General features: G+C 39.0%; 9 protein-coding genes, 2 non-coding genes and 2 pseudogenes across 29 annotated transcripts; 7 read left to right on the forward strand and 6 right to left on the reverse strand.

Moving 5' to 3' along the window:
* Positions 1-109,867: 109,867 nt before the first annotated feature.
* C21H14orf28 (chromosome 21 C14orf28 homolog) lies at positions 109,868-120,636 on the forward strand. 2 transcript variants are annotated; one of them, XM_005892584.3, is made up of 5 exons: positions 109,868-110,188; positions 113,795-114,319; positions 116,236-116,325; positions 117,574-117,708; positions 118,496-120,636. In XM_005892584.3, exons 2-5 carry the CDS (start codon positions 113,796-113,798, stop codon positions 118,677-118,679), a joined length of 933 nt encoding a protein of 310 aa, XP_005892646.1. In that variant the 5' UTR covers positions 109,868-110,188; position 113,795; the 3' UTR covers positions 118,680-120,636. The 2 variants fall into 2 exon arrangements, with proteins under 2 accessions (XP_005892646.1, XP_005892647.1); XM_005892585.3 differs by lacking the exon at positions 116,236-116,325.
* A 9,910-nt stretch (positions 120,637-130,546) lies between these two features.
* On the forward strand, positions 130,547-130,620 carry TRNAC-ACA (transfer RNA cysteine (anticodon ACA)). The gene has a single exon. It is a non-coding gene; the product is annotated as a tRNA-Cys (tRNA).
* A 4,664-nt stretch (positions 130,621-135,284) lies between these two features.
* On the reverse strand, positions 135,285-165,499 carry KLHL28 (kelch like family member 28). Of its 3 annotated transcripts, XM_070358793.1 has the most exons (6): positions 165,316-165,499; positions 154,244-154,468; positions 142,262-143,160; positions 139,316-139,759; positions 137,053-137,261; positions 135,285-135,936 (listed from the first exon to the last, which is right to left on the reverse strand). In XM_070358793.1, exons 3-6 carry the CDS (start codon positions 143,158-143,160, stop codon positions 135,773-135,775), a joined length of 1,716 nt encoding a protein of 571 aa, XP_070214894.1. In that variant the 5' UTR covers positions 154,244-154,468; positions 165,316-165,499; the 3' UTR covers positions 135,285-135,772. The 3 variants fall into 3 exon arrangements, with proteins under 3 accessions (XP_070214894.1, XP_005892648.1, XP_070214895.1); XM_005892586.3 differs by lacking the exon at positions 154,244-154,468 and having other exon boundaries at positions 165,316-165,497; XM_070358794.1 differs by lacking the exons at positions 154,244-154,468; positions 165,316-165,499 and adding an exon at positions 165,106-165,256.
* LOC102286271 (small ribosomal subunit protein eS4, X isoform-like) lies at positions 156,340-157,477 on the forward strand (annotated as a pseudogene).
* A 167-nt stretch (positions 165,500-165,666) lies between the features above and the next one.
* Positions 165,667-246,355, forward strand: TOGARAM1 (TOG array regulator of axonemal microtubules 1). 6 transcript variants are annotated; one of them, XM_070358789.1, is made up of 21 exons: positions 165,667-167,934; positions 179,917-180,073; positions 183,688-183,756; positions 191,262-191,552; positions 193,041-193,303; positions 196,873-197,105; positions 201,372-201,472; positions 207,798-207,950; positions 217,068-217,166; positions 218,514-218,686; positions 219,172-219,325; positions 222,033-222,204; positions 228,234-228,339; positions 228,634-228,869; positions 229,271-229,429; positions 232,223-232,349; positions 234,681-234,799; positions 236,838-237,027; positions 239,214-239,433; positions 242,295-242,381; positions 242,989-246,355. In XM_070358789.1, the coding sequence occupies exons 1-21, from the start codon at positions 165,889-165,891 to the stop codon at positions 243,240-243,242; spliced, it is 5,409 nt and encodes a 1,802-aa protein (XP_070214890.1). In that variant the 5' UTR covers positions 165,667-165,888; the 3' UTR covers positions 243,243-246,355. The 6 variants fall into 6 exon arrangements, with proteins under 6 accessions (XP_070214890.1, XP_070214893.1, XP_070214888.1 ...); XM_070358787.1 differs by having other exon boundaries at positions 165,668-167,934; positions 183,688-183,822; positions 242,989-246,354; XM_070358788.1 differs by having other exon boundaries at positions 165,668-167,934; positions 183,688-183,822; positions 222,051-222,204; positions 242,989-246,353.
* Positions 246,356-247,769: 1,414 nt separating this feature from the next.
* On the forward strand, positions 247,770-282,796 carry PRPF39 (pre-mRNA processing factor 39). Of its 5 annotated transcripts, none has more exons than XM_005892588.3 (14): positions 247,770-247,927; positions 261,473-261,819; positions 262,695-262,820; positions 263,472-263,590; positions 266,593-266,760; positions 271,731-271,896; positions 272,345-272,452; positions 274,105-274,269; positions 274,582-274,708; positions 275,076-275,344; positions 276,240-276,424; positions 281,267-281,341; positions 281,574-281,694; positions 281,968-282,796. In XM_005892588.3, the coding sequence occupies exons 2-14, from the start codon at positions 261,502-261,504 to the stop codon at positions 282,022-282,024; spliced, it is 2,004 nt and encodes a 667-aa protein (XP_005892650.1). In that variant the 5' UTR covers positions 247,770-247,927; positions 261,473-261,501; the 3' UTR covers positions 282,025-282,796. The 5 variants fall into 5 exon arrangements, with proteins under 5 accessions (XP_005892650.1, XP_070214898.1, XP_070214899.1 ...); XM_070358797.1 differs by lacking the exon at positions 247,770-247,927 and adding an exon at positions 263,181-263,343 and having other exon boundaries at positions 261,796-261,819; positions 262,695-263,077; XM_070358798.1 differs by lacking the exons at positions 247,770-247,927; positions 261,473-261,819 and adding exons at positions 263,009-263,077; positions 263,181-263,343 and having other exon boundaries at positions 262,693-262,820.
* LOC138984521 (small nucleolar RNA SNORD127) lies at positions 275,420-275,505 on the forward strand. The gene has a single exon (XR_011461810.1). It is a non-coding gene; the product is annotated as a small nucleolar RNA SNORD127 (small nucleolar RNA).
* A 242-nt stretch (positions 282,797-283,038) lies between the features above and the next one.
* Positions 283,039-293,298, reverse strand: FKBP3 (FKBP prolyl isomerase 3). The gene is made up of 7 exons (XM_005892590.2): positions 293,141-293,298; positions 290,713-290,814; positions 290,029-290,136; positions 287,052-287,187; positions 286,500-286,567; positions 284,683-284,780; positions 283,039-283,372 (listed from the first exon to the last, which is right to left on the reverse strand). Exons 1-7 carry the CDS (start codon positions 293,246-293,248, stop codon positions 283,318-283,320), a joined length of 675 nt encoding a protein of 224 aa, XP_005892652.1. The 5' UTR covers positions 293,249-293,298; the 3' UTR covers positions 283,039-283,317.
* Positions 293,299-294,572: 1,274 nt separating this feature from the next.
* Positions 294,573-403,551, forward strand: FANCM (FA complementation group M). 5 transcript variants are annotated; one of them, XM_070358800.1, is made up of 25 exons: positions 294,575-295,427; positions 296,009-296,181; positions 301,918-301,995; positions 304,896-305,054; positions 309,020-309,151; positions 311,590-311,722; positions 312,153-312,278; positions 312,793-312,879; positions 316,116-316,300; positions 321,662-321,868; positions 323,329-323,542; positions 329,081-329,238; positions 330,527-330,682; positions 334,584-336,480; positions 341,541-341,632; positions 341,732-341,800; positions 343,469-343,597; positions 344,296-344,452; positions 346,634-346,737; positions 348,622-349,146; positions 350,425-350,800; positions 352,374-352,665; positions 353,240-353,355; positions 385,220-385,332; positions 398,258-403,550. In XM_070358800.1, exons 1-24 carry the CDS (start codon positions 294,902-294,904, stop codon positions 385,246-385,248), a joined length of 6,120 nt encoding a protein of 2,039 aa, XP_070214901.1. In that variant the 5' UTR covers positions 294,575-294,901; the 3' UTR covers positions 385,249-385,332; positions 398,258-403,550. The 5 variants fall into 5 exon arrangements, with proteins under 5 accessions (XP_070214902.1, XP_070214901.1, XP_005892653.2 ...); XM_070358802.1 differs by having other exon boundaries at positions 295,106-295,243; positions 398,258-403,551; XM_005892591.3 differs by lacking the exons at positions 385,220-385,332; positions 398,258-403,550 and having other exon boundaries at positions 353,240-357,204.
* On the reverse strand, positions 357,347-403,722 carry MIS18BP1 (MIS18 binding protein 1). 3 transcript variants are annotated; one of them, XM_070358804.1, is made up of 15 exons: positions 403,567-403,721; positions 397,847-398,469; positions 394,897-395,016; positions 394,260-394,726; positions 393,236-393,309; positions 391,216-391,346; positions 385,951-386,038; positions 384,515-384,672; positions 380,165-381,026; positions 369,281-369,453; positions 368,352-368,512; positions 366,759-366,907; positions 360,897-360,984; positions 357,664-357,718; positions 357,347-357,482 (listed from the first exon to the last, which is right to left on the reverse strand). In XM_070358804.1, the coding sequence occupies exons 2-15, from the start codon at positions 398,376-398,378 to the stop codon at positions 357,379-357,381; spliced, it is 3,162 nt and encodes a 1,053-aa protein (XP_070214905.1). In that variant the 5' UTR covers positions 398,379-398,469; positions 403,567-403,721; the 3' UTR covers positions 357,347-357,378. The 3 variants fall into 3 exon arrangements, with proteins under 3 accessions (XP_070214905.1, XP_070214907.1, XP_070214906.1); XM_070358806.1 differs by having other exon boundaries at positions 397,847-398,100; positions 403,567-403,717; XM_070358805.1 differs by lacking the exon at positions 360,897-360,984 and having other exon boundaries at positions 403,567-403,722.
* A 4,876-nt stretch (positions 403,723-408,598) lies between these two features.
* On the reverse strand, positions 408,599-409,492 carry LOC102278702 (PRELI domain-containing protein 1, mitochondrial pseudogene; annotated as a pseudogene).
* A 28,126-nt stretch (positions 409,493-437,618) lies between these two features.
* On the reverse strand, positions 437,619-470,839 carry TGM5 (transglutaminase 5). Its single transcript, XM_070358209.1, has 13 exons — positions 470,830-470,839; positions 466,027-466,290; positions 465,663-465,908; positions 464,724-464,842; positions 461,168-461,296; positions 460,408-460,585; positions 446,628-446,766; positions 445,935-446,038; positions 445,589-445,828; positions 443,766-444,125; positions 442,837-442,997; positions 437,930-438,063; positions 437,619-437,766 (listed from the first exon to the last, which is right to left on the reverse strand). The coding sequence occupies exons 1-13, from the start codon at positions 470,837-470,839 to the stop codon at positions 437,619-437,621; spliced, it is 2,232 nt and encodes a 743-aa protein (XP_070214310.1).
* Positions 470,840-475,181: 4,342 nt separating this feature from the next.
* TGM7 (transglutaminase 7) lies at positions 475,182-489,262 on the reverse strand. Its single transcript, XM_070358211.1, has 13 exons — positions 489,157-489,262; positions 487,768-487,950; positions 486,657-486,902; positions 485,953-486,071; positions 483,954-484,082; positions 483,695-483,872; positions 481,287-481,425; positions 479,792-479,895; positions 479,115-479,357; positions 478,312-478,638; positions 477,785-477,945; positions 475,600-475,733; positions 475,182-475,341 (listed from the first exon to the last, which is right to left on the reverse strand). Exons 1-13 carry the CDS (start codon positions 489,260-489,262, stop codon positions 475,182-475,184), a joined length of 2,229 nt encoding a protein of 742 aa, XP_070214312.1.
* Positions 489,263-506,876: the final 17,614 nt, after the last annotated feature.

Genomic DNA, 506,876 nt, shown 5'->3' on the forward strand with positions numbered 1-506,876 from the left:
TTGAAGACCCACTCATCCTCATTCCTTCCAAAGCCAATCAGAAGATCGCTTTTTATCATCAACACAGCTCTTTAGAATCTACCATTCAACTTACTATTCAATTTTGAAAATGAATAGCATATGTATACCTTCTCCTAAATCATGATCACACCAAAATAATAGGAGGTAAAAAAAAAAAAAAAAAGATACAACAAATGCAAAAACAATGAGAGGTGGGAGTGAGGCAGAAGGTTGAAAACAGGGAAAGTGATTGAAATTCTGTATACAGAGAAGTTTGATTTTCCCCAGGTATACTCCCTTACTGCAAACTGCCATGTTTCTAACCCCATTCACCCATCTCTCACACATATTCCACTCACAGGTGGAGACCAGGAATAAATTCTCTGTAGAATAAACCTGAGAGGGCTCAGATTCTAGGATACCAGAGGCAGAGAAGGGAAGTGAGGCGAAGTGCTAGAACAGAAAATTTGCATCCTGAATGCTAGGACCACCTTAATCTTTTGCATCATGCTGTTCCCAGAATACTGGCAGCCAGGCTTATGGCCACTGATTAGAAACTGAATCTTTCTCTAATAAAAACTGACCACTGGAGAAAAAGGACTTAGAAATGCTGACATCTAAGAGCTAACCTCATCCCCAATCCCAGCTAAAATGCTAGCTTTCTTCCTAATTGCCCTAAAATGATACCCACTAGTAAGTAAGCCCTGGCTTGACATACAGAAAGCTCCCAGCCAGGCTTTCAATTCCCTGCTATAAATAAAAACAGACATGTGCAGATCTCCAGAAAGTTGAATCTTTAACATGAAAGGCATAGAAGAGAACAAACAGGTAGAAAACAGTAGCCCAGAAGAAACATACAATGACAAGTATAAAACAAATGAAACTCTACAAGTACTATCTTGAAAGAGATAAGAAAAGGTAGCATTTTTTTAATAATAAATGCTGGGGAGGGTGTAGAGAAAAAGGAACCCTCCTCCTCTGTTGGTGGGAATATAAATTGGTACAGCCACTATGGAGGACAGTATATATGGAGATTCCTTAGAACACTAAAACTAGAGCTACCAGATGATCCAGCAATCCCACTCCTGAGCCTAAATCCAAAGAAAAATATAATTTGAAAAGATACATGCACCCCAATGTTCATTGCAGCACTATTTACAATAGTCAAGACATAGAAGCAAACTAAATTCCACTGAGAGATAAATGGATAAAGATGAGATATGTATATGGATATATGTATATGGGATATCACTCTGTCATAAAAAATAATGAAATAATGTCATATGCAGCAACATGGATGGACCTAGAGATTATTGTACTAAATGAAGTTAAGTCAGAGAAAGACAAATATGAAACATCACCTATTTCTTGTTTTAACTCTTCAACCTTTATTTTTTTTTTAATTGGAGGATAATTACTTTATAATATTGCATCGGTTTCTGCAATACATCAACATGAATCAGCCATATCACTAACATGTGGACTCTTAAAAAATGATACAAATGAATTGGTTTATAAAACAGAAACAGATTCACAGACATAGGAAACAAACTTACGGTGAACGAAGGGTAAATGATGAGGGAAGAATAGGAGTTTGGGATTAACTTACACACACTACTTCATGTAAAATAGATAACCAATGAGGGCCTACTGCATAGCACAGGGAACTATACTCAATATTTTGTAATGACCTATAAAGGAAAATAACCTGGGAAAGAATATGTATACACATATATGTGGATATGTGTGTGTGTATAACAAAATTATTTTACTGTACATTTGAACTGACATGACATTATAAATCAACTATACTTCAATAAAAAGTTGTTTAATAAAATAAAAAGAAAATAGAGCACTTTTAAGAGTGCTCAAAAACAATATGGCAATTTTTTTTACAAAAGGTAAAATTAGAGAAAAGAAAGAGCCTTTAGAAATGAAAAAATGACAGTAGAAATTGAAAGTTTTTTAATGATTTAAAATATAAAGCTGAAGAACTCTCCTAGAAAGTTGAATAAAAAGATAAAGAGTTGACAAATCAGAAAAAAAGATAAAAGACTTAAAGGATTCTTTCAAGATATTCATTATCTGACTGATAATAGCTCCAGAAAGAAAGAGAGAACAGAGGAAAGGAACTAATAAAATAAATAATTCAAGAAAATTCCCCAAACTAAAGATATATTCCAGATTTTAAAAGGTGAACTAAGTACCCAATGTCATGAACAACACACATGCACTCTCTCTCTAAGACTGGTTGATAGTTGTGAAATTTGGAATACTGAAAAGAAAGATCATTTTAAAATGGTACAAATGAGCTTATTTACAGAACAAAATTAGAGTCACAGATGTAGAAAACAAATTTATGGTTACCGGGGGGAAGGATAGAAGGAATAAATTGGGAGATTGGGATTGACAAATACACACTACTATGTATAAAGTAGATAATTGATTAATAAGGACCTACTACAGCATCGAAAACTCTATTCAGTACTGTGTAAAGACCCATATAGAAAAAGAATCTCTAAAGGCGGATGTAGGTAATGGCGGATTCACTTTGCTGTATAGTAGTGACCAACACAACACTGTGAATCAACTGTACTCCAATAAGTAATTTTTTAAAGGATAGAAAATATTGGTATAAAAAGGTAAAAAAAAAAAAAAAAAGAATCCAGAGTGAAATATATATATTGAAAATAATAATAACAAACAGATATCAAAATAAAACAAGACATGAGAAATAGAATGGCAAGCCTCAAGAGCAATGCTGAAATGTAGAATATAAGAAAACGTCTTCAATATTCTGAGGGAAATACAATTTTAATCCACAATGCTATAAATAAAACTTAAAAGTAGGAAGATGAGATAAAGATCTTTTCATACATGCAAAAGAGCATAAAAATGTATTTCTCAAACATCCTTTCTCAAGCAGCTATTGAAGAATTTCTTTGTATAAAACAGAAATAGGGCCTGTCTTGGTGGTCCAGTGGCTAAGAGTTTGTGCTCCTACTGCAGGGGGCCTGGCTTAAATCTCTGGTCAGGGAACTGGATCCCACGTGCCACAACTAAGACCTGGTGCAGCCAAATAAAATAAGTTTAAAATTTTAAAAAGCGGAAATTAAAAAAAAAAAACAAATGAAGAGATGGGATCCTAAAACATAGTCCATCATCAGGATGGCAGCAAAAGAAAGTAATTTCCAATCCACAATTCAGAAATTCTAATTAGAAAAGAAAAAAATACAAAGTATAAAATGACTCATTTCAAAAAAATTAAAAACAGGGTTTTGACACTCTGGGGAAATGAAATCAATTTACCTGCTTCTAACATTAAATTTCCTCCACTACAATCACCTATTTCTTGTTTCAATTATTCAACCTTTCTTTATTATTTATTTTTAATTGGAGGATATATTGTGTTTGTTTCTGCCATACATCAACATGAATCAGCCATAAGCATACGTAGGTGTACATATGTCCCCTCCTTCTTGAAACTCTCTCCCACTTCCCATCCCACCCCACCCCTCTAGGTGGTCAAAGAGCACTGTCAACCTTTCTTAAAAGCAACACTGTGGTGAATTATAGAGGATGCAAAATGTCTCTTCAAATATGAAAAAAAACTTTGGTATTTCTGAATCAGGAAATATTGAAAGCTTATTGTTTTTATGAATTGTTTGAATTTTTAAAATTTATCTTCCATATATTTTTCTGGTCTCCAAAACTGGTATGTGAAACCAGGAATTAAAATTCACCTTTTATTGTAACGCCAAAAGTCGCCAACCTAAGGTAAGTATTCAGTGAACGACTACGTAATCTACAAGATACTGAGCTTATAGTAATTAAAGCATAATTAATTCATGTGAATTGCTACTTGAGCTGTTAAACTCTTAATGGTGTTACAGAAGAAGCTATCGAAGAACTGCATAACAAAGACCCAACAGGAGTGATCAAGTGGGACTCCAGTACTTTGCAGAACATATTAGAAGAAATCAGCCTTTCCCTAAATATCAAGAGACAGAGGCTCATTACCTAGACTATACTTTGAGCAAATACTAAGCAAAGACTAGGAAATTTCTGTGATTCTAATTAGGGTTCTAAAAAAAGAAGTTGACAGTCCAGGACAGATGGCATGGGAAATGTAGGATAATATCCCCGGGGTGAAAGAGAGAAGAAAGAAAGGTAAGAAAGCCTGGAGGAAGAGAGGATATTTGGGAAAGAAAAAAGGAAAGAGAATTGAAGAGAGAAAGGATGGAAAGGAAAGAAAATGGAAGGGAAATCTGAAATGAACAGAACATTCAGAACTATTCGCTTACTGGCACTAACTAAATGTTCTTATTAGTATCCTCACAGAAACTATTGTCAGAATCCACTGTTTCTAATGGTGCTGATGAATCTGTTTGCAAAGCAGGAATACAGACACAGACATAGAGAAGGAACTGGTGGACCCAAGTGGGGAGGGAAAGGGCGGGATGAATTGAGAGAGTAGCACTAAAACATATACACGACCATATGTAAAACAGATAGCTGAGGGGAAGTTGCTGGACAACACCGAGAGCTCAACCCAGTACTCTTGATAACCTAGAGGGGTGATGGGGTGGGAGGTGCTGGGGGAAGGTTCAAGAGGGAGAGGACATATGTATACTTATGGCTGATACACATTGTTGCATGGCAGAAACCATAAGAGATCACCATGCTTTACAAAACATTGTAAAGCAATTATCCTTCAATTAAAAAAGTTTTTTAAAGAATTCACTATTTCTTTCCTTTATTTAACAGAAACACATTGTGACTCTGGCCTCAGGTACTGTGCTAGGAATTAAGGATTCAACAATGAACCCTATACCATGATAACTTTCCTTGTGAAGCTTAAGGTTTGGGTATAGATGTATGTATACCTCATAAAAATGTGTATCTTCCTCGTGTTATTGTTTTTATAATTCTTAACAACATCCACTGGATCATCAAAAAAGCAAGACAGTTCCAGAAAAACATCTATTTCTGCTTTATTGACTATGCCAAAGCCTTTGACTGTGTGGATCACAATAAACTGTGGAAAATTCTGAAAGAGATGGGAATACCAGACCACCTGACCTGCCTCTTGAGAAACCTATATGCAGGTCAGGAAGCAACAGTTAGAACTGGACATGGAACAGACTGGTTCCAAATAGGAAAAGGAGTACATCAAGGCTGTATATTGTCACCCTGCTTATTTAACTTCTATGTAGAGTACATCATGAGAAACGCTGGGCTGGAGGAAGCACAAGCTGGAATCAAGATCGCTGGGAGAAATATCAACAACCTCCGATATGCAGATGACACCACCCTTATAGCAGAAAGTTAAGAGGAACTAAAAAGCCTCTTGATGAAAGTGAAAGTGGAGAGTGAAAAAGTTGGCTTACAGCTCAACATTTAGAAAACGAAAATCATGGCATCTGGTCCCATCACTTCATGGGAAATAGATGGGGAAACAGTGGCTGACTTTATTTTTGGGGCTCCAAAATCACTGCAGATGGTGACTGCAGCCATGAAATTAAAAGATGCTTACTCCTTGGAAGGAAAGTTATGACCAACCTAGATAGCATATTCAAAAGCAGAGACGTTACTTTGCCAACAAAGGTCCGTCTAGTCAAGGCTATGGTTTTTCCTGTGGTCATGTATGGATGTGAGAGTTGGACTGTGAAGAAAGCTGAGCGCCGAAGAATTGATGCTTTTGAACTGTGGTGTTGGAGAAGACTCTTGAGAGTCCCTTGGACTGCAAGGAGATCCAACCAGTCCATTCTAAAGGAGATCAGTCCTGGGTGTTCATTGGAAGGACTGACGCTAAAGCTGAAACTCCAGTACTTTGGCCACCTCATGCGAAGAGTTGACTCATTGGAAAAGACTCTCATGCTGGGAGGGATTGGGGGCAGGAGGAGAAGGGGACAACAGAGGATGAGATGGCTGGATGGCATCACCAACTCGATGGACATGAGTTTGAGTGAACTCCGGGAGTTGGTGATGGACAGGGAGGCCTGGCATGCTGCGATTCATGGGGTCGCAAAGAGTCAGACATGACTGAGAGACTGAATTGAACTGAACTGAACTGAACATATCCTTTTGTGTTTTCATCAAAATCTAGAATAAAGAAACCATTCCAGGCCCTAACTGGGTTGGTCTTACTGACCATACTCAGACTTTGTGGGAAAGAGGATGCCAAGGGTATAAAGCCAACTAAGCACCACTCCACAGAATCATGCTTTACTGAGTTTTTTATTTCCTGTGTACACTGCTTATTACAGCTACTGGTTTGTTTTTATTGCTGCTGTTGATGTTAAAAGGGACATCTGGAAACCAGGGATTAAAAGTTTTCAGCTCCATATGAGCTCAGGGTTATAGCCCTAGACCTTAGGCAAGTACCTCTAATCAATTTTGCCAAGGTTCTCACTAATAGAATCTGTAAGATCAAGACTGGTGTGTCAAGGGTCTCTTGTACCAAGAAATATTTTAAAAGCTGCAGTCTTTTGGAATTCTTCTTTCCTCTGTAGCCCACTAAGCCTCAGGGATATACTGAAGCAGGATTTCAATAAAGACTAAGTTTACATTTTATGTGTAGAATTGGAACCAGCAGAGAAGACCTGAGATGCAGTCATAGACAAGTGTTCAGGCAAGTTATTTTATGCATCTCTCCTACACACAGACTAGAAACTATAGCTCTAAAACTGATCCCACTGGGACCTGAGACAAAACATTTTCCAAACGCTCTGCTAATTGCTCTCCTCTATCCATTTGTTCCCATCCTTTCCTAGTTTTCTGCTTTTCTCTTTACCTTTGCCCCATGCTGATGTCTCATCAGAATAAATCTGTTCCCTTTTTTCCATTACAGAATCGAAAGAAATACTCATGAGAAAGGTCTGAAATAAGAATGAAGAGGACAAAAGACACATTCAAGAAAAGAGTCCCTTAAAAATTACACATCTGGATATGTTTTATGCACCAAGTTGTGTAATTGAATCCTTAAGAGACCAGGAAAAGAAAACACCCCAGTTCTTTTACAGAAGACCAATAAGGTCATTCATTCCTTTGCCTCTTCCTCTCCATTGCTTAAGCCACTCTAATAATGAAATGAATTCCCTTCTCTTCTTTTTATTTTCATTGTGTGTGTCAGAGCCTTGGATGGACATTTTGTTATTCTGCAGTCCTTGTGGACAAAGATATCTGAGATGTGAGAGGCATGTTAAGAAACCATTTATAGCTTATACAACAGAGCTTTAAAAAGCCCAGGGTCAGCACAGCAGTGTCTATTTCATCTAAAGCAAAGATTTTAAGCCAAAGGGAAAAAAGAAACGGTGTTTTGAGTTTTATTTACCACTACTGATAATTCAAAGAAAAACAAAAATAGCAGAGACTAAATGCACTATAATTAACCTAGACTCAGAAAAAGGGATTTTTGAATGTGCAAAATAAAAAAAATTTAAAAATTACAATGCTTCAAAATTGTTATTTGACAATGTTTCTATATCCTGGCTTCAATTTAGAAAAATCTCTGGAGCCAGAATTCTACTATTCTAAAACAGTATAAACATCTTTATCCTGAAAAACTTGGTTTCTAAACATCTTAATGATGATGATTACAAGAATTTATTTTCAAAGCCTTTTTTTGTTACCAAAAGACATCAGAATGAGAAAATAAATTTGGTTGCCAATGATTTGAATTCTAATAGTGTAATTTGCCTACACAAGTTTGCTATTTGCAGCTTTTAAGAGACTGAAACAGCAGACATTCTCTTACTTTCCATTAATCCTTACCTCAAAAGACTCTGGTTACTAGCTACATTTGGGCAAACTACCAACCCAAGAGGTATCCAACTGTGAAAGTTTCCATGAAGTCTCTCAGAGTCACATTCAGAAATAGGTGGCTAAATAAGGAGTGTGCAGTGTATGGGATTTGGGTTAGAAATAATGCCTAATGGGTTAACCTCTCCGAAAAGGGAATAGAAGTTGCATTTAGAAGTGATAGAATGGTCTGTCAGTCAGTCATCTCCTACCAATCTATCTAGCCCACTCTGATCTTTCCTCTTTTCCTACTTACCAATCACCTCTCCTACCCTGCTCAGAATCTTTCTTCTTCCATCTGCTGACTTCTCTTCAAAGGTCAGGACAAGGTAGAATACATACTACATGTGAAAGATTACCACCTCTTAAACTGACTTTTTAACTTCTCCTCTCCCTCCATTTTAAAGGAAATTCCCACTTACTGCTCCCTAAGAGCAATATAGTAATTCTGTTGAATTAACACAAAAAGGACTTCTTGGGAGGGCTTGTGATCACAGTGGGCATTAAGCTTGGTGATGGACCCTTGGTCAAGTCTAGTGAGCACTATGACTCCAGGCTCCGCCCTCCAACCGAGGGATCCAACAATAGCCACTAGCCCTGGGGAGCATCAGGGTGACCTGCAGACTCAAGTCAGCCTGCTGGGCTTGTACCCCAGCTCTAGACACGAGCAAGTACCCATCTTGAAAATGGGATTGCTAATGATAAATATAGTACCAATACAGTTGTATGATGTTTAAGTAAATAAAAACTAATACCGTGCCAAAGCGCTTAGAATATAGTACCTGGATCATCGGCTACCTTAAATAGCTTGTCAAAATAAATTTTAGGCTTGTTAAAATTAACGAATTTTAAAACATAGATTGTAGTCTATGTACCAATCTCATTTGTGATTAAAATATAATGTCACCTTTGTTAGCTTACTTTAAAATTTTTTTCATGTTTGGCATTAAAACTTCTCAGCCCCCAGTCTTTTACTTTATACAACATAAAGTAAAACTCTAAACTGTATTTTTTTTTAGTTAAGCATCTTGTTTCTTTATTTTTTTTTCCTCCTCTAAACACTACAGTACCCGGCAAAAGAGCTTAAATTTGAGTGGATTATTGCAAAAATCGACTCTTTCTTAATAACATACTCTCTCATTCTAAATGACATAGGAAAACCTATATAATCTAAGTTATTTCCCTATGGTTTTTTCATTTGCAGGCTGTGCTTTCAAGCATGCACACAACTAAGTAGAAAAAAAGAAAAGAAAAAGTGGCTTCAGTTACTAAACCCTCTAAGCCAGTACAAAAAGACGCAGCTAAAGGTGCTCTTTTCCATCAAAACAACTATCTTAAATGCATTTCATTGTGGTACTTCCAAGTTTGGATGGTATTTTAATGGAAGTAAATGGAAGCTAAAGCCAGTTTGAGCAGTACTGTATTACAGGCTGCAGCCATGACTCAGAGTAATTTGATCTAACCAGGTTCAATACATTACATCATGAACTTCAGCTTTTTCTCTGCAGTAAAACCATTTGGAATCCTGATTTCCAGCCAACACTGACTTTGCCTGTTACAATTCCTAAATTAGAGTAGTATGGACCAAAACATGCCAATGTCCAAAATCTCATACATATTCAGAAAAAAGTTGGCCAGGTGACCTTGCTCAGTAAGGAGGCAAAGAGTAAGAACCCAAGGAGAAAAAATGTATGATATTTCTAGAGATATATAAATATATAGAGAGAGAGATTCCTGAAAACAAGAAATTTAATGTTTTCAATTCAATATGCACTTAGAGTCAGAGTTCCAAATCTCAGGATCGTAACTAATCAATTTAACCACAATTTTCACCAATTTTCTCAACCTTTGTAAGGTTAAGGTCTGCCACAACAATATTACCATCTAGTAAGTCATGGTTCTGTCCATCCACTGCTCAGACTCAAGCTGTGATTCATGAAGGGTGTCCATCTAAAGAGCTGACATTTGGTATGAATGAAATTTGGTATGGATAAAATTCAGCGTGATAAAGACACTGATATATAATTCCATATATTCCACTTTAAAAGAATAATTTGATGGTAAAAGTCTTCATTATAGAAGACTTCATTTAAAAAAAATTTTAAAGCATATGACTATGTTTGTGAAGAAATTGCTAAGTAAAATCCCCAGAAGAAAATCTGACACCATGTTGGAATTGTTTAATTGAGCATTCACTGTCTAGTTAGAATTATGTGATTTCAATAATGTTCAACATTCATAAGATAAACCAGAATCCTTGTACTGTGCAACCTCACATTTTAAAAAAAAGAAAGAAACAACAAATCCAAAGGATCAATCAAGATGGTAAAGAAGCAGAATTAAAAGCAGTAACATATTCTAGAATATGCCATACACCACTTTGTGTTCATATTAACAAGAAAACAGACTAAATAGGAACTAAATGGGACAAATTATTTTTGGCCACAAAGAACAGTGCCTATTTTACATGTTAACCTACACAAAGCTTGATGGCCCTTTTTAGAAATACTAAATTGGAACTTTTCCAAGAAACACTTAATCAAAACCTCAAGTGATAATCTTCAAGTTGCGTAAGACAGTACCAAAGATTTTTCTTTAATCATCTGACCTTTCCTTTGGACATGGATAAAATGGAGTAACCCTTCTGAGCTATCTCATGCCTCTTGCCAACACACATACCATGAATTATTAACAACACTGAACATATTAGAAAACATATGGCAACAATCATCTTTTCTAAATAACAAACCTAAGTTTGAACACAGCTTTTGTAATTGTGTGAAGTTTTTAAAAATATAAATAGCTTGTGGGACTTTTTTTTTTAATTCATAAGTAACGCACAGTACTTACATGTAAGGAAAAATAAAACAAAGAAAACAAAAGCCACCTATTATCACCTAAAAAAAGTAACTACTAACATTTTGGTGTATACTTCAATCTTCTTTCCAAGTCTGTATATATAAAATGTTTTTGGGTGCATGCTTTTAGTCTCTCAGTCGCATTCAACTCTTTGTGACCCTCATAGACTATAACCTGCCAGGCTCCTCTGACCATGTCCTTTCCCAGGCAAGAAAACAAGAATACTAGAGTGGGTTGCCATTTCCTTTTCCAGGGGATCTTACCACCCTAGGAATCGAACCCAAGTCTCCTGCACCTTAGGTGGATTCTTCACCACTGAGCCACCAGGAAGCCCCTTATATAATGTTTTTAGTTTGTATAAAGTTGGGATTCTCCTAGAATATTGTTTCACAAACTTAATAATACACTACAAACATTTTTTTCACATCATGAAATATTCTTCTACTAATTATTTTAGTGAAAATGGTATTTAACCAAGCTCTAGCCAAGATTACAAATTGTTTAATTCTTCATTGCTATAAATAATGCTTTGATAAATATTCTAGTAGATTAATCAAAAACTGTTCTCTTGGGAAACATTCCTAGAAGGGAAATGTTATGTTAAATTATACATATGTTTTAATGTTTTGGAATATATTGCCCAATATCTAAAAAGCTCTTTTTTCAAGTGTTCCACGTTTTACTTAGTTGACTGTGCTCCTATCTAGATTAGTAAAAATGATAGTCACCTAGAATCTTTCCATGATTCATTCAAAAGGCTTCCACAGTGCTGGCCTCCAGTATTTCAAATAGGTACCAATTAGAGTTCGTATGGTGGCGCAGTGGTAAAGAATCTGCCTGCCAATGCAGGAGACTCAGGTTTGATCCCTGAGTCTGGAAGATCCCGGAGAGAAGGAAATGGCAACCCAATCCAGTATTCTTGCCTGGAGAATCCCATGGACAGAAGAGCCTGGTGGACTGCAGTCCATGGGTCACAAAGAAACGGATATGGCGGAAACAAATTAGCACTAGAGTTATATGTCATTGCTCCCCCATCAATGCCTACAGTCCAAAGACAACACCAAGAACAAACATCAGGTTACACTTACCTCAAGGGATCATTTAATAAACATCATCCCTTTGCAACTGGGTGAGCATTCTAAAAATATTCAGAAATCAGGCTTTCGTATTCCACAGGATTCTATGCTCTTCTATACTATAAGACACAATTCAAAGGATTGTACTCTATAAGTCATAATTTATACTTAATTTTTAAATGAGTTTCTTTCAAAACAACTATTTTGCACGTTGTTTTCAACAAAGATTTTCCCTGATTGTGATTAGTTTAAATGTGAGTCCACATGGCTTGGGGTTTCTCAAGTGACACAGTGGTAAAGAATCCACCAGCCAATGCAAGAGATGCACCAGTTGCAGGTTCGATCCTTGGGTCGGGAAGATTCCCTGGAGCAGGAAACAGCAACCTAGTATTCTTTCAGTATTCCAGTATTCTTGCCTGGAAAATCCCATGGACAGATGAACCTGGCAGGCTATAGTACACGGGGTCACTGTCGAGACTCGGACTCGACTGAGCAACTGAGCACACACAAATACCACACGGTTTAGCAGTTAAAGGTAAAGTCAAGTTCAGCAGTTGGTCGCCCTGTGTTTGAATTCTTTCCAACTTACTTCCTGGTTCTTCTGGCACTGAGCAAATTAACCACTTTATGCCTCGATTTCTTCACATGAAATTTGAGTACAAGAGTGAAATTTCTCCTGAAGTTGTTATATTAAGAGCATTAAATAAAATCTCTGTAAGATGCTTAACACTATGCCTAGCACATAATAAACATTCAACATCTGTTGGTAGAAAGAAAAAAGAAAGAAAGTGAAGTCGCTCAGTCGTGTCCAACTCTTTGCGACCCAGTGGACTATAGCCCACCAGGCTCCTCCGTCCATGGGATTCTCCAGGCAAGAATACTAGAGTGGGTTGCCACTTCCTTCTCCAGGGGATCTTCCCGACCCAGGGATCGAACCTAGGTCTCCCAAATTGCAGGCAGATGCTTTAACCTCTGAGCCACCAGGTAGTTAATATTAAGCAAAAATTGCCTCTGGCACTTTGAAATTTGTTGCCCTTCATCTGCCTAATAAAGTATATTCTGTGCAGCTTGTGCGAATATAAGGTATTTTTCGTCTCTGTAATACTAAACGAACGTTGGTGACCCTCAGAAGCCAGCAAAGGTGCAGAGTTTTGATTAAGTAGATAAAATCCTCTCTGGCGCCTCTGGCAACATAGCCAGTGCTTAAACTGAAACAACACTGACATCTAGTGGTCATAGAGGTGAATTACATGTGTTACGCAAAGTGGCAAATTTTAAAACCCAAATTTTCCTACAATCTCAGGGGAAATAAGTGACATAAATCCTTACATAGATTTGTGCCTATGCTCTTTGGTTATATCTCATCCTTTGGTTACATAAAAAGTGTTTTGAATAACAAGTCCACATTATCTATCATATCAATCTTTACTCATTTTAATCAATTTAATCTTAAAATTCCAAAATAGAGATATATTTAGAGAAATATTACTATATGTTCACTTTACACTCAAAACATATATAAAAGTCTAACAAAGTAGTGCAAATTACTACACTACTATTACTACTACTATGTAATCCAACATAATACAATAGGCATAAAATACATTAATAGGCCTTGACTATTATATATTAATTTATAAATCTATTTTATACAAGTTTATAAGGGACATTAAAGAATTGAAACCATTGTGTTAAATAAAATATAGCCAATCAAGGTTTGTTTTTTTTTTCCATTACATTTTTCTATAACAAGAAAGAGTTGGAAAATTAGTGTTTCAGGTAAGGGTTTACACATCAATCATGAAGCAAGCTTTAAGAGAATTTCTTACAAGTTAGAAGATTAGCCACAGGAAATCCATCACTATAGGACTATACTTACTGAAGCTGTGCTGGAACTATTTTGCCCTGTGTTTTAGTCTCTTGGTTACTTTCCTGCAAGGAAACCTTAAGATTTATTCAGCAGCAAGACCTCAGCAGTGCTAATTAGAAATGCTAATAGGAAGGACTGATGCTTGAAACTCCAGTACTTTGACCACCTGATGCTAAGAGCTGACTCACTGGTAAAGATTCTGATGCTGGGAAAGATTGAGGGCAGGAGGAGAAGGGGTCAACAGAGGGTGAGATGGTTGGATGGCATCATTAACTCAGTGGACAAGAGTTTGAGCAAACTCCAGCAGATGATGAAGGACAGGAAGCCCGGCATGCTGCAGTCCATGGGGTCGCAAAGAGTCAGACACGCTTTAGTGACTGAACAGCAACAAATAGCTGCAACCAGATCATGAGAACAAAACTAAGAATGATCCCCTGAGTTAGCTGAACTCACCACCACTGTTAACAGCATCTGCTGCTTGTAGAGCATTTATTACATCTCACACTCCGATAGGCTCTTCTATTTCATAGCGGCTCATTTGTTCGACAAATAGACCACCTATAGTGCTGCCAGACCATGTAATGACAATGGTGGATCACAACAGATATAATCCCTATCCTAACTGAGCTTAGAAGTCACTGGAGAAAATAACAATAACCACCAATCTGAAACAAACTTATAACTGAATTATGAGCTGAATTGCACCCCCTAAAATTCATATGGTGAAGCCCTACCCCCAGTACCTCATCGTGTGACTATACTTGTAGACAGGGCCTTTGAAGGGGTAATTAAGTTACAATGAGGCTTTTAGGATGGGCCCTAATCCAATCCGACTGGTGTTCCTACAGAAAGAGAAAATGTGGACACAGAGACACAGGGGTGCGTGCGAGCACAAACACACACACAGGAAAGATGATGTGAGGATTCAGCGAGAGAGCAGCCATCTGCAAGCCAAGGAGAAAGGCTTCAGCAGAAACCAAACTGCTGGCACCTTGATCTTGAACTTCCGGTCTCCAGAATTGTGAGAAATAAGTTTCTGCTTTTAAGCCCACCAGTCTGTGTTATTTTGTTATGGCAGCCTTAGCAAACTAACACACTGTGAACGAAATGCCGTGTGAGGAAGGTTCACAGAACTATGAGCACATACAATAGAGCATTCGATTTAGTCAGAGTCAGAGAAAAATGAACTCTGAAGAATGAGTGGAGGTTAATAAGTCTGAAAGGGAGAGGCAGCATGCTCCACACTGAAGGGAGAGTTTGCACAGGACCCTGGGGTGAGAAGACACAGGGCATATTTCCAGAACTAAGGGGAAATCGACATGACCAGAATGCAGGCAGTGAAGGGACGCATGCTATGAAGTGAAGCTGGAGAGGGAAGCAGAGACCAGATTATGCAGACACGTGCAGGCCAGCAGTTAAAGATGTTGGTCTTTATCCTGTGAAAATTGAAAATCATTAATGTGCTTTAAGCAGAGAATAACATAATTTTGAATTTTAAGATTACTCCAGCTAGAGAAGTGAGAAGAGATTTGAGGACAGCAAGAAAGGAATGAGGAGACCAATTAGGTAGTTTTTTCAGTGTCTAGCATAGAGAAGCGATAAACTGAAGGAGGGTGATGGCAGTGAGCATGGAAAGATATACACAATTAACGAGATATTTAAGAGGTACTGCCACAGAGACATGGCAATAACTTAAGTTTTAGAGGGTGATGGAGAAAGGTCCTGACAGATTTCTGGCTTGTAAAATGAGTAAATAAAAAGGGTACCATCCTTTAAGAAAAGGGCTTCCCTGGTGGCTCAGTCAGTAAAGAATCCGCTTGCAATGCAGGAGACCCAGGTTCAATCCCTGGGTCGGAAAGATCCCCTGGAGGATGAAATGGCAACCCACTCCAGTGTTCTTGCTTGGAGAATTCCATGGACCGAGGACCCTAACGGGCTACAGTCCACAGGGTCACCAAAGTCCGACATGACTTAGCAACTAAACCACAACTACCACCATCCTTTAAGAAAAGGAGATGGATGAGAGCAAGATTTGGAAAGAAAAAGATTTAACTCTATTTTTAGCTCTACCTAGTTGAGTCTGAGGTTGAGTCTGAATCCCTCTTCTTTGACACATTCACATAGAAATGTCAAGAAGCTGGCTTGGTCAAGTATGGAGCTCAGAGAAGAGATCTGGGTTACAGATATGAATTTGGGAGTCATCCACCTGTAAGTAGTAAGTAAGGCCACAGGTGTAGGTGGGAATACCTAGGAAAATACCTAAGAAAAAAGAGAAGAATCTAGGACTGAGTTTGAAGAACTCCAAAGACAAATGAGTGAACAGACGTGGAGGAAGAAACCTAGGGAAGTGCAATGTCATGTACTCTAAGAAGGAAATGATCAATGTAGGATGCTACTGAGATGTTAGGATTGATTTAGGAATGCGTGAGGGTTGATTTGGGGCTTAGCTGAGGGGTGAAGGCAAGATGAAATGTGGAAGCAGTGAAAATGCAGAAGCATTTTGAGATATATTCCTTATAAAGGAAGGAAATAGCTGTGAGGTTGACAAAAATGTTTGGGGTATAGTTTCTTGGGCTTTATTAATATGAGTATTATGGACTGAATGTGTCCCCTCAAAATTCATATATTGAGACTCTTATCTCCAGTGTGTTGGTATAAGGAGATGGGGCCCTTGAGACATGTTATAAACCGAAAGTTGTCTTCCCAAAATCAGCCACTGAGATCCTAATCTCCAGTGTGATGGTATTAGGAGATGGGGCCTTTGAGAGGTGATTGGGTTATAAAGGCAAAGCCCTCGTGAATGGGATCAGGACTCATAAAAAGGACCACTCGAGCCCCCCTGTGCTTCTACCATGTGAGGACGCAGAGAGCAGTCGGCAGTCTGCAGCCCCAAAGAGGGCCTCACCAGAACTCGACCGTGCCGGCACCCCAATTTCAGACTTCTAACCTCTGGAACTGTGAGAAAGTTTTGTGGTTTATACGCCACCCAGTCTATGGTACTTTGTTACAGCAATAGAACTGACTGAGGTAGGAGCTAATTAGGTATAGAAGAGGTCATGATGGTGGGTCCTGCATCGGAAGATTAATACCCTTACACAGTGAGAAGGCAGTCACGTGCAAGTCAGGAAGAGACAAATCTGCCTGCACTTTGATCTTGGACTTCCCAGCCTCCAGAACTGAGAGCAAGAAATGTCTGTTGTTGAAACTACCCAGTCTATAGTATTTTATTATACCATCCCAGAACTAGAACAGTGTGGGGCTCTGGGGGTAGGGAGGGAGTACTTTGTTTGAATTGGCTAAGATTAAGGGAGGTTCAGGAATATGCTTTAAAATTGATGAGAATCACAGAATCTCTGTATTCTTTTTTTTTGGGGGGGGGGCAAGCTATGAGGCATGTGGGATCTTATTTCCTGGGCCAGGGACTGAACCCACACCCTCTGCATTGGAATCACAGAGTCTTAACCACTGGACTACCAGGGAAGTCCTGAATCATAGCATCTCTGAAAGGAAGACATTTTGGTTCACATACTATAGATCAGGAACCCAAGGATCATAAAGATTAAGTAATTAATCTTAAGTAATACAACTAACAAGTGATTGAACCAGGTCCTAAAACCAGGACTATCTGACTCCACTTTGACACACTGCCTCCCCACAAACATTAATCTCTATTGTGCATCAACTACATGCAAGATCAGATAATATAATTCAAATCTAATTAGGACTGAGGACACATTCAGTACACAACCTGATGATGACACTCCAAACTAACAGAATCTGATCTCAAGTTCAGTACATACCGGAAAGATCCTCTCTTGCCCTTGGCACTGCCAACTCTATAGTGGCAACATGAAAATTTAGAGCTTCCAAGAAATTCTGAGCTGCCTCAAGGAACCAGGAATTGGGGGAAGGTTCAAGAAATGGCAGATTAAAGAGTAGGAAAGACGGGAAAAGGCATTCTTAGAGATCCATGGAGAAAAAATGGAATCACTAATTTGTGTAATATCCTTAATACTGCTATAGTTCTGATGGTATTATCTCATCTTACTGCTTATACACATCTTTCTCCTTTATGAAGATTTTTAATAAGCATTGTCAAAAGATATTTTCAATGGGAGATACCATCTTTGCAGAGGTTGCAATCCCTAACTACTGCTTGAATTCTAGTCAAAAAGAGCACTCAAGAATTCCAAGCACAGACCTTCCTTAAGACTTAACACCATTGGGTATTTGCTCTGTGTTTTTTGTACTTCTTCAAGGAGTATTTTGAAAAAGAAAAGAACTTAAAGGTTCTATTTCAGTGAGTTTCAGCCTTGCCTACACACTGGAATCATCTTAAAAAAACTTTAAAATTACTGCTTTTAAAAATACTGATGCCTGTGATCCTAACCCCAGAGAATCTGATTCAGTGGGTCTCAGGTATGGCCTGTGTATTGAAATTTAAAATTTTCACCTCACTGTTCAAATGTGTAGCCACAGGCCCATGAAAACCATACAAGGAAATGTATCATTGAATGATCTGGGAAAGATGGTTCTTGTAACAGTCAGTACTCACTCCAAGGTAGATATGGTGCTGGATGCTGGGACACAAATAATAAGACAAGATCATTACCCTCAAGGAGCTTACTTACATCATCATGGAAGAGTCAGTCATAAAACAGACACTCATGATATTTTTACTAAGTCTTGTGATAGAGATATAACCCAGGTGCCCACTATACCACCACTCCTTTCAGTTTAAAGGATGCCATTAGTTAATGGTCATGGTATTCAGAACTAAAAAGCCTCTTGATGAAAGTGAAAGAGGAGAGTGAAAAAGTTGGCTTAAAGGTCAACATTCAGAAAACGAAGATCATGGCATCCAGTCCCATCACTTCATGGGAAATAGATGGGGAAACAGTGCAAATAGTGTCAGACTTTGTTTTTGGGGGCTCCAAAATCACTGCAGATGATGACTGCAGCCATGAAATTAAAAGACACTTACTCCTTGGAAGAAAAGTTATGATTAACCTAGATAGCATATTGAAGAGCAGAGACATTACTTTGCCAACAAAGGTCCATCTAGTCAAGGCTATGGTTTTTCCTGTGGTCATGTATGGATGTGAGAGTTGGACTGTGAAGAAAGCTGAACACCGAAGAATTGATGCTTTTGAATTGTGGTGTTGGAGAAGACTCTTGCGAGTCCCTTGGACTGCAAGGAGATCCAGCCAGCCCATTCTGAAGGAGATCAGCCCTGGGATTTCTTTGGAAGGAATGATGCTAAAGCTGAAACTCCAGTACTTTGGCTACTTCATGCGAAGAGTTGACTCATTGGAAAAGACTCTGATGCTGGGAGGGATTGGGGGCAGGAGGAGAAGGGGATGACAGAGGATGAGATGGCTGGATGGCATCACTGACTCGATGGATGTGAGTCTGAGTGAACTCCAGGAGTTGGTGTTGGACAGGGAGGCCTGGCGTGCTGCGATTCATGGGGTCGCAAAGAGTCAGACACAACTGAGTGACTGAACTGAACTGAACTGAATTCAGAATAGTTAATCCTATTTTCTCCACAGCAGGGCTTCCCAGATAGCTCAGTTGGTAAAGAATCTGCCTGCAGTGCAGGAGACCCTGGTTCAATTCCTGGGAAGATCCACTGGAGAAGGGATAGGCTACCCACTCCAGTATTCTTGGGCTTCCCTTGTGGCTCAGCTGGTAAAGAATCCACCCACAATGCGGGATACCTGGGTTTGATCCCTGGGTTGGGAAGATACCCTGGAGAAGGAAAAGGCTAACCACTCCAGTATTCTTGCCTGGAGAATTCCAAAGGGTTTGCAAATAGTTGGACACGACTGAGCAACTTTCACTTCACTTCATTACTCCACAGCAGGTGAATTTTTCTCCAGGACCTCAGAATTGTGGTTTTATAGACTCTGCTGCCACTAAGAGTCAAGAGGGTCTCTCCATCACAGTCCACTATGTCAGTAGATGTTTGCTTCTTTCTTGAGATCCAGGAGGGAGTGAGAAACAGCAAAACATCCTCTGGTAGACACTGTTCCTTGGCTACTACAGATATCCTCCTCACCCACTGCTACCATTTCTTCCGTCTGTGTAACTCGAACACCAATTTTGTATGTAGGTAAATAACAGAGAAGTCAGGCTTCCCTCTGCAGGTCCAGGAGTTGAATCATGGTCAATCTGAGGCAGCCATGGTAACGTCTTTCCTTGCCAGATAAAGTCTTTGCCAGCCACCTTTGTAACTAGAGGTAACCATGTGACACAGTTCTGGCCAATAGGATAGAAGGGGAAGTCTGAGAGTGGATGTCTAGAAAGATATCTCCATGATAGGAGAAAGCTTTTGATCTCTTCCTCCTTTTTCCTGTCTTAAAAGCAAATGTAATGTCTGGAGCTAAAGCAGACATCTTGTGCCTTGAGGCACAAAAACATGCTGAGAACTGTAGGCAGGAAGAGTGAAACCACCCGAGCCCTGAAATCTTACTGAGCCTCTGCTCAAGCCCTGGATAGACGTCATCCAGACCACTTCCCTATGCAAAAAATAAAACCCTGTTTGTTTAAGCTACTCTTCACTGGGTTTTCTGCAACTATCAAAATCAGGATTAACTAATACCCAGTCCTTCTTTCCTTGTCACTTTTGGTCTCCAGAAGACTAACATATTAGAGAGAAATGCAATTATAAAGGTCTTTACTGAAGGGACATTTTGAAGAGAAATACCATGCAGGATGGGCAAAATTAACCTGCCAGTTAATCTGGACTTTCACATGTACCACATAAGTGAAGCATCTCAATATGCTGGCCTTCACCCCTCACAAGGAAGGTGACCACCCAATAGTTCCCTGTGCTTCTGATCAGGCCCACCGCCCTCAGGTTCACAGACCTGCTGTGGGAGGAGGTTGCAACTGTTCAACCAAGGAACCACATTTCCCTGATCCCCTCCCCTGTATGGTTCTGAGGCAGGTTGCACAAAAGAAGAACTTGCAGGAGATTTGAAAGCAAGAAGTAAAGCAGCAACCACTACTCCCTGAAGGTATTCTTGATAGCCACAGAAATGGACAGATGTAGAAGGAACCAGCTCTATCTGTACCCAACTCTTCTCCCCAAATGCTGACTTTGGGAAGGGCCTAGCACCCAGCTCCCGTCAGAGGCAGTAGCCACAAAGAGGCAAGAGCCCTCCATAGATCTGCCTTTTCACAGTCTCACTCTGCTTGCTAGACACATTTAGCTTCTCACATGGACCACTGAGTCATCTCTTTCCTGATCCAGCAACTCCCCTTCCAGGTCATCACTCACCCACCTCCTCAACTCTACAGGTCTTATTCCTATAATAATTCCCTTATCCCATACCCGCTGCTCCCCTGACTGGCATGCCTGTCCACCCACTCCCTACTTCACACGTTAAAAAAAACTCTGTTCTCAATTTCTTCCTCACATCAGGTGGTGATATCACCCCCATTCTATTGCAGTTCTTTAACAAAAGTGAACATGTGTCCCCCAATTCTAGTTCCAGTTTTCCTCCTGTGATAGTGATAAACCTGCTGATTCTCTTACTAGGGGACCAATTAAATAAGTACTTTTCTCAGTGACAAACATTAGCTTTCCCTGGAGACAAATAAGTCTCCATGTAGAAAAAAGAACATTTCTCCAGTAGTAGGGCTCTGGTTTGCCATGAAGAAACAACAGGCAGTCCATTTTCATTCGGATCGCTGGGGTTCTGTTCAGCTGGTCTGAGACCAGGCAGAGAGAATCACCCAGATATATCCTATCTCCCAGGTAATGGACCCTGCTCATTGCATCCTTTTGAGCTAGGGTCTCTCTCTGATTAAAAGGTTGGGGTGGAGGTTACTTGGCAATCCTTCCACCATAGAGTGGGAAGCCAGAACTGATAAAATTCCAAAGATTGAGTAATAAATGTATCTGGAGAGATCTGGAAAATGTTTCACATACATGGAAGGTTACACTTTAGCTGGGGTCTAGGGCAAGGAGAACTTTTTCGAAGTAGAGTATCCCTCACTGTCTGATTCTAACCTTTCCTGAGTCCAAATAATAAGTAAGAGTGAAAATAAGGGGATATAAGCCTCTTGATGAAAGTGAAAGAGGAGAGTGAAAAAGTTGGCTTAAATCTCAACATTCAGAAAACGAAGATCATGGCATCCAGTCCCATCACTTCATGGGAAATAGATGGGGAAACAGTGCAAACAGTGTCAGACTTTATTTTTGGGGGCTCCAAAATCACTGCACATGGTGACTGCAGCCATGAAATTAAAAGACACTTACTCCTTGGAAGGAAAGTTATGACCAACCTGGATAGCATATTCAAAAGCAGAGACATTACTTTGCCAACAAAGGTTTGTCTAGTCAAGGCTATGGTTTTTCCTGTGGTCATGTATGGATGTGAGAGTTGGACTGTGAAGAAGGCTGAGCACCGAAGAATTGATGCTTTGGAACTGTGGTGTTGGAGAAGACTCTTGAGAGTCCCTTGGACTGCAAGGAGATCCAACCAGTCCATTCTGAAGGAGATCAGCCCTGGGATTTCTTTGGAAGGAATGATGCTAAAGCTGAAACTCCAGTACTTTGGCCACCTCATGTGAAGAGTTGACTCATTGGAAAAGACTCTGATGCTGGGAGGGATTGGGGGCAGGAGGAGAAGGGGATGACAGAGGATGAGATAGCTGGATGGCATCACTGACTCGATGGATGTGAGTCTGAGTGAACTCCGGGAGTTGGTGATGGACAGGGAGGCCTGGCGTGCTGCGATTCATGGGGTCGCAAAGAGTCGGACATGACTGAGCGACTGAACTGAACTGAACTGAAGCATTATCTGAGCCTACTCCAAGTTCTCTTTCAAACTGAAATAACTTTGCATCTCCTTGCAAGGAAAGAAGAAGGGAGAAAATTTTCACAGCAATAGTAAAATATCAACTTTGTTTTCTTACATAAAATTTCTAGCTACAAACTTTTAAATGCTAGAACCCAATTACTCATAACACACAATCATTTTGTAAAATAATGTTAGCACGGAAACCTCTTCACAACCATTTTTTCAGAGAAGGAGACAAGAAGTGTCATTTAGATCTTTCTTTCTCAAATTTCAAAGTTGCCCCAAAATGGGTATACCTTGACCTCAAGAATGGAAAAAGTAACATCAAAAGCCAACTATTTCTCCATTATCTTTTCAAAGGAAACAGTAATTGTTTAAAAATTAAGATTCAAATTTAGTTTTCCTTAAAGACGTAGCAATTTAACATGTAAAATAGATCATAAAGTCCCACCATAAAATTAAGTTTTATCCCAGTGAACTTTTCTTAAGCAGCTGAAATAGTGCCATAAAACGTCAAATCCTCCATAAACTCTGGAGAGCAAGATTGTTCAAATAATGTTAAGATTGAAATCAGCAAATAATATACTTTCCATTTGAGTAGGATGAGACTGGAGCAGACAGAATGGAATAAAATGGGGCTGGGAAAGTCAGTTAAATATAGTCAATATGGATCTCAGTCAACAGACTCATATGTAAAAGAAAAATCACTTCTATTTACTATCGGTCAATACAATTTCTGGCCAGCAGAAAACTCGAGGCAGTCTCACACACACACTCCCAGGGCTGAGCCAAGGCGCCATGCTCTTACCTAACACCAAAGTAGAAGGAAGGGCACTCTCCCACTGGGCATCTGCCCAAACAATTATGCCTGTGAGCTAATCTTCATGGTTTCCTTCGAGAGTCTACTAAGGCTGAAAACCCAGCATTTGATGCTACCTCTCCTGTTGATACTCTCTGGTCTGGCTATATTTTGAAACAGAGCCAAGAGTGGTATGTCCTACAAATTATATCCCACAGATCTCCTTCTTCCTTTGGTCTCAGATGGTGCCCCCATGCTCCATCCAACCTACCTCTTCCCTCAAACCCTATCATCCTTCCTTCTCAAAAAAACACTTCAGTGGCTGCTATAGTCTGACTGTATCTCCCCACCTCCTCTTCTCCCCACCTCCTATCCTCCCAAAACTCATATGTTGAAACTTAATACCCTATGTGACGATATTAGGAAGGGGGAGCCTTTGAGACATGATTAAGTCATGGGAGTGTTGCCCTCATGAATGGAATTGAGCTCTTAAGAAAGAATATCCACGGGGCTCCCTGGCCACTTCTACTGTGTGGCATATTGGCAAAAAGACAACCATCTATGAAGCAGATTCTAACCAGACAACAAATCTGTCAGTGCCAAGACCTTCAACACCCCAGCCTCCAAAACTTTGAAAAATAATGTTTATTGTCTATGAACCACTCCTCCAGAGTGTAGCAACCTGAATAGACTAAAACAGTGACTGATTAAACCCAAAGCCTAGTTCAGTTCAGTTCAATTGCTCAGTCATGTCCAACTCCTTGCGACCTCATGGATTCCAGCACGCCAGGCTTCCCTGTCCATCACTAAATCCAAAGCTTGCTCAAACTCATGTCCATTGAGTCAGTGATGCCATCCAACCATCTCATCCTGTCATCCCCTTCTCCTCCCACCTTCAATCTTTCCCAGTATCAGGGTCTTTTAAAATGAGTCAGTTCTTCACATCAGGTGACCAAAGTATTTGAGTTTCAGCTTCAGCATCAGTCCTCCCAATGAATATTCAGGACTGATTTCCCTTAGGATGGACTTCTTGGATCTCCTTGCAGTCCAAGGGACTCTCAAGAGTCTTCTCCAACACCACAGTTCAAAATTATCAATTCTTCAGTGCTCAGCTTTCTTTATAGTCCAACTCTCACATCCATACATGACTACAGGAGAAACCATACTTTGACTAGATGGATCTTTGTTGGCAAAGTAATGTCTCTGCTTTTTAGTAAGCTGTCTAGGTTGGTCATAACTTTTCTTCCAAGGAGAAAGCGTCTTTTAATTTCATGGCTGCAGTTATCATCTGCAGTGATTTTGGAGCCCCCAAAAATAAAGTCTGTCATTGTTTCTTCTGTTTCCCCATCTATTTCCCATGAAATGATGGGACCAGATGCCATGATCTTAATTTTCTGAATGTTGAGTTTTAAGCCAACTTTTTCACTCTCCTCTTTCACTTTCATCAAGAGGCTCTTTAGTTCTGTACTTTCTGCCATAAAGGTGGTGTCAACTGCATATATGAGGTTATTGATATTTCTCCTGGCAATCTTGATTCCAGCTTGTGCTTCATCCAGACCAGCATTTCTCCTGATGGGCTCTGCATATAAGTTATATAAGCAGGGTGACACTATACAGCCTTGACATACTCCTTTCCGTATTTGGAACCAGTCTGTTGTTCCATGTCCAGTTCTAACTGTTGTTTCTTGACCTGCATACAGATTTCTCAGGAAGCAGGTAAGGCGGTCTGGTATTCCCATCTCTTGAAGAATTTTCCACAGTTTGTTGTGATCCACACAGTCAAAGGCTTTGGCATAGTCAATAAAGCAGAAATAGATGCTTTTCTGGAACTCTCTTTCTTTTTCCATGATCCAGCGGATGTTGGCAATTTGACCTCTGGTTCCTCTGCCTTTTCTAAATCCAGTTTGAATATCTTCAACAGTTCATGTGCTGCTGAAGCCTGGCTTGAAGAATTTTGAGCATTACTTTGCTAGCATGTGCAATTGTGTGGTAGTTTGAACATTCTTTGCCATTGCCTTTCTATGGGCGTGGGATGAAAACTGACTTATTCCAGTCCTGTGGCCACTGCTGAGCTTTCCAAATTTGCTGGCATACTGAGTCCAGCACTTTCACAGCATTGTCTTTTAGGATTTGAAATAGCTCAACTGAAATTCCATCACCTCCGCTAGCTTTGTTCATAGTGGTGCTTCCGAAGGTCCACTTGACTTTGCATTCCAGGATGTCTGACTCTAGGTGAGTGATCACACCGTCATGATTATCTCGGTCATGAAGATCTTTTTTGTATAGTTCTGTATTTTTGCCACCTCTTCTTAATATCTTCTGCTTTTGTTACATTCATACCATTTCTGTCCTTTATTGTGCCCATCTTTGCAGGAAACGTTCCCTTGGTATCTCTAATTTTCTTGAAGAGATCTCCAGTCTTTCCCATTCTATTATTTTCCTCCATTTCTTTGCACTGATCACTGAGGAAGGCTTTTTTATCTCTCCTTGCTATTCTTTGGAGCTCTGCATTCAAATGAGTATATCTTTCCTTTCTCCTTTGCCTTTAGCTTCTCTTCTTTTCATAGCTGTTTGTAAGGACTACTCAGGCAACCATTTTGCCTTTTTGCATTTCTTTTTCTTGGGGATGGTCTCGACCACTGCCTCCCATGCAATGTCACAAACCTCCGTCCATGGTTCTTCAGGCACTCTGCCTATCAGATCTAATCCCTTGAATCTATTTCTCACTTCCACTGTATAATCACAATGGATTTGATTTAGGTCATACCTGAATGGTCTAGTGGTTTTCCCTACTTTCTTCAATTTAAGTCTGAATTTGGCAATAAGGAGTTCATGGCCTGAGCCACAGTCAGCTCCTGGTCTTGTTTTTGCTGACTGTATAGAGCTTCTCCATCTTTGGCTGCAAAGAGTATAATCAGTCTGATTTCGGTATTCACCATCTGGTGATGTCCATGTGTAGAGCCTTCTCTTGTGTTGTTGGAAGAGGGTGTTTGCTATGACCAGTGTGTTCTCTTGGCAAAACTCTGTTAGTCTTTGCCCTGCTTCATTCTGTACTCCAAGGCCAAATTTGCCCATTGCTGCAGGTATTTCTTGACTTCCTACTTTTGCGTTCCAGTCCCCTACAATGAAAAGGACATCTTTTTTGGGTGTTAGTTCTAGAAGGTCTTGTAGGTCTTCATAGAACTGTTCAACTTCAGCTTCTTCAGCATTACTAGTCGGGGCATGGACTTGGATTACTATGATACTGAATGGCTTGCCTTGGAAACAGAGATCATTCTGTCATTTTTGAGATTGCATCCAAGTACTGCATTTCTTGGAGCCCAGAAAAATAAAGTCTGACACTGTTTCCGCTGTTTCCCCATCTATTTCCCAAGAATGATGGGACTGGATGCCATGATCTTCATTTTCTGAATGTTGAGCTTTAAGCCAACTTTTTCACTCTCCACTTTCACTTTCATCAAGACGCTTTTTAGTTCCTCTTCACTTTCTGCCATAAGGGTGGTGTCATCTGCATATTTGAGGTTATTGATATTTCTCCTGGCAATCTTGATTCCAGCTTGTGTTTTTTCCAGTTCAGCGTTTCTCATGATGTACTCTGCATATAATTTAAATAAACAGGGTGACAATATACAGCCTTGACGTACTCCTTTTCCTATTTGGAACCAGTCTGTTGTTCCATGTCCAACTAACTGTTGCTTCCTGACCTGCATACAGATTTCTCAAGAGGCAGGTCAGGTGGTCTGGTATTCCCATCTCTCAGAATTTCCCACAGTTGATTGTGATCCACACAGTCAAAGGCTTTGGCACAGTCAATAAAGCAGAAATAGATGCTTTTCTGGAACTCTCTTGCTTTTTCCATGATCCAGCAGATGTTGGCAATTTGATCTCTGGTTCCTCTGCCTTTTCTAAAACCAGCTTGAACATCAGGAAGTTCATGGTTCACATATTGCTGAAGCCTGGCTTGGAGAATTTTGAGCATTACTTTACTAGTGTGTGAGATGAGTGCAATTGTGTGGTAGTTTGAGCATTTTTCGGCATTGCCTTTCTTTGGGATTGGAATGAAAACTGACCTTTTCCAGTCCTGTGGCCACTGCTGAGTTTTCCAAATTTGCTGGCATATTGAGTGCAGCACTTTCACAGCATCATCTTTCAGGATTTGGAATAGCTCAACTGGTATTCCATCACCTCCACTAGCTTTGTTTGTAGTGATGCTTTCTAAGGCCCACTTGACTTCACATTCCAGGATGTCTGGCTCTAGGTCAGTGATCACACCATCGTGATTATCTGGGTCATGAAGATCTTTTTTGTACAGTTCTTCTGTGTATTCTTGCCATCTCTTCTTAATATCTTCTGCTTCTGTTAGGTCCATACCATTTCTGTCCTTTATTGAGCCCATCTTTGCATGAAATGTTCCTTTGGTATCTCTGATTTTCTTGAAGAGACCCCTAGTCTTTCCCATTCTATTGTTTTCCTCTATTTCTTTGCATTGATCACTGAAGAAGGCTTTCTTATCTCTTCTTGCTATTCTTTGGAACTCTGCATTCAGATGTTTATATCTTTCCTTTTCTCCTTTGCTTTTCGCTTCTCTTCTTTTCACAGCTATTTGAAAATAATATTTCACTTTATTTTTCTGGACTCCAAAATCACTGCAGATGGTGACTGCAGCCATGAAATTAAAAGATGCTTACTTAATGAGGTGGATGAAACTGGAGCCTATTATACAGAGTGAAGTAAGCCAGAAGGAAAAACACCAATACAGTATACTAACGCATATATATGGAATTTAGAAAGATGGTAACAATAACCCTGTGTACGAGACAGCAAAAGAGACACTGATGTATAGAACAGTCTTATGGACTCTATGGGAGAGGGAGAGGGTGGGAAGATTTTGGAGAATGGCATTGAAACATGTAAAATATCATGTATGAAACGAGATGCCAGTCCAGGTTCAATGCACGATACTGGATGCTTGGGGCTAGTGCACTGGGACGACCCAGAGGGATGGTATGGGGAGGGAGGAGGGGGGAGGGTTCAGGATGGGGAACACATGTATACCTGTGGTGGATTCATTTTGATATTTGGCAAAACTAATACAATTATGTAAAGTTTAAAAATAAAATAAAATAAAATAAAAAAAAGACGCTTACTTCTCGGAAGGAAAGTTATGACCAACCTAGGTAGCATATTCAAAAGCAGAGACATTACTTTGCCAACAAAGGTCCGTGTAGTCAAGGCTATGGTTTTTCCTCTGGTCATGTATGGATGTGAGAGTTGGACTGTGAAGAAGGCTGAGCGCCGAAGAATTGATGCTTTGGAGCTGTGGTGTTGGAGAAGACTCTTGCGAGTCCCTTGGACTGCAAGGAGATCCAACCAGTCCATTCTGAAGGAGATCAGCCCTGGGATTTCTTTGGAAGGAATGATGCTTCGGCTATAAAGCTGAAACTCCAATACTTTGGCCACCTCATGCAAAGAGTTGACTCATTGGAAAAGACTCTGATGCTGGGAGGGATTGGGGGCAGGAGGAGAAGGGGACGACAGAGGATGAGATGGCTGGATGGCATCACTGACTCGATGGACGTGAGTCTGGGTGAACTCTGGGAGTTGGTGATGGACAGGGAGGCCTGGCATGCTGGGATTCATGGGGTCGCAAAGAGTCAGACACGACTGAGTGACTGATCTGATCTGATCTGACTGCATTTCTTTTGTTGACTATGATGGCTACTCCATTTCTTCTAAGGGATTCCTGCCCACAGTAGTAGATATAATGATCATCTGAGTTAAATTCACCCATTCCAGTCCATTTTAGTTCGCTGATTCCTAAAATGTTGATGTTCACTCTTGCCATCTCCTGTTTGACCACTTCCAATTTGCTTTGATTCATGGACCTAACATTCCAAGTTCCTGTGCAATATTGCTCTTTACTTCCATCACCAGTCACATCCACAACTGTGTGTTGTTTTTGCTTTGGCTCCGTCTCTTCATCCTTTCTGGAGTTATTTCTCCACTGATCTCTAGTAGCATATTGAGCACCTACTGACCTGGCAAGTTCATCTTTCAGTGTCCTATCTTTTTGCCTCTTCATATTGTTCATGTGATTCTAAGGCAAGAATACTGAAGTGGTTTGCCATTCCGTTCTCCAGTGGACCACGCTTTGTCAGAACTCTCCACCATGATCCATGCGTCTTGTGTGGCCCTACATGGCATGGCACATAGTTTCATTGAGTTAGACAAGGCTGTGGTCCATGTGAGCAGATTGGTTAGTTTTCCGTGCTTGTGGTTTTCAGTCTGTCTGCCCTCTGATGGAGAAGGATAAGAGGCTTATGGAAGCTTCCTGATGGGGGAGACTGAGGAGGAAACTAGGTCTTGTTCTGATGGATAAATCTTTAATCCCATTTTCTGTTGAAAGGCAGGGCTGTGTTCCCTGAGGCCAAACTATGGTGGAGGTAAGGAAGATAATGACAACCTCCTTCAAAAAGTCCCATGCATGCACTGCTACACTCAGTGCCCCCAACCCTGCAGCAGGCCACCGCCAATCCATGCCTCCGCTGGAGACTCCTGGACACTCACGGGCAAGTCTGGGTCAGTCTCTTGTGGGGTCACTGCTCCTTTCTCCTCGGTCCTGGTGTGCAAAAGGTTCTGTTTGTGCCCTCCCAGAGTCTGTTTCCCCAGTCCTGTGTAAGTCCTGGCAGTTCTGTGGTGGGTTAATAGCAACCTACTCCAAGAGGGCTTATGTCGTACCCAGGTCTAGCACAGCCAGAGCCCTAAGACTGAACAGCCTAAGACAGTGACTGATTAAACCCAAAGCCTAAATCATAACTAAAATCATTTCCTCCCCAAAAGAACCCCAAGCCCTCAACTTTCACTCTTTTACTTGTGTTGTTTTCTTCATAGCACTTTTTAAAAAATCAGATATTTATATTTCTAATTGTATAGCTCTTCGTATACAATTTCTTTCTATAGATCTTTCTGTTCATTTACATAAAGTGTAAATTAACATCTAGAATAATGCCTGAAGGTAATAGACACTGGATAAATAGCCATTGAATTGGTGTTGAACACACAATTTAGCTACCAAACAACTAGCTGTCTTCATGAGCAGGGAGGGTGTACTCTCCAAACCCTCCCTGGTAGCAAGGGAAAATATTTGTTTCACATCCATCTAGCACACTGAGTTGAAAAGAGGGGGAAAGAAAATTACATTTCCATGTTTAAAATAGTCTGAAAGTTCTTATCTTGTTTTCTTATTTTCTTATCTCTGTTTTCAAATTAAATGATTATTATGCAGTCTGGGGTCTCCAGGAAGCCCCCATATTATTCTGAAGCTAATCTGTTTTAGACCTGAGGACCTAGTTTTCTCCCCACACAGTGCAGCTGGAGAAACGTGTGAAACCTGGGAGGAAGGGAAAAGGAAGAGAGCAGAGGTGACTCCTGATTTTGCTGTCTGTGCTCTACTTATGTTATATTTCAATCTTTAAAATATATCATGGGGTTCTGAGAAATTACATGAAAACCTTTTTCTTCAGAACAGTTAAAGCTAATCAGTTAAAGGAAGAAAATGCATAGAAATTAAATAGAAAGTTATAATTGGCAGATGGGAAAGAAATCATTGAGAGGAAAATGTCTGTTAAAAAATATATTCTTGTTAGTTGACTTTTGGGCTTCCCTGGTGGCTCAGAGGGTAAAGCATCTGCCTGCAATGTGGGAGACCTGGGTTCAATCCCTAGGGCGGGAAGACCCCCTGGAGAAGGAAATGGCAACCCACTCCAGTATCCTTGCCTGGAAAATCCCATGGACAGAGAGCCTGGTAGGCTACAGACCACGGGGTCACAAAGCGTCAGGCACGACTGAGTGACTTCACTTTCTTTCACTTTAGTTGACTTTTTATCTGGTCTATAGAAAAGTAGGACTCTATTTCACAAAAAAGTCAGATGTCGTGTCTCTTTATCACTGTGTGATTGCACTTATAATGCATTCATCAGGCTTGTTGACTCAAGTTATTACATTCTAATATAGATTAGCTAAATTGTTGGAACACAGATGCACACTCTAAGAGAGCATGAATTTTAAAATCCAGTTTTATATTATATTTCTTGAGGAGTTTTTACTGTGGCTTGAAATCCACCCTGGAAGAGCATCATAGAATATTCTGCCCATTTGTTTTTTATGTGACAAAACCAACAGGTTCACCATTTGTTCCTAACTAAAATTGAATTGTCTGAAAATTGCAATAACTGTCAGCCTCTAAAGAGCTTATCTCATGTCTCACAGTTTGATTGGATTGTTTTCTGAAAAGTCTTTCCTTTTCAATTTCATAAAGACCATAAATGCTTATATTATTGTTCTTTTGTTCTCTTTCCCAGAACTTTGTTCATTTTAATTTTTAGTCATAAAGGCCTAAAATGACCCTGCTTTTCCTTCTAACCCATAATTCAAGTAAAGTGCAATTGTCGGGCATTTAACATCTTTCTATCTATGACTGCATAGAAAAGATAAGGACCTTAATATGGAAAGTAATTAGTGGATCAAGTGATCAGAATCATAAAGTAGCAAAGCAAATTTCATTCTATAAATAAATGATTCTTAAGCTATGAACCTGAAGTTGAACCAGTTATCAAAAAAATCAAAGCACAAAATGACAGAAGGCATTAAGTCATGCCAGACTCCCAACTGTAAGTGCTCTGACCTGAGATAGCCCTGGGGTAGCAAATGAGCTACTCAACAAAGTTTACTGTAAAGCAAGTTTGTATAGTGATGAATATACTTCTTGAGCATTAAAAGCCAAACTAAAATTACACTGGAAAAAATGTCATCCATAAACACATCATAATTTATTAAAGCCCTAATCATGCTAGCATGATTAATATTAGGCATTATAGTAAAAAATGGAGGAGGAAATGGCAACCCATTCCAGTATTCTTGCCTGGAGAATCCCACGGACAGAGGAACCTGGCAGGCTACAGTGCGTAGGGTCGCAAAGAATTGGACAGAGCCCGAAGCTTCTTAGCATGCACGCATGCATGGTAAAAAAAAAAAAAAAATTAACCTTGGTTATAGTTATAGCACAAATGTAAAAAAATATAAAAAAAGAAAAAAGGTTTTAAAATATTTTTTTAAATATTTACTTCTTTTTGGCTGTGTGGGGTCTTAATTGCAGCAGGCAGGCTCTTCTAGTGCAGGGCATGGGCTCAATTGCCCCCACGGCATGCGGGATCCTAGTTCCCCAACCAGGGATTGAACCTGAGTCCCCTGCATTGGAAGGCAGATTCTTAACTACACTGGACTACCAGGGAAGTCCTTTAAATATTCTTTTTTATCAAAAAGTATGTCATAGTGAGGGGAATCTAAGCAGCACATCTAGATACACATACAGCTACAAATATGATTTCAATTATACACATACACACACAGATATTAATCAACAACAAGCACCTCAGCATAGTGGAATGCATAATTTTTACTTTATTCTTTTACCTTTTACAGAGTCACAAAATTCCTAAAATAACTACGTGTTACCTTGGCAATCACATACATAAAAGCCTATTTAAGTCATCTGACTCTCTAAATGATATCTACCTAATCTAACATTCTGTAACCTCAACTACCGGCGCGCTAAGCGCAGGTGGCTGCGACGACTGGCGCGAAGCACGGCCGAGAGGACCCACCCCATGTCTGAGGTCAGGGGCAGAAGCCGGGAGGACCCCATGCCTGAAGGGCGGCAGCCAAGAGGAGTTACCCCACGTCCGAGGTCAGGGGCAGTGGCCGAGAGTACCAGACTGCGACGGCGCAGGAACGGCTGAGAGGAGATACCCCGCTTCCGAGGTCAGGGGCGGTGGCCGGGAGGAGCTACCCCACGCCCCTACACCCGAGGCCAGGGGCGGCGGACGGGAGAAGCAACCCACGCCGGAGGCCAGGGGCGGTGGCCTGGAGGACCAATCCCACGTCCAAGGAGCCGTGGCTGCGCGGGCCCAGGAGGGCCTAGAGGAGCTATCCCACATTGAAGGTCAGGAAGGGCAGCAGTGAGGAGATACCCCTCGTCCAGGGTAAGGAGCAATGGCTGCGCTTTGCTGGAGCAGCCATGAAGAGGTACCCCACGCCCAAGGTAAGAGAAACCCAAGTAAGACGGTAGATGTTGCAAGAGGGCATCAGAGGGCAAACACACTAAAACCATACTCACAGAAAACTAGTCAATCTAATCACACTAGGACCACAGCCTTGTCTAACTCAGTGAAACTAAGCCATGCCCATGGGGCAACCCAAGATGGGCAGGTCATGGTGGAGAGATCTGACAGAATGTGGTCCACTGGAGAAGGGAATGGCAAACCGCTTCAGTATTCTTGCCTTGAGAACCCCATGAACAGTATGAAAAGGCAAAATGATAGGATACTGAAAGAGAAACTCCCCAGGTCAGTAGGTGCCCAATATGCTACTGGAGATCAGTGGAGAAATCACTCCAAAAAGAATGAAGGGATGGAGCCAAATCAAAAAGAATACCCAGCTGTAGATGTGACTGGTGATAGAAGCAAGGTCCGACGCTGTAAAGAGCAATATTGCATAGGAACCTGGAATGTCAGGTCCATGAATCAAGGCAAATTGGAAGTGGTCAAACAAGAGATGGCAAGAGTGAATGTCGACATTCTAGGAATCAGCGAACTGAAATGGACTGGAATGGGTGAATTTAACTCAGATGACTATTATATCTACTACTGTGGGCAGGAATCCCTTAGAAGAAATGGAGTAGCCCTCATGGTCAACAAGAGAGTCCGAAATGCAGTACTTGGATGCAATCTCAAAAATGACAGAATGATCTCTGTTCGTTTCCAAGGCAAACCATTCAATATCACAGTAATCCAAGTCTATGCCCTAACCAGTAACGCTGAAGAAGCTGAAGTTGAACGGTTCTATGAAGACTTACAAGACGTTTTAGAACTAACACCCAAAACAGATGTCCTTTTCATTATAGGGGACTAGAATGCAAAAGTAGGAAGTCAAGAAACACCTGGAGTAACAGGCAAATTTGGCCTTGGAATACAGAATGAAGCAGGGCAAAGACTAATAGAGTTTTGCCAAGAAAATGCACTGGTCATAACAAACACCCTCTTCCAACAACACAAGAGAAGACTCTATACATGGACATCACCAGATGGTCAACACTGAAATCACATTGATTATATTCTTTGCAGCCAAAGATGGAGAAGCTCTATACAGTCAGCAAAAACAAGACCAGGAGCTGACTGTGGCTCAGACCATGAACTCCTTATTGCCAAATTCAGACTTAAATTGAAGAAAGTAAGGAAAACCACTAGACCATTCAGGTATGACCTAAATCAAATCCCTTATGATTATACAGTGGAAGTGAGAAATAGATTTAAGGGCCTAGATCTGATAGATAGAGTGCCTGATGAACTATGGAATGAGGTTCGTGACATTGTACAGGAACAGGGATCAAGACCATCCCCATGGAAAAGAAATGCAAAAAAGCAAAATGGCTGTCTGGGGAGGCCTTACAAATAGCTGTGAAAAGAAGAGAAGCGAAAAGCAAAGGAGAAAAGGAAAGATATAAGGATCTGAATGCAGAGTTCCAAAGAATAGCAAGAAGAGATAAGAAAGCCTTCTTCAGAGATCAATGCAAAGAAATAGAGGAAAACAACAGAATGGGAAAGACTAGAGATCTCTTCAAGAAAATCAGAGATACCAAAGGAACATTTCATGCAAAGATGGGCTCGATAAAGGACAGAAATGGTATGGACCTAACAGAAGCAGAAGATATTAAGAAGAGATGGCAAGAATACACAGAAGAACTGTACAAAAAAGATCTTCATGACCCAGATAATCACGATGGTGTGATCACTGACCTAGAGCCAGACATCCTGGAATGTGAAGTCAAGTGGGCCTTAGAAAGCATCACTACGAACAAAGCTAGTGGAGGTGATGGAATTCCAGTTGAGCTATTCCAAATCCTAAAAGATGATGCTGTGAAAGTGCTGTACTCAATATGCCAGCAAATATGGAAAACTCAGCAGTGGTCACAGGACTGGAAAAGGTCAGTTTTCATTCCAATACCAAAGAAAGGCAATGCCAAAGAATGCTCAAAGTACTGCACAATTGCACTCCTCTCACACGCTAGTAATGCTCAAAATTCTCCAAGCCAGGCTTCAGCAATATGTGAACCGTGAGCTTCCTGATGTTCAAGCTGGTTTTAGAAAAGGCAGAGGAACCAGAGATCAAATTGCCAACATCTGCTGGATCATGGGAAAAGCAAGAGAGTTCCAGAAAAGCATCTATTTCTGCTTTATGGACTATGCCAAAGCCTTTGACTGTGTGGATCACAATAAACTGTGGGAAATTCTGAGAGATGGAAATACCAGACCACCTGATCTGCCTCTTGAGAAATTTGTATGCAGGTCAGGAAGCAACAGTTAGAATTGGACATGGAACAACAGACTGGTTCCAAATAAAAAGAGTACGTCAAGGAAAAGGAGTACGTCAAGGCTGTATATTGTCACCCTGTTTATTTAACCTATATGCAGAGGACATCATGAGAAACGCTGGACTGGAAGAAACACAAGCTGGAATCAAGATTGCTGGGAGAAATATCAATAACCTCAGATATGCAGATGACACCACCGTTACGGCAGAAAGTGAGGAGGAACTAAAAAGCGTCTTGATGAAAGTGAAAGTGGAGAGTGAAAAAGTTGGCTCAAAGCTCAACATTCAGAAAACGAAGATCATGGCATCCAGTCCCATCACTTCATGGGAAATAGATGGGGAAACAGTGCAAACAGTGTCAGACTTTATTTTTGGGGGCTCCAAAATCACTGCACATGGTGACTGCAGCCATGAAATTAAAAGACGCTTACTCCTTGGAAGGAAAGTTATGACCAACCTAGATAGCATATTCAAAAGCAGAGACATTACTTTGCCAACAAAGGTCCATCTAGTCAAGGCTATGGTTTTTCCAGTGGTCATGTATGGATGTGAGAGTTGGACTGTGAAGAAGGCTGAGCGCCGAAGAATTGATGCTTTTGAAGTGTGGTGTTGGAGAAGACTCTTGAGAGTCCCTTGGACTGCAAGGAGATCCAACCAGTCCATTCTGAAGGAGATCAGCCCTGGGATTTCTTTGGAAGGAATGATGCTAAAGCTGAAACTCCAGTACTTTGGCCACCTCATGCGACGAGTTGACTCATTGGAAAAGACTCTGATGCTGGGAGGGATTGGGGGCAGGAGGAGAAGGGGATGACAGAGGATTAGATGGCTGGATGGCATCACTGACTCGATGGACGTGAGTCTGGGTGAACTCCAGGAGTTGGTGTTGGACAGGGAGGCCTGGCGTGCTGCAATTCATGTGGTCGCAAAGAGTCGGACACGACTGAGTGACTGATCTGATCTGATCTCTGATCTGATCAAAAAAATGCTTCATATACTCTATATTAAATAAATACTAAGTCTAGAGTATTAGGAATGTAACATTATCACAGTCCCCTCCCAATTTATTAATTTCATGAGAATCTGAAACTCCCCATCCCTCCCCCACCAAGACACAGACTAGAAAGCAGCAAACGAGTTCTCCACTTCTTTACACTTGGAAGACAAAATCTAAATTGGAAAATCTTCATGTTAGATATTTTTTGGTAAGATACCTTTGAGATACCTCCAAATTTCACATAGAGGACTACCATCTGCCAGTCAAGGGTCACATTAGGCTCTTCAGAGACCTGAATAAACATTGAAGAGATTAGATACTTCATATGTAATTTTTCAAAGTGATACAAAAATCACATATACACTGAAATTAAAATTGCCTCTGTTTAAATGTTCCACTTACAAAGTTTAGAATTCTCTTTTCAATAATGAAGGCAGATGGTTCTTGTGCTGATGCCCTAAACAAGCCTGTTCTCTGTCCTTTGCCTAACCTATCCATATACCTAACAGTGCTCAGCTCTGCTCCCGTACCCAATTATGCAGAAAGACTGCAGATTAGGGAAATTACCAGCACGGTTTCTCTTTGTATAAATATCCCACCTCAAATGTCAAGGTTTTAAGATTAACAATAAAAACATGGTCTGTAAATTATTTTTCTTCCTGTCTGAAGCACACAAAGCCCTTCCTACAAGGTCAGATGCCAAATCATATACTGGTCCTCTTGTTTCTTATGGAAGCATTCATTTACTCATAAACTAAATATAGGACTGAATTGAATAGGACAATTTGGAATAATTTATCCCAATCTGGCTATAGAAACACAAAAGTCATGATAATTAAAATACATGAGTATGTATGTTTGTTTTTAGAAATTTTAGACATTTTAAGACTTGACTTTGAATTAAGAAAGCTGCTACAAACAAAGAGCTCATGCGTTTCAGGAAGCAGAACCTTCAGAATTAAAACCAAGTACTGAATCCAGTTGTCTGAAACAATCAATTGTCAGCAGCTTGAAACAGGTTTGTGTTGTGCTGTGTTTAAGTGTTAGCAATTATAAATTTGCAAGTGTAGCTAACACCTAAAGAGAAGGAGAGAGCTTTCAATGCTACTTACTGTTCAAGCTTACTTGACAAGAAAGAAAAAGGGAAATTCGGTTTTATTTGTAATCTGAGAGAGCACACACACAAAAGAGAATATGTTTCTACCATTATGCCCTCATAGTAGCAGTAACTAAAGAATTCAGAACCAGAGGGTTCAGGAATTCAAGAATTCATTAGACAGAGGGAAGTGGTAGATTCACGGACACTGGCCTCCCTTTCGTCTGAGTTGTGTGTTTGTTCTGTGCCCTGTTTAATATGGAATGAAGAAGGCATTCTGCGGGCCCCAGGTCATCTAAAGAGTCTGCAGTCCTCACCTTCATTGCCACACTAGCTATGAGGCAGAACTTCCAGACAATTTCTTCTGTACGGCTCTAAGGTATCTTCAAGTCATACCTTCAAAAGAAAGTGACAGGCAATTGCCTCTAACACAATTCTCTTTCATCACCAAATGTATTTTGAAATATAATTCAGGCTTTTCATTTTAATCCAACAAAACTTCTTTTAGAAATGCATTAGCACACATAAATGCTGTTTTATTAATATATACTTATAGTAGTTCAGCCTTCTTGTATGTGTTTGTATTGTTATTATCAGACTGAGTCTGTGACAAGGACTGACTTTTGTTTAGGTAAACTCCAAGATTGCCACCTGATATAATGTGAGGTATATGCTAAATGGCTCCATTTTTCAAAATTATTCCTCTTGCCATGAAGCCTGGAAAAGTTCCACCATTTAAAATTTGCTGAATTCAGGAACCTCCTTAGACTACCCTTGGACCACACCCTTGGAGACAATTATAATTCCCAAGAATTAGTCATTAAATAATATAAAGCCAGATATTTATGAAAATAATTCTCATGTACCAAAAAAGTATCTAAAATTTTCTAATTGATTAGATAATAATATCATAACAGACTATAACTTATTAGGTTACCTTATCAAAGAAAAGTTTAAAAATCAAAAAAGCAAAAAACTAACCAATCATCTATATTAAGGTATCAGCATCAGAGCTGCCAAATTCAATGGGCTTTTCTCTCAGTTCAGTTCAGTTCAGTTCAGTCAGTCATGTCTGACTCTTTGTGACCCAGTGGACTGCAGCACACCAGGCTTCCCTGTCCATCACCAACTCCCAAAGCTTGCTAAAACTCATGTCCACTGAATCAGTGATGCCATCCAACCATCTCATCCTCTGTCATCCCCTTCTCCTCCTGCCTTCAATCTTTCCCATATCAGGGTCTTTTCAAATGAGTCAACTCTTTACATCAAATGGCCAAAGTATTGGAGCTTCAGCTTCAGCATCAGTCCTTCCAATGAATATTCAGGATGGATTTCCTTTAGGATGGACTGGTAGGATCTCCTTGCAGTCCAAGGGACTCTCAAGAGTCTTCTCCAGCACAATTCAAAAATATCAATTCTTCAGCAATCAGCCTTCTTTATGGCCCAACTTTTACATTCGTACATGACTACTAGAAAAACCATAGCTTTGACTATATTGACCTTTATTGGCAATGTGATGTCTCTGCTGTTTAATATGCTGTCTAGGTTTGTCACCACTTCCCTTCCAAGGAGCAAGCATCTTTTAATTTCATGACTCCAGTCACCATTTGCAGTGATTTTGGAGCCCAAGAAAATAAAATCTGTCACTGCTTCCACTTTTTCCCCTTCTATTTGCCATGAAGTGATGGGACTAGATGCCATGATCTTAGTTTTTTAATGTTGAGCTTTAAGCCAGCTTTGTCATCCTTCTCTTTTACCCTCATCAAGAGGCTCTTTAGTCCCAAGGGTTATTCCTGGGCACCCTCCTCTGTTTTCATTCTCTAAGTGACCCCATCAATTTTGATAGGTTCATAGACTGTGTGTTTTGTGACTCTCAAATTTATATCTTTAGCTCAAATCTTTTTCTCCCTAGACTCAGACAAAAGCAGGCCATTTGAAACCTTTACCCGAAGGTCTTACAGACATTCCAAACTCAACATATTCAATATGGGAGTTTTCACCATCTTAATTATCAGTTGAGCAAGATGGCACCAGCATCCCATCCAGTTACTAAAGCCAGAAACCAAAGAATTGAATTCCCCACTTTCTCTCATGCTTTTCAACCGAAAATACATCTTGACTCTATCCACACATCTTTTGTTCCTCTGTGCCAGTAGCATACTAGGTGACCATTATCTCTTAGCTAGATTACTGCAAACTGCCTCCTCCTTACTCTCCCTTCTACCATTCCCCCACCTCAACCCACGAGACACACAGAAGCAAAACCAATCCCAGCATATACTTTGAAGCAGCCATTTCCTTTCTTAATCCCCTTCCATGGTTTTTTGTTTCACATGGAATAAACCTTCCCACAATGTCTTTTAAAATCCAATCCCACCTATGTCTTCATTACTCTCCATCTTTCTCTAAGACCTTCAGCTACTCCCACTGTATTTCCTCAAACTCTTCTCCATGTCAGGATGTTTGCATATACTAGACGTGTGAATAGATTCCATATATATTTTTGAAGATGAGTTTAAGGACATGAGAAAAAGGGGAGGTTCAAGGGTAACCCCTTATTGGCCCTCCTTAAACTCTTCATATGACTCTCCATGTGGCTAACTCCTTCTCATCCTTTGTATCTCAGCCAGCCCTGAACCCCATTGAGCTCAATCGTATAGTCACTCTGAATATCTCCCATCACTCTGTATCCCTTCCATCAGGATTGGTAGAACTTCCAACATAGAAGCAAATACAGACTGAGTAAAGGCTCTACCAAGTGATGTAGGACAGTGAACCTCAGGTCACTGTTGTAGCAGGTATGAAGGGAAGAGACATAAACAAGGCAGTAACTCCCAAAATGAGACTATACTTGTTATACAACTGCATACAGTTCTGAATTTTGGTTCTAAATTCCCAATCTGCCCAAAATAGATCATTTAATCTATTTTGTTTTGATAAACACAGTCAAATATAAGAATTTTTTAAAATCACTTTTAGTTTAAAACTTTATTCTTCTCTTTCAATAAAATTCAAGTACTACCTCAGTACTCGAAGATCATAGCATCCAGTCCCATCACTACATGGCTAATAGATGGGGAAATAATGGAAACAGTGAAAGACTTTATTTTGGGGGGCTCCAAAATCACTGCAGATGGTGACTTCAGTCATGAAATTAAAAGATGCTGCTCCTTGAAAGAAAAGCTATGACCAACCTAGACAGCATATTGAAAGCAGAGACATTGCTTTGCCGACAAAGGTCCAGATAGTCAAAGCTATGGTTTTTTCAATAGTTATGCACAGATGTGAGAGTTGGACCATAAAGAAAGCTGAGCACCTAAGAATTGATGCTTTTAAACTATGCTGTTGGAGAAGACTCTTGAGAGTCGCCTGGATTGAAACCACTATTTAAAATCTGAAACCAACAGAGCAATGATAAATGTGATGCTTATTTAAAAAGTAATGAAAGGCAATGTTGGTCAAGGAGAGCAAACTTCTGATCATGTAGAACACTTGTGAAAAATCTTTAATGATTACAGAAGTAAGAGTAAGTTGAAAGTCTTAGAAGTATGTTTTGTATTGATTACAGAGGAAGGAATTTTATGTCAGTCTTAGACGTTCACTATTACCCATTAGCAATCATTGTCACTAATCAATCAGACAGACTTAAAAGTACTTTTAACCCTAACCTTAACCCTGGCAATAGAACTGTCAGTCTTTTTCAAGGAGTAAGGAGATATTTTTTTACTCTCGATCCCTTTTTGATCCTCTCTCAGACAAAGCTGCAGGAAAGATCATCAAGATTGTCCAAATCTTTTTCATTGTTCTTGATTCCCTTGAAAGTTGATGTTTAATTTGAGAAGGCCTGATTTTCAGTTTGAGTGTTTCTCAGCATGATTTTACCTCTAGTAGGCTTTGTATCCAGAGAAGGCAATGGCAACCCACTCTTGCTGGAGAATCCCAGGGACAGGGGAGCCTGGTGGGCTGCCGTCTACGGGGTCACACAGAGTCGGACACGACTGAAGCAACTTAGCAGCAGCAGCAGGCTTTGTATCATCTGTTAGGAGATTGATACATGGAAGAATTTAAGACTCTGAATAATAAACATGACATAACTGTGAAAAAAAAAAAACAAGAATAAAATACTATAAGAAGGTATCTACAACCATGACCTAAGATTTCCCAGATTGTCCCAAGAAAACAAGGCTCAACAGTTCCTTAAAGTCCACCTTAGATGATCAGGTTGCTTTTTTCTTGTTTTATTTGACTGCATCGGGTCTTAGTTGCAGTATGTCGGATCTTTGTTATGACAATCAAGATCTTTCATTGGCTTGCGGGCTTCTCTCTAGTTGCAGCACGAGGACTTAGTTGCCTCACAGCACGTGGGATCTTAGTTTCCCGACCAGGGATCAAACCCATGTGCACTGGAAGATGAATTCTTAACCACTAGACCACCAGGGAAGTCCCCCCCTCAGATTGCCTTGAAGTTTTGCTTAGATACGGATTGTTTCACCACTCCCATGCCTGGTTAATCTATGTAAAAAATGAACTATTAGTAATTCCCGACAAACAAACAAACAAACAGGCAAGGCTATTATTTCATCTGTAATAATTTGGGCTAAGCAACTTAAGTGTTTATTCTGCAATATTACAAGATTGGGGACAAATTTTCAGACTATTTAGATTATTCAACTCCTATGAATGGAATTGTTATCCCCCAAAAGATTCTTCGGTGAGTTATTATCCCTAATAAAGTTTTATCTCTCTAGACATTTCTAAGAAGATATAGTCCATTGAAGCATAGACTAGTCATTCAGTAGGAATGATCTAATTACTCCATAGAACAATCAGCCAAGTACTCAATCAATATTAAAATGCCTGATTGTGACACAGGTGAAAAAATCCAATAGCTGATATGAGATGCCTGCAACTTTATTATAATTGAAGTCTTAATGCCATTGAGTTTATCATTACAGTCACTTTTATATATCCCAAGGATATCTGCAGCCTCCTTTTCCAGTACAAGGACAGTTTCCTTTATTTATATATTGTCTAAAAAGGATGATCATCATGGGTAGGGAAAATGTAACACATATTTATACTATTCTTTAAATTGACTGTAGTAGCAATATCTTGGGAGAGCTGAACTATAGAATTACAGTAATAACCATTCCTAGACTCATGTATGTTACTACTGTAGTGAGAGAACTATGATAAACTAAGTCATAAGTGTATAACCTTAAACTAGTAAAGAATAAAAATATGACATAATTTGTTATTAGAGGAATATAGCAATAGAGATACAAATGTTCCAGTGTACCAGCCCCAACCTCTGGCAGTTTGGGCCACACCCAGTAAGGAAGGAGTAACAATTTGGAATGTTAAAATTGATGAGTCCCCAAGGGTAAGGCAGTATGACTGATGTCCTGAGACTAGTCCCCCCAACCCTGAGCTGTATTCTCAGGAGCCTTGAAGTGAATAACCCCAAAATGGTCACTCTTGTCTCAGAGGTGAGTGGAGAAAAGCACACTGAAAATATTCAGCCTTGTTGGTTGAGAGGCTAATAGCTTTCTTCAAAGGTATTTTGGTTTGGCCCCAGAAATAGCAAAAATTATCAGTAATGAATGGAATGGGCCATTAAATATTTCAAATACTTCCTAAAGAATGGATCGTGAGGGCATTTGGTCCTGCCACTTTGGCCACCTCATGCAAAGAGTTGACTCATTGGAAAAGACTCTGATGCTGGGAAGGATTGGGGGCAGGAGAAGGGGACGACAGAGGATGAGATGGCTGGATGGCATTGCTGACTCAATGGACATGAGTTTGGGTGAACTCCGGGAGTTGGTGATGGACAGGGAGGCCTGGCGTGCTGCAATTCATGGGGTCGCAAAGAGTCGGACACGACTGAGCAACTAAACTGAACTGAACAGAAACATCACTCATTTATACACTCATATCCATGATTCCTGCCCCTCCCCTACTCTTCTCTACTCATGACAATATTTAACAAGGAATTAAAAAAAAACTGTGCTTGAAACCTTTCCTCCTAAAACCATGAACTTTTTTAGCCTAGAAGTAGAGTGTTTACAGCCTGTGTTTCCAGGTGACCTATGTCTATCTGAATGCACCAGAGGGGAAATATCTTTAGATTATAAGTAAGAGAATTTGATAAGATGACACCTAGGTGCCTAGAGTCATACTTTGAAATACTTTCCTATCACTTACAAGTTGTCACTAAGAATGAAGTCACCAGCTTCACTTTCTATTTCCTGATACCATACTCAATGACCTCTGCTGTAGGGAAAGTGACAAAGGGCCAGAAGAGTGTAGTCTCATCCGTGCAGCTTATGTGACAGCTATTGGGATCAAGACCAAGTGAAATTGCTCAGTAGTGTCCAACTGTTTGCAACCCCATGGACTGTAGCCCACCACACTCCTCCGTCCATGGGATTTTTCCAGGCACGAGTACTGGAGTGGGTTGCCAAATCCTTCTCCAGAGGACCTTCCCGACCCAGGGATCAAACCCGGGTCTCCTGCATTGTAGGCAGATGCTTTACTGTCTGAGCCACAAGGGAACCCCCCACCCACCACCCACCCACCCACACACCACCCACCCATGCAGCACCCACACACACCACAGACACCCCACACATGCCGCCCACACCCCACCCACCCACACACCACACACAACCACACCCACACCACACACAACCACACCCACACCACATTGGGATAATTCAACATAAATGTGAGGACAAAATGGCCCTTAGGAGAAGGACCTGGCTCCACAGATGAGAGCTTGAGTCTTGCCACAGGGTTAGAGAAAATGGTGAGGTTACTTGAATGAGGACTTGACATTTGGAGATTCATCAGTTGGAATCCCTTTTTCACTTCCCAAAGCACAACCAAAGATGTGGGGAGGGCTAACAGGTTGATGCTTTCCAATACTCTTCCAACCTTTGTGAAACTTATGTAGAGGGCTCTGTTCTGTAAGACTGAGTTCTTAGTTTACTTAGCAAAGGGTACGGAAACTAGGCTGAAGCAAACAAAGCAGAAACACAACTACAGCTTCCCAGGCCTGACCAGGGTTCCAAAGCTCTCCACAATACCCAATATGATACTAATCAGTCAAATTCTTAAGAATGGTTGAAATAAACACAAAGTCACATAAAGGGACAAAAAAAAGAAGGAAAGACATTCAAAGAACAAGAGACCCTTTGAAATGGGAGACCATGCCAATGAGGCAATTTCACAGTCTTTATATGTGAAGAGCTAGTGGGTACCCTCCAGCAGACTTTAATCCAATATAGCAGCAGCATTTGAACACTGGACCCAGCTAAGAGTCCAGGGCAAAGCTAGATCACTGAGCCTGAAATGGCACTGCCCAGAATGAGGACTACCTTTAAAAAATGGGGAAAAGGAGGAGTTCCTTGGCAGTCCAGTGGTTAAGACATTATGTTTCCACTGCATAGGACATGGGTTCAATCTCTGGTCAGGGAACTAAAATCCTGCAAGATGCATGATGCAATCAAAAAATAGGGGGGAATTAAAAAAAATTGCTAAAGGATCCAGGAGGAGACCTTTCTGCCAGATGTCAGGGTTGGCCCCAGACCCTTGAAAAAGTTGCATTAAATAGAGAAGTTACACAGCTACACAATACCCTCTGCCACACTCTGACCTGTGTGTGATATGTAATATATTGCTTTAGCATGCACCGCAGGGCTTCACGTGTGACACCAGATGTGTATGACCAGCTAACAGCAAATCTGCCTTTTGCGCAGCACACTCCTCCTCCCTTCCTTCACATAGTGGTGGTGCATGGCCTTTACAGACAAGAAGCTTATACCCACAGCAAACAAGAGCAAGGGCATGTTTTTATCCCTTGACGTAGACTTGAGTCTTAAGAAGGCTTCTTTCTTCTTGGGCACACTATAGGGCACATATTTTTTCCATAAATTCCATAAACAATAACCAAAGAGAAATAAAGCAAGCAGTCAGTTACTTTGCTTATAGAACTCAATTACTTTTTGTGAAAGCAAACAGTGAGCACCTACTTTTTGCCAAGCATTTTAGGAAGCCTTCTTTTAAACAGTATCAATCTGAAAATCAGATGGTACTTCCAACTAAAATCCCCCAGGATTTTGTTGTTTTAGAACTGAAAGTACTAGAAGATGTTTAGAACAGATGGTCTAAAAAGGATATCTGAATTGGGTATTCCCAAGAAGGAGAATGTGATTGCTCTTATTGCTGCTTGCCTAAAACATCACAGTAAATTCCTAATTGGTGTCCCTACCTCCTATCCACTGTCTCCTCTCAGAGCCATGTTCCCAAGCTGTCAGAGCCATCTTCCTAAAAAATCAATATTAGCATTTCACTTTCTCCTTTTTTCTTCCCTCAATAATCTTTCATAAAGTCCAAACTTGTTATAGTGAATCTCACAAGCCTTTTATCACCTAGTTCTGACACCTTTTTCCAGTCTAATCCCCTCTCCTGCAAAGACTAGAATATCTTCCTAACCTACAAATGAGAAGAAGTTTAGAGAATGCTATTAATCTTTTTATATTTTAATATCGTCTGTGGCACTGGGACAATAATATAGTAGCTCTTTCCCAGAAACAGTCTTATAAAAACCCCAAAGGAACCCAATGGTTAGACTCTGATTCAAAGTACAACTGTTAACAGAAGCATTCTCGTTGCTGTGAGCTGTAGGATTTTTTTTAAGCAAAGCTACATAGAATATTATTTGTGCCACAGTGAAGGAGATTCAGGCCAGAATTTTAAAGAGCATCATAAAATCTGCTGAGAATAAGCAGTGACCACAAACTTTAACCCAATACCTCTTTGGGTTGTGGTATTTAATGGTTCAAAAATGGACCCTGGTGTCTTACGCTGCTATTATTCTCTCTGAATGGTCCCTTTATTTGCTGGAAGAGCTATGAATAGATTTTCAAAGTAAAAATCAAATCTGGCTTGGGCTTAGAGAAAGGAGATGAGCGGATGCTACTGTCCTTTCTGGCATGCTCTCCACCTGGTCTGGACCCTCTTGCTGCTCAGCGCCAGACCGGCCACTGTGTGCACCATGCATCTCGGTTCACCTTGTCTCGCTGCCTCACATTCTCTCAGTGACTCACATTCTCTCAGTACCTACTCCCAACTAAAGGCTGATTGAGTTGTTGGTCCCAAGTATTCCGCTGTTGTAGGATTAAACATCCGCACCATGTGACATGTCACTTTGTATGACCTCCCACTCTGGGTAAAATATACTTTCCTGCCCCTTTGATACTGGCTTTGCTCTGGTCACGGGATGTTAGTGGACATGACATGAGCAGAGACCTTAATTGTACTTGCATAGTTTGGCTTGTATTTTTGTGCTCCATGAGGAAAATAATGTCCCCAGGTAGCAGCTGGTCCAAGGAGAATGAGAAAACTGGGGTGTATGTAAATGCAACTGATCCCGGCCAAATCCAGCAAAGCCCCAGGCAACCCACAGCCCATGAGCAAAAGTATATAAATGTCTGTCTTTGTAAAACCCTGAGTTTTTGAGATGGTTGTTACTCAGAATTATTGTGATAAGAACTGAATAATACCCTATCTAATAAATCCAATATTGCCTTGTATAGTCAGACTTTTATCTATGAAATGGAAATAAGAAAAAGAACCTAACTCAAATAGTTATAGCAAGAAATAAATGAGATTAAAAATTGTAAAACCCCTAGGTAGCGGCTGGCCCACAGAAAAATACATTATAGTAATTTTGAGGTTATTTGATCAATCTGTTACTTTTGCAAGTGTATTTGCATTTTCAAATATTTTCCCCAAACAGAATGATCAAATTTATAAGTTCAGCTAGGTACTCTGCCCGCTAATAAGCCACAGTGCCTGTTTGGGAAGGTCCAAAGTGGAAAAATTCAGAAAGAGCTGAGAGAAGAGACAGAAAACACATAAGAATTTACCTGGAATATTAGGGAGGCAGAAAACACTTTGGAGGGCATTCAGGTCAGTCTCCAATGAGATAAGTAGTAGCTTGACCAAAATCCTAGAACTTAGGCTCCTTTTAGCCCTCTCCTGGCTTACACAACCAAGATAAGCCTTAATAAGTTCTTCTTAGTACTAAGCATTTGCCTCCAACAAAGCTTCTAATCTGACTCACGATTCTTCAAAGTTCACCTTTGAGGGAAAGATTACTATATCCTAGGGAAACAGAGGGCTTCCCAGGTGGCTCAGCAGTAAAGAACCTGCCTGCAATGCAGGAGATGCAGGTTCAATCTCTGGGTGAGGAAGATCCCCTGGAGAACGAAATGGCAACCCACTTCAGTATTCTTGCCTGGAAAATTTTATGGACAGAGGAGCCTGATGGGCTGCAGTCCATGGGGTTGCAAGAGTCCCACATGACTAAGTGACAACCACCACCATAGGAACATAGAGGGACTTGGTTAGAATTAACACTGATTCCTCCAGCTCCCTTTCTAAAGAAATCTATTTCTTTCACTAAGTTCTGTCAAAGCCAAAATGCTTCCCACAAAAATCTCATCCTTTTCTCTAAGTACTTAAATGATTTGAACAAAACCACTTTATGCTCACTCAATAGTTTTACCTACAGCATTTTAAAATAGGACAGCACTTTAACCCAGAGAAATGGATATCTGATGGTGAACTTGGAAGCATGGCAGCAAGTGAATAGTGGAGAGAGATTTGAGGGGGAGAAGATTTATAAGGTCCTGAAGATCATAGCAAATATTCATTCATTTATTTCATCTAGTGACCAAGCCAACCATGGTGGCTGAATCAGGACAAATGTACGGAAGGATTTCAAGAACCTGAAAACATATGCTGTGCTTCTTTCTCTTGTTGGTGGGAATGCAAACTAGTACAGCCACTATGGAGAACAGTGTGGAGATTCCTTAAAAAACTGGAAATAGAACTGCCTTATGATCCAGCAATCCCACTGCTGGGCATACGCACTGAGGAAACCAGAAGGGAAAGAGACACATGTACCCCAATGTTCATCGCAGCACTGTTTATAATAGCCAGGACATGGAAGCAACCTAGATGCCCATCAGCAGATGAATGGATAAGAAAGCTGTGGTATATATACACAATGGAGTATTACTCAGCCATTAAAAAGAATACATTTTAATCAGTTCTAATGAGGTGGATGAAACTGGAACCTATTATACAGAGTGAAGTAAGCCAGAAAGAAAAACACCAATACAGTATACTAACACATATATATGGAATTTAGAAAGATGGTAACAATAACCCTGTATACGAGACAGCAAAAGAGACACTGATGTATAGATCAGTCTTATGGACTCTGTGGGAGAGGGAGAGGGTGGGGAGATCTGGGAGAATGGCATTGAAACATGTATAATATCATGTATGAAATGAGTCGCCAGTCCAGGTTCGATGCACGATACTGGATGCTTGGGGCTGGTGCACTGGGATGACCCAGAGGGAGGGTATGGGGAGGGAGGAGGGAGGAGGGTTCAGGATGGGGAGCACGGGCATACCTGTGGCGGATTCATTTTGATGTTTGGCAAAATTAATACAATATTGTAAAGTTTAAAAATAAAATAAAAAAAAAAAAGTAATAGGTCAAATGTGAGTCGTTTTCATCACCCCTTGGGCATCAAGATTCTGAGTCGTGCTAACATGTATGTCTATTCTGAAGGAAACTAATGTTTTTTTCCTATAAGAAAACAGAAGGACATTTATTGGGCATCTCCTGTGTACTCTTCTAGGAGTCTTACAATGTTACAAAGCAGGTAAAGGACCAGCTTCATGGGCATATGACAAGTGAGATCAGATACAGCCTTTCTTTTAATAGCTCTGTTGTTGCCATGTTGAAATTCTTAATGATTTTAATTTTGAGCATGTGTTTTGTAAGTGAAGTTCAGTGGGACAACAGGGGATGCACATGAGCAGAAGAAATACATGCATGTGTCAACTATAACTTGCCACTCCATTCACATAGCCTTCATGGCTTCCGTCATGCATATTTCCCTTCGAGTCTCACTAAAACTCAGTGCACAGTGGGTCCACCAGAATTCTATGCTCATGTTCCATACGACACATCTATGTTATATGGGACACATCTATGTCATATGTGTCAGGGGTGACTAATACATTGGAGTCCATGCCTTACCCTTTTGAATGGGGCCTTGCTTGGATCACAAGAAGAAGATAATGGTGTTCTAAGAAACATGAACAACCAAGGGATCCAATCATATCCTTTTTTAATCATGTTACTTCCCAGCAGCACTAACACTAAATATCATGACATAGTAAAAAAAGGAAAGGTAAGGCAACCCACAGGTGAGTTCATTCCAGACCTTTCCTCCTCATCATTAAGTTACACCTGAAATGTATTGGTATAATATGTACATATAAAGAACTGAAATTGTATAAGGTTGTTTGGGCTCCTGTTTTACAACAACCTTATGCAATTAGATTCCAATAAAATACTACAATTTAAAAAAAAGAACTGAAATTAAATGCTAGCTTTGTGCAGCTTTTTTCCCCACTGTTCTGATAAGAATGAACTATATATGCATGTACAAGCTATGGAATACTAATGATTCCACATACAAATTAAGTGCCCTTATATTTATGGGCTTCCCAGGTGGCTCTGACGCTAAAGAACCTGCCTGCCAATGTAGGAGACATAAGAGATGCGAGTTTGATCCCTGGGTCAGGAAGATTCCCTGGCAGAGGGCATGGCAACTCACTCCTGTATTCTTGCCTGGATAATTCCATGGACAGAGGATCCTAATGGGCTACAGTCCACAGCAAAAAGCTGGACATGACTGAAGCAATTTAACATGCACACAGACATACTTGCATTTACAATTATATATTGCAAATATGTATTTGCATTATATAGAATAAAGATGAATGGTAAGATCCAAGTTATAAATTTAAAATACTTTTCTGAACTTACAATGATTATACCATTATGTTTTATAAGTTATAAAATTTTATAAAGGAAAAAACACTTTATATATCAGTACTTTAATAGCACTTTTTTCCTGCTTTTTTAACAAGGAGCCCAGCATTTTCCTTTTGCTATAGCTGGCCCTGAGTTGGTACCATTATCCCTCATATATATAAGAAAACTGAGACTCAGTGAGATTAAGTAGCTTTCCCAAGATCACAAAACTAGCAACTGGCAGACACCAAGACTCAAACATAAGCCTGACTCCAAAGATATTGCTCCTCTACCAGTTCATACTTCATCCAAACAGCAGGTGGGAAAAGAGCCAAGAGAAATTACAGATTCAGGCTTGGGGCTGACTCTATTGCTTTAACTCCTGTCCAGGTAAACTTGTTTGGAGTAAAGATTTTGGTTAAGACCTACCTCACATACTACAAAGCAGCTGTAAAGTTAAGAAGGCCATTTTAGGAAACTTCTGGCATTCCTTTCATTAATCTGTGATCTTATTTCTCAACTACAGGTTTGAGATCATCAATTCAAATAGAAGTTTATCAAGCTCAGTTGTCAAATAAAAACCTTCAGTTATCTTTCAAACTCTTTTTTTCTCAATCTCACATATTTCTAAATTTCATATACTACATCACATGAAAATACTTTAACATACTATGTCATAATTACTAATGGAACAGTCCAAGGAATCATGTTAGTGTGACTGCAATACAAATTTTTCTAATGACTTTTGCCCACTCAATATTTGCCTGATATTTCATAAGCATCCTGTTGTCCACAAGATCTTAGGCCACTAACAATTTACCTTCTGGCTTGAGCAGGCATTTTCTTGGATTCACAGCAACAGTTTCTAAGGCCCCTCTCTCAACTTTCCTCTTAGTATTTACAAAGTCAGAGTCAGCAAGCATCAGTTCAGTTCAGTCGCTCAGTCGTGTCTGACTCTTTGTGACCCCATGAACTGTAGCACACCAGGCCTCCCTGTCCATCACCAACTCCCGGAGTTCACTCAGACTCACGTCCATCAAGCATATATACTAACAATAGTTAAGGGATCATAATTCTTCATAAACTATAAATGGTCAGTGAGAGAGTTATCTTTCTACCACATCTGAAGGGGGAAATGTGTTTCTAAAGCTAAAAAAATACAGAAATTTCCTTTTATCTTCTTTAAATAGAAGTCACCATCCATGCTTGATGGTGACACATATATATGCATATATATATATATACACACACATATATATGTGCACATATATACACACACATTCACTTTTTACCTCTATATCGTGAAGTTGCTGCCAGAGCTAGAAATGTGAAATACTTGTGTCAAAAATTTTATTACAGCAACTCTTCCTTTGAGACTTTCAGAGAATTGAATATAATTTACAGATATTTCCAGACATAGAACACAAATACTGCTGTCAAGAAAATTTCCTCTAAGAATGATGCAGCAAAGATGTTACTGTCAGAAAAACAATGAATTCTTCAATGATAATTCTATAATACATTCCTGAAAGTGTAGGAATAACACTACATAAATATTCTTATTTGAACAACTTGAGAAGACATGCATAAACATAAACTGTATTTATAGGTTTAAAAATTACACTACATCAAGTCCTAAAAAATATTCCTTTTGATTTTTTAAATCCATGGAATCCCACTGCTAGCTGAAGAATAAAATAAAAACTGGAGGATGCAAAGACACACAACCAGGGACTTTTCAAAACAAAACTAAATGTAGTCTTCCATCATAAAATGGCTTTCAATAAGAGAGAAATTATGATTTTCCTCATGCCAAAAACTGCTCATCTGGTCCCCACAGCTCAAGAGCCAGAAAAATTCCAAGGGGGAGAAAAATAGTGAGTCTACTATATAAGAAGAAACTAAAAGCAGATGATATTCTTATTTAGAAAATAGAGCCTGAGAAATTATGATTCTAATGTAAAGATACATACACTATATAAATATAGTGATGAGTCCCTAGGTTCATGCCCACTAGATTCAAACACATATCAGTGTTATTCCTAACCCAAAATATTAGTTTAATAATTTATAATGAGAAGTGGACCAGACATTGCTGAGAATGTTAGGTATATTCAAGAGGACAAATTAAAGTCTGATGGTTGTTTATAAGGCTAGAATTAGAAAAGGGATCGGTGCTTACTTACAGAATAGATCCAAAACTCTGGGAGCGAATTTTAAAATCCTTTCTCCTTTCCAGAATATTTCTTTCAAAAGAACCTGTCACTAGAAAAGGAGTACCCTGCAAAACATAATAGGTTCCAGGGATCTTTAAAGTAATCAACAATAGAACTATAAGAGCTATTTAAGGAACTCTAAAAACACTAGAGTAAATCCCTAAGTTTTCAGGGAGAATAGTTATAGTCTCCCATAAAACATCTCCTCATTTTACTATAGAAACACCCTGCTGATTGACTCCAGCCACACCACAATGCTTCTGGGCTGAAGGTACTGCTGGAGTCCATCTTCAGAGCCTCCAAGAGTCCCATCCATCTGAATGTTTCTCCCTCCTTCAAAAGTAAAACCTGACTCAGGTAGACCTAACCAGGAAAGTTTCTTTGCCATTGCTTTTCGTTTACTTCCTTCTCCCCCTTCCTCAAATTCTTATCTCAGCTCCTTTTTTCTCCAGAAAGCTAAATCATTTAATGTCTGATAATGTATTTAATGTATTATTCTTCCCAGTGGGTTTGCGTTTTTACCAGATAAAATGCCTGTCTAGACATATTTCAGGCTTCAGGGCCTCTGATAAGGTCATGATTTTTTAAACTTCAAGTTTCTATAAGAATCATTAACAGCTTATTTAAAATGCCAGTCTCAACTCCTACAGATTTTTGAATTCAAGGTAGGACCCAGAAACCTGAACTTATAACAAATAACCTGCCCCCATGCTCTGTGGTGCTTAGGTGAGCAATCTGAAGGACCACTCTTTGAGGAAGTGTTGTAAAACGAAGTAGTTTTTGATTAAGGAAGTCTAGATTATCAGAAACCATTGGCAAGTATAGCTCCCTCCCTCTCTCTTCAACCAGTATCAGCACCTCCTTATAATTATAGCTATTTATTTCCTAACCAGTTATATTTATTTTGCTGCCCACCCTGCAAATCCAGGCCTATAAGTGTCCACTCTGTATGCCAATAGGCATACAAATTGCACCTTGATTCAGATGGACTTCATGTTAAAGTCAGGCTCTTGTTCTCAAGTTCTGAGATTTGTTCTAGGGACATAGCTGATCCAAATGCCATGATTTCTGGCTTGAAGTTGTTTCCTACTATGTCCTCTCAGCACTTGCCTGCCCTCTGGGCTTTCCAAGCTCCACAAACTGTCAGTCTCTGATGACCACAGACCGCATTTTGCTGATCAAGAACTTTGATGCTGACCCTCCTAAGCCCCTGTTTTTCCAGGGTTGGTTAATGGACCACTCACATCTTTTAAAATCTGGGTACCTAAGGGTGGGGTCCAGAAACACACATTTAATAAGTTCCTCAGGTGTACTCAGTATAAATATCATTGGTATTAAGCCATTTCTCAAAACTGCCTAATGATAAAAAGCATCAGGACACTGAAAAATAGTTTGCTAGACCTCAGCATCTGGTGATGCTGATGGGGACGGGGTAAGCTTTATTTTTAACAAGTGTTCCTGGCTAATTCTAATAACAGTAATTTGAGAAACCCTAAAGTAATGTTATAAGAACCTATATAACCCTAAAGAAACCTAAAGTAATAATATAAGATTTTAACATCAGGATATCTTTACAAGTTCAGATATATTATTCTGAATATTAAAACTAGGAGCATGAAGGTAGCTGGTATTAGAAAATCAGAAGATAACAAGTAGCTTAACAGGAAGGCTTGCACTTATATTTCATCTCTCACATGCAAATATGTTAAGTGGTAATGAACAGATTTTTAAGTAATACTTGAATACTTAAAAACTCATGTTGCAAGACTGAGATCTTTCAGTTCCCTTTTAAAAGATAAATTACTTTGTAAGAGTTTTCCCCATGAACACATCAAAAAGACATCTACATGTGGAGCAATTCTCACTAAAAACAGACTGGAGACTCGCACAAAAACTCATATAATCAAGGCTGTAAGAAAAATCACACAGAGTCGGATAGGACGGGAAGAAAAGTGGTAAGTTTGGGACCTGGGCCCCTGGCAGGGAACAGAGAAGAGGGGAGGGTTACACAGTCCTAGAGATCTTCCCTGGGGAGTGAGCGGTATGAACCACATACTTGTGCAGCCCAGCCCTGGGGTCCAACACTAGTAGGCCAAATGCCCTTAGCTGGTTTGAAAACCAGTGAGGCTGATAGCTGCAGGAAACCTAGTCTCCACTCGTGAAAAGCATTCGCACACTAGATTACTCCCAAAACAAGGCAGAAGAAGCAGACTGAAACCACCCCGGACTCCGCCTCAGTTTCCTGTGACCGTCAGAGCACATGCCCCAGACTGAGCCGAGCACACGCTGTGGCCCATATTGCTCCATGACACAGCTCCACACCAGGGCAAAGGCTGCTGCAGCCAAGGGAAGTGTGCAGTTTTGAGGGACAGAGCTGGCTCCCACCTTAAATGGCATCTGAGCAGTATGAGGTTAGCTATCATTAACACTTGCAGAGACAGCAAATCAGGAGTGGTCCAGAACGGTGACTGGTGCCAGAACCACCCCAGCACATACCCCAGTCCCCACCAAGCACCTACTCCAAAACTTCGTGCTCAGTACTGCTCTCCTCTGGGCCAAAGATGCCGGTGCTAGGAAAGCAGAGAAGAGAACCAGCTCAGACCCAAACCTCAGGCCTTCTGCTCCAGCAGTTAGGGACCCAACCCTGCCCCGATGGAGTGATGCTGGCCACTAAGCAGAGAAGAAGCCCCAGCTCACATCTGGCCCTGGATCTAACCCCTCTGCCTCAGGCCCCACCTCCTACTAACGAGATAGGTGCAAGCACACCCTGTAGGAGGATGCAGCTTATGCTTAGTTGAGATCCAGCTCTCCCACCAAAGTCATTGGGCACATGCAGACTGCACAGGAATGCTGCTATAATACAAAAGAACACTCCTTAAAGACCAAGATAGGTAACAGTTTCACATAATTTCACAGAGACAGAGAAAGTTAAGCAAAAGGGAAGGCAGAAATTTGTTTCAAATGAAAAACAAGAAAAAAACCTGAAAACCAATAAGACAGAGATAATTTACTAGGTAAAGAATACAAAGCATTAGTAATAAGAAAGCTAACTGATCTTGGGAAAAGAACAGATGAGCACAAGAAGGATTTTAACAAGGAACTGGAAAATTTAAAAAGAACCAGACAGAACTGAAGAATACACCAAATAAAATGAAGAACACACTAGGAGGAATTAACAGCAGACCAGGTGATACTGAAGAAAGCATAAGTGATCTGAAAGCTAGAATAATGAAATCATCAATCAGAACAGCAAAAAGAAAAACAAATTTAAAAAATAATGTCAGTTTAATGGGCCTCTGGGACAACATCAAGTATATCAATATTTATATCATAGGGGTCCGAAGAGGAGAAAACAAAGAGAATGGAGTTGAAAATACATTTGATGAAATTATGACTGAAACTTCCTGAAACAGAAGAAGGAAACAGTTATTCAGGTACAGGAAGCACAGACAGTTCCAAACAAGATGAACCCAAACAGACCCACATCAAGACATATCAAGCAAAGGAAATAAACGCAAAAAAAGAGGGGAGGGGGGAACCTGATTAAATTTAAAAGCTTTGCATGGCAAAAGAAACCATCAACAAAATGAAAAGACAACATACTGAAAGTAAAAAAATATTTGCACCTGATATTGCTAATAGGGGATTATATTAAAAACATAAAACAGTTCATAAAACTCAACATCCAAAAAAACAAACAACCAATTTTAAGATGGGCAGAAGACCTAAATAGACATTTTTCCAAAGAGGACATTCAGATGCCAACAAGCACATGAGAAAAACGCTCAGCATTGTTAACCATCAAAGAAATTAGAAACACAATGAGATTTCCCTTCACACCTGTCGGAATGGCTATCATCAAAAAGAACACAAATAGCAAATGTTGGCAAGGATGTAGAGAAAAGGAAACCACTGTATACCACTGGTGGGAATGTTAATTGGTACAGTCACTGAAAAACAGTATGGAGGTTTCTCAAAAAACTTAAAGTAGAAATACCATACAATCCAGTAATTCCACTGCTGGGTATATATCCAAAGAAAATTAAAACACTAATTCAAAAAGATACACACATTCCCACTCTTCATAGCAGCATTATACATTTGCCAATATATGGAAGCAACCCAAGTGTCCATCAACAGACAAATGGATAAAGAAAATGTGATATATGGATATATATATAGAGAGAGAGATATCTCCCACACATGCATACGGTAAACTATTAGCCATAAAAAAGTCAAATTTGGCCATTTGTGACAACATATACCTGGAAAGCATTATGCTTAAAGTCAAGGACAAATGCTGTATGATATCACTTATATGTGGAATCTAAAAAGTAAAATGAATGAGTATAACAAAACAGAAACAGACTCACAGGTGTAAAAAATAAGCTAAATGGCTACCAGCAGTAACAGGGAAGAAGGAAGAGTCAAGATAGGGGTAGGGGATTAAGGAGTTACAAACTGCTATGTATAAAACAAATAAGATACAAGGATATATTGCATGGTACAAAGAATATAGTCAATATTTCATAATAACTATAAATGGGGTATAATCTATTAAAATACTGAATCAGAGAAATTGTACACCTGAAACTAATATAATATTGCAAACTATACTTCAATAAAAATATATTTTAAAATAAGATAAAAGGTGAATTACTTCAATTCTTTAAATCATATTCTGAATTTAGCTTGTAAATAAAATAATTCAATGGGTAAAACCTTTGGTAGTTATAATATTATATATAATATATGTGATATTTATATGTATATAAATAATATTTTGTTATGTTTACATATTTTACTAATATATTTAAATAATATATGATTATTTAAACTATCTTTGGAACACTATTCTAGATACATAACTACTACTGGAGCTTATTTTTAAACATTCTCAGTTAAATATTGGAGGCCCATATCTCTATCATCATTCCAATACATCTCTCCTAAATTTCAGAATATCTTTGGAACTGTTTAAAATAATAAAAATACAAAAGTTCTAATTTCAGGACTTCCCTGGTGATGCAGTGCCTAAGACTTCAAACTCCCAATGCAGGGGGCCCAGGTTCGATACCTGGTCAGGGAACTAGACCCCACAAGCTGCAACTAAAGATCCCATGTGCCACAATGGAGATCAAAGATCCTGAGTGCGGCAGCTAAAGCCTGGCTCAGCCATATAGATAACTATTTTTTTTTAAGTTCTAATTTCATAGGTTATAATCATTCTAACACAAGAGGTCTAAAATATTAGAAATACATAGCTAGAAGTTGGAGGCAGAAAATGCTATGAATTCTGTATAGCTATGTGCACAAAATGGAGAACTGCTAATTAACACTGTTAGTCAACTATACTACAATATAAAATAAAACATTTTAAATAAATTGATATATAAAATGATAAAATGAAAGAAAAGTAACACTAATTCAAAAAGATACATGTACCTCGATGTTCATAGCAGCATTACTTACAATTGCCAAGATATGGAAGCAATCTAAGTGTCTATCAACAGATGAATGGAGAAAGATTTTATGTGTGTATATATATATATATAGTACATATAAAATATGTATATGCTTATACATACATATTATATACAGTACATATAATATACATATATATCGGAGAAGGCAATGGCAACCCACTCCAATACTCTTGCCTGGAAAATCCCATGGACAGAGGAGCCTGGTAGGCTGCAGTCCATGGGGTCGCTGAGAGTCGGACACGACTGAGCGACTTCACTTTCACTTTTCACTTTCATACATTGGAGAAGGAAATGGCAACCCACTCCAGTGTTCTTGCCTGGAGAATCCTAAACGGGGAGCCTGGTGGGCTGCTGTCTATGGGGTCGCACAGAGTCGGACCCAACTGAAGCAACTTAGCAGCAGCAGCAAATGTATATATAGGGGCTTTCCTGGTAGCTCAGCTAGTAAAGAATCTGCCTGCACAGGAGACCCCCAGTTCGATCCCTGGGTTGGGAAGATCCCCTGGAGAAGGGCATGGCAACCCACTCCAGTATTCTTGCCTGGAGAATCCCCATGAACAGAGGAGCCTGGTGGGCTACAGTCCAAGGGGTCGCAAAGAGTCAGACATGACTGAGCACAGCACAGCACAAATGTATATATATCAGTTCAGTTCAGTCGCTCAGTCCTGTCCGACTCTTTGTGACCCCCTGAATTGCAGCACGCCAGGCCTCCCTGTCCATCACCAACTCCCAGAGTTCACTCAAACTCATGTCCATCGAGTCAGTGATGCCATCCAGCCATCTCATCCTCTGTCGTCCCCTTCTCCTCCTGCTCCCAATCCCTCCCAGTATCAGAGTCTTTTCTAGTGAGTCAACTCTTCGCATCAGGTGGCCAAAGTACTGGAGTTTCAGCTTTAACATCAGTCCTTCCAAAGAACACCCAGGGGTGATCTCCTTTAGAATGGACTGGTTGGATCTCCTTGCATTCCAAGGGACTCTCAAGAATCTTCTCCAACACCACAGTTCAAAAGCATCAGTTCTTCGGCACTCAGCTTTCTTCACAGTCCAACTCTCACATCCATACATGACCACAGGAAAAACCATAGCCTTGACTAGACAGATCTTTGTTGGCAAAGTAATGTCTCTGCTTTTGAATATGCTATCTAGGTTGGTCATAACTTTCCTTCCAAGGAGTAAGTGTCTTTTAATTCCATGGCTGCAATCACCATCTGCAGTGATAGAATACTATTCAGCCATAAAAAAGAACAAAATTTGCCATTTGCAACAACATGGATGGACTTCGAGGATATTAAGTGAAATAAGTCAGATAGAGAAAGACAAATATTCTATGACATCACTTACAAGTAGAATCTAAAAAATACCACAAACTAGTGAATATAGCAAAAAAGAAATAGACTCAGAGAGAACATACTAGTGATTACTAAAGTGGGAGGGGCAATATAGGGGTAGGGAATTAAGAGGCACAAACTATTATGTATAAAATAAGCTATAAAAGTATACTGTATAACACAAAGGCTATAGCCAATTATTATATTTTATAATATATTAGTGTAATAGTATATTACAATAATATACTGTTATTATATTTTATAATAACTATAAATGGAGTATAACCTTTAAAATTATGAATTACTATACTGTATACCTGTAACATATAATGTTGTATATTAACTATACTTCCACTTATACATTTTTTAAAAGATTGAAACAACCAAAAATAAATAAACTTCTTTTAAAACAAGAGGTAGCACATTCCCTATGTGGAAGACAATGTGGAGGTCTCCTTGCCACAATATTACAGGCACCCAATTGAGAGCTGCCCCTGCCTCCTCTTCTGGATGCCATTTGATAAATAGATTTAAATCCTAGTGTAACCCAACCGTGGGAAATGCTAGGCTTGGTAAGAGAGTAGACAGATTGTATATACCCTGAAGGAGCTGCAATAATTGGCTAACACGACCAGGAAGAATTAAGAGAGTATCTATGGGATTGCATACAGAGAGTGCCTGATCAAGGGTTTCAGAACATATGACTGAGTATGCAAGAGTTCACTGACTTGGGGCATGCTCTAGGCACACAGGATTTAACACTCTGGCAAGGATTCCAGTGGGTAGGGCAAATTTTCTGCTAGAGTGGCTCTTAGAAGACTCAAGAAAGCAATGCGTGCTAAAGGAAACTGAAATGCCTGAGTTGCTATATCTGACAGTGGAGAAAAAAAATAAATGGCTTAGAAAAGTGGTCTTGCTTAGAAAGATATTTTATGTAAAGACAGAACACACAAAAGAGAGGGTCTATTGTCCACATCATTCAACAAGGCCAGGAATATGTTGGTAAAAGAGGTATCAGAATCACTTAGGAATTTAGGAGTGGTTCTCCGCTGGAAGTCAAGGTTGCTAGCAGGATAGGTACTCACATAACATGATGTACTAATTGCAGTGGAGATGATGGGGAACTGAAACAATAGCAGCCAAAGAGGCTTGACTTCTCAGAGATTTGTGGAGCTATTTAACAGAACACAGCATTTCCAGATGAACAGCCAATTCAGGTGCTAGTATATCCATTTAAAAAAAGGATAGATTTCTGTGCATCAAAGGACACAAAGTGAAAAGGCAACCCATGGAATGGGAGAAAACATTTACAAATCATAACAAGGGATTAACACTCAGAATATATTTTTAAAAATTCCTACAACAATGACAAAAAACAAATAGATTAAAAAATGGGCAGAGCACTTAGACATTCCCCTCCCCTCAAAAAAATATACAAATAGCCGATAAGCACAAGAAAAGATTTATTCAACAGCACTAACTATTAGGGAAATGCAAATCAAAAGCACAATGAGATATTACCTAATACTTAAAGATGACTATTATTTTAAAAAATAGAAAGCAACAAATATTGGTGAGGATGCAGAAAAATTGGAGCCCCTGTGCAATGTTAGTGAAAGTAAAATGATGCAGCTGCTATGGAGTACAACATGGTGGTTATTCAAAAATTTTTAAATAGAACTATATGATCCGGCCTTCCCAGGCAGCTCAAATGGTAAAGAATCTGCCTGCAATGCAGGAGAACTGGGTTCAATCCCTGGGTTGGGAAGATCCCCTGGAGAAGGACATGACAATCCACACCAGTATTCTTGCTGGAGAATTCCATGGACAGAGGAGCCTGGCAGGTACAATCCATGGAATCACAAAGAATCGGACACGACTGAGCAAGTAACACATATGATCCAGCAACTACACTTTGGGTACTGTGCTTAGTCACTCAGTCGTGCCTAACCAGTTCTTGACCCCATGATCTCAGTTTGCGACCCCATGGACTGTAGCCTACCAGGCTCCTCTGTCCATGGGGATTCTCTAGGCAAGAATACTGGAGTGGGTTGTCATGCCCTTCTCCAGGGGATCTTTCTGATCCAGGGATCGAACCCAGGTCTCTCTCATTGCAGGCAGATTCTTTACAATCTGAGCCACCAGGAAGATATATACCCAAGATAAATGAAAGCAGAGACTCGAAAAGATAGCTGTATATCCATGTCCATAGTAGCATTATTTACAACAGCCAAAAGGTTTAATCCAAGTGTCAATCAACAGATGAAATGAGAGAGAAAGTGCTGCAAAGAGAAAAAGCTGCCAAGCGAGCCAGCAACTCCTCCTCGTAAAGAGGGAAAACTATCCGTCTGTCTGCTAAGAATGAAGGATTTGAACTAAGAATATGAATTCCCACTTCTCATCCGCCTCAAGGCCAGGATAATGCACTTTCAAAGAGGCAGTCTAGTGTTACAGGTCCAGGCTGAAGTCATGGAGAGGAGCATAGTTAACTGGCTTATAAGGGAATCAAATTCATCAATAGAGACAAAAGACCACAGGTACGTCAGGAGGTTTCAATGGCAGGACAGAGGAAATGGGCGCCAAATTGACTAGCATCTTCTTGAACATGCCTCCATGGTAAAATTTCACATAACAGAGAAACATTGGAAAGTCCAGGGTAAGTAATGATCTGTTCTAACTGTGAAATAACTATAAATACTACTGATGGATTGTGAATATTTAGACTTCTGATGGTAATTTGAAGTGATTTGCAGCACTGAATTCCTATACTCAGTATCTCAATAATGTGTCAATCCATGAGCAAGAATTCTTAATATTCTAGGCCATCTTTATTGTTATTATCATTAAATGCCAAGTTTAGTGGATCCTAAGACTGTGTTGTGTGGCATCCTAAAACCTGATCAAGCATTTTTGCAGCTACCTTGGTGTTTTACAATTTTCATCTTGATACTACATATAATTAGAGATCAAATATTTCAAGATTGGGTGAAAAGGGGAACAATGAAAGGAGAAGCAGCTATCCTTGGCAAATGTGGGTCACCATTCTGGAAGCAGGAACAGGAGTTGTGTTGTCCAGTGGAAAACTGTGAGCTTCTTTAATGGCACTGTACTGCCATCTAGAGGCGCACCAACAGGACTATGACATGCAGCATGGTTAAAATTGTTAAAACTGAAAATCTGAAACGAATGCAAGTACGGTAAGGTATAAGAGAAAATATGTCAAATTCTAGAGTAGTCATCTTTTCAAAGAACTCCTGCCTCGACAGGAAATAGGCTTTGGAATCAAAAATAAAAGTAAGGGTGTTTCAAATAAAAGATAGGCATTTTCCCAGAAATCTGAAATGTAAGTAAATTAACTATGGAACTTTCAGCAGTACAAAGATAAAGATATAAATGGGTAAAAATAAATTAGGGGGAGGGTACAACAAGATGAAAAGTTTTCTGGGAAGGCAAGTTCTATGAATGATGTGAATAACGAAAGATGGTCCAGAATTTTGCACAGGCCATGAAGGTTGCTCAGTTTTAATAACAAGTAGCTATCTTAGTCAAATTATGAATCATTTTCATCTTAAAACACTATTTGTAAAAATTATATTCAACAGAATTTCATTTAACATAAAACAATATAAAATATAACCAGGACTCCTGATCAGCCCAAAATAAAAACCAGTATTTAAATACTGATATTTCTTGTATTTAAATACTGGTATTTTCACTGGAAAAGACCCTGATGCTGGAAGAGACTGAAGGCAGGAGGATAAGGGGACGATGGAGAATGAGATGGTTGGATGGCATCAGCGACTCAATGGACATGAGTTTGAACAAGCTCCAAGAGATGGTGAAGGACAGGGAAGCCTGGCGTGCATCCATGGGGTCGCAAAGAGTCGGACACGACTGAGCAACTAAACAACAACAATTTCTTGCCCAAAGTTGCAAGGCCCTGATCCTCCTTATGATCAGAGTTCTGATTTGGGGTTCCACTCAGCTGCAGTATCTCTTGTATCAGAATTAGGAGTTTAGGAACCCAGAAGGTAAGTGTCACCTGGATGTCATCTGAGGTCTCTCTGATCTCTGAAATGTATGAGAACTGTTTCACACTCCTAATCCAGGTCTAAAGGGAATGTTACTGCCTCCTCAGGATTTCTGAGAATTCCTGGGGGCTCATAATCTCAGGTGGCACAATTGTAAAGAATCTGCCTGTCAATGCAGGAGACTCAAGAGGCAAGGGTTCAATCCCTGGGTCAGAAAGATCCCCTGGAGTAGGAAATGGCAACCCACTCCAGTATTCTTGCCTGGAAAAATCCATGGACAGCAGAGTCTGGTGGGTTACAGTCCGTGGGACCACAAAGAGTTGGGCATGATCAAGTGACTGAGCATACACACACATATAATCTCAAATTGCCTTGCACTCAATTTTCCTTTTAAATTCTCTAACTCATTCAAATCTTACCTCCTTAGTCATTCCCTGATTTGGAATAATCTCTTTCCTTAATCTCATCAAATCTCTACTACCACCAGGAGGAGTCATACTCAATCAAATGTTTGGAGGACAAGGCCACAAAGCTAATGAACTGACAATTGACAGTTCTGTTCTTTAAGAGTCTAATACGGGGAAATTTTATGACATTCCCTTAAAGGCAAAAGCAGGTGCTATCAGTTAGTTGTAATTACAAATAACTTTTTTCTTCTGATTCAGTTCAGTTCAGTTCAGTTCAGTCGCTCAGTCGTGTCTGACTCTTTGCGACCCCATGAATCCCAGCACGCCAGGCCTCCCTGTCCATCACCAACTCCCAGAGTTCACTCAGACTCATGTCCATAGAGTCAGAGATGCCATCCAGCCATCTCATCCTCTGTCGTCCCCTTCTCCTCCTGCCCCCAATCCCTCCCAGCATCAGAGTCTTTTCCAATGAGTCAACTCGTCGCATGAGATGGCCAAAGTACTGGAGTTTCAGCTTTAGCATCATTCCTTCCAAAGAAATCCCAGGGCTGATCTCCTTCAGAATGGACTGGTTGGATCTCCTTGCAGTCCAAGAGACTCTCAAGAGTCTTCTCCAACACCACAGTGCAAAAGCATCAATTCTTTGGCGCTCAGCTTTCTTCACAGTCCAACTCTCACATCCATACATGACCACTGGAAAAACCATAGCCTTGACTAGACGGACCTTTGTTGGCAAAGTAATGTCTCTGCTTTTCAATATGCTATCTAGGGTGGTCATAACTTTCCTTCCAAGAAGTAAGCGTCTTTTAATTTCATGACTGCAGTCACCACCTGCAGTGATTTTGGAGCCCAAAAAAATAGTCTGACACTGTTTCCACTGTTTCCCCATCTATTTCCCATGAAGTGATGGGACCGGATGCCATGATCTTCGTTTTCTGAATGTTGAGCTTTAAGCCAACTTTTTCACTCTCCACTTTCACTTTCATCAAGAGGCTTTTTAGTTCCTCTTCACTTTCTGCCATAAGGGTGGTGTCATCTGCATATCTGAGGTTATTGATATTTCTCCCAGCAATCTTGATTCCAGCTTGTGCTTCTTCCAGTCCAGCGTTTCTCATGATGTACTCTGCATAGACATTAAATAAGCAGGGTGACAATATACAGCCTTGACGTACTCCTTTTCCGATTTGGAACCAGTCTGTTGTTCCATGTCCAGTTCTAACTGTTGCTTCCTGACCTGCATACAGATTTCTCAAGAGGCAGATCAGGTGGTCTGGTATTCCCATCTCTTTCAGAATCTCCCACAGTTTATTGTGATCCACAGAGTCAATTAACTTCCCTTCATGGCTCAAGAGCATATTAGCAACCATCTTCTCCTATGTCTTCCAATGTCTTAATATAGTACTTTGAAGAAAATAGTTGTTGAAATGTATTATGTAGTTAATTTTTTCTGGACATTTTATACATTCATATACTCAACTCAACCTTGATGCTGCTGTCTTTCTGAGCACAAGAAATTATTTTTTAAATACCACCATACAGAGGTAGTAAGCATGAATTAGTTATTCTAAGATTGAGAGAGTAAAAGTTGATTCTTTTAATATTACTGATATATTAGTGAATTTTTAAAACTTGTAAGTCCCTTAAGATATTACATACATGTTCACATTTTCCATTCAGGGCCTGGGACAAACCCCAAGCATACAAAGATTATATATATATATATATATATATATATATATATATATATAGTGGCTCAGACAGTAAAGCATCTTGCCTACAATGTGGGAGACCTGGGTTCAATCCCTCAGTCAGGAAGATTCCCTGGAGAAGGAAATGGCAACCCACTCCAGTACTCTTGCTTGGAAAATCCCATGGACCAAGGAGCCTGGTAGGCTACAGTCCACAGGGTCTCAAAGAGTCAGACATGACTGAGCAACTTCACTTTCACTTTCATATATATATATAAAATTTTAATTATTTATTTATTTTTGGCTGTGCTGGGTAATAGTTGCTGCACAGGCTTTTTCTCCAGCTGCAACGAGCTGGGGGCTACTCTCTAGTTTTGGTACATGGGCTTCTCACTGCCATGGCTTCTCTTGTTGCAGAACATGGGCTCTAGAAACTATAGGGTTTCAGTAGCTGTGACTCCTGGGCTCTAGAGCACAGGCTCAAGTAGTTGTGGCACATGGATTTAGTTGCTACATGGCATAAATGGGATCTTCCCAGGGATCATGCCATGGGATCAAACTCATGTCCCTGCACTGGAAGTTGTATTCTTTACCACTGAGCCACCAGGGAAGCTCCCAGAGTGTGTTTTGTGAGCTGGAAGCGGGTGGGGAGGTTAGCAGAATTCTGCTGTTTCTCATACTTTCAACTTCAAAATGAGTCACTCTTCTCTTGTTCTTCCTTCTTTTTCCTCCTCCTTTGGATCGGGGGGAAGTAACGACAACTTATATAGCATTTGTATTACCTAGTTTTAGTTTAAGGTATAATAAATGGACTATTTTTTGTCCTCCAAAAATTCATGTGTTGAAGCCCTAACCCTCAAAATGATAGCATTAGGAGGTGGTGCATTTGGGGTGATTAGTTCATTAGAATGGAGGCCTCATGAAAGGGCTTAGTGCCCTTATAAAAGAGATCCCAGAAAACTCTCATCCCTCCTACATGTGAGGGCACAAGAAAAACACAACTATCTATGAGCCAGGAAGGGGGTCCTCACAAGAACTCAACCACACTACACCCTGACTTGCAGCCTCTTGAACAGTTAGAAATAAACTACTGTTGTTAATAGGCCACCCAGTCTATTGTACATTGTTATAGCAGCCTGAACTCACAAAGACAGATTTTATTTCATGATGTCTGTTCTTAACAAACAAAAATAATCTTTAGATGGGAGGCAGGACAAGGTGCAAACAACTTAGCATTTACCTTTAGATCACCAAAGAATGACTCCAGAGATATTCATTTGACACACCAAAAAAGTGGTAACTATATGAGGTAATACATATGTTAATTATCTTGATTATGATCATTTCACAATGTATACATATATCAAAATATCATATTGTATGCCTTAAATATATACAATTTTTGTCAATCATTACTCAATAAAACTAGGGAAAAAAATATCATCTGTGAAGTGAGATCAACACCCTTCCCCTGGCAAAAATTAAATCAGCCTTCAAAACTTTTCTGGTCATTTTAAATACTAACAGTCTTCCCCTATAGCAGATGTTCTTCAAAGCCTGAGTGTCACTTCTGGCCTTCCCACCATGTTGGGCTCTCAGACTAGAGGTCTTTGGTTCTTAGAAGGTTTTATTTCCACCAGGCAGCATGGCAAGGACTGCACTGAACTTTACAATTAACAACATGATCATTTTGGAATTGTCAGTGGCCCAGCAGACAATGAAAGAAATCACTATACTCCAGGGGCCATGGAGTTTGATTATCATAAGAACCAGGATTGCTGCTGCAGTATGGCAGTATGAAGAGATATACTGGTACCTGGGATATCCCGTTGCATCTTCCGGTGCTCTCATATCCAGAGATAACAGCAAATAGGAAACGCGGGAACAAACACCTGATGAGAGCAAGACAACCAAAGACTCAGACCCCCTCAGAGACACAATCTGTGTGAATTACCCTGCCAAGTAAGCATGTGACACCCACCAAAGCAGGTGGTAGAGGAGAAGAAAAAATATCAGTTATGGCCTTTTGACCCACAGCAAAGACAAAAGCTTATTCTTCTAAACCTATGATTGACTCATGTTGATGTTTGGTAGAAACCAACACAGTACTTACTGTAAAGCAATTATTCTTTGATTAAAAATAAATAATTTTTTTAAGTTTATTTTCTAGCTGGGGAAGACTAGAGATCTCTTCAAGAAAATTAGAGATACCAAGGGAACATTTCATGCAATGATGGGCTCAATAAAGGTCAGAAATGGTATGGACCTAACAGAAGCAGAAGATATTAAGAAGAGGTGGCAAGAATACACAGAAGAACTGTACAAAAAAGATCTTCATGACCCAGATAATCACGATGGTGTGATCACTCTTCTAGAGCCAGACATCTTGGAATGTGAAGTCAAGTGGGCATTAGAAAGCATCACTACAAACAAAGCTAGTGGAGGTGATGGAATTCCAGTTGAGCTATTTCAAATCCTGAAAGATGATGCTGTGAAAGTGTTGCACTCAATATGCCAGCAAATTTGGAAACTCAGTAGTGGCCACAGGACTGGAAGAGGTCAGTTTTCATTCCAATCCCAAAGAAAGGCAATACCAAGAATGCTCAAACTACTGCACAATTGCACTCATCTCACACGCTAGTAAAGTAATGCTCAAAATTCTCCAAGCCAGGCTTCAGCAATATGTGAACCGTGAACTTCCAGATGTTCAAGCTGGTTTTAGGAAAGGCAGAGGAACCAGAGATCAAATTGCCAACATCTGCTGGATCATGGAAAAAGCAAGAGAGTTCCAGAAAAACATCTATTTCTGCTTTATTGACTATGCCAAAGCCTTTGACTGTATGTATCACAATAAACTGTGGAAAATTCTGAAAGAGATGGAAATACCAGACCACCTGACCTGCCTCTTGAGAAATCTGTATGCAGGTCAGGAAGCAACAGTTAGAACTGGACATGGAACAACAGACTGGTTCCAAATCGGAAAAGGAGTATGTCAAGGCTATATATTGTCACCCTGCTTATTTAACTTATATGCAGAGTACATCATGAGAAATGCTGGGCTGGAAGAAGCACAAGTAGGAATCAAGATTGCCGGGAGAAATAGCAATAACCTCAGATATACAGATGACACCACCCTTATGGCAGAAAGTGAAGAGGAACTAAAAAGCCTCTTGATGAGAGTGAAAAGGTTGGCTTAAAGCTCAACATTCAGGAAACGAAGATCATGGCATCTGGGCCCATCACTTCATGGGAAATAGATGGGGAAACAGTGGAAACAGTGCCAGGCTTTATATTTTTGGGCTCCAAAATCACTGCAGATGGTGGTTGCAGCCATGAATTAAAAAGACACTTACTCCTTGGAAGAAAAGTTATGACCAACCTCGATAGCATATTGAAAAGCAGAGACATTACTTTGCCAACAAAGGTCCGTCTAGGCAAGGCTATGGTTTTTCCAGTGGTCATGTACGGATGTGAGAGTTGGACTGTGAAGAAAGCTGAGTGCCAAAGAATTGATGCTTTTGAACTGTGGTGTTGGAGAAGACTCTTGAGAGTCCCTTGGACTGCAAAGACATCCAACCAGTCCATTCTAAAGGAGATCAGCCCTGGGTGTTCTTTGGAAGGAATGATGCTAAAGCTGAAACTCCAGTACTTTGGCCACCTCATGCAAAGAGTTGACTCGTTGGAAAAGACTCTGATGCTGGGAGGGATTGGGGGCAGGAGGAGAAGGGGATGACAGAGGATGAGATGGCTGGATGGCATCACTGACTCGATGGATGTGAGTTTGAGTGAACTCCGGGAGTTGGTGATGGACAGGAAGGCCTGGCGTGCTGTGATTCATGGGGTCGCAAAGAGTCAGACACGACTGAGTGACTGAACTGAACTGACTGATTCTCTAGCCCACTGTATGGTCATAGATAATATGACAATAGATATGGAAAATATGACATAGATATGGAGATCAGCCATCTCCTTGAAGACTAAGTGAAATGGTGGACTTCCCATGGGATACATGTGAATACAAGCTGCGTGAGGACACAGTCCTGTGTGGACAACAGTAAATGCCTCCAGGGTCCACGTCTCCTCCTCAAGGCCCACCTCTGAGTTCATTATAACATTGATGGACAGCTCCTTGTGACCTCAGACTCAACTTCAGCCCCACTGCTTGTCATTTCAAGCAAACACCACACTTCTTTCTCCTGCTTCCGAGAATCACCTCCCGAAATCACCTGCATCCAAGTCTATTCTCTGGCTCTGCCTCCTGGGGAAAGCTGACTGGAACAAGCATTTCTCTTCCACCTCCACACTTCTGTGCACCATTATTGCTGCTGCTGCTGTTTTCACTTCCTCCACCCTGATCCTGCTGCCAAGAGTGTCCTCCACCACTGCTTCCACTTCCTATCTTCCCTTCTCCAAAAGCAAGCTACAGAAGACCAGCAGTTCTACTGTCCTTGAAAGGCTTGTGTTCAGGCTACCAGACCACCACAAATTAATCACTTATTAGAGGTTTTTTTTTAATTAAGATTTTATAGAAAGGATCTGCCTATATTTTCAAGTAGAGAACATTTAACACAGTGACTGTCAGGATCTCAAAAACTGTTAGTTCGTTTTTTCCATAAATCCCAAAGGATTCATTAATCAACGACTAATCAGGAATATTACAATCAAAATTAGCCTTCCAGGCTACATGTTCTCCTATCATCAGTGAATAGGTAAGGAGGTTTAAAGCCCCAGGATTTCCCTCATTCTTATTTCAATACCCTCTCCTTCCCAGGTGATTCTTTCTATTCCTAGGGTAAAGATGGAGAAAGGTAGGGAAAACAAAACTGTATAGTCTGAACAAAGCATATAAAGAAAAAGAGGAGCTTATAGTGCTTTCTTAGTTATCCAACCCACCCTAAATAGAATTTTGAATCTTAAATAAATTCCAAGTAATATGGAATTGGAACTTCCCTGGTGGTCCATTGGTTAAGAATCTGCCTGACAATGAAGGGGATGCAGGTTCCATCCCTTGTCCAGGAACAAGGATCCCACATGCCGCAATTAAGACCTAGTGGGCCTATGAGCCACAGCTATTGAAGCCCACATGCTCTTGCACCACAACCACTGAAGCTCCCAAGCCCTGGAGCCTGGTCTCCACAAGAGAAGCCACCACAATGAGAAGCCACAGCTAGAGAGTAGCCCCTGCTCACCACAACTATAGAAAGTCCTCGCACAGCAAAGAGGAGCCTGTGTGCTGCAACAGAGACCCAGCACAGCCATAAATAATGTGGGGGGTTTTTTTAATCTGGAATTAAGCTTAGAACCTTAGGAAATGTGGCTTAGAAAAACTAACAAAATTTATAACTAATTATTGCTGGACTTGGAAAACAATGGATGTACAAGAACACTGTACTATTTTTGCAACTTTTCTGGAAGTCTGAAATTATTTCAAAATAAAAGATTTTAGAAAAAAATTCATAGTGCTGAAGTTGCCAAAAATTTTTTAGGAAGGAAGAGTATCTAGTGTTTAATTAGAATTTTTGCATTGCTAACATATAAGCTCACTTCCTTACTCTTCCCAAGTCTTGAGTGAGGTCAACTACACACAAAAATGCCTTTGAGAGTGCAGAGTTGAGTCACATTTGGGTCAAGGCTAGAGCAAGAACACATACATGAGCTAGCTAGATAATCCATAAACCGAACTAAGCAAAAAGTTTTGAGGAATATCACGAACAAGAATTTGTACACCCATGGGAGACCTTTGGGCTTCCACAGGACATATAATAGAGATGTAAGAGAATATTATCTAGATATCCAAGAATCAAGACTACCATCCCAGTTAGCATTTGGATCACATATTAGAAGCTCTTAGTGTAGTGTGATACATATTAACTGTTGGCTATTAACATTATAGTTCAAAACTGGAGCACAAGCAGGAAGGAACATTTGCAGCAACATGAGGAGAAAGAGCCAAGACCTGGTGAGTGATCTGTCTGGTAGGTTCTGGAGGGAGTAACCAGGCTAAATGCAAAAATTTTGTAAAATTCAAGAGATTATCCAAGACACACAGCAGGCTCCAGCATAATTCTAGACTCAGTTATTACCAAAATGAGCTTGAGGTGATACTGCAGGATCTCAAAAATAGACAAAATTCAGCAACTTAAAATTCATGGTTGAAAGTTCATATAGTCTGTCTCCAGGATACCTGCCCTAGTTTTTCAAAGGCCTGGGTTGGTGGGGGGTTGCAAGGTGTGAGGTTGCCATCCTGTTTCAAAGGGATTCGGTCATGCCTGAATCCTACCACTCACCTCTCTTCCATTTACCTTTCTCAACTGAGGAACCAATACACACAGGACGCACAGCCAAAGGAGATATAATATCCCAAATTACCCGACTTCCCTAGTGGTGCAGCGGATAAGAATCCATCTGCCAATGCAGGGGACACAGGTTTGATCCCTGCTGCAGGAAGATTCTACATGCTATGGAGCTACTAAGCCAGTGAGCCATAACTACCGAGCCTGTGTGCCACAACTACTGAAGCCTGCATGCCCGAGAGTCTGCGTGCCGCCACTACCGAGCTGGTGTGCTGCAACTATTGAAACCCGTGTGCCTAGAGCCTGTGCTCCACAGTAAGAGAAGTCACTGTAATGAGAAGCCCACACACCGCAACAAAGAGTAGCCCCTGCTTGCCACAGCTAGAGAAAGCCCTCGCAGAGTAGTGAAGACAGAGTGCAGCCAAAAAATTTAAAATTACCAAGTTATTAATGGATAGGTAAGAAAAGGATACGTCTCATTGTTGGACTTTTCAGTTAAACTGAAAAACATAGTCTTTTCAGTAAAGGCATGCATGCAAGCTGTTGCTTCAGCCGTGTCCAACTCTGCAACCCCATCAACTGTAGTGCACCAGGCTCCTCTGTCCATGGGATTCTCTGGGCAAGAATACTGGAGTGGGTTGCCATGCCCTTCTCCCCTTCAGTAAATGGCATTGAGAAAAATAGATACACACACTCAAAAAAATGAAGTTGGACCCCTACCTTACACCATATATAAAAATTAACTCAAGTGGATCAAAGACCTAAATATTAGAGCTAAAAAGTAACAAAGTTTGACTTCCTTTTTGTTTCACTGTTGACAGCTTTTACGCCTCTCCTCTCTCTCTCTCCCCTTCTGTCCCACATCTGAGCAAGCTGATGAGACAGACCATGTGCTCCTCCTTGGTGCCAACAGGAGATTCAAACGTAAGTCCCTGCACAAATGCAGGAAGTCTGACCCCATCTCCTGACCTCAATAGAAATCACTAACAAGTTTCCTTTCCTTGTTCTCCCAACACATTTTCAAATAAGCTTGAGAAGCCTGTGTTGTTCTTAGAGAAAAAGAAAAATTCTTTATGTATTAACAAGTAACAATACTGTTATTTTCCTACTCTGTTAGTGTGTGTGTGGCATCATGTCTTGAAACCCAAATCAAATTTTGAGTGGACATCCAGCTCTATACATGGAATGGTCACAAAAACTGGCAGTGTGATCAGGATGACTGAGGCATTCACCAGCACCACTGGAGTCTATCTTCTCTCACTCTTGGCCTATTAACAGCTGCTGCTGCTGCTAAATCGCTTCAGTCGTGTCCGACTCTGTGTGACCCCATAGACGGCAGCCCATCAGGCTCCACTGTCCCTGGGATGCTCCAGGCAAAAACACTGGAGTGAGTTGCCATTTCCTTCTCCAATGCATGAAAGTGAAAAGTGAAAGTGAAGTCACTCAGTCGTGTCCGACTCTAGCGACCCCATGGACTGCAGCCCACCAGGCCCCTCCATCCATGGGATTTTCCAGGCAGGAGTACTGGAGTGGGGTGCCATCGCCTTCTCCAGGCCTATTAACTAGGTACAAACAATGCACTGAGTGTGCAAAATGTCTTCATTGCTTGCTGGCAAGCTTACACTTAGGATTATTCTTCATTGTGCTACATGAGTACAGTCTTACCAAGTCTCTGTTATTGATTTAGCCTATCTAAGTCAGAAGTTTGGATATTTGGCCTTTAGGGAAAGGAGTATAGCGCTGGCTGCTAAGTCACTTCAGTCGTGTCCGACTCTGTGCGACCCTGTGGACGGCAGCCCACCAGGCTCCCCTGTCCCTGGGTTTCTCCAGGCAAGAACACTGGAGTGGGTTGCCATTTCCTTCGGGGCCCTCCATAAAGTGGCCCAGGTTCAGCTGTCTCAGCCCAGATCTATCTGTGTGTCTTAGAATGAAGTTGTGACTTGTCCTAAGCTCTGGGAAAGACTCTCACCCTGTTACCAATTGGTGGTGTCTCAACCAATTTAGAAAGTGCTCAGGGGATACAGTGCTCCACGCAAGGTACAGTGGTCACATAGGAAAGAACAGTCATTACACAGTCAGATAGGGAGGAAAGCAGAGTGGGAAGGAGGGAAAGAGAAAGAGAGAACAGAAAAAATACAGTCACTATGTGATATGCTGAGTGAGGTCCTCACTCCTGAGAGCAAATTGCTCACCAGGACCTTTAAATACTTCTGTTGCTGTGCTACATGTGCCTGTGTCGTAAATAACATGCTAATACTCAGGGCTACATGAAAAAAAAAATTCCAGGGTACAGTTGAGGTACAGCCAAGGTACAGTCAAACCTGACTTAAGACTGGAGTCCTTAAACCCTATAAATACAACCATTGCCACAGGGGAAGCCCCTAACTTTGGTGATACTGATTTGAGGCTCTCTGGAGAAATTCATAAATACGAGCAGGTTAGAGGACTCTCCCCTGCCCTTGAAGAATACACCAACAAACACCCCAATATAAATAAATTAAAAAGAAAGAAGCATGGATACAGGGGAAGGAAACAACAACAACAAAAACCTGAAACAAAGATCTACAATTTGACCAAAATGAAAATCCAAAATTTACAACAAAAGATAAGAGGACACTGATTGGCTTTTGTGCTTATATAACATAGGTTCTGAATTAACTCAGTACCTGATAAAGTGCAATAATTGCAAACTTTCATAGACTTGATTATTACTAGGGATTTCACTGCATTTTTGACAAAGTACCCCCTGTACTTCTAGGGGAGTTACCAAGTATAATAAGCAGACAAATAAGTATGCCTCACTTCAATCACTGGAACTATTGCCTTGCCTAAATCCCCCACAACTTTAGCACTGCCCTGAAATATAACATAATGGGTATGAATGCGCTCAGTGAGTACTTTGTTAAATTCCCTTGTTGGCACTTGAAAAAATAGGATGCCATGGATCTTCTCCTCTGTTAAAATATTAAACAGAGTTTAAAATAAAAAAAATATTAAACTGTTAAAATACAGTAGGCCAGTTAACATAAAATACAGTAGGCCTACTGTAAATTAAAATATTCAGTGACCAAAATCCATTATACAAGACCTATTTAGCGAAGCAGGTCATTATCCTCACTGCTTCTCCATTTAACAGCCCGATTTTGCCTCTATTTGAACTTGCAAAGAATGAACAGTGCCTCATGGTGAATTACCACAACCTTAAATGCTGTGGTCCTACTCATCAGGCTTCTATACACAATATTAGGGAAGTTACTGGCTCTTTCCAATTAACAACTGGTGAATACTTTGCTGTTACAAATGTAGGTAATATGTTCTGTTCGGTGTCTATTTCAACAGCCTCAGATGCTTCAACTCCAAAGGGAAAAAATATGCCTTTACTCAGCTGCTCACGGGACACCTCAACAACCTTGATATTACACACCATCTTTGCAGGCAAGATCTTAACTGCATCCAGTTTTCTCCAGGATCACAGGTATGAAATTACATTGATGACATCACATGGATGACATCGTCCTCCAAGGAGATTCTTTGGCAGCGCTCAATTACAATACGCAAATACTCACAAAGGGGCTCAGAAAAAGGGATGAGTCATTATCCCCACACATCATGTAAAACCCCTCTGCTTCAGTCAAATTCCTGAAAAGTATTTGGTGAATCAAGGGCCATTATCATCCCTGACTTTGCCAAGAAACAACTATTGACCATCTCAGTATCCACAGTAATTTTTAGATCTTTTTGGGTTCTGGAATCAACATATTCCTCATTTATAAATGTTAATTAAGTCAGTTTAAGATCCCCTAGAGAAGGAAATGGCAACCACTCCAGTATTTTTGCCTGAAAAATCCCATGGTCTGAGGAGCTTGGTGGCCTACAGTCCCGTAGGTCGCAAAGAGTTGGACCCGACTGAGCGACTAAGCACGCATACTATTACTTGAAAATCAGCCTACTTTCAATGGTCACCATCCAACAAAAGACTCTAGAATCCATCCAAATTGCAATACAAGAGGCATTCACATTAGTGTCCCAGATAATTCTTCACTACAGAAATTTTAGCAACCTCCTCTCAAGTCTCCAGGAGTCTCTGGATCCACCTACCATGGCCATAAGTTGTCCATCAGTTTCTTATGCAAGTAACTGCTCTTCTCATCCCTGTGCTATACACCATTAGAGCAACCATTTCTGTCCACATACTGACTCTCTTTGAAACATAACTCTCACAGGCCCTGAGTCCATATCCAGCTGTCCGTTATGCATGCCTTGGGTCATAAAAGCAGCATCCACAGAGGTTCAAGAGAGCTACAGAGACGGCCTTTCTACAGAATGCAGCCAAACCTGGACCCACTGGCATATTCTGCCTTCAGGAGGAAGTCGGTAGCCTCTCTGACCTCAGTTCTTGCCAGATCCTATGATGCTGGAGGATGTCAAACCTCTCCCAGACAACTTGGCTACCTGAAGAACCCTTTGGAATAAACTGAGTGAACATGAGGAAGTGTGGTCTCAAATGAAAGGAGAGATTTTGAAGGAATAAAAAGTAATGAGCAGGTAAATATGTGGGTGAATTTAAATGAATATTTAATCAATAAAAATAATTTATATGGGGTTTCAAAAGTATATAGAATTAAAATAGCAATAAAAATATCATATACATCAAAGGGGAGTTAAAGTGTTATGAGGTTCTAACATCATTTAGGAGAAAAGTAAAAGTATAAATTAGCATTAGACCTTGATGGGTCAAAAATGCATGTTGTAATTTCTAGGATAATTGCTAAAGGAACAGTAAAAGAATATTTAACTTTCAAACAATCAAAGGAAAAACTAGAAAGTATAAATTAGCATTAGACCTTGATGGGTCAAAAATGCATGTTGTAATTTCTAGGATAATTGCTAAAGGAACAGTAAAAGAATATTTAACTTTCAAACAATCAAAAGAAAAACTAGCACCACCAAAGTTAAATTAACCCTACATCAATCATCAGGTATCTCATTACTCATCTTCAGCAAATCAGTAAAAAACACATGAGTATCAATGCCACCCACCCACTCTTAAAATTTAGAACCAAATGTGATAACCGTCTCAGTGGCATTTCCCAGGCAAAGAAAATTGCCTACATTGCTGTTATCTTCCACAAACCACAGTAAAAATTTGGTGTTATCTGAGAAAAGCAGGATAGAGACAAGCAACAATCCTCCGTCTTGGCAGGATATTGGTCAGTCCATGCTAAACATTTGGAGACTACAGCTTATAATTTTAAATGTAAGTGAATTCAATTAAATACAGGCTTACAGAAACGCAAGGCATTGGTCATCTGTAAGGCAGCTGTTGTCTTCTTTTATTCTTAGGCGTCCAAGGAAAAGCAACAGTCTCTGCCAAATGCTCCTCTGCAAAGCTGGTTTTCCTCAGTTTTTCAATCTCCAAGTCTTTGGTTAATCTTCACTACTCCAAAGGCAGCATCAAAAAGATTAAAATCCAAATAAAGAATAATCCCTTGCTACCATCTCATCTCTTTTGAATCTAATCTTTCCCAGAGAACAAAACTCGCCCTTGCTGAAAAACTGGACGCACGAGGTACGGAAGAGAGCGGGATAATGCTGCTTAATTGCAAAATACTTTCTTAAAAAGCCTAAGCACCAAAGCTCTGCCATTTTGAAATTAGGTTTCTCTGGGCTCAGCAAGAGTTTGCTCTTTCTGTATGTGCTCTGCTCATACATCTGAAACCATCTCTGCAAATTAACAAGCACCTAAAGAGTTTCTCCTCATCCCAACCAAATACTATCTCCCTGGGAAAGCCCAGATCCCTGTTGGCTCAGGCTTTTGTCTCGGTCAAACCCATCCTGACTCTAAAATGAATACTTTTTCTTGCCAAACCCAACCATGGCTCCATGCCAGCAATACCATCTGCTACACCTGGGCTGCCACAGTATAAACCAGCTGCCGCCACACCACACACGAGACCAAGCCTTCCCACAGGGCACTTTGACCCTAAATTCCAGACTGTTGTTTCCCACTCAGCCCCACAGTGAACAGCAGTATTTAGAAATTCAAGCTGAAGTTTAGATGACATTAGACTGGTATTAAGTTCAGATCCTGCCTTAGCACTCACCTCTTCTACTCCTTGGAAGAAAAGCTATGACCAACCTAGACAGCATATTAAAAAGCTGAGGACCTTTGCATTACCAGCAAAGGTCCGTCTAGTCAAAGCTAAGATTTTTTCCAGTAGTCATGTATGGATGTGAGAGCTGGACTATAAAGAAAGCTGAGCGCTGAAGAATTGAGGCTTTTGAACTGTGGTGTTGGAGAAGACTCTTGAGAGTCCCTTGGACTGCAAAGAGATCCAACCAGTCCATCCAAAAGGAAATCAGTCCTGAATATTCACTGGAAGGACTGATGCTGAAGCTGAAACTCCAAATGCTTTGACCACCTGATGTGAAAAACCAACTCATTGGAAAAGACCCTGATGCTGGAAAAGATTGAAGGTGGGAGGAGAAGGGGATGACAGAGGATGAGATGGTTGGATGGCATGACCGATGTGATGGACATGAGTTTGAGTAGGCTCCGGGAGTTGGTGATAGACAGGGAGGCCTGGCGTGCTGCAGTCCATGGGGTCGCAAACAGTTGGACACGACTGAGCAACTGAATTGAACTTAACTTCTGCCTATACATTTTCCAGCCAAGAAAGCTACAGTTAAGGAATAGTAACCAGTGAGGAAAATCATCACTTTATTAACAGTCAAGCCAGCACTTGATAAGTCCTAATGCTAAGGTCTGACAGAACCTAGACTGAAGAATGTGATTTAGTGACTTCTGACAGCTTTGGCCACCTGATGCGAAGAGCAGACTCATTCGAAAAGACCCTGATGCTGGGAAAGATTGAGGGCAGGAGGAGAAGGGGACAACAGAAGATAAGATGGTGGGATGGCATCACCAACTCAATGGACATGGGTTTGGGTGGACTCCGGGAGTTGGTGATAGACAGGGAGGCCTAGCATGCTGCGGTTCACAGGGTCGCAAAGAGTCAGACATGACTGAGAAACTGAACTGAACTGAACTGACAGCCTAAATGAGACTTCCCATCTCTTCCCCTGTATTTAAAATGGCAAGGTCTAAAGAGAAAACAGACTCTATCATTATGCAACCACCCAGTAGCAGCCATGGAAGTGGGGAAAAAGAGAGTGAGTCTTGTCTGGACAGCTCAACACAATTCAAGATGCAAAAGAAGAAGAATGTACCAGTTTTAAAAAGACAGCCACCATGGAAAACAGTATGGTGGTTTCTCAAAAAATAAAAATAGCACTACATTGTGACCCCACAATTCCACTCCTGGTTATATATCTGGAAAAAAAATTAAAACACTAATTTAAAAGATACATGTACCGCCAAGTTCATAGCAGCACTATTTACAATAGCAACATAAAGAAACAATCCAAGTGTCTATCAACACACAAATGGATAAAAACAAAGATGTGGTATATTTATACAATGAAATGTTACTCAGCCATAGAAAAGAATGAAATTCTGACATTTGCAGCAACATGAATGGACCTCAGAGTATTATGCTTAGTGAAAAGTCAGAGAAAGACAAGTAGTGCTTGATATCACTTATACGTGTAATGTAAAAACAAAACAAAGGATGAATGTAGCAAATCAGAAATAGACTCACAGATACAGAAAACAAACTAGTAATTACCAGTAGGGAGAAGGAAGGGGGGATGCAAGATAGGGGTATGGGATTGAGAGATGCAAACTACTATGTATAAAATATATGAGCAACAAGGATACATTGTACAGCACAGGGAATTATTTTGTTTTGTAATAACTTTTAATGCAGTATAATCTATAAAAATACAGAATCAGTTTTTTTAAAAAAAGGAAAGAAAGAAAAAGAAAGTCCCTGTGATAAATCACCACCCAAAGTCTTACAGTGTATTCAGATAGGGGGGCCTCAGTAGAGGATAATTGTGTTTTTAGTCACGCCAACATACTTTCTTCCACTGAAAAACTTTGCCTTCTTCCTATGTGGTTCTGATGAAACTAGTCATTACAGGACCCTGTCTGATCCCCAGCTAATCACATGAATATCCTCCCTTTCACCGTGACTGGTCAGTTACATGAGCCAAGCAGGGCCAGAGTGGACCATGCAATTTTATGTAAAGATAATGGGAGAGGGAAAGTGTCTTCCTTTTGAGTCATGAACAATAAAATGAAAGATTAAAGCTGTCAGAAGCCACCTTTCCCATCACATGAAAGGGCCTGTTGGTAAGAAAGAAGAAAGGAAAGAGAAATTGAATATCATTTGGGCCCCTGTAGGGGCTTCCCTGGTTGCCCAGTGGTAAAGAATGTGCCTGCCAATGCAGGACACATGGGTTCAATCCCTGGGTCAGTGTGGTCCCCTAGAGATGGAAAAGGCTACCCACTGCAGTGTTCTTGCCTAGAAAATCCCGTGGACAAAGGATCCTGGCAAGTTATAGTCCATGGAGTCACAAGAGTCAGACACAACTTAGCAACTAAACCACCACCACTGGACGGTCTTGGAGCACCCCTGCCAGCTCCACCCTGAAATTTCCAGTTATAAGAGCCAAAGAATCCCACTTTGCTCAAGCTTTTTTGGGTTTCTGACATTTGCTTATAACCAAAGGGTCATTACAGATACAGTCTTGCTTCAAGCTAACTCTTCTTACTAATTAATATGTATACTCCAACTCTGTGTAGTTCTCAAACCAGGAAATAAAGCTATTTCATAAAAAGTTTTCTTTTTAAATACAGATTTCTAAGATCCAACCAAAACCACTATTTCAGCATCTATTAGGGGTGAAATCCTCACATCTGTATTTTTCTTAATTCCAAAAATAATCATGAACACTAACCAGTATGGATAGCCATTAATCTATTCTATTACAAAAAATAAACTCCAAATTCTAAATTGGCTGATCACATGAGCTATTTGAATTACATGGAAACTTTCAGTCTAGAATCCTACAAAGGAAACAGGTAGGTTTCCCTACACCACCCACAAGTACACTCTAGAAAACTCAATAAAATGTATTTTAAACAGTTTTATAGCATTTAATGACTTTTCTTAATTCTACTGATAGAAATTTTACTGGGAAGAGTATTATAATCACAAATACATGTTTAATGCTCCCTCAGTTCTTTATTATGAAACAGCATAAGAACCAGAGTGTGTAGTAATGGACATCTAAGGCAAATTTCTGTGTTAAATGGCACACAAAGCCAAGTCATGTTCCTACATCTCTTTATATCTCTGTCCTTTTACATCTGTACTTGTACAAATTGATAAACTAATCTATTTTAGCAAGTACAAAGTACAAGAATCTTTTTTTTTTTTGAAGATTTTTTTATGTGGATCATTTTTAAAGTCGTTATTGAATTTGTTCCAATACTATTTCTGTTTTATTTTTGGCTTTTTGGCTTCAAGGCATGTGGGATCTTAGCTCCCTGACCAGGGACCAAACCCACACCTGGTACACTGGAAGGCAAAGTTTTAACCACTGGACTACCAGGGAAGTCCCAACATCTTTTAAAAACCCTGACATCAAAGCCTCAGTTTCAAGTTAGTGATATAGGAAACCTCTGGCCAGAAGACCTTGGACAATCCTCTGAGGCAGTGTGGTGGGAGAGTCAAGGCACTTTTCAACCATTTGCAATGTTGTAATGATTCTTTGGGGGCTTCCCTGGTGGTGCAATGGTTAAGACTTTGCCTTAACCTTTTCCTGCCAAGCTGGAAATGTGGGTTTGATCCCTGGATCAGGAAGATCCCTTGGAGAAGGAAATGGGAACTCATACCAGTATTCTTGCCTGGAAAATCCCATGGACAGAGGAGCCTGGCAGTCTACAATCCATGGGGTTACAAAAGAGTCAGACATGACTGAGCAACTAAACACCCACACACACAATGATTCTTTTACATCTGAATATACTCATTTGAAACTTGCACTATGACAGCATGGTACGACAAAGTTTAAGCCAATCATCTCCACAGGATAATTTATATGTTATGTCAAGGAAGAGTTGTGCTACAGTCTTTATATCCTGAACAGTTGTGGGAATTTTTGCTGTTTCATATTATCATTTCCTAAAAGAAGACCTCTCTAAGGATTTCAAATAAAAGGAGAAACTAGTGATCATATATCATCACTGGGATCACCTTGGATATAAAATCAAAAGACAGATCACCACAGAGGCATCAAGCAGTAATCAGGTAATTTCTAGAGCTTGACCATAATCTTCTAGGATTAAAGACTGATGGGGAAGTATTTTCAGTCCTGCTTCCACTCTTGAAATATTAAGGAAAGGGAAATCAATTTTGTAACTATATATAGTGATGGATGTTAACTAGACTATTGTGATCATTTTGCAATATATGTAAATACCAAATCATTATGTTTTATGTGTGTGCATGCATGCAAAATTGCTTCAGTCATGTCCGACTCTTTGCACCTCTGTGGACTGTAGCCCGTCAGACTGCTCTGTCCATGGGGATTCTCCAGGCAAGAACACTGGAGTGGGTTGCCCTGCCTTCCTACAGGGGGTCTTCCTGACCCAGGGATCAAACTCAGGTCTCCTTCATTGCAGGCAGATTCTTTACCATCTGAGCCACTAGGGAAAGCCGATTATGTTATATATTTTAAAATAATATAGTTTTATGTCAATTGTGTGTATGTATATATGCTTAGTCTCTAATTCGTGTCTGACTCTTTTGGACACCATGGACTATAGTCCGCCAGGTTCCTCTGTCCATGGGATTTCCCAGGCAAGAATACAGGAGTGGGTTGCCATTTCCTTCTCCAGGGGATCTTCCTGGCCCAAGGATTGAACCCATGCCTCCTGTATTGGCAGGTGGATTCTTTACCACTAAGCCACCTAGGAAGCCCTTTATGTTAATTATATGTCGATTAAAAAAAATTAAGTAGAGGGATCTCATCAGCAGAGTAAGGAGGAAGGTATAAGAAATCAATGGATATAATATCTGACTATTAATGCTATCTTTTTTCCAGCTTAACTAGGTATAATTTACAAAGTTGCCAGAAGTTGTGAGACAAAATACCAGAAAGAGAAGCGACCGGCCCAGAGAGAAAGATCTAGACATCTGCCAAGTATTAATATTAAGGTGTGATGCTTTTGAACTGTGGTGTTGGAGAAGACTCTTGAGAGTCCCTTGGACTGCAAGGAGATCCAACCACTCCATTCTGAAGGACATCAGCCCTGGGATTTCTTTGGAAGGACTGATGCTAAAGCTGAAACTCCAGTACTTTGGCCACCTCATGTGAAGAGTTGACTCATTGGAAAAGACCCTGATGCTGGGAGGGGTTGGGGGCAGGAGGAGAAGGGGACGACAGAGGATGAGATGGCTGGATGGCATCACTGACTCGATGGACGTGAGTCTGGGTGAACTCCAGAAGTTGGTGATAGACAAGGAGGCCTAGTGTGCTGCGATTCATGGGGTCGCAAAGAGTCAGACACAACTGAGCGATTGAACTGAATGACTGAGCGACTGAACTGATGCACACACACACACACAGAATCTACGAAGCTTCACAAAGAACTACTACTGGAAAAAGGAAAACAACTAGGCTGCTGAACTGAACTACTACTAGTGTTCACCCAAGTCTGGGAGCTGTTTGAATTCTGATCTCCAGAGTGGAGAGACCTTACTAAAAACCCTGAGGCATTCAATAGAGACCTCATAAAAATACTGGAGTAGGGCTGTATTAGGAGTAGGGCTAATCTTGTCCTAAAAGATAGTCTTATAGCACCTTGAAAATACTTTTTAAAAATGTAAAAATAATTTTAAAACAAGCTTCATACTAACCATAAACATGTAGAAACTGAAATTTTAATTATTACCATTTACAATTGCTTCAAAGGAAACCAGTTACTTAAGTATAAATCTAACAAAATGTTTATGAATCAGTATCTTGAAAATTACAAAAGGCTGATAAAAGAAATTAAAGATCTAAATAAATAGGAGCCATACTGTGTTCATAGACTGTAAGATTAAATACAGTAAAGATGTCAATTCTTCCCAAATTGATCAATAGATTTAATTAAATTTCTATCAAAATGCATTTAGTTTTTTAGTAGACACAGATAAGCATATTCTAAAATTAGTGCAGAAAGGCACAGGACCTAAAATAGCCTTGAAAACTTATTTTTATAAAAGAATAAAGTGGGAGGAATCAGTCTATCCAGTGTTTAAGGCTTACTGTGTTGAGTCCCCAAGACCATCTCCAGGTTCAATGATTTGCCAGGAGGACTCACAGGATTCAGCATAATCATATTGATGGTAATGACTTCTTATAGCACAAAGATTTTAAGCAAAATTAGCAAAGGAAAATGATGTATGGGGCAAAGTTTGGAGGAAATCAGAACAAGTTTCCAAGAGACTTCCCCCATTAGAGTCAAAGGACTTGCTTAATTTTTCTGGTAACAAGTTATGGTAACACGTGAGAAATATTATCTACCAAAGAATCTCACTAGAGACTCAGTGCCAAAGGTTTTTATTGGGAACTAGTCACATAGCACACTCTGCCTAGCACAATCCAAAATTCCAGATTCCAGAAGGAAAGCAAGTATTCAGCATTAACCATCACTGTTTACACAGTTTAAGCACAATGAGTCACTTTTATCAGTTAGGGTGGTCCTCATCAGTTAGGGAAGACCTCCTGAAATCTTAATTTCAAGATGTTAGCCAAAGGCCAACCTGGATAGCAGATCTTTCTAAGGTTAGCAATGATAGGTAAGGAGCAAGAATTTTAGCAAATTATATAGATCTACATTGTGTTTTATGACCTACACCCAGAATTCACAAAGCATTAATTCTGCCCTATCCTATCAGTTGAAGCAATCACAAGCTCATGCATTTTAATGACAAAGAACATAAACCTCTAGATGGGAGAAATGCCAAAGAATTTGTGGAAACAATTTTAAATTGCCACTGTTTTCTCTTTGGCCAAAAATTATTTATATTCTTCCCTCCTACAATATGTATTCACCTCTTCCCAAGATTCTCCAAAAGCCTCACCCAAATAGGAAAAGGAGTATGTCAAGGCTGTATATTGTCACCCTGCTTATTTAACTTATATGCAGAGTACATCATGAGAAACACTGGGCTGGAAGAAGCACAAGCTGGAATCAAGATTGCTGGGAGAAATATCAATCACCTCAGATATGCAGATGACACCACCCTTATGGAAGAAAGCGAAGAGGAACTAAAAAGCCTCTTGATGAAAGTGAAAGAGGAGAGTGAAAAAGTTAGCTTAAAGCTCAACATTCAGAAAACTAAAATCATGGCATCTGGTCCCATCACTTCATGGGAAATAGATGGGGAAACAGTGGAAACAGTGTCAGACTTTATTTTTTGGGGCTCCAAAATCACTGCAGATGGTGATTGCAGCCATGAAATTAAAAGACACTTACTCCTTGGAAGGAAAGTTATGAACAACTTAGATAGCATATTGAAAAGCAGAGACATTACTTTGCCAACAAAGGTCTGTCTAGTCAAGGCTATGGTTTTTCCAGTGGTCATGTATGGATGTAAGAGTTGGACTGTGAAGAAAGCTGAGCACCGAAGAATTGATGCTTTTGAACTGTGGTGTTGGAGAAGACTCTTGAGAGTCCCTTGGACTGCAAGGAGATCCCACCAGTCCATCCTAAAGGAGATCAGTTCTGGGTGTTCACTGGAAGGACTGATGTTCAAGCCGAAACTCCAATACTTTGGCCACCTGATGCGAAGAGTTGACTCATTGGAAAAGACCCTAATGCTGGAAAGGATTGGGGGCAGGAGGAGAAGGGGACGATGACAGAGGATGAGATGGCTGGATGGCATCACTGACTTGATGGACATGGGTTTGGGTAGACTCCGGGAGTTGGTGATGGACAGGGAGGCCTGGCGTGCTGTGGTTCATGGGGTTGCAAAGACTCAGACACAGCTGAGCAACTGAACTATGGCATCAAGCTAGGTTCAAAGTCTTGGCTCTGATCCTTAATCAAGCCCAAGCATCGATGAGGCTCCATACTGTTTCCTGTGTTCAGATCTTGATCTGAAAACCTGCAAAGTAAACGACAAGTTATCTGCCCTACATGTATCCAAAATACAGTGGCGGAAATAGCACCAAGATCACAACTAGCTGTTGAACAACCATCGAACAGGAGGATGCTGGAACCTACCATCAAAACATAACTCCATGTCCAAAGACAAAGAAGCCAAAGCAAGACTACAGTGGGCAATCACGTATTGGAGGGGCACAATCATGATAAAATCAAATCCCATACCCACTGGCTAAGTGACCTACAAACTGGAGAACAATAATACCAAAGAAGTTCTCCCACTGTTGTGAAGATATTGAACCCCCATGTCAGGCTTCCCAGCCTGGGGATCTGACAAAAGGACTGGGAATCCCCAGGGAATCTGACCTTGAAGGCCAGGAGTATTTGATTGCAGGACTTCCATAGGACTGGGGGAAACAGAGACTCCAGTCTTGGGGGCACAAACAAAATCTCACCTGTATCAGGACCAAGAAGAGGAGAGCAGTGACTCCACAGGAGACTGAACCAAAACTACTGCTAGTGTTGGAGGGTTTCCTGTGGAGGCTTGGTCAGCAGGGGCTCACCACAGGGACGGAGGCACAGGCAGCAGCAGTCCTGGACAGTCCCCCTTGGCATAAGCCCTCTTGGATACTGCCATTAACAATCTATGGAGATTGCCATAGAGCCCAGAGACCCCAGGGCTGGATCAGTTCAGTTCACTTCAGTCACTCAGTCCTGTCCAACTCTTTGTGGTCCCATGAATCGCAGCACGCCAGGCCTCCCTGTCCATCACCAACTCCCGGAGTTCACTCAGACTCACGTCCATCAAGTCAGTGATGCCATCCAGCCACCTCATCTCCTCTGTCATCCCCTTCTCCTCCTGCCCCCAATCCCTCCCAGCATCAGAGTCTTTTCCAATGAGTCAACTCTTCGCATCAAGTGGCCAAAGTATTGGCGTTTCAGCTCCAGCATCAGTCCTTCCAATGAACACCCAGAACTTATCTCCTTCAGAATGGACTGGTTGGATCTCCTTGCAGTCCAAGGGACTCTCAAGAGTCTTCTCCAACATCACAGTTCAAAAGCATCAATTCTTCGGTGCTCAGCTTTCTTTCACAGTCCAACTCTCACATCCATACATGACCACTGGAAAACCATAGCCTTGACTAGACGGACCTTTGTTGGCAAAGTAATGTCTCTGCTTTTGAATATGCTATCTAGATTGGTCATAACTTTCTTTTCAAGGAGTAAGCGTCTTTTAATTTCATAGCTGCAGTCACCATCTGCAGTGATTTTGGAGCCCAAAAAAATAAAGTCTGACACTGTTTCCACTGTTTCCCCATCTATTTCCCATGAAGTGATGGAACCTGATGCCATGATCTTCGTTTTCTGAATATTGAGTTGTAAGCCAACTTTTTCACTCTCCTCTGTCACCTTCATCCAGAGGCTTTTTAGTTCCTCTTCACTTTCTGCCATAAGGGTGGTGTCATCTGCATATCTGAGGTTATTGATATTTCTCCAGGCAATCTTGATTCCAGCTTGTGCTTCTTCCAGCCCAGCATTTCTCATGATGTACTCTGCATATAAGTTAAATAAGCAGGATGACAGTATACAGCCTTGATGTACTCCTGTTCCTATTTGGAAACAGTCTGTTGTTCCATGTCCAATTCTAACTGTTGCTTCCTGACCTGCATACAGGTTTCTCAAGAGGCATGTCAGGTGGTCTGGTATTCCCATCTCTTGAAGAATTTTCCAGTTTATTGTGATCCACACAGTCAAAGGCTTTGGCATAGTCAATAAAGCAGAAATAGATGTTTTTCTGGAACTCTCTTGCTTTTTCCATGATCCAGTGGATGTTGGCAATTTGATCTCTGGTTCCTCTGCCTTTTCTAAAACCAGCTTGAACATCTGGAAGTTCAAGGTTCATGTATTGCTGAAGCCTGGCTTTTGAGAATTTTGAGGCTGGATCACCTCAGGCCAAACAACTATCAGGGAGGGAGTGCAACCCCACCCATCAGCAGATAATTGGATTAAAGTTTTACTGAGTAAGGCTCTGCCCACCAGAGCAAACCCAGTTTTTCCCAGTCCCTCCCAATAGGAAGATTACACAAGTCTCTAGCCTCCTCCATCACAGGGCAGACCCAAGAAGCAAGACAGTCCCACAGCAGCTAGAACAAAAACCACGTTGCAGAAAGATAATCAGGATTAAAAGCAGAAAGTTATGTCCCAGATGAAGGGACAAGAAAAAAACACAGAAAAATAACTAAATGAAATGAAGATAGCAACCTTCCAGAAAAGAATTTAGAATAATGGTAGTGAAGATGATCCAGGATTTTGGGAAAACGATGGAGAAGATGCAAGAAATATTTACCAAATATCTAGAAGAACTAAAGAACAGAGATGAATAATACACTATCAGGAATTAATAGAAAAACTGAGGCAGAAGAACAGATAAATGATTTGGAGGATGGAATGGTGGAATTCACTGCCACAGAATAGAACATAGAGAAAAGAATGAAAAAAAAAAAAATGACAGCCTGAGACCTCTGTGACTTTAAACACACCAACATTTGCATTATAGGGGTCTCAGAAGGAGAAGAGAGAGAGAGAAAGGACCTGAGACAATATTTGGAGAGTTAATAGCTTAGAACTTCCCTAATATGGGAGAGGGAAATAGTCAACCAAGTCCAGGAAGCACAGAGAATCCCAGGCAGGATAAACCCAAGGAGGAAACCATTGAGACACATAGTAATCAAACTGACCAAAATTAAAAACAAGATAAAATATTAAAAACAATAAGGGAAAAATGACAGATAAAATACAAGGAAACTCCCATCAGGTTATCAGCTGATTTCTCAATAGAAACTCTACAAGGTGGAAGGAAATGAAATAATATATTTAAAGTGATGAAAGGGAAGAACCTACAACCAAGAATACTCTACCCAGCAAGACTGTCCTTCAGATTTGATGGAGAAATCAAAAGCTTTCCAGACAAGCAAAAGTTAAGAAAATTCAGCACCACCAAACTATTCACTACCACACAATGAATGCTAAAGGAACTTGTCTAGGCAGGAAATACAAGAGAAGGAAAAGACCTATAGAAAATAAACCCAAAACAATTAAGAAAATGATAACAGGATCATACACATTTATAATCACAAATTAAATAGATTTAATTTGCATTTGCATAGATTAAATGCACCAACTAAAAGACAAGACATTGGTGGCTCAGATGGTAAAGTGTCTGCCTACAATGCAGGAAACCTGGGTTCAATCTGGATGGGAAGATCCCTGAGAAGGAAATGGCAACCCACTCCAGCATTCTTGCCTTGAAAATCCCGAGGACGGAGGGGTCTAGTAGGCTACAGTCCCTGGGGTCGCAAAGAGTCCAATACAACTGAGCAACTTCACTTCAAAAGACATAGGCTGGCTGGGCAGATAAAAACATGTGCATGTATACATTTCCACTTACCACATCACTCTGCTTCATCCCCCAAATTGTGTGTAATTATTTTATATTGTTAGGTTAATCATTTTCCCATTATGACTTGCAATCATAATTATCTTTTCGTGTCCAGCTATTGATTGTGAAAACTGATAAATTTCTTTTACTATTGTGATTCAGTTCAGTTCAGTTCAGTCGCTCAGTCGTGTCCGACTCTTTGCGACCCCATGAATCGCAGCATGCCAGGCCTCCCTGTCCATCACCAACTCCTGGAGTTCACCCAGACTCACGTCCATCGAGTCAGTGATGCCATCCAGCCATCTCATCCCCTGTCATCCCCTTCTTCTCCTGCCCCCAATCTCTCCCAGCATCAGAGTCTTTTCCAATGAGTCAACTCTTCACACAAGGTGGCCAATCTGAGGTTATTGATATTTCTCCAGGCAATCTTGATTCCAGCTTGTGCTTCTTCCAGCCCAGCATTTCTCATGATGTACTCTGCATATAAGTTAAATAAGCAGGATGACAGTATACAGCCTTGATGTACTCCTGTTCCTATTTGAAACAGTCTGTTGTTCCATGTCCAATTCTAACTGTTGCTTCCTGACCTGCATACAGGTTTCTCAAGAGGCATGTCAGGTGGTCTGGTATTCCCATCTCTTGAAGAATTTTCCAGTTTATTGTGATCCACACAGTCAAAGGCTTTGGCATAGTCAATAAAGCAGAAATAGATGTTTTCTGGAACTCTCTTGCTTTTTCCATGATCCAGTGGATGTTGGCAATTTGATCTCTGGTTCCTCTGCCTTTTCTAAAACCAGCTTGAACATCTGGAAGTTCAAGGTTCATGTATTGCTGAAGCCTGGCTTTTGAGAATTTTGAGGCTGGATCACCTCAGGCCAAACAACTATCAGGGAGGGAGTGCAACCCCACCCATCAGCAGATAATTGGATTAAAGTTTTACTGAGTAAGGCTCTGCCCACCAGAGCAAACCCAGTTTTTCCCAGTCCCTCCCAATAGGAAGATTACACAAGTCTCTAGCCTCCTCCATCACAGGGCAGACCCAAGAAGCAAGACAGTCCCACAGCAGCTAGAACAAAAACCACGTTGCAGAAAGATAATCAGGATTAAAAAGCAGAAAGTTATGTCCCAGATGAAGGGACAAGAAAAAAAAACACAGAAAAATAACTAAATGAAATGAAGATAGCAACCTTCCAGAAAAAGAATTTAGAATAATGGTAGTGAAGATGATCCAGGATTTTGGGAAAACGATGGAGAAGATGCAAGAAATATTTACCAAATATCTAGAAGAACTAAAGAACAGAGATGAATAATACACTATCAGGAATTAATAGAAAAACTGAGGCAGAAGAACAGATAAATGATTTGGAGGATGGAATGGTGGAATTCACTGCCACAGAATAGAACATAGAGAAAAGAATGAAAAAAAAAAAAATGACAGCCTGAGACCTCTGTGACTTTAAACACACCAACATTTGCATTATAGGGGTCTCAGAAGGAGAAGAGAGAGAGAGAAAGGACCTGAGACAATATTTGGAGAGTTAATAGCTTAGAACTTCCCTAATATGGGAGAGGAAATAGTCAACCAAGTCCAGGAAGCACAGAGAATCCCAGGCAGGATAAACCCAAGGAGGAAACCATTGAGACACATAGTAATCAAACTGACCAAAATTAAAAACAAGATAAAATATTAAAAACAATAAGGGAAAAATGACAGATAAAATACAAGGAAACTCCCATCAGGTTATCAGCTGATTTCTCAATAGAAACTCTACAAGGTGGAAGGAAATGAAATAATATATTTAAAGTGATGAAAGGGAAGAACCTACAACCAAGAATACTCTACCCAGCAAGACTGTCCTTCAGATTTGATGGAGAAATCAAAAGCTTTCCAGACAAGCAAAAGTTAAGAAAATTCAGCACCACCAAACTATTCACTACCACACAATGAATGCTAAAGGAACTTGTCTAGGCAGGAAATACAAGAGAAGGAAAAGACCTATAGAAAATAAACCCAAAACAATTAAGAAAATGATAACAGGATCATACACATTTATAATCACAAATTAAATAGATTTAATTTGCATTTGCATAGATTAAATGCACCAACTAAAAGACAAGACATTGGTGGCTCAGATGGTAAAGTGTCTGCCTACAATGCAGGAAACCTGGGTTCAATCTGGATGGGAAGATCCCCTGGAGAAGGAAATGGCAACCCACTCCAGCATTCTTGCCTTGAAAATCCCGAGGACGGAGGGGTCTAGTAGGCTACAGTCCCTGGGGTCGCAAAGAGTCCAATACAACTGAGCAACTTCACTTCAAAAGACATAGGCTGGCTGGGCAGATAAAAACATGTGCATGTATACATTTCCACTTACCACATCACTCTGCTTCATCCCCCAAATTGTGTGTAATTATTTTATATTGTTAGGTTAATCATTTTCCCATTATGACTTGCAATCATAATTATCTTTTCGTGTCCAGCTATTGATTGTGAAAACTGATAAATTTCTTTTACTATTGTGATTCAGTTCAGTTCAGTTCAGTCGCTCAGTCGTGTCCGACTCTTTGCGACCCCATGAATCGCAGCATGCCAGGCCTCCCTGTCCATCACCAACTCCTGGAGTTCACCCAGACTCACGTCCATCGAGTCAGTGATGCCATCCAGCCATCTCATCCCCTGTCATCCCCTTCTTCTCCTGCCCCCAATCTCTCCCAGCATCAGAGTCTTTTCCAATGAGTCAACTCTTCACACAAGGTGGCCAAAGTACTGGAGTTTCAGCTTTAGCATCAGTCCTTCCAAAGAAATCCCAGGGCCAGAATGGACTGGTTGGATCTCCTTGCAGTCCAAGGAACTCACAAGAGTCTTCTCCAACACCACACTTCAGAAGCATCAATTCTTTGGTGCTCAGCTTTCTTCACAGTCCAACTCTCACATCCATACATGACCACTGGAAAAACCATAGCCTTGACTAGACAGACCTTTGTTGGCAAAGTAATGTCTCTGCTTTTCAACATGCTATCTAGGTTGGTCATAACTTTCCTTCCAAGGAGTAAGCGTCTTTTAATTTCATGGCTGCAGTCACCATCTGCAGTGATTTTGGAGCCCAAAAAAATAAAGTCTGACACTGTTTCCACTGTGTCTCCATCTATTTCCCATGAAGTGATGGGACCAGATGCCATGATCTTTGTTTTCTGAATGTTGAGCTTTAGGTCAACTTTTTCACTCTCCTCTTTCACTTTCATCAAGAGGCTTTTTAGTTCCTCTTAACTTTCTACCATAAGGGTGGTGTCATCTGCATATCCGAGGTTATTGATATTTCTCCCAGCAATCTTGATTCCAGCTTGTGCTTCTTCCAGTCCAGCATTTCTCATGATGTACTCTGCATAGACGTTAAATAAGCAGGGTGACAATATACAGCCTTGATGTACTCCTTTTCCTATTTGGAACCAGTCTGCTGTTCCATGTCCAATTCTAACTGTTGCTTCCTGACCTGCATAAAGATTTCTCAAGAGGCAGGTCAGATGGTCTGGTATTCCCATCTCTTTCAGAATTTAATACCATTGTATCACGATTTGTCAACAAAAATAACAGAATTGTATATCACCAAAACTACCATTTAATAGAGAATCTTGTAATCACTTTTTAAAATCCAGATGCATATCAGAATTATCTTGGAATTTTTTGAAAAATACAAATGCCCAGGTATTGCTCTTTTTTCACCAAACCTTTAAATATATTTCTAATGAGTAGCCATGTTTAAAAACAACTGGACTATATGGTAATCTTTTACTTTTATCTAGTTTGTTTCATTTTTTCTATTTCATATTCAGGGGTCCTATTTCATCTAGTTTATGTTTTCCAATTTCTCCATTTCCTCTTTTTTTTTTTTTGATGATCTTTCTCAGACCTTTATCAACCATAGTAGAAAAGCTTTTACATACACATATATAAATAACATGCATAATATATATATTTTAGAAAGCTTATGAAGTTTTGCCTAACTAAAAATATTATGACATTTTGATTTTACTTGTTTGAAACTTAGGATGAATAGAATGCTAGATTTCTAATTTTAAAAAATACATATGCAATAAGCAACAAAGGTTTACTGTATAGCACGGGGAACTATAGTCAATATCTTGTAATAACTTATAATTGAGAATAACTTCAAAAATAATATATGTGTATATGTATACCTGAATCACCTTGCTGTGCACTGGAAACATTGTAAGTCAACTATACTTCAATAAAATACATATATTAAGAAAAAATACATAGTGGTGCAATAGGCATAGGATAATTATAATAAATATCCATTTAAGCCACCAATCCACTGGAAGTCACTCAATCCATTGAAATTCTAAAATCCAGCTGGCTATGTGTTACCAGTTGGTGACCAGGGTCCAATCCTGCTCTCTGGAAATGGCTTTCCATGATTTTTAGCTCTTCCTCTGATTTATTGCTTTTGCCCTCTAAGTCATTCTTCCTTCTCCATAGAGCTGTCCCATTTTTGCAGCTTAGCAGCCTATTCAGCCTGCTTCCCGTCCATAGAAGTTTGAGGATCCAAAATATACTTATCATTTTGTACAGTCTATTTTTTTTTTCAGAGAAATAATTACTATGAAAACTTTATGGGCTTTTGTGTGTGTCAATTTGTAATTTATACCATTAGATAAAGACACAAACACCTCAAGATAAGTTCTTTTCTACCTGGAGCTCCCTGTGAGGCTACAGTGGGACAAGGTCCTTAATAGTCTTAGGGGCCTTGTTGTTTAAGATTCTTAGAAGCTTATTGTCTAATATTTGTTTGTTTAAACAATTGTTTATTGTTTATAATTGCTTAAGAACTTTTCAAGACCTTTTATCTGTTTCTAAATTCTTAAAAGATTTAACAATCACATCCTCAGCTTCTTCCCTATCTTGAATTCATGCTTTTCTAACAGGCCTTGGACTTGATCTTACTGGAGAAGCTAAGGATAAGAAACCATTTAATTTTCAGATCTTGTTCTACACCAGTCCTCTAAATTCTATTTGAAAATTGAATAACTCCTTCTTTAGTACAGCTTTGTCTACTCATAGCTTATGATACATAGTCTAAATGTATATAAACAAAAAACAGTTGACATCTTCAACATTCTGCATGGAAATCTCCTAAGCCAGATCCATCGGTTCATTAAATACATTTTCTAATTCTCCACATTATCAATTTGCTAAAACATCTGCCATGACACAGATGGTGTCATGTCTCCTTTCCTCAAGTTTCCAATAACGTTTTTCTTTCTTTCTTTTCAGCCCTTATTGACACCTTCTCTGATGCCTATCAGGATTCTGCTAACAGTCTTCTTGAAGTCCTTTCAATGTCTGCCTGACACACTGTCCCAAAGTCAATGTCACATGTTTTAGGCTTTTTCATAACAGCATCCCAAATTTTCTTCCACTTATCTAATGCCATATAACTACTTCAAAAATACAGGGAAAAGCAATAATTTTATTGTATCTCACAATTAAGAAAGTCAAGAATTGGGATAAGTTTTAGCTAGGTACTCATTCTATTCTGTGTGACACCAAAGTGTTATCAAATGCAAGTCTGTGTGCCTGACATGCAGTGAGGCCAAACAATATCAAAACGTCAGAGTTTAGAACAGAGAAAGGTTTATTGCAGGACCGTGCAAGGTGGCACATGCCTTAAAAAAGCCTAAATTCCTAGAAAGCTTTCAGCAAAGCCCTTTTATAGGATGTGGGGGGTGGTGGGGGGGAACATAGTTAGTTGTTGCAAACTTCTTGACTTTTATTCTTGAAGTCAGGTCATGGTCAGGTAATGATGCTCATATAAACCTCTCAAAAACGTTATTCTCTGTTCTGACAAGAAAGGGTAAGGTCCCAAGGTTCAACTTGAGCCCTCCAAGGTCCAGGTCCTGGATCAGAGAAGGGGGTCCCTGTGTGGGCTGGTGACCCTGCCCAGGAGCATTTGTCCAGCACCCAGTCTGGGTTCTCCCACCATTGCCCAGGCCCAGCTGAAGAGGCAGATCTCAGCTGGTGGCACCCTCTGGGCCAGGACCTCGGACCCTACCCAGCCATCATTACTGAGGGAACAAAGTGCCCATGACCCAGCCGGCCCTCAGGCTTTTTATTTAAACTGGAACACATCATTTGTATAGGATCAGTCGGAATACATGTTGTACCAAAAACCAATCAGGTTAATTTCCAGCTCAAAGCTGCCCCTCTTTGAGTTCACAGAGGTGGACTCGAAATATGACGTGCAACATCCTTGTACCTTAACCCTGACCTCTGGCCCCCTCTTAGGAGTGACAACTAATCAAAGCTTGACCAATATTTGAAACTTGCATGGAGAGAGGAAAGTTGGTTGAAGTTATTACCTTAAAGGCAGTGCCCATACCCTCCAGTTGCTGAGGCGTCTGCAGACTGTGACCCAATGAGACTGCCGCCACCATTATGTCATGGAAGTGGGGACAGGAGAGAGGTTCGCTGCTGCTTCGAGGTCTGGGCCCCGCCAGTGGACAGCTATGGCAAGGACCCCGGCGCTCTGCCTGACTCCGCTTTCAGCCTGTCCCAGGCAGCACCCCAGATCACCTGCTGTCACCAACGTCAAAGGACCTGAACGGCCCCAGGGAGAAGGCTGCGATCCACCTCTCTGCTGGAAGGACCACTGAAAGCTGACTGATTACAGAGTAGGACCTCTGACCACGTGGCTCAGGGTCTCCTGCTAACAGTCCAGTGTTAATTCAGAGTTCTAACGGTCAACCGCTAACCCTGGAGCGCTAACCGTTAGGCGCTAACGGTCGAGCGATAACCAACCCCGAGCGCTAACTCTGAGCACTAACAGTCAATCGCCAACGGTCAATTGCTAACAGCTGTGCACACGCCCCGCCCCTACTTCAGAAGGAAGTTACTCAGCGGTATTCACCAGGCAAATGGGAGGCTTGGAGGGGCCAAGACAGCTTTATTTACATACCTGGCACCATGGCAGGAATAACTAGACTTCCAGGCTTAGATGGCTCTGTTAACCAAAACGTGGTCTCTCCAGTATGGTGGTCTTTTCATACAGTGGCTCAACTCTCTGAGTAAGTATCTAAGTTAGTAAGACAGCAACCTCATGGTCTTTTATGACCTAGCCTCCAGTGTCAAGAGTTTCATTTCTGCTGTACTGTATAGATCAAAGATATCACTAGTCAACTCAGATTTGAGAGGAGGGAACAGTGGAAAAACGTCCAAGAATGTGCAGCCAGTTTTGAAAGTCAATATAACAAATCTATACTATGGAAAACATTAAAGGAAGCTCTTCAGGCTGAAGTGAAATGACACCAGATGAAATTTAGATCTACACAAAAGAATGAAGGGTGCCAGAAATGGTAGACATGTAGGTAAACTAAAACATTTTTTTTAAAAATTCGTTTCCATGCAGCCACATGTGACAACCACAACACAAAAGACAGGAGTGAGTAAAACAGATCTGACCTTACGTGATTGCAAACAGAAGCACTCTTTCTCTTTGTGGCTATACTGGATCTTCACTGTACACAGGCTTTCTCTAGTCGTGGTGAGTGGGGGCTACTGTAGTTGCAGTGCATGGACTTCTTATTGTGGTGGCTTCTCTCGTGGAGCTCGGGCTCTAGGGTGAGCCGGCTTCAGTAGTTGTGGCTCATGGCCTTAGTTGCTCTTCACCTTGTGGGATCTTTTTGAACCAGGGATGGAACCTGTGTCTCCTGCATTGGCAGGCGGATTCTTAACTACTGGACCACCAGGGAAGTCCCAGAATCACTCACTTTATTAATCAGAATTGTCAACACTGTCAACCAGTGAAGCAAGGGGGATAGAAAAGGAGCTACTTTCAAATAGTACAATAGTAGCGTATTGACCACTTGTCACAATATCAGAGGGTGGAGGAGAAGGATATCAGGGTATTGATTCCCTCAGGTCTCTTCTTAAGAAGTCACCATGGGCTGGCTCTTCAAACAGGCTCTCTGCCTTCAATTTCAGATATCAATATTCTCCTCATGCCTTTTCAGCACTCTTACTTTCCTAGGGTACACACTTCATTAACTCTTGTGATAGACCCTGAACCTCTTTTAACATCTACTAACCAACTTTACAGATCAAAGCAAAAATTCAATTTTTAGAAATGTGCTATTCAAAATAGTTTACTACTACTAATTTGAATCCTAAAGAATATTTATTAAAACTAGTCAATCAACAACTGTGTATTTTCAAGGAAAAACATTACTATTAAGTAGAGTACTTAGTATGAAAACTATGAATGGATTGTAAACCTGTTCTCATTATTATAAAGAATTTCAACCTTCTCAATGAAAGAGTATTAGATTTAGAGTACAATTTTAAAAAATCAAATTATCTACATTCTGATTAATGACAATAAAATATGTTCTTGTCAATTGAAGCAAAAGCAATGCATTCTCTTCTGGCATTTGCCATCATCTGCTTAGATGTACAAATACTGGACTAGACTTCTGAGGTTAGGCCATAAAAGGCAATGCAGGGTCTGCCTTGTTCACTGACACACTTGCTCTTTTTTTTCTTTTTTGACACACTTGCTTTTTAGAGCGCTGAGCCACAACAGAACAAGACACCATGCTGGAGAAGCCACATTTGGTCAACAGAGCCAGCTCAGCTCAGTCTTCTTCCATAAATGGTAACGATCAAGAATCTAAGGAGATGATTATTAATAGGGCTCAAACAGGACTATATTTTTGTATAGCCATTTCAAGCATAAAACCTAGTATGAAGAAATCGTGTTCCCGAGTACTCACTTCAGGTGGCAGAGTATGGAAAATTGTTCAGTTCAGTCGCTCAGTCATGTCCACCTCTTTGCAACCCCATGGACTGCAGCACGCCAGGCTTCCCTGTCCATCATCAACTCCCCAAGCTTACTCAGATTCACGTCCATTTAGTCAGTGATGCCATCCAACCATCTCATCCTCTGTAATCCCCTTCTCCTCCTGCCTTCAATCTTTCCCAGTGTCAGGGGCTTTTCCAGTGAGTCAGTTGTTCGCATCAGGTGGCCAAAGTATTGGAGTTTCAGCTTCAGCATCAGTCCTTCCAATGAATATCCAGGACTGATTTCCTTTAGGATGGACTGGTTTGATCTCCTTGCAGTCCAAGGGACTCTCAAGAGTCTTTTCCAACACCACAATTCAAAAGCATCAATTTTTTGGTGCTCAGCTTTCTTTATAGTCCAACTCTCACATCCACACATGACTACTGGAAAAACCATACTTTGACTAGATGGACCTTTGTCAGCAAAGTAATGTCTCTGCTTTTTAATATGCTGTCTAGGTTGGTCATAACTTTTCTTCCAAGGAGCAAGCATCTTTTAATTTCATGGCTACAGTCACCATCTGCAGTCATTTTGGAGCCCAAAGTCTCTCACCGTTTCCATTGCTTACCCATCTATTTGCCATGAAGTGATGGGACTGGATGCCATGATCTTAGTTTTCTGAATGTTAAAAATCCAGAAAATTGGGAAAATTGTTAGTTCAACTAAAGTAGAACATATACATATCCTAAACCCAGTAATCCACTGCTTATATATATTCTCAACAGAAATACATGCATATGTATGTATATATTATCTACCTAAGTAACAAAAGACCTGTACTAGACTTTCAAAACAGAACTTCTCACATTAGTCAAAAACTACAAACTACCCAAATACCTATCAACAATAAATTGGGAAAAAAATAAATTACATGCTACTTACAAAATAGAATACTTAACAGTAATAATAATCTACATGGGGGGAAAAAAACATGAATGAACCTCACAATATTGAGAGAAAAAGGCTACACATAAAAAGTAACAAAAACAAACTACAGGCCAATATCACTGATGAACATAGATGCAAAAATCCTTAACAAAATTCTAGCAATTAGAATCCAACAACACATTAAAAAGATCATACACCATGATCAAGTGGGCTTTATCCCAGGGATGCAAGGATTCTTCAATATCCGCAAATCAATCAATGTAATACACCACATTAACAAATTGAAAAATAAAAACCATATGATTATCTCAATAGATGCAGAGAAAGCCTTTGACAAAATTCAACATCCATTTATGATAAAAAACTCTCCAGAAAGCAGGAATAGAAGGAACATACCTCAACATAATAAAAGCTATATATGACAAACCCACAGCAAACATTATCCTCAATGGTGAAAAATTGAAAGCATTTCCTCTAAAGTCAGCAACAAGACAAGGGTGCCCACTTTCACCATTACTATTCAACATAGTTTTGGAAGTTTTGGCCACAGCAATCAGAGCAGAAAAAGAAATAAAAGGAATCCAAATTGGAAAAGAAGAAGTAAAACTCTCACTATTTGCAGATGACATGATCCTCTACATAGAAAACCCTAAAGATTCCACCAGAAAATTACTAGAAATAATCAATGACTATAGTAAAGTTGCAGGATATAAAATCAACACACAGAAATCCCTTGCATTCCTATACACTAATAATGAGAAAACAGAGAGAGAAATTAAGGAAACAATTCCATTCACCATTGCAATGGAAAGAATAAAATACTTAGGAATATATCTACCTAAAGAAACTAAAGACCTATATATAGAAAACTATAAAACACTGGTGAAAGAAATCAAAGAGGACACTAATAGATGGAGAAATATACCATGTTCATGGATTGGAAGAATCAATATAGTGAAAATGAGTATACTACCCAAAGCAATTTATAGATTCAACGCAATCCCTATCAAGCTACCAACAGTATTCTTCACAGAGCTAGAACAAATAATTTCACAATTTGTATGGAAAAACAAAAAAACCTCGAATAGCCAAAGCGATCTTGAGAAAGAAGAATGGAACTGGAGGAATCAACCTACCTGACTTCAGGCTCTACTACAAAGCCACAGTTATCAAGACAGTATGGTACTGGCACAAAGACAGAAATATAGATCAATGGAATAAAATAGAAAGCCCAGAGATAAATCCACACACATATGGACACCTTATCTTTGACAAAGGAGGCAAGAATATACAATGGATTAAAGACAATCTCTTTAACAAGTGGTGCTGGGAAATCTGGTCAACCACGTGTAAAAGAATGAAACTAGACCACTTTCTAACACCATACACAAAAATAAACTCAAAATGGATTAAAGATCTAAACGTAAGACCAGAAACTATAAAACTCCTAGAGGAGAACATAGGCAAAACACTCTGACATACATCACAGCAGGATCCTCTATGACCCACCTCCCAGAATATTGGAAATAAAAGCAAAATAAACAAATGGGACCTAATTAACCTTAAAAGCTTCTGCACATCAAAGGAAACTATTAGCAAGGTGAAAAGACAGCCTTCAGAATGGGAGAAAATAATAGCAAATGAAGCAACTGACAAACAACTAATCTCAAAAATATACAAGCAACTCCTACAGCTCAACTCCAGAAAAATAAATGACTCGATCAAAAAATGGGCCAAAGAACTAAATAGACATTTCTCCAAAGAAGACATACAGATGGCTAACAAACACATGAAAAGATGCTCAACATCACTCATTATCAGAGAAATGCAAATCAAAACCACTATGAGGTACCATTTCACACCAGTCAGAATGGCTGCGATCCAAAAGTCTACAAATAATAAGTGCTGGAGAGGGTGTGGAGAAAAGGGAACCCTGTTACACTGTTGGTGGGAATGCAAACTAGTACAGCCACTATGGAGAACAGTGTGGAGATTCCTTAAAAAACTGGAAATAGAACTGCCTTATGATCCAGCAATCCCACTGCTGGGCATACACACTGAGGAAACCAGAAGGGAAAGAGACACGTGTACCCCAATGTTCATCGCAGCACTGTTTATAATAGCCAGGACATGGAAGCAACCTAGATGTCCATCAGCAGATGAATGGATAAGAAAGCTGTGGTACATATACACAATGGAGTATTACTCAGCCATTAAAAAGAATACATTTGAATCAGTTCTAATGAGGTGGATGAAACTGGAGCCTATTATACAGAGTGAAGTAAGCCAGAAGGAAAAACATAAATACAGTATACTAATGCATATATATGGAATTTAGAAAGATGGTAACAATAACCTGGTGTACGAGACAGCAAAAGAGACACTGATGTATAGAACAGTCTTATGGACTCTGTGGGAGAGGGAGAGGGTGGGAAGATTTGGGAGAGTGACATTGAAACATGTAGAATATCATGTAAGAAACGAGTTGCCAGTCCAGGTTCGATGCGTGATACTGGATGCTTGGGGCTGGTGCACTGGGACGACCCAGAGGGATGGTGTGGGGAGGGAGGAGGGAGGAGGGTTCAGGATGGGGAACACATGTATGCCTGTGGCGGATTCATTTTGATATTTGGCAAAACTAATACAATTATGTAAAGTTTAAAAATAAAATAAAATTAAAAAAAAAACTAAAAAAATTTAAAAAAAGTAACAAAAACAGGCAACAACCAATGCAAGCTCTTAAGAATCAAAACAGCAGTTACCCTTGGGGCAGCAGGAAATGACAGGAACGCTAGTTTGGATCACTGGTAACGTTCTGTTTCTTGATCAGGGAGCTGGTTAGATGCGTGTGGTGGTTTAAAAACATCTCCACAGATCCTTTTACACGCCTCCCATCAGAAAAGGAAGACCAGTCCCCTCTCCATGAATATGGCTGGTCTTAGAGACTCACCTGTAGCAAACTATGCTCTAGAACTAACAGTGTATGACTTTCAAGGTTAGGTTAGAAAAAGTACTACAGCTTCTAATTGACTCTCTTTCTTAGAACATTCACCCTTGGTATCCAGTCACCATGCTTTGTGAAAGTCAAGGAGTCACAGGCAAAGGCCATGGGGAGGTATTCTAATCACAGACCTAGCTATAGCTAAGGTTCCAGTCAATAGGTAGCACCAACAGTGAAACATGTAAGTGAAGCAGACTTCAGATGATTTCAACCCCCAGCAGAAAAGTTATCCCAGCTAAGCCCAGACTAAATTTCAAATTCATAAGCAAAATAAATGTTATTTTGCATGCTCAGTCATTAAGTCATGTACAACTCTTTGCAACCCCATGGACTGTAGCCAGCCAGGCTCCTCTGCCTGTGGGATTCTCCGGGCAAGAATACTGGAGTGGGCTGCCATTTCCTCCTCCAAGGGATTGTCCCAACCCAGAGATCAAACCTACATCTCCTGCATTGGCAGGTGGATTCTTTACTACTGAGTCATCTGGGAAGCCTATTAAATTTGTGGGTGATTTGTGAGTATATGTAACTAGAACACACAGCCGGTGTGCTTGTTTTGTGAAAATTCTTAAGTAACAAAATCATGATATATAGTTGGATTCCACATTTGTAAATTCAATCAACCATAGATGAAAAATATTTTTTTAAGTTCCAGAAAGTTTCAAGAAGCAAAATATGAATTTGTTGCACATTGGCAACTATTTACAGTACATTTAAATTGTATTAGATATTATAAGTAACCTAAATATAATTTAAAGTATGTAGGAGGATGTGCATATGTTATATGAAAAACTACACCATTTTATTTAAGAAACTTGATCATGCAAGGCATGATTTGGCATTCCCAGGGGTGAAGAGGGGCCTGGAACCAATCCCTTATGGATACCAACAGACAACTGTATACACCTTTCCATATGTATACTATACTTAGGTTTGAAATAAAGATCATATCATGCAAACAAGCTCAAATTTCTCATCAAATTTTTATATTTTATTGAGGTGTTTTTATAAACTCAATATTTCATATCTCCCTAACACTGTGTCTTTTTCTTATAGTTACACAGTATTAAAGAAAAAGTAATGGATTTTTTCACTACATCCCATATAGACAAGTCCTAATCACCATCAGTTTACCCTTGCACACTGCCTAATTCTGATCATTTATCATGTATGGATGTTAAAAAAAAAAAAAGTTAAGCACTGCTACAGGAGATATCTGTCCTGTACCATTCTCTCTTCTTCTACAATGTAGAGTATCATTTTCCTTTGAAGAACTATCTCCCTTTGGATGAATCAAGGTTACTGAGACCTGATTATTACCCAGCTTTTTAAAAATTTTATTACACCTCACATTCTTCTAGAAATTTTCTTATTTTATTTAAGTTGGCAATATTTAGTCTCTATTCTTCACAAAGAATACCTACTGATATATAACTCCAGTGCTAGCACATTGGGGCATATATATAGCTGATGATGAACAAATATAAAATGTTTATAAAATTATATTGGACAACTGATTTTTGTCAAAAACACAAAAACAACACAGTGGAAAAAGAATAGCCTTTTCAACAAAATGCCTGAAACCATAAATAAAAGTTAACTCAAAATACATCATAGACCTAAACATACAGCCTAACCTGTAAAACTTCTAGAAGAAAACATTGGATATAGTCTTATTGAGTTTAGGGGTAGGCAAAGATGTCTTTGAAATTAAACTAAAAGCACAATTCATAAAAGAATAAATTGGACTTTACTAAAATTCAAAACTTCTGTTCTTAAAAATACACTGTTAATAAAAAAAAAAAAAAAAAATACACTGTTAAGAGAATGAAAAGACAAGCCACATACTGGGAGAATATCTTAGTGAAGCATATACCTGACAAAGAACTTGTATTCAGAATACATAGAGAACTCTCAAAATTCAGGAAAACAAGCCAATTTTAAAAAGATGTAACAAAGATCTGAGTAGACATTTCACCGAAAAAGATATGCAGATGACAAATAAGCACATAAAAAGATGCTCAATATCATTAGTCACTAGGAAAATATAAATTAAAACCACAACAAGATATCACTATACACCTATTAGAATGGTTAAAATTAAAAACGACTGACCACTGCAAGTGTTCTGGAGGATGTGAAGGAAATGAAATCCAAACTCACTCCTGATGGGAATGTAAAATGGTTCAACCACTCTGGAAAATAACTTCAGTTCAGTTCAGTTCAGTCGCTCAGTCGTGTGCAACTCTTTGCGACCTCATGAATCGCAACATGCCAGGCCTCCCTGTCCATCACCAACTCCTGGAGTTCACCCAGACTCACGTCCATCGAGTCAGTGATGCCATCCAGCCATCTCATCCTCTGTCGTCCCCTTCTCCTCCTGCCCCCAATCCCTCCCAGCATCAGAGTCTTTTCCAATGTGTCATCTCTTCGCATGAGGTGGCCAAAGTACTGGAGTTTCAGCTTTAGCATCATTCCTTCCAAAGAAATCCCAGGACTGATCTCCTTCAGAATGGACTGGTTGGATCTCCTTGCAGTCCAAGGGACTCTCAAGAGTCTTCTCCAACACCACACTTCAAAAACATCAATTCTTCAGCGCTCAGCTTTCTTCACAGTCCAACTCTCACATCCATACATGACCACTGGAAAAACCATAGCCTTGACTAGACGGACCTTTGTTGGCAAAGTAATGTCTCTGCTTTTGAATATGCTATCTAGGGTGGTCATAACTTTCCTTCCAAGGAGTAAGCGTCTTTTAATTTCATAGCTGCAGTCACCATCTGCAGTGATTTTGGAGCCCAAAAAAATAAAGTCTGACACTGTTTCCACTGTTTTCCCATCTATTTCCCATGAAGTGATGGGACCAGATGCCATGATCTTCGTTTTCTGAATGTTGAGCTTTAAGCCAAATTTTTCACTCTCCTCTGTCACCTTCATCAAGAGGCTTTTGAGTTCCTCTTCACTTTCTGCCATAAGGGTGGTGTCATCTGCATATCCGAGGTTATTTATATTTCTCCTGGCAATCTTGATTCCAGCTTGTGCTTCTTCCAGCCCAGCGTTTCTCATGATGTACTCTGCATAGAAGTTAAATAAGCAGGGTGACAATATACAGCCTTGATGTACTCCTTTTCCTATTTGGAACCAGTCTGTTGTTCCATGTCCAGTTCTAACTGTTGCTTCCTGACTTGCATACAAATTTTTCAAGAGGCAGGTCAGGTGGTCTGGTATTCCCATCTCTTTCAGAATTTTCCACAGTTTATTGTGATCCACACATTCAAAGGCTTTGGCATAGTCAATAAAGCAGAAATAGATGTTTTTCCAGAACTCTCTTGCTTTTTCCTTGATCCAGCGGATGTTGGCAATTTGGTCTCTGGTTCCTCTGACTTTTCTAAAACCAGATTGAACATCTGGAAGTTCACGGTTCACATATTGCTGAAGCCTGGCTTGGAGAATTTTGAGAATGACTTTACTAGCGTATGAGATGAGTGCAATTGTGCGGTAGTTTGAGCATTCTTTGGCATTGCCTTTCTTTGGGATTGGAAAGAAAGGCAATTTCTCCTGGTCTTGTTTTTGTTGACTGTATAGAGCTTCTCCATCTTTGGCTGCAAAGAATATAATCAATCTGATTTCGGTGTTGACCATCTGGTGATGTCCATGTGTAGAGTCTTCTCTTGTTTTGTTGGAAGAGGGTGTTTGCTATGACCAGTGCATTTTCTTGGCAAAACTCTATTAGTCTTTGCCCTGCTTCATTCCGTATTCCAAGGCCAAATTTGCCTGTTACTCCAGGTGTTTCTAGACTTCCTACTTTTGCATTCCAGTCCCCTATAATGAAAAAGATCTTCACGACCCAGATAATCACGATGGTGTGATCACTCACCCAGAGCCAGATATCCTGGAATGTGAAGTCAAGTGGGCCTTAGAAAGCATCACTACGAACAAAGCTAGTGGAGGTGATGGAATTCCAGTTGAGCTATTTAAAATCCTGAAAGATGATGCTGTGAAAGTGCTGCACTCAATATGCCAGCAAATTTGGAAAACTCAGCAGTGGCCACAGGGCTGGAAAAGGTCAGTTTTCATTCCAATCCCAAAGAAAGGCAATGCCAAAGAATGCTCAAGAAAATAACTTAGCAGTTCCTTAAAAAGTTAAACATACATCTGCCTATCATCCAACCATTCCACTTCTAGATTTTTATCCAACAACAAAACAAAGGAAATATATGTCCATACAAAGACTTGTACACAAATGTTCATAGCAACTTCATTGGTAATAGCCCCAAACTAGACACAACTCAAATGTCCATCAACAGATGATAAACTGCAGTGCATCCATATAATGGAATACACTTCTCAATACAAAAGAATAAACTACTGTACACAAAACGACATGGATGAATATCAAGATAATGACACTGAGGAAATGAAGCCAGACCACCCCCAAAAAAAAATATTATACATACATACATTTACATATTCATTTATGTAAAAGTTTAGAAAAGGCAAATGAATCTATAATGACAGAAAGTAAAACAATGGTTGCTCAGGTGTGGACGGCAGGGAGGAATAAGAGAATCACAAAGGGGTGTGAGGAAACTGGAGGATGATGGATTTATTCACTTGATTATAGTGATTTTAAAGGGGGTATACATATATTAAAAACTTACCAATTTATACTCTCTAAATATGTTCCATTATATGTCAATTATATCTCAGTAAAGCTGTCTAAAAAGAATGCAGCTCCGCTGTCCGATTTTGAAAGGAACAGAAAGGAAATCTTGGATAAAGGACTCAGGAAGGGTTGTAAATTATCCAAGTATGCCAGGAATCCATACTTCCTCTGTCTTGCCAAGCTTCAGCAGAGTTTAATGAGCCATCTCCCGGCTATTCTCCAGAAATGGTAACAACTGCACTATTGGATCTGTTTTTGGTAAGAGAATGACCCAATCAGTGTAAAATGAATGCTATGTCTTGTGAGAGATTGTCAATTAAACACATAATCCACACTTATAAACATTTTTAAAGGGCTTTCTCCTTGCAAGATAGCTTTAATATTGAGAGTGAACATTTTGTATGTGAATTCCAATACAGACACACTTGCTACCTCATGCATCAGCGCCTCAGTTTCTTTATCTGTAAATTGTCACAGGAAATATTAAAACCAGGTGACTAAAAAGAGCAGGTTTTTTCAGAATTATTAATTCTTTCTTTTTGGGCAGAACCTCTTTCTTCCCCTATGCTCTGAGAGGTATCCATTTCTTCCCAGCTCCACCAGCAGTAATTAATTACCTTGAGTGAGTCAAGCTTCTCTCCCAGAAGTTTCATCCTACCATTACTAGACTCCTTGAGAGAAGTCCAAAAGGAAGGTCTCTGCCATAATCAAGCTGACCATGAAATCAGTTAAGAAGGTGTCCAAGTCTCTGCCAGACTCAGCTGTGACTGGGTACCACACTGATGTGCTGGGTGGCTTTGAGCTCTGTGCATTGTGTATTCTGGAGGTTGAGCTTCACTTTCCAGATAATCATGTTTGGTTGCACGGCAAGATGGGGAGTATCTCAACAGCATCCCCATCTCTAATTGCAGGTGGAGGTAGTTTTCCAGGATGGCCTGTGTTCTCCGGAAGCAGAGTCACATGGGCTTTGACTCTTTACCAGAGGATACAAGAACCAGGACCTACAGAACATGAATAGTGGTTGTGTTTGCAGACTCTAGAATTAAGAGGCTCTAGTTTCAATTTCCAGCTGTCAAAATGTGTTTGGCTTTTTCATGTCCAAAACTCAATTTTTTCATCTCTATAATGGGGCCAAAGCTATCTAATTTTTTTGTTTTTAAGTACATCTTTATTGAAATGAAACATATATAAAAAGTGAAAAAATTATAAGTAGTTTGGCTCAGAGGATAAAGCATCTGCCTGCAATGCAGGAGACCCGGGGTTCGATCCCTGGGTTGGAAAGATACCCTGGAGAAGGAAATGGCAACCCACTCAAGTATTCTTGCCTGGAGACTCTCATGGACAGAGGAGCCTGGCAGGCTACAGTCCACAGGGTCACAGGGTCGGACACGACTGAGTGACTTCACTTTCTTTCTTTCTTTCTTACAAAATAAAAAGAGCTATAATCAGAACAGCTATACCTAGCAACCAGATCAAAAAACAGAATATTATCGACGCTCCAGAAGACCACTCTCTTGCCTCATTACAGACATACCCTCCAAAGGTCAACTACCCTGACTGCTAATAGCACCAATTAATTTTACCTGTTTTTAAACTTTCTATAATGGGATTCATACAGCAACAGTGTGTTCTTTTGTGTATGACTTCATTCTGATTGTGAAGTTTATTTCTGCACTTAAATATAGCAGTATCTTTTTGTTTTAGTGAAGTACTCCATTTGGGGGTTATATAATATATGTCATTAATAAATATTCCCTATATCAATATTCATATCTGTATCTATAGTCAAATTAGTTCATTCTTTTGCTAAGCCCTCCTATGCTGTTTCTGATAATTTGTCTAGTGGTTCTGTAACTGAGAAAGTGAAAGTGTTAGTCCCTCAGTCCTGCAGCCACCCCATGGACTGTAACCCTCCAGGCTCCTCTATACAAGGAATTTCCCAAGCAAAAATTGTGGTCTCGGTTGCTATTGCCTTTTCCAAGGGATCTTCCCAACCCAGGAATCGAACCTAGGTCTCCTACATTGCAGGCAGATTCTTTACCGGGTGGGCCACCAGGGAAGACCACTGAAAAAGCTGTGATAAAGTCTCAGTGACAACCTCTATTAGAGTCTACTATGATTATAGTTCAAGTATTTCTCCCTTAGGTCTATCTATTTTTGCTTTATATATGTATGTTCACGTTTGCGTCCGTGCTGAGTCGTGTCCGACTCTTTGTGACCCCATAGACTATAGCCCACCAGGCTCCTCTGTCCATGGAATTTTCCAGACAAGAATACAGGAGTGGGTTGCCATTTCCTTCTCCAGGGATTTTCTAGACCCAGGGATTGAACCCTCATCTCTTGATGTCTCCTGCATTTGCAGGCATATTCTTTACCATGCTACCTGGGAAGCCCTAATTTCTTTAAATGTTATTAACGTCCATTGTAAATTACAGCAGATTGGCCAATTAATACCCTGAACACTAAAATTAGTATTTAACACACTAACTCAATTTTCCTTAAATACATACTTAAATCAAAAGTTTGAATAACTTTAGCTTACAAAGAAAACAAAGCTTTCATTTTTTGACTTAAGAACTTGAAACACCCAGAAGCAGAAGCAAACCAAAATCAAGTAAAGTCCTAAAATGGTACAAACCCCTAAAAGCCAAGCAGGTTTGCCAACAAAGCTCCGCCTCCGTGCAAACCCTGCCCACTTCCGGCTGCCCCACCCACTTTCTAACCCTGGAACACCTCCCCTTTCTGCGAGGTCCCGCCCCCTGCACCTGATCCTGGTACCCATTGGGTGAATCCGGATGCTGTGTACACACCCTCCACACGCACGTTTGGCAGGGCCCTCTTCGCGCCTGCGCAGCAGCGGCGTCAGGCAGCTGGAGACTAGGTCCCGGGGTTGGGGGGAGGGGGGAGGAGGTCAGGCCGAATCTTCCTCCGTAATAAGAAGCTACGCGTCCCGCGGTCCTGGCTCCGTGGGTCCGGTCGGATCGGGCCTGGGCGCTGGAGCTGCTCTGGCTCCCGCCGCGGCGGGTGCGATGGAGGCCGTACCGGAGCCCAGCGCTCACGCCGGGGGAGGCCGAAACAGCCGGCAGTGCTAGTAGATGAGGCGGCGGCGGCACGGACTCTCCATGAGCAAGCGGCGGCGGCGACGGGTGCGGCGGCACCGGCGGTCTTCGGTCCCCGGGGAGGTACGAAAAGTCGGCTTCCTGGTGGACGGAGACTGGCCGGACGCCTTCCGCGGCCAGGCCCTCTTGCCCATTACCCGCAGTCCCAGGCGCTCAGCGGGGCCACTGCTCGGATGCGGGCAGGGGATGCCCAGCCCCTTCACCGGCTCCGGGTTCGGGGATCCACCCGCAGTCCAGGGCCAGTCTTCAGTGCCGGGCCTTCCCGGGAGCTGCGGGCCGGGGGCGGGGTGGGCGGGGTGGAGGTGGGGGCCCACCGCGTACCCAGCCCCGCGCTGCTTCGAGCGGGACTGCGGGCCTCTTTCTCGACTATTTGGGGGAGCTAACTCGGGAGGGGACCTTCAGGACCCCCGAACTCTTAGGGTGTCTGGTATTCAATGCTTTGGGTAAATGGTCTGGTCTTCACGACCAGCGTGGAGTACAGATTGTCACCCTTGGAAACGACCGCAAAAGGTGTCGTTTTTTGCCAAGGAAATAGAAGTCTAGGGAGTCTTCCTGGTTTGTTCAAACTAGGGGGCCTATTGAGGCAGGAAAATAAAGCCAGTAATTCTCCAGGACTTACAAATCACTGTCTAACGAAACGATGTTTTTGACAGTGTGGCCAAAACTTAAAAGACAATTTTAAGTAAAGTTCTTTGCACATTTTCTGGTCTTTTTTAGTCGCTTTTATCGTAATTTACTTTAGAACAAATCACCACGGTACTGCAGAAGCTAGACTAAGTGTCCTTTAGTTCTTCCGATCCTCTTTTTCTCCTTTTGTTTTCCCCAGAAGAAGGCTAGAGAAATCATTTTATGTGTGTGTATATATTTTTAAATATATATGTAGTTATAAAATATGTTTAATTCTCTTAGAGTGCAACTTGCTTTACAGAGCAGTACTTATTTAGTCATGTCTAAAAGATAATTTAGATAAAAATACTACAGAAATTTAGAGTTCCAGTATTTAAGAATCTGAACTCAGGCTCTTAATCATAATGACCTTGCTACAGAGTTCTTTAAAATGCCACAGAAATCAGTCAAACCATGAGGAATGTTATTTTCATGTTTTAAATATTTAAATACCTTGTGATTTTTAAAAAAATATGTTCTGGAACATTTCTTCTTCATTAAGCAGAAACTGAGTTTGTGTTTCCTTGGCTGTAAATTTGCCACTCCCTCTTATTCCTAAGTGGTTGACTAGAGCCAGCATGTTAGCAACTATATATAAACATCTACACTTCAGACTAAATATAGTGTTGAATATTTTAGAGTCCACAGTATCTTGCCTAAGTCAGAAATACTGTGTGTGTGTGGTAAAACTGAATTTTTAGTTTGCTGGTGTTAGAAAATAGGTTTGAACTTAATTTTCTGCACAAAACACATAGGTCTGCAGCACTGAGAGTTGGATTCATATTGTGCTTGGGAGGATGTGGCACTTGAAACTATGATCAAAATAAGACACTGACCTCAGTCACTAATTACTGTCTTCCTCCTCCTCAGATGCTTCCCGTTTTCATGAAAATGCAAAACATGAAACATACTGGAAAACCCTGTGATGTTTTTAGTTTAGACATTTGTTTGTTCCAAATAAAGTAAAGCAATTTTTTTCAATTCAGTTTCATTAGGACCTCATTCTTTAATTTTTTTCAATTTTGCTTTATATACATACATATGACACCAACATGTTTATTAGAATACTGTCAATGACTTTAAAACCAAGCTCTTAGTTATCCTCAAGGTTGGGGGGAAGATAGTTCACTTCAGTTCAGTCGCTCAGTCGTGTCCGACTCCCTGTGACCCCATGAATCGCAGCACGCCAGACCTCCCTGTCCATCACCAACTCCTGGAGTTCACCCAAACTCATGTCCATCGAGTCGGTGATGCCATCCAGCCATCTCATCCTCTGTCGTCCCCTTCTCCTCCTGCCCCCAATCCCTCCCAGCATCAGTCTTTTCCAATGAGTCAACTCTTTGCATGAGGTGGCCAAAGTACTGGAGTTTCAGCTTTAGCATCAGCCCTTCCAAAGAACACCCAGGACTGATCTCCTTTAGAATGGACGGGTTGGATCTCCTTGCAGTCCAAGGGACTCTCAAGAGTCTTCTCCAACACCACAGTTCAAAAACATCAATTCTTCGGCACTCAGCTTTCTTCACAGTCCAACTCTCACATCCATACATGACCACTGGAAAAACCATAGCCTTGACTAGATGAACCTTTGTTGGCAAAGTAATGTCTCTGCTTTTGAATATGCTATCTAGGTTGGTCATAACTTTCCTTCCAAGAAGTAAGCGTCTTTTAATTTCATGACTGCAATCATCATCTGCAGTGATTTTGGAGCCCAGAAAAATAAAGTCTGACACTGTTTCCCCATCTGTTTCCCATGAAGTGATGGGACCTGATGCCATGATCTTAGTTTTCTGAATGTTGAGCTTTAAGCCAACTTTTTCACTCTCCTCTTTCACTTACATCAAGAGGCTTTTCAGTTCCTCTTCACTTTCTGCCATAAGGGTGGGGGAAGATAAGTGCCCGTTTAAATAAGGAGGACACCTCAGTTCATTCCCAAAACATGCAGAGAGAAGAATCAGGATAATGAACCAAACTCTGAACAAGATTGTCCCAACCTGGCCTCTGTATTTAAAATTATAGGATATCTGGCATGGTCCTTCTCAGGTGGCGCTAGTGATAAAGAACCCGCCTGCCAATGCAGGAGATGTAAGAGACCCAGATTCGATCCCTGGGTTGGGAAGATCCCCTGGAGAAGAGCATCGCAATCCACTCCAGTATTCTTGCCTGGAGAATCCCATGGACAGAGGAGCCTGGCCGACCACAGTCCATAGGGTCGCACAGAGTCAGACACGACTGAAGCAACTTAGCATGCAGCATGGTCCTAAATTGCAAGTGAAAATCCCCAAGTGCATAGAAATGATTTTTGTTTTAGCTGTGCTAATATGATTAAGTTCTCACGATTACAGTACTCTTCATATGTTATCTTTCGAAACCAGTCGGCCTTTCTCTGTACCCCAACTAAGAATTCCATCATATCGGTTTCATAAGTAGAACCACACATATTAACAAGAAAATGAAACACAGCTCGTATTTTGGAGGAAGAGGTTTACATTAGGAATGCACTCAACCAAATTTAGACTGTATCTTTGAATAGTTTTATTTAGGATTTTTTCATTACAAGATTTTCCTCTGTCAGTGATAAAATCTGCAATATAACCAATAATAATTGGTTGGATGGCATCACCGACTAGATGGACATGAGTTTGAGCAAGGTCTGGGAGTTGGTGAAGGACAGGGAAGCCTGGCATGCAGCAGTCCATGGTGTTGCGAAGAGTCGGACACAACTGAGTGACTGAACTGATAATTAATAAAAAGGTCCATCAAATGACTATTCTGTATTTCAAAAAAAGGTTACAACTTCTTAAATGGTCTTTCCAGAGACCATGCATGTTGCTGAAAAAATGGCTCATGGCTTGAATTGTTTTAAAATTTTTTTGTTCCTTTAGGAGTCTATTTAACCAAACTTAATTTAATCTTTAGATAGCTCTATTTTCATTTCAACATATATCATGCATTTAAAAGATAGTCACAGATTTACAAGTACTATCTTAAACTTTTAAAATGCAGGATGAAGACACTGTTTGAAGAGATCAAAGCATCAATTAAAAATAACTATAACCAAGATCGCTCATTTTGGAGGCCTGTTCTTCCTTGGGGAGGTGTTTTTACTATCAAAGCTGGCCGCAAAGCAGTCTCCTGTACACCACTCTATGTTGAAATAAGACTGAAAAATACCTGCACCATAGATGGATTCTTGATGTTGCTGTATGTCATTCTCAACGAAAATGAAAATTTCCCCCGGGAACTCTCTCTTCATTTAGGTAGAGAGTTTGTAGACTGTTTTCTTTATTTAATGGACACCTACAGTTTTACAACCGTGAAGCTACTTTGGATTTGGGACAAAATGGAAAAACAGCAATACAAGTCTGAAGTTCATAAAGCTTCATTAATCATTGATTTGTTTGGGAATGAACATGATAATTTTACAAAAAATCTCGAAAATCTCATGTCAACCATACAAGAGAGTTACTGTTCCAACTGGCGATGCCCCACTCGAGTGCAGGAAGATCAGCAACGCACAATTAATATAAAGTAAGTTGTTCTAAAGTCTCTTTTGTCACTTTTAGCAAAAGTAGTATGCTTATAATGCATGATATGGATAGATAGGAAAATAGATAGATAGATATAGTCAAAGTACTTCTTAATGTACAGACCCTGTGTACAACAACTTATAAATAAAGCAGCCAGGCAAATGCAAGACTCTTTAGTGGGTTCCATGATAAAAAAAAAATATTACTCTTCTATTATATCTAAACATGTCAGGATTTACAAAACCAATTGATAACTATTTCACTTGCAAAATAATGACCTATTCAGTATGCACAATGTTTTCCTCTCACTCAGAAATTACTAATATGGCTAGGAAGATAATGCCTTGTGTCACAGATTTAACCTCTCCAACGACACTTAATACTATATTGAAATGTTTCCCTCTCTGAATAGATCCCTGTCAGGTAGGCTAGTTCTACATGAACAGGAAGATTGAAAGTACTCCATGTCATGGCCAGGGCATAATTAGAGATAGAAATCCCAAACTTGGGAATATTAATACCTGAAAAGGATACAGATGTAAGGAAATTTTTTATTGGCTAGAAAGGTACTGATAGCCTGCTGAGGGGAGAAAAGGAAGGCCTTCAAGCTGGTAAAATGACAGGGAGGAAGGCCAAACTGGCAAACCCTAGTGGAGTATTGGGAAACATTAAAGCCCCAAGGGCACATGAGCTGGAAAAGGGATAATTGCCAGTGTGGGGGTTGCGGGTGGCAGTGGGAAACAGGACAGAAAAACAGATCCAAACACATTTTTGTCAGAAAGCATACTTGGCCCTGTGGTCCAGGAAGAAAACTGCCGAACAGATTGTTCCCTTGTGGGATTGTACGTCACATACCCAAACATATTCACGTTTTCTGTATAGCATATTTAGTTTACTATTACAGCATTATACTTAAGACAATGGGAAAGCAGAAGATCTGTTATTCTTTTTAGAGACTACCAATTATTGTTTCTCTTGTTCTGAAATACACTTGGGCCATTTTGCTGTATTGCTGATAGGATGATGTTGATTGTGAAATTTCCATCAGGGAAAAAGTTACTGTTAAAACCATAATGGACTTTTTAAAAGTGCTTCAGAAATTTGTTTTTTTAGAAAAAACTAGTATCTTTTAACTTACATATGTTTTGAAACTATAATGTATTTACAGCCCTATATTAATACTAGCATTTTGTGCCTCTCAATAAATAGTTTTCATTATACTCTATATAACTTTTTAGTCTTTTGCCTATTTTCTAATCCTGTATGTAAAACAACCTCTGAAGTATGTAGGAAGTTTTTTTTTTTAACAAATCAGGAAACTGAGGCCAACACTGGCTGTCACTAACATTGAGTCAGGTAACTAATCAGCTGCTCTCCTAATTCTGGATCCTGCTTTCTTACATCAGGACCAGGATCCACTCTATTTAATCCTCTCAGAAATTTTTAAAGCAACAACTGTGTGTTTCAGGATCAGTTTACATATATATTTAATGTTTCTTAGAAAGTTTCATGCATTAATGTTTATTAAGTTCAACTGGTTTCTATACTGTCTGTAAGAAATACAGAGATGAATAACAGAGGTTACACTTTTATATGTGTTTTACTAATAATGGATGACTTGTAAAATTTGTTATCCACATAATATATTTGGGCTTCCCTGGTGACTCAGCGGTAAAAAATCCACCCACTAAGCAGGAGACATGGGTTCAATCCCTGGGACAGGAAGATCCCCTGGAGAAGAAAGTATCTACCCACTCCAGTATTCTTGCCTGGAAAACCCCATGGACAGAGGAGCCTGGCAGGCTGCAGTCCATGGGGTTACAAAGAGTCGGACACGACTTTGCAACTGAGCAACATTAATATATTTACATGTAAAATGCTGAAGCATTTCTTACATGCATTTTGCAATTGTTATAGTCCTCCCCAAGAAATTCCACATGGAAACTTGATACGACTGGCTGTGGATGAGTTATTCTGTTCCAGGATTGAACTGTGTGAAGAGCATGGGTGAGTATATGATAGACATTTAAGATGAAAGTATTTCTGTGTTTCTTATAAAGAAACCTGGATGTGGGTATGCTTGTTATGAAACAGCAATTCACAAGTGTTTAGGAAACCTTATATTTTTGGAATCTTGATACCTTCTAGTTTACTATACCATTTTATGCTGTGCTGCAGTTGCTTGATGAATACAAAGCAAATGCCTTTTTTTCCCCCACTGCTGAGTAGGTACAATAAAACCTTGCTTAACTGGAACCCAGCTAATCTGGACCCTCAATTAACTGGATTCTGTACTCTTCATTTATGTTCAGTTCAGTTCAGTTGCTCAGTCGTGTCCGACTCTTTGCAACCCCATGGACTGCAGCATGCCAGGCCTTCCTGTCCATCACCAACTCCTGGAGTTTACTCAAACTCATGTACATTGAGTCAGTGAGAAAGCAGTAAATGACAACCAAAAAGTTTAACCTAGTTAAAGAAAAGAAAAAGGAAATCCAAAGAGGCAGAACATATTCACCCCAGTCTCTTAATTTTTATATCTACAGTATTGAACAAGGAGAATTAATATTTAGAAGGATGATCTTACACCTAATTAATCACAAAAGAAGGAAAGAATAAAATACCTTCAGTTAATTGTACTTAAGTCCAGAAAGTGAACTAGGTGTATTTTTGCAACAAATACTGAAACAAAATGGTTTCCAGATAACTTAGTTTAGTCAGTGTTTGTCCACTAAATACTGTCCCCTGAGCATTCCGGTTAATTGAGATTTTACCGTTTAATTGTATTTATTTTAATTCATATGCTTAATACCTGGTGCTTCTAAGAAAACAGAATCTGCTGCATCGTAATGGCAACAGGAGCCAATCAGGGAATTTTATTTAGTCTAAAGAAGACTGTAAGAATCATCTTATTGCCTCTCTGCCATTATTCTCATTTGAAACCAGCCTAGAGAAAGAAAACCTTTTTCTGAATAAAAACGTTTCTGTCAGTTCAAAAGACTACATGCTTTTATAAGCTGAGATAAACATAGTTAGCTTTTCTTGGAGTTTTAAAAATGTCATTTTCTCATAAATAGACTCTCTCAGCTTATAAACTCTGAGACTTAGGCATATAAAGTATTAATACAGTCATACAATTTTCCCATACCTAAATAGATAATATGCTTATTATGAAATTAAGTGATAAGGACAACTCAGAGTGATAAAAGGCAGCTTTGTCTCAAGTGTAATAAAGTTCATGCCTATTTTCAATTTTAGGTGTGGTGGCTTAAGAGAATTTTCTCAACGAGTGTTCTGCCACGGGGCACCCCCTTTTGTTGTCTTAAATATGCAGCATTGGAAATCTGAAGATCTTGCATATGTCCCCTATTATTTGGATTTATCTGATCACAAGTAGGTGCTTTTTGTTTGTTTTACATGACTAATAAAAGAATTTTATTTATATTTTTCTACTATTCTATCATGATTTTGACTAGCTCTTAAGGAAATACATATTGTTAAAAAAAAAAATAAAAGCTATCTCTAAATTTATGTATCCTAAATAAGATCAGAATATACTACAGGGAGTCAGTTGCTGACAGTGTACATAGCGGTTAGGTACTTAGACTATAGAATCGACTGAACTGGGTTCAAATCCCAGCCCTACCTTTCAAGCGATGTGACGTTGATCCAGTAGCAACCAGTTTACACATCAGTTTTCTTATCTATAAAACAGAGATGACAGTGTCTAAAGTGTTTAAGATAGTATCTAAGACTTAGGAAACAGTAAATTCTGGCTGGCCATTACTTGTATTTCAGGCCAAAGTAGTGTATAGTATGAGGTCATTTAAACATAAAATATTACTGTCATTGTTCAATTAAAATCCAAATTAAGATACAAGGGGTTCTTTTAATTTTTTGCCTTTAAACATTTTCTTGTGTTTTCTCTTATATAATAGAACCATGCAGTTCATGAGTTAATCTATTAAAATAATGCCCTTAAAAATGTATCATTTTTTAAAATTCTTAAACATCTTACTCCAAATTACCAATTATAGTACATTTTTTTTTTACAGATGAATGTCTTTTTTAGATAACAGAATGCAAATAATCTTATTCCTTAGTTAAGAATGTAAGGACTGTTTTTTTGTAAGAACAAAGTACTGTGATTTTCGGCCACACTTTGTCATTTAATTTGCAGGTATTTGTTGGAAGGTGCCACATTGTTTAACAAAGAGGAACATCATTATTCTGCAGCCTTTCAGATTGATGGACATTGGATGCACTATGATGGCCTCAGAAATGTGAATTTAATTTTGTTAAATAAACCCCCAGAGTTTCTCCTCTTGTCATCATTGGTTTATATTCGAGCAACAGAGAAATAAATATAGACTGATGCTAAATTATATTGTTTTCCCTCCTGCCCATGCTCCCCCAGATGAAGGGCTTTTGTTTTGTATATACTTGGTATCCAAGGAAATAGTTCAACTATATTAGTTTCAGAGGTGTATTTTCTAGTGTTTAGCCCCAGGTAAATGTTTTATATAGAGAATCTATGCAAAAATGTTTGTATTTCTTTTTTCTTAATCCCAGGTTATTTTTATACAAGCATATTTTATGTTGAAATAAAATATATCTTGTAGCATTTGTATTTTTTATTTATATGTATCTCAAAGATTTTTTACAATTCTGTTTTTGAATCTGAGAAAATACTTCATCATTTGAATTCTCAATTTTTCCTTTTGGATATCCAAATAAAACCTGGGTACAAATAAGTTTTCAGTTTATATAAATTTAACAGTTCAAAATACCTGACTGTATTTATTTGCCCTACCTCATTATAATCCAAAGTGCACTATTGGATCTAGTTTGGATTTGAATGTACAACTTAGAGATGGTTTAGTCTATTTTACCTGACTTGCCTAATGTCCCTGCAGCAAGTTTTTAAAAATACTTTGGTAAGAATGTTTCTCTGGACTTGAATCATTTCTTTATCATGGCAAATAACTTTACTTGCTAAAGTATTAAAACCTAGCAGTGGATTTTAAGTGTTAACTAAGCTCCAAGCTTAATTAAGCTTATTTTTACTCAAATAAATTATATAACTAATGTTTAAATGTAATAGAGGTTCTCTAATAAAAATTTATTTTGCAGATAAGACAGCTATAAAAAGTGTCAGGCAAACTGTATGTTTACTAATGTTGAATGAACATTGGAAATGTACTTTAAACATGTATGTAAAAGAAAATGGGTGCCTGAGAATACAGTTGACTCTTGAACAACTTGGGGGCTAGGGCCCTGATCCCCCAAACAGCCAAAATTTCCCCATGTAACTTTACAGTTGTCCCTCCATACCTGTGTTTCCACATCCTTGGATTCAGACAACTTCAAATCATGTAGTACTACAGTACATGTTTACTGAAAAAAAGACCTGTATAAGTGGACCCACACAGTTCAAACCCATGTTGTTCAAAGGTCAGTTGTCTTTCTCTTCCTAGTAAGTCACATTGGCACAGAGGGAAAAATACTTAGGTTTTGGGGGTAACATCTGTGTGCTGCCTTAATAATAGTAAATCGATACCATGAAACTTTCTTTGATTTGCAGTATAAATCACCGAAAGTGTGTAGTTATCAGAATATTATATTTCTTCTTCAAAGACCTAGGATCTCTCTTCCTTTTGCAATTTAAAGGAAAAGTAATAAGTAATGTTCTCAAGGGAAAATACTTTTTGAAATCTATCATCATTTATTTTAGTGTTTTCAGTGTGGTTGTCCCTAGGTCTGGGGTTGAGATTGAGTGCAATATATTTGGAGATTTCTACACAGCATCACAGTTCACTGCCATTTACCAAATTGCTAAGGTTTAATTCAATAAATTAAGTCTTGCATTGGTGCCATGTTAAGATAACTTACTGAAGAATGGATAAATATAAGTGCAACATTGATGAGTATGCCTTTTTATCATGTAAAAAAGAAATATTCGTAGTATTTGCTCAAAGTAGTGATCTATTTTTTTTTTTTTAATTCACCCCAGAGTTTGTTTAAATAGTTTCCGCACGTATTTAAATAGGGTTTGATTTATAGTATACTTTTCTGGGGGCACCTTACTGCATGAATCAAAGTATACAGAAACACAAATATTAGTATATACATAAATGGTACCATTAACAAAATTATTCCTGATGCAGATTTATTCTTTTATGAATTGCACTTTATTTGGAATAATTCTAGCTTATCATGAAACAGTGACATACCTACCTCACAGGGTTGTTGTGAGGATTGAAATGTTTGTTAACATCTTGACTACCTTGAACATGCTAATAAAAAAAAACATTTTTTCTACCTCTTTCATGTACAGGCACGTTTCCTAGATTCTGTCTTACTAATGAACTTTTCAGATCTTTTTAAAAATTATTTGAGCAGTAGTTCATATCAGTAATGGAATTAATGTAGTGAAATTTAAGTATGCCTTCTGGACCCCAGATGATTAGGATTTAAGGATAATAGGTATTTTATTGTTATGGTGGTAATTGAAGACATTATTCCCTCCAAATAGTGACTAGGAAAGGGGTGAGAAAGTATGAAGTAAACAAGATTATCAAAAAATGTGAAGGTGAGAATATGGAAAAAAATTTATAGCCTTAAACACTATTAGAGAAATTGGAATGCTGAGGGGGACAAAAGGTATGAGGGAATAATCAAAATATGTTTTTAATCAGAATGTCACAAACCACAACTACACCTAGGGTAGAGCAGAAATTATTTTAAAACCCTACCTCCATCAAAGGGGGATAAAGAACAAAGCAAATTTAGGGGGAAATCAACATATGGGCTTCCTTGGTGGCTCAGATGGTAAAGAGTCTACGTGCAACGCAGGAGACCCGGGTTTGATCCCTGGGTTGGGAGGATCCCCTGGAGAAGGGAATGGCTACCCATTCCAGTATTCTTGCCTGGAGAATTCCATGGACAGAGGAGCCTGGTGGGTTACAGTCCATGGGGTCGCATAGAGTTGGACACGACTGAGTGACTTTCACTTTCACTTTCTCCAACATACAAGTAGAATTCTCCAACTTCTCTTCAAAGAAACTTTACCGTCCACCCAGAACTTAACAAATGATCTTAGATTTATCCTTCAAAGTAGCTCTCCATTACTAATTATTAGGGTTGATTTAACCTAGATTGTCACTGGATCCGATCCCATCAAAGAGGAGGAGAAAGATCATCACCACAAGCGTGAATCCTAGGTTCTATTTTATTCTTAGAGTATGAACAAACAGCTGAGCTATATAAACAGATGACTACTGTGACACATAAAATGCCGTATTTGTTGAGCATATCAACAGTTTTATGATTAAACGATTTAATAGTAGTTATTTGACAATAATTGTAATGCACTATAAGTAAGCAGGAAAGGTAAACAGTTCAATGTAAAAACGACAGCAATTACTACTACTAAACAACAGCCTAAGCAAACATCTATATTCTTACCATCTTCCTTTGTTAAAAGCTAAAATCACATAGGTTTCAAAAGTTCACCTCGACAACTTGATGCCTTACTAACAGTTCCTACCCACCCAACTGGCCCAGGGTTCACCATCTGCTCAACTGGACAGCTCTTAACTTCAAATTTAATTCGATCTGAGGGAAAGCAGCCTTTTGCTTTATCTCTGGGAAGTTGAGAAAGTTGGTGGGGAGCTAGGTGATTTCTTCGGATGTTGATATCTACTTAAGGATATACCTTAGATTATTTACCCTCAAAGAGCCATCAGTTCCATAGTCCACCCATTGTTTTCGCAGTGAGGTACATAAGGTATCAAAAGGAGTACCACTGAAAATGAAAAAGTGAGCTGGTCTGGTAAGGCCCTCAAAAATGATAACGTTTGGAAAACCAACAGCATGGTAAAATTAGAAACCTGCTGTTGTTATGCTTAGCTATATTTTTATTACTTGCCTGTTTTCCTTTTGAATTTTGTAAAGTCTGATTTTTAAGATGATTATAAAAATAATACATAGTAAGAAATCAGTAACCGTCAAAAAAGGCTAAAGAAGAAAATGATCATCCATGAAACCACCCAATGGTTTACACCGGTAAAAATGTTTTGAAAAATCCAGCATGGCGCCATAGTACTGAAGAGAACCAAGGAGTTTGGGCTTTGAAGAAAGAAATGTGTATTCCCGGGAGCCAGCATGAGGGTGATAGAAATAATTGGCACAACAAAACGCCTACAGGAAAGTGAGTCTCTGAAGAAAACTGCAGTCACCACCTATTCGGATATCTCTTTCTACCTGAAAACGCCTTCAGATGCTTTTTTTCTCAAATCTTCAAGAACTCATTATTCTATTTTAAGAAGGATATCATTCCTTTACGTTTCTCTATCAACATCTCAAGACTAGTATCCAGGTTCCACAGCTGGAAAGCAACACTCTGATGGTATAAACTGTTCCCAGATACAGCCCGATTTTTCTATGTATGCCTGTTTACCTAACAGAGGAGTGTAACAACAGCTGTGAGGTCTTTGAAACAGTCCTTTCCCCACTCGCTGCTTAGCATCCCTGGAGGAGGTTTGGAGGAAGGAGACTCCAGGTTGGCCGACTTGTAATTTCAAAGGCAGTTGTAAGGTCCTCTTGAAACCACACAACTCAGATTGGGACTTGAACCCACTGCCTTTTAATTGAGATCATACATCTGGTCTCAGGACCTAATGAAGCTCAAGTTCTTTATGCGTCATCACAGATAGAACTCAGTGAGACAAAAAGTGATAGGTAAGAAGTGGATTTATTTAGAGAGCTATACATGCCATAAAATGTCATCCATCTCAAAGACAAGAACAGCCTTGGGAGAAACACCCTCCACAGACAGAGTATGGGCCATCTCAGAAGGCAAGAGGCCCTGAAATATGAGGGAGGTAGTTTTTATGGGCTGGGTAATTTCATAGGCTGGGCTTCCCCACTGGCTCAGCAGTAAAGTATCCTCCTGCAATGCAGGAGGCGAGGGTTCAATCCCTAGGTAGGGAAGATCCCTGAAGAAGGAAATGCCAACCCACTCCGGTAATCTTGCCTGAGAAATCCCATGGACAGCAGAGCCTGGTATGCTATGACCCATAGAGTCACAAAGAGTTGGACACAACTGAGCAACCAACACAATTGTACACAGTTTCATAGGCTAATGAACAGGAAGATTATTCTGACTATTTTGAAGAAGGGGCGGAGATTTCCAGGAATTGGGCAGTTACCAACTTTTTGACTTCTTATGATCAGCCTCAGAATTGTCATGGCTCCTATGGGTATGTAATTTAGTATGCTGATACATTACAGTGAGCATATAATAAGGCTCAAGGTCTGAAGCTGAATCTTCTGCCATCTTGGACCTAGTTGGTTCTAACCAGTTTTTGTTGTGTCCACAAAAGCTATGTCATTCTTTTAAAGGTTATGCCCTGTCCCCTTCCTGTTTCATTATCCCCTTTACATCTAACTTCAGAGCCTAACCATTTTTAATTTCCATTCAGTTCAGTCACTCAGTCATGTCCAACTCTTTGTGACCCCATGAATTGCAGCACACCAGGCCTTCCTCTCCATCACCAACTCCCAGAGTCTACTCAAACTCATGTCCATCAAGTCGGCGATGCCATCCAGCCATCTCATTCTCTGTCGTCCCCTTCTCCTCCTGCCCCCAATCCCTCCCAGCATCAGGGTCTTTTCCAATGAGTCAACTCTTCGCATGAGGTGGCCAAAGTACTGGAGTTTCAGCTTTAGCATCAGTCCTTCCAAAGAACACCCAGGACTGATCTCCTTTAGAATGGACTGGTTGGATCTCCTTGCAGTCCAAGGGACTCTCAAGAGTCTTCTCCAACACCACAGTTCAAAAGCATCAATTCTTCAGCACTCAGCTTTCTTCACAGTCCAACTCTCACATCCATACATGACCACTGGAAAAACCATAGCCTTGACTAAATGGACATTTGTTGACAAAGTAATATCTCTGCTTTTCAATATGCTGTCTTTTAAAACAGCATATTTAAAATTAAAAGTAAGTGTCTTTTAATTTCATGGCTTCAATCACCATCTGCAGTGATTTTGGAGCCCCCCAAAATAGTCTGGCACTCTTTCCACTGTGTCCCCATCTATTTCCCCTGAAGTGATGGGACCAGATGCCATCATCTTTGTTTTCTGAATGTTGAGCTTTAAGCCAACTTTTTCACTCTCCTCTTTCACTTTCATCAAGAGGTTTTTTAGTTCCTCTTCACTTTCTGCCATAAGTATGGTGTCATCTGCGTATCTGAGGTTATTGATATTTCTCCCTGCAATTTTGATTCCAGCTTGTGCTTCTTGCAGCAGTCCAAGGAGTAAACATCTTTTAACTTCATGGCTACAATCACCATTGGCAGTGATTTTGGAGTCCAGAAAAATAAAATCAGCCACTGTTTCCACTGGTTCCCCATCTTTTTGCCATGAAGTAATAGGACCAGATGCCATGATCTTAGTTTTCTGAATGTTGAGCTTTAAGCCAACTCTTTCACTTTCCTCTTTCACTTTCATCAAAGGCCCTTTACTTCTTCTCCACTTCCTGCCATAAAGGCAGTGTCATCTTCATATCTGAGGTTATAGATATTTCTCCTGGCAATCTTGATTCCAGCTTGTGCTTCTTCCAGCCCAGCGTTTCTCATGATGTACTCTGCATAGAAGTTAAATAAGCAGGGTGACAATATACAGCCTTGACGTGCTCCTTTTCCTATTTGGAACTAGTCTGTTGTTCCATGTCCATTAATTTCCTTTAGGAAGCTATAAATCCTAAAATTAAAGATACATATCAAACAGCTGTCAAATTTTAAAAGAAATTTGTTGTAGCTTAAGTTATCCACAAGAATTAGTAATATCAAATATTTTCTAATTCTCACTGGAGGGAAGATAACTTGAGAAAAAAGTGAGATGGCCATTGCGACCAGTTCTCGTTAACATTTCTGGACTTGCGGAAGGACAGGATTGGTGATTCCAAACTCTTGCCATTTTCTTCCGAACACTAGGTGGCAGAAGCTCCTCCCTACAGTATAAAGGACCGAGACACTCATCTCTGAACTTCTGGCCTACATCATTTGGGTGAGATAAATCTGATTTTCCTTCAGTACTATGACAATATACGTACTCATAGCTTGGGGATAACATAGACTGGTGATGTCTTTGATGAAGTTAACTGTGTTCTCTGCCAACAACCAGTTCAAATTATACCTGTAAATTGACTCCTGGGGTTTCTTCACTTCCACTGCCATCATGTTTTCTGGCCTCCTCTCTGCTTTCTATAGTTCTTCTTTGAAAAGTATTAGGAATTACTGTCCCTAGAGAGTTTGTGAAAATCCCAGAAGACCTGATTCAGGATTGATATTTATCAGCCAGGAAAAAAATAATAATAAAATTTTAGACTTTTGAGGTGAGTCATGTTATGTGATCACATTACCATTGGATTCTCTTTATCATCAGTTCTTAGCTACTGATTTTCTTGTCAATAAGAGGCAAGAGTATGGCAGTTAAAATGACTACATTCTGAAACCATATTGCCTGGGTCCAGATTTGGACTCAGGTTATGTCGCTTTGGTCTTATTACTTTAACTCTTCAATTCCCAGTTTCCTAACTGCAAAATGGAGATAATAATAGAATATATTTCATAAGGTTGTGGTGAAGATTTAATGAATTATTTTTATAGCATCTAATGCCCGGTACACAGTAAGCACCATGAAAGTGTTTGCTACAGTTATTGATTCACTTTCAATATTCTATTAAGAAATAAAATTTGTAGGTAAGCAGTGCTGCTGCAGAAGATGAACTAAATTCCGTGTGAATATTTCGTTTGTTGACTGAAAACCATTGCTGGTATTTCCTTGGCCAATAAGCTCATAGAACAAGCTATGGTATCAAACTAGTGGCGGGGGGGGCGGGGTGGGGGGCAGTTAAATTCATGAATTAGTTTGAAATGCAAAAACAAAGCAAAAGTAAAAATGTTGGAGGCAAATGAATAGCTTAAATTTTCCTAGATACTAAATAATAATGAAATATCACATCTTGTTTCTGCTCAAAATAGTTTATCCACAGATACTGTCCAAAATAGTTTATCTGCCATCTGACTCTAACACTTTTGAGACATAGTTCTCTATTTATTGGCGAACACCTACTCTATTAAATTGTGTCTTCAGGGCACACACAAGAATATCCTTTCTAATACTTCCTGATCAGGACAACAAAAGTGATTGGCTCATCCTTATTTCAATCTTGCCTTATTCAATAAGGGATTTAAGGTGTTCTTCATGTGCATTAAAAATAAGAAGTTTTCATGTCTTATAGTGTTAGACATAATTTGAATCAAAAGAAACCTGAGGCCATGTTACCTTTTAATAAGACCCTATCAGGTGAACTAATAAAAACAGCCTGTAAGATACTCTTGTCTGTTACTGATGGGAATGCAAAGTGGTACAACCTCTTAAAGTTTGTGTCTCTTCAACATTCAAATCCTGAAACCCTGCCCATCCCTGTATTGGTATTAGGTGTGGCCTTTGGGAGGTGATCATGACTAGATAAGATCATGAAGATGGAGCCCTCATGAATGGGATTAGTGTCCTTATAAAAGTCATGAGGGAGCTTACTACCCATCTCTGCTCTCTTTCATGTGAGGCTATGAGAAGTTGTCAAGCGGCAACCCTGAAGAGGTTCTCACCAGAACCCAACCATGCTGGCACCCTGGTCTTGGACTTCCATCCTCTAGAACTTTGAGAAACAAATTTCTGTTCAGTCCATGGCATTTTATCTATGGAAGCCTGAACTGAAACAGACAAGAGCTAGCAAAATTTCACATCATCTACACTTTAGCCCAGTAATTCCACATGTAAAAATCTGTGTTCAAAACACAAAATGACAAATGCACAAAGCTATTCAATGTGACATTATTTATAAAAGTCTGAAAACAACCCAAATGTCCATCAGCATGAGGCTAGTTAAAATTCTTTAAAAACAGTAAGGTGCTATGCAATTGTAAAAAAGATTAGGAATCATCTTCATATATTGATATGAACTAATCTCCAGAATATTTTAAGTTGAAAAATGATATTTTTACAGTATGTTTTTTTGCTAAGGAAATGGGGAAGGATTTTTTCAAAATGAAATAAAAGGAACCAGCACCTGATAAAAGTGATCACCTATGAGTGATCTTGTGGTCCAGTGCTTAAGACTCCAAGCTTCCACTGCAGGGGTCACAAGTTTGATCCCTGGTCAGGGAACTAAGTGGAGAAGGCAATGGCACCCCACTCCAGTACTCTTGCCTGGAAAATCCCATGGACTGAGGAGCCTGGTAGGCTGCAGTCCATGTGGTCGCTAAGAGTCGGACACGACTGAGTGACTTCACTTTCACGCATTGGAGAAGGAAATGGCAACCCACTCCAGCATTCTTGCCTGGAGAATCCCAGGGACAGGGGAGCCTGGTGGGCTGCCGTCTATGGGGTCACACAGAGTCGGACACAACTTAAGCGACTTAGCAGCAGCAGCAGGGAACTAAGATCCCACATGCCTCTCGGCATGGCCGAAAAATAAAAATGAACAGAGTGAAAGAAATGGAAATATACACAAAACTTATGTGAATGTATCTTTTCATATACTTTCAACTTTGCAGTCAAGTAAATATTCTATATAATTTAAAAATGAAATTTACAAGTATACTCCTAAAAATTAAACTTCCATTAAAGTAGCCTCACTGAACATCAATGATGTTTTAACCAAATATTTCTTCATTTCACTCTAAGACCAGTATTTTTATTGTTGATACTTGTGAAACACATTCTAAGGACAAAAAAAATCACAAAGGACTCAACGGTACTTATTGGTTTTATTGTTCATATCAGTATTGTTATTTGAAATCATTGTTAAGTATGTTGTAAAATAATATAATTAAATTATGTTAATGTTGATAGAAGCCAAGATTTTCAGGCTAAGAAAAAGTCATTAAAATCCAAAAATTTAAGTAAAATGAAAGTAAAATTTTAAAGGAAGCATTTCCTGATTCTGCTTATTGAATAGCCTACAAGCAATGACAACTCAGTAGCAGAAATTACCACTAGTAAAACATTGGGATCTCTACATATCATTTACCAGCAAAAGGTGATAGGGTCCTTTGGAGGAATGGCTGATTCTAGATCTGAGGACGAACATGTAAAGGAAAAGCCAAAACACAATTTTGACACCTGAACTGTGCTTACATAAGAGAATGAGTAGCCTTATTCTTGGGATATATGTGTTTAAGTATTAAGGTATAAAAAGATACACTGTATGCAACATTACAAATGACTTAAAAAAAAATGAAAGGACAATAAAACAAGTGGCAAAATGCCAAAAACTGGTGTACCTTGAAAAAGTTATATAGTAATTTCTGTATTATCCTTACAACTTCTTTGTAATCATTCTAAATTATGTGAAAATAACTCTATAAAAGCAAGGAGGTGTTCAATGGAACTTCATGAAGGTATCCACAGGCTTAAGATGTGTTGGTTGAAACACATACAAACATATAAAAATATATCATGAGTTTAATACTTGATCACCTTTGGAGTTGTGTAGTGCACCAATTCGTTATTTTGAGAAAGGAATGTATCACATATTTTCCCCAGCTTTTCCTGTACAGACCTTATCTCAAGGTACTCAACTAAATGATGAGGAAGAGCCTTCTTTTATAGAATTCCAGCTAATAAATGCAAAAGGAATGGCAGAGATAGAAAATTACCATTTTACCACCCAATATGATGATGGATCCAGTAGTACTCATTAACAGCTGCTAAAACCAATTGAGAGTTTGATGGGGAACTTGATAATGAAGGCAACAGGCTGACAGCTGAACCCAAACTGTGATTAATGTTAGCATCTCCTGATGTGCTGTAACCAAACATAACATGCCTCAGATACAATAGAAAGTATATGCAGCATCAACCATGCTTGCCCCAAAAAAAAAATCTAAATCTAGAGTCCATAGCCATTAGTTAATGTATAGAACATTTGCAGAATAGGACATAAGTTAAACAAAACACACAAAAAGCAATCAGTCAAATCTAGAACATGGGACAATCTACTAGACGAACAATCTCATTTATTAACAAGTAAATGACATGAAGAGGGGGAGGAGGGCAGTGACTGGTAGGCAGAGATTAAAAATAACTTAGGGGTGTTAACTGTCAAAAGCAATGTATAAACCTTATTTAGCTCCTGACTCAACCAAGTAACAGAAAAAAAAATTCTGAGACAGTAAGGGAAATTTTAATACAGACCATACTAAATATTGGGCTTTCCAGGTGGCTTAGTGGTAAAGAATCTGCCTGCTATTGGAGAGAAGCAGATTCAGTCCCTAGGTCTGGAAGATCTTCTGGAGAAGGAAATGGCAACCCACTCCAGTATTCTTGCCTGGGAAATCTCACGGACAGAGAAGCCTGGTGGGTTACAGTCCATGAGGTCACAAAAACAGTCAGACACGACTTAGCAACTAAACAACAAATACTAAATATTATAAAAATATTAAATGTTTAAAGTGTGATGTTATCAGTGGTGCTCATAGAATGAAATTTTTGAACATGTTTATCACTTCGAGATGCAGCCTCAATTATTTACCAGTTATATTGCATGTTTGGGATTCTCTTTAAAGTATTTCAGCCAAAAAAAAAAAAAGTAGGGTGAAAAATGAGGAAAAGTAGGATTAACAAAATGTGCTTAATTGTTGAAGCTGGGTGATGGGTACAGGAAGATTCCATTTCTATTAAAAAGAGGGAGGAAAGACGACATACCAAAAACCGTTTCAACTGTTCTAAGCCTATCTTAACACAGAACTCAATTTTACTCCTGGCCTTAATAGTTTGGACTCTTGAAACAGTTTTTTGTATCCCATGAGGAGTCTACTGCTGACTCCTACAATCCACTCATCCAAACTGAGCTGAAACTTTCACTCCCGTTCCCACACTGGCCCCAAACAAGAGAAGCATCTAGTAATTTTAGAAAGAACATTAGAGGCACTGCTAGGGCTCTGCCAGAGTGGCATTCCATTCTCCCTTACTGAAACAACAAAAGCCAAAAAAACAAAGGAGGTGTATTTTTCATTCCTTAAGCAGACTGTAGGATATGGCTTGTTACCCCTTTACACCTTCCGTTATGTCTTAAACATAACTAAACTCTAATAACTGCAGACAGATTTTCTGGGTAACATGAAAGCTATCTGTGAATGTCTTAAAATTTTGGGCTTCCCTGGTGGCTCAGACGGTAAAAGCGTCTGCCTACAATGCAGGAGACCCAGGTTCAATCCCTGGGTCAGGAAGATCCCCTGGAGAAGGAAATGGCAACCCACTCCAGTACTCTTGCCTGGAAAATTCCATGGATGGAGGAGTCCGATGGGCTACAGTCCTTTCACTTTCACTAGAATTAAAAAGCAGAATTTCAAAAGCATCCAGTCTAGAAATCTTAAATCCAACATTTTAATGTCTTCCCAAAATGAGTATTTATATATATCATCTATAATACCTTAACTACTTCAGTATGTATCTGTTTCTACTTCAACCCTAGGAGTTGCCCTCATTAAGAATGCAGTTGAGGGATGGTTAGCTGGCCTTCTAACCAGGAAACCCATGCTTAAGGCAAATACAAATATATCTCTTACCCACAATTTGATCTGTATCCAATGTTTTGCTTATTAGTATATTAAATGTCAGGGATATTTACTGGGGAAATTAAAGTTTTAAGATACGTGGAACGTCTAAAGATATTTCCAGCCCTTGTATGCAAGGGTTATCAGAATCCATCTGTTAATCCTGCTTTGTTAATCTAAAGAGTCTAAATATGTAGTAGAAGTTAGTTTAAGACATGTTTTCATTATAACCTGCTAACAAGGATGTAAAGGAGTAGCTATCCCACATTCAATTCCAATTTTTGTGGCCACTATCTTCTGAAAAGAACCTAAGAGTTGAGCATGACAAAGTGAGCTTGGGTCAATTCACAACAATGGATACACACACACAGTCTTGTTTTTCATATTTATTTTAAATATTTCACATTAAATGAAATTTAACCATAGTCAATACAGAGCATAACCACAATAGTACACACAAAGAACTTTAAAAATAAAAGACAAAGGAATACAACCTTCAACAAGTTAAATGCCACTTTACTCTGTAAACAAAAATAAAATAAAACCCTGATGCTAAAAAGATACATATTCAGAGGTAAAATACATATACAAAAACATTTAAACACTAACATAATCCACAACTAGATCACATTCTTTGCAAGAGTACAAATATTAGTACTCTACATCTACAAAATTTCATAATCCTGTTAAAATCAAAACCATCTCTGGTTTATGATACAGCACAATTCATAAGGCAAAAATATAGGCATTATCATCCAGTTCTTTAATTTCACTTGTTTTTAAGGCAAACTTGGAACTTTTTGCTTAGTATTTTAAAATAAACGGGACTTACACATGATAATTTGACAAAATTAACAATAAATTATCTCTAGTTAAATATGTATACGATAAAAGACATATGGATAACAATTTTTCTCTCTGCAGAGATGTAAACTGGATTTTTAACTCCATATTCACACCAGTAAGAAAACTTGTAAACCTACAGTATTCAAAACTTACTGTTTTCCTCACTCTTTTCAAATGTATATCAACACTGAATCAACATCCTGTAAGTGAAATCTAATATATATGCAGCCATGGAATAACTGTATCTAATTAAATCATGTCTAATTAAAGTGCTGTTTTACAAAGGAAAAAAAGGTTAAGAAGTAGAACTGGATGTTAACTTGACATGTGACATCTTTGTAAGTTCTTAACTTTCAAACTACAGAGGTTATAGAGGTTATCACAAGTTTATTGAACTTGAAGCAGTATATTTATTGTAGAATCTGATTTTCCTGAAAATGAGCACTTAGGTGACGATACCAGAAATCCAACACCAAAACTGAAAACACACAGCATTATATTTACATATTTTTTCCTTCAAAGTCAGCCAGAGCCTTGAAAGCATAATAAATATTTTTAAATTTTTCTATAGTTCTGTATTTCTACTAGAAAATATATCATCCAATTTTAGGAAAGCTGGAGTTATATAAATATTAGTTTTTTACATAATTCTATTTTATGTCATGTCAATAAAACCTAATTGGACACTAGAAGACACAAATGTTTATACATAAATTGGATCTCTGATCACTTCTCATGATGTTGGAAATAAGGAATTAGATTCACCCTTTACCATAACAGTTATTTGGGTATAAGTCTCCCTCACTATATTTTACTCTTTGAATGGAGGCTATATTTGCTTTATATTCCTAGCTCCCATAGCATCTAGCACAGTATCTTGTATGTATAGTAGACCCTCCATATTCATCAAGTTACCAAAATAACTTTTCAAAACCTAATGCCATCCTATTACTTGATAGTACACCCTATAAAGTAATATTCATTCATGTGTAAAACAGTATTAGCAATAACATGGAAATTACATAACTAAACTATCCTTTGGACTACATTAATCACTTGAGTTCTATGACTATAGTCAACAAATATTAAATGGCTAAAAAATTCCTAACAGATTAAGTCTTATCATAATTACAGAGGGCAATTGTCTTCTAGCTGATTGGATTAATTTCTATTTCCCACTGTACTTTTTTCCAAAATAGTTTAGGCAATCTTAAATAGCCTTTGCCTTTCCTTGAGTGTACAAAATTATTTCTAAAATCTTCAGTTCTGGAAATTTATATTAAAACATTTTGATCCTTTTTAACGTAAAGAAATGTGGCTTTAAATTCACAAGTTGTCAGTAAAGTATTCACGATGAAACTTCTTACAAATGTGAACAAGAAGGCTCTGTTCTAAGGTTATCAGCTGTCAGGTCACGATACCTCTGGTTGTTATGACAGTAAAGTAGGTTTAGCAAGCCTAACATAAATATTTCTAAATTTGAGGGGTTTTTCGCTTCCTTTTCCCAGGTTTTCATAATTGGTTCTCTAGGATATGGCTCGTACTATTGCCCAAGATGTTTCACATTTAGTCTTCACTGAGATGAAATTTAGGTTGTTCCAAAACAGTGATCAACTTATGCCTTTGGTCTAATTTACCAAATGATTATATATTTTATAATAACACGACAGTGGGAATGATATGTACAGAAAACATTGTGAAAATGAGAGGTATAGTATAGATTGGTTTACAATTAAAATAAATTTCTAGTCCTTCAAATTCCCTTATCTTCTGGGGAGAGGGAATTAAAAACCTGGAATAGGATGTATTTAACTATTGATTAACATTTTTAGTATTATCAAGAAAAAATTCTTTTGATTGAAACAGAAAGAAAGTGGAGTTGGGGATTTAAAATTACCCATGTGATGCAATCTGTTTTCAATTGCTTTAAACTGCTTTCTTTAAATGAAATCTAGGCCAGTCACAATAGTGCACCTTGTTTCTATTCAACAGATTTATTCAAATCAATGAAAAAGTTATTGCTATATATCATTAAGTTATTCAAACAAGCAACATAGAAAATATTCAGCCTGTCAATTTTATTAGTAGCTCTTGTTGAGTTCTTAATTAGAAAGAGACTAAAATTCACTTGCAAGGTTTTATAATCTGTGCAAATATTTATAAAGCATGAAACTACCTATATGATTAAAGATGAGTTCACATAGTTTTGTAGTATATATTTAAATCTACAACTGGCAGTTTATGGAAGAACAAGGAAAATGGAAAACTGCCCGGCTATAAGTAGTTTTCAAGAAATAACACATATCCTAAAAATGAACCTATGTATTATCATTATAAATGGCTTCTTAACAATAGTTCAGAACATTATGGCACTTAAGAATATAGTATGAATTTTTTTTAAGACAAATATATATTAGTTTTAAAGAGACTATGAAAGAGACAGTGGGCAGTCTTAAAAAAGAAAAACGAAAGAAAAAAATAAGGAAAACAAAATTACTATAGTACCAAAAATACAAGTACCAACACTCTAATGCAAAGTAACGTATTCAAGATGAACAGACATTTACTAAAACATGCAAAACAAAATGAATTAGTCAGTTCTTTTAAATAAGCTGTCACTTAGTTTATAGCAAACAATTTTACTTTAAAAGATCATTTCTTTAGTCAAAGGAGAACTGAATTAGAACCATTACTCAGGTAAACATCGAGTTCCAGTTTTCCTCAATAACTTTAAAATATTCAGTTACCTAAGAAATGTATAAGGTAATGCTTAACTGCCTAGTGCTTTATATTTAATGCATATATTTCTGTTTTTAAGACGGGCATATAACATCCAGCACAACAAAAAACAGACAAAGTATATCTTTAAATCACTATTCAGGAACCATGAAAAGCATAACATAGGCTGCTTGAATAATTTTTGGATGTAAATATTAGTATAATCACCAACATTTTTAATAAGCACAAATGAACCAAGCTAGTAAAAATGAAAAATACTATAAAAACATGTCATGCATATTTCATATTTAACATCCAAAAGAACATTGTCACAGCCTTATAATAGATCCTACAGTTAGCACCATTTTTATATCTGAACACTTTGAAAAAGCAAACAAAAGTCTTAAAAAACTAAAATTATTGTAAGGTTACATGAAAAAACTCAATGTGCACTAAGGGTGGCAACATTTGTCAAATATTTACATCAACACTGGGAAGCCTGCCGTACTTCTATAAAAAGAAATTGAAACGGATATGCTTAACTCTTTCTATCCGTGCTTAGCATAGCATAGATGGGTAACTAAATTCATCCAGCATTAACCTGCCCATATAAAAAAGGCATACACAGTAAATTGATTGCTTAAACAGGACTCCAAATCATGATAGTAAATGCATTTATCTTGCAAACTGATTATATCCCCAGCCCTAAAGCCATTTAGCAGGAAGAAAATCCAGGTGATTCACTAGGTGTGTAATTCACAACCCTTAAAAATAGGGTGGGGTGGGGTGGGGAGCAGCCCTTTGTTTGTTTAAAATGTGAAGCATCTGAGTTTATATCCAACAGACTATCAGCCTGTCTACTGAGTGACTCAGTATACTCCAGCATCTAAGCATCTCTCATCATGGTGCACAACAAGGAGAAGGAAGAAAGCTACATTTTTTAAAAAAGCAGCAAGGGTTTTTCCACATGTACACTTATGAACATAAAACTATTCTATCCCAGTTTCAGGAAAAAAAAAAGTGCACAATTCAGTTGGCAAGATCTTTGTTTTTTGTGGTTTTTTTTTTTGGATTACTGATTCACTATGTAATCAAGAGCAATCAAAGCTACTTGTCAGTTCAAAGTACCCAACAAAACTTTGAGTCTTCATGCCATTTTAAGTTAAAGAGAAAGCAGTGTAGCTTTGTGGCTTCAGAAACCTGGGCATCCTCTCATGCGTCACGAGGTCCGTCACTACACTATTTCCACAAGTCCACACTAGTTAAAGTGCAGTGAGTCCAAAATTGCAGCGACAGTATATCATGCCAGCTGAATCCAGCCACGTATCTGAGATAGGGTCATATTTCTGCACGGTATTCAGATATGAAGACCCTGAGTGACCACCAACTACATAAAGGTAGTTATCAATTACTGCAGCACCAACTCCTAGGAAAGGTAGGTTAAAAAAATAAGAGGAAAAATATGTTAACCATGAAGCTGACTTCACACTAAATTTGTATTTAAATGTTTTCTTAAAATACATTTCAACAATCTATTATTCATTTTACAAGCAACAGAGCAATACGTGCTTACCGGGAAAAAAAATCCCTTCATATAAAACAGCTCAAGCATTCCTTCATCTCTCCTCCCCAATCCTACTCTCCCTCTCCACCACAGTTAAGTATTAAGAATGTAGTATGTATCTTTCCACAAAACTTTCTTCTCAATTTAAATTTCTATTTTTTAAAAAATCATTTACTTGTTTTCAAATATATTGACATTTTAAATATATATTAAACTATATAATTTATGCTTATAAATTCTACTTTATATACAGTTCTAAAAAGAACAAGGCTACCCTATTATTTTATATTTTCATTGTTTTGGGGCTTTCTCACTCAATGGTACCACAGAAACTCATTATAGTAGATGACTAAAACAGTGCATCCCATTTTCTCTTTTCAATTTCCTTTGTATGTTTATTTTTCAGGAGTTTCTTTAATCATAAATGCAAGGGATACTCCTAAAGCATTTCCACCAGTAAAATATTCCTCTTAAAATCATGTGATTTGAGTTTGGGTTCAAGGATAATTTCTTTTCCTCAAAGAAGTATTTGTTTATCTTTATGCAACCTGAAGTCCAATCCTTTCCAGATCAACTGTATCTCTTGAGGAAGAGAGAACATTTGAAAGTGAACAGGCAGACCACTGATGTACAGTAATAAAAACCAAAAAACCAAATAGAACAATCCAAAGATACTGTGTGTGTGTAAGACATAAAACAACATTTGTTACATGGACAAAAAGAGCTTCTATCAGATACTTTCTGTTATCAGTATTTCTCAAAATGTACTCTATAAGTTTAAAAAAATAACAATATGTGCATTGGCATATTAAAATAAGAAATCTATATAGTTTTGTCTAATCAAGATTGTCAAGTTCATCATAAAGGTTTTTTCTGGACAAGTCATTTACTGTTATATCCCAAGAAACTACTATTTTAAGAATATCACTATAAAAACATATTGTCCTATATGTTTAGATATTGGGACATTATTATTACCTGTTCTGGGTTCTTTCATTGGTCTGCACACAGTCCACTGATTTTGATGAGGATCGTATCTTTCAATGCTTGACAAATGTGAAACACCATTATGTCCACCCACCACGAAAATAAAGCCTAGCATGACACCCACACCAAAGTGAATCCTTTTATCTGCCATAGATGCAACCATCTCCCAGGAGTCTTTACTTGGATCGTAACGCTCCACACTGCAAACATTCACAAAAGAAAGAATTAATTCACATGTTCTTTGGGTCACTCTTCCTCCTAAAGCAACTAAAACCCACCAGAGTTTTAAAAGTGCAAATGGATAGACATAAAACACGAGCAGTTTGTTCCAAATATTTATATTTTGCTGATAAAAATCGCAGGATAAAAGCTTACCTTGTAGACTGGTGCAGTAACAGCCATATCCTACTCCATTATATTGTACGAACAGTAAGGTGTGTGAAGGGCATAGAGCTTTTGAAGTCAGAAAATTTGGATTCAAGTATAATGCATACCCAAAGCTGTATAAACCCTGGCCCTACTACTTTGGATTTGTGTAACCCTAGAGAAGTCATTTCCTCTCATCTGCAAACATGGGGATAATACAACATCAAGGATTCATGTAAGAATAAAGTCCAGTGAATATGCATGTGAAAGGACTTTGAAAATCACATACTGAACATACATGTTTCCTAAAGATACTAAGGATCTTCCACTCAACTATGAGAAGGAAAGACGGTGAGGAGGAAAAGAGGATTTTTTCTTACAGGTGAATTCATGGTGACTTACTTCAGAATAAACACTACAGATTTCCAAACACAAACTGGCTAATCATAATAATCTGAGTCATTCAGGAGAATTCCTTCAGGATTCAGATCAAGTCATTCAGGATTTAGATCAAGTGTGCATTCCAAGAATTCTTGGCATTTCCAAACTGGATTAGGAAATTCAAATCAAATCAGAATTTCCAAAAAAGTTTCCCTGGAAAATCCCAGAAGGCCTCGAAGCCTATGCTTTGCCCTGAAGGGGTACAAAGGCAAGTGGGCTGAGCCTATTCTGGTTCCAGCCTAACTTCTCAAGAAAGCCTGAAGCATTTGAGAGTCAGTCTGGAGTTCAGAATAGGGACTAGGCTGTAGGCTAGACTAAAAGACTAAACTATAACTATTTCTGAAAGTACACCAGGATAAAGAGAGTAAGAGCAAAATCACCAAACAAGAAGAGTCTAGTGATTAACTTGTAACAAGAACTTAAAACTTCAACAGCATTATCTCAAAATTAAAGTATGTAATCTTTTATCTTACAAATTTCTGCTAGCGGCTTTTCAAAGAATACAAATGCATGTCTGGGCTCCAGATACTTTTCCTTCAACTAAAGGAGCAACAAAAAGGAGGAAAAATTTAGTCTGCACAGAAATAAAAATTTATAGACGAAATACTATTGTGTAACTACTTTCTCAGTCTGTTAACAAACCACCACACACTCTTTCATTAAAATGCTTATAATAAATAAAATATGTACCACTATTGCAGATAAATACTATTAGATTCCTGGTGAATTTTTAAGCAGAATTAAAAATTTCGTGGGAAAAAAAATACTATTAGAGATGGTATTTTTAGAACCTCAACTTTCAACAAAGGATCAGAATTATGATTAATTTTCCTTATAAGCAGTCACTTTATACTTTTTTCCTCATATCTATTTCTCCTTTATTAAAAGAATACTACAAAACACAGAAATTTCACATTTAAACTCTAGCACAGCTCAGATACATAATGATACACGTATGATTATAGAATAAGAATCCAGAAAGGCATATTTAAATAAGGTTTAAAGTTTATGATGCATTATAATACCTTAGAAGTGTATAGAAATGACACTTTTCACTTTTTTATTCTATTAAGCAGTGCAATAACAGATCATTCACATACACACACACACACACACTTACACATACACACACTATCCCAAATCTAAAGTGATCTAACTTCACCATATTTTCAGACTCATGAATTTTAAAATCCAGTCCATTTATACTGATGAATGAGTGTAAAATTTAATAAGTGGGAACTGATTTTTAGGTGTGTATTAAATCTCCATGTAGATAATTAAAGACATACTCGCACGTGGAGCAGACTAAGTCTCCCAAGTACCTATTAACATTATTTTTAAATTAGAGAAGTTCATTTATATGCACAAATCATTTAAAATCTAGAAATCACTGTTAATGATACTTTCAAAAATCCACAAGCGTATGCAACTTGATTAAGTTAAATACCTGTTCATGTGGGCAGGACCATACCCTCCAATGGCATATATCATTCCATCCAACACTGCTGCAGCAAAACAACTTCTTGTCGTAGTCATGGGTGCCACAGGTTGCCATTTTCTTACTTTGGGAATATACTTCTCTACAGATTGCAAGTAAGACTGTCCATCATAACCACCCAAAGCATAAAGTTCTCCTGCAAGTACCACTACTCCAAGGGTACTACGACTCTCATTCATCCTCTCGAGAGAAGTCCAAGTATTTGTATCAGGATTCCAGCATTCTACTGAATTTTCATGTTTTCTGATAGTGATGCCAGGACGCACGTTAGTTTCAATACCACCTATAACATACACTTTTTGGTCTAAAACGCATATTCCAAATTCATAGCGAGGAATGTTTAGGGGTGCCAAACCAATCCAAGAGTCATTCTGAGGAAAGTACATCTCCACACTAAAGAACAAGCAGACAAACATTAAAATTTAAAACATCAAAATGGCCCATAAACAATATCTGGCAAAATAGAAGATACACACATGCTCTGATACAGCTATTGCATTCTTGTGTATCTATTCTACGGAATGCCTAGACACATAGTTTGCAAAAGGACACAAATAGAGAAATATTTATAGCAGCACAACACAATCATCTATCAAAAGGAGAATGCATAAATGTGATGTGTCCACCCTATGACTAAGCAATTCCATTCCTAGATATGCATGCAAAAGAAATGCACATATATATATATATATGTATGTACAATGATGTTCACAGTAGCATTATTTTTAATAATCAAAAACTGAGAATAATCAGATTTCTCATCAATTATAAAATGGGTTAGTAAACTGTGCATATCTTGTAAGAAAATACTATACAGCAATGAAAACGAACAAACTACAACTACACACCAGCAGTGAACCTCACACATATAATGTTCAGGGAAACAGGCCAAATTGATTCTGCAATACAGTTTCACTTCCATCAAATTCAAAAGCATTTCTAATCTCTAGATTAGAAATGAGGATAGCAGTTACCTTCAGAGAGGACAGGGAGGGACCTTAAGGGTGGCTTCTGAGTGTTGGTTATACTCTTTTCGTGAAATGGTTTGTAATGCTTACTTGGTGATAACTCATTGAGCTGTATACTTGGGATTTGTGAACTTTTCTATATATGTGGAACATTTCAACTAATTTTTATAGTTAACATATTCATTACAGAAAGAAAATGTTATATTATGTCCATCTACTATAATGGAGAAGGCAAGGAGAAGGCAATGGCAACCCATTCCAGTACTCTTGCCTGGGAAATCCCATGGACGGAGGAGCCTGGTAGGCTACAGTCCATGGGGTCGCGAAGAGTTGGACTCAACTGAGTGACTTCACTTTCACTATACTATCATATACCAATAAAACTAAATGAACTACTTCCTCATGCAATCTCAATTTTATAAACTTTCTGTTCAATGAGAAAACACATCCTTAAAGAATATATATGGTATTACTGCATTTATATATAAAAATTGACAAAGCCTAACTATATATTGGGGCACATATGTGGCAAAATTACAACAAAATGCAAAGGAATAATCCATTAAAAATTCAGAATAGTGGTTACTTCTGGGGGAGAGAAGGAGATGGTATTCAGGAGGGGCATGAGGGAACTTTAAAGGTATTGTTAGCCCAACCTCAACAATACCAGTTTTAAACCACAATTAAAATGTACACCAAGACTTTTTAAAAGATAAAGAACCCACTAACTGACTTTGATTTAAAAAACAACAGTCTCCTCTTATTGGAGGAAACTCATTCTACTAAATGTCTGGAAATATTTTAGAATATTAAACAAATATATTAAACATAAACGTTTTCATAAAGCAATCTCAGTTAAGAGAAAAGCAAAGGTAACATCCAGCTATATTTTCAATGTACAAAAGTTATCTGGGTAACACAACACTGTTAATCAACTATATCTAATATAAAATAAAAAACAGACTAAAGTTACCAGGGGAATGCTCTAAATCATGATTGCTATGGGTCTAATTCAACCCACCAGCTACTTTTGTAAACACAGTTTTATTGGAACCCAGCCATTTCATGTTTACATATTGTCTATGGCCACTCTTGTACTACAATGACAGACTTAGGGAGTTACACAGACCATATGCCCACAAAGTCTGAAATATTTACTATTTGGCTGGCTCTTCACAGAAAAAGTCTGACAACTCCTATTTAAGTTATTAGAAAAGAAAGCACCGTTTTACTACTGTTGTTAAAAAATATTTACATGAAGAAAATAAATTGCATGGAAATTCCAAGACTTGTATTAGTATCCTATTTTTTATTTCCTTAGTGGTTATTCTGATTAATTGTACTCATTCAGACACATTCTTGTCCCAGTCTGCCTTCATCACAGATTCTGAGCTCTCTTCTTTAGTACTGTCTGATATAGCTAGCAATAATAAATCCTCTCTGACCTAGTCTGACTCAAAGATGTAAATGATTTCACAAAGGGAAAAAAAAGGGCATAAAATGGTAGAAAAGTTCACGAGTAAGTAGGACGGATAAAATTTTTGCACTGGGAGGGAGGAGGGGTTAATTGAGAGTGTTACAGAGAATGGACAACAATCTGATTAAAACAGACAGGTAAGTGTTTTAAGAAGAAGAGAAAAAATCAAAAAAGCAAAGAAAGTAAACAGGAAAATAAAACTATTTTAAAAATATTAAAAAATCAGCAAATTTTAAGAGTATACAATCTATTAATGTGTGTTGTGCTAAGTCGCTTTAGTCGTGTCCGACTCTTTGCAACGCCACAGACCACAGCCCGCCAGGCTCCTCCGTCCATGGGATTTTCTAGGCAAGAATACTGGAGTGGGTTGCCATTTCCTCCTCCAGGGGATCTTCCCAACCCAGGGATCAAGCCCACGTCACATCCATCCTTTAAAAGCCTTATATTTACCTATCTAAACAGGCAAACAGTCCAGATTTTCCTCCTACTGCACAAAGTACTTTGGGAGCACAGCGAGGTCGTGTCATCAAGACTGTCTGATGAGACAGTCTGTGTTCGGGCATAAAGTGGTACTTCAGAGCTTCATTCAAAAGATGTTTACAAGTGCGATCATCACGAATAAGATGATTTGCTTCATATAATCTAGTGAGAAACTTAACACTGAGCAACGGTAATCGCACACTGTTAAGTAGCTGAGCTAAGTACTTCTGGCGTTCTTGGACATCATACTTGATCCAAGACTCAAGTGCATAAAAAACAGTCTCTTCAGTAGCTACATTCAAACAGTCATTGGAAACGATTTCATCCAAATCAGCATGAGTGAGCTCAAAAAACTCTTCAGTCTGGCAAACAGCTTCAAAATTCTGGCATATGTATTTAGTGGCTGCCAAATAAAGGTCATGGCAACCATACGTCTCTGCAAAACGAGAAATTCCAATACAATTACCAGGATCAAGTTGGCTTTCAAGAAATGCGCAACATTCTTTCAGGACAAGTTTTATCTGCAGTAGGTTTGCCGCTGGAAGGAGAGATTCAACTGTATCTTGTGAAATAAAAACAGTCCCTGTATAGGCATATTCCACAATGGCCTGGAGAGCAGTCTCATCAATGCACTGAAACTCAACTTCACTGTTCTCTTTTTCAGAGAGGTTTCCAGTGAACATAGCTTTGAAATACGGGCTGATGCTGGCAAGTACCACTTTGTGAGCGTGAATTTTAACATCACCTACTCGAAGAATGATGTCACAGAGTTCGTGATGTTGACGAAGAAGATTCAAGCCTTGTAGAAGTTGTTCAGAATGTAAGTGGGTTAAGTTAGCAAGCATGTAGGTCGGGGATGTGTGGTCCATCTACAGAAAAACAAAAGGCAAGGACAGCTATTTCAAAATAACCTTACAAATGATTCCTTTTTCAAGTAGCACAAAATAAATGAGATTTGTTGTTTATCTGCATGTTTGCTGGTTTTTAAATACCTTATACTACATACTAGACAGAGGCTTTTAGAGTTATTAATAGAAAGGATGTTAACAATCATTCAACTCCGTTATTATAGATTTTAGGAAACAGAGGCTCCAAAATGATACAAGTCTCTTGACATGGACTTTTGAATCAGAACTCTGCCAACTCTTCTGTTTCCCTTCATTAGATTCAAGTCTGAGCTATCCCTGAAATAAAACACAATAGTGAAGAAAAAAAAAAAACTGCTTAAAGGAAAATTAATTTTGAAACAATGCTTGTAGTTATTTGGCTATTTTTCTCAATAATGATATCAATGTCTGTCAATCTAATCAACAGATACTTTAACTGAAATGCAATTTCATGTTAACTCACATACTTTACCCAAAGATTCAATAATTATTTTGAAAAAGCATGCTGAATTTATAAAGATACCACCACTGTCAACTGATTCGATGACAACAAAAAATTAATGTGAACACAGTCTGGTATTCGATAAGGGCAATAAGGCTCACTTACTGATCTAGACCATACCTACTCAACTCCTGATACGTCTGGATCATACCCACTCCATCTACTTAACACCCTGTGCTTCTGGAAGATGAAAAAGAATAAAAATAGAAAAGATGAGACAGGAAAGATGAAGAAAAAGTGAGAGGCAATAAGAATTGGGGTATGTTGAGTAACTGCTCTAGCAAAAGACATCCCCAACCTAATCCCTGGAAGCTTTGAATGGTACTTTACATGGCAAAAAAAAAAAAGACTGTATACTCATTTTCACTATATTGATTCTTCCAATCCATGAACATGGTATATTTCTCCATCTATTAGTGTCCTCTTTGATTTCTTTCACCAGTGTTTTATAGTTTTCTATATATAGGTCTTTAGTTTCTTTAGGTAGATATATTCCTAAGTATTTTATTCTTTCCGTTGCAATGGTGAATGGAATTGTTTCCTTAATTTCTCTTTCTGTTTTCTCATTATTAGTGTATAGGAATGCAAGGGATTTCTGTGTGTTGATTTTATATCCTGCAACTTTACTGTAGTCATTGATTATTTCTAGTAATTTTCTGGTGGATTCTTTAGGGTTTTCTATGTAGAGGATCATGTCATCTGCAAATAGTGAGAGTTTTACTTCTTTTCCAATTTGGATTCCTTTTATTTCTTTTTCTGCTCTGATTGCTGTGGCCAAAACTTCCAAAACTATGTTGGATAGTAATGGTGAAAGTGGGCACCCTTGTCTTGTTCCTGACTTTAGAGGAAATGCTTTCAATTTTTCACCATTGAGGATAATGTTTGCTGTGGGTTTGTCATATATAGCTTTTATTATGTTTTGAGGTATGTTCCTTCTATTCCTAATACAATTATGTAAAGTTTAAAAATAAAATAAAATTAGAAAAAATAAAAAAAAAAAAAAAAGACTGTATAGACATGATTGAGGATTTTGAGATGGTGAGATTATCCTGGATTATCCAAGTACAATCACATTTACTTTATAAGAAGGCAGAAGGAGATCTGACACAGATAGAAGAAAAGAAGGTAATCTGACCACAGAGGCAGAGACTGGAGGGATGCAGTCACAAACCAATTAACACTGGCAGCCACCAGAAGCTGGAAGAGGTGAGGCACGCATTCTCCCCTGGAACCTCCAGAGGGCACACAGCCCTGCCAACACCGTATTTCAGGCCAGTGTTACTAATTTCAGACTTTTGGCCTCTGTGACTGTAAGAGAATAAAGTTCTGTTATTTTAAGCAACTGAGTTTGTGGTAATTTGTTATAGCAGCCATAAGAAATCAATACACCAACACTTCAGAAGGGCTCATAGCAGCTGTTTAGAATAGATGAAAGGATCGTAAGGCATCTACACGATACGAACTGTTTCTTTCCTATCTCATTCACTCTTCAAACACAAGTTTCAGGGATAATAATAATAATCTTAAAAAAGCAGAAGATTAGCTCCTATTTTAAAAGTGTTATCAAATAAATTACAAAATTTTGAACATTAGTAAATAATATGAATGTTGGTAGGCTGGGGAGAATCTAACACTTCATTCCTGGGGCATTTTTAAGTGAAAATACTCAAATATTAAAACTTTGATCTTCACTAAGAATGTCATCATTTCACATTTGTTTCATCTGAATTTTATATATGTGAAAAATTTTTGTTAACATGACATTATAACTGATATCACCAACCTCTACTTCTGATCTCTCCAAATAATCCTATATACATCTAACAGAATAATTCTCAATCAGGGTACAGACAAGTCTCAAGAAACTTGTTGGTTTTCCAGTAGGTACTTTATTCCAGGACAGAATATTTTAAGAAAACAGCAACCAGAAGGCATGTTTAGATCTGGATCTGTTCTTTTTACTTACTATAGTACTGACCTCTTAAACTTATTTAACTTCTTTTTTAAGCCTTCATTTAATAGAAAAAAACTAGTTAATTATCTAGACTAAAAAGAAAAAAATGAACAACAGGAAAGGTGAGTAGACATACAAAATAAACAATAGAACTAGAAAGTGGTCCTGGCTACTTCACATCATTAACTTTATCTTACCTTGAATTTCCTTATCAAAGTGAGATCATAATATCAATAATGCATGAATGCATGCTAAGTCACTTCAATCGTGTCCGACTCTTTGAGACCCTATGGACTGTAGCCCACCAGGCTCCTCTGTCCATGGGATTCTCAAGAATACTGAGTGGGTTGCCATGTTCTTCTTCAGGAGATCTTCCTGGCCCAGAGATTGAACCCACATCTCTTAAGTCTCCTGGCAAAGGCACGCAGGTCTCTTTACCACTAGCAGAACCTGGGAAGCCCAATGTTAGTAACACCTGAACTATACGTACCTCACAGTTTTTGAGGATCAAATTAGATAATGTACATGAAAACACAACAGACTGTAAGAATGATGAGTACAGATACTATGGTAAGGCAACAGAAATGTAACAGTATTAGTGAAGAACAGGGCCCTTGGAAATACAAGATAATGAGTTTTAGTCCTAACTGGCTCATATACTGTTATATGGAATTGGTACATTACTTAATGCAAGTATTAATTCTGTCATCCATAAAACAAGAATACAACCATATTTCGAAGGTTACATGAAAACGGTTTTATAAAGTTTCAGTTCAGTTCAGTTCAGTTGCTCAGTCGTGTCCAACTCTTTGTGACCCCATGAATCGCAACACACCAGGCCTCCCTGTCCATCACCAACTCCCGGAGTTCACTCAAACTCACGTACATCAAGTCGGTGATGCCATCCAGACATCTCATCCTGTCATCCCCTTCTTCTCCTGCCCCTAATCCCTCCCAGCATCAAGGTCTTTTCCAAAGAGTTAAGTCTTCGCATGAGGTGGCCAAAGTACTGGAGTTTCAGCTTTAGCCATCAGTCCTTCCAATGAACACCCAGGAATGATCTCCTTTAGGAGGGACTGGTTGGATCTCCTTGCAGTCCAAGGGACTCTCAAGAGTCTTCTCCAACACCACACTTCAAAAGCATCAATTCTTCGGCACTCAACTTTCTTCACAGTCCAACTCTCACATCCATACATGACCACAGGAAAAACCATAGCCTTGACTAGACAGACCTTTGTTGACAAAATAATGTCTCTGCTTTTGAATATGCTATCTAGGTTGGTCATAACTTTCCTTCCAAGGAGTAAGCGTCTTTTAATTACATGGCTGCAGTCACCATCTGCAGTGATTTTGGAGCCCAGAAAAATAAAGTCTCTCACTGCTTCCACTGTTTCCCCATCTATTTCCCATGAAGTGATGGGACCAGATGCCATGATCTTCGTTTTCTGAATGTTGAGCTTTAAGCCAACTTTTTCACTCTCCTATTTCACTTTCATCAAGAGGCTTTTTAGTTCCTCTTCACTTTCTGCCATAAGGGTGGTGTCATCTGCATATCTGAGGTTATTGACATTTCTCCCAGCAATCTTGATTCCAGCTTGTGCTTCTTCCAGTCCAGCGTTTCTCATGATGTACTCTGCATAGAAGTTAAATAAGCAGGGTAACAGTACACAGCCTTGATGTACTCCTTTTCCTATTTGGAACCAGTCTGTTGTTCCATGTCCAATTCTAACTGTTACTTCCTGACCTGCATACAGGTTTCTCAAGAGGCATGTCAGGTGGTCTGGTATTCCCATCTCTTGAAGAATTTTCCACAGTTTATTTTGATCCACACAGTCAAAGGCTTTGGCATAGTCAATAAAGCAGAAATAGAAGTTTTTCTGGAACTCTCTTGCTTTTCCCATGATCCAGCGGATGTTGGCAATTTGATCTCTGGTTACTCTGCCTTTTCTAAAACCAGCTTGAACATCAGGAATTTCACAGTTCACATATTGCTGAAGTCTGGCTTGGAGAATTTTGAGCATTACTTTACTAGCATGTGAGATGAGTGCAACTGTGCGGTAGTTTGAGCATTCTTTGGCATTGCCTTTCTTTGGGATTGGAATGAAAACTGACCTTTTCCAGTCCTGTGGCCACTGCTGAGTTTTCCAAATTTGCTGGCATATTGAGTGCAGCACTTTCACAGCATCATCTTTCAGGATTTGAAAGAGATCAATTGGAATTCCATCACCTCCACTAGCTTTGTTCATAGTGATGCTTTCTAATGCCCAGTTGACTTCACATTCCAGGATGTCTGGCTCTAGGTGGGTGATCACACCATCGTGATTATCTTGGCTGTGAAGATCTTTTTTGTACAGTTCTTCAGTGTATTCTTGCTACCTCTTCTTAATATCGTCTGCTTCTGTTAGGTCCATACCATTTCTGTCCTTTATCGAGTCCATCTTTGCATGAAATGTTCCCTTGGTATCTCTGATTTTCTTGAAAAGATCTCTAGTCTTTCCCATTCTCTTGTTTTCCTCTATTTCTCTGCACTGGTCGCTGAGGAAGGCTTTCTTATCTCTCCTTTCTATTCTTTGAAACTCTGCATTCAGATGCTTATATCTTTCCTTTTCTCCTTTGCTTTTCACTTCTCTTCTTTTCACAGCTATTTGTAAGACCTCCCCAGACAGCCATTTTGCTTTTTTGCATTTCTTTTCCATGGGGATGGTCTTGATCCCTATTTTCCATACAATGTCACGAACCTCATTCCTTAGTTCATCAGGCACTCTATCAGATCTAGTCCCTTAAATCTATTTCTTACTTCCACTGTATAATCATAAGGGATCCGATTTAGGTCATACCTGAATGGTCTAGTGATTTTCCCTAATTTCTTCAATTAAGTCTGAATTTGGCAATAAGGAGTTCATGATCTAAGCCACAGTCAGATCCTGGTCTTGTTTTTGCTGACTGTATAGAGCTTCTCCATCTTTGGCTGCAAAGAATATAATCAATCTGATTTTGGTGTTGACTATCTAGTGATGTCCATGTATAGAGTCTTCTCTTGTGTTGTTGGAAAAGGGTGTTTGTTATGACCAGTGTGTTCTCTTGGCAAAACTCTATTAGCCTTTGCCCTGCTTCATTCCACATTCCTAGGCCAAATATGCCTGTTATCCCAGGTGTTTCTTGACCTCCTACTTTTGCATTCCAGTCCCCTATAATGAAAAGGACATCTTTTTTGGGTGTTAGTTCTAAAAGGTCTTGTAGGTCTTCAAAGAACTGTTCCAACTTCAGCTTCTTCAGCATTACTGGCTGGGGCATAGGCTTGGATTACCATGATATTGAATGGTTTGCCTTGGAAAACAAACAGAGATCATTCTGTTGTTTTTGAGATTGCATCGAAGTACTGCATTTCAGACTCTTTTGTTGACCATGAGGGCTACTCCATTTCTTCTAAGGGATTCCTGCCCACAGTAGTAGATATGATGGTCATCTGAGTTAAATTCACCCATTCCAGTCCATTTTAGCTCGCTGTTCCTAGAATGTCAGCATTCACTCTTTCCATCTCCTGCTTGACCACTTCCAATTTGCCTTGATTCATGGACCTGACATTCCAGATTCCTATGCAATATTGCTCTTTACAGCATCGGACCTTGCTTCTATCACCAGTCGCATCCACAACTGGGTACTGTTTTTGCTTTGGCTTCATCCTTTCATTCTTTCTGGGAGTTATTTGTCCACTGATCTCCAGTAGCATATTGGGCACCTACTGACCTAAGTTCCACAAAACGTGAAGTGCTATCAATACAGCACTTGTCTCATTCTCTTCTCATGATCCTCACTTTCACCAGTTTCATTCTTTCCATAATGACCTTTCACTCCAATAAAGCTCATGTAATTACAACAGCTCAATATAAGTATTTTCTTACCATTTGCCAGATTTTGTCTATAAACTTTCTCCTCTCCCATCTTCTATCCAATTCCAATTTTGAAAAGGCTAGGTCACAATTAATTTCATCTGAAAGTCTATAAACATTTAGGTACTCAATTCCTTTACATGCAATTAATTAAAAATGGTGTCTTGTGAAACATATCCCTCTCTACTCTCATTTGTCTGATTTAACAAGGAGATGTTATTCAGAATGAAAAGTGAGCAACAAACAGGAAACTGAATGATACAGAAAATAAGAGTATGAAAAAGGACACCTGTTTAATACAATGAGACAAGAAAGGGAAATAAAAGGTATATTGATTGGAAAGAAAGAAACAAAACTATCTTTGTTGGCAGATGACATGACTGTCTATGTAGAAAATCCAAAACAAAAAACCCCCCGAACACTGAAACTAGGAAGCAATTATAGCATGTTTACAAGATACAAGGTTAATATACAAAAGTCAATTACTTTTCTATAAAGCATCAATGAACAAGTAAAAGTTGAAATTTAAAACATATTATCATTTACGTAACACCTAAAAATTGAAATACTTATATATAAATCTAACAAAATATGTAGAAGATCTATGAGAAAAAGTATAAAATTCTAATAAAAGAAAGCAAAGAACTAAATAAATGGAGAGATATTCCATGTTCATGGATAAGACTCTCAACATTATCAAGATGTCGATTCTTCCTGACTTGCACTACGGATTCAACGTAATCCCAATCAAAATTCTAGCAAGTTATTTTGTGGATGGTGAAAACTGATTCTAAAGTTTTCACAGAGAGACAAAATACCCGGAATAGCCAACTCAATATTGAAAAAGAAGAATAAAGTCGAATGACTGATACTACCCAGTTTCAAGCGTTATTATAAAGCTATAGTAACGAAGACAGAACGGCACCAGTGAAAGCGCAGACAAATAGACCAGTGGAACAGATCAGAGAGTCTAGAAATAGACCCACATAAACACAGTTAGCTGATCTTTAACAAAGCAAGAAAGGCAATACAATGGAGGTCTTTTCAACAAATGGAGGTGGAATGGATATCCACAAATAAAAAAATCCAACGGCACACAGTCCTTACTTATATCCTTCAGAAAAATTAACTCAAAACGGATCACAGACCTAAATGTAAAATGCAAAACTATAAAACACTTAGAAGATAACACAAGAGTAAATTCTAGATGACCCTGGGTATGGCAATGATTATTTTTAGATATGACACCAAGGCACAATCTGTACAGGAAAGAATGGCAAGCTGGACATCCCTATTAAAAACAAAACAAACACACATACATTCACTCACGTACAAAAAACCCACAAAAACTTCTACTTTGGGAAAAACTTGTCAAGAGAATGAGAAGACAAGCCCCACACTGGGGGAAAATATCTTTGAAAACCACAACTGATAAAGAACTATTATTCAATTAAACAAAGAACTTTAAAAATTAAACAATAAGAAAATTAACAACCTGATTAAGAAATGGATTAAAGACCTTAACAGACACCTCACCAGAAAAGATACAGATAGTAAGTAAGCAGATGAAATGATGTCACAGGTCATCAGGAAATTGCATATTAAGACAACAATGAAATACTACCTCACACCTATTAGAATGGTTAAAACCCAGAACCCTGAGAACACCCAACGTGAGGGACAATATGGGGCAAAAGGAACTTTCATTCATGGCTAGTGGGAATCCAAAATTGTACAGCAACTCTGGAAGACACTTTGATAGCTTCTTATAAAACTAACCTGTATGGTTTTATAAGTGACTTCCCTGGTGGCTCAGACGGTAGAGCGTCTGCCTACAATGCAGGAGACCTGGGTTCAATCCCTGGGTCGGGAAGATCTTCTAGAGAAGGAAATGGCAACCCACTCCGGTATTCTTGCCTGGAAAACCCCACGGATGGAAGAGCCTGGTAGGCTACAGTCCATGGGGTCGCAAAGAGTCAGACATGACTGAGCGACTTTACTTTTCTTTCTTATAAAACTAAACATACTCTTATCATACAATCCTGCATTCGCCTTCCTCAGTATTTACCCAAATGAACTGAAAATTTATGTCCACACAAAAACTTGCACGTGGATGTTTACAGCAACTTTATTTTGAAGTGCCAATACTTGGAAGCAACCAAGGTGTCCTTCAGTAGGTGAATGGGTAACTATTAAACTATGCTACATCAAGACTGCAGAATATTATTCAGTGCTAAAAGAAATGGGCTGTCAAGCTCCTAAAAGACATAGAGAAAATGTCTTATCAGGTAAAAGAAGCCAACCTGACAATGCTATACACTGCAAGAGTCCAATTATATGATATTCTGGAAAAGATAAAACTATAAAGACAGTAAAAATATCAATGGTTGCTAGGGGTTTTGGGAAGGGAAGATGAATAGGCAAAGCACTCAGGACCTTTAGGGCAGTGAAATTACTCTATATAACACTATAATGGTACATAGGTATCATTATACACCTGTCCCAACCCACAGAATATACAACACTGAGAATGAACCCTAAGGTGAATTATGGACTTTGGGGGATAATGTGTCAATGTAAGTTCACCTATTAAAACAAACACACCACTACGGTGGGGGACATGGACGATGGGGGAAGGTATGCTCGTGCTGGTGAAGGGTGTAAATGGGAAACCTCTGTACGTTCCTTAATTTTGCTGTGAACCTAAAACTGTACTTAAATCTTTTAAAAAGTAAATCAAGCAGGAAAAATAGGAGATCTAGCTACTTTATAAGTTCATACCTCTCCCAGACTAAATCCTACGATATTTAAAAGATATTTAAAAGAACCTGTGAATGAGACCCCTGAATCATTGCCAGTGCCACAAGACTAAAAACTATTTTAAAAAATAAGACAGTAATTTCTACTAACATCTTGGAAAGGATAATGTTAATTTTAGATAACACTATAAAACAAATTATTAACGAGTTGATTTGTGAATATTGAGAAGATGATGTAGTGATTTCTAACACTAGGATGGACGAACTAATGTGTCACAGATGAATCTTGGGGTTTCTTTTTATGTATTTCAAAGACTTGCAGATCAGAAAAATACATGATATTTAAAGACATGATTTTAAGAACAAAACCAGAAGTATAATAAGCTAGTTCAGTTAGCTAAACTAGCATGTGGTTGGATAACCACACTACAGTATACTACTTAATGGAATGAGGTCTACCTGGAGGGAGGTTTCTGCTGGTATGGTGTAAGGCCAAGATGAAGATACTGGGGGCAGGCCCTTCAGCTCTGCAGATGATACAAAGCTGCAGAGGACAACAAATACATCAGCCAGTAAAACATGTATCCAAAAAGACCTGACATCTAACAAGAAGAAATTTAAGAGGGATAAATGTTAAGATTCTATAGTGGATTCCAGAACAACTATACAAGTATAGAATAAGAGAGAAAAGACTCACCAGTTGCATGCGAATCTTAGGGAGGTTTAATGTGCATTGATAGAACTATAATACATAGAACTAGAGAGGAGACATTCCACTTGGCTCTCCAAATGTCAGACCATATCTGGAATACAGATTTGGGGTACCATCCTTTAAAAGGAATCTAAGCAAAGTAAAACAGCTGATGAAGAGAAGAACTTCAAGACATGTATTATGAGTATGGAGTCCTTTAAAAAAAAAAAAGGAAATCTGAGAGCTGTGTGAAAAACCAAAGGGTGAAAGTTACTCAATAACAATAATACAGAATTGTTTTGAGGATTAAATGTGTTTATACATATGAAGGGCTTAGAATAGTGTCTATCATTTAGTAAGCTTGTGATAAATATTATTTTATTCATTATTAAGCCATTACTAGTGATTTTTTTTTTTACATTGTCCGCTTAAGAGGTACTCTGCTTTTTAAGTTGTACCATCTCTTACTATTGGGTAAATCTACTTGGTACCACTGACATCTCGGACTACATAAAGTATTAAAGAATTGTTGATTCTCAAAATAAGTTAATAAGTTATTGGTTAGAGCCATTTTTAGTGTAAGAAGAAATCATACAGTAATAGATCAAAAATTAAACTAATTTTTGTGTACCCAATTGAAGACTGGCAAATTACCATTAACATGATATGAAAGTTTAACACAATACTGATTTGTAAATAAACACATATATGTACACATGCAACACACAAAAACACACATTTGGGTAAATATGACACATATCCAAATATGCAGGACGGTACGATTTTAAGAAACTGGGCTCTGGAAATCAGGCCCCTTGGGTTACAATACTGTCTGTGCTATTTCATAGCGATGTGACCTTAGTAAAGTGATCTTAAAGTCTCAGTTTCCTCATCTGTAAAGCACACACAAAACGGTACCCATTAAGTACTTGACGACTGTTATGTACTACTTATTATCTTCCTGAGAATATTCAGTTTTTGCCAGCTAAAACCATGTGACTCCCTTCCATGCTCACCAAAAAACGAACGAAGCTGACTTACTGTCAAATGAACAAATACAAACAGGTCAAGGCCAAAGCCTGACTAATCTGACCAGAAAAGATACAGTAAGCCACTTCTGTATTTAGACAGTTTATTACTCATAGACAGTAAAAGACTAAGCTCCCTGGATCCCTGCCCTACACACCAAAAAGGAAAATGCATACAAAGGAGGCTGGATGGCAGCAGCAGTTCTGCATCCCACAGCTCTGCTACGTGAAAGTCCCATACCTCAGCACACTCGCGTGTGTTAGTTGCTTAGTTGTGTCTGACTCTGCAACCCCACGAACTGTACCCGCCAGGTTTCTCCGTCCATGGAATTCTCCAGGCAAGAATACTGGAGTGGGTTGCCATTTCCTTCTCCAGAGGATCTTCCCAGCCCAGGAACTGAACTCAGGTCTCCTGCACTGCAGGAAGATTCTCTACCGTCTGAGCTAGCAGGGAAGCCCCATCACTCTGGAAAGGTAAAGAGAAACAGCATCATGGCAGACTTCCAGGGGAGACAGAGAGGCACGCAGGAGATGGCCTTGTAGCAGTTCCTTAAGGACCTTCCTCTCTTGTTCCAAGACTCAGGTAAGCTTCAGTCCCACAGTCCAAGCTTTTGCCTATGTGTATACATGCAAGGTCAGAATACCATGACGAAGCAGTTTCCCTATACTTACACCCTTCATTGTATTTCTCCTTTTTTCTCTCCAAAATAATAAAAATGATCAAAGTTTTAAAAACCACTCAAGGAAGGATACTGGTAAAGATGACATACATTTTTAAAAGAACACCCATACATATTTCTATCATTGGACTGGATACAAATGACACGATGTCCACTCCCTTTAAGAACTACTGAGAATGAAGTTTAAGAGATTATATTCTTATAACCAAAATGATTTGAACTACGAACTTTAAAAACAGTAAATATAGGGAACTTAAAATGAATTACGTTGAAGATTTGTCATAACACATCAATTTTATTACTTTAAATTTGACTTCTCTCGCTCAAGAAATTTGACTTTAGAGAAATTTACAGAATTTTAAAAAGAGAAAGCTTTAAAACAATGGTTCTCAAAATATGATCCTTGCACTAGCAGCATCAGTATCACCTAGGATCTGCTAAAATGCAAATTCTTGAGCCCAAGCACACACCTAACCTAAGGATTCAGAAACTACAGAGAGGAAGGAGCAGCAATCTGTGTTTCAAGAATGTATTAGCATTCTTATGCACGTTAATGTTTTAAAATCAGTTAAAATATTTCCAGCACAAGTGTAACTATTTAAAAATTATTGCAAATTATAACTGTACCTCCTTCAAAACTATGAATTACAACTGTGACTATACTTGGTTCTTATTTACCCATAAATGGCTAAAAATAGCTCACGGAAGCAAGAATTCCGAATCTTCAAAACCTGACCTTTGCCAGCTTTACACAGTTTCATTTATCTTATCAATAACCTTGTGCACAATGAAAGGTAAGTACCATGGAAAACAGGAAAGAACAGTGAGTCAAAGTGTGCATTTCAGGGCCAGAGAGATGAATGGGTTCAAGTCAACATTTGACTACTTAGTAGCTGCAGACCTTAGGCAAATTACTTATTCTAAACTTGAACATTCTCATTTGTAAAATCTGTTGTGGATTAAATAGAATGTTTGGTTTGGAGAAACAAATCAGTGGAGAATAGAAAATACAGAAATAGATAATTTAACATGAAAATTTAGCTTATGATAAAGGCAGCATTTCAAAATCAGTGAGGAAAAGTGTGACTTTCAAGTAAACATGTTGAGATAACAGAATAGCCACAAGAAAAATAGATAAAATTAGATCCCTTCCACATATCTGGGACTTCCCTTGTGGCTCAGAGAGTAAAGCATCTGCCTACAATGTGGGAGACCTGGGTTCGATCCCTGGGTTGGGAAGATCCCCTAGAGAAGGAAATGGCAACCCACTCCAGTACTCTTGCCTGGAAAATCCCATGGATGGAGGAGCATGGTAGGCTAGTCCAGGGGGTCGCAAAGAATCAGACATGACTGAGCCACTTTACTTCCACATATCTACGCCAAGATAAATTCCTAACGGATCAGAGGTATAAATGGAAAAAAAGAAAATATACAAGTATTTGAATAAAATGTGTGAATCTATAACTTGAGATTGAAGAATAGTTTCCTAACTATGGTACAAGTGAAAAGACAGGTTAGATTAATTACATTAAAAAACTTTGAATAGTTAAAAAATTCATAAGCAAAGAAAAACATGTGAATAAGGTTGAGAAAAATATTTATAATATATATAAAGATGCAACATCAAAAAATAAAACATTCCTAAAATACTCCAGCACTATAAACAGTCTAAAGATGTGAACAGGAGGTTAAAAAATATATGGTTCTTAAGTATATGAAAAATTCTTCAACTTCATTTGTAATCAAATGCGTTAAAACTATATGGAGGCCTCTTTTTGTGCCCAGCACAGCGATGGCTAGAGGTCCCAAGAAGCACCTGGAGCCTGTAGCAGCTCCAAAAAACTGGATGCTGGATAAACTGACTGGTGTGTTTGCCCCTCATCCATCTACTGGTCCCCACAAGCTGAGGGAATGTCTCCCCCTAATCATTTCCCTAATGAACAGACTTAAGTATGCCTTAACAGGAGATGAAGATTTGCAGCAGCGTTTCATTTAGATCAATGGCAAATTCGCACCAATAACCTACGCTGTTGATTTTATGGATGTCATCAGCATTATTAGACTGGAGAGAATTTTCGTTTGATCTATGACACGAAGGGTCGCTTTGCTCTTCATCATATTACACCTGAGGAGGCCAAGTGTAAGTTGTGCAAAGTGAGAAAGATCTTTGTGGGGACAAAAGGAATCCTTCATCTGGTGACCCATATGCTCGCACCATCCTTGCCTGATCCCCTCATCAAAGTGAAGGACACCATTCAAATTGCCTTGGAGATGGACAAGATTACTGGTTTCATCAAATTTGACACTAGTAACCTGTGCATGGTGACTGGAGGTGCTAACCTGAAAAGAATTGGTGTGATTACCAACCAGAAGAGCCATCCAGGTTCTTTAGATGTAGTTCATGTGAAAAATGCCAATGGCAACAACTTTGTCACTTGGCTCTCAAACATTTTCATTATTGGCAAAGGCAACAAACCATGGATCTCTCCTCCCCATGGAAAGGGTATTTGCTTTACCACTGCTGTGGAGAGAGACAAAAGACTGGCAGCCAAACAGAGGATGGATAAAATGATCTCCATGTGACGTGACTGGAAAAGTCTTTGTACTTAATTAAAGGCTTTCCTTGTGGCTCAGCTAGTAAAGAATTGGCCTGCAATGCAGGAGACCTGGGTTTGATCCCTGGGTTTGGAAGATCCCCTGGAGAAGGGAAAGGCTATCCACGCCAGTATTCTGGCCTGGAGAATTCCATGGACTGTATAGTCCATGGGGTCACAAAATTAAAGAAAATATCACCAAAAAAAACACCAAAGACAACTATGCTGCTGCTGCTGCTACCGCTGCTAAGTCGCTTCAGTCGTGTCCGACTCTGTACAACCCCATAGACGGCAGCCCACCAGGCTCCCCTGTTCCTGGGATTCTCCAGGCAAGAACACTGGAGTGGGTTGCCATTTCCTTCTCCAATGCATGAAAGTGAAAAGTGAAAGTGAAGTCGCTCAGTCGTGTCCGACCCTCAGCGACCCCATGGACTGCAGCCTTCCAGGCTCCTCCATCCAGGGGATTTTCCAGGCAAGAGTACTGGAGTAGGGTGCCATTGCCTTCTCCAAAAACAACTATATGGAGTTATTAATAACAATGCTTTCCTGACAATATACTTTGGTGAGGCTATGAGAAACAAACACATTCATCCATCCCCGAGGGAACGCTGAATGATAGAGACCTCTGGAAATAGATCTGGAAAACTTAGCAAAATTACATTTGCATTTACTCATTAATCTAACAATTCTACTTCTAAGAAATTATCAAAAAATACACTGGCAAAAATATAAAAAGACAAATGCATAAGGCTAATAATTACAGGTCTATTTGTAAAAGCAAAATAATAATACCTTATGCTTTTTACTTTAGTATTTGAGAGACTAAAAGGCAACAAACCAAGAATTTTAAGCTCTAATGCCCACCAACGAAAGGGTGGGTGAAAGAAACCCCTGGCACATCCACACAATGGAATACTATGCAGCTGTGAATGGGAATGAGGAATCTCTGTATATACTACTCTGCAGGGTCTTCCTGTTCCAAGCATGGAAGAGACGTATGTGTACAGTATGCCACTATTTATTTAAGAAAGGGGGGGGGTTTACAAATATATATACCCACTTATTTTTTTTTTAAGGAAATATAACATGGTATATTTTTAAAAGGTTACCTAACAGAGGAAGGAGAGAACAGAGTGGAGGGGATAGAGATAAAGCTACACATCTTTGAACATATCTCAGTTTTACAGATTTGACTGTGGAATTAAGGTAGTATTTTAAGTAATTATAAAGCAAAATTAAACCTTAAAAACAACAATTTGAAAATAAAAGGAAAGAAAGGAACTCAATGTTCAGTTAGTAGCCTAACCATATTATACCAAATAACTTTAGTAATTTGATGGGCCATCCCTAGAGAGGTATGCCTTAAAAAATCTTATACCACTTCACATAGTTGGTGAAGATGTTATCTGTGTTCTGAAATGGTTACTGTGCACTGCCATGGTGCATAATTATCTGACATTTCTAACCCTATCACCCCTGGTCATCATTCGTGATCTGGGATTTTTAATCTTTAGTAAAGGAGAAAAGAGATAAAGTCATAAGCCTGAGATATTAGACATAAACCCTGCAGTCTGATTTTTTGTTTAATATTTTATTTATTTGGCTGCTCTGAGTCTTGGTTGTGGCATACCCGATCTTTATTGCATCATGTGGGATCTAGGTCCCTTACCAGGGATTGAACCCAAGCTGCCTGCATTGGGAGCATGGAGTCTTAGCCACTGGACCACCAGGGAAGTCCCTGTGGTCTGATTTTGAAGTAAAAATAACAGAATAAATACATATATATAAACAATTTAATCACACTAACTATATAAATTATGCATATAACAAAACACGTACAAGATACAAATGTATAAAATGTATAATTAAGAAAAAGATAAAATTATATTTTTGAGCTCTGTCAACTGAAAAGGGCTAGGAATTATGACCAACCCAGTAGCACAGAGCACTCCTAGCACCAGATGGGGTCCCTAAATATTGTTTCCCTCTAAGGAAATAGAATTCCTTGGACAAACAGCTGATTCTAGACCTAAGACAGAAAACGTCAAGATAAATTTGGAATCATTACATAGTAGACAGCAATAAAGCTATCAATGATGACTAAGGTCATAAAAAACTTTGGAGCCAAACTGAACAGGCCTTCACTAGTCACAGATGGGACAACCTGATCATCCACTGTCGTAACTGCAATTGATTAAAACATAGCAGACATGCTTAAATCCATGAGTTCATAATGATAATACAATTATGCTAATTTTACACAACTGATCACTACTAGAAGATACTAATGAATCAACTCATTATTTGAAACCAAGCAAATAAAGGGAAAGAATCAAGCATTTATCATACCTTTCCTACATCTCAAATCCTAAAAGATGATGCCGTGAAAGTGCTGCACTCAATATGCCAGCAAATGTGGGAAACTTAGCAGTGGCCACAGGACTGGAAAAGGTCAGTTTTCATTCCAATCCCAAAGAAAGGCAATGCCAAAGAATGTTCAAACTACCGCACAATTGCACTCACCTCACATGCTTGCAAAGTAATGCTCAAAATTCTCCAAGCCAGGCTTCAACAGTACATAAACCGAGAACTTCCAGGTGCTCAAGTTGGATTTAGAAAAGGCAGAAGAACCAGAGATCAAATTGCCAACATCTGGTGGATCAAAGAAAAAGCAAGGGAATTCCAAAAGAACATCTACCTCTGCTTCATTGACTACTCTAAAGCCTCTGACTGTGTGGATCACAACAAACTGGAAAATTCTTAAAGAGACAGGAATACCAGACCACCTTACCTGCCTCCTAAGAAATCTGTATGCAGGTCAAGAAGCAACACTTAGAACCAGACATGGAACAATGGACTAGTTCCAAATTGGGAAAGGATTACGACAAGGCTGTAGACCGTCACCCTACTTATTTAACTTCTATGCAGAGTACATCATGTGAAATGCCGGGGTGGATGAAGCACAAGCTGCAATCAAGATTGCCGGGAGAAATATTAATAACCTCAGATATGCAGATGACACCACCCTTATGGCAGAAAGCAAAGAGGAACTGAAGAGCCTCTTGATGAAAGTTAAAGAGTGAAAAAGCTGGCTTAAGACCCAACATTCAAAAAACTAAGATCATAGCATCCAGTCCCAGAACTTAATGGCAAACAGAAGGGGACAGAATGGAAACAGTGACAGACTTTATTTTTTTGGGCTCCAAAATCACTGCAGATGGTGACTGCAGCCATGAAATTAAAAGACACTTGCTCCTTGGAAGAAAAGTTATGACCAACCTAGACAGAGTATTAAAAAGCAGAGACATTACTTTACTAACAAAGGTCCATATAGTCAAAGCTATGGTTTTTCCAGTAGTCAAGTATGGATGCAAGAATTGGATCATAAAGAAAGCTGAGTGCTGAAGAATTGATGTTTTGGAACTGTGGCGTTGGAGAAGACTCTTGGAGTCTCTTGGATTGCAAGGAGATCATACCAGTCCATCCTAAAGGAAACCAGTCCTGAATATTCATTGGAAGGACTGATGCTGAAGCTGAAACGCCAATACTCTGGCCACCTGATGCAAGGAGCTGACTCATTTGAAAAGACCCTGATGCTGGCAAAGACTGAAGGCAGGAGAAGAGTACAGCGGATGAGATGGCATCCCCGACTTGATGCACATGAGTTTGAGCAAGCTCCAGGAGTTGGTGATGGATAGGGAAGCCTGGCATGCTGCAGTCCAGGGGGCTGTTAAGAGTCAGAAATGACTGAGCAACTGAACTTCCTATATTAACTGTACAAGTCGGTTACCAAGCAGATGAGGGTAAGTTTTTCTTTATACAAGCACCCCAGTTTTTAGCGAAGGAATGATAGAATATCATCATTTCTCAATCTTAACGAAGTAACGGAGGCAGGCATTGGTTATGAAGGGCTGCTAACATCACAAAAACAGAGACCACCAGACAACAGGGCCTTCTGACAGAAGATCATAATACCACCTATAACCCACCACACACACACCAAAATCAAACGAAGTCAATAGACTTGATCCAAGTATTACTTTATAAGAAATAGAGAGAAAAGACAAGCATTTTAAACCATAACAGAAAGATGCAATCAGCAAATGTTAGATAAAATTAGACTCAGACTTTCCATAGTCTACAGCAACTTCACAATTTTAGATTCTGAAACCAAGCTAATAAAGGTCAAGTTGTGAGTTATTATACTTAATTGACACCTAAGCTACAAAACAGTGGTGCTGAAATCAGTTCGGAGGCAATTATCTGCTATAATAAGAGCAAATAAATGGTGACGAGAAACAAGAATTGTTTAAATTTCTTTTCCACATTTCAGTTCTCACAGAATTCAAGTAATTATGGCATATAATTTTTTTAATTTATTTATTTTTTAATTGAAGGATAATTGCTTTACAGAATTTTGTTGCTTTCTGTCAAACCTCAAGAGGCATATAATTTTAACACTGAACCTATGGAACAAGGTGGCATATTTTCCTTTTATCTGAGATTGACTTTCATTATATCCGGAGAAACAAAAGTAAAATTAGAAGCCTGTTATACAAATCACTCACTGTACATAGATTCCAAAATAATACAGAAGAAAGCAAGTCCCCAAAGCCATTACCACATCCAGTAAAAGCTCGAAGTTATAGAATTAACCCATCTACTGAAAAACTGGTTAGAAAAAACGTGATATTCTGTTAATTTATAAAGATTAGTGCTTAAAATGCAACAGGTTTTTTTATTGTTTAAAAGTACAGTTTTTGACTTGAAATGAACAGTGGATTTGGGACTTAAATCTAAGTAAATGAAATATAACACTGATACACAGTAAGAAAACCTGTTTAATTCTATATGGATAAAAATAAGCTCATAATTTCTTAACCTTATTAAAGTTCTGACTCAAGCAAGAAACCAAAAAGCCTCAGAACAGAAACTCAAAGAGGAAAATTAAAATACATACAATCAAATAATACACAGTAATAGATATGAATGATTAATAATGGAAAAACCTAATTTTATCCTCGTTTCAACATTCTCCTCCCTCAAAACTTCTCCAAAGCTCTAAGCAAATAGCTAAAATGACTAATTTCAGTAATTACTTTCCAATGGAAACACCCACAAAATGTGCCGTAGTACAAATGTAGATGATGTAACCTCAGAAAACTGTTGTGAGGATTAAATGAGTTAATATTAAGTACTAAGCAGAGTGTATGGCACATAGCAAACACTCAATAGATAATAGTATAATTATAATTACTTGTTAATGTCAAGAGCACTTTTCATTTGCATAGCATTTCTTCACATTAACTTCTTAAACTATACAAAATTCTTAACAGTTTACAGAATGCACTTATTTCCAATATCCCTACATGTCTGTAAATTTGAGTAAGAATGAGGAAAAAACTATAGTGGTTAATCCAACCAATATATATTTTATTCTGACTGTGGAAATAAGGAATGTTTTTAAGGCAACTGTGTTTATCTTAACTTCAGTTCAAAAAATTAAGGTATGTATCACACATTCTTATAACCCATTAATTTAACTAAACTTTCTTGAAATTATCTTCAAATTACTATTTTAACTTTTTAAAATCTGAATTTGCTATTTGCAATGTATTCTTAATTACTCCTTTTCAACTTTCAGAGGTGTACTATTAATATACCCAATACTGTATTCCACTACTCTGAAATTTAAGAAAGTAGTAGTAGAAATTTATAATATCTCTATACATAGATAAATACAAAACACAAGTCAATACACAATGTCTAGAATTCCCTTGATCCCTAGAATTAAGAATAAAATTCTTTGAAAAATTTGTTTCATGATAGAAATAAAGAGAATACACATTAAATAGATGAGATTTATTTTCCACAAAATAACCCTCAAAGATGGGCTTCCGTGGTGCCTCAGCTGGTAAAGAAACCGCTTGCAATGGGGAAGACCTGGGACGGATACTTGGGTAGGCAAGATCCCCTGGAGAAAGGAAAGTATACCCACACTCCAGTATTCTAGCCTGGAGAATTCCATGGACTGCATAGTCAGTCCATGGGGTCTCAAAGAGTTGGACCCGACTTGGGGACTTTCACTTTCAAACCTAAAAGATAATTAGTAAGATATGGGATGCTGATAAGGTCCCATTTCCTAAATATCCATCATAGAGAATAATGCATCTTCCAAGTCTTCATCAAGGAAATTAAAGGTAATAGATATAAAATTGCAATATCTACTGCAATCTATAACATAGTGCTCTACAGGGCCCTAAGAAAAGGGGTTAAAATGAAAACTCATCTTGCTTTGTTTCAAGGAAAAGGATATAAGTAGTTGATTTAAGCATTCAAATCCCTTGAAAAGTATTTTTTATAGAGAGAATAGGTAATTCTTAAACTTCTACCATAATTTTAATGATGCTGTATAATTCAGGACTTTCTAAGTTCATTTTCTTTGTTCCATCATTACCACACAACTTCCCAAGTTCTTGGATACAGGAAAGAATGCACTGGATTTTCAACCTGAAAATTCTGATCACTGAAAAGGGTTATCTTCTATTTCAACATAAACTGGCATTCTAATGTTACATTCTGATGTGTATATCATTCTTTTAGTTTAGTCTGAATTGAGTTCCTGAAACCTCAGCATACATGAGTAGAAGTATGAATTTGAACTTCTTTCTCTGGAAATATGAGAAACTGACATTCTTTCTCATTGACAACTGTCAAAATCATGTCTCGGTTTTCACTTTTCTGCCCTTATCCTACCCACAAAATTAAAAAAAAAAAAAGTTTTTCGTCTACTGAAATATAGTCAAACCAAATTAAGGGAGATTCATTTAAACACTAAAATGATTGATTAAAATTAACTAACATCCTAGAATTTAAACCAAAGCAAAAGGATGCATGTTTACACAGGCTTCGTTTTCATTTATTCTACTTCCAAAAGAAAAGGGAAAAAGAAACCTATAATAATCAAATTGTACTTTAAGACAATATCCAGAAATGATTTTTGAGCTTGTCTTACTTATCCAGCAAATATTTTTATAAAATTGGTTTGTCATAGTAAGACTTAAAAAAGGATTCAGGAGACATTCTGTGCGGTACAGAACTGGGTAGGAACACTTGTATTTTAAGTGCATAAACTGGAGACTTGAAATGATAACAGAATTTTCTCACTGGGTCATTCAAAAACAATTGTATTATTCCTTCCCCAAAATATTCTCTTCCGCACTTGAAAGAACTCTGCCTCACACTAAGCACTCCAGCTCTTCAATTGTTTCCGCCTACGTTTAATTACAAGGAAGAAAGACTGCTCACCAAATTCACAGTTAGCCTAAAACAAAGAAATGTCTATCATCGGCTCTAAAACTATAGGGCGGAATTCTCTGAGGACAGTGAGGCAAAGAACTTCAACCGCAACTGAAATTGTCTTTGCAATCTCGGTTTCCAGGAGACTGAAAGGCTGCAGAGCTGCGCGAAGATCCTGCAGGCAGGCTGGGGTGGCAGAGGGAGCTAGCGGGGAAAAGGGGTGAGTCCCACAGAGGAACTGCATTAGACTTTGAGAACCTATAAGGGACAGAAGGTTAGCTACAAGGAAAAACAGATTTATCTGCAGATCAAGTACGTTTTCAAAGAGAACTTAAAGTGATGAGGATAAGGGAAAACGACAGAAAACCATCAACCCTTCACAACCCGAGGGTAAGAGAAGTAGGAAAAGGGGACTGAGGCGGGGGCGGGGGGTAGGTAGGAGAGGACGGGGAGAGTAAGGTCCCAAAACACCGGGATTTGAAAAAAACTACGCGAGCTCTGAGCTTGTCCTTAGTCCGGATCTCTCGTACCGGTATGCGGACGGCAGGAGGAAAGGATCGCCCTTACTCAGGGCTGTAGACAACAACGCGTTTACTGCGATAACGAGCCCTGCACAAGAAGATGTCGCCTCTGTCCCTGCTTGCTCCCGTTCATTTCTTTACATCTTACTCTAACACCAGCGGCACTCCAGCAGAACTCTGTCAAAGCCTGCGCTGCAGAAGGACAGCAAAGGAAAATACCTGAGTCCCAGGAATCACGCCCGCAGCGACAGGAGGAGGAGGAGCCGTGGACAACTCGAGACCGGGCAAGATCCTTACTTGTCTCTAGTCAAACCCTAATTCTTACGGGTGGGGCGGGGAACTTCCGCCCTGAGCAAGGAGAGCGTCACTTCCGCTTAATGCTTTATCTGTTCCTCGCCTTCTCCATTCCAGATACGTTCCTTACGTTCGCAACGTTCTCACTTCCTTTTCCCGAGCCCTTCCGCCTAGCCCGAATTTCTGACGTGGACTACATGACCCTGCATGCATCACGGCAGGTTGATTTCCGGGTCAAGAGGTCCGCGCTGGGTACATCACCATGGAAGCGATCGGTTTGGTCACGTGGTGCCCCTGGTTACGCCCGGTGGCAGCTGTGGGGTCTGGGGCTCAGTCGGGGGCCATTTTGCCGAAGGCAGCCTCCGGGAGTCAGGGGCTCAAATTGTTCCCTTTTTCTCCTCTGCAGGTTGAGGCTTGGAGAGGAACAGGAAGGCTGGGCTCCATCGAGCCCTTCGGAGACGATGGTTTGCTCTAGTGTCCGCCACTTGACTACCCTCCATGGCGGCTGCGCCCTCCGCCCTGCTCCCGCTGCCGCCCCTTCCATCCCTCTGTGCCTATCGCCTCCAGAGCCGCAGTCGTCCTTCCGCCCCAGAGACTGATGATAGTCGAGGTGGGGGCGCCATGAGAGGCGAGAAAAACTATTGCTGCCGTGGAGCTGCCGGAGATCACGGTTCCTGCCCCCCGACACCTTCGCCTCTGGCCTCGACCCTCTTGATGCCCGCGGAGGCAATCTCAAGTAGTTGGTCTGGGCCTGGAGGTGGTTTGTCGGGGGGAGATGAAGAGGAGACTAGGCTCCTGCAACAACTGCGGACCGCGCCCGATCCTTCCGAGGCCTTCCAGGCTTTACAGGCTGCTTTGCCGCGGCGGGGCGGTCGACTTGGCTTCCCCCGACGAAAGGAAGCGCTTTATCGGGCTCTGGGCCGAGTGCTTGTGGAAGGAGGTAGTGATGAGAAACGACTCTGCTTGCAGTTCCTCTCGGACGTTCTCCGGGGTCAGGGGGAGTTAGGCCAGCTGGAAGAGGCCTTTAGCTTAGCTCTTCTGCCTCAGCTAGTCGTCTCGCTACGAGAAGAGAATCCAGCCCTGCGGAAGGATGCGCTGCAGATCCTACACATCTGTTTGAAGCGTAGCTCTGGACAGGTGCTGAGGACGCTTATACAACAAGGACTGGAAAGTACCGATGCCCGGCTTAGAGCTTCCACAGCACTACTGTTCCCTATCTTGCTTACCCCTGAGGATTTGTTGCTCGACCTAGATCTTACCGAAGTGATAATATCCTTAGCCCGAAAGCTTGGCGGTCAGGAGATAGAAGAAGAATCTGAGACAGCTTTCTCTGCACTTCAACAAATAGGGGAGCGTCTTGGCCAAGAGCGATTTCAGTCCTATATCTCTCGCCTGCCTTCTGCCCTGAGGAGACACTACAATCGCCGCCTGGAGTCCCAGTTTGGAAGTCAGGTTCCTTATTATTTGGAACTTGAAGCATCTGGATTTCCTGAAGATCCCCTTCCCTGTGCAGTGAGTCTTTCCAACAGCAATCTTAAATTTGGGATTATTCCTCAGGAGCTGCATTCAAGGTTGTTAGATCAGGAAGACTATAAGAACCGGACTCAGGCTGTTGAGGAACTGAAACAGGTGATGGGTCGCTTTAACCCAAGTTCCACCTCTCATCCTAGCCTTGTGAGTTTCATTAGTTTGCTGTATAATTTGTTAGACGATTCTAACTTCAAAGTGGTCCACGGCACACTTCAAGTCCTGCATTTACTGGTTATTCGCCTTGGAGAGCAGGTACAACAGTTCTTGGGACCTGTTGTAGCAGCTTCTGTCAAAGTGCTGGCAGACAACAAGTTGGTGATCAAACAAGAGTACATGAAAATCTTCCTCAAGCTAATGAAGGAAGTAGGTCCTCAACAGGTGCTTTGCTTGCTCCTGGAACATCTCAAACATAAGCATTCCAGAGTGAGAGAGGAGGTGGTGAACATTTGCATCTGCTCCCTCCTGACTTATCCCAGTGAGGATTTTGACTTATCCAAACTGTCTTTTGATCTTGCCCCAGCTCTTGTAGATAGCAAACGCAGGGTACGCCAGGCAGCTCTTGAAGCCTTTGCTGTGTTGGCATCGTCAATGGGCTCAGGTAAAACCAGCATCCTTTTCAAAGCTGTGGATACTGTGGAGCTGCAGGATAATGGAGATGGAGTGATGAATGCTGTGCAGGCCAGATTGGCTAGGAAAACCCTCCCAAAGTTAACAGAACAGGGATTTGTGGAATATGCGGTACTCATTCCATCATCTGCCCAGGGTAGATCGAGCCATTTGGCACATGGAGCAGATGCAGACTGGCTTTTGGCTGGTAACAGAACTCAGAGTGCACACTGTCACTGTGGTGACCACACAAGGGATAGCATGCAAACTTATGGATCTTATAGTCCGACTATCTGTACTCGAAGGGTACTAAGTGCAGGAAAAGGAAAAAATAAATTACCATGGGAAAATGAGCAGCCTGGAGTCACGGGCGAAAACCAGACTTCCAGTTCCAAGGACATAGAACAGGTATGCATCTTCTCTAATTTCCGTGAGTTGAAACTATGAGATAATTTAAAATAGAAGTATGCCTGTAATGACTGAGGAGTGAGGCTCTTTGAGGGTTGTTATGCTTTGTTTTTAAATCAGTTTGCTGATGTATCAATTGTAATGGGACAGAACACACAGGAACCTTCAGTAGGTTTTCTGCTTGATGGATTTGATTAAATTTGAGGCACAATTTGGTATAGAAAATACCTGGATTTCGGTTTTGACCTGTCACTTTCGCATATCTGTTACTCATTCGAACAACAAACACTGAATACCTAGTAGGTACCAGGAAAAAAAAACAAAACACATTCTAGGAATGAAGATCAAATGGGTTTTGCAGAGTTTAGTTAAGGAAAAGTCAGAACTGTAAATGGGCAGCTACAAATTGGTTAAGTGCTAAAATAGAAATTTTGAGTCCTATGGAAATGCTGAAAGTAGAAAAAATAATTACACTGGCAGGGGAAAAACCTTCCAAGAAGACCAGACATCTGAACTAAGGGTTTTTTTTCCACCCCAAAGTCTTTATTTTGAAAATTCCAAATCTATAGTTTACTTAAAAGAATAGTACAGTGACTACTGGGGCTTCCCAGGTGGCTCAGTGGTAAAGACTCTGCCTGCCATTGCAGGAGACGTGGGTTCTATCCCTGGGTCGGGAGGATGCCCTGGAGGAGGAAACGGTAACCCACTCCAGTGTTCTTGCATGGAAAATCCATGGACAGAGGAGCCTAAAGGTCTCCATGGGGTTGCAAAGAGTTGGAGACGACTGAGCACACATGTGCTCACACATGCACACATAGTGAATATTCATATATTTCATCTGGATTCACCAGTTGTCATGTTGCCATATGTGCTTCGTATTTGCTGAACCATGTGAAAATAAGTGCAAGTATCTTGACATTTCATCCTAAACATTTCTGTATATGACTCCTAAGAATGACATTCCCATTTATAACCATCATACCATTATCACACCCCGGAATACCAGTAGTAATAGCCTCTATTTATATTTCTCCAATTGTCCCCAAAATGTGTTTTATACTATTTTGTCTTCCAGGATCCAGTCAATCAAGATTCACATGGTTAATTTGTCTTTTACATAGAATTACAAGCCCATCTGTGTGTTTGTTCATGACATTGACTTATTTTTGAAGAATCTTAATCTATCTTACTGTTTATGTTACATTCAAGATAAACAGTTTTAGCAAAAATACAACCTTGTGAACGTCATATTACATCACTTGGTTAAGGTGTGATAACCACTCCGTTGCAAAGATTTATTTTCCTCTTTATAATTAGCATATGATCTGTAAGATACTCTGTGACACTAGGAATACCTCAACAACCTTCCATCCCTGTTCTTAACATCCACTAAGGATCCATACCTGTATCATTTATTACATTGGGGACTACAAAAAAGGGTAACTTTTTTGAAAAGTCTAACATTCCTTCTGTATTTGTTACCTGGCATTCTGTTTTATTCTACGTGTAATAATTAAATGCATGAGTATTCCTTTTGACATTAAAGTTGTCTCAAATTTGATTTGACCGGTGGCTGGCTCCTGTGTCCTGTAACATGACTCTTAAGTCTTTGAACACTTCCTTAACTTAAACATGGTATGATGCCCAGAGTTACTTTGTATTTTTCTTGCTCCAGACCTGGAGCCAATGTTTTTTCCAAGAGCCCAGGAAATGCTTTTTAAATTAGAAAGTGGAATTTTAAAACCAAAGTCAGGGTATAGACATGCTCAGTGGTGTTGCTTATCATTGTGGATTGACTCTTTCAGTGGATAGAACCTAGGAATACCTTTTTTTTTTTTTTTTTTTTTAACAAATTCATATTGATACCTCCAATCAAATCCAGCACTACAAGACTTTCTCATATTCCTTTAGTCCATGTTTATATCTCCTTTCTCTCACAATTTAACCCTGGTTCCTAATATCAGTTCAGTTCAGTCCCTCAGTCGTGTCCAACTCTTTGCGACCCCATGCACTGCAGCATGGCAGGCCTCCCTGTCCCATCGAGTCTATGATGCCATCCAGCCATCTCCTCCTCTGTCGTCCCCTTCTCCTTCCACCTTCAATCTTTCCCAGCATCAGGTCTTTTCCAGTGAGTCAGTTCGTCACATCAGGTGGCCAAAGTATTGGAGTTACAGCTTCTGGTCTCATCAGTTACATTTACTGATATTCATACACAAAACATAATTACTACACCAGTATCACAACAGCTGACTACCTACTAAAGCTCAATATTTCTTTGCACTTGTTTGTTTCTATGCTTAGAATTATCCTACACTCATATGGTCAGACTTTTCTTAATTTGTTTGTAGGTGGTTCAAATGACATGATAAAAGATGAATAGTAATTTGCTTAGTGTGGATGTGTCCTGATGAATTTCAGACTGAAGAAATAATGTTCAGAGATACTAAATTATAAAAGGATTTACCAAATTAATAAGAAATGGTGTATTTCTGCACAGCTGAACCCGTTTGGTGGAAAGTAGCAGAAGATGAAACTAGAAATGTAGGCAAGGGCCAGGTATGGAGATCATTTTTGTAAATGAGTTCGTGCCTTTTGCAGTATGGATGGAAGTGAACAGTGTTCCCGCTTGTTCTTTTTAATTCTAAAGTTATTTTTAAAGTAATTTTCCTGTTTACATAATTTAATCATATGGTTTTTCTCATGTATTTTAAAACCACCTGGGAGTGAATGATTTTCTGTAAGCATTGATTTTTAACACTGCTTGTTATTTGTCAAGTCTAAAATGTTAGTGTAGGAAGTTCTGTGGCAGTCCAGTGGTTAGAACTCGGCACTTCCACTGCCCTGGCCCAGGTTCAGTCCCTGGTCAGGGAACTAAGATCCCACAAGCCATGCAGCCCAGCCTAAAAAAAAAGAAATGTTAGTGTATTAAGATTCTGGTGCTGGCCAAAGTGCCAAGAATCTGAAAATAGTACATTTCTGAAATTCTAGTGTAGACATATATTGCTTTTGAAAGAAGTGATAGTCAAATTAAAAATTATCCCAGAAATTAAGCGCTACAGTTGTCCCTCAGTATCTTAGGGAGGTTGGTGTCTGGACCCTGGAGCATACCAAATCTGTAGATGTTAAAGTCCCTTATATAAAATGGCATGTTTATTGGTGCCTAGAACCTCCTCCTGTATACCTTAAGTCATTTTAAGATTACTTATAATATTTCATACAATGTAAATGCTATGTAAATAGCTGCATAAGTACAGTGTAAATGCTATGTATTGCCAAAGAATGGAAAATTGAAGTTTTGCGTTTGGGAACTTTGTAGAATTTTTTTTTATATATTTTCAATCCACAGTTGAATCTGTGGTTGCAGAACCCATCGATTTGGAAGATTGACTGTACTTTCTTGCTCAGAAATGGTCTGTAGAAGAATTATTGATACATTGGAAATTATCATAATGAATGACAGGGATTAAATACCTAAATATTTTTATGTGTGCAGTTTTTAAAAGTACATGTATATTTTTAAAATAATAGGGCAGTACTATATTTTAGAGCAGGTTTAGGTTCACAACAAGACTGAAAGTACAGAGTTTCCTTAAAGCCCCTTTGCACACCCACACATGAAACCTCCTTCACTAACACCGTCTCTCCTAAAGCGGTGCATTTGTTACAACTGATGAACGTGCATTGACATTAGGATTTGCTTTTGGTATTGTACATTCTATGAGTTTGGACAAATATATCCATGACCCATATCCATCACTGTAGTATCGCACAAAATAATTTCACTGCCCTAAAATTCTCTGTGCTCCTATTCATCCCTCCCTTCCTAACTCCTCGCAAACACTGGTCTTTTACTGTCTGCATAGTTTTGCCTTTTCCAGAATGATGTGACCCTTCTTCTAATTTGTACTGACTCTTGCCCAGGCTTAATTTTAACATTTGCAGTCTATTGTTAAAATGTTATTTCTGTCTTGTCCACATAGAGCAAGTTAATGACATAAGATGCGTCTATAAAAACTCAGAAATGTTTCAGTTACATAGTCCTGTAGCTCATTTTGAAGATAGATTAGTTTGCTTAGAGGGATTATTTTGTATAACAGTGGTAGGAAAAAAGAAAGGTTAAAACAGCAGGCCCTTGCAGACTGGAGACCCTTGAATGCCAGAGTAAAGAGTTTAGTCTATTATTTTGACAGTGGTTTGAGACTACAGGGGTGGTTTGGTTTTGGTTTTTTCCTTCTCTTTTTTTAAGCAGTATTTTAGGAAAGCTAATCACAACAGCAGCAATGTCTAAGTTGTGTGGGCTTTTTTTTTTTTTTTTTGAGAAGGTGGAGACTGGAGACTGGGAAGATCAGTTAGTACATTTATTGGACTACTTTACGTGTGCATTGTTGAGTTTCATTAGAATTAGCAGGGTATCAGGTAAGAGGCATTTCAAAGGATTTAGTGGCCAAAGTGTTGGAGGAAAGGAAGATAAAGAGAAAGAGGGATAACTCAGATTTGATTGAAGTGACAAAAATGCATAATAAATCCATGAATAAGAAAGACCCAACAAGGGAAAATGAGTTTTAGATAGTGGGAGAACACTTGGTTGAATTTGTTGAAGACCACTATTCAAGAGACAAAGAAAGAACTAGGGTGTAGACTTGGAAGTCACATATTGAGAAGTAATTTGTTGAAACTGTGAGATTTGAGGAGCTCTCAGAACAAGAGCGTAGTGCTTAAGTCTCAGTCTCAGCATGCAGCCCCATTTAGGGAATAGCAGTAGGAGACAGAACCAAACAAGGAAAAGAGAAAGAGTGCCTAAGACTTGCAAGAGAACAAGAAAGAACAAAGGTTTTAGAAGTGAAGTAAAGAGAGTTTCAGGAAGCACATCATCGCTGTTAAAAGCAGGAGAGATTTTTGAGGAGAATGAAATCAGAAAAAGCATGATTTATTCTTATATATCAGCTAGCTACTTGTAAAATAATTTTTGAAGATACTTTTCTCATAATTTTATCTTTCTTAATTTCCTCCTAATAATTCATCTGATTATTAAAAGTCGTATGTGCTTGTTATAGAAAATTTGGAAAATTCAGAAAGGCACAAAGAAGAAATTTAAGATTTTCAGCAGTCTCACTACTGAGAAAAGCATTCGGTGAACATTTTGTTGCCTCGTCTTCAAGTGCCATTTCAGTTTGTGTATACTAATGACGTAATTTTTTCCATACACGAAAGTCTCTCTCTTTCACTTTATCATGAATTTTTTTTCTTTGACATCAAATAATGTATAGTAGGATCTTTAATGGCTGTTTCATGTTAGATTATATAATATCAGTTGGTTTAGTTGTTCTTAATTTTGAATATTTATATGTTTTAATTTTGTTTCTACCGTTTAGTTGACTATTTTTATGCCCCAGCGTATACTATGATAAGCAGATTCTTGTGGTATTCTAACTTTGCTTCTCTTTCTGTGCTTTTAGGACTATTTTAATGGGTTAGTGGGGTCCAATAATCAGCCATCACTACTTGGCCACCATGTTAGCTATATTTTTCTTAACAGATTTCTCTGCAATGAATTAAGTGTCATGGTAACCTAGACTGAAAAGTAAGGAGCATACTTGCTTCACTTGTATATGTAGTTATTAGGTTCTATAGCTTTTTTAAGGTAGAAAATTTGGTTACTGAAAAGTCAGTGAGACATGGGAAAAAGTGGTTTTAGAGACTAAATTTATAAGTTTATGAGATGAACTGTAAAGGAAATATTTATTAATACAAGCACTAAACATTTATTAAGCATCTTTTTGGTCATCCACTAAGTGTGAAGCCAAGTTCAAGCTTATAGATTACTCTTAAAAGCACTACTGCTGCTACTGCTAAGTCACTTCAGTTGTGTCCGACTCTGTGCGACCGCAGAGACGGCAGCCCACCAGACTTCCCCATCCCTGAGGTTCTCCAGGCTAGAACACTGGAGTGGGTTGCCATTTCCTTCTCCACTTAAAAGCACTGCCTAGTATTTTTTTCCTCTTTTGGTATTTAGCCCATGTGAACCATGACTTCTTTTTCTTCAGTAATGGTAAGCACTGTGTTGATAATGACTGTTGTTGTTTTTTTATATAACAGTACTAGCAGTGCTGTGTCTGCAATCAGTATCCACAGATATCTCAGTGAGAAAGTCGAATCTCAGGGTTTGAGGGTAAAAGAAAAGACCAAGCAAGATGTAGTAGGATGTAGCAGGATGAGTTATCACTAAGTTTTCTTTTTAAATAGGAACCACCTCATTTAAAGTAGCAAAGAGCCACTGTTGACTTCACCATGCTTACTCTGTACTGTGGTAGATCTTAGATTTGCAAGGAATATATGATTTGATCTCTCTAATCATAGTTGAGAATCAAATTGAGAGGGAAAGGCAAGGAATTAGTGTCGTTATATACTGAATGAATCAAGAACATAAATATATAGAGAGATTAGCTTTGGAACAGAGGCAGAAGTCTTTTTTCTTCTGGAACTGGAGGAAAAAATTAAAGGAAGATAACTTAGGATTCAGAAAGATTTTGAGACAGCAGATTTTTTTTTTTTTTTAACCAAAAGAATGAAGCTCTGGACATTGAAGACAATGAGCTCTGGAATAGTGCTTATCAAATTTTAATGTCCATAAAAATTCCCTCAGAGTCTTGTTAAAGTACGGATTCTGGTTCAGTTTGTCTGGAGAGGGCTTCTGAGACTCCATGTCTAGTAGGCTTCTAGTTGTTGCTGATGCTGCTGATTTGTGAGTCACATGTTAAGGGCAGGGCTCTAATATTAGACTTCCATAATCTGGTAAATGAAGAACCAAGCTGAGAATGGAAAATGGAGAATCAGACATTTGAAGAATGTGGGAAAGATTTAGAATAGTTAATGTGACAAATTTAAAGGTAATAGAAAATCCCAAATCACTAAGTTGCAGTAATGTATTTGGTGTGAACTTAATCCTAAAAATTGAAATTTCCTTGGATAGTATGTTATTTCCAGCAAGTAGTTTTTGTTTTTGTTTTTTTTTTTTAATTGAAGGATGATGGCTTTACAGAATTTTGTTGTTTTCTGTCAAACCTCAACATGAATCAGCCATAGGTACATATATATCCCCTCCTTCTTGAACCTCCCTTCCTGTTCTTTTAAAAATATGATTGGAGTATCTAAAAGAGAAAAACCCTTAGTTTTAAAACATGTCAAAATCATGAACAATCCTGAAAATATATCTAATATCAGTGCAGATGTTGGATTGTTTCCAATAAGCAGTCATTATTTTTCTTCTTAAAATTTTATCAAGATGTCTGAAGTATTTGAAAAACTTTTTTCTGTTTGTTTATTTATGTTGTTGTTGTTATTGACTGCACCACGTGGCTTGCAAGATCTTAGTTCCCTGACCAGGGATTGAACCTTGGGCCAGGGCAATGAAAGCCCTGAGTCCTAACCACTGGGCTACCAGGGAATTCCTGAAAAACTTATTTTTAGTACTTGTCAAAATTAAGAGCAATCCAAAAGCATATCTATTCCCAGGTCTATTTAAAAACTTTAAAGTAATTTTAAAATAAGTTTTGAAAACTAAACCTTAAGAATATTAAATAAGATAATGTATACATTATATTGATTTTATAGTCTAAAAAAACCATAGCACTTATCATGATAAATGGAGAAAACATATGCATTTCCTTGGGTACCTACTTTTATTTCCCTGTAACTTTTTAACCTCAGGCAGTGTCAGTTATATATATTAAATATAACCTCACCCAAAGATACCAACTTTTGTTTCCTCACAGAAAAAAACTGAAATTCATGTAACCAAGAGCTGTCTTTTTATTCTTTCCGTGACTACATATGTCCTTTTTATAATGGTTTAAGTGACAGAAATAAACATGTATTTTGTCATCATCTAGAGGCTTTTGTATATCCTTTAACCTGTTTGTTTGATGGTTATCCTATAATGTATAACAGACAAGGATAAATTAAAAGCAAATTTAACACAGGGAACTATATTTAATATCCTGTGATAAACCATAATGGGAAAGAATATGAAAAAGAATACACACATATAATCAAGTCACTTTGCTGTACAACAGAAATTAACACCATATTGTAAATCAGCTATCAATTCAGTTCAGTCGCTCAGTTGTGTCTGACTCTTTGCGACCCCCTAGACTGCAGCACGCCAGGCATCCCTGTCCATCACCAACTCCTGGAGCTTACTCAAACTCATGTCCATCCAGTCGGTGATGCCATCCAGCCATCTCATCCTCTGTCGTCCCCTTCTCCTCCTGCCTTCAATCTTTCCCAGCATCAGGGTCTTTTCCAATGAGTCAGTTCTTCACATCAGGTAACCAAAGTATTGGAGTTTCAGCTTCAGCATCAGTCCTTCCAATGAATATTCAGGACTGATTTCCTTTAGGATTAACTGGGTTGATCTCCTTGCAGTCCAAGGGACTCTCAAGAGTCTTCCCCAACACCACAGTTCAAAAGCATCAATTCTTCGGCACTCACATTGCTTTATGGTCCAACTCTCACATCCATACATGACCACTGGAAAAACCATAGCTTTGACTATATGAACCTATCAACTATATTTGATAGTTTAATTTTTTTCATTCCATTTTGTTAGTCTAAAATCTTAATTAAGAGTCTGGAAATTATAAATAATATATTAAGCATTATAACATTTATGGCATTATAAAAATTGATCTGTGTTAATAAAGATATTATCTATTATGAAATTTAATTGAACATGTGATTTTGCAATTTTATAATTTGAAAAGGAGTAATGTTAAGGTATACAACCAGTGAAACCAGTAGAGGAAATTTAGGAAATTTAAGTTAATGAGGTGTTTCCTGAGAGGATAAGTTCAAATTTGCACAAACAATTATACTATTATTTTTACACAGTGATAAAATGTGGGCAAAGACAAATAGCTGCCTTCTACTGAGTCTGATTTGTCCAAAGAGCCATCTTAAGTAAAATTTTTCTGTGAACTTTTTCTGTACAAGTACATGCCATGTATTAAAAACTTTTAAGTTTATGAACATTTTTTTTCTTGTTCTTTAACCTAGTAACCGAGGTTATTAATTAAACTCATAGTCTATGTTTTCCCTTGAATGTGCAAAAGTAGGAGATAAAACTTGTTATATTTGGTATCACAACTGTGCTTTCTTAAAGTTTGCATAGAAAATGATTTGAAAAAACATACAAAGATATTTCAGAAGGTGATTTTGGAGGTAATTGGAATAAACTTTTTTTAATGGCTGTCATTAAGAGGCAAGGTTGAAGTTCAGGTAAAACTAGAAAGAACCAGTAGAAAATGAAGGTCCAAAAACTGGAGGCTGGAGATTAAGATAAATTTAGTATGAGCCCAATAAGGGCAGGAGTGTAGGTGGTTTCTGAGAGAGTTAGCTATTAAAAGGTGTTATCCTGATAATTTGCTACTATCTATACCAAGGTAGAATTAAAACTATTTTTGTGATGTCCTTAACACTCCTTGCCAAAAGCTGAACTAAGATGTGTTAGGTCAAAGAAATGTTTTTATGAAAAATATATTAGGAGTCAAGTCCAAAGGTTAAGAGTTACTAAATAGCGAGATTAAAATAGTAGATTAGACTATGTGAATTTCAAATCATTGTTAATATTAAATGTGAAACTCACCTTTTATAACACTTTCATTTCCTACAAGGAATTAAATGAATTAAATTTTAAGACATTAACTTCAAACACTGAAAACTCAGTTCTATCTAAGAGTCATAAGATGCTCTAAACAGACTGCTTCATATTTTGTAAATTTAGCTCACAACTTTTGCAAACTATATGTGTACTTTTCCCTTTTATGCTAACTCATTCCTTTTCCCTTGTTTAGTGTTTAGTCCCATCAAAGCTTATCCTGATGAAAATAATTTACCTACTTTTGAGAAAGACCATAAAGGACCTCTCATGTTAATAATAATTGGTCATGTTAATAATAATTAGTATGTCCTACAGTCTGCTTTCAAATATTGGCAGATTTTTCTACAGCAGAACGTAATTCCTGACTGACTTCTCCTAAACCCTGGAAAATGCCACACTAGCAGATATATTCTCCACTGCTACTACTGCCCACTGTATCTCCACCCTCATTACCACTATCCCTAGTTGCTGTCTTCACTGTCATACATTCTAATGTTCTGTTCTCTAAGTAGAAATTAATTACCGATGGGAGAGGAGTTTAGTGGAGAATGGATATATTATTTGTATGGCTGCAGCCCGTTACTGTCCACCTGAAACTATCGCAACAGTCAATTGGCTATACTCCAATATAAAAACATTTTTTTAAAAAGAGATTAATTACAGAGTAAATCTAATGTAAATGCATTCCATACTGGAGAATTATCTCTGGATTACTCATGATATTAACTGGGTTAGTATATTTTCTCTTAATGTATCTAATCAAAAGTTGACTGTGATTGGTTTCATTTTTATTCCATTGTGTCCTTTTCATGGGCTTCCCTGGTGGCTCAGCTGGTAAAGAATCCGCCTGCAATGCAGGAGACCTGAGTTTGATCCCTGGGTTCGGAGGCTCCCTCCTTTGCATACTGACTGCTATAAAATCAGTCATCATTACTGTTTAGTCACTAAGTCATGATTGACTCTTTGCAACCCTGACGGACTATAACCTGCCAGGCTTCTCTGTCCATGGGATTTCCCAGGCTGGGATACTGGAGTGGGTTACCATTTCCTTCTCCAGGGGATCTTCCCAAACCAGAGATTGAACCCATGTCTCCTACACTGCAGGTGGATTCTTTACCACTGTGCTGCCAGGGAAGCCTATAATCAGTGTCAAAAATTATAATATTGGATTTTGAAAAAGTAAAATCAGGCCTTTTTCTGCTGAAGCATTCATTACGTCTCACTGGTATTTTGGGGGTTAATTTTTGAACAAGTTAATGGTTTTCCCACAAAATTTGATGAGGAATAACAAGTTACTTGATATCTATTTGATAATCTTAATCTTGTAATAGTCAAATAGCTAAGAAGTTTTCAAATAGGTGTATCTGTAATTTTATTGTATTTCATTGCTATTTGACACTTGACAAAGTTTGCTAAGCATACCTGAGAAGACTTACAGTTCACTGCATGTGTAGATTTGATTGTGTCTTTAAGCTCCAAATAAATATAAGGACAGTAAATATAATTTCTTGTCTGTTCACTCAGTTTTTAAAATGTTCTGTACCCATGATCAGTGTGAAATGATCCAGAACAATCGAGGCCATTATTGGTGAAGGATTCGTTAACACTTGAATCAAGCTTTTACGTAGTTCTTTAACTATGATTAGGTTGAGTTTCAAAATTCTGTTCTGGCACTCTTGTACCTTAAAGATCAAACTGGGTATGTGGAAAAGGAGTTGGAAATGATAAAGTGGTAGGCGTATATAAAGTATTATGTTTTTGGTTTTAACTAAAAGAGCTCTCATCAAAATCTCCTAAGGGAACCGTGATATAGATTACATTTACATTTGGGCTACAGATTATGGATAGTAAATTTGCCTCAGTAAGAAGAATAAAGTGGGGTGCTTGCTGGTTCAGTGATCTTCAACTGGCATTTATTGTCCACTGCTCAAAGATGGCATGCTGCTGAATCAGAAACGTTCTTTCCTTTATTCAAGTCATCATTTCACTCTTTTTGTCATTTGCATTCTTTCCTTCCTAGCTACCAGTTGTGAACTCTAGGAAGGTAAGGTACAGAAAACATTTGGGGTAAGGTTTGAGAAAGGAAAAAAAATTAGCATTTATATCACGGCATGAAAAAATACTGCTAGGGAAAAAAAAAAAGAAAAAATACTGCTAGGGTACTGTACTATATGTGGATGTTTATTTGTATCATTGTATATTTGATACATTTATTAATTTTTTTCTTTTAATCTGAATTTCATAATTAGGTCTAAATTATTCCATCATATTCATTACCAAGTAGACTTAACTACATTTGCTGATTTGTTATTCCGTTTTTATAGTTTTCAGCATATGATTTCATTCCATCTCCAAAATTAAAGCCATCTCAAGGAATGCCAGTCAACGATGATTTATGTTTTAGCAGAAAAAGAGCGTCAAGAACCGTATTTCAGAATAGTCGGGAATTTAACCCAGATTCTCTTCCTATATGTTCTGCTGGTAAGTGAAAGTTGCAGGTAATGAACATGTTGAACTAAGTTAAAGATTTCTCTAATCTTCATAGTTCATTCAGAACCTGTTAGAACTTATAATCTGGCAGACAGTTCAAATTCAATAATATTTGTTAAAGACCTGATAAGAATGGACAGTTTGACACAATTGTCTCATAAGATCCGGGAAGGGTTTCTCACTGAAATCCTTTGGGTATTAATGTAAGGCATTATTTGCTTCATCAACAACCCATGTTTACTGAGTATATCCTGTGTACAGATATGTTTCTAAGTATGTGCAGATACTTTTCTAAGTGCTGGGTATATTTATTGTTGTCCATGGACTGTAGCCCACCAGGCTCCTCTGTCCATAGGATTTCCTAGGCAAGAATACTGAAATAGTTTGCCATTTCCTTCTCCAGGGGATCTTGCCAACCCAGGGATTAAACCTGTGTCTCCCGCTTGGCAGGCAGATTCTTTATCACTGAACCACCATGGAAGCCTGGGGATATAGCAGTCAACAAAATAGGGAAAACTTTCTGCCTAATTAATCTTACATTCTAGTTGGGGCAAAGCAAACATTAAATAAATGCAAAACAGAGTAAATGGTGATAAATGCTATGGAAAAAAATAAGCAAAGAAGAGGAATATAGAGGAGGGCCTGTTTTAAATAGTGTGATGAAAGAAGGCCATATTGAGAAGGGAATATTTGGAGCAGACCACATAGATACCATGAGAGAACAGCAAATGATTCCAAGAAGAGGGAACAGTTAGTGCAGAGTACAGGACATATTTGAGAAAGATCGAAGAAGCTAGTAAATCTGGAATGAAAAGAGTAAGGGGAAGAGAAGTAGAAAATTAAATTGAGGAGAATAATATGGTTTCCTATTTAAGGCCTAATAAACTATTGAATGGGCTTCAAAATATTGAAGAATATTTTGAGAAAAGAAGTAACATCAATTGGCTTGCTTTCCAGACTTGGGGGATGTTACATTTGAAATGGATTAATGCAGGCAAGGGAGAAAACATGGAGTCTGTTGTGATCCAGGCTGGAGTCAATGGAGGTTTTGACCAGTGCAGCAGTGATTATAGTGAAAAGTGATTGGATCCTGATTATAAGTCAAAGGTACAGTTACTGTGATTTGCTGATGGGTTGTGTAGGAGTGTGAGAGGGAAGTTGAAAGAGCTCTAAGGTTTTTTTGGCCATAACAACTGGGAAGATGTTTAGTTGCCTAAAGTGTTACAGAAAGTAAATATTATATTATTCTGAGGACATTGTCCCATCATGGGCCTTATCAGTTAGAAAAATCATTAAAGAGGAGATAATACTTGAGCTTGGGATATATGTATGATTCCAGATGTTAAGGGGAGGTATGAGGAGAGCAAAGGCTCACATTAGGAATGGGCTTGAGATTTGTGACAGCAGTATAAAGGCAAGTTTCATTTTAGATAGTCAAAGAGTAATTGGAATGTGGGGAACCCTTGTGTTCTAGATTCAAAAATTTGAGCTAGTATTTGTAAGCTATAGGGAGCTAATGGAGACTTGTTTCGTTAAAGAACAAAGCACCTCGGGTGACAAGGTTGTTTACAGATTGACTAGAAATGAATAATCAGAAAAATATGATGATGACATAAAATAGAAAAAGGGGAAGAGAAAAAGATTTCTAGACTTAGCACCCAGGTAATTAGAAAAATGGTAATGTGTTGACAAAAGGAAATCATTTAGCAGTGGAAAGTGGAGTATGAGATAAAGATTTAAGTTTGTCTTTTACTTAAGATCCAAGTGATACCAGTTATTGAAATTTATTGGCTATGAGACAATATTTAGAAAACATTGTTACCCTAGGAGAATTTGTAGATCTTTATGCAATAAAATTCCATAATATTTTCATATAAAAATGAGGTCTTACAATGATTGTGTAGTTGAATGTTTATTTGATAGAGAAAAAGAAATGCAAGAATATATCCAGTTAAGTTTGAAGCATTGCTTGGGATTTTTATAAAGCCTGTGTTTTTTTGTATCATCTAGAATTTCTTACCTAACTGTACAGATTTTAAAGAGAGAATAAGACAGCATGTAACTTAATGTTAGGTTGAATGATATAAATTATAAGTACTATAACAATTCAAGAAAGGAAGAGATCATAGGTATTGAAGTAGTTTATAACTCCAAGAAAGAGGTTGAACTTGAGCTGAATTTTAGAGAAGAGAAGGGTTTGTCGTTGGTAGTGAGGCAAGATTTACAGAGAAAGTATAACCAGAGTATTTAATTCAGTTCAGTTGCTCAGTCATGTCCAACTCTTTGTGACTGCATGAACTGCAGCACACCAGGCTTCCCTGTCCATCACCAACTCCCAGAGCTTGCTCAAACTCATGTCCATCGAATCGGTGATGCCATCCAACCATCTCATCCTCTGCCATCCACTTCTCCTCCTGCCTTAAATCTTTCCCAGCATCAGGGTCTTTTCCAATGAGTCAGTTCTTCAGATCAGGTAGCCAAAGTTTCAGCTTCAGCATCAGTCCTTCCAATGAATATTCAGGACTGATTTCCTTTAGGATTGACTGGTTTGGTATTCTTGCAGTTCAAGGGACTCTCGAGAGTCTTCTCCAACACCACAGTTCAAAAGCATCAATTCTTCGGTGCTCAACTTTCTTTATAGTCCAACTCTCACTTAACCAGAGTATAGAGTTAAGAATTAACTTAGCAGACATCCAGTTCATGCTGGATAAAGGGGCTTGAAATCATAGAATTATAAAAATCAGAATTTTATAACTACATACAAGGAATTTTATAGAGAATGAACTAAACATCAGAGAGGTCAATATCACCTTTTTTCCTTCAGACTTATTCCCCTGCCCAGAAATAACCTTAACGAGTTGCAGGTGGGAGGGAAGGGATCTGGAAAATATACCTGGGTAAGCTTAGAAAGTACGTGAATGTGTGTTGTTGCTGCTGCTGCTGCTAAGTTGCTTTAGTTATGTCTGACTCTGTGCGACACCATGGACGGCAGCCCACCAGGCTCCCCTGTCCCTGGGATTCTCCAGGCAAGAACACTGGAGTGGGTTGCCGTTTCCTTCTCCAATGCATGAAAGTGAAAAGTGAAAGTGAAGTCGCTCAGTCATGTCTGACTCTTAGCGACCCCATGGACTGCAGCCTATCGGGCTCCTCCGTCCATGGGATTTTCCAGGCAGGAGTACTGGAGTGGGGTGCCATTGCCTTCTCCGAATGTGTGTTACATGTTAGGAAAGAAGGAAAACGAGTCCCGCAGTAGACCTTTTTGAGTAGAGTGTAAATTTACTACAAATTCTGGAAGAAGGAAATCGAGGTCCAGAGAAACCTTCCATGGTGAGAGACGGGAACATATAGGAAGAAACTGCCTTTGTATATATTTTTCAACATATTTTTCTTTTCTCTATGCCTGACCAGTCCGTCTTCTGTTCTTTAACCCCTGTCACTAATCAGATCTGCCAACAGCAAATCTGACTGCAGGCAAATCTTTCTTGCCGCCTGGCTTAAAGTACATATACTCTTGTATTTATTCCCACACAAAGGACACAACATTTGTGAAATTAGTTATGTTCATGAAGTAAACTTTTGATTTTGTCTTTCTTCTCCTTCCAAAGGCACTAGTGGGACTCATCAGACAAATCTCTCTGGGAAATGTGGACAACTTGGATTTTCACAGATATGTGGTAAAACTGGCAGTGTGGATTCTGACTTACAATACCTGGGGACAGCTAACAGTCATCAAGATAAAGGTTTAAATTCCAGCTTTATTTGAATACAAATGGTTTACAAATATTTTGTGGGGTTTCCAAATCTAATACGTTATTTTGTATAATTATACTTACTACAGAAAGGGATGTTTTATTTTTAATAATAATTTTAATCAAATTTTTCATAACTGTTAAACTGAAATGTTAGGTTTAGTACTCTTGATATAAATATGACTAATTAGAGACTTTAGAAACTCATCGTAGAGATGAACATTTTCATACCAAGTAATTGAAAATAAAATTATCCCATAAGGAGTACTATGGTAGCAGAAGACAGTTATTTTCCATAACGTTGTTTTTTTTTTAATTTATTTAATTGAAGGGTAATTACTTTACAGTATTGTAGTGGGTTTTGCCATACATTGACATGAATCAGCCATGGGTGTACATGTGTTCCCTTTCCTGAACCCCCCCCACCTCCCTCCCTATCCCATCCCATCCCTCAGGGTCCTCCCAGTGCACCAGCCCTGAGCACCCTGTTTCAGGCATCAAACCTGGACTGGCGATCTGTTTCACATATGATAATATACATGTTTCAATGCTGTTCTCTCAGATCATCCTACCCTCGCCTTCTCTCACAGAGTGCAAAAGACTTATACATCTGTGTCTCTTTTGCTGTCTCGCATACAGGGTTATCGTTACCATCTTTCTAAATTCCATATATATGCGTCCATAACAGTTTTCAATTTTAAAGCTATTTAGAATTTATTATGTCTCCTATTAGGACCCATGACTGCTTAACCAGCTATCATTTTAAGTATCTTACATATTCATAAGATAGAACAAGATGGAGAGTTTGCGGCTGGCTGTCAGACATATGAATTTTGGATTTGAAGGCATGTCTTCCATTTCTATGCTAGTTAATAGCTATGACAGTTATTACTTAGAAGTAGGATAAAATCAGAAATTTTGGAGATATTTTGTATATCCTTTACTAAAATTTTCTGAGTGATTGAAATGTACGTCTGTCTTTATTTATTGATGAAAAAACAATGCTTATTTGAAATTAGTAAAGAAGAGGAAGTTAATATAGCATTTCCACTTTAACCGCCCTTTGTTCCACCCACTCCAAAGGGCCACATGACTACATAAAGTGTAGTAGTGTTTTTCTTTATGGTGTTATTCACACTAAGATAGTTTATCTCTATTGTTTAGTTTATCTTTCTTAATGATAGAGATTTTTTTCCCCACATCTGGACAAGATACCTTTGAGACTAATGATTAGTAGAAATAGAGAGGCTTTTTCTGTGTTGCTTCATCTCTTCTGTTTCCAGATACCCCTCCATGCTTGCATTACCTCTGTAGACGGCCTCCACTGTCAGTGTTTAATCAGGTCTTCAGAGTGTCTTTGGTTTTGGTTCGGTTCAGTTCAGTCACTCAGTCGTGTCCGACTCTTTGCGACCCCATGAATCGCAGCATGTTAGGCCTCCCTGTCCATCACCAACTCCCGGAGTTCACTCAGACTCACGTCCATCGAGTCAGTGATGCCATCCAGCCATCTCATCCTCTGTCATCCCCTTCTCCTCCTGCCCTCAATCCCTCCCAGCATCAGAGTCTTTTCCAATGAGTCAACTCTTCACACGAAGTGGCCAAAGTACTGGAGTTTCAGCTTTAGCATCATTCCTTCCAAAGAAATCCCAGGGCTGATCTCCTTCAGAATGGACTGGTTGGATCTCCTTGCAGTCCAAGGGACTCTCACCTCTCAGAATACTTATTAGAGCAGCTACTAAAGGAATATTATGTTTTTCTAAAGTCAAGATTTAACTTACTAGTAGGTTGTATATGTAAATTTGTGACCATTTAAGTCTCCTATAAGGTTTAGGTAGAGGTAGAGGTCCTAAGCATGTTAGATATGAATTAAAAGGAAATGGTATATGGCATACATAGTCAAATGATATAAGCCGTATATACATGGCTTCTCTTGTGGCTCAGATGGTAAAGAATCTGCCTGCAATGCAGGAGACCCAAGTTCGATCCCAGGATGGAAAAGATCCCCTGGAGAAGGAAATGGCAACCCACTTCAGTATTCTTGCCTAGAGAATTCCATAGACAGAGGAGCCTGGGGACTACAGTTCATGGGGTCACAAAGATTGGACAAGACTGAGTGACTAACGCATACATAGTCATTTATGTCTTCAGAAAAATGTTTTATTTGTTATATAATAAGCTAGGTCTGTTGTCTTGGAAACTCTTCAAAAACATAGAAAATTTGAGGGAACCTCTAAAAAAATTACAGATTGCCTTTTTTAAAGTTGAAGTGTAGTTGATTTACAATATTATTTAAGTTACAAGTGTACAATGTAGTGATTCACAATTTTTAAAGTTATAGCCCATTTATAGTTATTATAAACTATTGGCCATATTCTTTGTGTTGTAAAATATATCCTTGTAGCTTGTTTATATGTAATAGTTTTATATCTTATCTCTTATTTTATATCCTATCTCTTATTCCCCTAACCCTATATTGCCCCTCCCCCCACCCCTCTCCCTGCTTGTAATCATTAGTTTGTTCTCTATATCTGTGAGTCTGATTTTTTTTTTTTTTTTTTTTACTATCTTCACTAGTTTGTTGTATTTTTTAGATTGATATATGTGATACATATTGTTGCTTTTCAGTCGCTGAGTGTCTGACTCTTTGCAGCCTCATGGACTGCAGCATGCCAGGCTCCCCTGTCCTTCACTTTCTCACGGAGTTTGCTCAGATTCATGTCCATTGAGTCAGTGATGCTTCCAACCATCTCATCCTCTGCTGCCCCTTCTCCTCCTGCCTTCAGTCTTTCCCAGCATCAGAGTCTCTTCCAGTGAGTTGGCTCTACACATCAGGTGGCCAAAGTATTGGAGCTTCAGCTTCAGCAACAGTCCTTCTAATGAATATTTAGAGTTGATTTCCTTTAGGATTAACTAGTTTGATCTCCTTGCAGTCAAAGGGACTCTCAAGAGTCTTCTCCAGTACCAAAATTTGAAAGCCTCAATTCTTTGGTGCTCAGCCTTCTTGATAGTCCAGCTGTTACATCTGTACATGACTGTACTTTTGACTGTATGGACCTTTGTCAGCAAAGTGATGTCTCTGTCATTTCTGCTTCAGCCCATCTGCTTCATTCTTCTGGAGCTATTAGTAATTGCCATTTGTTCTTTCTCAGTAGCGTATTGGATACCTTCCAACCTAGAGGGCTCATCTTCCAGTGTCGTATCTTTTTGCCTTTTCATACTGTTCACGGGGTTCTTGCAGCAAGAATACTGGAGTGGGTTGCCATTCTTTCCTCCAGTGGACCACGTTTTGTCAGAACTCTTCACTATGACCATTCTGTCTTGGGTGGTTTTGCACAGGACAGCTCATAGCTTCATTGAGTTACACAAGCCCCTTTGCCACAACAAGGCTGTGGTCCATGAAGGGGGTAATATCAAATAGTATTTATTTTTCTGTCTCACTTACTTCAGTTAGCATAATATAGCCTCCAAGTTCATCCATGTTGCGCCAAATGCCAAACTTTTATTTTGTTTTATGGCTGAGTAGTATTCCACTGTTAATATACACCACATCTTCTTTAACAATTCATCTGTTGAGGGACACTTAGGTTGCTTCCATATCTTGGCTATTGTGAATTACGCTGCAATGGACACTGGGGTGCATGTATCGTTTTGAATTAGTGTTGTTTTTTTTTTTTCCCAATATATACCCAGGAATGGAATTGCTGGGTCATATTATGGTGCTGTTTGTAGTTTTTTGAGAGACCTCTGTACTGTTTTCCTCAGTGGCTGCACCAATTTACGTTCCCACCAACATTGTCTGAGGGTACCTTTTTCTTCACATCCCTGCCAACGTTTGTTATTTGTGTACTTTTTGATGATAGCCATTCTGACAGGTGTGGGGTTACATGTCCTTGTGGTTTTGATGTGCATTTCCTTGATGTTAGCAGAGGCTTCCGAGGAGGCTCAGTGGTAGTGCACCTGCCAAGGCAGGAGGTGCAGGATGTGAGGGTTCAGTCCCTGGGTCAGGTAGATCCCCTGGAGGAGGAAACGTTCACCCACTCCAGTATGCTTGCCTGGAGAACCCTGTGGACAGAAGAGCCTGGAGGGCTACAGTTCATAGAGTCGCAAAGAGTTGGACATGACTGAAGTGACTTAGCATACAGCACAGTTTTTCATTCTGTTGGTGGTTTACTTTTCTGTACAAAAGCTTGGAGTCTCATTTGTTTATTTTTGCTTTTATTTCCTATGTTTTAGGAAATAGATTAAAAAAAATACAGCTTCGATTTGTGTCAAAGTGTATTTTGTCTATGTTTTCTATTAGGAATTTTATAGTACATGGTCTTACATTTAGGTCTTCCATCCATTTTGAGTTTATATTTTGTATATGGTGTTAGAGAAATGTTCTAATCTCATTCTTTTACATGTAACTGTCCAGTTTTCTTAGCACTACGATTCCCCCAGCTCTGTTCTTCTCTCTCAAGATTGATTTGGTTATTTGGGGTCTTCTGTGTTTCCATACAAATTAAAAATTTTTTGTTGTGGTTCTGTGAAAAATGCCATCGGTCTGTTGATAGGGATTGCCCTGAATCTGTAGATTACCTTGGGTAGTGTGGTCATTTTAACAATCTTAATTCTTCCGATCTAAGAACACAGTATATCTTTCCATCTATTTGTGTCATCTTTAATTTCTTTCATCATTGTCTGATCATGTAACAAGTATGGGTCTTTTGCCTCCTTAGGTAAGTTTATTTCTAGGTATTTTTTTCTCTTTGATGCGATAGTAAATGAGATTGTTGCCTTTTTTTTTCTCTTTCTGATAGTTTTGTTTTATTTTTGACCGTGCCACACGACTTGTGTAATCTTAGTTCCCCAACTGGGGATTGAACCCAGACCCTTGACATTGAAAGCACAGAGTCCTAACCACTAAACTGCCAGGGAATTCCCTGATAGTTTGTTGTTATTGTATAGAATTACAACAGATTTCTGTATATTTTGTATCCTGCAACTTTACTGAATTCATTGATGATTACTAGTAGTTTTCTGGTAGTGTCTCTAGGATTTTCTATATGTAGTATCATGTCATCTGCAAACAGCGACAGTTTTACTTCTCCCATTCCAGTTTGGATTCTTTTTATTTCTTTTCCTTCTCTGATTGCTGTGGCTAAGACTTCAAATACTATGTTGAATAAAAGTGGTGAGAGTATGTATCTATGTCTTGTTCCTAATCTTAGAGAAATGTTTTCGGCTTTTCACCACTGAGTATGGGGTTAGCTGTGTGTTTATTATATGTGGCCTTCATTAGGTTCAGGTATGTTTCCCCCGTGACCACTTTCTGGAGAGGTTTTATTATACGTGGATGTTGAGTTTTATTAAGAGCTTTTTCTGCATCTGTTGATATGATCGTATGATTTTTATTCTTCAATTTATTAATGTGGTATATATCACATTGATTTATAGATACTGAAAAATTCTTGCATCTCTGGCATAAATGCACTTGATCATGGAGTAGGAACCTTTTAATGTATTGTTGGACTTGGTTTGCTAGTGTTTTGTTGAGGATTTTTACATCTATGTTCATCAGTGATATTAGCCTGCAGTTTTCTTTTTTGTGTGATCCAGCACTCTGGATATGATATCAGAGTGCTGTGGTCCTCATACAATGAATATGGAAGTGTTCCTTCCTCTGTAATTTTTTTTGAATAGTTTGAGAAGGATAGGTAATCGGTAAAATTCACTTGTGAAAGTCATCTGGTCCTGGACTTTTGTTTGTTAGGAGTTTTAAAATTACTGATTCTATTTCATTACCAGTAATTGGTCTGTTCATATTTTCTGTTTTTCTCCTGGTTCAGTCTTGGAAGGTGTAGCTTTCTAAGCAGATAAAACATGGTGTAGTATAGTGGCTTAGAGCAAAGGATTGGAGCCAGGGAGCCTGAGTTCGATAATTTCCTTAGTATTTCCTTACTTAGTATTCCTAACTCTGTCCTTTTTTTTAAATCCATAAAATAGGAATGGTACCTACCCCACAGAATTGTTGTGAAGATTAAATTAGTTAATACATAGAAAATACTTGGAACACCCCCTGACACATGAATATTAGCTCAATAAAGATTAGTTCTCGTCATTGCCATCGTATTTTTCATCATTATTACCATTTTTGGATTATCTATATAAAAAATCCAGAAGGATATACAGAAAACTATTAAAATAATAAATGATTTAGCAAGGTTGCTAGATATAAAAGCCAAATGGAAAGGTGAGTAAAGTTCCCAGATACCAGGAATATTCAGAAAATGATTTTTAAGAAAGAAATTACAGTATCAACAAAATTTGTAAGTATATGGAGGCCTAAGAAAAGACATCCATTATGAAAACTAAAATACTTTTTTGAGAGACATAAAAGAAGGCCTGAATAAATTAAAAGAGATCGTGCATTTTTTTTGTGATCCTATATTTTTAAACAAGGAAACTCAATTTCATTTCTGTCAAAATCTCAACAGGATCTTTAATGGAGCATGGCAAGCTAACCCCAAAATTCATGTGAAAGAACACAGGACCAAGGATGACCTAGATAATTCTAAAGAGGATCAAAATGGAAGGAGACAGGATGATGACCGTAGTTAACACTGCTGTGTGGCATAGAGAAAAGTTGTTAGAAGAATAAATTCTAAGAGTTCTCATCACAAGGAGAAAGTTCTTTTCCCTTTTTTCTTTTCTTTTTATTTTATCTATGTCAGAAGATGTTAGCTGAACCTATCTTGTTAATCATTTCACTATCCATATGCATTTCACTCTCTATATATGCTGAAGCTGAAGCTTCGATACTTTGGCCACTTAATGGAAAGAGCTGATTCATTGGAAAACGTCCTGATGCTGGGAAAGATTGAGGGCAGGAGGAGAAGGGAGTGACAGAGGATGACATGGTTGGTTGGCATCATTGACTCAATGGATATGAGTTTGAGCAAACTCCCAAGAGACTGTGAAGGACAGAAAAGCCTGGCACACTGCAGCCCATGGGTTGAGATTCGGAGATGACTTAAAGACTAAACAACTACTATATGTATATCAAACCATCATGGTGTATGATGTGTGTCAGCCATCTCACAAAACTGGAAAAAAAAACAGAAGGAGACTTATCAGTGTGAGGATAAATAAAGCATTGTGGTACTACTGTAGAAACAGAAAAAAAGATTAATGGAACCCATAAGAAGCACCTAAGAATAGACTCAAATATACATATGGGAGATTTATAGATGAAAGGGAAAGAGTGGATGGCTCAAAAAGTGGCACTGGGAGAATTACACTATCTCTATAGAAGAAAGTTAAATTAGGTTTTTACCTGCAAAAGTATGGATGCCAGATAGGATTAAAAACCTGAATGTGAAAAGCAAAAAAACTTAAAACTCTTAGAAGATGTGTATAAATAAATAATATTCTCTTTTGTCTTATTACAGTTTGTGCCAGCCTATGTTTCGGTAGTAAGACACAGCAGACATTTGGTAGTCAAACAGAACGTTCGTCATACTCTGGTCCAAATTCAAGTTCAGGAGCTGTTCTTCTTCCATCCTATCCTCTCTCATCACCTCGAACTAGTCCAAAGCACACGTCTCTTACTGTGTCTCCAAAGAAGTCTCAAGATAATTCCGTTAATTTCTCAAGTTCCTGGCCTCTTAAAAGCTTTGAAGGGCTTCCAAAGCCAAGTCCACAGAAAAAGCTTGTCAGCCAAAAATCATCTGATCCTACAGGTATATATGATGGTAAAAATTAATACTTTGTTCAAATATTTGTATGTTTGAATAATTATTTGAAGTTAGGGTTGTCAGATCTTTAAAAGTAAATTGCATTTTATTTCTCTGAATTAGTAAATATTTAGCAAAATATTAATGGAATGTTCAGTAGATCAAATGTATAATATAAAATTCAGTTTAAATTGTTGTTTCTTTTTTTTTTTTCTTGTATTGCCACTTCAGAATCCTTTTGTAGAACTAAATAATAGTGCTTTATAATGGACATGAATGTGAACAGTCTGAGAGCCTACTAACAACTTTTAGCTTTACAAACATAAAATATTGTTCATATCTTTACCTCAGTGTCTAGTATCAACATTTATTGAATGTTACCATCAAAATTATTTTGATGGGTTTTCTGCTGCTTATTGGGCTTCCCAGGTGGCTCGGTGGTAAAGACTGCCTGTCAATGCAGGAGACACAAGAGCTGCGTGTTCCTACTCCTGGAGTAGGAAACGGCAACCCACTCCAGTATTCTTGCCTAGAAAATTCCATGGACAGAGGAGCCTGACAGGCTAGAGTCCATGGTGTTACAAAGTGTCAAACATGACTGAGCGACTGAGCACACACACACTACTGTTCGTTATCAACTAAAATATCCTTAACAATAGCCCACGCCAAAATCATAATATTAGCATGTATGTTTATTCAAGACAGATTCAGTTTCAGAAAGTCTGTGAAAGGTGAGTCCCATGTCCCAAATGCTTCCCTAACCCCAGCCCCTATGGTCAAATATTTCACCTTTAAACTACCCCACAGCACGAATCTTCCAGTTTATAACCATAACATCAGTTTATTGCATAGTCAGCTGATTTTATTACTTTCTTTTAGCATTGAGCCTTCATTTTCTTCTGTTAATTTTTTTCTGTATTTGTCTTTCCTCCAAAATCAAATACTGTATTGAAAGCTGAAATATTGTTTAACTTGTTCTCCTTAGTGCCCAGTATTACTGCTTTGCACATAGTAGTCATTCAAGTGTGCTTACATCAAGTGTTTCTTAAATCAAGCCAGATCATTAACGTTCCTAGGTTATTGTGGACTTTACTATACAAATATTAATCATGGTGATACGTATGAAGATAGACATCTCAGGAAGTTCCCTGGCAGTCCTGTGATTAGAACTGTGAGCTTTCACTGCTGAGAGCCTGTATTTAATCCCTGTTTGGGGACCTAAGATCCTACAAGCTGAGCAGCATGGCCAAAAAAAAAATTCACTTGGTATATAATATTTGTATTTCATATGAAAGGATTCTGGTTGGTCCATTTTTGTTATATTTGTTAGGGAACAATTTTTTTTTTTTAATCTCAAGTAGCAATCTGTATTTCTAATATAGTGTGCTTTTTAACTTAAAAGCAACTAATCCTAAACACTTGTGATTTAATGCTAACTTGTTTTCCAATTTGAAGTTGAAAAAAGAAAAGCAGTAATGTGTCTTTCCCATGCAGGAGAAAATTCTCAAGAGAAACCTCCTCAAGTTCAACTTACTCCTGCTTTGGTGAGATCACCGTCTTCCCGACGAGGCTTAAATGGGACCAGACCTGTACCTCCCATACCACGGGGACTCAGCCTTCTGCCTGATAAAGCTGGTCTAAACACAGTGGGACCCAAAAAGAAAGAGCCTGATGACATTTGGAAGAGTGAAAAAGATAATCTTATAGTTGATCTTTCAGAATTAAATATCAGGGATAAAGATTTGGATCAAGAAGAGGTGAGAACCAAATGCTTTCAATAATTTCTAAATGCTTGTAGTTGTTTATAATAGTTTTCATTTAAGGAAAAATCAAGTACTTTGAATCCCATAACATCTTGTCTTATAAAAATATTTTATGTGTTTGCAGTAGAAAACATGGAAACTATAGTGAAGTATTAGGAAGAAAATTTATCACACTAAATTACACTACCCTGAATAGTTTATCAACACACTAATGTCTTTCCTTCCAATATTTCTTCTGTATATATATTATTCCTTTTAAAATAAAAAATACAAATAATACGGCAATACAGCTATGCACTAAGCCCCCCCAAAATGAACAATTTGTCATATTTTTCCTAAATGAAAAATAATGAGACATAACGTAGTTCCCTCCCCAATCCAGTTTCTCTTTTCTCTTCACCAGAGACAACCACTATTACCATTAATTAGTGTTTTATGTATGTATGTACTTTTTATGTTAATATAGTAATATTTGATGCATTTATTTATAGTGTATTCCTATACATTACAATGTATATAATATATATTACAATATATATAATATATAGTATCTCTGTATATTGTAATGTATAGTATATATAATGTATGAGCTTGCCAGGTGCCACTAGTGGTAAAGAACCCACCTGTCAATGCAGGAGACATAAGAGACGCAGGTTCGATCCCTGGGTCAGAAAGATCCCCTGGAATAGGGCACAGCAACCCATTCCAGTATTTTTGCCTGGAGAATCCCATGGACAGAGGAGCCTGCTGGGCTACGGTCCATAGGGTCACAAAGAGTCATACACATCTGAAGTGACTTAAGCACGCATACACGTGAAACTATAATAGAGAAATTTAGCACACACACATTCATATAATTGATTTTGGCTTATTCCTCATCTTTTGCTGTTGTAAACAATGCTGCAGTAAACATTCTTGAGCATATCCCTTGTGCATACATACAGGTTATGGAATTGAGATCATATTTTATATTCATCTTTGAATCCTAGATAATTCCATTTGTACTATAAAAATGTATTGCCAGCATGATAACTATGCATATTAATTATGCCACAGAAGGAATGTGGCTGCTATATTACTTTGGATTCAGAGCACTGTTTCCACAGATGCTTCCTTATTATCATTTCAGTTTGTCTGTTATCAGGCTTCAAAGTGTTTTACATTAAATATGTAAACTAAAACAGCCAATGATGATATTTGATGGTCTTATTATGGTCTTAGTTTAGCCCATCTTTAAGATCTGAGGCATCAGTACTAATAGTTGACTCAAAAAAAAAATGCATATTTATTTAAAAAGCTAACATTAAGCCTGTATAAAACTGACTTCTAAAGAACCAAAACTGGTTCTTAATGAACTGCTCATTCCAGCTTCTAACTGCTTATTAAGTTTTTCCTTGTTTTTCTCTTTTTGTTTTTGTTTTTCCCGTTATATTCCAATGGTACTAGAAATGGAATTTATTTATAGAAAAGAACCTTATAGAAGAGGTACTTTTTTTTAATTAATTTATTTTAACTGGAGAATAATGACAATATTGTGATGGTTTTAAAAAGACACTTTCCTAGCTCATAAATTTCATCTGATCCTACGTATCTTTGTATTACTTTTTATGATAACTTAAAAATAATCCTTTTAGTGGGTAGTTGAAGAGGTAATTTCTTTTTTATAATTAGTACATATAAACAGATCTGCTGCTGCTGCTGCTGCTAAGTCGCTTCAGTTGTATCCGACTCTGTGTGACCCCATAGACGGCAGCCCTCTAGGCTCCCCCGTCCCTGGGATTCTCCAGGCAAGAACACTAGAGTGGGTTGCCATTTCCTTCTCCAGTGCATGAAAGTGAAAAGTGAAAGTGAAGTCGCTCAGTCGTGTCCAACTCTTCGAGACCCCATGGACTACAGCCCACCAGGCTCCTCCATCCATGGGATTTTCCAGGCAAGAGTACTGGAGTGGGGTGCCATCACCTTCTCCAAAACAGATATTACTGTTTTTAAATATTCAACCTTCCAAGGACTTACTAGGGAAGTGGCCATACTTAATCAAAATGTAAGCAAAATATACTTTATGTATATTTCTGAGTTCCTTAATTTGTTCAAGGTTCTGTTCCCAAATTTAATATCTATGTTATGAAGATTTCTCTTACCTTGGATATGGGCTGGAAGAAGCATAAGCTGGAATCAAGATTGCCAGGAGAAATATCAGTAACCTAAGATATGTAGATGATACCACCCTTACGGCAAAAAGTGAAGAGGAACTAAAAAGCCTCTTGATGAAAGTGAAAGAGGAGAGTGAAAAAATTGGCTTAAAGCTCAGCATTCAGAAAACTAAGATCGTGGCATCGGGTCCCATCACTTCATGGCATATAGATGGAGAAACAGTGGAAACAGTGTCAGACTTTATTTTTGGGGGCTCCAAAATCATTGCAGATGGTGATTGCAGCCATGAAATTAAAAGATGCTTACTCCTTGGAAGGAAAGTTATGACCAACCTAGATAGCATATTAAAAAGCAGAGACATTACTTTGCCAACAGAGGTCTGTCTAGTCAAGGCTATGATTTTTCTAGTGGTCATGTATGGATGTGAGAGTTGGACTGTGAAGAAAGCTGAGTGCCGAAGAATTGATGCTTTTGAACTGTGGTGTTGGAGAAGACTCTTGAGAGTCCCTTGGACTGCAAGGAGATCCAACGGTCCATTCTAAAGGAGATCAGTCCTGGATGTTCATTGGAAGGACTGATGCTAAAGCTGAAACTCCAATACTTTGGCCACCTGATGCAAAGAATTGACTCATTGGGAAAGACCCTGATGCTGGGAGGGATTGGGGGCAGGAGGAGAAGGGGACGACAGAGGATGAGATGGCTGGATGGCATCACTGACTCAATGGACAAGAGTTTGAGTGAACTCCGGGAGTTGGTGATGGACAGGGAGATCTGGCGTGCTGTGATTCATGGGGTCGCAAAGAGTCGGGCATGACTGAGCAACTGAACTGAACTGAATGCAGGTTTCTACTCTGCATTTTTGTAAATGCTTTTCTTCAGAAGTTACATACACTGATCTATTATTCTCGGAACACTGGCAAGGTTGATGTAAGCTTCAAATTTAGAAAGCTGCTTACTTTTTTCGCTAACCTTCTCATAGAACTATTAAATAGTTCTATTTAATAGAACTACACAGCACACTGTTGACCTAAATGCTAAAGAACTACACCCACATCCGCACACTTAGGTGACTCTCTAAGGTGACTTCAGCTGGGCTGTCTACCATCTGATTCAATCATTCACTTTATGAACTGAATTTTTACAGTGTACTAGTCATTATACCCAGTGCTGAAAATAACATGATGAATAATATCTTGCGGTCCTTCCTCTTAAGGAACTTTTAGCCTAGGAGATTGTTTATAAATACCTGAGTACTAAGGTCTGTATTTATACTATATACAGATATGTTAACATCCGTCTTGTTAGTGTTAGATTGAAGAGTGGCTAGCTCGGTTTAGTTATTAGAGTTTTAAATCTAAGGATAACTTTTATTTATATAATTATTTTGTAAAGTTTTTTTTCTTTTTCCTTAGATGCAGAGCTCTCTTAGGTCCCTTCGTAATAGCGCAGCTAAGAAAAGAGCAAAACTGAGTGGCAGTACTTCTGATCTTGAAAGCCCAGATTCCGCCATGAAGCTTGACTTGACTGTGGATTCCCCATCTCGATCTTCCTCTCCAAATATCAGTTCCTACAGTGAAAGTGGAGTTTACAGCCAAGAATCCTTGACTTCTTCTCTGTCGACAACTCCCCAGGGGAAGAGAATAATGTATTTTATTTTTTGATGTGTTAAATGAATTTTAATCTATAATTTTTAATCTGAAGCTCTAATATATTTTTTTTAAAACTTTGAAACTATTTAATTACTAGTTTTTAAAACATTGAAGTACAATTAAAAGACAACAGGAAAGTTTACAGATATTACCTTGCTTAGCCTTAGTTTTGGGGTGTGGGAGGAGAGAGAGAACACAACCCCAACTAAATTAATATAAAGCCTAGTCTCAAAGTTGCACTTGTTATTCTGCCTATCTAAGATTTATCCTAATACTGTTTGTCCTTTAGCTCTTTTCTGTATCATTAACTCTTTGGCAATCGACTAATAGCTGATATTACTGCTTTTGTTTAAAACTCAGCACTCATTTCCTCTGATGTGGATAAACTCCACCCAGCCATTACCCAAATACTTCTTATTTTGTTATTCCATTACCTTGTGGGAATTTAGGACTCCATGCCATAGCTTTTGTGGCCCTCTTGGGAATTTCCTTACTACAGTAGTGCTAGAATCAGAGTCCTGATCATTCTACGCCGACAGCTAGCACTTTGACAAACTTTTCCAGATTACCTCAATAATCTCTCAATCTTAAAAGAGTGATCCTACCTTGATTTTTGAAAATGTCTGTGACCCTATTCTAGGATTTTGGGAATCCTTTCCCTCTTTATTTCATTTTAGTTATTTATTTTTTTAATTTTACTTTATATTGGACTATAGTTGATTTGCAGTGTTGTGTTAGTTTCAGGTGTATTCCTCTTTACTTTAGACAATAACCTAAGAGTAAAATTGTTAGGTCTTGGGTACATGGACATCTAACTTTTCAAATAACTGCTAAACAGTTTTCTAAGATGCTGCTGCAGTTTTACACTCCCATCAGCAATGTGTGACAGTTTCAGTTGTTTCACATCCTTTTTAACATTTGTTGTTGGTCTATTTAATTTCATTTTCCTTTGATTTTATCCTATACCATGTATATATATGTTTGCTAGGTTGCTTCAGTTGTGTCCGACTCTTTGCGACCCTATGCCCACCAGGCTCCTCTGTCCATGGGATTCTCAAAGCAAGAATACTGGAGTGGGTTGCCATGCCCTCCTCCAGGGCATCTTCCCTACCTAGGGATCCAACCTGCATTTATTACATCTCCTACATTGGCACGCGGGTTCTTTACCACTGTTGCCACCTGGAAAGCCCATGTTTATATATAGCTATTGACATTAGAAGTAGATATTTAAAATTAAATTTAAATTATTTTCACGTAAGTAAACTAGAACCTCTAATAATGTAGGTAGAGATTACATATTTAAAGGAAAGATGGTGTTCTCTGAACATAAATGTGAAAGGGTATTTTATTTCAGCAGTACACAGAATTAAACCAAATTTTTATGTCCATTGTGAAAGGTTTGTCTCATCCCAGATTTTCTTCCCCATATTTTTTAACTTCAGTAGCAGCTTATTTTGTATTTGGAAATTTTTTCTTACTGGAAATTCCTTTGTTGTAATTACCTGGGTAGAATAATGTAATAGATTTACAGAATGAATTTGGAATGGCTGTGTGGGCTGGTGAAGTTACCAGACATTTAAAATATATACATTTATCTTTTAGACCTAAAGTTTTTCCTTTATCTTCCAAAGATGTGAAATTTTATATTACATACTCTTACAGTTTCAAGGTTCTCTAAGTAATCTGGAACACAATTGGGAAGGAAAGTTCATTTTTATATTACAACATTTAGAATTTACTATTCCTGATGTTGTCTCATTGGGTTATCTCTTCAGATATTGAACTCTATGTAAAAGGAATTCAGTATACCCTCAGTTATGGACTGAATTATCTTTAATGAATTTACTATTTCCACATTTAATTTTATTAGTTTAAGAGCAGTAATTCTCAACCTGCTTACATCCTGCCTTAAGAATCATTGCCAAAGAAAGTCACTACTACTGACTACAGGGCTTTCATCCTTAATGTAGATTGGGAAGGAAAAATTATTGAGAAACACTTTTCTACAGAATGAAATTCTTTCTTTCATCCAAGTCCAATACACCCAGTATAATGTAAGTTGACAGTCAGTGTAATCAATGTAAATTGACAGTCATCTAATCTAGAGTAATTATTCTTAAAATTTTTAGCATTGATTTCTCAGTAGGCCAATTAAGAAATATGCCTGCCCACCTACAAAAATTGTACTTCTTTGTAAAATCTCTTCTTTATAATATCCATTACTAACTTATTGGCGTACTAGCTCTTATTGATTTTAAACAGTTCCCTTATCTACAGACTTAATATTCTTCAGTTTGATTTCTTTGTGAAATAAGACCTATAGGCCTTTTTAAAGTCAAAGAATAGCAAAAAATAGTCAAGGAAGAAAGCACACATTTGCTAAATTCACTTGTTGCTGATCTCTTATTTATTATAAAGTCCCTATTTTTATATTATATATGAAGGTAGATAATATATTAGATAACTGGAATCATTTGGCTTAGTTCTGGAATGATCAGGTTTGGATCAGGTTTCCCCCCCACCCACTGCCGCCAACACACACACACAAAGATTTGTTGTTGTTCAGTCACCAAGTCATGTCCAACTCTTTGCGACCCCATGCAAACCAGGCTCCTCTGTCCTCCACTGTCTCTCTGAGGTTGCTCAAATTCATGTCCACTGAGTTGGTGATGCTATCTAACCTTCTCATTCTCTGTCTCCCCCTTCTCATTTTACCTTCAGTCTTTCCCAGCATCAGGGTCTTTTCCAGTGAATCAGCTTGTCTTGTCAGGTAGCCGAAGTATTGGAACTTCAGCTTCAGCAGTAGGCCTTCCAGTGAATATTCAAGGGTTGATTTCCTTTAGTATTGGCTGGTTTGTTCTCCTTGCAATCCAGGGGTATTCTCAACAGTCTTCAGCACCACAATTCAAAGTTTGATGGTCCAGCTCTCACATGCATACATGATTCCTGGAAAAACTACGTTTGACTACATCAATCTTTGTCGTCAAAGTGATATCTCTGCTTTTTAATACGCTGTCTAGGCTTGTCATAGCTTTCCTTCCAAGGAGCAAGTGTCTTTTAATTTTATGGCTGCAGTCACCTTCCACAGTGAATTTGGAGCCCAACAAAATAAAAATTGTCAACTATTTCTACTTTTTGCCCTTCTATTTGCCTTAAAGTGATGGGACTAGATGCCATCTTAGTTTTTGTAATGTTGAGTTTCAGGGCAGCTTTTACACTCTCCTCAAGAGGCTCTCTAATTCCTTTTCACTTTCTGCCGTTAGAATGATATTGTCTACAGCATATCTGAGGTTGTTGATATTTCTTCCTGCAGTGTTGATTCCAGATTGTGATTCATCCAGCCCAGCATTTTGAATGATGTATTCTGCATATCCCCTTCATGGATCACAGCCTTGTTGTGGCGAAGGGGCTTGCATAACTCAATGAAAAGAAAGATTATACAGCACAAATTGCAGTCTTAATTTCCTTTGGTAATCCTCTCATGAATAATTAAAGATTGACCATATGTTGAAAATATGCTTGCTCCTTGGAAGAAAAGCTATGACAAACCTAAACAGCATATTAAAAAGCAGAGACATTACTTTGCCAACAAAGGTCCATATAGTCAAAGCTATGATTTTTCCAGTAGTCATGTATGGATGTGAGAGTTGGACAATAAATAAAGCTGAATGCCAAAGAATTGATGTTTTTGAACTGTGATGTTGGAGAAGACTGTTGAGAGTCCCTTGGACTGCAGGGAGATCTAACCAGTCAATCCTAAAGGAAATCAATCGTGAATATTCATTGGAAGGACTGATGCTGAAGCTGAAACTCTAATACTCTGGCCACCTGATGTGAAGAGCTGACTCCTTGGAAAAGACTTTGATGCTGGGAAAAATTGAAGGCAGGAGGAGAAGGGGATGACAGAGGATGAGATGGTTGGATGGCATCACCAACTCTATGGACATGAGTTTGAGCAAGCTCTGGGAGTGGTGATGGACAGGGAAGCCTGGTGTGCTGCAGCCCATGGGATTGCAAAGAGTCAGATGCAACTCATCTGAACTGAATGAACTGAACTGAACTGATATGTTGAAAAGGTTGGAAGTTCAAAAGGTGAACTAGGAATACCAATAAGAAATATCCTTAGCCTTATTTTTTCATACTTTTTGCTGCCTTATTATCTAAGTCTAGTAAGTTAATTAAAGTATAGAGAATATTTTATATAAGAATGTTAATAGTTTTGGATCTTCAATATTTATTGAAATTATCTTGTTTCATTGTAGGTCAGACATATTTCCAACTTTTGGATCAAAACCTTGTCCAACAAGACTTTCTTCAGCGAAGAATAAGAACTCTCAGGTAGCTGAACACAGCCCCAGTACAGGTATTCTATGACTCTGTCATAAATACGATTTACAGATTTTTAGATGATAAAAAAGTGATGGACTGATGGCAAATGCATTTTAGATTTAGAAGTTTTACAATTACCAATTAAGACTAATCATCTTTTAACTCCTTAAAAGGTCATTGTGGCAAGAATAAATACTGTATTCTTTCTGGAATACCTGTGTAATTGATCCCTCCTTTAAGTCTATAAGTTACCCATGCTGGCTCCTATGCCAGGACATTTTGATTTAATTGATACAGAATGCGACCTGGACATCAAAGTTTTTGAAAACTCTCTAGGTGATTCTAATGTGCAGCATAGTTTAGAAACCACCAGGGAACCAAACAACACAGTTTCTTTTAAAAATAGTATTTAACTAGTGTATCTTGTGTAAACATTTTACAGACCAACCTGGGAGTCACTAATTTATAACATCAGTTCCTAGAAAATAGATTCTGTTATTGGTAACAAATTAGAAAAGTATTTGGATTCTCATCCCTTTAGGATGGAATCTATATGTGGTCTTCTTTATGATTTGTAAAACTATTGAATTATGAATTAATTGTGACAAGGATTAGATCTGGTAGACAGAGTTCCTGAAGAACTACGGTCAGAAGTTTGTAACATTGTACAGGAGGCAGTGACCAATACCATCCCAAAGAGAAAGAAGTGCAAGAAGGCAAAGCGGTTGTCTGAGGAGGCCTTACACATAGCTGAGAAAAGAAGAGAAGCAAAAGGCAAAGGAGAAAGGGAAAGATAGACCCACCTGAATGCAAAGTTCTAGAGGGTAGCAAGGAGAGAGAACAAAGCTTTCTTAAGTGAACAATGCATAGAAATAGAGGAAATCAATAGGAAAGACTAGAGGAAAGGAAAGACTAGAGATCTCTTCAGTAAAATTGGAGATACCAGGGGAACATTTCATACAAAGATGGGCCTGATAAAGGACAGAAATGGCAAGGACCAAACAGAGACAGAAACTATTAAGAAAAGGTGGCAAAAATACACAGGAGAACCATACAAAAAAACTCTTAGTGACCTGGATAACGACAATGGTGTGTTCACTCACCTAGAGCCAGACATCTTGGAGTGTGAAGTCACCTGGGCCTTAGGAAGCATCACTATGCACAAAGCTAGTAGAGGTGATGGAATTCTAGCTGAGCTGTTTCAAATCCTAAAAGATGCTGCTGCTAAAGTGCTGTACTCAATATGCCAGCAAATTTGGAAAATTCAGCAGTGGCCACAAGGCTGGAAGAGGTCAGTTTTCTTTCCAATCTCAAAGAAAGCCAATGCCAAAGAATGCTCAAACTACTGTACAATTGTGCTTATTTAACATACTAGCAAGGTAATGCTCAAAATCCTTCAAGCTAAGCTTCAGCAGTATATAAACTGTGAACTTCCAGATGTACAAGCTGGATTTAGAAAAGGCAGAGGAACCAGAGATCAAATTGCTAATATCCATTGGATCATAGAAAAAGCAAGGGAATTCCAGAGAAGTATCTACTTCTGTTTCATTGACTATGCTAAAGCTTTGACCTTGTGAATCACAACAAACTGTGGAAAATTCTTAAAAGAGATGGAAATACCAGACCACCTGACCTGTCTTCTGAGAAACCTTTATGCAGGTCAAGAAGCAACAGTTAGAACTGGACATGGGACAGCAGACTGGTTTGAAATTTGGAAAGGAGTATGCCAAAGCTGAATATTGTCACTCTGCTTGTTTAAATTATATGCAGAGTAAATCGTGCAAAATGCCAAGCTGAATGAATTTCAAGCTGGAATCAAGATTGCCAGGAGAAATATCAACAACCTCAGATATGCAGATGATACACCTCTAATGGCAGAAAGTGAAGAGGAACTAAAGAGTCTCTTGATGAAAGTGAAAGAGGAGAGTGAGATAGCTGGCTTAAAACTCAACATTTAAAAAAATAAGATCATGGCATCTGGTCCCATCACTTCATAGCAAATAGATGGGAAAAAAGTAGAAACAGATTTTATTTTCTTGGGCTCCAAAATCACTGCAGGTGGAAACTGCAGCCATGAAATTAAAAGACACTTGCTCCTTGGAAAGAAAGCTATAACAAACCTAGATAGTGTATGAAAAAGGAAAGACATCACTTTGCCGACAATGGTCCATATAGTTAAAGCTGTGGTTTTTCCAGTAGTCGTGTACAGATGTTAAGAGTTGGACTATAAAGAAAGGTGAATGCCAAAGAATTCATGCTTTCAAACTGTGGTGCTGGAGAATACTCTTGACAGTCCCTTGGACTGCAAGGAGATCCAACCAGTCAATCCTAAAGGAAATCAGTCCTGAATATTCATTGGAAGGACTGATGCTGAAGCTGAAACTCCAGTACGTCACCTGATGTGAAGAACTGACTTATTGGGAAAACCCCGTTGTTGGGAAAGATTGAGAGCAGGAGGAGAAGGGGACAACATAGGATAAGATGGTGGGATGGCACCACTGGACATGAGTTTGAGCAAATTCAGGGAGACAGTGAAGGACAGGGAAGCCTGGCATGCTGCAGCCCATGGGGTCACAAAGAGCTGGATACAACTTAGGGACTGAACAACAACAACAGGTTTAGGATATGCTGTTTATTTTCACATGATCTCAGTGTAAAAGTCCTATAACCTTAAGGCTACTTTAACTTATAAGTACTTTCTTTAAAAGTTGTGTGTGTATCTAATTGTTTGCTACGATTTTAAATTTCTTCCTCCTAATTGTGTCTTAGCTTCATCTCTTTTTAATTCCCACTATCACTCTTAAACATTTTTTACTTAGCCACCTAACATTTCTCTCCAGCTTTGGTTTCGTTCACTTACAGTCCATTCCCCATAATGCAAAATTGACTATATTGCCCAATGTAAATTTATTCAGAGGATTCTTCTGTAATCTGGTCCATGCAAACCTCTCTAGCCTCATTTTCCTTTTTGCTTTGTATCTTGTGATCCATTTAACTCAGACCACATTCAGTACCATTTCCTATCTCTTAGTTGTACATGCTGATTCTTCTGGATGAAATCTGAAATCCATACCATACACCAGGCTACTTTGAAAACAACTCAAGTTGCTTTCTCTGGGATGCCTTCCCAATTCACAGATAAAATTCATATTACCTCTTTTGCAATGTCATTACACTTACACTGACATTTTTATAGTGGTATTACAATTATTTTACTTTTTTGGACTCTCAGATTCTTGATTCTCAGAAATTATTTACGCCTGATTATCTCCAAGGACCTGTCATAAATTATAAATGCTGAGCTCAACCACATATACCTGGTAAACTGTCTTCCACAAACCTTATGTGTTAGACGAAGAGATAGTTATTCTACTAAGGACAGGAAGACAATGCCTATGTACTTTGGAGTCTGAGAGAACCCAACTGGAATCTCAGTTTGATATTTAATAATCATATGCATGTTCTGTGGAAGTTACTTAATTGCTTAGAAACTCAATTTCCTCATTTGGTGATGCAAACCTTGAGAAGGGTAGTGAAGGTCTAAGTGTGTAACATACAAAAGGCACCTACTACATAGTGGGCACTTGGTAAGTATTTGTTCTCCTAAAGGAAAAGACCCAAAGAAATATTAATATAATACATAAACTTAGTCTTTAGTTCTTTTTTAAGGCTGATCATCCTAAGAAATTATTTATTAGTTTGAAGACATATTTTTTGCTAGGTTGTATCCAGTTTATAAAATGGAACCTACTTTGGAAGAATATCCTTGGAATTAATGTGAGAGTTGGGCCATAGAGAAGGCTAAATGCTAAGAATTGATGCTTTTGAACTATGGTGCTGGAGAAGACTCTTGAGAGCCCCTTGGATAGCAAGGAGATCAAACCAGTCAATCATCAACCCTGAATATTCCTTAGAAGGACAGATGCTCAAGCTGAAACTCTAGTACTTTGGCCATCTGATATGAAGAGCTGACTCATTATAAAAGACCCTGATGGTGGGAAAGATTGAGTGTGAGAGGAGAAGTGGGTGACAGAGGATGAGATAGTTGGATGGCATCATTGAAGCAATGGACATGAGTTTGAGCAAACTCTGGGAGATAGGGAAGGACAGGGAAGCCTGGAGTGCTACCGTCCATGGAGTTGCAAAGAATCAGACAGGACTGAGTGACTGAACAGCAACTAACCCTAGTTGTATCAGCTTGTGAGTCATTTAAATTTTAGTGGAGTGATAGGTCTTATAATAATGTACGCTTCTGTATGCAATGTTCAGTGTTTCCCAAACTTGTCTAATAGTGTTTTTCAAGCTTGCCTACTACTAGGAATCATGAGGAATGCATATAACATATAGATTCTGGGGCCTCACCTTATACATACTGAATCAATCTTTGGGGTTGGAAATACATATTTTTAACTTATTTGTTAGGTATTTCTCAGATCAAATTTTGAAAATACTGTTATTAAATTTATTATGAGAAATTCTTGGTTAAATTTAATATGCTTCCAAAGTGTTAAGTTTTGGTGGTTTAGGATTTTATTAATTTGGATTTACATTTTTTTTTAGGATAGGTTTTGTGTTGGTTTTAGTAAGCAAGTCATTTGTACAATTTATTGCTTAATTGGTGAGACATAAAAATGATAATGCTTAGAATAAGAGCTACCTGAAGATAAAAATAATCATGTCAGAATTGTAAATCTAATCTGTCTATACTACAGCATCTCCAATAAAGATTTTCACATTGATTACACCACTGCCCTATTGTAGCACATTGTGCTAAAGTTCCTAATGAATGTTACAGTAAACTTATTTTCCTGTAGCTTTTGTTATCAACTAGTAGTAGAAAGCATTCCCATCCAAAGCCAGTATCTTTATGAGGCTTACTTTATGAGTTAACTATCAAAACCAAGAAGAATTTAGAAGACTATCCATGTTGCTTCCAGAAGATCTGTATCATTTAATATCAGATATTTTAAAAATCTTCATCAGTGAATCTGACTAGTGCCCTTTACTCTGCAATACTCTTTAGCCTAACTGCCACCAGCTGTGTCCTCTCCCCACTGTTCTGTTTTTATTAAAATACCATCAATGGTATTAAATTATATTTTATTATTATTACTTAATGGTTTACATAGTAGATATACATAAAAATGGATGGTGAAAAAAAAAAAAAAAAAAAAAAAAAAAGAAAAAAAAATAGAAAAAAAAGAAAAAAAAAAATGGATGGTGACTCAAATATATATTGCCTTGGATTTTCCACTTTATAGTTTTGTGGTCTTACCAACTGCGAAGTATTAGTATAGAATGTTCAGTTTAAACATTTACTTGTAGATTAAAATTTTAAGTATTTATTAAAAGGAGGCCTACATTAAGGGTTTGATTTGCTTTATTTTTAAATGGGAATGTAACATTTGGATATTTACCATACGCTAGTCTCTGTGATAAGCCCTTTACATTTTCTTCATAAAATCCTCAGAAAGGTTCTGAAAGAGCTACTTTAATACTTTTATCCCCATTGTACAAATACAGTTAAGTGTCTTGCCCGTTTTCTGTATAGTTGAAGTGGCAGTACTATGATTTAAAGCCGTGAAGCATGAGTCCAGATTCTGAGCTCGTTTACGACATAGTTTACTGCCCCACAAGCTAGATCATGAGAGTGCGAGAAAAGAGAGAAATGGAAAATAGAAATGGAGCCCTTTCTCAGGACATAGGTTAAACATTCTAGATTTTAAACAATTTTGTTGTGCTGCAAAGTGTAAAATTTCATTTAAGCATTAAATGGCTATCATATTTTTAAAACATGATTGTTTACCTCTTTCATTCATTGAATTTTTTATTTCATTGTCATTTTATTTTTTATTTTTTTAATTTATTTTTTTAATTAATTTTATTTTATTTTTAAACTTTACAATATTGTATTAGTTTTGCCAAATATCGAAATGAATCTGCCACAGGTATACCTGTGTTCCCCATCCTGAACCCTCCAAAAGAGACACTGATGTATAGATCAGTCTTACGGACTCTGTGGGAGAGGGAGAGGGTGGGGAGATTTGGGAGAATGGCATTGAAACATGTATGATATCATATATGAAACGAGTCACCAGTCCAGGTTCATTGTCATTCTAAAGCCTGTTTTATAAAATAAGATAGTATAGCATATACATGTTCTGATCTGCTAGTAAAGTAAAAAATGTTACAATATTTAAAAGAAAGTAAAACTTAAAAAAATAGTATAATGTTACAATTTCTAGTATTATTGAAACCTTTCTAAAACGTTAGGAGCCAAGATAGAGAAGAGATCCATATTTCCCTATGGTGTTACCTACATCATTCAGATAAGTTGTATTATGTATTTTATTTTATAGGGACTACAACATCCAGTGTAAGCATAATTGGTCATCGTATGAACTATGGGTTTGGATGTGGTGACTTTGAAGAGGATAGGTCACATGACATTTCACCTAGTGCTTTAAAAATACAAAATAAGGAACAACCAAGACATTATAAGCATACGAAAGGTTAGTACATTTCAATCACAAGTTCATTTTTAGGACTGAGTGTCTTTGAATTTCATATCTTCCATTAACATGCCAATAAAGAAAAACTAACTGATATTTCTCAGTTTTGAGACTTTTCTTCTTACCCTTCTGATGTGTGGTTGTCAAAATAATTCTGCCAAATAGAATACATAGTTTACATGTTAATATATGCTTATGTCCCAGGAGTTAATCCAGGGAACCTGTTACCCGAGAGGTTAAATCTAGGGAGTCCTTGCTGACCTTTACCCACATACACATACAGACACACTCTCTGTACGTGTGCCGCTTTAAAATGGGGTGGAGAAGTCACATAAACAAATGATTCCCAGATGCCTACTTATGTTGTAACAGTGGCGTAAAACTGTGGAAACAGGATTATAATTTTCCTGTGGTAGAACCTGGAAAGTTTTTTTGTTATCACAAACCATTGTTAACAATGTACCCTTTTTTTCTTTCTTTCTTTTTTTTTTAAACTTAATAGCAAGCAGCACTTCTATGACTGCTCTTTTTTCCGCCCCCCCCCCCCGCCCCCACCCCCCAGAGAACCTGTTACAGCTGCTTTTACCATTTTTTCCTCAGAGTAAGAGGCAATAATTTTGAGCCCTCAGGGAAGCCCAATTTTGAAGGGCATAAATATGTAAATAGAGTGAATAGAAGTCACCTGTATTTCAGCATTGCCGCCCACCAGTAAATGTAAGGAACTGTCGTTTTTTTGTGTGTAGCAGCTTTTATAATAAGGTCAACTTTTGTTGTCTCTGGTCCTCTTAAGTCATAAATGTCCAGGTAGTCAGGCATTTTAGTTTATGTATACTTTTTGTGGAACTAATGCAAATTGAGTAAGAGTGAACTTGATTTTAGACACTTTTTCTTGTTTTTTTGTTGTTTTTGTTTTGGTAAATTTCTAAAAATTTAATCTGTAAGATAATCCATAGTATCTGTTCTTTGTGAGAAAGATCATTTGCCCATTGTTTTTATTAATACAAAAGAGGATGACAGGGTTTTTTCAGTATTTATTTATATTTTTTATTTTTTATATAAAAAAACCAAATACAAAAATATTTTTCTTCCTAAAGGAAATATAATTTCATTGTTTTCAAATAATTGCTGAATATATTTTTTTACTGCCAATGGCTTTTTTTTTTCTTTTGGATCATAAAAATATTGATATCTTTGATCAACAGTTAATTCTACTACAGAAAATTCCATCAAACTTACACTTCCAACTCTAAACCAAACATCTACTAGATCTATCTGGTCAACAAGAATAAACATATTCAAAACCAAACTTATCTTCCTTTCTAGACTTATTCCTCTTCCTTTTTTTTAATCTGTTTTTATTAGTGGCATTATCATTTTCCCAGTTATGGAGACTTAAAACTTTAGAGTCATCTTTTCTACTTCTCTTTACCCTTCAGGCAGTGACCAATCCTACCAGTTCTTTTCAGTTTAACCTGGGTAACTTCTTCCCTGGTAATTACAGTAGCCTTCTGATAAGACATTTTGTCTCTTATTTTCATTTCTTTTCAATTCAGTGTACATACTCTTCCAGAATTATCTTTCTAATCATCTCTTCCTTGCTCAAAACCTTTAGTGGTTTTCACAGAATAAATTTCCAACTCTGTAGCATCATTTTTTCATACACTTAATAATTTTGCCTCAGCTTATTACCTTTCTTGCGTTACCTCTTGAAAGTGAAAGTGAACTCACTCAGTCATGTCCAACTCTTTGGACCCCATGGACTGTAGCCTACCAGGCTCTTCTGTCCATGGGATTTTCCAGGCAAGAATACTGTAGTGTGTTTCCATTTCCTTCTCCAGGAGATCTTTCTAAACCAGGGACAGAACCCAGGTCTCCCGCATTGTAGGCAGACGCCTTACCATCTGAGCCACCAGGGAAGCGTTACCTCTTACTATACCTCTATTCATGCCCTGTCCTCTGGCATTATTTATTTATTTGTGGTTGCACTGTGTCTTCATTGCTGTGCACAGGCTTTCTTTAGTTGTGCTTCTCCTCCTAGCAGTACGCAGACTTCTCATAGTGGTGGCTTCTCGTTTCAGAGCACAGGCTCTCAGTGCATGGACTTCAGGAGTTGTTGTGTTCAGGCTTAGTAGTTGCTACTGTTTGGCTTAGTAATTGCGGCTCGCAGGCCCTAGAACTTGGGCTTAATAGTTGTGGTACTTAGTTGCTTAGATGTGGCTTAGTTGCTCCATGGCATGTGAAATCTTCCCAACCAGGGATCGAACCCATGTCCCTTACATTGGCAGGTGAATTCTTACCTACTGTATCACTAGGGAAGTCCATATCTGCTTTTTGAAACTGGCTAAAATCCATTTCTTTATAAAGCTTTCCACATGCTTCTGGTCTGGAGTAGTATAAGATAAGATATAGGCATCTTTATATCTGTATTATGCTTTGTATATAATGGTGCATGTGTATGTGTGCACTCAGTGATGTCTGACTCTTTGTGACCCCATGGACTGTAATCTACCAGGCTCCTCTGTCAGGGGGGTTTGCCCTTTCCTACTTTAGAGGATCTTCCTGACCCAGGGATTGAACCTGCATCTCTTGTGTCTCCTGCACTGGCCTTTACCACTGAGCCACCTGGGAAGCCACATATCAAATGAATGGAGTGATGATGAGCCAGCCAAAACTAATAATCATGTAAAACCTGCATCCTCAAATAATCAGGTTAAAGTAAATATTGAGTGCAATGTTAAAAGGAATAAAAAGACTCTCAGGAGAAATATTGGTGATGAGTGACAGATGTGAATGGATTTCTTTTGCAAGAAAGAAACCTCAGACTTTTTTAGAACTAGCTCTCCAAACCTCCTCTTCTTTCTCTCCTCTGCTGATTGTCCTTTTGAATGTGACCATTTTCTAGCATAATAACCTTGAACTTCAATTAACGATTTAAGAAAGTGATTAAGATGGATGTTTGTTGCTAACAAACTAGATTCTATAACAATATTTTCTCTTTCTCTATTTGAATAAATGGGGCAGAAATAACAACAACAAAAAAGGATAGTTCATATGCAAAGAATCTTTTAAGCATCTTTATTTTAGAATTGAGATTTGAGCAATATTTCTTTCAATAATTCTTTGCTTTAAATAAAATATAGGGTAAAAAGTGAAAGTAATATTAAAAATGATGCTATGTCAGACTTCCCTGGTGGTCCAGTGATTAAAACTCCATGCTTCCAATGCAGGGGGCAGAGGTTTGATTGATCCCTGGTCGGGAAACTAAGATCTTACTAAGATCTTACATGCGAGTGATGCAGTGGAAAAAAAAATGGTGTTATGTCGGTGTTTCTTATAAATGAAATTAAACTACCTAGGTCTAGTCTTTATGTATTTCCTCCCATGAGATTTGTTTAATTATCAATCACCTCTTAATAGTTAATGTATAGATTTTATGTTTGTTAACTGTTGTGGAGCAAATTGTTCCGTTTACTGAGATTTGTTTCTGTGTCACTGAACACTTTCTGGGGCTACCAGATGTTTCTGTCAATTGACCCTAAATTAATTGTATTTTGCTTTCATTTTTTTGTCTTGTAATTTAACATATTTATTGAGCACCTGCTGTGTGCCAAGCACTGTACAAATGGTCTCTGGAAAAGAATGATAATCAAAGCTAGACATGAGTCCTATCCCCATAGAGCTTACAGTCTAGTAGGAGAAAGGATAATTAAATAAATTATCATAAACTGAGGTAGAAGTTAATCTAGGAAAGTACAGATTGCTGTGAGATTGACTTGATCTGTTCCCAGGGGTGAGAAGCTTTCCTTCAAGGTTATCCTCTTTTTGTTTGATTATTGTGCTATGATTATTTTCTAACGTCTTCAAAGCTCTTAATTCTGATATGTATGAACTCCTTAAGTAAAGAAAGTTTTCTTTTCTGTCCAGTGCCTAGTCTGAACTAGATTTCATTTTTTTAAAATTGTGGTATAGTTGATTTACAATATTGTATTAGTTTCAAATATATAGCAAAGTGATTCAGTTTCATGTATGTATGTATAGAGAGATGTAGTTCGGAGAAGGCAATGGCTCCCCACTCCAGTACTCTTGCCTGGAAAATCCCGTGGACGAGGGAGCCTGGTGGGCTGCAGTCCATGGGGTTGCGAAGAGTCAGACACGACTGAGTGACTTCACTTAACTTTTCACTTTCATGCTTGGAGAAGGAAATGGGAACCCACTCCAGTGTTCTTGCCTGGAGAATCGCAGGGATGGGGGAGCCTGGTGGGCTGCTGTCTATGGGGTTGCACAGAGTCGGACACTACTGAAGTGACTTAGCAGCAGCAGTTCAGGTTAATTTTCCTTATAGGTTATTATTAATACAAGATATTGAATATAGTTCCCTGTGTAAATCCTTGTTGCTTATCTATTTTATGTATAGTAGTGTGTATATGTTAATCCTGTACTCCTAGTTTATTCTTTTCACATGCCTGTCGGCCATCTGTATGTCTTCTTTGAAGAAATGTCTATTTAGGTCTTCTGCTCACTTTTGATTGGGTTGTTCAGTTTTTTGGTTATTGAGTTGTATGTGCTATTTTGCATATTTTATAAAGTAAGCCCTTCTCAGTCACATCATTGACAAATATTTTTTCCAAGTCCATAGGTGGTCTTTTTGTTTTGTTTATACAGCAGTTTCCTTCACTCTGCCAAAGCTTGTAAGTTTGGGTAGGTCTAATTTGTTTATCTTTGCTTCTGTTCCTTTTGCCTTTGGAGAATGATCTAAGAAGACATTGATACAATTTATGTCTGAGAATTTTTTGTCTATGTTTTCTTCTAGGAGTTTCATGGTGCCTTGATATTTAGGTCTTACAAGGTTTATTTTTGTGTATGGTGTGAAGTAGTATTCTAATTTCATTGATTTACGTGTAACTGTCCAGCTTTCCCAACATCACTTGCTGAAGAGACTGAAAACTTCTCAAACATAGAGAAGGAAACAGATACCCAGGTACAGGAAGTACAGAGGGTCCTAAACAAAATGAATCTAAACACCCACACAAAGGCATATCATAATTAACATAGAAAAAGAAAAGATTCTAAAGACAGCAAGAGGAAAAGAGTCAAAGAGTCAGTTACAGGGGAACCCCCATAAGGCTATCACCTGATTTTTTGCATAAATTTTGCAGGCCACAAGGGGATGGCATTGTATATTCAAAGTCCTGAAAGGGAGAAAAACCTGCAACATAGGATACTCTACCCAGCAAAATTGTCACACAAATCTAAAATATACAGTAGACTCACAAAACCAAAAAAGAAAGGAACTCTAGCATAATATAGAAGAAAATCATCAAACTCTAAAAGGAAATACAAAAAGAAAAAATGCAAAATCATCTGGGAGGCAAGTTTTCAAATGGCAGTGTGTACATTCGCTTACTCCTTGGAAGGAAAGTTATGACCAACCTAGATAGCATATTCAAAAGCAGAGACATTACTTTGCCAACAAAGGTTCATCTAGTCAAGGCTATGGTTTTTCCTGTGGTCATGTATGGATGTGAGAGTTAGACTGTGAAGAAGGCTGAGTGCTGAAGAATTGATGCTTTTGAACTGTGGTGTTGGAGAAGACTCTTGAGAGTCCCTTGTACTGCAAGGAGATCCAACCAGTCCATTCTGAAGGAGATCAGCCCTGGGATTTCTTTGGAAGGAATGATGCTAAAGCTGAAACTCCAGTACTTTGGCCACCTCATGCGAAGAGTTGACTCATTGGAAAAGACTCTGATGCTGGGAGGGATTGGGGGCAGGAGGAGAAGGGGATGACAGAGGATGAGATGGCTGGATGGCATCACTGACTCGATGGACGTGAGTCTGAGTGAACTCCAGGAGTTGGTGATGGACAGGGAGGCCTGGCGTGCTGCGATTCATGTGGTCGCAAAGAGTCGGACACAACTGAGCAACTGAACTGAACTGAACTGACATACCTACTAATATTACTTTAAATGTCTGTGGACTAAATGCTCTAATCAAAAAACAGAGTGGCAGATTGGATTAAAAAAAAAAAAAAAACCCACAAGAACCTATAATAGGCTACCTACAAGAGAATCATCTTAGGATAAAGGACACACAGAGATTGAAAGTGAGGGGATGGAAAAAGATATATCATGCAAATGGAAGTAGCAAGAAAATGGGAGTAGTGATAATTATATCAGACAAATTGACTTAAAAACAAAGTCCATAAAGAGAACATTTTATCATGACAAAGGGATAAATATGGGAAGAGGATATTACATTTATTAACATGTGCATCCAGTATAGGAGCACCTAAATATATAAAATGAATACTAAAAACATGAAGGGAGAAATTGAGAGGATTACAATAATAGTAGGCAACTTTAAACCCCACTGAAACCAATGGACAGATCTTCCAGACAGAAAATCAATAAAGAAACAGAGATCATAAATGATACAATAGATCAGGTGGATTTAATTAATATCTATAGGGCACTACATCCAAAAACCCCAGAATCACATTTTTTTTTCAAGTGCCCGTGGAATGTTCTCTGCAGTAGACCACATACTAGGTCACAAAACAAACCTTAACAAAGTTAAGAGGATAGAAATTATTTCTAGTATCTTTTCTGAGCACAACAGTATGAAGCTAGAAATCAGCCACAGAAAGAAAATAAGAAGAAGAAAAAAAACCACTTGGATACTAAACCACATATTACTAAAAAACAGTGGGTCATCATTGAAATCAAAGAGGAAATCAGAAAACACCTCAAGACAAATGACAATGAGAATCTATGGGATGCAGCAAAAACTTTTCTAAGAGGGAAGTTTATAGTGACACAGGCCTTAAGAAAGAAGAAAAATCTCAAAAAACCTCCCACCTAAAAGACCTAGAAGAAGGACAAATGAGACCCAAACTCAGCAGAAGGAAGGAAATAAATATATGTCAGAGAATAAATAAATGAGATAAAAAACTGCGGAGATCAATAAAATCAAGAGCCCCCCTTTTTTAAAAAAAAATAAAATTTAGTAACCTCTAGCCAAGTTCAAGAAGAAAAGAGATAGGACCCAAAAAACAACATAAGAAAGTAAAGACAAATAACAACTGATTCCACAGAAATACAAAAACTCATACTATAAAGATTTATATGCCAACAAATTAGACAAGTTTTTAGAAATATGCAGTCTGCCAAAATTGAATCAAGAAGAAACAGATATTTGAACAAACCAATTACTAAAAGTGAAATCGAACATCTATTTTGAAAAACTCCCTACAAACAAAAGTCTAGGACCAGATGGTCTCACTGAGGAACTCCACCAAACATACAAAGACTGCACACCTATGCTCAAATTATTCCAAAAGACTGAAGAGAAGGGAACACTCCCAAATTCATTCTAAAAGCCACCATCATCCTGATATCAAAACCAAGGATAATTACCAAAAAAAAGAAGAAAGAAAATTATGTGTCGATATGTTTGATAAATATAGATGTAAAAATCCTCAATAAAATATTAGCAAACTGAATCCAATACAGTACATAAAAAGGATCAAAAAACATGATCGAGTTGGATTCACTCTAGGGTCTCAAGGACAGTTTATTATACCTAATCAAATCAATGTGATACATACCACATCATCAAAAGAAGAGACAGAAATTATCATTTCAATAGATGCAGAAAAAGCATTTGATAAAATTCAACATCCATTATTTAAAAAAAGAGACTTCTCACCAAAGTGGGTATAGGTAAGTAAGTGTTAGTCACTCAGCCGTGTCCAACTCTGCAACACCATGTACTGCAGCCTGCCAGGCTTCTCTGTCCATGGGATTCTCCAGGCAAGAATAGTGGAGTGGGTAGCCATTCCCCTCTCCAGAAGATCTTCCCTATCCAGGGATTGAACCCAGGTCTCCTGGGTTCTTTTTTTACTGTCTGGGCCACCAGGGAAGCCCTGTAATAGGTACAGAGGGAATGAATCTCAAAAGCAATTTACAACAAACCCACAGCCAACATAATACTCAGTGGTGAAATGCTGAATGCCTTCCTGCTAAATTCAGGAACAAGGCAAGGATGCCTGCTCTCACCACTTCTACTCAGTGTAGCTTTGGAAGCTCTAGCCACAGCAGTCAGACAAGAAAAAGTAATAAAAGATATCCAAATCAGAAGGGAGGATGTAAAGCTGTCACTATTTGTAGATAATATGATACTCTATATGCTGCTGCTGCTGCTAAATCGCTTCAGTTGTGTCTGACTCTGTGTGACCCCATAGATGGCAGCCTACCAGACTCCTCCGTCCATGGGATTTTCCAGGCAAGAGTACTTGAGTGGGTTGCCATTGCCTTCTCCAGATACTCTATATACAGATCCTTAAAAACTCCACACAAAAACTATTAGAACTAATAAGTGAATTCAGCAAGGTAGCAGGATACAAGAGTATCCTTCTTCATTTCTTTATACTTAAAACCAAATACCAGAAAGTAAAAAAAAAAAATCACATCCAAATATTAAATAAAATATCTAGGACTAAACTTAACCACAAGAGTGAAAGACCTATACACTGAAGACAATAAAACATTGATAAAGGAAATTGAAGATGATTTTAAGAAATGGAAAGATATCGTTTGCTCTTTGATTTCAAGATTTAATATTGTTATACTGCCCAAAACAAACTATACAGATTTAATGTGATCCCTATCAATATAACCATGATAAATTTCACAGAACTAGAACAAATAATAATAACATGTATATGGAACCACAAACACCCAGAATTGCCAAAGCAATACTGAGGAAAAAGAAAAAAGCTGGAGGCGTATTCCTTTCAGACTTCAAACAATACTGCAAAGTTACAGTAATCAAACAGCTTGGTATTGGCACAAAAGCAGATATATAGATCAATGGAACAGAACACAGAGCTCAAAAATAAACCCACAAACCTGCAGTCAATTAATCTATGACAAAGGACACAAGAATATACACTGAACAAACCAAGTATTCTAAGTATTTATTGAATTAATGTGTAAATATATAAATTGTAAATTCTTTGTATGAAATTAATTTTCAGTTTTAAAAAACCATGTCATGATATCCTGAAATACTACATAAGTATGTATTTTTTAATGCTTTTTTGTTTGTTTGTTTCTTTAGCATCTACAGGGTCATCATCAAATTTCCACCAAGTTTCCAGTTTTGACTTCATGTCTACAAATACCTTATCAGAAGACTCAGTAGTAGTTGTTGGAAAAGGTATTTTAAAATTATTTAGCTTTTTAATTGTATGTTTTCTTCATGTATAAGCAAAGCATATCAATAAAGAATAGAGAAGAGTGTGCTTCAGGTGTTGAATAGAACTTTCTTTTTGAAAAAATTGTTAAATTGAAAGAATTAAAAGTGAATACTTAGCACCACATTTCTATCCTCTAATGAAACAATGGTAAATTTATGTCAGTAATTTTCAGAGAGATGTATTATGTGACAGGTACAGTTTAGGCACTTTATAAGATACTTCTGCTGCTGCTACTGCTGCTAAGTCGCTTCAGTAGTGTCCGACTCTGTGCAACTCCACAGACGGCAGCCCACCAGGCTCCCCCGTCCCTGGGATTCTCCAGGCAAGAATACTGGAGTGGGTTGCCATTTCCTTCTCCACTTCTAGGATAGCTTAAACAATTTTATTGCAGTTCAAATTCAAATTGTAGTCCTTTTTGATTGACTTAGTAATCAATATAAATTAATATAATTCTATAACATCTCATGCAAAGACTAGACAAATCTTAATTAGTATCTGTTATATATTTCAGGTATGTTGAGAAACCTTTGAACAACTTGTTTGCAAATATCCTTTAAAATTATCATTTTTCCCCCAACTTGATTGAGTTATAATTGACGAATAAAATTGTAAGACATTTAAAGTATACAATGTGATGATTAAATACCTATTTACATTGTAAAAAGATTTCTCCATCTAGTCCATTAACACAGCCCAACTAGATTCTTTTTTAATTGCAAAACTAGAATATGATGATAGATGTTGAGGGTGTACATCTTATTTTTGGTAAATAGAATGAAATGCTTAGAAAGCTTTCCTGACTTCTTTGCTGATATCATTAGGTTAATTTTAGATCCTCCTCAGATTGACTTCAACCTCCCCTTATAAGCTTATTTTCTCTATTTGCCTTGTGCCCAAACATCACTCCACAAACATGCTTTCTACTTGTTCAGCTCTGCTTATGAACATCTTTATCTCATAGGATGTTCTCCCTGCCTTCCTCACTTGTCTACTCAAATTATTCTATGTCTTCCAGTCCCAGCTCAAATCCTTGCTCTTTGAAACCATTTTAAACACTCGCTTACCTAACCTTTCATTCATGTGAACTCAGAACTTACAATATGCAAATATGCAGTTCTCATTTGACATCATGAAATTTCTTGTTATTATATTATCATTTGATAGGTGTTTTTGTATTTCGTGATTATTTAACATGTTTTTCTTATTAATTATATTGTTTACTTCTTTTAAAACCTTGTCTTAAAATTTTGTTGTCCAGAATAACATCACATAAATAATGACAGTGTTTGATGGTTGGTTGCTTTCAGGGGTATTTGGAAATCCAATTCCAGCACCAGCAACCTGCAGTCAATCAGTGATAACTTCTGTGGAAAATGGGGTTTCGTTTTCAGTTAAAAATACTGAACCACCATCAGGCATTTATGGAAGAGCAGTTCAGCAGAGTATTCCATCATATATTGATTCTGAGAATGAAAAAGATGTAAGGTTATTTCTTAATTATTAGGATAAATTCAAGCTTATGATACATCATTATTTTGTGTATATCAGATTTGGGGTGATAAAAGTGCTTTGATTATAATTTTTTAAATCTCAATGATATTGAAATTCTTGAACCTTAATCATGTAAATGATAGATTATTCTCCTTTTCCACCAAATATATTGTTATTCTGGTGTAAAGTATCTAATGTACTTTATATTCTACATGTACTTTATATACATATATATGTGTGCATGTATATATTTGACAATTTTCCAGGATATCGTCAAGGAGTAACAAACTAGTATCTTTAGGCACAAATTTAGTTCGCAGTTGGTACTATGTAATTCTATTCAATTTTAGAATTACTGAAATAAGGACTAAGAAATGTATAATTCATTTTGTATAGCTTACAGTTGCCTAAGATGAAGATAGTTAAGTGTCAGACTTTCTAAATAATTAGAGATATTTCAACTTTTTCATGCAGATTAAAGTTTCTATTTCAAAATCTACTTATGACAAGATGAGACAAAAGAGAAAAGAGGAAAAAGAACTTTTTGACATTAAAGATTCTGAAAGGAAGGAACAGAATCCCTGGGAACGAATGAAATATACAGGAAATGAAAAAATGGCACCTCAAAGTAAGTGGAATTTAACATTTGGTGTGATTTTATTTAACTCATAATACTCAAAAACTACTGTACTGAGGTTTAACTGAGGGTGATACATGACTAATAGTGGAATATGTTGAACTATCATACTGAAATTTGAATGACTCAGTAAAATATAATTAACTATATATAATAGTTATATATAATATATAATTATTTGAAATTTGAATTTTCAGCATTCTCAAATAATTTCACTATTACTGTCATAAAATCTAGGGGGAGAAAAATCCACAAAACTTCTTATCTAAGCCAATAGTTCAAAGTAGGAATGGAAGTATAAATGTAACAAATAATATAAATAGTAACAAACCACAAATTGTTGCATATTCATTCTAGAGACATCAACTAATTTTGTGATTTTTCACCTATAATGTAGGCTTTACAGGTTTTATTTCTAAGAAGTATAAGGAGAGTGCTTCCCTGAAGTTACCCTTATATTATTTGAACAGAAGAGTATGCTTACAAGATAAATACAGAAAGTGAGAACAACCTTTTAGAGACTGTTGTCATAATACTTTTATTGTATTTTATAAAAGTATCAGTCTGCAAGAAAGGAAGTTTAAGAAAACAAAGCCCCTAGCCTGGCCAACACTGCTTTAGATTGATGTTCTGTACACCTCTGTTTCCAGAGTAATATTTGTTTTGTTTTGTTTCTCTTTTTTTCCAGGTAAAAACAATAGAAATTGTCATATAATGCCGAGGTTGATAATTTGGTATTATATACGCATCCCTTCCTAATGAATTATTCTCACTTGAGAATGAAAGTAAAATAGGTATAGAGAGGGAGTCCTTAAAACTTTAGCAACAGTTTTTTCACCTGTAATACAGGATAATAATAATAACCATCACATAGGGTTGTCAAATGAATCAAGTGAGATGATATAAATGAAGCATTTAGCACAATGCAGGCAGGAGTTCAATAAATGATAGTTAGTGATGCTGTTTTGAATTTGCTGTTCTTCCTGGGTTATAAAATTCCAAAGGTTTTTTTTTTTTTTTAATACATACAAATCTTATTTATGAAATCTAATGAGGGTGCATCTGAACTATCAAAAAAATTATTGAGGTCTACTTATTATATTCATTAATTGTCATGTAATTTTCTTCAGATATGATTTACTCAAACAAAAATTGGTACTCATTTATCACTACAGTAATCCAAAATAATATATTCATCTTTTGGGATGCATCTTCTTATCTGGTGTGTGATAAAGTTTGGAAAGCACAAATTCTTTCTTAGACCTCTTTATATAAAATCAAGAGCAATTGTAGGCCTAGATGAAAATCCTACCTTTGCCACTCATTATTAGCATTGAGACCTTGAATACATTTCTTAGCCTCTGTAAAACTCAGTTATATTTTTGGCTGCAAATTGGAGATAATGAGAATACATATCACACCTTTATTGAGAGAATTAAATGTAAAGTTTGTAAAGCATTTGTCACAACAAGACTCTGATGCTGGGAGGGATTGGGGGCAGGAGGAGAAGGGGACGACAGAGGATGAGATGGCTGGATGGCATCACTGACTCGATGGACGTGAGTCTGAGTGAACTCCGGGAGTTGGTGACGGACAGGGAGGCCTGGAGTGCTGCGATTCATGGGGTCGCAAAGAGTCGGACATGACTGAGCGACTGATCTGATCTGACCTGAATATGAAGTATTTAAATATCTCTTTAGGGACTTCCCTGGTGGTCCAGTGGTTAAGAATCAGTGCTTCCAATGATGGGTATGCAGGTTCAATCCCTGGTCGGAGAACTAAGATCCCATATGCCATGTAGTGTAGCCAAAAAAAACTCTTAACATGAAAAAATAACTAATCTCTACCCACTTACAAAAGCCATTACACATCCTATTTTATCTTTTTGATTTTTTTTCTTTCTGACACCCTCACTACATGTGTCTTACAGTGCTCAGTGCCTTTGTGGTAGGCATTGCCCTGGGCACTTACTTCCTCAGTATCTAGCACAATGCCTTATATCTGGAAAATGGGTGGTAAATGTTTGATTGTGGAAGAACCATTGATCATGCTACTACATATGATCTTAGGATTTTTAGTATACCTTAATGCTATACCAATAGCAAAACTTGTAATTTATACACAGTTGTTATGAAGCTTTATTTCTGTTATCAGTTATATGGTAAATTAGGTATGCATCCACTTTTTTTTTTTACAAAATGGGATCATATTCTTCTTATCAACTTTTATTGATAGCTCTTAAGGCCAAACTTTGTTGTATGACTCATGACTGCAAAACCACTTAAACATTTATAGTAATGTAATTTAATAGTTTTATTTATAAAAAATAAGTTTTTAAATAATTTTGATATCAGGTATTACAGTTTTGTTGGAGACTGAACTAATAGTTGGGGCTTCCCCACTGGCTCAGCAGTAAAGAATCCACCTGCAATGCAGGGTTCGATCCCTGGGTCAGGAAGATATCCCCGGTAGAAGGAAATGTCAACCCACTCTAGTGTTCTTGCCTGGAAGACCCCATGGAACAGAGGAGCCTGGCGGGTTATAGTCCATGAGATCTCAAAAGAGTCAGACACAACTTAGCGACTAAATGACAACAACAACAATCTAATATAAGTTTCTATAAGAAATATTTATAGACTCCATGGTCAGAGTACTATTTGTACCCCTTTGTATCAGAGTGAGTTTACACTTTATTTAGTATGTTTCTTTGTTTTAGATGAAGCATCTCCTGGAGCCATTCCACAGTATAAAGAAAGGATGCCCTCTGTCACTCATAGTCCAGAAATAATGGATTCATCAGAACTACGGCCATTTTCCAAACCCGAAGTAGCACTGACAGAAGCTCTGAGGCTTTTAGCTGATGAGGATTGGTGAGTTAACCATCCCTGTCCCAAAAGTTTGCTGAAATTATTTTTTATAAATTGACACATTTCCTATTATAATAGTCGTAGAAATGATTACTTACGTTCTTTCTTAGGCAGTCTGGGTTTTTCCCAACTTATAATTAATAGCTGAACTCTGGGCCTCATAGAGTGCTATATTAACACTTATGACATGTATTATAAGGATATAGTTTAGCTTTGTTAAGCTTTCGGTATTAAGTACAAATCTCATCGTTTCTCCAAGTGTTTCTCTGTGAAATATATTCTACAGAAGTCTTGAGAATACTTACTCTGTTTCTGCCACGGCTGCATAGCTACCCAGCCAGCCCCGCCAGTAAATCAAGGCAAACAGAAAGACAGTGGCATCCACTTGCTTCAGCTGGAGCATGTACTGGCTGCTCTGTCCCATTTCCTCCTGTGTTCCTTCAGTCTGTCTTCATCCTCTGTGTGCGCCTCATCATCAGTTTTGCTTTTTGTCCTCGATCATATTCATCAGCATAAAAATGTGCCATGATATTTCTTCTTTTTAAAAATCCTTCCTAAACTGCACACCTTCTTCACATTTTCACATTTCTTTTCTCCTCACTTGTTAGCAAAAGACCTTAAAAATGCAAGTTCATTTGTCTACTTTTTCACCTCTTGTTCTCTTCTCAGCCTTCTTTAATTGACTTTCAACCCTCCCCTCCTCGACCGTCACTTAGCTTCACTAAAACTGCAAAAATAACCATTTGCTAAATCTACACTAGTCACTTACTGTCATCATACTTAGCCTCTCAGCATCATTTGTAATACAGTTGACACTCCCCCCCTTTTTTTTAATTAATTAATTTTTCTTTTGACTGCATTGGGTCTTTGATACTATGTGTGAGCTTATCTTGGTTCTTTTCCTGCTTCAGTACTTAGTGCTTATTGGTGTTCTGTTTGATTTCAGTATTGAGGAGTGCTCCAGAATTTAATCCACTGACATTCTCTATTTACATTCATTTCAAGGATCCAGGCTGGCAATCTTTTCCTATAAAGAGCCAGACAGTAAAATATTTTAGACTTTGCAGGCCACATGTCTCTGTTGCAGCTACTCAACGTTGCTGTCATAATAAAAATCAGCCTTGGACATTATGAAAACAAATGGGGATGGCTGTGCTTAAATGAACTTTACTTATAAAAATTTGACTTATAGAAGAAAACTCTGATGGGGCCAGATTTGGTCAGTGAGTCATAGTTTGCCAATCCCTTTCTTAAATGATCTCATTCAGCTTCATAGCTTTAAATTCCACCCACACTCTGATTTCTCATAAATGCATATCTGAATTCCTGGTATCTTCTTGAGCTCTAAGCTTATAAGCTGTAAGCTTCTACTTGACACTTCCACTTGGATTACAGTAGACATTTTAAATTTAATATGTCTAAAGTAGAACTATTAAACTTCCACTTCTTGCCAAGATGGATTAACAGGTATTAGATTTGCCTTCACATTAGAAAGAACTAAAGAAATCATACAAAATACATGAAGCAGTGGTTTTGAGAATATTGTTCACCAGGCAGTGAAAGACAGTGATCCCTAAGAAACAAAGAAGTTGATCCCTATAACTGCCCTTGCTATCTTCCTGCAGAGTTTTCAAATCATAGCTTAGGGAGGGGAAAGCCATGTACATATCAGCAGAAATGGAGATGAAACTGGGAGTTTGGGGAGGCCAAGATAGCTAGAGCTTGTAGCCAGAATGCCAGAGGAGGATATAGCTTCTTAAAGAACTCTAGGATCCTTCAGAGAATTACTCTCGAATGTTTAGCTGAGTATTGGTCAAGCCAGAACAAGAAACACTTATAAAAGTTAGAAAGAACAATCCCTGGAGCATATACAAGGCCAAGAATACTTTTCTCTCCCCACCAGCAGAGTGGAAAACCTTACAAGTTACATGGCATTGTACAATAGTCCAAAGAGTTTTGCTTCATCTATGTAATGCGTAAACCCTAGGCTAAAGACTGACTTTGTTCCACCAAACAGAACATAGAAGCAAGACCTGAGAGGATCAGACTTTCCAAATAACTATATCTCATAACAAAGCTAAGGATATTTATAGGAATATAAAAATATCTAAGATAAAAATTCACAGTGCCTGGCATCTGGTAACAAATTACCAGGCATGCAAAGAGACAGGAAAATACAACCCATAATGAGAGGGGAGACAAAGAAAACAATGGAAACTAATCCAAAAATGGTATCAGGTCAGTTCAGTCACTCAGTAGTATCTGACTCTTTGCAACCCCGTGGACTGCAGCACACCAGGCTTCCCTGTTCATCACCAACTCGTGGAGCTTACTCAAACTCATGTCTATCACGTTGGTGATGGCATCCAACCATCTCATCCTCTGTCATCCCCTTCTCCCGCCTTCAGTCTTTCCCAGCATCAGGATCTTTTCCAATGAGTCGGTTCTTTGGTCCAATACTCTCCAGAGTATTGGAGTTTCAGCATCAGTTCTTCCAATGAATATTCAGGACTGATTTCCTTTAGGAAGGACTGGTTTGATCTCCTTGCAGTCCAAGGGACTCTCAAGAGTCTTCTCCAACAACACAATTCAAATGCATCAATTCTTTGGCTCTTACCTTTCTTTATAGTCCAACTCTCACATCCGTACAAGACTACTGGAAAAACCATAGCTTTCACTAGATGCATCTTTGTTGGTACAGTAATGTCTCTGCTTTTTAATAAGCTGTCTAGGTTGGTCATAACTTTTCTTCCAGGGAGCAAGCATCTTTTAATTTCATGGCTGCAGTCACCATCTGCAGTGATTTTGGAGCCCCCAAAAATAAATTCTGTCACTGTTTCCATTGTCTCCCCATCTATTTGCTATGAAGTGATGGAACTGGATGCCATGATCTTAGTTTCCTGAATGTTGAGTTTTAAGCCAACTTTTTCACTCTCCTCATTCACTTTTATCAAGAGGCTCTTTAGTTCTTCTTCACTTTCTGCCATTAATGTGGTATCATCTGCATATCTGAGGTTATTGATACTTCTCCTGGCAATCTTGATTCCAGCTTGTGCTTCATCCAGCCCAGCATTTCACATGATGTACTCTGCATATAAGTTAAATAAGCAGGGTGACAACAAACAGCCTTGACCTCCTTTCCCGATTTGGAACCAGTCTGTTACTAACTGTTGCTATAGATTATAGAATTACTAGACAAAGAAATTATTTTAACTATAGTTATAATTCTAATCCATTATGTTAGAGAAGCTAGAGGAAAGACATGAACAGAGGATTGGTGAACTGTAGGGAGACTTGCAAAATCCCTTTTGCCATATAATGTAACATGATCAAGGGAAGTAATAGCCCATCATATTCACCCTTAAGGGGAGGATATTATTCAGGTCATGTATACTAGGGGCAGGAAGCAAGGTTTAGACTTCTGTCTTATCATTTAGACTGTCATTAGACATTTATCATTAGAATCATTTAGAATTCTGTCTATCACATCACGAATAAAGAGGGCCATTTTATATTGATAAGGGAGTTAATTCAGCAAGAAGACATGGCCGTCCTAAACATTTATTTATCATATACTGGAGCTTCAGAATATATTAAGCAACTACTGGTAGAACTGCAGAGAAATAAACAAATCCACAATTATAGTTGGAACTCAAACAATCCTCTCATTAATTGATAGAACTAGAAGAAAGAAAATCAGTAAGGATATAGAAGAATTTCAACTTGACCTGTGACATTTATAGAATACTTCAGGTAAAACAACAGAATTCATTCTTTTCAAGTCCAGAAGGGTCTTTACTGAGAAAGACTGTGTTCTGAAACATAAAACAAGTAATTTAAAAGGTTTCAGATTATGCAAGGTTTGTTCTCTGAACACAGTGGAATTAAATTAGAAGTTAGAAAAATACCTGAAAAATCTCTAAATATTTGGAAACTAAGTATCATACTTACTAATCATCCATGGCTCTAAGAATGGAAAATTAGCATTTTGAATTTAATGAAATTAAAAAATGAAACAAAATTTGTGGGATACAGCTAAATTAGAGGAGAATTTATAGCCCTATAATTATAAAAGATGAAAAGTTTTATATCAGTGACCTCAGGTTTCACCTGAAACTGAAATGCAAATGAAGCCCAAAATAAGCAAAGAAAGAAAATAATAAAGAATGTAATGGAAATCAATGAAATAGAAAACAAACAATTGGGAATACAAATGAAAATAAAAGCAGTCTCTTGGAGAAGATAAATATAATTGGTAAACCTTTTAGTCAGACTGATGAAGAAAAAAAGAGAAGAAACAAATTACTACATCAGGAAAGAGAGAAGGAATATCACTACTGATCATACAGCTATTAAATAAATAATGAAGGGAAAAAATAAATAATAAAGGAATATGATAAATAGCTTTAGGCCCATAAATTTGACAGCTTAGTAAAATGGACAGATTTTTGGAAAGACACAATCTACCAAAACTCACTCAAAAAGATACAGATAATCTGTATTACCTAATATCTCTTGAGGAAATTGAATTTCTTTCCCACAAAGAAAACTTCATGCTTGGGTAGTTTCACTAATGAATTATATCAAACATTTAAGGAAGAAATCAATTTTACACAAACTTCTAGAACATTGAAGAAGCTGGTGTGCTTCCTGTCTCATTCTTTGCCGTCAGCAGTACTCTGATACCAGAACGATGCAGATAAATGTTTCACATGAACTTGAAAAAACAGTCTGCATTCTGGTGTTGGTTGTAGTGTTCTATCAATGTTAAGAAGATCAAATTGGTTGGTAGTGGTTGAAAGTCTTAAATTTCCTGTATACTTACTGGTTTCTTGTTTATTTTTTCTATCAGTTACTGGGCTTTTAAAATCTCCAAGTATAGTTTAAGCTTTGTATATTCCTTCTTAAGTTGATTTTTTTGGTTGTTGTTGGTTTCTCTTTAGCACTTAAATTGTATTCAGTGTTTTCTGGCTTGTACATTTCTGGCCTAAAGCCTTTTATCGTTGTTATCTTTGTTCTGCTGTATGTAATTTGCCCTTTTTTCCTATGGCTGTTTTTAAGAATATTCCCTTTAACAGTCTTTTTAGTAATTTGATAATAATGTTCCATTTTGTGTTTTTTTGTGGTTATCCCGTTTAGGATTTGTTCTTGGATCTGAGAATTTAGAGCTTTGATCAAATTTGGAAAAATTTCAGCCACTCTTTCTTAATTTTTCTGCCTTCCTCACTCTTGACTCTACTTTCTATTATTTATGTTTAGAATCTGGTTGTTTATGCATCTGAATGGTAATTGTAACAGCTTTATGCTTATCCAAAAAATGAAAATCTTGAACCAGGCATCTGCTAAATAGATTTACTCTTGCCACCTTGAAATCTTGAGTCTTTTCTCCCTGTTATCTCATAACTTATTCAAGGGATTTAAATGCTTAAAAAAGTAACCACTATCAGTATTACCAATTAAGGAAACTCAGCTTACATTTTTCAAATAATTAAAATGGAAACCATCAAGTTTGAAATGTAATGTCTCTATCCCACTTAAATCTACTCTCTTGTTAGCATTCACCTACCCTTCATCTGTCTCATTAGGTAAGATAATGAAAAAGAAATACGAGTTACATAACCATAAATGTTTTTCTGCTCTTGGATCACCAACAAAATTATGGCTAGTTATTTAATCTCCTTCCATTTTCGTTTCATTGCTTCCCTCACATTTGCCATTCCATTCCTTTCTATTCTCTAAAAAGAATATGACATGCTTAGTAGTGGAGAAATGTTCCTTTTTATTTACAAAGCATATGCTTAACTGACTGTCAGCAGTGGTTTTGAATGGTGTTTTGAATCAGGAGTAGAACTATGGGAGTAAATAAAACTTTCCATATCTTTTATTTGAGCTTCCTGCATGATAAGGGAAGATAGACAGGGTCTCCTCATTGGCAATAATCCATACTCACAAAAGAAGAAGAAATCTGAGATCCTGTTCCAGTGGAGCCCCATTTAATACATGATTTTGTTGTTTGTTTCTTTTTCTCACAGGGAGAAGAAAATTGAGGGACTGAACTTTATTAGATGTTTAGCTGCTTTTCATTCTGAAATACTGAACACAAAGTTGCATGAAACAAATTTTGCAGTAGTTCAAGAGGTAAACTTATTTTTCAGCTGAGTTAAGGAGTGTTTGGATAACAAAATATAAACATGCCATATTTACTTGACCTTGAAAAACTGTACTAAATGAAATCAGTAGGCTTGTATGTAAAGTACCTCATGCCTTACTTTGCAACATTTAAAAAAATTTATAAAATGTTGATTTTTCTTTTAAAGACATAATATACATACTAATGCATGTTGCTTTGACAATAAATTTGGCTTTAAGGTCATTATTACTGATTTTCTTTCAGAATTTCAGCAAAGTGTACATTTTGGAAATCTTTTTTAGGTAAAAAATTTACGCTCTGGAGTTTCTCGTGCTGCTGTGGTCTGTTTAAGTGATCTTTTTACTCACCTGAAAAAGAGCATGGATCAAGAACTAGATAATACCGTAAAAGTTTTGTTGCAGAAGTCAGGAGAATCAAATACATTTATAAGAGAAGATGTTGACAAGGCATTAAGAGCTATGATCACTAATGTAACTCCCGCACGTGCGGTTGTTTCTCTTATCAACGGAGGACAAAGGTAATGTTCAAAATAATCTGGACATGTCCTTAAACTAAAAATGCAGTTGTTTATAATCTGGGGTATACGGGAAAAGTGCAAATTACAATGTTATTTCAGTCAGAAAACATGTATTAAATAATTCCTTTATGGTAAAAGTCAGATTAGGTACTAAGCATACAGAAGACAATAATATTGTTGTTTTAATAGTGTTCCTAACCTTCATAGATCTGGAGCTAAATAAATGTCAGTGATTATAACTTTTGTTTTTAACTTCTTGGAAGAGATAGCTAATGTAAATAATTTGTCATTTTAGCCTACAACGATGATGGCTGAGGCTTAGGAGTAATCATTTAATTTTTAAGGTATATCTTTGGAAAATAGTTTATCAACTCTATTGTAATTGACCATGTTTCCTCTAGCCACTTACACATTGCAGTAAGAAGATGTGCTGCCCAGCATTTATCAGATGTGGTAGAATTTATGGAACCAGAGCGTGTTTTATCTGGAGCAAAGGATATGGCTGACCGTATATTACCCGCTGCTGCTAAATTTGCTCAGGACAGCTCACCAGAAACCAGGTGAGTAGCTGCTAATAATATTTGTTGAGTCTCTTATTTACTACAAGGGCTTAAATGTAGAAACAAAGGTTGAAGAAGAATAAACATTTTTCTAAATGGAGAAGTGGGACCCCCACAGATTGGTGCTGGGGGATGATCTTTTTTGACTGATTTATAAATGACCTTGAGGGAGTGCACAGTGAATTCTCCAAATTTACAAATGACACTACATACTTCTGGGTAGTAAGATGCCATGTCCCAGGGATGATCTGCATGAAAACCATACAAGACTATATAAGTGGGCAGAAAAGTGGCAGAAGAAATTCATTGTGGGCAAATATAAGGTAAATGCATTTAGGGGAAAATGATGTATTTCCAAGTAGTCAGGTAAAATCAGGAAGAATACAGGAAGCAAACTGATTAGCATGAGATATGTGCACTTAGAAAATTCCATGAATTCTTGATTGCTGTCTTGTACTCAAAGAACAATTTTATGAAGGTTAAGAATGGTCAGAGAAGGATATCAGAGTAATTAAGAAATGGATGGTACTATAGCTGTAATGCTAACAGAAGTTTGGATGTAATCAGAAGCTTAGGTTCAATTCCTAGCTCGAGCCACTGTCAGCCCTTAGCAAGTTACTTAACCTCTGTTAGCCTCTGTTTCATCTATAAAATTAGTAAGGTTTGACTAGATGTTTATAATGTCCCATACAGAATGTAAAAATTTTGGCAGTTATATGTGAACTCAGATTAAATGAAGAAGGTAGGACCTTGACTTTGTGGAAACTAAAAAGAAAAGAAGGACATCAAACTTTAACATTTTAAGACAGAGATGTTCATTACTTTAAGTATCTACAGTTAAGCTTGTGGAAGTCATGTCAAAAAAATATTATAGAAACTAAATATATTCATTTAATATTACTGCATAACAAATAACCACAAACATAGTGATTTAAGGCAACACAGGCTGTTTTAGCTTACCATTTTTAGGTTAGAAGTCTGGCATGCTCAATTGGGTTTTCTGCTTAGCGTTTCATAAGGCTGATATCAAGGTGGTAACAAGTGCAGGGCTCTTGCAGTATAGAAGAATCTGCTTGCAAACTCAGCTTGTTGGCTGAATTCAGTTTCTTGTGATTATTGGACAGAGGTTACCATTCCCTTGCTGGCTCTCAGCCGGGATCTCTTCTCAGCTCCTTTCCGTCCACCCGAATTCCTTCTCATGCAGCCCACCTCCATCTTCAAGCCAGCAGCAACAAGGCGAATCCCTCTCATGCTTGGAATTTCTTTGACTTCTTTTTCTTCTACCAGCTACAGAAAGCTCTGTGCATTTAAGGGCTCATGTGATTCACTTAGGTCCACCCAGATCATCTCCTTATCTTAAAATCAGCTGTACCATTAAATATAACATAATCCTGGAAGTTACATCTCGTATATTCACAAATTGTAGGAATTAGAGCAAGATATCTTTGGGGTAACCATTTTAGAAGTTGTACATACCTCAGTAAAGTTCAAAACAATTAAGGAGGGTTGGATCATAATAGACTAGTTAGAAACAAAATAAAATTTACAATAGTTGTTTTTTTTACATTTTAACTTTTCCTTAATGGCATAGTAATTCTTCTAATCCATTTTGTCATTTCTTAGATTCTTATTTAAAGTTTTAAAATTACAGAATAATGACAACTTTCCAGTTATAGTGTTTCTTACATTTTTTGTCTTTTGCTTGCTCCTTTGTTTGTTTTAGCCATTCACATATCATTACAGTCTATGGTAGACCTGCAGTCCTTACCATTCTGGGATAAAAGTTAGAGTCAGCTTTGAAACTATAACTAATTAGGAGCTATTTATCTGGGTGTTAACCTTATTCTGGTTGTGGGGCAAGAAAACTAATTTTTATTCTCTGATATTACCTCCCTTTTGTAATTTCATTACATTTGAACAAATCTAGTTGATATAAATGATTCTGAGATCATCTTCTACATCTCCCCCACAAAAGCTTTGCCTTCTCTGGTTCTTCTAGTATCATACATTCCAAGTTGTAGGTAAAGGTATAATTGTAATTATTTTAGGGTCAAGTCTCCAGGAAGAAGAAGAATACAGTTTTATGAGGTAATACAAGACCCCCCTGTCGAAAAATAATCTCCAGTATGCACTTCCACCACATCATTTACCATTATAATGATATCCTGGCTTAGGGTATTATCCCAAAAGAATTATGTTAAAACTAATGTGGCATTTAAAAAAACACCTAGTTTTGGAGAACATTAGACATTTCATTAATGTATCAGCCACAATTTACCAGCTAACTTTGGATGTATTTTAGATAGCAAAGAATAGGTTTTTGAAGAATTGAAGCCCAGGTACGTTTTGGCAGGAAGAAGAAAAGAGAGAGAGTCAGAAATACAGAATCTTGGGTTGACTTAGGCCAGAATATCTGGCCAGTCTGTGAGCAGCAAAAGGTCACCAGACAAGGAAGTCAGGACAAACACTTCTTTTAACTCACAGTTCTGCCAAATGCCAGTCTTTATGTGGATCCTTGGGTGCCTGAAAAATAGTCATAGCTTTTGACTCTCTGTGACATATAGCTAAAAGATTTGAAGCTATGTTTTTTTAAAGATGGGTGGCAGGAGAATGCTATACTCTCTAATCCAGTTACTGCAGCTATATTTCAGTGGCTTATTTAATATAGGGATGATAATCTTGATGTTGATAGGTTTTTTTTCTACTGGGGGAAAAAAAATTAAATCTAAGGACAGAAACTTAGGCTTGTTAAGATTTATAGAATCATTTCACATATTTCTTAAATATCCATAGGTATTATGGCCGAAAGATGCTTTTCCTCATGATGTGTCATCCTAACTTTGATAAAATGCTTGAAAAGTACGTGCCATCTAAAGATTTGCCATATATTAAGGAATCTGTTAAAAGCTTACGGCAAAAGGTATGTAGAAGAAATTTATTTTATAACACAACTTTAAAAGCAATGTTCATTTGCTGAGGAAGGTAAAGGATAGAAATAATTACTTGTTTATTTCTGTTAACCATTCAGAATAGATCTACAGTAGCATTTCAACAACTGTAGTACTGAGGAGACATTCATAGTGTAAATGTTTATTGAATAGAAGGTTGATATTAGGTAGAATGTAGTAGTGTGGCTTATTGGAATTACAAGACTTGTGTTTGAATCACAACTTGAGAAGTAGCAATTATATAATCTTGCACATATCATTTCTTTATTGTTTTTATAAAATGAGGATAATGTTTATTACACTTAGTTCTTTATTTTCCTTGTACGTCCCACTGTTAGAGCTTCTACCACATTGTTGATAAAGGAGTTCCTTGAGGGGAAGCCCCATGTCTTATATGTCCTTGTAGATAATGAGTATTCAAAAATGTATGTAAATGAGTAACTGAGGGACTGTCAAGTGAAATGAAATGTGAAAAGTGCCTTATAAAGTAACCCAAGAGTTGGTAATGTTATTCTTCTTACCTTTGAGTTTCTTAACAATAAAAGAGTGATCAATTTATAATTATCCATTCTATATTGCTAAAGATTATAAACTTTCTGAATGGGTTGATCGTGTTCCCCCCAAAACAAAGAGCTTTTATTTTTTGTTTTGTTTTTGTTTTTTGTACTTGTTATTTTTTCGTATTTTTTTTGTTTTGTTTTTGTTGTATTATTTTTTATTTTTCTTAAGGACAAAAGACAGGGTCGGGGAGTCTATCAATAGTAATATTAGGCCAGAGCCCTTTTCAAAAGTGTAAAGTCAACCCTTCTAAAAGAAAATTGATTCTTGGGTTTCCCTGGTGGCTCAATAGTAAAAAATCCACCTACCAACGTAGGAGACATGGTTCAATCCCTGATCCAATCTGGGACCATCCCACGGAGCAACTCAGCCCAGGCTGATAAGCCCAAGCGTCACAACCATTGAGCCTGTGCTCTAGAGCCCAGGAGCTGCAAATACTGAGCCTCCCTGCCGCAACTACTGAAGCCCACTTGCCTAGAGCCTGTGCACCACAGCAAGAGAATCCACCACAGTGAGAAGCCCGCACACTGCAACCAGAGAGTAGCCCCTACTCACCACAACTGGAGAACAGCCCAAGGAGTGCTGATGACCCAGCACAGCCAATAAATAAATAAATAAAATTATATATGTCTAAAGAAAATCAATTCTTTTTAGCATTGGGAACACAACAAGAATAAAATTCCCTGCACATTTTGTTACCTATAAGATAATGAAAATGAATGGAGTTGACTTCCTTTTAAGATGGGAAAACAAATAGACCTACTTTTCATGTAATTGTTGTTTAGTCACTAAGTCATGTTCAACTCTTTTGTGACCCCATGGACTGTAGTCCACCAAGCTCCTCTGTCCATGGGATTTCCCAGGCAGAAATACTGGAGTAGGTTGCCATTTCCTTCCCCGGAGGACCTTCCCGACACAGGGGTCAAACTTGCGTCTCCTGCATTGGCAGGTGGATTCTTTGCCACTGAGCCATCAGGGAAGCCCCTTTCATATAGTTACCCGCTCAATATACATTTTTGTTTAGTAAAAGAAAAAAATGTAGCCTATTTATGTATTAATTTTTGCAAAAATGTGCTTAGTTTAATGATGTGGAATTTTTCTGTGGTAATTTATGTTATTCCTCTCTGGTCAACTTAGATACAAGATTCATTTTTGAAGGGATACTACTTCAAATATGTGTGGTGATAAACATTTTAGGGCATTTTTTCTTCCTATTGGTATGAGATTTCAGCTTAATTCATATAGAATTTATCAAAATAACCATGAAAAAATTATCTTACTAAAATGAGGCTGATTATATCTGTGAGTTATTTCAAGTACAAGTATCAGAAAAAATAAATTTTAATTAATTCATATTTAAATGTTTAGTCCCATACTGGTATTGCATAGGAATTCATTGTTTATGTGATATATTCATATTTTCTATATAAATTCATGATTTTTTTTTATAGATTTTAAGCTTTAAGAAGAGTAGTTACAAAATATAGATATGAGGTTTTGCATTTTAAACAGTTTTACCAAGTCAGTATCACTTGCTGGTGTTGGGCACATATTTTGTTAATTTACTACTAATTACAAGGTAATTTATATATCTGATACCCTTTAAAGCATAAATATCGCAGATTATTAAAATGCCTTCAGTCATGAGAGATCAGCAATGACTGCTATGAAAATTACATTGTCCAAGTTAATTTCACTTTTACTAGTTTTAAGACTTTCATTGCACTGCCTCTCTTTACTTATAGGGTTTGGGAGAGATACCGCTAGATACTCCTTCAGCAAAAGGAAGACGATCTCATACCGGCAGTGTTGGAAACACAAGGTCGTCATCTGTTTCTAGGGATGCTTTCAATTCAGCTGAAAGGTAGAATCATTACTCCCTACTGATGATAGTCTCATTTAGTCTCATGGTAGTCTCATTTGAATGTTTTCATGAACTATTCCAGAGTTGTTTGTCAAAATTTAATGAAAGTTGGTAAGGACTTAGAAAATATGAGATAATTTGATTTAAAAAGGCAATTATTTATTCACAGCACCTTGCTTTTATGTGAACTAAACTTTAGTAAAACTTTAGTGTTATTGAACTTGTCAATATTAGGCCTGTCCTGGACAACTCTTTAATTTTTTTTCAATTTATAGCCTTTACTTCCCCCCTTGGTTATAAAAGTAATACATAATTATGGTTAAGGGAGAAAAAACTGTATGAAATACAAGCATTAAAAGAGTGTAACCAATCACCTATAATAACCGTCAACCAAAAAAAGAAATACTGTTAAAATTTTTTTTAATATAATTGTATATGTAATGGTGTAACCTGTTTAAACTATTAGGCAGTATTTAATAGGTTGATTATATAGTTTTAAAAATCTTTCAGAAGTATTATGATCTCTTTGGTGTATTTTAAAATATGTTTTAAACATTACTTTAAAAATTATGAGTCGATGCATAGGTATCTTTCATATTTTCCGTGTTTGTATATCTTTGAATAATAAATTTTATAAAAAATAAAAATCCATAGAGTTTTGGAGCCTTGCTCTTCAAAATATAGTTCACAGAGGAGAGTACTATATGCCCTGAATATAATGCTACTGTATGTTTTATATAAAAGTTAAGAGAGTATGTCCTGAGTCCTCAAAACAAATAAAAGTTATTTATTAAAATTTTTTCCTATTTCTTTAATTTTGCACCTATATGAGATAATGGATGTTCACTAAAGTTATTGTGATAATCACGTCATGAAATATGTAAATCAAGTCTTTGTATACCTTAGACTTTACACAGTGCCGTATTTCAGTTATATCTCGATAAAACTGGAAGGAAAAAAGTGTAGGAGAAACAAAGACTTGCTTAGACAAAAAATGAGGCAATTTGTTGCCATTGGATTTTCTTTGCAAGAAATGTTAAAACAGTTCTTTAGAGAGAAATAAAATACTATAGGAACTAGGTTGCTTCCAGAACAGAGATATAACTAGGTTGCTTCCAGAACCTCTCAAGTTCAGCTTGAGAGGTTCGCCGCCTTTAGCTAGCATCGGGTAACTAGGATTTCAGGAGGATTCCCCACCATTCTCTAACTGGTAAGAGTAGTTTACTGTGCCTCTGTTATTTGGGCAAACAGTGTGAAGAACTGCCTTATTCCTGGAACTTGGGAATTTTGGTATGTCCCAGGCAAAGGACCAATCGTGAACAACTCCCCATTAAAAATCCTGGGTACCGCACCTCTAAACTTCTTTGATAGACAACATTTGACATGTATTGTCACAGTTTGTTGCAATTAAGGAATTAAGGAGGAGGAATTAAGTTTATTAATTAAGTTTATTAATTAAGGAGGAATTAAGTTTATACTGTGTGACTCCACTGGAAAAGGACCCTTGGAGGCTTGCATCTAGTTTCTTCCAGACTTTGACCCCATGCACCTTTTCCTTTTGCTGATTTTGCTTTATATCCTTCTCCTATAATAAATCTTGCTGCTGCTGCTGCTAAGTAGCTTCAGTCGTGTCCCACTCTGTGTGACCCCATAGATGGCAGCCCACCAGGCTCCCCCGTCCCTGGGATTCTCCAAGCAAGAACACTGGAGTGGGTTGCCATTTCCTTCTCCAATGCATGAAAGTGAAGAGTGAAAGTGAAGTCAATCAGTCGTGTCCAACTCTAGCGACCCCATGGACTGCAGCCTACCAGGCTCCTCCGTCCATTGGATTTTCCAGGCAATAGTACTGGAGTGGGTTGCCATTGACCATGAGTAAAACTACATGCTGAATCTATGAGTCCTCCCAGCAAATTACCAAACCCAGCAGAGATATTAGGGACCCCCAACACAAGTATTGTGGCTATGGGTTATTTTGTGAATTTTTAAAAAGTGAATACATGATAATTATTATGTTTGTTTTACCTTTGTTTCACTTTAGAGAGGTAACTGAAATTCGTGAAATCACCAGAAAATCAGTTCCCCGAAATTCCTTAGAAAGTGCTGAGTACATTAAAGTCATAACAGGTTTATTAAATGCAAAAGATTTTCGTGATCGTATTAATGGGATTAAGCAGCTTTTATCAGATACAGAAAACAATCAAGAGCTTGTTGTTGGAAACATTGTGAAGGTAAGGACCGTCAAAATTAATTTTCATGTTCAATCCATAGTTAATAAAGTTCATCAGTATAATAATTGTCTTATTTCTTAATATTACAGATATATATTACTTTAAAGTGTTAAAACTTAGAGAAAAGTTTTGATTCCTCCCACTAGATGGTGACTCCTTGAAAACTTTATAATCTCAGAGTTCTCAGAACCTGGCAGTCAGTAAATATATATGTTGAGTAAGAGAGTCCCTTGGTGGCCTAATGGTTAGGATTCTAGACCTTCACTCATAACCCAGGTTCAGTCCCTGGTTGGGGAACTGCAATCCCCAAAAGCCATGCAGTGGGGCCAAAAAAAAAAAATAAATTGAGTGAATCAATCAGTATTTTAAAAACCAGGGCATTTAAGAGACTTGATATTCAGTTCAGTTCAGTCGCTCAGTTCTGTCCGACTCTCTGCAGCCCCGTGGACTGCAGCACTCCAGGCTTCCCTGTCCATCACCAACTCCCAGAGCTTGCTCAAACTCATGTCCATCGAGTTGATGATGCCATCCAACCATCTCATCCTCTGTCATCCCCTTCTCCTCCTGCCTTCCATCTTTCCCAGCATCAGGGTCTTTTCCAATGAGTCAGTTCTCTGCATCAGGTGGCCAAAGTATTGGAGTTTCAGCTTCAGCATCAGTCTTTCCAATGAATATTCAGGACTGAGTTCCTTTAGATTGACTAGTTGGATCTCAAGAGTCTTCTCCAACACCACAGTTCAAAAGCATCAATTCTTCCGTGTTCAGCTTTCTTTATGGTCCAGCTCTCACATCCATACATGACTACTGGAAAAAATCATAGCTTTGACTAGATGGACTTTTGTCACCAAAGTAATGTCTCTGCTTTTTAATAAGCTCTCTAGGTTGGTCATAGCTTTTCTTCCAAGGAACAAGCATCTTTTAATTTCATGGTTGCAGTTACTATCTGCAGTGATTTTGGAACCCCCAAAAATAAAGTCTCTCACTGTTTCTATTGTTTCCTCATCTATTTGCCATGAAGTGATGGGACCAAATGCCATGATCTTGTTTTTTGCACGTTGAGTTTTAGCCTGCTTTTTCATGCTCCTCTTTCACCTTCGTCAAGAGTCTCTTTAGTTCCTCTTCACTTTCTGCCATAAGGGTGGTATCATCTGCGTATCTGAGGTTATTGATATTTCTCCCAGCAATCTTGATTCCAACTTGTGCTTCATCCAGCCTGACTTGATATTACTTAGGAATAAATAATGAAAGTTTCATATGTAAATTAGAAGTCTGCTTGTGCTAATTTTATATATTATGTTAATATATATTTATAAATATGCATTTGTATATTTTATAACTTATATAGGAAGACTAGAAGCAATAGAAAGGGAAACAGTAATAAATGTTAGTGGTACGAGAGCATAGATTACTTATGCTTCCTCAGAATTTGGTTCAGTCAATTCCATTAGTAATTTAGTCATTAAATTCTACTGGTAACCTACTCCATTATTCTTGCCTGAAGAGTTCCATGGACTGAGAAGCCTGGCAGGCTACAGCCCATGGGGTTGCAAAGAGTCAGACACGACTGAGTGACTAATACTAACACTTGTATATGATATATATCATGGATTATTAGTTAATAGTCTCATTCTCACAGAATAGCTCTTTCCTCACCTGACATGGTTAAATTGCTCAGCATTTACTTCATTATATCTTGAATTTACAAAAGCTAAGAATTAGAAGAGGAAGGCTCTATTGTTTAAGTACTCAGGTTAAGAGGTACTAATAAAAACTTAAATCTGAAACTAGGTCAAATCTCTGTAGTAAAACCTACATGTCTACTTCTGTTACAAATAGAGATAAGAATAGAAATGTCTAAGTTCTTAAAGTTAGCTAAACTAACCTACACATTTCAGAAAACAGCATTTTTTATTGAACCAAATTTCTCAACCTTAATTTAGAGATTTTAGGATCTCTTTTTAGGTGGATTTTGAAGTCTTCTCTTTTTGCTGTAAGAAGATTGGACACTAGCATCCAAATTTTTATGAAGTTCCTGTTATCTCAGTCCAAGTTAAATGAGATGCGTGTGTGTGTTTTTAAATAGTACATTTATGCTTTAGTAGGATGAATACTATGAAATGCCATTAGGAATTTAAATATAATAGATATCAACATTAGTTCACTTTAATTTACCAATTTACTTTCAGATCTTTGATGCTTTTAAATCTCGGCTTCATGATTCCAATAGTAAAGTAAACCTGGTGGCTCTAGAAACAATGCACAAAATGATTCCTTTGCTCAGAGACAACTTATCTCCTATAATCAACATGCTAATCCCAGCAATAGTAGATAACAATCTGAATTCCAAGAATCCAGGCATCTATGCTGCTGCCACCAATGTTGTTCAGGCACTGAGTCAGCACGTAGGTAAGAAATCTTACTTTGGCATTCAGATTATTTTGGCTTTACTTTTGTGCTTCCTCATTCTACACATTTTCTAAAATGCCAAAATCCTAGCTATTCAGTTTTTGTCACTTAATGTTGCGATAAAATTTTTAAAGTTTTCTCAGTAGCAGTTTTAATTATTTTTAGTGATTAAATACCATTCCATTAAACTGACTTTCTCTACCTTTATTTTTAACTTTTCAATTCTTATTTTTCTACCTCAACATCACATCTGATACCAAGTTAACTCAAAATGGATCATAGATTTCAATGGAAGATTTAACTGTATAACTTATAGAATATATGAGAAAATCCTTAGAACTTAGGCTTGGTGAAGAGTTGTTAGCGTGGCATTAAAAGTATGATCTATATAAAGTCCATAAACTGAACATCATCAAAATTTAAAACATTTCCTTTGCATCCCATTTCTGTAACGTAGTGGTTATCAGGTTTACTTCACATTTACTTTGCAAAAGACTTTTTATTTTTTTAGGTCAAAATATTTATTTTTGTGTTACAAAAATAAGTCCAAATAGATAGTGAAATAAATGTAGTTTTTAAGTGTCCCATCCTGGACTCTCTTTTCTAGAATTTCGTAAACAGTTCAAGTTTAGGTTGCTTCGGCACCTGTTTAGGATGCTATGTGGTCTCCATCCTAGAACCATGTGTCTGTAGTTTAGCTCGTAACTAACTGGACAAGTCGTCCTCTATGATGCCATCATTCCAGCTATCCTTCCAGACAAACTACAGATTTGCAGAAAATATTTGCAAACCACGTATCTGATACATATGCTTATCTAGAATATGTAAGGGGTTTCCCTGGTAGCTAAGCTGATAAAAAAAAAATCCGCCTGCAGTGCAGGAGACCCCAGCTCGATTCCTGGGTCAGGAAGATCCCTGGAGAAGGAAATGGCTACCCACTCCAATAGTCTTGCCTGGAGAATTCCATGGACAGAGGAGCATGGCGGGCTACAGTCCATGGGGTCACAAAGAGTTGGACACAACTGAGCAACTTTGACTTTCAGAATATATAAAGAACTTGTGGGAATTTGCTGGCACTTCCACTGCAAGGAGTCCAAGTTTGATCCCTGGTCAGGAAACTAAGATCCCACAAGCCACATAGTGCAGCTAAGAGAATGCGAGAGAAAGAAAGAATTCTTAAAACTCAACATTAAAAAAAAAAAAAAACCCTATTTAGAAAATGGGCAAAGGACATGAAGGAAACATTTATATGGATGGAAAATAAACACATGAAAAGACGTGTAACATTACCAGTCACTAAGGAAACATAAATACAAATTAAGACCATGATCGTTATGCAAGTGTATTAGTCTTTTTGGGTAGTTAAACTACCACAGCTTGGATGACTTAAAAACAACACATACTTATTTCTCACAGTTCTTGAAGCCTGGGAAGTCCATGATCAAAGCATCAACAGATTTGTTGTTGGGTGAGGGCCCTCTTCCTGGTTTATAAGTGGCCATCTTCTGGCTGTGTTCTCACATGGTGGAAGGGACGGGAGCTCTTGGAACCTCTTTTATGAAGGCACTAATCTCACTGATGAAGGCTCCACCTTCATGACCTAATTTCCTCCCCCAAAGCCCCATTTTCAAACACCATCACATTGGGGATTGGGTTTCAAGGTATAAGTTTGGGTGGGGCATGCAAACATTGAGTTCATAGCAAGTATTAGAACAGCTAAAATTAAAAATAGTGACAACACCAAATGCTAACAAGGTGCAGAGAAACTGGATCTGATACATTGCTGGTGAGAATGTAAATAAAAAATCATAGCCACTTTAGAAAATTGTTGGGCTGTTTCTTAAAAAAACTAAGCATGCACTTACCTATCAGTTGTTTTCCTAGGCCTTTATTCCAGAGCAGTAAAATATTATGTTCATGCAAAAACCCGTACATGATTGTTCATAGCAGCTTTGTTTGTAATAGCCCCAGACTGTCAATTGCCTAAGTATAGTTCAGTGGGTTAATGGTGAAAAAACTTGATATATCCATACCATAAAATACTTAGCAGTAGAAAGAAATGGGTTATAGACACATGCAACAGTTTGGATGGATCTCAAGGTCATTATGCTGAGAGAAAAAAGCCAACCCCAAAAGGTCACCTGCTATAGGATTCCATGTGTATAACTTTTTCAAAATGACAAATTTGCAGAGATGGAAAGCACATTAGTGGCTATCAGGGTTTAACAGCAGTTTAGGAGGAGTCAGTATATGTATAGCTATAGGTCTTTGTGGTGATACAGTAGTTCTGTATCTTAACTGTAGTGATAGTTTCACAGATCTGCACATGTGATAAAATGGCATAGAACTATATACACATACTGTACTAATGCCAGATTCCTTGTTTTGATGTATACTATAATTATGAAAGATGTAATTTGGGTGAAAGTACACAGGCCTATCTGTACTATCTTTGATATTTCCTGTGAAACTATAAAATTAAAAATTTGAAAAAAAATCAGTGAAGGTAAAAACTATCCCAAAATTTCAATTCTTCATTTCTTTTTCTTTTTTGATAAACCTATATACTATCATTTGGAATAAGATGCCTAGGAGATAGGTAGTTCTTTTTCTTTTTTATACCGTATGATAGCTCCTTTAATATTCTGTGAGGTATTTTTACTTTTTATTTGCTTTAAGAATATTACTGTATTAAGGTTTATAGAGAATTTTTTAAAGTTGTTAACTATGTAGATTAAATCTTTCTAACACATTTTCATTCATTTACATGATTTTTTTCCTTTCAATGCTATGTAATGGAAAATAAATAAGATTTTTATAACTGCTTAAAAATGTGTCTCTGTGTTATTCTTTTTGTTTAGATAATTACTTACTGCTACAGCCATTTTGCACAAAAGCCCAGTTTTTAAATGGAAAGGCAAAACAGGATATGACTGAAAAGCTTGCTGGTAAAAATTTTTAAATTGTTATTTCTTAAGAAATAGTTGATTGATTAAGGATACACTGATGGGCATTTCAACTCAATTTTAGGATAGCTACCAAGTTCAATATCATTATCTATGAAGTAGAAATAAATTGTATAATGATCTGTAAAAAGACTTTTTAAGACTTTTACCCCAAAAATTTTCTTCAAAAGAATTTTATTCCTTTTTCCCCCCAGTAAAAAAATCTTGTTAGGAGAAATAAATAGGATCAATAAAAGATATTAAAATCAAATATTGGTACATACAGAAAACTGCTGTTTCAAATTGTGTTTAATGAAAGGTCCAGGAGTTTAAAATGTGTATGTCTTGATTAAACTACATTTGGAAAACATTGAGATGAATTTTTGATTTGATTTCTATTTTTACTGCTTTTGCCTGTCATATATAGATTTCTAATACTTGAAGATCCCAATCTTTGGGAGCAAAGTTTCTGGCCTTACTTTTTTTAAGATGCTGAACATTTTAGCACACATGTCAGGGAAGAAGCCTAGTTTATTTTATATGCTTTCTAATTGTCAGAACTTGAATTTTTTTTTTTTAAACCTCACTGTTTATTATTTTTGTGTTTCAGATATTGTTATGGAACTTTATCAAAGGAAGCCCCATGCAACAGAACAGAAAGTGTTGGTTGTTTTATGGCATCTCTTAGGGAACATGACAAATAGTGGCTCTTTGCCTGGAGCTGGAGGAAATATACGAACAGCCACAGCTAAATTATCAAAAGCACTTTTTACACAGATGGGTCAGAATCTGTTAAATCAGGCTGCATCTCAACCATCACATATAAAAAAGAGTTTAGAAGAATTGCTTGATATGACAATTTAAAATGAATTATGAGTCTTTGATGAAATATGATGAACAAAACTGTTTACATGATGACAAATGGAAGTTTGTTAAAGTTAGGTTTTCAGTGCCTGCGCTTCTCATCCAGTAATTAAGTCAATAACTATTTTTATTTGCAGCCTGTGAGTACACATCTGTCCTACATCAACCCTATCACTTGCACCCATCACACAAAAATCTAAAATAATATAATCTAATGCTCATGAAATCTGAGGCATGTGGAGTGAATCCAATTTTAATATTTTTGAGAAAAGTCCCGCTTATTTGCACTATTCTGTAGAAACTGCAATTTGTTGCCCTATATGTACGATTAGACTTTTAATTAAAAATATACTTTTTGTTATGTAATCATGTTTTGCTATGTCTCATTACTCAGCCTTGTTTAATGAAGTGGAAGAAAAGTCATTGAACTATGTTATCACAAACTATGTTTTATGTGCTATTTGTGAAAAACATGTATTTCTGAAATCAGTCTGCTAATATGATTGTACAGTATTAGCTTGCTTTTGCTGCTGTGTTAAGTGAAATATTTGCTTACCAGTTGGGTTTAATCATCTACATAATTGTGAAATTTTACAAGTTATAATAAAGCATGATGACCAAAGTTTTAGAAAACATTTAAACATTAAATGCACGTTTAAGAAAACGTGTTGAATGTAACTTCCCTATTTTTGTGTGCAAACACTAAATTTTATTTCTATATGTCCTGACATTTATAAAGGTGTTATTTTGCTGCCCAGTTGTATAATTCTCAAGTATAGTGCCAGGTCTTCTCTAGCTTTTCTCAGAATTCTTGGGCTACAAGTACTGTATGCATCTTAAAAAAGAAAAGGAATGTTATATAATAAAAGGATTTATTTCTGTAGATGTGTGAGAGGTGTCCTATTTTTTCAACTTCAATGTATATTAAAATGGGAAATATATATATTAGGTATTGATCTATACAGGTATTGACCTATCACCTTCACCTGTTATACTTGATGCAATTTTGACCTATCTCTATTGACCTAACAGTAGACCTGGGTTATAGTTACAATTTTACGGAAAATTCTCTGTGTGAACTTGCGCAAGCCACTTGCCAGATACAGGCCTCGGTTTTCTCATCTCTGACCTGTGAAGACTAGACTAGATGGTTTTTCAGGTTCCATTTTGCTCTAAAATTCTGTGATTTTATGTTGTAGTTTAAGATCACTTTATTACAATTGTAGACTGTCTTTATTCTTTTTCACTTCTTGTGTCATTAACAAATGTATATATTTGTAATGTATTTGGCTACTTTTTAAATTGTGGTTCTTTATCTATAATTTCTGAGCACAACAGTAAAAAAAAAAAAGTTTGAAGCTAATCTGAAAGGAGAGTAAACATGTGGCTACTTTTCCTGTATTTATATACACTTTTAAAATTACAAACATCTAAAATTCATTTTCTTCTAAATGTATTTTATTATATGCCTATTATTTAGGTCGAAAGTTAGCAAACATTTTCTGTAAAACACCAGAAAATAAATATTTTTGGCTTTGTAAGCCACACAGATTGTGGCATATTCTTTGTTTTGCTCTTTTTTTTTTTAAACAATCCTTTAGAAATATTAAAAAGTTCTTAGCCTGGGCCTCTGACATAGTTTGCCAGAGCACCTGGCCTAGACTTTTGACTTCACTTGTAACTCTGAAATCACCATTAAATTTTGCTTCACCCTTTATGATACTTAAAATAGTTATAGATTCTAAGTTTTATTAATTTTGACCATTGCCCTTGTTTCATTGAAAATGTGCCTACTAAAGTTACACTGATTGTTGGATCTATTGAAGGTAAATTTTAGATTTGAGGCCAAAGAAGAGCACTACTATATACATAAACTTAGTCATCCATTATTTTCAGTAGATAAGACTTTGAATTTTGCATTGAAAAAATTACAGTAAGTATATGACTATTAATAATGTGGAAACATCATGCAATCTGTGTGTTTTTGTTATAAATAAAATAGCCATAACAGAGCCCCACACTTGAAATATTTTTCTCTATATTAGCAACTTGATACTGAGCATGCAGAAGTCTAGCATTCTATTGCCAAGTACTGTTACCAATCTGGAAGTCAAAAAGAATTGGAGACTGATGGAACTGATAGAACTAAAGAAAAGCTGAAGGTGTAAATGAAGTAAAGGAATTTTTTTTACAGGCTGTGATAGTGATAAAGTCGAACCCCACCAGCACTGCAAATCAAAAAATAAAAGAATTTAAATGGCATGTTTACCCAACAGAATCCATAGCATATATTTATTTAAAATGTTAACCACAGGACAGTGTTCACAATATGTTAAAAGGAAAAGCCTAATTACATGCATACAGTGTCTCTATTTATTAAATAGACACACACATAAGACAGAACTGGAATTGTATACACCAATATGAGAATAATGGTAATCTTTGGATAAAAAGTTAATTTTTTCAGTGTACTATTCTGCAATTTTTATTTTTTTCAGAAATGAGCAACATGTATTGCCTGTGTAATAAAATTTAAATTGCATAAAATCTGAAATTAAAGGTAAAGAGAAAATAAAGAGAGAAAATCAAAGTGCTTAGGAAGGTAGTGATATGACTAGAAGGAAGATGAGAAGAAATGGAAGCAACAAATCATAAACAGCATTAAGACTTTGATTTAGAAAGCATGGATTTGAAACCCAGTTTTACTTGTTAAACTTTACATGTATCCTGCAGTTGGGGTGAGGTACAAAATTAACATGGGATTTTGTATGAGAAAGCATTTGTAAACTCAAATTCTACCTAAAGTTAATTTTCCCAGCAGCAAATGAAGTTGAGGAAAGATGGGCAGAAACCTATAGAAATCTTTATTGCCAAGATAAGCTAATCCTACTTACTTTGTTGCTGGTTAGGTTAAATAGATCAAATGAAGGGGAAATCATTTAAGTACTGTATCAACATTAATGAATTAAAGTCTCATAATGTGTACTGTAAAACAGTACCTAAACTCTTAATTCATACTTAAACTCTTCTGTGGGCGACAATGGGGTAAACATAGATTTCAAGGGATTAAAGTGAATTGTAGGTTTAGCAAAATAGGTTTTTTTTTTTCTTTTTAAATACTGGAGCATGGAATGTTTGATTCAGTGCTATGTAAAATTAAGACAATGGTGTGGTACCAAATTATGACCCAGTCTTGAATGTGCTGTTCACCTCTGTGTATCCTGGGTGCCTTGGCCTATACTGGGCACTGACTGAATAAATAGTACTTGAATAAAATGTTGAATGTTATGTATGTTTGAAGTATAGTGAGCCATGTTTTCAAGGGTTGTGCTGAATAAATTTGAAAACCAATAGAAGACAGATAGCTGGTCTGAAACACCCATCTGAAGGCATCCTTTGGCAAATGGATTTCATCCAATGTTCCAGCCTAGTGGATTGATAAGGTACGCCTTTTCAATGTGTTAAAAGATTGGGAGGTTACGCAAGTTTCAACAGGAAAGAGGGTAGTGATCGACTTCCTAGGCAGGGCTCAGATCCAGATTCTAGACAGTAAAGGTCTAAAGAATAGAAGCACTGAGAATTGAAAGAATAGGTCTGAAAGGTACTCTCAAGGCAGCCTTGACTAAACTGATGACATACTTAGATTTGGAACATAAAGGAGTCAAAGTTAATATAAGTTTCTCACTCTAGAGACGTGGATGGTGATACCATTAACTGAAACGGAGAATACTCCGAGGAAAAGCAGTTGGTGGGGAAGAGATTAAATATAATGCTTTCGGACCGCTGTGAGAGAAGTTGACTCTGAAGGCAGAGTTCTGAATTCACTCATTCATTCATTTATTTGCCACTGCCAGGTTTGTGGGATATAAGTTCCCTCAGCAGGAATTGAACCAGGCCTTCAGCAGTGAAAGTGCAGAGCCCTAACCACTGGACTGCCAGGGAATTCCTGGGAGAATTCTGAATTTAAATTGCAGTTTTAATTTACTAAGTCTATGACCAAGAGGATAAGAGGAAAGGGAAGATAGAGAAAAGGGAAAAAATACCCAGCTGGCATGAACAAAAAGGACATTTTTAAATTGATGCTTATTGTTTAATCATTAAGTTGCGTCCAACTCTTTCGCAACCCCCTGGACTGCAGCGCAAAAGGCTCCTCTGTCCATGGGATTTTCCAGGCAAGAATACTGGAGAGCGTTATCATTTCCTTCTCCAGAGTCCAAATATCATCGTGAGATTTATGAGTTTAAGGCTGAATTTCTGTCCATTTTTAGGTAGAGGGGTGAGTTTTAGGCAGTTGTTTGCCCAAAAAAGAATAACAGCATTTTCTTTGGCGGGGTGGGGCGCTGTCTGTGTTTAAGATCTGAGGTATGAAAAGCCCTAAGGACCCGCTTTTTGTTTGGGAAGTCAAGTAGAGGGAACGCCGCATAGGAACAGCGGCCGGGCCCTCAAAGCAGCGGGGCGGGGCCTGCCCGGTCCACCTCTCGCGGAGGGCGAGACCTGCGTCCTGCGCAGCCACGTGACTCCCTCGCCTCCGGGGGCTCTGACGCATGCGCGCCGTGCTCTCGAGGAGGAGGCTGTGGTGCTGGTGGCGACTGCTGTGTTTGTGGGGACGGAGAGTGTTAAAGTGCCATCTTCGACTCAGCTGGCCCAGACTGTGGCTCATGGAATTCAGTGGCATCCATCGTCAGGTCAGCTGGGGAGGACGCCTTGGAATTAGCCGAGGGTGGGGGGTAGGGGGTGGGGGGGCGTTCTGATACGCTGGTCTGGAAGGGGCCTGCCTCGTTTCAGGCCGCGCTGGGGCTGCGGCCTCCCTCTCCCGCCCTGTTTTGAGGCCTGACTTGGCCTCGCGGCCCAGCTGTCCATCCCTTCTCATTCCCACCTGTTGGGTGGAGCAGTGCGAGGTTTCTTTTCTTAGACCATTCGTTTCTCTCCCGGCGCCTTAGGACGGGCGGGGAATTGTGGGCCTCAACTTGGATTTAGGAAGCGCTTTGGGGATAAGTCTAAAGCCCATGCTTTCGCGAGAGCTGGGAACCAGTGTGGTTGGAACGACTGGAAGTGGAAGGGACCCAGAGGTTTGGGAGAATGTGATATAAATTGGGTAAAACTTTTAGGCGCCTTGTAGGGCGCGTTTCGCGTTCTGACTGAAGACACACTCTAGGACTCTTGAGTCACAGCACCCCAAAGATCAGTTAAAGCTTTTGGCAGGCTAGGATGGAAGCAGAAAAACCAGTGTTTATCTTTTGTAGCCAGAGACCAACACTGCTGTTTTTCTCGTTCTAAAAATCACATCTTCAGTTAGTATTATGTACTATATTTATGCCAACTAAAATATTACTTTTAAGTTTAACATTCCTGTTCAGAAATACTTAACACTTTTTTACGGTTGTAAAGGTTGAAGCCTGAAAAAGCATTGGAACTTAAGTATTTTGGGTTCTGAGAGCTAGTAAATGGATGGAAAAACAAGCGAATACTGTCAGGTGTATTCTTCCCCTCCCCCCACTCTAAAGTTGCAGAAGTTGGAACTTTTCCACTGTTTGGCCGCTGGTGGGGATAATGTTAATGAAAGGAGTTCTGCTAAAGAAGACAAGTTCTCAAGATTGTGAACTCTGGAATAATTAGGGGTTACCAAAGATGGCTAATTAGTAGGTAGTATGAGATATTTGAAGTGAGAATTGAAAAGCGGAGTTTTTTTAGTGTCATGATATTTGGAAGTGATTTTACTTGCTTACCTATAATTGAATACGAAAAAGAATCTTATAAATCAAATGATAGAAAGTATGTGTGGCTTTTTTTCAAGGGAAAGATTAGTAGATGTATAAAATAGATCAACAATAAGGTTCTTACTATATAGCACAGGAAACTATGTATCAATCTTGGGTAATAATGTAAATAAAAGAAGAGAGAGAAGAGACCCTTCTGTGGTGTGCCAGCAAATAATACCACATAAAGTACAGGATTTTAAAAAATTTCTTGAAAAACAGCCAGAGGGGGAAGAAAATAATTCCAACCAAATGATAATTTTTTTCCCCAAAAATATGAAGATGGTGCAAACATTTATGTAAATGAATAAAGTCCAGTTTCTGGAATGTAGCAAGTGCTTAATATATGGAAACTTTAAAAAGGTCAATCTGTATAAACATTCTGCTCAGCCTCTGAAAACAGTTGCCAAAGCCAGTGATGATGATAGTCCGTTTTTTTCCAAACATTTTGAGTCTTTAGATTAGCTTATCTGTGGATGAGGCACAGAATGACTTAAGGATTGCAAAGGTAGTTGATTTGTAGTACTCAAACTCCTGACTTTCAGTCCTTAGTGATGACTTCAGACTTTTATATGTTCTATTTATGAAAAGAATAATAAATGATATGATTTTGGTACCTCTGTCAGTATAAATGCTTATAAAGAGATTAAGATAATAGATCAGATTTCTCATTTTTAATTGAGTATTTCTCATTTTTAATTTTATTAAAAATTAATTTAAGTCATCCTCCAAAAGAGCTTTTAAATGTTAAGATGGTATATTAAATTCTTAGATAAATGTATCTCATAACTGAACTAAAACTTAAAATGTATGATGTAGAACTCTACTTTTTCATGTACTGCTTATTCAGATTTAATATATCATTTTTCTCTTACACTTGTAGACTTTATGCATCTCATTACAGTTTTATATAAGAGAGTGCAAAGTAGTAAAAAGGCATGAGTTGAGAACAGGAGGAAATTTTTGTTACTCTGAGAGAATATCATGAGCACAGGCTCAGGCATGAGCGTGTGTTGTCCTCTGTAAATGACAATAAGGAATACTGTTGGATTAATACCTTTGGAAAGTTAAGTTGGGATCAGATAGATCACCCAGTCTTTCAACATTTATTGTGCTATTGTATACTAGACACTTTCAGATTCTAGGGACATAGTAGTGAATGAAACCAGGGGCGCTGTTCTCAGTGAATTTACTATTCCAATAATAATTAATTTATGTGTAGCAGTGTTTTTCCATTTTTTTGACTGCAGCCCATAATAGGACGGAGAAGGCGATGGCACCCCACTCCAGTCCTCTTGCCTGGAAAATCCCATGGACGGAGGAGCCTGGTAGGCTGCAGTCCATGGGGTCGTGAAGAGTCGGACACAACTGAGAGACTTCCCTTTCACTTTTCACTTTCATTCACTGGAGAAGGAAATGGCAACCCACTCCAGTGTTCTTGCCTGGAGAATCCCAGGGACGGGGGAGCCTGGTGGGCTGTCGTCTATGGGGTCACACAGAGTTGGACACGACTGAAGTGACTTAGCCACTAGCCATAATAGGATGTACATGTAACATTGCAGTTCAATAATCTAGTAGTCAGATTCTGTGTGTATTTCAACAGTGTGCCCTTAATGTGTGCAATGCACTCTGATTTTTTTTTTTTTTTTAAAAAAAAATAAGCTGGTGCAAGGCATTCTGAAGTTTGAAAAACATTATTCAAAAGGGAAGATAATTATATTGTAACATAACAGTGTAAATGAAGAGGATAGTTAATCTTTATAGCAAGGTATGTGTGATTATTTGTGCATGAGGCTTAGAAAGGTTAAGAAACATGCTCAAAGTTCCCTAATGAGTAACTAGGCCAGATCTTTAATTCAGTTCTATCAGGCTTTAACCCAAATGTTTTATTATACACCTTCCCAATTGTTATGAGACTTTGTTTGTGGCTCAGACGGTAAAGCATCTGCCTACAGTGCGGGAGATCTAAGCTAGGTTTAGGACTCTGGGTGGGGAGGGTAAGGACTGTGATGCTTTTTTACTTATTAAACAGTGGATTAGGTGTGTATCATACCTCCATGTGTACTGTATCTCCATGTATCGGTAGACCTGAGCCTTACTGTGAAGGAATTATAATCTAGAAAGAAAAAGACATTGAATGAGTATCACAAATGTGATTGTGTGCCGTGGAAGAATGCTGTGGAAGCATCATTGGGGGAAATAAACTTATTTGGAGGGTCTGGGAATACGTTTCAGTCAGGGATGTTTAAATTTGCCCAGATTAGTTAGTGGGCTTCAGTTGAGTTGAAGGCTTTGAGTGGGGTAGAGAGTTGGGGCAGCATTCCAGACAGACGAAAAAACTACATACACTCAGGTCCTGAAGCTGAAATGAGCTGAACTGGAACACCCAACAAAACTAGATGGATGTGATATGTTAGAAAAAGGGCAAGAAGAGACAGCCTTTCAAGGAGAAAGTCATCATTACTGTTGGATACAGTGAAGAGTAGATCAGAAAGATGAATCAGAACATGTCCAGTTGGATTTAATAAACAAAGCGATTGTGACTTTGGGAGAATTTCAGAGTAGTGATAATCCAAATTTAAGGGTAAATGGAGGATATAGAAAATCACTGTGGACAGTGACTTCAGCCATGAAATTAAAAGACACTTGCTCCTTGGAGGAAAGCAGTGACAAACCTAGACAGCGTATTATAAAGCAGACATCACCTTGCCAACAGTGGTCCGTACAGTCAAAGCTATGGTTTTTCAGTAGTCATGTACAGATGTGAGAGTTGGACCATAAAAAGGCTGAGAGATGAAGAGTTGATGCTTTCAAATTGTGGTGCTGGAGAAGCCTCTTGAGAGTCCCTTGGACTGCAAGGAGATCAAACCTAAGGAAATCCTAAAGCAAATCAGCCCTGAATATTCATTGAAAGGACTGATGGTAAAGCTGAAGCTCTAGTACTTCGGCCACCTGATGCAAAGAGCCGATTCACTGGAAAAGACTCCAATGCTAGGAAAGATTGAAGGCAAAAGGAGAAAGGGGGCGGCAAAGGCAGGATGCTTAGATAGCATCACCGACACAGTGGACATGTATTTGAGCAAACTCCGGGAGATAGTGGAGGACAAAGGAGCCTGGTGTGCTGCAGTCCATGAGGTCGGAAAGAGTTGAACACAACTTAGTAACTGAACAACAAGGAGGGTGTAGTGTAGAGATAAGCTTAGACAGCTTCAATGTCTTTCTGTTGTACTTGAAACAAAATCTAAATCCTCAACATAGCTTATGATTGTCCTTTGTTTGTTCTATAAGTTTAAGCTAAGTTACGTATATTATAAAATTTTATATAAAAGAGAGGTATTTTTACATATTTGAAGGGTAATGGAAGTAATCTAATATACTAAGAGAAACTGATAAGGAGACCGTGAAGATAATTTAAGAAGCAACATGTTTGAGAAGATAGGTGGGAGAAGTGATCCAAGTCATTAGTTCAGAGTTTGACCATTGATAGCAGCAGAGATACTTCATCCATTGTGACCAAGGGAAGGAGGAAGACAAATAATTGTTATGTATTTCAATTTTTATAGTATGCTTAGGGGAACACATACTTTGAGAGCAAAAGGGAAGGAAGATTATAAAAGAGGTGAGGGAAACACAGGAAAACACGGGCAGAATACTTTTTGACATGAAGCGGTCCAGGGATTGAACCCGTGTCTCCGGGAATTTTTTTTTTCCCCAATTATTTATTTGTTTGGCTGTGTTAGGTGTTAATTGCAGCACATGAGATCTTCATTGCAGTGCACAGACTCTCTAGTTTTGGTGCTCAGGCTTTGTAGTTGTGGCACACAGGCTCCAGAGCTTACGGGTTCAGCTTAGTTGCTCCGGCATGTGGGAATCTTAGTTCCCTGACCAGGGATAGAACCTGTGTCCCCTGCATTGCAAGGCGGATTCTTGACCCTGGACCAACAAGGAAGTCACAGCAGGTGGATGTTTAACCTCTGGACCACTGGGGAAGTTTGACATTGCTTTTTTTTTCCTCCCCCCTCAACATTGCTTTTTGAAAATAGACCTTTAGGGACTTCCCTGCAGTCCAGTGGTTATGCTCCCAGTGTAGGGGGCATGGGTTCGATGCTTGGTCAGGGAACTAAAATCCTGGAACCTGCAAAAAATGATAAAATAGGTGTTTACATGAGGTTTACTTTGATATACTTAGTAAAGACAAATTTTAGAAGAATTCAAGTCAAATTGAGGGATGTTTAAGCAAATCCTTTCATACTGTCTCTTACTGATATGTTTTTCTGTGAACATGGCAAGCAAAGCAGTTATCTCAGAACATGCTCTTTCTGCTGCCTGTAATTTTCTTCCTCTAGATAGTTGCATGATTGGCTTTCCTGCTACCTCATCCTCTCTTTTATTTTTAGCACTTGATACCACATATATATAAGAAATTTACTTAGGGAAGAAAGCCTCCATCTCCCCACTGTAATGTCTGCTCCTTGAGAACAGGGATTTTGTTTTGTTCACAGCTAAATTGTCCTTCTCCATCTAGTATAGCCAGCAAAGAACTGGATGTTCATTATTTGAAGAGGGTAAAACCAGAGAAGTTAGCATAGCTGGTGGGAGGTGGGGCAGGGGTGAAGGGTCTTAGTGAAAATGGGAACTTGAAAGAAAGTCTGTGTTGAATGGTGCGATCACAAGCCTGGTTTGTTGTCTTTGCTCCCAGAATGCTTGTTGCCTTACTCAAGTTGAAACATTCTTCTTTGGCAAAACATAACCCAAGGGAACCAGTGTAGAACACTGACATTTAATGGGTTCTACCCTCAAAGAATGCCATCCTAAGAATTCCCAGTGGAGGACTCTGAGCTTTCACTGCTAAGGGTGCAGCTTCGATTCCTGGTTGGGGTAATAAGGTCCTCTGAGCTGTGCAGCATGGCAGCCCACCCGCCCCTGGCCCAAAAAAAAAGAAAAGAAAAAAAAGAATTCCATCCTGCACTGAAGCCCACCCATTGTCAACTTTGTCTGGTTTGTTTTCTACTGCCTCATACTTATTCTTGAACAAAAGTTTGAAGATGACTATACTTGAGAGATCAAAACAAGTAGTCAAAGACACTCAGAAGAGACAGTGCTGAGAACAAGAGAATTTAAAGTATATTCTAGAAATAGCAGGAGATACTGCACCCGTGAAAAAGGAATATTGATTATTCAGAGAATAAAGAAAGTTATATTAAAAACTCAGTAACAGGGTTATCACAGAGTAGAATAAGTGAAAGGAATAGAAGAAAAATGTGGGATAAGATACGTAGAGGATCAATCCAGGAAGTCCAGCACCTGAGCAGTGTGGATCCAACAGAGAAAACCAAGAGTAGAAAATTATCAAATAAATAATAGATATAGAATGTAAGAACTTAATGATGTAAACAGATTAAAATAGGCCTTCCAAATGAATGCGTTGCAGAATCTTTGGAAAAGACTCATCTTAAGGCACATCGTTAAGCAATTTCAGAACATCTGGGATAAACAGAGAAACTAAAAGCTTCCATGGAGATAAAAACAGGTCACATGAAGAGGATAAGAAATAAAAATGTCAGATTTTCTCAATAGGGACATCGGATGGTAGGAAACAGTGAATAAGTTGCTTTAAAACTTTTAAGAAAAAAATATTTTCATTCTAGAATTTTATACTCATTTAATTATGAGGATTTTATTTATTTATTTTTTGGAAAAAATAATTAATTTTGTAATTAAAAAATTACATCCCAGTACCATCTCTCATGAAGATTTTAGAATTGGAAAGTCTTACCTTTTTTCACCCCACATACCTTTTTTCAGAATTACAGAAATGATTCTCTACAAGAGGGAGTAAATCAAGGAAGAAATAGATTTTGTTATAAATGAGATTCACTCCAGGGGATAAGTGAAAGGAATTCTTTATATCAAAATGAAGAGACAATCCTAGATAAGACGAGCAAATTTAAATTGTTGCAGAAGGTTAGATGGTTTCAGAAAGGATGGCACCAGAAGGGGAAATGGGATTGATAAGTATGAGTGACAGTTTTAAAGGACCTTTATAAGGTCTCTTCAAGGATGTGGAGTCAGTTTTCAAAGGCAGTGAAGCATATGAAAATGATAGATTTAAAGAGGTAGAAGCAAGGAAATGTGATTGTAGTATACAAAGTAGCTTGAAGAAAATGTTTGCATAGGCATACTAATGTAAACCTGAATATTGATTGAACCCCAGCCAAATAGAACTACATTGGAAGCACATGAGAGGAAGATTGTGCATGTGTATTTGGTATAATAATTAAACCTATATTTTATCTAATAGATGGCAAAAAATATCTAAAATTGAAAAGTCAGGAAATAAAATATTTTCAGATGAATACTGTGTTGATTACCACCAGTTTTTTGACGTCAAAGTCAGTAGGTTTTTTTCCACCTCCTAAAGTCTCTGCACAACAAATTCTAGATGCACTGTAAAGTTCATTTTTATTTTCCTTGTTAATTTTAAAGTTGTTTAGCCACTAAGTCATGTCTGACTCTCGCAACCCCACGGACTGCAGCCCACCAGGCTTCTCTGTCCATGGGATTTTCCAGGCAAGAATACTGGAGTGGGTTGCCATTTCCTTCTCCAGGGGATCTTCCCAACCCAGGGATTGAACCCCGGTCTCCTGCATTGCAGGTGGGTTCTTTACCACTGAGCCACCTAGGAGACAATTTTAAAGTATAACATCTTAAGTTTGGATAATACTTTCCAGGAACTTGTTTTAAGTGATCTCTTCATTTATGTGAGTTTATAGTTTTAGGACTTTGACATGCGTTTATCTCATCTGATGTTCTCAACGGCCCTGTGAAGCAGATAGTATAAGTATTACTTGTCTCCTTTCGAAGTGAGGAAAGTAAGACTGACTAGAATCTCATCCTTTTAAGGGAGAGAAGTAGGACTCACCCTCCTGTACCCTCTTGTAATATTTACTGTGCTAGTAATGAAAGAACTGAAAGTTCTGATCCCTAGTCTCTGGGATTTCCTCTTTTCTAATTGAATTATAGTTTAGCTATCTTCTTCCATCAAAAAATTTTTTGCTGTAGTAAAAACACATAAGATAAAATCGACCTTCTTAACCTTTTTTTTTTTTTTAAGCTGCACAGCAAAGCAGACTTGTGGGATCTTGGTTCCCGTGACTAGAGAGTGAACATGCACCCCGTGGTGGAAGTTCGAACTCTTAACCACAAATCACCTGAGGAAGCCTTAACCATTTATAAGTGTACAGTTAGTAGTGTTGTGTATTTTCACATGGTTGTTTTAACAGATTTCCAGAACTTTTTTATTTTATACCCATGAAATTATACCCATTAAAACAACAACCCCCCTTTTCTCCATCTCTAGTCCCTCATAACCACCATCAGCTTTCTGTTTCTATGAATTTGACAACTCTAAATACCTCATATAAGTAGACTCATGTAGCATTTGTCTTTTTGTGACAGGCTTTTTTCACTTAGCATAATTTCCTCAGGGTTCATCCATGTAGTGTATGACAGGATTTCCTTCATTTTAAAGACGAATGATACTCCGTTGTATGTGTATATCACACTGTATTTATTTCTTCATCTGTGTTGGACATTTGGGTTGCTTACTCCTTTGACTGTTTTGGATATGTGGCTGTGAACGTGGCTATACAGATAGCTCTTTGAAACCTGGCTTTCAGTTAGTTTGACCATATACTCAGAGGTGGGATTTTGGATTTTATGGTAGTTCTATTTTTAATTTTTTGAGGAAACCCCATTTTGTCTTCTGTATCAGTTGCACCATCTTATAATCCCACCATAAGTGCACAGAGGTTCCAATTTCACCTCATTCTTGCCAAAACTTGCTTCCTGTTTTATTTATTTTTTGATAGTAGCCATCCTAATGGGTGTGAGGTGATATTGTGAATTCCATTTGCATTTCTATGTTAATAAGTGATACTGAGCATCTTTTCATGTGTTTCTTGGCCATTTGTGTATCTTCTTTGGAGAAATGTCTGTTTAAATCATTTTTTTCATTTTTAATTGAGTTTTTGTTCATTTATAGAAGCTCTTTATTATATGTATTAACTACTAATCAGATATAAGATTTACAGATGTTTCCTCCTATTCGGCCATTTGCCATGTAGCTCCATTTGTCTATTTTTGCTTTTGTTGCCTGTGCTTTTGGTATCATAGCCAAGAAAGCATTGCCAAGTCCACTTTCATGAAACTTTCCCCCTATGTTTTCTTCTATGAGTTCTGTCCATTTGGGGTTAATTTTTATATATGCTGTAAGTTAAGGGTTTAGCTTTTTTTTTTTTTTTTGCATGTGACGATCCAGCTTTCCCAGCACCATTTGTTTAAGAGACCGTCTTTTCCCCATTGAGTAATCTTGTAACTCTTGTCCAACATTATTTCTGGGCTTTATGTTTTTATTCTATTGGTCTGTTTATCTTTATGCTAGTACCACACTGTTGTCTTCTTCCTTTTGATAATTATTTTTTTACAACTTTGCCGTTTTATGTCACAAGTTCAAAGTTAATGGTTGTTGTTAAGAATATACTAGTACTAGTTCAGTTCAGTTCAGTTGCTCAGTCGTGTCCGACTCTTTGCGACCCCATGAACCACAGCACGCCAGGCCTCCCTGTCCATCACCAACTCCCGGAGTCCACCCAAACCCATGTTCATCAAGTCGGTGATGCCATCCAGCCGTCTCATCCTGTGTTGTCCCCTTCTCCTCCTGCCCCCAATCCCTCCCAGTTAGTAATTGCCATATTATGAAGTATATGTTAGAATAACTTATTTAAAAATAACTTTAGTGTGTTTTTCTTTTGGTCCTGTGATTTTCGAAGTAATCAGAAAAATGATCTCCCTGAGGACAAGGCTGATGTTCTTAACTCGTTTTATAACACTGTAATTGCAGGGTGTGGAGTAGTTGATAGTCTGTGATGATGCAGGGGTGTGGTAAATTTGCTGATTCCAGAAAAAACTTAAGTCCCACTTAAGTATGCAGTTAGAATAGGGCAGGTAGTAAATGACTCAGAATGTATCAATGAACAATCTTTTTTTGTTTTGGCAGTATGCTTTGAAATAAAAAAACACAAAATAATGACTAATTTATGTCTGGAAAATTAATCTTCAGTAGTGTCTTTTCTTTAATGTAGGGGACAAAAGAGACCAAAATAAGTTGAAAAGCTTCTGCGCCTTTTCCTAGGATCAAAAATGGTAAACCTGGAAAAGTTTATGACAATAGTCAGTAATGCAGTAGAAGGAAACTCTTTTTTCTAGATTTGATTGTTTATTATTTTTTTCAAATTCCTCTTGTTCTGCCCTGCTTACTTTCATTTCACTTTCCCAATGCAGGCCCTCTTCATTCTGATCAATCTTATCTCCTTGTCTTGGAACCAATCCTAATTTCCATCTTCTTATCTGTTAATAAGAAAGGTTGTTCTGTCAAGTCATGTGGTCTATTTCTTATTTTGAAATAATTTATAATTCTTTTTCTACCCACTCCAGTACTCTTGCCTGGAAAATTCCATGGACTGAGAGGCTCCTCAGAACCTGGTAGGCTACAGTCCATGGGGTTGCAAAGAGTTGGACACGACTGAGCGACTTCACTTTTCAAAGTGAAGACTAAATTCTGTTTTGTAAAGTTTTGCTAGATGCCTATGGTTTTCAATAGATTTCTCTAAATTTTGACTTGTTTCATTTGAAATTTTATATAATTGCTTTGCATGTTTTTGATCTCTTTTCAACTAGTTCATAAGCCTTAGAATGAAAACTATCTGTGTATTCTCTACAAGGAATGTAGTATATTGCTGGATATGCCATCGAGTAGTGGGAACTTGTTGTCCGCACCCAACCTCTCCCAACCTCCCTTTGTCTTCACCCCTTCTCTACCTCCTTTTAAAAAATATTCCCCAGAGTTACCTGGCTATAACTAATTCTTTCAGTGGCATTCAGCCTCAGATTCACTTGATCTAACATTTTAAATTTATCCTTTTTTTGGGAAAAATTTTGCTTCATACTGCATTTTGAAATAAATTTTAAGTTTATCCTTTTATTGGGAAAAATTTTGCTTCATACTGCATTTTGAAATGTAGTATAATACTACTACATTTTAAAATCTGGAGTTCAAATCTCCATGACAGTCTAAAAGATGCCCTCCATACATACACAAAAAATATATGAATAATATGGACTGAGGATGTGAAGTAGCATTGAAGAAAAAAAAGAAAATAGAAATTCAACCTCCTTGTAGTTAAAGAAATGCAGATCAAAATGAGGTACTACTTTCTGTTTTTCATTTTTAATCAGATGAAAAAAATTAAGTTTCTTGATACCTAGTGCTAACGAGGGGAGATGGAAAAATGAACATTCTCATGCATTGTTTGTGGGTTAGTTAGGAGTGTACTTTTCTGCAAGTAATAGAAAAACCCATCTATTGATAATAGTTTAAACAAATAGGGACTTACTTTCTCTTGCAGTATAAAGTTGGCATGTTAGCAGTTTGATGATGTCAGGGCTGGCATTTCTTCATTTTTTCTGGCCAGTCCTTTTGACTTTGTTAATATAGGTTGTTTCAGATATGTTCACATTCAAGGTAAGAATAAAGTGGTAGAGCCTACACTATTTGCTGATTGTCTTTTTTATCAAAAAAGCAACATCTTTATAAGAGCTCTGCAGCAGATGCCTTTTTCAGTCTCATGCTGCTGCTGCTGCTCAGTCGCTTCAATCATGTCCAACTCTGTGTGACCCCGTAGACGGCAGCCCACCAGGCTCCCCCGTCCTTGGGATTCTCCAGGCAAGAACACTGGAGTGGGTTGCCATTTCCTTCTCCAGTGCATGAAAGTGAAAAGTGAAAGTGAAGTCGCTCAGTCGTGTCCGACTCTTAGCGACCCCATGGACTGCAGCCTACCAGGCTCCTCCATCCATGGGATTTTCCAGGCAAGAGTACTGGAGTGGGTTGCCATTGCCTTTTCCGAATCCTTACATGGGGTTAGGTATATTGCCACTCTGAACAAAAACAAGCATCAGCCCAAAATATTAGTTGGGCTAATATTAACACCAACTAATATTTTTAGTATATTTTATTTGGTATATATTCTTACAGATCTGTGTAGCATCTATATAATAATATGTAGTAGGTATCACAGGTGCACATATTTCTTTTACTGTTTGATTGTACAGATACGGCATTTATTAAAGCAATGTACTTAATACATTGTCTCTTCACTATAATACAGTGTTCCAGGGAATGCTTTTAATCATATGCTTTTTGTCTGATTATTTATCTAACATAAAATATGCACAAATCCCATTTGGTATATTTTCCATGAATGTCCTCCAGATACATCTTTTTAATTGTTGCCAATTTGATATCTCATTGTTTTAATTCACATCTTTATTAGTAAAACTACAATCCTTTCATATGTTTATTGGTCACTTGGATTTCTTTCTTTGAATTACTACCTTTAAAGCCTTAATCCTCTTTTAAATTGTACTGTGTTAACTACTTATGTATTCGAAATGTAGTTTAGGAGTAAATCAATTTTATGGTCTGTTCAGTTTTGAGAATAATCCATAATTTTAAAAAAAGACATGCCCTATAATTTAATGAATCAGTTTCCATTTAAACTGTTAGTGGAAGAGATGAAGTGAATTATGAAAAAATAATAATTCTTTATTATTTTATGGCTTTAACTGTAAGATGACTTAATTTTAAAGATTTTACAAAGTAATTATCCAGGTGGTAAAACTTTCATAAGTACAGTTTTTTGTGCTTTTTTTCATTGTTCTGTTGGCTGCCTGGCTTATGGGACCTAAGTTCCCCAACCAGGGATCAAACCCAGGGCCCCAGCAGTGAGAGCACCGAGTCCTGAATCACCAGGGGATTCTCTCATAAATATGTTTTTAATAATGTGTATTCAGTTTAAAAGTCACTCTCTAACTTTTTAAAATAATACATGTCTTCTATAATAAAATCTTCTAGAATTAAAAATTTCAACAATATTAACCTTCTCTTTTCTAAAAATCTGCCTTAAGCTATGTTATGCGTTTCCCTCTGGAACATTTATGTCCATTACCACAGTTTGTTTTATTAGTTTTACCTTTAGCCTCCAGGACAGATATTAAAAATATTGCTGTTTGCCAGGATTGGTATCAGGATAGAATTCAGACATTAAATTTTAGATTCTTAGCTAGCTGAGAAGCATTGAATTCAATGCTTCTTTAGGGAGCTAGCACAATATTCAGTTGTTTAATAGATGAAAGAGCTATTTTTGCTCAGTCAACAATAAAATGGCAGAATTTTGGAAAATTTATATGTTATAGAATTTAACTTATAATGTAACAACTACTAAACCTGAGTATCAGACTTACAGGAGAGCTCAAGAATCAAGTTAATATATTCTTTTAATAGCTAACAGGCTTTTAAAAGATGGCTTTGATAATGCCAAATAAACATTTGGAAGTTGTTTCTCTTTGTTTCCACAGATCATTAACTGAAGGTGAAATAAACAGCTATGCAAAACTCTCACATGGATGAGTACAGAAATTCCAGTAATGGCAGCATAGGCAGCAGTTCAGAGGCAGCGGTAGAGCAGTCTGCTGATTTTAGTACGGAGATTATGAACGTTACAGAAATGGAGCAGTCACCCGATGGATCTCCTAATGTGAACACAACTACAGAAGAAAATGAAATAGCAAGTACTGTGGACCTTCCAGTGACAGAAACAGAAGCAAACTTCCCTCCAGAATATGAAAAGTTTTGGAAAACTGTAGAAAGTAATCCTCAGGATTTTACAGGCTGGGTATATTTGCTTCAGTATGTAGAACAGGAGGTTAGTAATTATTTCAATGGGATTAGATTAAACAATATCAGACTAAGCCTTATTGTTTTGTAATTGAAGTTGCCTCTTTTATGATTTTCAGATTAAGTTGAATAAATAATATATATATTTTAGCTTCAAAAAATAGCTTTCGTGGCATTTGTACGTTATAGAGAGTATTATAATCAAATTCTAATGTTTGTAAAGACTGGTGTGTGTATGTATATGTGTATAAAATTGCTAAAATAAAAAAAAATATTACCCTGCTGTTTGACAGAACTAGTTCCTTCTGTTTCAAAGCTGTTGAGTGAATAGTTTTTAAGCCTGCCGTTTATTTTATTTGAGATGATACAGGCATACCTCATTTTATTGAGCTTTACTTTATTGAACTTCATAGATACTACATTTTTCACAAATTGAAGGTTTGTGGCAATCCTGTATTGAGAAGGTCTGTTGGTGCTGTTTTTCCAACAGTGTTTGCTCCCTTCCTGTTTAGTTCACATGTTTGATATTTTTTGCCATATTTCAGACTTTTTATTATTTGTTATAGTCACCTGTGATCAGTGGTATTTCATATTACTGTTTTATAATTGTTTTGGCAATTTGTAGCAATAAAGTATTTTAAAATTAAAGTATATACGTTGCTTTTTTTAGACATAATGCTATTGCGTACTTAGACTGCAATAGAATATAAACAGAATTTTTGTGTGCACTTGGAAACAAAAAAAATTGTATGACCTGCTTTACTGTGATACACATTTTATAGCAGTGGTCTGAAATCAGACCCGCAATTCTTCTGAGGTATGCCTGTATATTAGAAGGAATAATAAATGCTTTTGTGACAGAAATTTTCAAGATGTTTAAACACTTTGTTTTATTTTCATCAGAATCACTTGATGGCTGCCAGGAAAGCATTTGACAAATTTTTCATACACTATCCGTATTGCTATGGTTATTGGAAAAAGTATGCAGACCTTGAAAAGCGACATGACAACATTAAACAATCAGATGAGGTGCGTACATTACTGAATAAAATTATCTCCATTAGGTACTGTAAGCCAAATAATAACAAAGCAAAGACTTTTTTTTTTTTTGGCTGGCAGTACCTACGATTTATGGTCAAACAATTTTATAGGGTATTTTATTTGCATTTGTCACTCTTGTGGCATTTGTAGCTAATATTTTCTCTCTTTGTTGGCAGGTGCGTTAAACCTCTACAGTTTGTCAAGCTTTGCAGTGCAAGCCTCTGTATTACACTGCAGCTTAACAAGTAGGGCAGGGCTTTTCTCTCACTTACATTTATTTCTCATTTTCCAAACAATATAGTTGGTTTGCTAGTCACATTTGCTACGTCTTATTGCATTTTTGGTCAGACGCTGTCATTGATGCTCTAATGGGTCTGTGCCCTATGGTCTGTAACCCAAAGCCTGCCCACACAGCCCGGTCAGAATGCAGGGACTGCTGCGCTTTGAAGATCAAGACTCTGCACGTGGGGATCAGAACATTGCCATGTTCTATCCAACCTCCACCCAAATGGTAATGGTAGATTATTTAAACAAAATTCCAGTAATTAGTATTTCTAAGGTTCACCGGATAACACAGTGTTGCCTCTCTGTTAAGACATAATTAAATATTTGAAGTACAGTTTGTTGTTTTCTTCTTAGGTGTATCGCCGGGGGCTTCAGGCAATACCTCTGAGTGTTGACCTTTGGATACACTATATAAACTTCTTAAAAGAAACACTGGACCCTGGTGATCCTGAGACAAACAGTACTGTAAGAGGGTATGTGAAACTAAGTATTTAAAGATATAAATAAGTCAGGTATTCTGATATTGATAATAGAACTACTATCGATGCTAAACTGAAAGTATAACTTTTATATGCTTTTTCACTGTAAAAAAGTACCCTAGTAAACTTATGCATGATTATTAAAAAATGTACATAATAAAGTTCCTCCACCATTCCATACGCTGTTTTCTTATGTCTTCAATCCGTCTCCCCTCATGGTAAATGACTTGGTGTTTATTCTTTCAGATACATATAGATATACATGTATCTGTGTGTATATCTATTATACATATTTGTCTTTGTTTTTTTAATTAACAATGTTCTAGACTTTCTCCCTACCATTTTTTAACCTTACAGTATCAAGGTACTGTATTTTATGTAACCAAATCTTTATAGGAAATAGTGCTGTAGTGAATATCTCTCATAAGTCAGTATTTATGTAGAGCACTATAGAAATGGAACTTGTATCAAAGGAAATACACAGCTACATTTATCAAATGTTCCTTTAAAAGTGGTACCAGTTTTAAACTCTCATAGTGTATGAAGGTAGTCATTTTCCCAGTCATGGCATATTTTTTTTTTAAACCTTCTGTAGTGTTTCATTATCTCAATTCACCTATCTTTAGGTTTCTTGATTTACATATCTTGGTTTACCGTCTTTTCTTTTCAGATGCTGTCTATATAAGCCATTTTCACATTGCCTAGTTATATGATTATTTTACTTCTGAATTATCCTTTGAATTATAGGAATTTAAAATGTATTTTTGGTTTTTATTTTTATCAAAGTATGTGCATATAGTTTAGACAGTTAATGTTAAACTACTTGTAACAAAAAGTGGTCCTTCCACCTCTCTTCAGATATTTTAGCTGTTTCTTCTATTATTTTCCAACATGTTGATAGCAATAGCACTCTACTGCTTTCTGCTTCTCTTTCACTAGCTGTAGACATTATCATTCTGTTACGGTATATGACAATTTTTAGTTCATTTATACCCTGTCTTCCCATTCCTCATCTTTCCTATATGGACAGGTTTCGTAGCTTTTTGTTTTTCCTATGATTACCCCTTTTCTTACCTCTGCCTCTTTTTCCGTTTGCCTGGCTTTCTTGGAACACTTAAAATTTTCTACCCCTTCCAACAGCTACTTTCAGTAGTCAATACTACTCACTTTCCACAATTACAATTACTATCTATGTAAGTTATTTTTTTGAAAGTAAAAAAAATACATGTATCGTGTTATTCTACTTAATCTGAAAATTAGAGAATTATGTTCTGAGATCTGTAAATTCTACCCTGACCCCTTGGAGATACCGTCCTGGGACCCCCTCTTCTGTAATCTGCACTGGTGGTCCTATTCTGATTCTTTTGTATAGCAGCTGTTTACAGGTTTCCTTATTATCATCATCCTAGGAGATGTCTTTACCTTCTAAGTTCTGTTTATTAGTTTATTAATTAGATTCTATTCTTTCTTGGTTCTTGCATACCTTTAGAGGAGTGAATTCCATAGCTTCCTGATAAAGGATGCTTGAAATGAAAAAAAATTTTTTGAACCTGTATATCTGAAACACCCAATTGATGAATCCCATGGGGTATAGAATTTTGAGTTGAAAGTAATACTTCCTTAGGGCCTTAAAGCATTTTTCCATTGGGTATTTTTATCGTGTAGAGGTGTTTGATTTTTTTCTTAACGTGGTTCAATTTTCAGTGTTTTATTAGTTTCTGAGTTCGGTGCCTGTCTTGACAAGGGTATTTAAATCTTGGGTTTTCTACTAATTCTTTTTGTAGACTTTTTTTTTTTCTGTCCCTCATTTATCTGATACTTAGTTTGTACCTTTTGTGAGACAGATTAACCTTCGTTTGTGTCTTCTGTGAATCAGAGATTAACGTTTTTTTTTTCTCCCATTTGTTGAACAGTCTGTCTTGTCTTCATTGGCTAATTATTTTGTGTATGAATTTAAAATACCAATAACTTTTTTATCATATTCTAAATTCTCAAAAATATATGGGTTTATTTTCTTGAGAACTGTTTTATTAATCCATTTTGATGATACTGAGCCAGTGTCATGCCTTTAATTTCTATAGCTTCCTTGTTTCCTTTGAGACCTTTCAGGAAAATGCCTGCTTCTTTATCCTTTTAGAAAAATATTTTGTATTTTTATGTGTTAGATGAATGTTAGAATTTGTTTTCTCTGTTCCACCTAATTCTTAGTGCTTTGGGATTCTGTTTAGTTTTAGATTAATTTAGGTAGTATAGTTCTATACTGTTAAAAATCCCTCTTGATTATAATATTTATTTTGAAAATATGTATCTAAAATTTTATCCCTTTGAGGTATCAAATCCTGTAATTAAAATTGCTTACAGAAATCTCTTGAAATGAGCGTAAATATTTTAAAATAAATGACTTTTTAGTAAACATTAATTGTGCAATTTTAGAATCAGGAGAGAATTTTGAGTTTTAAAGTATATGTATATTTCTCATTACCCAAAGAGGCAGCTGGACCCCCTCATTGGAGAGTTGTTTTGTCAGACAACTGTTTCTTAAGATAAATGTTGTCACTTTGTCTTTTGCCCTAGAGGAATCTATTCAACAGACATTTCAAGTTTAACAAGTATTTTAGTGTCTGCTCTGTCACTCTTATATGTTTGTAGTGTAATTTGCATTGCACATTTATGGTATATAAAATAATATACAGCTACATAAAAGTACATTTATCTATTCCCTTTATATTTTCCCTTTTTTTAAGCAGCTGTCATATGCACTTGTCTATTATTCTTTTAATCTATACTTGTAAAGTTGCATGTAATTTTGAATTTAACATCTCCTAAAATTTAGAAATATTTTGTTTTTAAAAATGAGGTATTGACATATAAATCATATTAATTTCAAATGTATGACTTACTGATTTGATGTTTGTATATATTGCAAAATGCAGAAATAATATATTTAAAGTGATTTTATCTTGGAAAGATAACATAGAGGTAATTTAATTTTTCAGAACGTTTGAGCATGCTGTTCTAGCTGCGGGAACAGATTTCCGTTCGGACAGACTGTGGGAAATGTATATAAACTGGGAAAATGAACAGGGAAACCTGAGAGAAGTTACAGCTATATATGATCGTATTCTTGGTATTCCGACACAGCTATATAGTCATCATTTTCAGAGGTGGGTGGAAAAATCAGATCATTAAAATTTTTTTGTGATAATTCAGGTAATTAATTTCTTATATTAAGGATAATTATTCTCTTGAAATGTAAGATTCTATTAGATGCAAACAAATTTATTTTGCTCAATAATCAATTTATATATACTTTAAAATTTTGACATTTTTGATATAGTTTATGAACTTCACTGGTTTTAGATATAAGGTTCCCTTGATCTGTTTTATAGATGAGGAAACAGCAGGACTTCTCTTTTAGGATATTTCAGAGTAGTGAAAATAATCTAAGCTTTATTATTCTTATGGTTAACTCAGTATATAGCACATAGTAGAAGCTTATTTGAAATGTAATAAATTACTCAAGGTACATTCTTGTGATTCATACAGCATCTTACGTCCAAAACAGTGAAGAACGTATTTTTTGTAGTTAAATCCTGTTTATATTCAAACAATCAAAAATTATTTCAGTTTAATTTTCTACTACAATAATCTGTTATGATTGGTATCATTTCATTTTAATGAGTGCTGTATGAAACAACTTTTCTTTGTACTGTGATTTGCATGTTCTGTTTCTGATGTATTCAAGTATTATACTGATACAGACTCAGTCTTTCTGAACAAGAAAGTATGAGGACTGTGTTGATAAATGTTTGCTCTTCTTACCTGCCATATTATCTATATTTTTGTCATAATTTTTATAACTGGGATTGTGGTAGAACCTGTAAACTTAGGTACTTTTTAAGTAAGTGATTTTCTGAAATTTTCTTTACTAAAAAGTAGAAAACTTCATGAAGCATTTGTAGATAACTATGGATCAATTTGCTAAATCTCTGCAGACCCACGTTAGAAACAGGAAACGTGGGTCTGAATGTGCCGTTTCTCTCTTTTTTTTTTTTTTTTTCATGAAATTTAGAGGAGATGTGCAGGTTTCTAGGGTATAAATGACCTAGGGAGATACTTGCTGAAAGAGATTAACACAAGGATTGGCATCTGGAAATTCTTGGTCAAATTTTAAAAGTTAAATATTTTTAATTTTTTCTAAACCTTTAAAAAAAGATTTTAAAAGTCTTCTGGATCAAAGCAGATTCCTTTCATAAATCAATCTAAAGTATAGGTAAAATCTATGATTATAATTTTATTGTTGGTGAATGAGAAAAAATAAGACTAAGAAGCAGTTATACAGACATTATTCTGAGTGCCTTATAACTTCTAATCCTCACAATAAACCATGGAGGTATCATACTGTTATTTTCCACATTTTATGAAAGTAGAGGTAAAGAAAGATTAAAATATTTGCATAAGATCACAGAGTTGGTAAGTGCTTGGAAGCTGATTGGAACCTGGACATTGTGGCCCCAAAGTTCTTGGTGTAGTTTTCTAAATCTTTTTTTTTTTTTTTTTTTATGAATAGTTCACTGGGTTTTTAAAATGCATATGTACTTATAATAGAGATACAGTGGGTTGCGTTTTACATACTACTTTTTAATCTAGTCTTTTTCACTTCATGGAGAACCACTTTCCTTAGGAGTATACCAGACTGATAAATAATATTTGTATCAGTAAATCTTATAGTTTATATAAATAAACTAATTCCCTTGACTAACTGCTTTAAGAACTGCTGAAATGGTTTCTTCTGTCAAATATACTTCCCCTGTTTAATTTATTTAGCACTTGCTGTGTACCAGATCATATGCATTTAATTTGAAGGAATAAAGGCCTGTAGAAGATGTGTGCATGACTTGGCCCTTAAGTTACTCATAAGTGTAGAAGAGGAAGCCTGTTCTAAAAGAAGTATTCTGAGTGCTGTAATACAAATACTTCTATTGTGTAGGCTTGTATATTGGATATACACTGAACATTATCTCTAAGAAAACATCTAATTTAAAATCGCCCTAGCATGAATACTTTTGTGGTATGATCTTAACTCCTCAGGCTCAGTCCCTGGTAGTTCGTAAGCTCTAGACAAACGTAAGTAAGTACTGATAATTTCCCAATGGGCAGTGTTGATTTATACTTTTATGATTGTAATGCCTTTTCCGCTTTTCATTTATCTGGTGAGCTCATTCCTCAGGACCCATATAGCTTAATGTTTTCTCTATGACACTTTTTCCAGTTCACCTAAACAGAACTGTCTTATCATTTGTACCAGCACTCTGCCTACATTTATTTCATTTTTCTTAGCACTAATAACGCTCCTTTGAATTTATGTCTCCTGTATCCTCTACATGTCTGTCATTTTCGGAGGCTTTTTAATTCTTTTTATCATTGGATAACCCCCTAATGCCGGAAAGGATTGAGGGCAGGAGGAGAAGGGGGAGGCAGAGGATGAGATGGTTGGGATGGCATCACTGACTCAGTGGACATGAGTGTGAGCAAACGCCAAGAGATAGTGAAGGATAGGGAAGCCTGGCGTGCTGCAGTGCGTGGGGTCACAAAGAGTCAGACACAACTTAGTGACTGAAAAATACTCATCCTTAATACATAGGAAAACAGTTCCATATGTATTAGGCACTCAGCCATTCTATTAATAGAGTTAATAAATTAGCTTTATAGTAGAAAAAGCTAATGAAAAAGTATTATGCATATGTTATCACCATGTGAAAGAAGTTTCTAATATAACATGGCAACTGTTTTAAAGTTTATTTTCAGTTTTACCTTATTTCAAGTTTATATCTTGACAATTTTTAATGTTAATGTATGAGAATTAAATGTTTATTTTCGTACTACACATTTGAGAAGTTACTTCCTCATTTAAAATTTTTTTTAAATAAGGCAATTATATTTTTTTCCTCCTGGTGATAAAATATATCAAGTTAAGTCTCTATTTGTTGATTTTCAATGTTATTTGCATATGTTTGTAAAAGTTGTTTTTTTTTTTTTTTTTTTTTGCCGTACCTCATGGCATGCGGCATCTTAGTTCTCTGACCAGGGATCATACCTCTGGCCCCTGCATTAGAAGTGCAGAGTCTTAACCCATGGATTGCCAGGGTGGTCCCTATGGAAGTTTTAAAATCGTGAAAATCCAGGTGTCAGTAGCCTAAATTAGTTTTAAAAAACTTAGGGGAAATCCATAAGTTATGGTACATGTGCAACCATCTCTGACAATTAAGTTGAAGATGCAGGCCTGGGTCAGAGGCTAGGTAAGAATATGAAAGACTTCATAGAGACTGGATTTTAGTCTGAATGCAGGGTAATAAACATTGAAGTGATTTTGGGGATGAGGATGGGATATGATCCTGTTTAATATTTTTCTTGTTTATTTTTTAACATTTTTGATAGCAGTATTGAGGTGGGAGTAGGAGGAAATGAGATCAGGACACAGGTTTATGTTTATTTTGGTAAATAATGAGGGCATGGAGCCATATTCAGAAGGTAGACTAAATTGGACCTGGTATCCAGTGGAATGTAAGAAATAAGGTAGGTGGAAGAGATTGGGAAACTTAGCGGTTGACAATATCAAGATTAGAAATGCCTGAGGGTGTTGATTTGTGGATTAAAGTGACACACTTGAAGACATGTTGTATATAAGGTTCCAATTTAAGATGGTGTAGATATTTTAGCTCCTCAGCTTTGTGTTTTTGATTAAAATTTGTGTGTGTGTGTGTATATAAACTAGTATGTGTAGATAAATGAAATTACATGTTTTTCAAAACAGTCTTTGCTTAAAATCTGTATTTCTTTATGCAGAGTGTTGGCAAGTGAATCTGAAATTTAGGGGAAAGGTTTGGGCTTTCCTGCTGGGTCAAATGGTAAAGAATCTGCCTGCAATGTAGGAGGCCCAGGTTTGATCCCTGAGTTGGGAAAATCCCCTGAAGAAGGGAATGGCTTCCCACTCCAGTATTCTTGCCTGGAGAATTCCATGGACAGAAGAGCCTGATGGGCTATAGTCACAAAAAGTCAGACACACAAAGATCCCAACTGAGCGAATAACATTTTTTTCACTTTAGGCTTAAGCTGGAGAAGGCAATGGCACCCCACTCCAGTACTCTTGCCTGGAAAATCCCATGGACGGAGGAGCCTGGTAGGTAGGCTGCAGTCCACGGTGTTGCTAAGAATCTGACACGACTGAGCGACTTCACTTTCACTTTTCACTTTCATGCATTGGAGAAGGAAATGGCAACCCACTCCAGTGTTCTTGCCTGGAGAATCCCAGGGACGGGGGAGTCTGTTGGGCTGCCATCTATGGGGTTGCACAGAGTCGGACATGACTGAAGCGACTTAGCAGCAGCAGCAGGAGCAGCAGAGTTGTAAAAGTCATCATAATATGCTTATTATTTCAAGCTATATTAATAAGATTGGCCAGAAAGTATATAAAAACATTTGACAACTAAATGCAGAGCAGAATCCTTGGGCATACTAGTATTTAGGGGCAGGCTGTAGTGGGGACCCCTCAAAGGAGATCAAGGAGCAGTCAGAGACTTGGAGGAAAACCAGGAAGGTAGTAACTCAGAGCCAACAAGTATCCATTTAATTTTTCTTACATAGGGTACTTGATGACTTTAATTAGGCAGTTTCGTTGGAGTATTTGATATAGACGAATGAATTCAGGAGTAATTGGGAGGTAAGTTCCAAAGAAACTGCAAAATTTGTTGAACATTTATAAGTAATCATTTATTATTTAGATACGGATTGCTATATTTAAATTTACAGATGAGAAAACTAACATTAGAAAAGGGATAAACTTCCTTTAAGTCAAATAATTAGTAATGGACAAAAGTAGGATTTCAGTGTATGACTTGGCTTCATCATTCCGTTGCAAAGGCAGGAAGGAAATGAAGATGTCTGTAGATTGTTTTATCAGGTGGTAGGTTATTACTATAGAAAAGGAGGAAAAAAGGTGTGGGGTTGTTCGGTGGTGTTTTGTTTTGTTTAAGTCAGAGTTCCTTTGAAAGAATAATGTGTAAGTAGAAATGTAATGTGGGATCTAAAGTTATGCTTCATATATAGAGCTTGTATTTTTATTGTCTTTCATTAGATTTAAAGACCATGTTCAGAATAATTTGCCTAGAGATCTTCTAACTGGTGAACAATTTATTCAGCTGAGAAGGGAATTAGCTTCTGTAAATGGGCATAGTGGTGATGATGGTCCTCCTGGTGATGATCTGCCATCAGGAATAGAAGATATAACTGATCCAGCAAAGGTAACCAGACTTACTAAAAAAAAAAAATTTCCATGTGTGAGAAACTATAGACTTTATGTCCCTTGACTGCATGTGTGGTATGATTTGTAGCTCTTATAAAATTAATTTCTAATTAAGGCAGGTAGGAATTCTTTAGCTAGTATAGTTTAAATATAGATTTAAAGCAGATGATCTGTTTTACTAAGAGACACCTGAAACTAAATTAGTGTAAAAGGATAATTTCTCCTATTTGTGATGTACTAGACTTGTTTTTTTTTTAAGGCATATAAGAAAGTGGTTTATTATGAAAATCTGTTACTAATTTCAGTATCGTTAATTGTACTTTGTACATAATTGATAACAGAAACCCATCACTAGGATTAAAGTGTGGATAGTACTTAAATGTAAACAGTGATATTTTAAAATTTTAGTATATAACTTACATGTTTACATTTTTTTTCTTCCCAAGCTTATTACAGAAATAGAAAATATGAGACACAGAATCATTGAAATTCATCAAGAAATGTTTAATTACAATGAGCATGAAGTCAGTAAAAGGTGGACATTTGAAGAAGGTGTAAGTGTTTTGCTTTTTTGTTGTCATTAATAGGCTTCAAAATACAGATAGGAATAATGTATTTTTCTTTTAGCTTTGGGTGATGTCTCTGCTTTTTATTTTTGCTTGTTTAAGTAATGTTTGTTGCATTTATGGCTGCCATTATCAATTTTCCATTATCAACTTTAGAAATATTGAATTCAGATTTTATTTGAATTTCAAGTTACCTGTTTAATCTGAACCATTTTATTACAGTTCAGTTTCTAAAATCAACTTCATTGAGTCATTTTATGTAATATAACAAAATGTACCTATTTTAAGTAGAGTAAAATGAAGGCTTTTATTTCTTTATGCATTTTATTGAGATGTAATTCACATGCCATATACTTAAAGTGTACACTTTAGTAGTTGTTAATATATTCACAGATATGTATGTACAGTTAATTTTAGAACATTTAATGAATGTTAATTTTAGGACATTTTCATCATTCTTGAAAAACTCTTTAGCTTTTACCCCTCACCTGCTTATTCCTCCATACTACCAACTACCACTAACCTACTTCAATTCTTATAGATTTCCCTGTTCTGGCCTTTTATATGAATGGAATCATGTAGTATGTGTTGTTTTTTTTGAGATTGGCTAGTAAAATGACATTTGACAAGCATTGTGATTATCACAACAGTCAGCATATAGGACTATCCTGTCACCTCAGAAGGTCCCCATTTCAAGTCAGTAACCACCTGACTCTTAGCCCCAGGCAACTGCTTATTTACCTTACTTTTTTTTTTTTTTTTAATATTCACTGTTGTTTTTTTTTTTAGATTCCACATATAGGTGATAGGACGTAATATTTGTCTTTATCATTCTGACTTCCTTCACTAAGTATGTTAGTCTAGTTGCATCTGTGTTGCAGAAAATGGCATTATTTCATTCTTTTTTATGGCTGAGTAGTATTCCATTTGGAGAAGGCAGTGGCACCCCACTCCAGTACTCTTGCCTGGAAAATCCCATGGACAGAGGAGCCTGGTGGGCTGCAGTCCATGGGGTCGCGAAGAGTTGGATACGACTGAGCGACTTCACTTTCACTTTTCACTTTCATGCATTGGAGAAGGAAATGGCAACCCACTCCAGTATTCTTGCCTGGAGAATCCCAGGGATCGAGGAGCCTGGTGGGCTCCTGTCTATGGGGTCCCAGAGTCGGACACGACTGAAGCAACTTAGCAGCAGCAGCAGTATTCCATTGGGGGTGGGTGTAGTATTCCATTGGGGAGGGGGATGTGGGTGTGTGTGTGGGGGGAGGGGGTGCTGTGTGTGTGTGTATACCACATCACCTTTATCCATTCATCTGTGATGGACACTGATCTGCTTTCCATTACTGTTGTATAATTGTTCAGTTCAAAAATACTCAGCAAAGAATAAAATTTTCTGAACATAAAATTGTGTAGTTCTGTTAAAATGACTGAATAATTGGAAAATAATTTTGTTCTTTCAATTTATAAAACCTAAGTAATTAAAGAGATTTTAACTTTAAAAATCTTTTTCATCATGAGATATGGTGATTAAAATTTTCTGGTTCATTATTATATTTATAATTTAAACAATTTGCATTACTATAGTAATGCATGTTTTGGTGGTGGTTTACTTTCATTGTTATGCCATGCTTTTATTACAGATTAAAAGACCATATTTTCATGTGAAACCGTTGGAAAAGGCACAACTGAAAAACTGGAAAGAATACTTAGAATTTGAAATTGAAAACGGGACTCATGAACGAGTTGTAGTTCTCTTTGAAAGATGTGTCATATCATGTGCCCTCTATGAGGAGTTTTGGATTAAGGTAAGTAAATTATATGGTCTGAAACTTGAATATATTATAAACATTGATCTAGTGACTAACCTTTTTTGTACTTCTGTTGAATGTTGTTCATATAACTATATCTGTTGCATTAGGAGATGGTCTGCTTGCAACCAGATTTGACTGCTGCATATGCCAACCTCGTTGCCTCTCCGTCCTTCCTTACAGAAACTAGTCTAGTGGTTCAATAAAGGTGCTGAATGGGTTTAAAAATAGAATTTTATCGTTCTGTCACATATTTAATGGCTTGTTCAACTGTAAATTATTCAGTATTTCCTCTGTTTCTGTATGTAGTATGCCAAGTACATGGAAAATCATAGCATTGAAGGAGTGAGGCATGTCTTCAGCAGAGCTTGCACTATTCATCTCCCAAAGAAACCCATGGTGCATATGCTTTGGGCAGCTTTTGAGGAACAGCAGGGTAAGAATGAGGAAATTCAGTTGATATGTTGGGATTTAAGTTACTTTGGGATAAAGATATAGGAATTGAGTCTTGGGAACTGGTGTAAAGCAAAGGTCAGGTAAACTTTTTTCTTTTTTCTATAAAGGGCCAGATGGTAAATGTTTTGGCTTTGCAGGCCATATGGTCTCTTTCCTAACAACTCTGCCATGGTAGCCTCAAAATAGCCTTAGAAAATACGTAGACAAATAAGCATGGCTATTTTCCATTAAAAAAAAAATGATCAGATGGCTGGATTTAGCCTGTGGGCTGTTATTGGCCAATACTTGGCATAAAGGATATTTCGTAAGTTGAATCAAAAGCATAAACATTTAATTACTATTTCTAGGTAATATTAATGAAGCCAGGAATATCTTGAGAACATTTGAAGAATGTGTTCTAGGATTGGCAATGGTTCGTCTGAGAAGAGTAAGTTTAGAACGACGTCATGGAAATATGGAAGAAGCTGAACGTTTGCTTCAGGAAGCCATTAAGAATGCCAAATCAAATAATGAATCATCATTTTATGCTATCAAACTAGCCCGACATCTTTTCAAAATACAAAAAAACCTTCCAAAATCAAGAAAGGTGCTTTTGGAGGCTATTGAAAGAGACAAAGTATGTATTTGTGTTTTTATAGAGTATCTTCCATTAAAAAAAAAAAAATGGGTCTTTCTTGGTTGTTTTTCATTTTGGCAACTATGATGAAAGATTTGGTCTGTATGTAATATATTTTATTACTAAGTGAAGACAACAGTCCCTCTAAACTGATGTTGCCATTGTTTCAGACAATTTTCACATTATTATGCATTAAAACGTTGAGAAAATTAACATTATGGGATTAAAAGTATGGCTAGTATTGTGACATTTTCCATTTTCTCCACATTCAGAAATGTTACGGAGAATTTACCAGTTACTAAGTAGATGAGAGGGCTTGGGAGAAACTATAAACAAAGGCATGGCAGTTGCCTATGTTGTAGCACATGGAGCAGTGAGATGATTCTCCTCTTACGTAAAATATATAAAGTGTTTCCTTTTATATATCAGTTAATGCCAAAAGACAGTGCCTGGGAAATTTCTCACTTTTTAGATTTTCAGCAAATACCGTGTCTGTTTAGGACCCAGGTTTATAACAGGTTTGCTTCCAGCTGCAGTTGAGGATGATTATCTGTGGTTGTGAAGATTTAGGTTACTGGGGCATGTAGAGATCATTTTTTAGTGTTTTACTTCATATTTGTTGTGGTAGGTCAAGCACACTAAACAGGATACACGATTTTAATTTATTGGCATTTAACAATGTGCAGAGTTTAGAAGATTCTATCTACCAATGTGTGTGTTAGTCTTTTTACCTGTTTATATGTATGTTGAAAATATTTAACATGAGTTACATGTAATAAATTTTCAATATTGAATTTTTCAAGTTAAGACATGAAAATTAAGGCATTTTAAATATCTATGGTCTAATCAGAATATCTTAGAAATATATGATTAATTGGTACTGCTTTTTACACAGGAGAACACAAAGTTATACCTCAATTTACTTGAAATGGAATATAGTGGTGACCTCAAACAAAATGAAGACAATATCCTAAATTGTTTTGACAAAGCTATACATGGTTCATTACCTATTAAAATGAGAATTACATTTTCTCAGAGAAAAGTGGAATTTCTTGAAGATTTTGGTTCAGATGTTAATAAGTAAGATTTTAATTATATATTATCTATTTGAACAGTAAAAGAACATTGATTATTTTGGATGGGACTTTGATGATGAGTACAAAGTAGTATATTGTTAAATTTTAAATGTTTCCTAGGTTCTTTTTTTCCTTAGGTATATTTGGGGGTAGATTCAATTTTGCAAACATTTATGTGCTTAATAAGAGGACGTATGGTTTGTCTTTCCTTCAGAACTATTTTCAGAATCTTAGCGTGGTGATTTTAAACAGTGAGCAGACGAGAGAAGGCAGGAAGCAGGAATTCTGTGAGAAAGGAAGTGAGTGAAGGAGTGAACCCTGAAACACAGAAACATTTAATATATAGGTCACCAAGGCTGTATGTGGTTAATCTGGAATAGGAGTGCAATCTCAGATTGGAGAAGAGTGAGTGTGGTGCCAAGATCATGCCTAATGACCTAATCTTCATGCATTGTAAAAAGCTAAAAGATAAGGGTGGTAAGAGTTCCCCCTAGGGAAAAGTACAAGTTTAAGATTTAAATTTGCAAAATAGAGAGTAGAAATACTGATGAGAACATTGCTGCCATTCCTTTCTTACCTAATTCTAGTATAAAAATAACCTAATAGAAATACCCTGATTCTTGTTAGGCAAGTGTGTAAACATTTTTGATGGCTGAGTAAGATTTTAATTAAACTAGAAACATTTAACATGAGTTACCTTTTAATACAGTTGTATATGTGTGCTTGGCATATTAAATGTTTTATAATTACCTAATGCGAAACATGTTGACAGTCTACAATGAGGGGAAGAGGTACTGTTCTCTTTATAGACAAAGAGGCTAAAGAAAAATTAGGCAGTTTTTCCAAGGTCACTTAGCTATTACTTTGTGCAGCAGGGATTAGAACCTACTTCAGGGCCTATGTTCTTAACCACCTTATGTGGTAGTTAAGAAGATACCTATATGTGTCCTTTTTGTTTTGCACTGAAGAAAGTATATGAAAGAAATGGCATATGTAATTCCATTTTTTAATCTAGGTGGATGGTATGGTGATACATGTATGTATGTGAGGTAGTGTATAACTATTATGAAGACTGTGATCTCTTTGAAACAGAGGCTTTTTGGCAACTTTCACAGAAGAGGTGGGATTTCATTTAGTTGTTACTGGATTCTGATAAGCTTTGTTCAGTCACTCAGTAGTGTCTGACTCTTTGCGACCCCATGGACTACAGCACACCAGGCCTCCCTGTCCACCATCTCCTGCAGTTTGCACAAACTCATGTCCATTGAATCAATGATGCCATCCAACCATCTCGTCCTCTGTCATCCCCTTCTCCTCCTGCCTTCTATCTTTCCCAGCATCAGAGTCTTTTCCAATGAGTCAGCTCTTCACATCAGGTGGCCAAAGCACTGAAGCTTCAGCATCAGTCCTTCCAGTGAATATTCAGGACTGATTCCCTTTAGGATGGACTGGTTTGACCCCCTTGCAGTCCAGGGGACTCTCAAGAGTCTTCTCCAACACCATAGTTCTAAAGCATCAATTCTTCAGTGCTTAGCTGACAAACTAAGGAGAGGCTATAAGTGGTGAAAGCAAATGAAAGTTCATGTAAAATACATCTTTTACATTGGATTGGAGGGTCTCATGAAGCAGTGAAAACTTGATGCTAAATGTGCTGTATTAAAAGCTAGACTGAGTTCAGAGCACATGTGGTACATGGTTGACAGTAGGAAGCTGTTAAGAGTTTTGACTGAGATGAAATGACATATTTAAATTTGGCAGTAATATACAGACAAATCTGAGATGCCAGTTAGGCCCTTGCGAATAGAGTTGTGGAGGGTCTGAGTATCAGGTCTGTTGTATTTGAAATTTAAAAAAGGGAAATGTTACGGAAAATGAGCTGCTTAGATATTTAGATATCACTGTAATGAATTAATAAGAATTAATGTTCAAATCAGACAAATATAGGCTTAAATCCTAGCTCTTAATGTTTTATATTCCTCAGTATCCAGATTCTCTCAAATGAATATTGAGTGTCTTGTTGCCAACCCACAATCTGACTCTTTGCGACCCCATGGACTACAGCACACCAGGCCTCCCTGTCTATCACCAACTCCCAGAGTTTACTCAAACTCACGTCCATTGAGTCGGTGATGCCATCCAACCATCTCATCCTCTGTCGTCCCCTTCTACTGCCTTCAATCTTTCCCAGCATCAGGATCTTTTCAAATGAGTCAGTTCTTCGCATCAGGTGGCCAAAGGTTTGGGGTTTCAGCTTCAGCATCAGTCCTTCCAGTGAATATTCAGGACTGATTTCCTTTAGGATGGACTGGTTGGATCTCCTTGCAGTCCAAGGGACTCAAGAATCTTCTCCAACACCACAGTTCAAAAGCGTCAATTCTTCGGCACTCAGCTTTCTTTATGGTCCAGCTCTCAAATCCATACATACCTACTGGAAAAACCGTAACTTTGACTAGACGAACCTTTGTTGGCAAAGTAATGAATGTCTCTGCTCTTTAATATGCTGTCTAGGTTGGTCATAACTTTTCTTCCAAGGAGCAAGCATCTTTTAATTTCATGACTGCAGTCACCATCTGAAGTGATTTTGGAGCCCAAGAAAATAAAATCTCTTGTTTCTACTGTTTCCCCATCTATTTGCCATGAAGTGATGGGACTAGATGCCATGATTTTAGTTTTCTGAATGTTGAGTTTTAAGCCAGCTTTTTCACTGTGTTCTTTCACTTTCATCAAGAGGCTTTCTGCTTCTTCTCTTTCTGCCATAAGTGTTGTATCATTTGCATATCTGAGGTTATTGATATTTCTCCAAGCAGTCTTGATTGCAGCCGTGCTTCATCCAGTCCACCATTTCACATGATGTACTCTGCAAATAAGTTAAATAAGCAGGGTGACAGTATACAGCCTTGACGTACTCCTTTCCCAATTTGGAACCAGTCTGTTGCTCCGTGTCCAGTTTTAACTGTTGCTTCTTGGCCTGCATACAGATTGCTCAAGAGGCAGGTCAGGTGTGGTCTGGTATTCCCATCTCTCTAAGAATTTTCCACAGTTTGTTGTGATCCACACAGTCAAAGGCTTTGGCATAGTCAATAAAGCAGAAGTAGATGTTTTTCTGGAACTCTCTTGCTTTTTCGATGATCCAACAGGTGTTGGCAATTTGATATCTTGTTCTTTCTGCCTTTTCTAAATCCAGCTTGAACATCTGGAAGTTCATAGTTCACGTACTGTTGAAGCCTTGCTTGGAGAATTTTGAGCATAACTTTACTAGTGTGTGAGATGAGTGCAATTGTGCGATAGTTTGAACATTCTTTGGCATTGCCTTTCGTTGGGATTGTAATGAAACTGACCTTTTCCAGTCCTGTGGCCACTGCTGAGTTTTCCAAATTTGCTGGCATATAGAGTGCAGCACTTTCACAGCATCATCTTTTAGGATTTGAGATAGCTCGACTGGAATTCCGTCACCTCCACTAGCTTTGTAGTGATGCTTCCTAAGGCCCACTTGACTTCGCATTCCAGGATGTCTGGCTCTAGGTGAGTGATCACACCATCGTGATTATCTGGGTCGTGAAGATCTCTTTTGTATAGTTCTGTGTATTCTTGCCACCTCTTCTTAGTATCTTCTGCTTCTGTTAGGTCCATACCATTCCTATTAGTCACTTAGTCATGTCCAAGTCTTTGTAACCCTTTGGACCATAGTCCACCAGGCTCCCCTGTCCATGAAATTCTCCAGGCACGAATACTGGAGTGGGTTGCTGTTCCCTTCTCCAAGTGTCACTGGTAATAGCCTATTAAATGTGTACATATGCAGGCTGTTGAGGGAAGTTGAACATGTAAATATCAAGTTGAACATGTAAATGTCAAGGTCATTTTCAGAGAAATTTTAATATCTGTTCTCTTTCAGAGAAATCTGTGTTCAGGTTTATGATTACCTTAAAAAATAAGGCCATCTTTGTGTTTCTAAGAAATATTTTAAAAGTGATTGCCTGGTGGTCCAGTCTGGGTTAGCAGTCAGTGCTCAAAAACAGGAAAAAGAAAATTACAAAATCATTGATTTTATTTTTTATTTTTAATTTTTTAAATTTTATTTTTAAACTTTACATAATTGTAGTCAGTTTTGCTTCAAGTGACATTGTTTTTGAAGTTGTAAGTTCCAGTTGAAACCTATAATTCATAGCCCATTAAATTTTTTAATTAAAAATTATCTTTTTAATCAACGATAATTATTCTGAAATTTTTAGTTCTCATTCAGTTTATCACGTAGCCAAAGTTTAAATATAGTTTATCCTAACTGGTGGCAGGTGTCTTCAGTAAGCATTGTTAAATTAGATCTCAGAAGTACACAAATTATAGAACTGTCAGGATTCAAGGTTGTACTAGAAAAAAAGTGTCAAGGTCACTGTCTTTGTTGTGTGATACAGCTCCTTAGGCCCTTCCCATGTGTTAAAAATAATAAACACACAGGTCTTGACCAGCATCCCCTCAAGCTCTAGCCCACTGTAGGGCAGAGAACAGGCACTTTTTCAGTATCTCAGTCAAAAATCCTGGGACTTACTGATCTTGTTTTGGGTCATATGATCACCTCTAAACCAGTTATTGGTCAGAGACATCTAGTAAGGTAATTGGCTGGGCCTCTATCTCTGAAGCCTCATTTGAACCACATGGACTGAGAAGGAAAGTGCAAGGCAAGCAAATAGAAAAGGTAGTTAGGGCTAGGTTTGTCTGCTTGCTTGTTTTTTCTTCTCAACGATGTTCATTTCTACTTGCCTTTGTTTCCGAGTGGAAGTAATTTGAAAACCTAAAAGTTTTAAGTTCGGCTTCTGTGTATTCCAGTGGATTGTTTCTCCTTCCCTCACAGGCTTTTGAATGCTTATGATGAACATCAAACACTCCTAAAAGAGCAGGATTCTTTAAAAAGAAAAGCAGAAAACGGGTATGTAACTTGCTGCTGAATCAGGAAAGGAGGCTTAAAAGAACACAGTTCATAGTGGAAATCCCTTTAAAAGTAATTATTACCTTTATGTTGTAATTTTTTTTCATGATTTGAAATCGTATGAAACAGTGTAGCCAAGAACTTCAGATTTGTACAAAGGTGACATTCGTCCATTTGTTAAAGTATTTGTCTATGGGAGTTCTGAAAGTTTCCATTTTGATCTTTTATTTAGATCAGAAGAACCAGAGGAAAAGAAAGCACACACAGAAGATACAACTTCGTCATCTACACAGATGATTGATGGTGATTTGCAGGCAAATCAAGCTGCATATAATTATAGTGCCTGGTATCAGGTAAGTTTACAGTTATAATTGATTTTTTTTTAATAGATGTTACTAGAAATTATATATATATAAATTAGGATAGTCTTTTTTTTTTTCCTTCTTTGGGGGAAGAAAAAACCTCTCTACTTTTGATCTGTGTGCAAAATACATTGTCTTTTTCAGCAGTGAACACATGCTTGTTTTCTTTAAATAGAAACCTGCTTTAATTAAATTTTTATATATGGAACTCATATATAAAAGTCATAGCTCTTGTATGCTGATACGTTTGCTTTTTCTTTTCAGTACAATTATCAGACTCCTTGGAATTATGGACAATATTATCCTCCTCCTCCAACCTGATAAGAAAATAAGATATCAGATGGAGTGTGTGAAAAGTATGATAGTATTTTTTTTAATGAGGGATGTAAACAGTACAAGCTTGTTGTATTTGATAACTTGTCTTCCCTGTTTCTGTGTAACATGGTTTGTTTAGTAATAGGGGAAAATGTCACTTAGTAGCTTACCACAGATACTATTTCCTACCATTTATAAAATTTACTTTTTATTGGAGAACTATTTTTTTGATTTTTTTGCATTAAGTGGTCTAGAATTCTTTTGCAATGCATTTGCAACAGAGTTTTGTAGCCTTAAGGGTAGGAAAAAAACTGACTGCAAATCATGTCAGTGTAGTATAAGATTTTGAAAACACATAAGGGCTGGTTATTAAGGATTTACCTCCTCTTTAAAAAAAATGGATTTTTAACCTTTGCTGACAAGATACTGTCTGTGTGTTTTGATTATCCTTGTGAATTTGGATCTAACAGCAGAAACAATGCCTGTTAAAATATTGTCTTGGAATAGAGATAATAAATGAGGAAATGGAATGTTTGCATCCCTTTGAAAAAATGAAAATCATATCAAAACTATGTTGTTTCAGGAGACTTTGTATTTGGAATAGTCATGTTAAACTTGTGAGCAAGCTTTCATTTTGATCAAACTGATCATCTTCATTTTTGTAATAAAACTGAAGACTCATCCAATAATTGTTACGGATTTATTGGGGGGGATCACTTAAATTTATATTCATCATGCTTAGTGGTTTGTTTTAATATTAAATTTATATTCACCATGATTCTGAAGTATACTTCTCTTGAATTCAGCTGTTACCTTCTTGACAGAATTTCTTAAGTTTTGTAACCTTTTGCTTCTTCTCAATCTCTGCTTTTGCCTGCCTTATACAGAAATATTTAAATATTTTAAGATGAGTGTCTCTGGCAAGGCTGTCCAGACAGATTTACCATTACTCCCTTGGTTTGGTGAACTCTTAGTACTGGTTAACCTAATCACAACATTAATATATTTATACCACACAAATCAAGACATTGAATACATTTTATTGAGCCTTTTAGTTTACAACATGAGGTAAAAGGCAAATCAGTTCTCTTTAAGTGATATTTTACACAACTGTAGTAAAATATTTTAAAGTTCAAGGGTTTATAATGGATTACATTTCTTAAAAGTTGAAGGATCAAGTAAACATGTTCTAACTTGAATTTTCCAGTTGACTCTTCGCTTAACAATAGTAACCAGTTCTAATTAGATACATAAGTTTCTTCATGGCCATGTTTTATTGTTGATGGTTTCTTAACTATTTCAGTCAATATCGACTAATTCCACTTCAAAAATAAGTTTTGCGTTTGGTGGAATTCTGTTGAAGAAGTTAAGGTAAATTTGATAGAAAGTTGCCTCTGTCCTCGCTCCCAATAATCTTTGTCTAAAATTAGAATTTTAGATATTGGTAATTAGCTGCACAGGGAGGGCTTTATAGTTGACTCTGGGGCTGCTGCTGCTGCTAAGTCACTTCAGTCGTGTCCTAACTCTGTGCGACCCCATAGATGGCAGCCCACCAGGCTCCCCCGTCCCTGGGATTCTCCAGGCAAGAACACTGGAGTGGGTTGCCACTTCCTTCTCCAGACACAGGGGCTAGTACATGCAAACCAAGAGTTTCCTAAAACTATTTTTGAATGGAGGTCAAAACCTGACAATATAGGTTGACTAGATAAATTGAGCTTAAACTAGGATCTTCCTGCATCACTAGGTACTCCCAGGTTAGCCACTACTTTATGAAGACTGCTACTCAGTACCTCCCATCCAACCCCAAAAAGTGATTTCCGTTTAGCTGGTGTATACGTTATATTAAAGTTCATATGAGGTATAGTATTGGATAGTTGCTGTGAATTTTCAGATGTTGAGTTTGGAAGAGTTATCTGACTGATCTTGAGATACTTCACATGAGACTGTGGGAGCTGCAGCTGGCCGTGGGATTTTGATAGGCTGAGAAGAAGGCTATTGTATTCCCAAGTAACTGTATTAATAACTGATAATACTAAAAAGGACTTCAAATTTCCTCCTCCCCTAAACTTATTCTAACTGGTCTAACTAGTCCATTGGAAATGGAACCAACAACTAAACTACCTTCCCACTTAGCTACTGGGTTGTTCTGCTTGTAACAGATTAGAATCATGGCTCTTCTTTTTTATTAATGTTCATACTGATGTTGGACCCATGGTCTTCATTTCACAACTGGTAATCCCCAACATGTGTTCAATTTCTAAGCTTTGAGAACCCAGTTCAATTGCCTGAAATTACACAGTAGCATAAAATCACCATGAGTCATATTTGAATTCTACAATTTGCTACAGTTGTTTATATTGAACATCTTACTCCTTGAAATTTTTCAAACATTAATAGTAGCTTTTCAAAGACAGAAACTTAAATCTCAGTTTAAGTCTTGAAAATTAAGAGCTTAAATAGGAAGGGGAAAAAAGATTCTAGCTCAAGCTCAGTAGAAAACGCTGTCTATACTGGAGGTGTGTTGACACACAAGCATCTAAATATCAGAAGACTGGTCTGGACATGTTCTCTATTCTAGAGGTTAATAACCTAGACAGCATCTTGCATGCCTTCAAGTGATCTTCAACTGTTTTTTTCTTTTAATTACCAAGGAAAAAAGGATACTTGGCATCAGGCTGTCCTTTCTTTCCATAAGCCCATTCTGGTTCAATCTCCAGTCGAGCCTTTTCTCCTTTACTCATAGTCAAGAGTGCTTCATCCCACTAAAAGCGAGAACATCAAATTAAAACTAATGATACTTCACAAAAAAATACATGCAAAACCAGAAGAAAGGCAAGATTACATACAAAGTATTCTGTTACAAGACTTCATTATGTCCTAAGGTAATGTCCTTGAGTGAGCCCCTAAATCTGTGTCCTTCATTGTCTCAATGAGAAAAAAAAAATTTAAGGACATATTAAACAGTTTTTTAGTATAAATACTTGAAGTCTTGAAAATGACATAATGTCATTTTGTACAAATTTGGATCTTAGGCCAAATTATCAAAAATAAATCAACATAATGGAAGGATACAGAATGTATTAACTTATATAGACTCTGTTAAAATGTAACAGTTATATAAGCTCAGATGATACAGATTTGTCACATACTGGAAGTTAAGAATTTAGTTGAATAGAACAAACTTACAGTAAGCACATTAGTTATAGGAACAGAAAAATAGCTCAACTTGATATATCAACTTGGTATAATCAGGTAGTAGTGAAAGTGATTTTTCAACTAAACCTTTAGTTTCAAGATGTTGTACAATCCATTTTGGGCTCTGGATAAGATTGAGTAGTATTTTAGGTCTTAACGCAGTACAAAGAATAACACATTGAGGGTTCTCGTAACTGCACTTAAATAGGCATTTTTGTTATTAATGTTCTGAATACAAAGAATTTAGAACAATAAGCAGACCCTAACATGACAGCCTGATTCAGTTGAGGATGATGATCATCAGCTCTACTTTCTCATCTCCTTTTGTGCACTGCAATGGTCAGCATAGCTCAAGCCTAACTTTCATTTTTCTCAGTTTCCTTCTGTTACCTCTCACACATAAGGGTGGGTAAAGGGATGCTTATATTGGAAAGATTCTTCTTTTGGTGTTTGAGTAAATTGTGAGAGGTGAGAAAGCTACAGGAAAGACTCCTCAAGCTTCTGTCAGTACTCAGTGGAGCAGGTATTTTACGTTTCTGAATCGTGTGTAAGTGGTAACAATAGATACGTGACATTGTACAGGAATCAGACAGACAGATTTAGGAAACTTGTCAGTAATTCTGACAATTACTTCATGGAAAAAAATAATAAAAGGGGTAAGCATGGAAGGAAATAATATTTGAGTTTGTACTATATTACATGCTTTAAGTTATACCCATTTAATGTTTTAACAACCTTGGGGTAGGCTGTACTGTATGAAACCCAGAGAACTTAACTTGTGCCAGCTCAGTTGGCAATGCCAGTGAAGTGAAAGTCAGACACAGTTGTGTCTGACTCTGTGACCCCATGGACTACCCAGTCCATGGAATTATCCAGGCATGAATACTGGAGTGGGTAGCCATTCCATTCTCCAGGGGATCTTCCCAACCTAGAGATTGAACCCAGGTCCCCCACATTGCAGACGGATTCTTTACCAGCTGGGCCACCAGGGAACCCCTTGATATGAAACCCCAAAGTTTGTTTTTATTGTATCCCCAAACCTAATTCTGAGCGACTTCACTTTCACTTTTCACTTTCATGCATTGGAGAAGGAAATGGCAACTCATTCCAGTGTTCTTGCCTGGAGAATCCCAGGGACGGGGGAGCCTGATGGGCTGTCATCTCTGGGGTCGCACAGAGTCGGACACAACTGAAGCGACTTAGCAGCAGCAAACCTAATTTATTATGTTACGCCACAGGCAGGATGGGCCAGAATATATACTGGCTCATGGCCAGTTTTTACTTACCCCTCGGATAACTTTGCCTATCCCAACCTTAAAACTTAAAGGCTTGGCATTTTTCTTCTTCTTTGAACCTGTAAAACAGATTTTCCTTATAATCAATGATGAAATTAAGTTCCAGTTGAAAAACATAGTGATTTAAGTCTTGAAATTGATTTCAGAACTTACCATGCTATGCATCTGAAAATAAAAATTCAGAAAGCCAAATAATTCATCAAGAAAATTTTGGATGTAAAAATAATTATGGTCTAAAGGAGGGAGAGGGAAAGGACCTATATTACACCATTAAAATAACACTATTCTGCCTTTTACATTAGAATACAAATGCCTGAATTTGGGGCATTAAAAAAGATTAGACCAAAAGGTCTTTATTTACATGCAGCCAACACGTAGTGAAGTGAAAACCTCTTACTAGTATTAATAATTTACAAATGCAAAAAACTTCTGGAAAAAAAGTGACAGCCAAAAAAAAGGTACTGCCAACACAGATGTTTTGCATGCCTTATGCCAAAATGATAAAATTACATTCAGACTTACTCGTTTGAATTTGAGACTTACTTGTTTGAATATTAGTATCAAAAACAGTCCCATCTTGTAGTGTTCCTGTATACCAGCAGTGAACAACATCTCCCTTTTTGGGAAAGTTGGTTTTATCTCCTTTTTTAAGAACAGATTTTGTATATTTTGGTGGACCCTAGAAACAAAAAAAACAAAACACAGTTGTTAACTCATGTCCTTTTTTTAGAAGGAGGACAAAGAGAATACTTAACACAGCCAACTGTGACCTAAGTCCAGTCAGAGTTTCACAGATTGGGTAACAAACTATTTTGCCTCTGATTGACCTCTCAAGTTAAAAAATTCACTGTCTCATTTTAAGTCTGTGATGAGAATATTAGTAACTGTTGTTCAGTTGCACAGTTGTGCCCGACTCTGCTACCCCATGGACTGCAGCACACCAAGCTTCCCTGTTCCTCACCATCTCCCAGAGTTTGCTCAAACTCATGTCCATTGAGTCGATGATGCCATCCAACCTCATTCTCTTACCCCATAACTAGCATATCTGTAATTTCAAAAAACTTCCAGCTTCTTTGGAAACCAGTGTTCTTTTGATAAGATTAATTATGCATCAAACAATACAGTGAACCAGTTATTCCCAAGGTCAGAAATATTACAGGGATGTCACTGGCAGTCCAGTGTTTAAGACTGCATGCTTCCACTGCAGGGGGCATGGATTCAGTCCCTGGGTCAGGAAGATCCCCTGGAGAATGAAGCAGTAACCGACTCCAGTATTCTTGCCTGGGAAAACCCATGGCCAGGAGCCTGGCGAGCTACAGTGCATGGGGTTGCAAAGTCAGACAGGACTTAGCAACTAAACAACAGCAACAAAGAGCTTTCAGACAAGGTTCTTTGCATTAAGATAAATAAAAGGTAGAGATAAATATAGATATCATGTGCTACGGGAACTTCTGACTTACATAAACAGTGAAGTCTGGGATGGTAAAAACTTCGGAGAAAGTGATGAGCCCAAGACCTGGGCCTTGAAGGGGACACAGAACTGACAAACAGAAGAAATTGAGAGAAGAAATACACTAAGCAAGAAATAAAAGTATGGACAGTTTACTGACAATGAGCAGACATTTGTGACCGAAGAATATTTCTATAGAAGTAGTAAATATGGAGCTGGGCAGGGGCCAGACATTGGAAGGTTTTGTAGGCCAGAGATGCAATCCAATAGAAATAAGAGAGTCACAAATGTAATCTTAAGTTGTCTAGTTGCCACATTAATATTTCAACATATAATCAACATTAAAATATTGAAATATTTTATATTCTTTTTAAAAAATCATACTAAGCTTTGAAATTTCATATTTTATACTGAAGGCACACTTCAATTCAGAGTGGCCACAAAGTGCTCAGCAGCCGTATGTGGCTAATGACTATTCTGGACAATGCAGTTCTAGACAGTACAGAACTACTGAAGATTTCTTGAGCAGGGTGAAGTTTGCAAAATATTTTAGAAAGCTTATTACTAGAATAGCTATTTGGGGCTGAATGATGAAGAAAGAGACTGAAGGCAGATTAGTGACTTTTTCCACACTCCAGGTCTGAGGCCTTGGAAGGCCTGAGAATCAAAAAGGAATGGATGAAGATTTGAAAGAGATGTTTGAGAGCCTCAGATCTGAGGGAGACATGAGAAGGAAAAGAAAACCAATTCAGAGAGCTTTTAAGCTGGGAAGAAGAGAACAGTTACAACTGTTAGTATGTATGTTGATATTCTGGTAGAAGAGAACAAAGGGGTATATAATGAGAAAGGAATAAGACAGAGTTGAGAATTTGTGTGAAAATATCAAGAAGTTCATGTGGGCAATGGATGGGGGATTGAGCAAGGGATAGTATAAAAGTTGCTGAGTAGCAATGAAACTAGAAAACATGCTTAGCTGATTTTAAGAATTTATACAAAGCCCAGTAAAAAGTTTTATACTTCCATTTCTTCACAAAGCTTGCTCTGCAGTCCCAAAGTATGAAGAAAGGAAGCAGACAGGAGGGACCAGTACAGTACTGGCCCAGAGGTTATGGAACCCAGGCACCAGGAAGACAGTGAGAGTACATGAAAAACAGGGCTCATGCTGACCAGTGAAATGAAATGAAAAGAGGTCTTGAAGAAAAGGATATAGTTTAGGACTCTCATAAGATCTCTCTAAATTGTCTCCAACCCTTACGACTTTTAACTCAATCCCTTGATATATTATCTGCCACCTCATACCTCCCTCCCTCTAATTTTCTGGAAGATAATCTATGTTGCCAATTGCTTTTGTAACCCTTCTAGTAATTATTACACTTTGTTTACCTTAGTAGCTGCAAAAATTTTGCCCAGTATATAAAACGTTTATCAAATTATTGTTGTCACTGATACTAACACTGCTAGGAATGAGTGAGCTTAGTTACTAGCAAGATATTATCAAAAGTGGCAAGATAATAATTTAGCTCTCGTGAAGCTTTTCTAAGAGCTGTCCTTAGCTCTAGAAAGGCTGTCCATTTGCAGAAAGAGTTTTATCTGGTATTTGGTAACCTTGTTACCAAAATGAAAAACCTGGGTTGGGAAAGATGAGGCAGATAAACCCACATCCCGCAGTGAGGCTCGAATTAATTACTTCCATTGCCAAGGACATCATGTACATTAGAAAAAGGCTAAAAATAATCAAAAGGAAGTTTCTTTCACTCAGTCCAACTTGGCTATAGAATAGGATCTTAAAATAGCTCTGAAAGCTCAGAACTTCTGGCCAGACACAGAGGCAATGTAAAATACAAAGTTAGAGGTATTTCACAGGAAAGGCTTACTAACTGTAAACCATTGGTTCTTAGGGTTTTTTTCTTACTGAGTACACTAAAGGGAGAAAACACATTCCAAATCAGTGTTTGGCTCACTGAAAGTGGCCATATTCAACCCCATCTTATTATGAGAAACCAGTGCTGTAAAGCAAATACTTTTTCTCATTCACCTGAGAAATAAAGTAAGAATACATTATATACAAACCTCATCCAGAGTCTCTTCAGACTTGGTTTCTTTGGGTTTATCTTCATTAAGCTTCACATTTTTCACCTGCTCAGACACTTTACTTATACTTTCAGTACCCTTGAAACGCTGTAAGGGAAATGATCTGATGTTTATCAGATTCATTCTGGCTAAAAACAAAACTCTTACGGTAAGCATTTTAATCAACAAATTATGTATCTCAAACTATCTCACAAAATAAATTCTGAAACTGATACCCTTTAGAAAGACCAACTCAGACTCAGAGGTATGAATACTATTCAATTAATTCTTTAATTTTTTTTGTGTGTGTGAAAGGTGTTCATTTCATAGTTAACATATATCAGGAAGAATTTCTTGAAATCTGCTTTTTTAAAGGCTCAGTGTAGATCTAACTTTAAATTATTAATGAAATGCAGCTGATTTTAGATTTATAACTTTTCAGCATCCTTAAGAATTTGCTAACTTAAGCTTCCAGGGAATTATTTTTAAAAAATCTGTTCTTATTCAAAATATCAAAACATCCCGCCATATGGCAGATTAGCCATGCTAAATTTGACAATCCATTTATGATTATAGTTAAGAAAAAGTGCAAGTGGAAAAACATCACCATAATCTGCAAGTAAATGCATTTAAAACTTCTTTTGGGAATAAAATATCTAAAGTGATACAATGATAAGTACTCACCTTACTTTCGAAAAGATGGTTATAGGCTGTAACCAAATGGTCCTTATTAGCTGTCTTGGCCACATTTTTAATGTTACCTAGTAATTTATGTTCTGCAAGAAACTGTAAAGAAAAAATTTTGGTCAGTCAAAATAATTTCCCTCATGTAAGAGAGGGTGTAAAACTAGAAAATGAACTTTTATGTTAGCAATTATGAAGCAAGTATGTTTTCAATCATACTACTGATAAATGAAACATTTTATTTTATACTGTGTGCATGTGTTAGTCACTCGCTCTGTCATGTCCAACTCTCTGCAACCCCATGAACTGTAGCATGCCAGACTCTTCCGTCCATGGAATTCTCCAGGCAAGAATACTGGAGTGGGTTGTCATTACCCTTCTCGAAGGGATCTTCCCAATCCAGGCATCGAACCCATGTCTCCTGCATTTCAACTGGATTCTTTACCATCTGAGCTATCAGAAGCCCAATGATAAATGAAACCATTATATTTTATACTCTACTTCGTAACAAAAACAAGATTTAAGGAAGGTTAAAAAAAAAAACCATACTGTGTACATATGAGCACACTTTTAACAGCAAGCGCATTTTGGTAACTGGGCAAAGCTACTCCCAGCAGGATGTTACTTGGCCCCTGCCCTGGGAGCCTCTAGTCATGTTGGGTTTAGCTATCTTGACATACATGTAACCCAGTCTTGGCACACCCAAAAGCACTGTTACACAACTCTGGATACATAGTGTTTGAATGTATAGGCTGTGGTGTCAGACCATTTAGGTTAAAATCCTAGCTGTCTGATTTTAGACAAGGGATTAAGCTGTCTCAAAGGCTCGGTTTCTACATCGTGCTGAAAGATCAATAACAGCATCCTATGTCAGAGGCTTCTTGTAAAGATAAATGTAGTAATCCATTTTCAGTCACACAGAAGAACTCAATACATATTACCTATTTGACTTATAAAATAATGTATTTAATCTAACAGAATTCCATTTCTCTCAAATATAAGACTAAGTTGTCAGATGAACACCAAAATACCACTACTGAAATATCAAATCATCAAAGTCATGTACCTTCATCTTGAAATCGTGTATTTCATCTACTCTATTATTTCAGTGAAATATGAATTGGCTTAAGAGAAAATAATTCCACTAAAATGGTACAATAGTATAAACTGGTATCTCTGAGGCATGTTCTTTTCATTTAACCCTTGTTTCCCCAAACAGTATAGTTCTTGCTGTACATGTTGTAAAGTATTTGCGGATGTCAGGATTATCAATCAGGAGTGTGAAGCAAGAGGGACAATAACTGGATCAATATCTCTCCTTCGAAATCCTGCAAAATTATAAACTACAAGCTTCTCAAAAGAGCCCACATGCAATTTTTCTAAATGAAGTTTAGGAATTAAGTTAAAAATGGTTGGGATACTACATTTAGACTGTGGCCTTCATTTTCCCTATGTGGGAGATGCTGAGGGCACACAAATTTGTACAGTCGTTCAGCAATTTAGATATCTGTGCTAAATCGCTTCAGCCGTTTCGGACTCTTTCCGACCCTATGGACTGTAGCCTGCCAGGCTCCTCTGTCCATGGGAATTCTTCAGGCAAGAATACTGGAGTGGGTTGCCATTTACTCCTTCAGGGCATCTTCCTGACCCAGGGATCGAGAACCCGCGTCTCTTAGGTCTCCTGCATTGAAAAGCGAGTTCTAATTTAAGATATGAATGATATTAATTTCCGAAGAAAAAAAAATCCGTCTGACAAAAATAACTTTTGACTACAGAGGATGGTTAAAATGGAGACTGTGCTGAAAAATGCGGGGCGTAAAAGTATGAAGAATGTCAAATAGATTTCTTAGTTTATAACAATAGGAGACCACTGTACACAAAATACGCGAATAACTCCCCTAAACATGAGTGAAAAGGTCATTTGAAGGGTCGGTATTTTAAAAGTTAATCTCCAAACTATACGTTGTAAAAAAAAAAAAAAAAACAACACACACTTATTAGTGTTGAGTGTTCGGTAATCGATGAGAAAGGCAAATCGCAATCCTAAATCTTTTCCCTAGTAATATACACTCCCCTCCAGGGATCTCAACCAAGCCTCCAGTCCTCGGGCTCCCATCTCAACCCCCAGTATCTCCTGGGTTCCTTCTCTTTCAAGGCCTCCACCCTCACTCAAGGATGTCAGTAAGGTTCTAAATCTCCGATTCCTGCGTGCCCCAAAAGATAAAGCTGCTCCACTCGCCCAAGCAGGGCCGGCCTGAGGGGCGGGAGCGCGTCTCGGCAGCGTACGCGGGGCCGCTCCGGCCTTCAGGCCGCGGGCCGCTGGAGAGCGAGGGCGGGGGCACGGAGGAATAAGGAATGTATGGGCATCTACGGGGGGGTGAAGTGTCCCTCAGCCGCACCAGCCCGGCCGCCCCGCCAACTCCGGTACCGAATCTGAACCGTGATCCTGCAGAAACTTGATAATGTCCTTCTTGGGGAGCTGCTCGCTGCGCAGCTGCTCCACGGTCCAGGCCCGCTGCGGAACGGCCGCCGCCATCTTCCCCCGCTGCCTCCGCTTTACTGAGCCGGCCCGCCTGGCTTCAGCATCGCCCCGCCCCATGGGCGTGGCGCGAGTGCCACTCGGAGCTCGAGGGGGCGGAGTCACCGCGATACCCCGCAGGATTGGGGCCAGTGTTTGAGCGACGTCAAGGCTGTGCTCTGCGGGCCTCTTTGTTGAGTCCCCGGTAAAACCCGCTGAGGTGGCCGCGAAGACTGACTCCGCAGAAAAGCTCAACATATCGTCTGTTCACAGTTGGGACCCTTGTGAGGCGACGACCGCCGGTGGTAGCGATTGTTTACCAGCCATTACCCACACTTGTATATTACCGACAAGCTGCTGTGCACTTAAAAGTCGATAATCTGTTTGAAGAAAACAACAGTATTCAGGCGTCTAATCTCATTTTACCTAGTTCTACCCTAAAAATTCACACCTGAATTGGCTCAGTCCTTGTCCATCAGAACAACCTATTTCCTACCACTTCCCTTTTAAAACTCACACAAATGAAACTAGAAGAGCAACCTGTTCCCTTTCCCTTCCCAAATACAAACACACGATAAACAGTTTGTCTAAAAGCAAGTCCAGACACATGACCAAATAAAACGAAGTAGAGTAGCTACACACAAGACGATGCTTGCTGATGGTGGTGATGAGGCGGGTGACATTGTTAGTGGTCCAGGTAACCTCATGATGTGTGTGTACTTTTCCTCAATATACAAGGAAACAAATCTACAGAGGTTACTCAAAGTATCCAGGTTTAGAGTAGAGAAATCCAGAATTGTATCCAAGTTGGAAGTAGAATTTCTGCTATCGCTAGAGTAGAAAAATATCACCCAGACGCTGATTTTACTGCTGTATATCGTTTATGAAGATGTAATGATGGAGCATCAGGACACTTTTTTTCCTTCGGAATGTTCCAACGAATATCAGGACCAAACCATTCACTTCCCTTTAAACAATAAAAATATTAAGATAGGAGGCTGCTACTCCTGAAAAAGAGAGCTGGCATTTTGTTTTCTCAGTCTGGATAAAGAAATCAGAGGTGTTATTTAATTTTGTATAAACACTTTTGTTTTTCACCTCATCTACCGATTTAAAAATACAGCCAACAACAAGGAATAAGGCACGTTAGACGCTCAGTAACGTTAAATTTAAAAAAAAAATGGGTATGCATTGTTTCAGGACCTCAAGGTTATTTCAGTTCAGTTCTGTCGTTCAGTCGTGTCCGACTCTTTGCGACACCATGGACTGCCGTAAGGCAGGCTTCCCTGTCCATCACCAACTCCCTTATTTACTATATCATTTTAAGCAATATCACTTTACCCATAACGCCAGGACATATAATCACTTATTGGAAATGGAACCCAAATTTAGAGTCGGTACAAAAATTGACAAGGGGACAAAATTTAGAGTAACTCCACGATAACGCGCATGCGTCTCCTAGTGGACCGCGGGGTTTCCGGGAAGACCGCCAATCATATTCCCCACGCAAACTCAGTGGCTGCACTTTGAACAGGATAAACTGGCCTCAGTCCCGCCCCCTGGTTCCTCTGTGTTTTTTACGCGAAGGTAACCGATGGGGATTGGAACGGAGGCTGTTGAGCTGCAGCAGCTGCTGGCGTCTGAAGGGAGCCTTCTGTGGTCGTCGGCCTAATGAGCGGACGGCAAAGAACGCTTTTCCAGACGTGGGGCTCGAAAGTTTCTCGGTCCACTGGGGCTCCTACTTGCAACTCTGGAACTGAGCGGCCTCAGAGCACAGGCATCTCCAGGGCGCGTTTTCCTGCAGTGGCAGAGGCGGCAGGGGCGGCAGAGGTTGAGCCCGAGTCAGACGATGATGTGTTGCTGGTCGCGGTGTACGAAGCAGAGAGGCAGCTCAATCTAGAGAATGGCGGGTTCTGCACCTCAGCGGGCGCCCTGTGGATTTACCCTACTAATTGCCCAGTGCGAGACTACCAGCTGCACATCGCCAGGACCGCCCTGTTCTGCAACACGCTGGTCTGTCTGCCCACCGGGTTGGGAAAGACCTTTATTGCCGCTGTGGTCATGTACAATTTCTACCGCTGGTTCCCTTCTGGCAAGGTGGTTTTCATGGCCCCCACGAAACCCCTGGTGACACAGCAGATCGAGGCTTGCTACCGGGTGATGGGTATCTCGCAGTCCCACATGGCCGAAATGACAGGTATCTTAGAAACAGTGGACTAACTTGAAATTAAGAGCTGGGCACCCAGGGGAAAGCACGTGTTCTGATGGAACTAGCGCCAAAGGAATTCCAGACCCATGTGGAATAGACCCCAGATCACAGTATGCTTATTTTACTTCTGTCTTGAAACATCATCTCCTTGTAGCAAGTCCAGCTCTAATAGGGTTGCTTTATTCAATCTTCAGAGAATTTCTGTAACTTGTCAAAGCATTTTGAAGTGGTTATGTGTGTATACCTCATTGGTAAGTGGAAGTGAGGTTTTCTGCCTTTCTTGTTCAGAAGGATTTCCCAGGTGAAGAATTTTCTTCTCTTTAAGTATTATGTCATTTTACAAGGATTCTCTAAAGGCAGTCTAGGTGTGATTTTCAGTATAAGCCGGCATTGACATCTGGACCACAACAAAGCTTTAAAATGTTGCTTTCTCATATTTGTCAAATTAGCACCTTGGAAGCAGATCACCAATGCAGGAATGCATTCTGAAAATAGGCTAGGCTGTTTACATGTTACAGGTAACAGTCTGAAGTGTAGAATGTGTGATGTCACTTTTTTTTTTTTTACAGGATCTACTCAAGCTTTCACCAGGAAGGAAATCTGGAGCAGTAAGAGGGTTCTTTTCCTTACGCCTCAAGTCATGGTAAATGATCTTTCTAGAGGAGCTTGCCCAGCTGCTGAAATAAAGTGTCTAGTTATCGATGAAGCTCATAAAGCCCTTGGAAATTATGCTTATTGCCAGGTAATCTTGTTAAAAATATTTTATAGTGTAAAATATTGTTGTAGAGCATTTTGGGGAATACTTTTTAATGATGGAAGTTACTGATGGCATTATTATTATGAAAAGCTTTATACCTATTATCCCAACAGATGGTGATAGAAATACTTTCCTTCATCTGTTGAAATCAGTGTCTCTCTCTGCTTTTTTTTTTTTTTTTTTTTTAACTTTAACAAGACCATTAGTGTCAGATGTAGATGATGAGAACCTCCTTGATCCAAAGTAGGGTATGGATGGAGACTTGAGACTAAGATAGTAGTCAAAAGATTGGTAGTGGATACACATTGTTATTCCCTGTCAGGTAAAACAGTAACTGAGTTACTGTTTTGAAAAATGAATGACATAATGTATGTAACATACCTACACTGCCTTCCAGTTAAGTACTATGAGAATATAAAGTACAAAAGTGAGGAGGTGGGATATGGCTGGAGAGGCACTTAACATCAGGTCATGAAGGCATTTGTATTCTGTGCTAAGCAGTTTGAATGCCTTTTGTAGGTCTTAGGGGATGTAGATGGTAGAGACTCACTGAAAAATGTTTAGCTGGGGTGATACTTAGGCCTTAGGAAGCATCACTATGAACAAAGCTAGCAGAGGTGATGGAATTTTCAGTTGAGCTATTTCAAATCCTAAAAGATGATGCTGTGAAAGTGCTGCACTCGGTATGCCAGCAAATTTAGAAAACTCAGCAGTAGCCCCAAGACTGGAAAAGGTCAGTTTTCATTCCAGTCCCAAAGAAAGGCAATGCAAAAGAATGTTCAAACTACCACACAATTGTACTCATCTCACACACTAGCAAAGTAATGTTCAAAATTCTCCAAGCTAGACTTCAATAGTACATGAACCAAGAACTTCCAGGTGTTCAAGCTGGATATAGATAAGGCAGAGTAACCAGAGAGCAAATTGCCAACATCTGTTGGATCATGGAAAAAGCAAGAGAGTTGCTTTTTGGACTACTTCTTTTGTATCTATCTCTGCTTTATTGACTATGCCAAAGCCTTTGACTGTGTGGATCACAGCAAACTGTGGAAAATTCTTTAAGAGATGGGAACACCAGACCTCCTTACCTGTCTTCTGAGAAATCTGTGTGCAGGTCAATAAGCAACAGTTAGAACCGGACATGAAACAACGGACTGGTTCCATATTGGGAAAGGACTACATCAAGGCTGTATACTGTCACCCTGCTTATTTAACTTATATGCAGAGTACATCATGCTAAATGCTGGGCTGGATGAAGCACAAGCTGGACTCAAGATTGCCAGGAGAAATATCAATAACCTCAGATATGCAAATGAAATCACTATTATGGCAGAAAGTGAAGAGGAACTAAAGGGACTCTTGTTGAAAGTGAAAGAGGAAAGTGAAAAAGTTGGCTTAAAACTCAACATTCAAAAAACAAAGATCATAGCATCCAGTCCCATCACTTTATGGCAAATAGGTGGGGAAACAATGGAAACAGTGACAGACTTTATTTTCTTGGGCTCTAAAATCATTGCAGATCGTGACTGCAGCCATGAAGTTAAAAGATGTTTGCTCCTTAGAAGAAAAGCTATGACCAACCTAGACAGTATATTAAAAATCAGAGACATTCCTTTGCCAGCAAAAGTCTGTCTGGTCAAAGCTATGGTTTTTCCAGTGGTCATGTATGGATGTGAGAGTTGGACCATAAAGAATTCTGAGCGCCAAAGAATTGATTCTTTTGAACTGTGGTATTGGAGAAGACTCGAGAGTCCCTTGGACTGCAAGATCGAACCAGTCAATCGTAAAGGAAATCAGTCCTGAATATTCATTAGAAGGACTGATGCTTAAGCTGATGTTCCAATACTTTGACCACCTGATGCAAAGAACTGTCTCCTTGGAAAAGACCCTGATGCTGGGAAAGATTGAAGGCGGGAGGAGAAGGGGATGACTGAGGATGACATGGTTGGATGGCATCACCGACTCAGTGGCCATGAATTTGAGCAGGCTCTGGAAGTTGGTGATGGATAGGGGAGCCTGGCATGCTGCAGTCCATGGGGTCGCAAAGAGTTGGACACAACTGAGCGACTGATCTGGGGTGATACTTCAGATTTAAAAGAGATTAGAGGTGAGAAGGGTAAAGGCAGGGAGTACAATGAGGGATCGGGGGAATTTAAGATGACTCCCAGACTTCAAACTTGGAAGATTGCCAGGATGGTGATGCAGTTAGTCAAATGGAGTTCTGGAAGCAGAGAACATCTGAGGTACTGTGGAAGGAGTGTGTGCAGTTTTAGATTGTTGAATTTGAGGTGTGTGTGAGGAATCCAGGAGTAGATATTCAGTAGGGAGTGGGTGACAGAGAAGTACAGATCTCAGTGGAAAGTTCTGAGATAGAGATACAGATTTGGAAACCATCAACATATAGGTGGTAGGTAGTTAAAACAGTAATAGCTAGTGATACTAGGGAGAGGGAGTAGAGTCAGCATAGAGAGAAAGTTGATTTTATTTAGTGCAAAGTGATGAATTTTACTGCCAGTTTGTGATTTTGTAAAGCAGTTTTGGGGGGGACTTTGAGTATTATATCTCTGTATTTTCTTCTTGAGAATTGTCGTCTTAGAGTTGATGTCAGCCGGGAAATGGGTATATTTTTCCATTCATGTCTTTCCAAGTTAAATTAATACCCAGTGTGTTAAAAGTTTCTGCTGGGAGAGGGGCATTTATAAAATTTTATTCTAACTGTATGGAATTTATTTTGTACATTTGTATATTTATGCTCAGTCTCTCAGTCGTGTCCAACTCTTGCAACCCCATGGACTGTTGCCCACCAGGCTCCTCTGTCCATGGGATTCTCCAGGCAAGAATACTGGAGTGGGTTGCCATTTCCTCCTCCAGGAGATCTTCATGACCCAGGGATCAAACCCAAGTCTCTTGCATGTCCTGCATTTGCAGGCAGATTCTTTACCACAGAGCCACCTGGGTAGCCAAAGCTTATATATAGCAACTTAAAAAAAAAAAATTTACTTATTCTGGTCACACTGCATGCTTTGCAGGATCTCACTTCCCTGACCAGTGATTGAACTTGGGCCATGGCAGTGAAAGCCTGGAATCCTAACCATTAGGCAATCAGAGAACTCCCTTTAGCAAATTTATTTTCAAAAAATTTCTTGGTATTAGGTGATTTTTTTTTTTCTTAACTACAAGGCCTAGGCTTTTATTGAGTACAGTGAGACATGACTGACTTCTTTAATATCTAGATAGCACTGCAAGTTCTTTTAAGATTTTTTTTTGATGTGGACCATTTTTAAACTCTATTGAATTTGTTACAGTATTTCTTATGTTTTATGTTTTTTCAGTATTGAATTTTTTAAAGTATTGTTTCTGTTTTATGTTTTTTGGCTTTTTTGGCCGAGAGACATGTGGAGCCTTAGCTCCTTGACCAGGGAGTGAACCTGCGCCCCGTGCATTGGAAGGCAAAGTCTTAACTCCTGGACCTCCAGGGAAGTCCAAAGCAGTGAGGGTTTATACTGCGTTGAATATTGCAGATAGCTTCCAACAGGCACACAGCTTGTTGAGGAAGGTAGCTTCCTGGATTACAAACACAAAACCACTTCTACAAAATGTTTGAGAATCCCTTCTGGAAAGAAAATAATATATCTGGGATTTTATCTTTTATCAGTTGTTAATTAGGACAATTGTTCTTAAGTCTCCTCCATTAAGTTGTTGTGTTTTTTTTTTTTTTTTTGGCCCTTGGCAGCAAAAGTGCAGAGCCCTAGCCACTGGACCGCCAGGAAATCCCCTATAATGTTTTGTCTTTGATATCTATTCTGTATCATGTTTTTAAAAGCTCTATACATGGTATTTTTTGAGTGTTAATCGATATTCAGTTTTCATTTCATTGATTTCATCATTGACATGGGTAAAAATTAGAGCAGTGTTAAGGTAACCTGGTTTTAGCACTATTTACAATAGTAAGACATGGAAGTAACCCAAATGTGCATGGACAGATGCTTGGGTTAAGAAGATTTGTCATATGTATATGCCAAATGTGTGCTACACACACACATATACATACATACATACATACACACACTTGGTGTCTCAATTGGTAAAGAATCCTTCTGCAATGCAGGAGGCTCAGGTTTGATCCCTTAGTCAGAAAGATCCCCTGGAGAAGGAAATGGCAACCCACGCCTGGAGAATCCCATGGACAGAGGAGTCTGGCGGGCTACAGTCCATGGGGTTGCAAGAGTTGAAAGCAATTTAGTGACCAAACCACACACACGCACACACACACAATGGAATATTACTGAGCCAGAAAAAGAGTGAAATACTTTTGGCATTCAGTGAAATAAGTCAGAGACAAATACTATACAATATTAGTTACAGAAACAGACTTACAGACATAGAAAACAAACTTAGTTACCAAAGGGGAGAGGGGAAGGGGGACAAATTAAGGATAGTATGGGATTAACAGATACAAACTACTGTATGTAAAATAGATAAGCAGCAAGGGTTTACTGCAGAGCACAGGGAATTATGCCCATTATCTTATAGTAATTTATAATGAAATATAATATGCAAAAATACCAACTCACTATGCTCTACACTTGAAACTAAGACAGTATTGTAAACTATACTTCAATTAAAAAATGATCATCTGCTTTTAGTTTCCTCCAGCTAATGTGAAACTATGGATATTAAAAGCTGTTCTGCAACTCAGTTTACTTAGGGGCCTTTGATTCTGTATTGGGGCATATGCTGCTGCTGCTGCTAAGTCGCTTCAGTTGTGTCCAACTCTGTGCGATCCCATAGACGGCAGCACGCCAGTTCCGCTGTCCCAGGGATTCTCCAGGCAAGAACACTGGAGTGGGTTGCCATTTCCTTCTCCAATGCGTGAAAGTGAAAAGTCAAAGTGAAGTCACTCAGTCGTGTCCAACTCCCAGTGACCCCATGGATTGCAGCCTACCAGGCTCCTCCGTCCATGGGATTCTCCAGGCAAGAGTACTGGAGTGGGGTACCATTGCCTTCTCCTATTGGGGCATATGGGAATCTGGTAAATTATACCAGAAGTGGGTGTTGAATTCTAAATGCAAAGCCTAGAATGATGCTTTGGTGCCACTGAGGAAATATTTTAGGATTTAAAAGGGGATTTAGATTTTAAGAATTATCCCAAATTAATGTTATTCTTTTATGAATAAACTTAATTTAAAAATTGTGACCCTTCCACCTGAAATCTAACTTCTTTAAAATTTTTCCTAAACAAAGCTTTTTTTCATTTCAAATCTAATTTCATGTTGGTATTTAATTTTTTTCTATTTTTATGTTATGATTTATCTTAATCTGGCAGGTGTACCTATGGATATAGCTGTAAGACTAGACTGTGACCTGAGCAATGGAGAATAGACTTGATCTTTTTCTACCGTTTGCTCTTGAATTATCCCTCTGCATATTTTGATTTGCCTCAGTATAGGCCTTGATGTTGTAGCTTTATATGCAAAAATACACTGAATAGTTTTAAAGAAACCCTAAAGTGTTTCTCATTGGTGTAGAGTATAAACCTAAATCATTTGCTCTTCAGACAACATAACTAATGATGATTCTGTCTGCTAGCCCATCAGTACTCTAAATAAGGAACAATGATAATGGACCATATATAATAGCTTGTTTAACAGAATTGTTTTTACTTTTGTGTTGGATAGATGAACTTAAAGAATTGGCTTTTTTCTTTTCTTTTTTTTTAAGGTTGTAAGAGAACTAGTCAAATACACGAATCACTTTAGAGTCTTGGCTCTTAGTGCCACACCAGGCAGTGATATAAAAGTAAGTAAAGTTTATTTCCATTTAAGAAAATAAGGACTTTTGTATGCTACCAAATCAGTTTCCCACTCTAGTATTTAACATCAGGAGTACAACATTTCTTACAAGATGCCTTCCTTTTCTTCTATGGTTGCAGGAAATTGTCTACCTTAGTAGTTTTCAGACTTCAGTGTGCCAAAGAATCACTTGACACTGTTAAATTGTTAGTGTTTTCAGTTCTTTTTAAATTTTAGCTTGAAATGACTTTAGACTTCCAGAAAATATGCAAAAATTAAAGTCTCTGTATATCCTTCACTCAGCTTCCCCTAATGTTACCATTTTACATAATTGCAGTCAAATGATCAAAACCAGGAAGTTAACACCGGTACAGTACTAGTGACTCATCTGCAGACCTTATTTGAATATTGCCAGCTTTCCCACCAGTGTCCTTTTCTGCTCCTGGCTCCAGTCCACAATCCCACACTGCCTTTAGTTATCTTGTCCCCTCAGTTCCTTCCCAGCTGTGCCATTTCCTCATTCTTTTCTTGTCTTCTGTGACCCTGACACTTTTGAAGAGTAGGTGTCAGTTATTTTGTAGAATATCCCTCCATTTGCAGTTGTCTTGACTTTTTTTAGGGCTTCGCTGTTGGCTCAGTGATGGCTGGAGTGAAACTATGTGTGCATTTTGGACAAGAATACCCCAAAAGTGGTGCTGTGCCTTTCTTAGAGCATTGCACAGAGAATACATGATAATTTGTCTTTTTACTGGTGCTGTTAATCTTGACTTGGTTAAGATGATGCCTTTCTGGTTTTTATACTGTAAAACTCCTGTTCTTCCCTTTGTAATTAAGTCTGTTGTAGGGGAGATATTTTAGCACCCAGTGATGGTTCTTGCTTGCAACAATTATTTCTGTGTTGTTTGCCTAATCATTATTTCCTTTTTTTTTTTTTATTTTACATTTTTAAAATTTTGAATTCTCCTGTAGTGAAGAGCTGTCTTCTTATTTGTTTTGATTTCAGTTCTTTACATCAGTAGGGACTAATGGAGATCCATACATATATATATACTGAACTACAATCCAGTACCATGACTAATAATTTTTTGTTCAGATTGTTTTAGATTTGGCTCCTGGGAGTTCCTTGAAGATGGCTCCTGTGCCTTTAGAAAGCACTCTTTTGCTTGTTTGTTTTGAATACTTCCTAACCTACTGGAATCACAAGATATTTTATGCTCATTTAGTATTTTTCCTGTTCCCTCTGTGGAATGAACCATTTCTCCAGGGAGCTTGGATTTCCTTTATCGGAGGATGGTGAAAATGCAGATTTTGAGCCATGTCCCATGCCATTCTAATTTAGTAGTTCTGAATGGTCTTTTGTGTTGGGTTTTGGATAACTTCAAAGATAGCTTTCAGTTCTGCCAAGCCATAAGACTTTTTTCCTTCTGTCCACAACCTCAATTGTTTTTAGAAATTTCTGTTCTTTTGTTTCCTGCCAGCCTTGTTTAAACATGCTTGATGGTTTTTAGTCATCTTTTAGGTCTCCTCTTAAATATCACCTCTTCAGAAAAACTCACTCTTAAGCTATCAAAAGTCAACTCTTACTATCTTGTGATTTTCTTCTTAATATCTATCACAGTCTGTTACTCTTTTGCTTATTCACTGCTGTCTTCTTTAGCTCCTGCTGAATTAGTAGCTACTGCTGAATTAGTAGCTACATGAAAGTAGGGATTATGTATGTCTTGATATCTCTCACCAGTTCAATATGTAGCATGTGAGAGTTACTCAAATATTTGTTCAGTGATTAAAAGTACTAAAGTATTACTCAATTTTATAAAATGGTCATACATTTACCCTAGATATTGAATGTTTGTGGACCTTAAGTAACTATAGTCTACTATTATATTAGGCATTATACTAGGTGTTGGGAATATAAAAGATGTGATTCTTGCCCTAGGGTACTTTTTGTCTGAAAGCCCATCAGGTTTTTCTAGTTGTAAAAAAAAAGTAAGTTCTTAATTTCTAGATACTTTCAGGATTCTCTCTCCCTCCTACCATCTATCTATCCATCCACCTCTCCCTTCCATTCTTTTCATTATACTCAGGAGTACTGTGGTCTAATGGTACAGCAATTATACCAACAGGTTTTTGGTTTTTTCTCATATTCTCTATTTTTACAATTAAGTTCCTTTATAAGCTTTGGTTGAATGAAATTTAGCTTCAGGAATGTATTGACATATATATATATATATATATTTTTTTTTTAATGGAAAATATTTCACTCATTTATTTAAAAGATTTTTATTGGCCACACCACACAGCTTGTGGGATCTTAGTTCCCCGAGACTTAACCACTGGGTTGCCAGAGACTTCCCCCCACTCATTTATTAATAATTGGTTCAGTGTAGGACCTGTTCCCTCAGTTTCTTAGCAAGTCAATTAGTAAAATATTCCTGAGATACAGTTGTATGCTTTAACACTAAAGGGACTTCTCTGTTTTCCCCATTAAAAATCAGTGAAAAAAAAGTATTTGCTAAGGAATCAGGAAGTCTGGGTTTTAGTTCTGGCTCTAAAACTGACTGATATATTTTGAGGACTTGGTTTGCTAATCTAAAATTTCTCTTTTGTCTGAGTCTTTATTGATAGGAAAACACAAAAATATATTGAGGAGCTTGCTGGACATTTACTAATATTCTTATATCTTGGATGCTTGGCTTGAAGGGCAACATGCAAGAAAGATGTTATAAGGGCCTTTTTACTCTGTTGCCCCACTTCTGATGTGGTATACTTTATAGTTTTAAAAATATTTGAAGATAAAAGTTTCTAACTTTTTTCAAAAATTTACTGCTCTCTTATTTTTGCTAGTGACAAACTAGAACATTTAACGAGTAAGATAGTACATAATTGTACTTAATTGATTTCCTGTAGGCTGTGCAGCAGGTTATTACTAATCTACTCATTGGGCAAATAGAGCTTCGTTCTGAAGACTCTCCAGATATTTTGCCATACTCTCATGAAAGACGAGTTGAAAAGCTTGTTGTTCCTCTTGGTGAAGAACTTGAGGCTATCCAAAAGGCATATATACAGGTAAGCCATTTTTATCATAGTTCAGGGTTTGTTTGTTTTTTAATTCCTTGTTCATTTATTTTGGCTGTGCTGGATGTTCCTGTCTGCTTGGGCTTTTCTCTAGTTGCAGGGAGCAGGGGCTACTCTCTATTCTGGTGCACAGGCTTCTCATGGCGGTGGCTTCTTGTTGCGGAGCCCGGCTCTAGGGCGTACAGGCCTCAGCAGTTGGGGCTTCTGGGCTCTAGAGCACAGACTCAGTAGTCGTGGGGCTTAGTTGCTCCATGGCGTGTGAGACTTCGGGACCAGGGATGGAAGCTCTGTCCCCTGTACTGGCAGGCGGATTCTTTACCACTGAGTCACCAGGGAAGCCCCAGGGTTTTAATAAATGAACTGATAATGTAATTATTTTTGTAAATAAAATCTGACTGTAAAAGTATATAGTCATTTTATATAATTAATATGTTGAAAAATTCTTTGAAATTAAGATTTTTAGTATAAGCACCGTGTTCTATTTGTGCTGGCAGACTATGAGTTTAAAGAGGAAATACATAATGATGGACCATTTCTAAAGCCAATAATAGGCTTTTAGTTTATATTTCTTAAATAAACCTTTTAATTGAAGTATAACCCTCCCCCACCAAATATGTGGGCAGCAGAGGTACACAAAATGTAAGTGTGCAGCTCAGTCAGTTTTCACATAGTGAACACACTCAAATCACGTATCCAGTCTCAGTTAGAAGTTTCTTTGTAAGGAAATGTATTTCAATCCCTGATCCCTGTGTAGCAGTGTTTCTCAACTATCTTACCTACTTGGTGGCATTTGGCAATGTCTTGACACATTTTTGGTTGTTCTACTAACTGCGGGAGTGGGTGCAGACTTGCTACTGGCATCCAGTGTACAGAGGCCAGGAATGTACTTAACGTCCCGCAGTGGACAGGAAACCCCCCAGTAACAAAGAATTATCTGGTTCAAGTGTCAGTACTGTAGCTGTAAGAGAAACTGCTTAGACAGTTACCACTTTCAATGGGAGAAATTTGGGATAACAATTAGTTTTCTAAGGTTCATGATTACTATCATGCTAGGAGAATACCTTGTTTTTATATCCTTATTGCTATGGATTAAAGATGGCTGCAAATTTCTTTCCATTGAGGGGCAGGGTACATTTCTCTTTCCCTAGAATCTAGGCCAGCCCTCTGCTGACTTAGACCAATAGAATGTGATGGACCCTGAGCCATGGTGAGCCTCAAAAGAAAGGAGAAGCCAGTAGATAGCTAGAAGTGAGGGTGCAGACAGATGGTCCCAGTTGACCTGTTTCAGCTAGCCCCAAGCACTGCCCTGACAGATTTCTTTTTGATTTTTAATATTTTGTTTTGCAGTAATTTTAGGCTTTTAGGGAATTTGCAAAAATAGTATGGAGAGTTCCAGTGTAGAGTATGAGGAATACTCCATGGTATTGTATGGAATAGTATGGAGATACTTTGAGACTATGCAAATATATCTTGTTTCTCAAAATATTTTGTTCACTAACTTTAAAATATAATGATGGTTCTTGCCTACAACAGTTACTTCTGTATTTGCCTAATCATTGTTTCTTGCTGCCCTCATTTTTTTTTGCATTTGTTCATTTGAATGCCTGTATAATGAAGGGCTATTTCTTCTCCCCTGTTTATTTTTTCAATTCTTTATGTTAATGTGGATAATTTTTATACTAATGGATAATTATTTTCTCTTGTGGGTTAAGTGCTGTACTATCATTATTAATTTTATTGCTCAGATTGTTCCAGCTGTGGCCATTAGGAGCTCCTTTAAGACGGCTCCTGTGCCCTTTAGACATAGGCTTTTTTGCAAGGGGTCATCAGGGGAGGCCTTGTGTTTAGTTGCTCAGTCTTGTCCGACTCTATGCGACCCCATGGACTGTAACCCACCAAGCTCCTCTATCCGTGGGGTTCTCCAGGCAACAATACTGGAGTGGGTTGCCATTTCTTCCCCGACAGGGAGGCCTAGTTCCTCACTTTCTGGCATTACAAGAGGTTTTATAGTCATTTAGTAGTTGTTCTGTCCCAGCTGTGGAATCAGCCATTTCTCCAAGGGATCCTTGTACCTTTTATGGAAGAGTTGTGTTTAAAGACCAAGACGTGGGAACTGGATGCGCTCGTTATTGTGTTGTCATCACTTCTGGGCCCTCTCTGTGACCTGCCTGAATTCTTTCCTGCAGAAAAACAATCAGGAACAAATAAAATGGTTGTTTTAATCTATGGCATTGTGAATTAGTGTGTTATTCAAGAATAAGTAAACAATGTTTATCTATCATTTAACCTTTAATATGTCTTAAAGAGAAATTTTATAAAAATGTGGTTTGATTTTTGTTTCTAAATTACTTGTAACAAAATTCTAAGTGTTAATAATTTAAGATGTGGCAGAGTCTTTCTGGTAATCATCTCGTAAATACTAATACATTTGGATATGATTCAATCACTCTGTTTTAAGAATATAAAATTATAATTTGTACAATCACGTGTACTTTAACTTCATTGATTTTTTTAAGATTGCTTCTTTAGACAACAGGTGTGATCAGCAAAGCTGGAAGAGAGGAGAGATTGAAATGTACTAAAGTAGCTGTATTTTAGGAAATAAAACATAGGCACAAATTTGAATGGTTAATTACATATTGCTATAGTCCGTCTTCATCTGGAGAGCCCTTTTTACCTTCACTGTGGAATCAAGCTCAGGACCCTTTATCTGCTGTTTCCTCTGCCTAGATTGCTCTGTCTTTAGAACTTCTTGTGCTAGACCTACTTATCATTCTGCTGTCAAGTATTACCTCTTAAAAGAAACCATCTTTGGTGGCATGAACGTGTGAAGGACTGTGGCAGCCTGGATGCCCAGCAGCCCCCTGAGAGCGCCGCTGCTGTCACCCATGCAGCAGCAGGCTCTGTCACTGGCCCAGCCCAGGCCACCACCTTTCCTGCAGCTCGGTACCAGAGACAGCCCTGGCCCAGTGTGGTGCACCCCCAGCCAGAGGCCTTCGTGGGGAAGGGCTGCCCAGAAGAGGAAGGGTACTGGGCCAGGTCAAAATCCAAGGACCCGATCCTCTACATCCTGGGGCCAGACACAGGGCTGAGGCAGGGGATCACGGCAGCATGGTTGCTGCTGCTCCCAGTGCTAAGTCGCTTCAGTCGTGTCCGACTCTTTGCGACCCCATGGACTGTAGCCCACCAGGCTTCTCTGTCCACAGGATTCTCTAGGCGAGAATACTGGAGTGGGGTGCCGTGCCCTCGCCGCTGCTCCCATCCCTCCCACAAAAAAAAAGATAAGGAAACTGTCTTTGTCCACCTTATATAAAAGCAACCGCCTTCCCCACATACAGCATTACTATGTTTTAGGTTCTTGAATACATTTGTCATAATCGCAATTCTCTACTTTCTGTATTTCTTTATTCCTTTCTTCCCTCTATCGAATTTTAACTTTATGAAAGCAGAAATTCGTTTGTCTCAGCCACAATATCCCCAGCATCAAGAACAATGCTTTATACATAGTAAATGCCTAATGAGTATTTTTGAAAGAATGAATCAGTGAATGAAATTAAAGGTATTTAAGGCATTTTGACTTTGTCATCACTCCACAGGTATTTATCAGACTTGTTCTAGGCACTGATGATGCAACAGAAAAAAAAAAATCAAGGCCCTCCTTTCATTGTGCTTAGGTTAGGGAAAAGGGAGGAGAGTTAAGAAATAAACAGCTAAACACATATATTATATATTCAATTATAATTGAATCTAATAATTGATTCTGCTGACTCATATGTATATTATCTGGGGATAAATGTCAAGTACTTTACAATTTTATTATCTCTTCTGTGTTTACTTGAAGTTTACATTTTAAGACTATTATAATTTAACATATATAACTATTTTACTATGTGTGGAAATGATTGTATTTGAAAAAGGATTTTAAAACAAAAACTAAATTTCTTTGAAACTTGCAGATTTTGGAAGCATTTGCCAGTTCTTTGATTCAGAGGAATGTTTTGATGAGAAAAGATATTCCCAATCTAACAAAATACCAGATAATCCTTGCAAGAGATCAATTTAGGAAAAACCCATCTCCAAATATTGTGGTAGGTATTTTTAAATAAATTTTGATGATAGGCTAAGTTCCTACTCAAAGCAAGGATGAAATGTAAATAATGATTGGTTTTGGTGTATATTAGCTCATCAGGAATTCAGGTATGATTTATATAGTTTATAGTGAAGTGAAAGTCGCTCAGTCCTGTCTGACTCTTTGCGACCCCTTGGACTATACAGTCCATGGAATTTTCCAGGCCAGAATAATGGAGTGGGTAGCCTTTCCCTTCTCCAGGGGATCTTCCCAACCCAGGGATCAAACCCAGGTCTCCCACATTGCAGGTGGATTCTTTACCAGCTGAGCCACAAGGGAAGCTCCAACTTTTATACAGTTTATAGAAGCACAAAAATATCTAGCAGGAATACAGTTTGATAATGTGAATTAAGACAAATTTACCTTATAACATTTTTTAAAGTTTATTTACTTATTTGGCTGTGTCAGGTCTCTGTTGTGGCACGCGGTATGCAGAGCACGTGGGCTCAGTAGTTGTGGCCATGGGCCTAGCTGCCCCACAACTTGTGAGATTCTAGCTCCCTGACCTGGGAGCAAACCCACTTCTTCTGCATTCCAAGGAGACGCCAAACCACTGGACCACCAGGGAAGTCCCTATCTTGTAACTTTTAAAATTGATCTTTCACTTCACTTCTGTTCTGCAAAGTCAAAGAAGGGTCATAAGAAGGTAGATCTTAACTAACTTTTAGATGTCTGGCATTTAGTCTTAATTCTTCTTACTGAAGTCAGAGTAAACATTGCAGTAAGCTTTATATTTTTACTCTTCTGTGGGAAAAAAATAGATGGTAGGGAACAGATCCATCAAGGAAGGTCCAAAGTCAGAAGAGATGCTCACAAGCACAAAAAGGCACTGACTCATTCTTGGAACTGAGAATGCATGTGCAAAGGAACAGGGCAACGGAGTAAAGGCATGAAGGAGACGGTGAGCAAATGGATTTGACTGACGTAAAGGATTGAGGAGGTCAGATATGTTGGTTACTCTAGTTTGTGACTGCCTGGGAGTAGCTTTAAATGTTACACTAGAATTAAGGACTTTATTCTGTAGTATCTGGGGAGCCACAAAGGAAGTTTTCTGTGAAATTGCAGTGTATTATTTTAAACTTTAATAAAGCTGAGCACCGAAGAATTGATGCTTTTGAACTGTAGAGTTGGAGAAGACTCTTGAGAGTCCCTTGGACTGCAAGAAGATCCAACCAGTCCATTCTAAAAGGAGATCAGCCCTGGGATTTCTTTGGAAGGAATGATGCTAAAGCTGAAACTCCAGTACTTTGGCCACCTCATGCGAAGAGTTGACTCATTGGAAAAGACTCTGATGCTGGGAGGGATTGGGGGCAGGAGGAGAAGGGGATGACAGAGGATGAGATGGCTGGATGGCATCACCGACTCGATGGACGTGAGTTTGAGTGAACTCTGGGAGTTGGTGATGGACAGGGAGGCCTGGCGTGCTGCAATTCATGGGGTTGCAGAGTTGGACACTACTGAGCGACTGAACTGAACTGAAAGTGGTTAAAGTTTATTCTAAGAGTTAAAGTTTCATTGAAATTTTAAATCATAAATCTAAACATGTTGAACTTGACCCACTGATGATATTGTTTTATCCTTTTAGGTAATTAGGGTCCCATTTTAGAATATTTATCACTATCCTAGAAACATTTAAAATGAGTGTAACTGGTGTTAATTGCTAGTATTCTTCATCTCTAATAAAGGAAAATGATTAAAATACATTCTCAGTGGTCTTCTTTAAAGGTATCTTATCATATAGATATACCCACCTTTGCTCCCCTAAAAGGAATATGTACTTCACTTTTCCTTGAGAGTAGTGGTTAAAAGCACAATGATATTGGGCCAGATTTCCTGGGTGTGAATAGTGGCTCCGCTACTTACCACCTGTATGAGCTTCTGCATCTCTAAATGGGCATGACAGTAGTACCTGCCTCCTAGGTATTAAGATTGCTAAGTTTGTATAAGTAGTGTTCTTGTAACCCTGTTCAGATGTTACTGTGGCATGTGTACTTGGTGTTAAATGTTAGTGTGAAAGGGTTTGACTCAATATGTGTCCTGATGTCGGAAACCATTGGGTAGGCCCATATCTGTTTTATTTTCCCTTGTATCCCAAATGTCTGTCTCAGTGCTTAGCAATAGTAGATGCTTATTAAATTCTTTTGAAAGGCCAAATGAATCTATACACTGCTAGTAGTTTACCTGTAAAGAAAAACAGCATATGGTAAATATTCACCCCTTCATTTATTCTCTTTAAAATGTGAGTTTCCTGTTGAATTAAATGAAGGGGCAGATTTTATATAGAATACACATTGATCACAGGACATTCAATAGAACCAATAAGTTCTGCATAGTACATGTATCTACATTTCTTTCTCTGAGTAAATTTTATACATGCTTTTTTTATTATTATTTTAGGGAATCCAACAAGGCATAATCGAGGGAGAGTTTGCTATTTGTATTAGTTTATATCATGGTTATGAATTATTGCAGCAAATGGGAATGAGATCATTATATTTCTTCCTCTGTGGAATTATGGATGGAACTAAAGGTAAATTATATGGAATTATTTAAAGAAGTGATATATTATTTTGCTTAATGATATATATATTGAACAGTTTGGATTACTTAAGGGGTTTTACTTTAAAAAGCAATGAAGTAGTTATATAACAAAATTTTTCTTCTTCCTTTTATTTTGCTTAAACAATAGACATATTTTTCTTGCAGTTCTGGAGACTGGGCAGTCCAAGATTAAAAAACATCCCAAACCATGTTTGATTTTTGATATATTACTGGAAAAAAGGGAGCCGTTCATTAATACAAATGTAAATGTGAAACTGGAAAAAGTTGCTGGTTTTCATTTTTAAATTTGAAAAACTTTCATTCATTGCTGAATTGTAATTTCTTCTAAATAAATAATGCACTTGATGAATTTGCTATTTAATTTAATGGGAATTAAATTATTTTCTTAATTTCTGAAGGAATGACTCGGGCAAAAAATGAACTTAGCCGAAACGCGGACTTCATGAAACTTTATGATCATCTAGACAGCATGTTTTCACATACACGTAGTACTTCAACAAGTGGCGTTTCTGCTATCCAGAAAGGTCTGTTTTTTTCTTTTAAATTTTTATATTGCTTCTTCTTTATCAAGGTTAATTTTAAAATTAAGCTTCATTGATCCACATGTCTGTTTATACCTACTTATATTTCTGAAACCATAGACCTGTTAAACATAAAAATTTTATTATTCAATTTAGGATAATATATATTCAAGTAGTTCATGAACTTTAAACATACAATAGAAATTAGTAGGAGTTGTTACTGGTGGTGAAACTTTTCAGAACTACAAAAGCTACTGATTGTAGCTTAAATAAATGTGAGCTTTTGCCTTCTGCTTTGCTGCTTCTTCCTATTTGGATTATTTCTCTGAATGAAATTTTCATAACAATTCAGAGTTTATTTTACAGTAAGGTTTGTGTGCTACCCAGATGCCAGTTACTGTTTAAATAAATTTTTAACAAATCCATTTTGAAAAGGATAATTAAAATACATGAATGTAATGGAATATGAAAAAAACACAGAAAAGTTTTTTGTTTGTTGTTTTTTTTTCCCCCCCAGGAGGTAAAGATAAAAAGTTCTGCTATAGTCATCCAAAATTAAAGAAATTAGAAGAAGTCGTAGTTGAACACTTCAAGTCATGGAATGGTAGGTTGTATTTAATATCCTAAAGGCAAGGCAAAGTCATGAGAAAGCTAATGATTCGTTAGTTTTTGCTAACATTTCTTATGGAGAAGATGAGCTTTTACTTATTCTGGATTATTAATATAAAGAAAAACTTAGAAATTTTGGCAGCATACGGGCCAGGGAGATGGTGGAAATGTTAACAATAGGGTATTATGTGAAAAAGAAAAGTCAACCTAGGACAGTATAAGGCAAGCAGATAGTAAAAACTGTATATAATATTTAGTTCAGTTCATTTCGGCTCGGTCACTCAGTCATGTCTGACTCTTTGCAACCCCATGGACGCCAGTGTGCCAGGCCTCCCTGTCCACCACCAACTCCCGGAGTTCACTCAGGCTCAGGTCAATCGAGTCAGTGATGCCATCCAGCCATCTCATCCTCTGTCAGCCCCTCCTCCTCTGCCTTCAGTCTTTCCCAGCATCGGGGTCTTTTCAGATGAGTCAGCTCTTCGCATCAGGTGGCCAAAGGATTGCGGTTTCAGCTTCAGCATCAGTCCTTCCACTGAATATTCAGGACTGGTTTCCTTTAGGACAGACTGGTTGGATCTCCTTGCAGTCCAAGGGACTCGCAAGAATCTTCTCCAACACCACAGTTCAAGAGCATCAATTCTTTGGCTCTCAGCAGCTTTATAGTCCAGCTTTCACATTCATACATGACAGTGGAAAAACCATGGCTTCGACAAGACAGACCTTTGTTGGCAAAGGAATGTCTCTGCTTTTTAATATGCTGTCTAGGTTGGTCATAACGTTCCTTCCAAGGAGTAAACGTCTTTTAATTTCATGGCTGCAGTCACCATCTGCAGTGATTTTGGACCCCAAAAAGTGAAGTCTGTCACTGTTTCTGGAATTTATCTGGAATAATTTTCCTTACAAAAGCGCCTGCTTCTTTTTCCTTCAGATCAGATCAGATCAGATCAGTCGCTCAGTCGTGTCCGACTCTGCAACCCCATGAGTAGCAGCACGGCAGGCCTCCCTGTCCATCACCAACTCCCGGAGTTCACTCAAATTCACGTCCATTTGAGTTGGTGATGCCATCCAGCCATCTCATCCTCTGTCATCCCCTTCTCCTCCTACCCCCAATCTCTCCCAGCATCAGAGTCTTTTCCAGTGAGTCAAATCTTTGCATGAGGTGGCCCAAGTACTGGAGTTTCAGCTTTAGCGTCATTCCTTCCAAAGAAATCTCAGGGCTGATCTCCTTCAGAATGGACTGGTTGGATCTCCTTGCAGTCCAAGGGACTCTCAAGAGTCTTCTCCAACACCACAGTTCAAAAGCATCAATTCTTCGGCGCTCAGCTTTCTTCACAGTCCAACTCTCACATCCATACATGACCACAGGAAAAACCATAGCCTTGACTAGACGAACCTTTATTGGCAAAGTAATGTCTCTGCTTTTGAATATGCTGTCTAGGTCGGTCATAACTTTCCTTCCAAAGAGTAAGCGTCTTTTAATTTCATGGCTGCAGTCACCATCTGCAGTGATTTTGGAGCCCCCCAAAATAAAGTCTGACACTGTTTCTACTGTTTCCCCATCTATTTCCCATGAAGTGATGGGACTGGATGCCATGATCTTCGTTTTCTGAATGTTGAGCTTTAAGCCAACTTTTTCACTCTCCACTTTCACTTTCATCAAGAGGCTTTTGAGTTCCTCTTCACTCTCTGCCATAAGGGTGGTGTCATCTGCATATCTGAGGTTATTGCTGTTTCTCCCGGCAGTCTTGATTCCAGCTTGTGTTTCTTCCAGTCCAGCGTTTCTCATGATGTACTCTGCATATAGGTTAAATAAACAGGGTGACAATATACAGCCTTGACGTGCTCCTTTTCCTATTTGGAACTAGTCTGTTGTTCCATATCCAGTTCTAACTGTTGCTTCCTGACCTGCATACAGATTTCTCAAGAGGCAGATCAGGTGGTCTGGTATTCCCATCTCTTTCAGAATTTTCCACAGTTTATTGTGATCCACACAGTCAAAGGCTTTGGCATAGTCAATAAAGCAGAAGTAGATGTTTTTCTGGAACTCTCTTGCTTTTTCCATGATCCAGCAGATGTTGGCAATTTGATCTCTGGTTCCTCTGCCTTTTCTAAAACCAGCTTGAACATCAGGAAGTTCACAGTTAAGGTATTGCTGAAGCCTGGCTTGGAGAATTTTGGGCATTACTTTACTAGTGTGTTAGATGAGTAGCTTTATGTGTATTAAGTCATTTAATTCATGAAGATTAAATGAGTTAATATATAAAATGCATAGTGGAGTCCCTGGCACACACATGATTAATGTAATATGAATTGTGTTTCGGAAGGATTGTCAGAGTCCCATGCAAGGTTAAAAAACAAAAGGAAACAAACAACCAAAGCCCCCCACCGCCCCACAGCTTGCAATTAGTAACCAGTTGTTATACTCAAGTCTGCATACCTTATATTTACTATTTGATTTCATCATCAGCTCAATCCATTTTAAAGTGAAATCGCTCAGTTGTGTCCAACTCTTTGCAGCCCCATGGACTGTAGCCCACCAGGCTCCTCCATCCATGAGATTTTCCAGGCAAGAATACTGGAGTGGGTTGCCATTCCCTTCTCCAGTCCATTTTAGATATTAAGAAACTAAAGCTTAAAGAGATTAAATGAAATAGATTAAATCACTGCCATGGTCACACATTGCCCAGAGACTAAGTGAGCCAGCCTCAAAATCATGTTATTCGTGCATTCTACTCCTCCCAAGCACAGAGACAGTGGGAGCAGCTTTGTGACTGCATGTAGGGTATATTCTGCAGTTTTCCTTAGAGAATTTGATAGTATCAATAATTCAGGGACAGAGTACCATGACCTGGATTAAGACAGTGCCTAGTGAACAGAAAGGAAAGGGAAGTTTTAGAGAATCAGTGGACGCTCTGTAGACCTGTGCTTCTGGTTTAGAAGGTAACGAGGCATAAGAAGCATCGTGCATAAATTGAAGGACTGATCACAAGCTAACTTTTATTTGATCTGTTTGGGTTTTCTTTTACCATAGCCAGTGAGAGATAAGGAGCCAGGTTTATTAAGGTGGAAGAAAAGGTGGAAGGAAAACCGGCAAAGGTTTAAGATGCTTTACTTTTTTGAAAGAACTGTTACAACTGTAACTCACTGGTATATACTTTCAGGTTTGTTTGCCTTTTGAATTATCTAAATGTTTTTTTTAAGTTGTAATTAAAGTATTTTTTGGTTATACAGCCCGAAAGACGTCTGATAAGAAGTGTGACGAGACCAGAGTTATGATCTTCTCTTCATTTCGAGATAGTGTTCAAGAAATTGCAGAAATGCTTTTACCGCATCAGCCAATTATTAGAGTAATGACTTTTGTTGGCCATGCCTCGGGAAAAAGCATGAAGGGTTTTACCCAGAAGGAGCAACTGGAGGTAATTATTTTTTGAGTTGATGAATATAAAAATAAAATTGATTGGCTTTTCACTTATGCCATTTTATTTTGTTAAGCTATAGCTTAAAGATAATTTTATAGTAAATATATACCCTAGGCATATTTTGGCATTGCCTTTCTTTGGGATTGGAATGAAAACTGACCTTTAGCAATCCTGTGGCCACTGCTGAGTTTTCAGAATTTGCTGGCGTATTGAGTGCAGCATTTTCACAGCATCATCTTTTAGGATTTGAAATAGCTCAATTCAAATTCCATCACCTCCACTAGCTTTGTTCGTAGTGATGCTTCCTAAGGCCCACTTGACTTCGCATTCCAGGATGTCTGGCTCTAGGTGACTGATCATATCATCATGATTATCTGGGTCATGAAGATCTGTTTTGTATAGTTCTTCTGTGTATTCTTGCCACCTCCTCTTAATATCTTCTGTTTCTGTTAGGTCCATACCATTTCTGTCCTTTATTGTGCCCATCTTTGCATGAAATGTTTCCTTGGTATCTCTAATTTTCTTGAAGAGATCTCTAGTCTTTACCTTGCTATTGTTTTCCTCTATTTCTTTGCATTGATCACTGAGGAAACCTTTCTTATATCTCCTTGCTATTCTTTGGAACTCTGCATTCCAAAGGGTATATCTTTCCTTTTCTCCTTTGCCTTCTGCTTCTCTTCTTTTCACAGCTATTTGTAAGGCTTCCTCAGACAACCATTTTGCCTTTTTTGCATTTCTTTTTCTTGGGGATGGTCTTGATCCCTGCCTCCTGTACAATGTCACGAACCTCTGTCCATAGTTCTTCAGGCACTCTATCAGATCTAGTCCCTTAAATCTATTTCTCACTTCCACTGTATAGTCGTAAGGGATTTGATTTAGGTCATACCTGAATGGTCTAGTGGTTTTCCCTACTGTCTTCAATTTAAGTCTGAATTTGGCAATAAGGAGTTCATGATCTGAGCCTCAGTCAGCTCCCAGTCTTGTTTTCGCTGACTATATAGAGCTTCTCCACTTTTGGCTGCAAAGAATATAATCAATCTGATTTTGGTATTGACCATCTGGTGACGTCCATGTGTAGAGCCTTCTCTTCTGTTGTTGGAAGAAGGTGTTTGCTCTGACCAGTGCATTCTCTTGGCAAAACTCTATTAGCCTTTGCCCTGCTTCATTCTGTACTCCAAGGTCAAATTTGCCTGTTACTCCAGGTATTTCTTGACTCTCTACTTTTGCATTCCAGTCCCGTATAATGAAAAGGACATTTTACACGCTAACAAAGTAATGCTCAAAATTCTCCAAGCCAGGCTTCAACAGTGCATGAACCATGAACTTCCAAATGTTGAGGCTGGATTTAGAAAAGGCAGAGGAACCAGAGATCAAATTGCCAACATCCGCTGGATCATCAAAAAAGCAAGAGAGTTCCAGAAAAACATCTATTTCTGCTTTACTGACTATGCCAAAGCCTTTGACTGTGTGGATCACAATAAACTGTGGAAAATTCTGAAAGAGATGGGAATACCAGACCACCTGACCTGCCTCTTGAGAAATCTGTATGCAGGTCAGGAAGCAACAGTTGGAATTAGACATGGAACAACAGACTGGTTCCAAATCAGGAAAGGAGTACATCAAGGCTGTATATTGTCACACTGCTTATTCAACTTATATGCAGAGTACATCATGAGAGACACTGAGCTGGATGAAGCACAAGCTGGAATCAAGATTGCCAGGAGAAATATAATCACCTCAGATATGCAGATGACACCACTCATAAGGCAGAAAGCGAAGAACTAAAGAGCCTGTTGATGAAAGTGAAAGAGGAAAGTGAAAAAGTTGGCTTAAAGCTCAATATTGAGAAAACTAAGATCATGGCATCTGGTCCCATCACTTCATGGCAAATAGATGGGGAAACAGTGGAAGCAGTGACAGACTTTTATTTTGGGGGCTCCAAAATCACTGCAGATGGTGACTGCAGCCATGAAATTAAAAGACGCTTGCTCCTTAGAAGAAAAGTTATGACCAACCTAGACAGCATATTAAAAAGCAGAGACATTACTTTGCCAGCAGAAGTCTGTCTAGTCAAAGTTATGGTTTTTCCAGTAGTCATGTATGGATGTGAGATTTGGACTATAAAGAAAGCTGAGTTCTGAAAAATTGATGCTTTTATTTGTTTTCTTTTTTTTTTTTTTTTAAGATCTTATCTTTAATAGGAATTTAATTTGGGATTACTCTGTAATGAAGTATTTAGCCACAAGGTGGCGGTGTTACACAATGTAGACCTGGTCTAGGTTTTTTTTTTTTTTTTTTTCAACTTAACAATATTGTATTGGTTTTGCCATACATCAACATGAATCCACCACGGGTGTACACATGTTCCCCATCCTGAACCCTCCTCACACCTCCCTCCCTGTACCATCCCTCTGGGTCATCCCAGTACACCAGCCCCAAGCTCCCTGTATCCTGCATGGAACCTGGACTGGCGATTAGTTTCTTATATGATATTATACATGTTTCAATGCCATTCTCCCAAATCATCCCCCTCTGCCTCTCCCACAGAGTCCAAAATACTGTTCTATACATCTGTGTCTCTTTTGCTGTCTCACATACAGGGTTATCGTTACCATCTTTCTAAATTCCATATATATGCATTAGTATACTGTATTGGTGTTTTTCTTTCTGGCTTACTTCACTCTATATAATAGGCTCCAGTTTCATCCACCTCACACTGGCTGCTGTCTTCAGAATAAACTGTAGGGGCTAAGGGTGGAAATAGAAAGACCAATTGGAAGAATTATGACAATAGCTGTTAAAGACAATTGTCTCTGACAATTAGGTATGTCTTTAACAGCTAATTTATTTTCAAAGATTCTTTCTTGAATCTGTCAACATGAAAAGATGAGGACTCCTACTGTTTACATACTTCTTATACTAGTTTCCACTGCCCTCAAAAGAGTCTCTTTAAGTAAACAAGTGATGAAGTCACAGAGGAAGTGGGGCGCCAGGTTCTTTAGGATCTTGTAGGTCATTTCTATTTTAATGACTGGATTTTTCTCTGAGTGAGATGAGCAGAAGCCCTTGGAGAATTTAGAGCAGAGGAGGGTCATTGCCTGACTGATACTTTAAAAGAATCACACTGGCTGCTGTCTTCAGAATAAACTGTAGGGGCTAAGGGTGGTACATATATACAATGGAGTATTACTCAGCCATTAAAAAGAATACATTTGAATCAGTTCTAATAATTCAAGCTAAAGACAATGGTGGCTTGGACTACATGGAAGCAGAGAAGTTTGCGAGAAATGATTGGGTTATGGATATATTTTCAAGGTCAAGTTGACAGGCTGCTGCTAAGTCGCTTCAGTCATGTCTGACTCTGTGCGACCCCAGAGACGGCAGCCCACCAGGCTCCCCCGTCCCTGGAATTCTCCAGGCAAGAACACTGGAGTGGGTTGCCATTTCCTTCTCCAGTGCATGAAAGTGAAAACAAAGTGAAATCGCTCAGTCGTGTCCGACTCTTAGCGACCCCATGGAATGCAGCCCACTAGGCTCCTCTGTCCATGGGATTTTCCAGGCAAGAGTACTGGAGTGGGGTGCCACTCCGAAGTTGACAGGACTTACTGACAAATTTAGAGTGGGATCTGAGATAAAGGAGTTGACTTTGACTTTTTCATTAACTCATTGTCATGCTAGTGTAGTTCCTGTAACTTGATCAGGGAATCCTGGTGAAGAGAAGAAAAAATAATTTTCCCTCTACCCTTCTGAGTTCTTAGCTGCAACCTCTGTAATAAAAGACAGATTTACAAGAGAAAAACAAACTGAAGCTTATTAACAAATGTATACTGGGCTTCCATGGTGGCTCAGTGGTAAAGAATCCACCTGCCAGTGGTAAAGAATCTACCTGCCAATGTAAGAGACACGGGTTCAATTCCTGGTCTGGGAAAATCCCACATGCCATGGTGCAACTAAGTCCAGGAGTCACAACTTTTGAGTCTGTGCTCTAGAGCCAGGGAGTCCTAACGACTGAAGCCCGTGCACCCTAGAGTTTGCTCCTCAACAAGAGAGGCTACCACAATGGGAAACCCAAGTTCCGCAACTGGAGGGTAGCCCCTGCTCACCTCATCTAGAGAAAAGCCTGAGCACAGCTGAAAAGCAATATAAATTAAAAACAAACAAACATGTATACTTCATGTATACGTGGGAAAATACCGAGGGAAAAATGAGTAACTCCCTAAAGTGGCTTAGAATTCGTATTTAAATAGCATCTTATGGGGAAAGAGGAGTGGCAGGCACGAAGGAGAGTAAATGATTTTCAGGGAAGATCAATGGGGTCTTAAAGGATGGGAAGTGTGAGTGATAGATTGTGATGAAGTTTGTTTGGATATGATATGGGCTTTCAGTCTCTTGCTGAGTTAGTTTTCCCTCGTTGATGAAACTCCTGGGGAAGGGATTTATGACAGTTGAGTTCCTTCTGGAGGATCTGCTTTTAGGCAGATAAGTGGCCAGAGAAACCGCACTTGCTTTTTTTTTGAATGCCTTTCGCTCAAAGTAATCAGTATACCAAAAGCAGCACAGGCTGAGGCAGCATGATCTAAACTATAGTCATATTTGGGCTGCCATATTCTGCTACCCTTCACTGGAATAGCAGTGTAAAAAGTAAAATATGAATTGTATTTTTAACTAAAATTTTTGTTACTGAAGTATAGTTGATACATACAGTGTTGTATTACTGCTCTACAGCAAGGTGATTCAGTTACACATATGCATGCATTCTTTTTTAAATATTGTTTTCCATTGAGTATAGTTCTCTGTGCTCTACAGTGGGAACTTGTTTGTCCATTGTATATACAGAAGTTTACATCTGCTAACCCCAACCCCTGACTTGATCCCTCCCTCAGCCCCCTCCCCCTTGACAGCCGCCAGACCATTCTCTATGGCTGTTATTCCATTTCTGTTTAAAATGTGAATGCTAGACGTAATCAAACATAGTTTAATTATTAAACTTACTATTATTCTAAAATTGACTGACAGTAGGATATGATAAATAGCAGTAAGTGCTCTGGGGCCATTTACATGCTCTACCCTCTTTTTAGTGATGTTAAAAATAATATCTGTGCTTTCTCACTCATGTGTAAATGGTTAGAAGAACTTTTTGGAATCATAACCATCATTAAAGCAAAGGAATCGGGACTGCGCTTTGCACTGCACCGCTGTCTCTCTTGGTTTATATTGTCATTTTGCCGCTTCCTTTCCTATTTGGTAGTATTTTGGGTGGTGATTTTTAATCTGATTTCAGGGGCAAATGGAAAAAGTATGCTTTGATTTGCAATTCTCTTCTAGTTGCATCTAAGTATTTTTAAATTTTAATTTTAGGTAGTGAAACAATTTCGTAGTGGTGGTTACAATACTTTGGTGTCTACTTGCGTTGGTGAAGAAGGTTTGGATATCGGAGAAGTTGACCTTATAATATGTTTTGATGCCCAAAAGAGCCCAATTCGTCTTATACAGCGAATGGGTAGAACTGGCCGCAAACGTCAGGGCAGGATTGTTGTTATCCTTGCTGAAGGACGAGAGGAACGCGTAAGTAGACTTGTGGGAGCATAATCTGACAGTCGAAATTTGAGAAACGGAACCTAAAGACAAGTATCAATCTGTTCACATTCAAAGTCCAAGCAATCTGTAGTAATTGTGATTGACTTTTGTTTTCCTTTGTATTAGATACTACCTATTCTTTTCTTGTAGTTAGGAAAATTTTTGACTAGACTCAGCTTCATAACTTTTATCCATATAAAGAACCGTATCTTTGTACTTTAGTATTAATTTAGCAACACATAGATACAAAAATCAAGTATTACCTTGTCTGACTATTTCCCTGTGCTTTTAAGGCTTGTTTTTTTGTGTGTGTTTAGTTGTTGTTTTATTAATAACTACAGTGAGCTGAGAATATTTTTTACATTTTAAAGAGCTGCCTAAATCAGTCAACTAACCCACCATATGCGCCGGGGGTAATATGTAGCCAGCAAAGCCTAAAATATTTACTTTCTGACCCCTTGTGGAAGTTTACTAATGTCTATTCTAAGTGATAAGGCATTGAGTGATATTCATAAGTCTTGGGTGACGGGCCTCCCTAAATATGTTGTACATAATATTATTCTGCATGTGTACACTGAAGTGTTAATAACTTTTATAACTGAGTGGGACTATTTCTGTGGCCAAGTAAATATTTTTAAAATAGTTTTGCATTAAGGAATTTTCATTAATGACAGTAGGTTTAAACAATTGATTTGAAGTGTTTCAGAAACCCTATGAAAATCATCCTGAAAAATGAATTTCTTTTTCCACCAATACTTTGTATGTTACTATAGCATATTCTTATGTAACATCCAATTTATCTATGAGATAATTCTAAAAAATGAGATGTCTGGCAGCTTTTAAAAGTCTATGTATTATCATTGAGTGGAACTGGGTCCTAACTAATTGTATTACCTTAGGCAACTCACTTAACCTCTATTTAAGTGTTAGTTTTCTTATCTGTTAAAAAGTCATAGTGGACCACATTTCATGAGTACCTACTTTGTGTTGGACACTGTTGCAAATGTTTCAGATGCATTGTTTTACTTAAATAATGTCAACAACGCTGTCAGGGCAGTACTAGGGATTTTCTTGTTGTATACAGTAAAGAAAATTGACGTGTAGAGAGATGAAGTAACAAGCTGAAATTAAAAAAATAGTATTTTTTTAAAGCAGTTTATACGTATATATAAATATTAACCTTATTCAAAAACAGCAAGATACTGAATAAAAGACAGACTTTGTTGGTACAATATAGTTACTAAAGTAAGAATAAATCTTGAAATGATTTTCATTAAGACTTAAATAGCCTTCAAATTTAAGACAACATAGATTCTGTTCCTCAAGTATTTAAGTGGATCAGAGTTTAATTTGCTGTTTAGAATAAACTCAGGGTGATATAATAACTACTTGTTATGGCTAGGTGATTATTATAGAAATAAAATGATTTTGCATTTTTTTTTTTGCAGACTTATAATCAAAGTCAGTGCAACAAAAGAAGTATTTATAAAGCTATTTCAGGTAATAGGCAGGTCCTTCATTTTTACCAAGGAAGTCCACGAATGGTTCCTGATGGAGTCAACCCACAGTTACATAAGATGTTCATTACACATGGTGTCTATGAACCAGAGAAGCCTTCTCGGAACTTGCCGCGAAAGTCATCTATCTTTTCCTATAGGAATGGTAAATACAGTTTTTTGCATTTGAGACACACATTTGTTTTTCTGTTATTTGTTAGCAGGTCATATATTGATCTATTCTATGAGAAAATCAACATACATTCTAGTTTGTTATAGGTGTTCACTTTGAGAAGGATAGAAGAGAGATGATTAATGTGGCAAAGGGAACAAGGTACTGGCAATACAGAATGAAAGAAGCTCAGTGTTGGGAAAACTAAAAATATAAGCCCAGAGAATCCGCTTTACAAAATGTAGAAAAGAGGAAAACACTTTTATTATTGAATAAGCACAAAGCCATATTACAGTATGCATTGTAAGCAATCCACCAAGTTAAGAGAAAGAAAGAAATTCCAGCCTGTTCATTTAAACAGTAGTAATCCTTTACCTCATGTTCTTAAGATTTTAACAGTAACTTGTCTTCTCGTAAGAGGACAGCACCATTTGCTGTATGTCCTTTCATTGTTGTTGTTTTAGTTGCTAAGTCGTGTCTGACTCTTTTGCAACCCCATGGACTGTAGCCTCTCCAGGCTCCTCTGGGAATTCCAGGGCAAGAATACTGGAGTGGGTTGCCTTTTCTTTCTCCAGGGCAGTCTTCCTGACCCAGGGCTCGAACCTGCGTCTCCTGCAGTGGCAGGCAGATTCTTACCACAGAGCCACCTGGGAAGCCCATGTTCTTTCATAGTTAATTCCAAATTCACCCAGTAATTGAGGTAGCCATTTGTGTTAGCTAGTTGCCTTTATCCTCATCCTCCCTGGTAGCTCAAACAGTGAGGAATATGCCTGCAGTGTAGGAGACCCAGGTTCAGTCCCTGGGTTGGGAAGATCCCCTGGAGAAGGGAATGGCTACCCACTCCAGTATTTTTGCCTGGAGAATTCCATGGACAGAAGAGTCTGGCAAGGTACAGTCTATGGGGTCACAAACCATAGGTCACAAATCATAGTCTATGGGATCACAAACACAACTGAGCACCTAACACTTATCCAAAGAAATAATAAAACTTCTGTCTCTATGACAAGCAGGTAGGGAGAGCCCAGAGGAAGGTGCCAAGGCTGAACTCCCCAGCTGTCTGGGACATGGGGACACTGTCTTCCTTGATGTTTACATTTCAAAGAGATGTCTCCTAGGTCCTTAAGAAAATCATTTCTGGTTGAAAACCTGGCTAGAGACTTGCTTTTCCTTTACAAAGATTTGCATGCCTATCAGAGAGTTAAATAAAGGATTTAGGAGTATTAATAAGTATCTGTGGAATTGCTTTCAGAGAAATAGGGGGAATTTCTGCAAAGGAGAATTTTTTTTTTTTAATTTACTGTTACACCAGATAGTGGTGAAGTTAGACTAAGCTGGTAATACTGAGCCAGTGAGGAACAAATATTAATACTTTGGTGCCAAGGAGCGTAGTAAGGAGAAGGCTAGTTTAAAAACTGCAGAGATTTTGGTGATATCAAGACAATATCTTAAAATATTAAAGAATCATAAAATATATTGTAAACTTTGGAAGAAACCTCAGGAATCATCCAGTCCAGTTACCTACCAAGGTAGGGATGTTTTCTATAGCATGCCTGTTAAGTGTGTGTGTCTGAGTGTCCAATCTCTAGATCATGTGCGACTCTTTGAGACCCTGTGGACTATAGCCCACCAAGCTCCTCTGTCTGTGGGATTTCCCAGACAAAAATACTGGAGTGGGTTGCTATTTCCCTCTCCATGTCAAATGTATATCAAGCCTCAACTTGAACATCTCTGTTAATGGAAACTGTATTCTTTTATGAGAGTTCCTTCCATTGTTGATAGTACATATAAAAGAAGTTCTTTTGTTAAAAAAAAAATTCTGTCGTATCTTTTTCTCATTGATTTAATTATGGCTTTGTCAACTGAAAAAAATGCACAACATAAAAGTTGAGAATTAGGTTTTATTCAGGGCACTACTGAGGACTATAGCACAGGAAGGAAGCCCCTCAGATAGCTCGGAGGGACTGTTCCACAGAGGCAAGTGGGGGGCCAGGATACATAGGAGTTTTTGCTGAGAAAAAACCCAGTCACTGAACATCAAAAGATTACTTCAAATCCCAGAAAACTAGACCTCTCAAGTTAATGATTTTAGTGCTTTTTTATGTATGGGATGATGCAAGAGTTTCAGCTCACTGAAATTATTCCTTTGATATACATCTTAACTACCTAGGCCAGTATTCTGCTTTTCTCCACTCTGATACGCTCTTAGGGGCAGCTGCAGTGGCTGATGGCCAGTCACCCCAACAACATCCTTTATTTACTGAAATGGCAGGTGGCTTTATTTGCCCACAGCTTCTAGACACAAAAATGGATTTGATCTTTGAGATACCTAGGTCGCACTTTCTTTATATATTTGAAGACAGTACCTCTCAAGTTTGTTCAACTGACTTTTCCACTGGTTTCCATTACTGTGAAGTTTCAGAATTCTTCTCTATCCTGGGCACCTTCTTTGGACTTAGTTAAATTTGTTAACGTTCTTTCCTTTAACTCAGAGCCATTAATCAGTGTTTTGTGGATATGCCTGTTAAACCTAATGCAAATTCACTTAATAGAAATATACGTATCATTTTACAAGACTTTGCCAAATTATGGTTAAAATGAAAAGATAGTGTATATTTGAATTCTCTTGAATAATTAAACTAACAGTATGATCAAAACTTGGTTAGGTTGGTGTACAGTTTTCTTAGTGATCATTTAATTTTTATAGATGTTAATTAACCATATGTTTAGTAATTGCTTCTAAAAATGTTACTAGTTTAGTTCAGTCCCTCAGTACTGTCCGACTCTTTGCAACCCCCTGGACTGCAGCATGCCAGGCCTCCCTGCCCATCACCAACTCCTGGAGTTTACTCAAACTCATGTCCGTTCAGTTGGTGATGCCATCCAACCATTTCCTCTTTCGTCCCCTTCTCCTCCTGCCTTCAATCTTGCCCAGCATCAGGGTCTATTCCAATGAGTCAGTTCTTCACATCAGGTAACCGAAGTATTGGAGTTTCAGCTTCGGCATCAGTCCTTCCAATGAATATTCAGGACTGATTTCCTTTAGGATTGACTGGGTTGATCTCCTTGCAGTCCAAGGGACTCTCAAGAGTCTTCTCCAACACCACAGTTCAAAAGCATCAATTCTTCAGCGCTCAGCTTTCTTTATAGTCCAACTCTCACATCCATATATGACTACATACCTTTGATTAGATGGACCTTTGTTGGCAAAGTAATGTCTCTGCTTTTTAATATGCTGTCTAGGTTGGTCATAACTTTTCTTCCAAGGAGCAAGCATCTTTTAATTTCATGGCTGCAGGCACCATCTGCAGTGATTTTGGAGCCCCCAAAATAAAGTCTGTCACTGCTTCCACTGTTTTCCCATCTATTTGCCATGAAATGATGGGACCAGATGCCATGATCTTAGTTTTCTGAATGTTGAGCTTTAAGCTCAACATTTTCACTCTCCTCTTTCACTTTCATCAACAGGCTCATTAGTTCTTCTTTGCTTTCTGCCTTAAGGGTGGTGTCATCTGCATATCTGGGGTTATTGATATTTCTCGCGGCAATCTTTTTTTTTTTCTCGCGGCAATCTTGATTCCAGCTTGTGCTTCTTCCAGCCCAGCGTTTCTCATAATGTACTCTGCATATAAGTTAAGCAAGGTGACAATATACAGCCTTGACGTACTCCTTTTCCTATTTGGAACCAGTCTGTTGTTCCATGTCCAGATCTAACTGTTGCTTCCTGACCTGCATACAGATTTCTCAAGAAGCAGGTTAGGTGGTCTGGTATTCCCATCTCTTGAAGAATTGTCCAAAATTTGTTGTGGTCCACACAGTCAAAGGCTTTGGCACAGTCAATAGAAGCAGAAGTAGGTATTTTTCTGGAACTCTCTTGCTCTTTTGATGATCCGACGGGTGTTGGCAGTTTGATCTCTGGTTCCTCTGCCTTGTCTAAATCCAGCTTGAACATCTGGAATTTCATGGTTTATGTACTGTTGAAGCCTGGCTTGGGGAATTTTGAGCATTACTTTGCTAGCATGTGAGATGAGTGCAATTGTGCGGTAGTTTGAATGTTCTTTGGCACTGCCTTTCTTTGGGATTGGAATGAAAACTGACCTTTTCCAGTCCTGTGGCCACTGCTGAGTTTTAAAAATTTGCTGGCATATTGAGGGCAACACTTTCACAGCATCATCTTTTAGGATTTGAAATAGCTCAACTGTAATTCCATCACCTCCAGTAGTTTTGTTCATAGTTTTGCTTCCTAAGGCCCACTTGACTTCACATTCCAGGATGTCTGGCTCTAGGTGAATGATCCCACGATTGTGATTATCTGGGTCGTGAAGATCTGTTTTGTATAGTTCTTCTGTGTATTCTTGCCACCTCTTCTTAACTCTTCTGCTTCTGTTAGGTCCATACCATTCCTGTCCTTCACTGTGCCTATCTTTGTATGAAATGTTCCCTCGGCATCTCTGATTTTCTTGAAGAGATCTCTGGACTTTCCCACTTTTATTGTTTTCCTCTATTTCTTTGCACTGGTCTCTGAGGAAGGCTTTCTTATATTACTGGCTCATGTACATTTTTCTATGCTTTTCTTCTTCCATTTTCTCTGATTTTTCAAGTGTGAGTGATTCATCTTGCTAATAAGGTAGTATGTATAAATACCATCTTTTATATATTTGTATATGATTCATTTAGGCTAGAGGTCTGAATATATTTAATGTGACCAGGAGAAGGAAATAAGTTTCTATTTCAAAAGTCTCAGTGCCTCAGATTGCTAGATCTGAGGAAACCTGAGAGATCACCTAATTTAAACCCCTTATTTTGCAAAAGCTTTCATGTAATATTTGGGAATACCTACGACAGAAGTTTCCTGATTTCCAATTCAGTACCTTTCTGATTTCTTTTTCTTCCCTCATCTTTACTGGGACCTGAGTTACAGCTTAATATTTTTTCATCCTTTCCATGTTGGTGGTTATTTTCCTTTACAAAGATTATGAACTAATAAAGGATTAATTTATTATGCATTTTTTAAAAGTATGTTATCATGTCATTTTTTAAAGCAGTAGGTCTTTCTTGTCCTTTTTAAACTGTCGTCCCACCCCACCCCACATTTAAGGCTTTAACTCTTTTTAGTCTTTGCATCTCTCCCGCATCCATAACAGATTCAGATAGCTTTCTGATAGTGTTAAGATAGAATCATGATGCTAGCTTTCTTTTGTAAGTTGTCTGTTTCCTTCCAGGTCTTAGACAACAAAATAGAGAGAGTCCAAAGGAATACAAGACTGAGAGCTGCCTGGTGATGTTTTGTTAACGAGGTTAGCTGTAGTTGGAAGGGTCCCCTAGTACGTACTTTCAAAAAGGTGAGAGAAGTTTAGGAGATGTGTAGAAACAGGAAGTAATAACCAGAGTGTTTATATGAAGAAAGCGAATTTTAAGGAATAGAATTAGTGGTTGAGCAGAAACAGGTAGAGAGTTTGAGTTGATGTCTTTTATTTTGTGTTTGTCTAGCAGATTTTTTTTAAACCTGTTTTGACTTATTTTTTAAATTTCTAGGAATAAAGCAGAGTAATTCAAAAGACGATTGGTTCTTATCAGAAGAAGAATTTAAATTATGGAATAGACGATATAGATTAAGAGACACTGATGAAATTCAGCAAATAACATTGCCTCAAGTTCAGTTTCTATCTTTACACAACGAAGAGAACAGACCAGTAAGTTAAATGTGTTTTCAGATGTTCTTTATAGTGACTATGCAATAGCTTTGGGAGTAAAGAGAATGAATATGCATGATCAGAAGGTCAAAAATTAAGAATGTAAGCAGTTTAAAACTGAATATTTTTAGTTTAAAATATTTTAACTTTAATTTTAACAGTTTAAAAAAGAATATTAAAGAATAGTCTGTCTTGGTAAAACTCAGTATTTCTTATTGTATATATATTTTTATATGACTATAATATATTTACATAAATTCTGACTTTATGACTTTCTTCATATGAATATTTCTGTGTAGGTATAATTTTTATGATTGTTATGTTACTCTGTGATATACCGTACTTTAACTATTTCTCTGTTGTGTTTTAGAGCTATTTTCAGTATATTACTAGTATAAAATTAGGCTTTTATGAATGTCTTTGTACAAACTGCTTTTTACTTTTTGTTTTGAAATTAGAGTAAAACTTTAAATTGAATAATATTTTATTATGAACAAATTATTGATGAGCATAAGGAAAGTCAAACAGATTGATCAGAGGTTACATATGTACCCAGAGAAATAGAAAAACAACTTCAAGGAAGATACCTTTGAGAAGATTTATAGGGCTTGAAATACTTGGCTTTGAAAATCTATATTTTTTTCACTAACAGGGAAAGTGAGGAATGGCAGCAGGCATGATGAATTGAGATCAGTATCACTGAGAGATTATGAATACCTCTTTATTAGATTATAGAACGTAATCTAGCAAAAACTCTTAACATGGAATTATATAACAGGAATATGTCCAAGTAGTAACTCATCTAATATTTATTTATTTATGTATTTTATTTCTAATGACATAGTTTTCTTTCTGGTTGTACAAGCAATACATGTAACAGTTATTTTTAAGATGTATTTAAAAGGACATCTTTGTACTTCATAAAGTTATTTTATTTTTTCACCTGAAATGCTAGTTGAAAATACCTAAGTGAATTAAAATTATTTACAGTATTATCTGTAAATTATTATTATCTGTATATTATTATCTGTATATTATCTGTATATTAAGATTATATATATATTATATATATATTATATTATATATATTATATTATATATATTATTATATTATTATATATATATTATATTATATTATATTATTATATTATATTATTATATTATATATTTTTTAAATAGATATATTATATATATAAAATCTGATTATCTGTATATTAAGTATTTTTTAAATCAGTGTGTGAAATCTGAGTATGTGTGTTTTTTGTTATGTTAAATGATTGTTAATCAAGACTGAAGAACCAACCGTTGGAATTCGTCAACTGTCTCTCTCTGAATGGAGATTATGGCAGGATCATCCTTTGCCTACATATCAAGTCGACCATTCAGATCGATGTCACCATTTCATAAATATTATGCAAATGATAGAAGGAATGAGACATGAAGAGGTAGGAGCCTACTTTAACTTTCTTTTGCTGGCATGACAGTGAAACTAGAATACTTTAGTCTTCTTAATTTGAAGTCATTATTATAAGAAACAAGTATTTATTATAAATAATCATAGCTAAACTATTTTGTTTTTCTATGTAGCTTCTTGTGATCTCAGTGGACTAGTTTTCTATCTTCGGAGAAGTAGGCCTAATTAGAAGAATGCCGTCTGTGAATATTGATAGACAAGAGTGAAATTTTAATGTATTTAATGGCTAAAGGGAGCTTCCCTGGTGACTCAGATGGTAAAGCATCTGCCTACAATGCGGGAGACCTGGGTTCAATCCCTCATTCAGGAAGATCTCCTGGAGAAGGAAATGGCAACCCACTCCAGTATTCTTGCCTTGAAAATCCCACAGACAGAGGGGCCTGGTAGGCTACAGTCCATGGGGTCCCAAAGAGTCGGACACGACTGAGCGACTTCACTTTCTCTTTCATTGGCTAAAGGGGATCAAGACCATCCCCAAGAAAAAGAAATGCAAAAAAGGCAAAATGATTGTCTGAGGAGGCCTTACAAAAAGCTATGAGAAGAAGAGAAGCTAAAGGCAAAGGAGAAAAGGAAAGATATACCCATTTGAATGCAGAGTTACAAAGAACAACATTGAGAGATAAGAAAGCCGTCCTCAGTGATCAATGCAAAGAAATAGAAGAAAACAATAGCAAGGGAAAGACTAGAGATCTCTTCAAGAAAATTAGAGATACCGAGGGAACATTTCATACAAAGATGGGCACAATAAAGGACAGAAATGGTATGGACCTAACAGAAGCAGAAGATATTAAGAGGTGGCAAGAATACACAGAAGAACTGTGCAAAAAAGATCTTCATGACCCAGATAATCATGGTATGACCATTCACTTAGAGCCAGACATACTGGAATGCTAAGTCAAGTGGGCCTTAGGAGGTATCACTATGAACAGAACTACTGGAGGTGATGGAATTCCACTTGAGCTATTTCAAATCCTAAAAGATGATGCCGTGAAAGTGCTGCCCTCAATATGCCAGCAAATTTTTAAAACTCAGCAGTGGCCACAGGACTGGAAAAGGTCAGTTTTCATTCCAATCCCAAAGAAAGGCAATGCCAAAGAATGCTCAAACTACTGCACAATTGCACTCATCTCACACACTGGCAAAGTAATGCTCAAAATTCTCCAAGCCAGGCTTCAACAGTACATAAACCATGAAATTCCAGATGTTCAAGCTGGATTTAGACAAGGCAGAGGAACCAGAGATCAAATTGCCAACACCCGTCGGATCATCAAAAGAGCAAGAGAGTTCCAGAAAAATACCTACTTCTGCTTCTATTGACTGTGCCAAAGCCTTTGACTGTGTGGACCACAACAAACTTTGGACAATTCTTCAAGAGATGGGAATACCAACCACCTGACCTGCTTCTTGAGAAATCTGTATGCAGGTCAGGAAGCAACAGTTAGATCTGGACATGGAACAACAGACTGGTTCCAAATAGGAAAAGGAGTACGTCAAGGCTGTATATTGTCACCCTGCTTATTTAACTTATATGCAGAGTACATCATGAGAAACGCTGGGCTGGAAGAAGCACAAGCTGGAATCAAGATTGCCGGGAGAAATATCAATAACTTCAGATATGCAGATGACAGCACCCTTAGGGCAGAAAGCAAAGAAGAACTAATGAGCCTGTTGATGAAAGTAAAAGAGGAGAGTGAAAAAGTTGGCTTAAAGCTCAACATTCAGAAAACTAAGATCATGGCATCTGGTCCCATCACTTCATGGCAAATAGATGGGGAAACAGTGGAAGCAGTGACAGACTTTATATTTGGGGGCTCCAAAATCACTGCAGATGGTGCCTGCAGCCATGAAATTAAAAGATGCTTGCTCCTTGGAAGAAAAGTTATGACCAACCTCGACAGCGTATTAAAAAGCAGAGACGTTACTTTGCTGACAAAAGTCAATCTATGGTTTTCCTGTAGTCATGTATGGATGTGAGAGTTGGACTGTAAAGAAAGCTGAGCGCCAAAGAATTGATGCTTTTAACTGTGGTGTTGGAGAAGACTCTTGAGAGTCCCTTGGACTATAAGGAGATCCAACCAGTCCATCCTAAAGGAGATCAGTCCTGAGTGTTCATTTTAAGGACTGATGTTGAAGCTGAAACTCCAATCCTTTGGCCACCTGATGGGAAGAACTGACTCATTTGAGAAGACCCTGATGCTGGGAAAGATTGCGGGCAGGAGGAGGAGAGTATGGAGGATGAGATGGTTGGATGGCATCACCGACTCAATGGACATGAGTTTGAGTAAACTCTGGGAGTTGGTGATGGACAGGGATGCCTGGCATGCTGCAGTCCATGGGGTCGCAAAGAGTCAGACACAACTGAGCAACTGAACTGAACTGAATGGCTTAAAAAAATGTTTTTTGGTTGTGCCGCATAACTTGTAGGATCTTTGTTCCCAGACCAGGGATTGAACCCACGCCCTGGCAGTGAGAACACCAAGTCCTAACCACTAGATCTCCAGAGAATTCCTATTTAATGATTTATATAAATGTTTGTAAAGCAAATTTAGTATTCTTGTTTGATCTGTTGAAATTTCTGTATCATACAGGTCATTTGGTATGTCTCCTTTATCCTGTTGGTAGTTTAGAGAATTAGTGATTCCTTGAGTAACTTCCTGATGATTGTTCTTTGAGAGAGTCAGAATGGTGAACCTATTGTGAGTGTGAAATCCAAAATGCCTGGGTTAGAATCTTACTTTTTGCATCTGCTTAACCTCTTTGTGCCTAAGTTTCATCTGTAAATTGGGAATAATGATTCTTTTGTCACAAGGTTGTTTTAGGGATTAAGTACATGTAAAGCAATTAGAATAATACCTGGCACATAGTAATTACTTGATATATTGTAGCTGCTAATTTTATTATTAGCTGTTGTTCATGAATACATGTAAATAAAGTAATTATTTATAGATCCCTACAAGTGAAAAACGGTGTTTGTAATCCTGTTTTATGTGTTAATTAAATTCGTACTTTCTACCAATAGTTGTCATGGGCCTCTCATGTACTCAGTACTGGGATGTGCCAGCAAAGGCTGTGCATCAGAGTAGCACATTTATTTAGTGCCTTCTATATGGCATGGTCTGTTCTAGGCCCCATGGCTACACTGGTTAAGAAGACAGATTAAATATTCTGTAGGGAGCATATATCCTAGTAGGGTGACAGACATTCTGACATTAATATTTATTGTTTTTATTATACAGAAAGTGGAGAGTTAACTGCTTAAGTTCCTGAATAGTAGAGGAATCCTGAGTAAAGTGGCATTTTGTGGCAAGAGGGAAGGATGAGTCAGGGATGGTGGAGACTGTAGTTTTAGATTTAGATATAAGACGTGGAAATTCATGAGAAGAGTTCTTGAGAAATTTTTTTTAAATAGCATATTCTAGCTTACAGCCTAGAAGACATATGGGTACCATTATTTCAAATGTTCTAAAAGCTGTTCTTAGTTTATCTTCATCAAGAGAGTAAATTTCACAGAAGTATGTGTTTCTCATTTATATATGTTAATTTCTTAAATATCTTTTTTAAGAAGTTAGAATCATTGTTGAGTTAAATGTTAGGAAAAAGTATAATATTTTATATATTAATTAAATTTATACTTTCTACAAATATTTATCGTGGCTCTCGGGAATACAGAACTATTAACTGATAAAAGATAATTTGTGATAATTTCACAGTAATGTTTATAATTTTGTTTGACTTAGAATAATTTTTAAGGTAAAATCATTTGAATAATGCAATATTGTTTGGGAAATATTTTAACAGAATAAAGCTCATCTCTTAGAATTTTTGTTTGTTTTATATTGCTTTCTTGTGACTTTCATTTTCCTTCTTTATAGGGAGAATGCAGCTATGAATCAGAAATTAAATCTTACTTACGAATGGAAGATGTTAGCTCAGCGTCTAGTGCTCTGAGAAATGAATATAATTCTTTTGCCGATGGCACCTTTACAAATAACAGGAAGTCTTCATTTGCAAATATAAATCACAGGAAATCAGTCTCAATGACAGAATCTGATGAAGAATGTACTGAAATTTTTAAACAAATTCCTATCAAATCTACTAAAATTCCTTCTTTAAAAAAAAAGGCTTCTGAAAACCTGAAAAAGGATCAGTCTAAAAAGGAAAATAAGGATGTTGTCATGGAGCCTTTAGATACTGATGACAGTCCTACCACTGAACACATTCTTCAGGTAGACCCACGAAATGGTGAAAGGGTATCAGATACAGGTGAAGTCACTGCCACATGTGCTGTCAGTGAAAATGGAGGTAATCCGTCGTGTGGATTACTAACGGATTGTCAGTTTACAATTAAATCTACTGGTTCATTTACTGGAAGTTTTTTTGATTCTGGTTATAACAGTTACAGTGATGAGAAATCTTTTTCAGCTAGCTTATTTCTTTCATTTGAGGGTGAGCTTGATATAGCGAAAACAGATGACCAATTTTTTCATTGTCATTCATTAACAAAAGAGGTGCTAGCTAATGTAGAGAGATTTTTATCACATTCTCCTCCGCCTCTCAGTGGACTATCAGATTTGGAAAATGAAATTTCTGAGGGTTCTGCACTTGAAAACTTGGTTTTTCTACCCTACTCAGAGTGCTTACAGAATGATAAATCTACCAATTTAATGGCATGTTCAGCTGTAAATTCTCAACAGAATTTAAAGTTTATTACTCATCCTTCTGAAAAAACTTGCGTTTATGGTACAACTAATGATAAGATTTCTGATGAGCCAAGCTTCTGTGACTCTGATAAAGTACATAAAGATAGTAAAAATGAACATTTAGTGTCCAGCAATCAAATTCAAATAAACATCAGCCCTTCAAAGGATTTTGCTGAAGAAAAGAATCATGATGTTGATAACAGTGACCTCCCAATATTGCATACTGCTCAGGATGAAAGTTTATTATTATTTGAAGATGTTAATACGGAGTTTAATGATGTGAGCCCTCCTCCCTTGAACAGTAAATGTGAATCTTTAGGTATATCAGACAGAACTGCTGTAAGTGAAATGGCACCAGTCTCTCAGTTCTTCATTTCTGATGAACTTTTGTTAGAGAATGATTCTGAACCCCAAGATCAAATTGTCTGTGATACTAATAGTTGGAAATCTCATGAAGGTTTGAGAGGTAGACATGAGGGGAAATTGAATAATGATGAAAACAGTTTTGACTGCTCTAAGGATTTATTTTCTGTTACTTTTGATTTAGGATTTTGTAGTACAGGTTCTGAGGATGAAGTAGTGGACCATGCATCAGATACAAATAATGAAATTTTAGATGATCTACCTGGAAGGCGTTTAGATATTAAGCAGATAAATAGTACAAATTGTGTTTCAAATCAAGCAGTCATGTCAGGAGCCCATGTTGATAACTCTACAAGTGTAACAACTACTCACCCATCAAGTGAAGATAAGCAGACTCCAGCTTTTTCATGTTTTTCAATGAATGCAACAAAAAGTAAAGAATTTATGTCTCCTAGTTACTCTCAGTTTTTGTTGCCAGTAGGAGAGAAAGTTATGAGCACACCACTTTCTGAATCAAATATATTGAACTCATTTTCTAAGAAGAGAATGGAAATGGCTAAAAAGTCAGGTTCTAACATGGGGAAAGTAAATCTACACAGTTTCAAAGAAACATTGAATTCCACTTTTGGTGATTCAGGACTTTCTACAGGAAAGTATAAAAGCAAGAAACAAATCAGTCTGCATCAAGCCTGCCATTCTACTGAAGGTAAGATTCCAAATTTATAAAGCACACATTTTCTAGAATATTTATTTTGGATCAGATTCTATAATTTTTATAAAATGTAATTTCTCAGTGTATGATATATTGAATTAGATAATTAATGTACTATATAGTCCTTATGTTGTTGTTTATTGATACAGGATTTATTTTTTTCTCCATGTATTTATGGCATGCATGCCACAGGAAGGTACTGTGCTAGGCACTGCAAAACAGAAGTGTAAGATTTGGCTCTAGCCCTTAATTGTAAAACACAAACAATTGTGTGACATATAAATTTGAAAAGATATGAGTAAAATATGGAAATAACTACCAGATGAATAATAAGATGGTGGACATTTAGGTTCAGAAGATGAAAGCATTTTGAACTGGTTTAGATTGAAAATGTTGACTTCTAATGTAGGTTTTTATTTTGGCTCCTTGGGAATATTAATGATTTGGATGTGTTGAAGATAATCAAAAGAGAATTTGGATGTTGTAAAATGATGAAAGCAAAGGGAAAGAAGGAAAGTGTAAAGTTTTTGGGGGTAGTATAAAGTAGGGGATTTATATGACAAAATTCAGAAATAAGACTGTACTTAAAAAATTGAGATAAGGTCATAGAAGATCTATAGGAATCTCTGGATTTGTATAATCTAATTCTATAGAAAATCCAGAAAATAGATGATTTAAATACCAGTGATTTATATATCAAAAATATAATGATTTAAATATCCTTTAGATCCTGTTATAGAACTCAACTCTAGTTTATGCACAGATTATTATAAAAGGCCATTTATGAATTTTACTCTTTATGGCTAAGGAAAAAGAATAGTTAATAGCATAAAATGAGAATTTCCTCTGTAAATCTTATGATTCATTAATGTTTTAAGATAAAAACTTGTAAGTTCTGGACATACAGTTAATTTTTAAAAACTAACTTGTCTACATACTTTTGGATATACTCTGACACTTTTTTTACTAAGTATGTTGCCTAGGTCCTTTAATATTTAACACCTTTATATTAACTGTTTGTTAATGAGTGAGATAATTTTTCTGTCTTTGTGTCAGATTTGCATTAAAACTTTTTTTCTTGCATTGTACTTAATGACTAACCATGGGCAATATAATTCTGAATACATAGCCATTAAGGAACTATTTATTAGTAATTTTTTTTTAGTATTTGTTATTCCATTTAATTGAAATAGAAGATTTAGGATCATTTACCGTGTTATATATACACAATAATCTGTCTAGGTAGATATTTTATAAGCACAGAGCATAAGGAGAAATATACTGTGTGAGTTTGTATTAGGTTTTTTAACTGCTGTGTAAAAAATTACTCCCCCTAATTTAGTGGCTTAAGATAGCATTTATCTCACAGTTTCTGTAGTTTAGGAATTTCAGAGTTGCTTAACTGGGTCATTCTGGTTTAGACTTTCTCATGGGATTATAGTCAAGATTTCACTTGAGGTTGCAGTCATCTGAAGACCTGACTGGGCATGTAAAATCTGCTTCCAAAATGGTTTATTTGAAAGCGAGAACGGTTGATGGGAAGCACACAGGAATCTCAGGTCCATAGTAATTCTAAAATCTAGCAGAACCAAGATTGAAAGTTTTTTGATTAGTACTCAAAGCCCCCATAATTCTCCGTGGTTCTTGGCTCTATCCTCTGGATGCCTAGTCCAGTTTCCAAACAGATAGCACTTGTGGGGCTTTCTCAGGTTTTACCAGTTTCTTCTGGTAAAAATTTGGGGATCCAAAGGCCTCTTCATTTTGTACTGCCTCTGCCCCTTTTAAGTTGTAGCTGGCTGTGGGTTTTTTCCTCATCTAATTGTCATAAATATTTGTGGATCTCTTGTGAATCTTATTTGAGGTTCATTCTGTTAGATACTAGCCATGTCCACAGATCTTTCGGAGGTAGGTTCTTCTCTAACTTTGGCTTCTGCTGAGTTGTGTAAAGATAGTTCCTTAATCTTCTTAGAAGATCTGTTGTTTGAGAGGGAATGTAAGAGACATCTTTAAAATGTTTAGAGTACCATCCGACTGAATGGTACTCTGTGGCACCACCTTTGATCTTTCTGAGGTCTTAAAGCATTTACAATTACACCCTCAGCATCATCTGGACTGTAGTTTCCTGGAAGTCTTCTAGATTAGGTCTTTGCCTGGAAGATTTCGTAATTTAACATTGTTTGCTATCTGGAGAAGCTGGTAATTTTCAAAACCAGCAAGTCTCAACTGTTTCATGTTCTGATTGACTGATTGATTTGCTGTGCCAGGTCTTAGTTGGGACCCGTGGGATCTTTAACTGCTGGCATGCAAGCTCTTAGTTGTGGCACGTGGGATCTAGTTCCAGGGATCGAACCTGAGCCCCTACATTGGAAGCGCAGAGTTTTAGCTACTGGACCACCAGGAAAGTTCCCCTGTTTCCTGTTTAACATACTTTCTTTAATTCCTCTCTCTCCTTTCACATTTAAACAAGAAGCATGCTGCTGCTGCTAAGTCGCTTCAGTCATGTCCGACTCTGTGCGACCCCACAGACAGCAGCCCACCAGGCTCCGCCATCCCTGGGATTCTCCAGGCAAGAACACTGGAGTGGGTTGCCACTTCCTTCTCCAATGCATGAAAGTGAAAAGGGAAAGTGAAGCCGCTCAGTCGTGTCTAACTCTTAGCGACCCTAAGGACTGCAGCCTACCAGGCTCCTCCGTCCACAGGATTTTCCAGGTGATACTTAAACACGTCTGGGAATCTTCTTGCTTAGAGCACCTCCTTCATTTTTGTTGTTGAGTTGCTCAGTTATGTCCGACTCTTTGAACCCCCATAGACTGTAGACTCCTCTGTCCTTCACTGTCTTCCAGAGTTTGCTCAATTTCATGTCCATTGCATCGGTGATGCTATCTAATCATCTCATCCTCTGCCATCCCCTTCCCTTTTGCCTTCAATCTTTCCCAGCATCAGGGTCTTTCCCAAGGAATCGACTCTGCATCAGGTGGCCAAAGTATTGGAGCTTCACCTTCAGCATCAGTCCTTCCAATGACTTCAGGGTTGATTTCCCTTAGGACTGACTGGTTTGATATCCCTACAGTCCAAGGGACTCTCAAGGGTCTTCTCCAGCACCACAGTTCAAAAGTACCAATTCTGCGGCTCTCGGCCTTCTTTATGCTCCAACTCTCACATCTGTACATGACTACTGGAAAAATTATAGCTTTAACTAGATGTATCTTTGTTGGCAAAGTAATGTCTCTGCTTTTTAATACGCTGTCTAGGTTTGTAATAGCTTTCCTTCCAAGGAACAGTTCAGTTCAGTTCAGTCACTCAGTCGTGTCCGACTCTTTGCAACCCCATGAATCGCAGAATGCCAGGCCTCCCTATCCATCACCAACTCCCGGAGTTCACTCAGACTCATGTCCATTGAGTCAGTAACGCCATCCAGCCGTCTCATCCTCTGTCATCCCCTTCTCCTCTTGCCCCCAATCCCTCCCAGCATCAGAGTCTTTTCCAAAGAGTCAACTCTTCGCATGAGGTGGCCAAAGTACTGGAGTTTCAGCTTTAGCATCATTCCTTCCAAAGAAATCCCAGGACTGATCTCCTTTAGGATGGACTGGTTGGATCTCCTTGCAGTCCAAGGCACTCTCAAGAGTCTTCTCCAACACCAGAGTTCAAAAGCATCAATTCTTCTGCGCTCAGATTTCTTCACAGTCCAACTCTCACATCCATATATGACCCCAGGAAAAACCATAGCCTTGACTAGACGGACCTCTGTTGGCAAAGTAATGTCTCTGCTTTTCAATATGCTATCTAGGTTGGTCATAACTTTCCTTCCAAGGAGTAAGCGTCTTTTAATTTCATGGCTGCAGTCACCATCTGCAGTGATTTTGGAGCCCAGAAAAATAAAGTCTGACACTGTTTCCACTGTTTCCCCATCTATTTCCCATGAAGTGATGGGACTAGTTGCCGTGATCTTAGTTTTCTGAATGTTGAGATGTAAGCCAGTTCTTTCACTCTTCTCTTTTACTCTCATCAAGAGGCTCTTTAGTTCCTCTTCGCTTTCCGCCACTAGTGTGGTGTCATCTGCATATCTGAGATGGTTGATATTTTCTCCCAGCTTGTGCTTCTTCCAGCCCAGCATTTCTCATGATGTACTCTGCATATGTTAAATAAACAAGGTGACAGTGTACAGTCTTGTCCTACTCCTTCCTCAATTTTGAAACAGTCAGTTGTTTCCTGTCTGGTTCTAACTGTTGCTTCTTGACAGGTGTCTCAGGAGACAGGTAAGCTGGTCTGGTACCTCCTTCATGAGGTACATTTTCTACTTTCTTTGTTACTGCAATGTTGTTAAACTTTCTGGCACTATAGTAAGATTTCTCTTTCCTCTAATTTCTAATAAGGATTTTCTTACCTCTGTAAGCTGTCACCCATGACCTCCTCAATGGCCATTAATCTTCTATAAACAATTCCTTTGAGGCTCTTCGAGCTTTCACAAAAACTCTCCTCAAAAATTCTTTTAACAACAACAAAAAAAGTTCTTTTAGCTTCTGCCCATTCATTAGTTCTAAAGCTATATCTACCATTTAGGTTTTTGGTAATTAATTACCTATTTCCATGCACCAAAATCTATATTATTTATCTCTGGCTGCATAACAAATTTACTGCAAACTTAATGGCTTAAAACAGCATGTATGATTTCACCATTTCTATAGACTAGGAATTCGAGAATGGCTTTGCCGGGAGTTCTGACTCCAGATATTTTATGAGTTTGTATTCAAAGCCTTGGCCAGGGCTGCAGTTATCTGAAGGCTTGAATCAGCTTGGCGGGTCACATTGCTGTTGAATAAGAGGCCTCCATTTCCTGCCATGTTTTCCTCTCCATAGGATTACTTCCTCTGTTCTTACCATATAGCATCTGGCTTCCTCCAGAGTGAGAGATGCAAGAAAAACTATCTTTGAGACTGAATAAATGTTGAGATTGCCAGGAACAATTTTTACTGTACCCATCAATAAATTAGATACTTGTGGTTGGTTAAACTTAAATCTGTTGACCAGATTCATTATCTTTAAATAAATTATAGATGAACAATTATCAACCCATGAAAGTGAAGATGATGAGATTTTCCGAAGAAAAAGTAAAAAAACAAAAGGAAATGTTTTGGAGTCCCCAGAGGTGAGTTGGTCAGTAATCACAGTAGCAAGATCATACAAAGTTTCTTGTTTCCCTTAAAACTTTTTTTTTTTAACTTTTTACTTTGTCTGCTTTATCTAGAATCAGAAGAATAGCGAAGTTGATTCTCCACTTCAGGTTGTCAAAAAGCGCAGGGTTCCTCCAAACAGAGTAAGTAAATAACAAATAATAAATAGTAATTCAGATCTTTTTGAGATAAATATTACAAGAGAAATATGTGAATAGTTGAGCATAGATATATTTAATCTTATAGGTATATGTTTAACAGAAAAAGATAGTAAATCCTCAGTGACTGGAATTTCTGTTTTAATTTTAAACTCCTTCAAAAAACTATTCCTATTTTTGTCAATACACTCCAGCAATTCGGGAAACGTTGATTAAATACCTACCCTGTATCTACTGTGCAAGATGCTGGGTATAGTATAAAGAGTATTTCCTGGTACTGTTTTAAGTGCGTAATCTAATAGGAAGGATAGATAAGTAAATGGATAGTTTCCATATAATTTTTTAAGTGATAAGAGAAGATAAAACTTAACCTAGACCTTGGGGAGTTCTGGCAAGCTTCTTGAAAATAACACCTTATATAAAATCTTAAAGCATACATATTTTAGGGGAAAAGAAGGGAGAAGGGAAGGCATTCCCAGCAGCTTAAAGAAGGATATAGAGCAGGGAAACAGCATCTCTTGTTGTGGATTGTAAAGACAGAAAGTACCAGAAAGTAAAGCTGGAGAAAAATCTGGGTAAACTTTTGGAAGGCCTTATTCGTTCTTTTGTTTACTGAATGAGTTTGAAAGAAGGGGAAGGAGGAGTCCACAATGACTGTTTGGTTTTGGCTTGGGCTTAGGTGGCAGATACGTCATGTTTTTAGAGGAAACAAGAAAGAGTGGTGAGTTCAGTGTTGAACATGTTCGAGTTTGAAGTCCATGTGGGACAGTAAAGTGACAATGTCTGGCAGGCACTGACAACTATGAAAATGTGAAAATTGGTCAGCAGGCACATTTTAAGGCTTTAGTATTCATTTGTCATCAGTTTATAGCTGATAGCTAAATTTTGAGACTAGGAAATCTTGTGTGTTTTAATTCTCTAATGCTAACTAGTATAATTTGTGCAAGATTAATTAAAAATGCAATCAGCTGTCATTAACTTTGTATACTCATATAAAACTCCATTTAAAAAAATTGTTCTAACTTGCTACTTTATCTAAAACGTCTGATTGACTTACTAGAAGTGAATTAAAATATTGATAATGCTGATGCTCAATCCACCTTAACCTAAAATAATCCCTGTTACTTGAAGTTATTTTCATAAATTTCTTTTGATTATTTGGATTGGTTTTATATTATTCTGTAAGAGACACTGTGGTAGGCTTCATAGTCAAAAGATTTGTTGTTATATTTTTTTCTTAGTTTGAAAGGACTTGTATATGTTTGAGTTGATTCTGATAGCTATATTTATAGACAATTATTTTTTGTGAAGCCCTTCAGGATCTTTTAAAGGAAACAGTTAAACTAAAAACATAAACATTCATCAGATACATTCAATTTCATACAAAACTGAATGAATACTGTATTAGTATTACTTATATTACCTAACTTATTATTTTATTACTTAGAATTATCTAACTTTTAAAGTTTTAAATATTATGTATTTGTGCATGGCTCTGAGTTGTAAGAGCATTTTATTTTTCTAACAAGAAAATGTTTGGTCAACTATTTAAAAGGGGAAAAAATGACAGTAGAAGCAACAACCCTTCAGAAACTCATTAAGATACAACACTTAAATTATATTTTCTTATGTAAGAATTTTATTGAATTATAGTTAGATTTATCATCTAGTGATGAGAGTGACAATTTTCACAAACGAGATCCACAGTCAGAAGACTTCAAGGATCACAAGAGGAATGCCAAAAGAAGCATCAAAGTCCGAAAGAGACAGAACCACCTCAAGGTAAACTTTTTTCAGTTTCTTATTTTTATATAAATATACTATATATTTTTAATTAGTAAAGACGAGTAGATTTTACATAGAAGTAGATTTCTCTATAATTTCTTTATAGGAAAAAACCAAAACTTAAAAATTATTTTAACTTTACTTTTTTTCACTAAAATTAAAAACTCAAAGTGTGGTTTCTTAGTTTTTCTTTGTGTTTTGAAACTATCTTGCAGTGTTGTGTTATTTTGAAGTGTAATGAAGATGTAACATTCAAATCGAAGAAAATATAGAGACAGAAATCTGAATTTTAAAGTATTTGCTTTTATAATATTTATATTGTTTTTCTTATCTATATCCAATATTCAAATTTTTGGAAAAGAATTCTTAGCACTTTTTTTTTTCTGATCAGTCTTTTTGTGGTACTATATTTTTCCTGGCAAAAATGATTTAGCTGAAAGACTCAAGAGACTTTATTAAAAAAACATTCAGCAAGCAGACATGCTGACCTGTAGTTTATTTTATTTATAACAATTAAAAGAAGACATTTTAAATAGATATGCTACTTTATCATTTCTACTCACAGTTTTCTATTTTTATTATTTTGTATCTTAAAAGCACTGGCAAGAAATCCATTTTCCAAAACTGTTTTCAGTTATTTGAGGACATTAAATGATTTTCTTAAAGGCACTTTCCTGTTTTCTCATTTATCTTAGCTCGTAGCTAGGAAGTTTTTAGATGAAGAAGCAGAACTTTCCCAAGAAGATGCAGAATATGTTTCATCAGATGAGAATGATGAGTCAGAAGGTGAACAAGACTCCTCACTCCTTGACTTTTTAAATGATGAGACTCAACTGTCACAGGCTATAAATGGTAAATCATACAATAATACTTCTTTTTCTTTTCATTTTCAATGCTTTTACTATGGTTATACTTAAATATTGTAGTAATTTTCCAAAGAACCTTGACTTTAAAGGGAATTCAATTTGACGTGTAAAATACTTGGATATTTTCATTCAAATTCTGTAATATTTTCTTTATGTGAGAGTTGCTTGTTTATAGGCTTCTACTAATTTTAAAAACTACTACTTTTAGAAAACAGTCTCTAGAGACCTGGCTGGCTGTCAGTTGTTCATTTAAACAAGTATTTAATGCCTGGTATGTACCTAGCACTCTGTAAGGTTCTTGAGAAAGCTGTATCTGTGAACAAAATGGACAAAACCCCCTGTGCTTATGAAACATACATTAGAATGGGAGAAGAGAAACAATATACACAATAACTAAATTATTTAGTGTAAGACAAATTTATAGAAAAACAAAAACAAATCGAGTAAGATGAAGATTTGGAGTGTCAGGGGTTGGGGTATTAAACTGTAAATTTGAGTAAGGTAATTAGTGGTTTACCTCATTGAGGTGACATTTGTCCAAACTGTAGGAGATGGGAATTCAACCATGCAGTCTGTTAAAACTAGCTGAGACACAAAGCTAAATTTATTAAATTCGTCAAGTACAGGAGAGTACTTTTAGAAAACAGTCTCCCCAAATAGTGCTTGAGCAGGTCTTCTATAGATGATTCAGATTGGCTGCAATGGAAATGGGAAAGATTGTAGTTGGCTTTTCTGGATTCTTACCTTTCACAAATCTTGCCATTCTTCTGCTCCTGCAGGGTCTCACATGACTTAAGATGGCAAAGTTTCCCAAGGCCCACAACTTTAAAGAAGGCTTTAAATACAAAGGTCTCAGTAGTGTGTTGCTGATACAGATATGATTTGCAGCATAAGGCTTCTTTCCCAGGTTTATAGCAGAATCTGGTGGGAGAATGTTGATGCAAAGATGACCAGTGTAAAGGCCCTGAAGCAGGAGTGTGCCTGGCGTGTTCAAGGGAACATCATTATGACTAGAACTGAAAGGGAAGAAGGGGGGTAGTAGGAAGTGAAATCAGAGGGGTAATGAATGAGCAGCCAACTCAAGTTATTTTGTTTCGCTCCAGCTTCTGTGTTGAGAATGGCCTGTCTGGGAACAAAGGTGGAGGAAAGGACCATATAAGAGGCCATGGCATAATCTAATCAAGGAATCATGGTGGCAGTGAGGGGAGAAAGACTGGGTTCTGACTGTGTACAGCTGACGGGATTTTCTGATGGATTAGAGAGACAAAAAGCAATGGCACCCCACTCCAGGACTCTTGCCTGGAAAATCCCATGGACGGAGGAGCCTGGCAGGCTGCAGTCCATGGGGTCGCTAAGAGTGAGCCACTTCACTTTCACTTTTCACTTTCATGCATTGGAGAAGAAATGGCAACCCACTCCAGTGTTCTTGCCTGGAGAATCCCAGGAACGGGGGAGCCTGGTGGGCTGCCATCTATGGGGTCGAGTCACACAGAGTTGGACACGACTGAAGCAACTTAGCAGCAGCAGCAGAGAGACAAAGAGGGAGTCAGTGGGCTTGAGCAACAGGAAGGACTTCAGTTGCTGCTGTTGGGAAGGTTGAAGTTAGTTCAGTTGTGATGAAGAACAGGGAGATCTGAAACTCCATTTAAACACAGTACTTTTTTTTTCACAGTATGTTTGAAATATGTAGGATTTTAGAGTTGTGTTTTTTTTGTTTTTTGTTTTTTAAGAAAATCTCAAAATCCACATTGTTTTTTTTTTCATGCCTCATTTCTTAGGTACTCTTTACTATATAACTTTAAGAAATAATCGGCATATGATTCTCACATGAAGTGTGCTTTGTGAAAAAAGCCAGATTGAAAAGGTTACATACTATATTATTTTTTAGTCACTAAGTCATGTCCAACTCTCTCCAACCCCTTGGACTGCAGCCTGCCAGGCTCCTCTGTCCATGGGATTTCCCAGGCAAGGATACTGGAGTGGGTTGCCATTTCCTCCTCTGTGGGCTCTGCCTGACCCAGGGGTAGAAACCAAGCCTCCCCGCATTGGCAGGTGGCTTCTTTACCAACGAGCCACCAGGGAATCGTGAATCTGGAATAGGTCAAATACTTATTTACTTTTCATTTAAATAATTTTGGTATTTGAACATTTTTTTGTCTTTATACAGATTCTGAAATGAGAGCTATTTACATGAAATCTGTGCGAAGTCCACTGATGAGCAGTCGATACAAAATGGCCCATAAGAAACATAACATAAACATTTTCTCCCAGGTATGAACTGTAGACATACAGTGGAGAATTTCCTGGTGGTGATGTTGGAATATATTCCTGTTAATGAAGCCTTCATTTTGTTTCTAAAACTCCATCAGAACTATTTGCAGTAGTTTCTGCCCTGAGTAAGGAAGATGGACTACGTGAATTCTCAAAATCCCGTTCAGTCATAATTTGATCACATTTTCCTTTTGTTAACTTGAGCTAATTAGAATATACTCTGAATTTGTTTTCCAATTAGAGTATTTAAAGGAAGTGAATAGAACTTTATCATCTACTAGTTAAAGTTTTAACTCTTCTGTTGTTATATTTCTCTTAGAAATTAATTTTTCCCAGTAAAATGGCATATCAGAAAATTATAGTTTTATTTTTCATTTATGGAATCAATTTTGTATTAGTATTATTTGTTTATAAATTGCCATATTCAGCTCAGAAATATGGGCATTTTTTTATGATCATTCTTATCTCTACTTTCATTGCATTTATTATATATAGTGTTTTATGAATTACTTATCACAGCATTTTATGAATTACTGTTCATTTTTCTGGCTACTTGCACTAGACTATAAATTTCTAGAGGGTAAATCATTATTTTTTTTTTATTCCCAAACTTCCCATTTTCTTCCATTAAAGAATATACTCAGAAAGAAGATGTGGTATATTATAAAAACTGGAAGTTTACTCAGCCATAGAGAAGAATGAAATTTTGCCTTTTGTGACCACATGGATGGACCTAGAGGGCATTATGCTAAGTGAAAGAAGTCAGAGAAAGAAAAATATTGTATGATTTCACTTATATGTAGAATCTGAAAAATAAAACAAATGAACCAGCATAATAAGGAAATCATAGACACAAAGAACAATTAGGTGGTTGCCAGAGAGGAATGGGTGGGAAGGAGAGAAATAGGTGAGGGAGATTAAGGGATACAAATTTCCAGTTGCAAAATAAATGTCATACCTATGAAATGTACAGTGTGGGGAGTACAGTCAATAATTATGTAATATCTTTGTACAGTGACAGATTGTAACTAGACTTATCCTGGTGATCATTTGAAATGTATGTTATATAACAGAACTAACATCATGTTGTAGGTTAATTATACTTCAAAAACTAACTCATAGAAAAGGGGATCAGGTTTATGGTTATCAGAGGCGGGGGCAGGGGATGGTATGGGGGAAAGGGGAATTGGATGAAGGCAGGCGAAAAGTGCAGACTTCAGTTATAAGATAAATAGTTACTTGTTATGGGCTTCGCAGGTGTCTCGGTTAGTAAAGAATCCTGCTCAGTGCAGGAGACACAAGAAACGCAGGTTCGATCCCTGGGTTGGGAAGATCCCCTGGAGGAGAAAACGGCAACCCCCTCCAGTATTCTTGCCTGGGAAGTGCCATGGACAGAGAAGCCTGGCAGGCTACAGTCCACAGGGTCACAAAGAGTCAGACATGACTGAGCATTCATGCAGGCACAGACCTTGGGATGTAATGTACATGATAAATATAATTAATACTGCTGTATGTTAAATATGAAAATTGTCAAGAAAGTAAATCCTGAGAGTTCTCACCACAAGGAAAAAGTATGTTTTTCTATTTCTTTAATTTTGTTTCTCTATAGGTGAGGGCTGTTCACTAAATTTATTTCATGATGTAGTGAGTCAAATCATTATGCTCTACACCTTAAACTTATACAGTGTTGTATGCCAATTATATCCCAATAAAAATGGAAGGAAAGAAAGAATATGCTCAATAAAGAGTCAGTTGAGCAAGTGACTGAATTAATAAAGTAAATGAAATAAATATTCAGAGAGATATCACAAACTTAAAAGAATATGTTAAAAACATGCTGGTTTTATGAAGTTTATTATACTCTTATTTGTGTTTTTATTGTAGATTCCTGAGCAAGATGAAACCTATTTAGAAGACAGTTTTTGTGTTGATGAAGAGGAGTCTTGCGAAAGCCAGTCAAGTGAAGAAGTTTGTGTTGATTTTAACCTAATAACTGAAGACTGCGATACAAATGAGAGTAAAAAATATAAAACCCGACGTGCAGTAAAGCTAAAACAAATGAAGATGAGACAAAACTGTGCACGTTCAAAAAATAAATTATCCAGAATTATTTTACTGGATGATTCAAGCGAGGAGGAAAAGGATGTAAAGGATAAACAGGAATCCAGGACTGTGGTTAACCCAAGCACGGTGCCTCCTGGGTCTTCACTGCAGTCCAGGGACCACTCTCATCCAGTGGGTAATCAATTGCTACACCAGAGACAACAGACACCACCTAATTTAAAGGTTCCCGATTCTGACGTCTCAGACTTCAAACCTCAGAGCCATACGAACACGGAATCTGCCTCATCGTTGTTCACTGCTGTCGGTGCACAGGAAGACTGTAGAAAGTTTCCAGTTCAGTTGAAGGTATGAATCAAACCAGAAAAAAAGCCTTCATGCATTTTCCAAAAGGCTTTTTTGTTTGTTTGTTTTCCTTTCTTTTGTGTTAAATAACGAGGTTAAAGAAAAATTAACAATAGAATTCTTCAGACAAGAAATCAGCATACTAAATTATATAGCTAATTCATAAGATGCTTGTTTTTTTAATGTGTTAATAGCTTTCTTAAGAACACTGTAAGGAAACATGCTTATTTTATATAAAGAATATAGGAAATTAGCTTCTTGCAAGGTAACAGAAATTACATGCTCAGATTAACTTTGCTTTCCCTCTCTGAAGGCTTCAGGTATGTAACTCTCATCTGCTTACTGGGGAGAGGAGGTTAGAGGCCTGATTTTCTTCCTTTGAATTTCTTTCCTTCCAGAATGGTTATGTAGTTTACTTTCCAGCTCCTCTTTACTTTACTATTGCTGAAGTAATCCCCAAAACTATTTTCAGTTTTTAGGAGTTGCAGTAGTTTTGCTAAACCAGGGGTTAAAGTGACAGTAATAGGAATCCCTAAACCTAGACTTCTGTTGCTCTCTTACTCCGGGTGTTTTAGGCCATTCCACCTTAGCAGCAGTGGCCCTCAGATTGGCATTTCCGAACATTATCTCCCGACTTTTTTCTTTTTTTCTTTTTGCATGTAAGTATTTCTGGAAGGCATAATGAGATAAAGTTGACTAGATTGTCTTATCAATAGATTGGAGAACAACAAAGTACTTCATTTCTTTGAGCCTCAGAATTATCAGCTCTAGTAGAAAGATAGTAATCCCAAGGTGAAGACCCTTTGCAGAGGAAGGAAAGGGAAAAGAGAGAAACTAGAATTAAGGAGAAAAGAGAGCAAGTAGAAGATTTAGTTGAACAGGCAATGGCTGAGGATTTTCCAAAAGTAATGAACTTTGGCATACAAGTATCTGAGTCTCTGTTTTCAGTTATCATGGGTGTTACCTTGAAGTGGAATTCCTGGGCCATACGGTAATTCTTTAACTTGGCGAATTTGCCAAACTTTTCCAAAGTGGCTGCATCACTTTCATTCCCACCAACAATGCATGTCCCAGGTTTTGTTCACATTCTCATCAATGCATTTTCCTTTTAGGAAATGTCTAGCCATCCTACTAGGTGTTAAGTGGTAGCTTCATCTGCATAGTACCTTTGGTCCTGTTGAAGGAAGAAGAAAAAGTACCAGAAAAATCAGCCTAGGTGCTAGAAGTTTATGGCGCCAACATCTGTGTAACTGACGGTGATTGATGTGTTCTGCTTTTCAGGGTGTTAGCGCTCTGCAGGATTCTGGCACTTGCGTGCCATGCTGTTCCAACTCACGACCACGTTTGGCTGACACACATGCTTCTCTAAGACTGCCCCAGGAAGGCCACAGAACTTGTATTCTTGTAGACAGCCGTGAAATCGTTTCTGGTTCAGAAGTAGTTTCTTCCCTAAGAGCAATCCATGGCTTACAGGTAGAGGTCTGTCCTCTCAATGGTTGTGATTATATTGTGAGTAACCGCATGGTGGTGGAAAGGAGGTCTCAGTCTGAGATGTTAAATAGCATCAATAAGAACAAGCTCATCGATCAGATCCAGTACCTACAGAGCATGTTTGAAAGAATATGTGTGATTGTGGAAAAGGACAGAGAAAAAACAGGTTTGTATTTTTATAAGGCTGTAAAGGAACTTGACTATTATTTAGTTCATTATTCTACTGTCAGGATGTGGGAGGCTCTTAAAATATGAACACCTGACTCATGAGTATTTACATGATGTCATAATATTTTTCATTAGTCACTGTGTTTAAATGCAGCTTACGAGAATTGAAGAGGGTGAATTGAAGGCAAGTGAACCAATCATACGTCTTTCTGGGAGGAGCCCTGGGAAGGGTACCAGAAATAAGGCAGCAGTGTGGGAGAGGAGGATTCAGGAGTTTAAGAAGGTAGAATTAGCAGGAGTAAGTGGAAGCAATCAAGAATTACTCTTGAGCTGACCAGTTTCTTGATTACTGGGCAGTCAAGTAGTGGTGCTGTTCTTTGAAATTATGAATATAGGAGAAGCAGCAGATTTGAGAGACTAAAGAGGTGTTTAATGTTGAATTCTCAGTGGGTCACTAAAATGGGTGCCTACAATATTTTAGAAAATGCAGGCTTGGAGCTTCCGTTAGGGAGGGAGTTTTATGGGTAATGTTTAACTGTATAAGGGCATCCCTGAGACTAGTGAAAAGATCACAGGATATGGAATCAGAAGATGCACTGAGTTCTGGTGTCTTCTATAGCTATGCGACATTCCATTTGACAGTTAACTCCTCTAGTATACTTTTCCTAGTCATCCCATGGTGTTACAAGAATTCAGTGAAATCATGCAGCTGAAAGCCAGTATGGAAGAATTCAAGGATTACACAGTCATTACATATATAAAAGGAAATAATGTTTATGTAAAATGTTGGTTCAGGAATTGAGCGATGTACCTTTTCATCACCACTGTCATTATTGAACCCTGTGATCGTGAATAAGTCACTCTTTCAGTAACCCCAGTCCAATTTCTTTTTTAATTTGACAAATGAGGGCTTTAGATTACGTGATCTTTTGGGTCTTTCTAGTGCTAAATTTCTATAATTTACTTTATACTAACATACCCTTTATAAAGGAAATAGATTTGTAATAAAAAGGAAAGTAATGTGACAAAAGCTATGGAAAAACTTTTTTTTTTTTTTTTGGCATAAGGAAGAATGCCAAAAGAAGGACGTAGGTAGACATGGAAAGGAAATGAATGAGGAGAGTAGGGAAGAGTTAAATTAACAGGCAAGAGTTAGAGACATTATAATGGGTGTGGAATGTATTAAGTTATCCTTGAAATAAATACATAAGAATTTTATATCTGTTAGAAGTATTACTAAGTGAATGCTTCAGCAATGCTAACATTACAGATTTGAGAGAAATAATATGGTCTTGGCCATCAGGAATGAGTTATCTAGGAATATACTTTCTCCCCTATCTACTCCCCTTCTGTTGATTCTAATTTGACACTCATCAAGACAGTTTTCCCTCTTTTCTCTCAGATATTTGAGAATCGCTTTAAACCTTTAGCAGTAGGATTTCTCATCAGCATAACGTGGCACTAGTTTGCTTAATGATACAGATCTTGGGATTTTAATAATGTATAGTATTAACAGTTCTACTTAATGTAAATTACTAAGGTTTGCATTTTCTTAAATATAAAATATTTAGGAGACACATCCAGGATGTTTAGGAGAACAAAGAGCTATGACAGCCTGCTGGCTACCTTAATTGGTGCTGGGATCCGAATTCTTTTCAGTTCCTGCCAAGAAGAAACTGCAGATTTGCTAAAGGAATTGTCTTTAGTAGAACAAAGAAAGAATGTTGGTATTCATGTTCCAACAGTGGTGAACAGTAATATATGTGAAACTCTTCAGTTTTATCTAAGTATTCCCAATATAAGTTATATAACTGCACTGAATATGTGTCACCAGTTCTCATCTGTGAAAAAGATGACAAACAGGTATGTCTGTTATAATATTTTTAAATGGTTACTTTAAAATTGTTCTAAGAGGCATTTCATTGGAATTTTCATATTTTTTATAAGTAAAGAGGTGTAGTGCCAGTTAGATTCATTCAGTACAGACTTTGCTTGTCACAGCATTAAGCTGAGGACATTAATTGGGGGGGCGGGGGGTAAAAAGGTAAGCATTGTATTTGTAGCTTAGAGCCCTGTGGGGAGGTGGACAGCACTTACATTTTGACCTTGCATTCTAACATTTCTGGGCTGTTTAGTTCTGTAACTAAAAAAATGTTCAAGTTGAAAGTTTTACTAGGTTTTAATGACTATATTGCTTGAAAATCAAATGAAGGTATTAAATAGGTTAAACTACAGGCCCAAATAAGATCCTGAAATTATTATTTTAAATGATTTCAAATATAGGAAGTAAATGTGCTTTTATTTAAACCAATGCTAAATACATTAACTGAATGTAGAAATCTGGGGGAAAAAAATTATTTCCTTAAAGGCTTTCTTTAAACAAGAATATTGAATTTTATAAGTCAGAAGTTCAAGTCTATTTTTGTTTATTTTTCAGCACACCTCAAGAAATTTCGATGTATGCACAAGTAACTCATCAAAAGGCTGAGGAGATCTATAGATATATTCACTATATATTTGACACGCAAATGTTGCCAGCTGATCTTAACCAAGGTAGTATTAAATCTGATACGTGATCAGACTGCTCAGGTTGGGTTATCAGAGAACAATACAAAATGCACTTCAATAATCATTGCTGCAGTTTATGATTATTGGTTTAATACATGTATATGAGAATATTGCCCTATTGTTTTATACTGTGTACATTTTTATTTATATAGAATATGTAAATTATTGAAGAAAACATGTGTTTAATAATTATTTTGGTTAATTACATAATGAAACTTGCTTATTGAATAAAAAGTTTATTTAAGGTGCTGTTAAGAAATAAAAGCTAGAGTGAAAGATGTATTTTAGAAATTTTCCGAAGATTATAGTGCTGTCATTATCATTTGTTAGCATTATAGGTTGATGTATCTGCTGCCAGCTGAATGGTCATAAACATTTTTTCCTATACATATACAATATTGAATAGGTATGGGTGGTAGGTGTATTGTGAGATAATGCCCCAGGAACTAGGAAAAGTCAAAAATTTAACTGAACCCTCAGTTCAGTTCAGTCGCTCATTCGTGTCCAACTCTTTGCGACCCCATGAATCGCAGCATGCCAGGCCTCCCTGTCCATCACCAGATCCTGGAGTTCACTCAAACCCATGTCCATCGAGTCAGTGATTGCATCCAGCCATCTCATCCTCTGTCGTCCCCTTCTCCTCCTGTCCCCAATCCCTCCCAGCATCAGAGTCTTTTCCAATTAGTCAACTCTTCGCATGAGGTGGCCAAAGTATTGGAGTTTCAGCTTCAGCATCAGTCCTTCCAATGAACACCCAGGACTGATCTCCTTTAGGATGGACTGGTTGGATCTCCTTGCAGTCCAAGGGACTCTCAAGAGTCTTCTCCAACACCACAGTGCAAAAGCATCAATTCTTCGGCGCCAGCTTTTTTCACAGTTCAACTCTCACAACCATACATGACCACTGGAAAAACCATAGCCTTGACTAGATGGACCTTTGTTGACAAAGTAATGTCTCTGCTTTTTAATATCACCATCTACAGCCCAAAAAAATAAAGTCTGACACTGTTTCCACTGTTTCCCCTTCTATTTCCCATGAAGTGATGGGACCAGATGCCATGATCTTCGTTTTCTGAATGTTGGGCTGTAAGCCAACTTTTTCATTCTACTCTTTCACTTTCATCAAGAGGCTTTTTAGTTCCTCTTCCCTTTCTGCCATAAGGGTGGTGTCATCTGCATTTCTGAGGTTATTGATATTTCTCCCGGCAATCTTGATTCCAGCTTGTGCTTCATCCAGCCCAGTGTTTCTCATGATGTACTCTGCATGGAAGTTAAATAAGCAGGGTGACAATATACAGCCTTCACGTACTCCTTTTTCTATTTGGAACCAATCTGTTGTTCCATGTCTAGTTCTAACTGTTGCTTCCTGACCTGCATATAGGTTTCTCAAGAGGCAGGTCAAGTGGTCTGGTATTCCCATCTCTTTCAGAATTTTCCACAGTTTATTGTGATCAACTGAATCCTAATAACTGTCAAATTCTAGTAATATGAATTCGTCTATACTACTTCTTTTGTTGTTGTTAAAATATCAAAGAAGTGATATACTGGAGTTGGAAAATTTCAGTTCGTTGTGACCCATTACGTTGCATCTGTGATCCTACTAATATTTTAAGATGGTTCCATATTATTACCTGCAACATGAGTCCCTTCGTTCTAGTCAGTGTAGTGCTAAAGCAGTCTTTAATTATGAATATATGTTTTCTCCACTTAAGGTCCTTTATTCTCTGTTTGCCTTATTTTTATCTATTACACATTGTTGGGGAGTTGAATCAACCTGACAGCAGAGGGTTTCACTTAAGACTTGGCATGGACTTCAAAGCTGATCTAACTCAGGTTGATTTTCTCTTTCCTATCAGACGATGAAAGTGACACACAGAAACAAGTGACTTACTCAAGTATAGACTGGGAAATCTAGAACAGGAACCGAAGAACTAGATAGTTTTCTTTCACTAAAAAAGCTACTCTGATTGTGAACTTAGCTCCTTTGGGACATTGTAAATTCTGAATTCTTCTAAAGCAGTTGATCTCTTCTTTCTGCTGTTCAGTAATTTTGTCAAATGTTTCCGTTACAGAGAGTAAAGGAAGTGATATAAATTATTGGCAAATGTGCAATTTTCATTATATCTCTCAGGTTCCAATTCATCCTTTAGTATCTCACTGTGCTATGGTGGAGTGGACTTTCTGAGCATTCCTCCCTAGTGAGCATGATTCTTAGCTTTGTCAGGTAGGAGGAAAGGGGCTTCTCTTTCTGGTTCCAGTGTACTGTGTTGCTGCTTCTCACACTACGTGGTATCAGCGGGTGTGTTGGGTAGGGCCATCTGGTGGAACTGTGCCCCAGCTACACCAGAAGCACGCAGCTCCCTCAGCAACCTCACATTGCCGTGGACTGATGGCTTCCCTACAGCCTCTCTCATGCAGACACCAGTGTCCTCAGATTCTGTGTGTGCACGCTGAAGACAAAGTGTTTCATAAATTGACATGGTTTGAGGGATATAACTTAGAGGATTTCATTTACTTACACTTGCTGTGTAGAGATGTCTATCCATTTTTAAACTGCAACAGCCTCTTTCTGTATTCCCACAGGTTGCACTTATCAACCCTATGGTTTATCAATCTACCTTGTCTGCCTTTGAGCCCTCAAAGTCTTTCTCTTCCAATTTTAAGTCTCCTTTGGATGTTACCTTAAACCTTACTAGTTTATCTAATGACCCAATGGAAAGAAATGGGAATAACCTGGTACCTGGCAGGTGGGATGAACAGAGACTTGATAGGTCACAGAGAATATGGGGAGGGGGGTACCTTGTAGTTGATGTCAAGTGTATGCTATTTCAAAATACCCTTTTTGTTTCCTATTATAGAACTGAACTACCTTCAAATTCCTAAACCACTATCTGTGAACATCAAACAGCACATTATTACACCAAATATTTGCAACTTAAAGTTCTACAGTATTAACCCTTTAATTTTTTTCATCGTTCACCTAGCAAAAATATTTGTGGCAGAAACTATCATGGTAGTTTAAAGGAGAATGATCTCACTTTACCTGCACTATTCTTTTTAAATCTTGTGTTTCTATGAATTCTATAGTTCTTTAGTAGCTGATCATTACTGACTAAATTCTTAGGAAACAAATGTATTTTTTCTATAAGTTCTGATATTTTTCAAGGAAAGAGCTGAACCATTAACCAAAAAGGTCATTTTTTCCTATGATCCAGCAGTTAGAAAAACCAGCCAAAACACAAATATTATAAAAACAAACTTACTTTATTTAAACAACCTAACTGGAGAGAAAGGGTGAGTAATGTACTATATAAACAGAGGGAAAAAATTTTTCATGTCAAATTTAAAACATAATGGCAGAATATGCTAAAAGATGTTTATTTCCAAAGAAGCTGTCCAAAAGGAAAACAGTGTTTATTATGACATGACATAGTAACTTGACTTCTTACAGTAGTAGATCTGTAACCTGAACGTTGTCTAACCCAGTCTTTTAAATACTGAGACCAAATTTTTGCTATGTCTGCTTAAAAATACAACAAAATGTTTTCTCATTCTACTTAATAAAAATACTTAAAAGCAATAAATGAAATTTACATAGGTTTCACGGATGTGCCAATCACAAGCTTTAAGAAAAACAATCAGGAGAAAGCTTGTCAAATGGTTTAAACAACATGTAATTAAAACATTAGATCTGACTTGTATACCAAGTGGTGACAAATGCTAACCTAAGTTTTCATGAACTCAGAAGCTACAATCTATATTCTGTTCTCCCCCATCTCTCCCTTTAACAATACTAACATTTTCTTAAATGATTTAAAAAAAAAAAAAAGAAAACCTGTATGGAACACGATTTTCTTCAACAGACTAAGATGCTTATGAGACATAAAACGTGAAACCTTTGAAAAAGAGTGTGCAGTTTCTATAAAGAAAATATATACACTTCAGATGAAGACACAAATACACTGCCTGCTTCTTGATAAACATCCTGGACATGTTCTCTTATTTATACTATTCAGAATCAGAATTCGAAAAATAATAATCGTTCTCTTCTTCATCTAAAGACTCCATAGCCTTTGTGAAAAGTTTTCCAATACCAGAGTTTTCTGCTAATTCTGTAATGAGAAGTTTAATAAAAAAGATTAATATGTTTCTAAAAGCAATTTCAAGGAAATTGAAAATAACTATAGGAAAAAATTGATAGGTCTGCCCACTTGAGAACAATTAATTTTAATACTGTGTTAATAAATAGACTACCCTATAGTAGAACAGAGCTACAAAAGAAAAGTATATTACCTTTGTTAAATGGTGTTTTTCTTCTTGATGGTGGAGTTGAAAAATCAGTTTCCATCTACAAGAGAGTTCATATTAGCTAAGTAAAAATTTTCCCAATACCACAGTTTTCTGCTAATTAACCTCCTGTGAAGCCTGCTTCAAACATAGACAAAGTTCAGCATGCTTTATCCCAAAGGAAATATTATAAACTAATGCTGTAATGGTTAAAGGATAGCACCTGAAAGTTGCCAAAATCAACTGAATACTTATTCTGTTCCATAACACTAGCAAAATTTGAGTTCTCTGTACTTTAAATTCTTGGCTAAAATAGTAATTCGACATATATGACAAGTTTCAAGTATATAGTGCATGCTTATGTACACCATACCTTTTAAACTATTGGCCATGGCTATCTTTAAAAAATGGAATAGGATAGAAAAGAAAATATGACAGCACAGGACAGACAGAAGTGGCAAGATATAATCAGAGTCCTGATAGGAAAATCTGAAAACTAAGATATTCTACCCAGCAAGGATATAATTCAGAATAGAAGGAGAGATTAAGAATTTCACAGACAAGCAAAAACTGAAAGATGTAAAAGAGGACATCAAAATCATAAAATGTAGGGGAGGAGAGTAAGAAAATGTACATTTTTCCCCCAGAATATGTTTGAGCCTATATTATTACCAGTCTGAAGCAAGTGGATACAGGAAGGAGTTAATACACTTGAAAAACAAGGTAACCACAAATCAGAAACATACAACAGATTCATAAAAACCAAAAAGAGAACACAAACATAATATGAAAGAAAACCATCAAACCACAAAAGGGAAAACAAAAATGGACAAATAAGAAAATACAAAATCAACAGGTAAACAAGGTTTAAAATGGCAATCAATACATCTATCAATAATTACCTTAAATGTAAATGCATTAAACATTCCAGTCAAAAAACATGTGCACCCGTGGCTGATTGATGTCGATGTATGGCCGAAACCATCACAATATTGTAAAGTAGTTATCCTCCAATTAAAATAAATAATTGGCAGATTGGATGAAAAAAGAAGAACCTACAGCATGCTTCCTACAAGAGGACCCACTTTAGGGCACACAGGACATTTCATGAAATGGAAATGAGAAGAAAGGGGCGGGGGAGCAATACTCATATCAGACAAAGTATACTTTAAAACAAAGGCTATAAAGAACGATAAAGAAGGCAAGCTACTAGAGCTATTGTAATGACAAAAGGATCATTACAATACAAGAGGATATTACAGTCATCAACACATATGCACCCAATAGAGGAGCATCCAGATACATAAATACTAATACAGCAGAGACATCCCTTTGCTGACAAAGATCCATATAGTCAAAGCTATGGTTTTTCCAGTAGTCAGGTATGGATGTGAGAGTTGGACAATAAAGAAGGCTAAATGCCAAAGAATTGATGCTTTTGAACTGTGGTGCTGGAGAGACTCTTGAGAGTCCCTTGGACAGCAAGATGAAACCAATCAATCCTAAAGGAAATCAACACTGATTATTCATTGGGAGGACTGATGCTGAAGCTGAAGCTCCAATATTTTGTCACTTGATGCAAAGAACTGACTCATTGGAAAAGGCCCTGATGCTGGTAAAGATTGAGGACAGGAGCAAAAGGGGGCAACAGAACATGAGATGGTTGGATGGCATCACCGACTCAATGGACATGAGTTAGAGCAAACCCTGGGGCACAGTAAAGGACAGGGAGGCCTGGCGTGCTACAGTCCCTGGGATCGCAGAATCGGACACAACTTAGCGAGTGAACAACAGACATAAAGAGAGAACTGACGGGAATACAATGATAGTAGGAGACTTTAACACCCCACTTATATCAATGGACAGATCTTCAACACAGAAAATCAACAAGGCAGTGGAGATCCTAAATGATATGATATCATCATGATCCCCACTTCACATCATATATTAATGAGACTGGAAAGCTCAAGTAGCTTGCCTTGTCATAAAGCTGGTATGGAGTCAAACTTTGAGATCAGAACTTTTAATACTAAACCCTTTGCTCTATCCTGACCTAGTGGCTATAAATGAAGCCAAAATTTCATTCTTGTAAGGAATGTGGAATTGGAAAAAGGGACTCAGAAACACTGAAAGGGAGTCTGCCCACATTTTCGATTACAGAGTAGAAGTTTCTTTTGAATTCAGTCTCCAGGCTGATTTTAAACCAAGGTTCCCAGAGGTATCTACCATTTCCTGTGGACAAATAAAGCCTATAAAGATTAGATCTGGCTAGGTAATCCCAATGTTTCAGTTTAGAGACTCTGAGAGGAACTGCACTCTAGCAGGTGTGCTATATAAATACCTCAGCATGGGTGAGGGGGAAGAAAAGAGCCATAACCTGGTTAAGGAATACGCCCTCAGGGAATAAGGTAGTCTCCTCTTACATTATCATTCTCTAAGACTGGCTATTTACTTTGAGGAAATCTGAGGTGAATTAGCTTTTCCTGAATACTTAGTTTTATCTGGATATAAATTATTCAAATTAAATGAGAAATTAAAATTTAGATCACTCAAAGGCAATACTGAGTTAACATTTTTCTGTAATTAGATTTTAAATATTGAAATACATACAATACACACATATCAAATCAAGTAGCTGAATCTGAAAAAATTTTGAAATCTAGAGTATCTAATGAAATTTCTTGTTCCATGACAATCATAACTCAATCAGTATGGATTATTCCACAATCACTGAATAGATATTACGCTTCTATGTCTTGCCTGAAATGTCCTTCTCTAATCTATATTTCTCCCACCCTGCCTGACTCCTCAAATGAAAATTCTCACCTTAGTCAAACGCTCCAGTCTATGAACTGCCATCTATAACCCTATAGCACTTACGTGCTTACCTCACTCATAGCCTCATATTATAATTTACTTGTATTAGGCTATAAGCAACGTGAAGGCAGGGGTTGTTACAGAACTTATAAGTCCAACAATTTGCGAGGTATTAATAGTCGTTCAACAGATGCACGCATGCTCAGCCATTTCAGTCAAGTCCAGCTCTTTGTAACCCCAGTGGACCATAGCCCGCCAGGCTCCTCTGTCCATGGCAAGAATACCGGAGTGGGTTGCCATGCCCTCCTCCAGGGGATCTTCCTGACCCAGGGATCTAACGTATGTCTCCTGTGTGTCCTGCACTGCAGGCAGATTCTTTACCACTCAGGTACTGGGAAGCCCCGACAAAGAAAAATACTTACTGCTTTTTTCTTGATATTGCCCCAGGTAGTGCCACCTTTACTTTTATGGGTTTTTTGCATACGAAAAACGTATTTATCACAATCATTCCTGTTTAAATATAAAATAATTCCAAATCAACAGTAATCACCATACTTTAATCCACAGAATGAACAGCAATCGACAAAATTAATTTAAAATGTTTCCGTACGTTAAAAGTATATTTTATGTTCCATTTTTAAAAAGACAATCATGTACCGATGGAGATGGACCAAACACTTCAACCCTATAAGACTGTTCTGAAAAATGGTGGTTCACTCACTGTCCGTTGTCCCATCTGCTCTTCCCAGTCTCCGTCTTGCCACCTGCCTTTTCTGAAACTCCCCAGGACACCTTGTCCATTGATTCCCTTTTGTTACACCTTTCACTCCTTTCTCTTGTTCATGTCTTCCTTCCCTATCCAGGTTGAATCTTAAAAGTTATCACTTTAAGGACATGCATGGTGATGAAAACTCTCCATTAATTTATGCCTTCCAACCTGTGTTGAGATTCAGTTTGGCCTTTTATTTCTACATCATTACATGTTTTTTATACCAACTAAGACTTAAAAAAAATATTTTTTTAACCTTACCTCTTTTTCCCTCTCATCCTTAGCAAATACACCTGACTCATAATTTACAGATGAAAACTGAAGCCAAATAGAATGTTGTTCTCAGTTTCCCAAAAATTACTTAGGACAAATTTTCTCTTTAGGCTTCAAGTGCCTTTATGATTGACTGCCCACTCCTTTATGATTTTTGGCAGCCTTAAAGGTATGACTATAAGAAATCTGTAAAGCTGTGATGTCTATTAAGACATCAGTGTGAACCACAAGCACTGCTGCAGCGCGTCAAGGAGCCTAGCCAGTTGTTCAGGATCAGAACCTCGTCAAACTACTGTCCGCTACAGATACTTAGGGAGTGATAAAAAAAATACTGTCGCTTTGCTTCAAATTGTTATGAAAAGGAAGCCAACTACTAGAGTCGGTGAAGTCTACAGAGTAAAGAGGTCTAGGAAACTGGTTTTTAAAAATACATTTTTATGAAATATATTCTGGGTATGAGTCCATCTTGTGCTCTGTAAGGAAAAAAGGCCATTTTCTATAATTGTGAAAGTGATATATGTTAAAAAAAAAAAACAAAACAGTATCATAATCCACATCAGTGTAATCCTACAATCTACAGATAATGGCTGGTGTTTTTGGTGAAGGAATTTCCTATCTCCTATGAATACATGTTACAAAACTGGGATCATACTGTGGGTAATGTAGTTTTATTTCTTAGCTCTTAAAAATTATTCACTGAACATTATTCTGTATCATTAAAATTTGTTGAAAGCGTTATTTAATTCTTTTAAACTTTTATTGGAGTATAGTTGCTTTACAATGTTGTGTTAGTTTTTACTGTACAGCAAAGTGAATCGGCTATACACACACACACACACACACACACACACACACAGCCCCTCTGTTTTGGATTTCCTTCCCATTTAGGTCACCACAGAGCATTGAGTAAAGTTCTCTGTACTGTAGTCTAATTTCTGATTAGCTATCTATTTTAAACATAGTATCAATAGTGTATATATGTCAATCCTAGTCTCCCAGTTCATCCCACCACCCGCCCCCCTTGGTATCCATGTTTGTTCTTTACATCTGTGTCTCTGTTTCACTTTGTAAATGAGACTCATCTGTATCAGGAGTTCCCCAAGCAGAGGGCCTGGGACTTGTAATGGTCCATGACCTGTTAGGAACCAAGCTGCACAGAAGGAGGTGAGGGACGGGTGAGTAAATGAAGCTTCACTGCAGTTCGCCATTGCTCACATTACTGCCTGAACCATTCCACCCTCCCCCCACCCTACCGGGTCCATGGAAAACTGTCTTTCACAAAACTGGCCCCTGGTGCCAAAACTGTTGGGAACTGCTGGTCTCTACCAATTTTTTCAGATCCCATATTTATGCATTAACATACAATGTTTGCTTTTCTCTGACTTACTTCACTCTGTATGACAGTCCCTAGGTCCGTCCTTGTCTCTATAAATGACTCAATTTCACTCCCTCTTATGGTAATATTCCATTGTATATATATATCACATCTTTATCCACTCTGTTGATGCACATTTAAGTTGTCTCCATGTCCTAGCCACTGTGAATAATGCTGCAGTGAACACTGGGGTGCATGTGTCTACTTGGATTATGGTTTTCTCTGGGTATATGCTCAGTAGTGGGACTGCTGAGCCACATGGTAGTTTCAGTTTTTAGGTGTTTTTTTTTCTGGCTGCACCATGCAGCCATGTGGGATCTTAGTTCCCTGACCAGAAATTGAACCTGTGCCCTCTGCATTGGGAGCTCAGAGTCTTAACTACTGGAATGCCAGGGAAGTCCCTCAATTTTTAGTTTTTTTAAGAAATCTCCATACTATTCTCCACAGTGGCTGTATCAATTTACATTCCCACCAACAGTGCAAGAGGGTTCCCTTTTCTCCACATCCCTTTCCAGCACTTACTGTCTCTAGATTGTTAATGATGGACTTTCTGACTGGTATGATGTGATATCTCATTGTACTCTTGCATTCTCTAATAACTAGTGATGTTGAGCATCTTTTCATGTGTTTGTTGGCTATCTGTATTGAAGACATGATTTTAAATTATTACATATTATTCTATTATATGGACAAATCCTAATTTCTTAACTTTCCTTATTATTGGACTGTTAGGTCAGTTTCAAAATTTCAGTATTGTTTTGTGATGAACATCTTTGTTCATACAAGTATACACTCATACTTGCCCTACCTCATATTTCCTTAGAAATAAAATTCAAGGGCCAAAGGAATGAATATTTTAAAGCTAATGATTTGGCCAAAGTTCTTACCAAAATCTGTCCAAAATCATATTCACCACAGAAATTAACTCACACACCTATGGTCAATTAATCTTTGACAAAGGAGGCAAGAATATACAATGGAAAAAAGATATTCTCTTCAATAAGTGATGTTAAAGTTGGACAGCCATATGTAAATCAAGTTAGAACACACTCTCACACCATGCATAAAAATATGGCTTAAGGACTTGAAAGACATGACACCATGAAACTCCTAGAAGAGAACATGGGCAAAACATTCTCTGACATAAATCATACCAATATTTTCTTAGATCAGTCTCCCAAGGCAATAGAAATAAAAACAAAGTTAAACAAATAGGACCTAATCAAACTTACAAGTTTTGGTACAGCAAAGGAAACCATCAACAAAACGAAAAGACAGCCTACAGACTGGGAGAAAATATCTGCAGATGGTGTGACCAACAAGGATTAATTTCCAAAATATACAACGAGCTCATACAACTCAACAAGGAAAAAACAAAACAACCCAGTCAAAAAAATGGACAGATGACCTAAAGAGACATTTTTCCAAAGAAGACATACAAATGGAAAATAGGCACATGAAAAAATGCTCAACCTCACTAGTTATTAGAGAAATGCAAATCAAAACTACAATGAGTAATACCTCACACTGGTCAGAATGACCAGCATGTAAAAATCTACAAATAAGTGGTGGAGAGAATGTGCAGAAAAGGGAATCCTCCTGCACTGTTGGTAGGAATGTAAATTGGTACAGTCATTATGGAGAACACGTAGGGGTTCCTCAGGAAACTGAAAAGAGTTGCCATATGATCCAGGAATTCCACTCCTGGGCATATATCCAGACAAAACTATAATTCAAAAAGATACATACACCCCCTATGTTCATAGCAGCACTATTCACAATAGCCAAAACATGGAAGCAACCTAAATGTCAGTTGACAGATGAGTGGATAAAAAAGATATGGTACATATATGCAGTGAAATACTACTCAGCTATAAAAAGAAGCATGAAATAGTCCCATTTGCAGCAACTCTAGGATGGACCTAGAGATTCTCATACTAAGTGAAGTCAGACAGAGAAAGACAAACACCACATAAGATCACTTACGTGTGGAATCTATGACACAAATGAGCCTATCTATAAAACAAAGACTCACAGACAGAGAACAGACTTGTGGTTGCCAAGCAGGAGAGAGGACTGGGAGGGAAATGGAGTAGGAGTTTGGAGTTAGCAGATGGAAACTATTATGTAGAGACTGGATAAATAACAAGGTCCTAGTGTATAGCACAGGGAACCATATTCAATATCCAGCGATAAGCCATAATAGAAAAGAATATTTAAAAAAATATATATATATATAATTGAGCCACTTTGTACAGAAGAAAATGACAACACTGTAAATCAACTATACTTCAATAAAATAAATTCTGAAGTATTAAAAAAAATTATATGCTTAATATACTTTCACTTGTAGTAAATACTTAGTTAAAAATAAACAAAAAATAATTTCTGGATTGCTAGGGAAAATTATGATTTTGCTGAGTAAATGCAAATTCAGATTTTCACTAAGCTTCATGAGAATACAGATGGTTTTTTTTCCTCCCAGTTTTGATCATATGGCATCGCTCTCACACACCCCATGAAAATTGCTCTTATCAAGATCAGTGCTGGCCTGCTGAACTGCCAAATGAATAGTCTATTTTCAGGCTGCCTTACCATTTTCCATTTCCCCCACATGTTATGTGATTGTTGGCCACCCATATCGTTTCTTATTTTTATTTATTTATATTTCAAAATAATGTTTATATTCACATAGTGTGGAATTCAAAAAGTCTTCTTTTTTGTCCCAAGTTATCTTAGTTCGTCTCCTGAAAGATCACCAATGTTTTCAGTTGCTTATGTATCCCTTCAGAGATATTTCATCAAATAAAAGCAATTATGTGTGTGTATACACACATATACATACAAGGATACACACACACAGAGCCCCTATTTACACAAATGATAACACATTAACTACATCTAATGGTTTTCATTTATTTATTTATTTTTTGGCTGTGCTTGCGGCATGCAGATCTTAGATCTCCCACAAGGGATCAAACTCATGCCTCCTGCACTGGGAGTTGTGGAGTCTTAACCACTGGACTGCCAGGGAAGTCCCCCTTTTTTTCATTTAATATATCTTGAATATCTTACCATAAGTACATAAAGCATTTCTCATTAATTTCTATGGCTACATAATGTAGCAAAATTTGATTGGTCCCTTATCGATGGGCATTTGAGTTGTTTCCAGCCTTTTGTCATTATAAGCAATACTGCAACAAATTAGCTGTACAATCACAATTCTAGAAGTAGGACTGCTAGGTCAGAGAGTATATGAATTTATAATTTTGACAGATATCAACAAAGTACCACTTTCAGGGATTGAACTAATTTACCTTTTCACTAGTAATGTGTGAGAATGGCTTTCCTTTTCTTGTTAATTTGTAGGAGTGTTATAACAGGGAAGTTAGCCTTTTTTCCTGTGGTAAGTTCCCATAAATTCTTTGTCTAAAATTAGAAGTTCCATAAATTCTTTTCTCAGATTCTCATTTGTCGTTTGACTGTTTATGACGGTTGGTACCAACTAAAACTTTATTTTCTATAGGATTGACTTTATCATACATTTTGTTAGTGGCTTCTGGGACTTCTAAGATTATGAAATAATTCTCCACAGTCTTCTAAAGATATATTTTATACTTTAATTTTTACATGCCAAACTTTGACCCATTTGAGATTTATCCTAATGTAGAGTGTGAACTGTGTACTGACAATACTGAAAATACCTATACTGCAGGAACCATCCATCTTTGACCTCTAGGAACCATGCTTTCTTGTTTTTTTAAAAATAATGATGACTTCTCTAATTACTGACATCTGCTGTCTTCAACTTATGGGATGTTAAAAGCTCATGCAGAGAATTACAGTACCATATGCACAAATACTTACCTGTTTATAGAGTCTAGCATGCCGGGCGTGACATGATGACACTGAGGAGTTTTTGCCAGTGGAAAGACAACTGATGATGGAGTTGTTGGATTTCTGTCCATATTTGGCAGAATATCATCCCCTTCTTGACTGTCCTGGAAATTTGGTAACTAAAAAGCAAATATGTATTACCAACAGGCACCCCTAAAAACGGAATTCCTCATTATCACAAATTGTTTTTTGGGGAGAGTGATTATGTTATTTTCCTTTTTAAATTTCACAACTGAGATAACTAAAATAACTAAAATATTAGGTAGAGAACAGAGCCTTGGTCTCTAAAAAACTTAGTTTCTATTGTGTAAAATGGAAATGACATACATTTCTAGTATTGCATAGGCCAAAGGTCAGCAAATATTTTCTGTAGTCAGAAAATATTTTAGCTTTTATGGTCTATACAGTCTTTGTCCCACTGCTCAATTCCACTGCTGAAGCAGGAAAACTGCCACAGCCAACATGTCTGTGGTCCAGTAGAATACTGTTTATAAAAAGAGCTGATATGCCAGATGTGGCCTGTGGGCCAAGTGTACAGACCTCTGCACAGACAGAACAAAGCAAAAGTATAGTTTACTATTATGCTTGGTACTTAATAGATACCCAAGCAGTATTAAACTTTTTGTGTGTATATATTTCCAATAAATAATTTAATCTTTTAATTAAAGTTTTACTTACCTTTATATTAAAACCTTAGAAAAAGTAGGCTTCTGTTTCTATTTTATTATTTTTGCTTTTAAAATACTGCTACTGTTGCACTTAGGACAAAACACGGGAGGAATAATGTAAAGGGCACAGTGCCTAAAGGATCAGTGTTTTTGTGCAGAGAACACAGTAAGAGCCTCAGATGGCTCCCTTAAAATACTTCCCTTTATAGCCTGTCTAGGTAAAAAGGGGCCCCAGATCATGTTGTCACCAAGTTCTCACTAAGCAGCCTTTTAAAACTGGATAGTTTAACAACATTGTGAAATGGGTAGACAGAAAAATTACCCCAAGTGTGAGCCTTCTGAATTTTTTTCTTGCCTACTTTTTTCCCCTGTGAGCTTGATACTTTTTATTATTCCAGTAACATCTGAATGAGTTATTATTATTTTTATATATTGCAAATATTTTATCCCAATCACTGAAGTTTTTAGTTATGTGATTTTTTCATTCTATTGGTAAAAAAATTCTTGTATACATTCAAATCTGTCAATATTATGCTGCCATGTAGTCCCTCCTCTGAATTTACTATGCAGTAGTTAATAATCTATGCCTGTCACGCCCCTTTTTAAAGTCTGCCTCACTGCATATGAATTTTAAATATATATGCTTGGCCTGTTTCTGGGCTTTCTATTTGGTTCTTTAAGCATTACTTCTGAACCCCACTGAAGGGTAGACCCTGGCCACTGAGGAGAACGGCATGACTGGCAGACTGCTTCCTACACTCTACTCTGGCATTTCTGTGGAGGCTATCAGTCCTTGGCCTAAATATCAGGGATGAACACTAACCCTAAATAAAAATGAAAGACACAAAAGTCAATATAAAAAGAAAACAATGATTTCCTCATTTAAGACTCTTACCAGTATTTTTTGATGCTGCAAAGGTGTTGCACTGAAAAAATCATCATGGTCATCTTTTGGCAGCTGTTCAAGAAAATCTCTCATCTGCTGCTTCCTTTTAAGAGTTCCCACTTTGGCAGTTATCTTCATAGTTTCCTTCTTATCAGCATCATCGATCTTGCCTTAAGAGTCAGCAAAAGATTTTGGTAAGGATTTGGTCTTTTATAGTAACTGCTCTATAAAGTTAACAGCCTTTGCAAAATCTAAACTGTGTATTCATATTAAATAAACTCAGCATCTGTTGTTAATATTTCCAAGCCTCCTATGTAATAAATGACTCTATCCTGGGATTCGGGCAATATGATTAGATTACAAAAATACTCAGGAAGAAATTACATTTGGATTAGGCAGGGTGAGGTTGGCAAGGTTCTTTACCTGTGAGGGAAGTTACCTCTCATATTTCCCTTACTGGTTGTCTACCCTACTGTCTTGCTAAAATATAAACCTTATTGAATTAGGACAGGGATACTGAATGTTCCTAAAGCTTCGTTTAAGACTTCTCTGGCATAAACCTGGCCAGGAATGTGTACTCCTGGGGACTACATAACTAAACTTATTCTTATGAGTTTTCTTATGAATTACTAAGGGACCCTAACAAAGTGGCCTCAAATTTAACTTAGAAAAATAACCCAGTTATTGAAATCTTTGGATCCAACTGCAGATTTCCTAGAACAAACTCAAGGCACAAGGCCGCTAAGGTTACTATTAATATAAGGAAGTAGCTAGGTCAGACTTAAAAAATTAAACAGATGATCTTTGTTTCTAGCTTTAAAATTATAAAAACAAAATCCACCTATTAGAAGACACATGGATAAATATAAATTACATCTAATGAGTAATCAGAAATCAATACTGAGAACTAGGAAAAAACTATTTGCTATGAAGGTTACCGTTTTTGCCTTTGGGGTTGGCTGGCTTTTTCTTGGTGTCATGTTTCTGAAATCTTTTTCCTCGGGGATCTTCCATGTACTTCCTCTGGCATTCATCCGCAGATCGAGAACCTACAGCCATAGCTACGTCTGACCAGAAACCAGACTTGTGCTTTGGCAGAGATGCAACAGCACTACAGAAGACCAAAACCAGTCAAAGACCAAGAAATTCAACTCAATAAAAGTAACCTTTTATTGAAGTGAAGGGATGCCACTAAATCAGGAATTTTATCAAAATCATTCTAGATAACTATTTGGAAAGAAGTTAGTATTCCCTACACTTAATAATTCTTACTCGACTGAGCAACTGAACTAAAATGAATATGAAGATGTGAGTTTATGTATCTAGTAGATGCCTTCAATTTTGTTGCATTCTATCAAACCTGAAAAACCATGCCCAGTCTTTCAACATATTTTCCTAAATCCAGCTAAGCAATGATTAGATCTTTGTTTTGGGGGTGGGAGGTGGGGGCTCTAGCATGATTAACTTTTTTGCACTAATACACGAATCTTACTGGTGCTAAGAATACAGGAAAACAAGTTCTTAGGTTCTATATACTCCAGGTTACAAACTCTTACTAAAAAGTGTAATGCTTGCATTTACTCTATTTTAATTTATAGAACTCAGTATACTACTTAATTGAGGGAAATGAAAATTGAAATAGAAAAAAACATAGTCAATATAAGGTAGTTACCCAATTTAACAACTGAGTTACATTCTAAAATTTCATTGCAAATGATTATTTAGAACCTGGTATACATATTACTGCCTCCCCAACTCCCAATAGATTTTATATATTGTGGTTAAGGCTGATTTTAATAGTTCTGCCGGAAAAGGTCTACTTAACTTACCAATTAACCTATGCAGTGTCATGCTGGAAAAAATTTAACAACTAGTTCTCTGGGGTTAAAAAGCCCTGTTTGTGGTGTCTGTCAACTTCCATATTGTAAATACATCTATTGTGGCTGATTTCAAGCTACCAATTATACAGAATTTCTACCATACAGATATGACAGACATTAAAAACTTCAAGGGCACAGATAAGAATAAAATATAGTAAAATATTTAGGAAGTGATGAGTTTAGAGTTTGTTTCTAGTAAATTTATTTTTAGTTTATATAATTTTTAATAATGACTCTTTAACATTCAATTTGTAAAATTCCTAAATATTTAAGAGTCAACTTTTGTGAATAGATATGATCTAACTACAGAATACCACTTATTCCATATATAAAAGGAGAACAAATACTATGAGCACTGAGCTTGTTAATGAATGTTCTACTTTTGCATAATTAATCACTCCACATGTGTTCTCAAGTGGAGAACTACAAGGAGGGGGCTCAAAGTTCCCTATTTGTATACAGAGCTAGCATGCAAGTCTAGGATTGCCTGAAAGGACTAGTTTGTTATAGTAAAAATACTTAATCCATTTAATATGAAATCAGTCTGTAGTTAACATATCTCCTCTAGTCTATCTAAGTAATTTAAAAAGGCAAATGTAATCATATTAACTCCAGTCCTACTTAAAAATCACTTCATCGGGACTTCCCTAGTGGCCCAGTGGCTAAGACTCCGAGCTCCCAAGGCAGGGGGCCTGGGTTTGATCCCTGGTCAGGGAACTAGATCCCTCATGCCACAACCAAGACCCAGTAAAGCCAAATAAACATTTTCTTTTTAAAAAGTAACTTCATCATTCTTAGCATAAAAACCAAGTAGGACCTATACTATTCCTTACCTATCTGTTCTCATCCTCTGTGTTCTTCCCTCATCTTCTATATGCCAGTCATTTTGGCCTTTTAGTATTTTAAAATATTCTCTTACTTTCTACCTCTATATACATGGTTTTACTTTAAAATGTACTTATCCTGAATCTTTGGCTTGAATACTTATTTATTTATCCTTCAAATATTAGTTCTGGTATCTGCCTAAACAAAGTCATTTTCCAGATAAATATTCTCATAAGCTTCTTACAGGGATTATTTGCTAAGTATCTGTCTACCCTACTAGGCTATAAGCATGATGAGGGGTATAAAATAGTGGGCTGCAAGTAAGAATCACTTAAGGAGCTTATAGCAAAATTTAAGGAAGCAAGTAAAAATAAGCAAACAGATCCACAGACTCTATCCCTGAAGATTTCCATTCAGCAGGACTGGGGTGACAGTCCTTGCATTTTTCAAAAGCTCCTTATGTGATTATTTTGCTGTTAAGTCAGCATTAGAATTGCTTTATGTTGTCTGTAAGAAGAAAGTATTACATCTAATTGAGTGGAAAGTAGGAAGAGGTAATAAGGAAAGGTTACAGGGAGGAAGTGACACATGAGATGAAATTTGAGGGATGGATAAAAACAGGAGAAAATGAAGCAACAATATTGGCAAAGAAATGAAGACAAAGAAACTGCATATGGCTAGGGAATGGTAAGTAATTCATATTTATAGTCTGGTAAACTTCCAAGAAATAGCTGCGGGTCAGAGCTGTGAAAAAAACTAGAGAAGCATAACCCAAGCCCAGGTCTTCCAGATCAGAATATTATAATAGTATGCACTCTAGGTACTTATAAAACATTTTAAGTTTATAGTAAAATCGTCCTTTTGGGTATGGTTCTACGAATCTTAGCATATACATAGTTACAGATATAAAACAAGCTCCATCAGACTGGGGAAAAAAACTTCTAGTCCTACCTCTTTGTGGTTCACCACTATAACCACTGGAAATCCCTGATCCATTTTCTTTCTTTTTAGTTCTGTCTTTTCCAGAGCATCATATAAATGGAATCACATAATATGTAACCTTTTGGGCTGGCTTTTTTCAGTCAGCATACCACCTTTGAAATTCATTCAAATGGTTATAAGAATCGATAGTTTTTCCTTTTATTACTTAGTAGTTCACTCACTGTTAAGATTGTACTATGACTGACTTCATGCAAACAGGGCTGTGAAAATCAGGAAGAGAAATGAGCTACGTAAAATCAATCTATAATGTTGTTTATGAACTTCTGGGCTCACACTGCAAATTTTGATATATTTTCTTCTTTGTTCAGTTCAGAATATTTTCCCTTGAGACTTCCTCTCTGACCCATGGATTATATACAGGTGTGTTATTTATTTTTCCAGCACTTAGAATATTTTTCTTTTATTGATTTATAGTTTAATTTAGTTATGGCCAACAAATACCCTTTGTATAACTTCAGTTATTTTCAATTTGTTAAGATTTGTCTTATGATCTAGTAAATGTTCATCTTGGTGAATAATTCACCTATCCTTGGAAAGAACATTTTTTCCCTACTGTTAGGTACACTATTCTAAAATGTCAGCTAGATACAGTTGGTTGGTAATGTTGTTCAGTTCTCCTACACCTGCACTGATTTCCTGTCTACTAGTTCTGTTAATTACCAAGGGAACACTGACGTCTCCAACTATAATTGTGCGTATGACTCTTTCCAGTTCAGTACTTTCCTTTCCTGAAGGACAGGGAAGCCTGGTGTGCTGCAGTCCATGGGGTCGCAAAGTTGGACACAACTGAGCAACTGAACAACAACTTTCCTTTTAGTTCTTTCAGATTTTGATTCTTGTATTTTGAGTTTTTGTTCAGTGCATACACATTTAGGATTAAGCCTTCCTCGTGAAATGACACTTCTATTATTTTGTAATGTCTTGCTTTACCCTTGATATTTTCTTCATACTGAAATCTCTGATCAGTATTAATATAGCCACTCCAGCACGGTATTTATCTATCCTTTCACTTTTAACTTGGCAATGTCGTATTTGAAGTGTTTCTTTTATATGACGCATAGTGGGGTTGTGTTTTTAAATTCATTCTGACAATCTATTAAATGGTGCATTTAAATTATTAACATAATTAATGCAGTTGTTTTTCTTTGTTCCCCATCTTCTATTTCTCTTTTTCTGCCTTTTTTAAAAAGCATTTTATCTATTGCATATTTGAAGATATCTAGGTAGTTTTTCGGAGAAGGCAATGGCACCCCACTCCAGTACTCTTGCCTGGAAAATCCCATGGACGGAGGAGCCTGGTGGGCTGCAGTTCATGGGGTTGCTAAGAGTCAGGCACGACTGAGCGACTCCCTTTCACTTTTCAGTTTCATGCATTGGAGAAGGAAATGGCAACCCACTCCAGTGTTCTTGCCTGGAGAATCCCAGGGACAGGGGAGCCTGGTGGGCTGCTGTCTATGGGGTCGCACAGAGTCAGACATGTGTCTGAAGACACAGCTTCAGACATGACTGAAGCGACTTAGCAGCAGCAGCATGTAGTTTTTAAAAATCCATCATACAATATATTTGCTTTAAACCATTAAACAGGGGAGGGGGGGGTGTGATGAAGATATGTTGTTTTGTATGTTATGCTTTCAAAGTGTTAACTGTCATTAGCTAACACTATCTTGTTGTTTGTACAGAAATATACTGGTCTAGCACAGGCAAATGTAAATTTTGTTATACTTGTCATACCTGTTTCAATAAACTTGCTAAAGAATCCTCTCTGGGGAAAAAAAAATAAAATAAACCATTAAACATTTAAAAGAACTCAAGAGGAAAATAGTCTATTATATTCACCCAGAGAACTGCCGTCTCCTTCCTATTCCTCCATTCCTGATACTGCCTCTTTTCCTCTCGCATCTCTATTCTGCTACTGAGTCTACCCAATGAGTTTTTTTATTATCTCATTTTTCAGTTCTAAAATTTCCATTTGAGCTTTCTTTATATCTTCTACTTCTTGCTGAGACATTAGAAATTTCTGTTCAAGAATGATTGCTTTTAGTCCTGAAGTGTTTTTTATGAGACTGACATGCTGCTCACTATGCCAAGAAGGCAGGTCTAAAGTGTTTTTATATACCTGCTTCAGAATCTTATCAGATAATTCCAACCTCTGTGTCATGCCAGCATTCACATCTTTTTGAATGAGATTATTCCATGAGAGTTGAAATCTTCATTGTTCTTTATATGCTAAGTAATTCAGGATTATTTCCAAGGCATTTCGAAATAGGAAACTCTGGGTGTTACACTCTATGCTGGTTTGGTATGCTCACTAAGTCATGTCTGACTCTTTGCAGCCCCGTGGACTGTAGCCTGCCAGGCTTCTCTGTCCATGGAATTTTCCAGGCTAGAATCCTGAGTGGGGTGCCATTTCCTACTCCAGGGGATCTTCCCAGTCCAGAGACTGAACCTGCATCTCTTCTGTCTCCTGCACTGGCAGGTGGATTCTTTACCACTAGCGCCACGTGGGAAGCACCCTATTTATTCTATAGAGAATGTTAATATATTGGTTTTAGCAGGCAACCAACCTGGCTGTAACCTGAGTTATCAATTCCAGTCAGTTTTCTGTGGTTGCAGTTTCAATGTGTTCTGTTTTTAAAGCTTTGCAGTGCTGTTAGGATATACTGCAAGTTGGATACTGGGTGGATGGCCTGGATATTGGATGGGAGTCTACCATTTAGTTCAGTTCTCAAAGTCTCTGGTTATGCTGTTTAGGATCAGACCCACAAATGGACAACACAAGTTAAGTCCAAAAGCTCATAAACAACTTTCTAGGGTTACTTTCCCTAGCTCGTCCCTCTGCAATTTTTGGTTCCCTAGAGTTGTTTTTTGCTTCTCTGGCAGAAATCAGGGGTTTTAGTCACCAGCTTTGCTGCACACTTTATACAGCTGCATCTTGCTCCAATGCCAGGGAGAGGACAGACAAGAAAACGGCAAAATCACTCTAAATGGAGAGAAAGGTTCATACTTTCTGAGTTTTATGTATGTGTGGACCCCAACTGCCGCTGTGAAGTTTACCCCTGCTGGACTGTAGGGGTACTGGGTTAAAAGAGAAAGGAGAAAAGAAAACTGAGAGATTTCCTCTACTGTTTCTGAATGTTAATAATCCCCTTTCCTGCTCAAGCCAGAACCAAAGGGCTTCTCTTTGAACTCTCTTTGTCTTGCCTCAATGCACACTTCCTGGTTTTAAGTGGTCTTAAGTCTAGCTTGGGGGAACTTCACTTCCAGTTTGGTGGTTCTTAAAATTCTAGTCTTTCCTAATCAACTGCTATTATTTATCTTTCTGCATCAACAAAAGCAGTTCTAAGCATTCTGTTCAGGTTTTTATACCTGCATCGGAGAAGGCAGTGGCACCCCACTCCAGTACTCTTGCCTGGAAAATCCCATGGGCGGAGAGCCTGGTGGGCTGCAGTCCATGGGGTCGCTAAGAGTCAGACATGACTGAGCGACTTCCCTTTCACTTTTCACTTTCATGCACTGGAGAAGGAAATGGCAACCCACTCCAGTGTTCTTGCCTGGAGACTCCCAGGGACGGGGGAGCCTGGTGGGCTTCCGTCTATGGGGTCGCACAGAGTCGGACACGACTGAAGCGACTTAGCAGCAGCAGAAGAAACAGAGTGGAGTACGCTTACTTATCGTATTGGAAACGGGCATTTCTGCAGTTCAGGCATTTCAAAATATCCTTAGGTGATCTGAATATACAGTAAAGGAAATAATGGGGGATACAGCTGAAAAGGATAACTGAGGTCAACCTGAAAAGGATAACTGAAGTCAACTATTGCTCTCAATGTGAGGCAGAAGAATCTTTATATAATTTGAAGATCAGTAAGAATGCAAGTGAAGGGTTTTGACTTGTTAGAACCACACAATACATTACAACTAATCTGGAGTTGTATAAAACAGATTATTTACTCATACGAAATGAACAAAGTACAAATACAAAGCCACTTCCAAAGTTCAGGCAAAAGGCATTAAAGGTCTGAAAAAGAGTAGTGTCAAGAAAAAGGCTACACAGGCATATCTCGTTTTACTGCTCTTTGGTTTACTGGGGTTTTATTTTTTGAACAAACTGAATGCCTATGGCAACCCTCTGTCAAGTAAGTCTATTGGCACCATTTTTCCAACAGCATTTGGTTACTATATATCTCTGTCACATTTGGTAATTCTCACAGTATTTCAAACTTTTTCATTATCATTATATTTGTTATGGTGACCAGCGATGTTACTGTTATATTGTTTGGGAGCCAAGAACTGTATGTATCTAAGACAGCAAATTTAACTGATAAACATGATTAAGCTTACTGAAGAAGGCATGTCAAGAGCTGATGTAGGCTGAAAGCTAAGCTTCTTGCCCAAGTTAGCCAAATGTAAATGCAAAGGAAAAAGTTCTTGAAGGAAATTAAAAATGCTACTCTAGAAACACATAAATGACAAGAAAGTGGGACAGCTTTATTGATGATATGGACAAAGCTTAGTAATCTTGATAGAAGATCAAACCAGTCACAAGGTTCTCTGAAGCCAAAGTCCAATCTAGAGCAAGGCCCTAACTCTCTTTAATTCTATGTAGGGTAAAACGTGAGGAAGCTACAGATGAGAAGTTTGAAGTTAGCAGAAATTGGTATGAGGTTTAAGGAAAGAAGTCATCTCTGTAACACAAAAATGCAAAGTGAAGCAATAAGTGCTAATGTAGAAACTGCAGCAAATTAGCCAGAAGATCTAGCTAAGATCATCAGTGAAGATGGCTACACTAAACAACAGATTTTTAATGTAGACAAAACAGTCTTGTATTGGAAGAAGACGTTGTCTAGGACTTTTATAGCTAAGTAGGAAAAGTCAATGACTGGCTTCATGCAACTAGGGACTTGAAGCCAGTGCTCATTTACCATTTCAAAAACCTGAGCAACCCTTAAGAATTATGTTAAATCTACTCTACCTGGGCTCTATAGGTGAAACAACCCTAGAGGACAGCACATCTGTTCTGAATTATTTTAAGCTCACTGTGGAAAGCAACTCAGAAAAAAAGATTCCTTTCAAAATGTTACTGCTCATTGACAATGCACCTGGTCACCCAAGAGCTCTGAGATGGAGATGTACAACAAGATTAATGTTGTTTTCAGCCTGTTACATAATGTCCATTCTGCAGCTTATGGGTCAAGGAGTAATTCTGATTTTCAAAGTCTTATTATTTAAGAAATATACTTCCTAAGGCTAGAGCTGTTCTCGATAGTTATTCCTCCAATGGATCTGAGTGAAGTAAATTGAAGACTCCCCAGGAAAGGATTCACCATGAAGATACCATTAAGAACATGTGTGACTCATGAGAAGAGTTCAAAACATCAACATTCACAGGAGTTTGGAAAAAGTTGATTCCAACCCTTATTAATGACTTGAAGGAGTTAAAGACTTCAGTGGAAGAAGTCACTGCAGATGGGATGGAAATAGCAAGAGAACTACAATTAGAAGTGGAGCCTAAAGATGTGATTGAATTGCTACAACCTCATGAAAAAACTTCAACAGACGAGGAGCTGCATCTTATGGATGAGTAAAGACAGTGGTTTCATGAGATGAAACCTACTGAAGATGCTGTGAAGATTGCTGACATGACAATAAAGGATTTAGAATATTATATAAACTTAGCTGATAAAGCATTGCTGAAGTGACAATAAAGGATTTAGAATATACAAACTTAGTTGATAAAGTAGTCGCAAGGTTTGAGAGGACTGACTCCCATTTTGAAAGAAGTTCTACTCTGGGTGAAATGCTGTCAAATAGCATTGCATGCTACAGAGAAACCATCCATTAAAGGAAGAGTCAATTGATGTGGCAAACCACATTGTCATTTTTAAGAAATTGCCACAGCCACCCTAACCTTCAGCAAACACCACTCTGGTCAGCAGCCATCAATACCAAAGCAAGACCCTCCACCAGCAAAGGAATTACAACTTGCTGAAGGCTCAAATGATAATTAGTATTTTTAAGCAACAAGTTATTTTTAAATTAAGGTATGTGTGTTAGTCGCTCAGTTGTGTCCAATTCTTTATGACCCCATGGACTGTAGCTTGCCAAGCTTCTTTGTCCATGGAATTCTCCAGGAAAGAATACTGAGTGGGTTGCCATTTCCTTCTCCAGCGGATCTTCTGACCCAGGGATCAAACCTGAGTTTCCTGCATTGCAGGCAGATTCTTTACCATCTGAGTCACCAGGGAAGCCCAATGAAGGTACATACAGTGGGTTTTTTTTTTTTTGATACAATATTATTGCATACTTAATAGACTACAGTATAGTGTAAACATAACTTTTATATGCACCAGGAAGCCGTAACGTTAATGTGACTTGCTTTGTTGAGGTATTCGGCTTATTCCAGTAGTCTGGAACCTAACTCATAACATCTCCTAAGTATACTGGTAGCTTCACAATTTTTCAAAAGATTAAAAACCAATAATAATAAAGAGTTTAAAGCTAGCTGACTAGGAGAATTACATGTTAAGAAACAGGAATGTCAGGCAACGTGGACAGGCAGAAGAAAGTAAGTTTGGCTTTTGACAAATTAAGTTAGCTGTGAAAGTGAAAGTCGCTCCATCGTGTCCAACTCTTGTGACCCCATGGACTATACAGTCCATGGAATTCTCCAGGCCAGAATACTAGAGTGGGTAGCCTTTCCTTTCTCCAGGAGATCTCCCCAACCCAGGGATCAAACCCATGTCTCCCACATTGCAGGCAGATTCTTTACCAACTGAGCTATCAGGGAAGCCCCGAAGTTAGCTGTAGGTGAGATTTATATAGAGATGTCCAGCAGGCAAAGGGAAATACAGACCTAAGTACAAGAATTCAGAACTAGAGACACAGATTTGGGAGTTCCTGTACAAAAAAGTAGAGCTATGGAAGGAAAAGATCACTAAAGAATACACTTTGCTATAGAGCAAGCAGCCAAAATCAAGAACTTTGGAATATAAGAAAACTTCTGCCTGAAAATAAGACAGAAGGAAAATTTAGGAAATGGAGAAAGGAAGAGTACAGTGGCACAAAGATCTCTTAGAAAGAAAAAGTAGATTTGAAAATGAATTCTAAATGTTATAAAGTTGGGGGTACACAAGAGAACGGAACACTAAACGTGGTATGTTTTTATGTTTTTCTTCTCTCTCTTATCAGTGACATCTTCCTATCTTTCTCCTGGATGATTTCCATCGGCATACCACTATACTCTGGCCTGACTCATTTAATAAAAAGCAAGCAACTAAACATACATGTTCCCTTATCTCCTCCCTTATCTCCTCACTCTTCTATGACTGTGCCTTCTGCTGTTCCCCAACATTGCCACATATCTTTTGTTGTCCATCTAGGTTATCTTTACTGTCCATTGCTCAACTGTGACCTGGCTTCCAATACGAACTACCACACTACTGAAACTGCTTTTCAAGTCTATGTAGCCAAATCCAATTCTTACCATACCTGGTTTATCAAGCAGCACTAATTAAGAAACCCTGGACAAATCACCCAATTTTTGAGACCAATTTTTCATTTATCAATGAGGGGGAAAAGACTATGAAATAACCTACAAATTTGGGTTCAAATTTAAGGTTTTATAATAGTAAAGTTAATTATAAAATATTCCTGAAAATGTGAAGCTAAATGAGAGAGTTGCATTTGTCTGTTGAAATAGTTTACCCCTACTTTATTGAGGTATGATTGACAGATAAAATTATATGTTTAAAATGTACATGTGATCATTTGATACACGTATACATTGTGATGTGATTACCACTATCAAATTAATTAACATATCTGTCCCCTCAAATAGTTTTTGGGGAGGGAAGGAGGGGACTGTCTTGAAATATTAAATGGGAATGAAAAGAAAAGAAGGTCACTTTCACTTTCTTCATATGTGGGCTGCAGATGGCCACCTAGTTAGATATTATCTGTGTTCTCCCTCCACCCTACATAAATTTCAATTTCTCTTCAAGTGTCTTTGGATGACATTTTCCATTTTAATGATTAGAAGTCATAAATCAGCCTCTTGTTTTTATGTTATAAACTGTTTTGTGGCCACTCTAGATTTCAAAGTCAAATCTAACTACTTACCAATGAAGTTTCTGTAATTCTTTTTTATTCCACTCATCCTGAGTAAAACCAGGCAAACATTCCAAGGAATGCCTGTTTGTCTTACTAGACCCCATTTTCTCGGTATTTGGAAGTTCATTACCAACATCAGGTTTCTTAAGGTTTTCTTTAGCAGAACATTTAGCTTTCTTTTGTTTCATATAAAGTTCATTTTCACTTTCTTCAGTTTCACATTCAGGCATCACTGGGACTGTCCTTGTTTTTCTTGTGCTTTTGCTCTGGTGAACCACTGTTTCTTCAGTATTTATTGCTCTGGTTTTCTTAACAATCTCAGTTTTCCTTCTAAATTTCTTTTCTTTTTCACTTTCTTCATTGGACAAATCTGATGAGAACTGTTGCTTGTCAAATGACACAGTTACTTGATTTTCAATTTTCTTCAGTTTTGATAACCTTGTATTTTTCTTAAAGTCAGAGGTGACCATTTGTTCTTTTTTAGAACTGGGTATTTTTATTTTGTGGTTGACAGTGAAGAAATCACGTTCACAACAATCTTCCGTATTTTCACTATTATGGCCCACACTACACTCAAATGTACCTTCTAAAGTCTTTGTGGGCTTACTGACTAGACTTGTAGTTTCATTTGAGTCTGTTTTACTTTCTTTTGGAGGCTTTCCCAATGCAAATTCTGTTACTGCTTTAATGGAGTCAGATGACAGATTATAGTCCATGCATTTTTGCTCTATAATTTTTTTAGATTTAAGTGGTGTCACTAAAATACAAGGTTTCTTCTGACTAACAGTCATATATTTTCTTTCTTCATCTGAGAAAAACTGTTCCCTTGATGTTAGAATATCAATGGATACTTTTGATTCTTTAGTTCTCTCTTTAATTTCAGAAGACAAAAAAACAAAGATCAAAATTTCAAATTAGAAACAAAATATAGAAAAAAAAATTCAACAAATATACTGCTCTTTCCCCCCATACACTCCATTTTACACACTTTACTGTCAAATTAAGCTTTCTGAAGCCCTGGTCTGTCAGATCACCGCCCCTTCAACTGTAAGCATTTATTAATTTCTATACCAATCTGTCCACGTGTCTCACAGTATTCTTAGTGTACGTAGCTCCTCTTGCTGGTCTTTATCAATATAGTTCTAATTGCTCACTGTACTCAATCTGAATGACATTCTGTTAATTCACTGTTTCTCAACTTTCATTAATCTCCTTCACTCTACTTGGAAAATTTCTTCCACCTACTCTCTACTTCAGTTCTGTTCTATAACCTGCTTCATTTATGTTTTCCAACTCACCTATCCACAAACTTTGTCCTGATTCCCTCAACTGAATGAAAGCTTTCCTTCAAATTTCCAGAATACTTTCAAATAATATCATGTTTGACAATGTGCCCTGTGTTATAATTATATACTTGTCTTTCAACTGAAAAAAATTCTTAATGGTAAGAACTTTGTTTTTACTTTTGGCTTGAAAACCACTTGGGTTACTAATACCTTACTAGGTATAAAATATATGGAACAGAAGCTATCCTAGTTAAGGAGAGTTAAAAAAACATGGAGCTCCATCTGCATGGCCCATACTCATCCCTAGTGGAGGCCACAGAGATATATTTTTGCTGAATCCCCCAAAGCTCCATGAAGAATCATAGGATAAAAACCAAAACAGATCTTGGGAAAACAGATCTTGTACTGTGTCATTGGCTAAAGAAAGCAAATTAAAATGAGAGAAAGTCTCCAGTTTGAAACTTAAGAAGCCAGAAACCAAACCCATTTAATTTATAACTTTAAATTATACAATTATAAATATGTACAAGTTTTAAACCATCATACCAACCATCACAGTTAAATACTCTAACAACGTACACATACTGTGTGCCATTTTACAAGATGAATGACAAAATGAAAGACTTTTGGGAAATACCAAATGCTGGGGAAAAAGGATTCTCTAAATTATAGTTCATGAAGTGGCACTACTCAAAAGTAATCAAGGAAGTTACTATGATTTCTCAATGGAATCATATATTTCTTTCTAATTCCTCGTATAAACATGATTCAAATGTTCAACTGGAAATGTGAAAATTTTGAACTTTCTAATTTTGAACAAAGCCTTTTTATTCTGAATATTTTTATTCATTTTTAAATAATTTTAATAAAGATTCAGACCATTCTGGATACTTCAACCTAAGTTGTATGAAGTTGGTAGTGTAAGTAGTATTGTACCCTCTTTACTTCTTTAAACACTTATAAATGTTCCTCACTTCATTTCTTTTCATTTTGAAGTAGTAAGAAAAAAAAAAATGCTATTAAGCTGATGGATTTAACTCAGTATGAAATTTTAAACTTGCTAATGTGTAGAGAAAAGGCTGTTTAAATTCTGATAGGCAGGATTTCAATGAAATTACTCTGAAAATCCACATTTACACAAAATAAAGTTATGGTATTAATTTCATAGAGGTCTGTACTTCAAGATGCACAATGGATGGTCTTTGCTCTTGAGATTATTACAGCATGGTGAAGGAGGCTGACCTTCCAATCATTTATAATAATACTGTCAGGTATATTATACATAATAGCAAAGATAAAGCACTTTAATAGCAATACTATAACATATAGATTACAGCACTAAATACACAAAACAAAAGTTAAGGTAAATCATTAAAATATATATACACAATTACATCATCTTAAATTATCATTGGCTGGCACCTTTGCATAACCTTAGTTGTTTAATGTTAGATGTGTTGTTTTTTTTAACATATATTTTAGTGGTTTTCCCATGGAAAGTATAATGATAATAACAAAAATAATAGCAGCATCAACTACCACCATTCAAAATTATGTATGTGACAAGAGGACCTTGAATGTCTTAATAATTTCATAAAACAATGATCTAATGAATCACAGTGGAAAAATGATACATCCAAAACAGATTGCAGTATTATCTTCCCCTACACTGAGCTTCTCAAGGAGAAGCATCTCATTTTATTCATCTCTGCTGCTAAGTCACTTCAGTTGTGTCTGACTCTGTGCGACCCCAGAGATGGCAGTCCACCAGGCTCCCCCGTCCCTGGGATTCTCCAGGCAAGAACACTGGAGTGGGTTGCCATTTCCTTCTCCAATGCATGAAAGTGGAAAGTGAAGTTGCTTAGTCATGTCCAACTCTTAGCGACCCCATGGACTGCAACCTACCAGGCTCCTCCATCCATGGGATTTTCCAGGCAAGAGTACTGGAGTAGGGTGCCACTGCCTTCTCCATTATTCATCTCTAAGTTCCTAATAACTAACATAGATCAAGGTTCATAGAAGATGCTTTAAAAATGTTTGTTGAATAATTTTCCTATGGACACAGCTGGCATGTAAAATGGTTTACCAAATTTTAGTCTTTTACTTTGTGGTCTCAAATATTTTACCAATAATATTCACAATTTAACTGAAATTCTTGAAAAACAGTACTATAAGTGAAAGAAAGGAGTGGAGGTAGGGAGATGATAAGACCTAAGACTAAAAAAGAATAATAAAGTTAGATATACTTTTAGGGATTTTTAAATTTGGGAGTAAAAAATATACAGCAGGTGCTATAGCCCCAGGACTCCAAAATACTAAAGATAGTTTTAGCAATGACAATAAGCAATATGCATAATTTATAAGAAATAGGATTACTTGATAAAATGAAGAAGGGTTGAGAAGGAACTGGAGCTACAGTTAAGGAGTGAATTTTGCAAGCATTCATCCATGTATTTAATTTATTCCTTTCTCTGTACTAGAAAGGATAAGCATAGTTTCAGTGGGGACAGGGGAGTAGGTTGTGGTAGGAATGGAAGAATGGCATACAGGTACATCTATATCCAGTATGGTGTTATGTTTTTGGCATAAGCAGTCCTGAATTCTTGAAGTTCTGTAAAGCTCTTTGTTATAAGGTCAAGGTAGAAATGGCCTAAATTACCTTCATAGCAATGGTCATTCAGAAAATACATGTCATTTCCTCCATGAAAGGAAATTGGTTTTGTCTACTAACAGGAATAATATTTAGGACAAAAATATAGGTATCTTTAATATAGCTTTGAGGCAAGCTGGAAGCCTAAAACCTTGCATTTAGAAAACTGAAACAACAATCATCTTTCATTGCTATGTTTATCAGTTTCCTTGGTAATCTGATTAAAAGGTAGTAATTAATGAAGTAGGCTGAACGCTGACTATAGGTGATCGCAGTTTCTCCTCTTAACTAGTGAAAAAAATGAAAATTTTAGGGCAGTATAAGTCAAGAACCCAGTACTATATACACTGTAAACAATTAAACAATGCGGAGCTCATTTAAAAATATACCACAATATGAACGAGAAGAAAAGAGCAAACATACCCAAAGGATCACAGTCAAGGTCATACGTGGTGGTGGTTCTTTGGAGGACATCTGGTTTTTCTTTCCTTGCATCATTTTTCATTGATTTTTGAATGGCAGGAATACATCTTTTAGCTTTCTGTTTTTGTCTGGCCTTTCCTTTTTCCTTTGCACAAGTCCTAAAATTAAGTATAGTATTTTTTCCTCTAATATAGGTTCTCAAAAAACAAAACCAAAAAACTAAACCCATAAATAAATAAATTCCCTCAGATAAAGCTTTCTTTCCCTAGCAGATTACCTTTAATTTTTACATTATTTAAGCTTTCATGGCTTCTACCCTTTTCCTCCCACAAAGAACTTATGTATGACATCTTAAGTCAAAATATTCAAATATGACTTTTTAAGTTCTTACTATCTTCACTCTTGTATTTCCTATTTAAGCTGATATTAGAAAATAACAGGACAAATTCTGCCAGCTGCCTGTTCTTGTAAATAAAGTCCACTGAAACACAGCCATACTCATTCATTTCTGTACTATGTCACTTTTCCACTACAAAGGCAGAGTCAAGTAGCTGTGACAGAAGCAGCATACTCATGAAAATACTATCGCCCCTTTACAGGAGAAACTGCCAGCCTATATGTCATTACACTGTAATGAGATTAACTTACACAACCTAAAGAGTTTTTAAGGTCAAGAACTAATCAAATTCTTCTTTGTTTTCCCAGTGCTGATACAGAGTAGGCTAAGCAGATGACACTTTTAACTACAGAGGAAATGAATGAGTGAAAAAGGACCAAGAACGTCAGACTCCTGTTTACAGCTACATGCCTCTTAAAGGGTAGGTGATTACAGATGACTCCTTAAATATGTCAAAGGTTTAATTTTCCTTTTAGATTTATTCCACATGACAGAAGTTCCAGTAAAGTGTTACTGCCTTCCGAAAGTCTAAGATCAAAGATAGCTCAAAATGGACATTTCCAAAAGCAGAAATTAAAAGCACCTTCCATTGGTTATATGAGTATATACATTTGTAAATGCCCATCAAATTTTATACCTAAAATGGGTGGTTTATCAGATGTAAATTATACATCTGTAAGATTGTTTTTTAAAAAGTTAAAAGGTAGACGGACTTCCCTAGTGGCACAGTGGATAAGAATCCGCCTGCCAATGCAGGAGACATGGATTCCATCCCTGGTCCGGAAAGATTCCGCATGCCTGGGAGCAACTGAGCCTGCATGTCACAGCTCCTGGGCCTGCGTGAGCAACTACTGAAGCCCATGCACCTGGAGCCTGCGCTCCGTAACAAGAGAAGCTACCCCAGTGAGAAGCCAGCGCATCGCAGCTGAAGAGTAGCCCTCACGCTCTATAATTAGAGAAAGCCCAGGCATAGCAAGGAAGACCCAGTGCAACCACAAAAAGAAATAACCTTTGTTTTAAAAGTTAAAAACTACTTTACCTTAACTCTTCTAAAAAATCATCAATATACTCTTTCCATTTTTCTGGAAATCCAAACATAAATTTCCTTATGAGGTATTTTGGGTAACCTATTTAATGATAAACAAACAGAAATTATCTGAAAGCCTAGATTTTAAAGTCATGTCATTCATTCATTAAATAATTTAAAAATATATACTTAATTGCTTACTATGTGCCAGGCACAGTCATAGCTACTGAGGATTCAGCAGTTAACAACAACAACAACAAATCTGCCTTCATGAAAACTGCCTTGTAAACAGAAAGCAAACCAGTAATGTATCTCATTTGTTAGAGGGTCATTTATGCTATGGAGAAAAATTATGCAGTTAAGAGGAATAGCAGTATCAGTGTGTTCATTTTAGGGGAGGAGAAAGCGGGCAGGCAGCATTTCAAAAAAGGACAGACAAGTTCTCACTGAAAGAGCATCATTTGAGTAAAGCCCTGAAGTACATGAAGTGAGCAATGTGGCAATATGAGGTTAAAGCAATGGAAGCAGAGGGAACACAGTCAAAGGCTATGAAGCAAGAGTGTGCCTGGCTGGTTTGTAGAGCCACCGAGAGGCGGGTGTAGCTGAAGTGAAACGAGGAGAGGCAAGAACTAGGAGGCCACTTAGTACTCATATGGTAACAGAGGCAGCCGGGAGAGATTTTAAAGCCTTGGGGTCATTTTATGGACTGGATCTTTTACTTTGGGTGAGATAGGAAGTTATAGAAAAATTCTGAGTGGAGGAGCCAAAGAATACGACTTACTTCTTAACAGGACTGAGTTAGTTGCTATTTTGAGAACAATCTGTGGAAGTACATGGAGAAGATCAGGTTTTTGACATATTAACTCTGAGACGCCTGTAGACATCCTAGTGCAGATGTCAAATGAGCAGACAGAAAATAAGTTGAGTGGCTAGGGGAATATTCTTCATTTGACACTTGTCAAAATATGAATGAAATTTAACCCTAAAAGAAATCAGCACAGCATTGAGTATAGAAAGAGCCCTAGTCTATTCCATTATTTAGAGGAAAAGAAGAAGGAGAAAAGTAAGCTTAAATAAACTATGAAGGAACAGGGAGTGAGGCAGCATGAAAATATGGTATTCCAGAAGCCAAGTAAACAAAGTATTTCAAGAAGGTAGGTGTGATTACCATGTCGCGTGTACACTGGATTTAGCAATGTGGGGGCCACTGGTGACTTTGATAAGGACTGTTTCAGTGAAGAACTGGGGATGAAGGAGAGACTAAAGAGAATTCAAGAAAAAAGATGGAAAAGAATTCAAGAGGAAATAGATCTAAGTATAACGAATTGTCTGAGCTGTTTTGCTGTCAGTTAGAGCAACAGTGGCTGAAAGAAGTGTGGTTAAGAGGGTTTGCCCTCACCCTATTTTTTTAAGGATAACTGACGCACAGCATAGTCTAAGTTTAAGGTGTACAGCATGATGGCTTATTAATATATATCTTGCCAAATGATTACAATAGTTAGTATGTACCATCTCATATAGATACAATAAAAAGAAAAAAACGCAATTTTAAAATTTATAAATAAGAGATGAAGAATTAACATCTGCACCTCTCCTTCTAAATCTTCTCCCCACATTTTTACAATACTTTTAACTATATCAAAAATTGTTTGTATCATTATAACAATGTGAATATTGTTCACTGCTGAACCTATTAGAATAACGGTTACATACCCTTTCCCCATGCTGTACCCTTCATCCCTGTGACTCATTTACAACTAGAATTCTGTATGTTTTAATCTCCCTCACCTAGTTCACTCATTCCCTGATCCCTCTCCCTTCTGGCAAGCATCTCTTCTCTTTATCTGTGAGTCTCTTTGTGTTTTGACTTGTTCATCTGCTTTGGTTTTTAGGTTCCACATACAAGTGGAATCATACAGTGTTTCTCCTTCTCTGATTTCACTTAGTTTAATACCTGTGGGTCCCTCCATGTTGTCACAATAGTAAGATTTCGTTCTTTATTTAAGGCTGAATAATATTCTCTTGTATATGCATACACTTCATCTTCTTTATGCACTCATCCATCAGTGGACACTTAAGCTGCTTTGGTATCTTGGTTATTATAAATAATGCTGCAGTGGACACAGGCGTGCATTTATCTGTTCAATTAGTGTTTTTGTTTTCTTCAGAAAAATACTCCAAAGTGGACTGCTGATCATATGATAGTTCTACTTCTAATTTTTTGAGGAACCTCCACACTGTTTTCCATAGTGGTCATACCAATTTACTTTCTCACCAACACAGCATAAGGGTTCCCTTTTCTCCATAACATCACCAGTGCATGTTATTTCTTGTCTTTTGGATAATAGCTATTGTGACAGGCATGAGGTGGAACCTCACTGTGCTTCTGATTTGCATTTCCCTGATGATTAGTGATGCTGAGCATCTTTGCTTGCCATCTGTGTATCTTCTTCTGGAAAATACCTATTCAGCTCTTCTGCCCAATTTTTTTAAAACTTCTTTTCCTCTACCAGGTCTTAGTTGTAGCATCTGGGATCTTTCACTGCAGCATATGAACTCTTAGTTGCAGCATGTGGGATCTAGTTCCTTGACCAGGGATTGAACCCAGGCCCCCTGCATTGGAAGCGTGGAGTCTTAGCCACTGGACCACCAGGGGAGTCCCCTGCTCATTTCTTAATAGGACTGTTTGTTTTTTTTTTTATGTTGAATTGTATGAGTTCTTTGTGTATTTTGGATATTAATCCCTTATCAGCAATGTAGCTTGCAAATACGTCCTCCTACTCAGTAGGGTGCTTTACCATTTTGTTGACAGTTTCTTTTCCTGTACAAAAGTTTTTTAGTTTGATGTTGTCCCATTTGTTTATTTTTTGTTTTTGTTGCCTTTGCCTGAGGAGACAGATCTAGAAAAATATAGCCAAGGCATATGTCAAAGGGTTCACTATGTTTTCTTCTAGGAGTTTTATGGTTTCAGATCTTACATTTAAGTCTAGTCCATTTTGAGTTTATTTTTGGACACAGTGTGAGGAATCTAGTCTGATTCTTTTGCATGCAGCTATCCAGTTTTCCCAGCATCATCTATTGAAGAGGCCGTCATCATTTCCCCACTCTATTCCCCATTACCTCCTCTGTTGTAAATTAATTGTCCAAATACACATAGGTTCACTTCTGGGGTCTCTGTTCTGTTTAGTTGATCTATGTGGCTGTTTTTGTGCCAGTATCACAGTGTTTTGATTACTGTAGCTTAGTAGCATAGCTTGAATTCAGGGAGTGGGATACCTTTAGCTTTGTTATTTATGTATTTAGGTGTTCCTAGGTTGGGCGCCTATATATTTACAATTGTTATATCTTTTTCTTTTTATCCCTTTATCATTATGTAATATTCTTCGTGTTCTATTACAATCTTTGTTTAAAAGTCTGTTTTGTCTGATATAAGCATTGCTAACTTGGCTTCACTTCATGGGAAATAGATGGGGAAACAGTGGAAACGGTGTCAGACTTTATCTTTTTAGGCTCCAAAATCACTGCAGATGGTGATTGCAGCCATGAAATTAAGACACTTACTCCTTGGAAGGAAAATTATGACCAACCTAGATAGCATATTGAAAAGCAGAGACATTACTTTGCCAACAAAGGTCCGTCTAGTCAAGGCTATGGTTTTTCCAGTGGTCATGTATAGATGTGAAAGTTGGACTGTGAAGAAAGCTGAGTGCCGAAGAATTGATGCTTTTGAACTGTGGTGTTGGAGAAGACTCTTGAGAGTCCCTTGAACTACAAGGAGATCCAACCAGTTCATTCTAAAGGAGATCAGTCCTGGGTGTTCTTTGGAAGGAATGATGCTAAAGCTGAAACTCCAGTATTTTGGCCACCTAATGCAAAGAGTTGACTCGTTAGAAAAGACCCTGATGCTGGGAGGGATTGGGGGCAGGAGGAGAAGGAGACGACAGAGGATGAGATGGCTGGATGGCATCACCGACTTGATGGACCTGAGTTTGAGTGAACTCCGGGAGTTGGTGATGGACATGGAGGCCTGGAGTGCTGCGATTCATGCGGTCGCAAAGAGTCAGACACGACTGAGCGACTAAACTGAACTTGGCTTCATTTCCATTTACATGGTTTTCCATCCCTTCACTTTCTGTCTTGTATTTCTATATTTGAAAGGAGTCTCTTTGTTTTTGTATCCATTCAGCCACTCTGTCTTTTGATAGGGAGCATTTGCTCCATTTACACTTAAAGTTACATTTAAAGTAGTTATAGCTGTTTTATTCATTGTTTTCTGGTTGTGTTTGTAGTTTTTTGTTCCTTCTTTTGATGACTATCTTTTGTGTTACATTTGGATTCCTTTCTCTCTTTTGTGTGTATGTGTGTGTGTTTATCTAGTATAGATTTTTGGTTTGTGATTACCATGAGGTTCATATGTAACATATATATATGATTATTTTAAGTTAATGACCTCTTAAATTCAAATACATTCTAACAACCTTGATTTTTTTACACAAAAGAGAGTGTTTTTTTTGTTTTGTTTTGGTTTTCTTTTTGATAGAAGGGAGAATTACTAGAGTGATATTTTTGAGTAATAGATGATAGGAACTAAAGTATAAACAGGTTGACACAGACAGGAACGTGGGAGACTTGCCCAATAAAAGCAGGTACAGATACAAGCAGATGAGAGATGTGGCAGAAAAGTTCTCTTTTGATTGTTCCCGTTGCTTTAAGTCTTCTCCTTGTTCCCCCACCCGCCAAGCTGAGAGGGAAGTAGGAGAGATGAAGAAATACAAAATAGTCATTGAGGATGATGGGAGAATGAATGGATTAGGGACCCACGGTAGGATACCAAGTGGCACTGAGAGACCACAATTTGTTGCTGGTAGTCACAGATTTAAAGTCGACTACTAGGTGTGTTTTTCTTTAGTCACATTAGCTGTGTACTAGGCATAGACAGAAAATACGATTGTTTCAGGACTAGGGCTATGCTGGGCAGGTTCAACAAAAGAGGAATTAGGGAGCTAAATTATATTCTTATAGCCAGTTCCTCACAAATAAGGAACATTTCATTTGAATATTTTTTAAATAACTGGACTTAAACTGTCCAATAACAGTAAATCATAATAAAGGATCAACATATAGAATAGTTTTACATAATTTTGGCAGTATTTTTTAATTTTTAGTGTTGACATGTAATTTTAAAGCACCTAACTAAAAGCAAAAATATGGTTTGAAACATGGTTAATTATTTCACTTAGTAAAGTAATTCTTCCGATTAGTAATGACAGTCATTACCTGCTTCTTTCATGGAAATTTGGTCTATCATTCCTTTTAGTACATAAATGTTGCCTGATAAAGTTCTAAGTTTGTTGTGCTTAATCCGTTCTATAATTACATTACTGTGCCAATATATGTTGGTAATGTCTCTAGGAGGAAAAAAAGCTTAGTTAAAGCCAAAATATTCACATTTTACCAAGAGTCACAATGTACACATATAAGTATATAAATCTGTAACAGGAATAAATTTGTACTCCAGCTACAATGCTATTAATCTAATTACAAAACATTTGAGGGCCAAACACTGCAACAGAACTCAACCTCTTGGCTAATGTGAACCTGAGTACCAAGAAACTGCACTGTGGCCAAACCATGTGGTTAGTATAAAACGTTTCATTAGCAAGAAAGCAAGGCATTCTCTAAATATCTTGTGGTAATAAAGCTCACAACTGTGTCTCAACTGATGCTAAACCGCCAAAGGATGACTTCCCTGTCACTCTCCTCAGGGCCTATGCTGGGTTAGTTTTCATGCAGTTACATTGTTTGAATTATTCTACTCTTGTGTTTTTTTCTCCCCCTCACCATATAGCCAAATGTCTTTACCTTCCTCTTTAGAAAGTACCAAAAGAGGTTCCAACTGTGAAAAAACAAACTGCAGCATCAAGCTACTGACCCATAAATGTACTCTTTATATTTCTTTACATGAAGCCAAGAATAAATATAGAGAAAACAAAATTTTAAAATATATTAGATAAATGAACATTCTGAGTCATTAGATTAGTAATAAACATTCTAAATATAAGCACAGTAAATGAGAAAGTTAAGATCATTTAGTTTGGTCAAATGGAATTAAATTCATATGTTATACTTTAACACAATATTCTCATCCTCTGTTCTTTTTCGGGCTTCTTTGTGGCTCAGCTGGTAAAGAATGCGCTTGCAATGCGGGATACCTGGGTTCGATCGATCTCTGGGTTGGGAAGATCCCCTAGAGAAGGGAAAGGCTACCCACACCAGTATTCTGGCCTAGAGAATTCCATGGACTGTATAGTCCATGGGGTCACAAAGAGTCAGACACAACTGAGTGACTTTCACTATTTTATTTAACAAATATTTAAACAGTACTCAAGCACTGTTCTCAAAGTCTTATAAATATTAACTGATTTAACCCTCAAAATAATTCAAAAAGTAGGTCATGCTATTATCCTCATTACACAAATGAAGAAAATGAGACTGAAAGAGGGGAAGTAATTTGCCTAAGTCATACAGCCAGTAAGCAGTAGTAATGGGACTGCAACAAAGGCAATCAGCGCTGCCTCTGGATATTAAGGAAATGAATGGGTACAAGGCAAGCAAGAAATAAGGTGAGCAAGACAAATTTTATATACTCATAAACTTTCAGGTAAGTATCTATAACAGTGATACAGTGTACTGTTTTATTACAACCTTTTATTACATTTTCTTTAACCACCAAGAAAATTGGTTTTGAAGAGCAGGAAATGGAACTAGCGGAGTAGCAGAACTAGGCAAGTCCACTTACCAAAGGATGCTTTCATTTTAGGGAAAACCATAAAGTGCCAGTGATTACTTAACATGTAGCTGTGTGGCACACTGTTAAATAATTTTGATTTCTTTTCTGAATCAGTAAATACATATCTGGTTTTGGTTTTCCCAATTTAGACGTGAGACTCTGGACTGAAATGCATGTAGTAAATGTTAACTACAAGCATCATTATCATCAAGCAGATAATCCCAGCCCACTTAATAGAACCTCTGAAAAAATAAAGCACTATTCATACACATTTGAGCTGTCCCTATTTTAAAAATATGAGTTAACAAATTTCTTGGAAAAGCAAGAAAGCTAGCTACAATCAAAATGGCCATACTCATTTTACTTTTCTGCCATCAGTTTATAACCTCGTTAGAAAGTCTTTGTTTTACAGCAAGATGCGATTTGTCATGCATCTCCTTGTAAGCTCTTACACACAAATATCTCATTATAAATTTTACTAAAAGAATACTGAAAAGTTATACTTACGTCAGTTTTCCTTCTACACATATAGCAGTGTTATTATTGATGACTTTAATCATCCATTCCTGTAGCTGGACTACCTGATAAAGCATAAAATGAAACATATATTACTTCTTATATTACTTGTACCATATGCATTACAAAATCAGTTCGCATTAAAAGAAAACACTTATACAAGTAATCCAAATGAGTCCTTAGTGTTCATCTACATAAGAATCACATTCTATTTTATATAGCAATAAGGTAAAAACTCTTATGCATAATTAAACAAAAGATGGAGACAGAGACTGAACTTGTACTGCAGTTTGTTCTATTAATACAATCCAGAATCAATTATACTTTAAATATTCTTACATCAAATATCTTAACCACTAAGGGAAAAAGCCACTTAAAATCTTGAGGTATCCATTAAAATACCAAAGCCACAAAAGACACAATAACTTAGAGAAAACAAGTTAAGTAGTATGCATTTCACCATCACTCTTCTCCGTATATAATTAGAGCATTTATTTTTTGAAAAGTTGATTTGGAGTTGCATTCAATTTCCTATAAACTATAAAGGTGATTGCTAGTAACCTATATTTAGTATTCTATTCCAAAGCAAACATCTGAACAGCTCCTCTATCCATGAGATTCTCCAGGCAAGAATACTGGAGTGGGTTGCCATTTCCTACTCCAGTGTTACAACAGTAAAACTTCTAAAATCTTTAGATGCTGTAATTCCTTTCTCTTTTAATTGCTCTGTTAATAGAACACCAAGAATCAGGAAAAAAAAAATTTAAGAACAAGAATACCTCAGTATTCATCCCCAAAGGGAGCTGAAGACTATGCAACTAGTATTAGAGCAAAATAAGACTTCACGCCTGGGTCTTCTTACTTTATCCACTGTTCATTTCACTAGGCCACACTGCCTCTACACTAAATATTAACAAAGACCCAAAATGAACCTGTTAATGAGAGAGCAAAAGAGCTTATGCACTTTAAGAATGAGGGTGAAAACAGTATTTATCTGCCTTAAAAGTTTTCCTACCTTAATATTAACTCCATTTGTAATAGTTTGGCTTATACTTGGAGAAAGGGTCCAGGCATTTCTTTTTGATCTCTGAGGTATTGTTATATGAAACTGTGGAGTTGCAAGCACGATTTTACAAGTATCATTCATGGAACCTGGAAAATCAGTCTCTCTGTGCATTGTTATCTCATTTCCTTCCTTAATTTCCTGCTTTGAAGTGCCTTCTGTTGTAGTCTTACTATCACCAGAAACCAGTAATTGACCACCATTCTCAACATCAGGACCACAAAGAGTCGCAACAGTGGTATTTGGGGACTTTTCACAGGTAGAATCAGTGTCTTCTAAAACAAATGTGTCCTTTTTGGATTTATTGGTTGCAACTGTGTTCTCCTTTGAGTGAAGAATGTGTCTAGCCAGCTGAGCTCTAGTTAGTGCCCTGTTTGCAGTTGCAACATTTTTATGTTCTTGGTTCAGAACTGGAAGCTCTGCAAAAAAAATACAAAACCAAACAAAATTTACAGATGGATAATATGAAATGAAAAGAGAACAACAGAAAAATTTTAAACTTTTAATTGCCTACACAGGGAAAATAATTATCTAGAACATTTAACCATACATTCAAATAACAAACTAAAAACAAAACAAAGCACTTTACCATAAGTTAAATTGTGCAGAGGCACCTTCTTTTCCTGCTGATATGTAATCTTTTGCTTGACTGGCACAAAAATATTATTTGATGATTCCAGAGGAACTTCTTGGACTGAGGTTGAGTTTTCTTTTTTTAAAGAAAGAAGTTGTATTAGTCAATAAGAGAAAAAAATGCCTTTAAAAATCTTGGAATAAAGACTTAAATTCAGTAATGATCAGACCAACAGAGTATACTTTAACATATGACAGTTACATTAAGTTTTTGCCCTTTATTATTCTCATATCTTCAATGCATTCTCTATACCTGTATTATGCTGAGAAAGAATTTTTAAAAAACTTCTCCACATTACCTGCCAGCTCTAGACACAAGTATACTACTGGACTTAGAAGCCTAGAGATCTAAAATAAAATTCTGGTGCTGCCACAAATCAGGTATGTATATGTCAAGGTCATATATCAAGTGCCATCCTGTCTTGAAAATTCTGTTTGCTTCTGGTTGCTGGAAATTTCTAAAATGTGGACGAACAGTTGTAACAGATTTAAAAATCAAAATGTTGAGATTCAGTAGCAAACTAAGTCATAATTTATACTTCTTTGACATCCCTTTAGCAGGTCTTCAAAGACATAAATTTGGTAGGCTTAATCACTAGACAAACAGGAACTAATAGCATTGCTTATATTTTATTCTGCTTTACATCCTAGATAGTTAAAGTTTCGTATCTTGAATATAGAAATGAGTTTCTTTCACATAAAAGGGGAAGGTAATAGACTTAAAATTTGTACCAGAGAAGGAAAAACTGAATTATATGTTTAATTTCAAATATTATACTTGAAAAAACTGGTAGTGATTATACTTTAATATGTATGTTGCTTTGGCCTTAGAAACCTCAATATAAAGATTTTATTATAATGACATGTCATAAAAGATAAGTTTCTATTTCTTTAAATCATTCTACTAGAAATGGCAGGGCAATGCAGTAGAGATGAGTAGATAATTCAGTCATATACAACATGGTACAGAACACAGGCCATTATTTCAGTTCAGGGATCCATGTAGGGACTCTCCAAAAGATCTCTGAAATTATACACAAAATCTGTGTTTGTATATATGTGTATTTTCTAGGAAGTCAGCAGATTCTCAAAGCAGTTATTTCTTCCTCTCTAATCCCAGTTTACATATAAAACATGCTATAATGTACATTATTTCTCTTGCTTCTCCCTTTTCTCTTAGACTGTATGAGATTATTTGTATATTCCCCTACCTCCATCCTAAACTCCCTTAGAAAACTGCTTTTGTGTCAAAATACATCACTGTCTTTGAAATGCAACAATATACCCACAATCTATTATGTAGCAGTTAAGAGCATGAGCTTTCTAACAGATATCTGTATTTAATTCTCAGCTTATCACTTACTACCTGTGAGACACACAGCAGATGTTAATTTATTTAAAATCTCCATTTCCTAGACTATATTAAATGAGCATAAATCCATAGTGTTTGCTGAAAGGAGCAAATGAGATAATGCACGTAAAGTATCTTTATCAATTACTGGCTTCTGAAGTTACCATTCTGGTTTTTCTTCCTCATCTTCTCAGTGGCTTTCACTACTTTCTGCTCTTTATTCTAACTTCTAAATTTCAGAGTGACCCACAACTTATCCTTAAATGTTTTCTCTGAAAACATTTCAATATACACAGTTTTTTCAAGTATAATATACTTACTCCTTGATGATCCCATCTAATCTTATAGCTTTAAATACCATTTAGGTGCTAAGAATTCCGAATGTATTTCTCAGGTAGGCCACTTCCCTAAATTCCAACTAATTTTTTTCAACAGCCTAATTCACATCTACACTTCAATTTTTAACAGACATATCAAAATTGACATGACAAGAAACATAATTACTGAGTCCTCAAAACTATTCCACCTCTGTCTGCCCCACTTCAGTTAAATTGCTCCATCCTTCCAGTTGCTTGAGCAAAAAAAACCTCGAAACCAAACAAATCACCCAGGTCATGCTTTATAACTCTCTTATATTCCACACTCCCATCTCTCAACATTTATGTGCAGGGACGTCCTTGGTGGTCCAGTGGCTAAGATTCCACGCACTCCCAACGCAGGGGGCCTGGGTTTGATCCCTGCTCAGGGAACTAGATCCCACATGCCACAACTAAAAGATCACATGTGCCACAATTAAGACCCTGTGCAGCCAAATAAATAAATATTAAAACAAATTAACAACCCCCCTCCCCCCTCCAAAACCAAAATCTATATGGAATTCAGCACTCTTTATTATCTCCACTGCCACCTGACCAAGCCAATGCCATCTCTCACCTGGAATACTAAAATAACTATTGCAAATTAACAGCTAGAGTGATACTTTTAAAATTTAAGTCAGACTGTGACATTCCTCTGCTCAAAACCCTCTAGTGGCTCCTTAATCTGCTCACAATAAAAACCCAAATCCTTATATTTACCTATAAGGCCCTAATAGGACCCTCCTAAAAGACACGTTATCTGACCCTCTCCTAACTTATCCCCTCCTCCCCAGCTGCCCACTCACTCCTTGGTTATCTCCTAGCTAGTCTGCATGCTTCTATCTCAGGGCACTTGTACCAGCCGCAAGATATCTATCTGTATCTGTCACTTCCTTATGTTTTTTTGGCTCAAATACCACCTTCTCATTGAAACACTGACCACCCCATGAAAATTTAAAACCTGCTCCAACTCTCCCCATCATGCGTACTCTGCTTTCTCTTTCCAGATCATTTCTATTATATTCTATAAAATACTTATTTAATGATCCGTCTGCCACCACCTGAATGTAAACTAGCTTCGTGAGGACAGAGATTTTTGTTCATTTTGCTCACTGCTGTTCCCTGAGTACCTAAAAGCGTCAGACACAATAAACACTAAACACGTTACAGCTTTTTAACCAACACATAATAAAACTAACCTCTTAGTGAACGGTTTTCTGGCTGGAATGATCTGTTGTTTTCCTTTTCTTCACAGAGGTAGGTATGCTGTAATATTCTTTCCTCAGCTCCATTAGGAGCGAAACTTTCATTTTGTGTTGGTTCCAAAAAACTGTTTCTTGATGCTTGTTCTTGCTTGTTGCGTAGTACTTTTTCTTTCATTCTTTGAAATATTTTTCCTGGTGATTCATAGCTTTCTTTATTTTTAAATTCATCCTTGTTGGGTTTTATAGCACTGATATCAAGAGAACTGTTAGAGGTGGTAGCCTCTGCTAGCAAGGTAGACTGCAATACATTTTTATTATTAAAAACTGCCATTTCTACAAACTGACTCTTTTTATGATTATTCAGTTTTAAAGAGGATATCTGATATTTCACCAAATCTTTTACAGGAGTAAGTGTGCCTGAAGGAATGCTGTCAAAAAAGATCGCGTGCATGGGCACATTTCTCCTTTGAGAAGATGTCTCTGAAGACAGGTGAATTCCTGGGTGTTTCAAAGATGTTGCAATCATCTTGATAAACAGAAGCAACAAATTCCCTCTAACAGAAAATTCACTTAAACACAATTTTCAGGATAGACCTTCGGCAGGGGGCCAGAGGAACCTGCAGTTCAACGTGAAATCAACTTTTATCATGCTTCCGTGCAGAAAAAAACAACACTGGATAATCTATACCTCACAAAGCAGACCAAGATTTTATATTTTTGTTAAAGTTTCATTTATTATTTTTTAGTGATAAAACAGTTTGGTTTTTAAATTTATTCTCTGTTAAAAAGCAGCTTCCACCAAGTCTTCTACTTCATCACTCTAAGAGCAGAATTTTGAATATTTGTTTTTGAAATTTACTTGAACCTCAAGTCCTGGAGGTTCCAATCTAATATTTGCATCAAAAAACATTAAATGACAGCTGCACATGGCAATAAATTAAGTTATGAAAAGATTAAATTTCACAAATATGGTTTTTCCTTTTAGGAACTTAAATTTTAAGGCAGCAGCTACATGACATATCCTAATGAAGGTTAAAAATCCATTCAATTTTTAAGTTAATAATCTCCAATCCTGATTTCTGTTATGCTGCAGAACTTTTTAATATGAAATTTTACGTAAAAAAAAAAAAGACCTGAAATCAAAAGTAAATTATATTCATTATAATTTTCTAAACATTTACTGCTGCTTAGAATTTTTAGAGGAAATCATGTACTTGGGCACACACAGTCTTAGACTTGTTTTAGCTTGTTTCTTACATATAAATTTTATTTCCCACACCTAGAAATTTCTAGGTGATGAAACATACAGTTGCATGTATGTTTCATCTGCTATACCTGGTAAATTAATGCAATATTTTAACCTAAAGGAGCTTAGAACTTATAAGTCTAGATTTACAGCATCTCTTATCACTGAATTTATAACTATTCCAATCAGTCTTTGATCACATAAACATAAGAAATGTGTTTCAGAAAATATAAATTCATTCAGACCAAAGACATGAAGTATCTTTATCTACAGTAACTTCTGCGAGAAATAAATATACAAGTTAAAAATGCATATACAAACTACCATTTTATTTGATATTTTATAAGAGAAAAAAAGGAAATATTCCTCAATAACAAGAGCTGACAAAGATACCCAGTATCTTAGGAATGACACAAAACCCAAGAATTCAGCGAATATGTATTAGCGCATATATTCATGCATTTGGCAAGACATTAATGACAGGAATCCTGTGCTTGGAGTTACAGTGCTCACTGGCCATTCAGTTTACATTCTCAAAACCAAAAATGAATAAACTGGGACAACTGCATGGAGAGAGGGCAAAGTATGCACAGGTTTACACGATCTCATTTCTTTAGAACCTAATGAAATGCTCAACAGTAAGTATAAACTGCTAATAAGTTAGCAGAAATAAGAACAGACCAATCTGTAGTACAATAGTTTCTCCTCTCCCCCAGCCACCTTCTCCCAGGGAGATACATTCCAAGACCACCAGTCAATGCCTGAAATTATGGATAGTGCCAGAGCCTATATAGACTATGTTTTTCCCTTTACATACATACCTATGGTAAAGTTTAATTTGTAAATCAGGCACAGTAAGAAATTAACAATAGCAAAACAATTATAACAATATACTGTAATAAAAGTTATGTGAATGTCACCTCACTCAAAACACAAATTCAATGCCTTTTCCACTTCACTAAGCATTTATCATGCACGGTGGCTGTAACTTTTGCAGTTTTGGGGGTCAAAAGCAAAACCTGCATGCATTTCTTTTTCCTTCTTCACAAATAGACTCATTTTTATCCAGACCTTAGCAATCTCAGCATACGATTTTTTTCCTCATTAAGTCAAGAGCTTTCACCTTTTCACTTAAAGGAAGCACTTTACAACTTTTCTTTGGCATACCCAAATTGCCAGCAGCACTACTCTTGTGATTTAGGACAATTATTAAGTAAAATTAGGGTTACCTGAACACAAGCACAATGATACTTCAACAGTCCATCTGATAACTGAGAGGACTGCTAAGTGACTAGTGCATGGGATATGCTGGACAAAGGGGTGATTAACATTCCTAGAAGGATGCTACTAGGAAAAGCATGCAATTTATTTATTTTTAATTGTTTTTATTGGCATATACTTGCCTTACAAAGTTGTATTAGTTTCTGCCAAGTGAATCAGTTATACATATACATATATTCATTCTTTTTTAGATTTCCTTTCTATTTAGGTTCCTTCTAGGACTGGAGAAGACAAGGTGAATTCTAAAATGGTGTGCTTGTGCCTTCATTAAATGCTTCAAACTATTTGAAAAATCTAATACTTAAAATTTACTCTGAAAACTGACATGCTGATATACTAGGAAAAATTGCTATTTATTCAAAATAAAGACTCGGGCATGGGAAAACTAGCTATGAGTATGAAAAAGTAGCTATGAGTATCTAGAGTATCTAGAAAGCTAAACAACTGTTATCATGGATATAATACTGAATTAAGACATAAAAAGTTCTAGGAATTTACTGTTACGGTAGTAATATTAATAATAATTCTAATGGAATGGTCAAAACTCCCAAGGCACACTAACCAACACTGGGAGATAGAGTTGGGAAAAAATGAGAGGAATAGTAAGTTAACTGACAAATGATATACTTGGAAAAAAGTGCAGCACACAATATATTGAGCTGGCCAAAGAATTTGTTTGGTTTTTCCCATAAGGTGGTTCTAGTAGAGCTTATTTGTCTTTAACTTTATTCAAAACAGTTCTGTCAGATTGTATTGTGACAGCTGTCATTCACAATGCATTAAAAAAAAAAGATTAGTGAACTTGTGTGTAGCCATTTTAATATTAAAACTGGAAGAAAAAGGTCATATTTTTGGCATATTATGCTTTATTATTTCAAGAAGGGTGGAAACACAACTGAACTGCAAAAAAAAAAAAGATTTGTGCAGTGTATGGAGAAGCTACTGTGACTGATCAAACATCAACCCTATCAAAAGTGGTTTGCAAAATTTTGCGCTGGAGATTTCTTGCGGGACAATGCCCCCTGGTGCAATAATCATTTGAAGTGGATAGCGACCAAATTAAGACATTAATTGAGAACAATCAACATTATGCCATGTGGGAGATAGCCGACATACTCAAAATACCCAAATCAAGCACTGAAAATCTTTTGCACCAGTTTGGTTATGTTAATCCCTTTGATGTTTGGGTTCCACATAAGTTCCACATAATACACTTCTTGACTGTATTTCTGCATGTGATTCTCTGCTGAACTGTAACAAAAACATTCCATTTTTAAAACAAATTGTGACGTGTGATGAAAAATGAATACTGTACAATAATGTGGAATGGAAGAGATCATGGGGCAAGTGAAATGAACCACCACCAACCATACCAAAGGCTAGTCTTTGTCCAAAGGTGATGTGTATGTGGTGGGATTGGAAAGGAGTCCCCTATTACGAGCTCAAAGAACTGCTCCCAATTAGACCAACTAAAACCAGCACTTAACAAAAAGCGTCAGGAATTAGTCAACAGAAAACACATACTCTTCCATCAGGGTAACACAAGCCTCTGTGTTTCTTTGATGGCCAGGCAAAAACTGTTAACAACTTGTCTGGGAAGTTCTGATTCATTTGCCATATTCACCAGACACTGCATCTTCAAATTCCCATTTATTTCAGTCTTTACAAAATTCTCTTAATGAAAAAAATTTCAGTCTCCTGGAGGACTATAAATGGCACGTGGAAGAGTTCTTTGCTCAAAAAGATAAAAAGTTTTGGGAAGATGGAATTATGAAGTTGCCTGAAAAATGGCAGAAGGTAGTGGAATAAAACAGTGAATATGCTGTTCAATAAAATTCTTGGTGAAAATGAAAAAGGTCTTTCATTTATAAAAACCAAAGGAACTTTTTGGCCAAACATTCAAAGAAACCAAATGAATCAATTTAAAGAAATGATCAACATTAAAAATGGCCAAAGGACATGAAAGGCATTTAATAGAATACAAATGGCCCATAAATGAGTCAAAATGACCCTCTATTTTACTAATAAATGAAGAAATGCAAATTAAAACAGTGAGACTTATGTTTATCAGATTGGTAAAGGTTAATTTCAAAATATAGGTGTGCATGCCATTGATCAATAAATTCCACTTAAAATTTTTCTTACATCCACATAAGAATGCAAATACATGTGGTAATAATATTCAACATCTACTGCATCTATGTCAGACACTACTTAATCTTAGAGCAATTCATAAGAGTTAAGTACTGTTATTATCCCCATTTTGAAGATGAGAAAACTAAGGCATAAAGTGGTTAAATAACCAGTCCAAGGTCCCACTGACAAGAGCAGGACCGCAGTCTATCTGATTTCAAAGCCTAAGTTCTTAAACAGGCCCTATACAAGTATGTTCACGGAAGTACTAAACTAATTAGAAACAATCTAGATGGCTACCAAAATTCCGCTGTCCACTAAAGCACCGGGCTAACTAGAAACAACCTAGACGTCTATCAATATGGGACAAAATTCTGCTTTTGTCATCCATATAACTGAATTCTATGTATTCAATAAAAAAATATACATACAGACACACACATACACACTGACGTAGAAAGTAGCTGGAATATACTAAATTTAAAAAGCAGCAGAACAGGACGTACAATTGAATTTCTGTTTAAAAAAAAAAAAAGTATACGCAAAGGGGGAAAATATCTGGAATTAAGATATTGTTAAAATTGTAAATAGCACTTATCTTTGTAGAGAGGGATGAAGGGGCCTCCCGTTTCCTAAATAATTTTATTTACATCAGAAAATGTTTGCAATATGTAATTTAACTAGAAGAAACACAAGCTAGATGGATAAATTGTTTCTTTAGCTCTGTGGATCCTGGGTTCCAAGATGAAGAATCGGACAGTGACGCACACGATATTCCTACTTGGTAATCTAATTTTTTTTTCTAGAAGTGATTTTAGAACAAAAGCCTAGAGCGCTCACCACTGAAACGAAATCAGAGGGAAAGAGGTCTGCTCTCTTGATAAATACAGTAGACACGCAACAAATACACACCGAACGAAAGAGTGGTCGTGATACCGCAGCCAAAGACAGAAACGTACAAAAAGTCCGAGAGAGCCCAGAAAGCTGAAGCGCTGGGACTCGCGGCGCCAGAGGGACCGGAGGCAGAAGCTAGGGTAGAGGGTCGGGGCCGTACCTTGGGTGAAGAGCCTGGCCGGGCGAGACGGCAGCAGTCTGGGCTCGGCTTCGGGGCAGCGGAGAACCTGGGCGCCCTAAGATCGCGCCTCTGGCCCAAGTCGGCCCCACCCCTGAGCGGCCGAACCCCAGAGGATGCTCACCTTCTCCGCGAGATTCCCTAACAAGAGAACTATTAGGGAATTCAAATTTGAAGAGCCCGCCCTCCCAGCCAGCTCGGGATTGGCGCGCTCAGGAATTGCGTCACCGTGCGTCTCACTGGGACCCGGAAGCCTGGGGGCGCTTCCCGCTCCGCGTGGGCAATGCTGTTTCCACAAAAACTGAGTAACCCCAAGCTGCGACAGGTACCGGGCAGGCAACTCTAGTCGTCCTTGGACTTTGTTTCTTCTTCAGAGGAGCGCCAGCTACGCGTTTCGCGGCTCTTCCCGAAATGCTCTGCGGCAGGAAGGCCTACGTCAGACGCGCTACTGCGCATTTTAAAAGTTTGGTCCTTCTCGCTACTCTTTCTCTGTGTGAGAACGGTAATAGCTTTTGGTTATTTGTTGCTTTCAAGCGTGAGGAATTAGCTTTCTGTATATGTTTAAGAGAGCTTTTAAGTTTTCTCTGGCCGTCAGATATTTGAGGCCGAGAAGGAACGTTTTGTTCTTGAGGGGATAGTGAACTAAATGCAAAGTAATAGTTGCAATAGTTAAACTTTTTAACCTAATCATCTCGAACCCTAAAAGCATTCAGCTTGACTGCTAGGTTGCGATGCAGTTTGTTACAGTCGCGTTCAGACATAGCCCTGCTTCCTTAGGCTCAGCGCCCCGGCACGACGCGTTGCGGGCTGGAAACTGTGTAGAATCCCTTGTTTCAGTCTTGGAGGGGGAGGTGCCAGAGGAGTAACTCGAGTTTTCAGCCTTAAATCCGTTCCACCTCCCGTCCTGCGTGTTCTCTCCATGGACTCCGCCCCCCTCCCCACCAAGTCAACATTTAGGACAGGAGAGTTTGGTTTTTGCCTCATCCAAGAAAATTCTCAACATCCTAAGAATCATGTATCGCATTTGTCCATAAGACCGGACGGGAAATAGTTGTTATGGGTTAATTTTTTAAAGTCACGTTTGAGATTCCCTCTAAATCATGTATCCATAAATCTTGTGCTCATCGAATATTCAGAATCTAAAATACACTTTTAAAACATCGAATGAATGCAAGTAAGGAAAAGAAACCAGTTGGGGGTGGGAGGAGAGAAGCAGGTCTGCACAGAAATTTCTGACTGTGCAGCATAATGAGAACATGGCTGGACATGGATTTGCACCAAATTTATAGGAAAAACAGGGTGGCGCTAGTGGTAAAGAACCCGCCTGCCAATTCAGGAGATGTGAGAAACGTGGGTTCAATCTCTGGGTTGGGAAGATACCTTGGAGGAGGGCATGGCAGCCCACTCCAGTATTCATGGCTGGAAAACTGCATGGACAGAGGCGCTTGGTGGTATAGTCCGTGAGGTCTCAAAGAGTTGGACACAACTGAAGGGACTTGGCAGGCAACCCAAACTTGAAATATATGTGTAGTGAAATCTATGAAATACACTTTGTGGGATAGAGGGACTTTGAAAAGACGGGCATTCATATTTAAAAACATCTGAAATAGAGGCATGAACGGTTTCTGTTCCTGATGATGTAGGTAACCATGGCTCACACTTTCAGCTAAAGCAGGAACCTTTAAATATTAAGGGCAGACACTCAGAATTACAGACTTTAATTTTTTAAATTAGCCACTTCTCTTTGAGAAGTAAGTAGGATCTAGCATGCTCCAGGGTGAGCAGCAACAAGAAATTACGTAAGTGACTAATAATTTTCCAAGGAAGTCTGAATAACACTTTGTGGATAAAAGTGCAGTGAGAAGGTATATAGGCCACGGGACAACCTTCATCTGTCCAATGGAGCATCAACATGCTGCCTTCGATGTATCCTCTTAAGTTTGTGTTTGCAAGGATAGGTGGGCTCTTTATGGTCAGAGCAAGGCACCTGGGATGATCTGTCCTCAATCTGTAATACCTGGACCCACTTAGGGTCTAAAACACAGACATAGTAAGAAAGGAGGGAATTCTTATGTTGTGTGGAAATTGCGGTCAAGAGATCTGTATCTGCTTAGTCTGGAAGAATATTCCCAGAACCATGCTAATATACTATGGTCCAGTTGTATACTAATTGACCAAATAGCATTTTGAGAAGAATTAGAAAAAAGACACTCTTTCATCAAGGCCAAGGATAATTTTGCACTCCAGGGGACATTTGGCAATGTCTGGAAATATAATGTCATAACTTAGAAGGGTGCCACTGGCAGAAATGCAACTAAACATCCTATGGTGCATAGGACAGCTCTTCCACTACAAAGGATTCTTAAATCTAAAATGTCAATAGTGCCAAGTTGATAAATCCTACATTTGGAAGATGTAGCCCTGAATTAGGATTTTAGTTTCTTCTCTCTCAACTGTGTTCCCAGTGTAAGTAAGACACAACAGTGCTTTTAGTCTCTGTCTCCTGTGTCCCAGTGTAAGACACAACAGTGCTTTTAGTCTCTCTCTCCTGTGTACCCAGTGTAAGACACAACAATGCTTTTAGTCTCTCTGTCCTGTGTCCCAGTGTAAGACACAACAGTGCTTTTAGTCTCTCTCAACTGTGTTCCCAGTGTAAGACACAACAGTGCTTTTAGTCTCTCTCCTGTGTTCCCAGTGTAAGACACAACTATGCAACTACTGCTATTTTGTGGACTGAAAGGAGGGATGAAGACTGAGTCAACAGGGAGGTTATCCAGGCTTCTTAGAGGAGGACCCTTCAGAAAAAAAGACTGCCAAGGAGATTGTTATGTGATTGATAGAGACAACACACAAACACATAAACATACCATTACAAATTGTAATAAATGTTATGATGATGTACGAGTCTTGTAGGAAGCTGATGGTAAGATGGAGTACAAGAGACTTATTGGAAGATAAAGCCTGTGAAAGTTTAAGGGGGAGGAAAAATAAATGGGCCTGGAAAATCATCAAGCTTTGATGCAGATCAGACATTTGTGAAAGAAAAAGGGAGAAGGAGGTAGAACTGGGCAAAGGGAGCTAAAGAGTGCAATACAGATTGACAAAGTGTTGGCTAACACAATCGGGAGTTTTGGGGTAACCTATCAGAGGAGATCTCCGGTGGGCCAAAATGGGCAGGCCCTGAACTCCATGATGTTGGCCATGGGAAGAACACACTTTGGCTCAAAGGCTTAATTTTTTTTAAAACTCAGATATAATTAACATAATGTTATATTAGTATATAAAAGATTGAGGGCAGAAGAAGAGGGCATCAGAGGATGAGATGGCTGGATGGCATCACCATTGCCATGGACATGAACTTGGGCAAACTTCAGGAGATGGTGAGGGACAGAGAGGCCTGGCATGCTGCAGTCCATGGGGTCGCAAAGAGTCGGATATGAATGGGCAACTGAACAACAACAAAATTATATTAGTTTCAAGTACACAACGTAGTGATTTGAGTTTGTATGTATTGTGAACTGATCACCACACTCTAATTAACATCCATTAAGACAGATAGAAACAATTTTGTTTTTCTTGCAATGAGAACTTGAAAGATCTACCTTCTTAACAACTTTTAAATATACAATTCAATATTTTTAACCATAGTCATCATGTTGTACATTACACCCACAGGACGTCTTTATTTTATAACTGAAAGTTTATACCTTTTGACTACCTTCTTCCATTTGCCCAAACCTAACCCATGCCTCTGGCAACCACCAACCTGTTCTGTGTGTCTATGAGTTTAAATTTTTAAAATTTCATTATTAATTGTGAGACTATGCAGTGTTTGTCTTCCTCTGTCTGACATTTCACTTAGCATAATGCCCTTCAGCTCCACCCATGTTGCAAATGGCAAGATAGCCTTCTCTTTCACAGCTGAATAATACTCCATTGTGTGTGTGTGTGTGTATATATATATGTATAAATATATATATATATTTTCTTTATCAGTTCATCCATCAGTGGACACTTACATTCTTTTCATGCCTTGGCTGTTGCAAATAATGCTGCAATGAACATGGGGGTACAAATATCTTAGTTTTCTTTTTATTGGGTTAAATACCCAACAGTGGAATTGCTGGATCATACCCTAGTTCTAATTTTAAATTTTTGAGAAAACTCCATAGTTTTCTATAGTGGCTGTACCAATTTTCATTCCCACCAAGAGTGCACAAGGGTTCTCCTTTCTCCACATCCTTGTCAACACTTGTTAGTATGTTGTGTTAGTCACTCAATCACATCCAACTCTTGCGACCCTGTGGACCATAACCCGCCAGGCTCCTCTGTCTATGGAATTCTCCAGGCAAGAATACTGGAGTGGGTTGCCATTTCCTTCTCCACAACACTTGTTATCTCTTACCTTTTTTTATGACAATCATTCATTCTTTTCTTTTTTTGGCTGCACTGTACGGCTTGTGGGATCTTAATTCCCCAGCCAGGGATTGAACTTGTGCCTTCTGCAGTGGAAACACACAGTCTTAACCACTGGACCACCAGGGAAGTCCCATGACAATCTTTCTAACATAAGTGGCGTGATAGCTCACTGTGGTCTAAATTTTCATTCCTTTTTTTTTTTCTCCAATTGAATTCAACAAGTATTTATTGAGTGCCTGTTACACTCAAGATTTTGTTTCAGATACTTGGAACACATCAGAGGATAAAACAACAGTCCCTGCCCTCATGGAGCTTACAGTCTAGCATTTACAACCACTTCACCTGGATGCAGTGACCGTGGGCAAGTCACTGTGCCTCTGTCCTCAGCCACCCGATGCAGGGGTAAGGAGGCCTGGCTCAGACATGGGTAACCAGCCGGCTGTACTAGAGATGCCAAACAGGGCACCTACCCTCAGCCCACCACCCAGACAGTTGAGAGGGCTAGAAGCTGGCTTTTAATAATAAAGTACAGGAGGAGAGGGCACAGGGACTGAGCTGGTAGTCTGCTAGGCTGCTGCTTCCGGGCCTGAACTGGCTACACGAACTGCTGCTGCTGCTTCGTGGCTGCCTTGCTGGCAAGGTCCTTGGCCTTCTCCTTGGCTTCCTTGGCTGTTTCAACAAGGGTTTTGGGAGGGGCCTCACCTTGCAGCTTGGCCAAGATGTATTCAAAACCTTTCAATAGTCTTGGTCACGTTGCTTTTGAACCGCGTGAGACCAAATTCCTGGACAGCTCTGGAGACGCAAATAAGCTAGAGGAGACCCAGGCTTCCTGGCGGATTTCGGTCCAGCTGTTGTTATCAGAGTTCACACGGTAAACACATCGTTCCTCCACCACCATCAGCCGGGCGTGGTTGATGTACCAGGTGAAGGTGGTCATGGTCTGGTTTTGTGGGTCCACAATAGAATCCTCCAGGATGTACACTGAGTGAGCAACATTGGCAGGAAACAGTCGCTCAGCCCAGCGGGCATCCTGTTCATCTTGGTCAGGAGTCGTCGGGACAGGAGCTTCTGGTCAGAGGTCACCTCTCGGTGCACTATGTCTTCCGTCAAGACGTGTTCGCTATAGGGATTCGGGTACCGCTGCCAAAAGGTAGCGAACACTTGGTCCCAGGAACTCCGGAGCACGCTCTGGCCCAGGAAGTAATTTACCATCGTAAATTACTGGCCGGGGTGGGCTCAGCACCTGAGCAGCATCAAGGGTGCGGAGCCCGAGGGGCCCTCGGAGGCCGGGCTGGAGCTCGACGCTCAGCCACCAGGCTAGCAGCAGATTAGTCACTACAGCGCCGCACCCAACCAGCCGCCGCCACCATGAGGAATTCTAAATTTTCATTTCTCTAAGGATTAGTGATGTTGAGTACTTTTCCCTATATTCATCAGCCATTTCTTTGTCTTTAGAAAATGTCTATTCAGTTTTTCTGCTGATTTAAAAATCATATTGTTTCACAATTGAGCTGAGTTATTCATATATTTTGGAAATTGACCCTTTATCAGGTATATGATTTATAAGTATTTTCACCTATTCTGTAGGTTGCTTTTTCATTTTCTTGATGGTTTTCTTTGCTGTTCAAAAGCTTTTTAGTTTGATATAGTCCCACTTGTTTATTTTTCCTTTTGTTGCCTTTTCTTTTGGTGTCAAATCAAAAAAAAAATCATTGTCAAGACCAGTACCAAGGAGCTTACTGCTTGTTTTCTTCTAGAAGTTATATGGTTTCAGGTCTTATGTCCAAGTCTTTAACCATTTGAGTTAATTTTTGTATTTAGTGTAAGATAGTGTGTAGGGAATATGCTATGCACAGGCCTGTACTATAATTAACAGGGCCTCTTTGAAAAATAAGAGTGACTTTCTCATCACCCCAAGGTGAAGGGCTGGGAGCAATAAAAAGTACATCATGGAAAAACATCTTGAAAACAAGATGTTGAAGAACTGATGTGACTGATGAAAAACCATTAGTGACTGTTCCTGTAACCAGAGCCTTGAGGGGGTTACTAAGAAAGGTCATCACTAGCTAAAGGGCTAAACAGAGTCATGAAAGGCCTGAAGGTTTGACATTGAGGACTCTGCATTGTATATCTGTATCCCCGATATGAGATTGTAAAAAACAGATATCTCTAGAGCACATACAAGAAAGTAGATGTTAGCAATAAAAATCATGCAAGAATTAGGATCTAGGCTTTTGCCTGTGAATGGCATCAGCCCCCTGATCCCCACCTTATTTCTGAGTCTTGTTTTTCTTTATTCTTCTGCGGCAGCGCTCCCTCAGGTCAGTTCGTTGTTGGGCTGGTCCTGACAATAGTGGTCCAATTTCATTCTTGTGTGTGTGTGTATTCTTTAAATATATATTCTTTACATATATATATTCAGATTCTTTCCCCTTAAAGGTTATTACAAAATACTGAGTATAGTTCTTGGTGCTATACAGAAGGTCCTTGTTGATTATCTATTTTATATGTACTAGTGTGTATATTTCATCTTAATTCCTAATTTATCCCTCCCCCACTTCCCCTTTTGTAACCATAAGTTTGTTTTCTATGTCTGTAAGTCTATTTCTGTTTTGTGTTTAAGTTCATTTCTTTTTTTTTTTTTAAGATTCCACATATAAGCAATATCATGAAATTTTCTTTTTCTGTCTGACTTACATCACTTAATATGATAATCTCTAGATCCACCCATATTTCTGCAGATGGCATTATTTCATCATTTTTCATGGCCAAGTAAATATATACCACTGTTGCTTCCTGACCTGCATACAGATTTCTCAAGAGGCAGATCAGGTAGTCTGGTATTCCCATCTCTTTAAGAATTTTCCACAGTTTGTTGTGACCTACACACAAAACTCCAGTACTTTGGCCACCTCATGTGAAGCATTGACTCATTGGGAAAGACTCTGATGCTGGGAGGGATTGGGGGCAGGAGGAGAAGGGGACTACAGAAGATGAGATGGCTGGATGGCATCACTGACTCGAGGGACGTGAGTTTGAGTGAACTCCAGGAGTTGGTGATGGACAGGGAGGCCTGGCGTGCTGCAATTCATGGGGTCTCAAAGAGTCGGACATGACTGAGCAACTGAACTGAACTGAACTGAACACAGTCAAAGGCTTTGGTGTAGTCAATAAAGCAGAAAAAGATGTTTTTTTTAGAACTCTCTTGCTTTTTGATGATCCAGCGGATGTTGGCAATCTGCTGGATCATCAAAAAAGCAAGAGAGTTCCAGAAAAACATCTATTTCTGCTTTATTGACTATGCCAAAGCCTTTGACTGTGTGGATCACAATAAACTGTGGAAAATTCTGAAAGACATGGGAATACCAGAACACCTGATCTGCCTCTTGTGAAATTTGTATGCAGGTCAGGAAGCAACAGTTAGAACTGGACATGGAACAACAGACTGGTTCCAAATAGGAAAAGGAGTACGTCAAGGCTGTGTATTGTCACCCTTGCAGAGTACATCATGAGAAACTCTGGACTGGAAGAAACACAAACTGGAATCAAGATTGCCGGGAGAAATATCAATAACCTCAGATATGCAGATGACACCACCATTATGGCAGAAAGTAAAGAGGAACTCAAAAGCCTCTTGATGAAAGTGAAAGTGGAGACTGAAAAAGTTGGCTTAAAGCTCAACATTCAGAAAACGAAGATCATGGCATCCGGTCCCACTACTTCATGGGAAATAGACGGGGAAACAGTGGAAACAGTGTCAGACTTTATTTTTCTGGGCTCCAAAATCACTGCAGATGGTGACTGCAGCCATGAAATTAAAAGACGCTTACTCCTTGGAAGGAAAGTTATGACCAACCTAGATAGCATATTCAAAAGCAGAGACATTGCTTTGCCAACAAAGGTTTGTCTAGTCAAGGCTATGGTCTTTCCTGTGGTCATGTACGGACATGAGAGTTGGACTGTGAAGAAGGCTGAGCGCCAAAGAATTGATGCTTTCGAACTGTGGTGTTGGAGAAGACTCTTGAGAGTCCCTTGGACTGCAAGGAGATCCAACCAGTCCATTCTGAAGGAGATCAGCCCTGGGATTTCTTTGGAAGGACTGATGCTAAAGCTGAAACTCCAGTACTTTGGCCACCTCATGCGAAGAGTTGATTCATTGGAAAAGGCTCTGATGCTGGGAGGGATTGGGGGCAGGAGGAGAAGGGGATGACAGAGGATGAGATGGTTGGATGGCATCACTGACTCGATGGACGTGAGTCTCAGTGAACTCCGGGAGTTGGTGATAGACAGGGAGGCCTGGCATGCTGCGATTCATGAGGTCACAAAGAGTCGGACACAACTGAGCGACTGATCTGATCTGATCCTCTGCCTTTTCTAAATCCAGCTTGATCATCTGGAAGTTCTCGGTTCACGTACTATTGAAACCTGGCCTGGAGAATTTTGAGTGTTATTTTGCTAGCACGTGAGGTGAGTACAATTTGTGGTAGTTTGAACATTCTTTGGCATTGCCTTTCTTTGGGATAGGAATGAAAACTTAATAGGAGTTAAGCAAATAAAACTGGAAGGCTGAATGGTAAGCATATTGGATTTTGGAGTATCAGAGATAGGGGCATTCCTAGGTGTCTCTAAAGTTTAGGAAATAGTTATTGATATGGATAGTCCAGCTGGTTTTAGGCTGAGGTTAGGGTAACATGAGAGGCCTGATGGTACTAACTATGTCTGTAATACTTACCATAACCAGTATTTTAGTTATAGATAAATGTGAAGTGAGGTGTCTATGATTAAATATGATGGCATCCTGGTATATCAGCTGGTAAAGAATCTTCCTGCAATTCAGGAGACCCCAGTTCAATTCCTGGGTTGGGAAGATCCCCTGGAGAAGGGATAGACTACCCACTCCAGTATTCTTGGGCTTCCCTGGTGGCTTAGATGGTAAAGAATCCACCTGCAATGTGGGAGACCTGGGTTTGATCCCTGGGTTAGGAAGATCCCTGAAGAAGGGTGTGGCAACCCTCTCCATTATTCTTGCCTGGAGAATCCCCATGGACAGAGGAGACTGGCGGGCTGTAGTCCATGGGGTTGCAGAGTCGGACATGACTGAGCGACTAAGCCTGCATACGTGAATTTTATAAGCTGCATTGTGTTCCTCTTTGTCAGTTCATACTAATAGGTATAGAAACTACACTAAAGCCAACTTGAAGTAAAAGATAAAAATGAAACCAATTTATTAAAGAATCTCAGATTATTAGCAATTAAATAGAAAATGGTTTGATTTTCCCAACCCTGCTTCCTATGGTAGTCTGTCAGATATCTCTTTTTCTAAATAGTGGCTAACCTGAAAACAACTTGGCCTAATTCTGTCATCTGAAACCACAATATCCCAGCCCCTTCCCAGTCTTTGGGGAAATGCCCCAAATCTAACTAACTCTAATCCTACAGCTTTCATCTCCTACCCCTGCTGAGATTATTCCTAGGAAACATATTGGAGATGAAGGAATATCATCTCTTCCATAGTAACAAAAACAAACAAAATATGCCACAGCATAAGTGATAGTTTTGCCCAGCCACCATCTTCCCTGGTGCCTCAGATAGTAAAAGTGTCTGTCTGCAATGCAGGAGACCCAGGTTCAACCCCTGGGTTGGGAAGATCCCCTGGGGAAATGGCAACCCACTTCAGCGTTTTTGCCTGGAAAATCCCATGGTTGGAGGAGCCTGGTAGGTTACAGTCCATGGGGTCACAAAGAGTCTAACATGACTAAGTGACTTCAGTTTCACTTTTGCCCAGTGAAGGAGGGTCTAACTAGGGCTCTTCTTAGCTCTTACACCATCATGGCGTTAAATAGGTGGTTGCACTGGGAGCCTTTTATTCTGGTCTTGCCTGCTTCTTAAAGGTTAAAGGCAATTTTATCTGCCTGTTTTCCTGTGGTTTTTCTGGCTTCCCAGGTTCCAGGGTCTTCCACAGTGACCAGGTTGAGTAGGTTGAAGAGAAGCTCTTTTCTTGTGGTTAGATTTCCCACAGGTATTTTAAGTTCAACATATTCATAATATGACTACATCAATCTTCTTCCCTTCATTCTTCTGCATCCCCCTCCTTTCCTCTACCTCAGGCTTCCCCTCAGTAAATCCCAATCTTAAACTCTCTTCTCCTCTGCTCTTTATTTCACTGACAGAGTGTTTATACACTGCAGTGACACCCATGTTTATGTCTCCTGCATTTGTAGACAGGTTCTTTACCAACTGCACCACCCAAGAAGCCCCTGCGGTAACACATTGGGCTCCAAAATCATTGTGGACAGTGACTGAAACAATGGAAGTAAAGTCACTTGTTACTTAGAAGGAAAGCTATGACAAACCTAGAAAGTGAAAGTGAAGTCACTCAGTCATGTCTGACTCTTTGCGACCGCATGGACTGTAGCCTACCAGGCTCCTCCCTCCATGGGATTCTCCAGGCAAGAGTACTGGAGTGGGTTGCCATTTCCTTCTCCAGAGGATCTTCCCGACCCAGGGGTAGAACCCGGGTCTCCCGCATTCCAGACAGACGCATTAGCCTTTGAGCCAACCTAGAGAGCATATTCGGAGAAGGCAATGACACCCCACTCCAGTACTCTTGCCTGAAAAATCCCATAGACAGAGGAGCCTGGAAGGCTGCAGTCCATGGGGTTGCTAAGAGTCGGGCACAACAGAGCGACTTCACTTTCACTTTTCACTTTCATGCATTGGAGAAAGAAATGGCAACCCACTCCAGTGTTCTTGCCTGGAGAATCCCAGGGATGGGGGAGCCTGGTGGGCTGCCGTCTTTGGGGTCGCACAGAGTCGGACGTGACTGAAGCGACTTAGCAGCAGCAGCAGAGAGCATATTAAAAAACAGAAACATCACTTTGCTGACAAAGGTGAGTATAGTCAAAGCTATGGTTTTTCCAGTAGTCATGTACAGATGTGAGAGGTGGACCTTAAAGAAGGCTGAGCGCCAAGGAATTGATGTTTTTGAGCTGTGCTGCTGGAGAAGACTCTTGAGAGTCTCTTGGACTGCAAGGAGATGAAACCTGTCAATCCTAAAAGATATCAACCCTAAATATCCAATGGAAGGACTGATGCTGAAGCTGAAGCTCCAATACTTTGACCATGTCGGTTTAAAAACAGTCACAACCTGAAAATTGAGAATTATGTTTTATTCAGTAGGAATTTTTAGGACTTCAAGCATGGGAGACCGCATCTCAAGTAATCCTGAGACAACTGCTCTAAAAAGGCAGGGAGTGGGGAGGAGTCAGATTAAATAGAAGTTTGCAACAAAGGGTAGGTAGTCCAAACTTCAAAAGTATTTTTGTGAATTAAAGAAAACCAGATACCTCAAGTTAAGGAATTTAGCACTTTTCTGTACTTAAGAAGATGAAAGAGTCTGGGCTCACTGAAAACATTCCTTTCATATGCATCTCAGCTATCTGAGGTGAGTATCTTGTGTTTTTTCTCAGTGCTCACTGTACGGAGTGGCTGTGTTGCAGGAAAGAAACCAGTTCTGACTCCATGTTGGAACTGTTTCTTTGACTTGCCTTCTGTGCTTTTCTTATTATAATCATACAAAATGGCCTACGTCAGAGAATGCTGCCCCTCAGCCTGACTGTTAAACTAGAGTGCCTTTGTTCAGAACCCTGTCCACCTGTAGGTCGCAGGAAGGAAGAAATCAACACATCCCCTGCCTGCGGCTTGCCATTCTAGATGTTTGCAAGATTAATGGCCTTTTCACCTTGCTTCCTCACTTCTCCCATCTTGATCTATAAAAGAGCTTGGCGCCCAGACCCCAATAAGATGGTTATTTTGAGGCACTAGCCATCTTCTTGGTCAGCTGCCTCCCCGAATAAAGTCTCTTCCTTGCCTCAGCCCCTTGTCTCTCAGATTCATTGTGTGGTGAGCAGAGAAAACTTGGACCTGGTGACCGCTGTAATTGCTGATGACTGTGGCATTCTTGTTTATTGACATGGCAGGAAATACTCCATTTCTCAGCTACCTGATGAGAAGAGCTGACTCATTGGAAAAGACTCTGATGCTGGGAAAGATTGAAGGAAAGAGAAGGGTGGCAGAGGATGAAATGGTTAGGTAGTATCACCAACTCAATGACCATGAATTTGAGCAAACTCTGGGAGATAGAAGAGAGTGGAAGACAGAAAAACCTGGCATGCTGCAGTCTGTGGTGTCACAAAGGGTCAGACATGACTTGACACCTGAGCAAATCAGAACCCAAAAGTCATTCTGGATTCCCCCCTACCCTTTATTTCCTTTTTCTGACTCCCAGTTTCAAATGGCCACTAATTTCCTGTCCATTTCCTACATTCTTCTGCCACTTTGTGAGTTAGAGCCGTCAATATTTTTCACTGAAACTATTGCAGTTGTCTCTGTCCTGTTACCCATTTTACAGCCTTGCCCATCTCAAAATTTTCCTCCATATTGCCTCCAGCTTGATTGATTTAAAACTCAAATTTGAAATCCTTTATTACCTCCCAAGAGCCTACAGGGTAAAGTTCAAGCTCTTTGATGTGGCTTAAAAGATACCTGTATATGTATCAGAGTGAAGTGAGTCAGAAAGAGAAAAATATCGTATTCTAACTCTTATATACGGAATCTAGAAAAATGATACTGAAGAATTTATTTACAGGGCAACAATAGAGAAACAGACATAGAGAACAGACTTATGGACATGGGGAGAGGGAGGAGAGAGTGAGATGTATGGAAAGAGTAACATGGAAACTTACATTACCATATGTAAAACAGATAGTCAGCGGGAATTTGCTGTATAGCTCAGGAAACAAACAGGGGCTCTGTATCAACCTGGGAGGGAGGTTCAAAAGGGAGGGGATATATGTATACCTATGGCTGATTCATGTTGAGGTTTGACAGAAAACAAAAAATTCTATAAAGCCATTATCCTTCAATTTTTAAAAATTTTAAAAAAAAAGATACCTGTGAGTTGGCATTTGTCTGCTTTTAAGTCTCCTCTAATCACTCCTCATTTCACACATAACACCTAGTAACACTTGTATTAATAGTTTCATCAGTCCTGTGCGACTCTGTGCGACCCCATAGATGGCAGCCCACCAGGCTCCGCCTCCTTCTAAAGCAGAAAGCAGATTTGTTTCCTGACAGGATGGTAAGGTTTCTAGTGAATGTTTTAGTGAAAACTGACCTAGTAGACAAGAGATACCAGAGAACTAACCTGCAGAGGGAAGGAACCTAGTAAGAACTGAACTTATTTGTTCAGGTCCAGTAGAGAAATCCTGCAAAATTTCTGTGGAGTATGTATCTGTTTGGACCTGTATGAAGCAGATGGATCACTCAATGGGGTAATTGAAGAGAGTAATACGAGGGTCCCTTGAAGAGAATTTAATGAAGGAAATCTTTACCAACAGAAACCATCAAGGGATGGTGAAATACCCAAGGACTAAAACCAACTGGAAGCCTTTATCTCTTCTAGACCTAAAGGGGGAAGGGGAAGGAAAAGCATTCTGGAACTGGGCAAGATCTGTGGGTGTGTGAGTACAGCCACCAGTTACTATGTGTGAAAGCAGAGGAGTGCAGCCACTGCCCCCCAAAAAATTGTGGGGGTGGGGGGGAGTAGAATAAATAGCCCAATTCCTCTCTCCTTCTACCTTTTGTTCTGTTGGTTCCTCTCACAGACTGATTCCAAATGGAAGCCAAAGGCTAAGGAAGCCAAGGTGAGGCTGTCCATAGAGGTTATCTTCCCAGGGCAGGGCAGAGAGTGGTAACAGGTCAGGAGAGCCTAACAAAACAACCAGCACAGAGTGTAAACCTGTCTGCTCGTGTTCTGTGAGAGGGACAAGGCAAGAGCGCCAGGGATGTCACCTTCATTTGAAAATGTTCATTTCACCTCCTGTCTTTAGATGGCAGCTAATCTCTTAGCTTTGAGACGTGTCCCAGGTCTTAGGCTGGGGAGGAGGTCTAGGAAACTATTTTATTAAGATACAGACTTTCAACCATTTCTCCTGTTTTCAGCTCAGCTCTACACTTTGCCTTCAAATGTACCTGCAGCCTCCAATTCCTGAAACCTGCTGGGATTTGCAGTACAAATAAGTTCAGTTCTTACTAGGTTCCTTCCCTCTGCAGGTTAGTTCTCTGGTATCTCTTGTCTACTAGGTCAGTTTTCACTAAAACATTCACTAGAAACCTTACCATCCTGTCAGGAAACAAATCTGCCTTCTGCTTTAGAAGGAGGCAGAGCCTGGTGGGCTACCATCTATGGGGTCGCACAGAGTCAGACACGACTGATGTGACTTGGCAGCAGCAGCAGCTTTAGAAGGAGACATCATTTTCTATCTTTCAAAACTGTTTTCCACACAAACATCCTTGAAAAAGTAGTCTGGGGCAAAAGTTGTCAGTACCTCTTTACAACGCAAGCAGAAACACAGAAGACCACTGAAAATTGACTCCTCACTGTAAGGAAGAAATAGAGAGTCAATTCATGGATTGGCCCTTTTAAAAAAAGGAATGATTTTCTAAATTTCTGGTTGTTGGAGACCTTGTATCCATGATTTCAGAAACAGACAGTGGTGAACTATGCTTTAACTTCTAATTCCTTTTTAGGCAATCTGTTTCATGAAGCAGAATTTATGTGCTTTTTTCCAGCAAAGTTCTGTCTCATAGTAAGTATGATGTCTCTTAGACTCCAATATTGAAATGCCTGTCAGTCTTGGTTTTGGGTATCGATGAGCTTTGGTCTTTTTTGGCCACTTCACAGGTATTTATTTATTGAGGCCATGCTGTACAGCTTGAGGGATCCTAGTTCTCCGATCGCACATGTCCATTTGGGTCCCATTCTCTCCCACTTGAGCTGTTATTTGGGGGAAGATGAGCCAGCCCCTGGGTTGGTGGATTGCTTTGAGGACTCCTACATAAGGAGAATGCTGGATACTGCCCTGCTTGCTTGCTGTGCTGTCTGTCTTTGCATCTTTTGGCTCCAAGTGTGACCTGTTCTGATCTTGTGAGACTAAATGTCTAGATGAACTCAGAGATGAGCAAGAAGAAGCACTTCTGAGCATTCTTAAAAAGTTTGTACCTTTTGACTCCATTACCAGTTTGCCCATCCCCCAACCCTTGCCTCTGGCAACCACCAATCTGTTCTCTGTGAGCTTTTTTTTTTCTTTTAGATTTCACATACAAGTGAAATCATAACATGTGTCTTTCTCTGACTTATTTCACTTAGCATAATGCCCTCCAGCTCTTATCAATATGTTGTCGTAAATGGCAAGATTTCATTCTTGTTAAGACTGAATAATATTCTGTTTCTATACCATAACTTCTTTATCTATTCACACGTCGGTGGACACTTAGGTTGTTCCAATGTCTTGGCTATTGTAAATAGTGCTGCAGTGAATATGGGAGTACTAATGTCTTTTTTTTTCTTTGATTAAATACCCAGCAGTGGAATTGCTGGATCAGATGGTAGTTCTATTTTTAATTTTTTAAGCTATTTCCATACTGCTTTCTATAATGGTTACACCAATTAACATTTCTATCAACAGTGCACAGGCTTCCTTTTTCTCCACATCTTTATCAACACTTGATGTTTTTTTGTCATTTTGATAATAGCTCTTTTAGCAGAGTTAAGGTGATATCTCACTGTGGTTTTGATTTGAATTTCCCACATTATTAGGGATATTAAGCATCTTATCAAAGCCTGTTGGCCAACTATATGTATCTTTAAAAATGGGTCTGTTAAAATCCTCTGCCCATGTTTGAATTTTTTTTTTTCTTTTCTTTCCTGTAGGTTATCTTTTAATTTTGTTGATGTTTTCTTTGCAGAAGCTTTTTAGTTTGATGTAATCCTAGTTGTTTACTTCTGCTTTTGTTGCCTTTGCTTTTGGTGTCAAGTTAAATCATCACCAAGACTGATGTCAAGGAGCTTACTGCTTATGTTTTCTTCTAAGAGTTTTATGGTTTCAAGTCTTTAATCTATTTTTAGTAATTGTTGTGTATGGTATAAGATAGGGGTCCAACCTAACTCTTTTGCATGTGGCTGTCTGGTTTTCCCAATACTTTTTATTGAAAAGATTCTGTAAATTAATCTACTTTATGTACATGGGTTTATTTCTGGGCTCTGTATTCTTTTCCATTGACCTGTCTGCCTGTTTTTATGCCAGTGTCATACTGTTTTGATTACTGTAATCCAATATATGAAACATAGTTTGAAGTCAGGGAGTATGATGGCTCCAGCTTTGTTCTTCTTTCTTAAGATTGCTTTGGCTATTTGGGGTCAAAAAGATATCACTGTAAAAGAAAAGTCTGATCTTAGTTTGTAAAGTAGTTTAGAACCATCATATTGATAGGGAAAATAAATAATCCTTGCTCATGATTTCTTTTTATTAGTCATTATCTGCAGAGAAAATTCTCAGACAAATTTCAAACAGCTTTAAATTAATGGGGTGACTCATTGGGAAGATCAAGAAAATGCTAGAGTAGTATTAATGGGCTTCAACAGGACAGTTGACAAGAACTTCTTAAATCTGAGAACATGGGGTGATATGTGTACAATTTCTAAAACAACAACTGGCTGATTAAACTCCAGTACTCTTGCCTGGAAAATCCCATGGACGGAGGAGCCGTGGGCTGCAGTCCATGGGGTCGCTGAGGGTCAGACACGACTGAGCGACTTCACTTTCACTTTTCACTTTCATGCATTGGAGAAGGAAGTGGCAACCCACTCCAGTGTTCTTGCCTGGAGAATCCCAGGGAAGGGGGAGCCTGGTGGGCTGCCGTCTACGGGGTCGCACAGAGTCAGACACGACTGAAGCGACTTAGCAGCAGCAACAGCAGCAGTGGTTGTTTTAAAAGCTCTCCCTCTTACCTTGTGAGACTTAACATTTTTACTGAAGATATTGATGAGAATAATAAAGAAAAGCTAATCAAATGTGTCATCACTATGACTCTATGGTAAAGAGTATATGATATGATAAAATTAGGATCTAAAATATACTCTAAAATCTTGAGTAATGGGCTAAATATACCAAATATAATTTAATTGAGATAGATATGAGTCTTGCTGGGGTAGAAATAAGGTCGTATATTTGAGTTCCTCAAAATAGTAACCAACAGCAGAAATATGATAGAAAAGTAGCATAAAAGTAATGTGTGCATCCTAAATATTCTCAGATTCTCTAGCCTTCTGAGATTACCCTTTTATTTAACAGTCAAATAAAATTAGTCTATACTCTTTATTAACTTTAGGAAATCCAAGGATTTTGGCATGAGAAGGGAGGAGGGTATTGAGGAACTTACTTTCTTCTTATGACCTTCAATAAATTTATGCTCTGAATTTCTGCTTTTTGCTCAGTTTTCTAATGAATTCTCTGATTTTCTTATTTCTTTTTCTTTCTTTTCCATTTTCAAGAGAAGGAGAGAATAGAAGTCCTGATTGAGATGCCAAGTTCTCTGGAGTCCTTCCGGCTCCTGATGTGGAGCAGCTGCTTAGTTTTGCTTCTTGGACTGGCAACTGTTGAGGTATGTGTCTGTTTTTGTGCCAGCACCATACTGTTTTGATTACTGTAGCTTTGTAGTATAGTTTAAAATCAGGCTGTGTGATACCCTGACCTTATTCTTCTTTCTAAAGACTGTTTTGGCTATTCAGTATTGTGTTTCCATACAAATTTCAGGATTATTTGTTCTAGTACTGTGAAAAATGTCAATGGTATTTTCATAGGGATTGAACTGAATTTGTAGATTACTTTGGGTATTATGGCCTTTTAAACAATATTAATTCTTCCAATCCATGAATGTGATATATCTTTACATTTGTCTATGTCATCTTAAGTTTCTTGCTATTTCTGACAACATAGACTAGAGGATGCTTTTGGACTGTGGTGTTGGAGAAGACTCTTGAGAGTCCCTTGGACTGCAAGGAGATCCAACCAGTCCATTCTGAAGGAGATCAGTCCTGGGTGTTCTTTGGAAGGAATGATGCTAAAGCTGAAACTCCAGTACTTTGGCCACCTCATGCGAGGAGTTGACTCATTGGAAAAGACTGTGATGCTGGGAGGGATTGGGGGCAGGAGGAGAAGGGGACAACAGAGGATGAGATGGCTGGATGGCATCACTGACTTGATGGATGTGAGTTTAAGTGAACTCCAGGAGTTGGTGATGGACAGGGAGGCCTGGCGTGCTGCAGTTCATGGGGTCGCAAAGAGTCAGACATGACTGAGCAACTGAACTGAACTGAGCTGAGACCTAGGGGATATTACACTAGGTGAATTAAGTCGGATAGAGAAAGACAAATACTGTATTATTTCACTTATATGTAGAATCTAAAAAGCAAAACAAATGAACAGGCATAACAAGATAGATACAGAGAACAAACGAGTGATTGCCAGAGAGAAGGGAGATAGGAGAGAATGAGTGAAATAGTTGAGAGAGATTAAGAGGTGCAAACTTGCAATTACAAAATAAATGAATCACAAGAATGTAATGTACACCATGGAAAATAATAACAGTCAATAGTAATGTAACATTTTCACAGGTTAACAGATGGTAACACTTTATCGTGGTGATCGTTTTGTCATGTATCTAATCACTATGTTTATACAAGGAACTGGCACAGTGTTGTAGGTCAGTTATACTTCAAAATACAAACAAGTTGTAGAAAAATAAATAAAATTTGTGCTTACCATAAATGGGGGTAGGAGAGAGGGAATTTTGAAGGTGATCAAAAGGTACAAACTTCCAGTTATAAGATAAATAAGTACTAGGAATATAATGTACAACATGATTAATAAACACTGCTCTGTGTTGCATATGAAAATTATTAAGAGAGTAAATCCTAAGAGTTATCATCATAAAAATATATTTTATTTTATTTTGTATCTGTATTAAGTGATGGATATTCACTAAACTTATAAGTCAAATCATTGTGCTGTATACCTTAAACTTATATAGTGCTTTTGTCAAATAAAAATCTCAATAAAGCTGAAAGAAAAAGCCCACATATGTTTGGAAGCACTATCCTAAACACCAGGTGCTTCCCAGGTGGCACTAGTGGTAAAGAACCCACTTGCCAATGCAGGAGACAAGAAACACACATTCAGTCCCTGGGTCCAGAAGATCCCCTGGAGGAGAGCATGGCAACCCACTCCAATATTTTTGCCTGGAGAATCCCATGGACAGAGGAGCTTGGTGGACTACAGTCCATAGTGTCACAAAGAGACAGATGGGACTGAATCAACTCGGCACATATTCATGCAAGGCTATGCAAGGCTCCTTGGATTGGAACTAGAACTAGTAAGTGGAAGCTATAGAGAGATATTGGCTAAAAAAAAAAAAAAAAATGTTAACAGTCAGAATTTTCCAAGAATGGAGTGCACTACCTTAAGAAACATTAAGTTCTCACATAGGTTCAAATATAGGCTAGTGATTACTTGGAGAAACTATAATATCATGAGGGTAAAATACCAGAATGGTATATGCACCAAGTAACCTTGAGTTCCTTTTCAACTATAATTCTATGATTTTCTAAAGGGTAGACCTTGTATTTTAGATTCATTTTATTCAAGCATTATTAAAAAAAGACAATTTTGACTTTTTCAGGTCATAAAATCCTTCACCTAACATATACATAAAATTAAAAGAAAAACATTCTTGTTTTAAATTGTGCATTTTACTCTCTCTTCGTCTTTGGTACATGTCTAACCAACAAATGAACAAATCGAGCATTGTTTGGCATTGCTGTCATCAAGTCTTTTCTTCTTTTTAAATATTTATGTATTTGGCAGCATCGGGTCTTAGTGCAGCACTTGGGATCTCTGGTTGTGGCATGCCGAATGTTTTTGTTTTTAGTTGCAGCACGCACGATGTTTAGTTGCAACATCCATACTCTTACTTGTGGAATGTGGGATCTAGTCCCTTGACCAGGGATTGAGGCTGGGCCCCCTGTGTCAGCAGGTGGATGCTTAACCACTGGGACCACCAGGGAAGTCCCAAAGTCATGCTTTGACTTGAAACATTTCTTTGCTAGTTTGAAGATCTTAAGATATCTCATGGTAATAATGATTGCAGTAGAAGAAACTTTTCAGTTTTCTTCTGTTAGTTACGAGTGAGTTAAAGTTGCTCAGTTGTGTCCAACTCTTTGCGACCCCATGGACTATACAGTCCATGGAATTCTCCAGGCCACAATACTGGAGCAGGTAGACTTTCCCTTCTCCAGGGGATCTTCCCAACCCAGGGATTGAATCCAGGTCTCCTGCATTCCAGGTGGATTCTTTACCAGCTGAACCACCAGGGAAGCCCTCTGATAGTTATACATTTGACCTATTTTATTACTAATCTCAAATGGTCCCTCTTATGATTAACTGGCATATTTTGAATGATAATTGGGTTTAAGTAATATTAGCAAAAGCTATGACAAACCTAGACAGCAGAGACATTACTTTGCCAACAAAGGTCTACGTAGTCAAAGCTATGGTTTTTCCAGTAGTCATGTATGGATGTGAGAATTGGACCATCAAGAAGGCTGAGTGCTGAAGAATTGATGCTCTTGTATTGTGGTGCTGGAGAAGACTCTTGAGAGTCCCTCAGACAGCAAGGAGATCAAACCAGTCAATCCTAAAGGAGATCAGTCCTGAATATTCATTGGAAGGACTGATGCTGAAGCTGAAGCTCCAATACTTTGGCTACCTGATGTGTAAAGCCAACATTTTGGAAAAGACCCTGATGCTGAGAAAGATTGAGGGCAAGAGGAGAAGGGGGTCAACAGAGGATGAGATGGTTGGATGGCATCACCAACTCAATGGACATGATGAGTTTGAGCAAACTCCAGGAAGTAGTAAAGGACAGAAAGCCTGGCATGCTGTAGTTCTTAGGATCACAAGGAATTGGACATGACTTAGCAACTGAACAGCAGCAAAGTATTAGCAAGTGTGTTACACACATACCAGACTTAATAACACCAAATTAATGGCAACTTGGCCAGGGTAATGAGATACAAAGCTAAGAAACATCCATTCAGTTGTAGGAGAAAGTTGATCTCCAAAATGTTTCCTTTTACCCAGAAAAGAAAAAAACAGTTTTATTCATATGATATGGATAATAATATCCATTTATAGGTTTGTGCAGGGCTGTTTTAAGTCTCTTGCTTTCTGTCATAATATAGTCTGAGAAGATACGGCCATTTTGACATTTTGCACTATATGACTTTAATTACTTACTTTGATAACATTATGTTGATTGGGTTGGATTTGCAAGAGAGTCCTGTGGAGGTATTGGTAAGACATGGTGCAGGAATGTGGCTGACAAATCCTATGAAGAGTCAAGTGTCTGCCACATCTGTAAATATGTTAGAGATCAGTTGATCAGTGGTATGCCTAGATCTCTCTTCTAAAGTAAAAAAGGAATTATTGTATCTTTAAATTAAAAGGTTCAATAAATGGTGGGTCCTTGAGTTCTGGGGGAAGCATAATTCTGTAGCTAGGAATGCTTCTCCTGCCCATATGCATAGAAGGTTGACGACTTTAAATGGGATCTAGACTTCTCTGGTGACTCAGATGGTAAAGCATCTTCCTACAATGTGGGAGACCCAGGTTCAATCCCTGGGTCAGGAAGATCTCCAGAGAAGGAAATGGCAACCCATTCCAGGATTCTTGCCTGGAAAATCCCAAGGACAGAGGAGCCTGGTAGGCTACAGTCCATGGGGTCGCAAAGAGTTGGACACGACTGAGTGACTTCACTTTAAACTGGAGTAAGACAGAGCTCAGCAACAGTCCAGGCCATGGTGCCACCTGGGTCATACAGTTGGGCAGACTGAAAAAAAAAAAAAAGTATTAGTAAGAAAAGATGCTGCATGAAGTTTGCGGCAGGCCTCAGTGGGCAAATCGTAATGTAAACTCTTGAGTTATGAAGTGAGATCTTGCCATTTTCCATGGAGAATTATGTGCCTTTTGATATGTTCCTGGTCCCTGGTGGAGGCAGGATGCCTGGCCATGGATCATCAGATGACTTTCTACCTAGAACTCAGTCCTTTCAGACTTCTCAAATGATAAGATCAGATAGGCCCAGCAACAGTACGTTGCAAGTTGGAAGTGGTACATTTGGGAGCAAGCACAAGCATGACCAGATAGCATAAACAAGCTTCATGAGCAGGTATTATAGACCCCATGGCATGGTGATATCAGTGCCCTTCCCTTGTCACATGCCTGTGATTCTTTGGGGGATTCTCTATGACTACCTGAAGGATAACTAAAACACTCAAGCTTGGTTGATGGATAAGCAGCTCAAAATACAGATAAAATAAAAAGTAGCCTTGCTGAAAGGTCACACTGAAAGATAGAACGTCCTGGGAACCATTGTCTACTCTATTCTTCACACAAATACATTTCTGTCTGTCTCAGTAGCACCTTTCCCTCCATCCTAACCATAGCTCCTATCTCATTGTGTTTTAAAACTATTAATCTTTCAAATAATTTTATGGAATCCACTTACTTGCCTCTTTTAAGAATTAGCATCCATATTTTGTCAAGTTTCTTCATTTTTAGAGAGAAGGAACCTTATTCAACATGTAGGTTAGTTACCTTTCTGATGCAAGAAAGCTCATTGCCACAGCTCGTGAGCCTACCAGTGTAATTTGTTTCTTGAGATGTAAGTTAGTTTCATAAGACCTGGCTACTTCAGGGTTTAATCTCTATGGTGATTAAAGAAGTAATACTGAACTCAACCCAAGAAGTACTTACTAAACACTCCATTAAGAAAAAATAAAACTGTTTTGGGTGTGTTTTGATGGTAAAAGGAAATGATTCCTTGAAAGACAAAATAGGTTGAAACTTCATGATCAGACTTTCATTCACAAAAAATTACAGAAAGAATGGAGACTACTTACAGAGAAACTGGACCTTAAAACCAGATAGAAACCTGGGAGTAAGAATCTACTTATATTCTTGACTCTTCTGTGTAGGTACTGTGGAAGAAATGCTGGTAACTCCTTAAACAAGTATGTTTCTTTTCTATTATTGATTATTTTCTGGAATTTTCTCTCAAGCCTGACTTAAAAATACTATAATATGGTGTGCTGCAATTCATGGGGTCACAAAAAATCGGACATGACTGAGTGACTGAACTGAATTGAACTGAACATATGTTATCTTATAAAGCAGATCCTGTTTGATTAAAGGATGACTTGATATTGATGATGATCATAATTATTTTGTTCTACCACAGACCCTTTTCCTCCTATAAATCTATATGAGAAATTATATGAAGGAAATTTCTCACAAAAGATATAAAATGAACAATTCACTTGAAACCAGGAATTTGCCATGTCAGAAGCACCACTGAAGTTTAATAGGTCTCCACTAGATGGCAAGCATTCTCCTTCAATTTCTCAATGGTACCAAGATCAAAAATTGCTGCTTTTTCAAACCTAGTCTGCATGAGACAGTGGGACTTGTATCAAAAAATTACAAAGAACCTGATTCATAGATACAGTCAAATTTAGAATCAAGTTGTTCAAACTGAAATGGAAAATATATTGTGATGTTTAAATGTTTTAATTGGAGAATATATATTCATTCATTTGACACACACACACACACACACAAGCCTGGACAGTTTGATCCAGAGCCCATTCTCCTAACTATTATTTGTTTTTTTTTTAATTGAAGTATAGTTGATTTATAGGATTTTGGATATGTAGCAAAGTGATTCAGCCATGTATATATATATATATATATATGTCTAATATATATACTCTTTTTCAGATTCTTTTCTAATATAGGTTATTACAAGATATTTAATAGAGTTCCCTGTGCTGTTCAGTAGGTTCTTGTTGTTTATCTGTTTTGTATATAGTAAAGTAAAGAAAGTGGTCGCTCAGTTGTGTCTGACTTTTTGCGACCCCATGGACTGTAGCCTACCAGGTTCCTCTGTCCGTGGGATTTTCCAGGCAAGAATACTGGAGTGGGTTGCCATTTCCTTCTCCAGATCTTCCTGACCCAGGGATTGAACCCAGGTCTCCCACACTGTTAGCAGATGCTTTACCGTCTGAGCCACCAGGGAAGTCCTTGTATATAGTTGTGTTCATCTGTTAATCCCAAAGTAATTTGTGCTTCCCTCCCTCCCTCCCTTTCCCTCATTCCCTTTTGGTAACCATAAGTTTGTTTTCTATTTCTGTGAGTCTATTTCTATTTTGTAAATATGTTCATTTGTATTATTTTTTGAGATTCTACATATAAGTGATATAATATTTGTCTTTGACTTACTTCACTGAGTATGATAATCTCTGTGTCCATCTAAGTTGCTGCAAATGGCATTATTTCATTCTTTTTTTTTTTTGAGTAAGTATAGTTTTATATTCCATTATATATATTTATTTATTTATGTATATGTATACACCACATTTTCTTTATTCATTCACCTATCAACTTACTAACATCCCTCCCTTTTGTCATTCTGCCTCACCCTTCCTGAAGGTTGCAGGGAGAAACCCTTGTCCTATCTCTAGGCAAAGCTGCTGCTAAACAACAACGTGCTCAAGCAATTGACCACTTTCAGGATAAACATTCATTGTGATGTAAAACTAAAGCCTGACATTATGTTATTTCATCCATATGAAATTCATTTGGAAGGAAAAAAACACTTAAATTGTGCAGTAATATTTTAAGTTCAGCTTTAATTCATAATTCACTTCTTATCACAGTCTAGATTAAATACAAAGTTTTCTAAAGCAAATAGAAACAGCTAAAGTAGAATTAATTACTGGCAAACTTTCTACCAGAGTAAGTAACTGGCACTTTGTTTAAAAATAGCTGTTGAGTCCTGTTTGGAACCTGTTTTCTGACATGCTTTAATTTAGCATAATTTTAGCGCAGTTTTCTCATCTCTGATAAGAGAGTTTGTTTTGTCTGGAAAGGAGATACTCTTGTTGTCTTTTTCTCCCATGCATCTCACAGACAGCCTGTAAGTAATAGAAATGAAGTTGTATGATAGACTCCTCACCTGGCTCATAAGTGTGGTATTCTTCTTTTGCCATTTGTGCTTTTTGTCACAGTGAAAAAAGCCTCAGAAAAGTGCAGAGGGCACAGTTTCACATGAAAGCGTCATGCTGCCCCCTCTGTTGACATGTATTAGGATTCAGGCAATGGGAGACACTCCATGGTGTAAAGGAATATTATTTGGCCTCACAAGGTTTTTGTTTTTGAGCATTTGCAGCTCCCTCAGGATTATGCTTCACACTAAAAATAAAACAAGTATAGCTTGTGATTCACCTGGTGTTCACTGAGTCAGAGTTGTAGATTGTAGGAAAGATTCAATGACATAAGAGGGTTGTAAAAATGGAAATAAAGTTGCTGAATACAAAATAAACTTAGAAGATGATCATAGTAACCTATGTATGCCAAAAAACAAGCGTAAGATCTGAAAGCTTTAACTTCTTCCAGATTTTACATAAGGAAATCATTTTAATGTTGTGTTGTTACACCTAGCATGATTACCTGGAACCCTTAGGGTTTTTTTATGTAGAGCTGCTCACCACAGATGTTAGAATGAGAAATAATGTGCATTAGATTATGTTTGAAAAAATCATTAGGTCGTACCTCCTCCAAATCAGTATCACTGAAGTCTATAATTTTAATAAATTCTCTGCACAGTTCAACTACCATTGAGGAAAGAAGGATTAACAAACTAGTCAAGGATGCTATTAGCTAAGTATAGGCTTGTGAATAGACAGACAACTGAAATAGAAGAACTCCTGGTAGAAAACTTTCTCCTACAACTCTATAATTTTGCCATTAGTAATTAATTTCTACTGTTCTTCTGAGTTTTTATTTTTTTTAAGGTTTTACACTAAAATACAGACATGCTTTCAAGGCATTGTACATTAAAAACACAGGGGTTGGATTTGTAACTGGCTTGAAGTTGTGTGTATGTGCTCAGTCGTGTCCAACTCTTTGAGACCTCATGGAGAGTAGCCTGCCTGGCTCCTCTGTCCATGGAATTTTCCAGGCAAGAATACTGGAGCAGGTGGGCATTTCCTTCTCCAGGGGATCTTCCCAACCCAGGGATCAAACCAGCATCTCTTTTGTCTCCTCCATTGGCCAGCTAACATCCAGACATTTGAGTTGAGTAAGTCCAGGACTGCCCAGGCAAGCCCAGACTAAATTGCTGTCCCAGTTGTTTATTATGAGCTAAATAAACACTTAGAGTTTTAAGTCACTGTATTTTTAGATGGTTTTTTTTTTTTGCACTGTTATCTTAGTAATGGGTAGATGACACATTCTCTATTGGTTAGTCATGTGCAAGAAGGGGATAGCTGGTTGTCTGTCAATATTACTATAGAAAAGGATACTTGGATTGACCTGAGACTAATAAGTTCCAAAAATAGTTCCCTTCTCAAAGATTGTTGTTTTTCAGTCACTAAGTCGTCTCCAACACTTTGCAACCCCGTGGACTACAGCAAACCAAGCTCCTTTGTCCTCCTCTATTTCCCAGAGTTTGCTCAAATAAGTAGTATGAAATCATTGGTCCTGTCACAAGGAAATGATATCCTTTCCATCTTGTAAACTTCTCACATCCAGTGAATTGCGTTTAGTTCTAGATGTCACCTCTTCCAACAACACAAGAGTAGACTCTACACATGGACATCACCAGATGGTCAACACCAAAATCAGATTGATTATATTCTTTGCAGCCAAAGATGGAGAAGCTGTATACAGTCAGCAAAAACAAGACTGGGAGCTGACTGTGGCTCAGATCATGAACTCCTTATTGCCAAATTTAGACTTAAATTGAAGAAAGTAGGGAAAACCACTAGACCATTCAGTTATGACCTAAATCAAATCCCTTATGATTATACAGTGGAACTGAGAAATAGATTTAAGGGACTAGATCTGATAGTGTGCCTATAGACGGAGGTTCGTGACATTGTACAGGAGACAGGAATCAAGACCATCCCGAAGAAAAAGAAATGCAAAAAAGCAAAATGGCTGTCTGAGGAGGCCTTACAAATAGCTGTGAAAAGAAGAGAAGCAAAAAGAAAAGGAGAAAAAGAAAGATATAAGCATCTGAATGCAGAGTACCAAAGAATAACAAGGAGAGATAAGAAAGCCTTGCTCAGCAATCAATGCTGAAATAGAGGAAAACAACAGAATGGGAAAGACTAGAGATCTCTTCAAGAAAATAAGACATACCAAGGGAACATTTCATGCAACGATGGGCTTGATAAAGAACAGAAATGGTATGGACATAAAAGAAGCAGAAGATATTAAGAAGAGGTGGCAAGAATACACAGAAGATCTGTACAAAAAAGATCTTCACGACCCAGATAATCATGATGGTGTGATCACTCACCTAGAGCCAGACATCCTGGAATGTGAAGTCAAGTGGGCCTTAGGAAGCATCACTACAAACAAAGCTAGTGGAGGTGATGGAATTCCAGTGGAACTATTTCAAATCCTGAAAGATGATGCTGTGAAAGTGCTGCACTCAATATGCCAGCAAATTTGGAAAACTCAGCAGTGGCCACAGGACTGGAAAAGGTCAGTTTTCATTCCAATCCCAAAGAAAGGCAATGCCAAAGAACCCTCAAACTACCGCACAATTGCACTCATCTCACATGCTAGTAAAGTAATGCTCAAAATTCTCCAAGCCAGGCTTCAGCAATATGTGAACCGTGAACTTCCAGATGGTCAAGCTAGTTTTAGAAAAGGCAGAGGGAACCAGAGATCAAATTGCCAACATCCGCTGGATCTTTGAAAAAGCAAGAGAGTTCCAGAAAAACATCTATTTCTGCTTTATTGACTATGCCAAAGCCTTTGACTATGTGGATCACAATAAACTGTGAAAAATTCTGAAAGAGATGGGAATACCAGACCACCTGACCTGCCTCTTGAGATACCTATATGCAGGTCAGGAAGCAACACTTAGAACTAGACATGGAACAATAGACTGGTTCCAAACAGGAAAAGGATTACGTCAAGGCTGTATATTGTCACCCTGCTTATTTAACTTATATGCAGAGTACATCATGAGAAAAACTGGAGGGCTGGAGGAAGCACAAGCTGGAATCAAGATTGCCAGGAGAAATATCAATAACCTCAGATATGCAGATGACACCACTCTTATGGCAGAAAGTGAAGAGGAACTAAAAAGCCTCTTGGTGAAAGTGAAAGTAGGGAGTGAAAAAGTTGGCCTAAAGCTCAACATTCAGAAAATGAAGATCATGGCATCTGGTCCCATCACTTCATGGGAAATAGATGGGGAAACAGTGGAAACAGTGTCAGACTTTATTTTGGGGGGCTCCAAAATCACTGCAGATGGTGACTGCAGCCATGAAATTAAAAGACGCTTACTCCTTGGAAAGAAAGTTATGACCAACCTAGATAGCATATTCAAAAGCAGAGACATTCCTTTGCCAACAAAGGTCCGTCTAGTCAAGGCTATGGTTTTTGCAGTGGTCATGTATGGGTGCGAGAGTTGGACTGTGAAGAAAGCTGAGCACCGAAGAATTGATGCTTTTGAACTGTGGTGTTGGAGAAGACTCTGAAAGTCCCTTGGACTACAAGGAGATCCAACCAGTCCATTCTGAAGGAGATCAGTCCTGGGTGTTCTTGGAAGGAATGATGCTAAAGCTGAAACTCCAGTACTTTGGCCACCTCATGTGAAGAGTTGACTCATTGGAAAAGACTCTGATGCTTGGAGGGATTGGGGGCAGGAGGAGAAGGGGACAACAGAGGATGAGATGGCTGGATGGCATCACTGTCTCGATGGACATGAGTTTGAGTGAACTCCGGGAGTTGGTGATGGACAGGGAGGCCTGGCGTGCTGCAATTCATGGGGTTGCAAAGAGTCGGACATGACTAAGCAACTGAACTGAACTGAACTGAATCTCTCTGAACCAGATAAAGTCCTTTGAATGCAAGTAATTAAGGGAACTCCTGAAACTGATAGAAAATAGAGGACAAGGCTCAGAACCAGGGGAAGCGAGGAATCCAGGGCATCTCAGGGGGTCTAGGAAGCAGGAGCTGCTGGATGGTCTCTCCCTGGGGCTCTGCTGCCTGGGTGGTCAGCTCCAAGTCTCTGCCTCTCTCCCGTCTGGAGCCAAAGTCCTGAGAGAAGCACTGGTCCAGTGTAAGTCACATGACCATCTTGGCAAGAGGAACTCAGGGAGCCTTGGCTGACAGACCCACCAAAATTACCATGTGGAACAAAGGGATTCCTACAAAAGCAGTTGGGATGCTATCACCAAAGGAAAGGCGAGAACAATCAATGAATGTACATTCACTTTTGTGCCTTAGGTTTTTCTTGTATAAAATGGGAGTTATAATATCTACCTTACAAGACAGTGATGTGTTAATGTAATGTAGGTCATGTGACTAGTATGTACAGGGGAAGGTGATGGATAGATGATTTGAAACAGTGAGGAGTGCTCAATTATGTCCAACTCTTTGCGACACCGTGGTCTGTAGCCTGCCGGGCTCCTCTGTCCATGGAATTTTCCAGGCAAGAATACTAGAGCAGGTTGCCATTTCCTTCTCCAGAGGATTTTCCCAACCCAGGGATCAAACCCAAATCTGTTTGCATTGGCAGGTGGATTCTTTACCGCTCTGCCACCTGGGAAGCCGGACAGATGATAGATGCTATTATTAATTATGTCTATACCTACAACAAGGAAGTGCTGCTGGGATTGGGGGGGAAAGACCCCAGATTTGGAATTAGAAGGCCTAGGTTTGAGTTTGGGTCTGCCACTTTCAAGCTTTGAGGCCTAAGGCAAATCAATTAACTTTCTCTGACACTTAGTTTTTCCTTCTACAAAATGAGGGATGTTTATGTGCCCAGTCATGTGAAACTATCTGCAGCCTCGTGGACTGTGGCCACCAGGCTCCACTGTCCATGGGATTCTCCAGGCAAGAACACTGGAGTGGGTTGCCATTTTCTACTCCAGGGGATCTTCCTGATCGAGACCTTCCGATCCCTGGGTCTCGAACCCACGTCTCCTACATTGGCAGGCAGATTCTTTACCACTGAGCCACCTGGGAGATAATAACAATATTGATCTCATAGGTATTGTGAGGGTCAACCTGTGGAAGCACATAAAGGATTCATAATTTCCAGCATCTGCAAGTCTTTACAAGGCTCCTTTGTGCCTGTGGCTGGACGTTTATACAGGCATACCTCATTGTATTGCACTTTGCATACATTGTGTCTTTTTACAAAGTGAAGTTTTGTGACAACCCTGCATTGTCAGATAATGGTTAGCATTTTTAGGAGTAAGGTATTAATTAAAGTGTATACATCATTCCTTTACATGCAATGCTACTGCACACTTAGTAGACTACTGTATGTTGTAAACATAACTTTTATATGCACTGAGAAACCCCAAAATTGGTATGAATTACTTTATAGTGATATTCACTTTATTGGAGTGGTCTGGAAGCAAACCTGCAATATCTCCGAGGTCTTTCTGTGCTGAATTCCATTGGGGTTGTGAGTTGGGAATGGATCCAGGAAGACCTTATTTGCCTTGTTTACTGCTCTATCCTCTGGACCTAAAATATTCTACACATAGGTACTCAGTAAATATTAAATGAGTGGATTAAAGACAACCTTGACATTCAAGGAAGGCCTTAACTCCAAAGAGTGGCTCTGAAGGAAATTGTAAGGTCCTATGACAGACGAGGATGGAGAACTATTTGTCCTTTAAGTGCTTCTCAAATCACCTGAAGTCTGCTTACTTTAAGGACTGACATCACAGGCAGTGACTATGAATTGAGGTGTGGAGGAAACGTGCCTGAAAATGATCATGGTCCAAATTGCTTAGGCTGCCACCTGAAACTTTTGACTCCCTGGCTATTGCCACATTTTTTCCTGCAACTTGCTCCCTCCTGCTCTGATCTCTAGCCATCTCAGTGACATGCAATTCCTGACTGCTTTACTCCAGTCCCACCCCCTTCAATGCTGAATCTGTTTGGCTAATGAATGAAAGTCACTCAGTCATGTCCAACTCTGTGACCCTGTGGACTGTGGCATGCCAGGCTCCTCTGTCCATGGAATTCTCCAGGCAAGAATACTGGAAGGTAGCCAATCTCTTCTCCAGGGGATCTTCCCAACCCAGGGATCAAACTGGGGTCTCCTGCATTGCAAGCGGATTCTTTACCAGCTGAGCTACCAGGGAAGCCCCTGTTTGGCTAATTCCTGACCTTTTAGTGCTCAGGTTAAATGCCACTCCCTCCAGGAAGTCTTCCTTGATCCACAGTCCTAAGACTGGACTAGTCCTTCCTATGCTCCCACAATACCCTATACTCACCCTGATGGTGATTCTCACCACACTGTATAATAATCTCCTACTTACTAAATTTTTTTAAGTCTTCATTGAATTTGTTATGTATTCCTTCTGTTTTTTATGTTTTTTTTTTTTTCTTTTTGGCTGAGGCATGTGGGATCTTAGCTTCCTGACCAGGGATCAAACCCACACCCCCTGCATTGGAAGATGAGATCTTGACCATTGGACTGCCAGGGAAGTCCCCTCCTGTTTATTTTTCATTCTCAACATGCTTAATTTGAGCTCCACAAGGGCAGTTCTTGGTCCTTCTTTTGTCCTAGGTGACTAACTCAGGGCCTGGCCCCTATTAGAAACTCAGTGGATACTTGCTAATGAAAAGAGTAAATGAAAATGGTGTTAAAATCAGGGTTTGTGAAAGAGTCTGAGAGTGCAGTAGCAGAAACACTCCAAGTCCTTCAGGGGTCACTGCCTCTGTAGGATGCCCCCCTCCATGATGTTTTCCTTAAACCATTTTTCATGACTGTCAGATTATAATTATAGAATGAAATAATTATAGGCTACCTCCAGCTCCATGCTGCCAGAATCCTCCTGATTCTCAGCCCTCTCTTTAAGAGGACTATCAACCTACTCTGCAATTCCCACCACACCCTTTCTCTCCCTCTGATTAACTGCACTTACCCTTTTGTTCATATATAATAAAAGTATTTAACTTTTTGATTTAATGCGTGCATTTAATATATGCCCTAAGCAGCTGCCTCAGTCACGTAGCCAGTGCCTAGAGGGCCGGTGCATCATGCCTTTCTCCACACAGAACTTCCTGCATTGCTGTGAGAAAGCTGGCATGAGCCAGGGGAAACAATGATCGCAGTTGCTTTGTGCTCAGTAGGACCATAAACGCCAGCAGCAACCAATAGAAAAGTCTGAGATACTTCACTCCCTACCTAAAATCTACCTTACTGTGTTATTTAGCCAGTTTTCTCTCCAGAACTCGGCCATTCAGTACCACAACGCACCAGTGGACTTTTAGCCAAGGGGTTGGGACAGTTAAGATTGAGGGACTTCTTAGATGTGATTTGGGAAGGGATTCAAAGGATGCCCAATTGAGAGATCTCCCAGACTTTTTTCTAAGATGTAAAGATAGTAGCACGTAGAGACATCTACGTGATAAAGAATCTGCCTGTAATGCAGGAGACCCAGGTTTGATCCCTGGTGGGGAAGATCCCCTGGAGGAGGGCATGGCAACCCACCCTAGTACTCTTGCCAAGAGAATCCCCATGAAGAGAGGAGCCTGGCAGGCTGCAGTCATAGGGTCACACAGAGTTGGGCACAACTGAAGCAACCAAGTCGCAGCAGCAGCAGAGACATCTACAAAGGTTTTTGTTTTCCTAACTCAGTCATGAATGATAAACCATCTGTATGTGCCTTCTTTTTTTATTGATATATTGATTGTCTGTCTCCCCACCCCCACGATGGAAGCTTCAGGGGGCAGGGACTTTGCTTTATTTACTGCCTCATCCTCTACAGTCCATAGAGTCACAAAGAGTAGGACACAACAGAGCGACTGAGCATGCATGCACTTCTACACTTAGAACAGTGCCTGGCACATACCAACCACTCAGTGAATGTTTCTTTATTCTCTCTCTTTTTGTTTTTGAACTCTTTATTTTGTATTAGGGTATAGCCAATTAACAGTGTTGTAATAGTTTCAGGTGAACAGTGAAGCAATTCAGCCATACATGTACATGTATCCATTCTCCCCCCAAACTCCCCTCGCATCTAGGCTGCCACAGAACACTGAGCAGAGTTCCGTGTAGGACCTTGTTGGTTATCCATTTTAAATATAGCAGTGGGTACACGTCCATCCCAAACTCCTTGGTAAATGTTTTTTGAATGAGTGAGTGGGCTCAAGTAGTAACACAGGAGGACACTCACTCCCAGCATCCAGGGGACAGGTGGAGCTGCTGTCGGGGAAGTAATGGGTGTCTGGACACAAAGATGAGAATGAGAGCTGAAGTTTATTGGTACTAAGGAAGTAGCCATTGCAATGACAAAGGGACAGCTGCTCAGCCAGTCTTCTTCTTTTCTGGACATCTGGGGGTCATTAAATCAAGTCTGCAATTCTGGACTGCACGGCCAGTCTCACAATTCTGGATAGGACACCGTGGAATCCCTGGGCCCTGAGCAGAGTCCCCGGGGAGCAAAGCAAATGGCCCAGGGGGCTATCCATTGCCATTTTCTCCTCTGCTGCTCACGTCAGAGCCAAGAGAAGCCTCTGTTTGTGTGGGAAATGGCACAGCTTGCATTTGAACTTGCTCTTTGCCTAAAGCCTAACATCTACACATCCAGCTTCTTGTCCCAGAATTTATAACCCAATATAGACATTCGTGTAACCCTTGATGTCCTTAAATTTGTTGCTCCTCAGATTCGCTTGGATTTGCCTTTGGCCACTCTTGAAGGGGATAGTCTCCAGAGTGAGACTGGCTCTGTGATGGGGTTTGAGGACTCCAATGCTGCAGCAGAGAAAACAGACTGTCAGAAAACCATGGGATTATGATAACCTCAGAGCCCCTTTCTACTCAGAAGCCAGACTTCCCCTTCCCCTATGTCTAGAACAAAGGACAGTTCCACCCCGAGGATAAGATGGGAAGGAGAGTGAGCACTGCCAGGACTCACAGGACTCTCTGCTGTCTCCTGAAGAGACCACTTCCTTCCACAGTCAGCACACAGTCTTCAACCTGCTCCGAGAGGGGGTTTGAAAATACCACCTGTATAGAGAGCGGCTGGTTCACAATGGCTGCTCCTAAAACCTGAACAAGGAAATCCAGAGAGGAGAATTAGTCTCATCCCCAATTCATCAGACATTTATGGAGGGCACTATTCCCTAGATCTGCTACCTACAGAACTAAATTTCCATGGCCTGTGTTTTTCCAAGTATGGACAACTTAATGGATTGTCATTAACATTTTTAAAAAAATGAAATAGATCAGCACTACCAAACCAGCTCTTGAACAAAGGCTAAAAGATCTCTAGATAGGAAACACAGAAAAGGTTTATAAAAATGAATCCAAAACAACAAAGTAAATGGTAATGGGATCATATTTATCAATAATTACCTTAAATGTAAATGGGTTAAATGCTCCAACCAAAAGATAAAGACTGGCCGAATGGATACAAAAACAAGACCCCTATATATGCTGTCTACAAGAGACCCACCTCAAACCTAGGGACACATACAGACTGAAAGTGAGGGGCTGGAAAAAGATATTTCATGCAAATAGAGACCAAAAGAAAGCAGGAGTAGCAGTACTCATATCAGATAAAATAGACTTTGAAATAAAGACTGTGATAAGAGACAAAGAAGGACACTACATAATGATCAAAGGATCAATCCAAGAAGAAGATATAACAATTAAATATGTACCCAACCTAGGAGCATCTCAATACATAAGGCAAATGCTAACAAGTATGAAAGGGGAAATTAACAGTAACACAATTATAGTGGGGGACTTTAATACCCCACTCCTATGAATAGATCAACCAAACAGAAAATTAGCAAGGAAACACAAGCTTTAAATGATACAATGAACCAGTTAGACCTAATTTATATCTACAGGGAATTTCACCCCAAAACAATAGATTTCACCTTTTTCTTAAGTGCACACAGAACATTCTCCAGGATAGATCACATCCTGGGCCCTAAATCTAGCCTTGGTAAATTTTTAAAAATTGAAATCATTTCAAGCATCTTTTCTGATCACAATGTGGTAAGATTACACGTCAACCACAGGAAAAAAATTACTAAAAACACAAACATATGGAGGCTAAACAAACGCTTCTGAATAACCAACAGATCATGGAAGAAATCAAAAAGAAAATCAAAATATGCATAGAAACAAATGAAAATGAAAATACAACAATCCAAAACTTATGATATTCAGTAAAAGCAGTGCTAAGAAGGAGGTTCATAGCCATACAAGCCTACCTCAAGAAACAAGAGAAGCATCAAATAAACAACCTAACTTTACACTTAAGCAACTAAAAAAAGAAGAACAGAAGAACCCCAAAGTTAGTAAAAGGAAAGAAATAAAAATCAGAACAGAAATAAATTAAAAAGAAACAAAGGAGACTATAACAAAATCAACAAAACTAAAAGCTAGTTCTTTGAGACGATAAATATAATAGACAAACTGTTAGCCAGACTCATCAAGTAAAAAAGGGAGAAGAATCAAATCAATAAAATTAGAAATGAAACTGGAGAAATCACAACAGAAATACAAAAGATCATAAGAGACTACTATGAGCAATTATATGCCAATAAAATGGGCAACTTGGAAGAAATGGACAAATTCTTATAAAAGTATGACCTTCAAAAACTGAACCAGGAAGAAATAGAAAATCTTAACAGACCCATCACAAGCACGGAAATCGAAACTTTAATAAAAAATATGCCAACAAACAAAAGCCCACAACCAGATGGCTTCACAGGTGAATTCTACCAAAAATTTAGAGAAGAGCTAACACCTATCCTACTCAACCTCTTCCAGAAAATAGCAGAGGAAGGCAAACTCCCAAACTCATTCTAAGAGGCCAACATCACCCTAATATCAAAACCAGACAAAGATGCCACCAAAAAAGAAAACTATAGGCCAATATCACTGACAAACATAGATGCAAAAATCCTCAACAAAATTCTAGCAAACAGAATCCAACAACATATTAAAAAGATCATACATCATGACCAATTGGGCTTTATCCCAGAGATGCAAGGATTCTTCAATATATGCAAATCAATGTGATACACCATAATAACAAATTGAAAGATAAAAACCATATGATTATCTCAATAGGTGCAGAGAAAGCCTTTGACAAAATTCAACATCCTTTTATGATAAAAACCCTCCAGAAAGCAGGCATAGAAGGAACATACTGCAACATAATAAAAGCCATATATGACAAACCCACAGCAAACATTTTCCTCAATGGCAAAACATTGAAAGCATTTCCTCTAAAATCAGAAACAAGACAAGGGTGCCCACTCTGACCACTACTATTCAACATAGTTTTGGAAGTCTTAGCCACAGCAATCAGAGAAGAAAAATAAATAAAAGGAATCCAGATTGGAAAAGAAGAAGTAAAACTCTCACGGTTTGCAGATGACATGATCCTCTACATAGAAAACCCTAAAGATTCCACCAGAAAATTACTGGAGCTAATCAATGAATATAGTAAAGTTGCAGGATATAAAATTAATACACAGAAATCCCTTGCATTCCTATACACTAACAATGAAAAAACAGAAAGAAATTAAGGAAACAATCCCATTCACCATTGCAACAAAAAGAATGAAATACTTAGGAATAAATTTACCTAAAGAAACAAAAGACCTATATATAGAAAACTATAAAACACTTATGAAAGAAATCAAAGATGACACAAATAGATGGAGAAATATATCATGTTCATTGATTGGAAGAATCAATATAATGAAAATGAGTATACTACCCAAAGCAATCTATAGATTCAATGCAATCCCTATTAAGCTACCAGTGGTATTTTTCACAGAACTAGAACAAATAATTTCACCATTTGTATGGAAACACAAAAAACCTCGAATAGCCAGAAAGAAGAATGGAACTGGAGGAATCAACTTTCCTGACTTCAGACTATATTGCAAAGCTACAGTCATCAATACAGTATGGTACTGGCACAAAGACAGAAATAAAAATCAATGGAACAAAATAGCCCAGAGATAAATCCATGCAACTATGGACACCTTATCTTTGGCAAAGGGGGCAAAAATATACAATGGAGAAAAGATAATCTCTTTAACAAGTGGTGCTGGGAAAACTGGTCAACCACCTGTAAAAAAATGAAACTAGAACACTTTTTAACACCATACACAAAGATAAACTCAAAATGGATTAAAGATCTAAATGTAAGACCAGAAACTATACTCTTAGAGGGAAACATAGGCAGAACACTCTGACATAAATCACAGCAAGATCTTCAATGACCCACATCCCAGCAATTCTAATGAGGTGGATGAAATTGGAGCCTATTATACAGAGTGAAGTAAGTCAGAAAGAGAAACACCAGTTCAGTATATTAATGTGTGTGTGTGTATATATATATATATATATATATACATACATACATAGAGAGAGAGAGAGAAAGAATTTAGATGATAACCATGACCCTATATACAAGACAGCGAAAGAGACACAGATGTAAAGAACAGAGTTTTGGGCTATGTGGGAGAGGGTGAGGGTGGGATAATTTGAGAGGATAGCATTGAAACATGTATATCACCATATGTAAACTAGATGACCAGTGCAAGTTGGATGCATGAAGCAGGGCACTCAAAGCCAGTGCTCTGGGACAACCCAGAGGGATAGTATGGGGAGGGAGGTAGGAGAGGGGTTCGGGATGGGGGACAGTTTTGCACCTGTGGCTGATTCATGTTGATGTATGGCAAAAACCACCACAATATTGTAAAATAATTAGCCTCCAATTAAAATAATTAAATTAATTTTTTAAAATGAAATAGAATATAATATCAGTGTTTATCATGCAAGATATTGTTATGTGAAACTTTTACTTCACTTACACATGTATGGACATTTGTGTAAAATATTTCTACTCAACCCATCGTATGGAAAGATCTGATGACTTGGGAGTCTTCAGTAATATTTCCTCTGCTGCAAGGATTTCATTGAAATGTAAAATAAACAAGAGCTCCAAAGGATTCTCAGGGATAATTTGAGTGGGTAGGATCATTTGGGGACAGTTTTTGTTCTTTCTTTTCAGAGTCTAACTCCATCCCTTCTCACCCTTTTATCTTAGTTGGCTCAGTTTCTTTTCACACCAGTGTGAGTCAAGACCAGTGGATCATTCAGGGCTTAGAGAGAAGGAAGTAGCCTCAGGAAACTTGGAGGCACCTTTGGAAACCCTCCCTAAAATAGATTCCAGTGGCTGGGCTTGCCAGATGCACCCCACCAGGGGGAACCCCAGGCTCACTTGGCAGGATCTAGGGGGATGCTTGGCCTTGGGGAAACAGCACTGGCAGGAAGAGCCCTGTGAAGTCTCCCCACCAGAATGTCAGAGAAAGAGGAGTCCTTGGAGGCCATCTAGTCTAAGCCCGTCATTGACAGTTCAAGATGCAGAAGCCCAGGGCTTGTCTAAGGATCCACAGCCAGGAAATAGCACATCAAACCTGAGCTGACCTTTGTTCAGGCAGCGCTCTTCCCCCACTCAGGATCCTCCCATTTGCGCCCAAGTTTCTTCTTGTTGACCCTGGGGAAGGCCAACAGCGGGAGGAGACACAACAGAGGGGTCTTTCCCCAACCTCCCCATGGCAGTTGCTCAAGATGCACCCATAAGACCTCTCAGGGTACAAGAGGATGGAGACCTCATCCAGTGTTTTCTGATAAACCTGCTCCTGGTGGGGAGGTTCCTGGAGGCACCAGAAGAGGCAGGGGGAAGGAGGGGCTGCTCTCCTGAGCAAGCTCTCAGTGGTCTCTATCCTCCATCCTCAGTCAGTCCCAAGGAGCCCCCAGGCCACATGCAGGGCTCTTGCCTACATTAATCACGATGCTGGGATAGGCTAAGGTGATGATCTTCTTCACCAGGATCTTTTCAGGACTGTTCTTCTCTTCACCCAGGGCACTGATGCGGATCAGCTTGTCTGTGGACAGGTACTGGCTGTACTGGGAATAGGTGATTTTGCAGGGATAGGTCTTTGCTAGGGAGAGAACACAGGATGAGGTGAGACTCGCTAGAGAAATCAGCTGGGCCTGGGTGGATCTGGGACCCTACTATGCAGAGGAGAGGCCGACCTTACTGAGCCCCCAATGAAGCAGGTACTCAATTTTCTGTTGGAGGGGCTGAGAGGTGAAATGGCTTGCCCAGGGTTATTCTACTAGTATGTGGGTGCACTGAGGCTCTAACCAAGGTCTGCTGCTGCTGCTAAGTCACTTCAGTCATGTCCGACTCTGTGACCCCATAGACAGCAGCCCACCAGGCTCCCCCGTCCCTGGGATTCTTCAGGCAAGAACACTGGAGTGGGTTGCCATTTCCTCCTCCAACGCATGAAAGTGAAAAGTGAAAGTGAAGTCTCTCAGTCGTGTCCAACTCTTCGAAATGCCATGGACTACAGCCTACCAGGCTCCTCTGTCCATGGGAATTTGCAGGCAAGAGTACTGGAGTGGGGTGCCATTGCCTCCTCCGAGGTCTGGAGGACTTCAAATCCCAGGCTTTCCTCACTAACCCGGCCCATATTCCTTGAGGTGGTAAAGGAAGGATTGAGGAGAAGGAGGAGGTTAAAGGAAAGAAACAGGAGTAGAGGAGAGGGAAGAAGAGGGAAGGAAGGAAGGAGGAGGACTATGTGCCGGAGGAGACACTAGAAAGACAGTTCTCACAGGGATCTGCCCTCAAACCCTTGGCTGGCTTGACCCCCTTATGGCATTTCCATAAGCTACTCTGTGTTCACGCCCATACCCAGAGCCCATACCTTCTTCAGGAGAGAGTGTGATGAAGGCTGTGTCCTGCCAGAATGGGAGCAGGGGGCTGCCGTCATGCAGCAGAGACTGGGCACTCAGGTTCACTCTGAGGTCCTTGAACTGGGGCGACATGTTGAGGGCCAGCAGGACAAACCTTATGTCCTGGCCCATGTCTGGTGAGTCGAGCAGCTGGAATTTCAGGGAGACCTGGACAACATCACTGGGCTGGAGAGAAGGAGTAGCCAGGCTCCGCGGACTATCACTCAGTGGCACGGACCTAGGTTGTGATTCTGTTCGGAGGGAACCTGGGGACCTTCCAGCCTTCAGCTTCTGAAGAGCCTTCAGAAACACCTGCCTCTCCTGTAGAGAACCTGGGAGGGCAGAGCACAGCACCAGTGCCCTCATTTCAATTTCCACCACCTGAGACTCTCCGTCTGAGGCTTTCTCTGCCACCAGAACTGACTCACCTCGTGCATGGAGCAGACTGAAAGCCCTAGGAAATTTATGCCCCCAAGAACAGCCCTCAACCCCTGACCAAAAAGAGTTGGTGGATAAATAGCCTAGGCTCCTTGCCTCCTGAGTGGGATAAATCTGAAGTATTGTTCTATACTTTATACTAAATCTCTGATAGGATTGCCAAATTTAGCAAATAAAAATACAGGGCACTTTAATTTGAATTTCAGATTAACAACAAATGATTTGGCCACAGTGAGACCACAGCATTCTTCATCCTACATTTTCTCAGCCACCCCACTGGCAGGGACCCCAGCAGGATGAGCCCCAGCCACCCACCCACAGTGCTAACAGGCCTGACAAGGCTCCCAGTATCAGCTTGCTCCCCTTCCTCATCTCACTTGCTCATTCTCCTTCCTTCCTGTAGCTTTTAAATCTCCTCACTGATAAACCACTTGTCCTCCAAGTGATCCCCAGTGAAGATAGCCACAGAGAGAATTGAGGTGGAGAGATGGATTGCCAGTACCCTGGATGTGTTCAATGCCATCTCTTAGGCTTGGACTCTGGGCCTTCTCTGTGTTGGCCCTAAAGGCCCACATAGACAAACACAAACACGCACTTTATGGCACTTCCAGGAATCTCAGGTGCTCCCGCCACCAGCCCACACAGTCCTGATTCACTCTTGCTCAAATCCTGCCCCTCTCCCTGCTTCTGGCCCTCTTAGACTGAATATTTTTGCTTGGCTCCCTAGTAGTCGAAACTGGTGGTTGGTCTTAGTTTCCAGGAATCAGTCCACAGCTGACTGACATAGATGCCCCTTGCCCCACTGGCTTGGGTCAGAAGACCCTGCCAGGGATCCCATTTCTCAGAACCATCCTCTGCACGGTGTGGGTGTGGGAGTGAACATTTGGCCTTAGATCAGCTGCGGTGCTAGCTGTGGTCTGGCCTGTCCTCCAAACACCCAATAAAACGAATAAACAATAAATTATATGAAATTAATAAAATTAATTAGTAGGAAAGAGTTTACTCAATCTCCTGCCCTCTTCAGGTTGATCTTTCAGGAAGGCAGGGGCCAGGAAGGCAGGGGCAAGGAGGTCATATACTATAGCTATATGATGGCTGTCGATGGCCCTGCAATGCAAGTGAATATCTTGCAGAGGGTGCTCACTGCCTGTGTGGAGTGGGGTGGGGAGGGACATGAGAAAGCGAGGCAATGGGGACTCCAACTAGGCCCTTAAACCTGAAGGGCTGAGGAGACAGTGGGCCTGGGTTCCGGATCCCCTACTGCAGAGGACTGTCCCAGCTGGCAGAGAGGTTCCCTGGGGTCTTGGGGAAGGTGCCTACAGGACTTGGATTCTGCAGGGGCCTGGCTTGGTCATACCTTCTCTATACTTGTAGTTTTCCGTGATGTCATCCCGCTCATCACTCTGGATGCTCTTGGTGCTAATAAAATTACCAACAGTACTGGTGTCCTGGTGAAGTTTCTGCTCCTTCCCTCCAAAGACCAGCCAGGCCATACAGTCAGCATTCACCATGGAAAAGGCGAAGGCTGTGTCGTAGTTCAGATCCACCTCTCCTTCTTTGATGGCTCTGACAGAGGCAGGGCCGCAGCAGTAGAGGCCTGACAGGGAACAGAGGGGCCTCGGTGGGCTGTGGCTGCAGGGCTGAGTGGGGGTGGGGGCTGTTTCTGTGGCGCTGGGCTCTGCCTGTCCTCCTGAGAGCCTCACCATTGCTTGTCTCCTGAGGTGTAGCGTCCAGCACCTGCCAGCCTCCGAATCCAGGTGGGAGGTCGTTCCGTGCCATCCAGCATTCATTCCAGACATGGAAATTCCTGAGGCAGAAGCCAGAGGAGTGGGTGTCAGGTGAAGCTGAGGGAGAGTCGGTGGTGCTCGAGTTCTTTCTGGAGTAAGGCAGGGGACGATGAGTGATGGACAGCTAGATAGAAAGTCAGGGTGCTGCAGGCCTGTGCACCTCTGTGGGAGGCAGGTGACCACCCTTCCTCCTGTGAGCCTTAGCTTGCCCAGAAAGGAGCTTTCCTCTCTTTGTAAAGAGTGAAGGTTCCAGAGCCAATGGAAACCCTTCACTCTCTCTCAAAAGACTCTCGTAGCCCTTTCTTGTATCTGCTGTCCACTCACAGAGGCAGTCACGCCTCACCTTTGTGTCCAGAGGTGAGACTTCAGGCCATCTGTGATCAGAGCCACAGGTTGAGTATTAAATGAAGGAGGTGAAAAAGAGGAAAACTCCCTCAGGGCAGAGAGCTCCTGTGATGTGATATATTAAACTCAGAAGATGGTTGTATTTGTGTTTAGCTGCTTCTCAGCCTTAGGGTTGGGGATACCAAGGCTCAGGGCTGGTTAAATGGGGGGGCATGGGAGGGTAGCAGGCTCATGCAGTTTGCCCCAGGAAGAGATGTCTCTCACCAGACACTGTCCTTCTTCTTATTCTCCAAAATCCTGCCTGTGTTGTCATAATACTCATCAATGATCAGGTTTCCGTCTGTGTCGTGGCCAGAGTTGAAGTTGGTGATCACTCGGGTGGGGATCCCCAGACACCTCATCACTGTAGAAAGGGCAGAAATCTCCTGTGGGCCATGGATTCCTGGGCTTAGCGCTCTCGACTCAGGGAAATCATACACTTGGCAGGCAGGAGCTGTCTGGGGCACCAGGTTGGTGACCCGTCCGACCTCCCTCCCCACCCTCCTGAGCTCCTCTCCCTAAGGCTCCGCACAAAGGAGAGAGCTTGTCTGCTTTCTCAAACAAGCTCTCCTAGGGCCAACAGAGGGTCTAGCAAGTTTTGGGTTTCCCTGCCCTAGCCAGCAAGGTGGCAGAGGCAGGTCCCTTGGCAAAACTCAGTAGCCTGACTTGTCTCACTTCCCTCCTGGCCATAAATCTCTATCTTCAAACCAAATAGCTGAAATTTTTTCCCTCCTGGGGTAAAGATTAAGACCATCAGATTCTTAGGCAAAGGGCTCTGCTGCTTGGATTTCCCCTTCTGTGTGGTTGTACTGTCTTGGAAGCTCATTATGGAAAGTATTTATAGATACAGCCAGGAAGTCAAGGAGGCTGTAACAAAGGCTAGAAAAGTGAGACTCTATGCCTAATGGAGAAATTCTTAAAAGAAGGTAGAATACTGTCTTTATGATTTTTCTTGTCATTAAATAACTAGCATGAAATATATTGCTCCCTAAAAATCTTTCACCAAGTAATTTTAGCATTCCTGATAATCTTTGCCTGAATTAATGCTATGCTCAACCTTGATTATGTGTCCAACACACAATCAGTTGTGTCCAACTCTTTGCGACCCCGTGGACTGTAGCCCACCAGGCTCCTCTGTCCATGGTATTCTCCAGGCAAGAATACTGGAGTGGGTAGCCATTCTCTTCTCCATGGTGGTACCAAAATGGTTATATTCTAACAGTATCATTTTTTCCATGTGTATTAGCTGGCATTCTTCTATAAAGAAAAGCATTTCAATCTCCCTCTCCCATTTTTTTGGTATTGTTATGAAGTGAAGTGAGTCACTCAGTCATGTCTGACTCTTTGAGACCTCATGAACTGTGGCCTGCCAGGCTTCTCTGTCCATGGAATTCTACAGGCAAGAATACTGGAGTGGGTTGCCATTCCCTTCTCCAGATCTTCCCAACCCAGTGATCGAACCCAGGTCTCCCGTGGCTCCTGCATTGCAGGCGAATTCTTTACCATCTGAGCCACCAGGGAAGACTGGTATTGCTATACCTCTTAGAATCTGTCTCAAGGTGGGAAAACAGAAATTGATCTACAGAGATGTCCATCACAGCATTAAAGTTAAAAAAAATATATGAACTCACTGTATTGTTATTGGTTCATATACTTTTTTAAACTTTAGCAGAGGTTATTTTTAGACATTTGCTTGGTTTCTAATTTTTCCCCTATTGTAATTAATGCTGTGATGGACATCTCTGTAGATCAATTTCTGTTTTTCCCCCTTGAGACAGATTCCAAGAGGTAAAATGACTGAGTCAAAAAATATAGATATTTCTAATAGTTCTTCAAAAATACCACTATCATTTAAAAATGTTTAGAATTTTCAGTTTAGATACTTATTTATAATAAGCATTTAATTGCTTGCAGATTTTAGTTTAGGGTCCTTCTTTGGCACAAAGCCTCTCCAGGCTGGGGTGGGGGTACATTCCTGGATGCAGCCCAGGAAGGGGAGGAGAGAAGCCCAAAGGAGAGCCATGCACTTGCCTGGAGTGGCAGGTCTGCACAGGGCCAAGGAACAAGGGTGGGGAGTGAGCACAGCTGACAGTGAATTGTAGGTGGAGGTGACACAGGACCACCCTAGAGAGTAGAATGAAGGTGGGAAAAGCTGCCACTGAAGGAACATGAGACAGCAGTGAGGCAAGAGCATATGAGGCAAGAGCGTGACTCAAGAGCATTACCGTGGGCACATTAATGCTAAGATTACAGTCAGGAGGGTGGATAACACTTAATGGTAATAAGAGCACATGCCAAAGAGGGGTGGTCAGAGGGAGCAGGGAGCAAGCCTCCGTTCTTCACCCTGACTGCTAAATTCATGAAGTGTCAGTGGTGGTGTCAGCTGCTGCTAGACATGGCCAGATAGGCACTTTCCTACCCAAGCACAGGTCAGTGGTCTCATGGCACTCTGAGTTCTCTACTACACATGGTATATGGCATTTAACGATTTGTTTATGAGTCTCCTCCTGAGGGCAGGGATTGTGTGATAGTCATCTTTATCATTATATAACCATTAACAATACAAGGCAGGCCTGTTCTGCAGAAACGTGGGTGCATCTTTGCTGGAAGAGTGAATGAATGTCTCAACTCTTCTGTCCATTTTGACAATTTCCAACTGAAGGCTGTGTGCTGTGCTGTGGATACCAAGCTTGACTTTCCACAGAGCATAAGCTTTGAGTGGTAATGGGTCTGCACTAATCCATTCTCACCATTTCCTCATCATGCCTCATGAGAGGACTGGGATAGGGGACAATAGCTGTCACAGTGAGGCAACAGAGGGACACGAATGGTTCTCTACTCTGGGAGGAGGCAAGTCTTCAGCTTCAGTGTCACGCAAAGGAAGCAGTGTTCAGACCTGCACAGTCATGCACGTACATGTTTCACGGGGTTTTTCCCTCTCTGTCCTGCTTTCTCTGTCCCCCAGCAAAGGGCTTCTGTTGTGGCTTCATCTCTCACTCTGTGCCAATGACTCCTAAATTTGAAACTTGAGCCTACATGGAGACCTTGCTGTCACTGAGCACATCCCCAACTGAGCTTGTCTTCCATTCTTGGCTAGCTTCCTTGCCAGTTGATGGCATCATCATCCTTTTAGGTGCCAGGAATGGTGCCAAGCACTGCCCAGGCATAATCTCACTTAATCCCCTCCACAACCTTGTGATTATTCCACCTTTGAAGAGGAAAAACCTGAAGTTTAGAGTGGTTGAGATCACATGGCAGCAAGAAAAAAGCCATGGCAAGATTTAAACCCCTGTATCTCTGATCTCAGAGCCTCCCAGTGTTAACCACAAGCCTTCACGACAACTTCACTAACCATTGTAACTTCACTACACATCCCAGCAACGTGTTGTCCTCAATGTGTTTTCCTTTGTGAAGTCTTCACCGATTACTCCATGCCCACTCATCCTCCTCCCTGTGCTTTCACTTAATTCCAGCCACCAATGCCACACATCTGATCACTGCATGAAGCTCTCTGTGATCTCATATACTTGTCCTATCTTGTCAGCTAGATTACAAATTGCCCTAGAGTAGGGCTCAGATCAAATACTTTTCTTGCATTTCTTCATCCCCAGCACAGTGCTAGCCAGAGTAGATGCTCATTAAATTTGTGTTGAAATGAGTTTTCTTTAGCCTCACTTCTGCAGACTGTCAGTCCTGATGACTCACAATTTGATGTGAGTCTCAGGTAACTTTGTACCTGAGATTTTCATTGATAATTTGGGAGCTGAATCCCTCATAAAAGAAAAACCACTGTGGGGTGTGCGTGTGCTTGTGCACGCACCTCCATGCACATTCACACAGCAATGCTTGGACAAAGATGGACAAGATCTCAGAGTCAGGAAAGGTCGATAGAGTTCCTGAGGTATATTACACCACACGACACTCCTGGTATTAATTACTATGTCTCTTCACTTAGCCATTTGGCGCTCATTCAGTGACAAATGTAAAGCCCCTGTGGTAAACCAGGCAGTGGCTCTGATGCTTACACAAAGACATAAGACCATCCTGCCTTCAAGGAGCACAGCTTCACTTCTGACCAGCTGGGGACCCTGTCCTGATGGTGTGGTTAAAACATGGACTCTGTTTCAGGACTGGCCATGAAGACTTCCCACCAGTTCTCTCCTCTGCACCGCCATGTGGAAATGTGGCTCCAATTTTATAAGAGAAATCAGTGCAGAGTTCAAGCCCAATTTATCAAAATTCATTTGGTCAGCCTTGCTGCCACACTTCCATGGCTTATACTGATGAATACAGTCAGAGCCCCAAGTAATAGAATTAATTGCATTTAAGTGTGATGACTTTTAGCATATTTTTGTTTCACCCTGGATTCATTAAGCTTCCACATGGTAAAAACATCATTTCCTGTTCCTCCTCCCATGCCTTTAACTGTCCCTTATAACCGAGATGGTAATATTGCTTGGTTTTTCAGATATGCCATCACAAAATCAAACAATTCTCTCTTGTCTCCAATGACAATGAAACCTAAAACGTCTCTAAAAAATAGTCTATTTTTTTTATGTAAAGAAGCAAGAAGGTATGACTCAAAATGAGAAAAAGTGCCTGTCAAACTAGATCCACAAAGGACAGATATAAGGGAATTAGCTGACAAGGATCTTAAAGCAGCTATTTTAAATACTATCAGTAAGTCTAGAAAAATGGTATAGATGACCTTACTTGAAAGCAGAAATAGAGACACAGGCATAGAGAGCAAATATATGGATACCAAGGGGAAAGGAGGGGTGGGCTGAGTTGGGAGATTGGACTTGACATATGTACACTACTATGTATAAAATAGATAACTATTGAGAACCTACTGTATAGCACAGGGAATTCTGCTCTATGCTCTGAGGTGACCTAAATGAGGAAGAAATTTTTTTAAAAAGGTGGGGGACATGGGCTTCCCTGGTGGCTCAGATGGTAAAGAATCTGCCTGCAATGTGGGAAACCTGGGTTGGTCCCTGGGTGGAAAACAACCTCAAGAGAAAGGAATGGCTGCCTACTCCAGTATTCTTGCCTGGAGAACTCCATGGACAGAGGCTACAGTTCATGGGGTCGCAAAGAGTCAGACACGACTGAGAGACTAACACTTTCGCTTTTCACTCATGTGTATACATATGGCTGATTCATTTTGATGCACAGCAGAAACTGACACAGCAGTGTAAAGCAACTATACTCCAATTTAAAAATATCAGTATACTCAGTAGAAGGCAAAGGAAAACAAGGACATAAAAGAGAAATAGAAGACAAAAAAAGACCCAATGGAACTTGTAAAGATGAAAAATATAAAACATAATACAAAAAATGTACTGGAAAAATATCGCACAAAGATAAAAATATATTTTTTGTAAGAACACATTCAAATACCATACTACATATCAAACACATCAAAAATGTTTCCCTATTGTAGAAGGAGGTGAATAAGAATGGGTTATGAGATAAAAGGGGGAAATCAATTAGTAAATAATTTTTTTAAAGGAGGGATTTGAAGCAGACCTATTATGATAAATGCCATGAAATGAATAATATGATTAATTGAAACCTAAATACTCCAAGGGAAAAAGGAAGGAAGTAAAGTAAAATAATGGTGAAGAGGGAGCTTCCCTGATGGCTCAGTGGTAAAGAATCAGCCTGCTAATGCAGGAGACACGGGTTCGATTCCTGGTCTGGGAAGATCCCATGCCACGCCGCAACTAAGCCCGTGCACCACAACTTCTGCGGCCATGAGCCACAACTACTGAAGCCCACATGCCCTAGAGCCTGTGCTCTGCAACAAGAGAAGCCACCGCAATGAAAAGCCCGCATGTCACATCTAGAGAAAAGCCTACTCAGCAACAAAGACCCAGCACAGCCAAAGGAGAACTAACGTCTGCTGGATGGCTAGAAACAACTTTTGAACAAGACCCAGCTTGATCTATGGAGCCTAAGAGCTAGGGATTAAAACAGTATCAGGCCAGTGATCATAGCAGCACTATTGACAACAGCCAAGACAGGAAGCAACCTAAATGTCCATTGACAGATGACCAGATAAAGAAGATGTGTTGACATAAGACTACTAAGCTGTACCCAGATTCCTGAACCACAGAAACTGTGAGATAATAAAAATTGTTTTCAACTTAAAGAAAAAAGATGGGACTTCCCTGGTCCAGGGGCTAAGACACCCCGCTTCCAATGCAGGGTTCTGTGCCTAATCAGGGAACTAAATCTCATATGCCACAACTGAAGATCCCGCATGCTGCAACAGAGACAGAAGATCCTGTGGGCTGCAGCCAAGACCCAGTGCAGCCAAATAAGTAAATAAATATATAGTTTTTAAAGATGGGGTGTGTGTATATAATGGAATATCACTCAGCCATACAAAGAAATGAAAAATGCCATTTGCAGCAACATGGATGGACCTAGAGATGATCATACTGGGTGGAATAAGTCAGAAAGACAGCGACATTGACTAAGGTCCACGTCTGAGAGGTAATGGTAGTTGCTCAGGCGTGTCTGACTCTTTGCAACCCCATGACTGCAGCCCGCCAGGCTCCTCTGTCCATGGGATTCTCCAGGCAAGAATACTGGAGTGGGTGGCCATTTCCTTCTTGAGAGGTAAGGGCTCAGTAAAAACAATGAGATTAGAGTTACTGTATTGAAATGGAGATAGTGAGGCACATTATAGAGGTCACTATATAAGCGAGTGAGAAGAAATCTTAGATGACTTCTAACCCAGGGATGTTTGAAACTGTTTTCAGCAGAGGACTCCACATGAGAACCAGATCATAAGTGGGGATCCAACATATAAAAGATGGACACATGGGGTAGTTTGGGGTGACGAGAGGAGGGCCCAGCCCTAAGCTCACAGCCTCCTCATCTCCCAGGCTGTTTCCCACCACCCTCCTCTGTGGCTCCAGGCCCCGGACCCTCCTTTACAGAGGGTCCATAGGTCTGCCCAAGGCTTGCTGCCCCCACCCCACGCCCTGCAGCTGTGGGCAGGAACAGACCAGGCACATCCCCAGGATGCCTGACTTTTCTTTTGTAAACAACTTTGCTGAGATATAATCCACATACCACAAATTTCACCCTTTTAAAGTGTACAATTCAGTGGTGTATGGTATATCCACAGGTTGTGTAACAATCTCCACATCTAATCCCAGATCATTTCATCACCTCTGAAAGGCCCTCCGTGCCTGCTAGCTGTCACTTCCCATTCTCCCACCCCTCCAGCCCTCGGCAACTGCGAAATGACTCTCTGTCTCTATAAATTTCCCTGTTCTGGGCATTTCACATATTTGGAATCATACAGTAGGTGACACCTGGCTTTGGGGAGAATTTTCAGGTCACAGAACATCACTGTTCCCTCTGTTCCTTTGTTACAGAGCAAGGCATCCAGGCTACTTCACAGACCTCAGGGCTGAGGGGCCTGGCCTTGTCACAGGGAGTGGATAGCCAGGACAGGAAACGCCTGATGACTGAGACAGAGAGCTGTGGAGCAGCCAGCCCTGAGCCCCAGAGGGAGGGAAGATCAAGGATTTCTCTGAAATTCCCAAAGTAACAGCCAACTAAATTGATGTCAAGGAACCATCTATCCAAAAAATTATAATCATATCTTTGATGCATGCAAAGTCTCTTTTTGTGTGTGATTTTTCTTTAGGAAGTTGAAGTCAGTATGCTGATGTTATTTTTTTTAATGCAATATGGGATTTCCTTGGTGGTCCAGCAGTTTCCACTGCCAGGAGTGTGGATTTGATCTCTGGTCAGGGAACTAAGATCCATAAGCTCCATTTGGCAGCAAATATATATATATATATATATATATATATATATATATATATACACACACACATATATATATATATAAATACATACAGCGGTGAGAGAAGAGGCTCTTGAACAGATTCCAGTTTCAAAAAAAAAAAAAAGGAAACACAGGGAGGCAGAGCTGCAGAGGGGAGTATGCACATCTAATTAGATGAGTTCCATGGTCACCTTAAGCCTCAGTTTTCTCATCTGTAAAATGACAGTAATATCCACCTCCAGGTGTCTGTGAGCATCAGGAAGTGCCCAGCATGTGCCTTCAGAACAGGGGATGCTGATTAAATGGCAGCTGCTGACATCATTCATGCAGCAGTATAGTCTAGTGGTTAAAGCCACCATACCTGGATGTGGGACTAGTTTTGCCACTCAATTACCTCATCTGTAAAATGGAGATAATGATAGAACCTATCTCTGAAGGTCATTTGGGGAATCAAATAAGTTGATCCTAGTTAGAACTTACTGCCATCATGATAAATTAGTTTTAGGACATTTTCACCTCTGCAATAAGACCCCTGGGATGCCCAGTTATCGTTAATCCCCACTTCCATTCCCCACCCCAGGCAACCACTAATCTGCTGTCTGTCTCTATAAATGTGCCTTTTTTGGACATTTTATATAAATGAAATCATTCAATAAGAAAAAAAAAAAGAACTTACTGATTGTTCACTGTAGCCTAGCATTTGTCTAAGCACCCTCCATGTATGAACTCAGTCATTCCTTCCAATAACCTTATGAGGTAGGTACTATTAATTTCCCCATCATATGCCTGAGGAAACTGAGGCACAAGTTAAATGACTTGCCCAAGATCACTCAGTCACTTAATGGTAGTACTAGTATTTGAACTCAAGCGTCATCATTATTCTAGGCTGTCAAGGTTTTAGCACAATGCCTGGCACCAAGAAAGTCTCTAATAAATGTCAGCTATTGTGACTGTTAAAGAATAACAATAATAATTTTTAACAGCATGTTTTGGCAACTGTATTGGGTTAAAGAGTCTGACTAAATCTTTGACATTTAGTGGAGGATTGAAGCTGGGTGTTACCCATCTTTGTAACCAAGATTGTTAGAAGCACAGTGCCTAACATAGGATAAGGACTCAAGAAGCGTTGCTGGATGAAATGATGAGTTCTCCAAACTGATGGACATATTTATCAATATACAGCATGGTGGCCCTGTCGGGGAGGGCTGGTGGTGCTGAGCTGCAGGTGAGCCAGCCACACTTGACCACCTTGGCCCAACCCTTTGCTTCCAGGGTCACTAAAGGGCCATGACACTCATAAAAATTTTAATTGGTCTGCTCTCATTGCATCATCTCCATTCACTCTCTCACCACCCAGTTCCAGACAACCACACCCAAACACCTCTCCCTCTGTACACATACCTTGCCCATTAGATTCTAGGCTTTTCCAATCCCAGGAAGACTCCCTCTCTGTCATATACAAGATTATTCCATTCTCTGCCTTGAGTCTTGTGCCTGCTCCTTGGATGACTCAGACATCCTAGTTCACCCTGATGTCTGTGACTCTGGGCATCAAAGCTGTCGTTGAAGGTCAGGAAGGGCGGCGGTGAGGAGATACCCATCGTCCAAGATAAGGAGCAGCGGCTGCACTTTGCTGGAGCAGCCATGAAGAGATACCCCACGCCCAAGGTAAGAGAAACCCAAGTAAGACGGTAGGTGTTGCAAGAGGGCACCAGAGGGCAGACACACTGAAACCATACTCACAGAAAACTAGTCAATCTAATCACACTAGGACTACAGCCTTGTCTAAACCAATGAAACTAAGCCATGCCCGTGGAGCAACCCAAGACGGGCGGGTCATGGTGGAGAGATCTGACAGAATGTGGTCTGCTGGAGAAGGGAATGGCAAACCACTTCAGTATTCTTGCCTTGAGAACCCCATGAACAGTATGAAAAGGCAAAATGATAGGATACTGAAAGAGGAACTCCCCAGGTCAGTAGGTGCCCAATATGCTACTGGAGATCAGTAGAGAAATAACTCCAGAAAGAATGAAGGGATGGAGCCAAAGCAAAAACAATACCCAGCTGTGGATGTGACTGGTGGTAGAAGCAAGGCCCGATGCTGTAAAGAGCAATATTGCATAGGAACCTGGAATGTCAGGTCCATGAATCAAGGCAAATCGGAAGTGGTCAAACAAGAGATGGCAAGAGTGAACGTCGACATTCTAGGAATCAGCGAACTCAAATGGACTGGAATGGGTGAATTTAACTCAGACGACCATTATATCTACTACTGCGGGCAGGAACCCCTCAGAAGAAATGGAGTGGCCATCATGGTCAACAAGAGAGTCCATAATGCGGTACTTGGATGCAATCTCAAAAATGACAGAATGATCTCTGTTCGTTTCCAAGGCAAACCATTCAATATCACAGTAATCCAAGTCTATGCCCCAACCAGTAACACTGAAAAAGCTGAAGTTAAATGGTTTTGTGAAGACCTACAATACCTTTTAGAACTAACACCCAAAAAAGATGTCCTTTTCATTTTAGGGGACTGGAATGAAAAAGTAGGAAGTCAAGAAACACCTGGAGTAACAGGCAAATTTGGCCTTGGAATACGGAATGAAGCAGGGCAAAGGCTAATAGAGTTTTGCCAAGAAAATGCACTGGTCATAGCAAACACCCTCTTCCAACAACACAAGAGAAGACTGTACACATGGACATCACCAGATGGTCAACACTGAAATCAGACTGATTATGTTCTTTGCAGCCAAAGATGGAAAAGCTCTATACAGTCAACAAAAACAAGACTAGGAGCTGACTGTGACTCAGATCATGAACTCCTTATTACCAAATTCAACTTAAATTGAAGAAAGTAGGGAAAACCACTAGACCATTCAGGTATAACCTAAATCAAATCCCTTATGATTATACAGTGGAACTGAGAAATAGATTTAAGGGCCTAGATCTGATAGACAGAGTGCCTGATGAACTACAGACGGAGGTTCGTGACATTGTACAGGAGACAGGATCAAGACCATCCCCAAGAAAAAGAAATGCAAAAGAGCAAAATGGCTGTCTGGGGAGGCCTTACAAATAGCTGTGAAAAGAAGAGAAGCAAAAAGCAAAGGAGAAAAGGAAAGATATAAACATCTGAATGCAGAGTTCCAAAGAATAGCAAGGAGAGATAAGAAAGCCTTCTTCAGCGATCAATGCAAAGAAATAGAGGAAAACAACAGAATGGGAAAGACTAGAGATCTCTTCAAGAAAATTAGAGATACCAAGGGAACATTTCATGCAAAGATAGGCTCGATAAAGGACAGAAATGGTATGGACCTAACAGAAGCAGAAGATATTAAGAAGAGGTGGCAAGAATACACAGAAGAACTGTACAAAAAAGATCTTCACGGCCTAGATAATCATGATGATGTGATCAATGACCTAGAGCCAGACATCCTGGAATGTGAAGTCAAGTGGGCCTTAGAAAGCATCACTACGAACAAAGCTAGTGGAGGTGATGAAATTCCAGTGGAGCTATTTCAAATCTTGAAAGATGATGCTGTGAAAGTGCTGCACTCAATATGCCAGCAAATTTGGAAAACTCAGCAGTGGGCACAGGACTGGAAAAGGTCAGTTTTCATTCCAATCCCAAAGAAAGGCAATGCCAAAGAATGCTCAAACTACCGCACAATTGCACTCATCTCACACGCTAGTAAAGTAATGCTCAAAATTCTCCAAGCCAGGCTTCAGCAATACGTGAACTGTGAACTTCCTGATGTTCAAGCTGGTTTTAGAAAAGGCAGAGGAACCAGAGATCAAATTGCCAACATCCGCTGGATCATGGAAAAAGCAAGAGAGTTCCAGAAAAACATCTATTTCTGCTTTATTGACTATGCCAAAGCCTTTGACTGTGTGGATCACAATAAAATGTGGAAAATTCTGAAAGAGATGGGAATACCAGACCACCTGACCTGCCTCTTGAGAAATCTGTATGCAGGTCAGGAAGCAACAGTTAGAACTGGACATGGAACAACAGACTGGTTTCCAAATAGGAAAAGGAGTACGTCAAGGCTGTATATTGTCACCCTGCTTATTTAACTTATATGCAGAGTACATCATGAGAAACGCTAGACTGGAAGAAACACAAGCTGGAATCAAGATTGCCAGGAGAAATATCAATAACCTCAGATATGCAGATGACACCACTCTTATGGCAGAAAGTGAAGAGGATCTAAAAAGCCTCTTGGTGAAAGTGAAAGTGGAGAGTGAAAACGTTGGCCTAAAGCTCAACATTCAGAAAACGAAGATCATGGCATCTGGTCCCATCACTTCATGGGAAATAGATGGGGAAACAGTGGAAACGGTGTCAGACTTTATTTTTCTGGACTCCAAAATCACTGCAGATGGTGACTGCAGCCATGAAATTAAAAGACGCTTACTCCTTGGAAAGAAAGTTATGACCAACCTAGATAGCATATTGAAAAGCAGAGACATTACTTTGCCAACAAAGGTCCATCTAGTCAAGGCTATGGTTTTTCCTGTGGTCATGTATGGATGTAAGAGTTGGACTGTGAAGAAGGCTGAGCGCCGAAGAATTGATGCTTTTGAACTGTGGTGTTGGAGAAGACTCTGAAAGTCCCTTGGACTGCAAGGAGGTCCAACCAGTCCATTCTGAAGGAGATCAGCCCTAGGATTTCTTTGGAAGGAATGATGCTAAAGCTGAAACTCTAATACTTTGGCCACCTCATGCGAAGAGTTGACTCATTGGAAAAGACTCTGATGCTGGGAGGGATTGAGGGCAGGAGCAGAAGGGGACAACAGAGAATGAGATGGCTGGATGGCATCACTGACTCGATGGACGTGAGTCTGAGTGAACTCCGGGAGTTGGTGATGGACAGGGAGGCTTGGCATGCTGCGATTCATGTGGTCGCAAAGAGTCGGACACAACTGAGCGACTGAACTGAACTGAACCCCTAGGCCATTAAGGCATCCAGTTCCAGATGCAGCTCAGCAGCTGCAGACTAGGAGTAGCTCAGCGCTACCCCTCTTGCCAACCCATGTGAAGGCAGAAACTTCCCGATGCCCCTGTGGACTGATGCCCCTGTGAACAGCAGGCTGACAGCCTGCTGCTTGGCAGCCTGGGGCTCTGTAGGCTTCCTCCAAGAGCCTGGTCCAGCACACACACACACCACACACATACTCACAGACTTTACCAGCCTTTGCATACAGGGAATTTCTACACAAAAGGCCTGAGCCCTCAATAAACACTAAGCTGTGGGCAGATCTGGCCTTTCTGGATTGGCCTAGGGATCCTTGTGAGTAAAAGTCATACCTGGCCTCTTTCCCCAGCCAACAGGAATAACCTCCTGATTGTGACTCAAGTTAGGTACACAGATAGCCTGCCAGGAGGCTGAGAGCTGGCCTAGACACTGGGGTAGTGAGAGGGCCGGAAGCAAGTTTGGACCTGGGTGAAGCAGAAATCCTCCTCCTGCCACCTCCAGTGTGTAATCATGTCCAGGTGTTTCCTCTCTAACACTCACCCTCCCCTTCCTTCTGCTTGCTCCTCTTGCCACCTGTAAACCAGTTTCCATTTGCTTTCTTTCCCGGTACATATTTTTAGACTTTTCTTCTATTAATGTAATATCTACTCCCTATCTGAAAAGCTGATCTCTCTTATTGTTCCCCCATCCCCTATGGGCTTGGTCAGGACTCCAAGTGCGCTGAACACGTGACACGTCCAGATTCAAGGTCATTGCGCTTCGGCTGCCATCTTGCTCTGGCCCCGTGCCCCCTGCCCGTGCTCAGTGGCACATTTCCCTCCCCTGAATACACCTTCAGCAAGCTCATTCTCCGTGCTCAGGAAAGACACTGACCAATTTATAAGTTTTCTAACGACTTGGTCTTTCACCTTCTTTCCTATTTGGGGCCTGGACAATTCCCAGCCAGGCTTTAGGGAGGATTCTGTTAGGTTGTCGAAGTTCAGAAGGGAAGGGCACCGCGTTCTGAGAAGTGTATAATGTCCACCTCAGAACTACCCTCTGAGATAAGCCAAGGTACATGAAGCCTGAGGTCAGTGATGAGACATTCTGCTTCCTTGTAAATGTCCCTCGGTGGGAACTGTGTGAGATTTCTGGGACAGGAGCAGCTCAGAGGGCCGAGACATGAACCAGTGCCCTTTTTGTCTTTCCACGGGCCCTTTCCACTCCCTACCTGTGCATGTGACAGCAGCAAAGACCCAGCACTGCCCGTAACGCACTGGCTGGCAGCCCGTGGCATGCCACTGCTTCAGGATGGCCACGCTGCCCATCCACTCTGTGGGGTTGGTGCCATCTGAATAATTCTCGCCCCAGTTTCCATTGAGCACCCCATTGTCATCGTTGCTGTTGATCTGCAGAGAAGCCGTAAGTAGAAGCATTAGAAGCAGCCTTTTCCTCAACAAGTGGGTTCCCTTCTGGGCTCCTGGGCCTGAGATGCAGGAAGGTTTGATCTCATTTTAGCTGGGATCTTCCAGACCTTCTGGGGAAAGGGAGAGGGTGGGAAGCCAGCTATTCTGACTTGTGCACCACTGTTAATTACTATTCTGTTTCTACCCACCCTCTTGACCCCTCCACCCCCCATCCCTGCAAAGCCAGAGCTTGGCTCTAAGAGCATTTGAACATACTTCAGAGGTAAGGAAATTTAAACACAAGATTATTTCCCAAACCAGAGCTTCATTTAGCCTTTCCCAAAAATGCAATTTGTTATTAATAGAGGTGATGCTCATACCCAGCCGTTTCAGATCTCAGTTGAGAAAACCTATTACCCAGATTCTTCCATCAGTCTCATCAAAAATGGCTTTGCCAGAGGGCTTCTGCCTCCTGACTCTTCATTCCTCAGCTGCAGTTGGCAACCGTGAGTGGGCAGAGCTCCCCTTCAGAGCCTCCTCCCTCCCTGGACACGCCCTGGGGGACAGAGCCAGACCCAAGCTCACCATGGCGGACACCACTCTGCTGATGTAGACCGGGCTGCCCCGTAGGGCACAGTCTGTGGCTGGGTCAATCTGGAAGTTCAGGCTCTTGTCTAGCAGCTCCAGACAGATGTCTATGATATTCTCTTCAAACTACGAGAGAAGACGCAAAGAGGCAAGGTGCCCAGGCTAGGCCCACGTGGATATGAAAAGAAATGCATGACCCACCCCACCCAGTTCTCCAGTGGAGTGTGTTTGTGGAATATAAGTCCATTTGGAAGGAAACTGTCCAGCAGCACAGCCATGGACGGCCCTACAAGGTCTCAAAGCTCTGGGGTCACAGCTCACCTAGTTTGAAGTTCCTGCCTGTCAGATTCCTGGAGTTTTTTCCAGTGAGTCTGACTAGCTGAAAAAAATCTGTTTCTCCTTCTTGTCCCCTTTAATCCACACTCCCGGAGCCCCTGGGATGTTTCTTGCTAAAGCCACGTTGCCTCATCTTCCACCTCTACCTGCTGACCCAGCTCGTCATTGGCAGCTAGTGCTGAGACAATGGCACGGACTTGTCACCACACCCATGATTCAGTGAAGTTTGGGGTTGACTAATAGCATACGAGTTATGGAAAATTTTCACCAAGACAGGCTGACTCTTTGTCCTTCAGGCTTGGAATGAATGCCACTTCCTCCAAGTCTTTCCCTGAGCCGGAGCCTGGTTTCACTCCATAGCCCTGGCTATATCTCTTACCCATCAGATTCAGTTACAACGAGATAGCCAGGGCCTGTCCTCCTGGCCTGACTGTATGATGTGTCCCTCCAGTTCTTCTCACAGCTCTACCCCCCAGACCCGGCATCGTGCCCAGCACATAGTAGGGATGCTGTGCATCTTTGTTGAATGAGAGTAAATGAATACATAAACAGAATTAGAAGGCTTCTCTGATCCATCTTCCCCAGGGCACAGTTTGATTGGTTGACTTTTTTGCTTTAAAATATTCAGCGGGTCCTATGGCCTGCAGGAGCAAAGCTCTAACCTCTTCAAGGCACGTAAGACCCTCCCTGATCTGCTCCTCTTCTACCTTCTGTGTGTGGGTTGTTTGTTTGTTTTTGCTCCAGCAACATCAGATTCCTTGTAACGCCTGTAGCAGGCCAACTCATTTCTCTCCTTTATGTCTGCTCAAGCTTCCCTCTGCCTGGGATAGTTCCCCCTTTCCCTCCACTTGGCTAACTCAGTTCCAGAATCTCCTCTCCCAGGAAGCTTCCCCAACACCCCCATGCCCAATCAAGTGCTCTTCTTCAAGGCTCCCAGAATACCCTGCACCTGGCACTCAATCTTGTATATCCCACTGCCTAATCAGTGACCTGCTTATGTGACTGAGTCCTCACTTCACTGTGGGCTCAGGGGCAATGTTTTATTCATTTTCATGCTTCTAGCATCTAGCCCCTTGCCTGGCACTGAGCAGATATTCGATATGCATTCACTGAAGAAGAGAGACAGAAAGGAAAAACCCAGGACTCAGGAAGCAGCATCTCCTCACTTCTGTTTCTCACAGATGACAGCCAACTCCTGTCCAGGGGCCCTCTGGGATCCCCATCTGCCCACGCTGAGTGAGGAGTTGGGGCTGTCAGCTGGGACCATTTGAGGCTTTCGTATCTTGTCTTGACCATAGCCACCCCGGGAGCCAACGTTGGGCCTGATGCCACCTGTGCTAGAGTTCTCTTTGAGCAAGTCTGGGACAGGGACCCATATCAAACTGATACAAGCACCACAAGCCCCCTACAGAAGTTTCCAGCTGCCACCCCTTCTGAGAAGCCAGAGTGGCCCCTCCCCACCGACCCCCAGAGTGTTCTGGTGCAAGGGCTCAGCCTGGCTCTGGGCTTCCTGGAGCACCTGCTGTTGGCTGAGCTTTCAGCGGGAGGCAGGCTTTCAGTAACTCAGGCATTACAGAGCCTTGCAATTAGGATGGTGCTGTTTTTACAAACAAAAATCATGTGTTTTAGGATATGTGTAGAGAACAAAATATAGAGGAACACACACCTTGCTGGTGACTGTGCCTAGACAGACTTTCATATTCTAGACACCCATTTTTGTAATGTTTCATAAAGTTTTTTTAAGCAATTATATGTTACTTTAAAATTTTTTATACCAATTTTATTTTTTGTTTAAGTATGGTTGATTTGAGCTCAGTGGGTAAAGAATCTGCCTGCAATACAGGGGCCCTGGAATCGATCTCCAGGTCAGGAAGGTCCCCTGGAGAAGGAAATGGCAACCCACTCCAGTATTCTTGCTTGGAGAATCCCATGGACAAAGGAGCCTGGTGGGCTGTAGTCAGTGGGGTGGCAAAGAGCTGGACACGACTTGGTGACTAAACTATCACCATATAGTTGATTTGCAATGCTGTGTTAATTTCAGATATATAGCACAATAATTCATATATGTATGTAAACACATATATATTCTTTTTCAGAGTCTTTTCTCTTTTAAGTTGCAAATTAGGATTTTGAAATTAAAATATACATACAACTATATATAAAATAGATCACCAACAAGGACCTACTATATAGCACAGGGGACTGTACTCAATATTTTGTAATAATCTATAAGGGAAAAGAATATGTATTGCTTTTTTTTTTTTTTTTTTTACTATACCACATGACATTGTGGGATCATAGTTCCCTGACCAGAGATTGAACCCATACTCCCTCCAGTGAAAGTGTGGAGTCTTAACTAACCACTGGACCACCAGGGAGGTCCCTGTACTACTTTTATAATGAGAAAGGTATGTGATCAAAACAAATGAATGAAGAGGCGAGAGCAGTGGGGAGGAAGACACCCTGCGGCTCATCAGAGCTGCTTCTGGCTGAGATGTTCAGGGGGCAGATTTTCTCCAGTGTGATAAAATGGATGCTAGAGCCTGTCACTTGGGGTTATGAGGATGAAGGAAGCGTGGTAGCTGGGGCCCCACTGGAAAAGCAGTTAACAAACAAACATCCAGCAATCATGACCACTGTCACTGCTGTCCCTGCGGCTGCACCCTCTCGGTGGACTTCCTGGGTGGGTGCCTTCAGCTGTCCTTCCCCTTTAAGTCTTATTGTCCAAATCAGATGTGATCATCTAAGAACACCTCCCACCTCTCTATGGCTGCTCCCCTAGCTCCCTGGGATCACATCGCATATCTTGTTTGCTAAGTCACTTCAGTCGTGTCCAACTCTGTGTGACCCCATAGACGGCAGCCCACCAGGCTCCTCCATCCCTGGGATTCTCCAGGCAAGAACACTGGAGTGGGTTGCCATTTCCTCCTCCAATGCATGAAAGTGAAAAGTGAAAGGGAAGTCGCTCAGTCGTGTCCGACTCCTCGTGATCCCATGGACTGCAGCCCACCAGGCTCCTCCGTCCATGGGATTTTCCAGGCAAGAGTACTGGAGTGGGGTACCATTGCCTTCTCCATATCTTGTTGGTGCCATTTAATTCCCACTTGTCAGCAGTTCTGGATGAATCTTGCATGAAGGGCACCCTCCCACCCGCTCCTGCTCCCCTCTCCCCAAGAGACCAGGGCCTGAATGGGCCATGAGCAAAGCTGAGACTCACTTGTCCATAATTCCAGGGGCAGGGGCGGATCCAGTTCTTGTTCCCTTGATAGATGAAGCCATAATCATTCATGACATATTCCTGCCTCTGGGGTTCACTCTCCAGGTAGACAGCATCCTCTGGGAATCAAAGTGGGAGGACACAAGGCAGAAAAATCACGTCGTCCTTCCCGCTCTAGTCCCACTCCAGAAGGCCCAGGCCTATGGGACCTGAGCTCTGGGGAGAGGGCTGGGCGACTCCAAGAGGCTCCTGAGTGAGGGGGAGACCCACCCCCACCACCCATCAACACCAGCCGTACAGTCAATAGGAACAGAAGGTAGAAGCAAAAATAACCTTTGGTGGAATTTTTTGGTTTACAAAGCACCTTTACAACCTAGTCCCATTTCAAGGTTGAGGAAATAGGCTCAGGGTAATAAGTAACTTGTCCAAACCACACATAAGAGAGTGAAATGTGAACACAGAGCCCATATTGAGTACATGCTTTTTCTGCTACACTCAACTCATCCTCTATGGAAATGAGCAAACTGGAGCCTAGGGGTTCCTCCCTCCCTCCCTCCCTCCCTACTTACTTTCCTTTCTTCATTTTACCCTGTACTTCATTTTACAAATTTTCAATGGAATGTACTTATTAAGTCTTATAATGGAAAAGCTCCAGTTAACTTTGTAATGTATGATGAAGGTAGATGTTAATAGTGGTCAATAGTTGATTATAATAGTTTTCTTTTAAAGTAAAGATGACTTGGTTCATTATTTTAAAATTCTGAGTAAGTAAATACATAACAAGGCTTCTCTGCCCTGCTTGTTGGCGGTTGGGAGTGGATGCTGAGTGCATGGGATTGGAGAGGTTTGTGGTGGCTATGGAGAAGGGGTCTGGAAACTCTTGAGCCTCGCTGTCTATGGCACTGACACAGGGGCAGAGGTGAGGGCATCCCGCCTTACCTGGGCACCAGGGATTGAAGAGCAGGATGAACTCCCCGAGCTGGTAGGCTGTGACAGGCCCCTGTAGGGATTTGATGTGAACCTTCAAGAGGTACCGACCCACAGCTGCCATAGGAGGGGCACACAGGCTCACCTCCAGGGAATTGGCCCCAATGGTCTGCAGTGAAGCAATCCAGGGGCTGGAGCCAGGGTGACCTTCCAGGCTGAACACGGCTCGAGTCCCCTTGGACAGATCTGGCAGTGGTCCTAAGAAGGAAGCAGAGCTGAGGAACTCTGCAGTGACCTCCCAACCCCCGATAATTGTCCCCAACAGACACACACACACACACACGTGGGACCCCTGCAAGCCAGCTGGAATCCTCACCAGTCTCAGTCACAAAGATGATGTTGTCCAGGCCTGGCTGGAAGGCCCGGTTCCTGAAGTACAGAGTGATGTTGAAGGCCTGGCCCCGGCGAACAAGGAGGCGACTGGAGCTGATCTCGTCTGTATGGTGCTGCACATTGTTCCAGGAGCTCTGGAGGTCGGTGAGGGCCACCTCCAGCCCTGTGATGGGACAGCGAGGGCAAACCAAAGAGCAGGGATGTGGGGTCTGGTCCAGTCTTGTCCACCACTTAGTAGTTGTGCGAACTTGGAAAAGAAACTGAACCTCTCTGAGCTCAGTTTCCAAGCAGGTAAAAGAGAATCTATGATACGAGCCTTTCAGGATTTGTGTGAGGATAAAATGGACTTCCCTTGTGGCTCAGACAGTGAAGGATCTGCCTGCAGTGTAGGAGACCAGGGTTCAATCTCTGGATTGGGAAGATCCCCTGGAGAAGGAAATGACAACCCACTCCAGTATTCTTACCTGGAAAATCCCAGGGACAGAGGAGCCTCAAAGAGTCAGACACGACTGAGCAACTAACGGTAAATGAGGCTCCATGCATGCAAGTGTCTCTCCCTTACTTCTTTCCTCCCTACCTTCCCTGCTTCTGTGACCTTCTGTCTCTTTCTCCCATAAGGAGGCACATAGTTTTCTGCCCCTCTTTGACTCCTCTTGTAGGCCTGGCCAAATCTGACTGCTCTCTTCAGTCAGATGTCTCCAGCTTCACTCCTGCATTGACTTTCCTGGACTTCACAGTTTCCCTTGTCCCTGCACCAGTCTCCAGCTCTGAGAGCAAGTCCCTGGGGTAGCTGCCCCAGGTTAATTGTAGCTGCCCCAGGCTAGCTGCCATGTTTGAATTAATTTGCTAACTCTCTGACTACCACTAACTCTTTGTGACTTGGGAGCTGAGAGCTGAGGATGGTCTCAGAAAGTCCCACTCCCAGTCTTCTGCAGCTTCCATTAAAACACAGACTGACTTCAGTGTTCTCCAAGTGTGCCTCCCCCAAAGGGCTCCACTTCTGACTCCTGCATGTTTGGCCATGTTTCGACCTCAGTCCCCGAGCACCTGGGCTCATAGCCCTTAAATCACAGTTGACATCTTCTCAGTCTCTATCCATTCATGTGTCATAACTCCCTTCACTCCTTCCTTTAAAGTATCAGTGGTGTTCATCTGTCCTTTCCACATGAACACAATTCCAACCTCCTCACCTCACTACTAGTGACTATAACAGCCTCTATCAGGTCTGCATCCTGTTTCTCCACATCACCTGCCCCTTAACACATCACCAGATTCTCTCCCCTCAAGACAATTTGATCATTCTGTTGTCTATTTGCTTTAAAAGTCCTGAGAAACCCCCCAGGCTGCCATCCAAAAGACACACTCTTAATGTGACACTCATGACCCTGCAGACCTGGCCTTAACTTATGCTTACCTTCTCACCTGTCACCCTTCCCAGCACAGGCCCTCTCCTCCAGCCAGTCTGTCCCCAAGCAAAGCTCTACCTGTCTGTGTATTTTGGTCCTACAAGAGCTACAACTCAGAATGTTTCCTCACTATAAAGAATTTGTATAACTCAATAATTTAAAAAAATAACTCAAATGAAAAATGGGCAACTGGTGTAAGCATTTCTCTAAAGAAGATACACAGAAGGCCAAAAAGCACATGAAAAGATGCTCAACAGAATTAATCATTCGAGAAATGCAAATGAGATAGCACTTCACGTCCATTAGGATAGCTATAATAAGAAAAACAGTGTTGGTGGTGGGGATGTGGAGAAATTGAAACCCTCAAACGTTGCTGATAGGATTGTAAAATGGTGCTTCAACTTTGGAAAACAGTTCTCAAAATGTTAAATGTTCAGTTATTATATGACCTGACAATTCCTAGATATATATCCAAGATATGAAAAATGTGTGTTCACAAAAACCTGTACATGAATGTTGATTGCAGCTTTATTCATAATAGCTCAAAACTGTAAACAGTCCAAATGTCCATCACCTGCTTAACAGATGAATGAAATATGCAGAGCCACATATGGAATAGTATTCAATCATATAAAAGGAAGGGTGAACACACTATAACATGGATAAAAGTTGAAAATACTATGCTAAGTGAAAGAAGCTAGACACAAAAGCCCACGTGTTGTATGATTCAGTTTATAGGAAATACGCAGAATAGGCAAATCCATAGACACAGAAGTAAGTTAGAGTTTGCTAGGGGCTGGGGGTAGGGGAGAATAGAGTATAATTACTAGTAGGTATGAGGTTTTGTTTTTGAGGTGATGAAAATGTTTTGAAACTAGTTAGTGGTGATGCTTGTAAAACTTGTGAATTTAGTATAAAAAAAGCCAATAAATTATACACTTTAAATGGTGAGCTTTATGGTATGTGAATTATACCTCAGTAAGGCTATTATAAAACAAATATGAATCAAATTGACTGTACCAAAATACCCTGATAAATACTAAACTTTATCTTCTTAAACTTCTTTAAGTTCTTTTGATTACAGTTAATGTGCACCTTTCTCATAAACTAGTTGCTGTTTTATTATTGTTATTATAAAAGAAATGTAAGCATAAAGACTGGCACATTGTAGATACACCAGCGTTTACTAGGCTGAATAGACTTCTCTGTTTTTTTATATAATCCCCCAAACTTATTGTGTGTTTCAGATTCAACTACCACCTGTTGAGGGCCTGATTACATGTGCTAGGCCATGTTCTAGACAGTCTAGGCCAGTAACCTCATGGAATACTCTCCACAGCATTGAGGGATAAGTGTCGTCCACGCTTGAAGATGAGAAAAACAAGATGTAAGTAGGCTACATATCTTACCCAAGGTCACACTTAGGGTAACTGGCCCACGCCCGGTGCTCTCACCATTACCCAACAGCTGCCACCCACTGCTGGCCTTCACTCATGTTCAGAAAGGACATCTGACCCACTGCCCCCTGGGAAAGCAACTGAGCTTTTTTCCAGAAAAAAAGAAGCTCGCCCTTTTTAGAAACCAATTGCCTAGACAGGGATTGCTAACTGGCCCTGATTCAGGTTGGACACGAGACCCAAACTACTCAACAGCTGTGGCAGCATCTTCCTGACAGCCAACACTGGGGCCAGATCTCATCCTCTGGATGCGTCGTGGGTCAAGTCAATCTCTGCCTATAACACAGGGATTATTCTTCAGCCCAAACATCAGATATCCAAATAGGAGGTACATTTAATACTGGACGTTTTTATTCTCTTTGATGGGAGGGGAGAATGGGGTGAAATGATCAGGGAGGTAGAAGGGAAATTATAGGAAAACCTTTTAAAGTAATTGATCTCAAGATCTGTCCCAGAGTAAAAGCTCTCACAGGAGCACAGAGAGGCACAGGTAAGAAAGCGCACTGCAGCCTCGCTTGTGTAACTGAAGAACGGGAACAACCTAAACACCCACCAATGGAAGACTGGGTGAGCAAAGTACTCACAGCCAACTATGGAAATACTGTAGAAAGTGGAAAATACTGGCGTAGGTCTTGGTTTTCAGAGGTATGGATAGAGGTCCAAGAGATACTGTTCAGTGAGTAAAAACATCTAGCTGTAGGAAAATACGTGCAATATGATGATACCATGGATATGCCATGAAGAAGAAGGAGGAGCCATACAAGCTAATCCTATGCATTGCATTGAGCATATGTACATGAATGTGAATGTATAGACAGAAGACTAGTAGCAGTGGTTTCTCTAGAAATGAGGCTAGGCTGGAGTGGTAGTCAGGGGACTATAGGTTTATCTGTAATTATTGCTTTATTTTACTCAAACTGTGTGTTCATTATACAATATTTCTTGTATAATTAAAATTTATAAAAATTTAAAACTAAAATTTTAAACATAAAAATCGTAAATGAAGAGGAAGCTATTACATTTGTAGAGCTTTTAGCTCATTCTTATACATGGTTTTGGGGCTTCCCTCATCAGCTCAGTTGGTAAAGAATCCACCTGCGATGCAGGAGACCCTGGTTCGATTCCTGGGTCAGGAAGATTCCCCTGGAGACGGGATAGGCTACCCATTCCAGTATTCTTGGGTTTCCCTTGTGGCTTAGTTGGTAAAGAATCCTCCTGGAATGCGGGAGACCTAGGTTCGATCCCTGGGTTGGGAAGATCCCCTGAAGAAGAGAAAGGCTACCGACTCCAGTATTCTGGAGAATTCCATGAACTGTATAGTCCATGGGGTCACAAAGAGTCAGACTCGACTGAGTGACTTTCACTTTTCACTTTTATACATGTTTTTGACCAACCATTTAATCTTTGTAGCAGCTTTTTCTAGAGAGAGGGAGTTGATACAGAGAGAAAGGTAGTGGTGAGAACATGAGTCACAGACACTCTGAAGAGGAGGGAAAAGAGAAGAATGGAGTTTCAGAGAATTCTGGAGCTAGAAGACAATTTTAAGATGATCTGGTCCAAGTCCCCTCATTGGTCCGGCACAGGGTCTGGGAACTAGAGAAGTGACTTGTTCAGCATCAAGATCAGCTCTGGCAGAGAGGGTAAGAGCCATGACCCCCTAATCCCTGGCCCTTCCCTGGCCCACTGGGATGTGGAAGCAGGCTTGCTGACGCTCAGCTGTTTAGCTGTTTACCTGCCAGCCTCTACCTGGTCTGCTGGTTCTCAGGCTACCGATGAATTCTGCTGTTTCTGGAACTTCTCTTCTTTCTGGCTCCGTTCTTGACTTACTCGTTCCTCCCTCTGAATCCACCCTTCCCTCGACTTCCTGCAGTCTCTCTCTCTTCCTCAGCCCTGAGCTCCAGCAGCCCCGTGGGCTTTGCGTACCTTCCACCATGGTGGCTGCCTCTGGCTCCCAGGCTGCTCCACATAGAACAGCTGGACGGCCTGCAGTGTCAGGAAACTGGTCCTGGTGTGTCTGCTTCCCCTTCCATCCTCGAGACTCCAGCAGACACTGAAGGCGGGGAGGCTGCTGCACTGCCACCTGCTTACTGGGCAGATCACAACTGGTTTTCTCACTTGCCCTCAGGTTTCTCTTGGCAGTGTTGCTTGGCTGAGAGGAAATATGGAGGCCAATGAACTGTCAGGGCCTTGTGCCATGTGGGCCTTTGGTAAGCTCTTGGGCAATGGGGCATTCCCTGGCGAGTACTGTGCTGTGACGGGGAAGCCGGGTGGGAGAGGTGAGCCGACAGGGCCTCTAGAGGGAGGGAGGAGGCCTGTGTCCCTGCAGGAAGGAATATCAGAGTCCCAAGACTATAGGTCACTATAGAGAACTCTCCAGACCAGAACTCTGCCTGGCACCTGAGCCCTCTCTTTTATCCTGAAGAGTCACTTTCCGGACATCGTGTGCAGACAGAACCCACTCTTGGTATGACATGTTGGTATTCTTTTTCTGGTGAAGATACTGTCTTGAGTGAGATCTGTCTGGTCCAAAGTGAAAGTGTTAGTCTCTCAGTCGTATCAGACTCTTTGCGACCCCGTGGACTGTACCCCGTCAGGCTTCTCTGTCCATGGGATTTCCCAGGAAATAATACTGGAGTGCATTGCCGTTTCCTTCTCCATGTCTGGTCCAAGGTGAATTGCAAATAAAAACAGTAGAAGAAAACTTGGGAAGATTCATGGAGGAGTTTGGGAAATAAGAGGGTGAGAATGCCAGTGATGACCTTGATTTTAGTAAGACAAGTACAAGTCTTTGGAGGAAGAAAAACACAGATGGGAGAAGAGAAATGGAAGGAGCAGGGAAGGGCTTCTCATAGGGAGTGGGTGGGATACTCGAAGCCCCCTGCTCCCGCATTGGCCCTACATTTCCCCCTGCTTCCCTTGCTTTCTGGGTCCCTAAATGTCCCTCCTCAGGAACCTCATTTGCCAGCATCCGTCCACTCTCTGTCAGCTCTCTCTGTCCCCAGTCAGTGACAGTGTGTGTATACACGTACATACACAATTCACTGTCTGACACCCCTGCACCCACCTTCAGTCCAGAAAGCAACTCCTCCCCTCTCCTCTCCCTCCTGCATTTCTGGTCTTGGTGAGTGAGGACAGTGTCCACCCAGTCACTCAAGGGGAGACGCCTTATCCTTCTCTGTCTTCCTGCCCTCTTAGCCTAGCAGTCGCTAAGCCCTGTCCAGTCCAACTCCTGGTTAATCCTAGTTAACTCCTAAAACCGGCCCCTCTCCCCTATGCCCTTGGCCCTACCTTCACTGAACCCCCTTGCCTGAACAGCAACTCCTAGCCACTCTCCCATCCATTCTTCTTCCGAATGAGTCTTCTTCCAAACTTCCAAAGTAAGTTTTCTGAAGTGCCGATTCAACCAGGCTGCTCTCTGCTTTAGATCCAACAGACAGTGAAGTCCAAACTTCTTAATATCACTTTCAGAGCCCTTCAAGATCTTTCCCCTCTTGCCTGAAGTCCAGGGAGGCCAACCCCCTTCAGTTCTGGCCCCCCAGTTCTCCCATGCATGCGTTGTGCTCTCTCTCTTTCTCTCTCTGAAATCTTCACCCCTCACTTGTCTACTTTCTGCATCCAAGCTCAAGCTTCCTGACTCTCTTTACCACACCAGGTGCTTAGGGCTGCTCCCTTTTACATTCTCTATCAGTCTAATCCCACTTGACATTATAAATATTTACCTATCTTTCCCCCAGTTCCCCTTGAGGGCATGGCCCATGTCTTACTGCCATACAGGGCTTAGTCATGGTAGTGGTTAATAGTAAAACCACTGGAGAACTAACTAGTAATAGCTTTCAAAGAACTGTTTTGGTTTTTCATGTGCACTATCCCATTTAATCTTCACACAGTCATCTAATGTCTTTAACATTGTGCTTCACATCTTACAGATATACTTGCTCATTTGAACCTCACAGCAACCTCTGAGGGAGGTGGGCTGGCACTGCTATTATTGTTGTTAGCATTTTGCACCTGAGGGAGCCAGGACTTCTTCCCGGAGTTCTTTGCTTTATATCAGCATGGACCCCAAAACCCTCTGCCAGAAGGCCCTGAGAACAACAGTCTCTGTGGACACCTCAGGCCACAGGAAGACTAGCAGTCAGGAGCCAGGGTGCTTGTCTGGTTGTGCCCTTTGTTCCACAGCCCCAGCACTTCTTTTGCCAGTTTATCTGTGGGTGCCATTGCCTGAGCCACCTGGCCCCACAGGGAATTAGGGTGAGGACAGAGAGGCAGGGTTGCTCAGGACCTAACCTCAGGGTGTGTGGTGGCAGTGGGCATGGATGCGTGTCCTGGGGATGGGACCTTTGAGACTGTCAGGCTTGTCCAAACGAGGTGGGAAAATGAAGCCAGACAGGCTCACCACGTGAAAACAAGAAAAGAGAAGAGCATACAGAGTATGTTTTTTAAGCCAGTGTTTAGGTGGGGAGAGAGGAAATTATTTGAAAGGTCAACTGGGAAGGCCGAGGTGGCTAATATCCCCACCCCCTCAGAGGCCCTGGGACACCCAGGAAGAAGCCAGTCTACTGTTCCCCGTCCAGTGACACAAATGACCCAGCCAGGGAGCCCTGTGCCCCCAGACTCCTGGGCAGGAGGGGCAATGACTTAACAAAGGAGGACTGGCACTCAGCAGCCCAGCAAGGTTTCAGATTTCTGCAGGCGCCAGCCCAGGTTCCGGGTCCCCCGCCCCAGGGGAGGGCGGGAAGCCACCCGGAACACAGCAGAGATAAGCGCTTAATGGGGACGGGTGCAGCTGGCACCAGGGTGGAGTGCAGGTGTGCAGGCTCCTGCCCTACCTGAGAAAGCAAAATAAATAAAAAGCAGAGAGGAGGAAGTGGGGAGGGGAGGAGGGTGGTGAGAGGAGGCAAGTGAACCTGAGGTGCCACCGAGCAGGAGCAGGGAGGGGCGGCAGGTCGAAGGGCCCACCCTGAGAACTCACAGGACGGTGCTCTCCTTCTCTACATTTCTGGATTTTCTCGGTTTCCCCGCGATGGAGCTTGGTCTAATTGCAATAATAACCTTAGTTTTTATTTTCTTATTGAGATATGATTGACATATAATATTGTATAAGTTTAAGGTGGGCTTCCCTGGTGGTTCAGACGGTAAAGAATCTACCTGCAATGCAGGAGACCCGGGTTCAATCCCTGGGTCGGGAAGATCCCCTGGAGAAGGGAATGGCAACCCACTCCAGTATTCTAGCCTGGGACATCCAAGGACAGAGAGCCTGGTGGGCTACAATCCATAGAGTCAGAAAGACTCGGACACAACTGAGCAACTAACACACACACACACACGTGTAATGATAACTTTCAAAAACACAATGATGGTGGGGAAAGACCAGAAAGGTATGTGGCAAATGTTAGCAGAGATTTCTTTGGGGATGGGGAAGCTATCAGTGATTTTTGTTTCTTTTTCACTTTTCTGTTCTTTCCAAATTATCTAAGATGAGTACACATAGTCTGAAGAACTACAGGAAGAAAATACAAAAGAGTGGCTCCCTATCCTTAAAATAACAAAAACACGCCATATGAATGAAGAGAAGCTGAGAGGAGTCAGTGTGACTTGGAACAGGAAGAAAAGATTCGGGATGGTGAGCGGGTGAGGGCGGGGGAAATACGGGGCCGGGGAATGTGAGGGCCTGTTTAGGGGGGCAGCCTCTACGAAGTGCTTCCCAGTCATCCTGGGACCGCCCTGAGTGGGCCCTGCCTCACCGTCCCCAGGCTCTCAGGCCAGCAGCAGCTTCTGCCTGGTCCCCACAGCTCTGCAGTCCCTGTCCTCCCAGAATCCTCCCAGGTCCCCTCCCCCGGACCTCCCTCCAGCCTCTGCTTGCGGACTTGCTAAGATGATTTAAATGGAGAGACCTAGGATCTAGCATTCCAGAGAGGCTAATTTAGAGGAGATCACATTGCACTCTCTTGTGGCCGGGGCCGTTCTAGGAGAGAGAAGACAGGAAGGGCCCAGCCACAGAGGACCATAAGCAGTAAGTAGCTTGTTAGCACAGAAAAAGAACACGGATGATAAATAAAGTATTTTTATTGTCTCTTCCCAAGATGCACAGAGCTTCCCTTCGCCCCCAGGTAGGCCAGGAAGAGAACAGTGGAGGAACAAAGATAAAACACACCTCCAGGAGGAGAAGAGAGCAAGGTGGGCCTGCGGGTGGGTAGGGGGGCTGAAAGGGCGTCTGGAGGTGGGGCAGGGAAGGAGCTGGGCAACTAGAGGGCCTGAGGAGGTGAGCGTGAGGCTCAAGGAGCCCTGGCTGCAGCAACAAAGATGTCTTTGTATCCCTTGATCTCTTTGATCTCGTTGCTGCTGACAAGGACTTGGAGCTGGCGGGGTCCGGCTTTGATGGGGTAGAGATCCACTTCAATTTCGATAGTGTGTCCGGCCACCAGAGTCCCAAGGCTGCGGGTCAGAAAGGGCCTGTTAGAGCCTGGAGTAACTGCTGGGGTGAGTGTTCTGGATTCTGCTCTTGGTCAGTAAGCACCTCCCACCCCACCCTACCCCACCCATACCACCTACCAAACTCAACCTTTTCTGGAGGAAGGTGGGAAGGTGGGGGCAAGGAGGCATCATCCAGGAGACTAAGGACCATCCTATGACCCCACGAGACTCCCCTTATCAAAGACCGGCAGGAGACAGGTGGGTGGCCACAGGACTTACTCATTTGATATCTGCCCATTGATGAGGCCACTGCCTTCCAGCACCATTGTGCAGTGACTCAGAGCCACCGAGAGGGTGTTGGTGAGCGAGATGTGGACTCTCAGTGCCTTGCCCACCTCAGCCCTCTCAGACACCTGTGTGGAGAGAAGACAAGGATATCGTGGAGACGTGGCCTCCTTTCTGCACTCGGTTCAGCAAACTCCATCCATCTGTTGACCACCAGGGACTGTGTATTTAGGGGTTAAGATGCTGCAGGGGAGAGAACAGAAGCCCAGGGTATTCGTGGTTATCACATACCCTGGCCTGTCTTAGAAGCTCACAGTACTTCTGGAAGCCACCGCCAATGGGGAATTGGCACCAAGTTGAAATCTATTCCCTCCCCATCATCTAGCTCAGGATGGCAGTTAGATTTCAACTTAAGTGCCAGCTCCAATCTGTTAGTTGTGACTGATAGGAATGCTGTGTTAAAAAGGATCTTAAAAGTATCCTTCACTTAAAAAATAAATATACAAAAAAAAGGATCTTGAGGACAATCCAGAGTCAATGAGAGGCTAATGATTGATTAGTAATGTCTGACACAGGCATGGGATGAGGAAGTGGTGTCACTGTGCCATCCATATGCCACCAATGGCATCATTCTGAGGCCAAGGTCCCAAGAAATGTTAATGGCAGAGCCCAGACCTGACCCAGGTGGCCCAGACCCCAGCCAGGGTCTTTCCCCCACTCTGCTCTGTCTCCACGTACATTAGCAGACCCACTCTGAGTTTTCTCAGGTGTGCATCACACGTGAGGGCTGTGTCATAGGGCAATCACGGCCTTGGTCTGTGAGTGGGAGGCAGGGGTGCCATCCTGCTCACTTCTTGAGCCCCAGTGCCTAGCATAGTGCCAGCCATATGATGGCTATCTGGTGAACGAGTGTTGGACGGAAATGACTCGCCCACCCAGATCCTCCTGGGAGCGTGTTCTGGCTCAGTCAGAGAATCACAGAAAAGGAAGAACACCTTGTGGCTCCCCTGGAACTCAGAGAAAAGAAACGAGTCCTTTGTACCCTAGTGAGCGTGCCAGAGTGGAGCAAGATCAAAACAGCTTTGGTATCCAGCAGAGTCATACAAATCATGCCATGGTTCCTTAGCAATATGCTCAGTCACACCCAATTCTTTGCAGCCCCATGGACTGTAGACTGCCAGGTTTCCTCGGTCCATGGAATTTTCTAAGCAAGAATGCTGGAGTGGGTTGCCATTTCCTACTCTAGACCTTCCCAACCCAGACATTGAACCTGTGTCTCCTGCATTGGCAGGCAGATTCTTTAACACTGAGCCACCTGGGAATCTCCTTCTCACCAACAGGGACCAATTAATAGCCTAGTTGGCATCTGATGTGTTTGCAGTGCATCCTGCTGTAACCAGGGCTCTGTGTGGTGGGCAGGGCCTCATCTCAGCCCCAGGCTTGTGCCTGCTCTTGTGATTCTGCCCACTGTTCCCCCCGCCCCCGGCCCCCGTGGGAGGCTGCCTGATGACCTCACAGCCCAGGAAACTGTCAGGTGGCCAGATGGTCTATGACATGGAGCCACTCGGTTCTCATTCCCATCGGGGTGGAGAGTAGTGTTGACAAATCCTCCAGGTGCACAGTCAGGTGAGGATTAGGCAGTGGGCGAGTCTTCCAGGTAAGAGGGGAGAGTGGGGGAAGGAGGCTTCAGAGGAAGGAAAGCCCTGGTAAGAGGAGCTGGGCATCATCCCCGCACTCCTCCACTGACCCTTCCTCCACCTGTGTTCATTCCCTGTGCCATGGCCTCGCCAGCCCCTCAGGCCTCTGAACTGGAGAGGTGGGCTCACCTTTCATTTATTTCCCTCCTCCTTGTCACCCCTGTCTTATCAGGTGACAAGGAATTTGGCCTGAGTCTCTCTCAAAACTGTCTCCTCTCCTCCGACATCCAGACACTGCCTTTCTTGTCTCTTTGCCTTAAAATTCTTCTCTACAGTGTCTTCTTGTGCATCCTCCATAAAATGTCACCTCCTCTGGGAAGCCTTCCATTTGCACAGAGCACAGAGACCACACCATACTGCACTCTAATCATCCGTTTGGTGTCCAGGGCAGGGACTGTGTCTTGTCAGCTGCTGTACCCCCAGCCCCTGGGTTGGCTGAGTCAGAGACCCCCCGCAGCCCCTTCTCTGTCCAGATGCCTTACCTCAATAGATAAGTGGGGAGGCTCCAGGGAGATATCTTTTAAAACCAGCATGAACCTCCCTGTCTCCTCCACTTTGGCAATGCCAGACACACGAATCAGCTTTTCATCTGTCAGCTTGTTTCTGTAATTGTTGTAAGGTAGCGAGAGCGGCCACTGTATATCTAAGCACAGACAAAATGCATTTTGAGTCCAGGAATGGGTCTCAGAAAGAGAGAAAGTAAAAATGTGTATGTGTGTGAGAGAGAATGAGTGTGCGTCTACATGTGTATGTGTGTGAGAAAGAGAGAGACAGTACTTACCCTCCACCCCAGCCCCCCAAGGTCACTGCTGTGTTTCCCTGGTGGCAGCATCAGAGGTATAGTACCTGGCATTCAACCTCCTGCCAACAGCAGCTTCACTGCCCGATGTATGTGAGAATGAGTGTGTGTGTGTGTGTGTGTGTGTGTGTGTGTACACTGCGGGTGACTTGTTCATGGCCCCAAGCTCCCTTCCCTGTAGATGCCATTCCAGGCCTGCCTCATACTCACCCTCCCCAAAGTCCAGGGTCAAGTGCACTTTTTGTCTCCAGAGGGGCTGCCGGGTACCACCATTGTGCAGCAGAGTCTGTGCACAGAAGCCCACCACCAGGTGGATGGGCCCCTGAGGGTGGGCTCTGTCCGCCACCCTCCGGGCATGCAGCTTCAGCAGCAGGTCCTGGCCCCACTCAGGCTTCCTGGTCAGGTGAAGCTGCAGCTGTGCCGGCTGGCCCACAGCGCCCCCAGACCCCAACAGATCTAGGAAGGGTGAAGAGGTCCTCCGCACACCCAGCATTTTCTGGGAGGCCTTCATAAACACAGATCGCTCCTCAGGGGATCCTGACAGAAATGAGAGCCAGGAAAGACATCAGTGGGGAGGATTCAAGAGGAACAATGACCTTCTTAGGGAAACAAGGCTCCCAGAAACTCCCAGACCCCCTCCCAAAGTCCCAACCCCAAGAATAGCTGCTAAAAGAGATGATACAGCCTCACAGCTGAGAACACGGGGACGGGTATTGCTGGCTGCTGGACTCAAACCCTCGCTGCATCCTGGTCCCTTCCCCTCTTGGTGCAGGGCTCTGTCACGTATAGCCCAGGGATATCTCCTTGCCTCATAGAGTTGCCAAAAATTGGGGTTAAATGAGCTCCTGAATATAAGCCCTGGATGCTGTTCTTAGTCGTCTTTTGAGGAGGAGGTAGTTAGGTTAGGTGGTGATGGTTTACACGTGAGAGTCATCTTCAAACCTCTTTGCTGCTGGGCAAGCAAAGGAGGTTACAGCTGCCCCCCTCCCTGAAAACCCTGGGGTCCCAGGCACCTTCTGGGTACTTGTAGGAGCTGGTGATGTTCTGGCGCTGGTCTGACCCTACCATCTTGGTGCTGATTTCCTTCCCGATGGAACTGGTGTTATGGGCCAGGATTTCCTGGGCCTGGCCATCTTTCAGTAGCCAAACGACTTCATCAGCGTTCACCTCGGCATACACAAATGGGGTATCGTAAGGCAGGTGGACCTCCCCTTCCCTGATGGCCTTCACGGAGGCAGGGCCACAGCGAAACAGCCCTGGGCAGGGAACAGGAGTTGTGGACCACTAACTTGGCTGCTGACAGGTGGACTAGGGCCAGTGGGTCGTGGCCACGGGAGGCAGAGGAGGGAGGTGGGATGGGGAGAGGCAGTGGCATCACTGAGCCTCCTCCACAGGGTGCTCTCCAGTTCCCATGAATTCATCTGATGCTCACAGCCACCCTGGGAAGCATCATCCTCACCTTCCCTCCTTTACAGGGGAGCAAATGTCTGAGAGGTACAGTGACTTACTGGCCCACCCAGCCGTCAATGGCAAAGTTAGACCCCTGACCCGAAGTTGTCTCTGCTACGACTTTGGAAAGTGGATGAAGTGGGACAGGCATCGCTCCCTTTCGGCCTCCTGCTCACGGGGTCAGTCACTTTGATTGGCCTCCCCACATAGCCCAGGCCCTTCCACAGTGGTCTTCACTCACCGCTGCTGGTTTGCTGGGGAGTGGGGTCCAGAACCTGCCACCCATTGTATCCTGGAGGGAGATCTTTCCGGATCATCCAGCACTCATTCCAGACATGGAAATTCCTGCAGAAGGCAGTAAGGAGAAAAGGGCTCACATTTTCAGAAGATTTGCCAGGTATCAGACCCTACACTTGGAGAAGGAAATGGCAACCCACTCCAGTGTTCTTGCCTGGAAAATCCCAGGGATGGGGGAGCCTGGTGTGCTGCCGTCTATGGGGTCGCACAGAGTCGGACACGACTGAAGTGACTTAGCAGCAGACCCTACACTGAGTGCTTTATATCATTGTTTCTCCTATTTTTTTTTACATTTGAAAGTAATTTCAAGCTTACAGTAAGTTGCAAGACTAGGATAAACACCACCCATATACCCAGTTCATCTATTGTTAGCATTTTGCTCCATTTGCTTTCGCACTGGCTTTCTTTCAGATGGAGATTTTCTAGAATAGGGATCTTCCTTTACATATTCTTATACAGTTCTCAACTTCATGCATTTAATATTTATACTTTATCTACCTTATTGTCTATATTTCAGTGTTGTCAGTTGACCTAATTATGTCCTTTATGGCATTTGTTTCCACCCAGTGCAGAATCACACATTGCTTTTAGTTGTGCAATACCCTCTGTGTCCTTTGAACTGGAAGAGTTCCTCAGGCTGTTTTTATCACATTGACATTTTGAACATAGTCTTGATTGACTGATTTTTATCAGAGTGGCTCTCATTTTGGACTCACCCGATGTTTCCTCATGATTAGGTTCAGGCTGTGTGTTCACAGACAGAATTCTGCACGAATGTATGTCCTCCCCAGATACACTACTGCTCAATGAGCCAGAGAAGTTTCAGCCCTCGAGGAGCTCAGAGAGGGAGGGAGTGCTAGGGACAGCAGCTAATTCTCATACAAACTCAAAAGGTCTTACCTGGAAACTGGCTGGAAAAGCAAAAACAGGAAATCAGATTTGGGGTAGAAGAGAGGAGAAAGGAACCAGGGGAAGCAACGAGAGATCCAAAAATAAAGGGACACACAGAGACACACACAGATGCCAGCCAGGAGGGAGAGTGGGGCAGGGAGAGGAGAGGTCGAGAGAGATCAGAGTAAGTATGCAGAGACAGCTAGTCCTGGCTTTGCCCTGAGAGAGAAACGGAGAAATGTGCAGACAGACAGAAAGGCTCAATGAAGGAAGAGTAAGATGAGGTCAGTATTCAGAGGGCTCACAATCTGTTCATTTGGTTGCCAACCTCAGAGTACATTAACTCATAGTCTTCTATGTCTGGAATGAGCTTGATGTGAGGATCTGATTAGCCGGAACAGCTTTCTGGCTGAGGACTGGCTGAGCACTGGCAACAATGTATGGGGCAGAAATTCCTTAAGGCCAGAAAGCATTGGGTCAGAAAGCATCAGAATTTTCCTGCCCTACCTGGAACGGAGCAGAGATCTGCAGGAGACAGTGCCCCTTACCATATTTTGTCTCGTTTCTGAGTTGGCAGCATCTCTGCATGTTGGTCATAGTAGGTGTCGATGGTCAAGTTCGCATCCGAGTTGTGTGCAGAACGGAAATTGGAAACAACACGTGTTGGAACACCTAAGCATCTCATTACTAAAGAGAGGAAAAGCATGGGGAATTACCAAATCCATTTCAAGCAGAATCACTGGTCTCAGGTACATACTTTGTCACTTTTAAGCTGGAGGAGAGAAAAAGGCCAAGGTGCTTGCAGATCTGTACCTACACCTCCTTTATCCTCAGAGCACCGCACCCAGGCCCAGAAACCTTGCAGCCTACCTGTGCGATCCATGGTTTCCATTCCACCAGAGAAAGAAATCACTTGAGGCTCTTAAAACAATTTACAACACTTAAAACGATTAACAACTCAATTGATCATTTAGGGCTTTTCCCATTCAGCAGCTTTCCAAACCAAAAACAGAGAACCTAAACATTTGATAATCTGAAAGAAAAGAAAAAAAATGAGACCTGTGCTGTGGTCAGAAGAGAAGCAGTGTGACCTTAAGTAGACGGCTTAACTTCTCTGGGCCTTAGTCCTTAGCTTATATGTAACAAAATGGAGTTGGACCAGATGATTTTCAGTTCTGAAATTCTGGATCTTTAACTCAATTCAAATGAAAGAGTTTGAAAGAGGTAAGAGAGAAATCAGAGTATGGATAGAAGAGCAGGATAGATTTATAGAGATACACAGAAGACATCAGTGACAAAGGAAATCTTGCCTGGACAGTGAGGGAATGACCATCTTCGATAAGACAACAGCACCCTCTTGTGGCTTCTTAGGAATCACAAAGCAGACACTATACCATCGTCCTGGAGAAGGAAATGGCAACCCATTCCTACTGCCACCACCAGACACACCTATCAGGGGCAGATGAAATTAAGCCAAGAGCCAGATGTGACCTTTGAAACCCAGGCCCCCACCTGTACAGGCAAGATGAGGAGTTTAGAGAGAGGTTTATCCCACCCCTAAGGAGCCTGGCATGATGCAGTGCCTGGGGTCATGAACAGTCAGACATGATTTAGCGACTGAACAACAATCCTTCTTAGGAGCAAATGGTGCCCATTGAGGCTGCTGTGGGGATGCCAATGCTTTGAAATGTAAGAGGACTATTGAGATTGGCCAGTCTTTTTGTTTTGATTCATTCAAGAGCCCCAAAGGATACCACCGGTCTGCAATCACCTGTCCACTCCCAGCACAGCTCTTGGGCTTTTCACAAATCTTTGGCAGGGGTGAGAGTCAGACCAGGGCTGCGAGTGGCCGGAGGTAACAGCAGAAGCAGCTCTCCTCTCATGCAAAGGCTGTAGATTCTAGGGCCTGGCAGTGGAGAGGCCCAGACGTGGAGCAAAGATACAGATCCAGACCTTCTCCCTCTCTTCACGGAGTCTAAGGGCCTAAGCCCTCCTCCTTAACTCCTGCCTGATCAGGGACATCCCAGCCTAAGGCAAATCTGGCTGTACTAAGTGCTGGCACTGTGCTGAGCATTTTCCAATGAAAACAAATGAGCACAATGAGGTCAATTGATTTCAGCACTCATATTTAAACTTCTCCGCTGTCTGCAGCACCTGTACATAACTATGAAGCTGTGTTGCCCTTCTCATAAAAGTCTAGAACTTCAGCCCCTGTCTCTGCCCTTCGCATTCTGTGCTCCCTCATTCTCCAACTCAGAGTCAACATATCGGTTCAGTAAACATTTCTCGAGCCTCACAGTGGAACAGGCAGCACTGTACCAGGTACTTCTGCCTCTTGGGGGAGGATAAACAGGCACTACAGTGCTTTCCATCTTTCCCTCATATCCACAGATAATATGATTGATGACTAGGGACTAAATTATAAATAACTGATAAATATATAAAACATGGATGCTCCTTAAGGGTAGTTAACAAAGTAGTAAATCTCTTAATTATAACTCCTCAAGAATCTCTCAGTGGTGTTTGGGAGCCGGCAGCTCTGCCTACAGGTGAGATCAGGTTTTCCCAGATCATCTGCTGGCATCTCAAGCGTCCCCCAACTTGCCCCTGACCCCAGGCTCATCTTGAGCTGAGGAGCCTGAGCTGGTGGCAGAAAGAAGCCACTTTTGCCACCACTTTGGGACCAGAAGCCCATCTATCCAGGTGACCATTCTAATAGTCTAACTGCTCCATCAAGGAGTCTGTGGAGTGACTGCAGCACTTCACTGGATATTGCAGGATTCCCTGAGACTAGCGAGTGTGCTGTTTAAGAGCTGAATATCCACGACTCCTTAGCCGTGGGGCTGTAGACAAGCCACAATTAACCGAGATGAAGTAGAGACAATCCCGCCCGACCTCAGAGGGTTATCATAGTCAATAAGCCAGTCTGCATTCCCACCCCGCCCTCCTCACTCACCCGTACACATCACAGCTGCAAAGACCCAGCACTGCCCGTACTTCACAGGCTGCCCGCCCCTGGCCGCCCACTGCCGCAGAATGGCCACGCTGCCCGTCCACTCCAGGGGGCTGACCCCCCGGGAGTAGTCCTCTCCCCAGTTCCCCTGCAGCACGCCGCTGTCGTCGTTGCTGTTGATCTAAAGAGGACAGACAGATGAGTTTCCGAAGTGCCCGTGCTGGGGACGCTGGGGTGGGGCCGGGGAAGCTTCCGGTCTTACCATGGCGCTCACCACCCTGCAGATGTACACCACGTCGTTCCGCTGCGAGTAGTCTTTGGACGGGTTCTTTAAGAAGTACAGGCTCTTGTTCAGAATCTCAAAGCAGATATCTATGATGTCCTCTTCAAACTTGCCGGGGAAGTCACGGGAGAACAAAGAGAAGAATAAAAACGTCTTCAATTCTGAAGCCAACTCGGTAGCACTGACGTTTAGGGATGGTGTATATGTGGTGGGGGTAGGTGCTAAATATCAGACCAGGTCCTGCCTTCAAGGAGCTTATAAGTCAAGTTGGGAATGTGTCAGATTCAGGACTTGAAGAACTAACCTGTGTGTTTCTGAAGGAAAATGAAAATGGAATTTAAAGAGATTAGAGTCAAATGAAAGAAGACTATTGGAGCCGGTGGGCTTGGAAAGACTAAATAGACAGGAAGAGCTCCAGGTAGGGGTGTTCACTTGAGGGCTTTGGGCGCAATGGGTACCAGAGACAGAGGCTCAGAGATGTTCTTTCTGGAGGACTTGTGGGGTTAGGAAACGATCAGATGGATAAATATAAGGCTAGGCATGTGAGGAGTGAGAACAGCATGGAGAGCCTTGAAGTCAGGGAGAGGGTCCAGCATTGATGGTGTGGCACAGAAGACGGTGTAGACCCAGGACATACAACATGTATTTGTACCTGCATCCTAACCCTTTCGGCTATCAAATGCCCTGGTGGTTTTCAAAAAAGTATACAGGTTGTCAGGGAACAGGAAACTGATCTTCCTCAGCAAGGCTCCCTGCTTCCTGCCCCCACCCCACTCTTCCCTCCCAGGGTGTGTGGACAGGGCTGAGATGGCAGTGGGAGGCGGAGGCAAACTATCCTAGCCAAGGCTGGAGGTGGAGAGTAGAAAAGTTGCTCAAAGGTCCCCTGCTGTGTACTCTAACTGGCTAATTGGTGTTATTAAAGAACTGTGTTCATTATTTCAGTTACAATAATGGATTGTGGTTTAATTTTTCAGAGAGTCATCATCTTTTAGAACTGCAGTTGGAAGTATTAGTGAACTAAATGACGTGGTAATTTGCTTCCAAAAAATTCAGTGATGAGGTAGGAGGAATGGGGGAGAATACACCAGGGATCAGCAGTTTTTCTGTAAAAGACCAAATAACTATTTTAGCCTTTGCAGGCCATAGGGTCTCAGTCTCCACACGCAATTCTGCCATTGTGGCGTGAAAGTTATTACAGACGGTACCTCAATCAATGAGCATGCCCGTGTTCCAATAAAAGGGTATTATTAGACAGCGAAGTTTGAACTTCATATAATTTGCACATCACAAAATACAGTCAGCCCTCCGTATCAGTGGGTTCCGCATCCATGGATTCAACCAATAGAATCAAAAATATTAGGGGGAAAAATTCTTGAAAATTCCAAAAAAGCAAAACTTGAATTTGCTGCACAATTCCAGGAGCTATTTACATAGCATTTACATTGTTTTAGGTATTATAAGTATCTAGAGACTTTAAAAGTATATGAGAAGTATATGTGTAGGTTATATGCAAATATTATACTATTCCATTTTATATAAGGGACTTGAGCATGCTTGGTTTTGGTATCTGTGGACGCGTCCTGAAACCAATGCCCTGAAAATACTAAAGGATGATTGCGTTCTTTTTTTTTTTTTAATGTGTGTTTTTTGGCAGTTTGAAAAGTATGAAAACCATTCTAACCTCTTGGGCCATGCAAAAACAGGCAGTGGGCCACAGGCTATAGTTTGTAAATCCTTGATACAGATGAAACAAGATTCACCACAAATTGATCACCATTGAAGGTAAGAGGTTCATGGAGGTTCATTAGAGTAGCCTGTCTACTTGCCTTATGCTTTAAGTTTTTCATACAAAACATTAAAAACTGAGAAGAAAAAGCATTTCCCCTTCCTTCCTTGCGCCTCTCACTCCAGCACTACACACCCTGACTTCTGTTAGTGGTACTTCGCGAGCTAACAGTTGTCTAAGGCCCACTGTTACCTGCCCGTAGTTCCAGGGCCAGGGGGTGATGAATCTTTCATGACCCTTGTAAACAAAGCCATAGTCCATCATGATATACTCCTGCAGCAGCGTTTCACTTGGCAGGTAGACATCGTCCTCTGAGCAGTTAAGAGTAGCAGAGGGGACAAAGCCCCAAACCAAAAAATAAACAGTAATAAAATTAAAAAACAGTAACGACAGTATCTTCCTGGATAATCAGAGAAGCAATGGGTTGATGGCAATAGAAATCAAGACTGGGCTCCTTAAAAGTCTATGTGCTTTTCTAGAGGCCAGCGACATAATCTATACTTTAGAAAAAGATTATCTTCTCTTGGTTTTAAAAGCAGCAAGCTGGTCATAGAGATTTGGAAAATATGGATGACGGAAAGAGGACAATGAAGATCACCCCTTCCCGCTACTGAGACACCCATCATTATATTTTGGTGTAACCTGTCTGCACTTTTTCTGCACATATGTGTAATTAAGATCATATGTGTTCCATTTCCTAGTCGATTTCATTTAACATCAAGCCATGAACTTTTTTATCATCCCATTAAAAATTCTCTGTTAAGGTGATTTTTAGTGAGCACATGGTAACACATTGCATAGATATCCAGCAGTTTATCTTCAGGACTTGCTAAGTAGACCCTCACAGAGCGTTCTCAATCGATCAGTCAGCATTACAACCTGTGAACACGTTATACCTGCACTCCAAGGGTTAAAAAGTAGGATGAAGGTCCCCAGAGGGTGGGTCGTGCTATGACTTGGGCCCTGAGAGATCTCCATCTTCAGAGAGTAGGGACCAATGACTGCACTGGGTGGTGTGAAAAGGGAGACATCGAGCGAGTTGGCATGAACAGTGAAGTCAGAAGCACTCCAGCCCTTGCCTTGTCGGTCTTGGGTGAGCAAGAAGGTGGCTCGGGTTCCCAGCAGCTCCTTGGGTGCTGGTCCTGCGTAGGAGAGAAAGACCCTGAAGTGAGGCTCAAAATCTGTGTGACCTGATTGCCCGGGAACTGGAAGGACCCTTACCTCCTCCCACAACTCGCTAATCCTTTTACCGCCACTAGGTGTCCTCAGACAAACACTTAACATCTGTGTAGTGCTAGTCGTGTCAGACTGTAACCCCATGGACTGTAGCTCACCAGGATCCTCTGTCCATGGGATTTCCCAGGCAAGAATACTGGAGTGGGTAGCCATTCTGTTCTCCAGGGGATCTTCCCGACCCAGGGATCAAACCCAGGTCTGTTGCATTGCAGGCATATTCTTTATTAAGTGCGTGCATGCTAAGTCGCTTCAGTCGTTTCTGAGTCTTTGCAACCCTATGGAGCATAGCCTACCAGGCTCCTCTGTCCATGGAATTATCCAGGCAAGAATACTGGAGTGTGTTGCATGCCCTCCTCCAGGGTATCTTCCCGAGCCAGGGACTGAACCCACGTTTTTTATGTCTCCTGCATTGGCAGGTGGGTTCTTTACCACTACTGTCACCTGGGAAGCCCCTTTACAATGTAGGCCTCAGTGTTTTTTTGTTTTGTTTTTATTCTGTAAAATGGGATCGTAATAGTACCCACCAGAAAGTCTTGTCACGGATTAAATGAGAGAATGTGCGAGATAATGTGCATGAGTTGTTAGCACAGTGCCTGTTGCATATTTAAAAGTTGTCTGTTATTATCACAACCTTAGTTGGCTGAGTCAGCCAGATCTTAAGTGCACTAATAGGGATCTGGGGGGTCCCAGGAGAAGAGAGGGGAGGGTGGTTCAGAAAGCAGGGGCAGGGGCCCTACAGATGAACTTTGTCTTGGGGAGGGGTGGGCTTACCTGTCTCAGCCACAAAGGTGATGGAGTCCTTCTTTGAGTGGAAGGGGCGGTTGAAATGCAGCTGGATGGTGAAGGACTGGCTACGGCGCACGATGAGCCGCTGGAGGCCCATCTCCTGTGTGTGATGCTCCTGGTTGTTCTTGGCGCTCTGCAGGTCGACGGACCTGAGCTCCAAGGCTGCCACTGGGGGGTGAGATGGGGCAAGGGGACAGCTGTGGCTTCCTGGGCTCAGCATCCCCAGTACTTCTCGACATTTCTGTTGCACCTGGCTCTAACTTGGCTATGATTGCTGTCCAGATCTCAGACCCCTCTGCACCCTGCTGCCTAGTTTCAGGACTCAGAGAGCAATTCAGCACCGTGATTCCAGTGACCTCTGAACCTAGCTCAAGAACTGGGGTCCCAGACAACACAACATTTCCAGATAACTGAAACTTAACCCTTGAAGTGCCATCTTGTGGTCTTAATCGCTTTGGTTGACAAGCTTTCTAAAAATTACTCTATTATCCTGATGATAGAAGAAAGAGCATACTAGAATTTTGTATGAATTAAGTCAAAGACAGGCGACTACAGTCCACAGAGTCCCAAAGAGTCAGACACGACTGAGCGACCCACACTTTCTAAGTCAAAGAACTGACTGGAGGCTGGGACCTCAGCTACAGGCAAGTCCCTGCTTTAGGATGTGGGTGCAGCTGGGCACCACAGGGTTATTTACAACTTAATTTCTTACTTCTCAGCCACGTTCCAGGTGGATGAAGACAGTGGCTGCTGCCTAATGTGTATATTTAGTGTATAATCTTAAAAGTCTCATGGCATAATAGGCAAGGTGCAAGACGTCGCCATCTTGGCTGTGAGACCTTGAGCAAGTCACTTAAGGTCCTTGGACATCAGTGTCCTCGGCTGAAAAATGGTGACAATGGTGTGCCCACCTCCTAGGGTTCATGTGGGCATTAAGTGAGGATTCACATGTAAAGGCCTTGGCATGGTGGCAGGTGCAGGGTGAGCGCTCAGGCAGCAGTACTTGCTCTTAGCACTGTTGCCTCGGGTTGTGTTTGCTTCACTGTTTTTGCTGGTGATAAAAACACATTCAGTCCTTTCCCTCCGAGGAGCACATCAGTTATCTTAGTGGTTCTAAACGGGGGAATTTTTGGCCCCTGCAGGACATTTGGCAAAATCTGGAGACGTCTTTGGTTGTCACAACTGGGGGAGAGACTGCTACAGGTGTGTAGTGGGTAGCTACTGGGGATGCTGCCAAACAGCACCCTAAAGGAAAACTCATGTTTGCTCCAGCCAGTTTCTGTGTCGTTTGCAATTTGAACTCTTTTTTCACTAAAGTTCTTTACAATTTCACTAAATGAGTTCACTTTGATGGTTTTAGCCTGTCTTTGTTACCTGGCTGAATTTTTTTGAGTCCTAATTCTTTCACCCAAACACTTTCTCTTGCCATCTGGGAACGGGCGAAACTGTCTTCCAGGTTGTCGTCCGAGTCTTTGGTCATACGATGATTTAGGCATTAAGGGTTAAGTCCAAGGCCAGTGGAGTATTACCGTTGGAGCTTCCTTCCACATTAACACTGAGTCATTGGGAAATACGGGAGCCTGGTGGGCTGCCTTCTCTGGGGTCATACGGAGTCGGACACGACTGAAGCCACTTAGCAGCAGCAGCAGAGATGTTCAGCTAGCTGTGACTACATCTAATTCTTTATGTGAGGAAACTGGATTAGGTGGGGTTTTTTTGTTTTTCTTTTTTTTTTTAGGTGTTTTTAAATTTTCTTCACAGTCTAAAGTCAAATCCAGCTTTCATTTTGTATCTTTCTCACAAATTTGTCAAACATCTGGCTGAAAACAGAACGTGTACAATGCTCCCTTGACCCCCTCTCCTAGTAACAAGCTTTCCTTGAGGCAGATTCAAAGGTGAATCACGGGATCAAATAGTACAAAGTTTTCCAACCTTTTAAATGTAACATAGGTACTTAAATAGTTATATTATTGGAACCAGAAAATTCAGGGCATAATCCAAGACAGATGACTGTGAATAATTAAACAGCATTTTGTAAACATGTCTAACCTATTAGTAGTTTGTGAAATCAATTTAGAGAAATGTGACCAATATTTTTTTAAAGAGTAGAATAGAAAATATCACAATGCATCCTACATTAATTATATTCACTTACTATAATTATGCATTTAGCTCACTGAAGTGTTTTTCATGTCAAGGAGACGGTGACTTCAGAGAACAAAAGGGAGGGCCTTCAAGAGAGCAGGCAAAGAAAGCCAAGAGGATCAACAAGAAGTTCAACAAAACAGGAAATCAAGCAGAATCAATTAGTAAAAAAAACTGTAAAAAAACAACATAGTAACGCCCACAAGGCTGTCTCGCCTTGGCCACCAGCCCACACGGGTTAATGACGAGTAAGATTAGAAGTAAGTCACGGCTGCGTGACTCCTGGTGCTTGACTAACACAAAGACAAGGATATAGAAGGATCAAAATATATCCCCAAGTATTATGAGCCTTAAAGTGAATAGAGACCTTAGAGCAGCTGTGTGCTTGCAGTGAGCTCTGAGGTGCCAACCTCCTGACCTCAGAGACATCAAAACACTTAGACGTCCCAAGTCCCCCTCCGGTCTTGGCTCAGACGTAACCATCACACAGGGACTTTCCTTAACCACTGAACATGATGCCCCATCCCCTGCCCTATGATCATCTGCCATCACAACAGCCTTTTGACTTTCTGCAGAGCACACTTCATAGCATCTAGAATCAGTTTCAGGAAGCAGAAACCTTGGCCATCTTCTCACCCCTGTACGCCTCCCCCATTGCCTAGAAGGAACCATTGTTCCTAATTGCTGATAATTACAGCTGATATTCGCTGAACACTTAGCACATGCTAGGCACTGTGTGAAGCATTTGATGTGTCTGAAATCATTTTTGTTCTCTCAGCCACTCTGGAATGGAGGTGTTCATATTGTCCCTGCCATGCAGCAAGGACACAGCTGGACTCAAACCCCCGTAGGCTGGCTCTAGAGCCTGCCCCCTTAACCTCCACGATCTCCTGCCTTTCCTGGTGGGTGCTTGGAGATGTTTGCGTGGATGGATATGTGTGAAGCACAAGGAGAATAACCTGGCAGGATGACAGCGGGGCTGTAGAGGAGGAGAGAGAGAGGTCATCGAGGGCAGCAGGGCCAGGATGAGGAGTGGCTTGACTCCAGGCTGAGATGCTGCTATTTGCTCAGTAGTAATGTGTGTAACTCTCCCTGATGGGAAGATAAAATGTTCACCTTTCTGAAGGCAGTTTATCAACATTTCTTATGAAATGAAAGGATGCCTTGAAACAAATTCCTTTGATCCACAAATTCTTCTTCTAGAAATTTTTCCTAAGAAAAATCATAATTTGTGTATAAAAGTAAGAACATAAGGATATTCAATGCAACCCAAATATCCTACAAAAAGGATTGGATGTTGTTGTTCAAGTTACTAAGTTGTGTCCAACTCTTTATGATCCCATGGACTGCAGAATGCCGGGCTTCACTGTCCTTCACTATCTATCTCCTGGAGTTTGCTGAAACTCATGTCCATTGAGTCGATGATGCCATCCAACCATCTCATCCTCTGCCACCCTCTTCTTTTGCTTTCAATCTTTCCCAGCATCAGGGTCTTTTCCAATGAGTCAGCTCTTCACATCAGGTGGCCAAAGTAGTGAAGCTTTGGCTTCAGCATCAGTCCTTCCAATGAATATTCAGGGTTGGGTTCCTTTAGGAGGGACTGGTTTGATCTCCCTGCAGTCCAAGGGACTCTCAAGAATCTTCTCCAGCACCAGAGTTTGAGAGTATCATTACTTTGGCACTCAGCCTTCTTTATGATCCAACTCTTACATCCATACATGACTAATGAAAAAACCATAGCTTTGACTAGACAGAACTTTGTTGGCAAAGTGATGTCTCTTCTTATTAAGATGCTTTCTAAGTTTGTCATAGCTTTCCTTCCAAGGAGCAAGTGTCTTTTAATTTCCTGACCACTGTCACTATCCACAGTGATTTTGGAGCCCCCCACAATAAAATCTGTCACTGCTTCCACTTTTTCCCCTTCTATATGCCATAAAGTGAATGTTACATTTTTAGCCAGCTTTTTCAGAATTGAATACGTAAAGTTTATCCCTCTCATCCTAATGTAATCAACAAAAGGACAAAGGATATGGGGAAATAATTCATGCAACTTTAGAAAGCAACACAGAAAATTTTAAAAAAACATTATGTTAACAGATTAACTGCAGGTGGTAAAATTATGGGAAATTTTTCTTTCCTTTGAGTTTTTTTCTGTCAGCCCAGCATTTGCTTTGAACATGTATTCCTTTTGCATTTAAGGAAAAGTATTGCTTTGATTAAAGGGAAGTTTTTGAGGAGTGTCACGATCACAGCTGTGCTTCAGAATTAATCCAGACCAAAGGGAAAGAAGACTAGGCTATGAAGAGCAGTAAGAATTCTATTGCAATAATCTAGGCAAAGGCTAATGAGATCTCGGCAAAGGCATTGGTAGGAAGAACCACCCTGGTGTATGCGAGGGACTGGTGGCCACAGGCATGCAAGCTAGTAAACCTCTGGTGAAATACCTTGACTTCTTGGGCTTCCTAAGGCCTCGGCTAATTTGGATGCAGACTAGGGCAAGTTGAAAGAATCCACTGCCCACAACATCCCAGGCAAGCAGGCTACTAGTAAAGGACTAGAAAGCTCCAGACAGAGGTAGTGAAGGGGACAAGACGGCCCCTGGTACAGTCAGCAGAGGGAGTGGACACCTGCCGTTGAATGTCAGGTGGACTCAGCTCCTTTACTTCTCCTGCCTCTGTCCCTGCTGTTAGTCCAATTCTCCATCAATGTCTTTTCTTTTTCCACTTCTCATTGTTATTGTCAGTTTGGGACTTTGATTAACACTTCATTCTTTTTCATCTCTTGCCTTTTAAGAAATATGAAAGGGCACTTCTGTGTGAGAGCTTACAGAGATTCCAATGTGATGAGATTACTACTGAGCATTTCTGTATAAGGAGGAAAATGTCTCACTACCTAAAGATGCAAGTCCAAATCCTTAGCCAAGCAGTCAAAGCCCTCCACGATGGGGTCCTAACACATGTATCCAGCCTTACCTCCCAATAGCCCATAAATAAACTGGACTTCCCTTGTGTGTATCGTGGCCTCCCAATAGATTGTGCCCAGCTTTACCTCTAGATGCCCCTGCCTCTTCCCAACCTGTGTATGTCTGCATTGTACCCATTCTTCAAGCAAACTCGGCATCCGCTTCCTTGTGAATCCTTCCCTGTTATTTTAGGATGGGGAGCATCTGTAACAAGTTTCATATCTCACTAACATTTACTGAGTGTTATTAAGCACCAGGCTTTACGTGTGTCATGCATTGTCTCCCTCTATTCCTACAACACCCAACAAGATATTACAAATTCCGTATTACGGATGAGCAGACAGAGGATTCGGGAGGTTAAGTAACTTGCCCGGGATCACCTACCTGCTGCTGCTAAGTCGCTTCAGTTGTGTCCGACTCTGTGCAACCCCATAGACGGCAGCCCACCAGGCTCCCCCGTCCCTGGGATTCTCCAGGCAAGAACACTGGAGTAAGGTTGCCATTTCCTTCTCCAATGCATGAAAGTGAAAAGTGAAAGTGAAGTCGCTCAGTCGTGTCCGACTCCTAGCGACCCCATGGATTGCAGCCTACCAGGCTCCTCTGTCCATGGGATTTTCCAGGCAAGAGTACTGGAGTGGGTTGCCACTACCTTCTCCTAGTAAGTAGCAAAATTGTCATTTAAACCTAGACAGTTTGATTGTAGAACCTAGTTCTTAAGTTGGTTTGGAGGTTTTCACTTTTTTTTACTTTCCAAATAAATGACTATTGTGCTTTATTCAAATAAAAACATAACCAACAGACCTGAGAGGAGCAACTCTGGTGGAAGAACTGGGGTGGGGGTTCCCTTGACTGCTCTGTAGAGCCCTATGGGTCTGAAGAACACAGTGGAAACCACAGTCCCTCTTAACCTCCTCATCCTGCAATGCCAGCAAATCAGGGAAGAACAAGCTCTGGCACCCGCCTGGCCTCTTGCCCTGCTCTTCGATTTCTTAGGCTTTGAACCACTTGTCTGTCAGTTAATCATATACTACCATGTTGTTTCTTTGAAACATTATTTTCATTTAATGGTGTCTACATGATTATATTGTTTGATTGTTTCCACTCCGTACTCAGCAATTCAAATAGCTGCTGGCAGGAGAAAAGTGTTACTTGACTGGCTGTACAAGTAAAATGATTAGGTCTTTTACAGCAAATGTAACAAAGGATGAATATCCATTATATATAAAAGTTGCCATAAATATTAAGAAGTCTTGCTATAATCAGAGAAATGCAAATGAAAACAATAATGAGATTCCATCTTTGATCCATTCAGAAATACTTAAAAGAATAACAGTATATTTTGTGAGGGTATATGGAAATGGGCTGTCTCCTATATTTCATATATGGTGTGAGTATAAATTCATACAGACTTTTTAGAGAAATTTGATTGATACTGAAGGGTAGCAGATTATGCCACCCCGAAATACACCACTTCAGAATAAAGATTATTTTGAGCTGAAGGCAATTGAGAGGCAGCAGATAAAAGAAAAGCTCTCTGCCCTCCCCTATTTGCCTAAAAGCAGAACTTAACTTGTAAAGGTGTCCCCCTCCCTGGCTTCCCTGGTGGCTCAGTGCTAAAGAATCTGCCTGCCAGTGCAGGACATGCAAGAGACGCAGGTTCGATCCCTGGGTTGGGAAGATCCCATGGAGCAGGAAATGGCGATCCACTCTGGTATTCTTGCCTGGAAAATTCCAGGGGAACATGGTGGGCTATAGTCCATGGAGTCAAAAAGAGTCAGAAGCAACTGACTGAGCACGCACACTCCCCCTCCCCTCTCTACTAGGAAGGACAGAAGTTAATCACCAGAGACAGCTCTAGACCCTCATCAACCCAGAGATAGCCCCAGAGGAGTCTATATAACAAGGTATTAACTAACCCTTATCTTCCATCAGTTCCCTCCCTTAATTTACCTCCCAACAATCTACTGCCCTAGAAACTCAAAGTCCTTTTCTTTTGTCCTTTCTGTAAAAATGTATGTTCTCTTGTTAATGTGATGTATAAGCCCAAGTTCTCACCACCCCTTGGAGTTACTCATCACAGCATGCTTCTTTGTACATGTGCAGAGCACGTGTTAAGAAACTTCTTTTTTTCTGTTAATCTGTCATTTGCTGATCTAATTTATAGGTCCCCAGCCAACAAGCCTAACTGGGAGAGGGAAAAATGCTAAGTTTTCCCTCCTCTACAAATAGCCATCAAAACTTAAAGTGGATCTTGTATTTGATCCAATAATTCTTCTTTAAGAAATATTTCACATAAGTATTTGTATACATATGCAAAGTTATATTGACAGGGGCAGTATTGTTCATAAGAGAAAAATATTGGAAACAATCTAAATGTCCAGGAATAAGGCATAGTACAAATAAATAAATTTATTAAAGAAATTGTATTTATATGCCCAGAATGGAAAACTATAATTATTTAGACCAATTGATAAACCAATATGTACCAGCCTGCAAAGATTTCTGAGATATATGATTAAGTTTTTTAAAAAGCAAGTCATCAAATAATATATATTATATAATGTTATTGTATAAAACAATTTTATATACCTAGTGTTATTTAAAAGCAGTTAACCAAATTGTTGACAGTTCTTTCCAATGAGGAAGGAGGAGTATTGGGAGTACATTGTACATAAAAGGGGACTTGGGGATTTTTGTCCTAAAATATGAACTTTTTACATTTTATAACAAGCATATGTTTTTGTGTGTATTACTTGTTTAGTTAAAGCATAATATTTTAAAAGATAATATAACATTTTAGGCTTACAGTAATTGGGGATAGCCGAAGGGGGAAATACCCTAGAATTTAGCACTAAAGTACCCTGGAATCTAGCAAAAGAACAAGTCTCTGGAGAAGGCTCTACTAAATTCTGGCTTGTATAAAAATACCGTGTGCATCTCTAATTCCTAATAGTTTATATAATATAGAATTTAGGACACAGCGTTAAGAAATGCACACTCCATCTTATTACCCTCGCCTGGCAGGCTCGGTGTGTCTGTCTGCCAGGCTGACCCGGCCTGCCCGGCCCTGGTCTTCTCAGTCCCAGCAGCAGAGTGGCTGCCGCTCTGAGGGGGCCTGAGCTCAGGGGCCAGGAAAGCTCTCTAAGGAGCAGCTGGACCAGGAGAGGTCTAGGATCCTGGAGGTGGCCCTCCCTCAGCTCCAGAGTCAGCCATGGAAACGACCTCCCAAGTACCAAAGGCACCCTGTGGGCCTCCTCAGACCTTCCAAAGTCATTCCAGTCCCAGGATGTTAAAGAAAAGATTGTCCATAGCTTCAAGGTTAAGCTGAATCCATGCAGAAGGAAAGGAATGACTGTATGATTGTGCCAAGGTCTGATCAAAGGTGAGGAACTAGGAGGAAGGGGGCAGATTGCACAACAAAGTAACAGCATCAGTTCAGGGTCTCCTGTCTCTGCTGTTCTCCTCCCCTCTCCAGATGTCTCCTTTCCCTGGACTTAGCGCCTCAGAAAAGTTAGATTCCCAGTACTCACCCTCATCCATCTCCCTCCTTCTGTCAGCCAAGGCCCTTCAACGAATCAGCATTAAGACTCTAGACCAAATTGCCTCTCTAAGCATTTAGTCATCTCACTAGAACCTTTCCCTCCGTCCTGAGGCGGGCGGGGCTACAATTTCCTCCTCCTCCTCCTAGTACTCCTCCCGTTCTTAGGTTTCCCGTTGTTCCGGGTACATCTTAGCTTAAGGAAGAGCGCTTCTGTCGAAAGCCTTTTTTAGGATTGCTGAGGGATTTGTTTCTGAGGTCTCCTTTTTAAGCTGAGAAGATTCCACATGGAAGGCAAGGCGTGGTTTGGATCTGGCATTTTCTGCCTTTGTCACTTCAAGGCTTGGGACCCAATTCACTCTAAGTCAAGGAGAGAGATGAGGAAGGAAGGAGCTACCCTCTGGAAGGTTATTCACGAATAGCCATAGGACCAGAGAACTTTGCATATTGTATCTTTAACGAGTATATTAAAATGGTGAATTATTGTGCTATTGGTTAAAAGTGAAGCTGACAAACTCTCCAAGAATAAGGGGGAATGCCTATAATACAAGGTTAACTGGAAGGAAAAAGCAGGATAGAAACAATGCAGCTTATTCCAATGTTGTAAAAACTGTTGTTTGTGCAGGTGGACTCATTTTTAAAAGACAGAAGTAAATACCATAAACTGCTCTTTTGTGAGAGCAGATTGTGAATGATTGTGATTTCTACTTGAGATGATTTATACTTTTCTTAATTAAACAAATCCACAGTTCGAGGGTAGGGCTTCCCTAGTGGCTCAAATGGTAAAGAATCTGCTTGCAATGCAGGAGACCCAGGTTTGATCCTTGGGTTGAGAAGATCCCCTGGAGAAGGGAATGGCTACCCACTCCAGTATTCTTGCCTGGAGAATTCTGTGGACAGAGGAGCCTGGCAGGCTACAGCCCTTGGGGTCGTAAAAAGTCAGATGCAAATGAGTGACCAGTGCACACACACAGTGCAAGGGTAAGACGTTTTAATAAGGGAGGGAAATTTTTTTTTTTTTTTTTTTGCTGCACCCCTCAGTGTGTGGGACCTTAGTTTCCTGGCCAGGGATTAAACCCATGTCCGCTGAAGTGCAAACACAGAATCTTAACCACTGGACCACCAGGAACATCCCAGGAAAAAAAAATTTTTTTGTTGTTTTTTTAAAGAAAAAGTGAGAAAAGTAGAAGGAGGACCATGGCTGGAGATCTGGGCCTGAGTATTCAGCCAGACTGACAGTTTAAAGAGAGAAGCAGAAGCATCCAGTCAACAATCCTGGAGGAAGTATTTGGTTTGGTAAAATAATAGTGCTGCAGAGAAAACAGAAAGACATTTACATATTTACTGATCATTGTCCAAGGTGTGTAGGAGGCGCCTAATTGTCTGGGTTAATCTGTGTGATTCATCACACATTTCTGTGCTTATTACAACGAAAGCTTTCTGTCATATCCTTTGCCTTTTTAAAATGTGTTGAGTGTATTTAAGGAAATGGTCCTAGTTGGATACACTGGACTCACTCGTGTTGGAGGGCGGTATACATTTTGGTAAATTTCCTTCTCGTTATTTTGTCTATGCTGAGGTGGTTTGTTTTTTTCCCATAGTTGCAGTCATCCTGTATTTTAAGATAGAACTTGTTTAAAGTGATCATTTCCATATAAGACAATTTGCCATTCTACTTGAAAATATGGCCTTAAACAATATAATGACTTTTGCCTTGTAAAATAAGCTTTTATACTTTTAAAACTTATTTGTTTATTATTTATTCAAACCCTTCAATTCTTATTTGGGGGCTTATATGGGAAAAGAGGTTCTCCTAAAATAACTATAATATTTTTATCCAGGTTAACCAAACAAATTCCATTTTGTCAATCCTGTTGGCCCCATTAAGACTGAGTTTCCCAATTTCCAGTACTATTTTCCTTCCCTCCTTCCTTCATTTTTATAAAAATTGATGACTGTGATGTTGATGGAACCATGTTAGTAGTTTTGAGGCACACAAAGGTAGTAAAAGCTGATCTTTAACCTCTTGTTTAATATGTTAGTGGAGATAAAACACACACAAATATTCTCTACAGAGGACCCTTCCCTGAGTAGCAGGGTCAGAACCATGGGGGTCTTTTAGGGAGGAGCTCAGGAAAGGCTTTGTGATATGTGAGCAGCCACTGGTCATGAAGGATGAAGAGGATTTAAGAAAAACAGAGAGAGAGAGAGAGAGATGGTAGGAAAAAGAATTTCCAGGCCAAAGGCACAGCTTGAACAAAGGAGGAAAATGGGGAAAGCTAGGGCTTCTTCTGAAACTGGCATGGGAATTGTCTGCATCGACCAACGAGAATCAAAGCAAAGGGTCAGAGGCTTGGAGTTTCAAAATTGTAAAAAAAAAAAAAAAAAAAAGCTGTTTTTCCTTCACTGCTTTAGAAATTAGAGTTTTATAGATGCTGGTGATTAGTTTTAAAACTTGAACATCCCACATCAAATTGAGCTCTTGATTACTCCCAGCCTTATTTATTACACTAAACCTTGGTTCTTGACCAACTCCATAAACCTGTCAGCTTCTTCATTCTTTTTTTTAATTGAAGTATCATTGATTTACAATGTTGTGTTAATTTCTGCTGTACAGCAAAGTGACTCTGCTATACATACATACATACACATTCTTTTTTCTATTATTTTCCATTATGCTTTATCCCAGGATATTAAATGTAGTTCCCACACCAGCCTCTTATATGTGCTTGCCACCCCACCTGGAATGTAGCTAGGTAACTATATCGGGCAACTAATTTTTAATTAGGTTATAATCAATTGATTAAGTTATGATCAATGTTCATTACAGTTTTTATGGCCCAGCAATACCACTCCTGCAAATATATCTGGACAAAACTTTAATTCAAAAAGATACATGCACCCCTGTGTTCATAGCAGCACCTTTCACAATAGCCGAACCGTGGAAGCAACCTCAATGTCCATCGACAGATGAATGGAGAAAGATGTGGTACATATATACAACGCAATACTGCTCAGTCATACAAAAGAACAAACTAATGCCATCTGTAGAAACATGGATGCAACTAGAGAGTGTCATACGAAATGAAGTAAGTTAGAAGGAGAAAGACAATATCGTCTGATATCACTTAGATGTGGAATCTAAAACACGGCACAGATGAACTTCTCTACGAAACAGAAGCAGACTCACATAGAACAGACTCGTGCTTGCCTAGGAGGAGGGAGGAAGGACCGGGATGGAGCAGGAGTTTGGGGTTGGCAAGTGCAAACTATTATACAGAGAATGGATAAACAATGAGGTCCTCTGTAGGGACCTAATGGAGCACAGGGAGCTATATGCAGTCTCCTGTGATAAACCGTAATGGAAAAGAGTATTAAAAAGAATGTATATAGGTGTACAACTGAGTCACTTTACTGTACGGCAGAGATCGGCACAACACTGTGAATCAACTATACTTCAATTAAAAAATACTCATGGTTTTGCAAATCATGTTCTTTGACCATATTATATTCTGTTTATAGATTTTTTTTTCCCCCTTAAAGACTACACAGTCAAGTTTTACATTTAGTTTCAAGGGGGGAAAAGCCCTTTAAACATAGAATCGTTTCTGTGTTGATTAAAGACTAACCTCTATTAGGGTTAATCCACTCGATTTGTCCTACAAGACAGCAAGCTCTGAGATCTTTAACTCTAAAATAAATACAGACACATTATAATCCTCTCGTGGTTCCACACCCTTAATATGTGTTTACTGGGTTCTCCACTTGAAAATCCTGCAGTCACTTCAGATTCAGTATCTTCAAAATTGAACTCGTTAGCCCCACCCATCCCCCAGAAATTCATATAATTTCTTACTCATCTTTGTAAATATTACAAAATTTCGTTAGTTGTTTGGAACCTTCTATTTGAAGGTCTTGTGACCAAATGGAGAGAACAGAGGTGTCTGAATTAGGGAACCTGGTTTAGGATACTGCTTTAGCGCTTCTGAGATTGTTTGGCTTTATTGAACCTTGATCAAGGAAGTACTGATGAGAGCTTCAGCCCTGTGTAAAATGGGGTTGAGAGTAGTGCTCAGTTCATGGAGTTCTTTTGAGAATCAAAGGGATAGTGTTTGTGGAAGTGTTAAAGTGCTCTCCAAACATTAGCCCGTTTCACTGATAATAGTAATATTTATGATCCTTCAGATTGTGCGATTCATGTTGCGTGAAAGACCATGTGTCAAGATCTGTTGTTAAGATACTCAAGAAGACATTCATGACAACAGAGAAATTGTCACAGCCAAGTCCAGCCTCTCAATCTCAGTCTTGTCAGTACTCCTGGCTAGATTATTCTCAGGGGAACTGAGGAAACCACGGATAAGTGAACTGATTGGATCATACCCTTGCCTCACACTTGTCACTGGTTTGCATTGCTCCCCACATTCTGCCACCACATTCACCCTGACCACATCTCCATCTGTATTGCCCTCAGTTCTACCTCTGATTTCTGATTTTTTTGGTGGTTTGCCCAATTCCCAAATGAAAGTCTTTCTCTAAGCCATACCCTTCTCTGGTCACACTTTCTACCCGCTGTCTAGGTCTCAGCAAAAATGTCAGTCCCCACAGAAGCTTTTTCTAACTAGCTGAGGCCCCACATTTACTCTCTTAGAACTCTTGGATTCTTCTTCACAGCACTGATCACACTCTGAATTCGTCTCCCCACTAGACTTTTCTGTCTTTCTGTGTGTCATCCGGATGATCCTACCTGATCCGACTAAGCCCTCTACAAAATAGCATTTTCTATGCTATCTGAATTAAAACAAACACCAGTCCTTTCCCTATGAAATCAGCAGGAAGTCGAGAAATTCCTGGGATCCCCTCCCCATAAGTCCTAGAGCATCCCCAGGGTTGCTTACTGTTTTCCAGAAATCCTCCTGCTCTCCTGACAGCTGCTGCCTGCTTGAAGACTAGGAACTCAGCCTCACTCTTTTCAAGGATAAGTTAGCTGGCTCTGCCAGGCTAGAGGCTCTTGACCAACTCCATAAACCTGGAGGATGGCAAAGGCCTTCAGTTATAAGGCAGGGAGGGTGGGGAAGGAGGGCTTAGTGAAATCAGCCACACCTACCTGGGATCACTTCCTGAACCCCTGCTGCTGAGTCTGGGTTTCTATCCAGACAGCCCCTTCCTGGTAATGAGCTGCACCTGTCTTGTCCTCACTTGCCTATCTGATCTCAGTCTGGACCACCCCCGGCCATCAAACTTGTTCTAATAACAACTAAACATCCAAGGGGAGTTAGTCATAGTTGGTCCCTGGGTACCTTTCTTTCCAGGATCTTCTCTTGCCCTTCAAAAATGATGGAGGAATTTTGTCTAAACAGCTAGAACTGGGTTGGAGGTTATGCGTAGCAAACCCATCAGTTTTTCCAGCCAAAAATATTTTTATCCTTTTATTAGCTATGTTAATCCCATCAATTATGCTACAATCATATTTTGTTACATCTTCAGGCTGCACATCATCTAATTTCCTCCACTTCTTTCCATTCCCACCCCAAAGCAAACATTGTCAGATCAATTCCCTGCTTAAACTCTTCCCATATCTTCTTATTCCCCTTAGAGTAAGATCCAAAGGATATAAAGCAGTATCCAAGGCCCTGCCTGTTCCAGCCTCTGTTTTCCTTCTCCTCTCTCTCTCTGCCGTAGCTATTTGTTCATGTGACAAATCTTTGCCCAGCATCTAAGTGCCAGGTGCTGGAGATACAACAGAGAACAAGACTGATGATGTCATTGCCCTCGTGGAACTTAGACTTTAATGGGGGAGGGACTACATTTAAATTTAGAGTCAATGAACAATGAAGTGAATGGATAAATAGACAAAATATACTCAGGTGGGGATAACTGAAGAAAAACAATAAACAGGGGGATGAAAGAGAGAATATTTGGAGGCAAGATGCTACTTTAGATATTGATCTGAAGCTAAGTGACGAAACAAACCTAGTTGTTTGAAAATTGGGGCAGGAAACTAAGTTCAAAGGCCCTAGGGCTGGAAGCAGGGGTGCAGGGAGTGTGGGGGTTGAAGAGGTGACGAACTGTTGGAGGAAAAGGACAGCCAGTGTGACAGGGATAAGAGAGGTGTGGGGAATGGCTGGATGGGGTCAGAGAAAAAGGAGGGGCCAGATCTCACTGTACACTAAGGGTAGGAGTTTGGGATTTCCTCTGAGCTCCCCTGGTTCCTTGGGCACATCTGCTCAAAGCCTTCTCTCATGCATTTGCCTGGACTGCTCTCCCCTCTTCTGTTCTCCTACCTAACTTCTCCTCTTTCTCAGAACTCCAGCTTAAACATCCTTTTCTCCCGGATGACTTCTTTGATACATGTTCATGTAATTTGCATGCATTTCACTTACTCATTCCACAAAGAGTTATTGAGTGCCTGTAATGTTTCAAACATTTCATGCAAAGATAGGCACAATAAAGGACAGAAAAGGCAAGGACCTAACAAAAAGCGGAAGAGATTAAGAAGAGGTGGCAAGAACACACAGAAGAACTATACAAAAAAGATCTTCATGACCCAGATAATCACAAAGGTGTGATCACTCACCTAGAGCCAGACATCCTGGAGTCTGAAATCAATTGGGCCGTAGGAAGCATTACTACAAACAAAGCTAGTGGAGATGATAGAATTCCAGCTGAGCTATTCCAAATCCTTAAAATGACGCTGTTAAAGTGCTGCACTCAATATGCCAGCAAATTTGAAAAACTCAGCAGTGGCCATCAGACTGGAAAAAGTCAGATTTCATTCCAATCCCAAAGAAGGGCAATGCCAAAGAATGTTCAAATTACTGTACAATTTCACTCATTGCACATGCTAGCAAGATTATGCTCAAAATCCTTCAAACTAGGCTTTAGCAGTACATGAGCCAAGAACTTCCAGATGTACAAACTAGATTTAGAAAAGGCAGAGGAACCAGAGATCAAATTGCCAACGTCCGCTGGATTATAGAAAAAAGCAAGGGAATTCCGAAAAGACATCTACTTCTGCTTCATTGACTATGCTAAAGCCTTTGACTATGATGATCACAACAAACAGTGGAACATAAGAGATGGGAATACCAGACCACTTTATCTGTCTTCTGAGAAACCTGTATGCAGAACAAGAAGCAACAGTTAGAACTGGACGTGGAACAATAGACTGGTTCAAAATTGGGAAAGCAGTACATCAGGGCTGCATATTGTCACCCTCCTTATTTAACTTATATGCAGAGTACATCATGTGAAATGCTGGGCTGGATGACTCACAAGCTGGAATCAAGATGGCTGGAAGAAATATCAACAACCTCAGATATGCAGATACCACTTCAGTGACAGAAAGTGAAGAGGAACTAAAGAGCCTCTTGATGAAGGTGAAAGAGGAGAGTGGAAAAGCTAGCTTAAAACTCAACATTCAAAAAATAAAGATCATGGCATCCAGTCCCATCACTTCATGGCAAATAGGGGAAAAGTGGAAACAGTGACAGATTTTATTTTCTTGGGCTCCAAAATCACTGTGGACAGAGACTGTATCCATGAAATTAAAAGATGGTTGTTTCTTGGAAGAAAAGCTATGACAAACCTAGACAATGTATTAAAAAGCAGAGACATCACTTTGCCAGCAAAAGTCCTTCTAGTCAAAGCTATGGTTTTTCCAGTAGTCATGTATGGATGTGAGAGCTGGACTATAAAGAAGGCTGAGAGCCGAAGAATTAATGCTTTCAAACTGTGGTGCTGGAGAAGACCCCTGAGAATCCCTTGGACAGCAAGGAGATCAAACCAGTCAATCCTAAAGGAACTCAACCCTGAATATTCATTGGAAGGACTGATGCTGAAGTTCCAGTACTTTGGCCACCTGATGTGAAGAGCTGACTCATTGGAAAAGACCCTGATTCTGGGAAAGATTGAAAGCAAGAGAAGAGGGTAACAGAGGATGGTTGGATGGCATCATTTACTCAGTGGACATGAGTTTGAGCAAACTCCAGGAGATAGTGAAGGACAGGGAAGCCTGGCATGCCGCAGTCCATGGGGTGGCAAAGAGTTGGACATGACCCAGTGGCTGAATAACATCAAATGTTTCCAAGGGTTTCCCAAGTGGCTCAGTGGTAAAAGAATCTGCCTGCCAAGGCAAGAGTCAGAGGAGAAGCTGGTTCAATCCCTGGGTCAGGAAGATCCCCTGGAGGAGGGAAATGGCAACTCACTCCAGTATTCTTGCCTGGAAAATCCCATGGACAGAGGAGCCTGGCGGACTACAGTCCATAAGGTCACAAAGTGTCAGACACGACTGAATAACTGGACATGCGTACACGCATGTTTCAAGAGGACCTAGTGAGTCTGGTGAAGGGTGGAGGGTGAGGACAGGAAAACCAAGAGGAGGCTGTCCCAAGAAGCCAAAGAAAGAGTGTTTCAAGAAGCAGAGAGTGCTGATTGGAATCAAGTGCTGACAAGTCACCAAGTAACACAAAGCCTGAAAACTATCCATCAGCTTGTGACATAAAGACTATTATACCTTAGTGAGAGATGTTCATAGCGTGATGGGGGAGAGGAAAAGATACTGGAGAGAGTTGAGGACTGCGTAAGAGGGGAGGAAATGGAGAAAGTGAATGTGGGCAAAGTTGGAACTGACTTTCTTTCTTTTTGCCAGGCTTTACTTTTGTTCTTTTAAAAATCATCAATGAAAGAGGAATTTCATTATGCAGGTAGGTAGAGGCCAGTTGAAGGGGATATTTTCCACTGTCCCTTTATTTTCTATTCAAAACCATATTCAGTAATATTTAAATGTGACCCACTTTTGTTTCAGTCCTCTGTGGATGAAAATTCATGTTTTTTCTCCCTTTCCTTTTCTGAATGTTCAAGTGGACCCCATAATTTATGGGAAAAGAAATACACAGGATTTCTTATACTAGGTGATTCCTTCAAAGAGAAATTGAAGACAGAAATTATTTATAGATATAACATTGGATATAATTCCCTCATTTGAGACCTGTTATAGGCAAGACTTGCATTATTTGTAATTTTAACATAAAAGAGCAGGTTGGCGTGATTTGGATAGAAATTTCTTATAAGAATTTTGGAGCGATGTTACATATTCTGCTTGTGGCAACATGAGAAATCTGTCATCTGAATAGATGTGGCAAATTTTAGTTTAACTTGCTTTTGATTTTTGTTTTTCTTCCAAAGAAGTAGAGAAAACTTCTCACCAAGATAAGATGATTTTCAGGAGAATATCAGGTACATAAAGGATAATTTGACCAAGAGTGTCCCCAAATAACAGTTCTTTTAAGAAGTTTGGTTGTGAGGAAGAATAGCATCTGGAGAGGTCAAAGGAGGGATTTCCCCTAAAGTTGGAGGATTGAGCATGACTAGGTGCTAATGGAAAAGAATGAGTAGGAAAGGATTGGCTACATGATAGAGGAAAGAGAAGGAATAATCCAGGAGCCTCAAACTCAAATGTCTAAGGGGCCAGTAGGTGACCTAAATGAATGATACAGTGGACTGTAAGAAATGGATAGTGGCAGAAACTGCAAGACTCTGGAGAGCACAGGCTCCTTCTAAATACTGGCCTGAGGCACAGTGGTGGCCTAGGGGTTGATGGAACTGTTCTTGATGGTGATGGCGGTATACACACAAATGTATGTCTTGATCAAAACTTATGGAATTATAGACTAAAAAGGAAAGGTTTTACCTTCCATTTTCCCTTATTTTAAGTAAGATAAAAATAAAAGGAAAAAACCTATATAGGTCAAGCATAGGATATGTCTGTGGGCCATAACAGTTTTACGGCCTCTGGAATGTTTGAGAGGATTGTTTGTTCTTCAGTCGCTCAGTCGTGTCCGACTCTTTGTGATCCCATGGACTGCAGCACGTCGGGCTTCCCTGTCCTTCACTATCTCCCTAAGTTTGCTCAAAGTCACATCCATTGAGTCAGTGATGCCATCCAACCATCTCATCCTCTGTCACCCCCTTCTCCTCCTGCCCTCCATCTTTCCCAGCATCAAGGTCTTTTCCAATGAGTCAGCTCTTCCCAACACGTGGCCAAAGTATTGGAACTTTAGCTTCAGCATCAGTCCTTCCAATGAATATACAGGGTTGATTTCCTTTATGATTGACTGGTTTGATTTCCTTGCTGTCCAAGGGACTCTCAAGAGTCTTCAACACCGCAGTTCGAAAAGATCAATTCTTTGGCACTCAGCCTTCTTTATGGCCCAGGTCTAACACTAAGAGGATAAGGCTTCTTAAAACATACGAGGAAGGGGACCCAGATGTCTGGTGGGAGAGATTTGCCTCAGAAGGAGGAGGGAAATGGTCTCCATGGTAACAGGAGGACCTGTAGTAAGGGAGTGAAAGCAGGCAGGTGAGTTTGTGGCAGGAATCTGAGGGCTTTTGTATTTGATGATTTCAGTTTTGCCAGTGAATCAGGAAGCCCAGTCATCTGTTGACTCTGTG

Source organism: Bos mutus, chromosome 21 (genome assembly GCF_027580195.1).
Source record: "Bos mutus isolate GX-2022 chromosome 21, NWIPB_WYAK_1.1, whole genome shotgun sequence".
Classification (NCBI taxonomy): Eukaryota; Metazoa; Chordata; class Mammalia; order Artiodactyla; family Bovidae; genus Bos; species Bos mutus.

Bases quoted from the DNA above. Each gene is read 5' to 3' on its own strand.
- FKBP3 (XM_005892590.2), bottom strand. From the start codon at position 293,248: ATGGCGGCGGCCGTTCCGCAGCGGGCCTGGACCGTGGAGCAGCTGCGC. The intron at 290,815-293,140 runs GTACCGGAGTTG...TTTTCTTTACAG, and splicing joins AGGATCACGGTTCAGATTCG to TTTCTTGCAGAACATAAATT. The intron at 290,137-290,712 runs GTGAGTACTTAT...TTTCCCTTACAG, and splicing joins ACCATCTTTTCGAAAGTAAG to CGTTTCAAGGGTACTGAAAG.
- MIS18BP1 (XM_070358804.1), bottom strand. From the start codon at position 398,378: ATGATTGCAACATCTTTGAAACACCCAGGAATTCACCTGTCTTCAGAG. The intron at 393,310-394,259 runs GTAGGAAAACTT...ATGCTTTATCAG, and splicing joins CAAATGGAGTTAATATTAAG to GTAGTCCAGCTACAGGAATG. The intron at 381,027-384,514 runs GTATGTTTGCTC...CTGAAATTAAAG, and splicing joins CCTTGACTGTGATCCTTTGG to AGAGAACTAAAGAATCAAAA.
- C21H14orf28 (XM_005892584.3), top strand. From the start codon at position 113,796: ATGAAGACACTGTTTGAAGAGATCAAAGCATCAATTAAAAATAACTAT. The intron at 116,326-117,573 runs GTGAGTATATGA...TTTCAATTTTAG, and splicing joins GAACTGTGTGAAGAGCATGG to GTGTGGTGGCTTAAGAGAAT. The intron at 117,709-118,495 runs GTAGGTGCTTTT...TTTAATTTGCAG, and splicing joins TTGGATTTATCTGATCACAA to GTATTTGTTGGAAGGTGCCA.
- TGM7 (XM_070358211.1), bottom strand. From the start codon at position 489,262: ATGACCAAAGACTCGGACGACAACCTGGAAGACAGTTTCGCCCGTTCC. The intron at 486,072-486,656 runs GTATAACGTGTT...TTAACTGCTCAG, and splicing joins TTTTAACCCTTGGAGTGCAG to AGGACGATGTCTACCTGCCA. The intron at 478,639-479,114 runs GTGCCTGGGACC...CATTTCTGTCAG, and splicing joins CTCCTACAAGTACCCAGAAG to GATCCCCTGAGGAGCGATCT.
- FANCM (XM_070358800.1), top strand. From the start codon at position 294,902: ATGAGCGGACGGCAAAGAACGCTTTTCCAGACGTGGGGCTCGAAAGTT. The intron at 305,055-309,019 runs GTAAGCCATTTT...TGAAACTTGCAG, and splicing joins TCCAAAAGGCATATATACAG to ATTTTGGAAGCATTTGCCAG. The intron at 309,152-311,589 runs GTAGGTATTTTT...TTATTATTTTAG, and splicing joins ACCCATCTCCAAATATTGTG to GGAATCCAACAAGGCATAAT.
- PRPF39 (XM_005892588.3), top strand. From the start codon at position 261,502: ATGCAAAACTCTCACATGGATGAGTACAGAAATTCCAGTAATGGCAGC. The intron at 271,897-272,344 runs GTAACCAGACTT...TTTCTTCCCAAG, and splicing joins ATATAACTGATCCAGCAAAG to CTTATTACAGAAATAGAAAA. The intron at 281,695-281,967 runs GTAAGTTTACAG...TTTTCTTTTCAG, and splicing joins ATTATAGTGCCTGGTATCAG to TACAATTATCAGACTCCTTG.
- TGM5 (XM_070358209.1), bottom strand. The intron at 445,829-445,934 runs GTGAGGCTCTCA...GTTCCCTGTCAG, and splicing joins ACCTCAGGAGACAAGCAATG to GCCTCTACTGCTGCGGCCCT. The intron at 437,767-437,929 runs GTGAGTCCTGGC...TCTCTGCTGCAG, and splicing joins AGGAGACAGCAGAGAGTCCT to CATTGGAGTCCTCAAACCCC.
- TOGARAM1 (XM_070358787.1), top strand. From the start codon at position 165,889: ATGGCGGCTGCGCCCTCCGCCCTGCTCCCGCTGCCGCCCCTTCCATCC. The intron at 217,167-218,513 runs GTATTTTAAAAT...GGTTGCTTTCAG, and splicing joins AGTAGTAGTTGTTGGAAAAG to GGGTATTTGGAAATCCAATT. The intron at 228,340-228,633 runs GTAAACTTATTT...AATCTTTTTTAG, and splicing joins ATTTTGCAGTAGTTCAAGAG to GTAAAAAATTTACGCTCTGG.
- KLHL28 (XM_070358793.1), bottom strand. From the start codon at position 143,160: ATGGACCACACATCCCCGACCTACATGCTTGCTAACTTAACCCACTTA. The intron at 137,262-139,315 runs GTATTTAACTTA...GAATGTTTGCAG, and splicing joins GGTCCTGCCCACATGAACAG to TGTGGAGCGTTACGATCCAA. The intron at 135,937-137,052 runs GTAATAATAATG...TACCTTTCCTAG, and splicing joins AATGAAAGAACCCAGAACAG to GAGTTGGTGCTGCAGTAATT.